This window comes from Grampus griseus (assembly GCF_964374135.1).
Source record: "Grampus griseus genome assembly, chromosome: 7".
Taxonomy (NCBI): Eukaryota; Metazoa; Chordata; class Mammalia; order Artiodactyla; family Delphinidae; genus Grampus; species Grampus griseus.
Genome location: NC_139001.1, coordinates 38,808,494 through 39,281,685, shown reverse-complemented (window position 1 = coordinate 39,281,685; position 473,192 = coordinate 38,808,494). Strand labels below are relative to the sequence as shown.

Sequence of the window (473,192 nt, the reverse complement as noted above, 5' to 3'; positions counted from 1 at the left end):
CAAGGTCTACTGGAAGTCAGATCTTCTGCCATCTTGGGCCTAATCGATTCTAATCAGTTTTTGTTGCGTCCTCAACAACTATGTCATTCTTTTCAAGGTTTTGCCCTGCCTCCCTCCCTCCTGTCTCAATTTGATCCTTTAAAGATTTCTTTCAATTCTGAGAGTCTAGAGATTCCAGGGTGGTGTAGAATATTGGATATATGACACAGATATCAGGCAACATCATATAATGTGTTGTGCAAAAGTGCAGAAGAATTCGTGTGTGAGTGTGTGTGTGTGTGTGTGTGAACTTTGCTGGGTCTGGGAGGAAAACTTCTTTTACCTTCTTAGTTCTGTGACTGGCCTAAGAATTAAAGTGACATAAAACAGATTAACAGGAGAAAAACATCCACATTTATTTAATTTTTTTTTAACATGAACATGGGAGTCTTCAGATGGAAAATGAAGACCTAAAGAAGCCATCAGGCTGCAAAGCTTATATACATTTTTACACAAAGGATGATAAATCGTGGGGATGTAAGAAGACAAAGCGGCTTGGGCTAGAGGCAGTACGCTGTGGGACAGTGACTAGAAATTATATGAAGCTTGTACATGTCCATTTCAGCCATAACTCCCAGTCTGGTGATAAGAATGTTCTCTTCTTGATCCAGGGAAGGCTCCTTTCTCATTGGAAATTTTATGATCTGCTTTTAGGTAGAAAGGGGGAGGTACAACAGTCTTCATGCATCTGCTGTTTCTCAAGTGCTTTCAGCTCAAAATAATCAACATGCCAAAGTGGCATATTTTGGGATGGCATGTTCTGAATCTCTTCACCTGATAAACTTTTCAAATCAGGAAAAAGGAAACCGCAAAAGAAATCTTTTTAATTCCTACTATGCAATAAATAATTTTGAATCCATAGATAGTGGTGCATATGTATGCTGATTGTTCATAACATCATGGTAATTTGCACAGTAAACACACCACAATCCTTCAGTTAAGAGCCTGATAAATAGACTGAGGCTTGTGTGTAATTTAGTCAAAAAATAAGCAATTTGATCAGCAAAGATTTTCAGGCTGATCAGTAAATTGTTAAATCAGTGAGATACTTAAAATTGTAATGAAAAAGATGTACTGCTAGCATGACCTTTTCTCTTTGAATTGATCATTAATCCCAAAATACTTGAATGATGTGATAAGGGAATATATTCAGAAAACCAAGGGACAAAACTGAACACTAAAAAAAGTTTCTTGTTCTAAGCCAGTCAATTAGAAGGTCTGATTCGATTTGCCAAACACTTATGAAATGATGAAATGGAATAGTAAGTGAGTGTAAAGTTTGGAAAGACAATAGACGATGGAAATAAATGTAGATAAATTTCCATATAATGTAAAATATGCGCATTAAGACATTTACAAAGCATGTGAATTTTTATAATGCTGACTTTAAAAGTGGAAGAATCAAAGATAATACAAACAAAAATCGTATAATAAAAAAACTAAGATAAGGTATTTGTGTTTCCTCGGAACCAATATTGAATTTAGAAGATGTGTGACAGTTTTTCAATTCCTGCCTTATATATATTTTCTGCTGGAATTGCTTTGCGCTCTTCAGATTTTTTTTTTTTTTTTTACTATGTTGCACCTTAAGATTAGCTGTGCCAAGGGTACAATTTTAAAGATAAAAGAAAATTACTTACAGGCCCAGATACATCAATAAGCATTTCGGGTCATTGCCAACTACGAAGTGTACAGGAGGCGTTTGCTCCCTGGGATGGAAGCTCTGACTCCAGGCTCTTGGAAGGCCTGAAGTGTGAATTAGCTCTGTGGATGCAAACCCTCTTTCAACTTGAAACATCCTCATCTCCCTAATGTAGGAGGCTCATCTCAAGCTTAGATTTTTGAAAACTTCTCTCTTAGAAAATACATGATTTAGAAGGTTAAAACCTTAAGGAGAAATAGTGTTCAGGAAATAGAGGTCAGGCAGAGCCTTACAGAAGCCCTGAGGATTATTCTGCCATCCACAGAACAAAGCAATGACGTGAGCAGACTAAATAAACCTAATATCTGTGACACATCAAATGATAATGGATATTTGTAGGGTTAATTTTTCTTACTGTACCTTACAGTGTGCTCAAAACTGTTCAAGGTCTCAATTCTACTGAGATTCAATGGGGTTGTCTTGTTCTAAATAATATGAATCTTGAGTTTTGTTTTCCAGCTGGTGGTGGTGTATCTTTGGTCCTTGATCCCAATCCTCAAGTAGCTTTGTCATACAATAATTTTAAGAATTAAAAAAATTTTAAGTTCTAGATTGTCCTTATTTAACCTACTCCATATAGCCAAGTACCTATTTCTTAATCCTCTCTAAACCCTATGGTGATCTAGTCTTAAACTCTCTTCTTGTAGCTTCACGCTGATTATTTCATTCAAGTCTCAATTGCCTCTTTCAGGACACCATCAAAACACTCCTCAGAGGCCTGGAATTTCTTCTGCCTCTTAGGTTTTCTTTCTTTTTGCTAATGTGCATCCTCTTCAGCTCAGTTTTCAATTCCCAAACCCCTTTTTCCTCTTTTTAAATTACCATAAACAGGAGTACTTTTCAGTTCTCAATGGCTAACATTGAAATGTTCAGGTTTCAGGAAATAGAATTGAGAAATAAAGCTGTTTGTCACAGAATTTCCCCTAAGCGAGCCTCAGGTAGGAGAAGCAGTACCCATCAATAAGAAAATAGCCCACTGTTTGCTCGTGAAACTCAAATTATTGAGGTTTCAAGGACTGAAGGGCAGGTGTGTGAGAGATGAGCCAGAGGCACAGGCCTCAATGGATACAGAGCCTGAAGGACAACATGGACAGAAATGTTCAGGCCACTTGTCAGCAGGTCCCTGATTACTGCAATACTTGAGCAGACCAGGATGTATTGAATTCCTAAATTCACTGTCTACGAATTCACTGTTTAAATTCCTAAATTTTAAACACCTCTATAGAGCTCTGAAATGAAATATTTTTCAGGTCTTGTAGTATTTAGTACCTGACTCTAAAAGCCTTCCAAGAGAGCCAAGGTTAGCATTTCATGTTTTTTTTTAAAATTTAATTTAATTTATTTATTTTTTATACAGCAGGTTCTTATTAGTTATCTATTTTATACATATTAGTGTATATATGTCAATCTCAATATCCCAATTCAACCCACCCCCCTTCCCCCCTTGGTGTCCATAAGTTTGTTCTCTACATCTGTGTCTCAATTTCTGCCTTGCACACCGGTTCATCTGTACCATTTTTCTAGATTGCACATATATGCATTAATATACTATATCTGTTTTTCTCTTTCTGACTTACTTCACTCTGTATGACAGTCTCTAGGTCCATCCACATCTCTACAAATGACCCAATTTTGTTCCTTTTTATGGCTGAGTAATACTCCATTGTATATATGTACCACATCTGCTTTATCCATTCATCTGTCGATGGGCATTTAGGTTGCTTCCATGACCTGGCTATTGTAAATAGTGCTGCAATGAACATTGGGGTGCATGTGTCTTTTTGAATTATGGTTTTCTCTGGGTATATGCCCAGTAGTGGGATAGCTGTGTCATATGGTAATTCTATTTTTAGTTTTTTAAGGAACCTTCATAGTGTTTTCCATAGTGGCTGTATCAGTTTACATTCCCACCAACAGTGCAGGAGGGTTCCCTTTTCTCCACACCCTCTCCAGCATTTGTTGTTTGTAGATTTTCTGATGATGCCCATTCTAACCAGTGTGCGGTGATACCTCATTGTAGTTTTGATTTGCATTTCTCCAATAATTAGTGATGTTGAGTAGCTTTTCATGTGCCTCTTGGCAATCTGTATGTCTTTGGAGAAATGTCTATTTAGATCTTCTGCCCATTTATTGATTGGGTTGTTTGTTTTTTTGATATTGAGCTGCATGAGCTGTTTATATATTTTGGAGATTAATCCTTTGTCCATTGATTCGTTTGCAAATATCTTCTCCCATTCTGAGGGTTGTCTTTTCATCTTGTTTATAGTTTTCTGTGCAAAAGCTTTTAAGTTTTATTAAGTCCCATTTGTTTATTTCTGTTTTTATTTCCATTACTCTAGGAGGTGGGTCAAAAAGGATCTTGCTGTGATTTATGGCAAAGAGTGTTCTTCCTATGCTTTCCTCTGAGAGTTTTATAGTGTCCGGTCTTACATTTAGGTCTTTAATCCATTTTGAGATTATTTTTGTGTATGGTGGGGGTGTTCTAATTTCATTCTTTTACATGTAGCTGTCCAGTTTTCCCAGTACCACTTATTGAAGAGACTGTCTTTTCTCCATTGTATATCCTTGCCTGCTTTGTCATAGATTAGTTGACCATAGGTGCATAGGTTGGTTTATCTCTGGGCTTTCTATCCTGCTCCATTGATCTATATTTCTACTTTTGTGCCAGTACCATATTGTCTTGATTACTGTAGCTTCGTAGTATAGTCTGAAGTCAAGGAGTCTGATTCCTCCAGCTCCATTTTTTTCCCTCAAGTTTGCTTTGGCAATTCGGGGTCTTTTGTATCTCCATACAAATTTTAAGGTTTTTTGCTCTAGTTCTGTAAAAAATGCCATTGGTAGATAGAGATTGCACTGAATCTGTAGATTGCTTCAAGTATTATAGTCATTTTCAATATTGATTGTTCCAATCCAAGAACATGGTATATCTCTCCATCTGTTTGTGTTCATCTTTGATTTCTTTCATCAGTGTCTTATAGTTTTCTGAGTACAGATCTTTTACCTCCTTAGGTAGGTTTATTCCTAGGTATTTTATTCTTTTTGTTGAAATGGTAAATGGGATTGTTTCCTTAATTTCTCTTTCTGATCTTTTGTTTTTAGTGTATATGAATCAAGAGATTTCTGTGCATTCATTTTGTATCCTGCAACTTTACCACATTCATTGATTAGTAGTTTTCTGGTGGCACCTTTAGGATTATCTATGTATAGTATCATGTCATCGGCAAACAGTGACAGTTTTATGTCTTCTTTTCCGATTTGTATTCCTTTTATTTCTTTTTCTTCTCTGATCACTGTGGCTAGGACTTCCAAAACTATGTTGAATAATGGTAGCGAGAGTGGACATCCTTGTCTTGTTCCTGATCTTAGAGGAAATGCTTTCAGTTTTTCACCATTGAGAATGATGTTTGCTGTGGGTTTGTCATATATCGCCTTTATTATATTGAGGCAGCTTTTTCTTATAATAAATTAAACATGAACCCTGGCCCAGAAATTAACTGTTTCTGGCTTAACATCTTTTTGGCCAAATGCTTTGATTTCTTAGTTACCAGACATTTCTAGATGTGCTAAATGAAGATTTGGAGTCTGGGGGGATGGGAGAAGTGCATTGTATTGCTTTTGACTAAAAATCTGGTTTGTATACAAATAAAACCGAAACTTGGAGCTGCTGTACCTAGTCAGATTCCAAGGTCTTCTCAAGGTGAAATAGCAACGTCCCAAAGTGTGTCATTGGTGGCATTTGTAAAGCTGTGAGGTGGGGTGCTCCATGTTGTAAAACATGACTCTAGACTTGTAACCATACCCATCATGTTAAAAAAAGGAAAAGGTATGAAAAACTGAAAAGCCAAATCGAAACTACCATCCAAAGCAAAATGCTGATGCCAGGATTTTGGCAGGGTTTCTTTACTTGACTACAATCATTTCAAGGGAAATGTAGCCTCTTTCCCCAATCTCATCTTTTCAAAGAAGGAAACTGAGGCAGAAGAATTAGCCCTGATCTTCCTCCTGTTAGGACTCAAAGTGCAGGAGGGAGCTGTGTAATAAAGTATATAGGATGAAACTCTTGTTTCTGTTTTCCAGAAGCTAATTTGAGGGTTGTCATGGTAACTCACCAGGGTATAAGACTATTGTCAGCTTCAGGGTACAATTTTGGGCTACATACTTAAAAGAGGATATCAAGTGCGTGCATTAAAAGAGTTAGAGAAAAATCTTTTAGAAGTGGATTGAAACTGATTTCGGATTTTGGTTTGGACTTTTGAGACAGTCGGTGCCTTGGGAGAAAACAACAGAAATATCTTGCTATAAAAGTCTTGCTAAATCTTGCTAAAAGTTTGGTGGGGTGAGAGGGGGAGCAGAGGAGAAGATAAGATTCACACCAGGTAGTAGGACTAAAAGAAAGAATCTGAAAGTCAAAAATAGCTCGAGGCACTTGGTAATTTAAATATACACATTCTTATAAATCAAAGATATAAGAGGAATTGTGTTCTGCTTTTAGCTTCTCTGTTGTCATCTTGGTGTTACTTATGGAAGATTCCATTTCAGTGGATTTTATCCTATATTCTTTTCATTCTGAAATCGTTGCTCTTATGTATTAATAACTTTATTCAGCTTTTCCCCTTTTCACAGAAAATCATAAATGAAACAGATTCTCTTTGCAGCAGTGTATTTTCAGAACAATTATTCCTGGTGAAGCTATTTAACTATATGGAATTCTACAACTAAATTTTTATTTAATTTTTTGAGTATGGTAGTATCGAAGCCTGCCTCTTTGGTTTCTCAGATTCAAGTACCATATCCTTGGAGGAACAGGGCTCTGTACAAACCAGCATTGCCTTTCTGGAACGTTAGCTTTACTAGAAAATTTAGGGTAAAACAGATTATGGGATAGAATGCCAAATTCACAACAACATTTAAGACAGAACTAGAAACAAATTTCCATTTTGAGGCTGGACAGCTTTGCACAACCTGCACTTCCCACACCTGCCCTGTGATTCTCACTGTTAATACTTTTGGGAAAAATTTGAGAAGTCACCATTCAAGCAGTCAGTCTCTTGGGGAAACCTGAGGACAAATCTAAACAGTGCAATGTGCCAGTAGCCCTAAATTATTATTTAATTATTTACACTTGGTTTGGGGCCTTGTGATTTGTCCTTTTATAGCAGTCACAAGGTGGAGTGTGGCTTAGTGTGACTTTAAGTCAGAGGTCAACAATCTACTCCCCAAATGCTGAATCAGGTCCCACCACCTGTTGTTCTACAGTCCACAGGCTTAGAATGGTTTTTATATTTTTCCATGGTTAAAAAAATCAAAAGAATATTTCATGATATGTGAAAGTTATATGAAATTCAAATTTCAGGCGTAAAGTTTTTATTCGAATACAGCCACATTCCTTCACTTACGCATTGTCTGGGGCTACTTTCTTGCCATAAGGGCAGAGTTCAGTAGGTGCCACAGAGACCATATGGCCCACAAAGCCTACAATATTCACTATCTGGTCCTTTCAGAAAATCTTAGTGAACCCTTAATCTAAGTCATGATCTTTACCACTGCCAAGTTGCAGCCTGGGTTATCTAACCATAAAACATCAATCAAATTATATTAATATACTCCACTAATGAGAGCTGTTCTGATAAGAGTTACTTGTCCTGCTAAAGAAGCCTGAAAGTGCAGAGACCAGATTTCTCAATGGTAACCAAGAAGATAAGATACACAAAGAGAATACAAGAGATATTGTTACACTTCTAAGTAATCTCTTCCAAAGGAAATGAAAAACTTTACAATGCTATTTGCTGTTAGGTTTCCTTTTTCATATCAGAAACCAAAATGCCCTAGTTTCAACCCCGTGGAAACGGTGGAGACACTCCCACTTGATCAGCGATTTTCTTTCTGAGGAATTAATGATCAGTGTGTGCAAGTTCAAACTCTGACCTTATTTGTCGAATTGTCACATTGATTGTGCTGGAAAAATGACAAAAGAAAGGAAGCATTTAGATATATGTCTTCTGAGACTTCATTCATCTTTGATTAGCTGAAGAAGCCATAAGAAAAGCTTTCTGGACAGATAACCAGCTTGAAGAAAGATATTCTTTTGAATTAAAAAGCTAGTTGTGATTTGTGATTCTCTTTTAGCCAAGTCTCCTGTCTAACTCTAAAGTCTGGAGACTGTAGTACTTTTTCTTGGGTCTTAGCCAATCTTCTAAAAAAGAAAACAGAACAACTGGATAAACAATTGTATCATTGCCTTATTGGAGTGCTTCTCAGTTTTCCCGCCCATGCACATACTGGGTGATGTTCATGTATTGTGTGCTCAAGGTGATACATAATCCCAGGATCTGACTCTTGCAAACACTTGTTTCACACTCAGGCTTATAGAATACAAGAGAGTATATGGAAAGTTATCAATCCACTCATGTATATTTTAAATAAATCTCAGTACATTTATGCCAGTTTTAGGACTTGTGAACAGCACATTTGTTGAGACACATCTCACACAAATGAGTCACAAGACCTCAGTTGAATGAGAACTATTTAACCGAGGCAATATACCCAAAACACTGGATGCCTTGGCCCTATAGCCTCGGGAGAGCATTCTCAGGGCAGCAACCTGGATAGCAGTGGAGCTGGTCTCAGCATCGGCGTCACGGTACTTGTGTGAGATGAGGCTCCCGGAAGTCGAGCTTGAACTGCCTCGTACAGCCCACATTTGGCTCCGCCCCTGGGACGCCTTTCCTCTTTCGAATTCGTTGCCCATCAGTGCAGTGGGCTGCTCAGTCCTACTGGACTCAGGTACAGATAAGGGCTCAACCCTCATCTCTATGGCATTCCCCACAAGCTGCCAAAGGTTCTCAGAATCCTCACAAACTGCTAGGAGAAAGGCTTTGTGACATCAGGATTACTTATTTCTGTGCATGCTCTCCAGAATTTTCAAGAATGGACTCATTTTCTTTAGACATAAAGGATGCTTTTCAAGGTCATACCTTCTCAGAATCTTTTGCCCTTAAGTATTTAGGACAGCAGGTACTTCAGGCATGAGCAGCCTCCAAAATTGTTCGGTGTGAAAAAAAATCATTTCGCACATCGTGCCTTCCTTTAATGAGTTTAAGAAATGGAGGGGAAAGTTCTGGTACAGTGAATTTAGGTTAAAAGGATTCCTAGTTTTAAGGAGAAAATGAAACCTCTTCAGTCAATACACTGGCTTTTAGATTTCCTCTGTTTCCTTTCACAGCAGCCTGTGGCTTCATCAGATGTGAGTAGCAGAACTGATCCAGCAGATCAGCGGGGGAGTGCCAGGCAGCAGTAATGTGGCACCAGGCAAGTTAGGATAATTGTGAATCTGCGGGGAATCTTCATTCCTTAGAGAGTTGCAGGTCTAATTGCCAAAAACAGGGACACGTCCCTAGTCCTGAAGTGGAAGAAACAAAGTCATTTGAATATGAATATGGTGGCTGCAGTGTGTTCTGCAGAAGCAGGAAGTCTGCTCTGAGTATAATAAGGCTTGTTGTAAAATCCAAGATTTAATTAATATCAGATCTCTAGATAATATATTCATACAATATACAACTTAATTTCTGGAAATGGCCTACACTACTTGGCGGCCACAAACTCGACACTAAGGCTGCCCACAGAGCCCTGTCCATCTGGTTTGACTTTTCTACTTGTGCCCCCGATCAAGAGATAAAGCTTTTTCTTTCTAGAAATAAACAGTTCTTACTTTCTGACTTTGAACAATATCCTTTCTCTTTGTTTATTTTTCTCTTTTTACTGTCTTAAATGCTTTATAACAAAGTCATTTTTTCCTCATTTTTCATTTTTTGTTTGCTTTTCCCACTTTACTTAGTAATTGTGTTACTTCAATTTAAAATATGAATATCCTGATGTTTTCAAACATCCTCTTTCAAAAGAAGAGATAGGGTTTGATAGATTTTCCTAGTGTCAGAAATCCATTTAGCAATATATTGAAAAAAAAATGTACCATTGATTAGACTGGATTTTTCATGTCATTCTTACAGTTTCTATTTTTTACAGCTTTATTGAAGTACAAAATACATACAATAAAATCCAATAATTTTAAGTGTATATTTAGAAGAGTTCTGATAAATGTATAAAGCCCTGTAACCACTACCAAAATCGACACAGAGAACACTTTCATCACCCCAAAGACTTCCTTCCTGGCCCTCTGCAGTAAATCCTCTTTTCCTACTCCCTCCCCCAGCCCCTGAAGGGCCACTCATCTCCCTGTCACTACAGTCTGCCTTTTTAGAATTTTGTATAAATAGAATTATATTGCATTATGCTATTGACTCCGGCTTCCTTCACTCAGTTTAATGCTTTTGAGATTTGTCCACATCCAGTAGCTTGTTCCTTTTTATCGTTACATGTATCAGTAGTTTATCCCTTTGGTGAAATGGTTTTCCACTGGATGGGTCTACCACAGTTTGCTTATCAGTTTACCAGTTGATGGGCATTTGGATTGTTTTCGATTTGGGGCTATTACAAAGAAGTTTCTACAAACATTCCCATACAAGTCTTTTCGTGGATACAAGTTTTTGTTTCCCTTGGATAGATACCTGTGAGTGAGATTACTGGGTCATATGGTAAATAAATGTATGTTTAACTTTTTAAGGAACTTCAATTTTCCAAAGTGACTCTACCATTTTGCATCCCCCTAACAATATATAAGAGTTGTGGTTATTCTACATAATTACCAAAACTTGGAATTAGCAATCTTTTTCACTTGAGTCATTATAGTGGTAATTTATGTGATTTTAATATGCATTTCCCTAATGAATAATGATGTTTACTTTATCTGAAAAGATCTTTGGATTCATTGATTTTTCTGTTTCTGTTGTCCATTTGCTGATTCCCTGATTTCTACTTTTATCTTTTCTCTTCCTTCTGTGTACCTTGGTTTAATGTGGCCTTCTCCTTAATTCTTTTTTTTTTTTTTTTTGCGGTATGCGGGCCTCTCACTGTTGTGGCCTCTCCCTTTGCGGAGCACAGGCTCCGGACGCGCAGGCTCAGCGGCCATGGCTCACTGGCCCAGCCGCTCCGCGGCATGTGGGATCTTCCCGGACCGGGGCACGAACCCGTGTCCCCTGCATCGGCAGGCGGACTCTCAACCACTGCGCCACCAGGGAAGCCCCCTTAATTCTTAATTTGATTGCTTAATGTGAAAGCTTTAGATCTTTCTTCTCTTCTGTATAAACATATAGCATTGTAAATTTCTCACCAAACACTGCTTTAGCTGCATCACATAAATTTTGCTGTGTTGTGTTTTTATTTTTACTCACTTCAAAGTATTTTCTTTTTACCATGTGTTATTTAGAAGTACATTGCTTAATCCAGATATTTGAGGATTTTCCATGTATCTAGAAAATTGATTCTTATTTCCTTCCATTATAGTCAGAGTCATATGTTTTTAATTTTCAATTCTTTTAAATTTATTGAGATTTATTTTAGGCCCAAATCTGATGTATTTTCTTGAATGTTCCACATACAGTGAAAAAAAAACCTGTGAGTTCTGCTCTTTCTAGGTGGAGTGCTCTATATGTGTCAATTAGGTCAAGGTGGTGATAGCACTGATTTTGTTTACTACTGCATCCCAAGTGCCTAGAACTGTCGGTTCTCTAAACATATTTGTTGTATGAATGAATAAACAAGTGAATACATGATCTATATCATGACTATAATTATTATTTTTATCCTCCACTCAGAATTCTAAATATGGGGCTGGCTGCAGAATAATCTCAAATCTTAACTAGTGCCTCAATCTCAATGGCATCCAAACAATCTCATATGAGCAGTAAGTTGAAAGGCCATTCAGATCTCATTTTCTCCCTTTTATGTCATTTCTAAATCTATCACTGCAGGGTTTACTGCATATCCCTGGTTATTTAAACTTCAAGAGATTGCTGATCATTTCCTTCTAGATGTAAAATACCTTTCAATAATGTTCTGAAAGGAAACATCCAGAAGAAAAGACATTAAATATATTTAAGGAGAGTCAGCACATATTTGATTTCAAGCTGGACTGCTGAGGATGGTGGGGGGGTGGCAGAAGGAAGGGAGTTGATGGCACTGAAATTTTTATATCATAAGTACATTCTTTAGAGATTGCAAATTTTTTTAAAATTAATTAATTAATTATTATTTTTTTTGGCTGTGTTGGGTCTTCGTTGCTGCGTGCGGGCTTTCTCTAGTTGCGGCGAGTGGGGGCCAGTCTTGTTGCAGTGCACGGGCTTCTCACTGCAGTGGCTTCTCTTGTTGCGGAGCACGGGCTCTAGGCATGTGGGCTTCAGTAGTTGTGGCTCACGGGCTCTAGAGCGCAGGCTTAGTAGTTGTGGCGCAAGGACTTAGTTGTTCCGCGGCATGTGGGATCTTCCTGGACCAGGGCTCGAACCTGTGTACCCTGCATTTGGCAGGCGGATTCTTAACCACTGCACCACATGGGAAGTCCTGATTGCAAATTTTTTATTGTACTCTCTCTTTACAAAGCTTTTCTTTCTTTGCCTGACCCTTTTAAACGAGATATTAGTCATGTTTGTGGTCCAGGAATAAAACTTGTAGTACTTGCAATCAAGATGATCAGTCTTTTTAGAGTAGCCTCACCATTCCCCCCAAAAGTTATATTTCATATTTATTTCTTTTCAAAATTCAGGCCAATCAACATTAATTTTATTTTGAGACTTTTACAACATCCTTGAAATCACTGTAGATATACTAGATGCCAGAAAGCCACGATTTCTGGATTGGAATTGTAACTGCTTTGTCATTGTGAAGCCTATTAACTAGAGTTAAAGTTTGTGTAGTCTCCAAAAGTGGCGAGAGAGTTATATTTTTCTAAATTAATGCATCTAAATTAATCCACGTAAAATTTGTGCATTATTAATGTCCAGCTTGACTTTCTGTCATTTCAATTCTCTGAGAGACTAATACCTTTTTCTTCTTTTTCTTTTTTGACTCCCTACAAGGAAACCTTGATAGAAATCAAGTCTGTCCAGTTTTGTTAGTTCTTGCCTTGAGTATAAGTGCTATCTTTAAAATCATAGAGCCCTGCTTGCTAGTCTGAGGTATTGTTAATTAGGCCAAAACATGTCTTAGCCTGAGAATTCATCTGCATAATTTTAAGTTTTAATATGTAAGAAAGCTAGTCAAGAGAATACTATGTGTGGGTTTTTCTTTTTTTTTTGGTTAAACCTGTTGAAACTAATTTAACACAATTCTTTGTAAAAACTTTCCTCTACCTCCCTGAGATAGTTTAACTAGATACTGCTGTGAGTATGCAAACATTAACTGGACATTCTCTTGTATTTAGCTCATGGTCTCCTACACTTTCCCCCTCACTATTTCTTCTTTATTACTCCCACAGGTTACTACAACCCAAAAGGGATTCTTTGTGGCTTGTTTTTTTAGGTAGTCAGGAAGAAAGATTCTGCTCTGGTATGAAGGAGAATTATTCCAAATCCAAAAAGAACTGCTCTGTTCTGAGAGCCTGAGAGGGAGGCCATTAGTCACAGCTCTGGGGACCGACACTGCCCCACTGAGGAAGAAGTGGGTTGTGTGGGGACATAGGCAACAGGGGCCCAAGCTACCGTTCCCCAGGCTGCCACGGCACCCGGTGCTCCACTCAGCTAGAAAGCCAGCACGGACTCTGATCCCTCTGATGCCAAGAGGAGGAAAAACATGCTTCCTCTGAAAAGTGGGTTATAAATCATGGTGCAAGTCTATAGTAATATGGGTCCTCTTTGTCACCTATACATAGGAATTCAGTTGGGACGTTCTGGGATGGTACCTTGAGTCCCTAGTGCCATCCTGCTTTTGAAAAACCTTTCACTTTTGAGTGTGCTTTCATTCTGAGGCTGCACAGGGCCACTGACTCATTCTGGCTTTAAGTGGAAAAGGCACCCCTCCCTAAAAGGCAGGTGAATGCAGCCCTGTGCAGGGCACTCTGCTTGCCCAGTGTCCTTATGTAGTAACAGCCTGCACAAGTGTGTATGTGGCTGCCCTGTAGTTACATCTATGACCATTACCCTAGGGTCATTCTTGGCAGGAAATAGTCTGTCCTGGATGTCTCTTGAGATCATCTCTGAATTGTGATAGTCAGCAATTACAGGAAAGTTACAGGACAGATAAATCTGGCAATTATCACAAGCACCTCAGAGAAAGGCCATAATGTGTGGAAACCATGTCTGCTCTTTCTTTGGCCTTTCAGCTTAAATTTCCCTTCCTCAGAGAGGTCTTCCTCTATAGACACATCTAAAGGAGAGTCTCATGTTTTTTCTTCTTACAAGTGACAGTTACTGGATTTGTGTGTTTGTCTTATTACCTATGTTTTCAACTCTCTCCATGAGGTGTTCACAAATATACCCCCAACACAAAGCTACTACTTGACACAGAGTTGGCCTTTAGTAAATACACCTTGAATGAAGAAATGTCTTTGGCAACCTCTGACAATGGCAAAGATGGGAGGTATGAAGGTGATCTAAAAGAACAAGAGAACAGAGAGTGAACAGCAGCTCTTTTTTTTTACACCAAAACTGTTTTATTTTTTATCCTCTTATGCAGATTTGTTTATTCAGATTTTTTTAACATTTTTATTGGAGTATAATTGCTTTACAATGGTGTGTTAGTTTCTGCTTTATAACAAAGTGAATCAGCTATACATATACATATATCCCCGTATCTCTTCCCTCTTGCGTCTCCCTCCCTCCCACCCTCCCTATCCCACCCCTCTAGGTGGTCGCAAAGCACCGAGCTGATCTACCTGTGCTATGCGGCTGCTTCCCACTAGCTATCTATTTTACATTTGGTAGTGTATATATGTCCATGCCACTCTCTCACTTTGTCCCAGCTTACCCTTACCCCTCCCTGTGTCCTCAAGTCCATTCTCTAGTAGGTCTGTGTCTTTATTCCCATTCCTGCCTCTAGGTTCTTCAGGACCATTTTTTTTTTTTTTTTTTTTAGATTCCATATATATGTGTTAGCATACAGTATTTCTTTTCCTCTTTCTGACTTACTTCACTCTGTATGACAGAGTCTAGGTCCATCCACCTCACTACAAATAACTCAGTTTCTTTTTATGACTGAGTAATATTCCATTGTATATATGTGCCACATCTTCTTTATCCATTCATCTGTCAATGGACACTTAGGTTGCTTCCATGTCCTGGCTATTGCAAACAGAGCTGTAATGAACATTGTGGTACATGACTCTTTTTGAATTATGGTTTTCTCAGGGTATATGCCCAGTAGTGGGATTGCTAGGTCATATGGTAGTTCTAATTTTAGTTTTTTAAGGAACTTCCATACTGTTCTCCATAGTGGCTGTATCAATTTACATTCCCACCAACAGTGCAAGAAGGTTCCCTTTTCTCCACATACTCTCCAGCATTTATTGTTTGTAGATTTTTTGATGATGGCCACTCTGACTGGTGTGAGGTGATAGCTCATTTGCATGAACAGCAGCTCTTGATCAGAGGGATACAATCTATTGGATATCCCGTACTCCAGGGGCTTTTCTTGACTCTTCTACCTTTTTACAGATAAGAGATGCTGAGCAGCTGATGTTTCATTGTTTGTTTTTAGCTGACATCCACTGAGAATGCCAGGCACTGTGCTAAGTGCTTTATTTACATATATTATATCATCCGACCTGCACAACAAGTACCTTACATGTAAGTACCTTACAAGTACTTACATGATTGGACATGTGAACGCACATTTGCATCTTTGAAAGTTCGCAATTTGAAGGTTTGTATGCAGGGGACTTCCTGTATAACATTTCAATATATGCATATTGCACTATAACTTTTAAAATTCATTATTCAAACATGTGTGAAGGCCTAGGTGACAGGGAAGAAATAAAGGTAAGTCAGTCGACACCAAGAGGTTAAAAATCTAACTGTGATTATTTAAAACAAGACCCAGATATAATGGAATCTTTTGATCTTCTGTTTCAAATCCTAATACCCAGCTTCCCTTCATTAACCAATCTGACATACGGACCTCCTACCCACAGGACCTGAGCTTCTATTCCTCTGTGTCCTGGTGATGGTTTGGTAGCTTAGCTTGCACGTGAAGAGAACACAGGCACAGGGTAGGGGACAGAGGAGCACTGAGGGGTAATCCATTCCCCTCCTCCTTCTCTGCCTCCCTGGCCCCAGCAAATGAGAAAATTCAGGCAACTCAGTCTGTGACTTTTCCAGGTCTGAATGTGGGGTAACATGCAGACATATATGATTCACCAATTTTTTTACAATCTTGTGTACTACAAAGATATGGCTGAAGACAAACTCAAGTTTAACCTGCATTTTATTTTGTAAATGTTTTGTAAAGTTGTACTTAATTTTTTTTTTTTTTTTTTTTTTGGCTGCCTTGCATGCAGCGTGCAGGATCTTAGTTCCCCGGGCCCATGGCATTGAAAGCACGGAGTCCTCACCACTGGACCGTCAGGGAATTGCCATACTTCATGTATTTTAATTCCCCTTGGTTATTATCCATGCTAGGCAGAAAGTATTTAAAATCGCAAAAACACTCCTGTCTGCACCTTGAGGCCTACACCACCAAACATTAAGAATGGTTCATCTTTTAGGAAAACAATGGGAAAAAACATAGAGCTCTTTCAGGAAAAAAAAAAATGAAAATTGCTTATGCTGCAATTTGAAGTCAACCATGCTACTCTTCTTTAGGTTGTTTTTGGTCACTATACCTTAATTGTGTGCAGTCAAGATGAAGATGTCATTGGAGATAAATGTTTTCTACATGATCCTGAGCAAGACCAAGCAATTTATTTCAATTCAGCAAACATTTTTCACAAGTCTAGGACCAGGCTAGGCGCTATAGGCAGAGAGTATAAAGAGTAGTAGAATCTTAATAGGAAATGACTATGTTATAGAGTAGAACGATTATGTAAACGAGAGAGGAGATTGCAGCTGGTGAGGGTGTGGGTGTGGGAGGAGAATATGGTAGAGCTGGTGCTAGGAATTGGTGTACAATATCATTTCAATGAAGAATTCCTCCAGACCATGACCTCCTCGAAGGCAGCAGGCAGGACTGTATCAAGGGTCACTGGTTTCTGTTTGGGGCATTACTTCTCTCCCACTCATGCTTCTCCCTTCCAGCCCCACTTCCCTCACCAAAAGAAGAGATCAATGCAAGGGAAAATTCTTTCTCTTCAAATGCAAAATGTATTATTTGGCTGAGGGCCAATAATGTAGACAAACCATCCACAAAATATAGTGAAGGTAAGGGCATAATTCACGCTATGAGAAAGTGATACAAACCTTTTGAGATTTCAAAGAATCATTCACAGGACTAAAAAAGGAGGGGGAGCAAGTAAAGCAGAAAAGCCAGGATATGTGTGTTGCCAGTTTAGTACAGTCATGGTGTTATAAAAGGATCCACCCAGATGACCTTGTTTTATTTATTTAATCAGTTAATCACACTCTCTCCGAAACTTTTGGACACAAGTGCAGAAATAAAGGTATTCATGAAGTCAGACTTGCATTTGCCAGGAAGTAGTAAAGAATGTCAATTTAGTCTCTGCTACCTGGGCAAGTCCTAAGGGGAAGATGAGCTCATGAACGCGTACACAGATCATTACAAGGCTGAATTAAAGTACATTAAATATGAAAGTCGGATATGAACCCCTGAGGGTTATACAACATAAAAAGAATAGTTGAAGAACGACCTGAGGCTTTAAAAGGGGGAAGAGTTACTACTCGCTCTTCAAGGAAACACATATAAAGCTTAGGATTTGAAAACCGTAGTTCTCCAGCTGATCTAAATGAATGTAAATTGAGGGGGAGGGCCTTCCTTTATCCTTCCTTTTGTGGTCTCCACAGGCTCTGGACCCAACCGGACCCTATAACTCTTACCTGAATTGGATAGAGCTGAAATAAAGAGGTAAACATCCTAAATCATCCACTGAAACCTTCTTGAAAGGGTAAGTTTGATTTATTTACCAATTTTTAAAAATGATATAGTTACTTAGCAAAGTATATGCCGTCGGCTAAAACGTTGAACATTTATTTTAATATTTCATTTTTGGGTAACACTGTCTTCGGTATGCCCCTCCCCCAGCACACCAGAAGTGTCACATTCAGGGAGTGTGCTGTGCTATAAACCTTTGGCATATTAATGAATTGGTGTCACTAGGGGACTCAATGGGGACCAAAAGTTTAAACTTTAAAGACTTTAAAATAGAATAAAATGGCTGCCAATTAAAATGAAGAAACATGAAAATTCATACAAAGGAATAGGAAAAAAATGTGAATTAAAGTCAAGACAATGCCGAGACTATGGAAAGCATTAAAAAACGGAGAAGTAGGAATAGGAAGGAGAGTTATGTGCAAAGACAGATTAAAGAACTATAATGTGGACAGGGGATTTTTTTTTTTTTTATGCAGGAGTCAGTTGAAGATTCTCAAAAATAATCCGAAGTGATTGAAAAGAGGTATTTGGTCCAAAAACATGAACTAATATAGACATTTTTTAAAATTGAAGTATAGTTGATTTACGATGTTGCGTTAATTTCTGCTGTATAGCAAAGTGATTCAGTTATACATATATATATATACACATTATTTTTTCATATTCTTTTCCATTATGGTTTATCACAGGATATTGGATACAGTTCCTTGTGCTATACAGTAGGACTTTGTTGTTTAGCCATCCTATATATAATAGTTTGCATCTGCTAACCCCGAACTCCCCGCTCCATCCTCCTCATGCCCCCTTCCCCTTGGCAACCACAAGTCTGTTCTCTATAGACATTCTTTTTGACAGGTAATGACTAGGCTAAAAGTTGTGGAGAACCACAGAAGTAAACAGTGAGAGTAAACATTTTGGAATAATGAAGAAAACATTTACACTGCATAGGTATACATTATTAAAATTTCAGGAATGTCTGCTTACTGTAATAACTAACATGAAAAAAATCAGGAAGACAAAATCTAGAAAGAAAAAAATACTGATTTGTTTCTTATAATCTCAGAAATGGACCTAACCACACCTATTTATAGTTAATGGAGATGAAATGATTACTTAAAAGTGGGTTTAGGCTCACAAGCAAATTTATCCTAGAGAATTCTGAAGCAAAAACTCAGCAATCCCAAACCTGAAAACCTGGATGATTCTACCTGACAGACCAATGAGCCTCCAATATTGAAAGAAGTCCTTTTAGTCTGTGGTATAATTTCAAATTCTTATTTACTCTACATTCAGCAAACTGAGAATCCTACTAGTAAAAAGTAAATAACAAAGCACACCACCTTGGAATTCTGCATGTCTTTGACTGCAAAGAATCTTTAGCAATACTGCAACTAAAGACCCAGGTACAATTCTTTCAATAACAAATTCTGACTTAATTTGAAAGTAAATAAACTAATTTCAGACTATACGTTTCAGAAGGAATAAGGCATGAAGAATTTAAATCTTGTTCAGTGCTTTTCTTCCACAGAGACAAACGAAAATGAGATGGGGGAGAAAAGTCCTGTAAAGAAAAAGTATTCAGTCAGCTTTTGAGTTCTTTGGTGTAAAGAACTGGTCATCAGAGTGAAATTTTACTAATCATTGGATTCTGGTCTGCTCATTTAGTTTCCATCTTGTATAAGCAGAACATCATGTATTTGCATGTTCCTTTATTTGAAGTGATTACACGTTTAGGGTCAGTTATACCTTGAGAGGCTTTGTGCTTGCTTATTATTCCTGGTATAACAGAAATATTAGCCAATTTGCCTTTAAAGCTTAAAAGACCAGCAAATGTAATTCAGTGTCTAAGTTTTTAAATTCTTTTGGTTATCTTATTTGGCATTTAACCGACCTTTTTACTAACTTCACTTTTTACTTAAATGAGTAAATTTTATTTTTTCTGCAGGTATTTGAATCCATAATGACAATTTTGTAGATGCTTATACATGCTTTGAGAAAGTGTGTTGTGTGTGTTCATAACTTAAAGAAAATCAATATCTGTCTCATGTGCGCCAATTTAGAAGTATTCACCTAACACATCGAGGTATTATTCTATGCCACAGAAAAGATGAGTCATCAGCCTCTGCCCTCAAAGACATGACCATCTATTTTAGCTAATTTAATTTACAATTTATGTTCTTTTCATAGGATGAAAGATTAATAAGCTCTGCGTGTACTGAGTAGGCACCTTGCCCGAGCAGTTAGGAGATAAAAGGATTTTGAAGTCAGATGGACCTGGGCTTGAACCCTGGCTGTGCACACTTAAGACTTTTGTTCCTTGGAGGCTGAGATTTCCACTTACAAAATGTGGGTGCTGATTTTTAGCTTACAGAGGTGTCAAGAGGGTTAAGTGTGATAATGCATATAAAACACCTGTCACGTAGCTAAGCCCTACATTTTTAGCCTCCCCCGCCCCCGTATATGTTATTTCAATGAAATGCTCAGCTTTAACATTGTCCATAATTTCCTCCATTAATTTTGGTCTAGGATTTTAAAATAATTTCGTAAATGCAACCAGGTTGTAATTGGAGTACTTTGGGAGGTGAATGAGGCGCAATCTAGTTGTTTAAAATTCGAAGACCACATAGGAATGCCAGAGCATGAAGCTCAAAAGCCCAGCCACAACCCTTCACCCATTTATCACCAGTCACAGCCTCCGCTGTTAGAAATGATCTGCCAGGGCTGGGAGTGTCCCTAGGGAGAACAACAGGAGAAGAGGATTCATCGTGTTTCTAAAAAACCTGGAGAAAAGTGGTGAAGGAGATACAGATTTGTTTTGCCAGTGTTCTATTTAGAAAAGAAAAAAAAAGGGCACATAAATTACATCGATAGAATTTGACTAGAAATAAATATTGGGACTTCTCACCCTTCTGCTCCCAATTTACCAGATCCATTGTGTAGTTTTTCACGGAGAGAACACAAAGGGAAGTCCTTTCATTCCTAGCCAGCTCTTTGCCCATAGCCCTCCCTCCTTTTCCCATTCTGTTTAATCGAGTTGAACCATAAAGAAAGTAAACTTGAGGCCAAACTTTAATTCTCTACCTGAAACCCAGATAGTCGGTTTCCTCTTTGTCCTACTGGTCACTCTTTGAAACAATCTCCCTCAAAAGAGAATCAGGGTACTTCCTACAATGATTGGGGAGACAGAAGGGTGTCCCTAATCAAGAAATTCTGAAACTTAACTGAAGTCCTCAAACCCTACTAGTCTGGGGGGGAGACTTTGTCATTCTTTAATTCTCCTCTTTCCACATTTCATGCCTAATGATTTAGGGAACGTTAAAAAAGAAAACCCTGGATGAAGGGTTATTTTACTGTATTTTTTAAAGTGGGACCATCTCTTTCATTTTTGTTGAATCTATTGGTATTTTGGTGGAGGCTTTCTAGCTTGTTTTTCTTCCTCCACTGTGATTTTCTTTTAATTTCATTTAAGACAATTTAAATTGCAAAATAACGTACACAAAGTGCACAAATCTTAACGTATAGATAGCTCAGTGAATTTTTTTTTTTTTTCGATACGCGGGCCTCACCGCTGGGGCCCCTCCCGCTGCGGAGCACAGGCTCTGGACGCGCAGGCCCAGCGGCCATGGCTCACCGGCCCAGCCGCTCTGCGGCATGTGGGATCCTCCCGGACCGGGGCACGAACCCATGTCCCCTACATCGACAGGCGGACTCTCAACCACTGCGCCACCAGGGAAGCCCACAGATAGCTCAGTGAATTTTTATATATTGCTATACCTGTATACTTCAACCAGAACAAGATCTTAGGATATTTTTAGCACTCATGGAAGGCTCCCTGGTGTCACTTTCCATTCAATTAAGCCCTCCATGGTAAACAGTCTTCTGACTTCTAAATTTTGCCTGATTTTGAACTTCCCATAAATGAAACCATAACTGTGTACTTTTTTGGCATATGGTTTATTTTGAGCAAAATTAAGTCAGTGATATTCATTCATACTGTTCCATATATCAATAATTTTTTCTTTTGTTTTATAGTATTCCATTGTGTGAATATACCACAATATATCTTTCCCTGTTGATGAATATTTGTGTTGTTTCCATTATTTGGCTGTTTTTAGTAAAGCTGCCTTGAACATCTCCGCTGTGGATTCTTAATTTTCTCCAGGCCCCTTCTCTGTAGGATTGTGATGAGTAGAATTGTGGGGAGGATTTACATGCACAAGTTAACCTTGCTCCAGGTTCATTCTTCAGATTACTTTGGTACAAGGAAGGAAGGAAGGAAGGGAGGAAGGGAGGAAGGAGAGAGAAAGAAAGAAAGAAAGAAAAAGAAAGAAAGAGGGAGGGAGGGATGGAGGCAGGAAGGAAGGGAGGAAGAAAGAAAGAGAGAGAGAGAAAAGGAAAGAAAGGAAGGAGGAAGGAAGGAAAGAAGGAGGGAAATGTGTAGGCATGTTAGTAAAAAACAAACTCATAGTTCTTTGCAATGGCTAAATAAGTAACGCTTCCATGATTACAGACTTCTTTACCTCACTTTTGGAAATAATCCGTGCCCTCTTGAAATTACTTAAAGAGCTTTGACATATCCCTTTAAAATGTGATAGTCATAGTGTCAAGTGCAAGTTCCAGAGCCAAGTTCACTAGGAAGGTTGGTTGACTTTTGAGTATATTTCCTAAAAGGTTTTTGTTTTTTTAACTTCATGAAGAGTCCAAACAGTTGAACAAATCCCAGAGACTGAGGAAAACAGTGAAATGCAGTTTTAACTATTCACGCTTTATGACGCTCCATTGCTGACTCTTTATCTTTTGATTCCTTATTCCACTTCCCCTAGATTTTTCTGCTTTTGTTGTTACTTAATTTGCTCCCTCAAATGTGAAAAGTCATCAGACATTCAACTTTTCCCTTGAGCCCTAGAATCTACTACGTTAATAAGTTATCTAGACAATTACCTAAACACCATCCCTTTTCAACTTTTATATATAGATCATCTTAGAAACTGGTCAGTTAAAATAATCAGTGCATGGTAAGTAGCAAATTAATTTTCAACAGTTTTTTCTTATTAGAGATTTTCCTTTCTATCATTAAGATTAAGGCTAGTTTTTAATTGTGTGTTCATTTTGGGAATGTTGGCTATTTTTAATTGTGTTCTTGTTTAGTTATGGGGAAATATAGTCTTTGTAACATCATCACTCAGTGTTTGAAGTCAGAGTATAGTCATTTTCAATTAAGTTCATGCCAAATGATGATTGAGAGATTGCCTGAGAAATCAAATTATATCAAGCCATAGAACCTCCTAAGAGAAACCACTTGGTACGGTAGAATAAATTGCAAATGATATGAAAATAGTGACAAATGGCTGTGCAAACATGGCAAGCCAAATTCTGGACGTCAATTCTTTAACCAAGAAGTGTTAATCTAAAAACAAACAAACAAAATTTGTCAATCTCAGGGTTTTAACAATCATAGGTAAAAATTTTAAATGTGATTAGAATTTGCCTATGACATTTACCCCCAGCATTTAGGGCTGTATGAGTGGAGCTTCTTTGAGTGTTTTGCCTCACCACTCATGCTGGAAACAGTTTTATTTAAAGACAGAATGGAAAGTATATAGGTCAAAGTTAAGAGAGAAAAGGTTAAGTATTTGTGTTAAAGGCGGTGGCCATAGAACTGCATTAGATAAGTATATGAAAGGCTCGTTCTTTGTTACATTGCTTGGAAGGACATTTTTGAGTCTGCTGTGTCTTCTTTAAAAACCACATTAGCAACTCCATCTGGGAAAGAGTTCTCTGTCCTAACCAACATTCCAAGGCCAACTAGCCCTTTGTTAGCTCTGTAGTTCTGGGCTCAGAAAGGCTGAAGTGATAAAAATATAAATTGTGATTCTATTAAGGAAAAAATATCTAGCGAGAGCTGGTTTTAAATTCCTGTGATAGTGTTTAGCTTGTTCAAGGTTCGCATTCAACATTTACAATTGGCTCAGTGTTATGGAGGAGAAACCTGTTGATACAGCTCCTTTAAGTGCGATGGGTTTCAAAACAACCCTGCAGATAGCACACATTCCTGTGGTGGGAGTCCGAGGGCGAACCGAAAGCCTTCCCCATTCATTCAAAGAAGGAGAAAGAAACTGAACTTACCTCCCAACAGGTGAAGTTAAGCACGTCCTGTAAGTGGATTGATTTGTTCTATAAATCGAAGTTCTGTTCACAGGGGCCTTAAGAAATATGCTTTCTCACCCGATACCCTTCTATTCCCCCACCTCACCCCGACAGCCCCCAGGCTCACTGCTGGGAAAATATTTATTTCTTCTTCAGAGATGCCTTTCTTCCGCCTTGATTATAGTTATTTTTTTTCTTTCTTTTTAGCTCAAAAGGAGAATTTTTCCCCCTTTTCATCCTGCGTGCCTTGTCTGATACATTGTTTCTCTTTTCTTTTGTTACTATGCTCCTGCACATCTTACAAATGTGAGTTTTATATCAAAATAATACAAAATAAATGCATGCTCTAAAATAATAAAGAAATAGTACAGCTCTTCTCAGTGATTATATTCTATGAGCATTTAAACTTTTGAAAGTGCTTAGAAATTTCTTTTTAAAAAAACTATCAAAAAACTTCTTACAGAAAATCATTTTGTGAAGTTTTTTACTTTTGCTCTTATGGATTGTTTATAAAAAATACCTAGTGTGTTTCAGAAATATGCATATTTTAGTGTAGGGAAGGTTCAATAGTTTAAGACTTTAGACTGATTTTTCATTTGCAATTAATCTGTACACTTATCCATAGAGTGGTTTTTATATAATTTTCAGCAGAGGTAGATAAAAACATTACTCAGTGCAACAACTTAAAAAAAAAGAATAACATAAGAGTTGCTGATACTATGCTTTGAAAGCCATGTCCTAGTATTGCCACTTAAAATTTTGGAACTGTTCTCCGACTCTGTAGCAAAGTAGAGGCTTTCTGAGGTGTATCTTTACCTGTTCTGAATTCCTCCCTTTCCCTGTGTTTGGCCCCCCCAGTCTCAGTGGTTCTTGATATTCAAAGACAGGTTCCTGAGCTGCTGACAGTGTCTAGTTGGAGCCATGGGCTGCTCTGACTCATCCACACTTTTATCTTCTGAGACCATTCATTTTAGGAGCAGTGACATCAGTTTTCCAGGAGGCTGGCTAACTAAGACTACCACTGAAGGAATGAAGTTAAAGGACTTGGAATAGCACCTGATTCATAGTAGGAGCTCTATAGGCATTCGTTGGACAAAAGTTTTCAACTCTTTCTTTCGTGCCAGTTATATTTCTAACCAGGTCATGAGGGAGTGAGTTTTCTTTTTTGTTTGTATTGCAGTTATAACCCTGGCTTTGAAAATATTGTGACTTGACATGGTCCAAATTAAGTAAATAAGTTTTACTCTAGCATTCCAAGCCCTCCAAACTTTCCTAGCTTTATTTTCAACATACCCTTTATTTTATTTTTTAATTAATTTATTTAAATTTTATTTATTTATCTATTTATTTTTGGCTGAGTTGGGTCTTTTGTTGCTGTGCGCTGGCTTCCTCTAGTTGTGGCGAGCGGGGGCTACTCTTTGTTGTGGTGCGCGGGCTTCTCATTGTGGTGGCTTCTTTTGGTGCGGAGCATAGGCTCCAGGTGCGCGGGCTTCAGTAGTTGTGGCACGTGGGCTCTACAGCACAGGCTCAGTAGCTGTGGCGCACAGGCTTAGTTGCTCTGCGGCATGTGGGATCTTCCCAGAGCAGGGCTCGAACCTGTATCGCCTGCATTGGCAGGCGGATTCTTAACCACTGCGCCACCAGGGAAGCCCTCAATATACCCTTTAAATTTTGCTTATGGGAGTCGTGAGGGAGGGCTGCTGAGCTGGTGGTGCTCCAAAATCCCTGCCCACCTAAATGAGAGCAGAGTTGCATATTGAACTTTGCTGCACACACGATATTGTTGACTGGGATGGTTTAGCTGAGTGAGAAAATTTAAGTAAATAGCCAAAATCTGCATTGAAAAACTTCTGCCTTAAAACAATCTAAGCCTTAGACAAACTCCACTAATTCACCATTCCCTCCCTAGCAAGTTGGGAGGACCCAGTCACCTTTTGATGGGTTCTACCTAATTTCAATTACTTGCATTCTTGCCAGCAGTATAATTGGAAAAATTAGAACATTTACAACTAGTGGGTATGCGTTTCCTCTGGGAAATGCCGATACTACTTAATGAATGGTCACTCCCTTGGAAAAGGACAAAGTTCTCTAGAGCAGAACTTCTCAAACTTGACAGTGTATACAAGATTCACTGGAGATATTTTCACAGTGCAGATTCTGATGCTGTAAATCCGGGTTGGAGCCTGGGGTTCTGCATTTTTAATGAGTCACAGGTGATGAAAATGCAGCTGGTCCACACTGTTCTTACCTGGGCAGTTTTTTAAAACTGTAGCTGCCTGGGTTCCTCCTCCATTTTATCCTCTTATCCCCTTCCTCACCTGTGTTTCTAATTGAATCGGCCTGAGTTATGGCCTGAGCATGGGGATTTTTTTTAATCTCCCAGGTGGTGCTAGTATACAGCCAAGCTGAAGAACTTCTAGATCTTGTTTTTAATCAGTTTCTACTTGACAATCCATCACTTACACGCATCACCTGCCCGGCTCCTGTAGGCATTTGATTTTCTGCATTAAAAATACCCCATCCTTTCTTGAAGAAATCACATCAGTCTTTCAAAACCCCTTTTCAAATATTACTGCATTTTTCAGATACATAATACATTAAAAAAATTCTTCCGGCAGTCACCTTGCCCTAAGTCCCATACAACTTTATTTGTTATCCTAAGGCAAGGACTGGATTCTGCCTTATAATTATACGTCTATTTATCTTAACCTCCCTAGTTGATAAACTACCTAAAGGCAGACATTGTCTCACCACTTTTATCTTCCCCTGTGGTTTCCCAAGCAGGGCCCCCGCACGGTGCCCTGAACACTTGTGTCTTCACTCAACAAACTTTCATGAGCTGATGTGCCAAGCAGCCTGAGCTATGGTGAGACAAGCAAAAGCAGACAACTTCCTCTCCGCCTCTAGGAGCTTCACAGTCAAATGAGGGAGACAGATAGTCACAAATAATTTACAAAAACTAGCATAAGAGTTCAACCAAGACTTGAGGGAATCTGAACTTTTCCAGATTGGAAAGAAAGTCTTTTGGAGGAAATGATTAAGGCCTGAAGCGTGGCTAGGTGGAGGTGGGGAACGAGGGTAAATAACATTTCAGAGAGAGAAAACTGTAGCATTTGCATGAGTTTTCAAATAAATTAAAAAATTTTTCAATTAGAAAAAGTCTTCCTACCCCATCCTCTGTCCACCCAGGTCCCCAGAGAGGTGCAAACTATTATTAGTGTCTGGTGAATCCTTTCAGAGTCTCTTTAAGCATGTTCAAGCAAATGCACAGTAAGCACTATCTTTTCACCTCTGAACCGTGCTTTTTCCTCCTTAACAATTTGTATTTCTTCTCATTTCAGTACAGAGAGAGCTTCCTTATTTTTCATAAGAAAACACTTGTCTTAAAGCTGAACATTATTTTATTGTGTGCATGTATTAACTAGTATATCCCCAATAGTTGGATTGCTTGCAATATTTTGATACTGCAAACAATGCCGCAATGAATAATCTTGTAATTTAGACGTTTTTCACATATGAAAGTAGATCCGTAAGATCATTTACCAAAAGGGAAATTGTTGACTCATGACCACATGCATGTGTGATTTTGAGAGATATTGTTAGATTGCCTTCCATAAGTATTGTATCATTGTACATTCTCACCAGAAATATGAGACCCCTTTTCCTTACTGCCTCCCATTAGTATGTTATCAAACTTTTCAATGTTTTTCAGATCTAATGGGTAAAAATAATGATGTCTTAATAGTTTGAATTTCTCTTATGAGTGAAGTTGAACATCTTATGATACTTTTAGGAGCCATTTACATTTTTTTTTCTGTAAACTTCCTGTTTTCTTATTCCTTGTCCATTTTAATATTCAGTTGTTTGGTAATTTTCTTGTTGATTTTTAAAAGCTCTTTATGTTTTAAAGATATTACACTTTTTTGATGTGAGTTGCTAATGTCTCCCAGTTCTTGGCATTTACTTACAGTGTTGTGCAGTTTTTTGTTTGTTAGTTGTTTGTTTGCTTGTCTGTTTTTACCTTACAGTTGATTTTGGTTTTGACAGAGTTAAACTTATCAATCTTTCCTATTTTGATTTCAGTATTTTAAGTCATAGTTAGAATGGCCTTCCCTGCTCCAAAACTATACATGAGTTCTCCCATGTTACATCCTAGAACATTTATAGCTCTGCCTTTTTACATTTAAGTATTTGATCTTTCTTATACATTTGGTATGTGACATAAAGCATGGATTTGAATGTTTTTGTATGCCCATCCACTGTCAGAATACCATGTATGAAGTAATTTTTTTAAAAAGAGAACTGTGAGAGCACTGAGAAAGAGAAGAAAGACTCAAGTCTAAGAGACCGGTTCTGATGAATTGGGAGATTGGGATTGACATATATACACTAATATGTATAAAATGGATAACTAATAAGAACCTGCTGTATAAGAAAATAAATAAAATAAAATTCAAAAAAAGAAAAGAAAAGAGAGACCAGTTCTAGGGAAATAAAAAGTCATAGGGTACCAAAGCACATGAAGGGTTAGGGAAATTTAAACATTCAATTTGTGTAGCAAAATGGCCATCGTTTCCATTCCATTACCACCAACTCTTCTCGGTAGACATGACCTTCTCCTTAGAGCATTGTTTCAGGCAGCCACTTCCAAGTAACCAAAATTGACACATTTGCCATCCTTAATGCAGGGTTTGATTTGGGAGGAATAGGGAAGGAAGAGAAGTGACAAGAGAAGGGGCTGAAAGGCAGGAGATGTCAGGGTCTTGAATGCATATTAAACAATGGAGACAATGTGATTTTTTTTTAAGGCAAAAAATGACTTGGTAAGTGTTTTGAGAAAGGAGGGAATTATGGATTGAAGGAGAGAAATCAAAAGCTATTGTAGTCCAATCCAGAGATGCTGAATACCTGAACTCGGGTAGTAGAGTGAAATAGAGGGGAAGGGCCATATTTAAGAGGTAACTCAGCAGAAGTTGTAAACCAATTAGCTATATGTATGTAGTGAAAGAGAAGCTAGAATAAAAAATTATTGATCCCTCAAACTTGGGCATGTAGTAGTGCTGAGACCTAGACAGAGAACTTAGGAGGAGGAACAGATTTGGGGATGAAAAGACAATAAAAAGAATGAGTTTGATTTTAAGCTTTTAGATATCAATACTATATTTGAACTCTTTGCATTTGCCTAGCACTGGGCTAAGACTATGATGTATTTAGGACTAGAGAGAAGATTTAATGTTGATTCATACAAGGTAATTACATGAGGAAAGAAAATACATATAGAGAAGCTGGAAAATGACAAGTTTGGTCTATGAATTCCCAGTATGAAAGATGACTGCCTCTGAAATTGTCAGAAAAGATGGACTTGGCAAGTAGAGCATGTAATAATAAGAACAACAAAAGCTGATACAAGTCTACATAAACTAGAACAGGAGGCATGAGTCAGTCTTACAATAATATTTTAGCATTAGTTCCACTTGCCAGTCCCAGCATATTATGTCTGAGCTTGGGCTCCAGGACTTCAGGCATAAAAATCCTAGAGAACATTCAAAAAGCAAGAAAGATAATTAAAGGGTTAGAAATAATAGCTGAGGCATGAAAGTGTACTTGAGTTGGATTGGAGAACAGGAGAACAAATGGGGACTCCATTCACAATAGATGAAGGCACTAAAGAAATAAGTATTTGCCCAGAGGTCAGAAAGGGAGTAAACTGTAAATTGATATGCATGAGATAATGGGGTAAAACTTCCTGAGATAAAGGTTAAGTATTAGATGACCCTTACGTTTGGTAGTTCAAGTTACCTGGAGGTTGTGAAATCTTCTGTCTATGAATCTTTAAAGCATGGAGAGCATTTAGCAAACACTCTGTACTTAAGGATCCAGTTCCTGATCCTGTCAGCAAAAATCCAGCACAAATCTTGTGCAGGTGGCTGCCATAAGATCCCTCTTCTAGGAGGTCATCTCCACCTTCAGTGCCCCTTCAAGAGCCTTTCGTTATTTAAGGACTATTTTTGAATGATACATGTGAGACAGTAGTTTGGGTGCTAAGGAAGGGGGGGAGGTGAACGAAACAGAAGAAAGAGTGTATCCAAAGTTGACAGAGTGTGGCCCTGCATCAGGTACTGAGCAGCTGGCTGCCCACTTCTAAAACCCACCCTCTTGAAAGTCTGCCTCATGCCACAGTCCCCACTTCCTGAATCCTTCCTCTGTTTCCTCCCAAATTCCTCCTGAGTCTGGTATCTCAGAGGTCAGTGCAGGGCACTGGAGCGTGCCTGCTCCAAACATAAGAAGACAATTCAAGAGTCTGGATTTAATATTTTTCAAATAGAGCACAGACTGTCTGTAGTTTTAGTTTGTCTCAGAATCATTCAAGACGTAATTTATTCATTGGGCTTACTTTTTTCCTTTTGACTATCTGGTGTCTGACTGTCACTAGTGAATGTGACAGCATGATGCTCAATGATGGTGGTTACTGGAGATATATTTTAATAAGAGAGTGACTTATTTTAATTGCTCAGATAGGCAAAATCAGAATATACATCACTTAAGTAGTCTGTTTATGTAATACATGTAGATATACCATGTATTTTTAGATGTTTAGTAATGCAAAATACTTGGAAGGAAAGCTGCTACCAGAATATATGTTTAGAAATTAGCTGAATGTTGTTTAAAGGCATATGTAGAATTGGAAATTGATTGCCATATGGATTGTGAGTTCTTTGATTTCTTTGAAGATAGTGTTTGATGGAGTTAGTGTCCTTGGTACTGAACTCAGCATAAAAGCACAGGGCTGTCTCCATCTTTGTAGAAGTCAACCGTGCAGATTTAGAAGCTACCTATAGGACAGGAAGACATATTCCTCCCATGACTTTTATTTACAGATGCTTTGAAGCATCCCCATATCACTTGATTCAATTCTCCAGATAGAGGACCTGGCAGTAGCAGAAGGATTAAGGAGAAAAGTTGCAGGGCCAGCACAATTGGAAAGATCATTTTACTGGTAAACTTTCCGGCGATTCAGAGATATGCAAACTAACCAGAATAAATTTGTAGCAAAAAGTATGAAGTGACCCAGCACTGGAACAGAGTTTGGCTTGGAAATATAGCTATAACGGGTGGATTTTTTAACTGTACATGAATAGGCAGATTTGATGACTCTTGGAGAACAGAAAATATAAGGAGTGGGGGGAGGGATCCAGAGCATCCCCAAATTAATTGTGTTTTTATAGAACAATTACCTATGACCGTAATAAATCCAATGACCAACTTCCCAAGCATAGGAAAATATGCTAGGTGCTTTATAAACTTATCCTATTAAATCTTCATAGGTACTTTGTAGTGTAAGGAATATTGTACAGAAGAAAAAACTGAGGCCCAGATAGTTAACAATTTTCCCTACTTAGAAAATGGTGGTGCTTGGATTCAAATTCAAATCTATCTGGTTCCAAATCTGTACTCGTTCCTTATATCACATTGGTCCTTACTATTGTCCCTATTAGTACACTTTTTACAAAACGAGTGATTTAGACTTTTCCTCTGAAGTTCAAGCATTCCAACACTTCCAGAACTGTTTTGGGTTAAGCAGACCTGCTAAAGTGAACTTTTTCAGTTTGAGGCAGTTAGATGACAACACCAAAACTGTTACTAGTCAGCCACGCCTCCCAGAAACGGGTCAAAGGGATATTTGAAGGACAGAGGGTTTAAAGAGAACTCAAGTGTTTGAAAGAGAAGTTGTAAATAAAGCCAAACAACAGTTTGGACATCACTGATGATATCTGAGTGTGAGAAATGAGCAAAAAGGGCAACAGCAGAGTTTAGGAAGGCTAAATCAGCTGAGCCCAGAAAACATAACTGAAAGAGATACAGGAAATTAAGGGTGAAAGTTTGTCTGTTAATGAATGATGTCACTTTCAGGTAGGATTTGAAATCCATTTGATCAAAAAGTCTTCTGTATTCAAGGGTGTTCTGCCAGATTACACAAGGACATGTGTTTTCTTGACATGATTGAGTGTGAGTGTTCTGTTCCATCAGTAATCTGACTTTTCCCCTAAGTGTAAGTTGCGATGTTTAACTATTAATATTTCTGTTTAAGGTTTGTTTAGAATTGCTTCAGTGAACTTAGAAGTTTTTATAAGAACATAGTCTCCTCGCTCTCCCCTCATTCCCCACCACTCCAACCTCGCCCAGTAGTATATAATTTATCTAAATAGATTGTTTCGTAATGATGCATTTTTGTACTAGAAGTAAATGTGTCCTTTCGGGCTCAGTATACATTTCTTTAAACAAAAGAGGCCATATTAAACCAAGTATTTACTGTGAAGCAAACAACCAGTACTCCACACATACAGAGTCTTAAGGAGTAATTTTTATTTTGGTTCTACACCGCCAAAGTTAAAGGCAACCCATTAATGGCATGCTTTAGCTCTCAAAAAGAAGTTTGGCCCTGAAAAGAAAACACTTGGCTTTATAAAATGACTTATTATCAAATTTTAAATGGCGCAAAATGAACATATTATGTTCTATACCTTTATTTATAGTGTTTTTTCTCAGAAACTTCCTTTGAAAATGAAAGAGTCTGAAAACATTGTGAATGTACTTTGTAACATTGCAAAAGTATTTCATCAAAGTAAAGATGTTTTAGTCTTTCATTTAAGAAAAGCAAAACTCAAGCAAACAAACAAAAACCCACACATGCACATGTATACACCCTCATAGGTATATTGACTGGGAAAAATTAGACCAAGGATTCAAAACGTAAATAAAGGCTTTGTCATTTCCTGAAAATGTATACTCAGGAAGAAAATAAAGAAGGGAGATTATTCAGTAGTCCAAATCTGGTGACCCTTTCCATTGTATCCATCTGTGAAAGAAGGCCTGTTGTTTCCATGTACTGAAAATGCAAGATGTGGTGATTGCCTACCCAGGAGGAGGGAAGGGCGGATGTTGTACTCATAAATTAGCAATTTATGTGACTATTTGAGAATAGTCATAATCTTTGTCCAGTAAGGCATTAGCAATTTAAAACTTTGCTGACAACTCTGATCAGCCAGTTACATGAGTGCCCCGTCACCACTGTCCATCCCCATCCCCAAGCCATTTATGAAGTACCTATTGTGTGCAAGGCCCTGGGATGAGAGATGAATGAGGAAAATGCATGCCTAAGATAAGATCTTTTGCCCTTCCTGGACTGATTGCTCAAGGACACCAGCAAAGCAGGGATATAAAAAATTGAAGAAAGCTCAGCAAAGATAAAGTATCCAAATTTCTACATACAAAAAATAACTGGAGAGAAGCTCAATTTATGTATGCATGTAAATTTTGTATTTTGCAGTTTACAGCTTGGTATTGACTTTATTTGAACAATACATGAGGAATCACAATCTTTTCAGAGCTCCAGCCCTCAAAAATTCTAAATGAGGCCCTGTCCTTGCCTCCCTTATCTTGAGGAGATGAAAAGCCTCTGATATTTTCTTCTGCTATGTACTCTTCCTTATTTTTTCTCTGGAGATAGCAGTCATATGATCAGAAACGCTAAAATGTGTCAGATTCCCCTTGGGATAAGAAGGCCTCAGTCAGATTTAAGTACTGAGACCCTGGCAGTAAAAAATCTAATTCTGTCTTGGTGGTCTGACTGTTTAGTAGGGCTACTCTGCAATTTACCACTTCCTTCTTGATGGCTTTGTTCCTGAAGATTTGAGATGAGAGAATAATGAACATTTTAATTTGACATATGAAAGAGAAAATAATACAAGTACTTATTTTCATGACCACAAAATATAGATTACTAATCTATATAATTTCTTAAAAAATAACCACAACAGCAAGAACAAGCCTTCTATAATTCTGTGGAAATGAAAGTAAAAGAGCTTCCTTTTAAAAACAAAACCACTTCTGGATTTTGGGACGATTTTAGAGATTCTTATTGCAGGGCATAGACAGTAATTAGAGAGTGTCAGTTGGAGAGTAACTGTGCAAAGTGCAGATGAGGGTGAAGTCGATGTCAGGGAAAATATCGTCAATGGGTAATAATTTCCCCAAAGAAAAGAGTTTTCTATACAGTTACTCATCTGTACCTCAGGCTCACAAACTGGCTGGCAAGTTTTAGTGGCAGGAAAATTGATAAATAGTTGTAGCCTGGAGATACAATTTCTCTCCTTGCACATAAATGTCTTCCCATATCCCTTGGCTGTTTTTATCTCCAAGCATTATTAATCTATGTTTCTTGGGAAAAATAAGTTCATGATGATGCATCAGTAAATTTTCAACACCTCAAAGATTGCCTTAAAATTATATTTTAAAATGTTACTTTTCTGAATTAAATTAAGAGTTAACTATTACCTAAGAAAGTAATCAAAATTGGGAGATTTAAACCAAGGATATATATGAATTCCAATTTGCTATGACTCTGGATAATTTATTTTTGATCCATCTCTCAAAAATTTGAATCGGTAGGTTTAGAAATCTGCATTAAAACAAAACAAAACCTCCCTCTATGACTCATAATTACCATAATGATTTATTTAAACAAAATAGCTAAAACTTCAACAATTGTCCATTCTGTTTTTAAATGGAGTAAACAATGAAGATGCTCATTTAAATAAGTGGCCAGTTGACGTCATTCTGTGTAGAGAGAGGGCTGGTGATGTGATTTGAGCAGTACCAGCTTCCCACCATTAGCAACGCACCCTAAAGGCAATTATATTACCCAAATTAACAAAACGCAGAAGATAAAGTAACTACATGAATAGCTGAAGAGTGAGGAAGGGAGACTTCTAAGGACTTGCCAACTCTAACATTCTGCAATTCTCAGAATAATTTTTTTTTATAACCCATAGCCAGACATTTCTTGTACAATAAGAAATAAGACCAGGAAGGAATTGGAAACAAGACAGGTAGTAAATCTGAGAGAAGGAAAATGTACATCTGTATATAGTATACTGAATGGCTGGATGTATTGAGAAACTTTAAATACTGAGGGGCAGCCAAAACCCACTGGTTATCTTAGAGGGAAACAGCAATGCCACAGATGGGGGCAAATGGTTGTCAGTATTTGCAGACTTCACACTTCTGGTGGTGTCTGCTCTATGTACAGTCTATTAAGTGTGTTATGGAAGAAATCTCCCTGTGAGTTAGACCTATTAAAATCAACTTTAGAAATGAACTTCTGGTATAAGTAACATTTACAAAGTTGTGTACATTGAGCAAGATAGGCAAAATATGAGCAAAATCAATGTCATGTCCACCTCATTTACTAAAGTTATAATTGAAATATATAAGTAAATGTTTCAGTGTAACAATTAAAGTGTAATTGGAACAATAAACATATATGAGCCATTCATCATACATAAGAGAACCTTGAGGCAGATATAGATGAATAACACAGTCTCCAAACTGGGAGCTTATGATAGAATACTTGTACAGTTGATGAATTGTTTGTACTCTGAACATACAAGGTTCTCTCCAAAAACATTCATATATCACAGACCCTCCATGGAGCATGAAACTGTAAACTAAAATGCTTGAATTCTTTGCTATTTAATTTATTCTTTCCTTAGAAAAGTTCAAGATAAATGATAATTGATTCACATCTTACATTGTTTTATATATGTATTTATATTTTAATAGTTGCTAAATGGTTGTGATCACCTTAACAGGCTCATCTTACATTCACTCAGTATTCACATCCACTTTCATTCATTACTCAATACTTAGTATTTATTATGTGTCAGGCACTGTGCTAGGCACTGGGAATACAAATTGAAGCAAATGGCCTCTGCCCTCATGAAACATACATTCTAGTGGAGAGACAAATACAAAATAAATAATCACAAATAATTCACTGCAAATTATGATAGGAACTTTGATGATAACATATTGGGCGGGGTATTGCCTAATTTAGATTAAGGGTCAGGAGAAGTCTTTTGAAGGATGTAAAAATTAAGCGGAGACCTAAATATATAAGGAGTTAGTCAGGAAAAATAGGGTAGGACAATTCCTCAAGTTTTCAGGCAGAGGTCCTGGGCCTTCTTTCCATTCTACCCAGTTATTCTTGAGCAATCTTATCCAGCCCTGTGGTTTCATCTAAATACTGACAGCTCCAAAATTTATTATCTGACTCACACTTCTCTTTGGAGCTTGACCTAGATATTCCATTACCCACTTGACATCTCCACTGAGATGTCTCTTAGGTATCTCAAACTTAAAATATCTCCAACTATTAAGTCTTCATCCTCCATCCCAACCTCCACATCCACCCCCTCCTCCAGTCTTCTCACTCTCGGCAGAAGATACCTCTGTCTATATAGTTATTCATACCAAAAACCCAAAAGTTACCCTTGATCCCCGCCTCACCCCACACACATTCTTATCCAGGGTAGAGCCAAGTCTCATCAATTCTACCTCCAAAATGTATCTCAAATCTGATACTACTCTTGACATTACTTCTACACCAGCACCTTTCGCTTGGATTACTGCGATGGCACCAGGGAGTTCAAACTGAACACCTGTGTCTGGATACAACCGCAGCTATGGAGCCACAGACTGAGCATGTCAGTCTCAGATTGGTGGAGGAGACTTTCACTTAATATTTTCCAGAGTATGTTATGACAGGGCTTTTCACTTATACGAATGTCTTACAATTGTTTTTCAGATGGCTAGTAAGGCTACCAATAACTTGAAACTGATTTTTCCCTGTGGCACCCGATTGAAAGGGACAATTTGAAGAAGAAATATTTTCCGTACTGTTGCTGGAATAATTGAACAAGTTATTTCACTTGACATCTATTTTTAAAATGTCAAATTGAATCCCTGATTAGAAAATTCAATCTCTAATTAACACACCAAACATATCTTAGCCCCGAGTTATACATATGCTTTAAAAAAGTTAAAGATGTTTTCTCAAAACACAACATTACTTCAAAGTTTAAAGAAACTTTTTTTTTTTTTTTTTTTTTTTTGCGGTACGCGGGCCTCTCACTGCTGTGGCCGCTCCCGCGGCGGAGCACAGGCTCCGGACGTGCAGGCTCAGCGGCCATGGCCCACAGGCCCAGCCCCTCCGCGGCATGTGGGATCCTCCCCGACCGGGTCACGAACCCGCGTCCCCCGCATCGGCAGGCGGACTCTCAACCACTGTGCCACCAGGGAAGCCCTAAAGAAACTTATTTTTAAAAATTATTATTTTTTTAATATTTTGGCTGCTCCCCATGGCATGCAAGATCTTAGTTCCCCGACCAGAGATCAGGGATCGAACCTGTGCCCCCTGCAGTGGAAGCTGGGAGTCTTAACCACTGGACCGCCAGGGAAGCCCCTATTTTTTTTAAATGAGAGCAAATTGTTAGATGAATTTTTAATTTAATTCATGTAACCATAATTTACTTAAAAGTTGCTGATACCTTGTCTTCTGTTAGTACTTCAGGATGGTTCAATAAACATGTTACTGAATGGAAACAGATTAATCCTTGCTGGGTCTTTGATTTGGAGTTATCTCTGAAAAATAACCTTTGAAAACAATCTCAATTTGTGATTAAGAATATTTACCAGTATAGGAATTCCCTGGCTGTCCCGTGGTTAGGATTCTGTGCTTCTGCTGCAGGGTGCACTGGTTCCATCCCTGATCCCCAGTCGGGGAGCTAAGATCTTGCATGCTGCGTGGCGTGGCCAGAAAAAAAAAAAAAAAATTTACTAGTATATAATATCTATGTCCATTTGCAATAGGAATGTGGGGAAAGTATTGATGTCATCACAAGATGAATTTTACTACATTCCTTTTTTTTTTGGCTGCGATGCATGGAATGTGGGATCTTAGTTCCAGACCAGGAACTAATTTATATTTATATAAATATAAATTATAAATATAATAATAATTATTATAATTATAATAATTATTATTCCTCTATATTAGAGGAAGTGAATGTTGACTTCTACAGAGAGAGATGGTTATTTTCCTAAAGGCATTCTTTATACAGTAGACTAGATTTTCCTTGTAGAGGCAGGAACTCTGATCTTGGAAGGCACAAATAGCTGTGGGTCATTTCTGGTTTTCCACTGACACACAGAGCGGAAGTAAATAGGAGAAATAAATGAAATTTATTAATGTTAATTAATAAACATTAACATTAATAAGTTAATGTTAATTTTTCCTATCTAGAAGACAGTTTGTTTCCCTTTTATTTCTTTGACTTATTTCCCCTTCTGAATCTCACAGTGTGATATTCAAAGGTTAAAAAAATTGAATTAGAAATCTTCAAACCCACATATAGGTATCAAAAGATAGGCCTGTTTTATCTTGAAAAGAACTCTTTACTGTAACCTGACAATTCACAAATATATTGTTACTTCTCTTACTCATGACCACATCTCCGACTTTGGTGGTACAACATTTGTTGTGTTAACACAGAATAATGAATACTTCCTTACTGGTCTACTACATAATCTGAAATTTGATTTTTAAAAAAATTTTTATTTTATATTGGAGCATAGTTGATTAACAATGTTGTGTTAGCAAAGTGATTCAGTTATGCATATACATGTATCTATTCTTTTTCAAATTCTTTTCCCGGTTAGGTTATTAGAGAATATTGAGCAGAGTTCCCTGTGCTATACAGTAGGTCCTTGTTTGTTATCTATTTTAAATATAGCAGTGTGTACATGTCAGTCCCAAACTCCCAATCTATCCCTCCCTCCACCCTTCCCCCCGGTAACCATAAGTTTGTTTTCTAAGACTGTGAGTCTGTTTCTGTTTTGTAAATAAGTTCATTTGTATCTTTTTTTTTTTAGATTCCGCGTATAAGTGATATCATATATTTGTCTTTCTCTGTCTGACTTCCTTCACTTAGTATGATAATATCCAGGTGTCATTTGATTTCTTGACACTTGGATAGGTTCCAAGGGTTTTGCCTCTGAACGCCTGGTTGCTTTCTGATCCTGATTACTCTATAATTCAGAAATAGTGTTTTTTTAGTCCCTCCAATTTTGTTATTGTATTCTAATCCCTTTAATGGTTCTCATGTTTTTATTAAAATTTATTGTTGTCTTTTATTCGATTTGCCTCCATATAAGACCAATTTTAGTTGTTCAACTTGGTATGCCTCCTTCCAGCTAGTGTTAAATGGCTTGTAATAATTTTGTTTTGCTGCTCATTTCAGGAAGTTTGGAATGGATCTAGCTCTAGTGTACAGGCTTTTGGCGTCTTTTGAATACTGATGGGTTGACAGGAAGTGTAAGATTATGTATGAATAAAGATGCTTTCATCTTTAAGGAACATAAAACCTGTCAAAAAGTCATTTAAACATTAAGGGAAATTATGACCTCACACAACAAGAATTCTAGAGATAGGGCAGTTTTGAAGTTGAATAATTCAGTGATTCAACAATGACATCAGTTTGCCCAGATGTTTTCCATCTTTCCACTTTCTGAAATTCAGTGTGTTATTTGTCCTCGTGGGCAGGTTATTGCTCGGTTTCCCATGTAGATGACAAAGTCCAGAGGCAGAAAAGGGAAATTTCTCCTTCCACATATCTTATTGGAAGGAAAAACCTTTCTCAGAGGCCCCTTTGGCTTATTGACCAGAATTATGTCACATACCTGTTCCAGAACAGATTGATAAATGAAATGGAATATCATATTGGCTTCAGTCAGCAGTGGTTTATGGAACCTGAGGGCCCTGTGATTCTTTCAGGGAGTTCACAATGTTAAAATCGCTTTCCCTAATAATGCTAAGATATTATTTGCTCTTTTCACTCCACTGTTAGTGGAAAACAGCAACGGTGGGTAATGCTACTGGTTGCTTAGCACAAATCAGGGCTGTGATATCAAAATGTACTAGTAGTCATTGTATTCTTTACCGCCAGGCTCTCACATAAAGTTTGTTGTTTTCTGGTCCATACTGAAGCACTTTTGTTATTTCAGTCTCGTATTTTAAGATTGAGTTGTAAGCTGAAATGGCTGCTTTTTTCATGGAACACTTAAAAAAAAACAAAAACCTGAAAGACTGACAAAGTATGGTTATTCAGACTTGGGTGTTTTGCTGACATTTTCTTGAAAATGAACAAAGTGAGCCTGTCATTTCAACGAAAACAACTGACAATACTTGTTGCAAATGATAAAATTTAAGCTTTCAGGTGAAAATTAGAATGCTGGATAACTTGTATCCACCACTGTGAGCTTGACAGCTTCCCAGTACTTATATATATTTTCTGATGATATTGGTGGTGATATTAACAAAAGTGATTTTTTGATATGGTGTGATGAAATATGTCAGCATTTGAAAGATCTTCATAATTCAGTGAATCAGTATTTTCCCAATAACCAATGCATGTTACAAAATCACTCATGGGTGATTCAAAGACCAAAATAGACTAAAAGATTTAAGGGTAACTGAGCACAAAATTTTATTGATCTGTTTTCAGATTCCACATTATAATTAACCTTTGAGGAACAACCACTTTTTGAGTTTGGATGTAGTATAAAAGAGTATCCAAAGCTATCTGAAGAGGCTAGTAAATATTTTTTTCAACTATTTATTTGTATGAGTCTGGATTTTCTTAATGCACTTCAACCAAACAACAGATTGAATGCAGAAGCAAATATGAGAATCTACTTTTTCTATTAAGCCAGACTTCTCATATTTTTTTTATTCTGAAAAATATAGCTATTTTTCCAAAAAATATTATTTATATTAATATGTAACAGGTTTATTATTTTTATTTTAAAATTAATGTCTTTAGAATTTTTAATTTTTAGTTTTTAAAATGATAAACATTAATAGAGATGACTCATAAATAAATGTACTTTGCACTCTTCAGTACTTTTAAGAGTGTAAAAAGATCCTGAAACCAAAAAGTTTGAAAACCACCTGGTTTAGTCCAGAGCTTTACCATTTGGGCCCTGGTAGATGATTTTATGTTGTCTCAATAAAATCAGGATTCTATTGACAGGATGGTTAATGGTTTCATTAGAGATCTGTGATCTGGCCACAGTTTAAACTGAAGGAGAATTTTTCCACTGGCATGTGGCAATCAGCAAACTGTGACTTGTCTTTGGGCAATGTTGGCAAAGGGTTCTCAGCCCTCAGGGACAGAGACCTCATACTGCAATGCTTCGGGGCTGCCCGATTCTAGGAGAAAGCTTCTTCAAAGCTACACACAGAAAATGGACAGAAGTAGTTAGTTGCCTTTCATGCCCATTGGGGATCAACCTGAGTCTCTGGTCTGGCTCCCAAAAGCAATGGTGTTCTTTGTCCCAAGCTGGGGATGTTTCTTTCTTTCCCAGGGAACACAAAACAATGATATCTCATATTACTGTCTCATACCAGGACTGGAGATCTCAGCTGTCCCTGGGCTCACCTCCAGGTTCCACAAGTCAGCCAAGGCTGTTTTTTTTTTTTTTTTAGCCAAGGCTGTTTTGATTGATTGATTGATTGGTAATTATTTAGGAAAATTAATTCAGTGACAGTTGAGGAAGCAGGTACAAATAGAATTAAACAATATTTGTATGAAATCAGAGAGGATAATTGTGGTAAAGGAAACAGTCATAGATATATGCAAGGATCCTATTAGATGACTGGGCAATTATAATTCTCTTAATCATGATTGAGGACATAATAGGAGCCACAGGTTTAGGGTTTAAAACAAGGGCTTCTCCTTTGAACATACTTATTTTAGTATCCCTGAGAGTCTGTAGGTAGATATATCCATTAGGCAATTGGAAGTATGGTCTGACTTTTAAAAGAGAGATTAGGCTTAGAATACAGATCTTAGAATGTTCCTCATGAAAGTCATAGTTGAAGTTATTGGAATTGGTAAGATTTCTTTCCCCCTGAGAGATAAAGTGATAAGACAAGGCAGTCAAAGGTAGAAATGTAGGAAATATCATTAAGGGATGGGAAGAAGAAGAATCCAGTATTAGAGACTGGAAAAGAGTGCTATTCAGGAAGAGAATAAAGAGAAGTATTATTGAAGATGCTAAAGGAAGAGAGAGTTTCCATAAGGAGACTATCCTACAGTGCAGGATGAAGATTATGGAAAGGAAATATTTGGCAAGTAAAGAATTGATGATGACTTTAAAAAAAACTATTTTTAGAATAGTTTTAGATACACAGAGAAATTGTTAATAGTACAGGGAGTTCTTATATACCCAACATCCAGTTTCTCCTATTAACATCTTATGTTGGTATGATGACATTTTTGTTATAATTAATGAACCAGTATTGATACGCTATTATTAACAAGTCCATAGTTTATTCAGATTTCCTTAGTTTTCACCTGATGTCTTTTTTCTGTTCTAGAGTCCTATCCAGGTTATCACATTATATTTAGTCATCATATCTTCTTCGGTTTTGGCAATTTCTCAAATTGTTTTTGATGACCATGACAGTTTGAGGAGTATTGGTCAGGTATTTTGTAGAATGGTCCTGATGTTTTTCTCATGATTAGACTGGGGTTATAGACTTTTAGGGAGGAAGACCACAAAGGGAAAGTGCCATTTTAATCACATTCTTTCAAAGGTACATACTATCGACATGATTTATCAGTGTTGATGTTGACCTTGATCACCTGGCTGAGTTAGTGTTTGTCAGGTTTCCCCCCTGTAAAGTTACTCTTCCCTTTTCTTTTTCTTTTTTTTGCGGTACGCTGGCCTCTCACTGTTGTGGCCTCTCCCGCTGCGGAGCACAGACTCCGGACGCGCAGGCTCAGCGGCCATGGCTCACGGGCCCAGCCGCTCCGCGGTATGTGGGACCCTCCCGGACCGGGGCACGAACCCGTGTCCCCTGCATCGGCAGGCGGACTCTCAACTACTGCGCCACCAGGGAAAGCCCTACTCTTCCCTTGTCATACTGTCCTCTTTAAAAGAAAGTCACTTTGTATAGCCCACACTTAAAGTGGGGAGTTATGCTCCCCCTCCTTGAAGATAGACTATCACATAAATTATTTGGAATTCTTCTACATGAGATATTTGTCTTTTTTGCCCCATCTTAACATTTATTTAATCATTTATTTATCAGTATGGACTCCTGGATATTTATTCTTTGGGTTGTAATCCAAAACTGTATTTATTTCGTTGTTCAAATTGTTCCAGCTTTGGCCCCTGGGAGCCCTTTCAGTGGCTCCCATGTCTCTTTCACACAGCCCCGTTCAGTGGTGACTTGAGTTAGCCATTTCACCAGAGTGGTGAACACAGGCATAACACTGTGTTAAGAAGTTAAACAAGTGGTGAAGCAGTGAAGCAGAAAAACAGCTAAGTCGTGCCCCAAATCAAGATGAAGCTTAATATTTGTCTTTACAAGTCCTCTAGACACTGTCACTTCAGAAAAACACAAATAGATGGAAGTCCTAGCTGTGCCATGAAAAGCCCCGAAGCTTTAAACAAAACAAAACAAAACCCAGAGTGATCGAATTGGATGAATACTGAGGAGCCACTTAAAATTTATATCTGATGAGACCGAGAAAATAGTTATGGTCTGTTCTTACTACTTTTATATTTGCGGTATGCTAATTTTTTCTTTTAACAGACAGTAATGTGGTAAATGTTAATTATAATGTGAGTGTGCCAGAATTTTTGATGTATTCAAAACTTCTCTGTGAGTGCCAGCAGTGCAGGATTACAGAGAAAATGATTTGATTTTAGGTCTTATTTAAACTCCTGCAAAGACCTGATCTTCAGAAATGGTATAAAAATGTTTTCCAATGAATGTAATTTTTCTCACAATGAACATCTTCTAGTAGTAAAGCAATTTAAAAATATTTGGAAGACAAAAGTTGTGTTCATTATATTCCCTGATCATTTGAATTAACTGATGATGTTTTGAAATTTTACCAGGGGCCAAAGGATCAGGAGAGGCTTGGAGATGTTATTTGATAGGGTGTGGACCGGGTAAAGATGTAGAGACAATATTAGCTTATAACTCTTCCCACACATACTGTTATCAGCCATGTTTCATGTTTTGGGTCCTGGGAAGTCATTTCCAGCAGCCATCCCACTAGTATTTACTCCATATCTACTTTGCAGCAAGCAATGTGCTAGAGGCTGAGGATACTACACTGAACAAGCAACAGTCCTGTTAACAAGCAATTGGAGAGTATAGGAGACAAAGTTTGGGGTAGACGAGTAAACCACAAGTGCCGTACATTGCAAGCTATGTGCTATGTGTGCAAGCATATAGGAGGTACAGCTAACCCAGAATTGGTTTGGGAAGGAAAAGGGGCAGGGAAGTTCCTCACTGTAATAACTAAACGAAATCCTGAAGGACAAGTAGGAGGTAATCGGATGAAGGAAGGGGAAGGGGTGCGGAGGAGAGGGGGCACTTTAGGCAAGGAAAAGTATAACATTTGGGGGAGTAACGAGTCTTTCAGTTTGGCTAGACTGTAGAGTTGTAGAAGTATAATGTCCAAAAGATGTTATGGAAAAACCCAAACGAACTTTTTGGCTAACCCAATATAATGTGAACCACCTATGTAATGAAAAAATTTTTAGAAGTCACATTAAGAACATAAAAAGAGTCAGGTAAAATTAATTTTAATAATATTTCTGTTTAGCCCAATATTTTAAAGATCATATATCATCTCAGCACGTAATCAATATGAAACGTTATTAATGAGACATTTTTACTTTTCTTTGTACCATGTTTGAGAAATCTAATGTGCGAATTACACTTAAAGCACATTTCAACTTGGATTAGCCACATTTCAAGTGCTCAGTAGTCACATGTGGCTAGGGCCTACTATATTGGACAGTATAGTTGTAGAGTGACGTAATAAGAGATAAATCTTCAGAGATATTATGGGAACAGATTAGGAAGAATATTGTTTGTCAATGAAATTACTTAACCCAAGGGTGATGGGAGGCTTTGAAAAGTTCCTGCATGGAAATGATCTGCTCAAGTTAGTGATAATTCCCATTTTCACTGTGGAGGATGGATTGGAGGTAGGCTTGACCAGATGCCAACTAGTTCTAGGCAACTAGTTCTAGTTCTAGGAGTGACTTGGGTGTACTGAGAAGTAGGAGTCAAGCGTCGTAAGGAGAGAGTGAATTGAGACAGGAGGGAAGAGTGACTTTTCATTTCTACTTTTTTTTTCTCCCTTCTGGGAGTATAGCAGAACCGTTTTGAGAACTAGGGGAAACAAGAGGAAGAATGTCAGGATTGGGAGACAATGTGTTCAGTTTGGGACTTCTTAAATTATGAGAGTTGCCTGTGAGACATCAAGTGGAGTGTTTATACCTGAAAACAGGGTGATAGATGTCACCACCATGTAGATAGGAACTGAAGCCAGGGGACTGGATAAAATAATCCAAGTTGAGTGTATAAAGCAGTAATTCTCCATCCTGACTTTTTTGTAAGAATTATCTGAGAGGTGATTTAAAATTCAGATTTTGATTTTCATCCCCAAGATGCTGGCTCACTAGGGTGAGGGTTGGAAATTGTACTTTTAATAAGAAGCCCTATAGTCTCTGATGCTGATGCAAGTTGTCCTTAAAACACTCCATTAAAAACACTGGTGTAAAATGATAAATTAGAGAACCCAGAAGAAATTGCCTACATGTATAGGAGTTTAGAGAAAAAAAGACCTTGAAGAAAATAGGAAAGAAGCCACTAGAGAGGCTGATGAAACATCAGAAGAGTGCTATCTGCTGTTAATGTGGAGGGGGAGGATTCTTACCTGAAGGGGGGAGCAAGGCTGGTGGTGGGAAAGCTAGGCAGGTGCCTGACTTGTTGGGCAGTCAGCCTGGGAGAAAGGTACCACCCTCTTTGGCTACTTTCAAGCTTTGTGTCCGGGGCAAGTCTTCCTAAGCTACCACCAAACCCATCAAATTCCCTGAGTATTTGAAGGAGGAAGTGGTTTAAACGGCCTCAAAAGAAGCAGAGAAATCAAACAGAATACCCAGTTAAAAGTGACAACTGGATTTAGTAACTAAGGTCATTGGTGGCATTTGGATAACCTGGTAGGGGCGGAAGCCCAGTTTCAGTAGGTGAGTTGAGAAAGTAGGCTGAGTGAGTGTGTAAAAAAAATTATTTTTAAGAATCTTGGCTATGAAAAGGAGGAAAGAGAAGTCAGAATGTATAAATATCCGTTGTTCACTCAAGAAATAATAAGACATACATGCCCTTCTTCTGAACGTCTGTCCATCCTTGCTTCATTTCTATTGTGTGGACCGATTCAATACTGTAAAATCTCCATTCATCCTTCATAGAAGATAGTTATTAAATATTATTTTGCTTATACATTCAAGTCAATGAAATAATATTCAGTCATACTATCACCTCTTCTACTAACTGTTGGAATGGATAAACCATTTTGCAGAATAATTACTAATGGTTTGAAAGAAGTGCCAACTTATAATAGCTTGGGGTTGGATGAGGGAGACAAGAAAGAAGAAACCAGAAACTTGAACCTGAATTTCTCAGTCTCCTTCTTACCTGTCCTCTACTGGCCAATCATATATCACTGGTAGAGCTTGCCTCACCAGTCCCAAACTGGTAAGATTCTGTCATCACTTACCCATGGTTAGTCCACAAGTCAATTCTTTTATCGCTGATAAAGAAGAGCTTACCAAAACTTCACTGTTACAGTAACTTTGTGTTAGCTGCTACATCCTCTCTACTACTCAACACTACTCCCATTACCAGGTTAATCTAGAACTGATTATCCGTCACCAAACTTTTTCTTTAACGATGCTGTTAAATTGTAATTTAAATTTAACAGTTTAAATATTGAACAAATGCAGTAAATATTTAAACGATGTGGTTTGCTTCCAGTATGGAATGCTACAAAGTATAAAAATTCAAATGAAATATAAATAGGGGTGTTAGAGCTTTATTCTAAACATAGCTGAAAGTTCAATTAAGTTAAATGCAAATTAGTTATTTTTTTGTTTCCTTCAAAGAGGTGAGTCTATTTTAGAATGGAGCTAAATAATTTTAAAGTCACATTTGCATCACTTTCAAGGCGTGCCCAGTTTGCCCCACAAATGACATGACAGCATCATGTTGGCTGATGTCATTACTGATACATTTTGGTTATCTCAGAACTGCTCCAGCCACAAAGCTACTGTTTTGTATTTGAAATTCTTATTTAAAATATAGGGGAAAAAATTACAGACTAATTCTGAAAACTTATTCCCAAAATTACATTAAAAAACTCTAGATTTATAAAATCATTTATATGCTATAATTTGGTCCAGTTCCTAGAACATTATAGACACTAGGTATATTTGGTTAATTTGCATTATTGCAATGCTTTATTTTTTTTACTGTTATTATGGAATTTTTAAAACACAAAAGTAGAGAAAATAGGATGCGCACCCATATAACCATCACCCCCCTCAACAGTTTAAACAGGAATAATCTTGCATCATCTGTACCCTCACTGGATTATTTTAAAGCAAATCTCAGACAATTTTATTTCATCCATAAATACTCCAGTCTATTTCGCTAAAAGAACTTGTTTTTTTTTTAAGCTCAATTTTATTACCATACATTTAAAAGTTAATAATTTCTTATTATCAAATATCCCATTGGTATTAAAATTTTCCTGATTGTCTCATACTTCCTTTTACAACTGGATTTTTCAAATTATGAATCAAACAGTCTCCCATATTGAAATGCTGTATTTTGAATACTTATTTAGCTATAACTTCATCCAACAATCTGTGCAAAACAAAAATGTCACATGCTCCATACCTTCTAATAGGTTATCTTCTCTGCTAACTTGCCATGTTGCATAAAGGGTTTATAAAATCTATGAAGATTTTGATTATTGACCACCTTTTTATAAATAAATTTATTCTTGAGGATTTTTTTTTTTTTTTTTTTTTTTGCCTTTGGGAAGAATGTTTTTTTTTCAATTATTCACTAAAGTATTAATGGCCAGTCAGGGCTGGCTTCATCATGACCATGCAACCTGTACAATCACATAGGACCTCATGCTCAGAAGGGCCTGTGCTTGGTTTATTGCTCTGTTGTTGCTGTCTTGAAATTCTATATATATATATTTTTATTATTATTTTATTATTAATTATTTTTGGCTGCTTTGGGTCTTCATTGCTGCGCATGGGCTTTCTCTAGTTGCAGTGAGCAGGGGCTACTCCTCGTTGCGGTGCACGGGCTTCTCATTGCGTTGGCTTCTCTTGTTGTGGAGCACAGGCTCTGGGTGCATGGGCTTCAGTAGTTGTGGCATGCAGGCTCAGTAGTTGTGGCACATGGGCTTAGTTGCTCTGTGGCTTGTGGGATCTTCCCGGACCAGGGTTCGAGCCCATGTCCCCTGCATTGGTAGGCAGATTCTTAACCACTGCGCCACCAGGGAAGTCCCAAATTCTTAACACTTTTGATCAAGGAGCCCCACATTTTTATTTTTCACTGGGCCCTACAAAGCTATATCGCTGGTTCTGCTGGCAGTATAAAGGCTAGGTAGAAAACACATGACTCCCTCCTAATGTCTCAAGTGGGTTTCAATAATTATTAGAGTCTACCTGAATTTCCTACCTATATCTCTAACAGGAATATTAAAATCTGACTAGACTTCAAGTTACTGACCAAAGCACCTTTGATCAAGCAGCATCTTTTTTGAACAGTACCCATGCAAAAAAATGGGAATGGGTTTGAGAATACTTTTTTGCATATTTAATATTTCTTTGTTGACCGTCAATAATGTAAGACTTTGGAACATCAGTGCCTGCATATAGTAAATGCTCTAACTGCTTGTTATGATTATTATTAGTCAATTATTATTATCATTTAATATTGTGTTATTTAGTATCTTGACTCTCGGTGCAGCTTTTAGAGAAGAAGACTTGAAATGCTTCAAAAGGCATTCTTTGACAGATACTAAATTTGGAACATAATTGCAAAGAGATTATTTTCTAAGTGATCATTATAGTTTTCCAATTTGGTCCTCATTTCAGTAGCACAAGTACAACCTGGCCTGATACAGGCGGTCTAGCCCTCTGAACCAATTTAATATCACACACACAGATTCCACACTTTCAGGCTTTCTGACCTTGTCTTTCAAACTTCCTTAAAAGTCCTAATGGACACAATTATATGTTGGATCTAGTACTTAATTTGGGGGAGCCATTCTCAAGGATCTAGTGTTTGATCTAGTCTATGGATGGACTGGCTAATTCTCCAGGGTTTTCATTAGAGAAAAACAACTTGGAAATTTTGATAATTCTGTTGATACCTATCAATTTCTATTTCCTACTCCCTTATAACTATACAGTTATAAAAGGAAAATTAGGACATAGAAGACAATGCAGGTGATTCATAACATTTCTCTTTGATAATAGCAAACGTGCAAATATTTCCCAAGTGTGGTTCCTATTTAATAAAAAGGTGTAGGGAAAAAACCCAAACTCTCTCTGCTACAGAGCTTGGTTATTCCACAATCAATATCACCTGGAAAGGTCAGGATACATTCCACTTACATTTCTAACGTTGCTAATGAATCAGATATCTTAAAATAAAAGTGTAAAGAACTGGGAAACATACAGGAAGAGGCTCATGCTAAAACCATACTCAAAAGTAGCCACTCTGTTTTATGTAAATTCTAGAGAGTTCAAGTAAAGACTAATAACAGTCACACATGCACATGTGCAGTTCTCTATAAAGGTATTTATAATATTGTGGACTCACTCCACCCTTAGAAGATAAAAGGCTTTCATAAGAGCACACATTCTGGGTCTCTCGGGACATTGCCCACGCACAAGGTAGAATAGGAGACACATGGTTTCGGTATTCTTCATGTAGAAGCCTCAGTTTACCTGTGCCTACAGTGAGCCAGGGAGACTGTGTGAATGAAGGGGATTTGGTCTTGGACTTGTATAAAGCTGGGAGTGCCATTAGCATTTTTGCTGCCATAGCAACCCATATTATCTCGAACAGAGCACTTGTCACTCTGTACTGTAATGGTCTCTTTAATTACCTCCCTGACTGGACTGTAAACTACTAAAGGACAAGAATCATATTTTGTTTGCCCTCATTTTCCAGCTACATAGTGGCTTGCGCATTAACGGAGTACACACTTTTGCCTGTAGGTCTTTTCATCCCTTAAAACTTGCCTTTTTTTCCAAGGTAGACTTACAGACTTACTCCAAGATTCATCTAAATCCAAGGACTGCAATGAACAGTCCCCTAAATGAATTTCAGTTTAAATCCCCTAAGGGAATTTCAGTTTAAATCTGCTGGGATATATTTGCCTGCACCTGACCAATTATTCATTGATTAGCACATTAATAGCTCATATTTATATGACTATGATCAAAGTCATTAACATACACCTGATTCTGCCTAATTTTTAATATAACTTTACTGGTATAAATAAATACTTGAACAACTACATCAAATCACCATAAAGAGGAGAAAGCTTTCATCTAAATGTGTAACCAGATTGGCTAATTAACATTCTAATTTAAGAGACTGTGGCATAAACATCTCCCTTGGAATTGATTCAAGCTAGTCAAGCTGAAAGATAAAGCAAATGTTCACATTATAAGTATCTTTAAATGTTTTTACTCTATTCTCTATTCCATTTAAAATTTTCATTGACCTGTGACATTTACAGCCTGGGAAGCCACCACTTTATGGTTCTACTATTTTTTTTAACTACCAACTTTTGCAGAGAAAGTATGTAGATATTCTCACAAAAATTGGGACCTGCACAGAGTCTCTAGATAAGAAGCAAAGTAATGTAAGGATTAAGAGCATAGCCTCTAGAGCCAGACTGTCTGGACTGGGGTCCTGGTTCTGCCACATGCTAAGCACCTCAGTTTTCTTCATCTATGAAATGGGCATAGTAATATCTGCCTTGCAGGGCTGTCATAGGAATAAAATTAGTTACCATATTTAAAGTATTTAAAATGGTGCCTGGCACATTTTAAACCATATACCTTCATGTGTTTAGGGTGGGAAGAAAAACTGTGAAATGTAGCTGCTTAGAGAAAGCAACTATCCTTGTAATTGGAATGAAATTTGAATGCGATGAAATTATTAGAGCCTGTAGATGAGATCTACAAGAAGGGTAAGCATGTAGGTTGCTAACTGTTGGGCACTGCCGGAATCATTCCTCACAAAGTATTAGGAAGTTTCTAAAACTTGTAAAGATGTGTGCTGGTAAAAAGAAGTGATTTATGGGATTCTGTGGAGAATGCAAAAGTGGCTTATTCTAATAAAAATAAAATGATTTGAGTTTTACTTAGAAACAGTGCAAGAAAAATTCAGAAAGCTTTAGAAACAAGAGAAGCTTCTCTTGTTTTGACAATTCATTTATTGCCTTCTCTAATATTTAGAATTCTGTGGCCTTGTTGCTGTCAGATTTTTAATAAATAAAGGTAAGCAATATTTGTTAAGATAAACCAAGTGTGTCTTGGTTTTAAAAGATGTACTTGTTTTCATAAATGTCATTTGTGAAATGAGTCCCATTATTAATTATCTTGGAAGCCCTAGGCAAGATTTGAAACTTGCTCTCATGTGGTGACATTTTAAAATGAATTTTAAAATGAGTTTATTAATTTAACTAGTTACACAAATAAACCTGTTTTAAAAAATATTTACATGGTAACTTGTTAATTCATTTCTATGTTGATAATTTTTATTAAACTGAACCATGACCATCCACAAATATTCTTCAAATCTGTAATATTCATGTGGATATTTATGTTACTTCTTTATTCCTTTGGAATAAGAGTTAAGGTTTGGAAAGTCGATTTCCACACCACTGTGCCTCCGGAATTTCAAAAGATCCAAAATGGCTGCCTGTCGGCGTCTAGGCCCCCTTGGTTGGTATGAGTGGCTGCTTACCAAGCCTACTGTTTTTCTCCTTGTTAGTATTCTGTGAGTGAACAAGGCTGGCTGGAAGCAAGATTGAGAAGTTGGCAATTTGTCCGTTTTTCCTTCTGTCCCTTTGTAACACACTACCCTTAAGAAATCTGGATACTCAAATTTTCTCTCTTCCTTAAAAATTCCTCTTTAGAAAACACCAGAAAAAAATATATTCTCAAAGCAGTATAGATAAGTAATAAAATGGTAGTAACTTCCCTCAGGGTCAAAGTCTCTTTGGTTTCAAGGCCCAGAATGGAATTCTAAATGTGGAATTCCAGGGATTGGTGAGAACAACAGAGTAGGTTTGCGGGAGAAGCTTTTCTGATAACATCATGTGGTCACATCTGTTGTTGGCCTGTTATCCTTGCTCTAGCTCAGAGCTTCTTGATTTTGTTTATTCTTCTGAGTGAGTCTTCCCCTTTCTCCTAGGCTAGGTCTCATTCCTATTTTGAAAGGACTTGCCACGGCGAATCAGAGGCTCGAATCAGAGGCTCTAAGCTTCTCCATTATTGTCTTTCTCCCAGTAGAGATGTCTAATGCTAAGGGCCTTCTGTTTCTACTGCAATGAATTGAAACTAAGGGATCTGGCTAGTCTAATGTTAGCATCATCTAGGCAAATCATATAGAAGTTAATTTTCTACCCTGCTTGAATTGCTGTTTTCATTGTTTCCTTTCTCTAATCTATTTTTATTTCTGCAGAGAGCCTGAAACTTATTTTATTGAATAAGCCTAGCAACTCAAAATGATCTCACTTGCCAGGCATGTCAGTCACGTTTGTCTCTCACCAGGGTGGGACTGGTCCTTCTCTCCCTGCCTTTCTGTACCCGTTTCAAAGTGGTGGGCTCTCTGGATGAGGATGGCCTTCTCCATTTCATGAGTGCTGCTTTTTAGAAAGAGATGCAAGGGCAGCTGTGCTTCTCTCTGAGAACTTCCATGTAAGCTCTGAAGGCCTGTTTATCTTCATTTTAGGAATGGGAAGTCTTTAGAAGAGATGGAACCATAATTTCTCAAGGGATCAGAAAAAGACTGCCCCACGGGCCTCACTTCCCATCCTGACCATGGGGTTGACATGTTAGGTGTCACACAGTGCCGCAGGCCTCAAAGAACAGGGAGGAGGATGTAACTTTTATATTTCTCTGGCTTCAGATCTAATGCTGGGGCCTTAATTTCCAGGCTAAAATATGTAGTCTCTAAAAGTGAATAGGCAGTTGTTAATTTTTTTTTTTTTTTTTGCGGTACTCGGGCCTCTCGCTGTTGTGGCCTCTCCAGGCTCCGGACGCGCAGGCTCAGCGGCCATGGCTCGCGGGCCCAGCTGCTCCGCGGCATGTGGGATCCTCCCGGACCGGGGCACGAACCCGTGTCCCCTGCATCAGCAGGCGGACTCCCAAGCACTGCGCCACCAGGGAAGCCCAGCAGTTGTTAATTTTGAGGCCTAGATTTAGAACATATTCCTGAGGGCTTCTTTTCCCAACTCTTTAACACCTATTCCTGGTATTTAGCACTCTCCTCATCAGGGCTATATATCAATATAATTTAGTCTTCCTTCTCTAGGTATAAACTTATCTGAACCAAACTTTTTTGGCCATATAAAAATCAGTTTAAACTGAACATGGATTTCAGGAGGTTTTGTTACCTTTGATTGTTACTAATCTTGATTCATGGAAAGAACTATTGAGCTTGCAAGGTTTGATTTCTCAGAAGCAGTCATGTTCTTAATAAATTTAATTAAAGGCTCAACTTTGTTGTGTATGATGACAATTTTCTCCTCTATTAGAAGGAAAACCAAGTTTATGACACAGATTTTCTTTATTCACAGCAAAAGATTGAGGTATGAAGTATGGTTCTTATTTTCTCTATTTATTGTAGTTGGTTCTTTTCTAACCCTCTGAGGTGCAAAAAAAGCCATTGGATTTATTATATCATGCTTCACAAAGGTAGATTGGTCATGCTTAAAAGGTTAGATATGTGAAATAAAATTGTGACTGAAGCAAAACAAATGAGAGGTAAACTATTTACACATAATTCAATACTTTCTCTTCCCCGCATATGCTGCAAATCGTCTGTACTGTTTTATAGTTCAGATGAGCTTCTTTATGAATCACATGAGATGGCTGGAAAAAAAAAGTCTGACCTTTCAGAAAGTTCCATGATTCTAACATATTAGAAATTCCTTACCCTAAAACTGGTATAAATATAAAACTGGTAAAAATAAAACATATGTTGTAGTGATATTTTTGCTGCACTTGCCATTGTTTACCTCAGCAGGTGATTTTGAGTAAGGCTGGAAATCATTTTCTGAGATTCCTTTTTCCAACAGGAAAAGTAATACACTAGTTTGCAGCTCAATCATTACCCTACTGAGTAATTTTGCTCGAAGTCCTGCCCTAGTCAGTGTGCATATACTTGATCCTATATAAATGTTTGAGTGAGTATATAAAAGTGGTAGAAGACAGTCTATTTTCAGTTAGATTACCCTATAGTGTTATGCAGGGATGATATTTAAAATACGAAAATTAATAAAGCATAAGCACCAACAAATTAGAATGGAAGTCTTTGAGAAGAGCTGGGTCCTTCGGTTTCTTTCTTAGCCAGACATTAACCCTTTAGTTCCTGAAATGTGGGAGGTCTAGAGAATCTTGAGAGAAAGGGCTGGTACAGGGATGGGGATCACGGTGGAATTCAACTCAGAGATGCAGCTGTTGACCAACTTGTATATTTCAGTATTTGATCAATGGGTCTCTGTGCCTGTGTGTACCAGCTGAACATTATTAGCCTTGTAAATACATAATTAAAAAGCAGTGAGGGTGTGAGGGCCCTAAAATATAAGGAATGTAAGTGCTGTATTTTATTGAAATTTAGGAGCAAAATATCACATGTATTTTAAAGTTGCTGAAATAATATGTTCAATAAAATAATTATGAGGCTTAAAATATCAGGATAATTTGGAAGCTTTTTATGCTTTCGACCCAAAAGACATACTATATTTATATTGATTTTATGAAATCTAAAGACTTTAGTTCTGATTTTATAAAATCTAAAGACTTAAGAATAAATTTAGACCAATTCCCTTAATTTATCCATGAATCTGAGGACCGTGGCCATTGTCTTCCACAGTTAGTGATCATGGTAAGACCTGAAGCTAGAACTCAGACTTGATCTCTTTCCTTTATACATCAGGACTTCTCCCTTTCCCTAATAGCAGCATGGAAACCGGCAGGAGTGAGGTCGATGGCTTTTCCAAACAAAACAAAACAAAAGGGATATGAGAAGCTGAGTATCCTGGCAGTCAGTAGGCATTTATTGAGCACCTAAAAGATGTTTTTTGTAGAGATACAAAACAAAAACAAAACAACCTTCCTTCCTTAAATATGCAGAATAGCAGGAATATGTAGCCATACTAACTGGGTTTGGATCCCAACTCTTCTCCCTACCTGTTCTGAGGTCTTAAGCAAGTTACTTCTTGTGCCTCAGTTTCCCGGCATAGGATAATAATACCTACCTCGTCGTGTTATGAGGATGAAAGTAATATACATGTAGAGCACATAGGAAGTACTTGACACATAGTAAAGCTTGCTGTTACTATTGATCATGGTTTTATGCACTCTGCTAGACATCAGTAAGGTACGCCCAGGACTCTGGCTGGATACAGAAACAGGCACGCCAGACAGAATAGATAAGCCTCACCATGGAGATCAAATAAGTGCCAAGAAGCAGGGTAATGGAGCAAAGGGAAAGTGTCCAGAGCCACCTTCTAAGAAAGTACGGGCTGTGAATTGCTTACAAAGAGGAGAGGAGACAATTCACATGTCAGGTATGGTGTGAGCAAAAGAATGGAAAGCAAGAATGACCACGATGTGGTCAGGAATCCATGAAATTGCTGGGCTGGATCGGGAGGTGTTGCTATTGGGTGTTAATGAGTTTAGCAGTAGGAGGTGGTGGAAAATTTTGGAAAGTTGTCAAAATCCTCGAGAATTCCTCTAAGTGCGTGATATGCTCTCTGGACTCAACAACTTCTTTTCGGCTTGTAAGGCCCACAGGAAGTGCTCTTCAGAATAAATTGGGAGGAGGGAGAACTATGCAAAATACCTCGCACTTAGCACTAAATCAGTATTAATTCCTTTCTCCCTTCAGAGACTGAAAGTTTACTTTAATAAAGGGGAGGGATTAAGTTAACGTAGATGTTTAACTCGTGTACAGATAAACATTCTAATTTATCCATCTTAAATCTTCTGGCTGAAGCGTTTGCGTTTAGAGCTTGCCTTACTCATCCGCCTCGCCCGGGCCGCAGCAACCGACAGGCAAAGCCGGGAGTAAAGGCGAGAGGTAAAAGAGCGCTCCACGCATGCGTTAGAAGCCGCCCCAACTACCCCGCGGCGTCTTTTCTTGGAACAAAACTAGCGCGGAGCCGCGGAGCTCCGCAGTTTGCGTAGACTCGAATTTCCTATTGCTCTCACGGTCCGTGTGGAATCCACGAATGGTGCAGTTCTGCTACGCAAGTTTCGTTATTCGAAGTGAATGGCTGGGTGGTGAGTGTACGCCCAGAGCGTAACACCCATAGGCGGACGGGGTGCGGCTGCGCAAGGACCTGAGTGGGCCGTGTACGCCGCTAGCGTAGCGTGGTGTCTGACGCTCAGGTCTCCGCGACGCAGTTGGCGCAGCCGGCTTTGGTGAATACACGATTTAGTGCAGCCGGGGTTTGGTACCGAGCGGAGAGGAGATGCACACGGCACTCGAGTGTGAGGTAACTATAAAACCCCGATTTGTTTACATTCCCTCCCCCAGAACCGGCCCCTTGCGCGGCGGAGACTGCGAGTCCCGGGACAGCGGGGTGGGGGTAGAAAGGGAGACAAGGACCGGGGAGTCGGGGCTGAGTCCCTCGGGGATCCGGGCGCTGGGCTTCTCGCAGCTGCTGCTGTCGTTGGCGGCGGCGGCGGCGGCGAGCCGGGCAGAGCGCGCTGTGGGCTGCGCGTGGGGTGCCGCAGCTCCTCGTGTGCGCTCCGGGCTGCCGCGGGGTTAGCGGCCGGGCAGCCTCCGCCCCGCGTGCGGGACCCGCGCCCAACTTAGCCCCCTGCCGAGGCTGGGGGCCGCGCGGAGAATGGGGCAGTGACCACTGGGCAGAAGGTGGCGGTTGGGGGGCTACGCGCGGGCGGCCTGGGGGCCGAGGGTGGCGTCGCCGCCGGAGGCGGGGACACGGTGGCCCGAGGGTGGGAGGATCCGCAGTCCGGTCTCGGCGAACACCCCCTGTTCTTCCTCTCGCGTGGTCCTCTCCGGTGTATCACGGTGACCCCGGGATGGAGCCTGGGCGCTGCTGTTCCGGCCCCGGGAGGCTAACGGACGGTGGCGCCTGTGCTCCTACCGCGGGAGGCCTCGTGGGAGCTTGCTTTCTCCCCTACCAACCGGAAAGCCGAGGCGGGGCGCGGGGTGGTTAATATTGAAGCCAGCTGGGGTCCCTGGAGCTGAGGGCTCGGGTTGGGCTGGGGCTGGGTCGGAGGGGGAGTTCGGGTGGGCCGGGAGGTGGCACGGCAGCCCAGGCTTTGTTCCTGAAAGCTGTTTGGCTGAGAGCGATGGGGGGCCCTGCTGCGGCAGTACGTCGGGGAACCTTCGCGGCCCCCTCCCCGGGTCTCGGGATCTGCTCAACTCCTTGCTTCTCCCTTGGGACCCCTGAGTGCCCAGGCTAAGAGGGGGGCCTGGTGAGGGCGCAGGCGACGTGACGTTGGAGGTCTTCCTGTGGCTTCTGTAAAGAACTGTTCACGTGGGAGTCTGTCCACATGGGCTGTCTTTATGAGCTGGGCAGGAGGAAGAAGCAGGATCCGCAGCCCTCAGTTGGAAGGGTCCTTCACTCAAGTCCCTGTTTTAAGTAATAAAGAGTGACATTAAAGCACATAATTTAAAAAGAAGATGGTAGGTTATACTGTGTGTGTGTTTATTTTTAACTTTAATTTAACGTCTTTTACGCTGTTCAGTTCTCTAGTTTTACCTTGGAACTGAGTCATTCTTGGAGCAAAACAAGCATGTGACAAGTTTGCATTTCATTTGTGTGGGTTTTTTTTTTTTGATGGGTATCTAAATTCTACATAATTAAGAACAAGCAAGTAATATATGGGAAAAGCTGGAGATTTAGAATGTAGTTGATTGTAGTAATGCAGTTGAAAGCCTTAAGTCAAGACTTGTGTACTGTTTTTTGTTAGGACTTACAATTCTACAAATTTTAAGTACCTTGAGGCAGTCTCTTGCTCTAGACTTCGGGGTCCACACCAGACAACTTACATCCCTCCATGTGCTGAGTACTCCCATAGGAGAGAGAAATAGGTAATACCAACGATGAGTGATTTGAAGAAAAGAAAATAATAATGTACTGGAGGGACTTTTAAACTTTTTTTGTTTGATGAAACTCTGAATGATGAGTTTAAATGTATGGAAAACGTAGGATTACAAGAGAAACCAGTTGTATTGAAATATAATTACCAAAATGTTAAATATTTATGATGAAGTAATTCATGCTTTAGTAAAGCATTAAATATCGAGTAGTGGCAAGTCTGATGACTAATTTCAAACTAGTGAGGACTGTAAATGATCTTTATAGGATTTAATTTGAATGATTTATATTAATAGTGTCAGGTGCTGCATATTACTGTGCTTTTTGCCTACATTTATAACTGAAGGGATAACTAAATTTCAGAGATCAATTACAATTAGATATGTCTGTCTTCCGTATCCAAATTCACAAACCTGAATTCTTTACACAGCCCCCTGGTTAAGAACCCCTGTGTAAGAATGACTTTGTGCTACTTTAAAAGAAGTGGTTAACTATGAGGTGACATCGATAATATATTGCATGATAACCTTTACTTATTCTTCATGTTAATTTGTATTCTACTAACAGATAGCTTAAAAGCCAACACAGTTCTTCCCCTTTTTTGAGCACTTGATTTGAAGTAGGAGGCCTCAAGTCTGGTAGGCAGGTACTAGTCTAGGGGGTGTTTTTGTTTGTTTTTAAACAGATTTATGGAGAATACAGGGTATAGGGAAATTATTCAACAACAGGAATCATCTGCTTTTAATTAAAGTCAATTTACGTTGTTACTATTCTATTCCCCACCTCTCCCCCACTTCCTCTACCCCCAGTTTTGGCCGTTATTGGAAAGAATGTACAGCTTTGGAGTGAGACTTAAGGTTCAAAACTGACCGATTATTAACTAGTTTGGTTACCTTGAGCAAGTTGCTTTATCTTAATCTTTTATCTGTGAACTTGAAGTACTAGAAAAACCTACCTCATGGGTTTACTGTGACCTTGAAATGACTTAATGAGCTAAGGGGCTACAGATAATTCATTTTACCTTCTTTCTGCATAGACGTTTCAGTTCTTCATTAGCAGTTGAAGGACTACTTTCTGTCTTGATTCCAGAATGAGGTTTAATGGTCTCTACTGGGCCATTGCGGGGATACAGTTATCTTATTGTTGTTATTCATATGTAATAATTCATAGAATTTTTTCTGCTTTTGCATTTTCTAACTTATAATTACATACATATATCTTGTTTTCCCTGCCAGACTAAATTCCTTGAGGGACACACACTCCACAGCTTTTTGTGACATAATGCTATAATGCTCATGACACCTTATTCAGTGAATGTGCAAAGCTTGGTTGTCAAGCTCTTTAATCGAGTTAAAAATGTTAAGTGAGTGATACAAAATTTAAATTCAGTATTAACCCAAGGAAATATTAATACTTTGGATTTTGATATGTCAGCCCTTGTCTGTGTAGTGGCTACCTCAAGAATGGAAATGCTCATTTATTAAAAATTGTATATCAAAAAGACTTTATCATGAGTGCATTTTAAACGTATTCATAAGATGCAAAAGAAAGCACACAGTAGGAAATGGAAAAGAAGTGCAAGTAATCAAAACAGAAAGCTAGTTTTTTCCTTTATAACAGGTTTTATAACCTTGTTAAGTAATTTTTCATTATAAGTGTAATTCTCATTAAAAATATACTAACTTTAGCTTCAAGTTTACAAGTTAGAAGAGTGCTGTTTGTCCCAACAGTTTGATGCTGCCCCCTAGTGTTTGATTCCCCTTGAAGTTTTCATGCACTTACCTTCTTCATCTTCACCTTTTCCTAAAACAAGACTATTTAAGTTACAATTAGATTCCTTAGTGCTATTTATCTAGTCTACCTTGAGATTTCCTCCAGCTGGTTAGTGTTACTAATAAGAGTCATTTTGAACTGGTTAACTTTGATTGCTTTTAACCCTAATTTTCTGAATGGGGCTGAGTTTGGGTGGAGGTAGAACAATATAAGGCCAAGTTTCCTTGCAAGTTATGTTGGGGGTGTTTTCAAACAGAAAGAGGGCTATATATTAAATGTGTATCTTTGAGGTTAGCTTTGCATATGAATAGCAGCAATTCCTTCAGTCTGGGCTGCTTCTGGCTTAATTTAGTCCCATATAACTTCGTGTTGTCTCCACTGTACTGAAAATAATGTTAAAATCACGTGGTGAGCTTTTTTTTTTAAGTTCAAGTGCTTTGGAACTTTGACTTTTATAGAATGATTTTTGAAAAATAGAGCCTCAAGGACCTGTAATAACCACAAGATTTCCCATAGTCATTTATGTAAACTCAAGATTTCAAATTATATCAGTTATCAATATTCCAAACTACTTTTTTCATTTTCATTATTTTCTTTTTTTTTCATTATTTTCTAATAAGTTTTGTGACTAGACCACACAATGACTTTTAGGTTTTTCCCAAATAAGCAAATATATTCTTTACAAATATTTACTACAATCAGAATATTCAAAAATGTGTTCAGTAGTTATGAAGGCAATTTTCAACTGAAATTGTAAAGCTTTAAATAACAATAGCATTATTGAAATTATTTCCAACTGCTTAAGAGACCACACTTTCAATGTTCAGAACACAATAGTTTATTGTCATAGCACATCATAAAAAAATAGTGTCAGATTCTATTATCAGAACATAAGGTTTTCTTTTTTTGTTGTTGCCAGATATAAGAATTGGATATTTAATAGACTTTTAATGTTAAAAGATGTTATTAGAATGGCGTGGTGGTTACAGGTTTGTAAGTATAGGGATAAAATCTAAAATCTTTTTCAAGTAGTGTTTCAATTATTTTCATTAGGAGTTAGTGGTATATGATTTTGTAATTTTATAGTTTATATTTACCCATTATATTGTATATTTAACTGCTGAAAGAGGAGGTATCAGGTAATTGTTCTTGCATTAACATTTCTAACAATGGTGTTTACCCTTAATGTGTACACTGTTTTGGGGGACCATCCATCCCATTCAGAAAAGAGGTTTTTGGGGATTAGAAAAGTGAATCAGAATGTTGTCGGAAATATCTTTATCTTATTAATATAAGATTATGTGCTTTCATAGGACCCAGAAGTATTGTTATTAGAGTTACTGTGAAGTACTGTGTGAAAGAGTTATTTTTAATGCTCTAATAAGTATCGAAGACTTGTCAGTCAGTGATCACTTGAGTTTTTGCATTTGTTTTCATTCATATAGAAGCAGAAAATTGAATTGTTTTCAGTTGTAGTAACAAGGTCACAAATGCATATATCCCACTGCCCTGTTGCTTTAATGTCTGTAAATAAAAAATCATTTCAGATGTGCCTTCGTGCCTCTAAACTTTTTTCTGAATTCACTTTATATATTCAGTGAATGTTTGAGTTTTACAATAGTGGTTTCCCCTGTAGTTGTCTGTTGAATTGGTAAGTTTTAAAAAATGTGTAGATTAAGTCAGGGGTCAGGAAGCTATGGCCTTGGGCCAAATCAGTCTGCTTTTCTAAATTAAGTATTGATGGAACACAGCTTCCTTGTACATTTATATATATTGTATATTGCTGCTTTGTACCATAATGGCAGAATTGAGTAGGTGCCACAGAGACTACTGCCTGCAAAACCTAAAATATTAAATATCCGACCCTTTTAAGTCAGCCAACTCCTGGATCCAGTTCTTCATATTCTGTCATTATTTGATGTGTTGCTGCTTGTAAAATACTTACATTTTCCTACTACCTGTATGAGTAAGATACTTTAGTATAAAAGCATTCAAATCTAAATGAATGGGTAATAATGTGAGTTCTCAGGTATTCTTCACCTAAATAGTGTAGAAGCTTTTTGTCTCTCCCCCTTTCCATTTTCCTCTATAGGAGGAATAGCACCTTTATTTATGATGCTTGGATTTGGAATGTGGCCTCTAACCTTGAGCTACTACTTAACTCTATCACTGTCACAGTTTACCGTCTCTAATTTAAAAGGTGACTGTGTCTTCCTTGTACCTCCTTCAGAGCAGAAAATGTTCATATTTTTTATGCCTTCTCCCTGCCCCTTCCTCCTGTCCCCTTTCCTCCTTTTTCCTCTCCTCCCACTCCCCTCATAAAGCAATTCGTGATTGCATGTTTACAGGCCTGTGAACAAGTGTTTTGGTGTAATTCTTCTTAGTGTACCTTTGCTGAAGATGAATCATCACTTTATTCTGTTTACATGTGAAGAAGTATACTTCGTGCTATGTCGTAGAAGAACATAGCCTCTTGATGAAGGGGGCTATGGAAAGATTGATTTACGTACCTCATCAAGATATGTAGAATAAAATATGATTTATTATTACATTGTAAATCAATGAGATCAGTAAAACTATATTAGAAAAATACTTTATGTAATTATAATGTAATATTTAACTATTACATTATTGCATATACTTACAGAGAACAATTAGATATTATGTATTGTATATAATATATATCATAAAGCAACAGATCATGTTTTCTTTTCCCATGGACCTTTTTTAATGTAGAATTTCAGCTGACTTTGTAACTTGTTAATGTTTAAAACATATTTTAAGATTTTTGTTTTAAATTAGCATACTCTAGTTTTTAAAATAAAGTGAATAATTTGATATATATAACCAGTGTAAATAAAAAGTTTATTTTCAAGAAAATAATCAATTTTTAAAAACTGAAGAAGGAAACCAAGTAGCTACAAATCAAATCACTGAAAATTTTAAGAAAGTGTTGTTTAAGTTCACTGTAAATACAGTATTATATAATACATAATGTAATTTATGATTTATAAAAAATGTTAAAGCTTTTCCCCTGAAGATTTCTGCCTAAACACAAGTACTTGAAAAAACTTGAAACACAAGTTTTACTGAGGCTAAAACGTAAACTTTCTTAGTTAACAGATATAAGACTATTGTTTGTTAGTTCAATGGATGTTTTATTTTCCCTAAAAAAGAAATGGATGTTAGGGGTCATGTTAATTTTAATTATTGCTTTTTTTTCAAAGAAGAAAATATATATTAAATATAGGGAGAAAAAACATTAAATTTAGAAGTCATAAAGAAATTGCAAAAGATGTTCACGGGTTTCAGTGCATGTGTGTGAAAATGTCTATACGTGAAAGGGAAAACATTGTAATCAAAGTAAAAAGGCATTAGACAGAATTGAAGATGTTTTCTGCGGAAAATATGACCAAGCCATGTTATGTAAAAGCTCATGAATGTTTATAAAAATATTGAGACACCAGGAATAATTTGAATATAAGAATAAGGTAATTTTACCTGTTCCAAAATTAATAATACCAACTACTAATGAGAATACTATGACCGTACTACTGGTGGCAGTATAACCAAACTTAATTGCTCTAGAAAACAATTTGGAAGTATGTAACAAGACCTGAAAAGTATTCAAACTTTTGTGGTCTTTCCCCACATCTTGGACTTATCCAAGCCAGTAACTAAAAATAATAGCACAAATTGAAATTAAAATGATTACATATTGTGATTAAAACCCTGTAAACAAATGCTTGTGAAAATCTTGAAACTGTAATTCATTTTCTTCCACATGTGACATAATGTGATTTTGTTCAACAGAAACTTTTTTTAAGATTTATAATTGCTGACTTTTATATTTAGTTTTTTCAAAGTTATGCATGAATACAGTTTAAAGAATTAAATAGTTCTGTGAAGTTTTTAGGAAAAAGAAAAATCAGTCTCCTGCCTGGCTTCTTTTACATTCTGCCTAGAGAGATAAGGAACTCCTTTAGTTTCTCTGATTATTTTGCTTTTCACTGCTATGTCTCCAACATGTTCATAACTTGCTGATTTTCAGTTTTAGTCATTGTCTGCTTTGGATTTAGCACTCTTTCCACCTCTCCATGTACTCATTTCCTATACCCCAGTTTTTCAGTACAATTGTATTGAATAATTTTGGTTTAGAACAGTATTTAGTGTTATATTTTTATGACTGTGAATGTTATTTACAATTGAGTCATTGTAATAAACTGTTACTTTTCCTGCACAACTTCCCCCCCCCCCCCGGCATTAATAATTTTTTTCTTTTTCAATGTATCTGTATATTACAAAATCTACTGCAGTCTGTGTATCTGAGTGTGATTCTATTAAGAAAGAGAATGTGCCTTAAGAAGACTATGTTTATATAATTTATGTAGTTTTCTTTATGTTGGACAAGGTTGAACTTGATAATAAAGATGGATTGATACTTGATAATAAATTGGTTGTTTGCTAGTAAAAATTAAGTAGCTTTGACACTTGAACTATACTTTTGTAAGATTCTGCTAAATGGCAGGACTGAATCATTTAACTTTGTTCAAATAACTGTAAGCACAGCTAAAATTAAACAGTAGAAAGCTTCCCTGGTGAGGAAGAAGTAGTCTGTGTTGTCAGCAGCATCAAAAAAATGTTAATGTTATGAAAATATTGCCCTGGTGGTCCAGTGGTTAAGACCCCAAGCTTCCAATGCAAGGGGCGCAGGTTCCATCCATGGTCAGGGAGCTAAGATCCCACAAGCCGTGCTGTGTGGCAAAAAAAAAAAAATACTGCCCTGGATATTCTGTGATTTTTTTTTTTTTTTTTTCCTAACCTTATGGAAAGGAGAGATCATTTTAGCTGGCAGTGCTTATGAATGGCAAGCTGGTACAAAATCAGGGTCATGTAACAGTGACAAGATGCTGAAAAAGGAAAACAAAGTAAGAGTGAAGATGAATGGAGTAATAAAGATTTAAGGCAATGGCAGTAACGATTCTTAGAATGAAGGTAACTGAGGGGTGATGAGTTGAAAGAGAATACAGCTCTGGAAGTTGAAGGGAGAAGGCATGTGTGTCTAATTCAGGTCCTAAGGTTAGTGCTCTGTCTTTTAAGTCCTCTTTGTGATTATATTTTGTGTAGGTTTACATGCATTTGTAGTGGAAAGAAGTTGAAGCTTATTTATTGAAAGGGTAACTAAAATTGTAAACATTTTAGTAGCTTCAAAAGGCCTCACAATATTTTGTGACTGATAAAGGTTTCCCACCTCATGCATTTACTAATCTCAGATGCTCTTTGTATTCACAAGCAGCACAACAGGCATAGGAATATCATACATGGCTTTCTACCTTATGGTTCCAGACTCCTTGTAATGAAAGCTTGAAAAGCAGAGACTTCAGATAATTTTTTTTGAATTTTATTTATTTTTTTATACAGCAGGTTCTTATTAGTTATCCATTTTATACATATCAGTGTATACATGTCAATCCCAATCTCCCAATTCATCCCACCACCACCACCATCCCCCCCGCCACTTTCCCCCCCTTGGTGTCCATACGTTTGTTCTCTACATCTGTGTCTCTATTTCTGCCCTGCAAACTGGTTCATCTGTACCATTTTTCTAGGTTCCACATATATGCATTAATATATGATATTTCTTTTTCTGACTTATTTCACTCTGTATGACAGTCTCTAGATCCATCCACATCTCTGCAAATGACCCAATTTCATTCCTTTTTATGGCTGAGTAATATTCCATTGTATATATGTACCACATCTGCTTTATCCATTCATCTGTCAATGGGCATTTAGGTTGCTTCCATGACCTGGCTATTGTAAGTAGTGCTTCAGTGAACATTGGGGTGCATGTGTCTTTTTGAATTATGGTTTTCTCTGGGTATATGCCCAGTAGTGGGATAGCTGGGTCATAACGGTAATTCTATTTTTAGTTTTTTAAGGAACCTCCATAGTGTTCTCCATAGTGGCTGTATCAATTTACATTCCCAAAAACAGTGCAAGAGGGTTCCCTTTTCTCCACACCCTCTCCAGCATTTGTTGTTTGTAGATTTTCTGATGATGCCCATTCTAACTGTTGTGAGGTGATACCTCATTGTAGTTTTGACTTGCATTTCTCTAATAATTAGTGATGTTGAGCAGCTTTTCATGTGCTTCTTGGCCATCTGTATGTCTTCTTTGGAGAGATGTCTATTTAGGTCTTCTGCCCATTTATTGATTGGGTTGTTTGTTTTTTTAATATTCAGCTGCATGAGCTGTTTATATATTTTGGAGATTAATCCTTTGTCTGTTGATTCATTTGCAAATATTTTCTTCCATTCTGAGGGTTGTCTTTTTCTCTTGTTTGTAGTTTCCTTTGCTTGGCAAAAGCTTTTAAGTTTCATTCACAGTTTCAATTTCAGTGCTTGTGATTGGTCTGTTTATATTTTCTATTTCTTCATGGTTCAGTCTTGGGAGGTTGTGCTTTTCTAAGAATTTGTCCATTTCTTCCAGGTTGTCCTTTTTATTGGGATATAGTTGCTTGTAGTAATCTCTCATGATCCTTTGTTTTTCTGCAGTGTCAGTTGTTACTTCTCCTTTTTCATTTCTAATTCTATTGATTTCAGTATTCTCCCTTTTTTTCTTAATGAGTCTGTCTAGTGGTTTATCAATTTTGTTTATCCTCTTAAAGAACCAGCTTTTAATTTTATTGATCTTAGCTATTGTTTCCTTCATTTCTTTTTCATTTATTTCTGATCTGATCTTCATGATTTCTTTCCTTCTCCTAACTTTGGGGGCTTTTTGTTCTTCTTTCTTTAATTGCTTTAGGTGTAAGTTTAGGTTGTTTATTTGAGATGTTTATTGTTTCTTGAGGTAGGATTCTAGTGCTATAAACTTCCCTCTTAGAACTGCTTTTGCTACATCCCATAGGTTTTGGGGTCGTCGTGTTTTCATTGTCATTTGTTTCTAGGTATTTTTTGATTTTCTCTATGATTTCTTCAGTGAGCTCTTGGTTATTAAGTAGTGTATTGTTTAGCCTCCATGTGTCTGTACTTTTAACAGGTTTTTTCCTGTAATTGATATCTATTCTCATAGTGTTGTGGTCAGAAAAGATACTTGATACGATTTCAATTTTCTTAAATTTACCAAGGCTTGATATGTGACCCAAGATATGATCTATCCTGGAGAATGTTCCATGAGCACTTGAGAAGGAAGTGTATTCTGTTGTGTTTGGATGGAATGTTCTATAAATATCAATTAAGTCCATCTTGTTTAATTTATCATTTAAAGCTTGTGTTTCCTTATTTATTTTCATTTTGGACGATGTGTCCATTGGTGAAAGTGGGGTGTTCAAGTCCCCTACTATGATTGTGTTACTGTCGATTTCCCCTTTTATGGCTGTTAGCATTGCCTTAAGTGTTGAGGTGCTCCTTTGTTGGGTCCATAAATATTTACAGTTGTTATGTCTTATTCTTGGATTGATCCCTTGATCATTATGTAGTGTGCTTTGTCTCTTGGAATAGTCTTTTTTTTAAAGTCTGTTTTGTCTGATATGAGAATTGCTACTCCAGCTTTCTTTTGATTTCCATTTGCATGGAATATCTTTTTCCATCCTCTCACTTTCAGTCTGTATGTATCCCTAGGTCTGAAGTGGGTCTCTTGCAGACAGCACATATATGGGTCTTGTTTTTGTATCCATTCAGCATGCCTGTGTCCTTTGGTTGGAGCATTTAATCCATTTACATTTAAGGTAGTTATTGATATGTGTGTTCCTGTTACCATTTTCTTAATTGTTTTGGGTTTGTTATTGTAGGTCTTTTCCTTGTCTTGTGCTTCCTGCCTAGAGAAATTACTTAAGGATTTGTAAAGCTGGTTTGGTGGTGTTGAATTTCACTTAGCATTTGCTTGTCAGTAAAGGTTTTAATTTCTCCATTGAATCTGAGTGAGATCCTTGCTGGGTAGAGTAATCTTGGTTGTAGGTTTTTCTCTTTCATCACTTTAAATATGTCCTGCCACTCCCTTCTGGCTTGCAGAATTTCTGCTGAAAGATCAGCTGTTAACCTTACGGGGATTCCCTTGTATGTTATTTGTTGCTTTTCCCTTGCTGCTTTTAATATTTTTTCTTTGTATTTAAGTTTTGATAGTTTGACTAATATTTGTCTTGGCATGTTTCTCCTTGGATTTATCCTGTATGGGAGTCTCTGTGCTTTCTGGCCTTGATTGACTATTTCCCTTCTCATTTTAGGGAAGTTTTCAACTATAAACTCTTCAAATATATTCTCAGTCCCTTTCTTTTTCTCTTCTTCTTCTGGGACCCCTATAATTCGAATGTTGGTGCATTTAATGTTGTCCCAGATGTCTCTGAGACTGTCCTCAATTCTTTTCATTCTTTGTTCTTTATTCTGCTCTGCAGTAGTTATTTCCACTATTTTATCTTTCAGGTCATTTATCCGTTCTTCTGCCTCAGTTATTCTTCTACTGATTCCTTCTAGAGAGTTTTTCATTTCATTTATTGTGATGTTTATCATTGTTTGCTCTTTAGTTCTTCTAGGTTTTTGTTAAACGTTTCTTTCATTTTCTCCATTCTGTTTCTAAGATTTTGGATCATCTTTACTATCATGACGCTGAATTCTTTTTCAGGTAGACTCCCTATTTTCTCTTGGTTTGTTTTATCTGGTGGGTTTTTACCTTGCTCCTTCATCTGCTGTTTGTTTCTCTGTCTTCTCATTTTGCTTAATTTACTGTGTTTGGGGTCTCGTTTTGGCAGGCTGCAGGTTCGTAGTTCCCGTTGTGTTTGGTGTTGGCCCCTAGTGGGTAAGGTTGGTTTAGTGGGTTGTGTAGGCTTCTTGGTGGAGGGGGCTGGTGCCTGTGTTCTGGTGGATGAGGCTGGATCTTGTCTTTCTGGTGGGTGGAACTGCGTCTGGTGGTGTGTTTTGGGTTGTCTGTGAACTTATTATGATTTTAGGCAGCCTGTCTGCTAATGGGCAGGGTTGTGTTCTTATCTTGCTAGTTGTTTGGCATAGGATGTCAAGCCCTGTAGCTTGCTGGTCGTTGAGTGGAGCTGGGTCTTAGCGTTGAGATGGAGATCTCTGGGAGATCTTGCGCCATTCGATATTATGTGGGGTTGGTAGGTTTCTGGTGGACCAGTGTCCTGAACTCGGCTCTCCCATCTCAGAGGCTCAGGCCTGACCCCCAGCAAGAGCACCAAGACCCTGTCAGCCACCCGGCTCAGAAGAAAAGGGAGAAAATAAATAAATAAACAAACAAACAAATAAATAAAATAAGAAAGTTATTAAAAGAAAAAATTTTTTAAATATATTTAAAAATTAAAAAGTAGTAAAAAAAAAAAAAAAAAGGAAGGAAAGAGAGAGCAACCAAATCAAAAAACAAATTCACCAATGATAACAAGCTCCAAAAAGTATACTGAAAAAAAAAAAAAAAGGACAGACAGAACCCTAGGACAAATGGTAAAAGCAAATCTCTACAGAGAAAATTACACAAAGAAGCATACACATGCACACAAAAGGAGAAAAGGGAAAAAAATAAATAAATAAAAGGAAGAGAGCATCCAAATCAATAAAGAAATCTACCAATGATAATAAGCTCTAAATACTAACCTAAGATAAACATAACACCAGAAATAAATTAGATGCAGAAAGCAAACCCCAAGTCTACAGTTGCTCCCAAAGTCTACCACCTCAATTTTGGGATGATTCGTTGTCTCTTCAGGTATTCCACAGTTGCAGGGTCCATCAGTTTGATTGTGGAGGTCTAATCCTCTGCTCCTGAGGCTCCGTGGAGAGATTTCCCTTTCTCTTCTTTGTTCACACAGCTCCTGGGCTTCAGCTTTGGATTTGGCCTTGCCTCTGCGTGTATGTTGCCTGAGGGCATCTATTCCAGACCCAGACAGGATGGGGTTAAAGGAGCAGCTGATTAGGGGACTCTGGCTCACTGAGGCCAGGGGGAGGGAAGGGTATGGAATTTGGGGCGAGCCTGTGGTGGCAGAGGCCGGCGTGACGTTGTAACAGACTGAAGCATGACATGTGTTCTCCTGGGGAAGTTGTCCCTGGATCATGGGACCCTAGGAGTGGCAGGCTTCACAGGCTTCCTGGAGGGGAGGTGTGGATAGTGACCTGTGCTTGCACACAGGCTTCTTGGTGGCTGCAGTAGCAGCCTTAGCGTCTCATACCTGTCTCTGTCTGTGCTGATAGCCACGGCTCGAGCCCGTCTCTGGAGCTTGTTTGTGTGGTGCTCTGAATCCCCTCTCCTCGTGCACCCTGAAACAATGTTCTCTTGCCTCTTAGGCAGTTCCAGACATTTTCCTGGACTCCCTCCCAGCTACCTGTGGCGCACTAGTCCCCTTCAGTCTGTGTTCATGCAGCCAACCTCAGTCCTCTCCCTGAGATCTGACTTCTAAAGCCCAAGCCTCAGCTCCCAGCCACCAGCTGCCCTGGCGGGTGAGCAGAGAAGCCTCTCAGGCTGGTGAGTGCTGGTCAGCACCGATCCTCTGTGTGGGAATCTGTCCGCTTTGCCATCTGCACCCCTATTGCTGCGCTGTCCTCCGTGACTCCAAAGCTTCCCTCTGACACACCCACCATCTCCGCCAGTGAAGGGCCTTCTTAGCGTGTGGAAGCTTTTCCTCTTCCACAGCTCCCTCCCAGAGGTGCAGGTCCTGTCCCTATTCTTTCGTCTCTGTTTTTACTTTTTCCTTTTGCACTACCCAGGTACGTGGGGAATTTCTTGCCTTTTGGGAAGTCTGAGGTCTTCTGCCAGGTTCCATAGGTGTTGTGTAGGAGCTGTGCCACATGTAGATGTATTTTTGAGGTATTTTTGGGGAGGAAGGTGATCTCCACATCTTACTCCTCTGCCATCTTGAAGCTGTCCCTCTAATTTCTTTCTTTTACATGTAGCTGTCCAGTTTGCCCAGCACCACTTATTGAAGAGGCTGTCTTTTCTCCATTGTATGTTTTTGCCTTCTTTGTCGTAAATTAGGTGCCCATATGTGTGTGGGTATATCTCTGGGCATTCTATCCTGTACCATTGATCTGTATTTCTGTTTTTGTGCCAGTACCATACTGTCTTGATTACTGTAGCTTTATGGTATAGTTTGAAGTTGGGTAGCCTGATTCCTCCATTTTTCTTTCTCAAGATTGCTTTGGCTATTCGGGGTCTATTGTGTTTCTATATGAATTGTAAAATTTTTTGTTCTAATTCTGTGAAGAATACCATTGGTAGTTTGATAGGGATTGCATTGAATCTGTAGATTGCTTCGGGTAGTATAGTCATTTTCATAATGCTTTTTCCAATCCAAGAACCTGGTATATTTCTCCATCTGTTTTTGTCATCTTTGATTTCTTTCATGAATGTTTTATAGTTTTCTGAGTACAGGTCTTTCGCCTCCTTAGGCAGGTTTGTTCCTAGGTATTTTATTCTTTTTGTTGCAGTGGTAAATGGGAATGTTTCCTTAGTTTCTCTTCCTGATTTTTCATTGTTAGTGTATAGGAATGCCAGATTTCTTTGCATTAATTTTGGATCCTGCAACCTTACCAAATGCATTGATTAGTTCTAGTAGTTTTCTGGTGGCATCTTTAGGATTTTCTATGTATAGTATCATGTCATTGGCAAACAGTGACAGTTTTACTTTTTCTTTTCCAATTTGTATTCCTTTTGTTTCTTTTGTTCTCTGATTGCTGTGGCTAGGACTTCAAAAGTATGTTGAATAAGAGTGGCAAGAGTAGACATCCTTGTCTTGTTCCTGATATTAGTGGAAATGCTTTCAGCTTTTTACCATTGAGTATGATGCTTGCTGTGGATTCGTCATATATGGCCTTTATTATGTTAAGGTAGGTTCCCTCTGTGCCCACTTTTTGGAGAGTTTTTATCATAAGTGGGTGTTGAATTTTGTCGAAAGCTTTTTCTGCATCTATTGAGATGATCATATGGTTTTTCTCCTTCAGTTTGTTAATATGGATTATTACATTGATTGATTTGGGTATATTTGAAGAATCCTTGCATTCCTGGGATAAACACCACTTGATCATGGTGTATGATCCTTTAATGTGCTGTTGGATTCTGTTTGCTAGTATTTTGTTCAGGAGTTTTGCATTTATGTTCATCAGTGATATTAGTCTATAATATTCTTTTTTTTTGTGATATCTTTCTGGTTTTGGTATCAGGGTGATGGTGGCTTCATAGAATGAGTTTGGGAGTGTTTCTCCCTCTGCAATTTTTTGGAAGAGTTTGAGAACAATAGGTGTTAGCTCTTCTCTAAATATTTGATAGAATTTGCCTGTGAAGCCATCTGGTCCTGGACTTTTGTTTGCTGGAAGATTTTTTTTTTTTTTGCGGTATGCGGGCCTTTCACTGTTGTGGCCTCTCCAGTTGCAGAGCACAGTCATCCAGACACGCAGGCTCAGCGGCCATGCCTTACGGGCCCAGCCGCTCCGCGGCATGTGGGATCTTCCCAGACCGGGGCACGAACCCGCATCCCCTGCGTCGGCAGGCGGACTCCCAACCACTGCGCCACCAGGGAAGCCCTGGAAGATTTTTAATTATGGTTTCAATTTCATTACTTGTGATAGGTCTGTTGATATTTTCTAATTCATCCTGGTTCAGTCTTGGAAAATTGTACCTTTCCAAGAATTTGTCCATTTTTCGTGGCTGTCCATTTTATTGGCATATAATTGTTTGTAGTAGTCTCTTATAATCTTTTGTATTTCTGCAGTGTCAGTTGTGATTTCTCCTTTTTCATTTCTAATCTTGTTGATTTCTGTCCTCTCCCTTTTTTTCTTGATGAGTCTGGCTAAGGTTTTATCAATTTTATCTTCTCAAAGAACCAGCTTTTAGTTTTATTGATCTTTGCTATTGTTTTCTTCATTTCTATTTCATTTATTTCTGCTCTGATCTTTATGATTTCTTTCCTTCTACTCACTTTGAGTTTTCTTTGTTCTTCTTTCCCTACCTGTTTTAAGTGTAGTGTTAGATTGTTTGAGATTTTTCTTGTTTTTTGAGGTGAGATTGAATTGCTATAAACTTCCCTCTTAGAACTGGTTTTGCTGTGTGCCATAGGTTTTTGGTTGTGGTGTTTTGATTGCCATTTGTTTCTATGTATTTTTTAATTTCTTTGATTTCTTCAGTGATCTCTTGGTTATTTAGTGACGCACTGTTTGGCCTCCATGTATTTGGTTTTCTTTACTGTTTTTTCCTATAATTGATTTCTAGTCTCATAGCTTTGTGGTCAGAAAAGATGCTTGTTACGATTTCAATTTTCTTAAATTTTCCAAGGCTTGATTTGTGACCCAAGACGTTATCTATCCTGGAGAATGTTCCATGTGCACTTGAGAAGAAAATGTATTCTGTCACTTTTGGGTGGAATGTTCTATAAATATCAATTAGATCTATCTGGTCTATCTGGTCATTTAAAGTTTGTGTTTCCTTATTTATTTTCTGTTTGGATGATCTGTCTGTTGATGTAAGTGCATTGCTAAAATCCCTTACTATATTTGTGTTACTGTCAATTTCTCCTTCGTGGTTGTTAGCATTTGCCTTATGTATTGAGATGCTCCTATGTTGGGTGCATAAACATTTATAATTGTTATATTTTCTTCTTGGATTGATCATTATGTTGTGTCCCTCCTTATCTCTTGTAACAGTCTTTATTTTAAAGTCTATTTTATCTGATATGACTAGTGCTACTACAGCTTTCTTTTGATTTCCATGTGCATGGAATATCTTTTTCCATCCCTTCAGTTTCAGTCTGTATGTGTCCCTAGGTCTGAAGTGGGTCTCTTGTAGACAGCATATATATGGGTCTTGTTTTTGTATCCATTCAGCCGTTCTTTGTCTTTTGGTTGGGGCATTTAATCCATTTACACTCAAGGTTATTATTGATATGTATGTTCCTATTACCGTTTTCTTAATTGTTTTGGGATTGTTTTTGTGGGTCTTTTTCTTCTCTTGTGTTTTCCACCTAGAGAAGTTTCTTCATCATATGTTGTAAAGCTGGTTTGGTGGTGCTGAATTCTCTTAGCTTTTGCTTGTCTGAAAAGCTTTTGACTTCTGCATCGAATCTGAATGAGATCCATGCTGGGTGCAGGCCAGAAGGGAGTGGCAGGGTATACTTAAAGTGTTGGACTGTTTTTAAGAGGGAAATAAACTTGCTTGTTTCTTAAGCCACCGCCCTTTGAGAGAAGTCTCTTTACAATAGCTGCTTAGTCTATGCTGACAAATGCTTCATTCAAGTGATTCTTTGGCACACACCTGCTATATAGCTGTTCTAAACTAAAGTTGCAAAGTTTATGTATGATTTACTTTAAAAAGTACTTAACAGAGGGCTTCCCTGGTGGCGCAGTAGTTGAGAGTCCGCCTGCCAATGCAGGGGACACGGGTTTGTGCCCCGGTCCGGAAAGATCCCACGTGCCGCAGAGCGGTTAGGCCCGTGAGCCATGGCCGCTGAGCCTGCGCGTCCGGAGCCTGTGCCCTGCAACAGGAGAGGCCACGACAGTGAGAGGCCCGTGTACTGCCAAAAAGAAAAAAAAACAAACCCCACTCCAAAAAACAAAAAAGCAAACAAAATACTTAACAGAGATTTAATATTACCTTTATGATGTCACTCATGTATTTTGCATTCCTATCGTGCTCTCTTGAATGTAAATGATTAGGTGACTTAAGATATTAGAATCTTTGCAGTAAACAAATTGAGTACTATACACTCAAAAAGTAGACACAAATGACAATTTAAAACTCATATAGACCACCCACAGTTTTTGTGTTTCATGGAGTCATTCATTTGATATTGCCTGATCAATATATATGTATGTTTATTTTTTGTTTTTTTTTTTTTTTGCGGTACGCGGGCCTCTCACTGCTGTGGCCTCTCCCGTTGCGGAGCACAGGCTCTGGACACGCAGGCTCAGCGGCCATGGCTCACAGGCCCAGCCGCTCTGCGGCATATGGGATCCTCCCAGACCGGGGCATGAATCCGTGTCCCCTGAATCGACAGGCGGACTCTCAACCACTGCGCCACCAGGGAAGCCCTATATGTATGTTTTATTTTTACCACTGGTACCTATTCATTTGACAGTGAGATAATGTTCACTGAAGGAACTACAAGACATTTACCTATCAAATGAACACAGCAACATTCATTCAGAGTATCGCCTTTCACTAGCATCTCCAAGTGGAAAACCAAGGTAATTGTAGGGAGTGTAATGTCCTCTTTCTGCTTAATAGCAATTGTCTTAATCTGTTCCCTTTCATCTTCATTAGTGTATAGGTAAAACTGTATGTTTTAAATGGTGACTTTATCTATGAGACTATTATATAAGAAACTGAAGCGTTTGGATTAAAAACAAAATCTCAAACTTAATGTAGCTTTGGGATTAAACATTTTATAGACTAATTATTTTCTAAAATTCTTAAACCACGTGTGATAACTAAACCTAATTCAGGTAATCATAATATTCGATGTAATTAAGTATCATTTGAAATAAATGGGAGTGTTTATATAATTTATTTGTATAGGTAGTGGCTCTCAAACTTCAGCTAGCATCAGACTCACTAGGAAGATTGAATGACACACTGCTGAGCCCTAACCCCAGAGTTCCTGATTTAGTAGGTCTGGGTGGGGTGCAAGAATTTACATTTCTAACAAGTTCCCAGGTAACCATGATACTGCTTCTGCTGTTCCTCCAACACATGTTGATTAATCACTGATGGCGGTTAGGTATCAAACTTACAAAAAGTATATACAATACAGATGGACTCCGATTTACGATATTTTGACTTTACAGTGATGCAAAAGCATTATGCATTCAGTAGAAACCATTCGTTTTGAATTTTGATCTTTGTCCAAGGTAGTGATATGCAGTACAGTACACTCTTGTGATGCTGGGCAGTGGCAGCGAGCTGCAGCTCCCAGTCAGCTGTGCGATCACCAAGGTAAACCATTCTGTACCCATACAACCTTCTGTTTTTCACTTTTAGTACAGTATTCAGTAAATTACATGAGATTATTATTATAAAACAGGCTTTGTGTTAGATGATTTTGCCCACCTGTAGGCTAATTAATGTAAGTGCTCTGAGCACATTTAAGGAAGACTAGGCTAAGCTATGATGTTCAGTGGATTATGTATGTTAAATGCATTTTCAACTTATGATATTTTTCAAGTTAGGATGAGTTGAGACATAATCCCATCTTTAAGTCGGGGAGGATCTGTATAACACACACCTGAATCCTGCTGCTTTTACAGATATTAAATGTTTTGTCACATTGCTTCAGATTCCCCTCACTTTTTAAGAAATAAAACACTGCAGATGCAGCTAAATATGCATACTTCCTCTACCATCTGACTCCCCTTCATTTCTTCCTGAAAAGATAGCCACTCTCTAGAATGTGATCATCCCCATGTTAAGCTCTTGTTACATGTATGTAGAACCCAAATTAAGGTATTTTGCATGTTTTTAATTGTGTATAAATGATATGACATGTACCTTTTTGGAGTTTACTCTTTATGTTTCTAAGAACTGTGTTTGTTGTGTATTTCATAGTCACACATTTATAACTTTAAAATAATCTTTAATTACATAAGTATGCCATATTTTTTTATCCATTCTTCTACTGATGGGCATTTAGGTTTGTGGCAGGCACTAATGGTTATATAATCAACTGACATTCCTCATTTACCTCCTTTTTGCTTGCTGTTAGTATGCCCTCCACATGCATAGGAAAGGTGGCTTCTTTCCAATCTCAAGAGAATGAATGTCGATTTGTCTAAGCCGATCATGGTAATTTCTTCCTTTACCAGTTTTGTTTTGTGTATGTAGTACAGCCCTGATGAAAGATATGTTAAGGGAAATCTGAGAGGAACTTTCAGGAAAGATTTTTCTCCCTGGATGAAAAGAAAAAGATAAACCTTCCCATTTTGGATATGGTTGTGCAAGGATGGAGTGGTTGTAGCAACAGCAGTTTCTTGAGATTCTGAGGAGAAAGATCTGAGGATGAGAGAGTTTGGGCTTTTGCTTGTGTAATTGTCCTGAAACCACCATTTTCCCCAACTTTTTTTTTTTTTTTTTTTTTTGTGCGGTACGCGGGCCTCTCACTGTTGTGGCCTCTCCCATTGCGGAGCACAGGCTCCGGACGCGCAGGCTCAGCGGCCATGGCTCACGGGTCTAGCTCCGTGACATGTGGGATCTTCCCAGACCGGGGCACGAACCCGTGTCCCCTGCATCGGCAGGCGGACTCTCAATCACTGCGCCACCAGGGAAGCCCTTCCCCAACTTTTTTAATGTGAAATTTTCCTCTTTGTTTTAACCACTTTTAGTTGAGTATTCTGTTATTTACAAGATAGTTAACATTAAAAAAAAATCAACAATACTGCGTTAGAGATTCTTGAATTTGTCTCCTGTGCATAGTGTAAGAGTTTCTCTAGGGTAGATAGATAGATAAAAGTGGAATTTTGGGGCTGTGGAGTGTATTCATATTCAGCTTCAGTAAATGTCAGATTGCTTCCCAAAATGGTTGCACCAATTTATACTCCCACCAGCAGTGTAAGATATTTTCTATTTCTTTACATTAGATTTTTGCTTAACACCTGGTATTTTCAGATATTAATTTTTGCCTCTTAATGTCTTGGTGTGTTATCCAGATTATTAGTGATCATGTCACTGCTTAACCATCTGTCCTGTTTATAACCTTTGTATAGTTATCTATGCAGTATTGGAGTGTTTTGTATTTATTTATATATATATATATATATATGTTTTATATGTTCTGAATAGTGATCTTTTATATGCATTGTTTATATATACACATTGCAAATATCTTTTAGTGTATAGCTTGTCATAAACTTTGTTTATTGTGTTCTTTATTATAGAGTAATACTTAAAGAATTTAGTATAATTAAATTAATCAAAATTTCCTTTTAAGGTTTGTGCTTTTTGCATCTTATCTAAAATTTAGTTTAATTAAATTATCTAAAATTTCCTTTTAAGGTTTGTGCTTTTTTTTGTCTTTCCTTAGCCTAAAGTCATGATAGTCTCCTATATTTTATTCTAGAAGTTAAGAATTTTTTTGTTTTTCACATTGGGTTTTTAATCCTCTTGGAATTGACATTTGTGTATGGTGTGAGGGAGAACTATTTTTTCACAATCAATATTACTGATTCTTTTGTTTTTTTTTTTTTTTGTGGTACGCGGGCCTCACTGTTGTGGCCTCTCCCGTTGCGGAGCACAGGCTCCGGATGCGCAGGCCCAGCGGCCGTGGCTCATGGGCCCAGCCACTCTGCGGCATGTGGGATCTTCCCGGACCGGGGCACGAACCCGTGTCCCCTGCATCGGCAGGCGGACTCTCAACCACTGCGCCACCAGGGAAGCCCCTATTGATTCTTTTTCTGAATTCTGTTGTTTCTTTGGTCTATCTGTATGGCCCTCTGCCAGTTCTGTTATTTTAGTTATATAACGTTATAAAAAGAAGTCTTTATCACCTTACTAGTTTTCTGAACTGTGTTGGTTGTCCTTGGGTTTTTGCTCATCCATATGAATTTTTAGATTAGCTTATGCAGTCTCATGAAAAGCAGACAGCTTCCGGGATTTTGATTGACACTGAATTAGATTTGCATATACACTTGGGAAGACTTTATATACCTTGTGCCATTTATTCCATCCATGTAGGTGGTGTCTCTCCAGTTTTTGCAAATAATGTCATATACATTTCTCCTTTTAATGGTCTTGTTCTATTTATTTCTAGGAGCCTGATAATTTTTGTTTATAATTACATTTTCTAATTGGTTTTCACTGGAGAAAATTTGATTTTTAAAAACTTTTAATTGAAGTACAGTATGTGTACAGAAAAGTACACAGAGTATGATAAGTACAATGAATTATCACAAAGTAAACATATTTGTGTAACCATTACTCAAGTAAAGAAAGAGAACATTACTACAATTTCCAGTCCCAGTTATTACCCTCTACCTTCCCTTCAAAAAATAATCATTGTCGTGGTTTAGTTTTGCCCATTTTAAATTTTATATAAATAGAATTTTGCTCTATAGTTTATTTAGCATTTATCTTTGGCTCAGTCTCAATTTGTGAGATTCATCTGTGTTAATGTGTGAATCTGTGATTATATTTTCATTCCTGTGCAGTATTCCATTGTAAAATTATTGTTTTGTTTATCCATTCTACTGTTGATGGACATTTGGCCTTTTTCCTGTTTTGAGCTATGATGAATAATAGTTATGTGAACTTTCATGTTCATTCATGTCTTTTTGTGTCTCTGTACATGTATTTCTGCATATATCCAGGACTAGAATTGCTATGTGGGTGGATATGCTTATGTTCAACTTCTGGCAGATCCTGCCAAATAGTTTTCCATAAGATACCAATTTGCAGTCCCACCAGCAGTATATGCAGGTTCCAGTTGATCCATATTCTTGCCTACATCTTTTATACTTTACTCATTCTGGTGGGTATATAGTGGTATCTATCTACTTGTGATTTTAATTTATAATTCTCTGATGACTATTGAGGTTGAGAATCCTTTCATATGCTTCTTAGTAATTTGGCTGTCCTCTTATGAAGTGCCCGTTCAAATTTCCCATTTTTCCATTGAGTTGTCTCATAATTTTCATATTGATTTGTAGAAATTCCTTATATATTGACTAGTAACATTGCCATAATTTTCTTCCAGTCTGTTGTTGCCTTTTTAGTCTCTTAATGATATCTCTTGTTGAATAGAAATTTCTTTATTTTAATGTAGTGTACTTGATCAGTCTTTCCTTCATAATGCACATTATGTCCTATCTTGAAGGTCTTGAAGCTAGTCTCCCAAATAAATCTTCTAGATCTATACTTTCCAGTACAGTAGCCAGTAGCCACATGTGGCTGTTGAAATGTGGCTAGTCTGAATTAAGATGTCTGTAAGTATAAAATACATGCCAGATTTCAAAGACATAGTATAAAAAAGAATGTAAAAATTTCATTAATAATTTTTATACTGATTACATGTTGAAATGATAATATTTTGGATATAGTGGGTTATATAAAGTATAGGATGACAATGACTTTGACCTGTTTATTCTAGAAAACTTTAATATTGCATGAATGACTCACATCATATTTCCATATTCTAGAAGCATGCTGTCCAGTAGAACTTTCTGTGATGATTGACATGTTCTTTGTCTACACTGTTCAGTATGGTAGCCATGAGCTACATGTGACTATTGAGCATTTAAAATGTAACTAGGTGACTGAGAAACAGTTGTTGTTTTGGGGGCTTTTCTTTTGGGCCGTGCCGCGCAGCTTTTGGGTTCTTAGTTCCCCAAACAGGGATTGAACCTGGGCCACCAAAGTGAATGCACCAAGTCCTAACCACTGGACTGCCAGGGAACTCCCAAGAAGCTGAATTTTTAATTAAATTGTTAGTTTAAATTTAAGTAGCTGCACTTGACAAGTGGCTACCATATTGTGCAGCACAGTTTTGGACCCTGTTTTACTTTAAAATTTACTGTTTTAGATTTACATTTACAATCCATCTATAATTGATATTTACATATGGTGTGAGGTAGGGGTCAAGTTTAATTTATTTTTCTTCTATATCGAAATCTAGTTGACCAAGCACCAAGGAAAAGAGAATTTTTCCTATTTTTAGACTATGTTATTTATTTATTTGTTCTTACACCAGATACCCACAGTCTGTAGTAACTGGTAGATAGAGTGTCTTGTCCATTTTTGGCCCTTGGTTTCCATGTAAACATTAAAAATACCTCATCAATTTTCATAAAATTATCTCTGGGATTTTGATTGGGATTACATTGGATCTATGTCTCATCCAATCTTGAACATGATAAAGCCATCCATTTATATAGGTCCTTCATTTCTCTCAATAATATGTGATCTTTTTTTATGAAAAGGTCTTGCACATCTTTTGTTAGATTTATTTCTAGTTATTTGCTACTGTAAATGGTAAACTTTTTCTAATTTCATTTTCTAATTATTGCTGGTGTAGAGAAATACAATTGATTTTAGGTTATTGTCCTTAAATCCAGCAACTGTGCTAAATTAACTTATTAATCCTCATAGATTCTTTTGGACTTTCTGCATACCCAATCCTGCCATTTGTGAATAATGACAGTTTCATTTCTTTCTGATTCTTACATATCTTATCACACATTTCATCTTACTGCCTTATTGCACTGACCAGGACCTCAAGAACAGAGTTGGGTAAACTTTTTTGTAAAGGACCATATAGGAAGGAACCAACATTTACTGTATAAATGTGTATAAAGTATTGTGCTTAAAGGGAGTCAGAGTAGTCTTGCAGATGAGTTTTAAGCAAATTTGTATTAATTTGAAGGGCTGTACACTATTTTGATAAAAGGGGCCATTTTTTATAGGAGCTTGAAGAAGGAAAGAATGATTCATAGGCATGAAAAAAATGGGGTAAAACAATTTGCCTAGTGAATTGGCAACTGCTGGTAAGTTTGTTTATTTTGAGTGTGCATAAGTATAAACTAATGCTTGTTTCTCTTTCCCTTTAGGAAAAATAGAAATGAAGGTACATATGCACACAAAATTTTGCCTCATTTGTTTGCTGACATTTATTTTCCATCATTGCAACCATTGCCATGAAGAACATGACCATGGTTCTGAAGAGCATCACAGACACCATCGTGGAATGACAGAATCGGAGTCGAGCAAATTTTCAGTGCTGGATGCTGAAAATGAAAAAAAATATTATATTGAAAAACTTTTTGATCGTTATGGTGAAAATGGAAGATTATCCTTTTTTGGTCTGGAGAAACTTTTAACAAACTTGGGCCTTGGAGAGATAAAAGTAGTTGAGATTAATCATGAGGATCTTGGCCACGATCATGTTTCTCACTTAGATATTTTGGCAGTTCAAGAGGGAAAGCATTTTCACTCACATAACCACCAGCATTCCCATAGTCATTTAAATTCAGAAAATCAAACTGTGACCAGTGTATCAACAAAAAGAAGCCATAAGTGTGATCCAGAGAAAGAGACAATTGAAGTGTCTGTCAAATCTGATGATAAACATATGCATGACCGTAATCATCGCTTATGTCATCACCATTGTTTGCGTCATCACCTTGATCATAACACTACTCGCCATTTTCCTAATGATTCCATTATTCACAGTGAGCATGGGGAGCCTAGCCATGAACCTTCTACAGAGACCAATAAAACACAGGAACAATCTGAAAGTAAGCTACTGAAAGGAAAGAAGAAGAGAAAAGGGAAGAAAAGTAATGAAAATTCTGAGGTTATTACACCAGGTTTTCCCCCTAACCATGATCAGGGTGAACAGTACGAGCATAATCGGGTCCACAAACCTGATCGTGTACATAACCCAGGTCATTTTCATGTACGTCTTCCAGAACATAATGGTCATGATCCTGGTCACGGACACCAAGATCTTGATCCTGATAACGAAGGTGAACTTCGACATACTAGAAAGCGAGAAGCACCACATGTTAAAAAAAGTGCAATTTATGCAGCTGCTAGTCACAAAGATCATAACGAAGATGACCGGCAACATGAGGTAAGCAGAACAAGATGGTTGCTCCGTAATTCTCAGATGATTGTGGAGCATTCTTAGGTAAAAAGAGAAGTAACAGAGGAATAGTCAACCATATTCAAACTTATTTCCAGTTACAAAATACATTAAGGAATCAAAATCAGATTAAAGATTTTTAGCTGCATTTTCACTTGCATTGTTCGTTCTCAAATTTGGGTTCCTTCAATTCCTAAATGTTTAAAGGTTGTTAGAAAATATATTCCTTATTTTTGTTCCTTATTTTACTCTCTTGCTTAAGACTTGTTTTGACTCCCCAAATTAGTTTACATGTTGTTACTGTTAGCTGGTTTCTAGATATTTGAAAATTGAAGACTTTTTTTTTGTTCAAACTGTTTTCTTGGGAAGTTCCTAGACAGTTTTTTTTCATAATTGTTAACTTATTAACTATGGAGTGGTTCCCAGTTATTGATCTAGCTACGAAGTCAGGTACTTTGCACATGTGGTAGGTTTGTTTTCTCTGTCACTTTATCATAGGACCTACTTGCTCATATTAGTCTTTTCTTATGCTTTCAACAGATGTACAATGAATGCAAAAAGATATAATAATGGGAAACTCCAATAGTAATGGGATGGTTTTGTTTTTCTTTTAAATTTTCATGCTTTTTTGAATTCTTTCACATTTGATGGTTCCTTCTTGATTTTTAAAAAAACTATTCACCTTAAAAACATTTTTGTTTCATTAAAAGTGTATCAACACCCTTACGTATTCTTATATTTAGCCCTCATTAAAGTTTAAAAAAATTGTTGAATTTGTTTATTGTTCGGATGTAGAAAAAGCAGCACCATCTAATGTGGAAAATGACCTCAACCTTTGTTGTTTCTGTCTCTTATTATGGAAGTGTGTTTTATATCTAAGTAAATATCTTTGTTTATTTACTGGACAAATCATTAGATATTTGGTTTTTAGCAAATTTTAAAATCTTAGTGTACTTTTAAAGAAATATATTAATTTGTTACTATGGGTAATATCCTAGAACCTTGTTGATAATAACTAGACATTATCAGTAATGTTTACTTTTTGTATTCTACTTGTGGGGTCTGGATCATCAGACTTGTTATTTTGTATCCTCATAGGCCTGATGCATACTGAGGATTTTTTCAAGATTTCTGGAAATATTCTATGCATTGGATAGGGTAGTAGTATCTCATGTAAAGGCCTGAAAAAAATCATTTTTTTTGTTTGTATGTTTTGATTCTGTTTTTTGTACCATAGATAAAATAAGCAAGCATGCAACCAGAGTGCATGTGTATGAAAAAGAGGTAGTGCCATGTCCTTTGCCTCAATTTTATGTATTTGTTTTTACTATATGATGGGTCCAGAATTTTTTGTTACTTGTTTTCTTCTTTGTTTTGTTATATTTTGTACTTAAAGTACCAGTGCATAAAGCTGCCTTTTTTTAATCCTCCAGTTTTAGCATTGGGATAGAATTCCCCTATATGATATTCTTTTGGGGTACCTTAGTGAACATGTCTATATCCTTGTATATTTTAATATAAAGTTGTTAAAGAACTCTTAACTGTTTAACACTGTTTCACAAATAAGAATCTTGAGCGATTGATGATTGCACTTTGACTAGGGAAGTGATTTTTTTCCTCACCCCTTAAGGATCTTGGGAATATAGTTCTAAGTCATTCTTATTGATGGCAGAAAGTCATCATCTTTTATATGTTGCAGTGGAAAATGGTTCAAATCTATTAAAAGTTTTGGATAATCAAGTTGAATGTATTCCTATCATAAATTCCTGTCAAAAATCATTCTTTGTAATAGGTATCTATATATTGCAGATTATTTTCAAATAATATTTAGAATATATTTTACTATATAATATTTTATTTTTCTGCATAATCTTCTTAAAGTACTCTTACTTAATTTGTTTTATCAATTTCCTTGCAGTGTTTGAACGTCACTCAGTTGTTAAAATACTATGGTCATCGGGCCAATTCTCCAATCTCACCTGATCTATTTACGTACCTTTGCCCTGCTTTGTTATATCAAATCGACAGCAGACTTTGTATTGAGCATTTTGACAGACTTTTAGTTGAAGATTTAAATAAAGATAAAAATCTGGTTCCTGAAGATAAGGCAAATATAGGGGCATCAGGTAAGAAAGATTTAAGTTCTTTCTCCTCAAAAAAGTCTCTGTACTTATTTTTTTTTTAATGTAATTGAATGAGGAAGTAATTCCAAATGATTGCTTTCCTTTTGGTGACTTTCAGTATGTTTTAATCATGTTTAGTTATGTGTGTTTAGAAAAGATTGGGGGGAGACAAGGAGGCACAATACAGTTTACAAATGTCTTCTGACACTACAGAGGAATGTTTTGCTATGGACAGAGAACTAATAGATTAGAAAGGAAATACAGGTTTATCATAAATAGATTCTTCTTGATGGGCAAATGTTAATAAGGGGACCCCTAATTAAAGTTATATGATGTTATAATTACTTAACATTTAGCAGGGTGAGGGGCTCTAATGAAAATATTATTAAGTTCCTGAGGAAGTAAAAAGGGAAGCCAGTGTGGTAAAACTCTAGGAATGTCTCAGAAATGCCAGTGATTGGCACATGAACTTCATCATGGGCACTTCTAGAGAGTAAAACCAAACGGGTAAAACCAAAACTATTTTTAAACTTCTCTCTAGGCTCTTTTTCATCATATCCAGTTGGCTAGATTGCTCCACCTTGATGTTTACAGATACCTCCCATCTAATATTTCTGGAACTTCTACTCCACAGGAAGTTCGTACCTCTTATAGAATCCCAAATGCCATTCCAATTCATTCTTTTGATAAAATCTGAAAATCTTTGATTTTTTTCCCTCTTATGGTTTTAATTTTCATTTCCTATTTCCCCTTGTATAATCAGTTGTCAAGTCCAGTTGAGTCTTAAATATCTTCCAACTGTATCCACTCTGTCATAACTTTAGTTCAGATCCTCCTTGGTTCTTTCCTGAATTGTTGAAATGCCTTCATAACCTTCCCTGCCTGTGTTTTTGTCCCCTTTGTAGGTCATGCTTAGCATTTAAGCTAGATTTATCTTTCTAAAATGCAAAGGAGATACTCTGACATGGATTTTTCTTTTTAGTGATAGCTGGCATTTATTTAATACATATGTTTTCCTTTTATTTATTAACAAACATGTATTGCAGGCACTGTTCTAAACTCAGTTAATTTACTCCTCACAACAGTCTTATGAGGTGGAGAATGTTACCCTAATAACTTTCCCAGGGTCTCAGAACTAGTGAGTGATAGTGGTCAGATTCAGTCCTGGGAAGTTTAACCATTTTGATATCCATGTTCTAAGTGTTTTACATGCTTTTTTTTTTCTTTTTAGTAAATTTTAATAATAATTATTGAATTATTATGTGAGGGAGCTATTGTATGATTCTTGTTTTTACAGATAAGGAAGCTGAGGTACAGAAAAGTTTAGTAACTTGCCCACAATTCCCAGACCTAGATAAAACCCACCAAGTCTGAGGTTTGTCTGATAAATGTTCTGGGCAATCACTGTGCTATTATTTTCCAAATTTAGCTAATTCTGGTATCACCTTTATGATTTTTGCCACATATTGTTACACTAATATTTTTCATTAGATCTCTATATTTTTCTACATTTTTTGTATTGTAAGCAGTAATAGCTATGAGAACATGGATTTGATATGATGTGCTAGTTATACTTTTTTCCTCATATATTTTAGAATACTGCATTATGCTATGTTGTTCAAAGTTCAGAGTGTTGTTTTTTTTTCTCCCAATCATGCTTTCCAGAATATGATCCATGCCTACCTACCTTTCCATCTTTATCCTCCACCATTCGTTTCTTCCCTCTTAGCTCTAATCATAACAAACTCATGGTAATAGATTATGCTGGTTTACCTTCATGCCTCTGTGCCTTTTCACATTGTAAACCTCTCTACTTGGCTGACTACTATGATTCCTCAAAGATTCAGCTCAAGGATTAGTCTCTCTGGGATAACTTAGTGACCATCCTAGGCTTAATTAAGTCCCCTACCTTGATACTCTCTGGATATTTCCATCATGGTACAGAGTTCATAATTGGATTAGTTACGTTTTTGTTTGACTTTAGTTGCTTAAAGGAAGTGATTGGGTCTTTCATCTCAGCATCCCTAGTGCCTAAGATAAAGGGTACTTTGGACAAAAAGTAAGCACTCATATATTGATTAAATGAATAAATTGCTTAATATTAGTCTATAAACTTTCAGTTCTAACCTAGGAAGAACACTTGTAAGCCAGCCTAGTGTACTTTGATAATACAGTGTTCTCACTCAGAGTGAGTTGTATTTCAGGAACTTCATCATTTGCAAAATCATGATGAATACAGTTCTGGTTGAAATGCCCAAGATATAGTGGTGGTATTACATAGTAATTAAAAAGTGACTAAATTGATGTGTATGAATATGAGCTGAAAACAGAATTCTGATAAAATAGATGAAAGATTGAAAGAGCAGCATTTAAAATTTTTTCATAGTGTAGCGATAAGGTAGACACGTTTAAGAATATCACATTCTAGTATGAGTTTTATATGATAGAGACATTCCTTGAAGCTTAAAAGAGTACACATAAAAAGAAATGCGCTCAATACATAACCAAGTCTCCTAGGTTCCTGCCTATTCTTGGTTAATTTCTTTGCAATAGGAAAATGACTTCAGAATAGGTAAATTAATCATAATAGCCTATATTTATTGGAACCTTACCATGTGCTATTTTAAACACTTTTACAAGAGTTATTTAATTTAATTTGTTACACCCATGAGATAGGCACTTTTATTTACTTCTCTTTGCTGAGGAAAGGAGGCTTTGAGAAGTTAAGTAACATGCCCAAGGTCACATAGCTGCCAGGCAGCAGAGCTGTGATAGGAACTAGAGTATTCTCCATCTAAAACCTGTAATGTAACCACTATGCTCTTCTCCTATGCTGTGCTCTACTGCTTCCTGCTGAAAAGGTTCTTAAGTGTGCTTTGCTAAAATGTAAATGACAGGGAGATAAGGAGGGTGTTAGTGACAGGGAGATAAGGAGAGTGTTAGTGATTTGACAGATAATGCAGATATAGACAGGAAACGGGTAGAGGTAAATATTGATATAAATAAGTATTACTATAAGTGTAGATTAGTCATTAAAAAAAAAAAAAGAAAACAACCTGAGAATAGTCTTCTAGTTAGACAAGCTGGGTTCAGTCTGTTAAGATCTGGAAAGGCAGAGAAAAGTGATTTCACATGCTAGACTTGAATAATGATCTTTGGATAGGCAAAATATGTCCTCTTTGTGGCTTCATGCTCATTGATCTTTGTAGATGAGTAAACACCTTGAGAGCCACAGTCTCTCTCAGGTGCTTATAAATTCTCCCTGGCAGGAATAAAAGGGGAAGCTAGGTCTAAGATTATTTAACTTAATAAAAAATAAAATACATTTGTTCTTTGCGGGGAAAAATGGAGACTGACAAGATTGTGGCATCTGGAGTTAAAACTAATAGCCTTTTTTGTTTTTATGGTTTCTTAAAAAAACTCTAGTTCTTTGTTTTCTCATCAGCTGTGGGTTATGACTTAGAGTTGTCTATGTTGTAATATTGACATAATCTATATATTTTCACAAGGCTGTTGACAGATGCTTGACTATAGTAATGTTGAAAATTACATTTATTAAATATGAAAAGCCTTAGAGGAAATTGTACTTGCTTTGAAAACGAATACTTTACTAATAGTGAATATTGATTAGTTGTTTGCAGGTGGTTATTAACATTCTCAGAAATGAAGCTTGAATTAATTATGTCCTGATAGATGTTAATAATTGTTAGAGAGAATGCTCTGCTAGTAATTATTTTCAGTGACTGCTGCACCATTAAACAAGGTTAACTTGTTCTGTATAAATCTCCCATAGTGACACAGCTACTACCTCATTAACTATTCAGAGACTGCTGTAAACCAAATTCTATATATACTGTGTATGGTAGGAATCGTTTGTTTCACAAGATTGGCTCATTTAGTCATAGAGTTGACCCTAGCTTAATTATCAAGGGGAGTTGTGAATAAGCCGCTCAGCATTTTCTGCCAATTAAAATGCTGAAACAGTGTAGAAAACTGCCATCTTGCACATGCTTTGAACCAAGTTAATTAGAAAGTTTCCACAGATGAGCGCTTCTTTTTAAAAGAATGCATTTTCTCTCTAGATAATGAGAAAGGGAGTTGGTGAATAACTAAGCTTGAAGACCTTTAACGTTTTAAGAGACCTAATTTGCAGAATAAGTGAAGCTTATTTCAGACATTTAGCATTTTTTATTGCATATGGTATCTTGGGTACAAATAAAGAAAACATTTGCTAGTTGTACTTAATAGTTTGCATAGTGTTAGGTTGATATAAGTTTTATGAGATTCCTTTTATTGTTCATTGTTTATCGTTGTTATTTTGCTTTTTTATGGCTTTATACCAAATTGTGATCGAAAAAACACAATACTTTGGTCGAAAATCAGAAAAATTTTATTACCTGAGTTGCCTTTTTTCTACACCTAAGAAATTATGATAGAGTTTATGTGAGCTTTAAATGTGTATGTTATTAATTCTAAAAATAAGTACATACTTAAATAGCATGGGAAGGTATTTCAGGTACAGTAAATTCAAAACAACTTTACTTCTCATAGTTCAAAGAAATCGTAATTTTCCTTGAAGAAAATTTAAGTTAGGAGAATGACTACTCCTTAAATTTTTAGTGCTAGAAAGCTAAAATTACTGTTAAAAATTAATAAGCCAGTATAAGAAAACGTATCTAATAACATACACTTATGGAATAATAGGGCTGTTTTGCTAATGAAACAGTTGTGATGGAATAGTTGTAATCTATACAAAATATCTAGAAAATTTCTGATTTATCTGAAATGATATTTCTTCTTATTTTTATGTTTAATTATACTTATTTTTCTTGTAAATCCTCTTTTATGTGAAGCCATCTCCCTGGGGGTAAATACATAAGTGGTAAATAAATCACTTGGCCAAGAATTCTCTGAAAATACTTTGAGTTACTGGAGAAAACGGTGGATTCAGGAAGGACTTTGGGTTTGGTTTTTTTTTTTTTTTTTTTGCAGTACCCGGGCCTCTCACTGTTGTGGCCTCTCCTGTTGTGGAGCACAGGCTCCGGACATGCAGGCTCAGCAGCCATGGCTCATGGGCCCAGCCACTCCGCGGCATGTGGGATCTTCCCAGACTGGGGCACGAACCCGTGTCCCCTGCATCGGCAGGCGGACTCTCAACCACTGTGCCACCAGGGAAGCCCGGGTTTAGTTTTGACTTTGCCATTTTAGCTAGCTGTTTAACTATTTTTTATTATGGTAAAATATATATAACATAAAGTTTGCTGTCTTAACCATTGAAGTGTACAAATTAGTGGCATTTATTACATTCACAATGTTGTGCAACCATCACACTACTTGTAAAACTTTTTTTACCCACCACCCCAGATAGAAACTGTGTAACCATTAAGCAATAGCTCATTTCCCCCCTACCCCCAGCCCCTGGTAACCTCTAATCTTTTTGTCTCTATGAATTTGACTATTCTAGATAGTTAATATAAGTGGAATCATACAATGTTTGTCTTTTCTGTCTCTTCTTTATTTTGAAATACTCAGCATAATGTTTTTAAGGTTCACCTATGTTGTAGCATGTATCAAAACTTCATTTCTTTTTGTGGCTGAATACTAGTCCATTGCATGTATATACCACATTTCGTTAAACCATTCATTCATTGATGGACGCTTGGCTATTGTGAATAATGGTGTAATGAACAAGGCATACAAGTATCTGAGTTTCTGCTTTCAGTTCTTTGGGGTATAGACTTAGGAGTGGAATTTCTGGGTCATACGGTGATTCTGTTTAGCTTTTTGAGGAACTACCAAATCTTTGCTACAGTGGCTGCACTATTTTATGTTCCCACTAGCAACGTAAGACGTTCCAGTTTCTCCACACCTTTGCCAACATGTGTTTTTCTTTTTTTCAAAGCCATCCTAGTAGGTGTGAAGTGGTAATGTTTAGCATTTAACATCTCTTTGCCTAAATATACAAATACAAATCTCTAAAGTAAAAGGACATTGGACACATTGGGGTCTGCTAAATTGTGTTCTTCAGGATACTGGCTCATTGTGCTATATTAATAGGTTCCATGATCAAGTAAGTTAGAAAAATACTGCATATTATTTCCCCCTTGCAGAAATTCACATTGCTCATTAAACTGTTAGAGGCTCTGAGGGAACTTGTTTAATCCAGAATTACCAAGTCTTTTTGATTATTAAAATTCTCTCCTCACTCCCCTTGGAATGCCACCTATCTCATAGAATTAGATGAGCAGTTTGAGAAATGCTACTGTAGATTATTAAAGTTCTTTCTAGCTATACAGTATGACAATAGCTAGTATGTTGCCAGTTCAAATAGCTACAAGTAAGCAAGGAATTTAAAAAATTCTTCATAAAGAGGCAGAATAATTGGCCTCTTTGAAAATTTTTTTTTTTTTTTTTTGTGGTACACGGGCTGGTCACTGTTGTGGCCTCTCCCGTTGTGGAGCACAGGCTCCGGATGCACAGGCTCAGCGGCCATGGCTCACGGGCCCAGCCGCTCCACGGCATGTGGGATCTTCCCGGACCGGGGCACGAACCCGTGTCCCCTGCATTGGCAGGCGGACTCCCAACCACTGCACCACCAGGGAAACCCTGAAAATATTTTTTATAATTTCCAACTTTGTCGATCAAGGCAGCATATTCACAGAGGAGTAATTAAACTCAATATATTATAATAGTCTCAGTTGTGCTCTCTATATTTTATGTATAAAAAATGTTACTGGAGGTTATAGGATCCTTTTTAGTTCTAGAATTTATTTTCTAAAATCAATTTGAAAAATCTTTCGAAGGTAGCAAGCATATTATATATATTTCCTCTAGTTGGAAGAATGAGAAAACTCTTTTCATAGAATATCCTTGGGAGTGTTCTTTTCTCTTCAACTTTTTGGAAGAGTTTGAGAAAGATCGGTATAAGTTCTTCTTTGTATGTTTGGTAAAATTTGCCTGTGAAGCCGTCTGGTCCTGGACTTTTGTGGGAGTTTTTAAATTGCAGATTCTATTTCAGTTCTAGTAATCAGTCTGTTCAAATTATCTGTTTCTTCTTGATTCAATTTTGGTGGGCTGTATTTTTCTAGAAACTTGTCCGTTTCTTCTGGGTTGTCAAATTTGTTGTCATGTAATTGTTCATAGTGTTCCCTTACAGTTTTTTTGTATTTCTGCAGTATCAGTTGTTATGTTTTTTTGTATTTCTGCAGTATCAGTTGTTATGTTTCCTTTTTCATTTCTTATTTTGTTTGAGTTGTCTTTCTTTTCTTCTTGGTGAGCTTGGCCAGTGGTTTGTCCATCTTGTTTATCCTTTCAAAGAGCCAGCCCTTGGTTTTATTGACTTTTTCTCTTGTTTTTTTAATCTCTATTTTATTTATTTTCTTTCTGATCTTTATTATTTCTTTCCTTCTGCTGACTTTAGGTTTTGTTTGTTCTTCTTTTTCTAATTCTTTTAAGTGGTAGGGTAGGTTGTTTATTTGAGAGTTTTCTTGAGGAAGGCCTGTATTGCTATTAATATCCCTCTTTTGCTGCATTCCGTAGATTTTGTATGGTGATGTTTTCATTGTCATTTATCTCAGGATATTTTTTAATTTTCTCTTTGATTTCATCATTAACCCATTGGTTTTTTAGTAGCATGTTGTTTAGTCTCCATGTAATCGTTTTTTTCTCATTTCTTTTTCTGTGGTTAATTTCTGGTTTCATGCCATTGTGGTCAGAAAAGATGCTTGGGATAATTTCTGTACTCTTAAATTTGTTGAGGCTTGTTTTGTGCCCTAGTATGTGGTCAGTCCTAGAGAATGTGCCATGTGCTCTTGAAAAGAATGTGTATTCTGGGTTTTTTGGATGTAATGTCCTGAAAATATCAAGTCTAACTGCTCTATCGTATCATTTAGTATTTCTGTTGCTCTATTGATTCTCTGTCTGGAAGATCTGTTTATTGATGTGAGTGGGGTTTTAAAGTATCCTACTATTGTTGTATTCCTGTCAGTTTCTCCTTTTATGTCTGTTAGTATTTGTTTTATTTATGTGGGTGCTCCTATATTAGGTGCATATATGTTGATGAGTGTAAAATCCTTTTCTTGTATTGATCTTCTTGTATTATCATTATATAGTGTCCTCCTTTATCTTTCTTTATGATCTTTGTTTTAAAGTCTATTTTGTCTGATACAAGTATTGCAACCCCCGCTTTCTTGTCATTTCCATTTGCATGAAATATCTTTTGCTATTCCCTCACTTTCAATCTGTGTGTGTCCTTTGCACTAAAATGGGTCTCTTGTAGGCAGCATATTGTAGGCTCTTGTTTTTTTATCCATTCTGCCACTCTGTGTTTTTTGATTGGAGCATTTAATCCATTGATATTTAAGGTAATTATTGATAGATATGTATTTATTGCCATTTTAAGCCTTGTTTTCCTGTTGATCTTATATTTCTTTTTTGTCCCTTTCATTGTCTTTTTGTTTTTCTTTTTGTGACGTGATTATTTTCTTCTATATTATACTTATGTTCTCTCTTTTTTTGTTTGCTTTTTGTAAATCTATTATATGTTTTTGAAATAACCAGTTTCTTAACAATCATTTTATTGTATAACCAATAAAGAAAAAACATTTCTATTAAGTATTTTTTTAAAGTGTGAGTGTGTGTGTATGTATATATATATATATTAACTCATTTGGAGGGGCAGCTGTCCAGGCTCAATGTAATATCACTTCATTGAACAACTCCACATGGCATAATTCACATTGTATTCTAAGTAAATGACATTCACCCAAAAATACAGTGAGAATGGTGCTCTTGAAGTTGGCCAGTACTGTGACCTTGGGTTGATTCATGTAAGACTTTTGGCTTTGTGGGATTGTGATGTTTTCTTGTATTCTCGTGAGTTTCAGATGTCAGATAATCACAAGTACTAGTGATTTTCTAATCATAAAGTGGGCTTCTCTCTTTCAGACATTTCTTTTAGTTTACAGATTTGCTTTCTCAGGAGGATAATAAGGAGATACAATTACCAGCACTGATTCATGAGAAATTGTACCTGGGAGAGTGTAATATGTGACATATACCCATTTGTACACATATGAGCTCATATACCCTTTCACACAGACCTTCCCTCAGCTACATGTGTAAGCACTTGGCTGATTTAATTTGTTCAATCTGCCAGTGCTTGTTCTTCAGTTATACTGTATTTAGCTCACCTGTCAGCATACTGGCAAATTGATTTTCACTGAATTCCATTTTGGTTGATTTGTCATTTGGTAACTTGAGTTTTGACTAATTGACCAGAAGCCATTTGAGATTGTAAATCATGGTAGAACACTGCAAAATGTTTATGGCTTCATAGACTCTTGGACTTTTCTTCACATTCAAGATACCCTGAGCCAGAAGTTTATATGATGAGAATTTTATAAAGAAAATACTTGCTTAGAATAATGTTCATTTTTAGATATAATTTGTATGATTAGGGAACAGAATCACATTTTCTCTCAACTCTTTAATGATTAAACTTGGTAAATATGCTTATAAGAATATATGTTGGTATAATAGGGTCTTAAATTTCATAATCTAATAAGCACAAATTTAAAAATATGTTTGTAATGCTAATATTTTATTACTTTGCTAAATTGTATTGTATAATTTGTTAATCATCTCACATGTCTACTGCATCAAATTAATAGTGTTCCCTTATATTAAGATTTAGAAATTTTATATTTATTGCAAATGTCTTAATAGGAAAATCTGGAAGTGAATGCATATATATTCCCCAGTATAGAATATAATGTAACCCTAGGAAAAAGAATAAATCAAGTTAACAAGATTTACCCAACTAGATTTTGGCTAATACAGATTTTAATTTAGCAGCTTAATCTGGTTATATGAATTTTCTTGGACATTGGGACATAGAAATAAAATAAATACTTTTATTGGGTAATTTTGGTGAATATTCCAGTGCCTTTTTGGTGAATTCTGATTAATAAAAAATTCTAATAATTATGAAGAGTTAATTAAATTTGTTTATTTTGTCTAGTGTATTTGGGGTCTTGTCTGTAGTTTTGTCAATCCTCATCCATACATATTTACATTAGTGTGTATATACAGTTATTTTTTTCTACTTCAGAGTATCTTGGAATATGAATTGCTGGGTTTTCAGTATCTTTGTGCTGTTTTTCTTTAAGTTCTTGATTGAGGTTGCTTTTGGATTGGCTTTTTTTGAGATATATTGCTTCTAGATTGGATTATTGCCAAACTAAGGAAAAATATATTTGGGAAGGGAGAGTTGTATATTAATATATGAGACATTTTATTTTCAGGTTGATGTTTTCATTATTAGCCTTGGTGTTTCCCATTTAGTTATTGTCAGTACCTTTTGTCGCTCCCTTTTTAATTTTTTTCCCCACTAGTGTGATTGGAGCTAGAGAGCTGCAGTAGTTTTGACAAACCTTTTTTGGTTTAGTTGGCCAGTAGCTTTATTGGTTCTCTGCCTTCATGTATACCTATGGCCACTTTTTTCCAGCTTATTCCCTCAGGCTCTCCCACTCACTGATTTTATTGTTCCAGTCTGTATATGGGGCGCACACAAAGTAACCTGGTCATCATTATTAAGTCAATCTTTAAACCTTATTTGACCTTATATTTTTCTTTATGCAACAGGGTTTTTTACCTCAGTTCCCTGTGCCTGTAGTCGCATCCATAGTTCGGGGAATCTCCTTCTTATTCTTTGGGTCCACTAACCAAGTTGTTGGTTTTATAATGAATCTTTCTCTGACCTTGGTCCTTTGGGAGTTGAGTTCCTGTTCCTTTATTGCCCCCAAATCCTTAAAAAGGATTGCAGGCACTGTATTCAATCTCTGGCTGTATTTCAGTGTTTCTGGCCCTTTAGATTCCCAATGTTTCTATCATAGTAATTATCTGTTACATATAGTATAAACCACAGAGCTTCCATTAGTAGTAGATGACCTACTGTTTCTTTCTGAGCTAATTTAGCTAACAAGAATTAGCTGTAGTGTTAATGTTATTGGATACTGTGACTAAAATGTCCAATGAATAAACAGTTTTATTGATAAAGTTTAGCATTTAGCAGGTCAATTATAGTTTTATTTTTTTTACCTATCCTTACTTCTCTTTGTCTTTGAAAATTTTAAGTTATCTTGATGAAGAAATGCATTTTTCCATTATTCACTTATCACAAGACTTGACATAAAATCTTTCAGCAGATTTATAGTCCTTTTAGATTTGATTAGAAAAAAAATCATTTTAGATTAAAGATTTTCAAAATTATAACTCTTCAGTGAAATTTCCTATAGATAAATATTAAAATAAACAAATTTTAAACTTAAAACATTTCCATTTTATTTTAGGCCATTAATAGGAAGTAATTTCTCATTTTAAGTGAAGATGCCTCACCCCCTGAACTACTGGCATTTATTTCTGATAATCTTATCTGCTTATGAATAGCCTAGATAAAGAAATGTGCACAGAATTATTCCACCTGTTTCTCACAAGTCATATTGTGAAAACATTTCTCCTGTGTTCTGATCTGGTTAAAAATATATAGTGAAATTTAAAAAAGTAGTAAATTGTACAGAAAGCTGAATTGGAGGAAAGGGAGTTTGGAGCTGGGTATGGAAGAAAGATGATACCAAGGGAAATAGGACTGAATTATCCTTTGTAAAAATAAGAAATGAAATACAGTGAGGCTACCAGTAATAAGCTTTTTTTGTGTCTTATCTGAGTATATTTATATTTTGGGCTGATAAGTTTCTTAAACTTTGTTATTGGAAAGATTTCCATAGATTATGCTGCATTAGATACTTGGCTTCCTTTAATGCTCACGGGAGAGTTTTATAATTATAGTCTCTAAATAAACAGTTTAAGGCTGTACCTTTAGACATCGGTAAAATTTTATTTAAGTCTAGGTAGTGTAAGTGAACCACAGCCTTAAGTCATTTTCAGTTCCTGTTTCTAATAAGGTGGACCACTGAAGATAACTATTTATAACTTGGTCTTAGTTTAATTCTTTTTTTAAGCATTCAAGTTGGTTATATAGTTGTTTGTTTTGTTTGTTTTTAAACACAGTAGTGCCAAAATATAAAGTTTTCTTAAAAAGCATAGTCTAGGTAAGGTAATCAGTCTTCCATGACTCATTTATCCTATGTTTTTTCTTCTTTGGAGCTTTTTTGGTTTATATTGTCATACTAATGTTGACCATTACTTTCTTCCTACAGCGTGGATTTGTGGTATCATTTCTATCACTGTTATTAGCCTGCTTTCCTTGCTAGGAGTGATCTTGGTTCCCATCATTAACCAAGGATGCTTCAAATTTCTTCTCACATTCCTTGTTGCACTAGCTGTAGGAACAATGAGTGGAGATGCCCTTCTTCATCTACTGCCCCATGTAAGAAATCTTTTAAATCTTTTTAAGAAGTAAAAATATTTCAGCTAAAAGGATCCTTCATTTGCAAGCTGTAGCATACTAATCTAGTATTTCTGTTGTTTTATTTGCTTATAGGATGAAGTATTTTTTCCATTCGTACAGTTTTAAATTAAGCAATATTAAAATAGATTGAATCATTAGATTTTAAAACAACAACAAAAAACTGGTAGTGTCAGTTTTATCTTCACCTGTCACAGTGTATACATATCAAATCACCACAGTGTACACTTTAACTCTCTTACAATTTTATGTCAGTTATACCTCAGTAAAACTGAAATTTAAAAAATGCTCTATTAGCAGTTCTGAAAGTGAATACTTGGACATCAATGAGTGTTTTATCTTTTTATCTTTATGGTACATCAAGAAAGCCATTAGAAGAAACGTATAGGGTTTTATGATGATTGTACACATAGCCAGTGCTCCACAGGCATCCTTATTTGAGCAGGAATAGGCAGACATACTCAGTTAACAATTTTAGGCATTTAGCTCTTTACCCATGGGGCCATTTATCTTTTCACCTGGTGTGCCACTTGTGTTCTTCCATTTGGGAACACTTCTAATGATATGATCATAAGCCCACACTCCTAGTACCTTTACCTTGCTTATTAACCTTTAAAATCTGTCACCAGTTAAGAGTGTTTGAGCCAGTATTACTGTCTTTCCTTCAAATAAAAAAACAACAGGGCTTTTTTCATTTCCAAATGTAAAATTATAGGTTTGAATATTTTTTTATGTTCTCATCACCTCCCTTCAGGAGTATTTGGGAGACAGAATTGTATTTCTATGTTGTGTGCACCTCTTCTCGCCTTCTGCACTCGGGGTTGAGAATTCCAGGTCTAGTATCTAGAACAATGCATGGCATTGCCTTTAAAAAAAATTAATGTTAAGGCCGTGAATATGCATTTTTTGTTGTTGATTTATTATATATTATTTATTTATTTCTCCCTTATTGCAACCCTTTGCCTGCCCTTTCTACCAGCCACCAGGCATAGCAACAGTCTGTTTCAGAACTGGGCCTAATAAATTAGAACAGTTGAAGTGCGAACAATGTTTAAGTGCTATTTAACTTTTTTTTTTTCTTAAGAAGTGTTAATTAAATGAAGCTCTTACCTTTTGTAATGGTCATATCTTCTTTGAGAGGTTTAGAAACCTCTTCTGTTGACCACTAGCAAATAGGGAAGGAATACAAACAAATGTTACAAGGAGGGAAAATACTGAAGACCAGTTCTCTAACTCTTACATTCTCTTAAGATAAAGAATTAAAATACAGAAAATTAAACACATGTTTAAGTATATTCTTTTGCTCATGTTCAGCAGTATATGCAGACATAACATCTCATCACTTCTTTGAAATAATTTATAAAAGAAAAATATAATCAGCTTAAGAGAAGGTTAAATTACTGAATATTAAGGCATATATCTGGGACATGTTCACTTCAGTTTATGAAGGACCCACCATTACCTCTTATCTTACTGCTGGTTTGATTCTTTTACTGTAGGATGTATCTTAAACCTGATAGGCATTTGAGTTTTTGGTCTTTGTTTTAGAGTTACCATGAAATGTAGTACTTTCCAGGCCACTGAGGATAGCAAAATTAAATGGAAGACTACTTATATTCAATTGAGATAATAGGGGATATTTTTTCTGGAGATTATATTCTCAAAATAGCATTTAAATTACTTGTTTAGAAGTTTTTCTTATTCTTATTAACAGTCTCAGGGTGGACATGATCACAGTCATCAACATGCACATGGGCATGGACATTCTCATGGACACGAATCTAAGAAGTTTCTAGAAGAATATGATGCTGTATTGAAAGGACTTGTTGCTCTAGGAGGCATTTACTTACTATTTATCATTGAACATTGCATTAGAATGTTTAAGCACTACAAACAGCAAAGGGTAAGTGTTTTTTAATTGTTTATTTTATTTTCTGAGGTAAAACTCAAAAACCATTGTTTTTGGGCCTTATGTTTTTTCTTAATCATGGTGTTGGTGTGTATTAAATATCGTTTAATAGATTATCTTCAGAGGAAAAACTGACTTTGATCTTTGCCATTTTTTTGTCATTACGTTTGTTTTGGCATTTATAATCAAGATATAGGAGTCTCAGTTTCAGTTAATTTTGTGTTGCTTCTTATCTAATTGATTTAAATAGTCTGAAAAAAGTTATTGGCCAATTTATTCTTATTAAAAATGCAAAAATGTATAAATAGAAGCAAATCTCATTGGTCTTCATAGATAATATTTTCAAGTATAGGGGGCTTTCATTGCCATATCTTTTAATGAAAATGTTTTTGCACAACACATTTCTTTACCAGAAATGCCTTGCCAATGGTGTAAGCACTAGAGGTATGAAGAATTTAGATTCAGGGGGCTTTGTAGGAAGAAAATATAATGAAATGAAGGAAATGGTGATTCATCTCAAGAGTGACAAACACTTCAGAGATGATGCTTGGATTATTGAACTGTCTTTCATGTCACATTTATTAGAATAAGATAAATACCTAAAAGAATTTTTTTCCCCAAGAAAGTAAGTTCAGGTATTACCATTCACTGTGATTTACACTCCTCCCTGTTCACATTGGTTCACATCTGTCTCTAAGGCTCTGTCTTGAATACATCTCTCACTTAACATGTTTGTGATATTAATGCTGATTGTCTTCAGTATATTCTGTTTAAGTAAGGAAATCCAGAGGACACTTTTAGAAAGCTTTCCACAATAACGAGTTAGAAAATGTTTATATTTTGTTAGTTAACTACAAATATTCAGAAAAAAATTCTTCAAGAACACTGGATAGTCATTATCATAATATATACAGCCCACTCTTATGATAAAACTTTAATGCTGTTTTTATGGATATATTCTTGTTTGTGTATGTATGTGTTTTGTATATATCCCCTTGGGACAAAATATGGTATTCAGGGAGAGTGATTCTAGTTCTTGCCCAGCCACAAACTAGCTCTGAAACTATGACTCATTCATCATGATTACCAGTTGCTATCTAAATGCATGGGAAATAAATCCTACTTCTCATCTGTATTTTCATATCATATTCCAAGTAGTGTATTTAATTTTAATGGCCATATTTTAGTCAGGGCATCATATTTAATTGCTTCCAAAGGAGGGTTGATCAAGATGGTGCGCTCAGTGAAGTTTTATCTGAGGAATGCTCAAAGGAACTGGGAAGGATCAACTTAGAGAAACATGAAGGAGATCTAACAGCATTTGGTTTGGGAAGGGCCATGTGGAAGGTCATGTGGATAGGTGAAGAATTGACGGTGGTGGGAGGGATGCCAAGGTGAGATTGGCTGGAGGGAAATGAGTCAGTGAAGGAGATTAATTCAGAATAATTTAGAAGAGAGGTGCAGAGGGCTTGAATCATGGCATAAGGAATTGGAAAGAGAAGATGATTAAGAGAATTATTTAAATGAGGGGCTCAATAAGAAAACATTGATTAGATAAAGAATTTAAAGTCCATCTCTGTGAATACCAAATTTAGAACACAAATACAAATTGCAAAGTATATAAAGAAGTTTTGGAGTTACTGTGAAGCCCTAATTTTCTTCAATTGTGTGTACCTACTAACACTGAAGCAGCAAATATGAAGTATTGAATGTGTACAAAATATTAGGGACTGTGTAATTTACAGATAAGTATAAAATGTAGTGCTTCAAGAGATAGTCCTTCAAAATAAAGTGGTTTTATATTTTTTATAATTTAACCTTGATCTCATTTTGAACCTAGACTTACTGGCAAAATTAAACACATTTATTTTTATAAAGTAAAGTAATATAGAAGAATAGAGTCCCTAAAATATGGCAGGCTTTGGGAAATTTGAAATTGTGGGAAGTAAAAAACTGAAAGTAACACCATTTGCAGAGGGGTACTCTAAATGCAATAGTGAGGAATTCATCAAGTACATCAAAGAAAGGAGTCTAGGGAGATAAATAAGTACACCTCCTTTATAATAAATAGGACAATAAGTAACTAAGATGAAAAAGTATATAGCATTTTTTGAAGAAAGGGAATTAGTGATACTTGAAGAGAACAGACATTTGACCGTCTGTATAGAAGAATTGGAAGGAAGCTTTCAGAACATAAGTTAAATAATACACCAGATGCCGACTAGTTCAGCAAGTTGCGGCTTTGAGGGTAATGATTTGGCAAGTTTTTAGGAAAATGGACAATCAGAACCAAAGCAATTAAACAAAATCCCAGCTGATGTTTTCCTTTCTATGTCTGTCTCATTGACTTTTGTACTGTTGTTTGCTCCTCCTTCCTCTTTTTTTTTCTTCTTTAACTCATGTTAAAACTGCTGTTTCTTTTCTTCTCTTTAGGATGTCTCCATATTATTTTCTTTTGAACATTTTCTATTCCCCCAGTTTCTGTTTTCTATTGCTATGAAGCAGAACAACCCAAAAAATAGCTTGTAACAACTTATTAGTTCTTTTAATTTTGTCAGGAATTTAGGCAGGATTCAGCTGGGCAGTTCTTTTGCTCCACTTGACATCAGCTAGAGTGATTCACTCAAACTCTGCTAATCTGGGTTGGCTAGGGCAGTGCAGAGCTGGAAAGGTCCAAGAATGCCTCACTCTGTGTCTGCATCTTGGTACTCCTCCACATGGCATCTCTTCAGAGTCTAGACTGAGCTTCTTCATAGCATAGTGGCCAGACTCCCTGAGCGAAAGCAAAAGGTGCCAGTCTTCTTTCAGACTAGGCCAGAACTGGCACAGCATCACTTCTATTGTATTCTGTTGGTCAAAGCAAGTCAAAAGGCCTGCTAAAATTTAGGGGCAAGGAATAGACTCCACCTCCTTATGGGTGGAGAAGAATGCTTACACAGGGAGGGAAGAAATTGATGATGGACATCTTTGGAGACTCTGCTGCACATTCAACTAGCCACAAGAAGCCTACTTATGCAGCAGTTGGAAGACTTAAACATCTGAAACATAGCTCACAGCTTATAAGCAAAACCAACAAGGAAATGCTCTGCCAGTCAGTAAGGATCTTCCAGAGAACTTGATTTTTACTTTCATACTGTTCTAACATACTTGATTATTTGCTTTTTAAAATGAACATTGATTAAAAGTAGAAATTTAAGTTGGAAGAGTTGTTAGTGATAGACTGATGAGAAGAAACCAGACTATTAAGAGAGAATGTAGGAAAATCCAAACTTAAACAATGAATTACAATAATTAGGATTTATTAGTAGAGGACAGATTAAATGAGAGAAAACGTGTCTTGATTGCATAGCTGTTAAGTCAGTTACTGATAGGTCATTTTCATACATCACCTCATTTAATCCTTACAAGAATCTCATTTTCATATTATAGATGAGTATTTTTAGGTTTAATAAATTTAACAAACTTCTCTAAATCTCATAGAGGTAAACTGTAAATTTAGGATTTTAAGTCAAGCTTGACTCTGTCTATTACGTCACATATGGGGAAAAGTGAGATTGTGTTAAACACAGAATGAAATTGAAAGGATTAAGCTTTTGTTTTTTGGAACTTCCCATTCCCACACACTATTAAATGAGAGCGATATTACATATATTTCGCACATTTCATTCAGGTTGCATATAATAATACAGTACTATGTACCCTGTTCTTAACTTGAAAGTATGTGAATTGGACCTTTTAGTCGAGTATTCGAAAAAAAATAGCATGCAAATTTAGTTGGATTTTTCATCTGGTAGACCCTTTGATTAACTTCTAAAAAATTTTTCTCACTCCTTTTCTAAATAATTTATAAAATTACCACCATTTATCCCCATAGATGTTAACAAGTGAATACTGTTGCTAATTGTGGCTGTAGATTCAATGCTAACACCAGATGTTTTTTTCAGGGGAAACAGAAATGGTTTATGAAGCAAAACACAGAAGAATCAGCTATTGGAAGGAAGCTTTCAGATCATAAGTTAAATAATACACCAGATGCTGACTGGCTTCAGCTCAAGCCTCTTGCCGGTAGACAATAGTTCTGACTAAAGAGAAACCTTTAAAAATTGAAACATTGCTTCTAAACTGTGCCTGAGTTGTTTGAAATTTCTTGTCTTTGTTGCTTCTCTAATACTAGTTTCTTTTATTTCCTTACATGTATCTTAACTGATTTTGTTAGTGTTTTTGTTATTTTCAGTGTTACTTATACTGGAATGTGGGACCAATTAATTATATTACAGGGCAAGGAACACGTTGCACTTTTTACTTTACAGAAGAAAAAAATGAAATAAACAGAACGGCTTTGGATTAGTGTTTTATTTCTTGGTAATGCAAAAATCTCCATGCCCTCCATATGTGATTGTTTTCATGTGAGAAAAGGAGAATTGGTCTTTGTACTTAAAGGAGAGTGGTCCCTGTACTTAAAATCTCTGGTCATCCATTCATCTACTGTGTTTCATGATAGATGTAATGAGGTAGCTTACAATTTTCAGGGAAATAATATTTAAACATAATTTTTCTCCTTTGTGAACTTGTGTTTCCCCTGAGTGTACTAAGGATTTTCTGTAGAAAAGGGAGAGCCTAGATGCTAACTGTAGACTCTGCCCCAAAATACAATTTGGAAAGCATTAGAATCTTTGTCACATAATAAATAGCTTTTGTAAACTAGGTGAGAGGACAACCTTAACTAAAAAAAGAAAAAAGTATCAGTGTTATCACTTGTATGGGTTTTTGAGCTTCATTCTAGTAATGATCTAGAATTGATCTTGGTCAGATAGGTAGAGCACTAGAGGATGCAAGTGATTTAAATTTTGTCTTTGTTTTCTAAATGATAAGAGAAGGTTAGAGTGGGTAAACTTTGTTCTCTGAAAAATTACGGGCATATTTTGTTACCCTGTGAATGCTACAGTAACTTTCCACCCTTTTATTTTCATCAACTGTTGATGATGTGCGCCTTAAGTTTCACAATATCTTCATGCATGCCAATTTATGTCCTCACTTCACCTGCTAGTTCAGTTCCCTTCCATTTACTTCATCTGGTTCATCTTTTGGACTCTCAAAACCCCAGTTTGTTTTGTGTTTGTGCACATGTGTATTTACTTATTTATTAGTTTGATTTGTTTTTTTATATTATTTAGGAATTTTAAAGACATTCACTTAGTAAATGTTCATTACACTGCTATTTTGCCTGGGTTTAAATTAAGCAAATATGCATTCATTTACTTGCTGATAAAGCATATCCTTTGCCATTATAAATATAGGAACTGATGACTCGGTTGTTTCTGAAGATCGACTTAATGAAACTGAACTGACAGATTTAGAAGGCCAACAAGAATCCCCTCCTAAAAATTATCTTTGTATAGAAGAGGAGAAAATCATGGCCCATTCTCAAAGTGATGGATTACATGCCATTCATGAGCATGATCTCCATGCTGCTGCACATAACCACCATGACGAGAGTAAAACTGTGCTGAGGAAGCATAATCATCAGTGGCACCACAAACATTCTCATCATTCACACGGTCCCTGTCATTCCGGATCAGATCTGAAAGAAACAGGAATAGCTAATATCGCTTGGATGGTGATCATGGGGGATGGCATCCACAACTTCAGTGATGGGTTAGCAATTGGTAAGTAGGCTTGAAACTTGGGTTATAATTTGTTATTCTTTAAGACCATTTTCCTTCTTCCACTGTTTTAGTACTGTCTTGGAGCTTAACAAATATATTATTATATATTATTCCATCATTTGGCTTTTCCAAAGGCTATGTTAGTGTTTTTGATAAGTTTACTTGGGGGCATAAAGGTATAATTTCAGTGGGTTTTTCTTTGAACATATAAACAAATTCCACAGTGTACTTCTTTGATACCTTGATTTCTTACTGAAGGCATAGTTACCATATTGAAGAAGCTACCTTAACATATTTTCAATACATTTATATGTCTGATTGAGAACAAATGAATTTCAATCTTGGGTTTAAAAATTCTTTTACATTTGAAAAAGTGAAGAAAAATTTTACAATAGTAAAAATCCATTATATCATATTCAAACATCATATTAGAATCTTGATAATATGTACTGATGTTACCAGTTTAGGAGAACATTAAATGTGATCAATACATAATTTTCTTTGAGATCCAGACTCTATTAAATAATCATTCAGAAGTAGGCCTTGGTTTCTTTCAAAAGAGACCATATTTTTGAAGCCACAGTGGCTGTCAGTGTTAAAGAGTAAAGAATTTTACTAGTAGAATCAGATGCATTTGTACCTCTGATTTCAGTATTCAGGACCATCAGACAAATAATAATTTATGCCATTTATGCTCTAGACCTAGAAAAGTTTGGATAAGGATACTAGGCATTTAAATATCTATAAATATTAGTATGCGAGAGCAAGTGCAATTATAGACTTATATGACTTAAGATTGAGGGTTTCACGCTACCAGTCAGGGATTGAAACACTAAAAACTGTTACTACTCTGAAGCTATTAGTAAATTAGAAGGTTACACAAATAGAGAATTTAATTCAATAGGGAATGTTTCTTTCATTGAGTAGCTCTTTCTCTGGTTGTCACATACCTATTGCACTTCCACTCACTGTATGTTCAAAAGCTATAGTATGTGAGATTACTGAGTCACTCATACATTATGAAATTAATTTAGATAGGCAAAAGAGAATGCAGCTGTCATTATGAATGAAAATAGAAAAACAGGGCTTCCCTGGTGGCGCAGTGGTTGAGAGTCCGCCTGCCGATGCAGGGGACACGGGTTCGTGCCCCGGTCTGGGAAGATCCCACATGCCGCAGAGTGGCTGGGCCCGTGAGCCATGGCCGCTGAGCCTGCGCATCCGGAGCCTGTGCTCCGCAATGGGAGAGGCCACAACAGTGAGAGGCCCGCGTACGGCAAAAAAAAAAGAAAAACAAAAGATCAGTAAATATCACTTGAATTTTTTCCTCCCCTCCACCCTCCCACCTCAGGAGCAGCTTTCAGTGCTGGACTGACGGGCGGAATCAGTACTTCTATAGCTGTCTTCTGTCATGAACTGCCACATGAATTAGGTAACATGACCTTAAAATTTTTACCAGATTTCATGAAATGCAAGACTTAATCTAAATGCATCTAAATTTTAGAGATGTTAAAGCATAAAAAATGGCTGATGGCAAGTATACAGTATCATCATTCTCTTGTTTATTGTATAATTTTTGTTAATGTGCTTCTAAAAAATGTGTATTGTTTTATATGTATTTTTATTTTATGTAAACAATATTATGTTATAGCCCACTCTGTTTCTTATCTTATTTACTAATCATTGCGTTTTTAAACTCCAAGCAGGTTACCATGAGTTAATCTAATATGTTGTTTCTGCCCAGTACTCAGAGGTGTACATTTACCACATTTTTACGTATTTAGCACCTAGTATTGGACACACCACCTGTTCTTTAATTTCCTGCCACCACAGATAATGGTGTATTGAACATTGGTAGACTTGGTGCTTAGAGACCCTTGTGAGAACATCTTTTGGGGTATATACCTGGGAACAGAATTGATGGGTCCTAAGATATGCATGCCTAAGAGTACCATATCACTATCCAGAGTAACTGAACTAGTGTCCTCTCTACCAGCAATAACTGAGAGTTCCTATGTTTCCACATCCCTGGTACCGCTTGGCATTAACTTTCTAATTTTTGCCAATTTATAAGGTGTACAATGATATTTCTCTGTTGTTTTAGTGGGCATTTATTGATCTAGCAATGGTTTTTTAGTTTCTCTTCTTGTGTTTTGGTTTCCTTCTTCTATAAATTGAAAAATGGAAGAAAAAAATGTGTACATTCACACAGAAAATATCTGAGGGATGTGAAGATGATGTTAATTTGAAAGAAAAAAAATACATCTTTTCAGTATCCAAGGAATTTCTTCATGTGCCCTTTCTAATTTAAGATTTTTCTTGAATTTATCAGGCTGTGAGACATCTATCATATCATTTGACTGTCTTGATTGGCAGTACACTTATTTGCTCCCTTTGAATAGAATTAATTCATATAATTTTCTTAGAAAGTTACCAACTGCTCACATAAAGCAAAAAAATCTCTTAATGTCTATTTGGTGCTGATTCTTTAGGGCTTGATTCCTTATAGTTTTGTTTACCTTGTCAACCTTGGACATGCAGTCATATATCTTGCTTATGCCACATAATCCTTTACCCAGACCCTTCATTGTCTTTTGCTTGGGCAGTTTACATAGTGAACGTTTATATCTCTGGTTTCATTCTCTTCCAGCGTGTCTTTTATACCTATTGCCAGATATATCTTCTTGCCATGTGACTGTGTTATTATGTGACTTGCTTATTTAATCAAAATCTTTCAGTCCCCTTCCCTTATATATAAAGCAAAAGCTGAGATTCATTAGTTCTACTCTCAATGACCTTCACATCTGCTTCTACCTACCTTTCCCGCCTCACTCACTGTACTTGCCGTTTTCCACTTCACCCAAGCACAGTACACCAAACATGCACTCTGGGTGCCTGAACATGTTTCTCTGCTTATTCCCTCCTCCTAATTGGCTTGTCCTACTAGCTCTATCTAGTATAGCATGTTAAGAGTCTTTTTTCCTGTAACTTCAGTACAGTCCTCCGGTACCCCATGCCTCGGGATTACTATTTCCTCTAAACTTTATCACTTACTTTCTCTAGGTCCTTCTTTTGGTGCTTAATGTATTTCCATTTTAGATGGAAATATACTAAGCCCCAAATAGATGTCCTGTTTCCTACAATGTAGGTTCATTTGTGCAGATACTGTATCTCACACCCTTCTCTAACTACTTTCCTATGTTAGTAAGAGAATGATATGCCAAATACTTCCTTGCACTTCCATAGCAACACAAATCAAGACTTGTCAGTTTTTATATATGAGAAACATTGCCTAATAGTTTTAACCTTTCTTTTTTTTTTTTTTTTGTCACACACACATCCACAGTATGCTAGGGAAACCTTCAACTTCCTTCCTACCCACCCACTACCCCCTAAAAGTAGTATGTCAGGCCACTTCATGATTAAGTGTGGTTATACTGAATTGCCCTTACCCCCCATGATCCACTTCAGCACAGAACTGGTAGCAGAGAGTTTGGAAATGAGGCATGGTTGCCTTCCTGGCACTTACTCCTTTTTTTTTCCTATTGTTTCTTATTGAGGGAGTGACACACAACAATAGCCACATGTAAAACAAATGCAATACGTATCTTATTGGCTAGGTAAGCGCTTGCTTGATACCCAGTGCAGAGCTCTGGTAAAAGCTTGAGCCAGGACACCTCAGTGAAATATTGAGACCCAAAATCTTTATTTGTTTTACCCCACAAACCAGAGATTAAGGTGTTACTGTTGCTGTGAAAGGAAATACCAATCCAGAGTATACATCTGCTTTGCCAGAAGGAGAGGAGTGAGACATTATGAGAATGTACATTTCCCCCAATGCCTTGTGCTAAATTGACATAAACTGCCCCATATTCTAGTTGCCTGGGCTCCTAGGGAAGAAAGATCATAAAGAAATAACTCAGCTTCCTCCTCTGGAGGTGACAGAAAAGGCTTCGGCTTTTTTATCCATCAACAAGGTGGAAGTGGTCTAAAGGAAGTTTTAAAAAATGCTCACGTGGGCTTCCCTGGTGGCGCAGTGGTTGAGAGTCTGCCTGCCGATGCAGGGGACCACAGGTTCGTGCCCCAGTCCGGGAGGATTCCCACATGCCGCAGAGCGGCTGGTCCCGTGGGCCATGGCCGCTGAGCCTGTGCTCCGCAATGGGAGAGGCCACAGCAGCGAGAGGCCCGCGTACTGCAAAAAAAAAAAAAAAAAAAAGCTCATGGAGCCTAATTTTTGCCTTTAAGGCATAGTAATGGAAGTACTTTGGTAAAATAGGGCCAGATATATGCCTCTGCTCTGATTAGATTATCTACTCTTACTCGCTTGGGGAGGAATAGAATATAGAGACAGACATAGAAGCTTCTTAGTCAGAATTCCCAGGCAAGGGAAAAATCAGTCCCTTGGAGGCTGAGATAGATGCATGGCAGGTGGATAGCGACAAGTCCTCTTCCCACTTAATAGGTTAAGATGTTGGCAAAGCAACATAATACGTCACATTCCAGGATAATTTATTTAATATAAAACCTGTTTTGCCCTAGCTAAATTTTTTATTATGAATTCCTAAAACTAATCTGAGATTTCTATACTAAAGTCATACCCTAAGGGGGAAAACATGTGCAGTTGACCCTTGAACAACATGGGTTTGAACTGTACAGGTCAACTTATATGCAGATTTTTTCTATAGTAAATACTACAGTACTACACGATCTGCAGTTGGTCTTCACATGTGGAATTGAGGATATGGAGGGCTGACTGTAAGTTATATGCAGCTTTTCGACTGGGGCCCTGCGTTGTTCAGGGGTCACTTATGTTGAAATTACATTGTAGTACCTTGGAGATCCTGATCCGCAGTCCAGTCAGTAATTCCAAGATTTGATGTTCCTCTTCTGAACAGATTGCTGTTTCCCTAATGGTGTTCCAGGTAGGGTTTTTTTTTTGTGTGTTTAGGAATGTGATATGAAAAACCATGTGTACTTTTAAACCTTAAAACAGTATAGGGAGGTTCACTCTGAGGTGTGCAGAAATTGAAACCATCTGAAGAAATAGAGAACCCATATCTCTCATTTCATGTTTGCTGCGGGGTGTGGTAATGGATGAAATTACCTGATTTATTACTACTCTTTCTTCTATTTTTGCCAAACTTGTATAGCTGAATTTAAGTAAGTTGCAGTATTATTTTGTTGCATTCTCTCCACTTTTTTCCACCCTTTCAGTAAGGAGCTGTATTTGAAACATTTGAAAAATAATTTGTAAGAAAACCTGTATAAGAATGTATAAAGGGGAAGTGAGGTTGAGGATAATCCAGAAGGGCAGATGATCCAAACTCTCTTCTTGACATTGAGTAATGTTTCAACTTCAAGGAAATAACATTTTGATAAATAAATGTAGCTATGTTATTAAGACTTCGCTTAGAGAGGCTATCTGTAATGCTGTCCATTTTTTCCTTTCCTCTCATGTGTACTGAGTTAAATAGAAATTAAAAATAAGATACTCATAATGTGCTGAATTGTCCAGGAAAAATTGAACATTCACTGTTTAGATTTATACATATGTATACATGCATTATTTAAGACAAAAAGAACCTTAAAATACTTAAAAAAATCTCAAGAGTTGATATTAACAGATACTGACATAATTATAACATTGGATCACATTAACAGCTTTGGCAAACACACCTCATTCTTTGTGCCAATGATATCCTTTGTCAGCAGAAAGGAAAGAATATTGACTTATCAAAAGATGAATAGATTTGCTTATTCAGTGTAAATTCCGACGTGGATATTCCTTTTGATTTATTTTTCAAATGTTTATACAGGTTCTTACTGAGAAGGGAAGGGTAGAAAAATATGCAGATAACTTTGAGGAATTATAACCTGAGATAGGACTAGGACAAAGATAGATTTTTAAATGAAATAATTCATCTTGATACAAGAACATCATATAAAAGTCATGTATATGCTAGCAATGAACAATTAGAAATTGAAATTTTTAAAAAGTACTGTTTTTGGGCTTCCCTGGTGGCGCAGTGGTTGAGAGTCCGCCTGCCGATGCAGGGGACACGGGTTCGTGCCCCAGTCCGGGAAGATCCCACATGCCGTGGAGCGGCTAGGCCCGTGAGCCATGGCCGCTGAGCCTGCGCGTCCGGAGCCTGCGCATCCGGAGCCTGTGCTCCGCAACGGGAGAGGCCACAACAGTGAGAGGCCCGCGCACCGCAAAAAAAAAAAAAAAAAAAAAAGTACTGTTTACAGTAACACCAAAAAACACAAACTACTTTGGTTAAATCTAACAAAATTACATAGAATCTGTATGCTGAAAACTACAATTTGCCAACAAAAGAAATCAAAGGAAACCTAAATGAAGATCTATTATAGGTTTATGGACCAGAAGACTCAGTATTTTTAATATACTAATTCTCTATATAGATTCATTACATTCCCAGTTAAAATCCCAGCAGGCTTTTTTGGAGATAAATGAGTTTTTTCCAAAAATTTTTATGGAAAGGGAAAGGAATGGCCAGAAGAATTTTGAAAATGTACACCAAAGTTGAATTTAAGACTTACTGTAAATCCACAATAATCAAAACAATTTATATTGGTTACAGAATAGGCACATAAATCAGTGGAACAGTATAGAATCCAAGAAAAATGCAGAGGAAATTCCATGTAGAAAGAATAGTTTGTTCAACAAATGTTGCTGCCATAATTGGATGTCTACTTGCAAAAAAATCCTCCCACCACAGACAAAAATTAACTCAAAATGGATCATTGATCTAAATGAAGAAAATTTAAATATAAAAGACTTTTAGAAGAAAACATAGGAGAAAATCTTTGTTTTTTGGATTAGGCAGGTTGTTCTTAGATACAATACCAAAAGCATGCTCCACTAAGGAAAAAAGTAAGAAAGTGGACTTCATAAAAAGTAAAAACTCTACACAAAAGACACTTAAACGAATGAAGAGACAAGCCACAGTCTGGGAATAAGTATTTGGAAAATATTTATCTGACAAAAAACTTAGGATTTTTAAAGAATAGGAAAACCAACAATTCAACAACAACAAAAAATGGGTAAAAGACTTGAACAGGCATTTCACTAAAGAAGTTATACCGATAACAGATAAACACATGAGAATTCAGGTACTGGATTTGTCATTGTGGGCTGACAAGGGTGGGGAGCAACCAGAACTCTCATAAATTGCTGCCAGAAATCCCACTCCTACGTATCTACATGCAAGAGATGAAGACTTTTGTTGACACAAAAATCTATTTATGAATGTATATAGTGGCTTTATTCATAATTGCCCCAAATTGGAAACAACCTAAACGTCTTTAAGCTGCTGAATGGGTAAATAAGCTATTGTTCATCTTTGGGATATCACTTAGCAGTAAAAAGCAGTGGTTTTCTGATATAAATTGTAACATGGATGAATCTTACACACATCATGCTAAGTGAAAAAAGTGTAGACTCAAAGGACTACATACTGTATGATTCAATTTATATGATGTTCTGGGAAAGGCAAAACTGTAGGGACACAAAGCAGATCAATGATTGCCTAGGATTGAGGGGCCTGAGGAAATTTGCGGGGGCAGGGGCAGGTCATGATGAAATAGTTCTATAGTTTGATGACGGTTATGGTTACATGGTATGTACTTTTGTCAAACCTCATAGGACACAAGGTCAAAAAAGGGGGGAATTGTGTATGTAAGTTACACCTTAATTTTTTAAAGTATTAACTAAATAATTCATCTTGAATCTTGACTAGTTAATTCATGCTGTTTGGTTGTTATTCAGGGATGAAAGCAATCATCTTCCTACGCAGTAATGTCAGGGAAGGCATCAAAATTGATAGAGTTTTACCTGTGATATTTGGTTCATTGAGTATTCAGTAATGCTCCTTTTAAAATCCTATTTTGAAATTACAAAAGGAAACACTGTATTTTATAACCTAAAAGACACTTCTGTAGTCTCATTTTGTATTACCTAACTGCCTGCTTAATGAAATTGTCCCTTTAATACAACTGATGGGTGAATTATTAAAAATATGGTGAGGAAATTTGCAGAGGAAGAAGTTAGGGAACTGTTTCCTTAGAGGAGGCCGATGAAGAAAGGCCAGAGGAGCTTAAAACTCTAGGGGAGAGAAGAGGTAAAAGCTGACATTGAATCCAAGTCTCACCAGGAGAATTAAGTATTTAGGATCAGAGGGAAAAGATGTAGGAAGAATAGTATTAGATGGAAAACTGGAGAATGGCAGTTTAGAAGCCATTGGTAGATAATCTCCTTAGGTGTATTATCTTAACTTTCCCAAATAATGTTGCAGGATGTAGTTTGTAGCAATTCATTGAAACATGGAAAATAATGCCTTGCACTGATTTCTTTGTTGTTAACTTCTGCTTCTCTGTTGTAAATGAGAACCTTGTAATGATAACTTAAAAAAAACCCAACCCAGATCATGTACTTCTAGTCATGTAAGATCCCTTCTTAAGGGAAAGAAACAAGCCCCTGCCCCCCACATCAGTATTGCATATACTGAATGTTCAGTAATTGATTGGACATTGGCATATTTAGTAACAAAAGTTTAAAAAAAATTGTTATAATTAGTAAAACTATTGCTTTTGACCCTTTAGCTTAAAGACTATTAGTTCTAGCAGCATTTTGCCCTTCTAGTAATGTCTCTCTAAACAATATTTAATCCTTTCTTTACCTAGTGTTCCAGCTTTAGATGAGTAAGAAAAGTCTCTTTATTCTTTTTTTACATTTTTACGATTTTCATAATTAAGATTTAATTTTTCTTTTGGAATAAATAAAACATAAACAGCATACAGAGTCTGTTACCTCTGTTCTTTCTTAGCCCATTTCCCTTTGAAAAAAGGGCAGAGATCAGAGCAGAGAGCTCTATTTGCTGCTCACAAAAAGAGCAGTGGTGAAGTTCTTTTTTTTCTCATGTTTTTCTTGTGTTTTTTAAAGTTTTCATTTCACGTTATCCAGTAAAATTGACCTTGCTTGTTGATGTACAGTTCTTTGAATTTTAACACGTATATAGATTTGTGTCAGTGCTGCCACCATCAAGGGTAACAGTTCCATCACCTCAACAAACCCCCTCATGCGATCCCTTTATAGTCACATCCCTTTTCTGTCCTTGCCCCTTGGTGACCACTGAGTGTTCTCCATCACTATAGGTTTATCTTTTTCAGAATATCATATAAATGGAATCATGTATAACCTTTCAGACTGTCTTTCAGCATCATGCCTTTGAGATTCACCCAAGTTTTTGCATGTATTAAGGTTTAAGTAAAAAGTGAAATTTCATTATAAAGCTCTATCTTTTTTATGTCATTCTTAATTTTGTTTTTATTGGAGTTTTCCTGAATTTGTGTGTAAAATCCTGTGGTTTTAAAACTCACATTATGTCTTAACTGCAGGTGATTTTGCAGTTCTTCTTAAAGCAGGCATGACTGTAAAGCAAGCAATTGTATACAACCTCCTCTCTGCCATGATGGCTTACATAGGCATGCTCATAGGCACAGCTGTTGGTCAGTATGCCAATAACATCACACTCTGGATCTTTGCCATCACTGCAGGCATGTTCCTCTACGTAGCCTTGGTGGATATGGTAAGACGGCTTATTTTATATTTTTGTTGTTACACTAAATCTGTAAATAGAATGCAACTTCCAAAAATGGAAGAAATCTGGATGTAGTTTGAAAGACTAATAAATATAACCCATTTTAAAGACATGTGATATCTTAAATAAAGAAAAGACATTTAGGGCTTCCCTGGTGGCGCAGTGCTTGAGAGTCCACCTGCCGATGCAGGGGACACGGGTTCGTGCCCCGGTCCGGGAAGATCCCACATGCCGCGGAGCGGCTGGGCCCGTGAGCCATGGCCGCTGAGCCTGCGCGTCTGGAGCCTGTGCTCCGCAACGGGAGAGGCCGCAACAGTGAGAGGCCTGCGTACCACACACACACACACAAAAAGATAAAATTACAGAATTATTATACTACTTTGAAGGTTTTGTAATATTGGGGTGTAAATGTTTTTTTGTTGTTAACAAAGTAATTCTTCGAGCTTGCTTTATAGCAAACAAGAAGGAAATACTATACCTCCTTAGGTAAGCCAGTCTTCTGCAGGAAATGATGTATATTCCAAGGGATTTATGTAATTTCCCTTATTTCTAACTTCAGTTTAAAGTTAATAAATCTAAACACCAACAATTAATTTTACTTTAATATCCTAAATACGTTAGGCAGTGCGTTTGCAGAACTAACAATTTGGTTACTTTCTGTTTTTAACTAGATATTGTATTCACTTTTCTTTCTGGTGGGATCTGTTAGATAGTCTCATATCAAATTATATAACCTAAATTTTTAATGACTATTTATTATAGAAAGTTTAGAAAATAAGAAAAAATAAAAATTATTTATATTTTGTACCTAGAGGCAGCCATTTCCCCCCCCTCCGTAGGCCTCTAATACCTCATTTATTGTCCTCACGCTCAGCTGATGACCTTGCTTCCTATTTCATGTAGAACAGCGAAGCCACCAAGACCAGCTCCAACCAGCTCTCATCACCATTTCTACTCATTTCCCTGTATCGATGCCTGTTTAACGTCGTTCTTTTTACTATGAAGAAATGTTTATGTTCCTAGCTAGAGCCAGCTCCTTCAAACTTTTCCCTAGACCTTATCTATCCCCTCTCTCACTAACTCCCTTAAATTTCCCCCTCTTTTTCCTGCATCATTTGTTTTTCCCTCTCTGCTGGATCATTTCTGTCATCGTATAAACCTCATTACTTTTCCCATCTTAAAACGGTAGGGGAAAAGGATCTTTTTAAAATCCAGTTTCAGTTTTAGCTACCACCCTATTTATTACTCTCCTTCCCTGTTATAGCAAATCACCCGTTCTTGTTTTTTAATTCTCTTCTCTCATGAGTCTAGCTCATCAGGTTTTCTCCCTGACCGCTCTGCCATGTTACTTTGTCACATCTACCATTGACCACGACATTATTGCTCAGTCCACTGGTCACTTACCCTGCCCGTCTTCATTTCCCTTGTCCTAACAGCAGCATTTGGCTGTTGACCATTCTCTTCTCTTTGGGATGCCTCCAGGTCCGTTGGCTTCTCTACCACCACCACTTCCTGGCTTCCCACCTTTCTAGCTTTCTTAGTCTTTTGCTGGATCTTCTTCTCTTCCCTTACCCCTGAATGTTGGTGAAAGGCCTCTAAGTAATCTTATCTAGTCTCATGGCTTTAAATATTTATTGGCTGATAATTCCTAAGTTCACATCTTTAGCCCAGGCCTTTTCCTTAACTCCAGATTAGCCTGCCTACCTGCTTACCTGAATATCTAAAAGGTGTTGCCTACTTAATATGTTCAGAAACTAGCTCTTGATATTTGCCAGCCCTGCTCCTTGCACCAGCACCACCTATAGAATCCCACATCTATTAATAATAACTTTATTCTTCTGGTTGTGCAGATCAAAACCCTGAGTATCATTCTTTGACTCCCCTCTTTCTGTCCTTCCCACATCTGCTGAGGGCTCCCATCTCCTCATCACCTCCACTTCACTCTCACTTCAGCCACCATCATCTTTCTCTTTCTAACTGTTCTCCCTGCTTCTGCCCTTGCCCTGTCCACCACACTCTGTATCTACAACGCACCTTGGGAGATTTGTGTGTGTGTGATCCTTGTAAGATTAGATCATGTCACTTGTGAGCTTCAGATCCCTCCATGGTTTTCCATCTCATTCAGAGTAGAAGCACAAAGTTCTTCTTTTGACCTTCAGGGTTTTTAATCCTCCTGAGCATTTCTTCTCCCTTTCCATCCCTAACTTTCCTAACCTTACCTCACCTCCTCTCCCGCTCCTCTACGAGGCACACTGTGCCTCAGGCCCTGGTTCCTGCTGGTCACTCCTGTGGGATATCTCGCAGACATTCTCCTGGCTAGCTCCCTCACTTCTTGAGGCATCCTATCTAAAATTTCAGTCTCTGCACCAACATTTCACATCCTCTATTCCTACTTTACTTTTTGTTCCTTTGCACTTGTATCTCAATCTACTAATAACACATTAAACGTTTATTGAGCTCATTGTGTGTCCCACTATGATATCAGTTCTGGGAAGGCAGGCGTTTTTGTCATATTTCATTTACTGCTGGAGATGCAGTTCATAATTAGTTGAATAAAGAATGAATGAGCTAATTCTTACATTAGAGAGCTAAAAGTTTAAAAAGAACCAGAGAGTCATTACAGTAAGGATTTATATTCTAATGAAGAAGAAAAGCAGCCATTAATTATAATTCTTTGGATACGTGTTATGATAGAGTGGTGCAACATGTTTGTGGAACTACAGAGGGAGGCTGGCTAAAAAATTGGGTAATAAAATTAGGGAAGTTTTTCTGGAATAGGAAATTTGAGCCAAGTCTTAAAGAAGGTAAAAGAGTTTATCGGAAGCAAGAGGAAAGGGCATATAAGAAAACAGAATAATAAACAGCATCATTCTTTGACCAGTGAGTCTACTCCTGGGACTGTATTCTGAGGAAATAAAGTAAAATGATTACTGCTAATAAAACAAGCAAGCAAATAAATAAAAATAAAACCATATGAAAATGTTCTTTGCAGAGTAGTTATAATGTCACAATTGGAAACACCTAAATATTCTAGAAGACAGGGACAAACTATCCACATGTATTTTAGGGTTCATTTAGGAAATAGATAATATATCTACAGTGTCATTAATTAGGTAGTTGGTGATCGGATCATGAGTCACACAACATGCCATGTTAAAAAGATTAGAGCTTATCTTGTAAATTTTGGGGGACCATTAAAAGGTTTAAGCAACAATGACATCTCATTTTTATTTTACAAAGACCACTTTGGCTATAAGGGGGAAGTTTTTATTGATGTAGAGTCATTCAGTAAGATAGCAACAGTACCAGAAGTTTTAGTACCTTTAGGATACCCAGTTGGAAGCATCTGGTTTTTAGGGGGCTTTGGATAGCACCTGTTTATCAACCAATCTGGAGCATTGTTGCATGTTAACTGTGGTCATAGAGGTAGGTACTGGCTGGCTCTTAGCTGTGGTTATGACAGACAACATTGGTGTTGGCATTCAGGATAGAATTGAAGCACTGTGGTGCCTCTTCTTGTTGGTATGTGCACATATCTAGAGGGGATATTTCTGTGAAACATACAATGTTTATGCTTAAATATTAAGGAAAGTTAGAACTGAAAGTTTTTGTAACTATAAAAACTTGGGGAAAAACGTAATAAAATAGTCTTCTTACTAAAACCATAGGTAGGAACTGGCCAGTTTTAGTCTTAATCCAGGGGTTGGCAAGGGACAGATAGTAAATATTTAAGCTTGTGGACCATATAGTCTCTGTCACAATTATTCAGCTTTGACATTTGTAATGGTCTCTGTCACAACTACTTAATTCTGCTGGATAAGAACAGTAACCTCCATTAGCGTACACTACTGCCGTAGACTTCTAAACAGAATAGATGACCAGCATGAAGTACTTCTTAAATAGGACCCTCAGGTGATTGTTAAATATACTGTAGCACTGTCAGAGCATGGAAGTTGGATTAATTGTACTCATTATTTAATAATGATTAAGGACGTTTCTTCCTAGGCAGGCGTTATGTACTTAACGCTACATTTCTCCTCCCTAAACCCCAAAGCACCAAGATATTGTTTGGAGTAAAGCTTAGTGTCCAATAGAGAGTAGCATATCAATGTCATCTTTCTGTAGATATTCACTGCAAACTTGAAAAAAAACAGAAAAGTGAACATGAAAATTGGAAATAGTTCTTTTGCAATTTTGATTAGGTTTGGGTGGGAAGAATTTATGCTTATAATCACATACATTCCATCTTCAGCAAATCTCATTTCTGTAGACACATTAAAGATTTAAGTTTTATACTTTGAACTATGGATTTATTTTAAAAATTTTTTTAAATTTATATTTTGTCTGTGTTGGGTCTTCATTGCTGTGCGCGGGCTTTCTCTGGTTGTGGCGAGTGGGGGCTACTCTTCGTTGCAGTGCGTGGGCTTCTCATTGCAGTGGCTTCTCTTGTTGCAGAGCATGGGCTTTAGGCGCATGGGCTTCAGTAGTTGCAGTATGTGGGCTTCAGTAGTGGCTCGCGGGCTCTAGAGCGCAGGCTCAGTAGTTGTAGCGCACAGGCTTAGTTGTTCCACGGCATGTGGGATCTTCCCGGACCAGGGATCGAACCCGTGTTCCCTGCATTGGTAGGCGGATTCTTAACCACTGCGCCACCAGGGAAGTCCCTGAACTATGTCTTTTTTTTTTTTTTAATAAATTTTATTTAGTTATTTTCGGCTGGATTGGGTCTTCGTTGCTTGCAGGTTTTCTCTAGTTGCGGCGAGCGGGGGCTATTCTTCGTTGCAGTGCGCGGGCTTCTCATTGTGGTAGCTTCTCTTTGTTGAGGAGCACAGGCCCTAGGCGTGCGGGCTTCACTTGTTGTGGCATGCAGGCTCAGTAGTTGTAGCTAGCGGGCTCTAGAGCACAGGCTCAGTAGTTGTGGCACACGGGCTTAGTTGCTCCGCAGCATGTGGGATCTTCCCGGACGAGGGCTCAAACCCGTGTCCCCTGCATTGGCAGGCAGATTCTTAACCACTGCACCACCAGGGAAGTCCCTGGATTATTTTTAAATGTAATATATGCTTGTGCTTTAGAAGTTGAGTTGTACTTTTCAATGCACTGTGCCTTTAAAGATATTGGAAACTTTAAAATTTTAAAAATTTTATCACTTACGAGAATAGAGTACACTGTGATGGCAGTGTGCTTAACTTGGTAGTTCTGCTGTGTAGCCTTGACATACTATTTTCTGTGTCTGTTGTCGGAAGGAAAATAATGGCTTTTAAGGGCATAGAGATACCAATTTTGGAATTGTCTGTTAATGTGTACCCTTGATGAAATGTGCAGTGGGAAATGAGAATTTTAGATGGAAAAGGGTGAAGAAATGATACAATTTTGAATGAAATATCCCCCAAAGGAATCTTACTTTCTCAGTGAGCTTAAGACAGATCAGTAAATGTGGGACTTGTGGTGTTCTTTTCTGAGAGTCTTATTTGCAACAGTAACTTGTCTTATACTTTAGCATAAATGTCAGTGGACAGTAACTTTAAAAAAGTGACTAGTACATATATTATGTGCATTTGTTGGGGGATGAGGAGGGTACAGATATAGTGTTTACTTAGTACACAGCTAGAGCATAAAATTTCTTAGTGTTTGACTAAAATATGTGTTATGGTTAACATTGTTTCAATAAAATAGTTATTAGTAGTTGTGCTTTAGTCACTAGTTTTCTTAAGTAGGAAAATGTAAAAAAAAAAATGATCAAAATATTATACAAAATTACTTTAAAATATTTTTTAGCTTCCAGAAATGTTGCATGGTGATGGTGACAATGAAGAACATGGCTTCTGTCCAGTGGGGCAATTCATTCTTCAGAATTTAGGATTGCTGTTTGGATTTGCCATCATGCTGGTAATTGCCCTCTATGAAGACAAAATTGTGTTTGACCTCCAGTTTTGACCATTCCCAGCAATCACTGCTGATTACAAGAATGTTACCATGCAGCTTTGCATCTGTTCCTTGTACTGTAAGCACATTGCTCAAAGAAAAGTCAGTGGCTTGCACTACTTACAAGTTCACAGATTTGAGCCTGACCACAAAGACCGGTGCTCAGTACTGTTTTCCCTGCATGAAGGGGTCTTTTAGAAATATAAAGCTTGTGATAAAGAAAGGAGAAAACGGGACTCTGTGAACCGATGTTGATATAGGTTTGATTAAGACTTTTTAAAAAAAATAATCATATAAAACACTAAAGTAGTCTCTTTATTAGTAGAAACTTCTGTGGCTATGCAGAAATAGAAATTGAACCAAAAAAAATCCCTTAAACTTTAAAAATATTTTAAATGGACTTTGGGAAGACTTTTCTTTGTGCTAAAAATGAATTGTATTGTCCTTTAATTCAGCTCCATGTATACATGTGGTAATAGGGATCAACTTGACACAGCTTTGAATCTGCAGAAAGTAGACTATAGCACCTAGAAGAAAGCTCAGGCTGCATTAGAATATGGATTTAGCATTGGGAAAAGCCCTTATTCTTGAATCTAGAGTTACTATTTTTGTATATATTTGCATAGGATTTAAACTTGCAGCCTAAACTACTGAAATTTGTGATTGTACATTTGTGTGAGCTTCAGTTTAATGAAAGATTCATAACAGTTCTTTTATTAATATTATACTTGGTGTTTGGGTTTGTTTTTTTTTTAACTTTTGTTTTTGTCTTGGGTTTTTTGGTGGGGGTAAGGGGTTGGAGCATGTGGTAAAATGTTTTTTCCTTAAAATTGTAACCCTTTAGAAAATGTCAGTGAAATGAAGAACCCAAACATGGTCTAAATATTCAGATTTCCTTTAGTTATTTGGGACATTTAAGTTTTAAATGCACGTAGTGCTCTACCAGTTTGGCATTGGAACCTAGAGCACATGCTCTGGCTGGAGGTAACGTTGTAAGGCGGCAAGTTTACCGTGTCCATAATCTGTACGTGGAGTGTCAAAACAGATATGAGGATGATCTCCATTGATGCCATGGCTCTCATGGCACCAGGTAACTTGGAAGATGCATTTAAGTTCAGTAACTCAGCTGAAATCACATGATCATTTTGTGCCAAGATATGCTGTTGGTGCCTGATAGGAATTAGTCTCTTTTTTTTAGGTACCCTGTTCTCCTGCCATAAATTGTGAATGATTTGTGAGAAATGCAAGCCATGTTTATCCTGAATTTTGACCTAATAATTTGTAGTATTAATCATATGCATGTAGCTCTCTGTGTGCCACATGGTCTTCATTTATGCCAGGTAAACTGTATTTGAACTACGTGCAGGCAGCTTTGTTTTAATCTGCTTGGCTACCTGTGTGGCTGCTTTAAAAATCTTATTGTTCAGATATTTAAGAGCCAAACTCGTTCCATTCCATTTGAAATGTATTCATTTAGTCCTCCTCCTTTCCCCAGTTCCTTTCCTCTTACTCCGTGAACTTTAAAACAAAAAACAAAACTGAAAGCAGCACATGCATTCAGGTATTAAGAGTGTTGCCAGTATTTCTTCTTTATGCGGTAAAGCAAGGGAGCTTATTAGATGTTATTTCCTTAATTTATGCCTGAATTTGAAAAATTATTTCTGGCTTTCTCCATGGCCTCCTGTGACAAGTAGGAGTTTTATACGTAGATCACTTTCAGCACTGGGCACTGAATTAGGACAGTCCTCATCTCATTGCTTGGCCCCTCAAGCAACCTAGCTCAAAGGTGCTGATATTTTATTTAGTACTGCCAACTTGAAGTAATTCAGATATCTTGCTTTCTGAACCAAGATATATTTATAGTTCATTTTGGGGTTTTTAATGCCCAAGGAGGATTCTGCATTCCAGCATTAAGTCTGCTTATTTTTAAAACTTTTATGAAAAGCAACAGCTGGAATATACTCCCAGACTTAAAAAGAAATACCTGATTTAAAGCAAATAATAGGTTATGCTGAAGTATATAAAAGTTTTATATCCTCTCAAAACCGCTATTATCTTTATTTGCTAGATTTCTTTCTTTAAACTTTTAAGAGGGCTGTAACAGTTGCTGCTAGTGTTTTGTTTAGGGTTCCACCAGTATTTAGTTTTCACATCATCCTAATGTATAGTTTCAAGTCTTACTAGACAATCTGAATTCCACTACATTTCTCTTTGGCTCCAACATTCCCTTTAGCTTGACCAGTCTAATTTAACATGTGTTTGTTGGAGGTCATTAATGTTACTTGTACAATGCTGTCACTGTGTGACATCCATATGAATTTTGGTGTATATCACATTGCATTCAATCAGCTGTGATTATGCTTAGAAATACTATAGTAAGTAGATGCAGTGTGAATTTATTCCATTAACAGTAAGTCAGTGGCTTAAATGTGATTATGGTCCTGCAAGGTGATACTTGCTAAAATATCTAAACTTTTTTTTTATTGTAACAACTGAATCATTTTTTAAAAATTTATAAAGCTGGAAATGATCAAATGCTGTTTTTTTTTCATTGTCAACAACAGTGGTGTGTCATTTTATGTATGTTCCTAATGCTTATGGAACGCTCCCAAAATAAAGTTATTCAAAAAGAGCAAATATACCAGTGTGTTTTGTTTAGTCTTTATGTTAGATTCCTTACACTGAAGTATGAATCATTTTAAATATAGGCTGCATTTGCACATAAATGAATTTATAAAGTATAACTAATCAAATTGATTTAAACCAAATAACTTCTTTAAAAAGTAAAATATAATTTCTACTCAACCATCTAACAAGAAATAGGAACAGGGAAATGATACCTTCTAATTATGAATTAAGTTGACATAACAATGCTACACCCCGTCCGATCCAGTGCTCCTTGGGTTGGTCAGAGGGAAGAGTCATGGCAATCACAAAATTTGTAGAATGGCCAGTGGTGGACAACGTTCCTCTCCGCTCACTTGTCTTATACAATGGGGCAGTATAACTTGGTTGTTCTGGTATATCTACCCTCTTACAAGGCTTTAGCCACATCTAGAAGAAAGTAGACAAAATTTAAGTCAAGGCTGTTGTTATATTTACATATAATTGAACCTAATATGGAATTGTTGGCATAAAGTTTTAGTTATGTCTGCAGATTTCTATGGGCTAAATCGATTTTATCTTTGTCAGCAGTGCTGCCATTGCTCGAAACATTCTTCTTTTAGAGCTCTCAGAGCTATCTTCAGGGCCAGTATATACGAAGCTAAATGAGAAAAGAGTCATTTCCACCTACTCTCTGAAAAAGCATACTATCCATTGTTTATTCATCATCTCCCTACCATACCTACCTGAGGATGACCTTTGGTGCTTACAATAATAAAATCAGGTATACTTTTTCAAAGGTTTATCTGCCACCACTGATACTCAAAATCATGTTGCTTTATTAAAGGCCAATCCCAAAATATTCTGAAAGGATTTTTCTCAGTGATTGTAGAACGAGATCGCCTCCCCATGTTACGTGGCTATTTTAAAGGGCCTATTATGTATATTGTGCTGTTTAAAACATAGTTGCCTTTATAACTACACTACAACCACATTATTCTTAGAGGGTCATTAGCCAAGTTCCTAGAATGTTAAGCATAGTTGAACCTCACCAATCTCAATAAAATTTTAGGGCAAGTTGATCTCTGAATATAAGAGTAAAGAACAAACTGTCATCAGAAAGGTGAAACAATGGTTTTAAAACTCGAATTCCTTTTTCCAGTAGTAATAATAGCAATACTTGAGGTGATAAGTCTCGACAGCCCCACTGTTTGGAGCCCTTTTTCTGGTTTCTCAGGTTTAAGCACAAATTGTATGAAGGAGCTAATTAATAAGGGTGCTAGTCTCTCTCCCACATAACTGTGGAGAGCCATAAAGCAGTTTTTCAGATATCATTAAATACAAGGACTTGCAACACTCAAGTTGGACGTATTTCAACTAAGTGGATTTTTTTAATGAGAATTTTTCTTACTAAATGACTTCCTTTTTTGGGAGAATTATCCACTTATAAAATGCTTCTATTCACCGCAAACTTAAGAGTTTCCATATGAAAGAAAAAAATGGATCCAAATCAACTTCTGAAATTGCAAACATTTGCCCTTGTGACTTTCAATTTGGGTCCCATATTTGAAACTTTCTCTGCCCACAGTATCTTGGTATATATGGTAGGTTTCTTGCAATTGGCTGTCAGCTGGTCCCTCACTGTACCTGTTAGAGCCGCTCTGAAGGATTATTGCCTTTGAGTAGCTCCCAGTGTCCCACAAACAGAATTCATGTAAAATTCAGCCTATATTTTATCATTATCCCAGACAAACCCTTCAAATTGTGTGAAAATCTATCTAGTCATCTTCTCATGATGCAGTAATAGAAACTTAGTATTTATATAGCTTAGTATGCCCATGCTGAAGATGGGTCCTAGAAAAAAAATTTTTTATGTGTATGGTTTTCATATAATAATCTTTTAATCTGCAAGTTTCACATTTTTAGGTCAAGGTATATGTAAGAAAAAAAAATCATAAACATATGTATGTGTGTGGTTGTGGATATATGTATACAGTCAATCCTCATTATTCCTGGATTCCGTATTTGCAAATTTGCCTATCACTAAAATTTAGTCCTAATCCTAATGTCAACATTCTGCACTTTCATAGTCATTCACAGGCATTCTCAGAGCAGCAAAAAATGAGTCACCAGCAACCATGTTCCCAACTGAGATTGAACCTGGTGACATTCTGCCTTCTTGTTTCAATTCTCATAACTATAAACAAGTATCCTTTTGATGGTTTATTTAATGCCAAGGTTTTTGCATTTTTGTGTTTTTTGTTGGTGATTTCGCTGTTTAAAATGGCCCTTAAGTGTAGTGCTGAGGTGCTGTCTAGTGTTCCTAAATGCAAGAAGGCTGAGATATGCCTTATAGAGAAAACACTATAAGCTTTGTTCAGGCATGAGTTACAGTCCATGAGTTCAGTGTGAATGAATCAACAGTATATATTAAGTAAGGTATCTTTAAACAGAAACACAAGTAAAACAAGGTTATATATTGATCAAGTAACAAAAATGTGACCACAGGATCACAGAAACTTAACCTTATATTTCGCCTAGGAGTTCAGTATTCACTAATTCAATGTTGGAAGCAAGCTTATAGAACACAACTACTGTGAATAACAAGAGTTGACAGAATATGTGTATGTCTGTGTATAAAATAGCCTCCCATGTATATATCATTAAAAAATACTAACCACAGGCACTGTATCATAAAGAATTTTGGGATGTGATTCTGCAAGTTTCTTGATCTTTCTATTCCAGGAAGCTCCATCCAGAAACAGTCCATGAATGAAAACACCTAAATATAAAAGAAGCAGGTTAATACAAGACTTTACATATGCATATTGATTGAGTTCTGAAGCTGAAATTCCTGCCGGTGAATGCTGTGCAGGTGATACTAGGTCAGCAAATGAAGGCCTGCTTTAAATGAAGGCAACGTTCTAAGTTTGTGTTAACATTCTTACTTCAAGAATAGCTATACTTTGCCTAGTCAATTAATTCAGTAAAATTAGATGTGGAAGACGAAAAGAGGAAAGGAATTTTAAATTAGTCTATGTGAAGTTCTCTGGGCAAATGCTATCAGGTTTATATTTTAACTGACCAATGAGTATAATGTTGTTAAGAGTCCACAAAATCTACAAGAAAAGGTCTTAAGGTAATTGTAGGGATCCAGTGGATTCTAGGCAACATGTGAACAAAATACCCTTCTGCTGATGTCTAATGTCCTGAGAGTTAAATTTCTCCTCCCCTTTTAGAATCTATCCAAGGCCACGCCTCAATCTGTATGCAAGAACACATGGATGAACTCCGTCCAGAATGCAATATCATACACGAACAGCTGAAGAACACAAATTAAGGGATCCATGAAACCTGGATCACATGCCCTGGCTATCCACTTATGTAAAAGCCTCATGAATTGAATATGGGTATCTGCACATGAAAATATTCATTGTAATTGTTGCACAGATATGAAGAGAAGCAATGAGGAACTTAGGAAGACTTAGGTTTTATCTCCTAATGTGCTGTGTGACCTTGAACAATTCATTTAACTTTAGACCTGTTTTTTATCCAGAGGACAACTGGAAAATATTTGTAAAACAATAATGCCTGCTTTGTCTACCTTGTAGAGTTAGAATCAAATCAGCTATACTGGTGAAAGCGCTCTGTAAAAGTAGGATATAAAAATCTACTTGGGCAGTGCTGTCCAATAGGACTTTCTCCAGTGATGGAAATATTTTATATCTGTGCTTTCCAATATGGTAGCCATATTTAGCTATTAAACACCTAAAACGTGGCTGGTGAGACTGAGGGATTGAATTTTATTTAATTTTCGTTATAAATTTAAAAGGCCACATGGGGATAGCCCAGTGATGGATGTTAAGGGAAGACTTAACCTTTTCTTCTCTCCAGGTTTTAACTGACAGAAAGCATAGTTGGAATAAAATGTCAACTACTGGTAAAGCACTTGTCCAATAAATTCCCAAGTATTACTCTAGTAAAGCTGAATTACAAAATGCATCTTGAGCCTGGGGCCAGGTGGGGGGGTGGACCTGCCTGCAGGAGCAAGAGAGGTCTGCAAGCACATCCTATATGCTAATGTCTCCAGCCAGATCTAAGCCCACTGGCCAGTCACAATAATAGATGGGAACAGAGAAAGTAGAGGAGACCCTACAGACAGGTCCCAGAGAGCCATTTAATACCCTGGCCTTGCTGACTTGTAAGCACAGTCCAGTAAATCTCTGACTCTAAGCAATAGGATGATCTATTCCTTACGTGGGAAAGATTATGTCAGAGAGAGTAAAGAGAAGAGTTCGTTTCAACACCTAAGAAAAGTGGCAGTAGGGATAAAAGTTCCCTCCTACCTAACAACAATTTTATAAGAAATGTGATAGGGACAATCAAATATGTTTTTGTTTCTCATGGTCAATAAGGGCCTTTTGGAAAACACAAAATACAAAATGACAGGAGATACTAACTGGGTCCTGTTTCACAGGTGCTCTTGCTCTGTGTCACACCTTTGCCTCTGTGAGCCATGGTCAGCACAGGGTGGTGGCCACAGCATCCCCAGGCCCTCTCGTTCACTCCTTCCTGTCCCCTTCCTGCTTTGTAGTGCTCTCCCTGTTGATGACTCTGAGTCACCCTGTAGTGCCCAGTAGTTCAGATAAGATGAATCTTAGGCAAACACATCTAGAATGTATGACACTAACACTAGATAGATTTACAATGGCATTGTGGCCACTTTAAAAGTCACTTTAAGAGTGAGTAGCTGGGGCTTCCCTGGTGGCGCAGTGGTTGAGAGTCTGCCTGCTAATGCAGGGGACACGGGTTCGAGCCCTGGTCTGGGAGGATCCCACATGCCGCGGAGCAACTAGGCCCGTGAGCCACAACTACTGAGCCTGCGCGTCTGGAGCTCCACAACGAGAGAGGCTGCGATAGTGAGAGGCCCGCGCATAGCGATGAAGAGTGGCCCCTGCTTGCCACAACTAGAGATAGCCCTCACACAGAAATGAAGACCCAACACAGCAAAAATAAATTAATAAACTCCTACCCCAACATCTAAAAAAATAATAATAATAATGCTCAACTCAATACAGAATATTGTATTGAATTGGCTATAGAACCACCAACTTAAAAAAAAAAAAAAAAAAGAGTAGCTTTTCTCATGACCCCAAAATACACAACACCCCACAAAAGACCCGGAATAACCAAAGCAATCTTGAGAAAGAAAAACAGAGCTGGAGGAATCAGGCTCCCTGGCTCAGACTATACTACAAAGCTACAGGCATCAAAACAGTGTGGTACTGAAACAAAAACAAATAGATCAATGGAACAGGACAGAAAGCCCAGAAATAAACTCACGCACCTATGGTCAATCTACGATAAAGGAGGCAAGACTATACAATGGAGAAAAGACAGTCTCTTCAATAAATGCTGCTGGGAAAACTGGACAGCTACATGTAAAAAATGAAATTAAAACACTTTAATACCATATGCAACAATAAACTCATAATGGATTAAAGATCTAAATGTAATACCAGATGCTATAAAACTCTTAGTGGAAAACATAGGCAGAACACTCTATGACATAAATCACAGCAAGATCTTTTTCAATTTGTCTCCAAGAGTAATGGAAATAAAAACAAAAATAAACCAGTGGGACCTAATTAAATTCAAAAGTTTTGCACAGCAAAGGAAACCATAAAACAAAAAGACAACCCACAGAATGGGAGAAAATATTTGCAAACGATGTGACTGACAAAGGATTAGTCTCCAAAATTTACAAGGAGCTTATGTGGCTCAATATAAAAACAAACAACCCAATCAAAAAATGGGCAGAAGAACTAAATAGACATTTCTCCAAAGAAGGCATACAGATAGCCAAGAGGCACATGAAAAAATATTCAACCTTGCTAATTATTAGAGAAATGCAAATCAAAACTACAATGAGATATCACCTCACACCAGTCAGAATGACCATCATCAAAAAATCTACAAACAATAAATGCTGGAGAGGGTGTGGAGAAAAAGGAACCCTCCTGCACTGTTGGTGGGAATGTAAATTGATACAGCCACTACGGAGAACAGTATGGAGGTTACTTAAGAAACTAAAAATAGAGCTACCATATGGTCCAGCAATCGCACTCCTAGGCATATATCCAGAGAAAAACATGGTTTGAAAGTATACATGCACCCCAATGTTCACTGCAGCACTGTTTACAAAAGCCAAGACATGGAAGCAACCTAAATGTCCATCAACAGATGAATGTGGTACATATAAACACTAGAATATTACTCAGCCACTAAAAAGAATGAAATAATGCCATTTGCAGCAACATGTATGGAGCTGGAGATTATCATTTTAAGTGAAGTAAGTCAGACAAATATCGTATGATATCACTTATATGTGAAATCTATTAAAAAATGATACAAATGAACTTAGTTACAAAACAGAAACAGTCTCACAGACTTAAGAGAATGAACTTATGGTTACTGGGGGGAGAAGGGTGGGGGAGGAGGGATAGACTGAGAGTTTGGGAATGGCGTGTACACACTGCTATATTTAAAGTAGATAACCAACAAGGACCTACTGTACAGCACAGGGAACTCTGCTCAATACTCTGTAATAACCTAAATGGGAAAAGAATTTGAGAAAGAATAGATACATGTATATGTATAACTGAATCACTTTGCTGTACACCCGAAGCTAACATATTGTTAATCAACTATACTCCAATATGAAATAAAAATTTTTAAAAAGGAGTAGCTTTTCCCATGATGTTTAATTTAACATTAGGTAAATGAGGTTGACTTCTTTATGAGCCCCAGAACCAGGCACATCCTGAAGTTTGTATGAGGAGACAGACTGTGGACTGGTAGAGGTGAGAAAGAAACTGTGCTTCTAGCCCCAGTTGTTCTCAGGTCGGATCTGTGTTCCTTCCCTTAGGGTCCCATGAGAAATTGTTCCTTGGGAAAAATTCCATTGCTCCAAATCATTCCATGGAATCTCCTTTTCTTTCTGGTAATTTGCTAAGCACGAAGGAAAAAGCTAGAATGACAAAAAGGCTAAGCTGTGGATATCTGTATTTGGGGGAAGATGTTTGTGTGTATAAAATTAATAAAATTCATGATTTAGTGAACCTCTATCAGCTACTGTAAATCAACCCTGGGCTGATTCTTTGGTATTCAGTAAACTGGTTTATTTAACTGATGGCTACTCTACTATGGGATCTTGGAACACTAAATGGTCTTTATTGATCTTTAAATAAGTTGTGCTTTATACCTGCTCCACTGTTTTCAAGATAATTTTGGATTTTAATAAATTTGGATCTTTAATAAGAGCAGTTGTGGGTTAAATTAGTAACTCAGTGTAAACGGAAATAGCAAGTACCTTGTACAACATCTGAGTTTATATATAACAATTGGAAATTCAAGAGTTTAATCTTAGATATTAACTAGTTTATAAACTTCAGGTAATGCTTTTTTAACTTCTCTTTTAACTGAGTTCAAAAACATAACTTTGATGGGCAGCATATACTACTCAGACTTCAATTCAAATGCCATCTTCTGCCTTTTATCATAATGATATAAGGAAAATTGAGGGAAAAAAATTATTCCATCTGATTTAAATACTTAAGAATCAGCCACAGCTCTTCAAGAAAACTTTCCTTGGGCTTCCCTGGTGGCTCAGTGGTTGAGAGTCTGCCTGCCGATGCAGGGGACACGGGTTCGTGCCCTGGTCCGGGAAGATCCCACATGCCGCGGAGTGGCTGGGCCCGTGCACCATGGCCGCTGAGCCTGCACGTCCGGAGCCTGTGCTCCGCAACGGGAGAGGCCACAACAGTGAGAGGCCCGCATGCCGCAAAAAAAAAAAAAAAAAAAAAAAAAAAAAAAAACAAGGAAGGAAATGAAATAATTACAGAGTGTGATTAATGTTTTGAAGTTAATAAGCAAAGTTGTAAGAGAGGCTAACAAGGTGGAGTGAGGGCTTCAATAGATAGCCCTCACTCTTCAATTATTTGTAAAGCAAATAATTGCTTTACAATGTTGTATTAGTTTTCTGCTGCACAGCGAAGTGAACCAGCTATACACATACACATATCCCCTTCCTCTTGGACCTCCCTCCCCCACCATCCCACCCATCTAGGCCATCACAGAGCCCTGAGCTGAGCTCCCTGTGCTATACAGCAGGTTCCCACTAGCTATCTATTTTACACATGGTAGTATATTTATGTCAAACCATAAGGAAGTGCTTTCTGATGAACTATAACATATGCTCAGACCTGAAGTTTGAGGAGCGCCCACCATGCTAAGTCTGCTTAGGAATAGTACTACAAAGATCCCAAAGAGAAAAGAGCTTGAGGTGATCTAGGAATTGTGAGAAGGTCCAGTGTGCCCTGTGTGGGGTGGCACAGGATGGGCTCCAGAGGTGGACAGTGGCTAGAATGTGCCTGGCCTCATAGTCATGGTAAGGGGTTTAGAGTTTATTCTAGCTACAAAGGGAAAATGTCATTATTAACTTACTTAGTCGTCTGAATTTCAATGGGGGCTTAGTGGTGACATGATCTGTTTACATTTTTAAAAAACTTCTGTGGCTTCTGTAGAAATGAAGGATTATAAGAGTGTAACACTTGTAGGAAGATAAGAGGCTAGAGCAAAAGTCTGAATAAAGATGGAGGTGGCAGGGCTTCGCTGGTGGCGCAGTGGTTGAGAGTCCGCCTGCCGATGCAGGGGACGCGGGTTCGTGCCCCGGTCCGGGAAGATCCCACATGCCGCGGAGCGGCTAGCCACGTGAGCCATGGCCGCTGAGCCTGCACGTCCGGAGCCTGTGTGCTGCAACGGGAGAGGCCACAGCAGTGAGAGGCCCGCATACCACAAAAAAAAAAAAAAAAAAAAATGGAGGTGGCAGCAGCATTGTAGATGAGCAACTGCATGTGATGTGAGTATGTGAGGGAGCAGAAGAACGAAGAAGCCATGGGTTTCTGGCTGGACAGTGGTGCCATTTGTCGCAATTCATTATAAGTTTTACATTTCCAGGAGAAAGCAGAAGTGGAGATGTCAGGCAGGCAGTTGGATACAGAGGTCTGGATTTTAGAGGAAAGATTTACACTGGACATTCAAATCTGGAAGATATAATCCAGGAGGTAATATTTAAAGACACAAAAAGTATGAGGTCGGGCTTCCCTGGTGGCGCAGTGGTTGAGAGTCCGCCTGCCGATGCAGGGGACACGGGTTCGTGCCCCGGTCCGGGAAGATCCCACATGCCGTGGAGCGGCTGGGCCCGTGAGCCATGGCCGCTGAGCCTGCGCGTCCGGAGCCTGTGCTCCACAACGGGAGAGGCCACAACAGTGAGAGGCCCGCCTACCGCAAAAAAAAAAAAAAAAAAAAAAAAAAAGTATGAGGTCACTTGGGGAGAGGATGCAATTAGAAAAGAGAAATGCATTTGGGGTCCTTGGGAAATCCAACATTGAGAGGAGGAATAGCTAGCAAAAAGCATGAATGTGTCCAGTAAGAAAGGGAAAATCAGGAGAGGGTGATGACTTAGAAACAAAATGAGAAGAATGTCTCTAGAAAGAAGAAGTTGTCAACTGGTAAAGACTGCTAAGAGGTTAAGATGAAGACAGAAAAGAATTCATGGGATATGTCAACATGGAAGTCATTAGTAATTCTGAAGAGCATCAGTTGACTGGAGAGGATGAAAGGTAGACAGGAAAGAGGGAGTGAGAAGCTGGAGACGGCACGAGAATTGTGCTGCAAAGGGGAGCAGAGATTATGGGACAGTAGCTGAGGGGATACGGATATTTAGACAAGTGGCATTTGTTGATTTGTTGTAAGATGAGAGATTCTGGTTGCATGCTGGTAGGAATTATCCAGTAGTGAGGGAGATAACTGCTGATTCTAGAAACAGAGGGTACAACTGAAGGATAAAAACCCTTGGCAGGAGGAAAAAAATGAGAGCTGGACTATCATTGTGGATCTGAACTACCAGAGGGTGCAGCAGTCAACAGGTTTATGGATTCGGTTGTGCTAAAAGCCCTATTCTGATGGCTGCTTATTTTTTCAATGAAGGATGAGGTGAGATGCGGGGGCAAGGGGCAGGACAAAGAAGGCATACGTGGTTGCTTTGAAAGTGGGAAAGCAACTCTTCCAGGGAACAGTAGTAGGACTGCTTCATAGTGTTATGACCCTCCTTGAGATTTCTGACAGTCAAGGTAAAGTAAAACCACCCAGCGCAGTAATAGGATGATGACACGCTGTTGTGATGACACATCTACTTGTTAGTATCTTCCACCAGAGTACAGATTAGTTGAGGGTCAAGATCCTGCCTACAGTCTTCACTGTTGATATTCCCCAGTGTCTAACAGAGCGAGCCAGTGAATTCACCATTCAGTGATGAATAAGGAAGCAGGATTATCTTTGACACATTAGTAAAACCAGGGCACATTATTGGTCATTTAGAAATTGTCATTTAAAGACAACACCATTTTGGTAAAATTAGAAATCGATAGTATTTTTAAAATAATACTTTTGAAAGGTAGTGGCCCCTTCCATTAAATTTGAAATAAAACATTAGGGTAGCCACTGAGTATTAAAAAGACAAATGATTAAGAAAATAAATTTCCTCACAATGTTTCAATCACAGAACATATGCTCATATTAGCTATTAACTGTATTAAGTTTTGGAAGGATGTATATAACAGGAAAGAACACATATTTTAGGAGTCTGCAAAGGTGTGCTCTTCGAGGGACCAAGAGATCCTTCTTTTTAATGTTGTGCTGCCTTAATTCCCCAAGGTCACCATAAGACTGTGGTTGATTATCCCATGTATTGTTAATTTGATGACTCCTTTCTACCTAACTTTTTTTAGAAATAACTTCAAAATTACACAATTTTGTAAAACGAAAACAATGCAAGGGACATCTACTCCTTCCTCAGATTAATTTCATCCCCATTTATTTTCTTACTCTTGCTCTCTCTTGCTCACTCTGTCTCTTCACAAAATTGTTTTTCCTTAACCATCTGAGGGTAAGTTACATACATGATGATTAAATTTTTAGCAGCTGGGTAAAGTGAGCAAGAATGTTACATTTTTGTTCAGTGTTGAAATATAAGCCAACTCATTCCATCGCTGCACTTACCATCTTCCGGAGCATGGTTGTATTCTTTGTCTTCCATCACTTCATAGTCAAACCCAAGAAGATCAATAGGGATGGTGTATTTCCTGGCATAGTTCTGCTGGGCGCCAGTCAGGAAGGCTTGTGTGAAGAAGAAGCCAGAAAGCCAGAACACTGGGGGAGGGCCAACCTCGTACCATTGCTGTGGTGTCAAAGCACAAGTGTCCTGACAACAGGGTCTTTCAACTTTGAATGCAACATGGCTTAGTACAATTTGCCACAAACACTCCGCCTATTATCTTCTAGGTAAACTAACAAATAAACTAACACTTTGAGGAATAAAAAGTCATACTATCAAAGTTTGAAAAATAGGCAACATATCCAGCGTTCGTTCTGACTTCAATTTCGTATCCATTGCACCAGCTCATGCAATGATATGAATCATAATGTGTGTGAATGTAGATACAAATGTCTGTTTTATACATGCCCAGTGATTCCTTCAGAAGAGCTCCATACAATAGTGAGTTTCTAATATACATTATTGCACGCTACATCATGTTGTTTAATTGAATAAAAGAAGATCTCCCTACAAGGTCTGGTCAGACGATAATGTTTCTTTCACTTTTTTTCCTCTCTGGTTATTAGTACCCGGTAGAATATTCCTTTTGAAGTCTTCCCTTCTACTTCACCAAAATACAGTGAATCTAACATACGAAGACATAATATTGTAACAGGAACTTCCAGAAGATACAGGGTAGTGAGAGCTTAAGATCTTTATAAATATCAAGATATCTGGATATTCCGTTCATATCATATATTATAACAAGTAGTTGAGTTACTGACTCTAATAGTAAATTATAGAAGTCAGTCTGAAGAAGTGAATTTGAAGAACTTTCCCCTATAAGAATCCAAGGTAGAGTCTTCACTTTTCAAGAACAATCTTAATCCTTCAGTACCAAGTCTAGTATCAAAGAAGGCCTATATTATGGAAGGGGTGTTTTGTCATTTTATCCCCGGAGAAATCTCCTCACAGGCAATTTTTGATGTATTATGTATAGTACCTAGGGAATTAATCAATACTTCTAAGAAATATAGTTGTTAATAATAACATAGTTAAGCACCAACATTGCCAGATAATTAGGAGGCAGGCTTCTGCCCACTCTACATTTCCAAGACAATTAGCCTTTGAGGTTATTACTGACTTGGGCTGAAACAGTAATCTAGTGATTTCACGACCTGGAGGGGTGCTGGACAAGGAAGAAATAATTCTCCTTACTAGTAGCTTGTCTGGCTTTCTAAGATGCTGTGCTGTAGGAATCTCTTTTAAAACTAAATATTTAATGGAAATATCAACATAGCCAGTCCTTTTCCCTCTTCAAATGTCCTTGGCTTGAATGTCTAACTTCACTGAACACAAGCACCTGCTCCTAAAGAAGCTTTCAGAGGTTCTACTTCCAATGTTAGTATTTTGACAATTCCATGTAACAGTTACACAAACTATATGCAATATTGGGGAGTGGTCATTTGTGCCTGGGATGCACAGAAAAACTAGAGTCATACTTATTACGTTAGGCAACCTGATGAAGAAGATGAAATCAGAAGAAACTTAATATATGAGCATTTGGATGAACTCACCTGCAAAAACTTTAGTCTTGCAAGGAAGTCATTCACATAGCTCCCAAGTGGTTTGAGGCTTGGGTATGATTTACCCATCCACATTCCTGGAATTTTGACATTCAGAATGCTGCTAACCACTTCCTCAAGATCTGTAGACATCACTACAAGCCCCTGAAACGCATTTAACCATTGTTTAACACAACTGTATTCTAGGTTATGAATAATTTTATAATTGTATTTGTTTACAATTATGATTAATTGAGTCATATAGCAAAAAAAGAAAAGATACTTTCTTTTGCTCACAAGTTGTGGAGTCTTTGAATTATTCCTTAGAAAAATATTAACAATTGTAATCTAATCAAACTTTAATGGAAAATTTCTTTTCTTGAAATATAATTGACATACAACATTAGTTTTAGATGTATGACATAATGATTCAATATTTGTATATACTGTGAAGTGATCATCACAGTAGGTCTAGTTAACATCCATCATCATACATAGTTACAGCATTTTGTGTGTGTGATGAGGACTTTTAACATCTACTCTCTTAGCAACTTTCAAATGTGCAATACACTATTATTAACTATAGTCACCAAGCTGTACATTACATCTCCATAACTTATTTATTTTGTAATTGAAAACTTTTGACCCCCTTTACCCATTTTTTCCACCCTGGAAGATCTCAACACTTGGCTTCTCACTAGCTATTAAATCACAGCCTAACTTTGACTTAGTTTACTTGTCCATTAAATGGACAATGAATATATCGCTGTCCTGCTTTCTTAAAAGGATAGTGATAAATATAAAATGAGGAAAATGATACAAAGTGCCTTGAAAGGTTAAGACATCCTGGACTGCAACTATTAAGTCTAATTGATCTTATCCCATTTTGAAATGTAAAATAGATCATTTCATTTCATTGCTTAAAACCCTCCGAAGGGTTTTTTACTTTTACACTTTACCTTTACACTTTAGAATAAAATTGAAGATCCTAAGAGATGGTAACACTTTGAGGCCCTTGAAATTTTTATTTGATCCTGCAATTGGGCCAGTTGCCATCATCATTTCTGTTTTCTTCATAGTTGACAATATAATTCCAACTAACATATGGAAAAGATTTTAGAGAAAATTTAATGGATTAAACATCCACATTTCATTTGCCTCCTTCCCCAAACCCTGAAACAACAGTAAAGGAATTTATTTGTTAGAAGCACAAGCCTAGGGACTTCCCTGGCAGTCCAGTGGTTAAGATTCTGCACTTCCACTGCAGGGGGCGCGGGTTCGATCCCTGGTCAGGGAACTAAGATCCTGCATGCCACACGGCGTGGCTAAAAAAAAAAAAAAAAAAAAAAAGCCTACAAGTGCAGGAAAAATAGGAAAAGGCAAGGCAATATTGGGAGCTAGAAAGCATGTGGACTGTTGGTAGTTGACTTAGTAGTCAGGAGAAACTGGCAGACGGGAAAGTTAAGAATCGACTAGATATACACTAGGATACTCAAAGTATCAATATTTGGAACTGATGGCCCTAGCTGAAAGGGAGGAGAGGAGGGTGGTGCTAAATGAAGATTGTTGAAATCTGGCTTAAAAAATAGATTCCTGGGTCTTCTCCCACAAAACTGTACCTTATTCACCTTGAATGAAACCTGGAAAGGAAAATGAAGACATCCCTACAGTGGAGGGGATGCCAGGCTCAGGTGGGGTCAGAATTCCCATACTGAAATCAGGAATTAAGTGAATTCATGTGTATTGGTTGCTGAGCTCCCTGAGGCCTGTTTCCCCTTTTATCTCCCAGAATGCGGAAAGCCAGGCCTTCATCTTCCAGGAAGGATACAGGGAGGACCAGGTTAAGGAGAAACACAAGACACTGAATACTTCTTAGCCAAACCAGCCAGATTATACCACAGCCAGCCGGGCAGACTCCTCTCTCCATAATAACTCATATCCAACCACTCTTCTCCACCTCCACTGCTACAAGAAACCAACTCAGCTGGACTACTGCAATCACATAATTGGGTTCTGCCTGTGCTCTTGTTTCCCTACAATCCTTTCTGCAGCGGCCAGAGCAAACTTTAAAAATATAAAATAGATCATTTCATTTCATCACTTAAATCCCTCTGAAGGTCTCCCTTTACCTTTACACTTTAGGATAATATTGAAGATCCTAACCTTGGCCGAGAAGGCCATCATGAAGCCCATGCCTTCCTCTCTCTGTCCTACCATTTCCCTCGTGCTCACTCTACTCTAGACAAGCCAGCCTTCCCTACTGTGCACCTGGACCATGCCAAGCTGGTTTTCTCAGGGCCTTCATGCTGGCTGGACCCTCTGCCCAAACGTTCCATGGCTTGTCCCTCCCATCAGGTCTCTCTCTTCAGAGCGGCCTGACCCCAAATGACTGAGTTTCCCACCCATCATTCTCTACATCCTTATTCCATTTTATTTTTTTCCACTGAACTTACCAATGACTGAAAAAAATAAATTTATTTGTTCATTTTTTAATTGTTTGTCTCCCTAAGAAGTAAGCTCTATGAGAGCAGAAGCTTTGTCTTACTCCTTAACATTTTATGCCTTCTTAGCATATGTTCCATCCAACAAACGATCGCTATATGTACCACATTCTATACTCATTTACACATTTATTAACTGTCAGCCCCAGAATTCGATACACTTTTTAAGGGTGGGGATTTTTTTTTTTCTATCTCTGGAACCAAGAACAGTGCTTTCACGGAAGCTGTGCCCAATAAATATTTGCTGAGTAAATGAATGATGTTTATTTCAATGATTTTTCCTTGCTGTACTTCCCCTTACCTTGATTGCTTTCTGGATGTTAATGCATGATTCTCTTATGGTCTGCAGCAACTTATTGAACCGTCCCATCTCTTGGACAAGCACCGTGTTCATGCTCTGAGTGTAAGTGGTTGGGTATCTCCTCATTGCAGACTCCACATTGAAGTTGTTTGGAAGTTTACCCAAGATGTCACCAGCGACCTCATATACTACTTCATCCGATGATTTTGCACCAGACTCTGCTGAACGAGACTGGAAAGAATCCAAACTATGAATCAGAAATCCTCATAAAAGAAAAGAAATCCTCATAAAAATCTAAGAATTGCTGGATAGGAAATCTCCTAAAGAAAACTTTATAAGAATGAGCACTATTGATACTTTGCTATTTTGACTATGATTCTTCTCCCCATGAGATTTATTGAAGCGATGATAACAAGCATGGGAATGGAGTTTCAGGAGAAAAGCAATTGGTAGAAGGTAGAAGGTCATGTACAATGTTCAGAGGCAAAAGAGGGTCTGGAGGAAGCAAACAAGCTGCACATTGTGCTGCCTGGGGGTCAGGGGAAGAGCAGATGATACAGACAGAGGGAGAAAAAGCGTTCATGTTGGGGGTGGGGGTGGTCAAGTGATGACGGGCATCAAAGCCCAGGAGGACGAAATCTGGTTTTTGCTTTCGCCACAAAATATATTTGGTAATAACTCTGGTGCCCAGTGGTTGCCAAAAGCAGAGATAGAGTTTTTTTTCCTTGAACCAAGAGGACAAAGAAAATAAACTCATCTCCTCTAAGCAGTTGGAAGAGTTATGGCGATAAGGCAGACTTTAGGGATTCACACTGGAAGCAGGGAAGGGGAATTTCATTTCAATTTTTATTTTTTATTTTATAGTGACACCATGCAAATGAATCTATATTTTCTGGGAAAACCCTTTAAATCCTCAGAATAAATGAATGTGTGTGTGTGTGTGTGTGTTGAGAGAGAACAAGCACTATTAGAATATAAATGAATATATCTCATACTTTTCCAGTCCGTGGGAATTGTGTTTAGTCTTATTTCAGATTTTATATTTTCTAGTGTCTATATTGGCTCTATTCTATAAATATTGACTGTTACTTCTACTTAAGTTTCTAGTGAGATTTTTAATGCTACCTAACACATTCCTATGAAGTTGTGCAATAAAAAAATTAAATGTTGGTAAGTGTTAATTATATGCTAGCAAAAAAAGGGATATGCCAATATAGTAATCTTTTATCATGATCCCCAAACATTAGGTTTACAACTAAGTATATAAAACAAATTACAGAGAACAAAGAAGGTAATGAACGTTCGGCCCAAACTACTGAAATATCTATTTCCATTGCATTTAAAGAATCATATGCTGATTTCTATTTGTATTTTGATGTGCATACAATATACTATAAACTCAACCATTCCTATTTTCTAACAAGAGCTGTGCCTCCACCGAAACCCCCCCCCCCAAAAAGAATCTCAGCCCTTCAAAAATGTAAGAAAAATAATTTAGTAACACAAACATTCCTATACCTATTTCTCACACACAAACATTCCTATACCTATTTCTCACACACCAAAATCACATAACTGGGGGGGTTTGTTTTAAAAGTAATATCCAACTGATATTGAGAATTAAGAGCAAAAGGGTGTTATTTATTTGTAATTATATAATTATATAACTTAGCTTTTTTTCCTTTTTACCACTTTTCCTTAGAGTTTTCACAAACACCGTTTGAAATCTAATGGTCGTTGCCCTTTTATTAAACAAATAAAGATAAGTGGGATCCATTTTCAAGGAGACATTGTGGAATTCAGCCTTTCCATTTCTAGTTTCACAATATTTTAGGTTGAAACGATTTTCTTATTCAAAAGAGAGTCTGGCACACTATAAAACTCTTAGAGAAAAACACAGGCAGAACACTCTATGACATAAATCACAGCAAGATCCTTTTTGACCCACCTCCTAGAGTAATGGAAATAAAAACAAAAATAAATAAATGGGACCTAATGAAACGTAAAAGCTTTTGCACAGCAAAGGAAACCATAAACAAGACGAAAAGACAACCCTCAGAAGGGAAGAAAAGATTTGCAAATGAAGCAACTGACAAAGGATTCATCTCCAAAATTTACAAGCAGTTCATGCAGCTCAATAGCCAAAAAACAAAAAACCCAATCCAAAAATGGGCAGAAGACCTAAACAGACATTTCTCCAAAGAAGATATACATATAAAGCAGAAACTAACACACCACTGTAAAGCAATTATACTGCAATAAAGATGTTAAAAAAAAAAAGAAGATATACAGGTTGGCAACAAACACATGAAAGGATGCTCAACATCACTAATCATTAGAGAAATGCAAATCGAAACTACAATGAGGTATCACCTCACACCAGTCAGAATGGCCATCATCAAAAAGTCTACACACAATAAATGCTGGAGAGGGTGTGGAGAAAAGGGCATATACCCTGAGAAAACCATAATTCAAAAAGAGTCATGTACCACAATGTTCACTGCAGCTCTATTTACAATAGCCAGGACATGGAAGCAACCTAAGGGTCCATCAACAGATGAATGGATAAAGATGTGGCACATATATATAATGGAATATTACTCACCCATAAAAAGAAATGAAATTGAGTTATTTGTAGTGAGGTGGATGGACCTAGAGTCTGTCATACAGAGTGAAGTAAGTCAGAAAGAGAAAAACAAAAACCATATGCTAACACATATATATGAAATCTAAAAAAAAAAAAAAAAAGAAAAATGGTTCTGAAGAACCTAGGGGCAGGAAAGGAATAAAGATGCAGACATAGAGAATGGACCCTGGTGGCGCAGTGGTTGAGAGTCCGCCTGCCGGTGCAGGGGACACGGGTTCGTGCCCCAGTCCGGGAAGATCCCACATGGCCCATGAGCCATGGCTGCTGAGGCCTGCGTACTGCAAAAAAAAAAAAGGATAATGGACCTGAGGACACAGGGAGGGGGAAGGGTAAGCTGGGACAAAGTGAGAGAGTGGCATGGACATATATACACTACCTAATGTAAAATAGATAGCTAGTGGGAAGCAGCCACATAGCACAGGGAGATCAGCTCTGTGCTTTGTGACCACCTACGGGGGTGGGATAGGGAGGGTGAGAGGGAGACGCAAGAGGGAGGAGCTATGGGGATATATGTATATGTATAGCTGATTCACTTTGTTATACAGCAGAAACTAACACACCATTGTAAAGCAATTATACTCCAATAAAGATTTTTTTTTTTTTTTTTAAAGAGAGTCTGGCAGTTAAGTATAAGCAAAAGGGCTCTGCAGAAGTAACATTCTCAGCTCCAATGCTGGCTCCTGTCATTTCATAAGATATTTTGGTTAAATACACAAGGTAAAGGTCTTGTCATCGTGACCTTGCTCTCCGACCTGCAGTTCTGGTCTATCTCATTGCCTCTGAATTGTGGTTAATCCCGATGTAGAATCACTGAACTCCTGCTTACCCATTACTATAACTGTACTTGCCAATCTGAGTCGGAGGATATTGAAAGAGGTTGTTTAATTACATACTGAGAAGATACCCCAAGTGTATTTAAACTTATTTGCTCGGCTCTGAGTCATTTTCTGTTGGACTGAGCCCACTGCTTCATGTGGCACAGCCCATCAGGTTTAAATAAAGCCAAAAGACACTATAAATCTGCTGTCAGACTGTTGTGTACTACAGGCACTGATGTTCCTAACAACCTACTTATTCATGTCTGTATACATGCTTTCATGCTCAGGCAACAACTGATTTTAATGGTATTAACGTGTAAAATGGACATAAAAAATAATCTTTGTCCTTTCTGCCTTATGAGTAAATGTCATCTTACAGTAGACCAGAGGTAGAAGTTCCATGAACTCTTCCATCAGTGACAGCACACTATTTCATCCTCCTAATCTGGTTCTTTTAGCTTCCCGCCCCCCACTCCCAACCCAGCATCTCTGGTTATCTGCCTTCTAGGTCCTATCCCATGTTTAGAATCTAGAAAGAATATCACGTAGTGGTTCAGAACACAAATTCTGGAGCCAAACTAGTGGGAGTCAGACTGCTTGGCTTTGAGTGCTGGCTTGAAATTGTACTAGCTGACCTTGAGTAAATGACTTAATCTTTCTGTGTCTGAGTCTTTTAGCTGTAAAATGGTAATAATTAGCACCCTCACTTCATAGGACTGTCATAAGCATCACACTGTTATACATAAAGCATTCAGAACAGTGCTCCCATACAGTAAGCACTATAAAATGATTAACTATTATTAGTATTAATCTGAGATCCCATAAAAATAAAAAAGACCAGCTCGAAATCAGTTTTGGGGATAATTTGCTTGACTGAATAAACATCCTGAACTTACTAAAATTTCATTCAATCACTAAGGGAACTCACCATTTGGACTAATTTGCTTTCAAAAATAAAAAAAAAAAAAACAAGCATATCTTCTAATGGGAGAACAATACAAGGGAAGATCTCTAAATAGACAAGCAAGATTAAATATCTTTCATTCAAATGTACTGACTCGTGCCCAGGGCATGCTGAAATCTGGTGCCTTGGAAGGTCATTCTCCGACATGCCCTTACATTTATGCTCTCACCAGTGGAGCCGCATGTCTAAGAGTCAAAGGTTCTCCTAAACCTTTTAATTTATTTTGTACTTACTATTATATTCCTTAAATATTATGTAATCTGATAAAATATTGATGTGAAAGAAACTATTTCTATGTAAACTAGGTTAAATGTTCTAGAACATTTGATAAAGATAAGTCATTTAAAAATGTTGAATAGGTAAGAGAGAAAATAAAATAGGCAGAATTCTAGATGGATTCTGGTGTTAAACTGCTTCCAGGTATCTTTGAAATTCTTCTTCCACTTTAAAGGAAGTAAAAAAGGATAATGTATTAGGGCATGATTTAAGCAAGAAAGGCAAAATGGAACTCATAGCAGCAGAATGATATCAAAGAATACTCAAAGAATATTATTCAAAGAACTCTTGGAAGCAGAATGATACTCAAAGATTCTTCCCAAATCAAAAGACTGACGAAAACAAAACCCACACATTCATTTACTTTATGTTTAAACCCATTTTTAAGTTACGTATTTTTTTTCTTTTCCTTAAAGTGGTTCTCCACTTGAAGAGATGGAATTCTGTGCCTGGGCCTCTACCGTGTTGTCTCATGCTGCTTGGGGAGCATCCTTTCCAGCCTCAGAAGCCAGTTCCTGCACAGATCACACACCTGTGTGAGAAGAATGTTATCAAACAGCAGTTGAGTTTCTGACTGATCTTTAGTGATATCTGCATTGGCATTCATCCCAAAGATTTCCGGAGCTGGGGTCAGCGGCAGTGTCTTTGTGTATTCGATGTAGCTTTTGTGCTGCAAAGATGAGTAACAAGGAATCAGGAGATTAGAAATCAGGAAATCAGGTTAGAATTATAGAAATCTAATTATCCTGTAGAGCTTGCTCACTGAAAAGAGATAATTTTTAATACTCAAGTTACTGAGTGGATGAGCCTGTGAACCTGGACACTGAATGCTTTCATTTTCTTTCAACCTGGGCCAAAGTGTTAAAAAAAAAGATATGGACACATTTAGAGAGAGAAAAAAATGTCCCATTCAACTGGAATGGATCTGAAAATGGAGAGAGGAATATCCTGGCTGCTTCATTTAGAAATTCTTCCTGAGAAATCTTTCTGTGCTGCATTTGCTGATGACTGTTCTTAGTTTATCACAATATTTTTTTTTCCGCTTTAGTCTGATATTTCTGTTTACTCTTATTGTGATAAATCCACGTAATTCAGAAAAGTGAAAATCATCTGAGATTTTATCATGAGATAACCACCATTAATATGGTAAATCTTTTTATATATACGCAGACACGTTTTATATTTTATTTATGTGAATTTCTATCAAAATTCCATACTTTTCCTGATGCTCATATAATCATATGCAAACATTCATATATTGGGTTGGCCAAAAAGTCTGTTCATAAGACGTTACAGAAAAATCCGAACGAACTTTTTGGCCAGCCCCATACACGTATGGTAGTGGGGAGACTGGTCACTGGTGGTTTTTCGAGATGGGTCATGTTACATAACCTGACTTCATCTTTGGCTATCTTCTCACTTACCAAATCATCACTGGGGATCTTGTTACCATGACTCCCTGTGTTGACTTGCCCCACCCAGTCAGTGACCTGGGCTCTGGGACTGATTTTTCTCTTCATCTATTAGTGTCTGCCCTCAGCTAGAATCCATCCTAGTGGATGATGGGGTCATGGTTATGTGCCTCTGTTGCCTGTGGCTGTGTTTTTAACTTTCAACTTGTGCCCTTTTGACTTCTGGGAATAAAATGAGAACCAATTTAATTGTGCTAGCAGTCCCTAGAAGTCTACTGTGTGATATGAAGGCAGATACCACATCTTCTACTAGACAGGACTGGAAAAAGTAGCAGAAGAGAACCTTGGTCTTGTGAAGCAGGTGTGATGCTCTGTCCCTTTCTACCTGTGGGATCTTGGGCAAGTCATTTAACTTTAGTGAACTTACTTTCTCACTTGTAAAATCAAAGACAGAATAATAACTCAAATGTTAATTAGATGCTCCAGTGGGATAATTACATGTAACTGCTTTGTAAATAAGCATGATCTAAATGTTAACTATTATCGTTAATACGATTTTGTAAGCCCTTCTCATGTGTATTTCCATTTTAATTGGGGACCATGCCTTTTTTCCCAAAGCACTGAATTCACAATAAGAGGATTTCAGGTCACTGAGGAAGCCATTCTTGGGTGAGGAACATTTCTGATAGTCTTCACATTACAGCAAATAGGAAACCACTAACTCCATCTTTGTATGGGATTTGCTCTGTCCCTATAGGACTGAAGAAAGTACACACAATGGTTAACCAAAAACAAGGCTTCTTTAAAAAAAAAAAAAATCACCTTTTTCTATATCAGAGGAATTCCACATTTTACTGCTTTTAGTTTTCTTGAAGAGCATATGTACTTACATCACCAGAAGGAGGCACAAAATAGATGCCACTGGAGTCGAATTTATAGTGCGGATTCTGAACTAATTCCGTGTTGAAGAATTTCTTTAAGATGCTGCGCAGCGTGCGCCGGTCCCAGTCGTCAGTCACGCGGCCGCCGTAATTGCACTCGCCCGTCATGTACTGCAGGGCGTCGTAGGGCAGTTCCTAGAGTAGAGGTCAAGTCGCTCAACCAGTCAAGATTTAGCAGTGGCACATCATACAGGATCGTGTTTCTTGTTTGCTCATGTTATTTAAACAGTTCACGGAAAGTTTGCATCAACACAATTTCCCTTTATGTACTTCCCGGCTAATTTCCTGTAATTTTCCCCAGGGTCTCTCTCTCCTTCTGTGATTTGTCATTTCCATCAGTGCAAAGAATAGAAATCCTCTATTAACTTGTGAACTCACCTCTATTCAACCAACATTAATGGACCACCTACTATATGCCTGATGCAAAATTAGTTAGACCATAATCCCATCCCTGAAAATCCTGCACTGTTGAATGACATTCAAAACCAATCCAATATAATTCCGAGATAATCAGTGTTCATTTCCTTCACCACCTCTTTATATCTGTATATGTTTGACAATTAGAATCACACTATATATACAATTTTGCATATAATTTTTCACCAAATCTCATATTATGAGATATCTTTTACTGTTTCACGAAATACTCTTTGAAAATAGTTTTTAATAACTATCTTCTAATATTGAAGATTTCAGTTGCTCCTAATTTTCTACTTTGTTAAATTGTTTCATTAAATATACATCCCTTAAAATTGCTAATGATTCTTTAGTCTAGATTCCTGAAAGGGAAATAACACTGTCAAAGGAAAGAAGTTTATAAAAAGCAATTGACTAATGTCACCAAACTGCTTTCCTGAAAGGGTGTAGTAATTGTAGGAATCAGTTTTAAAATCTCTGCTAATTTGACCAAAGGTAATTAATATTGCGTTAATTTGCATTTTCTAGAATACTAATGAAATTTATGATCTTTTCATATGTTTAAAAACATTTGTTCTTCTGTGAACTAGCCTATTTTTTTCAATTAGTTTTTAAAATTTTTAAAATTTTATTTATTTATTTATTTTTGGCTGTGTTGGGTCTTCATTTCTGCGTGAGGGCTTTCTCTAGTTGCGGCAAGCGGGGGCCACTCTTCATGGCGGTGCACGGGCCTCTCACTATCGCGGCCTCTCTTGTTGGGGAGCACAGGCTCCAGACATGCAGGCTTAGTAGTTGTGGCTCACGGGCCTACTTGCTCCACAGCATGTGGGATCTTCCCAGACCAGGGCTCGAACCCGTGTCCCCTGAATTGGCAGGCAGACTCTCAACCACTGCGCCACCAGGGAAGCCCTCAATTAAAGTTTTAATAGTTTTATTTGTATAAGCTCTTTTATAAATCTACCTTTATCAAATTTCTTGAAATATTTTTCCTGTAGGTTTGCCTTTTTATTATATTCTCTAGTACATAGAATTTCTAAGTGTTTATGAATGCAAAAGAATTGATTTTTCCTATTGCGATTTTATTTATCCTAAGCATAAATACTTAAACAGCCACCAGTAATATAGAGAATTCTCTCACTGCTCACAACAAAACTGAGTATTATCATTTAGGGAAAAAAAATGATAATTAAACAATAAAATTGTTTTTAATTTTTGGGGATATAATTCACATATTATATTAGTTTCAGGGGTACAAATAATGATTTGATATTTGTATATACTGATCACCACAGTAAGTCTATTTAACATCCATCACCATAATCACAATTTTTTTGTGTGTTGAGAACTTTCAAGATCTGTTTTCTTTAGCCACTTTCAAATATGCAATATAGTATTAACTATAGTCATCATGCTGGACATTACATATCTTAATTTTATTTTACTTATTTATTTATTTTTGATATTGACATTTAAAAAATGTTTATTCACCGCTTGTATTTCTTATTGTTAAATTATCTACTTTATTCTTTTATGTGTTTTCCTCATATGAATGCTTTTTTTTTTTCATTATTAAAAGCTCTTTATAAAGATACCGAATCAGTTTGTCAGAAAAATTTTAGGTATTTTCTCCAATTTTCATTTGTCTTTTATTTTTATGGTGTTTGTTTTTGGTATTTTAATATAGCAATGTTTTAAAATGTTTTCTACTAAAATACAGCAATCTTTTCACTTTAGGATTTTTTTCACCATTTTTGTGCTATAAATGCCCTTCTGGCAGTTATCTGCTAAAAGTTAAAGTGTATATACCCTACATCTCAGTGATCCCACTTAGAGGAATCTCTTCAGTAAAAAAAATAGCACTTGGGAAGAATAGGTGGTAGTGATTAGACAAAAGGAATTTATTGAATTCGGGCTTGGGAATTAAGAGACTTGTTACTTGGTAGAGTTGGAAATGAAGGCAGTGAATTTAGGAGAACAGCTCAGTGACCAAGACGTGGTGGAGAAACAAGCAGAACCAGGAGGGAGAACAACGGCACGGTGTTGAGGGGAGTTTGCAGATGCCGGCAGTGCTCGGGTTTGCCTTGTTGACAGGTCCCCACCTCATAAAACTGAAATATAGTAAGAAAACTCCTGTGTGAATTAAATAGTATATCAGCATGAGCTGGGCCCTGGGAGGGCTTTGTGAGGCAGACATAAGATGAGATCTGGAGGGGAGGAGTTTGGCTTATGTTTAAAGGGTTAAACCTGCCAACATTCCCCTGAGAGCTGATGGGTAAACTTGTTTCTCTCAGTAGCTTGATCACAACCAGGGCCAATCAAACTGGGGAATGCATTCTCCCAGGCGCCCAGGTCCATTGGCTGAGGTCGCAGAAAGAGTAGCAGCTCGCTGCTGGGATTTCTTCTCTGTTCTGTTGTTATAAGAGGGTTGAGACCACAGGCCAGGAGAGAGTGCAGAAGTCGGCAACTATATGCAAGGTTATATATGAAGTTATTCACTTTAACACTACTTATTAGTAAGAAATAAAAAGGAAATAAAATCCTCATAGTCAAAAGTGGGAAATGCTGTGTATGCAGCCATTAAAACAAAGATCTGTATCTATTTTGGAAGTTGTCCACACCATATGTGAGTGAGAAAAGCAAGCTGAAAATGACATACAGATGTAATTATGTTTTTGAGGAAAATGTGTGCGTATATTGTATATATGTGTATATATAACTATTTGTGCATAGGAAAAAGTTTGGACAGCCCCTCCTAAGCTGTGAAATTGACTGCTTTGGGGGTGAACTTAGGGTGAGAGTGAGGGGGTGAGCCTTTCTCTCACACACAATCACACACACACAACCCTCCTAAAGGGAATTACCCATTTGCCAAGTACATTATATACATCCACTTGTATTTTCTTCTGTTACAGTTTACTTTTTCTTATTTATGTTTTTTAAATTAAAATATGTAAAGAACTCATACAGCTCAATAACAAAAACCAAAAAATCTGATTTAAAAATGGGCAGAGGGGCTTCCCTGGTGGTGCAATGGTTAAGAATCTGCCTGCCATAGCAGGGGACACGGGTTCGAGCCCTGGTCCGGGAAGATCCCACATGCCGTGAAGCAACTAAGCCCGTGCGCCACAACTACTGAGCCTGAGCTCTAGAGCCTGCGAGCCACAACTACTGAGCCCGCGTGCCACAACTACTGAAGCCTGCACGCCTAGAGCCCGTGCTCTGCAACAAGAGAAGCCACCGCAATGAGAAGCCCGTGCACTGCAATGAAGAGTAGGCCCCACTCGACACAACTAGAGAAAGCCTGCGTGCAGCAACAAAGACCCAATGCAGCCAAAAATAAATAGATAAAATAAATTTATATTAAAAAAAATGGGCAGAGGATCTGGATAGATATTTTTCCAAAGAAGACATACAGACAGCCAATAGACACAGGAAAAGATGCTCAACATCATTAATCACCAGAAAAATGCAAATCAAAACTACGATGGGATGTCACTTCACACCTGTCAGAATGGTTATTATCAAAAAGACAAGAAATAATACATATGTTGGTGAGGATGTGGAGAAAAAGGAGCCCTTGTGTACTGTTGGAGGGAACGTAAATTGGTGCAGCCACTATGGAAAACAGTATGGAGGTTCCTCAAAAAACAAAATTAAAAACAAAACTACTGTATGACCCAGCAATTCCACTTCTGGGTATTTATTCAAAGAAAATGAAAATACTAATTTGAAAGGCTATATACATCCCTATGTTCATTGCAGCATTATTTACAATAGCTAAGACATGGAAGCAATGTAAGTGTCCACTGATGGATGAATGGATAAAGACGTGGACTATACGTGGAATACACAATACTATTCAGCCATAAAAAGAATGAAATCTTGCCATTTGTGACAACATGAATGGATCTTGAGGGTATTATACTAAGTGAAATAAATCAGACAAAGACAAATACTGTGTGATTTCACTTAAATGTGGAATCTAAAAACACAAAACAAATGAACAAACAAAACAAAACTTATAGATACAGAGAACAGATTGATGGTTGCCAGAGGGGTGGTGAGTTGCCGGGAGGGCAAAATGGGTGAAAGAGATTAAGATGCACAAATTTCCAGTTATAAAATAAATAAGTCATGGGGATGTAAGTACAGCATGGTGACATTAGTCAATAATACTGTGGCACAAATTTGAAAGTTGCTAAGAAAGTAAATCTTAAAACTTCTCATCACAAGAAAAACAATTTTTTTTTAACTCTATGGTGACAGATAACTAGAAGTATTGTGGTGATCATTTTGCAGTATATACAAATGTTGAATCATGTTGTATACCTGAGACCAATGTAATGTTGTAGGTCAATTATACTTCAATAAAAAAGAACAAAGTTTTGATTGCTGAAGGATTACATTCGACTTAGTATCAAAGGGAACTGTGAATCCCATTCCACAAAGAATCTCTCTGTATTTCTTGATGGGTTATACGTCATGCATGAGTAGCAGTTTTGTGCAGTTTGCTATATGATCACTGTGCTGGAGGAACGGGAAGTACTGCTCAATTGTCATTTAATAGAAGGAACCAGTTCGGTCAGTCCCACGCGTCATGAAAAGATTCTCTGTAGCATTTGCCAGGATGGACAATTCCTGATACTCCATAGTTACTCAGCGTGCTCACTCCCCCTTTTTCTCTGGCTGTTTGGTCTGCATTTTCCATTTCTCCTGTCCTCTCTCCTACCATTGATATTGGGTGCTCACCAGCAGCCAGGCTTTAGTTCGTTTTTACGCTACAAGGCCTCCCTTTTAAATCTCAGGTGTTCTCAGGCTTCTCCTTACACATTAACAATTCACAATTCTCTATTTGTGCTCACTCTTTTCTCTCGGGCTTTATATCTATATGCCAAAAGCCTACCAGATACCATCGATATCTACACCTAGACACCCCAGATGTATCAAATGTACAAGACTGAATTATTTATCCACTCATCCACCCCCATTCCACTAACCCACCTGCTATATACCCATTAATTCCTGATACCTATTCCCTGTCTGGATTAATGAGTGGTGGTAGGACCACCAACTGAGACCCCAAAACTAACATTAACAGACTTCTCCCTCTCCCTTTACCATTTACTATCTAGGTCATTTCAATCCCTGTTCCTACATATCTATTATATCTCTTCCATGTTCCCCATCCTAGCCCAGATGCTTTAGTTTAAACTCATATCATCTCTTGCCTGGGTTATAACTAATACAGGAGACCATTAGTTTTCTAGGGCTGCTGATAGATGGCTTAAAACAACAGAAATTTATTGTTGAAGAAGTCTGAAATCAAGGTGTTGGCAGGGCCACACTCCCTCCACATCTTCTAGGAGGATCCTTCCTTGTCTCTTCCAGCTTCCACAGCCCCAGGTGTTCCTTGGTTTGTCACAGCATAACTCCAATTGCTGCCTCTGTTTTCACATGGCTGTCTTCTCTGTGAATCCAAATTCCCCTCTTTTCATAATGATACCAGTCATGTTCTATTGAGGACTCACCCTACTCCAGTATGACCTCATCTTAGTTTAACTGATTATATCTGCAACAACTCCATTCCCAAATAAGTTCACATTCTGAGGTAGAATGGATTAGAACTTCAACATATTTTTTGGGGGCGACACAATTCAACTCATATCATCTTAAACTGGCGTGTCATCTAAATTCCTCTAATCTGCTCTCCACTCTGTTGCTAGAGTGGTCTTTCTAAAATGCAAATACTCTCCTAAAAGCAGACCAATAACAATATAATAATCCCAAATCAGCATGGCATACAAGGATGTTCCAAATCATTTATACTTAACCAAACGTTTTCACTTATTGGTACTTTTTTTTAACCTTTTTATTGCTGCTTCTTTACACCATCCACCTGAAAACCTTCTATTCATTGTTTGAGTCCCAAGCAACTGCTCCTCTGTGGAACCTTCCCTAATCACATCCAGCGAGTTGCTTACCTCCTTGTTTGTGTTCAGATCTTTAAAAAGCTAGGGTGACCAAATAAACTACTGTCCAAACTGTAACACTTTGAGAGTGAACGTGGGCACTAAAGATAATTAGTATTATGGAATTTTAGAGTACTATATATATATATATATATATAAAATAGTATATATATAGTATATAACTCTATTTTTATATTGGCAGACCTGTAATTAGTTTTATTCAAACATTGCTTTTAAAATAAGATAATTACTTAAAATAAGAAATTGAAGCAAAAATTTTATAATGATTAAGAGTTTAAGCAGAATAACTTTTCTTAGTGTATATTCATGTACTTTAACTTCTTAGACATCTCTGTCTCTCAAATAACGTCTCCGATGTTTTCCCGAAGAATGTACTTTTCAATATGGTCTCACTGTTTCTTTAATTTTTAAAGTAAAATTGTCTATAATGTTTTGCAAAGTTTCATTTTATGGTTACTAAATTTTAAATTGCTGACACTTTTAATTGACTCCACTACATACTATAATATTTTAAATTAGAATATACTCTACAGGTTTGTGAACAAATTGCTAATTAAAGGAGCTCCTCATTCTTTTTGTTTGTATTCAAAAGTGTAATTATTTTAGCTCAACTACTTCCACATGCATTGTTTCATTATAGCTTTTGCCTCCATTCTTAGTATGTTTTAAAAATAAATATTATTACAAGAAAGAAATTCATCAAATCTATGCTTCTTTTGAATGTTTCACCAAATTTTAATGCTGCAAAATCAAAGGCCTTCTCAACTCACTTCATTTTAGTACAGAATACAAATTTGTCCAAAGAAACACAGAAGACCAGACAAATGTTCTTCACCTAAGTTTAGATATGTCATTTGAGCTCTCAATATTTATTTTGTTTTTTCCTTTGTTTTTATAGAGAGAGGATTCAATGACTTCCTGTTTGTAAGCCTTTCTTTAAAAAAATCACAATTCACTAAAAGTTTCAAAAAACAAAGGTTTTTTTGATACTCCATTGATTGATTTAAAGATTTCCAACTAATTTTGAACAAAATTCTATCAAAATTTAGAGGATTTGCTTTCGAAAAAGTTCCATATCCTTTTAGGACACTTGTACTGATTTACCAAGCAGTTCTTCAAAAGTTCAAACGTGTTAAAATCCATCTGATAGATAAGCAGCAAACAGAGAAAGAGAAAGAAAGAGAGAGAGAGAGAGAGAGAGAGTACATGCATGTGTGTGCACGTGCACAAGCGATGGCGAGAGAGAGAGAAAGGAGAGAGGGGTGGGGAGAGGGAGAGAGAGAACTACAGGGGATGGAATGTGGTTGATGTGATGACATTACATTGTGGGACTTCTTCCCAGAATCTATACCTCAGGTTAACACCAATGGCTTACGTAGTTTGTTTGATCGGGGCAAACGGCCCAAACTCTGGAATAAAACTACAGTAACATTTCCTTAAAAATAAAGTCATGCTCCAGAACGGAGGGAAATCAGTCTGTTTTTTGTTTTTTTTTTTTTCACTTTGGAGACTGATTGATGTTTATGTGTCAAAATAAATGATAAAATACAGGTTCCTAATAGACAAACTGACATCCTAACTACCTACTATGGCAGTTATAATATTCTGTTATAATAAAGTCCTACTTAATAAGCTTTTGGGAACTATCCTCCTATTCATTTTGTAAAAAAAGAAATTAATCAGAAGTCCCTGCTCACTGGACAAACACAATGTGATAAACAGCACAACAGGTAATGTCCTTGCTGTGAGTTTTATGGTACCTCATACTGGTTCAGGAACATGTGGAGTTGCTGTACGCTGATTCTTAGGTCAGTCTCGTTGAACTCATAGGGAATATTCCACCCCAGGGGTCCAAACTTCCGTCTCTCTTGTACCAAAGCATGAAAGAAACAGAGACCATATAGTAACTTCTTGAATTCCTCCTGTAATGAGAAGAAATGGTGTAACATCATTATTTCTTCCCCTAATAATGCATTATGCTTATCATCTTTTAAAATGAAAGTAATTAATTCCTTTTGCTTCTCAATATATCCAGGTCAAAGTAAAACTAAAACAGAATTAACTGTTTCTACCGGCTATTTAGGCTCTGCCTATTTGTGTACATGTTCAGTTGACACACATAGCTTCTACGTACACCAGGTTTTTGGAAAGTATAGTAAGCCTGTCTAATTTAACATTACCTTAGAGGATTTGGGGGGTTTCAACTTAAGCATCATGAGGCAAGGAGTATGAATTCCAGTGTTTGGTCCCAGATCACCATGGAGAAATTTCAAAGGAGATAGTTCAAACCAATTAAGAAGCTCTACAAGCACTTTTGGGTTGAAATTTTGGGCAGCCTCATGGCTTTTCTGGTTGCTTTTAGGTAAGAGAAGTCCTATAGTCACTGTCAACTGCAAAGCCAGCCTTGATTCAGAAATCAGAAAGTATGATGCAATATATTAATCATTTGTACCCTCCACAAGGAGGATATAAAAATGGTCAAAATAGAGCTTGAGAGAGGATTTTATTGTTTTTGCTTTTTTTTTGTTTTTTGTTTTTTTCGGTACGTAGGCCTCTCACTGTTGTGGCCTCTCCCGTTGCGGAGCACAGGCTCTGGACGCGCAGGCTCAGCAGCCATGGCTCACGGGCCCAGCCACTCCACGGCATGTGGGATCTTCCCGGACCCGGGCACAAACCCGTGTCCCCTGCATCGGCAGGCGGACTCCCAACCACTGCACCACCAGGGAAGCCCGAGAGAGGATTTGTGAAGAGGTTTCCTTGGAGAGAAGAGCTGCTGTGCTGGGAGTCCCTTTGTCCTCACCTCCAAGGGAAAGGGGAGTGTGGGGTCCAAGATACTGAGAAGGAACTAATGGGGCCCCTTGGGGAGTTGATACTCATGCCCTGAAGCTGGGATGGAGTCGGACAGTGCAAAACTCATGCCTGGAAGAGTAGAGCAGTCTATGGCCTCGGGTCGTGGACTATGGGAGGGAAATCAGTAGCCTTCCCCCAGATGGTGGGCCAATCTGGCGTGAATCCCAAGGAGCAGACAGGGAGCTGGGCTAGGAATGTCAGCCAGTGGTCATTTTAATGGTTTCCTATTCAAGAGGACTTGTGTCACAGAGTAAGGAACCCCAACAGTAAGAGCCTGTATGAAATGAAGCCTGGAGAACCAAAAGCTGAGGGGAATCAGGAACAGCCAGCTGAAGGGGAGGCACTGCCACGGGTGATGGGGTCACAGAGAAGTCCAGCACGGGAGCCGAAGGAGAACCCATGAGAGACCTCACAGGGCAAAAAAGTCAGCTTTAAATCCCCGCCAAGTCCAAAGAGCTCCAGGCAATAGCAGCCCAGAAGAGGAACCTCTGCCCCTCCGGACTCACCCCTGCACACGCCCTGAACTGAGCACTCAGTATCAGCAGCTATCATGTGCAGGAGTAGTTACAAAAAGAAAGGTGGGGCTTCCCTGGTGGCGCAGTGGTTGAGAGTCCGCCTGCCGATGCAGGGGACACGGGTTCGTGCCCCGGTCCGGGAAGATCCCACATGCCGCGGAGCGGCTGGGCCCGTGAGCCATGGCCGCTGAGCCTGCGCGTCCGGAGCCTGTGCTCTGCAACGGGAGAGGCCACAACAGTGAGAGGCCCGCGTACCACAAAAAAAAAAAAAAAAAAAAAAAGGTGGCCCAACAACACATGAAAAGATGCTCAACATCACTAATTATTAGAGAAATGCAAATCGGAACCACAATGTGCTGTTATCACCTCACACCATTCAGAATGGCTATCATCAGAAAGACAACAAATAACAAATGCTGGAGAGGGTGTGAAGAAAAGGGAACCCTCGTACACTGTTGGTGGAGATGTAAATTGGTGCAGCCACTACAGAAAACAGTATAGAGGTTCCTTAAAAAACTAAAAATAGAACTACTATATGATCTAGCAATTCTACTTCCTGGGTATATATCCAGAAGAAAATGAAAATTCTAATTCAAAAATATACATGCACCCCAATGTTCACAGCAGCCCTAGTTACAATAGCCAAGACATGGAAACAACCCAAGCATCCATCAACATATGATTGGTTTAAGAAGATATGGTGCATATGTACAATGGAATATTACTCAGCCATAAAAAAGAATGAAATATTGCCATTTGCAGCAACATGGATGGACCTAGAGAATATTCTACTTAGTGAAATAAGTTAGACAGAGAAAGACAAATACTATATGATATCACTTACATGTGGAATCTAAAAAAAATAAAACAAATGAATCTATATACAAAACAGAAACAGATTCACAGACAGAAAACAAACTAATGGCTACCAAAGGGGAGAGGGAGGAAGGGACAAATTAGGAGTGTGGGATTAACAGATACAAACTATTAAACATAAAATAGATAAGCAGTGAGGATTTACTATATAGCACAAGGAATTACATTCATTATCTTGTAATACCCTACAATGGACTATAATCTGAAAAAAAAATAACTTAATCACTTCGCTGTACACCTGAAACTAACACAGTATTATAAATGAATTTCAATTAAAAACAAGGAAAGATGACAACTCCATTCTCTTTCCCTAGTGGCATGAAGCCCACCAACTATAGGCCCGAGGCAAAGTGCTGGAGAGTTGAAACCTATGTTTTGAATAAAAGTTGAAATATTGATTAATATATTGTGTTGCACTTTCTGATTTCTGAATCAAGACTGGCTTTGCAGTTTAAAATGACTATAGGTCATTTTATTACCTGACACTAACCAGGAAAGCCATGAGACTGCCCAGAGTTTTATTCAAGGGCAGGGGGGAAAGTTTCCCCCATGGAATAAAATTGAAAGGGAGAGTGTGAAACAAGAGGAAGGTAGCATAAGTTTGACCACAAAGGTGGGAGAAGCAAAGTTAAACACGCTGTGCTAATTCTGCAACTCTTCTCGATATATTAGAGAATTGAGCAAATCAGTAAAATGTGTTGATGACGTGCAAATATGGAATGAGGAAAAGCAGGAAAGAACCCTGGGTAGAGGGACTGAAATTGAAGGTATTGCTAGGAACTCGTTACTTCTAAAACATGTATATGAGGTGTGTGCATGGACTTGTTTGCACGTACTATATGTGTGTATACAGATTTGCATATGTGTCTTTGTGAGTACATGGAATATTTCCAAGTTCTCTCTAAAAGGACTCGAACCACGGACAATAAATGCTACTTGTTTGGCACCCAAATCTTGGTCTCTAATACCATTCCCCATGAAACAGGAACCAGGGCTGTTCAGAAAAATGGCTGGTTCCAGGACTGGGATACAGATAAGCCTGGAGCAGCTTTTGCCAGAAAGAGGAATAATAATAATAATAATAATGGGACCTATAACAAGTACAAAACGAGCTCCCTCTGACCAATTCTGGGACAACTTGAGCAAAAGACTTAAGAATAGTAATGAATTATAAACCATTGGAAAAAATGCAAGGAATTCATGAGTCCACACCAATAAAAGATAAATAAATGGAATGCAAGGGAGGGCTGCTGCTGACAATAGCACGCCAAGTGTCAAATGTGGAGGGAGTGCTGGAGTTGGAATCACCAGCGGAAATAAGTGGGTCAAGCAAGAATCATCACTGGCTACTAAATCTGTGTCCCAGGTAGATTCTGATGAGGAACAGGCTATTTGCATGGTCCAAAATGTCTCCTCACAGACTGATTATTAGTTGCAAGGGGCAAAGCAGTTATTATACATGAAGAAATCAGACCACGCTTCATCTGGGGGATCAAAATCAGTAACAAAATCAGTAACATCAGTGAGGGATAAATGGGCACCGTGCACCTCCCAGTATGATACTCGAGTACGTGACTTCACCCATGTCGTATTGTGGCTCAGAATGCATAACTTGAACCTAATATCGAGGAAATATCAAGCAAGCCCAAAGTGAGAAATGTTCTATTAAAAACAACGTGGTGGGTGGGGATGAATTCTTTAGAAATGTCAGTGCCATCAAAGACAAAGAAAGGGGCTTCCCTGGTGGCGCAGTGGTTGAGAATCTGCCTGCCAATGCAGGGGACACAGGTTCGAGTCCTGGTCTGGGAAGATCCCACATGCCGCGGAGCAACTAGGCCCGTGAGCCACAACTACTGAGCCTGTGCGTCTGGAGCTTGTGCTCCGCAACAAGAGAGGCCGCGACGGTGAGAGGCCCGCGCACCGCGATGAAGAGTAGCCCCCGCTCGCCACAACTAGAGAAAGCCCTCGCACACAAACGAAGACCCAACACAGCCAAAAATAAATAAATAAACAAATAAATAAAATGAAAAAAAGACAAAGAAAGGCTGAGGCAATGGTCCAGATTAAAGGAAGCAAAGAGGCATGGTGACTAAATGGGATACTAACCCTGGATCCATCCCATGGTGAACAGGGAAAATGCTCCAAAGGACATCACTGTATCAATTGACACATGTGGGACACAAATACAAATTTGGGTATATTAGATCCAATAGTGTATACTTGCTAAATTTACTAAAATAATAATTTTAATGGGATAAGATAATATCTCTATTCTTAAGAAATATACACTGAAGGACTTACCTAGGAATAAAGGGCAGTGACACATCTAACTTACCTGCAGATGGTCATGTTAACAGGAGACAAATATAAGTAAAGGGCATAGGACTGTTCTTTGTACTACTTTTATATTTGTAACTTTTCTGTGAGTTTAAAATTATTTCCAAATAAAAAGTTAAAACCAAAGGATTATGGTGTACTGCTTTGGCATTTGAGATTTTGGTTTGGGGTTGGATTTTGGTTCATAAACGCCTGGACTTCCAATCTGTGTGACTACTAATGGAAAGCCCTCTGGATCTGGATGAAAGGGAGTAAATTTTTGCAAAAGGGCTTCTGTCCAGTCACCAGGTGCAGAAATGCCCTCACCAGCTACCTGGGGGTAACCTGCTCTCTCTGGGCCAAATCATGCAAAAGTTTGTCATACAGCAGGTCTTAGATGCTTAGGATAAGGTTTGACTTAATTTTAAATACAGGTCCCCCCCTTTTTTTTTTTTTTTAGTATCCCAGACTTTTGTTTAATGAAAGTACTTCTTTATTCTTAATACTTTCTTTTGATGTGTACTTAAAACACATCCCAACATCAAGAGTGTGAGCTTTTTAACAGCAAAAACTTACCAAGGTTCATAACCCCTCTTAAAAAGAAACTATTCCATTTTTAATTATGGCAAAACACTGTGAAACAATTTTAGGTCACAAACATTCACACACAGAATTCTAATCATGAAAGCAGTGGGTGGCTTCCCTGCTTGCCTGGTGATGCTAAAAAAAAAAAAAAGACCCTTATGAGCCCATCAATCAGGGAGTAAAATCCTTTTGGCTCTCATTACAGTTATATGGAGGAAATATTTTTATGTGTTAATTTAAAGATATGGCTCCACATAGCAAAGGGCTCAGTTAATATCCTGAAACAAGATTCTCCAACCTTGCAGATTTGTACTGGGAATGGCTTACGGCTGACTTTCTAAATAGAAAGCTGCATAATTAATGACACTCCACTAGATCTCAGCTGAGCAGGAATGAGGCTGGCGGTGAAATAAAATAAAATATTAATAAAACTGACTTCAGTACAGTCAATAATCAGTAATCAAAACCAACAGTGCAGGAGGCCTATTTAATTTGCAGTTTTACTCAGCACACACAGCCAGGATCACTGGGGGCCACTTGAATTGCTTTACGGGGCAGAGGTAGCAAGACCTAGCCATTACTAACATTCTTTTTGCAGCTGCCAAAGAACTCAGGGTCAGAGATTGGGTCCATGAGGTATGATCGAATGATATTAGCCCGTAAACCTTTCGGTGCTTCATTGGTCATTTTCACTCCATTCTGCAGTACAGACACAGGGAAATTTGGAGATGGGTAACTTGTCAGCCAAATTCGGAAATCTGGATGTGTTGTTTCTGCGCTTAACTCCTGCAACAAAAGAAGCCAGATCCAAAAGGGTCATAAAATGCAAGGAAAATCTCAATCATGTGTGCATGGGATGGGCTGGAAGTGGGAGGAAGCATCTTTACAAAATAGGGCTTATTGCTGCAGTTTAAGGCAAAGGCCTTAAAAACTGATTCTGCCAGGGAAGCGACATACTTCATTGGGAAGGCCCAGAGTTGCTGTCCCTCTCCCTGTTAACAATTAAATCACATGACTGTAAAGTTTACAAAGGCATTACATAATTCAGATTGGGCCGTGATAAAGACTAAGACATTCCAAAAAGTCTTGTATCTTCACTGATGTTGCTGAAATATTTATAGAAACACTTTTGTGCCCCAGAGCCAGATTAAGAATGATGCCTTCTTGCTGTAGCCAGGTTGTGAGAATAAGCAACACACTCAGATAAATCCATATTAAACCAAGTAGGGATGAAACAAAAAAGAGCATTTTGAAAGGGAAGAAGAACTGGTATGTCCTGAAGCACTAAACCATATCACTATTAGCGCCACTTGTTTACGGGGATAGTCAGGCCTGCACTGTGGAGGATGACAGAACGCTCATCTATGACTGTCGTGAAGGCTATATTGGGCCTTGGAATAATTACCATGGGTCTTTCCCTCTCTCCTGTTCTGCCCCACTCCCTACTGCTAACTCCTTCAACTGTCCATGTCAGTGGTATCTATGTTTTTTTAATTGCAAATCTTTAACAGTAAAATAATTTTTGAGCACTCAACTGGTGAAGGGGTGGGTAGGGGAATTGGAAGGATGCTTAAGGCACCTACATTTTTTCATAAATGGTGAAGGTACCATTTTTCCTCCTACTAGCTGCCCTATGCCCAGTGACTTAGGTAGCATAACTCATGGGACTTTGGGCCAAGTTCACCATCCACTGGGGACAGCTCTTCCCTCTTGGATGACTCTCTAATGGGTATACGATACAATTCAACAGGTCATGAGAACAGCCTAGAGACAGAGGAACCATGAGGAAACAGGCACAAATACAAAGTCTCGAATATAAGGCCCGAAGCTTGAGAAGATGTTAGTAAGGCAAAAAATATTAAAGAATAGTTTTGCAGATAGAAATAACATCTATCATGGAAGCCTACATTCTTGAGAAAGTGTGCTCTCCCAATGAAAGTGAAAGAAGGTCAAGTGGCTAGAGCACGGAAGTTAAGATGGGAAGTGGCCAGAGACGAAACCTGAGAGGCAGGCGAAAGTCAAATGAAGAAGCCATGATGGGGGCATGAACTTTGTCTTCATGCAGTGGGAAGCCATTGAAAGGCTTTATTCATTCACCAGCTCAGGAAAGATTTATTGATTATGTCCCATGAGCCAGGCACTCTTCAAGGTGCCAGAGGTAAACCGGAGAATAAAACAGCACTTACATTTTAGTGGGAGATACAGACAAAACAAAATGGTGACAAGTGGCATAAAGGAAAATATAGTCTGCTCCTTAAAGTGTCAGGTGGATGTCTGGATAGTGTAAGTTATATCAATTTAGTAGCTCGAGGGACTCTGAAGAGAGGGCTAGAGTCACGGGTAATTACGTGGAATCCATTGCCAGGTTTTCTGTTTATTCAGTTGAGCTACGTGGGATTTTCTTCCTGGAATTTCTGCCCACAAAAATAGGGAAGTACCGTGACCCACTGCAGGGAGGGTGGGAGGAGTGCTCTTTTGGTTTCAGATTCATCCTCTGTGGCAGTGTCACTAGCTAAGTGGGTGAGAAGTATAATTAAAGCAAAGTTACATCCTGAAGCCTTTTGGTTTAGAGGGGCCACACTAATTTCCCCCTGCAGAGCTTTCTTTGTTGTTTTTGGCCCACTGCTGTAAAAAGTAAATTGGTTTCTGTCTACCCTGTGGTTTATTCCTATCTTTGAGGCTGCTCCTCTGATTAAGGATATTTCTGACCCACGGGATGAGCCCTTGCCTCTAGCAGGAGAGATTCGGCAAGGCCTGGCCATGTGCTGTCCTCTAGTTCCCAATGCGAACCCATCTCCCCTATAACCCAGCCATCCTGAAACCCTCAAATTACAGGACAGGAATGGAGTTACTTAGATGGCATGTACATCACTAATTCTACTGGGGAGCTATGATCTCATAAAAATAAGCTTGCGTTTTTACCTCGCAAACTTTCTCGAGGGTTGGCATCCAAGAGGTGGCAAGGTGACAATTCTGAAGAACAACCCATGTTCCTTCTTTGACAGCTTTTTCTAACATCTTCATAGCTATGGGCCCTTGGCCTTGACCAAGAGATAAAGACCTGAGTTTTGATGCTCCACATCCCTGTGTACAAGAATAGTGAAGATGTTATTTTCAATCACATTTTAAAGAAGAATCAATATTATCATCACAGGAAATGTTAATATTAAATATATTAAAATTTAATCATGCAGCATCCCTCAAAGGTTCTAGGGCACATACAGCCCTAAAACCTCTTACTGGTTCAGAAGCCAATAAACAGACAAAAAGCAAGCCAGTTCATGAAGGAAACAGTCATGGTAATAAATGAAAAATTCTGTAGAGTCTTTGATTGTTGAGATAAGGGACGGGAAAAAATTAAGAAGACTTTTAATATGAGGAGGAGATGAAAGAGCCCAGGTATCAAGCAGCAACTCCTAAAATTCAAAGCTGAAAAGAAAACTATGAATAGACAGATGAATTTGCCCCAGTTTCCTCCAGATCTCTGAATAATTATATCTTAACTAATTTGGTTACTGCATAAAGTTCAGAGGAAAAAAATCCATTAGCCCCTAACTTCTATTCAAGTTTATTTAAGGAACTCTGTGGGAATGTCTGTCTAGAATTCATTTCTCCTATATCCTGATTCGTCTACAGCTTCCAGATATGGTGTCTGTGACCCCCTGGTCTATTTCTAGGGCAGTTACCACCTGAATGCCACTTTGGAAGAGGCCTTGAGTTATGGGAGCAGTATAAGAGAAGGCCCTGTCTGAATGTCCACAGGTTACTGACACAAGCAGGTCAGCAGGAAAAAAAAATAGACGTTTAAGGTACCTGGTCATCGGCAAATTTTAGAAGGGCAGCCATGGGATCTGCTCCAGGAGAGAGCACGAAAATCAGTGGTGCGCAGCAGTTACTATCCGCAAATGCCTTGGATAGATCAAACGGGGGTGGTTCAATGAATGCACGTCCCAATCTGTTGTTTATAAATTCTTGCAGCATTGGAATAATCTAGAAAAGGACAAGAATATGTTTGAAGGAATATTCAAAATCTTCTTAAAACCTTAAAACTTCACATTCAAAGGTGTTTTATAACAAAGGACCTTACATTCGCTTTGGTATTTATAAATGTTGGTAAAGAGTCAAAGGCATCACTTTATACAGTTGTCTTTTAGATAGAAAGAAACTATACATTATTGAATTAATAAAAGGTGGGTGGTTAGTGACACCAGAATTCAAAGGCATTTTTCTTCCTTTTAGTGAGTATTCAACATATCCTAGATAAAGAATATAAAAAACCTTAATTCTTTACTTAAGTTTTAAGTAAAACTTGACCATGTTCCAAAGTCCACAACTCAGAAGTAGAAATTCTAGTGTGATTTATACAATCCTATACCACAAAGATCGATACAGCTGAAAAAAGAAAGAAAAGGAAAAGCACCGTGAAAGAGAAGCCATACTCCCGAGAAACAGGCGAAACTACGTCGTGTAAACTTTCTGAGAATACGCCCGTGCATTTTCTGGAAGCGTGTTTGAGAAAGAGCAGAACTTTGGGGCTTGGGGGTCCCTGTCAGGCACTGCTGTGGGAGCAGACTTGTAGAAAGCAGTATGGCTGAGGTACAGCCTCAGGTACATCATTCCTTCTTTCTGATGAAGGGTCTACACCACTCATCTCTGGGTGATGGCTTAGGTGTGTGCCAAGCAAGTAATAAAGGTATGTTTAATGAACCAGTATCCCTGTATCTAGCTTAACAAATTATGGAAGCATCCCAGGAAGAGAAGTAATGAAGTGACAAGAGCACAAAGAATTTTTTGAAAGCTTCAGAACCTCTCTGACTGGACACCTACTTATACCCGAGGATGGAATTGTGTGTAACACACAACACTCCAAATTAGGACGGCAACTCCACCACCCCACAACTTTTCTGAACTTAAAGCGAATTGCAGGAGCAATTTGCAGCTACCAAGAATCTCAAAAAGGGGGTCTCCTCTGGAGAAAGTTACAAACATTGCCAAATTTTAACAGTGCATCCTCCAGAACCTCTATCCACACAAGGTTTGTAAGTAAAACTCATTGACTTGTCACAATACTTTAAAAAGAGTGTCAATCCTGGTATGGATGTGTGTGTGTGTGTGTGTGTGTGTGTGTGTGTGTGTCTGTGTGTGTGTGAGAGAGAGAGAGAGAGAAAGAGAGACAGACTGACTGAGGGTGTGAGGGTCTGGAGCTGAGAAACAGTGAAGAAATACCTGTACTTAAATTTTTTAATCCCTCCACAACAGATTCATTCAAATATGGAAAGGTATAAATAGCCAAGTTGGGGAACCAACCTAAATGTCATGGACAGATGAGGGGATAAAGGAGATGTGGCATATATACACAGTGAAATACTATTCAGCCATAAAAAAGAATGAAATAATGCCATCTGCAGCAACATGCATGGACCCAGAGATTGTCATACTAAGTGAAGTAAGTCAGAAAGAGAAAGACAAATACCATATTATATCACTTATATGTGGACTCTAAAATGTGACACAAATGAACCTATCTGTGAAACAGACTCACAGACACACAAAACAACCTTATGGTTACCAAAGGGGAAAGGAGGTGGGGGAGGGATAAATTAAGAGTATGGGATTAGCAGATACACACTACTATATAAAAAATAAACAACAAAGTCCTACTGTATAGCACAGGGAACTACATTGAATACCCTGTAATAAACCATAATGGAAAAGAATCTGAAAAAGAATATATATATGCATATATGTATATACATATATATAACTGAATCACTTTGCTGTACACCAGAAATTAACACAATATTGTAAATCAACTGTATGTCATTAAAAATAATTAAAAACTATGGAAAGGTATAGAAGGGTAATAACACATGTATAAGTGCCACGTTGGCATGGATCTACCTAACAAGATTACTCATATATTGTTCCTGCACAATAAATATCTACTGAACAAATGAATGAATAAATTAGGATGCTCCCTTTTGTGAAGGTGGGATTCTAATTACGGAAATTCTAAACAAAAATTACAGAATAATAAATTCATCTATACATCAAGTTTCATTTCTTGATAAGTTATTTCATGTTTCAGATATTTTGAATGGGCACAGATATCAAGCTTATGGCAGAAAACTAAAAATATCCTAACTGCCTGTCTCAGGCCTTGTCCTTGCCCTTTTCCCTATTATTCTTTTCCTGTGGCTGTCTTTTCTCACTAGATTAAAAACAACAACAACAATTAGCAAAGGAAAACTAAATGGTTTTTTAATAGCCTCTCTCCTCTCAAGGCTAACTTCTTCACTAAATTATAATTTTACAAACACAACGAAAGCACATGGCTTTTAAGTGCGTGGTTTCACTTTTAGGACGTTTGAGTTCTAAACGGCCCCTCTTCTGTGAGTGTTTCAGGCTGGCAGCGTCCACGGCGCTCATGCAAACATGGCTGGTGGAAACTGATTCTTAATGTTAGCGCCAGAGAACCCAGTTAGGGGTGCCTGCGTGAGGGTGGGCACAAGTTTCATTGTTTCATTTTTAATGTTAAAACTGAATAAGACCTGCTTGCTCCCAAGACTGAACAGTAACTCCTGAAGCAAGCTATTCAGTTTGGAAGGCGATGGAATTGGGTTTGCTTCTGCAATCTGATTATGCCAGCATCAGGTTTATACAATAAAATCTGTCAGTAACAAAAATTATAGACTAATTCAGGCAGCCATCTTCCCAAAGGCAGAAAAGAAGTTTGTGGTCACCTATGTATGTTCTTCTGTGTCTTGCAAGTTCCTATGGGATTTATCTGAGGTCAGAGAAACATATTAACTTATATTTGACAAGTTTCTTATTGAAAGCTGATTAATTTGCTTTTTGTTTACTGTCCAGAAGGAGAGAACTGTGGCCAGAAGCTCTTCATTTTGTAAATGGGCTCAAAACATTCCACACCTCCGTATTTATCCATCTGATATGCTTTTGTCAATAAAACACTATAAACTATTAAATTCTGTGGAAGGTGCAAACCCATCTCATTTCTCCTACTGGTGATTCAGTGAGCATCTGTTACATTTTTCCAAACTAGAGCATTAGATAACCTGGCATCTGTGGCTTCTTACCATGGGATGGAGTTGGTTTTGAAGGGAGAGCAGTAGAAAGGAGACAGAAAAAATTGTGCTGACAAATAACATATACTGTAAACTAGAGATCAAACAATTGCTGATCTTCCTAGGGGTGATACACTCATGACTTAGAGATGGCAAAGAAATAATATCTATGTAGTACTAGCCCAGTTATTAGCCTCATACAGCACTGTTCCTTTCTCTGGCATGCTAATACCATTTTGCTTTGGAAAATCATTCTTTTAAAAGCATAATAGTCATATATTAATTTTAAATACATAGATTCTAACGTCAACGATTTACCACTAGGAATTAAAGTACCTGGCAACAGCAAGATTGAAGGATTTGAGGTTGCTAGTAATATAAGAGCATACTAATAATCATTTCTATATTAAGGATTACGGGTGAGATAGTATAGATAATGGTAACTAGTTAATCACTTAGGATAAATTGAATTATGCTGTAGTAGCAAACGATTTCCAGATCTCAGTGGTTTAACACAACACAAGCTTATTTCTTGTCCCAGCAAAGTCATCTGGGTGTCCAGGCAACAAACTCTCCCTGTGCTGGCTCAGCACTGCAGCCTGTTTATGGCACTTAAATATCCACACGTGATTCCACAGTTTTGGTGGCGGGGGGGAGGGCCCTGGAGAATCTCACACTGGTAGTGAGATGCTTCTGCCCTAACACTTCTGCTCACATCTTACTGGCCAAAGCAAGGTTTATGGCCACAATGCCCCCACCTCGAGTGTACTCAGGAGAGGAGAACCAGAAATACTGGTGAGTAGCGTTAATGTCTACATTCATCCACCAATCCAAAAAAAAATCTCTAGAGGAGATATGGAAACGTATAAGAAAAAGTTATAAGACAAGGTGCTGAAGTATTGTGCAGAGTAGGCAAGAGAAGTATGAAACCTTAAGTTTAACCTCAATTGATTGAAAAACAAAAAGATACAAACAAAAATTCCTCAGCTTGAATATCTAATTCCCCAGCTCCCTCGAATACACTTTAAAAAGAGAGTGACTGTGGAAAGTAATATTGGATCTGTTTGGTAGCTCAACATATTTTCAGATTAAAATGTCCAATTTTTAAAAACAAACTGGGGAAAAGATATTTATAGATGAAACTGCTGCAATTAGGAAACGGTTCATTAATCACTTCTAATTAAACAATATAAAACATGAACAGAAACTTCTTTGTTTATCAAATATTGAGGGGAGAAGGTCAATGGTACATGCAGAGTCATTTAGCAGAACAGTCTTTAGCTTAGAAAACAAAGTAAAAACCTTTGAAAATTTTAATAAAAGGTTTTAAAGGAAGAAGCCGTATTCGGCAAGAGTTTGAAGCATTTCATATTCTTCCATATTTAATAGTTGAAGTGAAAACTTCTGATGCTTAACGCTAAAGTTCCAGTGAAAATTCATTCTTAAAAGGGCCACCAAGGGGGAGATGTTTCATCAGTTTAATAATGATCCTCAACAACGGGAGGTACTTCCAGCATCTAAGAGCTGGGCAGCATTATGACGTTCAGGGGCCCTTGGCACTTCGCGGGTCCCTTCTTCCATAAATAAATATAAAAAATTGTATTTTACAACTATTTTGGTATAATTACAAATATAATACAGACGGATTTATTTTCTCATTTTAAAAGAAATTAAAACATTTTCATGAACCCCTAAGAGTATCATGGGCCCTAGGCCCTGTGCCTAACCAATGCTTTGGCCCTGGCTAAGGCCACACTGCCAAGTCAAGCAAGAATGACATGTGTTTATCGAACAGACCATGGCTTACAGAGGAAAGAATGCTGCTACCCTATATTATCACTGATGTGCAGAAAAACTTAAAAAAAAAAATACACGGCTTTCACCATCTAAGCTCTGCTTTTTCTGTTGTTGTTAGAATGGAAGTATTGTATTATATTCCTTGGCAACTCAAATTCTGAATACAGTAAATTTTGAAATAATTATGTATACTTTTACTCAAGCAGTAACAGTGGACAATTAGAATATTTTGTTCAATTTATTTTTCCCACACTCCTAATGTCTACATTTTCTCAGAGTATGTAGATATCTCTGTGGGTATGGGTCTTTACAATTAAGTGAACAGTTGTTTTTTTAAATGGAATTTAATAATACAAATGAGGATGTCAATGAGTACTGCAATTTGTTGATATGACAGGTCAGCTGATTCACTGGTTATATAATCTATTATTTAAAGAAATGAAAATTAATAGTATTGACATTTTCCTTTGTAGTTAGCAGTGATGAATGTCTTAATATTCTACTAGCTTTCCAAAAGCCAACAAAAAACCATGTACAGCATAGCATTTGAGGAGCCAGAAAGTCTAGTAAATCAGCTTCATGTAAACCACATTGACTAATTTCATCGAAACAGTAAGAATAAAAATGAGATTACTGCATGTAAAGGAAGTAGATTGTGAGGAATTGGGGAAGCATATAATAAAAGGAAGAATCATAACATAAATAAAACTATAAAATACAATCTGGTGAGTTACTAATTTAGTGTGGTTTTAATAAATATACACTTTTTGAAAAATGGCTGCATTAGAAGGAAGTGGGGTTATTTCCCCCAGGCTCCTTTACGTCCCCCATGACCCATGATTACATAAGGAAACACGTGTTTGGCTGGACTGTGGAGAGAGGAGGGACTGGACTCACTGAGCTGCTTTCAAAGACCACATTTACCTTGTCCGGTCTCAGGCAACGAACGATGAGCATCCTTTGAAACTGACTTGCTTTACCTTCCCAAACGTCAGGAAAAACCTCATGATGCGGCTCCTAAAATGACAGTGGATATAACTCAATGCTATTTGGAAGACTACTTAAAAGAAAAAAACCCCCCAAAAACAGTATTTTGACTTTTAAATCGAGTTTTAATTTCATATAATGACTAAATGAAATCAAGAATGCTAATGTAAATTTTATTAGGTTGGGCAAAGTTATGAAATAAGATACAAAAAGAAAATTTAAAATGCCACTAAAAACAACAAAACTAAGACATGAATTAAGCAGGTAAATGTCAATATGAACATTAATCAATAGCACAAAATGATCCCTGTTATTAAAAAAATAAATGTGCATTAGATTTCCCCATTATTTCTCCAAAGGCATTTTAAAAACCTACCAACTACTCTCATTATCTATTTATAAAAAACCCATTTATTGCAAAAGAAGGAAGAAGGATATGTGTTATTTCTTATTTTGAAGAATTTTTGGTATCTTTTTTAGAAAGGGATATTTGAGAATGTGTATATCAAAGAAGAAGTCAAAAGAGTGCTATTAAAAATATGCAAGAAGAGAGGTATCAAGATTCCAGGAGGAGGAGTAAACATGGAAAAAAAGACACCTGCACCTTTGAAACGTTTAGGAAGGCTATGTAGTATCTCAGATCAGAAATCTCCATGCTTTATCATAGGGAAATTTCTATTTAAATTAGAATCAACTATACACAAAAACATATTTGCCTCTGGGAAATGTAGTTTTGTTACTAACTAGGAGCGATCCAAAAGAGATCCAGTCCAAAATATTTAAATTCAGGTGTAGACACAATCTCAGTATCATGTATAATACAACAAACAGGTCACCAAAGAAAAAGTGTTCTCCACGCATCTGGCTCTTTTTCCCCTCCACCCTCCCCTGCAACAGAACTGTTGCATATTAAACCCAAGGAAAGCAGAATGTCCAGAGAGTAGAAACAATAGAAAAAATTAACTGGGAATCATCAAAATATTAGCCCTTGTACTAAAAGAAAAGTGAGGGAAGGCAACAATTCCTACGTATTCTAGAAGGGAAACTGAGTATCATGGTATATGTTAGCTATCTCCAATTAGCAAGATAGGGTCTCATGAAAATTATTTGAGAACTATTAGCTTTTCCCTTTCATCAAATGACACAAATATTTATTAGTTTGTGTCCTGTATTCAGAAAATCTAAACAATATCTGTTTTATAAAATTTTAACTCATCTGCCATTATGATTGCCAAGGTACAAGTTGATAATAAATAAAAAACCTGGCATGGAAATTCAAAAAGAGTACTTTTAAGGACCATGCAGCTTTTTTGCATCTCTATATATTTCAAGGAATTTGAATAGAAGTGCAAACAGAACTACCAATTTTGAAGGTGGGGATAGTTTAATCGAAGCACTGATTTTAATATTTGATCAGTTTAAAGCTTACTTAAATCTTGTTTTTATTCAAAGATAAGAGTAAATTGTTTGACATTATTTTCTCCATTTAAAAACTCTGAAATAAGCAAGAGGGATAAAAACATACCAAACTATCATATACTTTTTTCCACCCATCCTTTAAGTGCATAAACTCCCTACGAATGGTTTTGAAGGCAGGCAACTCGTCTAGTCGACATATTTCATCCCAAGATTTTTGAGGAAGCCACGTACAAGGGTTGGCATGAGGATTATCCAGTCCAATGCCACCAGTTAGCAGAAATCTCCACTCAGCTTTATTAATCTTTGGAAAACAAAGTAGCGTGAAGAGTCAGAAGTGAGTTCATCATATACATAGTAAACTTACAACCATTTAAAAAGAATTGACTATTTGATTTTTAAGCTTCAGGTATGGTCCCCATAAAATTCTATAGTTACTGGTATAGCTCAGTATTTATTCATAAGAAACCAGTGTATCCATTATAACCAGTTTTCAAAATAGTTCCATTTTAGATAGGTATTTTTGATAATTTTCCTCCAGAATTACTGATCTAAAAATGGAAATCTGAATTTATTCTTTTTGAATATATGCTTTCCTAAATGACTTCTTATAGTTTTATTGGCTCTAAAAATTGTTGAGAGGCAATCAATCTTCTATGTTTTCAATTATTTTCCATAAAACATAATGAGGTACTGCTACGAAATTTTTGCAAGAAATGCAAAAATAAAGCTTCTACTCCTTCAGAGTTCAACTAATACATCGCCATATGAAATCAATAAATCTTAAACACATAATATAAAATAGTGAATTTATACACCTCTCTTCTAGTCTTAAAGTGCTTCCTATGTTTTAATAGATTTGAAACATAGCAAAAATTAATGAATGGTATCATTAAGCCCAATGGTTAGATTTGACGAACTTGCAAAAGTTTCTAAAAATACTGCCATTTATAGTATTACTTGGAGTACATATATCAATATATTTAATTTATATGCATACTTATATAAGATTCTGATAGAAACTATTTTAAACTAAAACATACAAAAATTTAAGCAGTAATAGTTATATAATGAACTCTGCTTAATTTATTTTTCACCTCTGTGAAATTCAATCTAGTTGTGATGCCTTAACTATAATTAACTATTTACCATCCTTTTATATATATTCCCACACAAGTTCATAAATTAATGAATTCACGTTAATATTTTTTCCCTACAAATTAAAACAATACTGACCAAACGCTCATGTATCATCAGATTTACAGTTAGACAAAAGGAAAAGAGTAGTTTATCCTTTTCAAAGAGGGATCGGCAGACGTTAACATAAAGGGAATAAGTGAAGTGATCCTTGAGAATTTGAAGCCTAAGGGTCAACAGAAAGAAAAGTAAATAAATAAAAATGCATTATCCTTTAAGAAAAAATGCTCTTGGGGAAACCTATTATAAACCATTTAGATGTGTGCTCTTCTAATAAGCTTTCTGGTCAATTACTCCCCAAACAAATCAAGGATCCTTATTAACTGGGGGCACCAATTTGAGAGCTACACAATGTAGAAACATTTCAGTAGAACTGCATTTTTACTGTTGACTGATTTTTTAAAAAACTTAATCTTCCTTTTGGAAAAAAGTCAATGCACAGTATATTAATCTATTACATTTAACAGTTTTTGGTCTATTTCTAACTATAAAACATTCCTTGGGGTAAAACTGGATATCTTTATTCCATAAACACTTCCAAATGTTCTATATTATATATTAAATGAACAGACTGAAGTTAATAGCTCCTTTATTAAATTAACATTAAGTTTAGTAGTGTGTTACTCTGCTCATAAATCCATAAAAACCAGAGAAATCACAAAACTTGATAAACTACATTTTTATTTACCACATAGACAAGACACAGGAATGTGAATAATCACAATATTTGCAACTAACAACTTCCTAGTAAGTGCTAACATGTGTGATCTGTATCCATAATAATTCTTAACATGAATATAGCACTTTAAGCATTTTCACTAATCTCATGAGGGGTAAACTACCACTGAGACAAAAGTTTTAAAAATATTTTTATTACATAGGTTATACTAGTTATAATAGAAATAAAGTTAGCTGAAAACATTTGTAGTAAGCTAATGATTTACATAGATTAATGACCTAAATTATCTAAAGGATAAAGCATCTAAAGGGAAAATTAGCATAGTTTATGATTAAACAAAATTACATTGGTGTTTCTTAATGTGCCTAGAAAAAAAAAATATTCTTACTATTTACTTAAAAAAAAAAAAAAAAAGGAAGATTAAGCAGGACTCCTAAAAGAGTCTCCCTTGCCGTAGCCACTTCGGAATTCTGTTTGGCAATATTTATTAATCATATTTTTTGAAATTAATTTATTTTCTTTCTTTTTTTTTTGGCTGCATTGGGTCTTCATTGCTGTGCGCAGGCTTTTCTCTAGTTGCGGTGAGCGGGAGCTACTCTTCGTGGCGGTGCACAAGCTTCTCATTGCGTTGGCTTCTCTTGTTGCAGAGCATGGGTTCTAGGTGTGTGGGCTTCAGTAGTTGTGGCTCACGGGCTCTAGAGCGCAGGCTCAATAGTTGTGGCGCACGGGCTTAGTTGCTACGTGGCGTGTGGGATCTTCCCGGACCATGGCTTGAACCCATGTCCCCTGCATTGGCAGGTGGATTCTTAGCCATTGCGCCACCAGGGAAGCCTGGCGATATTTATTAAAATGGAAAATATGCATACCCTGTGATCATCAATTGTGTTCCTGTATATATACCTACCATACATGTGTACATACAATACCCACGTACAAGAGTGTACAAGACAGCAAAAATTCATAATAGCCCTAAACTGGAAGCCACCCAAATGTCCTCAACAGTAGAGTGAATGAATAATTTGTGGTATAGTGAAAGGACAAATAAAAATAAGAGGTTTACTTTTTTTACACTGAAAATGTTAAAAAGAGATTTCCCTCTCCTCCTTCTTCTTAGAGAATTTACGTTTGAAAAGTTAAAATTATACATACTTTCTTGACTCTTTGAAATGTGTATAAATTCTTGTGAAAACTAGGCAGGCTTTTGGTCAACTTTATGACCCAGGAATGTCCTTCTCAAAGACCTGAGAGCCATCTTCATGGGCACCTGCCTCCTCATTGCAAAACTACCTCTTGTCATAAAGATAAGACATTTGCTTTTCCTCTGGATGAAGCCAGTTTGCTAACTCAGTTGGTAAAGTCAGGAGAAGATTTCTGTCTTTGCAGTCTCGTAGTGGATTGCCGGTCGATGCTGATCACATTCTGGTTTAATAATTATTCAATAAAAAACTGTTTTCTTTCTCTACTACTTTGTGGAGAAAACTTCTGGATTGGGAGATTTGCTTTTACACTTGCCCAACAATAATGAGCACAGGGAATGCGACTTAACAATGAAACTGAATAAACCACTGCTTTGCACTGTGCAAAACAACACAAATTTCACAATGTGAAGTGCAAGATGCCAGACAAAAAAGAGCACAGGCCATGCGATTCCTTTTATGTGACGTTCTAAAACAGGCAACACTCATCTCTAGTGTTGAAAGTCAGGACAGTGATTACCTTGGGGGATGGGTTATAGTGATTAGAAGGGGACACAGAGTGGTTTCTGGGCTATTGATGACGTTCTATGCCTTGACCTGACTGCTAGGTACACAGGTGTGCTCACTTAGGAAAATTTATCGAGCAAATACTTCTGACTTCTGCATGTTTCTGTAAAAATATTAATAACTTCAATCAAAGTTTTCAAATGCATTTTTTTCTATTTACTCTTTGGTCCCAGAATTATATTTTTAAGATCACTTTAGTCATAAATATGATTTTCATTGTTTCTACATTAAAGGATTTTAACTAAAAATAAAAAGGCACATTTGGTTTTCTGGATTTCAGTCAAATCTTACATCTGGGGAAAAGAATTTTATTTCCTATAAATCGTAAGGGGCTGTATCATAGTTATGAAGAAGCAGATGTCATATTTGTGGCTGAGTCCTAATTTAATATAATGAGGTAATAAAGGAACCAATAACTATTTTTAAAGCATAAAATTGTCCTAATTTTTAAATCTTGTACACAAAATATGTCTTTAAGAGACAAAGCAAAGAAAGTTTCTTCCCTAGACTCTAGGACATACCTTGATTTTAAACTAATTAAAATGACAGCATTCTGGTGACCTAGTTTTGTTTTGTTTTAATAAATTTACTTATTTAATTTATTTATTTTTGGCTGTGCTGGGTCTTCATTGCTGCATGCAGGCTTTCTCTAGTTGCGGCGCGCGGGGGCTACTCTTCGTGTTGGAGCGCGGGCTTCTCATCGCGGTGGCTTCTCTTGTTGTGGAGCACAGGCTCTAGACGAGCGGGCTTCAGTAGTTGTGGCTCCCGGGCTCTAGAGCACAAGCTCAGTAGTTGTGGCGCACGGGCTTAGTTGCTCCATGGCATGTGGGATCTTCCCGGACCAGGGCTTGAACACGTGTCCCCTGCATTGGCAGGCGATTCTTAACCACTGCGCCACCAGAGAAGCCCAGTGATTTTGTTTTAACCAAGGTAGAAATTAAGAACTGCAGTGAAAAGCAGAACATCACGTACTATGTTGCTCCATGTGATTAGCTCTGTGATAAGTTCTAGGTTCTAGGAATATTAAAAAAAAAAAAATCCTCGCCTCAGGGAATTCAGGATCTAGTGTGAAAACCAAACATGCATGTTGAAGTCAATAATGCAAAGGGCTGGGAACTTTTCTAAGAAAGGTCACTTAAATTTTTGTTTTCTGTACTCATTAATCCTTGCTAACCTTGAAAATGTCAGATACTGGAAGAAATAGAGAAATAAACTAAATATTTTCAAATATCATAATATAAAAAGAAACTTTAAACTCTACCATCATGCATTCCTTCTGTAAAGATACCCTCTTCTTCCCTTTCTTTTCTTTCTCATGGGCAGACATTTGAAAAATTGTTTAAGCCAAGTGTCAATCCAACAGCTTCATTAGCCTCATATATAGGCTTGTAAAATAATGACTGATACTAACCAAAAATTGCTCAGTCTAAGAACATTTAAAATTTAGCAAAATTCTACCATGATAAATGAAGGAATTCAATTTAGATTTCAAGAGATGAGCATTTTGGATTTCTAAAAGATAATTCTTAACTGTGGGTGATAAGCAGTAAATCAAGTTTCTTTTATGGGTATGAACAGTTAGGAAACTGAAGTAGCTTGCTTCGTATTGATTGATAAAGTTATACAGGGCAAAGGTTGCAATTATTTGTTCGAGAAGTAATTTAATGTTAGACTCTATTAAAAACATGTTTTAATACCAACTAAAATTTATCTCACTGACAACAAATAAAATGAAATTTTATTCTCTCAGAGACTTACTATTAAGTAGGTCTTAGTTCCATTACTTACTGCAATACCCAACAGTAAAATAAGGTATTTTATATAAATAAGAATAACAAAATCACAAGATTATTTTTCAAAAACCCTGTTATCTGACAAATTTTATACATGTATATATCAAAATGTGAATATGTAACTTTTCAAATGCAAGCTTACAGAGGTTAAGAGTCATATCTTTTAGGGGGACTACCTCCTCCTTCCACACTTCCCATCATAAATAACTTTTGCAAATGATACACAGAAGTAAATGTTTCCTCTTTTTAGAATTACATTATAATCCCATTATCTATTTAAACAAAGTCCTGGCAGACTGAATTTGGTCACATCTGTTCAATTTATAACCCTCAGATTTATTTCTGGTACAATTATTAATCAAGTTCACTCTAGCTATGTGGCTGTAAGGTGCACACCACTCTTAAACAACAATGAAGGCCACCGATTACTATTTATTTCTCATGCATTAGCTACTATTAGTATTAATTAGTATTGTTTTTACGTACCTTTTTGACAAAATTTCTGATTTCTCTGAATTTTCAATAGACAGGATGAAAAGGTTAATAAACCAGGTCAGTGAGTATTGGTACATGGGATCGATGTTAGCTAAATCAGCAATAGAGAAAAACAGGATGGAGGAATGAATGGCAATAGGTCGATAGCCCATGCGGGTGGCATCAATCTTTTTCTCCGTCTCTTCCGCTACTTCCTGCTTTTGAGAAATCTCATTAGCCAAAGCCTTGGAGGAAGATAATATCTTAATGGCAGTTTCATCTTCTAATATATTGCCTTCCGAAGATGAAAGAACTTCTAAAATCTTGTCTTCTATTTCTTTTAACTGCCTGGAATAAAACAATTTTCTCAGAAGAAGAAATCATTAAAAATCACTTCATGTATATGTTCTTTCATAAGAAACAAAGAGCTTGTAACCTTAAGAAATGCATCACATTGTGACAAATATCCATAACGGTGATGCTGTATAATTAATTTCTTATCTTGCAAAATGTCAAAAAGACAGGCCTTTCTGCTCCACTTCTCTTTCTAATGATCATTTATGTGGTAACTAGAGAGAGAGATGGTAAGCCCATCTACTCTGCCATTAAGAATCTCAGCCCCCAATGAACGGAAAGTATCACTCCATTTATTTTCTGAAATTTTTCATGACTTCTAGAGCATTACCCTTTTTACCTATGATATAGATACTACAAGCAGAAAATGGAATGCAACATGTTCATTCAGACTGCTCCAGTGAAAACAGGTAACCTCAGTTACATAATGAATACTGAAACTTTTGCGCTAAAACTTCATTGAATAGTTGAAAATATATTGCTTTGACTTGTGGCAGGCCTCTGAATTCTTCCAATGCCTAAGAACTTGTATGTAAAAATATACTCTGCAATGCAATTTTCCAAATTAACATAGAGACTCTGTAATACCATATATTTTCCACTTAAGTCTTTCCATTCAATGCACCTATTAAACCTAACAAAGTAGATCTTTAAAATGTACTTTAATTGATTCTAAGTGATCTTGAAACAAGTAAGAATAATTCTGTGTTTTATAACATTTAAAACCTTTTGTTTTCAGCTCCTTGTAATATCAAGGCTTGCTTTTCTTCTTCAAGGTCTGGCCTTTCTCGTGCCACCACAATTCCCAAAAGCTGATCCTGCATTCCCTCTGAAGTGATCATGAAGTTTAATAGTGTCACCTGTAAATGAAAGAGTACACAACAATTGCATCATTATTTCTGTTGAGAAAGCCTCAACAGAGAAAGCCTCTGCTTATACACTTCAAATTCTGATCTTAAAACTGACTCTATTTACTATGGTAGTATCTGTGAAAAGTGGAATTTGTAGAGATGGTGATTAAGGGTATAGGCAAACTGGATTGTTGGATTAAAAACCCACTGAAGTTTCTCATGGTCATAAATGTAATACTTCAGAGGGTTTTGTTTGGTGATCAATTTATTCTTATTTCAAATTGGTCCAATTTCTGACTACCTTTTAATCCCCAAATCAATTAGAATCAGGCTGGAGGCCATCCTTCATATTGGCTGGACTAGCTGATTTATGTTTTAAGGATCCCAGTGGTGTCAAAAAGCAAAGGAGATATTACAAAGAGATGAGAGAAAAAAGAACAATTACTTGTCATAAGTATATACGGTATTCACAATATGACAATCATATTACGTATTATAATGATATATACAATAATATAATCATATTACAACATAGCATATATTATGTTGCATTATATCATCATATTAAAATATGATACTCAGCCACTACTATGAACTAAGGAATATACAGTTCAACAGTGTCCATCAAGATGCAGTCTGCTAACCCTGCTTCATCCCGGTACCTAACGGCTCTTACAGGCAGGTCTCACTCTGTTGCCCACAACTTAAAATACTACCCCTCTGAGAGTCCGCCTGCCGATGCAGGGGACACGGGTTTGTGCCCCGGCCCGGGAAGATCCCACATGCCGTGGAGCGGCTGGGCCCGTGAGCCATGGCAGCTGAGCCTGCGCGTCTGGAGCCTGTGCTCCGCAACGGGAGAGGCCGCAACAGTGAGAGGCCCGCATACTGCAAAAAAAAAAAAAAAAAAAAAAACTCCCCCTCCTGAGTCTTTCCCATAAGTGGGAAAGTAATCATGCTTAGGTCTCTCTTTTTAAAAAGCAAAAAACAAATCATACACACAATCCCTTTCAGCTACTGAACCATCTCCCTTTGTGCCTTCATAACTATATAACTGAAAATGTCACTTGTATATGCTTTCTGTCTCTGCCTCATTTCATTCCTCAGCCCTCTACAATCTGCTCTCACTCCTGCCTCCACATACCTATCAATACACACAGCAATAAACTGCAGAAACTTTCTGGCTCTGGTCACCAATGAACCGATAAACACCCGACCTTGGCTTAAGCTGACCTCCCCCGCCCACCTGCTTTTTTAAGCCTCTATTTTGCAGTCTGCCTGCCCTCACGTCTTGAATTAAGGTCTGCACCTATGTCTTGAGCATCACTTCCCATTCCTCCCCCATTCCTCCCTTTCACGTGCCTTTCATTGTAGCTAAGCTGAACTGATTGTGAAATCTCAGACACACACTATGAAACATCTGCACGTGCTTCAGCCCTGACTGACGAATGGGAGAACTTGGGTCTCCCCATCTTCCCTGGTAAGAGAATATTTCCTCTTCGTGAATGGAGTAACTTTGTTTGTGTGAGAAATTTCCTACCTGTGGTCAGGAAGTATGAAACAGCTCCTTGCTGTACCCTTGTGAAGGCAACACCCTCCTCTGCCCAAACCCAGGCACCTTCTCCATGGTGGTGTCCTCGGGTTAAACCGTTCCCCCTGGCTTGCCCCATGGCAGGCCTTGGATGCCACTAAATGTGATTACATAGGCATAATCATAAATTTATATGGAATAATAAGCAACAATTCTTGAAACTGAGCAATTAAAAATGACTCAGTGTTGTTATGCAATTCTCTACTGCTCTGGCCTTTATTCATGGGAAAATTATCATTAATGTTTTCAAGACATTTTTCCTGTTGGCATGAGAAACCAAGTGCACAGGTTACACTCGCTTTACTCTCCAAACCATTGTCACAGTGCTTAGGGAAATGTATGTTTTACAACCTTTACCTCAGGCACAAAGAGGTATTCATTCATATTCCATTAATGTTAGATGTTCTGAGATCAAGATTTTGCAAATCTAGCCATTTGCTCACAAATAAACATTTAAAATCATACAAATATGATTTCATAATTTTATTTTCATTTAGATTCAAAAGAACTATAGCAGCACAATCCCATCCCTTGGGTACTTTTGAAAGCAAAAGGTACATAAAAGATCCTAAAAATAAGATCAAGAGGAAATATTTTAATTTGTAAATGAAGGCAAGTAACCGCCTCACTATGTTTTCTAATCCCTGTTTAATCAATCCCAGCAATTAAAAATAATGAAGCAATAAGACATTCTAGGGATCTAAAGGATTTCAATACTGAATCATAAAATAGTTTCCTCTCCACGGTGGTTGATTTATGACTTCTACTATAACTAGTTATTAGTGTACATAAATTAGTATTTATGTCATTTGTGATATTTTCATAAATTTTAATGAAAAGTAAAAAAGGTTTTCCATGCGATTTATTAAAAATTTTTTTGGTAATGCAGCTTTGGGATTTATTTTCTTTTATATGTCATTCTTTTCACGTATATTTAAAAGTTAAATAATAGTACTAATAGTTAACTCTCATAACACTATTGCTGGGCCTTACTGTAAGCATTTTACATAGATTATTTAGTCTTCACATCACTCTATGAGATAGACATTTATTATTCCCATTTTATAGACTAGGGAACTGAGGCACAGAGAGGTTAAATAACATGGCCAAAGTCACACAACTGGCAAGTGACAGAGCTGGGATTTGAACCAAGGGAGTCTGGCTCTAGAATCCATGCTCTTAACTACTAGCAGATACTGCCTCTCCTAATAGGTGAACACATGACCCAATTTTTAGGTGTTTAGAAAACACGTTTATTTTAATTAACTGAAAACACTCACTAAGAATGTTCATATTTTAACACCGTGTCTTTCAAACTAAGCTCAAGGGTCACCCCACCTTCCTCCAGTCTTCCTGACTTCCCTAAAGGTCCAGTCTAAAGTGTGTCCCCTATGTCTTCTGAGTTCCTCTATGTCTTCCTAGTCATAAATACTGTCACTTGACATACAGCTTATTTACAGTGTAAGCCTCTCGAGAGCAGGGACCATGAGTATTCACCTTGGAGGGTAGGAATTATGTCATCTTAGTGCCTCCTCTGTCTCTACAGAGAGATGCCCATGTTAATTTAAATATTTCTAATAAAGGACAGTATTTGGACCCTCTGGATAAATCTTACCTCTATATGTTTCTTTCAAAATCTGAATATTTCTTAATGTTCCCTCCTCCTAGCTTCTATAAATGAAAACTATACTTCCCTTCCTCATTCACTCATTCTAAAAACATTTATCAAACATTTATCAAGTGCCAACCAGGGCTAAGAATTGGGAATAAAAAATGGACTAACCTCCAGAAGCTTGGTTACAAGTCAACGTCTCAAGTCATTTTATGAACTAACTTTACTTTTTATTTATTTATTTTTTTTTGCGGTACGTGGGCCTCTCACTGCTGTGGCCTCCCCCGTTGCGGAGTACAGACTCCGGACACACAGGCTCAGCGGCCATGGCTCACGGGCCCAGCCGCTCCGCGGCACGTGGGATATTCCCGGACCGGGGCACGAACCTGTGTCCCCTGCATCGGCAGGCGGACTCGCAACCACTGTGCCACCAGGGAAGCCCTAACTTTACTTTTTAAAGGAATTTTTAGTATTTTAAAAGAACGAGTGATCTAAAACAGTTCCTTTAAGTAACTATATAAAATCAGATAGCAGCAACCTTATTCTGAGAAAGAAGAATGGAGTTCTGTTCCTGAATTCCCATTCTAAGAATTAGCATATTATCATTTATTACAAAGGAAAAATGTGCATATATGTCATCTATTTTTAACAATGCAAATCTAAGAATAATATCACTTGCAGAAATTAGATTCTCATGGTCTTTTTTCACTGCATACTGAAGGCTCCTTTATTACTTGCATGCACATACAAAAGCAACATTTGGAAATTATTATAGCAATTTCAGGAAATGCCAAACAAGGACAAAATCCATTTTACTTAGGAAGACCTGTTTTTCTTATGGCTCAGGAGGAAAATTCAGCCATTAATTGTAAAATCTGGTAAAGAAACATTTGTTTTAGATACTGGCCTTTACTGAAGTTTCAGGAAGATAATGAGGATTTCTTAGCTTGGTAGTAATATAGAAGCGGAAGTCTGGTGAATACTCAATGGTAGAGTCCCCAAGTCGGATACAGGTACTCCCACCCTGCTTAAAGGTCTGTTTTAGTAGAAGAGGTTCCAGGATTGGATCTAGTTCTTCTCCAACATTTTCTAGCAACACTGCAATAAAGTCAGAAAAATATTTCATGTTATTTTAAATACTGACTGTAAACCTTCAACCCTCCAAATTCTTTCAGCCTTCTAAATTGCTGCTGTTTCTAGTTACGCATAAAACTATTTTTGTCTTCTGAGTATAAAGAAATGATGCCATACCATCATGAAAAATTCCACAAATGACAAATGCCGGAGAGAGTGTGGAGAAAAGGGAAACCTCCTTGTAAACTGGTGCTGCAGCCACTATGGAGAACAGTATGGAGGTTCCTCAAAAAACTAAAAATAGGGTTGCCATATGATCCTGCAATCCCACTCCTGGGCATATATCCAGAGAAAACTCTTAATTTGGAAAGACACATGCACCCCATTGTTCATTGCAGCACTATTTACAATAGCCAAGACATGGAAACAACCTAAATTGTCCATCAACAGATGAATGGATAAAGGTGTGGTACATATACACAATGAAATACTACTCAGCCATAAAAAGTGAAATGCCACTTGCAGCAACATGGGTGGACCTAGAGATTATCATGCTAAGTGAAGTAAGTCAGAAAGACAAATACCGTATGATATCACTTATATGTGGAATTTAAAATACGACACAAATGAACTTATCTATGAAACAGAAACAGACTCACAGACATAGAGAACAGACTTGTGGTTGCCAGTGGGGACGTGGGTGGGGGAGGGATGGATTGGGAGTTTGGGATTAGCAGATGCAAACTGGTATATATGGAATGGATAAACCACAAGGTCCTACTGCATAGCACAGGGAACTATTATATTCAATATCCTGTGATACACCATAATGGAAAAGAATGTGAAAAAGAATGTGTGTGTAGATATATATCTGAATCACCTGGCTGTATAGTAGAAATTAACACAACCTTGTAAATCAACCATACTTCAATAAAATAAATTTTAAAAATAAATAAATAAAATAAAATGGGTAATTGCCAAAAGGAATAATTTTAAAAAGAAATGATGCCATAAAAATAAATGGATGTATGTGGAAAGGGCTTCATTGGTGGGGCTATCTGGTCATCCTGCCTGCTTCCATAGTCTTAGTCAGAGTGCTACTCAGGACTCCCCCTGGATCTGGGATTCACTATATGCCTAAGTATGATGGCAGTGAGGTATAAGACACCAGAGAAAAAGCATTTCTAGTTGTAGTTACTTAAACGGTTATTATATTTTTTAATTACAAAAGTAACTCACACTTATTGTAGAACACGTGAAAAATATAGAGAAAAAATAAAGAAATGTTAAATTAATTAAACAAGGAGGCCATTAGACTGAGACAGCTGTAAGGTGTGGTAGCTTACATAAATAAACCAAAAGTTAAGCCTGTAAATGCCTCAAGGTTATGAAATCAAAACTCGAAGGACAACCAATCACAAGCAGCCAAACAGGCTTTAAACTGTAGTCAAATAGTTTCCTTTCTTTGCTTCCTTACTTTTTCTGTACAGTATACATCTTTCCCCAGCTCCTGTCGGAGGGACGCTCCTTATCACTTTTGGTTTGGCACCGCCTGGTTTAAATGGATTTTTGCTCAAACTCTCAAAATTTTTGATATGCCTCACTTTCAACAGATGAAAGTGAAAAACAACCTCTAGTCATATTTTCTTAATCTTTCCCTCCCCAAAATATTTTACATAATTTATTCATAGTATATATAACTTGATAGAAAAATGACATAAAGCTACATATGAATTTAAATATCTTTCTTTTCAGTATTTTTTATTATTTTTTTGCGGTACACGGGCCTCTCACTGTTGTGGCCTCTCCCGTTGCGGAGCACAGGCTCCGGACGCGCAGGCTCAGCGTCCATGGCTCACGGGCCCAGCCGCTCCGCGGCATGTGGGATCTTCCCGGACCGGGGCACGAACCCGTGTCCCCTGCATCAGCTGGCGGACTCTCAACCACTGCGCCACCAGGGAAGCCCAGTATTTTTTATTTATCTTTTTCTATACACAGTTGAGACTAAACAATATATCTAATTTCATATCCTAATTATTTTGTTTGACATTATAGCATAAATATTTTCCCATGTTACTAAAAAAAAAAAACAATAAACATGCTTTTAATTACTGCATAATAGTCTATAATATTAATGTTCTCTCATTTTTAACCAATACTCCATTATTAGATATTTGGATTGTTTCCTGTTCTCAAGATTATAGGTAGCACCGTCTACAAAATCTTTGTGTTATACAGTATTTTCTTATGATAGCATTCTAGAAAGGGAATCCCAGATCAAAGACCAGTGACATTGCTAAGGTACTTGATACATTTGCCAAATTGAAGTCTTACATTTTGGTGTTTGGGGTGCTGCCATAGCCAAACTCGAATCATGGCATTTTGTAGGAGTCCCTCAAGGGACGGGATGTGCCCTCTGGATGGGAAATCAGCAGCTCAGGGCATTGGGATGACAGGTATTTGGATCTCTGTTGCAGCACTTCTTCCCACAGGTTACTCCTGGCTAAATAAAGTCCTAAAATTGTCTTGTCAATTTCCTTCACTGCTGAGACTTTAACAAAAACAGGTATGTCAGATGATTTTTAAATTCATTATAATTTTCTGCTTGAATAAAATGATTATTTTTCATGGGTAAATAATATGAGTGCATCATAGTATATTAAATACATTAATCTATTATTTAGATTGTTCCCATTTTTCCAACTGTTAATACTGCAGTGAACATCTTTTTGAATAAACCCCTGTGTTCATCTCTGATCACTTAACCAGGCTGGAGTCCTAGAAGTGCAATTAATGGTCAACAGTTACAAACATTTTAAAGGTTTTTTTATATTGCCAAATTACTTTCCTGAAAGGCTGTAGAGGTTTCAGAGTTGCAATAAGCACTCACTCTGCTGTTTTTAAACCTGTTTTTATATAATATCACTGTACTTACGAACACTAGGCATCATGTTGGCATTTTATTTTGTCATTATCCTCACAACTTTAAAAAGCATCAGGGGACTTCCCTGGTGGTGCAGTGGTTAAGAATCCACCTGCCAATGCAGGGGACATGGGATTGAGCCCTGGTCTGAGAAGATCCCACATGTAGCGAAGCAACTAAGCCCGTGCGCCACAACTACTGAGCCTGCGCTCTAGAGCCCGTGTGCCACAGCTACTGAGCCCACATGCCATAACTACTGAAGCCCGCGCACCTAGAGCCCGTGCTCTGCAACAGGAGAAGCCTCTGTAGTGAGAAGTCTGTGCACAGCAATGAAGAGTAGCCCCTGCTCTCCGCAATTAGTGAAAGTCCGCATGTAGCAACGAAGACCCAACACAGCCAAAAACAAAAGAATAAATTAATTAATTTAAAAAATCTATCAAATATTATTACCCCAGTTTTACAGATGAGGAAACTGAAGCAAGGCGACTGTAGTAAAATTTTCAGTTAAATCATCTCGTGAATGACAAAGCAGGAACTCGAACTAAGCAATCTGGCTCCTTACACAGCTCTCTTAACCACTGTGTGATACTGCCAGCATTAAATGTTATATTCATGACTTTTACAATTTGATAGGTAAAAAATATTGTTAAAATCTGTATTTTGGGCTTGATGTTTTAGGTGCTCTTTGGCTAATTATACTTTTTCTTCTAGAAACTGTATGCTAAAATATTTGCCCATTTTCCTATCGTGGGGCATGTTTTCACCATTAGGTTCAGCGGCAAGTGATTAAAAAACCCCAAATAACAGTGACACGAACAAGAAGGAATTTATATCTCACGTAAAGAGGAGCCTGAGGTAATCTGTCCAAGACTGGAAGGACAGTGTGTCTAAACTGTCAGAGATCCAAGTTCCTGCCATCTTGCTGCTTCACCATTTTTGGCATACAGCTTTACCTCTTTGGCCAAAAGAGCCTTTCAGAGAACATGCACATTGCAGCCATCAGAAAAAAAAAGAAGAAACAGAAAAGGAAGAAGTATCCTTTAGGGATACTTTCTGGGGATCACAAATGGCACTTCCACTTACATCTTGATGGCCAGACCACAGTCACATGATGACAGAAGTTAGGAAATGTATTCCTTTACTCTGAATTCAATGTGCCCAGGTAAACACAGGGGGTGCTAATAGTAAGGAGATGAGAACAGTTATTAGGGAACACTGGGCACCAACTGTCACAATGTGCTAGTTTTTTAAACTTTATTTGTATTTTTTTAATATTGTTGATATTCTCTCTTAAGTTTCTTTTATATAATGTTTCTTGGATTAAATTATAAATTTGTAGAGTCAAATCTATTATTCTTTTCCTTTTTTTGTATCTTTTTCCATTGTGTATTTTCTTAGAAAGTTCTTTCCCATCAAAGACAACTTATTCCCCTATGTTTTCTTTTAGCATTTATGTCTCCTCTTTTTTTCTTTCATATTTAACTCTTTAATTCATCTGGAGCACATTTTGATGTAAGATGAGACTATGACTTGATATGTTTTTTCACAAAACCAATTTTTGCAGCACCATTTGCTGAATGAACTATCATTTTCCATTGTTTTATAACGCTTACCTTCTAATGCATTAAAGGCTTACATGTATCAATATTAGAGTTTATTCCAGAACAGTTAATTCCAAATTTACTCTTCTTCTGAATTTTTATTGCCTCTGTACTTTCTTCTAGGCTAACTTTAGAAGTAATAACTAGTATTATTTCTAAAACGTTTATTTCTGAAAGTGTTGACATCTTCACAACATTTAGTTTTCCTATCAGTGAAAAAATGATGTCTTACTCAAGTCTTTTTTGTGTGTGTGAAATTTTCTCATTTTTTTCACTATGCATTGTTAAAGTCATTCTAAGTTTTTGTTTTAGATAGCTTTTCAGTTAATTCTTTTTGGTTTTCTAGATGAAATATATTATCTACAAGTATGATAATATTGTTTCCTCTTTACAAATATTATAGCACCCTCATTGAAAAGAACTTTCCTAATAATGTTAAACAATAATAGTGATAATAGATATCAATTTCTCATTTTTATTTTTACATGATCAGACTTTTAAAATCTATTAATTTGCTAGAGTGTTATGGACTGAAATTCTGTTTATGAAATATTATAACATATAAGTTTTGTTTAATTGCCTCAACTTTTATTAACAATTTCTGCATAAAATCTAATATTTAAATTATTCTTTACTAAAAAATGATATACAATTTCATCCCTTATTCTCCCTAAATTGTTTTAGTTTCACAACGAATTAAGAATGTCTACATTAATATGTATAAATGTCTTTTCTCAAAGCTAAAATATACACTATAAAACTTAAGTATTACAGACTTGATTCTTTTCCCTAAAAGTGAAAATTTATTTCCTCACCAGTAGAATAAAGTCTTAAGCCTGTTAGGAAAGATTTCTATAGCATCCAGATTTCAAAGAAATATGTTCTCAGCATTGAGTATTTACTGCATTATAAGCCTTACTGGAAAAGCAAAAGTATTCTAAGCTTGAAAACAGAAAAAAGCAAAAACAAAAAAACCCAAAATCCATATATACATGAATTACCCAGAATGCTCTCCTTAATTTATTGACCCTAACTTTTGATTTATTTTACTTTTAATTAAATCAAAGTATGTTTCATGTTAAAATACAGGAGAAAATTTATGAGACAGCCTTCTCTTCATATTTCTATCATCAAAGTTAACAGTATGCTGGTTTATGTAAAAACCTCCTTTCTCATTCCCAAAAGCCAGCCCACCACAGTATTTGCAAACCTTGTGGGAAGCCAAGACTGGGAATCCAAACACATGGCTGCTAATGCCTTTGAGTAAGGCAGATCATCTTGCTCAAAGCAGTTGTTCTTAGCAACAAAGAGAAACAAGTATTCTTTTCATATTTCTTTTGCATTTAGGACATTAACTGATATCAGTTTTTTAATTATGAATTATCTACATTATCCTATGTTAGACTTCAGATTAATAGGAAAAAATCTGCATAGTATGTTCAGCTGTGCAGCATATTGTATTCAAAGTAGATTAATCAATTACTGGGTACCCTCAAAGAGCTGGAGTTGAGAAACATTTATGTACACAATAGAAATCTGTAAAAACCATAGAAACCTGTACAAGCTTCAGTGCTGGCAGTTCATCGGAGAGGTTAAGAGAGATGTCACAGAAAAAGGTGTTTGAGCCTCATCTTAAAGGGTGAAATTTAAAGTAATTCACCAAATGGATGGAAGAGCACAGACGAAAGCTAAGAGATGAGAAACAACCCCATGTTGTTATATGTACTGCCTGCCCCCGTGTATCCTGTACTCCCATCTAATCCTCACCCCACGTGTAATCTCTGTCTTACTCTTTAAACCAATAAGCTCCAAGACAGCAGAGATCAAGTCTGTCTGTGCGTGCTCTGTTTTCAGTGGCACATGCTAGTTGCAAAATAAATATTTGTTACGTGAATGAATAATGAACAAAGAAATGAGCAAATGAAAGAAACATTGAGCTAGAAGTAGTTTCGCCTCCCTGATACGTTATATGCAAGGGCGGAAGAAAAGAAAGTGCTAGGAGATAAGATAAAAATAAGGAAGGCTCAGATAATGCTGGGTTTTGCTCTAAATGCAAAGAGTTTTTTTCATGGAGTTAATGGAAAGCCATTAAAAGCTCCTCTGTACAAGTTGATTTCTTTTTAAAAATTAAAAAAATATTCTTGTATTCTTCCAGTTTTATTGAGGTGTGAACAAATTGCCTTATCAGCAATATTAACATGAATAACATCCTATGCCCACCTTATCCACTGGTGTAGCTAATACAGATGTACCTCTGTTTTCTAGAACATTGGCTTTCAAACATTTTTTTTTAAGCAGCAGGATACTTTTTTCACAGAGGATTTTATCTTTAAACTCAATATAAACAACAAAAAAAGGGAGGCCTGCTCTGGTTGAACCCGAGGCTGGTGGGTGAAGCCAAAACCTCTGCCTTCTCTACCCAGGCTGCCTGCGAGGGATGAGAGATCAGAAGCCACTGTCCTGGAATAAGTCAAAATCTAAGGAGAACTTTTTAAATGGAAGAGTCTTTAACTGCTTATGTTTTAAAACTGTAACAGTAGCTGATCCTTTTACTTGAAGATTAAATATAAAAATAGTTACAAAATCTGCCATCTGTTTCTCTCTCTATCATAGATTTAAAACTTTTCACTTCTCTCTGATGATTAATGTTAGAAGGCATTGTGAATTATCATTATCCATTTTTAAAGTTATTTCATTCCAAAAAGTAGGTTAAAGCAACTGTGAGTGACACAGTAAACAATGAACAAAGGCAGAAGACTTGGGGACTAGTTTTAAGACTCCCCTTAACTAGAGATACAGTCTTAGTTAAGCCACGTAACTAACATTCTCTGTCACCCTACCTTATTAATAAAATGTAGTGGTTATTAGAATTACTATTGGATTTCAGATTTTTATGGCCACAAGTCCAAGTAAGAAATACATTTTAAATCTTTATCAACCACACACATATGCATAAAACTTCTAAAATTTCATGAAGTAATGCTTACCTTTACTCCATGCTATGCAGCTTTATATGTTCTATTCCACTGCGTTTCATTTAAAAATGCTGGTCACGACCCATTATGTGGGTTCTCTCTCCCACAGTTGTGACCCATAGTTTGAAAAACACTGGACAGATTGTATGGCCCTTTCCTCTCTAAAATGATGCAGTACTAACATCAATATATGTGACTGTGATCACACAGATCTTCAAAATGTCAAGCACATGGTAGATGCTCAATTATTACTTGTTTTTACTGTGTCAAGGAAATTCTTTGAATATTTAAGTTAAATTAAGTAATTTTAATTGAAGTATTTAAGGTGCCAATCCCTTCAAGAAATTTTCCCTTACATAGAACAGTATGGAGGTTCCTTAAAAAACTAAATATAGAACTACCATACCAACAGCAATCCCACTCCTGGGCATATATCTGGAAAAATCATGTTTCGAAAAGGTATATGCACCCCAGTGTTCATTGCAGCACTATTTATAATAGCCAAGACATGGAAGCGACCTAAATGTCTATCAACAGAGGAAGAGATAAAGATGATGTGGTACATATATAAAATAGAATATTACTCAGCCATAAAAAAGAATGAAATAATGCCATTTGCAGCAATATGGATACCTAGAGATTATCATATTAAGTGAAGTAAGTCAGACAGAGAAAGACAAATATCATATCACTTATACATGTAATCTAACAAAATATGATACAAATGAACTTTTTTACAAAACAGAAACAGACTCACAGACATACAAAACAACCTTCTGGTTACCAAAGGGGAAATGTGAGGGGAAGTGATAAATTTGGAGATTGGGATTAATATATACACACTACTATATATAAAAGAGATAACTAACTGTAGCACAGGGAACTCTACTCAATATTCTGTAATAACCTATATGGGAAGAGAATCAAAAAAAGAATGGATGTATATATATATGTATAACTGATTCACTTTGCTGTACACCTGACACTAACACAACATTGTAAATCAACTATATGTCAATAAAAATTAAAAGAAAAATCTTCCCTGATTGCTCTAAATATTCATAGCTCACATCTGTGTCTTTCTTATTATACAAAATAATTATGTATGATTCTAATATAATTAAGAGATAATATACATAAACCACACAGTAAATCCCCAAACAAAAAATATAAATTGAGCTTATCAGACACTGTCGTAAGTACCCAAATTACAGTAACTCATTTCTTCCTCACACTATATGGTCAAAGTATAAATGGGGAAACAGAGTCTCAGAAAGGTCACTGCAACCAAGTACTAAGTAACAGAGGCAGGTACTCTGATTCCAGAAGTGCACAGTGGTCCTAAGAAGGGTTAGTTCTATTTTTATAACAGTTACATATATTGTCTGATCCTGCCCATTTAACAAGCAAGACATTTGATAGTAGAGAGCAGTTTGTCCCTTTTTTTGGTAACTCCATATCATTATACTATACTCCAAGAACACCAGTTGGATGAATGAAATACTATTTGTGTGTCTGTGTGTCCATATATATAAACACAACATTTTGTAGGTAGACATAGTTTTTTTCATTTCATGCTCACCCAAACCAAGCCTAAAATTGTAATTAATATTTTAAAGGCTAACTCATTATTAATATGCAAAAATAAACTGTCTGTAAGTCTATTTGGTATATCTCTTTTGATTCTTCCACGTAACACTCATTCTATTAGCAACTGGGATTTGCCAAACTTGTCCTGGGGCTAAATATATTGTCCTTTCATAATGTTGGCAATTTACTTGGTTAAGTAAATAGTCAAAATTTGATAGGTAACATGAATTTAAAATGTGACTAATAAGCCCAACATACTTAAATCATAAGCATTTTGGTTTTTGTTTTGACAAATGTGACCTGTGCATAGAGCTTCACTGAAAAATTCTCATCATGTTCTTAATCTCTCCATTGTAAATGGCAGGTAATAGCCACGTAAAATGTGCACTCACTTCTCTGCCACTTTTGTAGGATAAGTCGAGAGAAGAACAAAGAGATAGTTGGACTAATATTGTGTTAAAATACTTTTGGCATATCAAGTGGCCCTTTTAATTGCAGAAGTGGAGCTATAATGAGAACTAAAGAATGGCAAACAACAGACAAAAATTAAAACAGCTAAATTAGAAGATGTATCCCAACTGAATCTTGAGACAAAGACAGCATCCTAACCTGTTAGAACTATAATCTCTAAAGTTCTCACTTGATTCATTGCCAATAAATAACGAAAGATATTAACAAAGTAATCATTTAAGATGAGTCTGACACAAATATCTTCAAAAGAAAAAAAAAAAAAGCCCTACATCATTTTGGGTTAATTGTGCCCTCTCCAGGCAATTCTGTAATGTATGCTTGTTATTCAAGTACATACCAGGGGTGCCAAACTGGATGCAATTTTCCAGAGTCCTGGCATAGTCAGGGTCACTTAATTTAATTAGGTGAAGACTATTGGTTTTTTCCATGTTCTTGATCCATTTATTAGCCTGACCTTGAGGATCTATCATCAGAGGCCACCTTCTTGCGTTCCTGAAAGGGAAAGAAAGACAATGCTGGTCAAGCCATGATCTGTCTCTCTGCTATTTAAGAGGCATGCATCACTTTCTTACAGTTTAAACTTTATAGTATTATTTTACTTTTTAGCTTGTTTTGAGAAACTGTGTTCTTGAAGCAGAAACATTTAAACTGAGAAGGCTACTAGAACGGCAACTACAAAAGCCATCTGGCAAACTTAACACAAGTTCTTTTACTCCTTTAGAAAATTACAGTTCTCTAAATGTTAAATTATATTTTTGAAAATGTTTGCTGCTCTTGCTAATTAAGTCACAATGATAACCATCAAGAGTACTAGAAATCAGGAAACTCCAATTCTTCACTAGGCCCTGCCATTAATTAATTCTGTGACCTTGGGCAAGCCACTTCATTTCCTCAACTTCTGTCTGCTGTCATTTCCACAAGAGGGAAAGAGAAAGGATGGAGACATCACATCTCTATTTGAAATCTAGACCATTAAAGATATAGTGGTCTAAAATAACGGTGAGAAGCAAAATTTTATATCATCTAATCTTCATAATAGCCATCGATCCTTAAGTGTTAACACAATTGTTGACCCAGTAATTGTTTCAAATAGCTGTATATTTAATGTCACATATGCAGTTCACTACATACTTGCCTAGAGTTTGCGAGCTTCTTATGAACAGAAATATATTCTATGAAAGTCAGGGTTTTTGCAGTATGAGAGAGCTCATACTTATTGCTTTATTCTCACTCCCATCTCCCTTTTAGGATAAGAACAAGAACAGTGAACCACCACAAGGCGCCCAGTTTACTGCCCAGGGAGTTGTTGGGTCACAAAGAGTTAACCAGTATCTGCCATCACGACATGGTATCCAACCACAGAGCTTTCTATCTGCTGTGAAATGTAATCAGCATTAAGATCACTGTTCTTTTCCTTCCTCTCAGAAGTTTCAGTAAACACAAGTCATAATTTTGGCCAGTTTCCTAAAGATACTGTCATACTCTTCCAAAAGTGAGCACAGCAAATTCATGCCGAGCATCAGAAGAACAGGAGGAGAAAATAAAAGGTGACTGGGGCAAAAAAAAAAAAAAAAAAGCTGGGGATGAATCAGGATAATCTATTCGATTCCATCTCATTACAACACAAATTTAGTATTTCATCGGATCATTTGTCCCACATGAAAGGAACCACCGTCCTCCAATATAAGCATTACATAATGTATTAGTGAGCTTGGGCTGCCATAACAAACCACCACAGACTGTCAAACAGCAGAAATTTGTCTTCTAACAATTCTGGAGGCTGGAAGTTCAATATCAAGGTGCTGGCAGAGGTCTCCCTCCTTGGCTTGCGGACAACACAGCCCTCTTGTGCCCTCAAGTGGCCTTTGCTCTGTACGTAGATCCCTAGTGTCTCTTCCTTTTCTTACAAGGACACCAGTCCTACTGGATGAGGGCTCTACCCTTATGACCTCATTTAATCTTAATTACCTCCTTGAGGCCCTGTCTCCAGATATAATCACACAGTGGGTTATATCTTCAACATATGATTTTGTAGGGGGTGGGGGGACAGAATTCATTTTATAATATTAATTATATTTAGGAAGAAATGAGACTAAAAGAGTAGATGCAAACAACTAATAAAAAGGGAACCATATCCATAAGAAACTAAAGGGAGTAAGAGGGAAATGAGAAGCAAAACTTATATGTAAAAGTTTCATTCTGTTACATTTTGGAAATATTTTTAAGGTTGGAGGATTATGTGAGCTTTAGACAGCATTTATGCTTTCCTAAAGAAACTGAAACGACTCACTCTTCTTTCTGTTGCTTCCACAATTTTTTTAGCCACAATACCCCTGTTCATGCTGTTTCTTTGTCCAAAATGCACTTCTTCCCCATCCTTTCATGTTCAAGTACTACTCACATTTCAAGTTCAATTCAAATCTATGCAGTTAACAAAGCCTGTCTTGATCTCTTTTCTCACTGAACTTCTTTAGCCATTCATCTATATTATATTTATGGTACTTTCATATAATGATAATATTCTATTACGGTAATTCTATAATTTATTAGCTGCATCACCCAACTAAATTGTATATTCTTTGAGGGACAGGTCCATGCTGATTCTTCTTTTTCCTCTTTTCCTAGATCAAATAAAGCTTGCATATGACGATCCACTGAAGTGGGAACAGCAAAAAGAACATCTGACAAACACCATACAAGTTAACTCATTCTAAAAATGGATATTTTATAAGAGATTATCCCCGCATAGAGAAGACTGGTCCAAAGAACACCATCTCAAAATTAGAGGAAAGGACTTCTGGTGTTGACCAAACTGGGTAAAATCCACTATAGCCTACCTTTGTCACTGATTACAATGAAAACTTTAGGATAAAATACAAAAATCAACTACTTGCAGATTCTAAAAAGTAAGTAATAAGAAGTGAATGGGAAAAAAGTTACAACTTGAGTAATGACCAATAAGCAGGTGGTGACTTTGTTGTGTGTGTGCGCATGTGTGTTTTCTCCTTATATTCTGGCTTTGGTCTGAGAACAGGCCTAATGGGGGGAACTGTGCAGCAGGCACAGGTAGCAAAAACTCAAAGTAGAAGATGGAGAAGATGATCATGTGTGAGCCAGAGAGTGGGGGTGGGGGGAATCTCTCTGTTCTCTCTTCTGTCCCTACCCCCAGGTCAACCCAGCCAGAACTATATTACCATGGCAGAGCAGTGGTAATTCAGTCACCTAAAACACTGAGTGAAAATCCATCTCTCTGTATAGAAGAGCTGGGAAAAGGGGCCTCTGTTGTGCATAGAGTCTGAGGGGTGTCATAATCTGCTCAGGCTGCTATAATAGGATTCAGTCCAAAATTACTTGATATACAAAGAACCAGAATGTGACTAATTCTTAAAGAAAAAGTAAGATGTTAGATTTACTAGAAAAATACCTTTAAGCAGTTATTATAACAACTCTTTATTTGGTAACAGTGAATATTTTTTGAAATAAATGGAAAGAGAGGTGTTATCAACAGAGAAATAGAAAGTTTAACAAGAACCAAATGAAAATTTTAGAACTGAAAAATATGATACCTGAAATAAAAACTTTACTGTAAGGACTCAACAACAGAAAGGAGACAACAGAGGAAACAATCAGTGAACTTGATGACCCATGAAAAAAATAATCCAATTTGAATAAAGAGAAAAAAAGATTGGAAAAAAAAAAGAACAGGGTCTCAAAGACCTGTGAGAAAATATTAAAAGGTTTAACATTCATGTCACTGGGGCCCAGAAAGAAGGAGAAAGAGATTGGTGTAGAAAAGATATTTGAAAAAATAGTTGAAACTTTCCCAAATTCAGTGAAACACATAAATTTACAGTTTCACAAAACTCAATCCTTAAAAAGGAGAAACCAAAAAAACAAAAAAACCCCACCCACACCCAACCTCATTATAATCAAACTGCTGAAAACCAAAGAAAAAAATTTTTTTTTTTTTTTTTTTTTTTTTTTTGCAGGCCTCTCACTGCTGTGGCCTCTCCCATTGCGGAGCACAGGCTTCGGACGCGCGGGCTCAGCGGCCATGGCTCACGGGTCCAGCTGCTCCGCGGCATGTGGGATCTTCCCGGACCGGGCACGAACCCATGTCCCCTGCATTGGCAGGCGGACTCTTAACCACTGCGCCACCAGGAAAACCCAGAAAAAATATTTTGAAAAAATATTTTTAAAAAAGCAGCAGACAAAAACGATATATTACATTTGGATGAAAATTATTCAAAAGACTGCAGATTTTACATCAGAAATCATGGAGCCAGAACAGAGTAGAAATGTCAACCCAGAATTCTACGTCCACCAAACAAATCCTTCAAGAATAAAGGCAAAATAAAAAGTATTCTCAAATGAAGGAAACTAGAAAATTATTTGCCAGCAAATCTGCTCTAAACAGATGCTAAAGTTCTTCACCCTTAAGGGAAATGATGCCACAGTGAACTTTAGAAATAAAAGAAGATCAAAAAATGATAAATATAATAGGCTATTTCCCCCCTCTTAAGTTCTTTAAAGCATACATAAATACTAAGACAAAATATTAACATTGTGTGTCTGGGGGGCAGAGTTTCAATGTATGCAGACATAATATATATGACTATGATAATATAATCAGAGGAGGGTATAGGGGACTTGCATGGTTACAAGTCTTCTACATTTTAACTGAAGTGGTAAACTATCTCTAGGTAGATTGTGAAAAATTGTACTAAAAAATAATCCAAAGTATTATAGTAAAAAATAGATAAATTGAGCTTCCCTGGTGGCGCAGTGGTTGAGAGTCCGCCTGCCGATGCAGGGGACACGGGTTCGTGCCCCGGGTCGGTGAAGGTCCCACATGCCGCGAAGCGGCTGGGCCCGTGAGCCATGGCCGCTGAGCCTGCGCGTCCGGAGCCTGTGCTCCGCAGCGGGAGAGGCCACAACAGTGAGAGACCCGCGTACCGCAAAAAAAAAAAAAAAAAGATAAATTAAAGTGTGATACTAAAAATGGTGGATTATTCAAATAATCTAAAAGAATAAGAAATGAGGAACAGGGCAACAAAAACCAAATGTAAAAACAGAAAAATAATAAAATGTCAGATCTAATTTCAATGATATCAACCATATCAAGTATAAAGTTGTCTAAATTTACCAATTGAAGGAGAGAGATCGTCAGACTAGAAAAATACAAGGTCAAACTGTATGCTATCCACAAGGTACCCACTTCAAATATAACAACATATTTATATTAAAAGTAAAATGATGGTAAAAGATACCAGGCAAACACTAACCAAAAGAAAGCTGGACTGGTTATAGTAATATCAGAAAAAAGGAGGTTGCAGAACAAGAAAAATTATCAGGGATAAAGAGGGATAATACATAATGATAAAAGGGTCAGTTCATCAATAATACACGGCAATCTTAAATGCGTATGCATCCAACAAGTGAGCTCCAAAATACAGGAAGTTAAAACTGATAGAAATGAAGAAACAAGTAGATGGAATATTAGCAACGATATGGAAGATATGAACAACACTCTCAAACAACTTAACTTGGCATTTAAAGAAGTCTCCATCCCATAATATGTCAATTGCACAGGGAACATTCACATAGACCATATTTATGCCATAAAACAAATTGTAATAAATTTAAAGCACCTGGAATCAGATAATGTATGCTCTCTGAACGTAATGGAATTAAGTTAAAAATTAAAAAACAAATAACAAAAAGAAATCTTAAAAATTCTCAAGTATTTGGAAATCAAACAATACATTTTTAAAATAACCTATGGTTCAAAAAAGAAAAAGTCTCAAGAGAAACCAGAAAATATTTTAAAGGAAATGAAAGTAAAAATACACCATATCAAAATTTGTGCTATGCAGCTAAAGCAGTACTTAATGGAAAATACGTAGCATTAAAATGCATAGATTAGAAAAGAAAAAAAATCTAAAATCAGTAACTTAAGCTTCCCTCTTATATCAGAAAAAGAAGAGCAATTTAGGTCAAAAGCAAGCAAAAGAAAAGAAACAGTTAATATTAAATGAGAAATCAATGAAATTGAAAATCAACCAACCAAACAAAACAAAAACAAAAAAAAATAAAAAAGGAAAAAAGCAATAAAAGGCTTGTTCTTAGATAGGATCTACAAAATTTATCAAACTCTAGCTAAACAAAGAAGGTACAAATTACCAATATAAGGAATGATAAAGAAAATTATCACAGACCCTGCAGACATTAATAGGATGTTAAGGGAATGCTACAAACAACCCTATGCCCATAAATTTGGCAACTTAGTTGAAATGGACCAATTTCTTGAAAGACATAAACTACCAAAACTCACTTGAGAATAAATAGATAACTTGAATGTCCTATAAGTATTTTAAAATTGAATTTATAGATAAGATCTTCCAACAAAGATCAAAGAAGATCTAAATAAATGGAGAGATATACTGTGTTCATGGATTAGAAGACTTACTAAGTTGTCAATTCTTCCCAAATTTTGATCTATAGATTCTGCAGTCCTTATCGAAATCTCAGCAGAATCTTCTGTGGATATTCTAAAATTTATATTGAGAAGTAAAAACTAGACAAAACAATTTTGAAAAAGAAGAAAAAAGTTGGAAGAGAGATACTGTTCAATATCCAGTTAACAACTGCATCAAATTAATTTTCTTCAAACAACACCCTCAAGATAACATCTTTTTGATTCAAAAAGAGGACAATGTTGTGGCTTCAGTCTACAATGTTTGCTTTTGAAGATCATAGCTCCCATAGTTTCTCAAGTGGCAACTGAATTATTATAGCACCCAGCACTCCAAGTTTTGATAGTGTTTGTTCTTTTGCTATTGTTTAGAGAGGATAAATATTGGGTGCTCTTCTGTATTTTTGAAAAATACAGACTTCTAACATGATAATACATGTTCACTGTAGTCTGCATGGAAGGATGGAATTTGGATATATAGCAGTGGAGCATTTCAAAGAGTTGTGGTATTTTCCTCTTTACACACACACACACACACACACATGCACACACAATTAGATAAAAACAGACAAAGAAAGGTGGGTGTTCCTCTCAGTTATTACTGTTGCTGAAATAAACCTGATTTATCTAACTCCTATAAAAATGAAAACTTAAAACATTTTTTAAAAGCAGAGTTATATTAGATATAGGTCTGATCTACTTACCAAGTTGTTAAACAATCCCAATACTTTCCCTGTGAAATGTTTAGATAGAATCCAATTACATTTAATGTTATCACTAGCCCTTGAAATTCTGATTAGCTAAGGAAACATCAAGTGTCAGTAGCTCCAAAAGTTAATTATGTTCTAACTTGTCCAAATTTTACATATTCTTCCAGTTCCCTAAATTACTGACTCTTCCCTCAGCTGAGATAGTATGTGAAAAGCATTTAGCACAGGCTCAGGTCCTTAGTAAGTGCTCCATATTAGGTATTATCATTATCAAGCAAGTATCTCTGGGGAAGGAAGAACACACTAGCAAATAAGTACGATACTTATTTGATACTTCAAAATGATCACCTTAACCTATTTACTGAAACCTCTCAGTATAAGATTACCAAAATCATTGAAAAAAAGCCAAGAATGAAAAATGTTAATATTTCCTACTTAGTAAGGTTGCTACCATAACTTCTTGCTAATGCTTCAACACTTCTACAAACAAATAGCAAACATTTAGGGGTTATGCCTCATTAAAACCATTTTCTACCTCAATCTCTCCTGAAATGGAAGTTTGTCTTGAAAAAGATCACTGAAAGATATGGAATCTTAAAAGCAGAAATATTCATCAACAGTTCCAGCATTATTGAAATATGACTGGACCCAAAAGAAAGGGTGCATTTATTTGCTAGAATATAAGAAGTATATCAGCCTCCGCTGGATAAATGGAGTTATAGGAATACATTATAGATGTCCTCCTAGGTAGAACAAAAGTATATAAATTGCAAATCAAAACAATAAAGACATAACTACTACTATGTGGGACATGACCAAGTATATTCACAATTGTTTGGGAAGATCAAAGCTTTTATTTCTGAGAGGGAAACAATAGCAACAACAACAACAACAACAAAATTGGACTATTATTTTAGCTGAAGTTAATTGGTCCAGCTGGACAAAAGTAAAAGGTGGACTTTTTTTCTATTGAAATTTTTAAAATAAAATTTTATTATCATTAATTATTATTATTTGTACAATATTATATTTTGACTTCTACAGCACGCCCACCACCGAAGGTTTAGTTTCCATTCATTACCAGATCTTTGATCCCCTTTACCCATTTCAGCCTCCCCCCACACCCCCATCCCCTCCCCTCTGGTAAGTACTACTCTGCTCTCTGTATCTACATGTTTGCTTTGTTTTGTTTTGTTTATTATTTATCTATCTATTTAATATTTCACATTGGAGTGAAAGCATACAGTATTTGTCTTTTTCCATCTGACTTATTTCACTTAGCATAACACCCTCAAGGTCCATCCATGTTGTTACGAGTGGCAAGATTTCATCTTTTTTATGGCTGAGTAGTATTTCATCTCACATATACACCACATCTTTAGCCCTTCATCTGTTGAGAGACATTTGGGTTACTTCCATATTGTTGGATAGTATAAATAATGCTGTGATGAACATAGGGATGCACATATCTTTTCTAATTAGTGTTTTTGTTTTCTTCAGATAAATACCCAGAAGTGGAATGGCTGGATCATATGGTAGTACTCTTCTTACTTTTTTGAGGAATCTCCATACTGTTCTCCATAGTGGCTGTACCAATGTACATTCCCATCAACAATATATAAGGCTTCCAAAAGATAGACTTCTAAACATTCAGAAACCTCCCATATTGTCAACGTCCAATGTGTATTCTCACATTAAACGTCTACGCAAACTGTTTGCCACCTACTTGTTAAGTATTTAAAAAACGAACTAGGTGCCATCCTAAACTTCTTAAAAGGTACTTAAACATCTGTTTTAGTTGCAAACTAATGCACATATTTATCACTTATCTAGATTCTATAATTTTTCTTCTGGATTAATGTAGATTATCAGAGCAAGAGTACCCAGTGCTTAATTTTAGTCCACCAAAGAAAAGCTTGATAATCTCGTCTCCAAATCAACAAAGTAATTAAATGTAAGTTTAGTTCCTGGGAAAGTTTGTTTTTCTGAGTATGATTTGCTTGATTGAAAAATGAGAACTGTGTGACACAGCTTTTCTTTTTTACCTTGGTTATCACAAAGCTGTGAGCTTAATTCAGGACCCAACTGCAAGGATTAGCTTGTCTCAAGTACCTAAGAGTAACTACCTCTTTAATAACCCTAGGTGGTCTTATCAGATTTTATCCTATTTTATGTTATATTCAAACTGCACATGCTTCAAATCCTTTTAGAATAGTTCAGTAAATAAATGCTATAGAAATCCATATGGCAGGATCATTTGCTGAGCAGTAAAGAAATTTGTTCACCAGAATTTTAATTTGTAGAATAATTTTCATAAATGTTACAAACAAAAAATTTAATAATATGGCTTTTACACATAGTGTTTAATTCTATTTTTAAAAATTTACATGCCTCAACCATTTTTACTTTAAGTACCATCATATCAATTACTTTTTCAGTAGTAAAGTAACAACTACTCAAAATAGTGATGTAACACAGAACTGAACGTTTCCTGATGGTTTCCCTGTGCTATTTCTAACATGCTAAAACCTCCAAAAAGATTGGTCCAGTGATAGAAGGCCCATAGTAATGTGACCTTGAAAATAACACAATCAATGATCATCCTCACACTAGGACAGAGTGAAGTCCTTGGCTTCTAGGAGGCAATACCTTGAGGAAAGGTAAGGCTGGATGAGCCTCCAGTATCCTCCCGGCCCAATCTCCATGGGATTTATCTACTAACCAGGAGATTCCAGGAACAGCACCACTCTTTTAAAAGCCCCAATCAGCCCAGGACCCAGAAATGTATCCATATCATTTAAGGTGGTCGCACACCCAGCAGGGAATAAGACATCACCGACACAAACCTATCCCTGCATGTTTCACTAACCTATAATAACAAAACCCTGTGTTTTATGGGAATAAAAAATTTGGACTTCACTTACTTATGGCAGGGTTTTGCTCTATTTGCTAAAAATAGATTAAAAATTAAGCAAAAGTCATCTGGGGTTTTTAGTTTGTTTACTACTGTCTCCAATGCTCAACTACTCTGACATTAATTGGAGAAGCAAGTGATTATCCATATTTAATTTAGCTAATTAGTTAAGTAATACATTTTTCAATACTATAAAAGTTTACTAGCTGTGTTAAAAAGGTACACAGATAAATAAATCCACTGACTGATAGAGATCATTTGTGAGAAATATTTTCCTTACGTTATGATGATCCCGTTATCAATAGAAAATGAGTCAGAAGGTAATCCAGCAATATTCCAGGCTCGAATTGTCACTGCTTCTCCCAGAATACTCATAAGGGAATAATCATCTGAGCAGGGGATACCTCTTCCTTTGCACAAATTTGTCCACTCCTTGATCTGGTTCTTTAAGACATACACAGAAAGATATAAAAATGAGGTTGGAGGTTACCAAATGGATACCTTGTAAACTCCTCAACTACGCTCTGAGTCTACAAAGCATCGTTGAAACTCTACCTCAAAAATGATTTGTGTTCATCATATTTTTCAAAATAAAATCATAATTTAGAAGCTCTACTATGTATTCAAATGAAAAATATATATAATGTTAAGATAAAATTTAGATAGATCACTTACTAGTGAAATCAGAACTTTGTATCTGGAAAAAATAATTGCCAATTATGATTCCAAAGCTTCTGTTGACAAAATACATGGAGATCACCATGTTTTTCTACACATTTTCTTTAAATTATAAATATCAGCACACCTTACTACAATATTGTGGTATAAAAGTAAATCCAATTTGAACCAGTAGGGGACACAGAAAACATTTGTGTCTGGCTCTCACATGTCCTGGGGGAAGGACCAGAGCAGGGTTATTAGGCACCAGTAAGGATCAGGGCACATACTGGAGTTTTGGATACCCCATCTGGGGCACAGTTTGCTAGGATGCTCAGGAACCAGAAGCATACTTCAAGCTTAGGTTCACACTCAGAAAATCAGAAATCAAGGTCCAAATTGAGGTTATAGATCAAAGGGTTCATAAACAGTGAAAGACGTGACTGGAGAGAAAATAGGTTAGAAAAGGGCAAGGAGAAGGTGGATATATGTGGTGTTGATACCAGTCCGTGGGCAAATGAGGATGCCGTGTGTACCAAGTGGAGCTAGCTGAGAGGGCATGGTGGGTACTACCGTCTCCCTCGGGTTCCTGCTGAGTAGGTTGGACCAACATTCCCTTCGGTTTGCACATGAAAGGCTATGACAGTTTGGGGACAGCTGATGATTTTCATGACCTTGATTAGCCTGTTATTCTGTAGAATGCCCCACAGCTGGGTCTGTGTGGTATTCTGTCATGAGTCAATTTAGGTTATGCACCTTTGGCAGGAATATCACAGAAACGATACTGTGTTCTTCTCATTGCATCTCATCAGTGGCACATGATTTCAAACTGTCCATTCATAGATGACATTTTTATTTTGATTAAGGCATTGTCTGCCAGGCTTCTGTCTCATAATTATATGATCTTAGGTATGATTAAAGCTTCCTTGGATGGTGGGCCATAACACAAAGACACTGCTATAGATGAGAGGCAGAACTCTTTGTTACTTACAGCTCCAAATGAGAGAAATTGATACACAGCCTCCTGATACACAGGAGGCTGCACCTGGACACGGAGTAACAGCAAGGAACTGTAGGGGGCAGTTTATAAACATCAAGCAGAGTGGGGTGGAGTTAGCTAGGTTTCCAGGGCTTCCTGATGACTGGGTCCTTAGAATAGTTCCACAGGTACCGGGAAGAAGGGGCCGTCCTTGGGTGTTAGGTATATGGGGGCCTCTGGAAGTTGGATATGTGCCTATTGTAACCCAGGACTATTAGAGCCTGAAAAGGGAAATGGTTGGCGTGAGGGCTTAGCAAACTGCCCACAGAAGGGAATTCAGAGCTGTTAACCATGATTCAAAACTGAGTTAAGACAGCACACTCACGAGTACTTAATGACCATCATCTGGGTTTTTACTTGCTTTGGTTGTTGGCACCAGGACAGATGGCATGGCTATGTAGGGTGGAGGAGAAGGCAGCGTTTCCAGTTTGATTCTGGCTCCTAGTACACAGTTCCTATGGGCATGTTTTTGATTTTTCGTTGGCCTGAAGACTTTTGTGGGGAGGTCTGAAGGTTTTCTCAGATACAGCTTGATGCTGGTATGGGCATCGTAGCCAGTGATACGGGGAAGAAGTAGGGAAAATGAAAGCCATAGTTGCTGTGGAATGCTATCTATAGTTGACAGGTGTAGTATGTTATCACAGATGAACTGGCTTAGAAATTTAAGCGGCCAATTACACATCTGTAAGGGTGTAGCAGCAGAGCATAAGTGAAATGAACATGAGGGCCTCTGAACAAGCATCTCAAAATACAAGCCAAGGATCTTGGCTGGTAATCAGGCGGTAAGATAGTTGGTGGAAATGGAAAACTGACCACTAAGGGTGCCATCTTGGTGAAAGTAACTACCGCCACCAAAGCAGTTTGACTTTGATTATTGGTAGGAAAAGGTCCCTCAGAAAGTTCAAAGTAATTCAACTCCAGGGCTTGTATGTCCTTACAGCTTTGTAGGATTTTGTTTTGGAGATAGGCGTGGGCATTACGATCGAATACTGTGGGCCCAGTTATGCTAGGAGAATGGAAATTTTCTACATTTTATTATGAGGAGTGCCAGAAACTCTACAAAGGGGTTGATGAATAATTGACAACTACTCAGACTCAAGCTTAGAGGGGGGGGATCTAGCTACTTACTGCAGGCTCTTGGTATCCAGAGACTTTGATGTTAGGAAAAAACCAAGATTGTTTTAAAGCCTTTTTGTCTTACTTGGGTTTCCCAGTAGCAGACTCTGACATGAAGATTTATCTGAAATGATTTATTAAGGAAGGGATACTAGGAGAAGCAGTATAACGACCAGGAAAAAGCCAGTAAAAGGTGAGAGATCAGCCAAAGTACTGCACAGGTGGTTACACCTTATTCCTACAGGGGGTGTAAGTTATTCCTTGCATATGTTCCAACCAGAGGAAGGGAGACAGACCTTCAGGCTCTCACCTCTGTCAGTCTTTCACTGAGGCCAGCCTCAGAGGGCAGTAAATTCCCAGCCAATTTTAGCTCTCTAAGCACTGCGCAAAGTGAGTTCTAAGAACCCAAGGGAAGTCTGCCAAAAAAGCCACAGGTGCTGGTTGTTGGACGTGAACGCACAGGAAACCAGGTGGGGATCTGGGCAGAGCACTGAAGTTGCCACTATTACCCTTGTGCTTAGAATCGAATGGGAAACTTGATGGGGCGTAAACTGCCAGCTGCCCTGACCCAGGAGAAATAGATAAAAGAGACGATTACAGAGCAGGATTCAGAGAATGAATTCAAAGGAAGGAACAATGACGTTAGAGATTAGTTAAGTAAAAGCCTAGGTTGCTACAGTAAAGCAAGGAAGGGATAAAATTGCCTTCAAGTCTTCTTAGATGGGACGGGATAAGGTGTCCTCCTGAATCAGGGGTGGGGACAGTGCACAGAAGTTCACAGAAGGAGTTATGAGCTTTGCTTGGAGCTTGTGTCTAGTTTAGTGTTGCTTTGCTTCTGTCCATAAATTTCAAGGTCTCAGTTCAAGCCTCAATGCTTCCTTGAAGCATTTGTGTAGTGGTCTAACTGGCAGCCCCCATTCTGGTGGAAGCAGCTGACTGGGGAGTCAAGCAAGATGCAGTGCTTTGGAAGGAGTCGTCAGAGAGGGCTGGGTTGGGAGGAGTGGCCCTGGCTGGTGACTTCCAGCATGGCACTGGAATGCTCAACAGGAGCCAGTGCAGACACCCGGGGGTATGTTGGGAACCAACAGAGGAGTGTAGGAGGCTCTGCAGGTACCACTTCCATCCTTCCAAGTTGACACAGAAGAGTAGAAAGAGGGCTAAATTAGGATTCAGGTGACAACAAGTCTCATTTCTGCTCTGTCATTAACCAGCTGTGTGGTTCTGAGCAGTTTTCTTAATCTTCATAAGCCTCAGTCTCTGAAAATGTCGAGCAAACAAGTCTATGACTAGGTAAATAGTGTCATGTTAAAAGTTAATTATCTGAACTACAAGATGTCGATGCCATAACTGCAGACAGTCATTCAGACACAAATGAAGACAGAAAGCTAAGAAGAATATGAAAGTCATGCATCAGGACAAGGGCTACCAGAACCAAAAGATAAAGACAGAAGCATGATCAATGTGAGCATTTTAAACTAGTTTGGTTAAAAGCAAACAAGCAAATCAAAACAGTGGCCACCAAGAATCAACCCTACTTCAGCGAAAGCCCTGAATTCAAGTGAAGCTCAACTGAGACCACGGGCAAAGCGAATGCTTTGTAAAACTTGATAAAGCCACACACAGAAGTGGGTTTTCATTTACTCTTTCTCTCCTCCGTTGACACCAGAAGCTATTGGCAAATGTTTCAAATTTCTCTCTTCTCTTTATTTTCACTGCCTTCTTCTCCTTTTAATTTTTCTAAATCTCTCCTCCTGCTTTGACAGGGCCATGTCCTGAGTTGTACTCCTAGAGAGAGCTGAAAAATGTGCTGGGTGTCATTGAGAAAGGGACTGAACAGTGGAACAAAAAAGCTGGGATAAGAAGTAGGGGTTAGGAGTTGGATCAAGGAGGCAGAATCCGTCAAAGGGGTGGGAATTCGAAGCAGGGAACCTGGTATTTATTTTCTTAGGAAAGAAGCCACTTATCAATTGGGTTTTAGGTAAGTTTGTCTTTTCCTCCCATAAAGTTTCAGTTTCTCAAGTCATTTGGAAATGATTTATTATTGAGATTCACAGAGAGTAGTTGACTAAACACCCCCCAGCTCCCCAAAATATCCTGATACGTTTATACTTGTTTAAGAACTGAAATTTTATCATTAGAGCCTACCATTTCACATTACGTTCTAAAGTAGATCTTTTTGTTTCTAAAACAATTAGAAGAGTATTTGATATAGCACTTTTTTGGCTACCAAGCTAATTTATTGAATAATTAAAATACACAACTAGAAATCACTTGAAAACATTTTTCTCCCTCGTATTTACCAAAAAATCCAAACAAACAAAAAACCCCAAGATTAATGTTGATTGTAATGGGAGGGTCAGGAAGAGACCCTAGAGGTCGATGAGTACTCCCTACCTGTCGATAGTTAGATGTAAAGGCTCCGAGGTAAGCGACGACCCCTGAGGAAATGAGGATGTCCCCTGTCAGGTTGATGTACAGCTGCCCCAGCTCCAGAGCTGTTTGGCTCCAGCGAGTTTTCTCACCCCCAAGGCCTCCGATCAACTTTTCAGCTCGTTCTAGCTTTTTGCTACACAGGTCAACCTCAAAAATAAAAGTAAACTTTTATCAACATCTACAAGGAGAATAAGTTAAAAAATTATTTAAATTTCTGCAAGATTTTACCCTCAGGGATAAATTTTTACATTACAAACACGCCTGGAATTAATTTTTTTTAACTCTCTAAAAGAAAAATGTGCAATATCTAACTATGAAGATCGGCAAGTCCATGACCTTTTAGAACATTTTTCATAATAAAGTGTGTACTTTAATATAATTTGTGAAATTTGTAACAGATATTTATCATATAATGCAAAGAATAGCTCTATTAAAGGAAATGAGCTACCGTATGAGACACTGAAAGTTAATTAAGTAATAAAGGACATCCTCTTGCAAATATAGATGTTTCCCCTCCATTTTAATAATCTAAATGCATTTTATTTTAAATATTCTATGAACGTTTTCCCCTCATTTAACTTGTGGTTGATTTAATGATAATTTTAAAGGTTAAATGTTTAAAAGTTTTAATAATTTATGCTTACTTACAAAGCACAATTTTCAAGTTGTTAAATTGTGTCAACCTACTCAGACACTTGCAATTAACCTTAAATTAGGACATCAATCAATAGTTGACAGCCTACTTTGTGCAGAAGACTGTCAACCAAGTTTGATTATACATAATTAAGCAATGTTATTTTAAAAAAGAGGAAGGGTAATTATGAATATGGCAAACTTTGGGAAAAGCTATTTCAACCCATGCAATAGCAATATTCCAACAGAATACCTGAATTATTTTGATTAATTTTAAGTGACTTAGCATCATTATTCTTAGAAGATGACAAGATTAAGTAAAGGTTATCTTAAAGTTCAAAATGAAATAATTTACATGAACAGAGGAAGTAAATAATTGATAAAAGCAGAGACATTTAGATCATTTTGGAATAAGAATTTGTCTTATACTTTTTCTTATGCTATTAATATTTATATTAAATAAATGCTTTTAGATTAAAAGATATAAAATACTGTATCAGTTTATCTAAAGATAGGTTTAAAAAAAGCAGAAGGTATGTAATTGGTAATATTTTTGATACTTCCTAAATAAAAACCTTTCTCTCTTAATTTTCCCTCCTTTAATATCTTTTGCTTCCTAGTTTCTTTCTTCACCCATTCTTCTTTCAACAGTATTAAAATGTTGAATCAGGTCTTGGACTATAATAAAGTTGCCATCAGAAGCCACCAAGTAAAAATATTTTAGCCAAAATTTCTCTTCCAAAAGTAGATTTTTAATACACATATATGCATGCATTCAATCTACATTACCATAATTTTCCAACATTTTATTATGAAAAGTTATTTCAAACATACAACACAGTTGAAAAATGTTTACAGTGAGCAACCACATACCCATTTTTTAGTTATATTATTTAAACTAAAACTGATCACTTGGAACCCATGCCTAATAATAGGTCACATTTTTAAGATTAGCACCATGTTACATATTGCACAAATACAGAATTTGTGCACATATCCTACAGAAAGAAGCAGTCTAGTACAATGAGAAACAGCATAGCTATTAGAGTCAGATTGCCTGGGTTTGGATCTCAGCTTAGAAGCTGCACTGACCATGAGTAAGTTGCTTAACTTTTCTGTGCTTCAGTTATTACAAAATGGTTCAAAAAGATTACCTCCCTCAGAAAGCTTTTGTGAGAATCAATGAGATAATATACATTGCTCTCAGAACAACAGTGCCTTGCATATAAGCACGCAATAAATGTTAACTGTTATAAAATGTTTTGACTTTTTTCTGGAACATAATCAGACTCTAGCAATTAATTTTTGCAAATGGTATCACTATCTAAGAGCAATGATTTTAGTCTTAAAAACATTTTCAGTGGACACACTATGGTTCTGGGTATTGAGTTCTAATCTCAGCTCTGCCATTCACTCTTTTTTTTAAAAAAATAATTTTTATTGGAGTATAGTTGATTAACAATGTTGTGTTAGTTTCAGGTGTACAGCAAAGAAAATCAGTTATTAACTCTTATATAACCTAAGTCACTTAACATTTTGGTTCTCCATTTTCTCACTTATAATGAAGAATGATTTAAATAATCTAGCTCAATATTCTAGTAATCTACAACAGAGCTTATTGACAATTTTCTTCTTTTTGTGGGGTAAAGAGCCAGAAGGTAAATATTTTAGGCTCTGTGGACCAAGAAGCAAGAATGAGGATATTATATAGGTACTTATATAATCATTTAATATATAATCATTTAAAAATGTCAAAACCATTATTAGCTTGTGGGCTGTACAAAAACTGACAATGGTGGACTTGGCCTGTGGTCCACTGTTTGCCAACCACTGACCAGGAAGAAAACAGGATTGCTGTGTTTGTGCCAGCATGAACATCATTTTTATTTAGAATAATTGAGGATTTGCCCATATTTGTCTGTATTATCCTATACCTGGTTTTCCAAGTCAGCCTTCTTTTGTTTATTTAGTTCGAGTGTGTCCTGAAGCTTGGCCAGCTTGTCCTGAACTTCCCGAAGCACTGACTGCTTCTTTCTGAGACCATCCATGGCAATTTTAAGCTCCCCTTCAGCTGCAGCCAGTTTTATCTTTTTGGGAGCTACTATTTTTGCCACTCTGCCAAAAGTAAAATTGGAAAATTAAATACATGTTTAATATTCTAGTGTACTTTCTGTCACTGAATTTACTTTTCTAATATCCTTACTATAACTCAAAACACATCTTCATGTATAACCTATACTGATTTCTATATTTTATATTTCATTTAGGAATCAGTCAAATCTGATCTCAGCACATAAAACATGACTATTAAAATAGATATCAAATACACATGATGTTTTCAAATAAGTAATTTTTTTACCCAAAATAAAATATTCAGTTGTCACCAATGTCAATTTCGGTGATTTTGGAAAAGGAGAATAAGTATATACATGTAAAATAGAGCAGTGTTTGTGGAAACTAGCCTAATTCGTTAAGGCTTAATTATGATGAGAAGAAGGGTATTTTATTCACATCATTTTACTCTTTCATTTTTAAAAATTTTTTATTATTTTAAATAATTAAATGGGTTAATCTAACTATTTTATTTTCATCTCAAAATAGTTAAAATGATTTTCTGTGTGTCCACCCACTTCCTCAGTTCCCCAACTCTTTTTTTTTCTCTTCCAGTTTTATTAAATACATCTAAGAATGACACTCCTGTCTTTATATTGTACTTTTCTCAAATTTCAGAATATATCCCTAACTAAAACCAGCTATCTTATAAATATGTATGTTGGTAATAAAAGAGATTATTAGGAAAAAGGATGGATCTAAATTCTCTTTTATCTGGAAAATGAAATTAAGTCATGTTATATTTCTAAATAAATGATAAAACATTAAATTAAAATTTATCATTAACATAATATATCATGGTCCAAAATATACACAGCCTGTAATATATATGTACAATGATTCAAACTGTTTATGAGTTTGAAAGACATCCAGTAATAGTTCCTGTTTTGAAGAAATAACCAAAATTTTTTACTGTTTTGTATATAAGTATTTCTCATACAATCATCAAAAAAGGCTGTTTGTCTAAACAAAGAATAAATGTTAAGAGTGGTTTTCAAAGTGTGGTCCAAGACATGTCCCCTCCCCTTCAGGGACTCCAAGAGGTCCTCCTTGTGCAACTAAACATCTGTGTGAGGCTGCATTTTCCTCATATACTTCAATCAAAACAATATATCCCACAACAGATTGAATGAAGAAGCAGATCTGAGAGTCCAGCTGTCTTGTAAAGCACACAGTAAAGAGATGTGCAAAAATATGAAACACCACCACTTTTCTCACAACTGTTTTTGAAAATGTGGATAAAAAAAAGTTACTTATGTAAACATGTGGAGTTTTTTATTGCTATTTAAAAATGAATATTTTTAAAAATTCTCAGTTTTAATTTCTAATATGGTAGATAAAAAAGGTTTTGGGGTCTGCAATAATTTTTAAGAATATAAAGGGTTCCTGAGTCCAAAAAGTTGAAGTATCATTGTATTATACTATTTAGTTGGTATAGTCTTGCCTCCAGTAAATATGTCATATAACAGGCATTAGACAGGATTTTCTGAGGACCCTCTCACCTATGTAGCTCTTTATATTATTTAAATGGCCAAACCTGAAAATAAAACACACCAGTTCATTTTCTTTTTGTTAGTACTTACTTGTCATACGAATCCATTGCTATGACCCATTTGCACAGACCTTCGGCTGCTGTGGAAGCATTTCTAATCTTTTCTGGAACAAAATCTGGATTTGGAATATAATTTTTTCTTATGATGTTCATGTAAGCTGGAGGAATATTGTCCTTGTCATATTCATGAAGTGACTGTAGAAATCGAATGTCACCAAGAAGTCTTTTGGCGGGACCCCAGAAATCCTCAATTTTTTTCCCTGAACCCGTTGGGTCAGGGATTTTGTCAGCTTTAATGCCTTTCAAGATGCATACAGCTTCCATAACAAGCTTGACACCAGCGGGAGGACTCTTCATGGATTTTATCACTGTAATGTCCTTGAAATAATAACATGCTATTATTAAAAAAGAATTGTTTACATATGACTTGTAATCGGTTCCTATTTTCAAACTAAGCCATAAGATAGAAACTCACCGTTCATTGGGTAGAAATGATGAAAGTGATAGAATTGTGTCAAGAAGTGTTGAGAAGTTTATCCCAAAGGAAAAGTTACAGACAAAAAAGAGTAACGGGAAGATACCCTATATGAGATTACTTATGACATGAAATCTACTTCAAAGACACAAGAAAGAGAGTTTTGGCTGTCACAAAGTAAGAGTTTTGTTGCTTCTGAAAAGCTATAAATGTCATAGATGCAAACAGAAAAACACAGAGAAATTATACATATGAGTGTCTCCTATAAACCAACTATATATAGTTAGCTCTTATAAACATTTTCCTTTATATTCCTCTATATCTTTTTCATATGTATACGCTATAAACCAGTGTATATGCTGTATTTTAACCAATGGAATCATAGTATACTTAACATACACGCTGTTTTAAAATCTGTTCTATTTCGATCACAATACATAGCGAACATCCACTCATGCTAGTAAACACATCATTTTTAATGGCTGCATAGATAGCCTTCCAATGCATAGATAAGAACCATAATTCTAATACCCTATTTGTGCCTTTTTCTCTTTTTTACTATTACAATTGCCATATTGAATTAAAGTCTTAATGTCTTTTATTGTTTTAAAGCTTTTGACAAATACTGACAAACTGCCCTCCAGAAAGCAGAAGGGTGCCTGCTGCTTTACTACATACACTCTTAGCAACACTGGTAGGCATTCTGACAGGCCAAAGAAATTTTATTTTGATCTGTATTTCTTTAAATACAAATAAGGAATGATATGTTTATTGACACTTTGTATTCATATGTTTATTGACTATTTGTATTTCCTCCTTTGTGAATTAGTACTTCTTTATACCATTTACTATCTTATCTTAGAGCTTGTTATTGATTTATAAGAGCTTTTCACATAGAAGCATATTAATATCTTGTTTACCATACAGTTGAAAAGTTTTTCCTCAGCGTTTCTAAAGTTCTGTCCATGGTGTTTATATCAAACAAAATGTGTTGGTTTTTAGGTACTAAAATTCAGTACTTTAAAAAATTTTTATTATTTATGAAAAATACAAAAGAGAGCATATACATTATGAACAATATTGCTTACGGTTTTTTTGTTCCTGATTTCTTATACCAAAGAAATCCTAGGTTTTAGTTTACATTCCAAGATTATTAACATCTGACCTACATTTTCAACCATTTTTATAGTAATATAACTATTTATATTTAAATTTCAATCTGAAATCTATTTTGGTGTAAGGTGTGACGAAAGGATCTAACACTTTCTCCCTTACCTCATCTAAAAGTTTTGCCAAGATTCCCAACACTATTTATTTTTTAAAACTCATCTTTATCTTTCTTAATTGAAATGTTCACTTTCACACCTTAATTTTTAATGAATTTCAAAGCTTAGACATGCTATTATAAAATATAACATTATAAGCCATATTATGTATCACAAAAAACAACTGACAAACATTGACATAACACTTTATCATATATACTGTAAGGTATATTCCAATTACAAGTGTCTAAATATGAAATAGGTGCACATAGCATCAAAATAGGTACTTGGGTCTTATACACCTGTTGATTAAAGTTGCTCTGCAAAGTTCCTGAAATAACAGTTGTTGTACGGTTGTTTAGAACATTTGGAAGCTTGCTTCTTTTTCAAAATTGTCTTAGTTATGCATGTACATTTCTTTTTTTCCAGGTGAATGAGGGAATCTTTTTCCCAATTTGAAAATGATTTCAATTGCATTAAATGTGGAGACTAATTTGGAAAAACAGACTAGATTGTAGCACACAATATTAAGTACTTTCTTAAGCTATGATGATGCGTCTCCCAGCAAGCCTGTGGCTGTGCTCTTACCTGTGCAGTGAGAGTGTCAAGGGCAGCTAGAGCTGACTCTAATACGGGCAAGGCCCCTGCCAGGTCAGCATCACATTCATCTTTGATGGCTTTGGCAGCCATAGCTTGTTCATTTGCTATTGTTTCATCAGCTTTCACTATTTTTTCAGTTTTGGCAACTTCTACAGACTCCCTCTCAATGATTATCATCATTTCATCAACCTCTTTGCTAGCAACTTTTAATTGAGGTTGTAGAGCCTCTAACTCGAATTGCATTGTGGCTACTTGAGATGCAGCAGAATCCAGTTTATCCAAACCCACTTCGTACCTCTTTTTCATTTTCATTACTTCACTGAAAGCAAAGATAAAACAAGGTTAGCTGTCAGGCTCTAGCTCCTCCTTCAAGGAAAAAAATTAAGTGTTCTTGAGCTTTTCAGGCTTTTTCAAGGCATAACTAAAGAAGTGGACCTACTGTATAGCACAGGGAACTATATTCAGTATCTTATAACTAACCTATAATGGAAGAGAATCTGAAAAGTTATAAATATATATAACTGAATCGCTTTGCTTAATACCTGAAACTGACACATTGCAAATCAGGTATACTTCAAGTTAAAAAAAGTGGTTTGAAAGTTTTTCACATATATTAACAATTTTGTGAAAAATATAAACTCTAGAACTTTAGATCGTGTGCAATTAAAAGTAGACAGTATGTCTTGGGAGTTTTTGTATTTCCAGTACCTGACACAATATCTAGGCATATAACAAATTCAAAAGACAAATACACTAAGTATAAGGCAAGGAACCTCCTTATACCGAGATGAATGATGTGCCTCTACAATTAGTCACCTTGGGAAGTTTATTCCAACAACATTATTGTTCCTTAAAATCTTTTTATAATCAGTTATTTTAAATAGACTTCAGTGCCCAAAATATATTATTTTGAATGCTGCCAAATGTGGCATATAATTTTAAGATGTGTTAAGTATCTTGAAATAGGAATTTTTTTATTTAAGATAAAAGTGGCCAATAGAGAATAAAGCTCAACACTTTTTTGGTGCAAAATTATTATAAGGTAATAATAATTGATTCAAAATAATGTAATATATATATATATACCTTTTTTTTTTGGCGGTACGCGGGCCTCTCACTGTTGTGGAGCACAGGCTCCGGACGCGCAGGCTCAGCGGCCATGGCCCACAGGCCTAACCGCTCTGCGGCATGTGGGATATTCCCGGACCGGGGCACGAACTCGTGTCCCCTGCATCGGCAGGCGGACTCTCAACCACTGCACCACCAGGGAAGCCCAAAATAATGTAACATTTTAACATACTTTAAATTTTTATCTGCATTCATATGTGTTCTAGAGATAATTGTACATTATGAGTAGAGAAAACGCTCCTTTATAATTTGTTTCATTTTAAATATTTGAGATGCCATAATGTCTCAAAGTAAAAGGTGACACATTTTAGAAATTCTCTTCAAAACGTTGGTTGGAGTAGGTAACAAACCAACCTGATAATTGTCTAAAGGTGGAAGTGCACTCTTCAACTGAGTGCTTAACTGGCTTGGGCTGGAAAACTGAAAAGGCTGTCATAGGGAAAAAAAAAACATTACAAGTCAGGACATGCTACACCTTTGGCATTTGTGATTCCCTCCGAGCAAAACGTGTTACAGCAATGGGAACTGAGGAGACTGGATAGACGATACCATATTATCTGTGAGTTTGGTTTCAGTGGAACCTTTGTGGAGCAAGCACTGGAAAGGTCTCACTCCTGCCAACATGAAGCAGTTTCAGTGTGGTCGTTCATCCCACATGATGCTTTGCTGGCTAAAACACTGGTTTCTTGGCAGGGAACCTGATAACTTGCTTCAAGTTTACAGTACTACCTGGCTATAAGGAGATCTAAAGACTTTAGCTATTAAAGGAAGAATAACTACAGGGTGGGAATTCTAGTTGAGGTAAAGGAGAACATTTCTAAAAAGAGGAAAGTAGGAAGGCCAACAAGAATGTCTAAAAATGCCTAGAAAACTATTACTTTCAAACTTTCTCTAAGTTTGTATATCATTTTTATAATCTTTCTTCCAGTTAGGATGGCCTTAAATACTGTGAGCATATAATCAAACAGAAAGATGAGTGATACCCCCAAATTAATCAGACTCCCCAAGTGGTTTTGATCTCCCTGGATGGGAAAATATGGGGGGAGAAAAGCAAGATTCCATTAGGTTAAAGATCCTAAGATCTACATGGAAAGAAATAATAAAATGACAGCCAAAGAAATAGTAAAATTCAACTAAGTCGTGTAGCAGCCTTGGGTGGGACTTGCAGATTTCACTAGGTAGATGGGAAAAATACCATTGGTATGATTCAACACGGGGTGTGTGCCATGATGAATAGGAAAGCTATGACACTCCTGCTGTGGAAGGCATTACAAAAGTCACTATAAATACGGCTAAGGAGTTTCCCAGCAGTATCTAGGTAGCATCTTGGACAATACGAGAAAAGGTACTTCATCAAAATGCCTGAGATAGTGAGTTAGCCGTAGGAGGATTTAGAATGAACTATAGTTAATATGCAAAAACTAATTATTTTTTTGTCAAGGAATCTGTGCACATTTGGTGTTTTAAGTATTTTTTTAATATTTAAAAGAATTTGGTCTATTAGATGAACAGATCAGCCTTGTACTCCAATATAAGTTATGTAATTGATCAACAGAGCTAATTTGTGCATTGAAGTAAAAAAATCTCATTAAGTTTTTAGACAATAGTCAAACACTGAAAAGAACTTAAGGCTTACCATATGTATAAGTTTAACTTACTAGATTTTAGAAATTATTTAAGTACCTGGGAAAGTTTAGTTTGATAAATCAGACTTCAAGAGGGAAATAAAAATATTAAAAATTACAAATGCAATATAAAAAATTGCTTAAATTCATATAAGTTTATTGATGTTTGTATTGATGTTTTCAAATAAGAGTTTACTTAAAGAAGGAAAGCTGGTTATGTATATTGAGTGGCTGTCTCTGGGTTTCAGCTGTTCAATACCTAAAGAGAAGGTTTATTTATTATCTAATTACTTATTAAAGAAAAATTACACCCTAGTGTTGTTTACCCAATAGCATTGTCGAAGTATCCTGGAGCCTTACCACAGCTCTGAGTGGCACACCTTCATTCCTTAAACAAATATGATTATGCATTTATCATGTGCTGGGCAATGCATCTGCACAAAAGAATAAGCCCTGTTCCCTACCGTAAAAGTGTCTGTGGAGTAAATCATTTAATGATGTAACAAAACTCACAGTATATACATATATGAAATAAATCTCTACCACATCATTGCTATGTCATTTTTGTCCACACAAATGTTTTAAAAACCACCATAGCTTACTTTGAAATAAGAAATTTTGTTTTTACCTCCTTTTCTTTTCCAACAACAGTTTGAAGGTAGAAATTAATTCCAGATAAGAGGTAGGAGTCACGTAATTGTATCTTTGAAGTTCAACATAGAAGGATGTCGATAAATCTACAGCAGAAGTGTGAAAGCTTTTACACAACTCAATACAGCCATCTCGTATTTCCTCTGACATTTCAATGTCTTCCAAGAAGCGGGAGGCAACTGCCTGTAGTGCATCTTCAGGCCAGGACTGAATTTAAGATAAATGCTTTAGCACATGATCCAATTTACTGACAGGAGTTTGTTATTACTGCGGTCCTTCATGGATGGTGGAAATGCAGGGGAAAACATGAGGGATGGGGTGGGACAGACACTCATGAGGAAATTCCCCCAAGTATTTGACCCCTTATGACAGGGAGCCAGTAACTAATGTGTGCAATATTAACCCTTCATGGTTTGCTCAGGGGTTAGAGAAATTGGGCCTGAGTATTGCAGGAGCAAGGAAGAGAAAAGGAACTAAATTTATAGAATGTCTATCTTTGTGCACATTCTACTATTATTATCTTGTTTAATTCTCCCAACAATTCTGAGGTAAATGTTACTATCCTTTCCCCTAAACTCCAGAATTAGATCAACAACTACCTCTTTGATTTCTCTTATAATCATCTCAAACTCAACAAGTCTAAAACACGGTTCTTATCTCCCCCAAAATAGTTGCAGTCCTCCCCAACTTAGTCAACATCTCCACCATACACCCAGTTGCTCAAGCTAGTCATCCTTGATCCCTCTCCTCTTCCTCAATCCTACATCTATCCCAAAAGCAAGTCCTATGGGCACCATCCCTAAAATAGCTTCCAAATCTTTTCCATTCTTTCTATACCCACAACCATCATTGCAGTTCAACTCTCTGTTACCATCTTCCTGGAATTTTCCAACAGTGTCCTAAGTGGTCTCCCTGCTTCTGAGCTCTATGCAGCTGCCAGAGTGATCTTATCAAAGGCAAATTAGCTCTTTTCACACTCTCAATTTACAATCCTTCAAAGACTTCCCAGCACATTGAAAATAATATCCGGGGCTTCCCTGGTGGCGCAGTGGTTGAAAGTCCACCTGCCGATGCAGGGGACATGGGTTCGTGCCCTGGTCTGGGAGGATCCCACATGCCGCGGAGCGGCTGGGCCCGTGAGCCATGGCCGCTGAGCCTGCGCGTCCGGAGCCTGTGCTCCGCAACGGGAGAGGCCACAACAGTGAGAGGCCCGCGTACTGCAAAAAAAATTAATAATAATAAAATAAAATCCGAAGCCCAACTTGTAAATCTCTATCTGATCTGGCGCTTCCCACTTTTCTGACCTCAGCTCTACGACTTCCCCCTCAGTTACTGTGCCCCTGTCACCCTGATTTTCTCTCACGCCGTTCATTCCTTCTATGTAGCTCCTTGTCTTCACTAATTTATTCTCTTACCAGATCCTCTCAAAACTGGCACTTTTTGTCCTTCATCTTTCCTCGTAAAGGTCACTGATTCAGAAAACCTACATGCTACCCTGTATGATGAATTATTTTCCACTAATTTGCAAGTAAGTAAGCAAACTCAAGGAAAGCAGAAGCCTAGTCTGTTTCATTTTCCTATTCACCTCCAGCTTTAGGATAAGACCTGCTACAAAGCAAGAGTTCAATAAATATGTTTTTCGTGAAATAATTAATCTTAGCAGGAAATGGAGGAACAAAGGGGCTATGTAAATTCCCCAAGGTCAAAAATTCTTATGTGTTAGATCTCACTTACAGGATCTCTGCCATAGCTTGCAAACTTCCTACCCCACCCCCTTGTCTGCTCTGCACTTCCTGATACTGAAATTTACTAGAAAAAGTGGTCTCTGGGGCTTTCTTCCTTTTGATGTCCTGTTGGGTTTGCTAATGGAAAGAGGCTGGAAAAAAAAAAGAGGTAGAGGCATTTCTACCCTTCTTCCTTTCTAGCAGAAGCTGAGCTCTAGGTTTTGGGTTCCTGTTCCTATCAGACATTCCTATTTCCACAGCTCCAAGTTCCAGTAACACTTCTTCCCCCCATTCCCTTTTTTACCCAGCTGTAGTAACATCTTCTTGCTATACTCCACCAGTTCCTGCCTGACCATCCCTCTCAAGTTCCTTTAATCCTGCCTACACCTCTATGAACAGTCCCCTCATTCAACTTTCCTCAGTGAGGCCTTCCAGGGTGCTCTCTGCTCCCTGTCAGGAACCTGACTGATACACAACTTTATCCTAAAACTTTCTACAATAAATTGATGTCAATGACTGTATGCACTGGCAATAAGAAGTTATTCTATTATAATGATTTTTGAATTATAATTTCATAAAATACATTATTATTGATCAGAAAATTCTGCTAAGCTACAATTTGGTGGGGGGCTCTAAAATAAGTCATGCTCATGATGGAGATTCAATATTTCTAGAACTCTATATAAATTTACATGACAATACCTGAAACCAGTCAATGGTACAGCAGTTAACAAGAGCAGGGAACTTTCTAAGATGAATCCGAAATGCATCTCCAATTGGACTCATGGCAAGGACAACATGCAGTTGGTTGCGGCAGCGATCGATAAACATGTTGAAAAGAGCTATGGGGCTTCCATCAGTTTGTTTGGTTTTATCCCGTTGGCGATCTAAATGACGCATCTTATCACATATCTCCTGCTTCTCATCCAATGCAAAGAGATTTGGAACCTCCCCAGCATTTAGAAGATTGTTGACATCTTCTAGAAATGACTCTTTTTTAATCTGAGTATCTGTAAACAGGAAGACACCCTGCATCTCCCCTTCTGCACATTTCCTTAAGATCACTTTTAAGTCTTCATGCCACTCAGAATTATCGTAGCCCTTGGAGATTTCAACCTGGAAAACTGAAGAATCAGCCATGTGGGCAGCTAATCTGGTGACAGACTGCCTTCCACTCCCTCCAACACCAACCAGAAGAGCATGGCTGCGAGGCTGCTTCAGGATCCTGGAAATTCGGCTGATGTGCTCTATGGCAAATCGGAATAAGACAAGGTTCAGGGTTTTTTTGCTCATATTGTTGTATTCTTCTAGGTGAGCTTCTACTATCACCCGGAGAGCATCTACATCTGCAACTTCTCTGTAGTTGGTATCCTCTCTCTTGGGATCATGGAAATCACAAAACATTAAGCTGTGTAGGTCATCTTCTTCCACCACTCCATCATTATCAAAATCCAAACTTTGAAAAAGCTCATGAAAATTTTCATGCATACAGTTTTTCAAGATTTCTTGAATGTAGTTGATCAGCCAACTTCTGTCTGCATTATCCACAAGGCGATCGTAATACACTCTAAGAACCTGTATAATAATTAAAAAGCAGCTTTAAGAACTGACTCTTCTATTTTTTTAGTTTCATTTCTGTGCTCATCTCAAGTAATATAAAAGGTGCTCTCAAGAAATTTCTATGGGTTTTATTAAAGGTATATCCAAATGAGGACTGGGTCATAATAATTTTCACTTTAAATATTAATTTTAACTGTATATATTTGGAATAATACATAGTTACACTGTTGTCAATAAATAAAGGTAAATTGGGGGAACTGAAGTAGATTATAGATATGCAAAGAGCATTAAAGACTACAGAAGGGAAAAAAAGACTAGAGAAGGTAAGTGACTGCATTTGCTGCTCACTCAGATATAGATAACAGAGCTGGGCACTGGTATCTAGGGTTTTGCAACTCCCTTGAAGTGATCTTTTCCTTTTCTCAGCCAGATAACATCTTGAAAATTGTTGTCAAATCAATATATATATATATATATATATTTTAATAAAAGTACATTTTCTAGATAAAGAGGGAATGTCTTAGGTGGAGGGCAAATTTGTCTTATTTTTGTTGTAAGTAATTGCAGAGGGCAATCTACTAAAATAAATCTCTGCTTATCTGCACATGTTGTGGGACTGCAAAAAGTAGTTAATCAGGCTTGCTACATAAAATAAGTATTTCCTTAGAGTGGTATGAATGTCCCTTGGTTGCAGTCTGTTTGGGACTGAACTATGTTCCCCCGCATATTCATATGTTGAAGTCCTAACCCCCTTAATGTGATTGTATTTGGAGAAAGGTCCATTAAGAAGATAATTAAGGTTAAATGAGTTCATATGGGTGGAGTCCTAATCCTATCCACTGCTGTCCTTACAAGGAAAGGAAGCAACACCAGAGCTCTCACTCTTTCCCTGCAGACACACAGAAGAAAGGCCATGTGAGGACATAGGGAGGCCCTCTGTGAGCCAGGAAGAGAGCCTTCACCAGAAATCCACACTGACGGCAACTTGATTTTGTATTTTTGGCCTCCAGAGGTGTGAGAAAATAAATTTCTGTTGTTTAAGCCACTCAGTCTGTGGTATTTTTGTTATGGCAGCACTAGTAGACTAATACACACAAAAACAAGTAATGCATATTTCTGTCAGCAAACTTTCTAACATTAAACCTGTCTGCATCAGCTTCTTCACCTTATAAAGTGGAAGTAGTAATACCCGCCGTACAAATCTCAGATGCATGGCAAAAATGAAATGACAACAAATGTGAAAACACTACAGAACTGAGAAATGTAATTATTACAAACTGCCTTGGAATCAGCCTAATTGTGTTCAAGAGTAATGATTTTATGATTTCTTTCCTTCTGCTAACTTTGCGGTTTTTAAGCTCAAAATGGATTAAAGACCTAAATGTAAGGCCAGAAACTATCAAACTCTTAGAGGAAAACATAGGTAGAACACTCTATGACATAAATCACAGCAAGATCCTTTTTGACCCACCTCCTAGAGAAATGGAAATAAAAACAAAAATAAACAAATGGGACCTAATGAAACTTAAAAGCTTTTACACAGCAAAGGAAACCATAAACAAGACCAAAAGACAACCCTCAGGATGGGAGAAAATATTTGCAAATGAAGCAACCGACAAAGGATTGATCTCCAAAATTTACAAGCAGCTCATGCAGCTCAATAACAAAAAAACAAACAACCCAATCCAAAAATGGGCAGAAGACCTAAATAGACATTTCTCCAAAGAAGATATACAGACTGCCAACAAACACATGAAAGAATGCTCAACATCATTAATCATTAGAGAAATGCAAATCAAAACTACAATGAGAAAGCAATAATACTCCAATAAAGACTAAAAAAAAAAAAAAAACTACAATGAGATATCATCTCATACTGGTCAGAATGGCCATCATCAAAAAATCTAGAAACAATAAACGCTGGAGAGGGTGTGGAGAAAAGGGAACACTCTTGCACTGCTAGTGGGAATGTGAATTGGTACAGCCACTATGGAGAACAGTATGGAGGTTCCTTAAAAAACTACAAATAGAACTACCTAATATGACCCAACAATCCTACTACTGGGCATATACCCTGAGAAAACCATAATTCAAAAAGAGTCATGTACTAAAATGTTCATTGCAGCTCTATTTACAATAGCCAGGAGATGGAAGCAACCTAAGTGTCCATCACCGGATGAATGGATAAAGAAGATGTGGCACATATATACAATGGAATATTACTCAGCCATAAAAAGAAAAGAAATTGAGTTATTTGTAGTGAGGTGGATGGACCTAGAGTCTGTCACACAGAGTGAAGTAAGTCAGAAAGAGAAAGACAAATATCGTATGCTAACACATATATATGGAATCTAAGAAAAAAAAATGTCATGAAGAACCTAGGGGTAAGACCTACTAGAGAATGGACTTGAGGATATGGGGAGGGGGAAGGGTAAGCTGGGACAAAGTGAGAGAGTGGCACGGACATATATACACTACCAAACGTAAAATAGATAGCTAGTGGGAAGCATCTGCATAGCACAGGGAGATCAGGTCGGTGCTTTGTGACCACCTAGAGGGGTGGGATAGGGAGGGTGGGAGGGAGGGAGACGCAAGAGGGAAGAGATATGGGAACATATGTATATGTATAACTGATTCACTTTGTTATAAAGCAGAAACTAACACATCATTGTAAAGCAATTATACTCCAATAAAGATGTAAAAAAAAAAAAGAGTAATGATTTTAATGTTTTCACTGCTGTCTGGTTGACATAATAGTGTCATCCTTTTTTCTAACAGCAGTAGCTACACAAATGGTATGACTGAAGCCTCCCACATACTCCCCCCACCCCAGTTCAAAAGCTATTCCTCTATGGGACAACTGAGTTTCCCAACATATGACAATAGTCACTTCCTCGGATTGAGATACTGAAGACCTCCTCCTTCTTATGAGAAAAAGGAAACTAAGACAACCTCACATATTGGGCATCAGTGTCTAAGCATGAATCAAGTATATTATTATCTAGCTGCAATTTAGCAAGAACCTAAGGCAGTGTTTCTCAGGGACTGTCAACACACATGAATCTAGGGCCCCACTCTGGACCTGCTGACTTAAAAGTTTTGAGGATGGCGACTGGGAAGATCTTTTTGTTTTTCTTTTTAAAAATCTCCTTACACGAGGTACAAAAATCTTAAGTGTACACCTCCAGGAACTTTTACACATATTTACACCCAGGTGACCACCACCAAGATCAAGATATAGAACATTCTCAATACCTTAGCAAGCTCCCTCACTCTCACTTCTGCTGATACCTGCCCTCCTCTCTTCCATACAGGCGACTATTATTCCATTGCCATCCCTTATATTTTTAAAAGTTGACACATATAATTTTCCATTATAAATCTAAATCTTTGCAGGGGAAGTAATTTCTGGCATATTTATATTGTATTTGTGCTTTGAATTCATTTGCCTCAAGGTCTTGATTACAAATTGCTTTAATTGGTCCATAATTTACACATCATAAAATTCACTCTTTTAAAGCATACGATTCAATGGTTTTTGTAGAATAGTCACATAGTTGTGCAGTCATCACCACCATCTAATTCTAGATCTTTCTCATCACCCCAGAAAGAAACCCTGTACCCATTAGCACTCCCTTATTATTATCCCCACCCCATATGCCGCCACAGCCCCTGGCAACCAGTAATCTCCTTTCTGTCACTATGGATTTGCTTATTCTGGACATTTCATATAAATGGGAAAATATTACATGTGGCCTTTTGTGTCTAGCTTCTTTCACTTAGTGTAATGTTTTCTAGGTTTATCCATGTTGTAGCGTGTATCAGTATTTCTTTTTACGGCTGAATAGAGTTCCACTGTGTGTATATAAGCACACACACACACACCACATTTTGTTTGTCTATTCATCAACTAATGTGTATGAGCTGTTTCCACTTTTGGCTGTTATGAATACTTCTGCTAACACTCATGTACAAGTTTTTGTGTATACCTATGTTTTCACTTCTCTTGGGTATATAGCTAGGAGTGGAATTTCTGGGTCATATGGTAACTCTATGTTTAACATTTCGAGGAACTACCAAACTGTTTTCCAAAGCAGCTGCACCATATGACATTCCCACAAGCAATGTTATTATCCAGTTGTTTTTTTTTTTAATTACAGCCATCCTATTGGGTGCTAGGGGGTACTTCACTGTGACCTTGATTTGTATTTCCCTAATTATTAGTGATGTTAAACATTGTTTCATGTACCTATTGGCCATTTGTATATCGTCTTTGGAGAAATGTCTATTTCTCTCTCCACTTCTAAATTAGGTTATTCATCTTTCACTATTGCTTTGTAATAGTTCTTTATGTATTCTGGATATTAGATGCTCATCGGATACATGATTTGCAAATATTTTCTTCTATGGGTTGTCTTTTCACTTTCTAGATAGTGTCTTTTGAAACATGAATATTTTTAACTTTGATGAAACCCAATTTATCTATTTTTTCTTGGGTTGCTTGTGCTGAGTATCTATATTTAACAAGCAAACCAGATGTTAGGCACATTAACGATTGAGAGCAATGCAGAAACCAAAGGGAATGCAAAATAGTAAGCCAGTTTTATATCTCAAAAATCATTTAGTGAAATTATATTGGGTTGTCTAGTTTGGCAAAAGTGTGTGGAGAGGAAACAGTCACCTAAAGTACTGAAATCTTTTTGAGTAAACAGAAATAAAGCGCAAGTTAAGAGTGTTAAGCTCAATCACTTTCTATTGTTTGAGACGGTGAGAACAATGTGCCTAGCACTGTGCTCAGCACTGTGGACAAATCCGTGAGGGAAAAAAATCCTCTGCCCTCAGGAGCTGGCATGCCACCTGCGGGAGATGGACAACCAACATAACAAATGAACTGTGCAGCATGTTAGAAGGTGATACATGCTATGGAACTGCTACGGAAAGAAGAAGAATAGAGCAGGTCAAACAAGACTGGAACTGCTAGTGGGATGTGAGGCTGCAGCACTAATTAGGGTGGTCGTTGTGCCTCACAGAGAAGGAGAGATTTGATCAAAGGCAGTAGGGAGCCAGCCCAGAGGGTCAACACCTGGGGGGAGAGCATTCCAGGCAGAAAAAAGCCAGGAGGGCTGTGTTGTGGGTGAACGAAGGTGAGAGCAGGAGGTAACCTGAAAAAACTGGGGAAAGGTACACATACAAGGTCTTATGGACTGCTGGACTTTTATTCCAAATTCCTCCCCACAAAGTCAGGTGCCATTTCAAGGTTTTGAGCCAAGGACTTAAGCTCATGACACTATATGAATATGAAGTAGTCACTAAAAATGAAGAGTTATTATATTATGAACCTTATTAAATGCCCAAAGAGCTCAACAGCCATTGTCAAAACTCAGTAATCTGACATCTGAGGCAGGACAGGATCTGAAAAAGGCTAAAAAGTTTAACTGTACATACCACAGATATACAACAGCAAATAGGAACTGCTCTCATGATTGGAAGAAAGCAAAGCATTATAATCCCACGTGACGAAGCATGTTATGGATAGTAAGATGCCTTCTTTCTTCCCTTTATGCACTCATTTGACAATATTTCTGGAGTGCTTGTCATGTATCAGGCATTGCGGAAAGCAGTGACTAAATAAAGCTGCTGCTCTCATAAAGCTTCTGTTCTAGTAGAGACAATAAGTAAGCAAAAATATAGACGGGGTCAAGTGACACTCAGTGTTATGAAGAATAAAGTGAGACAAGGGATGAAGAGCTATAGCGCGTAGAGATGGTCTAAGACGAGCCTCTATAGTAAGGTTATATTTGAGCTGAGATCTTAAGGAGGTAAATGGGCAAGCCGTGTGGATAATGGGAGGAGTGTCCTAGGTAGAAGGAATATCAAGGGCAAAGTTCCCGAGCTGGAGGATGCGAGATGCTTCCTACAGGAAGATTTGGCCCGTGACCAAATGCTGTCTTAGGTAATGTGCTCCTTCAGTGAAGTCAATGACATCCTCCCCTCTCGCCACTCTCCCTCTATACCTTTCAGCACATTTCTGTCACCCACGTGGCCTACCAGGCTGACAGCCTGTGTTCATGTCCCAGAATATGGACCCCACTCAGGCAATTAAGTGACCTACAGTGGAATCTGCAGATCATACTTTTCCAAAGAGTCACTTTTAGGGACCTTGCTGTGGCCAAAATTTCTGAGTGGAATGGACCTTCACTTGGGCATATATTTGAATGTGTGAGGATATAAAAATTCAAACTGTAGATCTAAAAAGCCTACAAAGATCGAATTTGGTAAAGCCTTTCTGAAATTTATGTCTCTGTAACACATGGTTTTAACAGAGCAGTACATTTCCATTTTCTAGATTTCCTAACTACATTAATTAAAATTAAAATAACCATATTAGTTATATATTAAAAAGAGAAAATTTTCCTCCCACTTTCCCATATTCTTTGCCTATTTTAAAAATATTCTTTCTTTTTTTTTGGCTGCATTGGGTCTTCGTAGCTATGCGCGGGCTTTCTCTAGCTGGGGCGAGTGGGGGCTACTCTTGGTTGCGGTGCACGGTCTTATTGCGGTGATTTCTCTTGTTGCGGAGCATAGGCTCTAGGCATGCGGGCTTCAGTAGCTGTAGCACGCAGGCTCAGCAGTTGTGGCTTGTGGGCTCTAGAGAGCAGGCTCAGTAGTTGTGGCTCACGGGATTAGTTGATCCACAGCATGTGGGATCATCCTGAACCAGGGCTCGAACCCATGTCCCCTGAATTGGCAGGCGGATTCTTAACCACTGTGCCACCAGGGAAGTCCCTGAACTATTATTTTTGATGCATTATTTTTTGTATTCCTTTTTCTCTCTCTCCTGCCCTTCCTCTACAAGTTTTTACAAGAAAATGTTCACCCATGTATCTCTTCCCAAAGAGAAATATATTTTTATATAGTTTCTATGTTCTCAAATCTAGTTTACTCTGTAGTTCTTTTGGCATCTAATATCACTACAAGTAAGTAATGAACATAAATACATTCATTTCTAATGAAAACAAAAGTGTTTCATCTCAAAATTATTTGAAGTCAAACTAACAAGGATTAAGTCAATTCAAGGAGACCAAGAATGATACCTACTTTGAAATAGCCTATAAATCAACAGAAATTCCTGAAAATGAGAGATAAGGCATCTTAAATGTCATAAAACATATTAGCGAAAAGTATTTTTAGACATTATCTTGGCCATTGGCCTTCAGAATGCCAAATAGTGGAATCCATCTACTTAAATTGCTGAATACTTCTTTTTACGCAGTTGTTGGCATGGTAAAATCTTTGTTTCCTGCATCATCATATATCAGTAACATGGAGATTTACCTCATGAACCCAAAGACGTTTAATCACATCTTTGGTTTCTGCTGTTTCTGGTCTTGACAAACACACACCCTGAATGACACGGGAGAAATCTCGGAGGTTGAACAGGTAGTGAGATTTGGCTGGAGTAGGCAAGAGATTCTTCATTGCTTCTTTATACAGAGTCATTGTACCATTTACAATTTGTGTGGTCAAATCTAGAAAACTGTCTGGAAATTTATAACTTAAAAAAATTTTTTAAGTAAAAAGAAAGAAAAATGTTAGCAAATACAGAATTATGATACATAAATGATATTTAGTATGACTAGCATGACTTTTTTCTTACGATTAAATCAATTGATTTTGTTTACAAAATTACCATTTCTTGATATGATAATAGAATTTTTACTTCTTTTAAAGCTACTTTCCATTCATTATTTTATTTTATGTTCAAAGGAACTCCATGAGTAAGCAGGACGAATTTAATGAACTTAAGACTACTGACAGAAAAGCCAGCCAAGGAACCCATATTAAGTAACTTAAACCCAGAGTCCACTAAACGATGCTTCCTAACCTCTTTCACCCCCTGGCATTCTTAATTGCATAGAGATAGAATCCCTGGAAGAACACTGGTGAAATGGGTATTTTCAGAGAAAGGGAAGGGAGAAAATAAAAACACAGAAAAAAATAAAGAAAAGTGAACAAGAAAAGGAGAGTAAAAAGAAAGTAAAATGAACAATGAGCCAGGATTTTTTTTTAAGGGCAAAAGGAATAATTAGGGTAGAAAGAACATGGGGAAATAATATCCATTTGAAAAAATTGGCTCTATTTCACTTCTGGCTTGACAAGGGGTCCTCCATCATTACTGGATAGGGCAAGGAATGACAATTTCCTGAGGACGGTGTCCACATCAGGGAGCAAGATTTGCACTGCTCAGGTGCACTTGGCTCCCCGACCTCCAAGTATCTTGTGGAGAAGTGCTGAGTGTCCAGAGCTAGGGAGCAATATTTCCCCAGGGTACAGGCTCCAAGGTTATACTCAAACCTGGACATGGACACCTCTGGGGAACTCAAGAGTTTTACTACTGGGTGTCAAAGTCACAGGATAAACCTGGCAATCTTTCCAGCATTAATTGAACTATGTGGCAAAAATTCAAAACATTGATCATTCCAACATGGATATATTATACAGCGTGAGGCAAAATGTGTATGGATTTTTAGGTTAAAATCCAAGACTTCAGAAAAATAAAGGAAAAAGAGAAAGATACTGCAGTCCCTTTGTGTTATGTTCCCATACCTGGAGATGGGAGCAAAGGAGGGAAGCAATGTTACCTGTTATCTTCTTCCACGTCTAAAGGTGCTTTCATGGAAAAGTTTGAGAAGCACTACTTGTACTGACATGTTCCCCAAAGATTTTACACCCCCCCAATGAAAAAACAAACACACCTTCAATTACCTACCAGGTTCTTAAATGCCAGGTTAAGATTCTAGAGAAGATTGTAAACATGGATTTATCACTAAACTCATTGATTGTTATAATATTGAAATGTCGCATGTATCGAGGAGTTATTGGATTTCGACCACCACCTAAATATTAAAAAGGATAACCCTTAACAGTGTTATTCATATATACCAGAGCATTTTCTCTACACTTTACAGCATAAAACAACGCGCAAGATGGACAAATTCACAGCACACAGAGAAGAATAATCGATTATTTGGATAACCTTGACCTCAAAACAGTTTTCTCCTCAACCTCAAGGTGTTGTTTTCTAGTTCAATGATCTGAATAAGTTCAACTAATTAGATATAATCTTGGTCAAGTGTATTTACCAAAGGAAATTTGACCAGACAGAAAGAACCAATGGCCACCTTCTCCATGATTCATACATAGCCCAAAGCAGTAAACCGTCAAACATTCTCATTACAATACAATATTAAGATACAATATTATACAATGTTAATATTGTATGCAGTATTAACAAAACCCTGGTGATTCTCACTGACCATACTTTAGGGTCCTTTCCACATGGCTGAAATTCAGCATGACATTGGCATACAGCCTCATTCTTCCCCCACATCTTGAAATAAATTTCCCTAGCACTAGTCTATGTGGTTCACATGGCCACTTCACTGGCTGCCTGTAATTGTAAAAACTGGGGGGTTATCTTATTTTCACAAAATACTGATTACATTTTCAAATATGAAGTTTTAGTAACAGACTTAGAATGTAACATCACTTTACAAAATTGATTGATATTATCATCTTTACATGTATAGACAAAATGCATTTTCTCCTTAAAGGGATTCTATCATGAAATCTTTGGTAAAGAAGTGGTGTTAAATGTGCATGATACCTTTATATTGCTTAAAAATATGTAAGTTCATGTCTTATGTTTGTTTTAAACCCGGTAAATCTGTCTTTTGCTTCTACCACTATTATACTGTGCTGATTCTGAAAACATGGATAATGTGTGAAAGCATGTAACTAGTTGCCTATAGATCAAAACAGTTATGTATCTCTATGTATTTAGAAGCTTATAATAAACACTGATTTACCTGGGCAAGCTTAAGGAGATGGTAAAAGAGCTGTAGAAGGAAAGGTCAGAGATCATATACCCAGGTCTATCTTCAACCCTTCCTCCCAGAGAATGCTCAGAAATGGTGGTCTTTTTAGAAAATGGGGTCCAAGAGGAAAAGACACCTCATGGATTTAGCCTGCTCCTCTGTCCAGTCCTTGAGGAGGCCAGGAAAGTGGACACTTAGTACAAATGACTGCTGGGTAGTGGGGGAGAGGCAAAGTGGAGCTAAAGTCTGGGACCCAGGAGCAATAGAATTAAAAAAAAAAAGAGTGGGGGGAGGGGGAAGCATTCAAAGTGGCCCAGGGAGTGTACTGAGAGCAATTACTGACTCAGAGCAAACTGTCTGCATTATAGGTCAGATAAAGGTCAGGTGGTTCAGAGGCAAATACCAGAGAGATTCCTTGAAGACATAGTACATCAAGAAGGGGAATTTTTAAAAATATAGGATACCAGCTTGAGTTCAGGAAAAGAACAGTTAAAAATGTCCAGTCAGTTGAATCAAGCTGTTTCAGATATTCTAAAATAAAAAATTTCCCCTACATATAGATCTCTTTGAGTTTACAAATTTCCCCTGAAAAGTATAAAGGATCTCTAAGAGTTAATTATTTTGGCCATCTCCTACTCAAATTCCCCCTCCACAGTCTGTCTAAATCCAGAGACTCACTAAAATGGGAATTGATTGGGGTAGGGGAAAGATGACTATTGAAGCAGGGATGTTTCGTACAGTTGCAACTTTAAGGAATGAAACAGAGGAAAATGAGCTTCCCCAGGGGGATCTGGGTTCTCAGGGGATCTGGGACCTCAGAATGCAGGAACAGGAAATGGAAAGCAAAGTCCTAAAAGGTGGAAGAAAAAGGATTTGGAAGAGCTGTTTGGTTTGATGAGAATGACTCCAAGCAAGTCAACCCACTCTGCAGTGTTGATCATTGTGGTCACTCTGTTAGGTCACGATGTACAGACATAGAAAATATATACACAAAACATTGTAACTCAAGTTATCCGATTTCTCTTTCTTTCTTTCTCCTGCCCTTTATATATAGCCAGAGTGATTTTCAATCTTAATCACAAACTCAGAAAACGTACCTGGAGGTCCCATAGCACACATGATTTGAATGTCCACTAGTTTGATCATAGAACAATCTTTTAGGTCATACCAATTCCAGTGATCTAACCATTGTCTAAGTAACTCGATAGGAGGTTGAGCCCCATACACCTCCCGAGCAGGCATATTGACATCATCTACAAAGACAACCTGACAATGAAAGGAGAAGAGGGATTAGAAAATATTAACATCTTAATATAGTGTCCTATGGTGCAAACAATGTTCAGGCAAAGAATCAGATTATCTTCTTGTGGGGTACATATGTGAGAAATGATGGTTTCTTTTCACATCAGGAATATCCCTTAGCATCCATGTTACCAAGGAACAGGGAGACAGTCTTATTACTAACCTTTATAGTTAAGAGTTTAGAACCTATTAATCCTCTCATGCAACTTTTCTCAGTATTCCTTCTCTTTTTTCCTTGTACAACTTCAGTACATTAAAATAAATGAGGAAGGTGTGATTTAAAAATGATTATAACCTCTGAGTGATGACAGTAAGGTTGGGAAGTGTATTCTTTTTTTTTTTTTTTTTTTTTGCGGTACGCGGGCCTCTCACCGAGCCCGTGTCCCCTGCATCCGCAGGCGCACTCTCAACCACTGCGCCACCAGGGAAGCCCGGGAAGTGTATTCTTGGTAGAGGAAAAGTCAATTGATAGCTTGGTTGTTTAAAGGCCAAGAGAGCAAGAAGCAAAGACTCCGATGAGTAAAAATGTTAATGAGAGAATTAGGAAGGTAGGTAATTTCCCAGATGTATATTCTACTTCGAATTCAAAGGGCAACTGCTTGTTTTTAATGTCAAGTTGCCTGATGCACATACAAATCTGAACACACTTTTAAGAAAACTTAACCAAAATCTGTGATAAAAAAACTGCACAAAAAGACATCCAGTACCAGTATATCTGGCTTCCTCGTTCTGAATGTAACAATGCCCATGAATAGGACCACTGCTGTACTATACGTATAGAAACAGAGAGTAATTACCATTTTCTTGCCCAAAGGCGGTCCAAAAACTCCCTTTCTTCTTTTGTCCAGTTTTGACATGATAATATTCTGAGTTTGAGCTGCTGTAGTTTGTGCTGAGAAGTTAATCAGCAGAGGCTTGTATATATCTTTACTGAGTTGATTTAAAAGAAAATTCTGTATAACAGGAAATAATGAGCCATAGTTGCAATTATGTTTTGACATTTCAAAATAACCACTAAGCATCATTGTTGACACACCTGAATTTAATATTAGAGTGTCATAATGTAAAAAGAGATGGAATCAACAGCAATAACAGTTACCAAGTCAATGGAGTGTGTCTATTTGTGCAGGCCTTCTGGACACGTGGCTTCTCTGATTTCTAAAACCACCATGCAGAGTACACATTCCTGCCTAACATGAAGTCATAGGGACTCAGGGGTTAAGAAACTTGGTTAAGCTCTCAGAGATGACACAAGAATTTAGACTGCCATTTGTCTCTGTCCAGATCAACGTTCTCTGTAATATAGCTCATTAGCTTTCCACTTTCATCAAGTTATCTGACTGTAAGTTAAGCTTACATAGTATAATTTGTACTTTCAAAATGGAATTCACTGGAAAGCAGGTAAAATTACAATGATTCTTAACCAAGATGTTGTTTTCTACAAATCATCTTGTAGAATAATAATGGAATAGGAAAATATTTACAATACCTTAAGTAGAAAAAAGCAGATTACAAAATAAGATGCAAATTATGTTCCCCAATTTTGTGAAAAGTAATTCTTTTTGGCCTGGGCAGTTTATTACCTGGGCTGAATTTGATGGTGGTACCAATGACAAAGCCTTTATTTTTCTCCACCCACTGCCTTGAACCATGTCAAGTCGCCATTCCCTAACTCTTGATAATATCTTAGATAAATCCATTAGCTTTCTGTACACTTTGTTATTTTTTAAAAAAAATCCAGTCCAACTCAACACCTTGATTTAAAATCTCAGTCTAAACATCTTCCCTCCCCACTCCTGGATATTTCTTGATACATACAGCATTTAGTATGATAAAGGTGACATTTCAATCTGTTGGGAAAGAGATTATTCAATAAATAATACCAGGACAATTATTCTACTATATAACCAAATATATTCCAAAGGATTAAAGGACTGGATTAAAATATAAAATCAATAAAGAACTAGAAACAGGTACTGTCACAACTGGGAGAATGTGAATTGACTGGGAAACTGCAATGGGGGAGGGGCCACCGATAGCTCCTCCTCTTTCCTCCACCTCCCTTCCCTATCTTCTTCCTGCCCACGGTCGGGTAGCGGGCAGAGCTGCACGAAGAGAGGCAAAATTCCCACTTCACTGGTGTCACTGTGGTTCTCTCTTGGCTAATGCTATCTTGCCTGCTGTCATGGCAAGCTTCCAAATGTTTGCTCTCTGAGAAGACCAGATGTGCAGGTTCCTTACTTACTCCCAAGGGACATTCACATTGCACAGTTCCCTGACCTAAGGGGACTAGTGGAGTTCCCTCACTTCTGTGGGCAGTCATATGGAATGGACTCCCAGGAAGGCTCAAGTCCAGTTACCTTCCACACTGTCCAACTGACCCGGGGGAAACTTGCACTTACTTGCCATGTCAAAGGCTGGAGGTGCTACTCATTAATAGTTCCAGCCAGGGGCTTCCCTGGTGGCGCAGTGGTTGGGAGTCCGCCTGCCGATGCGGAGGACACGGGTTCGTGCCCCGGTCCGGGGGGATCCCACGTGCCGCGGAGCGGCTGGGCCCATGAGCCATGGCCGCTGAGCCTGCGCGTCCGGAGCCTGTGCTCCGCGGCGGGAGAGGCCACAACAGTGAGAGGCCCGCACCGCAAAAAAAAATAAAATAAAATACGGCATTGTTTCTCATCATCAAAAAAAAAAAAAAAAAAAAATAGTTCCAGCCAGCTTTCTCCTTTCAGAAATCTGAAACTAGAGGCAAGAACTGATCTTTGATCAGTGTGATCCCCTAAACACAAGGGAACAAAGATTTATAAGGCTACTGAGATTTGGGGCATGTCTGTTGCAGCAGCTAGCATTTTCTTACCTACCACACAATAGGTGTGATTCCAGAAATCATTAAAGAAAATCAGTCTTATTACCATGTAGTAATTGTTTACATATTTGATACTTTAAAAAATTAAATATCAACCAAAACACCCTTTTTAAGGGAGATAAAATTCTTCATCCTGTATAAGCTATTTTCACTAAAATAACTTTAAAATGGACAATAATTTAGTGATATAAAGTAGCATAATATCTTTAAACAACTTTCAAAAATAAATAGGCAATTACTCAAAAATTCTCTGTGGCTGCAACATTGAAATACGTAAGTATTTAAAAAACATTGCCTACCAGTTCAGGTAGTTTAAAAAATAATTTTCTTAGGACTATCATGCACATTTTAACATGTAGATTTCTACAATACTTACAATAATGTAAACACTCTTTCCAGTTCCTGTTGGTCCTACAAACATTGAAGGCTTTTGATGGGTGGTCAACAATTTCATTAGTGCAGAGCATCGAACTGTGTCCAGAGTTGGTACAATGATTTCATTAAACATCACATCCTTAGGAATTGGAGGAGCTTCTGCCAACTTCTTTACCCATGGTTCCCATTTTCCTATTCCCTGTTTACAATAAATAACCAAATAGTGAATGTCATGTTGTAAAATACTTTTAGATGGCACTCCTGTGCCATTGCAAAAAAGATGAAAGATCAAGACAACAATCCTTGATATTTATGCACTTGTTTTTATCCTTTAAAACTCTTCACTCTAATTTTTTTAAGTTAAATTTTATGTTAAATTAAGGAGAAATTGGGCTTTTTATGAATAAAAATGAAATGGCAATGTTGTGATACTTTTGATGTCCTGAAACCACTGATTATGTCAACCCAAAGATCAGTTATTTCGGCCAATTGTTAGATTCTTTAATGGCATTGAGTAAACTGGTCTAATCAACGTGTTAAAGAGTAAAGAATTTTATTCAATACCTGTTCACACAGAAACTGTTCACATAGAAAAATTTTCTACATAGAACATCAGCTGCATACTGTTTGACTTTTATAATGGTACTTACAACATCAGCTTATTATTTCAAACAAGATTTCTCTTTCTTTCTTACAAAAATTTTTATTGGGGTAGAGTTGATTTTGACTTTGTGTTAGTTTCTGCTGTACAGTAAAGTGAGTCAGTTATATATATACATATATCCACTCTTTCTTAGATTTTTTTCCCCATATAGGTCATTACAGAGTATTGAGTAGAGTTTCCTGTGCTATACAGTAGGTCCTTAACAGTTATCTATTTTATTTATAGTAGTGTCTTTTTTTAATTGTAGTAAAAAACACCTAACATTTACCTTCAACCATTTTTAAGTGTATAGCTCAGTAGTGTCAACTATATTCATGTTGGTGTGCAACAGATATCCAGAACAGACGAGATTTCTTAATATGAGATTATTACTATGAATTAACATTACACTGTATCTTTTCATCCAATTAGCTTATGAACTAAAATTTTAATTTGCTAAGGCAGTGTCTATAAAAAAATTTTTCAAAAATATCACGTTAACTCTCTCTCCTTAGACAAACACCACTGGCCTCTCCTTTCTTACAAAATCCAATTTAAGCTCCTGGCCTTTCAAAGCATATTAGAATTTAGACCCATTCTTCCTTCACACCTTCTTCATGTTCCCCAAAACCCAGCCTCACTGATGGGCCTACGGTTACAAAAATGCCCTGTGTCCCTGGACCTTGACATATAAGACTCTTCTGTCCTACAGTATACATGACACTCTTCTGAAGAGGTTAGGAACTCACAGAGGGCAGCACTGTGCTTTATTCATTTTTGTATCTTCTGGCAGTGCTGTGCACATAGCAGAGAATTTGAGGAGGCTGAATTTACATCAGTCTAAAAATAGTATTGCAAAGAAATTCCTAGAACTTTCTAAAACTGATGAAGAAATAATGCTCTTTCGATACTCTTGATAATCTTTTCTAACATGGATATTTTGCCACCTGTGGGGAAGGAAAAATTAAGAATCACAAAACCTAGAACAGAGAGTCATTTAGAGATTGTGTGATCCTGGGAAAAATCACAAAATATCTCTGAGCCTCACTCAGTTCCCTCAATGGTAAAATTTGAAAAATAATCCTACCTTTACCATTTCACTGAGATGCTGGGAAACGAAATAGAAGCGATTGTGGAAAAGCTTAATAAACTGCAAAGTGCTCTGAAAATGCAGCGTATGGTTAGTCATTTGAAGTAAAATTAGCAAAGATATAAAGGTATCTTGTGGCTGGCAGGGTGAAGAGTCTCTTCTGAGGTGAGGTTGGCAATACATTGTCAAGAGCCATAAAAATTTAAAAAATGATACAGTAGTTCCTTTTCTAGGAACCTATCTTAAAGAAATAATCAGATATGTACGCAATGACTTGTGCACAAGAATATTCACAAAAGCATTAAAACTAAAACAACAAAAACACTTCAATGTCCAAGACTACGAAATGCAATGGATCATGGTCCATCCAAATGGTAGATTATAGGGAGGTTTTAGAAAAATAAGTTTATTAAAGAAATATCAGTGAGACAGAGAGTTGTTTTCTTTATTAAAGGAGGAAGGAGGATATACAACTACCCAGTGAGGATATGGTGTGATCCCAACCTCACTTAAATCTGCATATATTTAAATAATATGTATACCAAAACTTTGTCCTTATTTACAGTACTTATGGGAGCTGTTACACAAAAACAAACAAGTGAACAAACACCACCCAGGTTGTATTGTCCAATCTGTTTGGGAAGGGCTGAATTCCTAAACACCCAGCGGCGGTCCTGCAGGACCTCTTAGCCTGTGATGTGCTAACATGCACCATGAACCTCCCAGAGGTGTGTCGTTGAGCAGTACTCGCCTGGTGCTGGACTGGATGTCCTAATGTGTGATTTTTTGCAATGAGTACAACTGGCCCAACAAGTATTATTATTTGTCTCATTTTATCAATGAGAAAAACAAGGTTCAGGGAGATTAAAGAACTAGTCCAAGGCTATATGGCAGACCCAGGTGTGCCTGACTTCACAACCAGCGTGCCTTCCTCTACTCCATGCTGTCTCCTAAGGTAAACAGTGGTGACAAGGTGGCCACAGAGCCTTTATATGCTGTGTGTCTCCAAGGAGACTCTGCCTGGTTGGCAGTTACAACTCTTGCTTCAGAACTCTTACCTCAGTGACAAACTGATAATCATAAATTGTTCCTTTTTCAGGAAATGGAACGGTTAGTGTTTTTGAAGATGTTTGCTCAGTACCACTCAGTAATTTAAACCTATTTCGAGTTATTTCTGAAATCGGGCCTTCCATTAGTTCTCGAAGAATCTTATTAAATTTCAACCGATCATCATCTTTACAAGAAGCACCAATGGACCAGATCAATGAAAACAGAAAAATGCCCTGAATTGGAGAGATGAGAAGATAAGAGTGCATTAAAGAATAACTTTAATCTATTCTTGAAGCTTAAATCATATCAGCCAGATTAATATCTTTGAAAGGAAATGAATAAACTGATATATGGTAGTAGGTTATCTCAGGATTTTGTAATAATTAGTTTTTTTCTATCAAATTACATGTCTTATAAAGTCTTACTATCAGAGAAGATAAGACAATGCAAAGTATAAATTCTAGGCATAGTAAAACCTTAGAATGATTAGTCTGGTAAATCAGGTGATAATTTAAATATATGGCTGAACTTTGATATTAAAAAGAACATTGAGATAACTTTTTATTAAAGTACAAAAGCATATTTTAATAAAGAATAATCAACCCACTATATATATTTATTAAATTTAAATTCTGATGCAGTGTTTTTAAAAAAGTAGAACAAATTCAAATACTTTTATTTACCTGTTGTAATAATTACCTGAGCATTGATTGTATAATTAGAACTGCTAACCTGCAAGCTTTCTTACCAGACTCAGGCAGAGGGAACAGGGGAGACAATAAGACACACCACTCAAATGAGAAAGCCTGTTTGATAGTTTTAAAATCAAATCCCCTTTTTAATGCCATTAAAACACATACATGTTTTAATGTTAAAACAGTCTTGACTATGCTCATAAAAGTTGTGAACTCTGGCTTCACACTATGCACCTACTCACAGCTTACAGACTGTCTTTCTCTGGAAACTGTTTTAAATGAAACTAAAAATTTATTTCATAAAACATATGGAAAAAGTAACTGACTACATTAGAAGTGCTACCATTAGCCAATACATAATTTTTTTATTAAAGAAGATTCAAGGTCTGTTGATAATTTTATTCCTATATTTAAAATGTTTATAGATTATATATTTTCTTGCTTTCCTCATTTCAAATATATACTTATACTCAATACATATATATATTTTAAACATTTATATCTCATGAAAAAGGCGGAAAAGTAAGGAGAAAAAGCAATGAATTATAATTTGGAGGTTGAAGGGGAGGTGAATCCTGTTGTCAATGGTCATTGACATTTTGAGGATTGATCATCTTTGAGACAGGCCAACTGACCCAAGGTAATCAGTAGCAGATCTGTGGGAATCATCGGGCTCCACCCAAACTTCTTGATCCAACAGAACTGCCGGTCAAGGAGCTTTCCTACCAGCACCTGGCATTTGGAACCTGACTTTTTCCTCACTGTTCAGCTACCACCCATTGTCCAGACTCCAGTTCCGGGAAAAATGAGGTTAATTAATTAGGAAGCATTGGGGAAAGCAGTGGATGTCTTTCTATTGCAAGACTCAAAGAGAAATGGACCTACCTCAAGTAAAGAGTAAGTTTCTCGATCATTTCTCTCTCCTACTTTGACTTCATCAGCAAAGTCACTCATAAAACAGTCTATCAGATTCATTAGGGATCGGACTAAGTTTGTATCTGAAGTAGGAGATAATTCCTGAAAAATCAGAGAAAAAAAGTCTGTGAAACAAGTTAAATGAGGCACTAACTGAAATAGTATCAACTAATTTTTATTGAACTCATTTAGTTCTAACAGCCAAAGTATCTATGAAAAGGTACTACTGTTACAATTCTAATTTTATAGGAGGGAAAACTGAGGTACATATTAGTTCCCTAGAGTGAGGCAGCAATGGATGTCCCATCCAGGTGGCGTGTGCTCTTTAATCACTCTTATACTGATTCTCAAATTGAAAAAACTCAGTTACAAGTTTAGTTAATTTAATCACAAACATAGATTCTATGTTATACCAATTTCATAAACCAAAACACTAAAAAAAAAAAAATCTTTCAGAGCAGGAAATTAATTTGCTTATCTAACATGTTCCATAAATAAAGCCCATTTTAGAATATCTTTATAAGCTACAGCAGTACTCGGAGTAAACTCATGAAATATATTTTTAAGTCTTGAAGAGCATAAAATGTTTCTGGAGTGCTGTAAATACTGTGCACTTTATTTCTCTGGGTCTCACCATGAGAATTTATAAAATAAATAATGTTACAGTTCCTATAACCATGCAGCATACAGCAAGTTCTCAATAAACATTTGTCTTCTTCCCTCCAAGCTCTCTTCCAGCCTTTAGAGTTGTATTGCTTCATGGTTAACATGTAAGAATTAACTCTGAAATGGACTCTCTGAAGATTAGAAGCAGGTGACTTGATATTTGGCCACTGTCCCAGTAGAAGCAGGCAGTAAGCAACAACTGAGTGTCTGATTAAGGACAGGGACTAAGTGTTATGGCTGCAACCCTAAAATGCAAACAGTTAACTACTACAAATAAGACAGACGCGTATTACTACTTAGTAAATAACAGGAATTCATAATTGTTTTAAAATTTATTTTATTGAAGTATAGTTGATTCACAATGTTGTGTTAGTTTCTGGTGTACAGCAAAGTGATTTAGTTATACATATATATGATAGTTTGCATCTGCTAATCCCAAATTCCCAATCTATCCCTCTCCTACCCGCCTCAGCATACACAGATCTGTGCTCTACAGGCATTCATAATTTCTTCAAGAAAGGACAAAAGTGCGTAAGTACCTTTCAGGAAGTTTATATTAAAAGTGATTTTTTAAAAATTCTCATTACAAGAACAAAATTCTACGTATGACAGATATTAACTAGACTTTCTGTGGTGATCATTTCACAAAATATACAAATCATTATATTGTACACCTGAAACTAATATACTGTATGTCAATTATACCTCAATTAAAAAAAATTTTTCCCCCTATTTGGTATTGAAAAGAGCAGTTCCAGTTATATGGAAAATCCATTTATTTGTAACACCTACCTTCTGTGACAATGCCAGGAGAAAAAAAAAACCTATAGCTTATTTTATCTCAATTGATGCATATTTAATTGATTTTGAAACATGATTACTTCATATGTACAACATATTCCGTTACAGCCAAGTTTCCTGAAAGAGCAGCCTACACTCACCATCAAGTCAGTATCACCCACATTCCTAACCAACCGCCCTGAAGTACTCTTGCCTCTTCCCTCAAAGTGCTGGGGCCAGAGCTCCCTCAAGATCTCTACTGCCACTTCCGAGGGACACATGCCAATGCTTTCCTTCCTTCACCTGACTCTCAGTAATTTCTGATAACACTGGCTACTTACTACTCAAAACCTTCTCCCCATTCCCTCTCTCTAAGTTGCTGGTATACCCAGGATTACAGCCTTTGCTCTTTTTTCTCTGGATTTGCCTTTAAGTAATCTTCATTACCGTGGTTTTAAATTCTACTTTCCAAATATGAACACTGAGCTAAATACCTGCCTCAAGCTTTTCTATTATATTTCCAACAGCAGGAGAAATCCCAACCCTGTTTCCCTATATTTGATCCGGAGCAAAGTCATCCTAAAAGACCTTTGGTCCACATCTCCCAAAGCAGAAATTAAGCATCTTTCCCTACAGTTCCCAGCTGGAGGGTGTTTAAGAGTCTCATGGGAACTCCATCAACTCTCAGAGGCAGGAGACATCCATGCTTCCGGAAATTCACGCTGTCACTTCTCCCTTCTACCTTTCCCCCATCTCATCCCCAGGGTGTACTAAAAGAGAGAAAAATGGATTTGTTTGCTTTAGGACCTCTTTCAATTCTTCTACCACAGGCTGGCTTCCCTTTCCGAATCACAGTTTTATTAGCTATCCACAGTAATCCCTAAACAATTAGATGCACTCATGCTAAATATAGCTGATTCCTCATTTAGTATGTCTAAAAAGCAGTAATATGTGTTTCTCCATGTGACCCACTATCGAGTTCTTTGGAAGTCATAAACGAGATTACTTTTTTCACTTGTCCTTTTTCTAATTATAAAATAATATATATTTATTCTAAAAGCATTGGAAAATAAAGAAAAATTTCAAAATGAAAACTTGCTCCGGACGCGCAGGCTCAGCGGCCATGGATCACGGGCCCAGCCGCTCTGCGGCATGTGGGATCTTCCCGGACCGGGACACGAACCCGTGTCCCCTGCATTGGCAGGCGGACTCTCAACCACTGCGCCACCAGGGAAGTCCCAGAGAGAGAACTATTTAGAATATTTTCACCCAGGTGTGATTAGGTGGGACTTTGAGTTTGTTTCTTAAGAGAGAAAAGATCCACACGTTTTTCTCAAACCACAGGATGCTTCATTTAAAATATTTTTTGGAGAATTATGTTAATTAAAAATTTTAAACTTTAATAAGAAAAGCATTTTTAGTCAAACTAGTTAAGAACTTATTTTAATATCTGGTAGTTGGCAATAAAAGTAGACATTAAAATGTATATATATGGCTAATTTGGATTTTCCATTTATTTTTTAAATATTAAAACTTTCATCCCTCTTACCTTTGTATGCTTTCTAATAAATTCAACAGAAACAGGAACCATTCTGTCAAATAAGCCTATTATAAATTCCTTCTGAATAATACTGATCACAGGAGGTAAAAGATTTATCCAAGACAACATCAGCGGTCTCCAGCCCAGCATATGAGGCTCCATGTAAATCATCCCACATCTGGAAACCTGGAAAAACAATCATTGTTTACCTCCAAGGAACTGCTTATAAAAGAAATATGACTTGATACATCTATTTCTTACAACCTTCAGAAAACTCTTGGGGAAAAAATAGCATACTTTTAGATAATTTCCTGATTTAATTTTTGTGTACGACTTTACCAAATGGTCCTAGGCAAAGAGGAAAATATGCCTGACACTTAATATTTGTCAAGGTATGTCGACAGACACGGCTGCTCTTGGAGAATCACAGATGGCTTAAAATGAATTCTATAAATACTTTTCATCTAGAGTCAAAGTTACTAAGCAATAAACGCATTTATAACATTTCAAATTTATAAGCAGATGTGAAAACTGAGAACTTACAGTGGCAGGAGAAGCAACTTCTAAATCCATTGGTTCAAAAATAAGATTCATTTGTGGTGACATTTGGATAATCTCCCCGCTCATCAGACATAGTTTTTTGTTGTCATCCAGCACAGTGTTCATATTCTCAATCCATACTGCATCTACTGGCCCATCAAAAACTAACCATTTCCTGTCTGGCGTCTGGTTCATGCATACGGTGAATAAAGGACAAAAATAGTCATGGAAGGGAAAAAGTTCAATAATATTATTTTACAACTTTAAAATGTAACCCCTAAAACTAACTGCACCATCAAAATGTAAAGGCATCTCTGGAATAAAGTGTGCATACATGTGTGAATATATATATATTCACTAAAGAAGCCTATATATGCCACGGATGAGACAAATATATATAACATCTTAAGATTTCATCTTTTCCAATGTTTCTAAACTCATATATAACATGTTTTAGAGAGTATCATAAGTAAAACAAACATGTAATTGCCAGGGAAAACAATTTTCATTCAGACTGTCTGACTCTAGAGACTCTATTTAGTGTTCATACAGATTAATTACTCTTGTGTGATAAGTCAAGTTTTTTGTTCCCTCCACTGAATGAATTAACACACACATCCTTCTTGGGCTGAACTGTCTCATGGTGGTACAGGGCATTAATATCAATATAACCTTCACAGTCCCACAATGAGAAACATGAAAATATTTACATCTTGTCCAGAATATAGTAAATGTTCAACAAATATTAGCCAGAGGGAGCAAAAACGGATTCTCTTTTCTAGATCCTTATGAAGCAGCCCTTCTGAGGACACAGATGATGCTTTGGTTCCCCTTCAGCAAATGTGAATTTGAGTTGAAGTAGTGAAGGATCTGAATCCACCTTAGCACATTCTCATTCCCTGTGACCAAAGGCATTAATCCACAAGACAGTGGGCCTGTCTGGGCTCAAGCCACCCACACCCACACTCAGAAGCTAGCTCTGGCCATGCTCAGGAAGCACGGAAGAGCCTGTTATCTCGGAGATCACCTTCAGAGCAACTTTTCCTCCTGCTGTTGGGTTCCCAGGGCTGCTCATCTTCACTCTAAGAAACACTGCCCTGGAATGGTGAGTTGTTGGGCTGTGCAGTCTGAAAGACCTCACTTTTAATCTGATTCTACTACTTCCCAGCCGTGTGACTTTGGGACAGTTACTTAACTTCCTGGAGACTCAGTATTTACAGGATGTAGCTTCCTGGAAAATATAATGTGTACTGTGTAGCTAAGTGTAAAATGGGAGATATCTCATGATTATTTCTTTATAAATAATGTAACAGCATACATTATCTGGAGACTTCACATGTTAAACTGGGCCAGAGGTCATCCACTGTGACAAGAAAGGATCTGAGACATCAAAGGATCTGGGACATCAATGGTCCCAGACCTCTGCCCGCCCCACCTGTGCCCTGAGAGCCAATCCTTACATTATTCATTGCTCAAGCCCCTTCAGGCAATAAAAGCAGAGCTGCAATTTGATGTTTTTCTGTTATTACACTGACTCATGACGGGCTGGTCCTTAAGTAGGTAAAGAGCACCAAATTTAGGATGTATGGTAGTCAGAATAAAGAAAACATTTATATAAAAAAAGACTTAAAACAAATGTCTGTAGCCTAGGCCCCTTTTCCTGTAAGACTAGCCTTAGCAAGCTGTCTCCGTGTAATCACACTCCACGGAGAGTCTGCTAACATACGACAATCAAGTTAACATTTATTGGTCTGTGGACCCTTTTCTGTAACAGTGGGAAGCTGCCACTCAGTAGGGTAAGCCAGGAGGAGGTAAGTTCCCACTCCCCTTCCCAGCAGCCAGCAGCTGGCACACCCTTTACCTCTTCTGCTTTCCACAGGCAGCCGATTCTCTTCCTAACACACTAAAGGGTAAGTGTTGGAATTTGTAAGACATCGTTTTATAAAGGTCTGCAATTTCCTCTCTAAGCACTGGAGTCTATCTAACAATTAGTGGGTGTGACACTGACAGCTAGCTGAGCAGCAGGGCACAGGAAGAACATTATTGAAGGATTGAAAGGATCACGTTACTCAGATGCTCTCTTTCCTGGGTCACTTAGCCTGGAAAAAGAAGATCAGAAATACTCTCCCCAGTCTTCTTTGCTCCTGCCCTCTCTTCTATGCATACTGAGGAGAAGATGCCTGCCCTCATGGTCTCTGGCCTCTCTGCAGGCACTAACAGTGCTCTTCACAGAAACACTGCCAGACTGTTCAGTAATGTGTTTTATTTATTTATATATTTTTTAACATCTTTATCAGAGTAAAATTGTTTTACAATGTTGTGTTAGTTGCTGCTGTATAACAAAGTGAATCTGCTATACATATACATATATCCCCATATCTCCTTCCTCTTGCGTCTCCCTCCCACTTCCCCTATCCCACCGCTCTAGATGGTCACAAAGCACTGAGCTGATCTCCTTGTGCTATGTGGCTGCTTCCCATTAGCTATCTGTTTTACATTTGGTAGTGTATATATGTCAATGCCACTCTCTCACTTCGTCCCATCTTATCCTTCCCCCTCCCCGTGTCCTCAAGTTCATTCTCTACGTCTGTGTCTTTATTCCTGTCCTGCACCTAGGTCCTTCAGAACCTTTTTTTTTTTAGATTCCATATATGTGTTAGCATATGGTATTTGTTTTTCTCTTTCTGACATACTTCACTCTGTATGACAGTCTCTAGGTCCATCCACCTCACTACAGATAACACAATTTCGTTTCTTATAATGGCTGAGTAATATTCCACTGTATATATGTACCACATCTTCTTTATCCATTCATCTGTCGATGGGCATTTAGGTTGCTTCCATGACCTGGCTACTGTAAACAGTGCTGCAATGAACATTGGGGTGCATGTGTCTTTTTGAATTATGGTTTTCTCTGGGTATATGCCCAGTAGTAGGATTGCTGGATCATAGGGTAATTCTATTTTTATTTTTTAAGGAACTTCCATACTGTTCTCCATAGTGCCGGTATCAATTTACATTCCCACCAACAGTGCAAGAGGGTTCCCTTTTTTCCACACCCTCTCCAGCATTTGTTGTTTGTAGATTTTCTGATGATGCCCATTCTAACTGGTGTGAGGTGGTACCTCATTGTAGTTTTGATTTGCATTTCTCTAATAATTAGTCATATTGAGCAGCTTTTCATGTGCTTCTTGGCCATCTGTATGTCCTCTTTGGAGAAATGTCTATGTAGGTCTTCTGCCCATATTTAGGTTGGGTTACTTGTTTTTTTAATATTGAGCTGCATGAGCTGTTTCTATATTTTGGAGATTAATCCTTTGTCCACTGATTCATTTGCAAATATTTTCTCCCATTCTGAAGGTTGTCTTTTTGTCTTGTTTATGGTTTCCTTTGTTGTGCAAAAGCTTTTAAGTTTCATTAGGTCCCATTTGTTTATTTTTGTTTTTATTTCCATTACTCTAGGAGGTGGATCAAAAAAGATCTTGCTGTGATTTATGTCAAAGAGTGTTCTTCCTATGTTTTCCTCTAAGAGTTTTATAGTGTCTGGTCTTACATTTAGGTTTCAAATCCATTTTGAGTTTATTTTTGTGTAGGGTGTTAGGGAGTGTTCTAATTTCATCCTTATACATGTAGCTGTCCAGTTTTCCCAGCACCACTTATTGAAGAGACTGTCATTTTTCCATTGTATATTCTTGCCTCCCTTGTCAAAGATAAGGTGCCCATATGTGCATGGGTTTCTCTCTGGGCTTTCTATCCTGTTCCATTGATCTAAATGTCTGTTTTTGTGCCAGTACCATACTGTCTCGATTACTGCAGCTTTGTAGTATAGTCTGAAGTGAGGGAGCCTGATTCCTCCAGCTCTGTTTTTCTTTCTCAAGATTGTTTTGGCTATTTGGGGTCTTTTGTGTTTCCATACAAATTGTGAAATTTTTTGCTCTAGTTCTGTGAAAAATGCCATTGGTAGCTTGATAGGGATTGCACTGAATCTGTAGATTGCTTTGCATAGTAGAGTCATTTTCACAATGTTGATTCTTCCCATCCAAGAACATGGTATATCTCTTCATCTGTTTGTATCATCTTTAATTTCTTACATCAGTGTCTTATAGTTTTCTGCATACAGGTCTTCTGTCTCCTTAGGTAGGTTTATTCCTAGGTATTTTATTCTTTCTGTTGCAATGGTAAACGGGAGTGTTTCCTTAATTTCTCTTTCAGATTGTTCATTATTAGTGTATAAGAATGCAAGAGATTTCTGCACATTAATTCTGTATTCTAATACTTTCCCAAATTCATTGATTATCTCTAGTAGTTTTCTGGTAGCATCTTTAGGATTCTCTTTGTATAGTATCATGTCATCTGCAAACAGTGACATTATTACTTCTTCTTTTCTTATTTGGATTCCTTTCATTTCTTTTTCTTCTCTAACTGCTGTGGATAAAACTTCCAAAACTATGTTGAATAAGAGTGGTGAGAGTGGGCAACCTTGTCTTGTTCCTGATCTTAGTGGAAATGGTTTCAGTTTTTCACCATTGAGAACAATGTTGGCTCTGGGTTTGTTGTATATGGCCTTTATTATGTTGAGGTAAGTTCCCTCTATGCCTACTTTCTGGAGAGTTTTTATCATAAGTCAGTGTTGAATTCTGTCGAAAGCTTTTTCTGCATCTATTGAGATGATCATATGGTTTTTCTCCTTCAGCTTGTTAATATGGATTATCACATTGATTGATTTGGGTATATTGAAGAATCCTTGCAATCCTGGGATAAACGCAACTTGATCATGGTGCATGATGCTTTTAATGTGCTGCTGGATTCTGTTTCCTAGTATTTTGTTGAGGATTTTTGCATCTATGTTCATCAGTGATATTAGTCTGCAGTTTTCTCTTGTTGTGACAGTTTTTCTGGTTTTGGTATCAGGGTGATGGTGGCCTGGTAGAATGAGTTTGGGAGTGTTCTTCCCTCTGCTATATTTTGGAAGAGTTTGAGAAGGATGGGTGTTAGCTCTTCTCTAAATGTTTGATAGAATTCACCTGTGAAGCCATCTGATCCTGGGCTTTTGTTTGCTGGAAGATTTTTAATCCCAGTTTCAATTTCAGTGCTTGTGATTGGTCTGTTTATATTTTATATTTCTTCCTGGTTCAGTCTCGGAAGGTTGTGTTTTTCTAAGAATTTGTCCATTTCTTCCAGGTTGTCTATTTTATTGGCATAGAGTTGCCTGTAGTAATCTCTCATGATCCTTTGTATTTCTGCAGTGTCAGTTGTCACTTCTCCTTTTTCATTTCTAAGTCTGTTGACTTGAGCCTTCTCCCTTTTTTTCTTGATGAGTCTGGCTAATAATGATTTATCAATTTTGTTTATCTTTTCAAAGAACCAGCTTTTAGTTTTATTGATCTTTGCTATCGTTTCCTTCATTTCTTTTTCATTTATTTCAGATCTGATCTTTATGCTTCCTTTCCTTCTTCTAACTTTGGGGATGTTTTGTTCTTCTTTCTCTAATTGCTTTACGCATAAGGTTAGGTTGTTTATTTGAGATGTTTCTTATTTCTTGAGGTAGGATTCTAGTGCTATAAACTTCCCTTTTAGACCTGCTTTTGCTGCATCCCATAGGTTTTGGGTCATCGTGTTTTCATTGTCAACAATTTCTTTCATTTCATTTGTTTCTAGGTATATTTTGATTTCCTCTTTGATTTCTTCAGTGATCTCTTGGTTATTTAGTAGTGTTTTGTTTAGCCTCCATATGTTTGTTTTTTTTTTACAGATTTTTTCCTGTAGTTGATATCTAGTCTCATAGCATTATGGTCAGAGAAGATACTTGATACGACTTCAATTTTCTTAAATTTACCAACGCTTGATTTGTGACCCATGATAGGATCTCTCCTGGAGAATGTTCCATGAGCACTTGAGAAGAAAGTGTATTCTATTGTTTTTGGATGGAATGTTCTGTAAATGTCAATTAAGTCCATCTTGTTTAATGTATCATTTAAAGCTTGTGTTTCCTTATTTATTTTCATTTTGGATGATCTGTCCATTGGGGAAAGTGGGGTGCTAACATCCCCTACTATGGTTGTGCTACTGTCAATTTCCCCTTTTATGGATGTTAGCATTTGCCTTATGTATTGAGGGGCTCCTATGTTGGGTGCATAAATATTTACAATTGTTATAGCTTCTTCTTGGATTGATCCCTTGATCATTATGTAGTGTCCTTCTTTGTCTCTTGTAATAGTCTTTATTTTAAAGACTATTTTATCTGATATGAGAATTGCTACTCCAACTTTCGATTTCCATTTGCATGGAATATCTTTTTCCATCCCCTCACTTTCAGTCTGTATGTGTCCCTAGGTCTGAAGTGGGTCTCTTGTAGATAGTATATATATGGGTCTTGTTTTTGTATCCATTCAGTCAGTCTATGTCTTTTGGTTGGAGCATTTAATCCACTTACACTTAAGGTAGTTATTGACATGTACGTTCCTATTACCATTTTCTTAACTGTTTTGGGTTTGTTTCTGTAGGTCTCTTCCTTCTCTTGTGTTTCTTGCCTAGAGTAGTTCCTTTAGCATTTGTTGTAAAGCTGGTTTGGTGGTGTTGAATTCTCTTAGCTTTTGCTTGTCTGTAAGTCTGAATGAGATCCTTGCTGGGTAGAGTAACCTTGGTTGTAGGTTTTTCCCTTTCACCACTTTAAATATGTCCTGCCACACCCTTCTGGCTTGCAGAGTTTCTGCTGAAAGATCAGCTGTTAACCTTATGGGGATTCCCTTGTATGTTATTTGTTGCTTTTCCCTTGCTGCCTTAAAAATATTTTCTTTGTATTTAATTTTTGATACTTTCATTAATATGTGTCTTGGCATGTTTCTCCTTGGATTTATCCTGTATGGGACTCTCTGCACTTCCTGGACTTGATTGACTATTTCCTTTCCCATGTTACAGAAGTTTTCAACTATAATCTCTTCAAATATTTTCTCAGTCCCTTTTTCTCTTCTTCTTCTGGGACCCTTATAACTCAAATGTTGGTACGTTTAATGTTGTCCCAGAGGTCACTGAGACTGTCCTCAAGTCTTTTCATTCTTTTTTCTTTATTCTGCTCTGCAGTAGTTATTTCCACTATTTTATCTTTCAGGTCACTTATCCGTTCTTCTGCCTCAGTTATTCTGCTATTGATCCCTTCTAGAGAATTTTTCATTTCATTTATTGTGTTGTTTATCATTGTTTGTTTGCTCTTTAGTTCTTCTAGGTCTTTGTTAAACGTTTCTTGTATTTTCTCTCTTCTACTTCCAAGATTTTGGATCATCTTTACTGTCATTACTCTGAATTCTTTTTCAGGTAGACTGCCTATTTCCTCTCCATTTGTTTGGTCTGGTGGGTTTTTACCTTGCTCCTTCATCTGCTGTTTGTTTCTCTGTCTTCTCATTTTGCTTAACTTATTGTGTGTGGGGTCTCCCTTTCGCAGGCTGCAGGTTCATAGTTCCCACTGTTTTTGGCATCAGCCCCCAGTGGGTAAGGGTGGTTCAGTGGGTTGTGTTGGCTTCCTGGTGGAGGGGCCTGGTGCCTGTGTTGTGGTGGATGAGGCTGGATCTTGTCTTTCTGGTGGGCAGAACCATGTCCGGTGGTAGTTTTGGGGTGTCTGTGACCTTATTATGATTTTAGGCAGCCTCTCTGCTAATGAGTGGGGTTGTGTTCCTGTCTCGCTAGTTGTTTGGCATAGGGTGCCCAGCACTGTAGCTTGCTGGTCATTGAGTGGAGCTGGGTCTTAGTGTTGAGATGGAGATCTCTGGGAGAGCTTTTGCCACTTGATATTATGTGGGGCCGGGAGGTCTCTGGTGGACCAATATCCTGAATTTGGCTCTCCTGCCTCAGAGGCTCAGGCCTGACACCTGGCCGGAGCACCAAGACCCTGTCAGCCACATGGCTCAGAAGAAAAGGGAGAAAAAAACAAAAAGAAAGAAAGAAAAATATATAAAATAAAATAAAGTTACTAAGGTGAAAAAAAATTTTAAATATTAAAAATAAAAAAAGAAAGAAGAGAGCAACCAAACCAAAAAACAAATCCACCAATGTAACAAACGTTAAAAACTATCCTTAAAAACAAAAACCGGACAGACAGAATCGTAAGACAAATGGTAAAAGCAAAGCATATGCCTGGCACAGTATTAGATGCTCAAGATACAGGAGTGAACGAGAGAGATGATGTACTTTGGCCTCCTGAAGCTTATATCCAGTTGTATTTATATCAAGCAGGGCATAAAATTTCCTTGTCTCAACTCTCTCATCTGTGGAGGGAGAAGAGACAGGCACCACGCCCCACTCACTGCCCTCGTGAGGGTCTCGTCCCGGCACGTGTAGGGCAAGGGTGGCGTACCTAGTGCCCACAGGCCTGTCTCCTTGCGGCATCTGGGAGGTAAAAGGGGGCCACTTTACCTCCCAGCGGGAAACTCAGCGCTCCCGCCCCCAGCCGAGGAACCGGCAGTTTAAAGGCCGTGGGCACACGGAGGCGAAGGATGCGGGGGCTTGGCTCAGACACTGCCTGGGGCGGCGGCCGGCGCCTCAAGGATCCCAGTAATGTGTTTTAAATAAGTACCTTGAGCTACAAATACAAATGTTTACTTGAAACAACTGAAAAAAATCATAACTCTCATAGCATGGAGAAGTGTTAGCACTTACCGATGAAGCAGCAAATGCTCTAAAACTGACAGCGAGGATCCCGTCGGACCACTCATGGGACACTAAATCAAACTGCCCATACAGCTGACCCATGGTGACAGACTTAGGATTTAAAACAGTGATCTGAACCTTGTTTTCTTCCATTAACCCCTTAATAGAAAAAAAAAAAAAAAAAGATTATTTATTTATTTAAAAGACTACTAATACTGTCATTATTCATGGAAAACATGATTGGGCATGTAGAAAATCCTAAAGACTCTACACAAAAACTACCAGAAGTAAAGAGTTCATTTAACAAGGCTGCAGCAAACAAAGTCATTATACAAAAATTGATTGTATTTTCTATAATGCCAATGAACAACTGAAAAATAAAATTTAAAAATACCATTTACAATAGGATTTAAGAACTCATAGGATACTTAGGAATAAAGTACCAAATGTTGGTCAAAAGCATATAATATTTACTATTGATAGATCAACAGGTTACATGTTCTTTTCTGCTTTTCTTTACAAACCTTAAAAATGTTAACACCATTCTAAGCTCACTGGCATCACAAAAACAGGCTTTGGGCTGAAGTTGGCCCATGGGCTGTAAGTGGTTGATTCTTACTACAAAACATTCTCTGAGATAAAATTAAATGATTTAAATATAGGCAAATATGTACCATTCTCACGTTGTGAAAAAATTAATATTGGTAAGCTGATAGTTTCCACCAGAACCTTGAAAGCTGGTATATGGAATTAATAAGAGATGTTAATACCCTTGGGGCATAGGCTTTTTTATGTTTTTAATTAATAGACTTTATTTGTTTAGAGTAGCTTTGGGTTTACAGAAAAATTAAACAGAAAATATAGAGAGATTCACATATATTCCCTCCATCTTCCCGCCACTCACACACAGTTTCCCCTACTATTAAAGCCTCGCATTGGTGTGGTACATTGTTATGATTCCTCAATTCCTCAGTTCCTCTGCTGATATGGATTCTTTCTTAGTAACTAAAGCCCATGGTTTACATTAAGGTTTACTCTCTGCGTTGGACACTTCTATGGATTTTGCCAAATACATAATGTCATGTATCCACCATTACAATATATACAGAATAGCTCCCCACCCTAAAAATCACCTGTGCTCTACTTATTCACAATCATTTCTTTTTTATATCACATAATAAGTTCAACTTATAACAGAACAAGTCCAACTCTTTCCCACACTGCTTTCTGCCCACCACCACTGGAGCTTGGGCCATGAAGTACCAAACTGAAGAAAACATGTGGCAATAATAATGTGAAGCAGTAAAAAAAAAAAAAAAAAAAAAAAAAAAAAAAAAAGCTCAAGGTCTGTGTTTTCTTCTCTGTGCCCAGAAGGGAATAACGATGTGTCATCCTTGATTCAGAAGCATGGGAAAGTTCTATCATCTTAGTCAGAACAAAGTTGCTGCCATTAAAGCAACGTGTTTGTCCCAAATGCAATGAAGCTAGCGTGAAGCTGCAGCTTGCAAGCAGTGGCTATGGAGCCCTGCCCCTTTTACATTACCACAATGTCACTCTTAGAATTTCCTGATAATGCATCACTTTCGGGCTTTATATTGGACCAGAATACATGCTCATACCTTCATCTTCTTTCATCTTTGAGTGGCACACCACATTTGGCTCTTTTAGAGACTTATTTTTTATAGCAAAAAATTCGCCCCTATAACAATAAAATAACAAAATAGCAAAAATGCAAACAAAAACTGAGGAAAGCAAGGCAGGAAGGATAAAGGGAAAGGAAGGGAGGCGAAGAAAGGAAACAGCATGAAAGGATAAAACCATAAAGGAACAGATGACAGAAATAAGTACATATCCGTTTGTTTGATAATAAATACAATCGAAGTAAAATTTCCCTATGAGAAGATAAAGGCCATCAAATTGGAGAAAATAAAAGTTAAAACTAATTACTCTCCATAAAAAAGTAAATCACAGTGACAGCCAGAGTCACAATTAAAGACATGGGCAAATATATATGCAAGGAGAAAGCAGGGGTTGCAATACTGAAATTAGACACAGGGGATCCAAGGCAGATAATACAAGTAGATAATTTTATACTGGCTGAAGGGAGGCTCCACAATGAAGATGTAATGATCACGAATCCCATTTGGCTACAAACACTGAAATATATGAAGCAAGAGCTATTTGAAATACAAGGGTAAGTAGACAGAAATGCAATATTAGTTGGAGAACTTAAAACAGCCTCACTCCTTTAGCCTATCAAAGTAGACCAAACTGAGATGTGTAGGACAGGAATTTTGAATAATATAATCATCATTATTTACTATACTTACATATGCATGTATTATATAATGCATGCGCATGCTCGCACGCACACGCACGCACACACACACACACACACACACACACACACACTTCAGTTCAGTACCACTAGCAGCCACTAACAAGTTTGCATTACAAATCTAAACACCAAGAAAATAAAAACTACTCTCTTAAGAAAGTATAAAAGAGAAAACTGTCAGGTTTTTTCATGTCTTCAGACTTTGTTCTCTAATGAATGTGTTATCTTTACGATTAAACTCTTTAAAAAAAAGAAACAAAAGGGCTAGAGGCAAATCTGTGGCATACCCTTTGTATACTGAACTTCCTACTTGCTTTGTATTACTTTTCTAATTTTATTTCCTCTGTATTTTTATAAGTTTAAGTTGCTGCATTAAAGTACCCTTTTAAATAACCATACATTCTATCTTGCACAAAGCTGATTATCAATAAATTAATGCATTAATAACACACTTACCTTTTCACATAGATCATTTAGTGCTCCAGCTAAGACGCGATATGCACTGGTTTTTCCTCCAAATGGTTCTCCAACAATCATAAAGCCATGACGCACGATCATCATTTCATATATCTGAAGAATCTTCTCAGAAAAGAAGCTGGTCATTTGCAAATTCATGGAGTCACAGTTGTCTTTGATGGCTCCCAGCAAATCATTGTAATCTGGTTTTGGTAATTTCACCCCAGGAAACAAATCTGAAGTAATTCCCTAATGATAGATGATTTGGGGATTTACATTATCTATCTATACATTCTCATATTCTCTGTGTCTTTCTCTATATGTATGTATATGTGTATATGTATATATACATATATATATAGACATATAGACATACATAAACTTGATAAAATTTCTCACATCCTTGTATTTAACGTTGATGGAAATAGAGCCTTTGAGTAATAGTCCAGTATTTTCAACAGCTTCATAGAGGTATGACTGACATACAATCAACTGTTTATATTTAAAGGGTACAATTTGATAAGTGAAACCACCAACTCAATGAAGATAGTCAACATACCAGTCACAGCCACAAGTCTCCTTGTGGCCTTTTCTCCTCTCCTTGCCACCTCCTGTCTCCATCCCCAGACAACCAACAAACACTGATTTGCTTTCTGTTACTATTTTTACTTGCATTATCTAGAAATTATTACGGGTGAAATTACACATTACAGGTACTACTTTATTTTTTGTCTGGCTTCTTTCACTTTGCATAAAGATTTGGAAATTCACACCTTTCACAGCATATATCAATAGCCCATTGTATTGAAGTGTTCCACTGTATTGAGGTGCCAGTTTTTAAATCCATTTTCCTGTTGATGGACATTTTCATTGTTTCCAGTTTGGGAAATAAATAAAGCTACTATAAACATGTATATACAAGTCTTTGTATGGACAAATGCTTTCATTTCTCTCGGGCGAATAATGAGGAGTGGAATACCTGGATAGTACGGTGAGTGTGTATTTACCGTTTTAAGAAACTGTCTGCTTTCCAAGGTTGTTGTATTATTATGTTACATCTCCCCAAGCAGTGTATGAGAGTTTCAATATTTGATATGGTCAGTCTTCTTAATTTTAGCCATAGTAACAAGTAACAGTATCTTGTTGTGGCTTCAATTTGCATTTCCCAAAGATTAACATTTTTTGCATGTACTTGTGTGCCATATGTATATCTTCTTTAGTGAAATGTCTGTTCAAATCTTTTGCCTATTTTTAATCAGTTTATTTTCTTCACGGTAAGTTTTGACCATTCTTTAAATATTCTGCATACAAATCCTTCATCATACATCTAATATGCAAATTTTTTTCTAGTCTCTAGCTTGTCTTTCATTCTCTTACCAGTGTATTTCAAAGAGCAAACTTTTAAATTTTGATGAGTCTATTTTATGAATTTATTGTTTCATGCATTGTGCTTTCGGTGTTGTATTTAAGAAATTTTTGCCTATTCCAAATTCACAAGGGATTTCTCTTGTTTTCCTCCAGAGATGTTGCAGTTTTACATCTTTTTAAGTTAAAAAGTTAGAGGATGAACACGATCTGATTTGAAGGCTTATTATAAAGATGGGGTCACATTAGTATAGTCACACAAATGTATCAATGGAACAGAATAGGGAGACCAGAAATAGACCCACACACATGTGAACAACTCATTCTCAACAAAGACTCAAAGGCAATCCCGTAGAGAAAAGATTAAAAAAATAGTCTTGAGCAAATTATGCTAGAGTACCTGGATTTGTCAAAATAATGAACTTCCAACCATGCCTCATACCATATACAAAAATTAGTTCGATGGTATTTTAATCATTGTAGTGGGTAGTATGTTAATCAGCTTAGCTTCCCTCAAAAATGTATGTGCACCTGGAACCTCAGAATGTCCCCTTATTTGGAAATAAGATCTTTGCAGATGTAATTAGATAAGATGAGATCATACAGGAGCCCAACTCCAGTGATTGGTGTCTTTATAACAGAAAGGAGAGGAAGACACAGACACAACGACACCCAGGGAAGAAGGCCATCTAGTGGTGGGGACAGAGACTGAAGTAATGACAAGCCGAGGAACATCAAAGATCACCAGTAGCCATCAGAAGCCAAGAAGAAACAAGGAAGGATTCTTTCCTAAAGGCTTCAGAGGGAACCAACACCTTCGTTCAGGCTTTTATCCTCCAGAACTGTGAGAAAATCAATTTCTATTGTTTTAAGCCACCAGGTTTGTGGTACTTTGTTATGGCAGCTTTAGGAAACGAATACAATCATATAATGTATGATTGGAAAGAATTATACTTCCATATTTAGTGCATATGAATATACAGAGTTGATTTCAAGGTCTAAGAAACATTCCTTTATAAACTGCTAAGGCTTTTTCATAAGTATTATAGCAACCTATGTGAGAGATACAACTATTCATTTTACTCTGAAGATAAAGGTGAAAATTCAGAAGAGCTTAATATGAAAGCATACATTCAAGCTATACCTTAGAACTGACAAACTACCAGTTTAATCACCCCTAAATTTAATCCTTTAAATCCTGTTATGGATAAACTGATCCCAGTTCACTGGAGCAGTAAGTTTCCTTGGGGCAAAGGAGAGAAAAAGGCAACGCAGTAGGGTCTTTAAGATCACTCTGCAGCCTAGCTGAGTGGCTGGAACCCCCTCTCCCTCATATACTGGCCATGAATACAAGTTACTTATGATCTCTGTGCCGCAGTTACACCACGTGTAAAATGGGGATAACAAGAGCACCTGCCCCGTTAGCTGCTTATGAGTATTAAATAAGTTGCTATTCATAAAACTCTTAGAATAAGGTCTGGTCCATTGTGAATGCATAGTGTTTGCTAAGTAAACAAAAATATCTTCTCAGATTGTTCAAATTATTTATGGTTAACCTTGAAAGAAGCAGATAATTCCAGATCATATCTGGTAGTCAGTAGTTCTCAGCAAAGACCAGTTCCCTTCACTCTCCCGCCAGGTAGAGAGTTGGGAATATGTGGAGCTGTCCTTCTGGTTCTCACACTGGGAGAGTCCAGAGACACTGGGGGAGGAGGGATGCCAAGTGTTCTGCAGCGTATGGGACAGTCTCTCACAACACGGAACTGTCCTATTTGAAAATGCCAGTTGCGCTCCATTTAAGAAATATTGTTCTTAATATTATTCAATAAATGTTCACTGAATGAATACACAGCTGCATAAGAATACAACTAGGTGAGGTATACTTCCACTTTATAAAAATAAATATAGCTTTTACTCCTGGAAAATCTGTACAGTGTACTAGTACCAAAGAAACTGAGGGAAATTTTTAAGAAGAAAATTTGAACCTATTCCTTGTAGATTTGATCTGCAAAACATTAGCACTGTCAACTCTAAATACTAAGGGAAGTCCCTTTCAGAGTGATGAAACATGGTTGCTGTGGATAGCTAACGACACTGGACCACACTACAGTGGCAGTGTCACGTCTCCACCCTCCCCATGACAGCCTTACGACTTCAGTCTTTACACTTTGGAAGCTAACTGTCCATACCTCAAGGCAGCACAAGAGAGACCAACATCTACCATGTGTCAGCAGCCCGCTCCCAAGCCCTCCCCCAATTTCTTCTACCTGAGAATGGGAAAAGGAAAAGAATGATATCACATGACAAAACAGGAACTTTAACCATCATTCTAATAGCTCTTCTCAACTACTTATAATTTAATTGTTAAAATGCAACAAGATGATTAAGCCTACTTCTTAAATTATCCTGAAAAAAGAATTTCATAAAACCCATGGTACTCTTCTAAAGAAATTAAGCTTATTTTTTTTTTTATTTCTCCAATCATTAATTTGACAAACATTTACCAAGTATCCATTCTGTGCAAGGGATTCAGTGATGTGTTAGACCAATTACTTTCCTCCACGGAGGAAATTTTGGTGAAATTTATAAGCAAACATGTTTTGTAACTTTTGTGTACTTATTATATTCTGCAGAAAAGGTGAAACTTAAAAATCCCAAGTTGTTAAAAGTTATCCAGGGGGCTTCCCTGGTGGCGCAGTGGTTGAGAGTCCGCCTGCCGATGCAGGGGACACGGGTTCAGTGCCCCGGTCCGGGAAGATCCCACATGCAGCGGAGCGGCTAGGCCCGTGAGCCATGGCCGCTGAGCCTGCGCGTCCGGAGCCTGTGCTCCGCAACGGGAGAGGCCACAACAGTGAGAGGCCCGCATATCGCAAAAAAAAAAAAAAAGAAAGAGTAAAAAGTTATCCAAAACAACAAAGCTAGCTAACACACTTCAAATAAAACAGAATGATCTATGTTTTTCTTTGCCATATCATCGTTTTCTGTAGTGGAAGTTTCTCACAGGGAGTTGCAACCATGGATGCTTGGATAAATACATTATTAGAAGAGTTTTGATACATTGTAATAATAAAATGTTCTTACCTCAAAGAGTGGTAAATCATGGGATAAAAATTTTGGTAGATTTACATCAATAATAGATCTAAGCAGAAGAATTTCTTCATTTTCATTTGGATATTTCAGCTGAAAGAAAATATGCTCATAATGATATCTGCAGCTATTAACTGCACCCCCTACATGTTCACACACACACACACATGAACACCAGGCCCCAGAGGCAATTTAAGCCCATGCAAAAGTGTTGTTCTTACTTATTTTCATTTAATTGGACTGTTATTAATTTTAGAAACTGATGATTATACCTGGTGACTTTTCTACCAGTTTATAATGAAAACCTAAGTTGAACTGACTACTTTTTCACAGATGCCCTGGGTAAGAAGCTATTGGCCATGAATTCCATATAGTTTGGGAGCTGCCGTTGCCTCTATATTGGGTAAGAGCTTGCTTGTCCTATGCATTCAAGACCAGCAGTGGGTTGGTAAAGTGAAAATAATCATTAAAGATGGGCAATCATTTTTAAAAGATGCACTTACATTTAAAACATATAAACATTTACTCACTCTGCCCATATTTTGGTGCCAAGACCTTTTCTCTGAGGGTAGAGTTTTGGACCATTTTTCTTGTTGGAAAAAAAAACGCATCAATAATGAATCATCTGCTCTATCCAGTTTTGTTGTGTTTTGGTTTTGTGTTTTAAAGATGATCATGCTCTTCAGAGATACTTGCGAGACAATCTAAGTGTAGCATCCTTAAGATTTTTAAGGTTTTTTCCCAGTTGTATTCACTTTTCTTATCCATACCTAATTCAAAGTCATTTTTTTTTAGCATTTCATCTTTACTGAGTCTTTCTTAAACAATGAACTTAGTTTTCATAAAAACAAAACTCTTCTTTTCATGCTCATATACCATCAATTTCATTGACAATTAATTAAATGACATAACGACAGTAACATGTCCGACTGGTTTCAGGGAGTTTTGGGAACAAGCCACCTGACTCTGGGTGAGGAACAGTTCATCGGATAGAAGGTGGGAGGGCAGAGCAGCACGCTGCCTGCCGGCTGCATGCTTAATACCAGCGCGCTTGAGTGTGATCCCCAGGCAGAGTGGAGAGGGTTCGTTAATACACTAAGTCACTTAAGTAGAAGGTGCTTCAGAAAACTTATGTTAAATTCTAAAAAATCTGTGGTAAACCCAGAGTTTACTAAAAAATCTGGTTGAACCCTCAACTTGTTGCTCATGTCCATAAGATGGTTCAATAATTCACAAAAAAATCTGAACTCAGAACTATTTCTCCCAGCTTCTATCCTTTATTCAACATCTTACTCCAAAGTTTCTCCTACCATCATGCATTTAGTTTTCCAGAATCCTCTTCTTTTTCTCTAGAATCTTTCTAATAAATCCCATGCTCCTACTTAACTGGCTTTAACCTTACAAAGGCAGTGATGCCTGGCAATCAAGGTTAGCTGTCTCTAAATTTCCAGGGCCTCCAAAGCCAAAGCTAGTCCTATTCATATGGACTTTGGATCAACCTAACCACATGTAAATTATGAAGTGTCAGAAGTCTCTTTTGTTATCTGAGAGGCTATCATCTTAAAGCAAATGTTTAAATTGATTTTTGATATAATAGAAACAAACTTCAAAATATTCAAGCCAACACAGTCAACAATTTTCAATTAGCTTTTGACAAAGAATGATAGGATTCATTTGCTGCATAACTTTAATAGCTCAATTCCATAGTCAAGATGTCAGTGATGACATACTAGGACAATGCATTTTCTTTCCCATTATCTGACCACAATGTAATCATGACATGCCAGGTTAATACAAATTGTTGCTTCTAGTTGCATTTGTTTATTACAAAAAAAAAAACAATGACTTGAAGTCATGTTAGGCTAATGTGAAACAGAATATCACCACTATATATCAGAATTCTTGGTAACATTATCATAGAAGATTAAAATGCATGCCATTGTTTTTAATCACACAAGATATATTTCAAAATCTTTATCTTCTGCAGTCATGAACATGAAAATTTTATAAGCTCCAAAGCCACAGTTTGCATTTTGCTGTTAATTATAGCCTATCTTGCTTACTTTGATAAAGAACAAATGTACAGTTATATTTTATGTTTCTACAAAAGACTTTCAATGAAAAATTACCCGTCTTCAAACATTTTGACTTTTTATCAATATAGTTATGATTTATACCATCTTAAAATGCAAACATTATATTGCCAATCTATTACTGCTAGTCTACAGTTGGCTGCAACTGTGTAATTATATTAAGTAACAATGTCTAGGGGCTTCTGTATATATTTATTAATTATACATAGATTATTTCCTTTAAAGCTATTCAATATATATGTTCATATACAAATGCTTTCAAAGTATTTCTCAGCAGCAAGGAATTTTACTCCTTAGTAGAACCTAGTTTCATACAGTTAAAATTGTGGAATGGAACTCAAATCACTGATCACATGTCTAAGGTTTTACAAATCATAAAATGTCCTTTTTCAAGTGTGCAAATAATTAATTATGTTAGTACGATAACTGAACTTTTTTTCAGTTGATGAAACTAACCAGTTAGTGTAACTCTTGTGAAGACACATGGTCCTGAGATTTATAAACAGGAAATGAATGAGTAAGAAGCCACTTGAGTTTTTTACCTTTAGATTCCCAGCTGCGGTGAGTACTGACTTCACGGCTCTCATTCCATAGTCATAGTGATGTTGTGATGACAACTGCTCTGAACACAGGCGATATGTAGCCACAATCTTTACCGACAGTGGCCGAGCTGTGACAAAGCCACAGGAGTACAGGACTATTTCGGCAATCATGGCATAATCAGGCACCATCATTGCTACTGTCCGAAAGAGTGCCTATGGGAGGGGAGGAAAGGTGCTTTTTGAAAAAGACCATCATGGAGATAAGCCTACTCTTTCCTTCATAGCATGTTACAATGTTATAGCTTTTCTGCAATAATATTAAGTAACAGTAGCCAGATCATATAGATAAAAACACTTTAAAATGTGACTTCTTGTTACTGTTATATAATAACTAGATCATTAACTTTTTATATAAATATGTTTCCTTAAATTATGCTTTGAGAACGCTTCAAATTTCTATCATACCTAGACCTTTGGTGAATTATTAATTTACTTAAGTGTTAAGTATCCATTACGTTCTATTTTTTGTGGGAAGTAACATGCTATAGGGAAAAAGCAGACTCTGCTGGGATGTCCAAGAGCCGGGCTTCTCATCTGGGCTGGTGAGAAAGTGCCTGGTGTTGGGAGACTGGGCTTCAAGTGAAGCTCTCTGGCATCTAATTAATTAAATGATTTGGGTCTCATCAGGTAACCCCTAATAACAAGACTATGTTACATAAATGGTGTAATTTGAGATATTTTTTAACATTTTTGAGTCTGCAGTCACCATGTCAGTCTTTCACCAAGCATAATAAAGGGAAGAAACTGAAAATAAGTCCTGGATAATTATTATTAGAGATAAATCAATTTTCCAAATTCTAAAGATAATTTTTTCCTCATAGTATTTTAAACATGGTGGGACAAATAAATGTTGTGCGATGGAAAGTAAATAGAAAACTGAATAGATTTTAAAAGAATAAATAAGAAAATTTAAGTTTAAAATGTTAGTATGTGTCAGGCTTTACTTCAATCGCTCATACGTGAAAACATGGCTTTCTTGTACTAAAGCAGGAGAGCAACAGTGTTCTAGAAAAATGATAATCATATTCAGATAGTGAACAATAATTATAGTAAATGACAATTTACTATAATTCAGACAGTTCAGACAGTTTATAAATACCTGCTGGGAACTAGCTGAATTACCGAAAACACAAAGCAGAGAGAAAATGAGGACATTTTACTTAAGTGATCTGTTATGACGCTAAAGTCGAGAATAAAAGATTTGCATCAAGCAAGATCCTTCCAATGTGTTACATTAATTACTAGCTAGAGGCCTTAGTACTGCTATTTTATCAATAAGGTTACCATTCAAGAAAGGCAAGAATAAAATGTTAAAAGTAAATAGCATGAGCAAATAATTCGTAACAGAGAAGCTTAAGCAAGTGCTCTAAACCACTACCGACCTGGGAAAAAAGAATGCAAGAGAATTACTATACACATGGTACCTCTTTTAAAGGGTAGGTTCTCAACAACTTTTTTTAAATGAATAAAATAGAGAATGAATGAATGAACAAATTAGTTAGCTGGTTAATGGCTAGGTTAGGGTGATACAATCTTTCTACAATAGTACAAATTGCTACTAGCTTGGGATCAACATCCAGGTCTGTGTGTCAGGTCTCTGGCACACCAGGTACTTTACAAATTCCTATGCACATTCTCTTAGCACTATTGGCAAAGTGGTTGTGGAACACAATGAAACAGACATATCAGTGGCCAAGAGAACAAAAAATAAAGTATGGTACAGGAGTTTCAAGGAGTTATCATGGATGCTTACTTATCACAGAGAAAAGCATCCTCATCAAAATATTTTTTTAGGCCTAAACTGTTATGGTGGTAGACATTCTCATTCATTGATTCTCAAACAGAGTGTGTGAAATACTGATATGATACGGTTTAGGATCTGTCAGAAATAATTTTTCAGTAATAGCAGTAGGTTTAAGGGTAATTTAGTGCTTTGAAAAATTAATTTGGATTCTGGGTTAACCAATGGCATACTTTCTTGAGTGTAAAAAAAAAAAAAAAAAAGGGAGGGTATAGATCCAGGTAACCTGCCAGGGTTTGAATAAATTCCAGTACATGTAATCAATGTGAGTATTACCCTCCATGTTTACCTCAGCAGAAATAAATGATTGAGAATAGTTATTTTATTGCTTCTGTCCTATAGAGTGGATGAAGAAGGGTGGTATATAAGGAATTACATACACTTCCTAGAGTATGCTTCCAAAGGACTACATTTTGGAACAACAACAACAACAAAATCTCAAGCAATAACTTCTTACCATTTCTTCCTTTAAGGATTGGAAATAGATTCCATAAATGTGACCTGTTCAGGAATTAGCTAAGTATTAGTTGAGTGAAATGGAGGATTCAGGATCTAGTTCATTTTTTTTCTCTGTACTAATAGCGTGTTTCATGCTACTTACTCTGTGGAAAGTTATGGATCATGTTACTGACTTTGTGACATCAGAAGATCTAGAATACGCCTATTTTCCATACTACCCAAAGCAATCTACAGATTTCATGTGATCTCTATCAAATTACCCATGACGTTTTTCACTGAACTAAAACAAATAATCCTAAAATTTATATGGAACCATAAAAGACCCAGAATTGCCAAAGCAATCCTGAGCAAAAAAAGAACAAAGCTGGAGGCATAACCCTCCCAGCCTTCAGACAATACTACAAAGCTACAGTAATCAAATAGCATGGTATCAACACAAAAACAGACATAGGAATCAATGGAACAGAACAGAGAGCCTAGAAATAAACCCACACACCTACAGTCAATCTTTGACAAAGGAGGCAAGAATATACAATGGAGAAAAGACAGTCTCTTTAGCAAGTGTGTTGGAAAAGTTGGACAGCCACATGTAAATCAATGATGTTATAACAGTGCCTTCAAATCCTACACACACACACACACACACACACACACACAAACAAAGCCCTCAAAATGGCTTAAAAACTTTAATATAAGACAGGACACCACAAAACTCCCAGAAGAAAACATAGGCAAAACGTTCTCGGACATAAATCATAGCAGCATTTTCTTAGGTCAGTCTCCAAGGCGATAGAAACAAAGGCAAAAATAAACAAATGGGAATAAGCAAACTTATAAGCTTTTGTACAGCAAAGGAACCATAAACAAGACGAAAAGACAACCATCAGAATGGGAGAAAATATTTGCAAACAGTGCAACCAACGAGGGCTTAACTTCCAAAATATACAAACAGCTCATACAACTCAATAACAAAAAAAGCAAACCACTCAATCAAAAAATCAGCAGAAGACTTAAACATTTCTCCAAAGAAGACATACATATGGCCATCAGACACCTGAAAAGATGCTTAACTTCACTAATTATTAGAGAAATGCAAATCAAAACTACAATGAGGTACCCCCTCACACCAGTCAGAATGGTCATCATTAAAAAGTCTACAAATAATAAATGCTGGAGAGGGTGTGGAGAAAAGGGAACCCTCCTGCACTGTTGGTGGGAATGTAAATTGGTACAGCCACTATGGAAAACAGTATGGAGGTTCCTCAAAAAACTAAAAAGAGATTTATCATATCATCTAGCATTTCCATTCCTGGGCATTTATCTGGGAAAAAACCCCAGAAGTTCTAATTCAAGAAGATACATGCACTCCAATGTTCACAGCAGCACTATTTACAATAGCCAAGACATGGAAGCTACCCAAGTGCCCATCAACACATGACTGGTTTAAGAAGATGTGGTATATATACATATATGCAATGGAATATTACGCGGCCATAAAAAAGAATGAAATAATGCCATCTGCAACAACATGTATGGACCTAGAGATTATCACACTCAGTGAAGTAGGTCAGAAAGAGAAAGAAAAGTATCATGATATAACTTATATGTGGAATCTAAAATATGACACAAATGAACCTATCTACAAAACAGAAACAGACTTACAGACATAGAAAACAAACTTACATTTACCAAAGGGGAAAGGGGTGGGGGAGAGAAGAGGGATAAATTAGGACTTTGGGATTAGTAGATACAAACTACTATATATAAAATAGATAAACAACAAGGTCCTACTGTATAGCACAGGGAACTATATTCAATATCCTGTAATAAACCATAATGAAAAAGAATATGAAAAAGATATATAAATACACACATACATATACATATATATAAATGGAATCACTCTGCTATACACCAGAAAGTAACACAACATTGTAAATCAGCTATACTTCAATTTAAAAAATAGGATAAGTCTATTTTACCATTGCTTCTAACATTTAACTATTCTGAAATGATTACTGATTCTTCAGAATAGTTTTAATATTAAATATAGCTTCTCTGAAGTGGAGATGTGTTTAAGAAATTGCTCTACTATGCAGGTTTTACCTAGATGTACAAGATGTCAAAACTTGAGTCTTTCTTCATGACATGATACATATCAGTTACCGAAGTATGCATGATCTGCCCAATAATTTACAAAGGAAATATACACAATTCTTGAACCTTCCCATTTACTTGTAAATCATAAAGCATTTGAGAGAATAAGGAAGGAGGGAGGATTTGTAAAAAGACTTCCATCGAAGGGAGGTTTCCTTATGCTGTGAGTCTCCCTAAGCCCCCCTCCTCACTCCCAAGTTCAGTAAGAGTTTGATGGGTATCGCCCTATTGTGGGGAAATATAGATTGGTGACTGACTCATGCCTGAGAAAGCAAAAGTAGACTGTGGCAGCAAGATCACAGTGGCCTTCACTCCCACAGTCTGTTGGGACAGAAGATGCATGAGATATACACGATAAGGGAGAGAGAGCGCAAAGTTGCGGCCATTTTAAGTCCTCCCCAAGATTCCCTCTGGCAAAGTGAGAGCTCTCCAACAGCAAAATCTACGTGGAATCATCCACCAGCGACCCACGCAGAGTGGAGGGAATGACAACTGGAGAAACAGATTCCATCACTCAAAGTCTCAGGAGTTCCAAGCGGAGAGACCTAACAGGAGTCCCTGTAGAACCCATGGACACGTGCAGGATAGAAAGATGCAGCTGTAAACCTCTGCCAGCTCCAGGGGCTGGACCCAGATGGTCTTATCTGAACTGTACGTATGTTCGGTGGCAGACTGCTAGCTTAGAGGATGAGTATGAATTTGTCAGGCAGGACAGTGGTGGCTTAGCAGAGCACTCAAGAGAGGGTAAACAGCATGTGCAAAGGCATGGGACCTTCCGAGACTAGTGAGGTCTGTGTGACAGGGAGATGCAGGGAGCTGGTGGTACAGACGCAACTGGGTCTAATGCCAAAGCTCTTGCAGATCAGGCCAAGAAATTTGAATTTTTTTCCTGTGGGCAAAAGGAGCCCGGTGGTTTTTTAAGTCTGGAAATTATACGATTAGATTTCTTCTTACAACACAGGTAGCATTACAATGGGGAATTCTTTATAATGAATTTCAGTAGGGACTCTTGGTGACAGGTGAGCTGCTGCAATAAGACATGCAAGAGAAGACTGAAGATGGCTGGGAGCAAGGCGTGGCCGTGGGGCTGGACGGGAGCAGCAGGCGTAATAAGACTTACGAAATAGGATTTTGCTGGTTTTGGTAACCGACTGAATCACTGCGTGAAGAAGAGAGAAGCATCGAGGATGACTCTGAAGACTGATGATAATATCCTCTGGGCCTCAGCAGGCTTTTAAAAAATAGTGTATCTATCTATCTTTCATTTCAGACAAAGACATTTTTTTCAAAATTGTTAGGTATTTCCATATGTACTTGAAAAGAGATATTCTATAGCAGCTCTAACCAAGAAGACTGCACAAAAGGAACAACGAAAACAACAAAAAGCTATCAGAATTTGAGAGCAGTTTTTGGCCTAAAACAGAAGGAAAATACCCCAAGAACCACAAGGTGAATATTTTGACACTGTTTTAACACTTACAATAAATAAAACATGGAAAAGTCTGCATGGGGCATTAACAGACTCAACCAATACTGGTCCCAGCTTTTTATGATTAGCTACTCACAGATGTTTGCCTTTACAAATATTTATGTATTCAGATTGATCCTACTGAATAAAAGGAAAACATGAGTGAATAAAAGTACTGCTACAAAAAGAGCTTTCCAAATGTGTACCCCAATAAAAAGTTGCAAAATGCTTCTTAGATGAAGGAGGATTTACCAGTTTCTATTTTTGAGTCACACCATCCTTCACAAAGGCAAAGTACTAAAACATCACGTCTAACATATAAAAGTGTACGGAATAAAAATACCACAAAAATACTTGGCAGCAGTGAGTCCAATCAAAAGTGTTTTCGATGGAAAAGTACCTCAACTAGTCTGAGAAGCTGTCGTTCTAAAAATGTGGATAGTGGAAGGAATGCAGGATTTAGAGTCAGAAGACTTGGTTTTGGATCCGCAATTATCACTGCATTATTCTTCAACATTTTCTCTCTATGTGCTAGCCATAAACATGCAATTCACCAGAAAAGGATATAAAATGTCTAACAAAGATATGGGGAAAATGTCATATTTCACTAATAATTAAAGAAGTTTGTTTTTTAAATGAAGATTCTAGTCTATTCAATTAGCAAACCGTTTTGTTCTTACAAAAAACTACTGCTGGGTATTAAGGAGAATTGAGAATTGATATGGGATATAAATTATTTCAACCTCTGTTGGAAGGCAATTTAGCAACACAGCTCTTGGTCTTATGACTCTCCTAAGGAAGTATCTTAAAATAGAGAAAAGCCTTAAGTAAAAATTGCTCATTGCAATATTATCTATAATGAAGGAAAACTAAATGCAAGCTAAATGTCAAACAGTAAGCACAGTTCAATAACTTTATTTACAGTTTGAATTATGTTCATAAAGACAGAAAAATGCTCATATTATATTAACTTGAAAAAAACCTCAGAATTCACAATTTTCTGATTTCAGCATTTAAAATTGAGGAATACAATATAGTAAGCAGTAGAATGGGTACCTTTTTCAATATTTCCTATGTCTTCTAATTTGTATAATTATGACTAATTTTACAATAGAAGTTTTGGAAATTGCATATCTATTTTTTAAAAGTACTCAAAGCTTTAAAATTATTTTCTAAAACAGTTGTCTAAAATATAACATCTAAAAGCAAAAATTTTCCTAAAATTCAAGAACAGCATGTGCTTTCTTTTTATATATTAACTGTGTTAATCACAGAAAGGAAATCGATAATATAATTGCCTTTTCTGTACCTTCAGATTATCCGGAAGTTCTGATCGCCCAGCATATCCAGGGTTCATTGTTATAAAGACAGCGCACGTGGGGTCAAGTTTTAGTTCAGTTCCTTCAAACACTAGTAAATCCGCACCTGCATTAATACCTGTGAGTAATCAAGAATGAAGTGACTTAGCAATTCCACATACAAATGGGACTGGTGCCATTCATTACCTCCTATATTTCTACTGTTTTCACACAATGCAGAGATAAACTAGTCCATTACCTCTTTGGAGAGTAAGAATTTGTTGAGCAACCACAGACAGTACTTCCAAATCAATTCTGTTAAACTCATCAAAGCAAGCCCAGGCTCCACAAGATAACAGTCCCTGGGAGAAAAGATCAATGAAATTTTTCAATTTTATCTGATTGAATATTACATTGAAATGTTGTATTTTCACCTCATCTTTTCGCGGATTTAATATCCTATCAAGGAAATTGCTTATTCACCCTTATCTTTAAAGCTTTAAAGATGGCTTATTCTTTTATTACCAATTCATTATTCTGCATGAACAAAGAGTTCAATCAACTGGAAAATTTTTCAATTGATTTTTTCTTTTACTTTCTGTGTATATCTTTTGCCATTTAGATGTATATCTATAATTTCATAGCCTTTCTTACTTTTTATTTACAAGCTGATTTTATTTGCTTTTTCCTTATGGACTCCATAGAATGGATTGTAATAATCCTTTAAATAAGATGACTTCTGTTGCCAATGAGACTACTCTCTGGCCTGAGCACCTTAATGACCAACTAACACCGTTTGAGGCACTAGTTTGCAGTTCTAACTCACAGATACCTCATAAGTATGTGCCATTTGGTCATAAGGAAAAACTGGAAAATCAAGCTTGAGTAGTCGAGTCGAAATGTGGACTAACTTTAAAAAATCAATGCAAAAATATTCATTGAATGTACATTCTATAGATTGCATATGTATGTATGTGTGTTTCACTGAGTACCTAGTATATGCCAGGCATGATGTAAGGCACTTTGTATATATCTTTTATGAGAGGAAACTAAGGCTATATCACATAAGATGTTAAGTATCAATAATTAGTACAATGCCATACATCTAATAGTGGCTGACCTTGGATTTGTGTACAGTTCAATCTACTGAAACACTGGATTAAACATGAATGGCATGCAATCAAAGAGTAGTACATTTTCATTATTTAGAGAAGACTCTATGACTTAGAAATCTAATACACGATAAAATAAAAGGATTAGAAATCACAGAACAGAATGCTTATGAAGTCACATGTTCAAACAGTTATACAGATTGTGAGGTTCTTAATAGTAAGACCTATGTCTTTTTTATTTTGTACCCCCATTATTCAGCATGATCCTAACACAAACTGTCCATATGATCAATACTTATCAATAATCAAATTTAATATTATAAGTATATGAATCTACATCAAAGAATTAAGAATATCATTATATAGATTTGAAAACTTAGCACATACCAGACTTTTCTTTAAACATTTAGGAATATAGTGGCTATTCAAACTACACATAGAATCTTTTAGATTTGCTGTTTATTTCTTTAATCATTACAACTAGGTTGTATATCATGATAGAGGATGATTAAAATAGTTACTGGTCACACAAATGTTTTCTTCATATGTTATTCATTATAATATTTTCTTTTATTTTATTCTAATTGTTTCAGCATCACAAATGTAGAGACTTTTTATGCTCCAAATCTATTATAAAATGACTAGGCCATACTTCAGGGAGGAATAGTTTACTGTATGGGGTAGGGTTGTTATATTCCTTTTTGTTAGTTTGTGTGTTTTTTTTTTTTTAATGTTAACGTTTTCTGGAGATACTTTTGAAAAGGATTACAGAATCTTTAAAATGTACTTTGAAAAGTATAGAAAAATAGAAATCAAATAAACAAATAAGTAGAGCCCATAATCCCACACGGATAATTTTGTGTCCAATTCTACCACCTAATATTTTAAGGAATAACAGGCTGTAGCAACAAAGCACTAAAATGACCAGATGTTCATAGGTTACACCGATGAACTTAGGGACTTTATACTGTTAACTTCCCTTTTTGCAATCTTACAGACTCATAAGAGTGGGAATCTGACTCAGACTAAGAAAAAACAAAAGAAGGATTTCAAGTTCACCAAAATGATTAACAAAAAAACAAAAGAAAGATTTCAGGTTCACCAAAAAGATTAATTAGAATGTGTCTATAGAAGTAAATCATTGAACTTGTTAATGATTAATGAACTTGTTAATATTAACTTGTTAATAACAAGATCTACCGGACAAAGAAGTCTTTAGATACCACAATTTCTACATGATGCAGTGATTCTCAAACTTCTAGCTGTCCAGTATACTGGAGGGACACCACTCATTCATTTCTATCAGTAATACTGACCCATTATAGCAAGGACTGGAGGCAGAGGTCCTTCTCAAATAAGCTTTTGATATAACCCTACTTCTCTCGAGAATTACTGAGATAATACTTTAATTTTAACTTTGCTTAAACTACAGTAAATCTTTTACTTGCATCAAATTATGTTTCATTATGAACAGCCTTTCTGAGAAGTTATCATATCGCAAATGACGAGTCAACTCAAACCTTAAAGAATTTTCCTAAAGCCAGATAATCCAACCCATCAGAACAGTTGAAAACAACACATTGTTTGGCTACAGCTTTGGCTAAATCTTTTGTAGTTTCAGTCTTTCCAGTTCCAGCTGGCCCCTCAGGTGCTCCTCCAAGGTGCAGATGAAGGGCTCCAAATAAGGTTCTGAAATATAATAAACAATCTTTGTTGAATAATGTGATTTTTATATACATTCTGAAAAGAAGAAAAATTTAAGCTGAGAGCCAAATTTTCCACTTCCCCATCAATAACTCCTTCCTTCCTACTAGTCTATGAAAATCTTTGGGCATTACTTTTGTCTGTTATTATGTTTTACTTCTGAATAGCTGTATATATGACAAAAGCAGAACAAATTCACTTTTGAAATTCAGTGCTGACTTCTGGTCAATACAGAGAATTCAGCTGACCCTGAGTCACCAAATCCCCCTACTGCAAGCATATGGAAATGCTACATAAAAGGAAAATATAACAACTTTTGAAATATACAGCCATTTTTGAACGAATGAAAAGGAAATTATCAATGAAGAGGGAATGCATAGCTGGAAAAGTAATTAGGTGCTAGAGCTGTAGAGGTGCACATTGGTTTGGAATTTGCATATAAACACAAGTGTATTTATACCCACATAGAAAATAAATCCTTAGAACTGAGCAAGCTGAGGAGCTGGAATGGATTCACTATTTAAAGCTAGAAGACTTGAAAGGCTGCCTTGTGTGTAAATGGGAACTAAAATTACTCCAGCAACCTACTCAAGAGACAAAGAAGAGTCAACTAAGGAAGAGACAGGAAGCTTACCCTTCATACAGTGCCCAACGAGAAACCTACATTTCACGGAGGGTGGGATCCAGTTCCCATTACTGATGGGCCATGAACCCAAAATGAGAAATTAACATTAAAATTTTGTTCTGAAAACCCTAGAGCCCTCCACAGAGATAAATGTAAAACTGCTCCACATGGACACCTCCACAGGTGAGAAAATGTAAGACTACACGGGGAAACAACCCCTATTAAATTTAGCTCACAGCTAAAACTGGAAAGAGAGATCAGAATTAAGAATCAGACTTGCAGTGACAAAGGCAGTTGGACAATCGTCTGGGAGGGTTACTGCACATATGGCACTCTGCCTTCTTTGGTATCCTAGCAATTTTTTTAAAATAAGATTTTAAATAAAAAGCAATACACGTCGGGCTTCCCTGGTGGCGCAGTTGTTGAGAGTCCACCTGCCAATGCAGGGGACACGGGTTCGTGCCCCGGTCCAGGAAGATCCCACATGCTGCAGAGCGGCTAGGCCCATGAGCCATGGCCGCTGAGCCTGCGCTCCGCAATGGGAGAGGCCACAACAGTGAGAGACCCACGTACCTCCAAAAAAAAAAAAAAAAGCAATACACATCATAAAATTGTGGGGAAAAACAGAAGCCAATTTCATAAGAGAGGCAACATGGAATCTAGCAATGAAAAATACAATCACTGAACTTTTGAAAACTCAGTAAACAGAATAAATAGCAGAGAAAACCTAAAGAAACAGAATTATGCACTAGAAGATAAATATGAGGAAATCACCCAGGGAGAGAGGTCAACTATAAGAAAAGTTAAAGACATAGAAGAAAGAAGGAAGAGAATGGGGAAAAGGCAAAATTCAAAAAACAATGGCTAAGAATTTGCCAGAATTAAAGATATTAATTGAAAAAGTCCCAAGTAGGATAAATAAAAACTCATCCACATCTAGTAGCATCCAGTGAACATCAACAATAAAGAGAAAACCTTAGAAACTACAATGGAGAAAATTACCTATAAAGGAATAATAATTAGAATAACAGAATACTCAGCAGGAGCAATGAATGCCAGTAGAATATCTTTGGAGAGCTGAGGGAAAATTACTGTTCATCTACAGTTTTATACCTAGCTAATCTATCATTTAATAATCTAGTGAAGACTAAAAGAAAAAAAAGAGAAGAAGAAGAGAAAGAGGCAATTTTAGATAAATACTGGTATAGCTCACTACTTGCAGAGCCTCACTTGAACAATTACTAAAAGTTATTGCCTAGTAAGGAGAAAAATTAAACCAGAAATCAGACAAAGAAAGAAGCAATGGCAAGTAAAGACACTGATAAAAGTTTTGGTAAACCTACATAAATATTAGTTGTAAAAAAATGTGTAACGGTATATAAACACAGATCGTTCTGTGTTAGAATTTTGACTAAAACCCCAAGCTGAGAGCTTTAAAATATTTAAAGTCAAGAGAATGCCTGCAGCTTCTCCTGATGGCAGAGTAGGAGAAAACAGGGATGGGAAGAAAGATCCACTCTTACTGATGGCAAAACAAATGTGTGTATCATCTGGGCAGACCTAGATCCCACTGGAAGGGAACCAGATTTGAGTCAAGCTGAATGGGACCCTGTGCAGGAGGCCCATGTAGAATCAGAGGAGACCCCAGGAAGAGGGTCAGTGTGTGGTGGACCTCAGCAGAGGCTGAAGCAAAAGTCACCAGCAGCCAGCCAGAGAAGGCATTTTCCGCAGGTGGGAGAAGCAGGTGACTGCAGATTCCCAAAGAACCCACATAAACATCCCCTGGGAGATCTGGTACATCTAGACTTGTGCCATCAAGGAAGGCACTAAACAGCCAGGAGATAGTTGTCACCCAAGACACCTGTCACCTATAAACCTACCTCTCCCTTTCCTTCTCCTCTCCTCCATCAACCCCCAACACTAGAGGAGCTAAAAGATGAGCTATTGAGGGATGAATGCAAAGGACAGGGACAAAAATGACAAAAGACTGACCACATTTACCTTCCCAAATGCAGGCCATGAGCTTGAGTCAAGCTCAAGCTGGAAGGGAAGGGATGTTTTAAACTGGTTGAAAAATAGTAACTTTCATTTTAGACCTAAATGGACTTTTAGTACCTGAAAATAATAACACTATTCATTAACATATTAAAGTTGCCAGAAAGAGTAGGAATCTACCTTAGATTTCATCCAGAAATGGGGAAAATATTTGATAGAGCAAGTTTAAAAGAATGGTGATAAAAAAGAACAAAATTGCTTTCTGCTCGCATCCTGAGACTGGTTTCGTCAATAAACTACTTACAGTTGAGAAAATGAAAAAAACAAAGTTTAATTTAGTATTTGACAATAATTTGGAGTATGGGAGATGGGACCTTGGCGTTAAACATAAAGGTATTTTATTATTCAGAAGGACAATAAAAAACAATGTACATGTAAATACCTATGAGATACCTGATGGAGATATCCAGCAGGCATGTGTGTGGAGAAAATTAACAGGAGAGAGACCTTGGCTGGCGGTACAGGTTTGGGGATCTTCAGAATGTAGGCTGTTAAAGCCTAAGAATGGATGAGGACATTCAGGAAACCATGACGCAGGAAACAAAACAATACATGAAGACAGAATTCTAGAAAATTCCTTGGAGAAGGAAGAAGGATGTCTCAAATGATCCAAAAGGAAGAGTCAGAAGTTTCAAGAAAGGAGAAATGAACAAAGTAAAAAAATAACAGGAACGCCTGATAATACTTCGAGCTCTAGAGCTGAGAGGAAGATGCCAGCAGAGAAAGAAATTGAAGGTCATGTTGAGACAAGAATTAAGGGTCTAGGCAAAGATAACAGAGGATACATTTGGTGCTTAAAAAATTGAGTAATTTAGGAGTGAGTGAAAGTTGTTCCAATTAGATCTTTAAATTAATGAGTTTACCTGTAACACCTGTCAGTGAGTGGAGTAATAACCAGCCTAAGAGAATTACCCAGATATTCATATCCATATCGTAAACCAGCATTAATCATCTTTGTTTCTAAATGATTGTCCTAGTACAAATCAGATAAAATGAAGTTAGCTTAAATAATAAAAATTTAAATAATATGAAACCTCAAGTTCTTAAATAATAGCCATGTTGTAAACAACAACTTTAAATTTCACTTTTCAGGCATCATTTAATTCAGTAGAAGAATTCAATATCTAATTTCCTTGGATAAGTAATTGAAGTCACTGGCTTCAATTTTCCCCGTAGAACAACTTTGGAAAGTGTATTTATTCTTTACCTCTCTTATATTTTCTTTTTTTAAACTTGCTAACACTATTTTATTAAGGTATAATTGACATACAACATTATATTAGTTTTAGGATACAACATAATGATTCCATATTTATATTTATTGCAAAATGATCACCATAATAAGTCAACATCCCTCACCATACAGTTAGAATTTTTTTCTTGTGAGGAGAACTTTTAAGACCTACTTTTCGCAACTTTCAAGCATGCAATACAGTATTATAGTTGCCATGCTGTATATTACATCCCCATGAATTACTTATTTTATGACTGGAAGTTTTGACCTTTTGACTCCTTTCACCCATTTCTCTCACCTTCCCTACCCTCACCCCCAGGCAACCCCCAATCTGTTCTCTGTATCTCTCAGCTTTTTAATTTTTATTTTATTTTGTTTTTTAGATTCCACATATAAGTGAGATCACATGGTATTTGTCTTTCTCTGACTTATTTCACTTAGTATAATGCCTTCAAGGTCCATTCATGCTGCTGTAAATGTCAATATTTTTTATGGCTGAGTAGTATTCTATTACATATCTATATCTATATCTATATATATATATATCTCACATCTTCTTTAACCATTCATCCATCAATGAACATTTAGTTTGTTTCCATATCTTGGCTGTTGTAAAAAATAATGCAATTAACATGGGTGTGCATATATCTTTTTGAGTTAAGTGTTTCTGTTTTCTTCAGATAAATACCCAGAAGAGGAATTGCTGGATCATACGGTAGTTCTATTTTTAAAGTTTTTTTTGAGGAGTCTCCATACTGTTTTCCATGGTGGCTGCACCAATTTACATTCCCACCAAAAGTACATGAGGGTTCCCTTTTTTCCAAATCCTTGCCAAGATGTGTTACCTCTTGTCTTTTTGAGAACAGCCATTCTACCAGGTGTGAGATGATATCCCATTGTGGTTTTGATTTGCATTTTCCTGACAATTAGTGATGTTGAGCATCTTTTCATGTGCCTGTTGGCCATCTGTATGTCTTCTTTAGAAAACTATCTATTCAGATTCTCTGCCCATTTTTATTTATTTATTTAAGTGTCCAAGAGGTGCTTTATTTATTTATTTAACATCTTTATTGGAGTATAATTGCTTTACACTGGTGTGTTAGTTTCTGCTTTATAACAAAGTGAATCAGCTATAATATACATATACCCCCATATCTCCTCCCTCTTATGTCTCCCTCCCACCCTCCCTATCCCAACCCTCTAGGTGGTCACAAAGCACGGAGCTGATCTCCCTGGGCTATGCGGCTGCTTCTGCCCATTTTTTAATCAGATTTTTTTTGCTATTGAGTTGCATCTGTTCCTTATCTATTTTGGATTTAACCTCTTATCAGATATATAGTTTGCAAATATTTTCTCCTATTCAGTAGGTTGCCTTCTCAATTTGTTGATGCTTTACTTTGATGTGCAGAAGCTTGATACAGTCCCACTTGTTTATTTTTGCTTTTGCTGCCTTTGCTTTTGGTGTCAAATTCAAAAAATCACCAAGACCAATGTAAAGGAGCTTACCACCTATGTTTTCTTGGAATTTTATGGTTTCAAGTCTTACATTCAAGTCTTTAATCCATTTTGAGTTAATTTGGGGGTATGATGTAAGATAGTGATACAATTTCATTCTTTTGCATGTGGCTGTCCAGTTTTCCCAACACCATTTATTAAATGTCCTTTCCCCATTTATATGCTTGGCTCCTTTGTTGTAAAGTAATTGACCATATATGTGTATGTTTATTTCTGGACTCTTTATTCTTTTCCAATGATCTATGTGTCTCTTTTCATGCCAATACCATACTGGTTTGATTACTTTAGCTCTGGTAGTATAATCTGAAATCAGGGAGTGTGATGCCTCCAGCTTTGTTCTTCTTTCTCAAGACTGCTTTGGCTATTTGGGGTCTTTTTTGTTTCCATAAAAAAATATTAGGATTGTTTGTTCTATTGTTGTGAAAAATGCCATTGGAATTTTGATAGAAATTGCATTAAGTCTGTAGATTGCTTTGGGTAGTATGGACATTTTAACAATGTTGATTCTTCCAATCCGTGAACACAGATCTTTTCATTTATTTGTGTCTTCTTCAATTTCTTTCATCAGTGTCTTATAGTTTTCAGTTTATAGGTCTTTCACCTTCTTGGGTAAATTTATTCCTAAGTTATTTTATTCTTTTTGAGCAATTGTAAATTGGATTGTTTTCTTACTCTTTTTGATAGTTCATTATTCTCCTATATTTTCAATCATTTGTTCAACTTGTTTTCACTGTAGAGGGAGTATTATCATCATCACCATTTTACAGATAAGGAAGCGGGTGCCTGAAGAGAGTAGGTAACTTGCCCAAGTCACACAACTGGTAAGGGGAGGATGTAGCATTTGAAACAATCAGTCTACAGTTTGAGCTCCTAACCACTGTACTCACGGCCTCATATGGTTTTCCAGGGTTCTGGTTCTTGTAACTCTTCTCTTCCCACTCCATACCTCCCAAAGCCTTTCACAAAAGTGAATATGATAACTTCTGAGTCTCTATCTCCAATCCTCAGCTCTCTCTTCCCATTCTCAGCAGGCCCAGTCTTGTTCACTGTACTGTTCCTGCTCCTCCTGCCTTCCTGATGGTGACTGACATCACCAACTACATAGATCCCCTGATAAAAACCTTCCTCCAGATCATGTTTCTGGTTAGTTCAATTGATCAACAAGAGGAAAGTTTAATGACTAAATCATACTAAAACAGTCTGATTTGTACACTCTTTAGATGCATCAGGAATCTAAGAACACAATTATAAACTGATTAGTTTCAACATTTTACAGATTCAGCAAGCATAATGACTAATTTCAAATGAGTAATTTTTTATAATTACTCATAGTTTGTGTGCATCTATATATGTATTTCTATGTAACTATACATTTGGATACAGATATAAACACAGTTTTCAAACACTTGACATATAGTTTTTGGCTGCCTTAATCTTCAATCTGGAGAATGCTTTTTAGGTATAGTCAGCCATCAGCTAAAATCCTAAAATCCTATATTACTGATACTATTTCTCATGTGAGCTAGCAAGCACAAATTATATACCTGTGAGCTGAAATTGCTGAGTAATAACATTCAGTGATATTACTTACTTGCCAATAGTACCTAAGCTGACTTAACCATTCAAAGTCAGAGTCATCACTAACTTTCTTTTTAACAAGTGTTGTGAGAACATCTCTAGCATGGACATCCAGCACCACGAGGGCTCCCAGAGTAACACGATTCTGCTTGGACAATTTGCCACGAACCAAGGTGACAATATCATCAATTTGTTTGTTACATTTTTCCAAGTATTGCTCAAGAGACTGAAAGAAAATAAGATATAATTACTCAGTGTGATCAGAATCCTTTTGAACAAAAAATTTTTGACCTAGCATGTATACAGAGTATTTTCTACATTTTTATTATAACTTTCCATATGACATAACTTAAAAATAATCAAAAAAAATTTTTTTACTACAAAGGTATTAGGTGAACAAGCTCAATCAGGCCAGACATAGTTGACATACATGGTTTGCGCCTACCCAACATCCCCTCCTTTCCATTTCTGCTCTTGTATGCTCTTGTGGTTTTGTGAGCTGTCAATCATATTGCCCCATCTCCAAGGCAATATGAAGGAGGGCATGTGTGACCCAACCAGAGCCAATCACACTTCTTTCCAGGGACTGCTATACAGATGGGAAGAAAAGTGCTTTTCACTAGGCTTGGGAGACTCTCAGAATGCCAATCCGAAGCTACTGAAAGCCTTCACCCCACTGCAGAAAAAAGCCTGACAGAGACCAGTAGAGATGAAAAATAGACAACAAAAGAGAAACTGCAGCAGTGATGAAGCCCTGAGATCCTGATTCCAAATGCTCTACCTTAGATCTCATGAATCCTTCTAGTACTCCTGTGTGAGCTTCTGAGTAGGATTTGTGCCACTTGAAATGTAAAGATCCTAAAACACAAAACAGCTAACATTTTAGTTTATGGTGAGCTAAGGCCAGTTCTAAGGATCAGGCTCTTTTGGGAGGGGTCTCTTTTCTGGTGGGTAAATCTGATCAGTATGTGAAAAAGAGAAGAGGGTTTAGGAAAATCAAATTAAAATCAATGAAAACTGCTGTGCCTAAGGGAAGTGTAAATATGCTGCAGCAGGCTGATGTGGTCACTTTTCCCCACTCTAATAATATTTAATAAGCATTGGGCACCAATGAGTTTATTTCACTCCTTTAGGACCAGGTTAAGTGGTAGCAATGAAACTAAAAATGAGGATTTCCAAGGATGAGAAAAGCTTAAAGGGTAGAGTTGGAGACTTGTTTCTTTAAGGGTCACTTTTATTACTCCTTGAAATATTTTATCCTTTTTTTTAGGAAGTCATTTTTTCAAAAGTTTGGTGCTTGAACACTATTCCATTTATATCATTTTCATAATTAATTGCTATTAATTTGCTTCATAAGTAGTGAAAAATAAAATTCTGTCCCACCTATGTCTAAATAACCCCAAGTGTTTAAATTCTTGGAGCCAATTGGTGAATTTAAGTATATTGAGTACACAGATTAGTAAGAATAGTTTTGCTCCCAAGAACACAAACTACGCCAGGTGGTGCATCTTAGTTTCCTAATCAGTAAAAGTCAGGATCTTTGAGAGCCTTACCAGTTCTCACATACTGTAGTTCAACACAAGGCATAAGATTAAACTTTTAATGTTTGGACCTGACAGTATAAATTATACGTCCATAAGAATTTGTTACTATTTACATCAGCAGAATGTATTTTGCTACACTAGAGAAACAGATTTACAACTAAAATTTAGCTTCAAACTGTGATGAACTAAGTTCTTTAGGAACCATATTATAATAAATCAATGAGAATTCAGATCAGCTAGATTGAAAAAAATCATAATATTGAATCACTTTTGTTACATTTTATTCATTGTAAACTGTTCTGTACAGTGAACTAATGAATCTAAAGGTAACTATCAATACTTTATATAGTTATCCAAAATAAACCCTGTGTGGAATCATATTTTTATCATACCTAGTTCCCTCTACATACACAATGATAAACTGACTCAAAATCATAGCAATATTTGCAATAACCCAAGCTCTGTGACAGTGGTGATTCTTCCATTCATTTTTAGCCCCTGTAATAGCTCATATACTGACTAGTTCCACAGTGACTATTCTTTGAATAAATAAATGGAAACAGATCCTGAGGGGAATGGGTCCTCTGGAAGTGGGACAGTACAACATGGTGCTATCATAGCATCCAGCTCCAGACAACTTGGAGTGTTTGCAGAGAATGGAAATGTCTAGTCTCCTCTGAGGCTGCCAAGAGTCTCCAGCTACTGAACCAAAGATATCAGTTTCGAATGTGAACCACACATTAATTAAGGAAAAAGTCATCAACACACAGAATACTAAAACATGTGGTACCCTCCCCTGATAGAAACACATATTAAATCACCAGTGCTTTAGAATACTAAAACATGTGCCATCCCCTCCTGATGCTGCTACAGAACCTAAACAAACTGAATATGCATGAGATACAGACAGGGACAAGGTACACAGACAGCAGATGAAGGGCATATTGAAGCAGAGTATTCACAAGCAGAGGAAAAAGGAAAGAATTAATTTTTAAGGACACGTACAACGCTTAATTTCATTCCATGAAATTTAGCTATGTGAAACATCACAAAACACAACAGAAGAGAACAATCCAGCAAGTAACAGCGAAAAAGGCTGGCTAAGTTCCACTCAATTACAGCTTTAGAGGATCTACGTCTACGAAGCTGAGTCCCCCTGGAGTAGTAGTCACTCAAGGCATGGATTCTCATTTTGGCTTTCTCTGTGAACGGCTCCATACGTGCACCATATTACACGAGTGGGATAAAATGGAGTAAACTAATAAATGAGTGAATAAATAACCTCATCTCAGTATCAGTGGATACTGTTGTAAGCCAAAAAAAAATCTATTTGTATCTGTATAAAATATGCTAAGAACAATATGGTAAGAATTGTAGGCAGATAGCTTTGAGCAGAGGACATATTGAAATGGAATGACCTAAATTGTGTGTCCCTTGAGAAACAAATTATGCCTGGGAGATAAGTAGAAGCATGAAAGGTTTACACTTAAATTCTCTACCTCAACTCCTACCTGTTCCAGAGAAAAATATCGTTTTGACAGACGGGTGGAGGTTTAATAAACACCACGTTTAAATTGAAGAAATGTGGAAGATGCCTACAAATTTGTCTTATTTGATCACATTTGCTTCTTTGTTCCCTCTATTTCCCATAGTGATGAATGAGAAAGTTGGCATGGTGGTTTGGGGGGCCAGCAAGCAAGGAGCGAGATCCATGTCCCCCAGTAACCCACATTGGCGACAGAGGAATCCCTTTGTGTGGGGAGGTGGCTGCATGGTAGCTTAAAAGTAAAAAGACAAAATGAAGTTTCTGGACCCATTGGGGAGAAAAGAAACATGCACATAGACAGCCAAGAGCCCAGAAGTATCCCCAAGGGCTTACTGCTGTAAGGGAAACCCTCATTCCCCGTGCTCTGGTTTCCATGAGGAAAGACTTTTTCCTAAAAATCCCTGACTTCCTGCCCTATGCCCTTATCCTTTCCTCAGAGGAGAAATAAGTGACCTGTTGGTAAGTTGGAGTGAACTAAGCATGTGACACTCAGCTCCCTCCTCTACGAGACCTGCCTGCTTACAAAGAATACGAGTCTCTCTCAAACCCTACACTCACCAGTGCTCAACAATACCTTACAGACAATAATGCCAAACTCCATGTAAAAAATACATGAAAAACTCATGGTTTTAAACAACATCTGCAATTGCTAGATTCCAACTGACCTATCAGTCAACCAAAAGTTGACCTGCTTGGAATCCTACCTTATGGATAAGAATGCTGCTTCTGTTTTTATTATTATTTTAATATTATTATTTTAATATTATAATATTAAATATATATTTGTTAGAATAATTAATATTAAGCATCATTCAAAATATTATTATTTACTAAAAATCAGTACACTAAAAATTAAAATAGTCAAAATAAGTCAATTAATATCTTTTGTCTTCATAGGGTAGTTTTACTGAAGATATAAAAGAGAATTATGTTATGTATTTCCTCCTAAACTTTCTGAGTTTAGGACATTTCTTTGTCCTATTATCACTGTATTTTTAAAGGCATAAAAATGTATATAATAAAAAGATTGAGGCTCCAGTACGCTTGGCTTTTTGAGTGGATTGTCTTTATTTTTTTTTAGAATAATTGTATTTTGGCAATTATAACTATTTAAAAAATGCTGCAAAACCTGTGGGTAATAAAAGCTCACCTTTTGTCCTTTTGCAATAGCTGTTTGTACTTCTGTTGTCCAAAAGGTTTGGGATACACAGAGAACTGTCTGTCCAGGCCAATCTCTTACCCAGTTAATTCGTTCATGTTGTGTATAGGCAGAAAGTGCATCTCTAATTACCTAATTGAAAAAGAAAATGCTAAAGGTAAACAATTTCATACTTTACTTGAACAAGCTAAAACATGAAGAGCTAACTCCTGAGTGGATTATCTTGTACTGCTCAACTTCTTACAGCTTAGCCAATGATGAAGATCTAAAGCATGTAACTAGACAATTTCAAGTTTTTCCATACACCTGAGAGCAAAACAAATATATTACATAGCATTTTATTTTGCTGATACATAATCTATTTGTGTGAACCACATTATATGAAATATTTCTTTGGCCAGTTGTAGCCAAAAATGTCCTGGGTACATCTGGACTGAACGCAAGCAATGTAATTACAAAACATAAGTTCAAATAATTCCAAAATGAGATCTGTCAAATTCACACCTTATTTTCTTTGAACTTAATCAGATCCCCACTCAGCCATGTGTATATTTGTACATGCACACTCAAGCACCCTACACAATTCCTCTAAAATTCCTCCTGTGTTTCCAGACCTCACTCCCTCTCAGTCCTGTAGTTTGATGCCCAAGGCTATGATGACAGGGTGGATATATAATTCATTCATGGAGAGTTGAGAGCTGTAAATTCAGGAAGCCTAAGTCATGTACTTTACTACATATGTTTTCAGTGAATTCATAGATCCACTTTTTCTATCAGCCATCAGTAGGAAACATTCCAATCTATTATATGTATCAATCAAAAATAGTAGCATCTATGAGGTGATAGTCACGTTAATGTCTGAATTTCAGAAAAGATTATCAAAATTACATTTTTCTGAGAAATATATAAGGATAGGCAAATCTTTCTGGATTTCTAGTTTAGCTAGGATATTTACGGAGTTGAATAGAAATGAAGGGCAATGTTGTCTATTGATAATAAAGAAAATGTAAAAGGTCAGAGGAAGCCACAGAAAGGGCAGGTGAAAAGGAGAAACTGAGAGATGGGAGGAACACAGGAAAGTATAGAAGGTACCGTAGAGAAACGCCAAAGATGGAATAAATATGTGTTCTAGAAGGACACTGTGGAGAGAATAGGAGGGAGGCATTAAAATCTAAATCACAAATTTCTATACAGTTGTATGAGGAGAAATATGATTACATAAAGTTCTATAATATTGTATATAAAATATATTATTAAACTGTGTATGCCATATATGAAAAATAACATATTTTGGCAGTTGCAAGCTGCCAAACTACAGAAAACTGCAGTATTAAACCCATGATAATCCAGTAAGATAAAAGGGCAAAGGTGCCAACATGATTTTTTATTATTTAGAAATGACACAAAATTCACTTAATTTAGGCATGCAGTAGCCTTTCAAGCATACAAATACGTATAGCACAACACAGTAACACACATAGCTCCTATCTGTAGTATTTTACATTGCATTCACTTGCATTTTTCCCACCGACACAAACTTACACATGAACATTTGGGGAAGATATTTCCTAGCCGCTTACTTGCCACCCCATCTTAATGCTCTGAAATGGTAACCAAAATATTTTCTCTGAGTACTTTGACAAACAAAATTAAAAGAATAGTTGAAATAGTATTAGATATGTCTAAAATAATGAGTTACCACTGTACACATCAAGTAACAAACCATATAACCAATTCAATGCTGCTAAGTAGTGGTCCAAGTGAAATGCATTTAACTGCTGATAGCTGCGTAAATGGGAAAGCTGCTTGTCAATATTTATCAAGCCCTATGAAAGCTCATCCTCTTTTGCCCAGTGATTCTACATATGAGAAGTTATCATAAGAAAATAAATAATTCAATCAAAGAAACCAGTATGCATAAGGACATTCATTATCACTCAATCCATAATAGGGAGAAATGGGAACCTGTCCAAAAGATTTTGCATCTATTGAAAAAATACAAAGCAAGCAGATAATAAAATTATATTTAAGAGAAAGGAACATTAAGACACGTGATGTACATTAAACACCTAGATTCCAGTGAATTTTTCAATAATGTGTGACAGCATCTGAAAAATTCATGAAAACTGTTGTTGATTAGGGCTTGATGCCATATTTCCTTCTCATTCTTTCTCTCATGCTTCCCTGCTCAATCATGATTTTTATTCCTGGTAAGGAACTTGAATGCTAAGTCCACATTACAGTAAAAAATTAATTAACTGCTCAATTAAGCTCTATCTGCTCCCTCGGCTTAAAATTCTCTACTAACAAAAATAATTACAAATGGTTGAGGTGGTAATATGCTTTCTGAGATATGGAAAATATGAAGTTACTGTTAATTGTAGAAAATACTTATGATTTTCTAACATTTTGGTACATATTTTATATATTCACAGAACAAAAGGAACCACCAGAGGGGCATACATGTCAAGGAGACTGATGTGAAACTGCAGAGAGATGCTTCCAAGGCGAGACTAAAGACAGACTATGCAGACCAAAGTGTGTCTAACATTGAAAGCACAAGAAATGAGACAGACTCATGACTAAAACCCAAGTTTGTTGTAGTATGTATGGTATTTTGTCCCACTTTTCAAGTGAGTCACTACAAAATTAGTATCAGAGACTATATCTTTGCCTTCAATCTATCTGTTACAATTGAATTGGTAATTCATGACTCACTTTTTCTAAATAAAAGTGCATTTATCAATAATACCTTAACGTTCTATCATCTTTACTAGAAATAATAATAAATACAGTTGGCTACCTTATGGATGGATTTAATCATAACTCTCTCTAACTCAGCCAACCACTTCTCCACTTGACCTCTGGCTTTGGCTGTTGAAATGGTGTCTACGAGTTCCACCACTTCTCCTTCACTACTCTTCATGTGAGTGATGTCCAAACTTTCTGTAAATTCCACCTTTGCAATTCCTTCAAAACATTTCTTCAAGTGAGGTTGTACTCTGTCAGGAAAAAAAATGTTTAAGAGACTTAACCAAATAAAAGCAATTCCCTAAATATCAGTGTTCTTTGTATACCAATCTTCATTCAAAATTCATAAATGTGCACTATGTGTGAGGCCCCTGCTAGATGCTAGAGATGAAGCGCTGATAGAAAACACAGTCCAGTGGGAGATCATCATTAATGGAATAATCACAAAAAGATCTGTAAGATTACAATTATCCTAAGAGCTACATGAGGCTTTGTTTCCAACACAATGAATCAAAAGCTGTTAAAAGTAATACAAGGACCAAACCAATCTTGATCAACAGATAAAACACTAATCTGAAGAATCTTCAAATGCGCAAAAAGTAAGATATTTCAACTGGGATCTTCAGAGACTGCTTGCAAATTATGAACTAGGTTTAGTGCTTTAAGTAAGTCAACTACTTTGAAGGTGCCCAACTTTAGTCTATTCATTGTAATACAGATGGAACTGACTAAATTCCTCATTCTTGGCACGTTACAAATGACCGATTGAATTTATCTTTCAAACAGGCAAAAAATGGGCAGAGTATAAAAAGTCAGGTGGAAATCTGAGTCTAAATTTATCTTTTTGTCTGGATTACTTGTCTCCTACTTTGAAGGCACAAGACACAAAAGTGACAAATTTAACAAATATCTATTCACTGACTGATGTAAACCAGACAGACTCTCTTCTAAGGAACAGGGAATCAGCTGTGAGGGGGAGAAGGTCAAAAATCTCAGCCATCATGGAGCTTATGTTCTGCTAGAGGAAAGCAAACAGTAAACAAATAAGCACATTATAGAGTAAGCCAGATGATAAAAAGTGTGCTGAAAGAAAACGAGGCAGAGAAGATAATCAAGAAAGGTGACTAGGGAGTGCTGGAAGGGGTGCCACTTTAAATAAGTGGCCAGGGAAGGCCTTCTTGAATGGCAGATGTTTGAGCAGGTTTCCACAAAGATCTAGAGGAGGTAAAAGAAGTCTTATGGATATTTGGGTGAGGAGGATCCCAGGCAAATAGAACAGTACACTGAGGGAGGAGGCTGCCCCTTTTATGGGAGAATTACAAGGACTGTAGCAGAATAAACAAGAAGAAAGCTAGTGGGGGATGACTAGGAAGGATCATGGGGGAGCACCTACGTGGGTGACTGCAAGCCACTGAGAGGGCGCTGACTTTTATTCTGCATGGGACGTAGAAGAGGGATGTGTTCTGAAAAATCTTTAAGACAATATGTGATAAAATGAGAAATCCACTCCAAGGTTCATCACATTCGGAAAAATATCATTCAACGGTATTCCTTATGCTTTTAATAATTATTTAAGTTGATTATTGATATGATTTAGAATAGTCTTGAAAAAAGTTATTACATAAACAAAATCATATATATTTAAGTTCTGCATTATTCTGAAAATTAAAGGCAACAAACTTAGCCATGTATTATATACATATAATATATATGTATATCTTACTTACCTAGTGGGATCTTTAGTCTCAGACAGTATCTCAAGAAGTTCATCGTTAGACAAGAAAAAGAATCTGGGGAAGAAGAGACGCTTCTTTTCCAAATATTCATTAAGTCCTTTAAGAATGAGTTCCAATAGTTCATTAGATTTTTTCAGCCTCTCCAGCATTTTCTCAATAGTTACAACTGCCAGAACATGTTTATCCTAAAAATAAAAAATGTACAACTCAAAAATATTTGATATTCATATTGACTTTATATTCCTATTATTTTTGAGATTGCATGGTTTTAATATAACAAATGTTATTCAAAATTTAAAGTGAATACTTACTTATGTTTTAAAAGTACTCTTGCATAGTCTAGATCTAACCAGCTCTTTAATTGTGTAAAAGCCACGTTGACTTGGTCGTCATTGATGTTGGCCACAATTTCTCATGCTAAGTTAGGAACTGTGAGAGACAATGAGTGTGGCAGGAGTGGGGAGGGGGACACTATCTGAACTTACAAGAAGGACAGGAGGAAACAAAAGAGTATGAGATATGTTTGTCTATTGTTCTTCGAGGAAAAGTACTCTAAAAAGATGTCACCATTATAATTATTATTTTGAATATTATTGTTATCAATAATAATAAAATAACAATTCCTGTTTTATGAGGGTAGATAAAAATAAGGGGTTGGGAGCATGGAGGAAGGAGCTTTCCATAAAGATCTTACACTGCAAAGAACTACCTTTGGAACCGCATTATAACACTCTGCTTGTTGAAGGACTGAAGTTCAAGGTGTGTTCTTCCTGAACTCTCTAGAGACTAAGATTGTTCTACTTTCAAGGCATGGATTTCTGAACATTCTATCACTTGAAAGTGTCACCGTGAGCTGTTTGCTTTAAAGGGATTCAAACACAATCAAGTATTTTTAAAAGCTTTCTTTTATGCTGTAGGATTCAAAATAAGAATTATACCAAAAGCTGGTCTTAAGAACTGATATTTTAAGGAATAGTTTACTGATTTCTCAAAATACCCCTACAAGTAACCACCAGGCTTATGAAAATCTTTAGAAATACATATTAAAACACAATCTAGACAGAGCTGAAATAAAATTCTTTTTACTGTTTTTCCTTAACACATGATTGATGTCATCCAGGTCTAGTCTTGGTCTTATAATCCCAAACTCAGTGTTCACCACTGACACCAATGACAAAGAAAGAATTCTTTACTAAGTAGGCTTAGAAGTGTGAGAGAGAGGTGGCAAAACACATTAGAGACTTTAATCACCAGACCAAATAAACTTCATGAGAATACACTGGTACATTTAGAAAATTCACATGAAATTAAATCAAGGGAATATTGTTAAAAATTAAAAAGAATTTTAAGATTAACCAATTTAAACCTATTTTTGGTACTTAGCCAAAGAGAGTTTGGTACTGACTGTGAGATCAATCACAAATTTCAACTGTAAATTGTTTCACAGAGAAATTTTATTCTACTGCAGGAACATGTTTTTGTTAATATACTTTCAATGTGACTGGAAAGGAAAGATAATTTTCTGCTTTGTTTTGAAATATAACAATGTAACTTGGGAACACAGCAATTTAATCAAAGAACAAAATAATCATCATTAATACCTGTTGTTTTTTTTTCAGTAGAACAGGTTCACATGGAATATGCAACATATGCAATTCACTTATCTTTAAAGAGGCACAATTTTTTAAAGGCATTTTATTATATTTCCAAGAGTTTTATGTTTCAAATAAACATTTAAAAATGCACACAAAAAGAAGCATGGCAGAGATTCAGGTCATAATTTGATGTTCAGTTCATTCGATAAAGTATGGAACAGTACCCTTGTACTCCTAAATTCAAAAACCAAAATGGTGTTCTTAGAGTGCCACCTTCTGGAAAAGTATGCTTTTCTTTGTTGGAAAAAAAAAATGTTGCTAATAAATGTGAAAAATTCCTTTCACAAATTAACAATGTTTGTTTTATTCTCAGCCAAAGAATTTATTGCAATTCGCTATTTTGGATCTGAGATTTGAAAGCTAAAATAAAATCAGTTATTTAAAACAACAGTTCATATTTCTTTCCCTAAATATTGCAATTACAAAAGAAATACCCCTTGGAAGCACTTAGCATTTGAGCAAAAAATTTTTATTGAATTCCTGAGGTCAAACCTATTTATCTAGATCAACTCAATGATGCTGAATCAAATATGCTAGTTCTGAATCAACACAGGCGATAATCTATGTACCTTGGTATATGGACTTAAGAAAAAAATATAGAAAAGTAATCAAGCATCTCTGGACTGGAAACTAAACACTCTCTTCCCATGAGAAGGTAAACAGAACAGAGACTACATCGGATGAAGAGAAGAACAGACCTGGTTCCTAATCACTTAATTAACTTGACTCTCTATTTTCTTATCTTTAAAATGGAGATAAGAACCCTCTTTCAAAGTTGTTATGAAGACCAAATTAGACAAAATATTGGAAGCACCTAATATGGTGCCTAGAACACACATATGCTTGAAACTACCCTTTCCATTTGGCCTTCTATAACAGTCTCTTGATGAGATACAGACAGAGAGACGCTACTCTGGGGGAATTCATGGAGTAAGTCACTTACATCACTCCATTGGTTTAATGGAGTTAAAATAAACATTTTATAAACTGCCATCCTTCTGGTAAGATATTCATCATAGCAAAATAAAACTGGCTTTAAGTTCCTTTAAGCATTGCCACAAAATTCTAGTACAGAGTAGGCATCCCATAAATATTCGTTGAATGCTTGAGTGAATGAGGATGAGTTAAGCCTGCAGACACACAAGGAACACTCAAGGAACTTACAACCCCCCCACACACACATTGTACCAACTTATTAGCTAAGGTTCTCAAGACAGAACAATAAGATGTTATAACAGGAAGCTACCAGAAATTTGAAACTAAGTATGACTCCTTTGACGCTTTAATTACTTTTCATCTTTGGGAGAGGAAAAGGAATTATTAACCGCTATTACTTTTTGGTATTAAAGAAATCATTTTACAAATTTTACGTGTCGTCTTTTGCTTCACAAGTATCACCAATCTCATCAGCTCAAATGACAAGCTACTGGTTGATTTACATTTCTAAACCAATTGCCTGTGATATCAGGGCCCGAAACTTTAATTGGGGTACACAGAGAGAGCATTCTAATTACTGCGGCCAGGAAGCTTCACAGAAAGTACACTTAATGGAATTAAGCTCAAGCCAGTTCTATAAACTTCCAGAAGCATAAACTTCCAAATCAGAAAACCTTGGACAACAGAAAACTAATAAGATCCTCTTTAAACCTTTTAAGTATTAAGAAAGGAAATGTGCATTCACTGAGTAGACCTTTATGCTCCCTTACAACTTTCAGATCCTTTGACCTCACCAAAAATAGAAATTCTTTCAAGATGCAGGATGTTTCTAGGATTAATCCAGCTCTTAGGACCCAGGTTTCTAACACTGAATTTTCAGAGAAGGTTTTTCAGAATTCTTAGAACTAGCAATAATTCAAGGATCAATCTCAATTTAACTATTCACCCACTCACTCAACAAATATTTATGGAGGACTTGATAGATGTCAGACACTGTTCTCAGTGCTTGGGCCACAACAGTGAACAAAACAGACAAACATCCCAGCCTCCATTAGAGACAGATGATAGATAACAAACATAACAATTCAAAAATCATAGACTAAGTTAAAAGGTAATAGATGCTGCAAACACAGAAAGGGGGATCAGGATTGCCAGGAAAGGCAAAGGCAGGTTTCAATTTAAATACGATGCTCAATGTGAGCCTCTTTATAAGGTAATATTTGAGAAAAGACTTCAAGGAAGCAAAGGTACTCATTAGTTCTGCAGATATTTGGAGGCACAGCATTTCAGGAACAGGGTCCAGTCAGAGCAAAGGTTCTACAGCAAAGGGTGCTTCGCATGTGTGATTGAAAAAAAAAAGAAGAAGAAAAAAGGAAGCTAGTGTGACTGGAATAGAGAGAGTCAGGTAAAAGTTATAAGGACAGAGAGGTAAAAGGGTAGAGGGAGAAAATCAAGAACTTCCTGTTCAAGGAAACCATTGCCATTTCCCATCAGAAGCATTTCTCCCTTGGATATTAAGCTATTTCAGCTAGCAAGAACAAAAGCAGGGAAGCAAAATTGTGAGTTTATTGGGTGAATTGGTATGAAGTGTCACTGTCATTTTCACTTCTTAATTCCCGGACCCATGTACTCTGCCTATGGGAGAAACTCTGTATTTGGAGCTGGTTGAGAACTCATGCTATGTATCCTCTAGAACTGCACCCCAAACTCACACTTTTCTTCCTGCTGGAATAGCAACTGAGTCTTCAACATGAGACATTCCACTTTTTATGAGGTCCATGTTCACACAGGACCCGTAAATCTTATAAGTATCAGTCAATTGCCTCATTTCCCTTGTAGTGGGGGTTCCTTAGCAGAAGCAATGTTGTGTGGAAACTGTGACAATAAGTCATTCTGTAAGTCAGGAATGACAGTGTTGACAGAAACTTGGAATAAGAAAGAAAACCCCTCTGGTGCAGAAAAATCACGGATCCCTTCTAAGTTGAAAGAGGTCCAATGTATTTAATTCCTTCTAAATGGCTGCCTGGTCCCTTCAGGTGTGACCCTGTATCAGGAGCATATTGTTAGTTTCTGCTGTTGGCAGCTTGGACACTCAGCAGTGTTGGGTAAGGGACCCAATAATGACAAGTCCTTCCATAATTCCCACCTCTGCCATCATGACTTCTTTGTAGCTTGAGTGACCATATAACGCAGTTTGATGAGGAGAGTTCTGGTTTATGTTTGCTCTCCTAGCTTACTTATTAACTGCTTTAACTCTCAGAAATTCTGCAGTCTGGACAACATATCATGTGATTCTTCTATTCATACTCACTGTGCATACAATGGCATATACTGACTGACATTCACAAAATAGATCAACTGGTCAACTAATATTATCAAGTGCCTCCTTTTGCAGTGCTGCATTTTATTAAACACTTACATGGAGCACAAATATACTCATATTCTAGTCTATTCTGTGATCCCTTATACCTCTTCCTCAGACCTCCTTGTTGCCAGTCTTTCAATCTTGTTTCTTCTAAGTCCTTGATCATACAGCCAAACTGTTTGCTACCGACTGTGATCCATGTAGAGCCACACTGCTGACCATCTGTACAGTCAAGGTCTAAAAAACCCCTAATATTTATTGAAGTTGTAGGATTCCCTTCCTACTACCCTTTAAGTCAATCCCCTAAGCAGGGGGTGGGGGAGGTTGTAATTTCTGCTTCTGGATGATACTCAAGAAATATTTTGCAGAAATCTATAAGCCAGTCTTTAATTTCTTCAAATCATATCAAGGATTTTGGCATTTCAACTTCGTTTAGGTGGGCCATCACAGAAGCCAGGTTTTGGTCAAACAAGCAAGTAAAACAGAAATCATTCACATCTCCCTGACTAGCTCATGGAGACCAGGATCTCTGGTAAGTGCACTCACATCAATACATTTGACTGTATCTAAGGTTCTCCCTAGGCAAGCACATTGCAATATAATACCTCCTTTATTCCTTAGGATTCTGACAAGGCTTCTGGCAAGGGAGGCTCTCGGTGTGAGGGTCAGGGTACCCAAAGTCAATCAAATTCACCCAATTGTCCCCACTTTCAGTTCTCACCATCCCACTCTTTCCCAGTAAGTAAATTATCTTTCACAGAACAGATCTGGCAAGGCTGTGAATTAAATTACATTGCAATTTGGCAACCTGCTGGATCAGACTCTATCATTTTTGGCTATGTCAAATTTGTAGCTATGAGAATTAAGAGGTTCTCGAGGGCAACTACAGAAGCACCTTAATCCTCTGACCATGTCTTGAGCAAAGAATTTAAGCCCTGAATTATGCCATTTCTTTCATTTCTCCAGTGTTTTAGAAAAAATTCAGCCCATCTCACATCCCTTGTATTTCAAATTTGTACTCTATTGACCTACCACAGCAGTCAGTTGGTCCATCAAAGCATTGCCCGTAAAACAGACTCTTCATTCCAGGAAGCCAAGAGAATAATTTAAGTAAGTGAATTTTGGAGTGCATGCCAGGTACCACCAGTGTTCCATTTTCAGATGGTAACTAGATTTTAACTACCCTAAGATCCAACTTGACCAAGATCCTAGATGCCAACTTGGAGGGTTTGATATCTTTATTCAGAGTTCAGTGCAGAATCCTTCTAGGTAGTTAAGCAAAAGGGAATTTAATATAGGGAATTAAGTTATTACAAAATCATTAGAAGGTCTAAGGGAGCACACTCCAGGCTGGGCTTGCAGGAAAGACTCCTAGAACCTGTGGAACTGATCTTCCAGGAGTGTTGCCACCTCTGCCTCAGTAAGGACAAAAGGACGCCACCACTAGAACTAACTGCTTTCAAGAACACACCACGGTGACTGTGATTCTAGGATCAGAGAGCAGGATCACGAAGCCACCATCATCATCGGCTGTAAATACCCATAAAACTGGTGACCAGACACTGAAGTCTGTAGGAAAAGAAAAAAAAAAAGTGATCTTACTTGACAGCAGAACTAGCTAAAATGGCAAGAAGATGGCCACTGTATGCCTTCCAAATCCCAAATGAGCGTACCTAATCATCGAAATTGAATTCACTTCCAGAAACTTAGATGCTAAGGAGTCTGGGAGACACAATTTTAGCTTTCCAGCTCACTAGAAAGAGGTGAGATGCTTGGCGCCAAGTGACCATATTTACTATAGTAAAAGGAAAAAGAAAAACGGGGAATAGTGTTCATATTTACTGAGATGCAGTTAGACTACAAAAGGAAAAGGTTTGGGGAGATATTCAAGAGTGCCTTTTCCTGCCTTGTACGAAATACAAAAGACTCATGTGGATCAAAAGTCAAGTTTGGGTACACGCAAAAGATTATCCACTTCCTTCAACCCCAAATGATGGGCAATTCACTGTTCCTGTATTAGGGAGGGGGCCCAAGAGAGTCCCTAGAAAAGTTTTCAAGTGCATGTAAAGAGAGGATGCTAACGTCTTCTTCTCCAACTGGAAGTCTGTTCCATCACCAGCATGCTGATCTGTGCCAGTGCTATCAGAACAGGAGAAGAACTCTGGGAGAAGGTGGTATGGTGGGACGCCCAGGTGAAGGAAGGGCAGGGACCATGTGCTCAAGGTTACCAAGAAGTACAGAAGATGGATCCCAGGTGCTGCAGACCCCAGGTGAAATTAAGGGCTACAGATCTGTGAAATACTACTAGAATATGGGGCCAAAGACATGCATATGAGAGGAATGTGGCAAAAGCCATCATTGGTAGATCAGTTGGAAGATGGAGTCAAGTCTGGCAGAGGATGACCAAACCTAGGGGAGATGCTCAAGATAGCATCCCTCAGCAGCCAGAGCTTGTCGGGGTCTTCACCTGTCCACACTGAGTTAATCTGTGGACTTCACCTCTCCACAACTGGCCAAAAAGCTAGACTAGTTGTGATGATCAACTGTAAAGGCACAGTGCAGGTACCAGAGACAGGAGGCCGTCCACCTTATGACCACCAAAGAAAAGAATAGCCAATTTGGCTGGATCGGTTACATCAGTACATTTTCTCTCCCTCTCCCTCTTTTTCTCCCTCTCTTCCTCTTTCTATTTTCTCCCCCTCCTTCCCTTTTCCTCTTCACCTCCTCCCTACCTTCTCCCTGTCCCAATACCAAGTGACCAGGAAAGAGAGAAGCAGTGTGGGAGAGTGCAGTCCCCACCCCACCAGAGCCCCAGGGTTACCTGACTATGGGTAGGAGAAGAGTTCTAAGTAGAACAAGAGATTGAGGTTTTCAAACAGGTACAGCTCAGTCTTCATAGGCAAAACTATCTTAATAAACAAAAGTGACTGGAAAATTCTGGAATTACACTGAAAGGTCAGTAAGGGAGCTTTCCCCAGTGAGAAACAGCCTTTGGCCAAGCGTAGTTAGGAACAGGTACCAAAACATACAACTATTTCATGCTTATACCTTAAGGAACCAAGATAACCTCAATTCAAGCCATTTATATTAACAGCATCATTTACATTCTGTTTTTAACCTCTGAGCCTTTTCTCTTGGCATAGTTCTAAAAGAACATTTATTAGAAACCCATAAGACTGAAAGTGATGGCTTTTTGTACCAAGCGTTTAATCCAGTGGCTTCTACTATACAGATCATCCTCATTAGCCTTCCTGAGAGAATATGGATTTATGTTTCTTTTCAAAGCTCCGGAGAATATGGACAAAAGCTGTCCTGAATACTAACATATCGAGAAAAACAAAATGTAAAGCCAGTTGAAGAAGATAATCAAGTCTTATAGCAAAAGTAAATGAAGTGTCATCCAAAGAAAACTGCTTATTTGGAAAGGAGAGGAAGTAATGCTTTTCTGTTAATATGTTTTTAATGTAGTTTTATAGAATTGAAAATCTTTCTCCTTTATTTACTAGACTCAGCATAGCTTCCCCTTTCCTAGGCATTGAACTATCTACAAAATTTCCCTAGCAATATGAATTTTGAAGAGTATTTTGATCGAATGTCAAAAAAAGAATTTTTTTAACTTTTAAAATTATATTAACTAGGAGAATACAAGCATCTACTTTTTATCTTTTTTGGGCAACAAAAAAATTCTACTTCATCCCCTTCCAAACAAAAATGTATACATGTTTTAAGGGTTTTGCCCTGTTGTAAGGAAACAATATAGGAAAGGCTAAATTTATAAAACAAATTAATTAGAAATGAGTAAATGTGTTACAAAGTGACTCACCAGTAGGTCCTTTAAATATGGAATTCCCGTGTGATTAATTCTACAAAAGTTTGGTTTATACAGAAGCTTTGTTTCAAGTATTATTACATAAAATGAAGTAAACTTATTAAATAAACAGACCCATGTCCATCTTATGGAATATTTTCCTATAAAATCATATAGTGACATTGATACAGTATCATCAGTATTTAGGATTAGAGTCACAATTTTCAAAGTTTAAATAATAAAAATATGCATATTTCCATTTTAGGGTAGAAAAACTTTAAGATAATACTCTTCCTATCTTACAATATTGTATTTGATCAAAACACCAATAGAGAAGTTTACATTCATTTAATGATATAATTTAATAGCTAATATTTCTTGTATTTTAATCTTAACTTCCACTAACACACAAACCACGCTTTGCAGGCAGTAAATAAATAAATGTCTTTTGAACTGAACAAAAACCATACCTTTTTTGGTGTTACTGGTTTTTATTAAATTCCCTCCTTAACTTAAATTCTAAGTTCTCCACTGGATTTGTGTGGTGATTGATTGGTAGATTGCATTTTGTTTGTATTTATTGGGCTTTTTAAGTATATTTACCTTTGCAGCAGCTCTTTTTTTTTTTTTTTTTTTGTCCCTACAGAGAAACTTGTTGATTGAGCAGTTGGCATGCTGACCTTTTCCCACCATGGCACATTTCAGGGGTGGTGCAGCCAGTAACATGGGGGCCAGAGAATAGACAGGACAGTGCGTGCTGAGCACACTGTCTTCCTACCAGAGCGTCCAGTAAGAACCACTGCTAGAACAACTATCATTAAGTAATGCAAATTGAATTTTGACCTCAATAAGTAATCAGGACAAAATACCTATTTTCCTTTTGATGTTTCTTGCTCCTGGGATTCTAAAATAATATCTGAAAAGGAGCCTACGTGGGAAAAAGACAATGGCTTATTTAGATTGTTTTGAACACAAAAATCATGTCACTTCAACAAAACAATCACATTCTCAGAGATTTTTACCTACCTGTACTACGCTTTTCATTATATCTCTCCACATTTTATCCACGGTTGTAAATCGTCTGCCTTCCTCAGGCATTTGAGACATAATGTCCGGAGAACTAAAAATGGGCTCCAAATACAGCCACGTGGCTTGGACCTTGAGCCATTCATCCAGAATCTCCTGAAGCAGCAGGAGTTTGCCCTCCCATTGCCTGAGAAGCAAAACACAGTGGCTCTTATCAACAGCAAACCAAGCAATGTTTCAGATGATAAAACTCAAAACCATGACTAGGCTGTCAATCTTACATGCAATGGTGTTATTCCAATTTCCATTCTTCTACCTACTAGCCCTGTTCTACAAAATCTGTCTCTGAATAATAGCATCAACATTTATGCTAATACAGATATATACATGTTAGATGTACCTATCTACAAATGGGTTGGTTTCTGTATATCAGTAAACCTTTCTGCAATCCGATTCTATGGACAAAGGGTACAAACTGAGAAATGAGATTTTAGAGATGCTAATGGTATTCTCAATCAAGGGCACTCGGAACTTCTTAGGAAAGGTAATTACATCCAAGATTTATTTCCTTTAACATTCTTATTTTTTCAGTTTTTAAAAATTTTGGGGCCATAAAGGCTGTATTTCCAGAATAAAATATTTCAATTCATAAGATATAACTGGCATTTAAAGAAAAATCTACATAATCTTAAATACACTAGTGTGGCATTCGTGAGAAGGAAGCATTTTTGAATTTACAATGAGTTATCAGTTTATTTCGAAATATGGAGAACAAAAACAACTTAACTTCCTCAAGAATAAATACTATAATTACAGCATAAACTGACAATTTTACAAGCACAGTTCTCTGGTCTTTGCATGTATTTTCTCTATCCTCACAACAACCCAAGGAGGCAGAGTCCAGAGTGTTGTATCTTTTTACCAGTAGGGAGACTAAGGTACATAGAGGTAAGTACCAGGTTCAAGCTCACTCAGCTAATAAACAATAGAGCCAGATTTGAACCCAGACAGCTATAACCACTACACTATAAGAGATAACATGGCCATAAAGAAGAATGATTGGTTAATGGCAACAAAACTTAGAGATGGGATGGCTTTATGTGTAGATTCATACATTACTCGTCATTTATAATTTTAGATTGTTAAAACCAAGAAATGTATACAGGAGTTCAGAAAGTCACCAGGCATTTTTAAATGTCTTTCTAAAACACCTTCCTTTCAATGTTCATCAATAAATGTGTCTTTCACACAGGGAAATGAACGCCTCTACTTCCTTCTGGTACTCTTCCCTCCTTCTCCATCTAACCCCTGACTAATGCAAAAAATTTCTCACTAGCTAATGATCTCATGAACAGTCCTTAAAAATAGAATCTAGATATACCACTTTCAGAGAAGTTCAAAAATTACTCTTGATGAGCACATTGGAGCAAGCTGGGCAGGAGGCACAGCAATCAAACACTGAGCCAACACCAACAGCTGAGCAAGCTCAGGTTTAGGATAATATATCAATAACAAGAGGCTGATATCACCAAGCAGGTAGCTTTCCCTCACCATGCAAATTCACATTGGAGTTGGTAGTCTGACTTGGATTTACTCTTTTTTAAGATAAAATATAAGCTGCTTAAAAGAAATCACAAAAAAATTTAAAAACTGACAGGATGGGCTTCCCTGGTGGCGCAGTGGTTGAGAGTCCGCCTGCCGATGCAGGGGACACGGGTTCGTGCCCCCGTCCGGGAGGATCCCACATGCCGCGGAGCGGCTGGGCCCGTGAGCCATGGCCGCTGAGCTTGTGCGTCCGGAGCCTGTGCTCCGCAATGGGAGAGGCCACAACGGTGACAGGCCCACGTACCGCCAAAAAAAAAAAAAAAAACTGACAGGATAAAGGTCAGATTTAGTTGGCTGTGTCAGACGCTCAAAATTCCAGACGAGAATCATAGTTTCATGCTTTTGCACTTATCTAGCCATCCTTTATGCATATGACTGGAAATTACAATAGGCTTTGAGGAATCATCGACAACAAACTAATTAGTATATTTGGAAAATTACATTATCATCTTCAGTTTTACAGTTTATATGTTCTATAAACTGTGTTCATAGGCATGAGACTATTTTTGAGAGTCAAATGTATAAGATCAGATTGTGGGCAATAAAAATGAATATCTGGAAGCTGACTGTCTACTACCTTTGTTATGAATATATATGATAGCAAAAGGATCAGGACTCTTCCAAAAGCAATAAAGGTTATCATTCCTTACAATACACTATTTAACATATTAAGCATAAAGTACAGAATCAATTTTTAAGAAGAACTGGATATTACATATGAGTGATAATTTTGGTAACATAGTATAAACACTGTCATATAAATAACACTTTACCTCATTTGTTTTTCATAGGGTTTAACGAAAGGAGATCCTCGCATAGTTTGTGTCTTAATAATATGGTCATCCAACAACATCTGAATTTCATCAACTGATGACAAAATAAATGTCCCACTTTCTCTATAAGGAAGAATGACAAATTCCACTGCATCCCATTCATTAATCATCTTCTCCATGGCCTTTTCGAGAGAATATTCTTTGCTAGCTGCTTCACTAATACCTTCAAACCTATCTAAATATGGTTCCAGATTCATATCTATAAAAGAGAAGACAGTGGAATCAACTGCTGGCTCCAGGGGGTAACCGACGATGCTGGACATGGCCTCCCAGTGCCTGGGGCGCAAACCAGGATTACAAACCACTTGAATGAGAGGAATGTGCTGCTTGAAATCTTCCACCTTTGCTCTTACTTTTTTTGTCATTGCCAATGCATTTGGAGAATCATGGAAGGTTTTCTCCAGCTTATATAGTCCTCTCCAGTAATTTCCAACTTCTGCTTCTATTTGGTCTGGATTCACCTTGTGATATGGTCCTTCTGTCCATGCCCTGTATTTGGTGCTAAATTCTACAACAGTTTCATAGAGACGAAGATAAGGGTTCAAACCATCTTGGATTTTTTTACGTTGAGGATATATTGATGGTAGCCAACCAAACGCCTCCTCCTCAGCATTAAGCTGCTCAATCTGGAAGGACAAGTATTAAGTATGTTATTCTGAAAGTGAATGATATTCAAAATAAAGTTTTAAAAAATATTTATATCAAATGTGACCAAAAAAACCTCTCATTAAACCCTAAAGTTAAATTAGGCCATAACTAGAAAAACTGAGCAGTGATCTCTTTTTTCCTATTTGCTTTATTTTGTTTATTTTTGTTGTTCCTATTTCTTTTTTATTACAGTTTCCAGAGAAAAATGACTGGTTAAGTTAGTTAAAATAGTAAATTTATATATATAAAAAGTCTCTGCCCATCCAGATATACTGAGGATATAGCTTCATTTATTTTATTTTATTTATTTTTTTTTGCGGTACGTGGGCCTCTCACTGTTGTGGCCTCTCCCGTTGCGGAGCACAGGCTCCGGACGCACAGGCTCAGAGGCCATGGCTCACGGGCCCAGCCGCTCCGCGGCATGTGGGATCTTCCTGGACCGGGGCATGAACCCATGTCCCCTGCATCGGCCTGCGGACTCTCAACCACTGCGCCACCAGAGAAGCCCTAGCTTCATTTATTAACTCACAAGAACTTAATTACTTTTTTAAAAATTCATTTTTTAAATTTATTTTTGGCTGCATTGGGTCTTTGTTGCTGTGCACTGGCTTTCTCTAGTTGTGGCGAGCGGGGGCTACTCTTAGTTGTGGTGCGCGGGCTTCTCATTGCAGTGGCTTCTGTTTGTTGCAGAGCACGGGCTCGAGGTGCACGGGTTTCAGTAGTTGTGGCACGCAGCTCAGTAGCTGTGGCCCACAGGTTCTAGAGCGCAGGCTCAGTAGTTGTGGCCCACAGGCTTAGCTGCTCCGTGGTATGTGGGATCTTTCCAGACCAGGGCTCGAACCCCTGTCCCCTGCACTGGCAGGCGGATTCTTAACCACTGTGTCACCAAGTAAGTCCCAAGAACATAATTACTTTTAATAAACACAGCATTGTGTTAGATACTGTGGAAAATAGAAAAAAGTATATTGCAAAGTACCAATTCCAAGAGTTAGTAATCCAGATGAGGAGTTAGATACCAATTATTTAATAATATAAGGTAACAGAAGAGATGTGTTAGAGCAGTAGCCATTTAATATAAAATGAATGGTGTACTTTTAAAAATGCTATCACTCAAAGACAAGAGAGCCTGCTGAAATAGCGCAATCACAGATGCTAGAGAAGCTACAACCAGGGCTGGGTCTTGAAGGTAAGTAGGATAAGAGACACAAAGAAAGCATTAATTTCCTCTTAGATTAGTAGTGAAGTTGTGAGGATATGGGAGATGTAGATGAGAAATCTATAGAATTGAAAAGAGTGAGATAGATACGTAAATTATGTAGATTGCTTAAAATTTCAGTGGCATCAGTTTTAAAAAATCTACAATTTCTCTTGTCTCAACATACATTTACATATCTGAGATTATTATAAACTATTTAATTACCTGAACTAAGATACTAAAATCTTACAATATATAAAAAGTGGTAGAGCATCATAATATGGTCTGTTTTCATATTTCCCCTTTTTATAAAAAACGCAATTAAAAATTTCAAACTTCTAACATGGCAAAGAGTACAGCTTTTTCCCACCCAGGTGCACTGATTTCTGAAATAGTGGTACTGGGAACAAAGTAGCTTGATGGGAGAAAATAATGGACCTAATTTAAAAACACAGCCACCAAATCTAAGCTGGCTTCCATGGAGGTGGGAAATCTAAACAGTAACCAGGTGTTATCACATAATGTAAATGATCAAGATTAAAAAGCAGGTGGAGATATAACTCTATCTTTAAAAGATGAAGGCCACTGAAATGTTAATACTACCAATAGAAAACAGCAATGCTGCTCCCTCCTTGAAGCATGTCTATAAAATCTATTTGTGCCATTCATATTAATCTCTAGTTAAATGTAGTTTAACTCTTCTATTTGAATCCATTTCTTAAAGGTGAATATCCAATACAAATTCAAATGCTCATTCTGTTGAACTAATTCATCCTATTAAGAATTTTAAAATTATACCTTGTCTGCTGCTAAATCCAACTTTCCATTCAGTGTCTGAGCCTTTTTCAGGTACCGCTGTATATCTTGAAGATCTCCAAACGAGTAGAATTCTTCTGTCTGTTTAGCATAACTCTGCAATTCCTCCACAAACCGTTCACACCGTAACTAATAAAAACAATTATTTTCGTTACTATTTTTAAGGGTTAAAAACCCCTAGGCATCAAGAGAAAATTTTAGAATTTGTAAGGATTGTCAGAATTATTATTATTATATTCTGTCACTGGCAAAATATGAAGAAAGGGATGATCTTGAAGATGACTGGGATTCAAAATATACAGAATTTTTAAGAGTTGGGATTTAAGATTAATGGATTCAGATTCCTATAATGCACAAATTAGAGAAAGTTTACCCTTGTATTATCAAGGTAAGAAGTTCTAATAAAATGAATAAGAATGTGCTAAACGATGGTATGTCTTTAGTATGCTAATGAAATACAATCACTTGAAAAAAATCTCACAATAATCAAGTATGAGGCTAAAAGTGAACTCCAATTTCTTTTTTAAGGCCTGTAAAGGTAGCATTCTTACAAACAACTGGAAAAAACTGAATTTCTTTAATTGCGCTCTGATATTCAGGTATCTCTTCAATCAGCAATGCTAAAACAAAGTATTCCAAAGTTATTTTTCTTGTCCAATGGGCTCTCTTCACAGGAAATAAAATAAATAAATCCAGATTTAAAAGCCGAAAAACTAAACCCTGCCAGTATAAAACAGGTGTGTGTGTTTGTTTTTTTTTAATGAGAAAGGCTTCTTATGAAATTGTCATTGGTAGTGCATTCCAAATTAAATGGCTCTTAAAAAAACAGCTCTGAATAAAATATTCAGAAGTCAAATCCAGGTTATTCAAAAATAGATTTTATATTTTATAGATTATCTAGGTTGATTTCTGTCCTCTTTGGTTTTCTGGCCAATTTATTGCTCTGGCCCAGTGGGGGAAGGAAAATGAGAGGAAAAATTCATTAACACTATGTGTAGTTTGTAGAATGGTATACATTACAACGAAGTATAGATAATTCTGGGCCACCTAGTGATTTCCTAAGGGTCTATTATATTGTAGCGTAAGCATCAAATACTCATGATGCTTTCTACAGGTTTTAAAAATTTCTGAAATGGTCTAAACATAAAACAGAAATATAGACTTAAATATAGACTTATAGTTTAAAATGAAGAGTTTTTTTGTTTTAAGTCTATAATTTATTCTGCAAACAACATATGCTGCCAATTAATCGTATTTGCTATAGTGAGGTAGAAAGAGGTTAGGCTTGCTATCAAACAGCTCTACTGGCTGACTTGAAACAAGCCTCTTCACCTTCACTTGGGAACCTTAGTCTCTTCATCTGTAAAATGAGACTGAAAATACTGTGTCATTTATTCACTTAATAGCTATGAAGTGCTCACGGCATTTCTGTGTGTCAGGCACTGTGCTAGACAAGCAGATATAAATGGAGAAAAGGTAAAAATGAGACAGCCCTGCCATCAAGGAGCTGACCGATTAATGGGGAGATGGAAATAATAACATAATGATCAGATAATTAGCCCGGTGGAGGTGTGTTAAAAGTGTCATGGGAGCAGAGGAGAAGCAGTACTGAGGTCTGACTGAAAGAGCTTCTCAGAAAGTCAGCTGACTTTGCTAGATAGACAGGCGGGGCGGCAGGTCGCTCCAGAGAGAACGGAGAGAGCAGGTAAGAGATGAGAGGTGTAGGAGAGCAGGGACCAGAAGTTGCTCAGGGTTACTGAAGAGTCAAGAGCAAGAAGTGGGGAGAGGTAGGAGGTGAGCCTGGACAGGTAGATGGGGGGAATCACACACCATCTTATATGTAGGACACACACACCAAAGGTTCAAGTCACGGAATGTTATAGTGATGGTTCTGGGCACGGTACTTCGGCGAGTTGGTGATTATGAGGTGTGAAGGCTCACCTCACCAAGGGAGCTTTGACCTTAATAAAAAATAAACTCAAGACAGTACTATAAACCATATAAGATAAATATTATTCTTATTAATGGTCATTTGTGGGCAATATATTCAAATGTTTTCTCCCTTGAAAAAGGAAGAAATGATGCCACATCCACCCATTATGTGTCCTATCCTCTACTAAGACTTATGGGAGGAGAGAGCTAAGATATACTCTCTGTGAAATAGAGGAGCTGACATTGCTATGTAAGAAGTTAAATATTTCCAGAAAATGAAAATAATTCAAAATATCCATGATTCCCACCTTAAGACCTTCTTGATATTGTTCTGTTTTCTCCTTAATGATCTTCCTGTGTTCGTCAAAAATTTCATCCATTCTTCCATACCACTGGAAGACATTATTATTTAGCCTAATGTCTGCTGGAGAAAAGTTGGTACACTCAATGAGGAAGGCGAGGCAGTTTTTAGAATCCACCAATCTCCGTCCCAGTTCAATCATATCAACTGTCTCTACTTTCTGAATATAAGCCTGAGAGAAAACAAAAATTACAGATGGCATTTTAAGGAACAGCTCATGTCAAAAAATAGCCTGTAGAAATACACTGCATAAATATGTACAGACTTGTTAGAAGTATAGACTTTTGGTTCCAAATAGGGGACTGCAGCACAGTCTGCTTCTCATCCATCCTGAAAACCTTTACTGACAGAGCAGGGTGAAAACCAGAAATACTAAACAACACACAAAGAGCACTGGGAAACCAAAGGATGCTATGGTTCTCTGGAATATAAGAAGCAGATGCTGAGTGATATCATTTATTCTTTCAGAAGAGCATTTCGGGCACCTATTATGTGCCTGATACTGTGCCGGGTGCTGGCAATACAGTGTGACAGAAACAGACCTGGGCTTTGTCCTCAGAGAGCTTATAGTTTAGTGGAGGGGACAGTTAGTCAAATAACCACCATAACAAATGTAAAATTGCAAACTTGCAACAGACACCAGTGCTGCAACACTTTCCTTAGTTATAAAACTAAAATATAACTGCAGACAAATTTAACAAGGAAGGTGCTGAATCTATGAGGAAGACTACAGCACTTTACTGAAGGACATTTTAAAAGTACCAAATAAATATGGAAACCCACGTTAAAACATAATATTATAAGATGTAAATTCTCCTCCCACCAGTCTAGAAAGTCAATGCAATTTCAATCAAAATTGCAATGGCATTTTAAAAAAACTAAATTTGATGTAATTTTAAAAGTCTCTGAAAGTACTCAAGAGTAGGCAAAGATTATCATGAAAAAGGAAAACGATAGAGACTAGCCCGGCTAAATAGCAAAATATACTATATAGATGCAATAATTTAAACAGTTCCTGTTCTGGCTCAGGAGTAGAGGATGGAACAGAACAGAGTTTAGAAATAGATCCAAGTACAAATGGAAATTTAGTGTTGAAAAAGAGGCATTTCAAACCAGGAGTGAAATGGCAGATCATTTAATAAATTGTACTGAAGTAATTGGCTATTGATTTTGGAAGAAAGTAAGAGCCCTATTTACTTCGTAGAAGTACAGAGAAGGTCTACTGTTAAGTGAATAAAATAATTTGCAGGAGTAATGATTCTATTTTTGCAAAGACAAAGCTCTGTGTGTGTGTGAGTGGGTGAATATATAGGTGTGTGTGTATGTGTGTGTGTACACATGCACATGGAGGTGCCCATGTGTATGGACATATATACATGTAGCTCTCTCAAACCTCTTTTGAAACATACTAATTTATGCATATATCTTAATATAAATTCTGAAAGAAACCTGCTATCCCCCTGAAAAATGAGAAAACTGACAATTACTTGTACCTACCTGTGTTTACCTTCCCTGTTATACCCCACACCTCCCTGTCTATGAAGTAAATGCTTCTTTTCTTAATGCTTTTAAAGTTCTTTTAAGTGTCTAATAACCACCTCTCTCTGGCTCTCCCTTTTCATCACTCTCCCTAGTGCCATATATATACATATGTTTGGAAAGAACCATTACCCCAAAAAAAGGAATTATGGAAAAAGAGGAACGTTTACTTTGTACAGTTCCATATTGTTTAAATTTTCACTTTTGTAATTAAAAAGATAAAAAGGACATTGCCTTAAAAGCTTTCATTGATATGTCATTCTCATTAGAATGTTTTTCTGTTGCAAATCCAAACAGTGATCTAAGTGAAAATACATTTTTGTAATTTGGTTAATCAGCTTTTTATGTAGTCAAACAACTGTATCTTTATTTCCTCTTACTGATAAAAAATGACTGATGTCTGTATTGAATAAACTGAGAAGATATTTATGCCCTTACAAGAATAAACTTTTTCAAGATACAGAAATATTTTAAATATTAGGTAATGAATCCTACTTGCTAATTCTGTGAAATGTTTCTATGAACAATAGAAATTCACACTAAATAACTCCAAATTCCTAAATACTTCCAGCGATGGTTAAGAGGGTAAATAAATAACACTCTTCATACTCAGTATTCATTTTTTTCAAAGGAATTTCCAGCTATGGAACTCTCCAGCTACCTTTCAAATCATCCATAATCAAAGTATCACTTGATGTTCTATAATAACTCATGTAAAATATAAAAAATTCTAAAAAGGATATCATAGGTTTGTTTGTATTTGATACACACACATACACATAAATTCACATGTTAAGAACCCCAATCCAAGTACAAATACTTTAAAGGAGATAGAACCCTTTAGAGGCTGATATGCAAAATTTGGTTCTAGTGATTTTCACAAATTTTTCTTTAAGTGAATAATTTAATGTACCTAATCATTTGAACACCTTTTGTAATTTCCTACCCATACAAAGTTTTGAATGACTTAACACGTTTTGCTGGGTTTGCTTAAATATTTTAAAATCTAGGAACACAAGGGTTCTATTTTGGATCTTCAGATTGCTAGAAAAGGAAAAAGAAGATCCTGTAAAAGTGTAATGTTATAAGAATGGAAAAGGAACAAAATAAATGGATGATAAACCAGGTGTTTTATATTATTTTATTACCATCAGGTAGACTTCAAGCACAGAGGCAACAAGAAAAATGATGCAAGACTTCTCTAATATTTTTAGTACCGTAAGTCCTATGCTCAAAACACTTTTCAGCAAACTACCACAGAAATGTTTAATATATAATAAAAGCCTATCAAAAACAAAATATTACTTAAGGATTAAATATTTGTTGATTAAAAAAATGAAGGATGACTGCATATCTCAGGTTGCCCAAGACAGTCCTGGTTTATGCCTGTTGGCATGGTAACAATTATTAATAGTGCTCTCAAAAAGATTCTTGTAGACAACTGCATTAATAACTCCAATACTTCACCTCTCCCACTGTCTGTCCTTGTAGTGTCCTCTCACTGGCTCTGTGGCCATTTTGGTCAACAGGCTATTCGCTAATGTGACACAGGCAGAAACTTGAAAAGCATTTGTACAATTGGGCTTGCTTTTGTGCCTCTACCATACCATGAAGACATGCCCAGGTGAGCCTGTTGAAGTCTGAGAGACAAGCGAAGCAGAGTCAAGCTTCTGAAGCTAATTACACTAGTCAACCCAGCTGAGAACTAGCTGATATGATTGAGTCCAGAAGAACCATCTAGGAGGAGTGTCCAGCCTGAATCACCAAACTTCACACTCATGAGCTCTGTGTGTGTGTGTGTGTGTGTGTGTGTGTAACTTACTATTTTAAGCCCCTGTTTTAACTTTTGGAGCGATTTGTTATTGTATTATCATGTTAATAACTATAAAAGCTGGGGGAAAAAAAGAAAAACAATTTACTTACACACACATGACTATACAGAGCTTATAAACAATACCTTCATTTCCATCAGTTTTGCTGTATTTGGAGGAGTGCTAAGAGCCTTTTCAGATATCTTCTCAAATTCCTCACATAATCTGAAACACCAGACAAAACCCATCTTCTATAATTAAATTTTATTCCTAAATATATTCCTGTGTACTATTTTAATGTTCTATTACATGAAAAATACAGTCAGATTACCTTACCTATATGACATCTAATTAATTAAAAGCGAATTTGTGCTCATTTACTCATTCATTCAATACACATGTAATGATCATCTATTCCATTCCCAACTACAGTAATAAGTGACGGAGGTACACAAATGTGTAAGATGCAATAATGGTTCTCAAGCAGTTCACAATCCAGTATGGACAGCAAGACTATGAACAATCATTTCCAACCTAGAGTTTTAAGGGCTCTACCAGAGATTTAGTTGAGATGGCACAAAAAGTGGGTCTACTTGGAAGGCATGGTTAAAATGGGCCTGTGTGCTCAGAAGCTTCTAGTCATATGCAAATACTTCCTACGGATTTAGGTTGTGGGCAATATAAACAATGAACTTACTATGAGATTTTAAAAAAAGAGTAGTGAGAGCTAAGGAAGTTCAGATAACATCTGCAGAAATTTCTTCAAGAAGATTGGCTGTGAGGTGAAGGAGAGGGAATGGATGGTGATGATGTTGGGTTGAAGTGGAGGGTTGGAGGACGGAAGAGGGTTTTGACCATGTTTGTAAATTTCAGAGGCAGAATCCACAGTGAAGGAGAGATTTAAAATGCGACACAGAGGGGACGACTAGTAGAGCCAGGTCCAGAGGGATGGGAGGCAAGGGGGCTGAGCTCATAGGTAGAGACGAGAACAGTGAGTGGCTGACAGACTCTTGACCTCTGAGAATGTGGGGAGGCAGATAGGGAGGGGTTCGTGGAGAGGTGAGATGAGACATGTAAGGGCAAGAAGTTGAGGGCATTTGTTATCTAGTGGTTCCTATAATAGTCCTGGTATATCCTCTATACAGCCAGTGAGTCTGGTGAGAGGCATAATTAAGAGAAAAGGGGAAAAAGTAGAACTGGCATGAGCTCTGGGGGCAGCTAAGAGGCAGAGAAATAGTTATGAAATTAAAGCAAATATTTCACTCAGCATGAAATGCTGTAAATAAAAGACATTTTCACTATTCTTCCAGTACTTTTAGAGGAAAAGGTACTTTAAGCTGAATATACTGTTCTGTTTCTCAGATAAGCTGCCCGAGTCCTAGCCCTTTTCCACGTGGTGCCTCCCTCTTCAGCCTCCCCCGCTCACAGTATCCGTGAGAGCAACACAACCCGCTCCTTGTTCTTGGAATACACCATGCCATTTTCATACCTACCTCACTCCCTTCTACATATTATTTCCTCTAACTGGAATTATTTCACCCACATCATTCACCTGGCGGACTCCTACTCATCCTTCAAAATGAATTCCTACATCACTTCCTCTTTGCAGACCTCCCTGATTTTCCCCCTCTCCTCCAAACCTCACCCCGAAAGGAAATTAATCACTTCCTTCTCTACTGTTCTACTTCTGTGGTTCAGGACAGAACTTATGGCACCCTGTTGTAATTTACTGAATTGGATGCCTATTTCCCCTTCTACAATGTAACTTCCTTCAGGAATTCTTTTCATATTCAGTCCAAGTCTCTAGCGCTGTACCTGACGTATGGTAGGTAAATGAAGCTCCCTCCAGGCTTCTTACAGGCTGAAAGAAATATCTTTTTAATGCTTTTTCCCTAACACTATAATTATAAAAAATTCTGATTATTTGGGGGTTTTATTCCACGTAACTGACAGCAGGAAAGAGGTTTCTGGAGCCACACTATCACCAGTGCTAGAAAACTAACTACACTTCTTGTCTTAAACAGGTATTCTGCTTCACACATTAGCATTCTGTAAGTTTACTTAACATGAGTCAGTTTTCCTAAAAATCTCCAGATTGGACAACAAATGAGTTTGTAACACATTAAGGTAATGTGTTACCATGGCCTTGAAGGGTAATTACAGTAAAATGATGTTCCAAATTTGAGATCCTGGACAACTACTGTGTATATCCACTGTGAAAACTCACTTTGTGTATTGATTACACAAACTTAAAAATCTGAAGTTAGATAATGTCCACCTGACTTATACAAAAGAAATGCAAACACATTTTAATACCACCCTAATTCAGACAACTGGGAAGGCACATTCATGGTGAAAAAATACTAAAAATCACAAAATAACACTTAGAGCCAAGTTGAAATAAGTTTGGCTTTATCTTTTCTTTTCTGTCATTTATGACACTGCTCTAATCCATTACTTTAGTTGAGTGACAGTTGATTCTATTTAATTCCTCCACCCGCCAAAATAAAAATATAATATTAAATAAATACCTTGTATTTACTTCCTGATGGTCTCTGAACATTTTAGCTATAAGTTTTCCACAAATAATACCTGCTCGCTTCACCAAAGCTTTGATTAATTCCTCACAGCGCATTTCAAACATTCCTAAACGAAGAGTCTGCAATGTTAGGTATTAAAAGTTTAATAAACATGAAATGACATAAATGATTCCCACAATTTTGCCTTTTTCCATAATATTGATTTGTGTGTGTATGATCTAATACAACTGAGTTTTTTTTTTTAATATGATGCAGGCAGGGTTTTGCAAATACTCTTTTATATTTTACCACTATCTTCTGCGTGAATCTCCTTGAACAGTGTATCTTGGAAGCCAATTCTATTTCAGGACAATAATTGATATAAAAACTTTGGAGAATTGAGTTATTGCTACATAGATAGTGGGATTTAAATGTTATACTTTCTCTGTACAAAAAAGTAATGCATGGTCATGGTGGTAATTTGGGAAAATATAAAAAAGGACAAAAGAAGAAAATGTTTAATTACCAGTCTCCTACTAAACAGAAGTAACCACATTTTGGTATAATTACCATATTTTCCAAAGGATTTGTACACACCAAAGCAAAAAAACCGAATAGTTCTTGATATTTTTGAGGGGCCAAGTTAAAATAAATTACTTAAAAGTCAGGCTTAGGGCTTCCCTGGTGGCGCAGTGGTTGAGAGTCCGCCTGCCAATGCAGGGGACGCGGGTTCGTGCCCCGGTCCGCGAAGATCCCACATGCTGCACAGCGGCTGGGCCCGTGAGCCATGGCCGCTGAGCCTGCGCGTCCGGAGCCTGTGCTCCACAACGGGACAGGCCACAACAGCGAGAGGCCCGCGTACCGCAAAAAAAAAAGTCAGCCTTATAGGGTACACCTTCAGCTCTATGAAGATAAGAACTATGTGTTTTTTCTACCTCTGCATAGCCAGAGCTTACCACAATGCTTGGCACATAAAAAGGCCCAAACAGTTTTCTGTTAATGATAATGGTCTAATTCTTTCACTGTATGGTCTAGAAATATATCCTAATGAAACTGGGAAGAGATCACTAGGTACAAAGAACAGTTGTACAAAATGGGTCATTTACCTTTCTAGATGTGTACCGTATATCCTCTATGAGCTTTTGGTACCTGTGAATTTCTTGTATTATTTTCTCATAATTACGATTTTCTGCAAGGAAAGCATCAGCATCTTGCTCAGCTTTTTTGGTAATTAAAAAATCATACTTGTCATAGAGTCTGAGGTGCTCATTCAGTGCCATGCTCTCCCATATAACCACGTCCTTAACCTTTTCTTTGTGAGCTTCAACAACTTCCTTCAGAATTATAGGCTTCAAAGTTGCTGGTTTAGACTTACTATCCTAAACAAAGGAATAAAAACAATATGAGTTATTTAAAATACTTTAAATTAAGGTAACCATATCATTCAGCTTTGTAAAAATGCCCATCTTACCATACTGTCTTTTTAAATTTATTCACAAGTTCCCTTGGATTTTCTAATCTATATCTGTAGAGAGTCTAATCACAGCAGTATTTTAAATATCTAGGTTTCATATGTTTTGTTTTTCTTAGAGGCTACCTAGGAGTATTTTGTTTTTCTGTATGGAGGAAAGAGCAGTCACTTGAGAACATACACAAAATAAGAGTTGGAATATCAAAACAGCAAAATCCATGTTTTATTTGTACAGTTGTATATGCTAGCTTAAAAGGTAGCACTTGCATCATACATTATTAAAAAAAATAAGTCAGCTCAATGTCATCAGTCTTTGATCACAGTCACAGCCCTTCTTCACCTTGAGGAGTAATGTATGTAGAACAAAGAAGGATTGCTTACTCATTCACTGACCTCTGAGCTTTCAGAGGTCAGTGTGAACAACAACTAGCACAGACTAAAATCCCTAGTTGCAAAATTTGCATTCTGCTACCACCATTAGAATAATGTGGGCAAGAATGTATCACACAACAATTTTAAATAAGCAAACAAATCTCAACAACTTGTCTCCTTCTCTTTTTGAATAAGAGGACAAGTAAATGTGCATATATGGTTTATTATCTTGAACCAAGTTACACTTAAAAAATATATATGCAGCTTCCCTGGTGGTGCAGTGGTTGAGGGTCCGCCTGTCGATGCAGGGGACACGGGTTCATGCCCCAGTCCGGGAAGATCCCACATGCCGTGGAGTGGCTGGGCCCGTGAGCATGGCCGCTGAGCCTGTGCGTCCGGAGCCTGTGCTCCGCAACCGGAGAGGCCACAACAGTGAGAGGCCCGCGTACCGCAAAAAAAAAAAAAAAAAAAAGAAAAAAAAAATATATATATATAGTCTCTACCTGTTGTCCAGAAAAAGGGATTTTTAACTGTAACAAACAAAAATCATTGCCAGTAGTGAATATTCTACAGCTTTCAAATTGAGAATATGAAAGGATTCCTTAAAGAACTGGGTAATTTGTTCAGGTATCCAGGATGCATTTGTCCGCTGTGCCCCCTAGTGGACATTTCAGGAAATCACACTTTTTCAGAACTAGATACTTCATGACTACATTAGTGAATCCCACCATCATCACCACTACCTCACCCCCAGGGCACAGCAGATGCTTGGTGTCATCTTTTTTGAAAAAGAACTTTAGGATTAAGCAATATATATTACGTACTGCAATGTGAAATTGTTGGATCTAATGTGAAGCTCATTAATATTCAAGTACCCTCTGTATCACTTGTTTCCAAACTTGAGGGATTGCCAGAATCATCTAGGGATATTTTACCGGTATACCTACTTCTGAGTACAGACTGTCATTGTAAATCTACATCTCTAGATGCAGGGAATGGGGGTGGCAGGGACCCCTGGATTTTTTTTTTTTTTTTTTTTTGCGGTACATGGGCCTCTCACTGCCATGGCCTCTCCCGTTGCGGAGCACAGGCTCCGGACGTGCAGGCTCAGAGGCCATGGCTCACGAGGCCCAGCCGCTCCGTGGCACATGGGATCCTCCCGGACTGGGGCACGAACCCATGTCCCCTGCATCGGCAGGCGGACCCTCAACCACTGCGCCACCAGGGAAGCCCTGGATTTGTATTTTTAAAAGTCACCACATGATACTGGTACATAGGGTTTTAGAATCATTACCCTACGTATAATGCCCCAGGTAAGACCTATCTCTCAAAATTTGAAACCAGAAAAAATACCTGAGCAGTCTAAAACTTGTTATATTTTCCTCTTTACTGTAGAAACTAGGAAGCTTAGAGCCATATTTTATAAGCATAAAATCATAGCAACTGTCTTCATTCAGATGATTATAATACTTTTTTCCACTTCAAACTTTATCTAGTAACTCTTATTAACCTGTTATATCTGTCTGTTTCATAAGCTACATCTAGTCATTCTTGAGGAAGGCAAGGTATGAACAGAATACAAAAGGATGCAATAGGTGAACTGGAATTAAACAAAAAAACAAAGTAAACAGTAAGTTTCTTGAGACTTCTATTTATGGTAATATGAGGAACAGATACCCTGTTTGAAAACAACGACTTAGTTCAAAACACATAAATATGCTGGGGAAAATGTCAAATATAACTTTTATAATGCATGGTTAAGGCAGTAAAATAATAAGGAAAGGCTAAGGGGCCAAACATGAGATAATACATGAATCGGGAGGTAACTATATGCGGATGTGAGCAGCTGCCCTGGGGACTCTGCTGATCCCTAGTGGCCTAAACTTTGCTTTAATGAGTCTCCAGCAGGATGGGCACATGTGTGGGGCTGGGTGGCATGGGTGAGAGAATGGTTGTCAGGAAACAAAGCCTGAAGCCTGAGTAAGGTGGGAAGTCAACTGATACCCCTACATAAAGCCAGGAACAATGAAAACAATGAAAAGTGACACAACTTCACAATGAGGGTTCTGAGGACACAAAACTTCAGAATGCTGAAAGCTGACAGAACCATTAAATGAGGGGCTAAGAAGGAAAATGTCTTGTTTTGGCCTGTTTTTCAGTGGAGAAGAGAAAGGATGGTCATCTTAAGAATTTGGAACCACAAGCCTGTTCTCTTACACATTTGGGTAAACACTCACTGCCAGTGTCGTCCACAAAATCCTCAGGCAAGAATTTTGTTTAAAAGGGTCCTGGGGGCTTCCCTGGTGATGCAGTGGTTAAGAATCCGCCTGCCAATACAGGGGACATGGGTTCGAGCCCTGGTCCGGGAAGATCCCACATGCTGCGGAGCAACTAAGCCCGTGAGCCACAACTACTGAGCCTGCACTCTAGAGCCCACGAGCCACAACTACTGAGCATGAGAGCCACAACTACTGAAGCCCGCGTGCCTAGAGCCCGTGCTCCGCAACAAGAGAAGCCACCGCAATAAGAAGCCCGCTCACCGCAACAAAGAGTAGCCCCTGCTCACTGCAACTAAAGAAAGCCCACATGCAGCAACAAAGACGCAACGCAGCCAAATAAATAAATAAAAATAAAGTTCCGTTAAAAAAATATATCATTAAAAAAAAAAGCGTCCTGGGTTTGCAGGGGCCTCCAGAGCACATGTCAAGAGAATATGCAAAATCCAGAGGAACCAACCCAAATCAAGGCCTCAAAGACTTCCCTGCATAAAGTTCTTGTGTGTATAAGCCCATAATAATAAATAAAAAACAGGGGCTTCCCTGGTGGTGCAGTGGTTGGCCGCAGCGGTGAGAGGCCCGCGTACCACAAAAAAAAAAAAAAAACACCCACAGAAATAAACGACCAGGAGCAGGAGTCACATCAGCAAACAGAGAAGAGTAATGAATACATGACTAAGTACAAGAAACTATCAAAAGTGACCAGGCTGGGCTTCCCTGGTGGCGCAGTGGTTGAGAGTCTGCCTGCCGATGCAGGGGACACGGGTTCGTGCCCTGGTCCGGGAAAATCCCACATGCCGCGGGGCGGCTGGGCCCGTGAGCCATGGTCACTGAGCCTGTGCGTCTGGAGCCTGTGCTCTGCAACGGGAGAGGCCACAACAGTGAGAGGCCCACGTATCACAAAAAAAAAAAAAAAAAAAAAAGACCAAGCCTAGTTGAAAAAAAGAAAAGTTAATGGATTCTGAGAAAATAAAAATAAAATGATAAAAAAACTAGAAGCTCTATGAAGAAGACAATATTCTCAACATGAATAATGTCACAATCACAGTGTTAAGTAAAATAAAACAAGTCATGGACTATTTATAAGATGACTTCATCTATACAAAGACATAGAAAAACTAAAGAGAAATTGTTTACAGATATACAGACATGTAGTAAATTTATGTTTAAGAATTCAGAGTAATAACTACAAAATGCCCAATGGTCACTGCAGCACTGTTTACAATAGCCAGAACATGGAAGCAACCTAAATGTCCACTGATAGAGGAATGGATAACGAAGATGTGGTATATATATACAATGGAATATTACTCAGCCATAAAAAAGAACAAAATAATGCCATTTGCAGCTACATGGATGGACCTAGAGATTGTCATACTGAGCAAAGTCAGACAGAGGAAGACAGGTGTCATATGATATTGCTTATGTGTGGTATCTAAAAAAATGGTACAAATGAACCAATCTACAAAATAGAAATAGAGTCACAGATGCAGAAAACAAACTTATGGTTACGAAGGGGGAAGGGAAGGGCGATAAACTGGGAGATTGGGATTGACATATACACACTACTACACATAAAATAGATAACTAATAAGAAACTACTGTATAGCACAGGGAACTCCACTCAGTACTCTGTAATGACCTATATGGGAATAGAATCTAAAAATGACTGGATATATGTATATGTATAACTGATTCACTTTGTTGTACAGCAGAAATTAACACAACATTGTAAATCAACTATACTCCAATAAAAATTAATTTAAAAAATAACTACAAAGTACAAGATAGTGATTCCTTTGCTAGAAGGTAGAAGGATAGGGATATGAACAGGGAAGAACAATTGGGAGGTAGAGCTTAAAGGTAATAGTCATTGTTTAAGTTAGATGGAAGGTATGAAGGTGTTTACTCTATTACTGCTTAAAACTTTAAACACTGGCCTCCTGTATTCTTTTGTATGTATGAAATATTCGTACACTATTTAAAAAATGAAAAAGAAAGAAGAAAGCTACTGTTTGGACTTAAAAAACTTGAAAAGCTTTTAAGTTAAGGAATTTTCAGACATGCTCATTTCATATACTAGACTGCAATAACTACTGTTGAAATATCGTAGTTCAGCAGAACTTTGCTAAATATTTGGCCAGAGAGAAAAGGGAAGTAGGATCTATGATTTGGAAGTAAGGAGACATGACTATTCCTGGAAGAAGGTGTATCAGGAAGGTAGCTAATTGGAGGAGAATTTTACAGAGCTGGAAAAGTGTAACGCAGTCAACAGCATGGTGTGAATGCTACAGCAAATGCTCATTGATGGCTTCAAACCAGATCACAACTTTAATTCTTCCCCCTCAGAAAGTTTTCAGCTGAGTTCAATAGAAGACTGGTCTAAGAAACCAGTATTTAAGAGAAGCTAATGGGAAAATAGTATGTTTTTAAAGCAAAACTGCCTTATAAGCCAATGTTACTAGGCCATTGGTATTCTGTAAAGCAGAGGATACCTGTCTATACTAAAAGAAGTTATTTGAAGCAAATACCATCATGCAAATTGAAGCAATCAGAATATCCTTATTACTTACCGACTTGGAATACAATTTTGTCTCAACTCTTGGCACGAAACTGACAGCCTTAATCATGACATCATAAACATTTAGAAGGATGGCTATATAGTCATCGAAATCAGGTTCAAACTTAATGGTGTCGTTATCAAGAATCAGTCTTATGACAAAACCTGGATGTTCAAAAGCTCTAACAGAATCCTGCAACAAAGAAGTTATAGATATATAATAAAGTATACATATATATATGCATATGAATTGTGACAGAGTAAGGAGTGCACTGGTTCCAATTAGGATACATGAGAACTCATCCTTCTTCTTATGTCCTAGACAGTTAAGCCAAAGAGGAACTGTACCAAAAAGGGCAAGAGCCATTCCCAGCGAGCCATTCCTAGCGAGACTCAGTTGGTATCCACTGAGCCTACAGATCAACTATAGGGTCAAGATTCCAGAAAAAGGAAGATGTGCACAGCAGTGGGGCTCTAGAATCATCAAAGGAGGAGCCCAAGAGAAGAACATTCAAATTCCCAGACTCCACTCACCCTTTAACAGGACCTTCTTCCAGAAAGAAAAGAGTTCTTTGGAGAAATCTTCCCCAGCCCTCATGACCCAAATTTCCCAATTATGGGAATTTTTACTTATTTCCACTAACCTCACCAATGTGATGATAATAATATACCCTACATATGCAGGTTGACATTAAGTCTTTTTTAAAAAAACACATAAGTGTAATAGATCTAAAGATATACTTTCTGCTCTTCCACTGGTAAAGGTTATTTTATAATTATCCACTCTGAAAGAATTGAAAATAAATAAATTGGTAAATGAATATTGGTGTAACTGAACCTTACTTACGGGGGGTTGTGCAATTAAGTCCGTGAAATCTTGCATGGAAACCAAAGTGAGGTCCTGCAGCTGTAAAGTCATAAGTGTAGCAGCACAGTTGAAAAAAGATTCCAACTTGGCACTGCTGTCACCAGGTGGCAATAGCTTTTTTTTATTACCTTGGTAATAAATATTCTGCACTTCTGGAAACCACCTTCAAAGAACAAAAGACTTTTAAAAGTTACTATTTTCAATGAATTACTCCTCTTACATTAAGCATTAACAGTAACTTCTGAACATCTAAAGGTCTTTATAGAGAGGTATATTGCCAAGTCACATTATCCACTCTCTGAAATATAAGTGCTAGCATATTTCACTCCTCCTGGGAAAAGAAATTTTAATCATAGCCAATGGAAAATGGCTCAACGACATGATGCTGTGATAAAAAGGTAAATCGAACTCCTGGAACCATTATTCCTGCACTTTTTGAATAATATGACAATTAACTTTATTGGATATTACAAGATACTCCTCCCCAGTCTCTGAAATTGCTCTTCAGGGAATGGATTTGTCAGTTTAAAGCTAAAATGTGAATAACATTAAATCAAGGGAGGGCTAGTTTGACTCAGCCCACCTAGTAATTTATGCTGTTCTATTTCACAATGATAGTTGAAAACAAGGCACAAAACAACAAAATCAAGTATATTATTTTTTTATCCTCCTTAATGAGAAATCCTGAAAGAGTGACCGATTTAAAACAAGTTCCAAATGTATATGTATCCTTGTAATAAAAGGAAAACAGTGAAATTCATATACAGATACATTATGATGATAACAAGTGAAGTTTTCAGTTTACAAAACCACTGTCCAACACTAAAATTAAGGAATATTTGTATCTCTTTCATAAGCGATAATAAATTTTTAAAAACAAGGAGTCAATATAAGTTCAGGAGTTGCCTGAATGCTCCAAGAGAGATCAAAGTTTTAAATGTATGTATTCATCACTTTAACAAATACATGTTTAGTGCCTACTCTGTGCTAGGGACAGTGTCATGGGAGATATGAAAAGATATGACATGATCCCCTCTCTCTCATAATAATGAAGGCAATGTGTCATGGCAGAAAAACAGCTTTGAAATCAAAGAATAGAGACATAATTTTCTATTTAAGTAACAGAGAAGGGTTCTATAGTGAAGATGGCAAATTTCACTGAAGAATAGATAAAAATGAAATGAGGAAGACCCTGATAAAAGGACCTGAAGTAGAATATACTAAGAAAAATAGGTGGGAGAGGTAGGGCTAATATATCTGATCATTTCACTGTCTATAACGGAGCTAATACACTGGAAAATAGGAAAAAATAAGTGGAGGGAAGTCTGTGAGGACCTTTGCAGAACTTGGGAGCTAAACACAAGAACCTGGGACAGGCTCACGCTCTGTGAATACACAGCAGATCCTCCTGCAGTGGGGCATCACTGTTAAAGCAATAGGTAAAAGGACAAAGGAGGACAAGTAGCAAATACTAAGTAGAGAAGGGCAATGCCAGATTAATGAAGGGGATTGAGAAATCTCCAATAGTCCAGGCAAGAGATGGAGCAAGTCCAGGGCTGTAAGTAGAGAAGGGCAATGCCAGATTCATGAAGTAGAGAAGGGCAATGCCAGATTCATGAAGGGGATTGAGAAATCTCCAATAGTCCAGGCAAGAGATGGAGTAAGTCCAGGGCTGTAAGTAGAGAAGGGCAACGCCAGATTAATGAAGGGGATTGAGAAATCTCCAATAGTCCAGGCAAGAGATGGAGTAAGTCCAGGGCTGTAAGACTGGAAAAGGGACAAAGAACAGAAAATACATTGAAAGAAATTATTCAATCATTGTCTCAAAAATACTTACAGGGTCTCCTATTATGTACAAAACATTTGAGGTACTAAATATTACTCAGTCCTCAAAGTACTTATAGGTGAGTGGAGGGGAAAATGCACACACGTAAATATATATTATAAAAGGAAAAAGTAATAAGAGAACACAGTGTCAGAGGCATTCAGAAAGAAGAGATCACTTTTGATGAGGTAACAGTAAAGATTTCATGGAAGAAGAGTCATTTGGTCTGGACACTGAAAGACACAGAGGGGCTTCTCCGGGAATGAGCTGCATTATGTGCTGTAAATAGCGTGAGGCATAATTTTTTTTATTGAGGTATAACTGATATAACATTATATCAGTTTCAGGTGTACAGTATGACGACTGAATATTTGTATGTATTGCAAAATGATCACAATAAGCCTAGTTAACACTGGTCACCATAATTAAAGTTTTGTTCTTCTTGGGATGAGAACTTTTTGTTTGTTTGTTTTTGTTTTTGTTTTTTGCGGTACATGGGCCTCTCACTGTTGTGGCCTCTCCCATTGCAGAGCACAGGCTCTGGACGCGCAGGCTCAGCGGCCATGGCTCACGGGCCTAGCCGCTCCGCGGCATGTGGGATCTTCCCGGACCGGGGCACAAACCCGTGTCCCCTGCATCGGCAGGCGGACTCTCAACCACTGCGCTACCAGGGAAGCCCGGGATGAGAGCTTTTAAGATCTACTCTCCTAGAAACTTTTAAATACACAACACAGTATTGTTAACTGTAGTCACCATGCTGTGTACTACATCTCCATGGGTTATTTATATTATAACTGTAAATTTGTACCTTTTAACCCTCTTCAACCATTTCATCCACCCCTTACTCCCTTCCTTTAGCAACCACCAATCTGCCCTCTGCATCTATGAGCCTGGTTTTTGTGGTTGTTTTAGGTTTCGCATACAAGTGAGACCATATGGTATTTGTTTTTCTCTGTCTGACATATTTCACTTAGCATAATATCTCCACAGCCCATCCATGCTGTTGCAACATCTTCTTTATCCATTCATCAATCGATGAACATTTAGGTTGCTTCCATGTCTTGGCTATTGTAAATAATGCTCCAATGAACATGGAGGTGCACATATCTTTTCAAATTAGTGTTTTCCTTTTCTTCAAGTAAACACCCAGAAGTGGACTTGCTGTACCATACGGTAGTTCTATTTTTAAAGTTTTTAGGAACTTCCATACTGTTTTCCAGAGTGGCTGCACCAATTTACATTTTCACCAACAGTGCACTAGAGTTCACTTTTCCCCACCTCCTCACCAACACTTGTCACTTCTTGTCTTTTTGATAATAGTCATTCTAACAAGTGTGAAGTGATATCTCACTGTGGTTTTGATTTGCATTCCCCTGATAATTAGTGATGTTGGGCATCTTTTCATGTACTGTTATTTATCTGTATGTCTTCTTTGGAAAAATGTCTATTCAGATCTTCTGACCATTTTTAATCTAACTGTTTTTTGCTATCACATTGTATGAGTTCTTAATATATTTTGGATATTAACTACTCATTAGATGTATATTAGTCACAAACATTTTCTCCCATTCAGTAGCCTGCCTTTACATTTTGCTGATGGTTGCTTTGCTGTGTAAAGTTTTTATAAATATGTGTATAAAACATAAAATTTTGCTAATAGTATCCAAGAGGTTCTTATTCTGTTTTAATCCCCTTAACCTCTGATTAAATCTGATACAATTATGTCTGCAAAGATGACAATGCTAAGAGTCACAGAGTTTAAGTGGGGAGCAACTGAGCAACTTTCAAATTTTCCTAGAATTCCCATCTCACAGATGGAAACAAACAAGGAGTAACTATTTTAAAAACCAACAATTGGTTAAAAAGGAGAACAAAAAAGTCTACAGATTTACCAATTGGATAGATATTTAACAATGGTAAGGTATGGTTATAGGCTAATCTTAGAAGCCATGCCGTTTTTAATTTAACATGACTATTTCTACAGGCATGGCCCAAGGTGAAAGTTTTTTCAGAACTGAGAATAGAAAAGATAGGTTAGGTCCAGGTTGCAGAAGACCTTAAAAGGCAGTTTAAGAATTGTGGATTTATTTTGTCAACAAAGGGAAGGCACTGATCTAGGGGATGTTTAAGATTCACCTGGCAGTGGTTTGTAGGCTATATGGGAGGATAAAAGGGCCTGCCAAGGGTAGTAGCAGTGGGAATTGACAGAAAGGAGTACACATGGAAGATGCTTCTGAGAGAGGATCAAATACTTGGTGTCCATAAAAGAAGTCTCAGTAAATATAAAATGATGAAAATCATACAAAATTAGAAAATCAGTAACAGAAGGACACTGTGGAAATTCACAAATATGCAGAAATTAAACAACATAGTCCTGAACAGGCAATGAGTTAAAAAAAAAAAAAGGGAAATTAGAAAATAATTTGAGATGAATGAAAATGAAAACACCATATATCAAAATTCATGGGATACAGAAAAATAGTGGTCAGACTTTAGACCTGTAAACACATTAAAATATATTTAAAAGATCAAAAGGTCTAAACTTTACTAGAAGTCAGAAAAAGAGAGAATACTAAATTCAAAACAAGGAGAAGGAAGAAACAGAGATCTGAGTGGAAACAAACAAAATAAAGAATAGAAAAATAGAGAAAATCAGCAAAGCCAAAAGCTGGTTCTTTGATAAGATCAGCAAAATTGACAAACCTATAGCTAGACTGACCAAGAAAAAGAGTGAAGACTCAAATTGTTAAAATTAGAAATGAAAAAAAGGAGACATTAATACTGATCTTATAGAAATAAAGGGAACACAATAAACAACTCTATGCCAACAAATTAGATAACCTAGCGAATTCCTAGGAAGACACAACCTACCAAAACTGACTCAAGAAGCAACAGAAAACATGAACAGACTTATTACAAGTAAATACATTAATTATCAAAAAAATTCTAAGAAAATTAAAAGGCCAGGATCCAGGAATAGGTGGCTTCACTGGTGAGTTCTACATCAAATGTTTAAAGAATTAACACCAATCCTTCACAAAGCCTTTCAAAAAGAAAAAGAGAAAGGAATACTTCCTAACTAATTCCATGAGGACAGTATTATCATAATACCAAAACAAGACAAAGGTATCACAAGAAGAAGAAAACTATAGATCAATACCCTTGATAAATATAGACACAAATATCCTCAACAAAATACAAACTGAATTTAGCAGCATATAAAAAGGATTATACTCCATGACCAAGTGGAATGCAAGGTTGCCTCAATATATTAAACCAATGGTAATATACCATATTAGCAGAGTAACAGAAAAAACTATCATCTCAACAGACGCAGAAAAAGCATTTGGCAACTCTACATTATTTCATAATAAAAACAATTAAGAAACTAAAAAGTAAAGGGAAATTCCTCAACCTGATAAAGGGCACCAACACAGAATATATAGTCAGCCCTCTGTATCCACGGGTTCCACATCGGTGGACTCAACCAACTACAGACTGAAAATATCAGGAAAAAATTCCAGAAAGTTCCAGAAAGCAAAACTTGAATTCTCCATGTGCCAGAAACTATTTACATAGCATTTATACTGTATTTACAACTACTTACATAGCAGTTATATTTTATTAAGTATTATAAGTAATCTGAGATAATCTGGAGGATATGTGTAGGTTATATGCAAATACTATGCCATATTATATAAGGGACTTGAGCATCCATGGATTTTGCTATCTGCTGCGGGGGAGAGGGTGTTTCTTGGAATCAATCCCCCATGGATACTAAGGGATGACTGTATAAAGAACTCTTACAACTCAAAAATAAAAAGACATAACTGAATACAAAATGAGCAATGATTTGGATATTTATCCAAAAAGATAAAGAAATGGACAATAGACGAGCATGTAGAGAAATTGAATGGTAAGAATACATTGTTGTTAGGGATGTAAAATCTTACAAACCCTTTGGAAAACATCATGGCAGTTCCTCAAAAAGTTAAATATAGTTATCATATAACCCAGCAATTCCACTCCTAGGTATACAACGAAGAGAACTGAAAACAAATGTTTACGCAAAACAAATGCTCATGGAAGCATTATCCATAATAGCCAAAAAGTAGAAACAACCCACACTGATGGATGAGCAAAATGTGGTATTAATATATTCTGCAATGGATTATTATTTGGCCATGAGAAGAAATAAAGTATTGGTACATGCTATAACATGGATGAACCTTGAAAACATTATGCTTAGTGTACGAAGTCAGACATAAATATGGTATCATTCCACTTAGATGAACTGTTCAGAGTAGGGAAATCTACAGGGACAGGAAGTACATTAGTGGTTGCTAAGGGCTTGTTAGGGTGGAATGGGAGTGACTGCTAACAGATACAGGGTTTTATTTGAGGGTGATGGAATTAGTGATGACTATTGCATAATCTTGTGAATATATTATAAACCATTGAATTATACACATTAAAGTGGTGAATTTTATGATAAGCGAAATATATCTCAACAAGAAAACAACAGTTAGCAATACACTGAATATGGCTGGGGGCAGGCCGGGGATGGTGAGAATGTACATGATGAGCAAAGAGACAGAACAAGTCGAAAAGTTTTCAACTTGGCCTGGGAATGGTCCAGAGGAGGAAGAATGGCAGGCTTGGAAGAAAGAATGAGTACTGTTATGGAAATGCTGGGAATCAGGTGCTGACATGGCATTCAATTGGAGATATACAGTAGAAAATTTATAATAAGGGGACAGAGCTCAGAAAACATAACATCTTGAGACAGCTAAGACAGACGAAATCATGAAACTATCGAGAATACAGAGAAGAAAAACAAAAGCAAACACCTGGAGAGCCCCTACTCTTAGAAAAGATAGTGAGATTAAGTAGAGCCAGAAAAGGAGATCAAAAAGAAATGGGCACAGGGACACAGAACAGAGACTTACAGAAGGCGGTGGTGATTAAACCACAGCAATTGCTGAGTAGAAGTGGAGGATAAGGACTAAGAGAAGACGTTTGGGTTTGGCATAGATGTCATAATTAATCATTTACTAATTGTTTCTCCACTTCGGTGAGCTGATGTTCTGCCTTTTAGCCATGATAAACACATTCTGGCTCACTATGTAAAGCATGGTCAGAGGGCTCTTCCCTTAGAATCAATCAGGAGGCATCAAGAGATACAGTTAATCAGGGCTTCCCTGGTGACGCAGTGGTTGAGAGTCCGCCTGCCAATGCAGGGGACACGGGTTTGTGCCCCGGTCCGGAAAGATCCCACATGCTGCGGAGCGGCTGGGCCCGTGAGCCATGGCCGCTGAGCCTGCGCGTCCAGAGCCTGTGCTCCGCAACGGGAGAGGCCACAGCAGTGAGAGGCCCGCGTACCGCAAAAAAAAAAAAAGAGAGATACAGTTAATCCATCTACATCTCTCAGCAAAATCATTCAATAAAGGTTTATCCTCTACTCTGTACTTTGACACACCCAGTCTACTAAAATTTGCAGTGGGAATGTATTCCTGGGGTAGAACCCTGAAGTTATAGATCAAGATAATTTACTCTTATTCTGTCCTTACGGGGTCATATTCTCCTCTGCAATTAATTATGCACTTTCATTCTGCACCTCTCCTCTATTTTTTTTTATGTGAACTAATACTACATAGAAGTCTAAAGTTCTTTCAAGTAATGTCAGACAAAGAATTTGATTCTAACGTATTAGAGAAGAAAAAATATAAAGGGAAGATTCAGTCTTAAACTGTCAAGATACACTTCTAAGTACCTCTTGGAAATCATGAAGCCATGCTGGAGTTTTATGTCCTCTGTTATCTTAAATTTGATCTAATATTAACGTCCCATTTATAATAACTTAATGGCCCATGACAAAGACAATTTTACTGTATTGTTTCAGAACGTATTATCTGGCACCAGTATCGATAATTATCACATGTGGCTATCCCAATTTGAAGGGCCAATCCAAGATGATGTTTAATTAAGTCTAACTTCCCAATACGACTATAAACTCCTTTAAAGAATATATTTTCCCCACCTAAGCATTCTTTTTTTTTTTTTAACATCTTTATTGGGGTCTAAGCATTCTTTAAACTCTTCTGCATCCTCCATCCAAAACCAAAATGTAACAGGCACATTACCTTGTATGTATTAACAGTAGATTCAAATAAATCTCTGGTGGACGATTAGCTGATGATCATTCCCCCACGTTATCCACCCCTGCTCTCAGAGCAGAGGGTAGAAACCAGACATTGAGAAAAAGTATCAATTATAATCATTTTAGTTTCTGTACAATCTATGCTGTGTAGAACATCTGGATAGACATCACAGAGCAAAGCAGTTAAAGATATCATGTTTAACTCTCAAACGGAAATGATTACAAACTTTTTAAAACGAGATTTTCTAAAAGCAGTTAAATTGCAGTAGCCCACCAATCACATTTTTAAATTTATGTTTTCATACATGAAACTTCAAAACTTTACATTTTAAGTAGAGTCTCTTTGGCAGATTCCATGTGTTTCATGACAATATTCTGAAAAGTCGACAGCTCTAATGCTTCCTGGCAATTGTGAAATTCTTCTACATCAACTAAACGTAACTTTCTGCAAGAGATGAAAATGAACAATGATTTAAGTATGAGGGTTTTTTTGTTGTTGTTGTTTGTTTGTTTTTGCGGTACGCGGGCCTCTCACTGTTGTGGCCTCTCCCGTTATGGAGCACAGGCTCCGGACGCGCAGGCCCAGCGGCCATGGCTCACGGGCCCAGCCGCTCTGCGGCATGTGGGATCCTCCCGGACCGGGGCACGAACCCGTGTCCCCTGAATCGGCAGGCGGACCCTCAACCACGGCGCCACCAGGGAAGCCCAACAGTTTTTAGTTTTTTTTTAATTTAACATTTTGCTAATTGATCCCTTCTCAAAAAATGATATTCCTAGGTTTTATCACTAAAATTTGTGTTCCATAAAAATATTCAAGAACATATTTTAATTTAAAAAATAATTAATATAATTAAATTCAGCAGGAACACAATCTGATATTATGAAACTGTGCTGTGCAGTAGAAGAAGGATGTAATAACTGAAATTTGATGGTTAGGTTAGACTGACTTTTGCTTTCAAACTGGAACAATTAAAACAGGAAAAGAGGCAGGGCTCAAAACTTACAGGGTCCACTACTCCTAATATAAAAATTCCACCCTTTCTGAAAAGAGAGCAACCCTGGATATTGGAGAGCCATGAAGTGAGGGAGTTCTCACACCTAATTAAGACCCAGTGTATAAAAATCTTTTGAACCTGTCTGGTTTTGATTTTTTCAGAAAACACAGTGCTTACGCCAGCCAAGAGTTTTCACTTCTGACTACAACACTATGATCTTTGTTATATACATGCTTTAGTCAGTTAAGAAGTTTCTCTGGCAGATTAAAGTGAAAGAACAATGCTATCTATTAGTACCATTGTATTAGTCACTTCAATTTAACTACAGATTTCTTCCCTATTAGAGAAATTGCTATTTAATTTCCACATGATTAAATGATTTCTATGTTATCTGAAAGATAGGAAACACTATTAAAAACATCACCTTTAATTTTTACTTAAAAACCAGTGTAAGATACTGGTTAGTAGACAAAACACGTTTCACATCTATTTATATTCCTTTCACAAGCAAAAGTCCATCTCTTAGGTTACCATGAGGTTAGTACATGACATCAGTGATACATTAGGCACAAAGTAGGTATAACTACTGCTGGAGAATCTTTGGTAATGCGTTATTCTGGGCAACTGAGCAGTATACAGCAATGTTTTAAATAAAATACTTTTAAAATGTAGCATGACAAGGCTTCCCTGGTGGTGCAGTGGTTGAGAGTCCGCCTGCCGATGCAGGGGACACGGGTTCGTGCCACGGTCCAGGAAGATCCCACGTGCCGCAGAGTGGCTGGGCCCGTGAGCCACGGCCGCTGAGCCTGCGTGTCTGGAGCCTGTGCTCCGCAACAGGAGAGGCCACAACAGTGAGAGGCCCGCGTACCACAAAAAAAAAAAAAAAAAAAAATGTAGCATGACAGCACATACTAAACATAATCTGCTCTCTTTATGCTTCTTGGTCAACATTTTCAACATGACTTTATGTTTCAGAGCTGTAGCTATCAATCAGGGCACAGGTGCATGCTGTGTGAAGCAGCACTGAAGGAGAGCAGTTGCTAGGGCAGGAGCACCTAGAATGCACTTTGCCACTGAGCAACCAGACCAGTTTTCCCTGCACTTCCTCAGTGTCTGATTTAGAGACAATTCTAAGCACAGGCCACCCACCTTTCATGATTTGAGATTGATAGGCCTTTATAGAAGTTTTACAGAACTTTCTCATGAAATCTCTGCTGGTAACATTCCCTGTTTGGCCAATAGGCTGAATCGTTAAGAACATGGGAAAAATACCACCAGACACTGGTCCTACTTTCTCAGGACGAATCCTACAATCATCTGGCAGTAGAACAACAGTTTTTTTTTTGTTTTTTTTTTGCGGTACGCGGGCCTCTCACTGTTGTGGCCTCTCCCATTGTGGAGCACAGGTGTCGGACGCGCAGGCTCAGCGGCCATGGCTCACGGGTCCAGCCGCTCCGCGGCATGTGGGATCTTCCTGGACCGGGGCATGAACCCGTGTCCCCTGCATCGGCAGGCGGACTCTCAACCACTGCGCCACCAAGGAAGCCCCAGAACAACAGTTTTAACCACTGGTAAAAGACTACAGGAAGAGTCAGGAAAAAGATCACTCAACCAAATAACAGCCCCAAATCACCCAGACTGTGAACCTCAGGTTCTCCTCTGAACTCTTCCTACCCCTTACCTGCAGCATGCAAGCGGACGTCAATTTCGGGAGACTCAGCTGTCAGTCATGGATCCCTCCCACCTGCCACTTGATGCTCATCACAGTCTGAAACCCCCACCTTGATCTTTGGATCCATCACTGATTTCAGGCAGAGGGACTTCAACAGTCCTGGCCCAACACTCTGGACTCAACACCAAGTCAGTCTCTGATTTTGATCTCTGGTTCTCAAAGCTAATCTCACGTCTCACGAGGCCCAAGTTGCCCCTTAAATCCCACTCCAAGTGCCTACATTTCTTGCTTGCTCCATGAATTTAGAAACAAGTTCTGTTCTTGCCAGTTCTCCTTCACTACATTCAAAGTAGCACACTCTAGGCAGTGCTCTGCACTCGCTTTCTTCACTTATTAATACATCCTGGAGACCATTCCATATTAGCACATTGATACTGTTCTCATTCATATTTCATAGCTGTGTAATAATATTCCATTGTGTGAATGTACCATCACTCATTGAACCACTATCAATGGTTACTGGGTTGTTTCCAGGCTAACCCTCTTGACAAATGGCACAATAAAGAACCCTGAATCTGGATCACTTCCTATATTTTCATGTGGATCTCTAGACTATTTCCCAGAAATGAGATTGCTGGATTCAAGTGTAAATGAATTTGTAATTTTGATAGATATGATTGGATTCTCTTCAAAAGGGTGCCCATTTCTCCAATCTTCACCAACAAAGCATGATGTCAATATTTTGGAATTTTGTCAATTCCATAGGAAATAGAATGATATCCCAGTGTAGTTTTTATTTCAATCTCTTTGCATTTTTCTTATTATGAGTTAAGCGTCTTTTTAATACGTTTGAGATTGATTAAGTTGTATCCTCTCTGAGTACTGTACAGTAAATGAATCCACAGTGTTCTAGAAGTATTTTCTTGGACTCGCCTTGATCAAATCATGAATTTCAAAAGTTGTTCTTTATCTTCTTATTTTCTTAGACATCCTATTTATACTGTAATATATACCCTATGATAATTTCTATACTCATATATACACTGTATATACATGTGTCCCTGACATACACCATTTTTCAAGCAAAAATACCTGTGTGCTATGTAGGTTTTTGACTGCATACTAAATGTCATCTCTGACATTAAGTGGGTTCTGTAAGCATAAATACTGAATGACATGAATTTGCACATTTCCATCTAGAGAGCATCCCCATTCATAGGGGTGTCCCTATTCATGCATTTTAGAGTCATTCAGATGGTTTTTTTTGTATCACCATCCCCCAACCCACAGCCATACATAGAGATGTCCTGTACCTTCAAGACCTGCTGAGATTCAGGGCAAATGGCTGTTAACCCAGAGTAAGGATGCCCTGTGTGTTCAATGCTGGCTTCTCCTCAGAGGGGCAGCACTTGGGTCTGCCCATTCCACTCTTAATATTCACACAGAGAGTAAAAACAACTTATGCTGGCAAAGGCAACATAGGAGTTGGTGGGGCTCTCTTCCCACCCACCGACTGCAAAGCTTCTTTCTCATTTGTCTTTACCCTGGAAGCTCTGAGGTTTGCTTCAGCTGCTGCAACTAACATCTCTGCCACCACATCCCTGGACGCTAATTTTGGACATATCTACTATTTACTGTTTTCTTATCTCGGCTTTGTTACTTTTTCTTCTTCCCCTTCCTCCTTTCATTTTCTTGTCTCTTGCCTCCTGACATTGTACAATAGACAAAGTCTAGCCCTTTATGAACAATATTAGGCAATGGTGCTCATCCTCCAGCATCCAGCTCAGTGTGTTCTAGCAGTTCCATGTATGAACGGATATTAAAAGAATAAAATAAACACTGTGGTGGTGTTTTGAAAATGAAATGTACCACTGCATGTAAACATCCTTTGTGAAAGTGATATACTGTATTGTAGGATCTCATCACTGCAGACAAAATTAGATCATGGGCCTTGTCAGGGAGAGATATTTGAGTCTCAATACCCAAAAGAAACAAAATGAGAAAAGCATGGGGCAGGGAGATGGCCTCTTCCTCTAAGACAAATTCAAGAAGACAAAGAAATCCACATTATACAATGGAAAGTTGAAAGGATGTGCTTTCTAGGAGTCAACAGCCTCATTGACGAAAGCCAGTTTTATGCTATGTATGTATACACACATATGTGATATACATATATATTTGGCTACGTGAGCACAAAGAAAAATATGGGAAGATGCCCCACTAATGGTTATCATGCCTTTGGCTGGGTTGGTAGAAAGAAGGGCACGTACGAGGAAAAGAAAGGCCAGGCTGGTGCGAGTCAGGCAAAGTAAAGAAAAAAGGGCTGCACTTAAAAAGTGTATATGATCACACCTGTGTAATATTAATTACATATGTATCTGTGTAAAGAAATTACATTAAAATGTGTTTAAAAAAGGAAGGAAGGGAGAGAGGGATGGAGTGAGGGAGGGGAGGGGCCTTAGACACCACAAACCCACACTCATCTCACAGGTGGGAACTGGAGAGCCTTCGATGGGAGGGTGGCAGAGCTGGGGCGATTCTGGCTGACTTGGCTTCCTGAAGCAGGACTGGGAGCAGGGTTAGGGTTAGGTGCTCCTGGGCACTAAGGATCCCAACTTCGGAAGGAGCTCAGAGAAGTTGGTCGGTGAGGCCCCCCCTAGTGTATGTGCAGGGGTGCTTTCCAGAGCAGAGACAACAGCTGTGCTTCTGAAGCACCTGAATCTCTTAGCTTTCCCTTTGCTGGTCTGCAGGAGGCGAGAAAATGTACTCATTATCGTGTCCTCAGGACAATACCTGCAATTAAGAACCAGGAGACCCTGGAGAACAGATTGCATGTAAACTGGGGCTTTGGCTGGAAGGGTGAGAAAAGGCTCATGGGACCCCCTTGGAGGCCAGGCTGCCATGTCCTCTATCACGAGACAGGGACCCATTCAGGTTTTGAGAGGGCTTCTTTAAGAAAAATGATATAAATCAGTATTACTTCTGCATATTTTAGAAATAGGTTATGTCCACGTGTGCCTATTGCTAGGATGCCCCCTCAGTGCCTTGGAAGGGGCGGCACAAGGGAGGAAATATGAAGCTGGACCTTCTCAACTGCGAGGTAAACTGTCCTCAGCCCTAGGGCCAAGGTCTGTAACTCCATAGCACCCACCAGCCTTCACATCCAGCTCTGCACCTTTCGCACCATGACGACGCCCACAAGGAGATGCATGATCCCCAAGAGTCGCCCAGAAACTTCACCTCATGCTAATCACATGGGCAGTATTATCTCTGTTTCTAAACAATAAAGATGACTGTAGCAGCTAATGTTCTGTGGGATTTAAAACGAGGCATGGCGATTCAGCCCCTTAACTGTGATTACCCCTTAAAGTATATATGGTAACCCGGCGGGGGTGGGGAAGGGAGAACTCGATAAGACATAATGGCGACGCTCATTTTTACCCTATACACTTCTATGTTGTTTAAAACCGTGCTTACTTAGGTTAGATTTGTAATTATTTTTAAAATTTATAGTTAAAATAGTAAAAGAAATAATTAAGATGTAATAACTTTCATCTCTCTTAAACAAAACAAACAACAACAACAAAAAAAACCTCAGTAAGGCCAGAAATACTTACCTAAAAGTACTGTGCCACAAATCTAGCACCGCCAACATTGTAGGGTTCATTGCGTTCAAGTGATCCCTAATATAACTGCTTGCAGCTAAAAAAGATTTCCTCCAAGGTTTTGGAAGAATTTCCATTCTGAAAGCAAAGAGAAAATAGTCATCTGCTTTAAAAATCAGGAAGTCTTATAAAAGTCAAAGTACTTTTTGAGTAATAATTTTATTTGAGTAATAATTTTTTGAGTTTAATTTGAATTAAAAATACGATTTATCCCTCATGGTAAAAACAAAATATGTAATTATGTTTTAAAGTATATAAAAGTCATACTCTTTGTGGTTTAGTATAATATTTAACTAACGCAGGTAAAATTAGATTTGAATTTTTATCACATAAGGCAATTGTTTTTCTCTAAATGCTTGATGTGATGGAGTCCACAAATAACTAATCGTGATCAAACAGGAAGAGTAGCCAGCTACGTTTTATATATATCTTAAAAGATTTTTTTTTAAGGAAACCTTTAAACATTTTATGTCCCTATTGTTTTTAAAACATTTTAAGAATATACTTCAGCCTGGAACTCTTCTTGAACTTCACCTCTGACTGTGTAAAGGTCACTTACAAAATCATAAACAGTAACATTCTATTTAAAGATATTTATTCTGTAACTCCTCCGACTTGACTAATCATCTTTTATATACTAAAGATGTGCCATTTTCATCCTTCAGAGTATATTTAAACATTTACATTTTATGCCAGTAAATTTTTTTTATTCTCATTGATTTTAAACACTTAGTCTTGTTTTAATATATAGTAAAGTTAATTCAGTTTTTCATTTGTGGTCATATCACCTTTACAATTACAAAGGATAGTTTTTGTCTATCCCTGGGAGAAAAGCTGTTCTCCATAGAAGATACATTGACTTTCTTTTTTTTAGTTGTTAAGAGAAACAATTTGGGGCACTTTTAAGTGATACAAAAAAAACAAAGTAAAACTGAAGTGGTTACTTAATCATATAAGTTCTATTCTTCAAACTATTTAAGTGATGTATTCCTAAATGTTATTTTAGGGAAAATATATAGCAAGTGGATTTTCCCATATGTGTTCTATATTTTAATCCATGTAATATATTCTGTGTTTGCATATTTTCTGCAACATTCCCACTGTGTTTTGGGGCATTCAAGTTGCCTTCAAGCGTTCATGTCCCTAATACTTCTAAAGCCTGTGCTTGGAGCTGTGGAGATAAAAGATCTGTATCAAGGTCTTTCACCAGAGCACTTATGTTTTAACCACATAGGCATCCATCTGTCAGTGTGTGTTTGCCTACCCATCTATCCATCAATTTGTAAACAGAACATGTTAGGGCTTAAATACATAAACAAAGATAGTATGATCAGCTGTATATATGCAGTACACAAATTATAAACATGTATATGAGAAAATATAACCAGTGTATAAATATATCCACATACAGAGAAATGATTGCAGAAAATCAATATTCTTAGTGAAACCTGATTGCTTACTCAGCACGATGGGGTGGAAGTTCTTCTACCTTTCTGTCATCTTCCTTTTCTCTAGGATCTTTTAAAACAAAATCAACTAAAAGAAAATTGAAAAGTTCTGATCAACAACCTTATAGTAATTATATTATTTCCCAAGCAATTGCACAACTAATTCCTTTAAAATTGTTTACATTAAGTTTTTTTAAAATGAGAGATTTGTGCATTTATAAACACAAGAAAATTTTAAAATTTTTATGAGAAAATCTATGATGTCTGTGTCTTTGAGAATATATATACCCTTTCTTAACAATGTTCCTGTTCTTTATTCGAAAATCATTGCTCTTAATATTATTGATACATTTTCCTTTTTAGCTCTTCCACCAAAAGTGTTCTTGTTGAATTGAAGGTCAACAATACAGAGTAGCAGTAGTTTCCCTTCACTGAGGAAAGATACGTATTGCTTTGCTGTTCTCTTTTAAACTGCTTAAGAGCATAGAACTACCTTGTTATGAAATCAGTAAAGTGAGCTACTTCTGCCTCTGCAGTCTTTAATTCAGTTAATTCTAACTTTCTTGCTTTCTTTGAAGATGCTCTTTCTAAAATGCAAATATGTTTTTATCCCTCTGCCTAAAATCCTTCAGTGACTCTCCTTTACCTTCAAATGCTTAAAAGTAAGCATGTAAGGCCCTTAGTATTCTATCCCCTTCCCAAAATGCACCCTCTTCTTTGGCCATCAGAACCGCTTGCAAGGTCAGAAGAGCCTTTCGCTCTTGTCTGCCATCATTCCCACCATTTCCTAGGCCATGCGTGTTCCCTAGTCTGTATATGTTCATCCTTCACAACTCAGTTCAGGTGCCACAGAGTCCTTCCTAACAAGTCAGGCATGACCTCTTCTCCCTTAGACCATGTTCTCGATTTCTCTCTTCACTGTACTTGCTACTTTGCTTTATAATTTAGTGACTTGTCCATGGCCCTCATTACACTATGAACTCTTTGGGGGCAAGGATATGGCTCTTTACATGATCAAAACACTCAATAGGAGTCTTCAATGCAGTGAATGCCCTCCTCCCTGAAGGGTCCCGCAACCATTTCAAAGCAGTATGATTTCTCCAACTTTGACATAGCATCAATTATACCAGGCTTACTATCACAACCAATCGAAGAACCTTTTTTTAAAGCACAGATTTGAAAGACTGCCTCCAGAGATTTTAATTCAGATGGGTCTGGAAATGAGTACTTTTTAAATGGCTCTGATAATGTCAGTCTTAGAGCCTATTGGTCTATACCATGAGTCAGCAAACTTTCACGCAAAGGGCCAGACTGCAAGTATTTTCAACTCTGTGAGCAACAAGGTCTCTATCACAACTACTCAACAATCTCTTATGGTGCAAAAGCAGCTATAGATAATATGCAAATGAATGTGTGTGTCTGTGTTTAATAAAACTTTATTCACAAAAACAGGCAGTGGGCCAGATTGGGCCTATGAGCTGTAGTTTGCCAACCTCTGGTCCATAGCAGTAGTTTTGTAATTAATCACACTCTAGTTTATGATATCAGTAATATTAATATTAATTAATTAACATTTTAAAATTTGTTTCAGTTATGTCCTTTGTTTAGGGGATATAGCCCTACAAATAGAAAGACGGTTTTTAAAAATTTTTGCTATATTTTATTAATGAAATTTGCCTGAGATCTTAAGCAATGTAACCACAATACAAGAAACAGCCTAATAAATATAATAAATAGTTTCAAAGACAGGTGTTAACTTTAAATTTTTTAAAATTTATCTTTAATAAGACGCATTCAAATTAGAAAGAGAAATACTGATTTACCTATGGATTTTTTTACACTAAGAAGATAATCTTCTCTCATTTCATCAGATAATGCAAGTATGCTGTTAGTGAGGACTTTCAGATGGTGGGGGACTAAATCCAATACATGCTCCAGCCAGGAATCTTCCATTGGGGCTACGTGGTCCGTATCAATTCCATGGTGGATATAATAGTAATATCTCTACAGAAAAGATAATGAGAAATGGAGATGGGTTTAATACTATAATAAAAGAAGTATTTATCAAAACTAAAACCACTGAGCAAAATTAAAGTTTTAGTAGAACAAAGTATTTACAAATCATAAAAAATTATTTTTTGCAATTCATATTGGCATTATTTGAGCTCTCCTAAATTAAAAAAAACCTTATTTCATGAAAATTAAAACTCTTACCTTAATTCATAACTACACTCTAAAACTTGAAGTTACATTACTAAATATATGATGTACTAAACAGAACTCATATATGTGGAGGTAGAATTTAGTGTTCTATAAATGTGTGAAAATTTAGATGTTCGTTTTTGTCCTTGTGTTATTGATAATCAGAAGTAGATCTTAAAAGCTGTAAGTGAATCAGTATCCCTAGTCATTAATCTCAGAAATATTATCCAACAGGATTTACAAAATTTCTAATTGGCCTGTTAATATTTCATGCCATAATTTTACAGATGTTGTTAAATGTGTACACAAAAAATTCATTTTAAGACATGATAGTATTTCTCTAACAATGGACATTTAATGTCAATATATTTTCCCAAGTTTTTACATGTCACTTATCAGAAAAAAATTTAAACATCAAAAAATACTTTCAAATTAGCAATGTTAAAGTCTTTGATATTTGCTTTTAAAAAATTCTATATTTGAAATCGTTGAAGAATTACTTTTTTCTAAAGTAAGTTAATATGCTCTGTGACATGTACATTATGTAATTAAAATAATTTCTCATAGAATAAAGACATGTAAAAGCTATACATGACTGAGGCTAGCTTTAACATAGGGAGCAGGGAGACTTGAGATTCTCTGACTGTGGTCTTAGGAAACGAGGGGAAGAATAATTTCCTCCGTTAATCCAATAGAGCAATTTTATGGAACTTCATCTTTACTCCTACATCCATGTATTTGCACAGGAAGGAGCACAGAATAAACTCAAAGGCACAAGAGCACCTTCAAGTGCTTCCTTTACTTTCAATTATACTGACAAAAGAAATAGCTTGTTACCAAGATGTCTCTCTCTATTGCAGAAGTGGTTAGTTTTGGCAATGTGCTTTCATCCAGAGTAGCTGAGTCTAAGACAGCATCTTGTTGCCTAAGAAAATGATAAACACACTATTCAAATGTATATAAATGGCAGTTAGAACATAAATCAATAGATTTATCTGTCAGACTGTCTTTTATAAAATAAGAAAAAAAGGCATTGTGGAACATTTTTAAAATAGTAAACATATTTATTTGGTACCGTATTCCTCCCAGAATACCTTCTCTTTATTCAGAGAGAGAGTTTTATTGAAAGTGATTTGAAAGATCTAATTCAGAGGCCACATCCTTTTTGATAGGCTTTATTCATTCTTGCTCATTGCTCCAAAATCACCTCTCTTCTCTGAACTTTTATAGGAATGTTCTTGCATTACTCCTAAAACATGTATGGTTATATGACGCTTAGAAGAGCACCGATGGAAAAGACTCTAAATGTAGTTTTGCCAAAGACACAGATATATTCTTCAAGAGACCATTTCTCAGATTTCTAGGAACACATATTAGAAGTTAGCAACAAATGACATAGAAGCTCATATGCTCCTATGTTTTTATTATTGGCTAACTGTTCATATAATACTATAACGTTTCTAGGTATAATTCAATTCAAAACCTATATCAGATATGAGCTACATTTTGTAACTTCCTCTGGGGCTCCAATGTGTGAAAAGTTCACATCTTCAGGAAAATAAGTTGTTCTGTGATACCTTTAACCTCTCTATCATTGAATGTATCATGCTCCAGGTCCCAACTTCATCAGGATGGATACAGGTTAGTGATGCTGTGTAATAAAATACTTCTCCCCACTAACTGTCCAGTGAGTGGAGACTGTAGGTTTATTGAATATCTGTCTTGAGATATCATACCAAAGTAGGTACCCAGAATGGATCTTCTGACTTAGTTTTTTGCAAATCTAGGAATCCACTATCTTGTGAACTTTAGACTTATTGTTTTCAACTAAATGGACCAGAGCAGAGAGGCAAGGCAATGTGTCAGGAATGTCTCAGGAATAGCTCAGGAATGTCTCAGATCTTCAGGGTATTCTGTGGCTGGAAAGAGAAGGGTTATTTTAACTGCAAAAGTAATCATCTCGTTATTTTGGTGTTTGTATAGTAATAAGATACTAATGACAGTAACGTACTTCAGGAATCAGGACATCTGGGTTCAGATTCTGCCACTATAAAGTATATGACCTTAATAAATGGATTGTTGGGTTTTTTTGTTTTTTAATGGAAGAAATGCTTATCCTATCTACTTTGCTGAATCCTGACGCTCAAACTTCATCCTCTGTGTGAGTAATGTGGACCTAGAAGGATGCAGCAAGGTCAGGAGAGGTGAAGAGGGAGGAGGTTAGGGGCTACAGGAGAGGCTGCAGAAGTTCTTGCAGTCAGAATGAAGATTCTTTCAGCTCTAAAACTCTATAAATTTATCGTTCTGTGGCCGCAGGCAAAGAGCCTGCTGCTAGGAACAATAATAGAAGCTTTCTCTAATCCTCACACCTACTGTTACAGGAGACAATGACATAATTATCCCCACTGCACAGATGAAGAAACAATGTCAGAGAGATTAGATAACTTCCCCTTCATCACACTGTTAATTAAATACAAAACCAAGGATTTGCCCATCCATATGTGCTTCTAAACTGTCATGCTCTTTCCATCAAAGCAACATTCCATTCAGAAATCAATCAGTCAATACTGGAGACACTGTACCTGTTAAAGAGAAAATATGATGTACTTTATTTCTCAAAACTGAAAGAACTATATTGATATTTTTTCTCTTTATCAATAGAGATTTTTGGTTCAAGATGGTGACATAAACATCTTTTTCAAGTTTTCCTATGAAAATGGTAATAATTTGAACCCAGGATTGTAAAGCAACTAGAGGGTCATCAGCTGAGTAGATACTTCAACAAATTTTTGGAACATGAAAAGAAGATAAAGAACAGATGAAACAACTGAGAACACCACAGACCGTAACTCATGCAGGAAGGAAACCAATCTGCCTAGGAGACCCCTAGAAAAGGCTCTCGTGTTGCAATCAACAGGTACCAAGGGAGGAAACGTATAGGAAGGCTGACAGCAAGGAAATTATCTGAGCAACTTTATGCCAGCAAATTAGACAACTCAGGGGACTTCCCTGGTGGTACAGTGGTTAAGAATCTACCTGCCAATGCAGGGAACACGGGTTAGAACCCTGGTCTGGGAAGATCCCACATGCCGCAGAGCAACTAAGCCCGTGCGCCACAACTACTGAGCCTGCACTCCAGAGCCTGCAAGCCACAACTACTGAGCCCACGTGCTACAACTACTGAAGCCTGCACACCTAAAGCCCATGCTCTGCAACAAGAGGAGCCACCGCAACAAAGAGTAGCCCCCACTTGCTGCAACTAGAGAAAGCCCGTGCACAGCAACGAAGACACAACACAGCCATAAACAAACAAACAAATAAATAAATAATTTTTTAAAAAATTAGACAACTTAAATGAAAAGAACATATTCCTAAAAGGTAAAAAAGTACCAAACATGCCTCAAGAAGAAATAGAAAATATGAAGAGATCTATATCAAGTAAACTAATTGAATTAGTAAGTAATAATCTTTCCTCAAAGAAAAGTTCAGGTCCAGATGGCCTCACTAATAAATTCTATCAAACAAGTAAGGAAGAAACAACACCAATTCTACACAAATTCATTTGGAAAATAGAGGAGGTTGAAACACTTAACTCATTTTATGAGGCCAGTAGTACCCCGATACCAAAGCCAGACAAAGACATCACAAGGAAAGTACAGTCCCATATCATTCATTAATGTAGATTTGAAAATCCTTAAAATTTTAACAAATCCATTATGTATATTACATATACATAATGACTAAGTGAGGGGAATGCAAGGTTTAACATATGAAGATCATTTAATGTAACATGCCATATTTAAAAAGGACAAAAATCAAATGATCATCTCAATGGACATTGAAAAAGCATCTGACAGAAATCCAGCACCCACTCATGACGAAACCTCTCAACAAACTAGGAAAAGAAGGGAAATTCATTAATCTAATAAAGAGTATCTTAAAAACCTACAACTAACATCCTACATAAATGTGAAAGACTGAACGCTTTCCCAATAAGACTGGGAATTTCACTATCACCAGTTCTATTCAACAACGTACTGGGGCTTCCCTGGTGGCGCAGTGGTTGAGAGTCCACCTGCCGATGCAGAAGACCCACATGCCGCGGAGCGGCTGGGCCCGTGAGCCATGGCCGCTGAGCCTGCGCGTCCAAAGCCTGTGCTCCGCAACGGGAGAGGCCACAACAGTGAGAGGCATGTGTACCGTAAAAAAAAAAAAAAAAAAAAAAAGTAAAAGAAAAAGAAAAACAATGTACTGAAGGACCCAACAAGTGTAAAATGGAAAGAGAAATGAAAAGCATCTAAATTGAAAATGAAGACATAAATCTATTATTTGCAGACAACATGACTGATATGTAGGAAATTCTAAGGAATCTTTTAAAAAGCTCCAGAACTAGTAAGCACGTTTAGTAAGGTCTTATGATATAAAATTAACAAGCAAAAACTCAATAGATTTTTCTATATACGGAGAAAGAATAATCAGAAAATGAAATTACATAATTTCATTCACATCAAAAAGAAAAATACTCAAGAATAATATTTTTAAAGTCTAAGACTTGTACATTAAAAATACAAGACACTAATGAGAGCAATTAAAGAAAATCTAATTTAATGGAGAGAAATAACATGTTCATGGACTGGAAGGCTCAATATTATTGAAATGGCAATTCTCTCAAAATTGACTTATAGTTTCAATGCATTGTCTACTATATCTCAGTAAGCTTTTTCTTTCTTTTCTTTTTTTTTTTGCAGAAACTGACAAGCTGATCTTAAAGTGTAGTATATGAAAATGCAAAAGACCTAGAATAGCCAAAACAATTTTGAAAAAGAAGAATAAATGTTGTGGAATTAAACTACCTGATTTCAAAACTTAATATAAAGCTACGTGACAAGTGGTGTAAATACAGACACATAGGTAAATGCAAGAGAAATAGAACCCTATATATGGTCAAATGATTTTGGACAAAGATGCCCAGGTAATTCAATGAAAATTGTCTTTTCACCAAATGCAGCTGAAACATTTGGATATCTACATGCAAAAAAATGAACCTTAACCCTTACCTCATAACACAGATACCTCATTGAAATAAAGCATGCACATAAATGTAAGAGCTAAAACTAAAACTAGAGCTAAGCTAAAACTTCTAAGAAAACATAAGAGAAAATATTTATGATCTTGTGATAGGAAAAGTTTCTTGGATATGACTCCAAAAGCATGAACAATAAAAGAAAAAAATTGATAAGTTGAGCTTCATCAAAATTTAAAACGTTTGCTTTTCAAAAAATGCCAGGAAAGAAATGGAAAGATAAGCCACAGACTGGGAGAAAATACTTGCAGAAGATATATCTGATAAAGGACTTGCATAGACACTATATAAAAAACTCTTACAAGGCAATAATAAGACAAACAACCCAATTTTTTAAAATGGGCAATAGGTTTAAGTTGACAGTTCCCCAAAGAAATTATGTGAATGCCAAACAACTACAAAAAAGATGTCCATCGTTATTAGTCATTAGAGACATACAACCTAAAGCCATGATAAGATACGACAACACATTTACTAGAATGGTTAGAATGACAAAACACAACAAAAGACAAAGTGTGGGCAAGAAGGGAGAGAAACTAGAAACTTCTTTATACATTCCTGTGGGAATGTAAAATAGTATGATGATTTGGAAAACAGCTTAGGAATGTCTTAAAAATTTAAACATACACCTACTACACTACCCAGAATTTCTATAAATAGGTATCTACACAGCAGAAGTGAAAACAGATGTCCACAAAAAGACCAGCAAGCAAAGCTCATAGCAGCATCATTCATAATAGCCCCAAATAAGAAACAGTAAACAAGATGGATTTCAAAAACATACATACTGTATGATTCCATTTATGTGAAATTGTAGAAAAGATAAAGCTATAGAAACAGAAAGCAGATCGATGATTGCCTGGGGCAACCAGTGGTAGAAAGGATTAACTGAGATGGGCAAAAGGGAACTTGTAGATGACAGAAGTATTCTAAAACTGGATTTTGGTGAAGGTTGCGCAACTACAGAAATTTACTAAGATTCATTCAATTGTACATTTTTAACATGGATGAATGTAATGGTATGTAAATTATATCTCGCTAAATCTGTTTTTTACAGACTATATAGAAGGCTTTGAAAAAACAAACTGACAGTACAAACAGATTGCAAACAAAGAAGTAACAAATAAAGCAACAAAGGCTTCTCATCAACAATAATATATGCCATCATGTGGCTATAGATAATACTGTATCGTGTAATTGACATTTGCTAAGAGAGTAGAACTTAAGGGTTCTCACACACACAAAAAAAGGTAAATATGTCAGGTGATGGATGTGTTAACTTGATTGCTGGAAATCCTTTCACAATGTGTAAGTATATTAAATCATCACATTGTACACTTTAAATATATTCTATTTTTATTTGGGGAAAATTGTTAATATTTTTCAATGTTTTCCATATTTGTAGGGAAAAAATTACTATTATCCTTTAACTCTTTAGTGAGCTTAGTCATTAATTCAAGAGTAAGGGCAAAATAGTAGCAACCTTTACAAAAAATAAAAGTCTCGAGTTTACTCTCCACAGATCCTCATTGAAAGAACTACTAAGGGAAGGACTTCAGCCAGAAAAAAAAATGAACCCGGAAGTGAGGAGTGGAATGCAAAGGCAACTTTTCTAAGAAATTAGAAAACATGTTAGTAAATCTAAGTAAGTAGGAGCTTTAGAAAAAGAGTATGGGGAGTTTAAGGACTTGGTAAAACTAAAATATTATAGAAATATTGGTAGAAATAAACAATCACATGAAAAATGCAAAGGAAAGTTCAGAGCTAAGTTAAAGCACTCGAAGGTCCTTTCATATTATTCAGAGGGAAGATGGATCAAATGAATTTTAAACTTTTAAAAATATAAGTTATTATATGTGGCTTTAAATGCTAGGGTAACCACTAAAAGAATAAAAATATATTTGATAGCTTTTAAGCCAATAGGAATAAAGGGACAGAAATTTCAATTCAATAGAATAAAAAAGATTAAATAAGCAAAGGCAACATACAGTAAATAGAAAATACAAAATAAGAAATATGTAATACCAATAACTACAAATGGGATTAAACATGCTACTAAAGTCCAGAAACTCAAAGATTGAATTTTAATAAGACCATCCATATAGTGTTTGTTAAAGGTATAACTAAAAATGACAATGATTAAAAAGAGACTTCTGTTTCTTATAACACAGCAGCAAAGATAATCTGAAAAACCTCCCAGTACCATTCTATAAATACTGGATAATATGCCACAAAGCTCCTTTGAATGCATAGCTGAGCTCACAAGAAAAAAAGGAAATACTCAGGAGGGAAAAGATGGAATGACAAGGCAGAGTAACAGCCAACCCCCGAGGCTACGGCTGCCCTTGGGGGGCGGAGCCTTGGACTTTAATGCCCATGGGGGTCAGGAGATGATTCTGTAGGCTGGAGTTAAATGGAGAATTCAAACCCAGACCTCTGTATGAAGCTGAAACCCAAGACGGGCTCTATCCTCAACCAGAGGAGGACCAAACATGACAGGCACAGGAAAGTTGTGTCAAGAAGATCATTTGTCTTGGCCAGGACATTGGGAGGAGAAAAAATCGCTTCTATGAGTTTGTAACCAGAGGCCTACCCACCCGCGGCTTGGAGTGTTGATTTTACTCCAAGTTCGTGTGTTCTGAGAGGGCTTAATTGAAGAAAGTGATGTAAGTGGGCCAAGCTGGTAATGTCTAGTGGTGCCTGGCAAAAGCAAACTCCAAACCACTCCTGCAGAGGCACACGCCCACGATCTAACTGCACAGGAGCCCACATATCTGCCATCTCTTTGTCAGCACACAGTGACCACTGCCCTCCCCTCAAGATGCCTATCCAGCCAGTAAGGTGTCACATGGGGACAGTAAAATGGAGCTCTGTGGGTGAGTGACTTACTGTAATGTGTCACTAAATTCTGTTCACCAATGGCAGTGTGTGTGCGTTGAGAGTCATGATGAAAGAAAGGGGCTACTGAACAACTAGCGTCAAGCTGTGAAAAAACAGGCAAAGAGGAACTGGTGACTTGCATCTGCATTGCCCTCCATAAACAGATCTGTACTTCAGACTGGGCAAGCCCTGCCCTGATCACACTGCTGATCATTTCAGCCCAGTTCCTTCCTTTTATACACAAGGAGACCCACAATGCCAAGGAAGTCACCACATCACCTGAACAGACAAGATGGGGAAAAAAATAACTGCCCCAAATCTTCTACCAGGCAGCATGCCTACAACCAGAATTCCCAGACATTCAGCTCTCTCAACCAACACCAAGTATTAATATTGACACCTGATGGAAGAAATGTTCATATATTGAGGTACGGGGAAGTCTTTCTGGCTTATACATGATTTGGCTTGAACTTCATGCTAACTCAAACAGCCTGTCTTATGGCCCGTCAAACATGCCTTGTACATCTGTTTTAACCATTAAAGAAAAGATTGCATTTAAAAATCTAAATGGAGTGACTGCTTCAGGCATTTAAAATGGAGCCAGGTGGCCATTGTGGATGTGGTTTCAGACATGTTCCTGCATCACTGAGAACTTAAATTTTCTGAACTGTTATCAAATTCAAGGATACCACCAGCCATGCTCAAAACAGTATCTGCTGGCAGCTGCCAGCTACAACCCCTTGTAACTATGCAACCATTTTGGACCCCAACCAATCCTTACTTAACAAGCATCCTTCCTTCTTGCCAGATCCAATTATAATTCTTGATAAACAACTCATGAAACTAACTGTAACCTTGTAGTTTTTGTCTTTTTAAGCCTTCCCCCATTTTGTAGTCTGGAGGAACACAAGTCAAGGGCTTATTGAACCTGTATGTCCTAGATTACAGTCCTCAGTTTGGCTTGAATAAAACTCTCTCCTATACCTAGTATAGATTTTTTTTATTGATCATTTTCATCAACATACCTTTTCAGCTGATGATATTTAAAAGTGAGACACCTTTAGAGTTAAGCTCAGTCTTTCGTTATTTATACCCTGACCTCATTCCAACAAGGCTTTCAGGCATCCTTAGAGAGGCACAGAATTCTTATAATTTTAGATTAAAAACTTCCCAGGGGCTCTAACGAGGATAACACTGGTTAGCTTATAGAACTTACATAATGACATTAACAAGAGTGCTTCTAAAGTTTTCTCGTTCTTTATGTGGAGATTTGCTCTTTGATTTGGAAGTAGATGGTCCAGCATGACTATCATCAATCTGGTCGAGTAACCCGCCCTTTTTTCCAAAGCGTTCCATGTATTCAGCTTGAATTTTTTAAAAAAAGGCATAAATTAGTCATCTAAAAAGTAAGCTAAAATATTTAAGTGGTTAGAATAAAATGCTGAAGCATGTTTTAAGAAAAAAACTACATTCTTTAAGTTCTTAAGTAACCACATTTTCTTTCACTACGAGGAAGTTAAACTAACTCTCATTTTATGTCATCATGAGAAAACTTTATTTCAAGAATATTCATTAATTTATTTTATATTTTGATTAATGTTAATAAACTCAGATTTTCAATTATATTTGCATAGAACCTTCTTAAAATGAAGATTAAAATTATTATAAAAACAGAATATAAAACTATTTCAGAAAATTTAAAGAACCATGATGAAAAAAATGTTAATATTCAATACAATCAATCTGATAAGTCAAAAATATTAATATAAATAATTTAGAAGTAATGTTTACAACTTACTAAAATCCCCCTTAGAAAAACCTTTAGTCTTTGATACAGAGGCAAATTCTGAATACAATAAATCAAAGTTTTATTATAAACATCCCAATTCCTAAAATATCAGCTTTTATAGCATTTACAACAGCCTGAAATAACTAAGAACCGGATTCAATTATTTTCTTAGGGAACACACTTGGGATAAATTTTTCTACTTTACATAAATATTTCAGTTTACGATTTCATTGCTCTAATTAACTAAATATTGTGTGATTCTTTTCTCTAGAAAATGTCCTTCAAGTCTAAGATAGAATATTAGAGTTCTTACCATACGACTGTTGATTTTTAACACTAAACTGCTCTGGAATACCTTCATCCCGCTTTACACTCAGGTGGAATGATGGAGCCGCCTGCTGCCACTGGGGCTTTGAACTCACCTGAAATATGAAATTTAGATAGCATTAACAAAACAAGGTCAGGGGACAAAAAAAACTTTTTTCATGAAATGCGTAAGAATGTATAAACACAGACGTTTTCTCAAACAAATTAGGACATCTGTAAAGAAGGCACAAATACCCAATAGCAAATGTCACTAAAGTCTGTGAATGGCATGGTGTGTGACATCTGGGACACATCACCAAAGGCTCTGCTGCTGGTTTGACGTGGACACCTGTTACCTAACTGAGGTGTTCATTCCACAGAGTTTACTCACCCACAGACATTGGCAAGTGATTTTTTAAGCCTTCCATCTTAATTAGAGTCACACCGTGCTGGACTCCAATGCTAATGAGTTCCTCTACATTCCAACTCCAAAGGATCTTCCTGTTCTCATGGCTTCAGCAGCTCTAGATTACCCTGGCAACTCACAAATTCATTCCATCGTTTAAGGCAGGGGTTATAAATTCTTATATCTATACAGTTCTGGCAGGTATCATGAAAGAGGGAGGAAAGGTAGTGATGATAGCTAATTGGCACTCAGCTTCAGTGCTGGGAAATGTTAGGGGGTGGTGGGGACTGTGGCCAACAGGAGAAAACCTACGTCTCCTAAAACGGCAACAACTAATTAGCTCGAGCCAGTTACTGCGATAACAGAACACAGACCCACTGTTGCTAGAACCTATGTCTCTTCAAGAAACCCAGATGGGTGGGTTTTAAAGTAGAATGTACATATTTTTAAACAATGACAATTGAATCTGTGTCTTCCTCTCACATTCAGGCCAACTTGACAGCCCATGCTTGTACTGGCTTTTATTGAATAGTTTTACTCTTCCCAGTCCTTTACTCCTACTTTCAAATAAACTACCTGCACAGAAGCCCTTTTTACAGGCTCTTCTTTCACAGGAAAACAAGCTGAGACAATTAATAAGTCAATGCTTTTCCATCCTTCCCTGCCTGCCTTTCCATTCTTCCGCTCTCATCTTGCTCCATAAAGGATTTCAGATTCATGGGTGGGCTATGAGTAAGGTGTTCACAAAGGGTGGGAATCAGGTCACCAGCTCAGAGGGGTTGGGAGCCACCAGCACTGGGTCATCTTCACCCTTGATTTCAACAAGGATCACCACCAGAAGCATAAATGTCTGTAATGAAAATCACTCTAGGGCTTAACTACTGCCGGAAGATTTTATCCAAGTACCAACCTTAATATTCAAATGAAAATTGTTTGTTTGCTTTGGTCAATGGATTTTTTTAAATCTCTTAAAAATATCATCTCCCTTAACACACATGAAACTGAGAAAATGAATGCTGAGAACATGTAAGATATGGCCAAATATGAACATAAAACCAAGTTTAAATCAGCCAATAAAAGCATTTTAGACTATTATATGCCAATGACAGGAAAGGATTATTATTCAACTCAGCCACTGAATATTGAATCAGGAATTTTAATTGAGTTTACATCTCTAAACCTATATACTAATAAGACACAACAAACTAAGGGTAATTTTTATTTTTCTCTTTTAAAATTTGTGAAATTTTTAAACAGAAAATGCCTATCCCATTTCACATCTTGTCTTTTAAGCTAGAAAATTTAAGATAGATTTTGCAGAAGCACAGAAAAGGTGCTATGGCTCAATTCTATAGAATCTGGTATCATTAAAAAAAAATTTCAATTAAAATGTATATTTTGAAATGTTCATTTACTTTATCTAAGAATATTAACTCAAGTTTTCTAAGTGAAAAATGTCCTCCACTTTAAATTATCAGGAATCTTTCTCTACAAAGCAACACAAATTCAATTTTATAGTTTGTTCTCAGCTTTTAAAATATCTTTCAAAAAATAATGCTTTGGATGAAACTTGAGAACATTATGCTAAGTGAAATAAGCCAGACAGAAAAAGACAAATACTGTATGATTCCACTTATGAGGTACTTATAGTAGCCAAATACATAGAGACAGAAAGTAGAATGCTTGTTGCTATGGACTGACAAGAGGCGGAAACAGGGAATTAGTGTCTAATGGGTACAGTGTTTCCGTTTGGAAAGATGAAGAGCTCTGAAGATGGATGGTGGTGATGGCTGTACAACAATATGGATGTACTTAATGTCTATGAACTATAGATTTTAAATGGTTAAAATGATCAATTGTATGTTATGTATATTTTATCACAATTTAAAAAAAAACCAAACAGTGTTTGCACTGAACCTCCACTTAAGCTCAGCTTCCAGCAGTTACAAGAGCAAAACTCAACGGCATTAAATTCAATATAACTACTAAATGGTAAAATTTATCACAGTCAAGTACATCTTACCCAGCACTTGTCAACTGAAAATGTCTATTAACTGCCTCCTCCACAGGACAATGACAATTTTTAGTCATAATAATAATAATAAAAAGGATGGCAAGATCTGAAGAATCTTCTGTGGAATAGCATTTCAGTGCCAGAAGATGCATCTCAAAGGTCATCAACGTCTCTTACTTTCAAACTCAGAAACTGAGGCTCGGAGAGGTAAGTGACTCCCTCAGATGGCAGGGCCATTAGTGACGAGGATGTAACCCAAAGCTTCATCTCCTAATTCCAACACTGATATATTTTCTGCTAGACAATCTTGGAAATACTTTTATCCAGAATATTCAAACATACTGTACACACTATTAGGAAATTACAGCTTACACTTACTTTATTAAGATAGTTATTTTTCCTTTCATGTGCACCTCAGAATTTCTCAATCAGAAAATAGTCAAATTGAGCACAAAATTCAAAATCATAAATTCAGTTACTTATTTACAAGTTTGAAACTAGTAAACATTTTTAAAAGGGCAAAAATCCAATGAGAGTCTATAGGTAAATTACCGTAGGCAATTGTGGTAACATTCTTACTGGTGTCTTGGATTTTTCTTTGCTGGATGATTTATCCTGCATTTAAAGAAAAAAAAAAGTTTACTCTGTTAATGATAAAATTGATTCATTCAACCAAATTTTACAGAGGATCTAAAGTAAAGCACTTAGTATTCAAAATATTTAAAGACATACCCTACTACTTTAAAACAAATTTATTTAATTTATTTATTTTTGGCTGCATTGGGTCTTCGCTGCTGTGCACGGGCTTTCTCTAGTTGCGGTGAGTGGGGGCTACTCTTCTTTGTGGTGCGCAGGCTTCTCACTGTGGTGGCTTCTCTTGTTGCGAAGCACGGGCTCTAGGAGCGTGGACTTCAGTAGTTGTGGCATGTGGGCTCAGTAGTTGTGGCTCATGGGCTTAGTTGCTCCACGGCATGTGGGATCTTCCCAGACCATGGCTTGAACCCGTGTCCCCTGAATTGGCAGATGGATTCTTAACCACTGCGCCACCAGGGAAGCCCCTCTACTACTTTTTAAATTCTCAATGTTTGTCTTAGAATTGCTTTTTCATAGCAAGGAAAGAAAGGAAAGTGGTATCCAACAATACCCATCAGAAAGGTTTAAAAATGTGCAAAGGCTTTTATCCATTACATCATCCCCTAGGAATTTAATCTGAACCTAGTTAGTGTCCAGGGCTTACTGTACTCCACCTCCCTTCTCTATCACTAAAATACCATTTCTGTTCTATTGACAACCAGAATGCTCCACTTCCTAAGCTGACAATGTATTCAGGTTAATGCATCGTCAGGTTACTGTAAGTAACATATACTTTTTAGCAGCAACTTTCAGGGAAAAGGGCTGATATCTTCCTTTGAGTAGAGGAGGATTCCATGGTAGGAATTCCACCTAGGTAAGAGGAAGCACTGTTGACAATAATGCTTTGTTCTATAAAGCAGATCATAAATTATCCTTTTTGCCAATTGTCAATTTATTGCCTCTCAGCTCCAAACCTACCCTTTTTGCCCCCCTTTGTGATTGGGCAGGACTCTATAACATTTCTCCTTTGCCAACCAGCATTAATATTACAAACGGTGTCAAAACAACACTGTGAGAGGAAAGGACTCTCTTCCTGGTTCCAGGGCTTTTTGTTGCTGCTTCCATGGTGTGGCTGCCAACAGTCAGCATCCTTGCCTGTGGGCACCTTCCCAGCCTGTGGTGTGTGGCTGACCCAGTGACAGACACCCTCCAGCAGGGTTGCAGGTTTCACGGGCATCCCGAAGGGCAGCTTCCCAGAAAGTTTCCCTTACATCATAGAGGGAGACTTTCAAACTCTTCAGCACGCAAGCAAGGTGGTTTTCTCACCTACCAGCCTAAGCCTGCAACACCTCAGCAAACATCTTTGCCATCCAGGTGGGCCATAGCCATTCCCTCTCCAAGGGGTCTTAATCCAGGCTTTGGAGAAGTAATGGATCTTCCAAGTTTCTTCCTCGAGCACTCTCCCTTACTCCTAAAGGGAATGGCTACTTCTTATATCTGCTAACTCTGTACTTTTTTTAAGCTACATTGTCCAAAACAGCATCCATTAGCCACCTGTAGCTACTGACCACTATGAAGTGAGATGTGTTTCAGTGTAAAATATGTACTAGATTTTGAAGACTTAGTACAAAATACAAAACATTTAAATTATCTTGCCAATCTTTATATTGATTAGAATATATATTGATTACATTGTGTGTGTATTGTTTTAAGAAATTTACATGAATTATCTCATTCAGTTCTCTTTACAACTCTGTGAGGTGAGCAGTACACCACTTTTGTTCCTACTGTATACATGATGACTTTTTATATGAGGTAATCTCTACCCACACAAAGCATACATTCCAGTCAATATTTTTGTTAACATCTTTATTGAGGTATAATTGCTTTACATTGTTGTGTTAGTTGCTGCTGTATAACAAAGTGAATCAGCTATACATATACATATATCCCCATATGCCCTCCCTCTTGCGTCGCCCTCCTACCCTCCCTATCCCACCCCTCTAGGTGGTCAGAAAGCACCGACCTGATCTCCCTGTGCTATGCGGCTGCTTCCCACTATCTATTTTACATTTGGTAGTGTATATATGTCCATGCCACTCTCTCACTTCGGCTCAGTTTACCCTTCCTCCTCCCCATGTCCTCAAGTCCATTTGCTACGTCTGCATCTTTATTCCTTTCCTGCCCCTAGGTTCTTCAGAACCCTTTTTTTTTTTTGAGATTCCATATATAGGTGTTAGCATATGGTATTTGTTTTTCTCTTTCTGACGTACTTCACTCTGCATGACAGACTCTTGGTCCATCCATCTCACTACAAATAACTCAGTTTCATTACTTATTATGGCTAATATTCAATAGTATATATGTGCCATGTCTTCTTTATCCATTCATCTGTCGATGGACACTTAGGTTGCTTCCATGTCTTGGCTATTGTAAATAGTGCTACAATGAACACTGTGGTACATGACTTTTTGAATTACGGTTTTCTCAGGGTATATGCCCAGTAGTGGGATTGCTGGGTCGTATGGTAGTTCTATTTTTAGTTTTTTAAGGAACCTCCATACCATTCTCCATAGTGGCTGTGTCAATTTACACTCCCATCAACAGTGCAAGAGGGTTCCCTTTTCTCCACACCCTCTCCAGCACTTATTTTTTGTAGATTTTTTTGATGATGACCGGTGTGACTGGTGTGAGGTGATACCTTATTGTAGTTTTGATTTGTATTTCCCTAATGATTAGTGATGTTGTACATCCTTTTGTGTGTTTGTTGGCACTCTGTATATCTTCTTGGGAGAAATGTCTATTTAGGTCTTCTGCCCATTTTTGGATGGGGTTGTTTGTATTTTTGACATTGAGCTACATGAGCTGCTTGTATATGTTGGAGATTAATCCTTTGTCAGTCACTTCGTTTGCAAATATTTTCTACCATTCTGAGGGTTGTCTTTCTGTCTTGTTTGTGGTTTCCTTTGCTGTGCAAAAGCTTTTAGGCTCCATTAAGTCCCATTTGTTTATTTTTGCTTTTATTTCCATTTCTCTAGGAGGTGGGTCAAAAAGGAGGTGGATCTTGCTGTGATTTATGTCATAGAGTGTTCTGCCTATGTTTTCCTCTAAGAGTTTGATAGTGTCTGGCCTTACCTTTAGGTCTTTAATCCATTTTGAGTTTATTGTTGTGTATGGTGTTAGGGAGTGTTCTAATTTCATTCTTTTACATGTAGCTGTCCAGTTTTCCCAGAAGCACTTACTGAAGAGGCTGTCTTTTCTCCATTGTATATTCTTGCATCCATTGTCAAAGATAAGGTGACCATATGTGCGTGGGTTTATCTCTGGACTTTCTATCCTGTTCCATTGATCTATATTTCTGTTTTTGTGCCAGTACCATACTGTCTTGATTACTGTAGCTTTGTGGTATAGTCTGAAGTGAGGGAGCCTGATTCCTCCAGCTCCGTTTTTCTTTCTCAAGATTGCTTTGGCAATTCGGGGTCTTTTGTGTTTCCATACAAATTGTGAAATTTTTTGTTCCAGTTCTGTGAAAAATGCCATTGGTAGTTTGATAGGGATTGCATTGAAACTGTAGATTTCTTTGGGTGTAGTCATTTTCACAATGTTGATTCTTCCAATCCAAGAACATGGTATATCTCTCTCCATCAATTTGTATCATCTTTAATTTCTTTCATCAGTGTCTTATAGTTTTCTGCATACAAGTCTTTTGTCTCCTTAGGTAGATTTATTCCTAGGTATTTTATTCTTTTTGTTGCAGTAGTAAATGGGAGTGTTTCCTTAATTTCTCTTTCATATTTTTTGTCATTAGTGCATAGGAATTCAAGAGATTTCTGTGCATTAATTTTGTATCCTGCTACTTTACCAAATTCATTGATTAGCTCCAGTAGTTTTCTGGTAGCATCTTTAGGATTATCTGTGTATGGTATCATGTCATCTGCAAACAGTGACAGTTTTACTTCTTCTTTTCCTATTTGGATTCCTTTTATTTTTTTTCCATCTGACTGCTGTGGCTAAAACTTCCAAAACTATGTTGAATAAAAGTGGTGAGAGTGGACAACATTGTCTTGTTCCTGGTCTTAGAGAAAATGGTTTCAGTCTTTCACCATTGAGAATGATGTTGGCTGTGGGTTTGTCATATATGGCATTTATTATGTTGAGGTAAGTTCCCTCTATGCCTACTTTCTGGAGAGCTTTTATCATAAGTTGGTGTTGAATTTTGTCAAAAGCTTTTTCTGCATCTATTGAGATGATCATATGGTTTTTATCCTTCAGTTTGTTAACATGGTGTATCACATTGACTGATTTGTGTATATTGAAGAATCCTTGCATTTCTGGGATAAATCCCACTTGATCATGGTGTGTGATCCTTTTAATGTGCTGCTGGATTCTGTTTGCTAGTATTCTGTTGAGGATTTTTGCATCTATGTTCATCAGTGATACTGGCCTGTAGTTTTCTTTTCTTGTAACACCTTTGTCTGGTTTTGGTATCACAGTGATGGTGCCCTCGTAGAATGAGTTTGGGAGTGTTCCTCCCTCTGCTATATTTTGGAAGAGTTTGAGAAGGATAGCTGTTAGCTCTTCTCTAAATGTTTGATAGAATTTGCCTGTGAAGCCATCTGGTCCTGGGCTTTTGTTTGTTCGAAGATTTTTAATCACAGTTTCAATTTCAGTGCTTGTGATTGGTCTGTTTATATTTTCTATTTTTTCCTGGTTCAGTCTCAGAAGGTTGTGCTTTTCTAAGAATTTGTCCGTTTCTTCCAGGTTGTCCATTTTATTGGCATAGAGTTGCTTGTAGTAATCTCTCATGATCCTTTTTTATTTCTGCAGTGTCAGTTGTTACTTCTTTTTCATTTCTATTTCTGTTGATTTGAGTCTTCTCCCTTTTTTTCTTGATGACTCTGGCTAATGGTTTATCAATTTTGTTTATCTTCTCAAAGAACCAGCTTTTAGTTTTATTGATCTTTGCTGTTGTTTTCTTCATTTCTTTTTCATTTATTTCTGCTCTGATCTTTATGATTTCTTTCCTTCTGCTAAATTTGGGGTTTTTTATTCTTCTTTCTCTAATTGCGTTAGGGGTAAGGTTAGGTTGTTTATCTGAGATGTTTCTTGAGGTAGGATTGTATTGCTATAAACTTCCCTTTATAACTGCTTTTGCTGCATCCCATAGGTTTTGGGTTGTCATGTTTTCATTGTCATTTGTTTCTAGGTATTTTTTGACTTCCTCTTTCATTTCTTCAGTGATCTCTTGGTTATTTAATAGTGTATTATTTTGCCTCATGTGTTTGTATTTTTACAGTTTTTTTCCTATAAAAACAAGTTACAACTTACACCGCAGAACTACAAAGGATCATAAGAGGTCACTATGAACAGCTGTATGCCAATAAAATGGACAATCTAGAGGAAATGGAGAAATTCCTAGAAAGTACAATCTCCCAAGACTGAATCAGGAAGAAATAGAAAATAGAAACAGACCAATTACCAGGATTGAAACTGAATCAGTAATAAAACAAACTTACTCTCAAACAAAAGTCCTGGACCAGACTGCTTCACAGGTCAATTCTACCAAACATTTAAAGAAGAGTTAGCACCTATCCTTCTCAAACTATTCCAAAAAAATGCAGAGGAAGGAACATTCCCAAACTCATTCTATGAGGTCACCTACACCCGGATACCAAAACCAGACAAAGATACCACAAAAAGAAAAAAATACAGGCCTATATCACTGATGAACATAGATGTAAAAATCCTCATCAAAATATTAACAAACCAAATTCAACAATACACTAAAAGGATCACACACCATGATCAAGTGGGATTTATCCCAGGGATGCAAGGATGGTTGAATATTTGCAAAAATCAACCTACATGATATACCACATTAACAAATTGAAGAATAAAAACCATATGATCATCTCAATAGATGCAGAAAGTCTTGGACAAAACTCAACATCCATTTATGACAAAAACTCTCAACAAAGTGGGTGTAGAGGGACTATATCTCAACATAATAAAGGCCACGTATGATAAGCCCACAGCTAACAACATACTCAACAGTGAAAAGCTGAAAGCAGTTCCTCTAAGATTAAGAAAAAGACAAGGTTGTCCAGCCTCTCCACTTTTATTCCACATAGTATTTGAAGTCCTAGCCACAACAACCAGACAAGAAATAAGAGAGATCCAAATTGGAAAGGAAGAAGTGAAACTGCCCTGTTTGCAGGTGTGATGATACTATATATACAAAATCCTAAAGATGCTACCAAAAAATTACTAAAATTCATCAATGAATTTGGTAAAGTTGCAGCATACAAAATTGATGTACAAGAATCTGCTGTGTTTCTATACACTGAAAACAAACTATCAGGGCTTCCCTGGTGGCGCAGTGGTTGAGAGTCCGCCTGCCGATGCAGGGGACACTGGTTCGTGCCCTGGTCCGGGAAGATCCCACATGTCGTGACGCGGCTAGGCCTGTGAACCATGGCCGCTGAGCCTGAGCATCCGGAGCCTGTGCTCCACAACGGGAGAGGCCACAACAGTGAGATGCCCGTGTACCTCAAAAACAAACAAACAAACAAACAAAAAACTATCAGAAAGAGAAATTAAGGAAACAATCCCTTTACAATGCAACAAAAAATAAAATATACAAGAATAAATATAAGGTAAAAGACTTGTACTTGGAAAACTATAAGACACTGATGAGAGAAACTGAAGACAATACAAAGAAATGGAAAGATATACCATGCTCACATGTGTAGCTGAACCAAACTGACTCCATTCTGTCAGCTCTATCTTAGGCCCACTGTCCTATCCCCTCCTCCTTATGCATGACTGAGCTTTAGCCTGACACACAAGGAATGTGCCCAAGCCAGATGAATTCCCATTCAACTTTCACCCTTGCCTTCATCTGATACCTAAAAACCAGAAGTGTGCCTTTTGCTGATGCAGATGGTTAATGGTCATGAGACATCCAGGGGAAGGAAAAAAAAAACCCTGTTCCCATCCATGTGGACATGGATGTAGTAGTAGTCAGATTCTATTTTTAGCTTTGACTCCTTTAAATTCTCCCTAGTAGTCAGATTCTATTTTTAGCTTTGACCCCTTTAAATTCCCCTGTACCCCTTTCAGCGGTGCTAAGTGCAGCTGTGAATGCGGATCATGTGTCCACCCAATCCTTCCCGCCTAAGTTACCCACAATACATTTCCTAATTGTTCTTTATGAAGTTGATCACCTCATTTTTCAGTCTCAACGTTCCTTCTCAGTTTGGAAGACATTATTCAGTATCTCTGACTACCAACATCATGGATTAGAAGACTCACTCCTGTTAAAATGGCCATATGACCCAAGGCAATCTACAGATTCAGCGCAATCCCTATTAAAATACCAATGGCATTTTGCACAGAACTAGAACAGAGCTAAAATTTGTATGGAAACACAGAAGACCCTGAAGAGCCTTTTTATCTTGTTATCTCAAGATAACAATCTAGAGAAAGAGAACAAAGCTAGACGTATCACACTCCTTTATTTCAAACTGTACTATAAAGCCACAGTAATCAAAAACAGACACACAGATCAATGGCGCAGAATAGAGCACCCAGAAATGAAACCACATTCATATGGTCAATTAATCTATGACAAAGGAGGCAAAAATATACAATAGGGAAAGATAGGCTCTTCAATAAATGGTATTGGGAAACTGGACAGCTACGTGCAAAAGAATCAAACAGGACCACTTTCTCACACCATATTAAAAAAATAAACTCAAAATGGATTTAGGACGTCAATGTAAGATATGAAACCATAAAACTTCCAGAAGAAAACACAGGCACTATGCCCTTTGACATCAGTCTTAGCGATTTTTTTTTTTTTTTTTTTTTTGCAGTACGCGGGCCTCTCACTGTTGTGGCCTCTCCCGTTGCGGAGCACAGGCTCCGAACATGCAGGCTCAGCAGCCATGGCTCACGGGCCCAGCTGCTCTGCGGCATATGGGATCTTCCCGGACCGGGGCACGAACCCGTGTCCCCTGCATCGGCAGGCGGACTCTCAACCACTGCGCCACCAGGGAAGCCGGTGATATTTTTTTTGCTATATCTCCTCAGGCAAGGGAAACAAAACCAAAAATAAATAAATGGGGCTACATCAAACTAAGAAGCTTTTGCAAGGCAAAGGAAACTATCAGCAAATGAAAAACCGCCTACTGAATGGGAGAAGATGTTTTCAAATGACATATCCAATAAGAGGTTAATACTCAAAATACACAAGGAACTCACAAAACTCAATGTTAAGAAAACAAATAACCCAACTTTTAAAATGGGCAGAGGACCTGAATAAACATTTTTCCAAAGAAGACATACAGATGGCCAACAGGCACATGAAAAGATGCTGAACATCACTAATCATTAGAGAAATGCACATCAAAACCACAATGAGATCACCTCACACCTGTCAGAATGGCCACTGTCAAAAAGGACAAAATTCACAAAGAAAAAAATTTTCTCCTGTTTCTTTAATGTATCTATATGAGATGATGAATATTCACTAAACCTATTGTGGTAATCATTTCATGATGTATGTATGTCAAATCATTATGCTGTACATCTTAAACTTATACAGTACTGCATGTCAATTATATCTCATTAAAACTGGGGTGGGGCAATAGCAAGTGTTGGTGAGGGTGTGGAGAAAAGGGAGCCCTTGTGCAATGCTGGTGGGAATGTAAATTGGTACAGCCACTATGGAGAACAGTATGGCGATTCCTCAAAAAATTAAAAATAGAACTATCATACAATTTAACAATTCCACTCCTGGGTATTTAGCCAAAGAAAATGAAAACACTAATTTGAAAATATATGCACCCCTATGTTCACTACAGCATTATTTACAATAGCCAAGATATGGAAGCAATCCATGTGCCCATCAATAGATACATGGATAAAGAAAATGTGGTATATATAAATACAATGGAATATTACTCAGCTGTAAAAACCATGAACTCGTGCCATTTGTGACAACATAAATGGACCTACAGGGCATTAAGCTAAGTGAAATAAGTCAGACAGGAAAAGACAAATACCATATGATTTCACTTATTTGTGGAGTCTAAAAAATAAATGAACAAACATGACAAAACAGAAACAGAGTCATGGTACACAAACAGGTGGTTGCCAGAGGGGAGGTGGGGTGCAAGGATGAGAGAAATAGGTGAGGGAGATTAAGAGGTACAAACTTCCAGGTGCAAAATACATGAGTCACAGATATAAAATGTACAGTGAGGGGAATATAGTCAATAATTATGTAACATCTTTATATTGTGACAGACGGTAACTAGACTTGTGATCAGTATGAAATGTATAGAAATATCGAATCACCGTATTATGCACCAGGAACTAACAGTGCTGTATTAAATAGGCCAATTGTACTTTACAATAGAAAAAGAGATCAGATTTGAGCTTATCAGAATCTGGGGGTAGGTAGTCTAAAGGTACAAACTTCCAGTTATAAGGTAAATAAGTACTAGGGATGTAATGTACAACATAATAAATATAATTCACACTGCTGTATGTTTATTATAGGAAAGCTGTGGAGTTCTCAGCCCAAAGAAAAAAGTTTTTTCTATTTCTTTAATGTTGTATCTATCTGAGACAATAATGTTCACAAACCAACTGTAGTAATCATGATGTGTGTTAAGTCAAATCATTATGTTGGACACTTTAGATTTACAGGGTTGTATGTCAATTATATCTCAATAAAATGGGAAGGGAAGAAGAGTGAAGGGAAAGAAAATTGCAATGAACTTCAGACAATACTTCCCAAAGTACAAACACCAAATTAGGTAACTGTTTCATACATATACAGTGCTGTACCACAAACGGCTCTGTTTTCTTTAATCCCCAATGGACCACAGGGTACAAAGGGGGACATGAGCACAACGTTTTCAAGCTAAAAGTGCAGTAGGTGTTCTCAGAGTGGAAGGCTTCCCTTTAGGGAGAATAAGGATGTGGCAAAGGCCTAATAAGAATGCAGCTGTAGGGCTTCCCTGGTGGCACAGTGCTTGAGAGTCCGCCTGCCGATGCAGGGGACACAGGTTCGTGCCCCAGTTCGGGAGGATCCCACATGCCGCAGAGCGGCTGGGCCCGTGAGCCATGGCCACTGAGTCTGAGCGTCCGGAGCCTGTGCTCCGCAACGGGAGAGGCCACAACAGTGAGAGGCCCACGTACCGCAAAAAAAAAAAAAAAAAAAACCGAATGCAGCTGTAGATGATAGAAGGAAAGGGACATATGGTCCAAGTGCCCTAAAATTCTCATACCGTCATACAGAGGCAACTCAAATGAGGTCTACTGTAATGGAGCTACTACAAATGTACAAAACACCTTGCTTAACCCAAGCCTTCGACACTGATTCCCACAACCTGACTTCTTAGGATCTCTACAGCACCCATTCTGCACGCTGAGCTACCACCCCCAGTCTCATCAGCACCCTGGGTGGAGAAGGGTGGTGAGGGCCTGAATGTTTCCTCTATACCCTTCATATATATATATATATATATATATATGAAGGGTTTATAAATAGTGGCCCTGGGCCAATCACAAACAGCAGCCACACATAGTCAGAACACCATCTAGCTAAGTAACACTGATCTTCAATAAAACCAGAGGGGTGCATTTTAAAGTAACGTCTACATATTTTTAATGCTGATTAGCAATTCCATTTTAGTCTGTTTTCTCCTTTCAGATGATGACAGACATATGCACTCCTTCCCTCTGCTTTGGAACTTCTGTGAGGCTGGACTAAGAATTCCATTGACTTTTCTATCAGAAAAGTCTTGTTTCACTTCCTTTCACATCCTCTTGTCCCTCACCTCACGATTCCAGACGTGGCTGCAGTGAACAGTTCTGTGCTGGCTTCAATCCGGGTGGGAACGACAGGGTTTCCACTCAAGAAACTGTCTTTTGTTTTGTCCCGTGTGGCTTCTTTGATGCCGCAGCATGGGACCCTCGGGGTAGCCCATTCTGCACTCACACGTGAGCAGCCAGAAATAGATGGAAGTTAACATCCTCAGGAGATAGGATGAGAGCTGACGGATAAATGCTACCACCCTGATCATCCTCAGGCAGATGATTCCAGGAAGCATTCAGAAGGTCGGGCAGGATCATTCCAGCCGCCCCGTACTGACTTCTCCTCCTTCCTAGTTTTACTCTCCCAGATCCTTTACTCCTGCTTCCTGGGATCACCTCTCCAACTCTACACATGTCCTATTTTCAGGCTCTTCTTTCACAGGAGAACATCTAGAACACTTAAAAATCAGTGGTCTTCCATCCTTCCATCCCCCCTTCCATTCTTCCATTCTCATCTTTCTCCATAAAGGATTTCAGATTCATGGGAGGGCTATGAGTGAGGTGTGCAGGCTGAGAGTCAGGTCACCAGCTCTGAGAGGCTGGCAGCCACCAGTGCTGGGCCATCCTTGGTTTTAACAAGGATCACCTCTGGGAACATGAAGGTCTGTAATGAAAATCATTCTAGGTCTTCCAGGTAGAAAGGGCTTATATGTTCACATGCTCACGTGGGCTTAGAGGCCTGGGGGTTATTTTTTTCATCTAATTTCTGGGACCCAAATCCACCACTTTTTAAATGCCAATCTCAACTTCTGCCAGTTGTGAGAACTCCAAACCATGGGTCATCACAAAGTATGTTTAAAAACGCTGGATGTGTGCACCACGTAAGACTAGAAGCTGACTTTGGAAAAAAGTGGGTGCTCTGCCAGAGACTACGAAGCAAGCGGTCTGCTCCTTTATGACCTGGGGTAGTCAGAGCAGCCCGCACTACCCAACCCGCACTCACAGCACCTTTCTTCATTTAGTGAAAGAGTCTATTTCCATGGAAGCTATGAGGGCAGAACTGGCTAAAAAACAAAAACAAAAACAAACAAAAACTGTAGGTAACTTCAGTGTTTTCCGCAACCCTCCCCCTGAAAAAAAAACAAAACTGTGTGTCGCTAAAAATGGCCTGAAGGCTCCAATTCTCCCATTTGTTTTTCCAAACATTTACAATGCCCATTACTGAAGAACACACCAGTGTTTTACCAAAAATGTAAATAAATGCAATTATTACCCCACCCCCCAAATCTTAATTACTGCCGGAAAATATTATCCAAGTGCAAACCATAATGTTCAAATGAATTTTTGTTTTAATTAATGGAATATGTTAAAAATTTCTTTCAAATATTATTTATCTTAAAAGACATAAAACTCAAATGATACGAAAGAAAAATTGCAAGACAAAGTCAAATATGAGCACAGTATAAGGTTTAAATCAGCCAAATAAGCATTTTAAACAATTATTTGCCTCATGGGCTAGGAAGGATTATTCATCTCAGCCACTGAATATCTATTCAGTAAGTAAATTTAAATTTAGTTGCTATTTGTAAACCTATATACTAATAATATTTATTGCTAAACCTATACACTAATTTTTTTTAACTAGTGGCAATTTTATTAAATTTAAAATTTTTTTAATTTTTAAAGAGAAAATTAAATGTCTATTCCATTTCATATCTTTGGCTCTTAACACAGAATACCTAAGACAGATATTTGCAGAACTAAAAAAAATGCTATGATTTTATTTCATAGAACATGGTGTGATAATCTTGGCATTATCGATAAAATAGGTTCACAATTGAAACGTGTACTTTGAAATGTTTAAGAGCATTCACCTGAACATTTTCATTGGAGTGTTTTTTTAATCTGAAAGAATCCTTAATTTCAAATTATTAGAAATCTACTCTGTATGAAGCCATTCAGATTCCATTTCATAGTTCATCCTGAGCTTTTAAAATGTTTCAAAACAAATAATGTTTGCATTGAACCTCCATTTAAAATCAACTTCCAGGAATCACAAGAGTATAACTCAACAATATTAAACTCAACATAATTATTTGACAGTAAACTTTATTGCAGTAAAATCTGATTTGTCCAGCACTTGATCAACTGAAAATGTCTATTAACTACCTCTTCCACAGGACAATGCTAATTTAACATCAAAATCATGAAAAAGGATGCCAAGATCTAAGAAATCTCCTGTAGCTAACAGTGCTAGAAGAGACACCTCTTCAGAGATCAAATCAACTGTTCTCATTTCAAACTCAGAAACTGGGGCTCCAAGAGGTAAGTGACTCTGTAATAGTCACAGAGCCATTAGTGAAAAATCTGTAATCTAAGTCCTTGCTTCCTAACTCCAACACTACTTCTGCTAGGTCATCCTCAGAATTCTTTTATTCATAATACTCAAATATCCTGCACATACTAGGTAATTATAGCTTACAGCTCCTTTATTAAGACAGTTATTTTTCCTACGATATATACCTCATAGATGTTCTCCATCGGAAAAGAAATGGAGCACAGAAATTTATAATAAAAAATTCAGTATCTTGGGCTTCCCTGGTGGCTCAGCGGTTAAGAATCCGCCTGCCAATGCAGGGGACACGGGTTCGAGCCCTGGTCCGGGAAGATCCCACATGCCATGGAGCAAATAAGCCCATGTGCCATAAATACTGAGCCTGCGCTCTAGAGCCTGCAAGCCACAACTACTGAAGTCCGTGTGCCACAACTACTGAAGCCCGTGTGCCTAGAGCCCGTGCTCCACAACAAGGGAAGCCACCAGACTGAGAAGCCCACGCACTGCGACGAAGAGTAGCCCCCCACTCGCCGCAACTAGAGAAAGCCTGTGCACAGCAACAAAGACCCAATGCAGCCAAAAAAAAAAAAAAAAAAAAATTCAGTATCTTATTTGCAAGTTTGAAAACTAGTAAACAACATTATTACAAAAGCAATAAAATATGAGATATTTGGTAAATTACCGTAGACAACTGTGGTAAAAATCTGACTGGTATCTTGGATTTTTCTTTGCTGGGTGATTTATCCTGCATGAAAAAATACAAACAAAACCCAACCCAACACTGTTTACTCTGTTAATTCTAAAATTGACTCATTGAACCAAGTGTTACAGAGTGTCTAATATAAAGTAAAGCACATATCATCCAAAATATTCTAAAACATACTTTATGGATAGCATGATGTTGTGTACAGAAAATCATAAGGCATCCACAAAAGATTAGAGCTAATGAAAGAGCTCAGCAAGGTTGCAGGATTCAAGATTAATACACAAAAATTGTATTTCTAGATGCTAACAATGAACAATCCAAAACAAATTAATTTACAATAGCATCAGAAAGGATAAAATACTTAGGAATAAATTTAACAAAAAGACGTGCAAGACTTGTACAAAGAAAGCTATAAAACATTATTGAAAGAAATTAAAGAAGACCCTAATAAATGGAAAGACACCCCATACTCATGGATTGGAAGACTAATATTGTTAAAATGCAATACTCTCCCCTCAAAATAACCTACAGATTCAACACACCCTTTCTCAAAATCCCAGATGCTTAGTTGTAGAAATTAACAAGATGATCATAAAATTCACATGGAAATGTAATGGACCCAGAATAGCCAAAAGATCTTGAAAAAGAACAAAGTTGTCAGACTCACACTTTCAGATTTCATGACTTAACTACAAAACTACAGTAATGAAGACTGTGTAAGGATAAACATATAGATCTATAGATCAAAGGAACAGAATTGGGAGTTCAGAAATAAACCCATACATTTATGGGTGAGTACCAAGACAGTTCAGTGGGGAATTGGCCATATCTTCTAGGAATTTATCTAATGAGTATCCATTCACTTAGCCCCCACCTCCTTTCTCCATGGCTAAAACTTCATTTTTTTCCCAGAATGCTCCACTTCCTAAGGTGACAATGTATTCAGGTTAATGCATCCTCAAGTTACTGTAAGTAACATACTTTTTAGCAGCAACTTTCAGGGAAAAGGGCTGATATCTTCCTTTGAGTAGAGGAGGATTCCATGGGAGGAATTCCACCTAGGTAAGAGGAAGCACTGTTGACAATAATGCTTTGTTCTATAAAGCAGATTATAAATCGTGCTTTTTGCCAATTGTCAATATTACCTCTCAGCTCCAAGTCTACCCTTTTTGCCCCCCTTTGTGACTGGGCAGGATTCTATAACATTTCTCCTTTGCCAACCAGCATTAATATTATAAAGGGTGTCAAAACAACACTGTGAGAAGAAGGGACTCTCTTCCTGGTTCCAGGGCTTTTTGTCATTGCTTCCATGGTGTGGCTGCCAGCAGTCAGCATCCTTGACTGTGGGCACCTTCCCAGCCTGTGGTGTGTGGCTGACCCAGTGACAGACACCCTCCAGCAGGGTTGCACCCCTAAGGGCAGCTTTCCAGAAAGTTTCCCTTACATCATAGAGGGAGACTTTCTTTCAAACTCTTCAGCATGCAAGCAAGATGGTTTTCTCACTTCCCACGTTGATACTTTCCTGATTTTCACAGCTGTATAGTACTCTAACATATGAATATGATGCGACTCATCCATTCCATTCTCCTGTAAATTAACATTTAGCTTATTTCCAATGTTTCTCTATTACAAAAGATGTTCCAATAAACATCTTTGGTCATATGTTTTAGTATACACACAATTTTATTTCACACACACACATATACTATACAGTGTGTATATAATACACATATAATACACGTGAGTATGTAAATGTCTCTTTTGTCCCTTTAATTCCATTGGTATATTTGTCTATCTGTAAACAAATTGTATGACATTGTCTAAATTACTATGACTTCACAATAGGTCTTGAAATCTGTAAGGCAATTCTCTCCACCTTAGTATTCTTAAAAATTATTATATACAATCTTGACCTTTTCTCTACCACGTGAATTTTAGGATCCACATTGCATGAAACTTTGGGGGATTTTGACAGAAACACACTGAATGCCTAGAATAATCTGGAGGAAATTGATATTGTTATGATATTGACTTCTTCATGAATACAATATATTTCTTTATTCACATCCTTGGAGTGTATCCTTCAAAAACTTTTTGTAATATTCTTCATAAGGGTGTACACATCTTTTTTTTTTTTTTTTTTTTTTTTGCGGTTCGCAGGCCTTTCACTGTTGTGGCCTCTCCCGTTGCAGAGCACAGGCTCCGGACACGCAGGCTCAGCGGCCATGGCTCACGGGCCCAGCCGCTCCACGGCATGAGGGATCTTCCTGGACCGGGGCACGAACCCGTGTCCCCTGCATCGGCAGGCGGACTCTCAACCACTGCGCCACCAGGGAAGCCCTGTACACATCTTTTGTTAGACTTATTCTTAGGTATAAAGAATTCTGAGTGAAAAATGCATTACAGGACCTGAACAATTGACTTACCAACTTTTAATCACAACTAATTTGTAAACAGGGAAATGTCCATGAAGACTGCATCTACATATAATAATTTCTGTGACGGTTATTCTTTGTTTGCCCCAATCCAGTCTCCATGTTTTCCTTCCTGCTCTGTGCCTAGAAGGCTGACTTCTGTAGACAGGCAGCACCTGGGCTGCCAGCCCTCTGGCTTCTGCTGGGGATTAAGCAATGAGAGGCACCTGTAGGAGACTAGACAGGATGAAAGGAGAGAGTTTTGGATATTTCTCTCCTAGTACTCCCTGTTTCCCGTAGTTCTGATAGTGGCTAAATTCTTCCAGAGTTCAGCTCCTTTCAGGAAGCTACCATTCCAAGCCTCCAGCTCTCACCAAGTTCTGAGAACGGGGTTCAATTTCTTTGACCCGTCAGGCCTAGGAATGGCAACGACTTCCTGTTATTAATCCTTAGGTGCATCCTCATCCCTGTTGGTTTCTTCTCTTAACCTTGCCCACACCTCTCCAAATGGTCTTTTCATAAGTTTTCTTCAATTTAATCCTTTTAAGCATGCCATCTGTTTTCTGTTGGGATCCTAATATAATTTTACATTACCAGAATTAAAATTGCTAAAGAGTCAAGGTCTTCCTTGAGTACTCTGGCTTGGCACTCAGTTTTTATTTTACTGATTTTCAACTACTTGTCTATTGGAAGGGATATTTGAAACCTGGTATAATCCAAATTTAACAGTTCTGATGAAATGACCAGAATCTATGAATGTGTCTGGTTAAAATCAACAATAATCCTGAAGTTGTCTGATTAAATCAACAACCAACTCTCAAAATCTAATAGGGTTGAGTTAAATATAGTCATCATATGTTCTGAGTTATGGTTGTTAAAATTATCACCATGCTGTTGGCCTCATACCCAACTGTTTTCACTCTGCTCTCCTTTTTAAGCAATAACATCAAGGAGACAGGATGAAGGAAAACAGAATGAGCATCATATAAATGCAAAACTACTTAATTTAACAACTAGAAAATGCGCTAAGGTAGAGATAAGCTGACAGCTTTTCCCTCTGCTCTGCCCACAATCTGTAGTGGATTTTGCGGGGAGCTTCGTGCTCTTTGGATATCTGTATTTTTAAACCTCTGAAAGTTCTTCAACTGAAACTCAAAAAGCCTTATGTTTTAACTAATTTTAAAAATGAAAGAAGCAGTTCCAAGAGATTTTTCTTCTAAATACCTAATTTAAGAGTTCAAATTGCTATTCCTGAAAAATGCCATGTCACTCTAAACCTTCCACTATTGAGATGAATATATTAAAATCTCCTTCAGCAAATATGATTTTACCACCTGCTTACTTTTTCAGACTAAATGAACACATAAGTAAATGTCACATCAAAATGTTATTTCCAAAAGTTTAATCCATTCTGTTTGTTTCAGGTTAAAATATAAAACCTTTCACCCTTTCAAAAGGAAAACTACACTCAAAATCAGCATAAATGAAAGTATCAAGAGTTTTAAAATTACAAGTCAGCAAAAGCAGCCAGAGAGAGACCTCTACTGTTTAAAAATAGTATGTAGAAAATGTAAATAGTCCTAGATGGGCTCATGCCCATTCTTTCAAGATCCCACTGCCTTTTTAATAACAGAGGTTCCTTTGGGGTGGGGGCGTGTAATTTCCAAACATCACTTTTATTAAGATAAAGTGAAACTTAAAACTTGACTACCAATAGGTTTTTAGTGGACGCTTTTCAGTTGTAAACTGGTCAATTTGGGCTTTGTGAAACAACAGCTATTCAGAAATACCACTGCAAATATGGTAAAGGCATATTTTAAATTTCAACACCACAGCACATGATTCAAAAGCAGGTCAAAGACTGATGTGGGCATCAAGAAAATAAGCTATTTTTGATTAATTAATGAATTGGGTTTTGACATTTTCAGTTAGTAACCTACAACTCAATGTTACTTTTAATCTTCTTTCCACAATAAACTCTAACACTACCAAAGAAATTACGAAGCTTGAAAAAGAAAAGATTATAGTTTAGTGTCAAACCAAGAAGCTAAGCAAAATCTACCGGCTTAAAAGCAACTGTTTTCCATTCAGTACCAGGATGCTTAGGGGGCCTTTTCCATACAAATCTAGAGAGTTAGAGTTGTTTTCTAGCTAGCCCAGAATAATGCCCACACTTAACGTCTTCCCATTCTGTTCTGGCATTAAAAAGGTCGACCATTGTTCATTCCTTTTGTTTACAGTTACCCTTAAATTCAATAAAGAGTTCTAAAAAGTATCTACTGCAACATATGTTACCGGTTCCCTTTGTCAGAAACGCAGCAAGCCAAAACGCTGAGACATCCGAGGTTTGCAGCGAAGACAGGGCTTATTCACAAGGCAGCCAAGGAGAAGACAGACGAACAAATCTCAAATCTGGCTCCCGGAAGCCAAGGGGCTGGGGTACTTATGGGATAAGGAGTAACGCAGCAGGGCCGTCTGAGGCGTAGGGAGCGTGAGAAGCGTGGGGAGCGTGGGGAAAGGTGATTGGAAAAAGGTGTGGTAGGCGTGGAAATCACCCCTCTGCTCAGGTGTAACTAAGCTACAGGCCTCTAGTTTCAAAAATGCAGGCGCTTAACAGGATCTGAGGGTGGAGTTTTCAGCCCTCCGATGTCAAAAGGTCACCAAGCCATACTTGCATATGCCCAGTTGGAGGGTCAGAGAGCCTATGCAACCTTAACTAGCTCAGCCCCAGAGACACAGCTGACTCCAAGCTCCTGCAAAACAACTCCGGCAAACATCTTATTGTTTAGGCTCCATGTGGAGTGGAGGACCTGCAAGTCTTTTGTAGCAACAATTAAAAGCAAGCTTGATTAGTGGAGGCCAGTGAAATGGATTTGACTAATGATGATTCCCCACGGTTTCATATGCATCTTTTGTTACATGCCATGGGGATGTTTTCTTAAGAAGAAATTCCACTTGCCACTTACCAAACCCTTTCATGTGTAGTATGGTATGGCATGGTATCTTGTTTGAACTTTGTAATAACCTTAGAAAGGAGGAAAATTTGTTCTGATTCCTCCCCTTTGCATAAAAGAGAGAGAAGGTTTAGAAAAACCAAGTGATTTGCCCAAAGTCGCACCGCTAGGAAGGGGCTTATATTCCAACCCTAGAGCCCAAATCCAAGGCAACTCCCCACCGAGCTTCCCCCCAGACAAACACAGCCACCATTAGCACACTGGGGACACTCTAGGGCTGTAATTTAAACTGCAGGCGCTCTGCTCCACTGTGTTTGGTTGTTATGACAACACCAAGTACGAACGGTTGGGAAGAGAACATATAAAAGTTTTCACCGAAAACGCTCAGTATCCCAGACCATAAGTGGGATGAAAGAAGCTATACCCCGCGAGGCCACAACTGCGGAGTCCGGAAGACCTAGGCTTCCATCACTTTTGAAATACAAGGGAAGCTTCGCAGCCGGACGAGCCTGGCGAGGAGCCAACCTCTCACCTGCCGGCTGCTCATGGCTGTGAGGACGCGCTGGTGGCACCCGGTGGCCCCTGGATCGCTCCTGCCCGGAGCCCCGAGGAACCGCTCGGACGAGAGATGCGGCGCCCGGGGACAAGGCAGTCTATGCTCCCTCAGCGCCGGGGCTGTCTAGCTTCCCGGCTGCGTTCGTTGCTAAGCAACAGGCCCGCGCAGGTTCCATTTCCGGTCATCTGTTGCTCCTGGGACAGCGCCCGGGAACTGGCAGTGCACTCCCGCGGGAGGCACTTTCCAGGGCGCTGGGTGGCGCCTGAGCCCGCGTGGTGCGTTAGCAGCGGGCAAGTAAATAGCTGAAGGCGGTGGGTGCTCTTCCTTCTGCCTTGAGGAGTAAATACCCTTGGATTACTGACCGGTCACTTTTGCACCCTCCTAACTTAGCTGGGTGCTGCGGGTCCCTGCCTTAACTCCTATTTTCCTATTTAACTTTATCTGTGCCTAGGAGGTCTCAGAGGACTAGTGGAATGAAATGATTGCAGATTTCATTGCTTATGGGGGCAAGTGGAATTAGGAGAACAAAGCATGCAGAGCTTGGAACAAGAAAGCACCTTCCTTCTATTTTCCATGGGTTTCCAACTCACGTTGTTTTCTTGACTTTTCCCACACACTAGAAAACTATCCTTTAGAAGAATACCGGAAAAAGAAACTTCAAGAATTCGTTTAAACCAACATTCCCGGATGGTCTACTGCATGAAGGGTGCTGTGCTAAGGGCTAGGCATACAAACCTGACCAAGATGCCATCCCTTTAGCACCGGCTAAGGGAGTATTCAAATAAGCAGTTACAATGGTGCAGGCAACATGGGAAGGAGGATCCTCAGGAAGAACACAAAGCAGGAACTTCTTAATTTCTCCTGGAAGATGTGGAAGTGATGTGAGATCTGAAGGAAGAAGACATGGCTGGACAATGTTGAAAGCAAGCAGATTATATATATATATAAAGGCCCTAGACAAGAGTGGATGGCTGATGCAAGAATTAAAAGTAGTTCTGAAAGTTTGAAGAGTTGATTTACGTAAAGGGAGTTAAAGAAAATCTAGAGATGAAGCTGAGGTGACATGCAGGTGCTATATCTTAAAGGACTCTTTAAAACATGGTGTAATAGGGAAGAACAAATCTGACTCCATTTTGGATCTGTTTCTTTTACTTTAACCTTAGTATTCTATTGTTTTCACTACAAGTTAAGAATGTTGCCTAGAGCCTGAAATATACAGGACAGCCCATTCTCAAGGCTCTGACCTTTAAAGGTATAACACTTTTCCATTCATAGAGAGAGAAAAAGTTGAAGAACAGAGAATAACATTTGTCTTGTCAGAGGTTTACAGGAACATCATGACCTGACCTACCTGGACAGCTGCAAGAACAAAGGATTCCAACACCAAGAAGTTGGCAACAACCAAATACACCCCCTCCCCTTTTACTATAAAAGAAGCCTGAATTCTAAGTTAGGTAAGACCGTTCTTTGGGACACTAGTCCACCATCTTCTCAGTCTGCTGGCTTTCCAAATAAAGTCACTATTTCTTGCCCCAACAACTTGTCTCTCTATTTATTGGCCTGTTGTTCTGCGAGCAGTATGAGCTTGGACTCGGTAACAATGGTATGGAGTTTAGACTTAAAGGGAAAATGATCTCCACTGAAAAGTGTTTTGTTCAGAAATTATAAGAGCCCATCCTAAAATTCACAGGGAATTTCAAGGGACCTAGAAGAGGCAAAACACTCTTGAAAAAGAACAAAGTTGAAGGACTCACAATTCCTGATATCAAAACTTAATACAAAGCTGCAGAATTAAAAACTGTCTTTTCAACAAATGGAGTTGGGAAAACTGGAGATCCACATGTAAAAGAATGAAATTGGCCTAACACCATATACAAAAATTAACTAAAAATGGATTAAGTCCTAAACGTAAGAGCTAAAACTATGAAACTTTTAGAAGAAAACATAAGGGAAAAGCTTCGTAACATTGGATTTGGCAATGATTTCTTGGATATGACACCAACTGCATAAGCAACAAAAGAAAAAATAGACAAATTGGACTTCATCAAAACTTAAAACCTTTGTTCATCAAAGAACAGTGAAAAGGTAGCCCACAGAATGGGAGCAAGTATTTTGCAAATTACATATCTGATAGGGATTAATATCCAGGATATATCGAGAATTCCTAAAACTCAACAGTAACAAACAATCTGATTTTTAAAAATGGCAAAGGACTCAATAAGACATTTTCCCAAAAAAGATATACAAATGGCCTATGAGCGTATGAAAAGATGCTCTACATCACTAATCATCAGGGATATGCAAATCAAAACCACAAGATACCATTTCACATCCACCAGAGTGGTTATTATTAAAAAGAGAAGCAATAAAAAGTGTTGATGAGGACATGGAAAAATTGGAACCCTCATACACTACTGATAGGAATGCAAAATGGTGCAGCCCTTATGGAAAACAATATTGCAGTTCCTTAAAAACTTAAAAATAGAGTTACCATATGATCCAGCAATTCTATTGCTGGTATTTGCCCAAAAGAACTGAAAGCAGGAACACAAACATATTTGTACATCCATGTTTATAGCAGCATTATACACAACAACCAAAAGCTAGAAGAAACCCAATCACCCATCTAAGGATGAATGGATAAATAAAATATGGTAATACAATGGGAATTTTTTTCATAGTGTGCCTACTGGTGTTTATTTATTTTTTAAAGTTATATAGGCGTATGAAAAACGCTCAAAATAGAACAAAATTTTACAAGAAATAAGTCTCCCACACCTGATCCATTTTTCACCTCCTCAGAGACAACCAGTGTTACTACTTTCTTTGGTAGACTCTAGAAATTTCCATACATAAATAGACATATATAGCTATCTTATTTATATAAATGTTTGCATACTACACAATCTATTCCGTGATGTGCTTTTCCTATTCACAATATATCTCAGAGATGGATCCATGTCACGCACTCGTTCTTTTTGACACTGGACAGTGTTCCACGGCAGATTCTCCACAATTTCTTAACCAGTTCATTATTGATGGGTACAATGGGAATATTATTCAGCCTTAAAGGGAAAGGAAGTTCTGACACATGCTACACCATGGATGAACCATAAAGGCCTTATGCTAACTAAAATTAGTCAGTCACAGAAGAACAAATACTGTATGACTCTACTCACATGAGGTACAGAGTCAAATTCATATAAACAGAATGGTGGTTGTCAGGGGTTGTGGGTAGGGAGGAATGAGATATTATTTTTCAAAGGGTACAGAGTTTCAGTGTTTGCAAGATGAAAAAATTCCAAAGATGAATGGCCGTGGTAGGTGCACAACAGTGTGAATGTACTTAATGCCACTGAACTGTACACTTAAAAATGGTTAAAATTGTAAACTTTATGTTATGTATATTTTACAGTTAAAAAATTTTAAATTCTTTTTTTAAAAGAGGAAAACTAAAGCCAAATAATGAGGAGGAAGAGGAAGAATATTTCATTTTTTAATGATGCTTTATTAAACAATTGATTTGACAGAAATATTTGTTATATAAACTTAATTACTGAGAAGTTTCTTTTCTTCTTTCTTTCTTTTTTTTTTTTTTTTTTTGGCCACGCCATATGGCATGCAGGATCTTAGTTCCCTGACCAGGGATCAAACCCGCGCCCCCTGCAGTGAAAGTCTTAACCATGGGACTATTATGAGAGTTCCGCAAGAGATGATGGTGGCTGGAACTGGGGTAGTGATGGAGGTAATAGAGATTCAAGAGATATTTAGGAGGTGGTTCCACTAGAATGTGGATGTTTAAAATGGAGAAATAAGGTTGAGGATCATTTTACTGCTTTGGATACCTGTATGAATGATGGGATAGAGAAAAGAGGAAGAGGAGTGGGCTTTAAAGAGAAAGCAATGAGTGTGGGACATGGCGACTGTGAGATAACTACAACACGTGTAAGTGCATATATGGCCAGTAGGTGTTGTACATAGCAGTCAAAGCTCAGAAGATAAATTCTGAGCTAAGGACATGGATTTGAGACTCATTAACATATAAGTGACATACAATCCATAAGCAGAGATGAGATGGCTCAGGGAGTATGTAGAACAAGAACAGAAGAGAATCTAGTATAAAAAACAAACAATATTTGAAAGTTAGACAGAAGGGAACCCTGGAAGGAGAACTGAAAAGTGGCCAGAGACAATTGGAAACTGAGAGTATAGACCCATGGAAACCAAAGAAAACAATATTTCAAGAAGGAGAATTTGGTCAACACGGTCAAATGCTTCGGAGCGGAGATTCAAAAGTATCCATTGGATAGAGCAATAAGGAAGTCACTGGTGAACGTGGCAAAGGGATTTCAGTACAATGAGGTAGGAGGATGTGGGCCCAGATACCAGAGGCTGGAGAATGAAGGGAGGGAGACTGCCAGTGTAGGCAAATCTTCAAAAAGTATGGGTTATGGACAAGAGGGATGGAGTGGGGATTGAGGGGAGTCATGGATACAAAGACCTTATTTTTCAAACAAGAGAGTTTTGCTTATGTTTATATGCAAATAGTAAGGGGGAGGATAGAGATGAAGGGAAAAGTTAAAAGGAGATAGGATTACTTCCAGATGAAGAGACACCCTGTAGGGACACTCACAAAAGGAGGAAGAAGGATGCATGGAGATGTGGGTGTTGAGAAGTTTGCTGGTGTGTAGTTGGGGGCATTTCCAAAAATTGAGTATCATTTTCTCTGTGATGTAGAAAGCGAAATCACCTACTAAGAACTAGAGGGAAGGTAGGAGTCAGGGGTTAAAGGAAAATTTGAGCAGAACCAAGAAGTTTTGAAATGACTACTTGGCAGAAAAGGAGAGAGAACAGAAGTGATCAAGGAAATTTAGGAAAGGCCTAGATGAAGTTGAAGCTTCTGAATTAGTGGTGACAGAAATCTACACTCCAAACATGTTCAACAGACCAGGCTCAGGTTCAGAGAAGACCAACACACAGCACACTCCCCAGGCCGGTATGACAGCAGGATAACTGATGGCTCACAGATAGACTAGAGAAAGAGGCAGACAGACCACTTCAGATTGGCAGGTGCCAGGTTTAATAAGCCAGGGAACTTACATACAAGACTTGTCTTGGGTACCTGCAAGATGCATACATCTCTGCACCCACCTGCCAGAATCTTCCAAGTTTATATGGAGGCATTAATGGAGTTCAGTCACATATATGGTCCAGATGGTCTCAACAACACATTGCTCTATAAGGCTGTCTCTCTGGAAACAGCTCCCACTGTGAGAACAGAGGAGTGTATACTCCAAGGACCGGGGAGGGAATGGGGAGCCTCTGATTGCCCGGGTCCACCTTGTGGATCCACCAGCAGTCACATCCTCTCAATGACCTCCAACAACAACAGAGCAAGAGAATGGGGCATCTGGTAGGAGTGAAGTTGAAATAAAGAATCTCAGAACCTAAAATCAGTAGGGGAAGAAAGGGCTGTTGAATGGGGTAGGTGGGGTCTTTGTGAGGGTAACACAATTGGAGGCTCTAACTATCAAAGCAGAAAGGATAAGAGTGAGGGTATTGACTCTGATCTCAGAGGTGGAGCAATTCCAGATGTTGACAAGGCACACAACTAGCTGTGGACATGGGTGACGAAAGTAAAGGACTTTGCCCATGGAAATTCAAGGAACTAAGTTGCTAAGGCTATGGCTGTTCCCGTGGATGCTGAAGTAGCGGAGTGGAGAGGACAGCCATGAGCTAAAGTCCTCAATGAATGAAGCAGGAGAAAAGGAGAGAAGATGCTATGAGCCTAAAATTAGTAAGAATTTTTTACTAGAAAACAGAGAATAAATGCTGAAGACCCCATCTCCTGAACTTGGAATGTGGAAGAATTGAAAATCCCACATAGAAACAGACCCTTCAGGGAGAGACAAACTTCAGTCAAAACCTGGAGCTAGGGATAAGGTTCAGAGACTGAGGGGAAGAGGTAGAGTGCTTTCACAGCCCCAGGGCACAGTGAAAAGATCTGAAAGCCAGCAGAGTGCTGGAAGGTTGAGTCAACCAAAGAGAAGCAAAAAGCACCTAGACAGTAAGACTCCGAGAAGCAAAAAAATGACCTTTAAGGGCTCACAGCACTGGCAATAACCAGGAGATATAAAGCGGTGATTGGTTTAGTGACTGCCCTACATGCTGCCAAAAGAACTAGTCCCAACAGCTCCCAGGTGTTAGAAGAAATTAGGGCTCTTGGTAGAAACCCAGCACCAACTGGATTGCTTCAGGAAGGGTACCTGTCCACAAGAGCAGGCCAGCAAGAAACAGAAGGAGTCACAGCAACAGTCTAGACAGAGATGAGCCTGAAACAGTCAGCCATTCACCCTTTCCCCATCTGCGAACTTTCCTTCTTCAGTATTCTGCTGTCCCGCTCTCTGCTCACCACAACCTCAAAAGCCATAATTGAAATAAACAAGCAGCAGGGTACTCTGACTTTCTACATTGTCTCCATTTCTAGCTCCCCTTGGGGTCAATTTCTCATTTGCAGAATCCTGTTTCTAAATTTGTCTTCTGTAGTGCACCTTGCCAGCATTATGGAAGGAAAAATAATTTTATAAAAATTGGCAAAGACAGTTCTTTTGTATTTGTCAGTTATTGTGATCCCTGTCAAGCAAGAGGAATATGGCTCCAGGGGCTGAATTCCCATTGTAATTCTCACAGCAGTCAGTAATGTCACCAACCATACTGCGGCTGAGATATAATCCCTGTCCTCACCACTCAGGTTAAGGCAGGCTCAAAAACCTGACAAGAATCAATATATTTCAAAAAATATTAGGAATGAATTTTTTTTTTTTTTTCGGTACTTGGGCCTCTCACTGTTGTGGCCTCTCCCGTTGCGGAGCACAGGCTCCGGACACACAGGCCCAGCGGCCATGGATCATGGGCCCAGCCACTGCGCGGCATGTGGGATCCTCCCGGACCGGGGCACGAACCCACGTCCCCTGCATCGGCAGGCGGACTCGCAACCACTGCGCCACCAGGGAAGCCCCAGAAATGAATTTTTGATTAGACATGTTGGACCACTGGTTTGCTCAAGTTATAGAAAGACACTTTACTTCTCCTGCTATTTGTCTCCTTGAAAGACTGCATCATGCAATTACTTAGGGCTTAAGTAAACTTTGAAGGGCTTAAGTTTGGGTACCGTTATCTATATGCTTTTGACTTACTAATCTACAAATATGGAAATCCATTTTAAGAGAAACCACCTGGGAACAGAAACTGGTTACCTCAGTTAACCAAATATGAAAGGCCACATGGAGAACAGAAATTGACTTGTTGATATTTTGGTTCCCCAAGTGTCAAGGTCAGTTGCATTTATGATCTTGTGTTTTCTTTGATGGTTTGGGCGTTTTTTGCTAAAATTTATTTTATTAGACACGAACCAAATGCTTCCTTAAGGACTGTACGCCCAAATTTGTGCTGAGCCTATGGGAATCTTTTATGAGAAGGTATTTTATTTTCCTTTAAAATATATAAGCTTATGCTGCTGAGTTCCGACTTATGTTGTTATTTGTTACTACTCATTATTTTAGCTTCAGCTTTTGAAACTGTAGCATATGTGAAAGGAAGGACTGTGAGTTACACATGTTCCTTTTGAGGCAATGTGGTAGCTTTTTATGATTGTGGGGCATGGTATGAGGCTGAGAAAATTAAGTGTACAACTTAAAGCAGAGTCCAGGACACCGTGTTCTTCTCTCTGCCCATGCCTTTCTCTCTTTGTGAACCTGTACTCATCCACATCTTCCTCATCTTGCTCAGTCAACAAATATTTCTTGAACACCAGCTGTGGGCCAGGCACTGTTCTAGGCATGGGAGAGACAGGGGGCAGCCAAGACCTCAGCTCTTGTTCTAGTAAAGAGAAAGAGAAAACTAGCAAGAAAAAAAATAAGTATATTAATCAATTTTTATTTCAGATGATGAAAATGCAAGAAGAAAATGAAACAGGGTAATGGGAGACTGCAGTCAAGGAAATTCTTGCTGAGGAGGAAACATTTGAGCTGAGACTTGAATGACAAAAAGGAACCAGCTGTTCAAAGATGAGTTTCCCAGGAAATGGCCAAGCCCAAATGTGAGAATGAACTCAATACATTCAAGGGCCTGAAGAAGGCCAGGAACACAGCGAGGAAGGATCTTATTTTAATTGGGCGGAGAAACTATGAACTGAAATGGAGCGGGAGTGGAAGCGGGAAGGCCAGTTAGGAGCCTCTTGGGGTAGGTCAGGGAAGTAACAACGGTGGCTTGAACTTGGGGAAAGTAATGGAGATGGAGAGAAGGGGACAAATCAGGGATATATTTTGGAGAAAAACCTGATAGGACTTGCTGATGGACTAAATGTAAGGAATGAGAATAGGGTAAAATGACTGTTAGGGTTTTTTGTCTAAGCTACTTGGTAGGTGGTAGTACTTTTAACTGAAACGCAAAGCGGGGTTTGGGGGCACATGCTGGAAGGTGCAAGAAAATAAAAAAACTTGGTTTTCAAACATGTTAAGTTTGAGATGCCTGTTAGATGTCCAAGTGAGATGTTGAGGAGACTGAAAGCTATACAACCCTGGCTATAACTCTGGTCAAGGAACAGATTAGAAGTTCAGCCGTAGACAGACGGTAACTGAAGCCATGAGGTTAGACGAAATCAAGTAAGACAGAGTAAGTAGAAACAAAAAGAAAGGTGGTCCAAGGATCAAGCCCCAAGCCTCTCATATTCTCTTTCTGGAAACTAGAAATTTAAAAATTACGTACTTTGTCAATCCTTTAACAGAGAGTTACGCAGTACAAAGTTAGAGTTACAACAGATATCTCAGATACAAAAGAATCCTATGACATTTGGTTGACAATTCATGCATGTGGTATTTGTTTGTGAAAATATTGAGCTATATATGGACCAATTCCCATAAAAACAAATAATGATGCTGGCTTATTACCACACGTTGACCTTTGACTAATCACAACCAGATCTGGAAAAACACAAGATTGCACTTGGTTTCTCTGAACACTAGAGGGAGATATATACACCTGCAAATTAAGGAAACATTTTTTCCTATACAACCAATTTTACCACAGAATCATAGAATATTTAAAATTTTGATATTCTTGCAATATCAAGAAATTAGTCATGGGCTAATGCTAAAATAAATTACACATGTTTGGAAAGTAACCCATTTTCTTTGTTAAACCAGGTTTTACTAAAAGGCTATTTCGTATATGCTTATGATGTGCTATATTGCCAGGTGACGTCCTAGTCATTTTTCTCTTGGGCAATGTGAAGCAATAATATAAAAATCAGTCCATTTTTGTTTTTTAGATTACAGTCCATTTTTATTTGGGGAAACATCAGTGTTTCCTCCCCAGGAATTCTGGTAATATGCTCATTGTAAGCCAAATTGTCAAAAGCTTTGACTCTCGACCTTATGTCTGTGGACACTGGGAATGTGCTGTATTTCATCACGTTCAGTGTTTTTCAGGTGGCTTAAAGGTCATTGGCACTGACTTAATTCTGGGCTTTTTATTTGCCCAATAAAATGCTCTTCGACTTTTCTAGGTAATCGCATAGATATGTAGTGTTTTCATGATTGCTCGAGGCAGCTAGAAAACTTTTTCTTTATTTACTTTGGTAATCTTTCCAAGGAACACACTGTACAGTGTCCTCTTTTCCTGATCAAAGGTTGAATATGAGCCTGATCCAACAGCTCTTAGCCTACCAAATACTTTCTTTGACCTTGTAACTAATTTAATAAGCCCTCTTTTCTGTAACTTCAACACTGCAATGCTTCTGGTAATTGAAGGGAGAAAAATGTCTTTTCTATCCCTAGGGAAGGAGTATAGTGTAGGAAAAGAGGCTATTTTCTGGAATCAAAGCTGGTATGAATCCTGACTTTGGATAGATGTTAACTAAACATATTATGGTGATCATTTCACAATGTATTTGTATATCAAATCATTATGTTGTACAACTTAAACTCATACAATGTTATGTGACAATTATATCTCAAAAAAAAAAAAAAAAGTCCCGACTTTGTCTCTACTGGCTGGTGAAGGCAAACAAGTTACTTTGCATTTCTGAACTATTTTCTTTTTCTAAATTGGAATCACCATCTTTCAGAATTGTTGTGTAGACTGATTCAGATACTAAAGGAAAAGCAGCTAGCTTAGCTCCTAGTAAAAAGCAAGCATTCCAAGTTCCCTGGGACTTCCTCTTTTCCTTCCATGTGAAATGCTTTATAAAATAACCCTATAAATCACATGTTCATAGATTATGTGCTATGACGTATTTGTCATGTGCTGGTGTTATGTACGGAATGTGACCTGGGCCACACTGCAGCTGTACTGCCCTGTGCTCTATAGGACAAGGACAGATATAGGACCTTTCCAAGTGACCAGCCACTCATAAATATGGGCTTGTGAGTGGCGAGAGGGGAGGGGTGGCACTGGAAATCTAGTGAGGACTGTTATCCCTGAAATGAATGACTTCCCCTTTCCCTCCACAAATGTGAATTCCACCTCCCCACCCCCATAAAGGTCCAGTTCAAATCCTCCTTTTTCCAAGAGACTTCTCAGCCTAAATGAACTCATCTCTCAAACCACCTGTAACGTTGATCCGATTCAATCATCTGGCAATTCATGCCTGGCATTCCCACTTAACCATTTCATTTACATATGTCTCCCCAACCAGGTAGGTTCTTATAAGGTACAGTTGCTACTATGTCATATTTTGTAGTGCTTCACTTTAACACATATCACAGTGCTTTACATGAGGCAGGCTGTATTTGGATGTATTTCCATGTCAGTTTTCCTTCAACTTACTTTGTGGCATGCAGTTTGACAATGGAACTCATCCAGAGTAACTGTGTAGGTACAGCTTAGATCATTCTGCTGACAACATCTGAAAGTTATCTCTTTCCTTTAAACTATAGATTGTTAAAAAGAAAGAACCAAAAAGTATAACATATTAGCCTTACATTTGTGCCATTTACTCTGCTACCTCTGCCATGATTTTTTTTTTTTTTTTTGCGGTACGCGGGCCTCTCACTGTTGTGGCCTCTCCCGTTGCGGAGCACAGGCTCCGGACGTGCAGGCTCAGTGGCCATGGCTCACAGGCCCAGCCGCTCCGCGGCATGTGGGATCTTCCCGGACCGGAGCACAAACCCGTGTCCCCTGCATCGGCAGGCAGACTCTCAACCACTGCGCCACCAGGGAAGCCCCTCTGCCATGATATTTGATGAGTATTCACTTTCAGTTGGAACAGTTTTGTTTCCATGACGTAATGATCATCACTCACAGATAAAATACAGCAGAGAGTGTGTGATAAACATTTTCCTCACCAGCAAGCCACTTGTTTTCTTTTTAAACCTCTTAGTCAGATCTTATCATTGGTCATAAGATGTATGAGAGGTAATGTGACACCTGTAAAACTCTAAGAGTTGGCATTCATGACTCCAATTTTACATACATAGAATGGAAATAGACAATGAAATTTTATCATTGTTTATTATTCAAACTGGAGAATGAAAGGGTGCTGAAGCTGGAATTAGGATGCTCTTCAAGGTCATGGTGGGTAAAGGCTCACCCATGAAATGATCACCTCGTCCCCAAGTGTCAAACCATAACACAGGAAAGTCATAATCCTAAATCTTTACTTAGCAGCTCTGTGATGTGACCCTCTTGAAGTGTGACTCTGCTTTAGGTGGGCCCCACCTTTCCTCTAAGCACCTAGACAAGGTTCCATGTTCTTCAAGAAAACAGTACAGGAACGTACCTTCAAATACGAATAAATAGAACTGAAGCAGCATTACTTTCAAAAGAATTGTATGGTGATGCATTTTTTAAAGAATATTCAGGTAAAAAAAAAAAGAATATTCAGGTAATGGTGACAGTTTTTAAAAAATAGATGCAGAGGGCTTCCCTGGTGGCGCAGTGGTTGAGCGTCTGCCTGCCGATGCAGGGGACACGGGTTCGTGCCCTGGTCCGGGAGGATCCCACATGCTGCGGAGCGGCTGGGCCCGTGAGCCATGGCCGCTGAGCCTGCACGTCTGGAGCCTGCGCTCCTCAATGGGAGAGGCCACAACAGTGAGAGGCTCGCGTACCGCAAAAAAAAAAACAAACACTAAAATAATGCAGAATGACTCCATCTTGGGTTTGGTGTCATCCAATTCTATTTCAGTAGAGTATCTTTCAACTCCCTCCTCCTTACCAATCCACGCTTATCTCCCACCATTCTCTTCTCTGTGCAGTCTCTATACTGTGCAACATAAAACTTCTACTCAGATTGTGATCCTACACATTTGGACTGAGTTTACTTTTCCGTTGTATTTTTCTTTAACTCTATTCCAGCCAAACTCAAAGGCATTATATCAATTAAGCTTTTGCTCAAACATCTAAAATGGTCTATTCTTTTTTAAAACAAGAATTCACATGGTATCATCTTCTAATGTATTAACCATTATTGTTTGCATGAATGCTATTCTCTCTTTTACTATGTTTAAGTCCCAGTTCAAAGATCACTTCCTCTACAGCATTCCCTGACCCTCCCAGGCCTGGTATCCCCCAAAGATACCTGGCAGAGTTATAGGCGTGAAATTGAACAGATGCAAAAATATTCCAGTTGTTCTGTACTTTGGAGAAGAATGACCTTGACGAAATTAATTGTCTTCTCAGACCCAAAGGATGCATACATAAACTAACAGGGAAAGAGGATATTTTTCTTGGTTAAGATTGGTATTATTAGTAGAAACAATAAATAGAAATGAATTCTCAGAGTTATTCTACTTTCAGTGAAATTAAGCAAAAGCTTTTCACTACAGTCTATGAAATACTTATCACTACAGTGTATACAAAATCATTATTTTTGTTTTTATAACCTTTTCTCTAATTACAACATTAACAAATTGATACCATAATGGTGAATATATGTAATTATACATTTGTTATAGAATGTACAACACAAAGAGTGAACCCTGTGTACATACACATACACACACACAGACACACACACACACAGACACACACACACTGATTGCTTGACCTGTTCCATGGCTCCCTGAGGCTCCATCCACTTTTTTCCCTCCAGTTTTTGCTTTCTGTGCTTCAGTTTTGATAGTTCCTGTGCCCTGTCTTCAAGTCTTTTTTTCTTTTCTCCTGCTCTTAATCTTTCTAATTTATCACTGAAAAAACCTCCTTGAAGACGTTTTCACGGACCAGCTCCTCTCTAAGCCACCTGCCCGCCTATATTTCTGCCTAATAACACACTGTAACCAGCATCCGATGGGCCTCTTAGAGCAAAGCCTTTTGCTCTTCCCTCTTCCCCTACGCTTCGTTCTCGTACTGTCAGTGGGGAATCTTCCTCTCTTAAAGGATTTCAACAATAACTCAGCCCCAGGAACTGAAGTCATGCTTGGTGAGTTTCTAGCCTCATTTTCTTTTTCTATTTTTCAATCCCCATTGGCCAGAAGCCCCCTTCTAGAAATCAAAACATCATGACTGTTCTGTAACATGTACCTTCCAGGTGACCTTCATGTGGAACAAACTTGGAGAATCACAGACTCATTTCAGTAACATGGCATTGACCAAGCTATCCGTTTCTATCCCCGTTGGAGGGGTTTACTTAGTGGCTCTCCTCGGTGAAGGGAATCTTCCATCTGCAATCTGAAGAAGAGAGTTTCCACTGGTCATGTTTCTGCCAAGGCTCTGTCCCATCACACCTTTCCACTCCTCCAACACACACACACACACACACACACACACACACACACACACACACACGAGTATACCACTTCTAAGCACCCACTATAGTCACTGTTTCCATACAGATACAAAATTCTTTTCTGTTACAAGAAGCTGATCATTTTGTCACAATATCATTATCTCTGTAGGTTGGCTTTTTGGTTTTAATAATAATCTTACATAGAGATGTACTTGAATAGGACATGGTACTTAGCCAAAGATATCCAGAAGGTTTGCTCAAAAACATTTCTTGTTGGGTCAGCCTTTATTAAATCCTCCCCAGGAGCTGATATTTTGGGAACAAAATATTACTGGTAAAGAGAAGCATGTGAAGTTTCCAAAAGCAAGGGAGTATGTAACCAATGAAAGGATAAAATTTCAAGGCCTGTACAGTAAAGCAGCTGTTAGATGATTTACTGGAAAATTCCTCCAAAACATAACAGAGGCTTCCTACTACAAAGGAAATATTTTCCTTCAAATCCATAATATTAAAGTTCACTATGTTATGTACTCAAAAGACCTCTCTAATAAAACCTGGGATTTTCACAATAACCTCCACCTTAGGGACTTGACTTTCTTTCCATCCCTCCGAGCAGCCAGGGCGCCACTGGTGTGAGAGTCACGATGTGTGTTCTCAACTTCAGAGATTCGTTCCTTTTGTGCAGTTTCCAGTGTCAATAACAGGCTAGGACTTCACTTCTCAGACATACCAGTGACTCACGCTAAACTAAGCAAAGGAGATAACCTCTCACTTTCAATTAGAGGAATTATCTTAGACCCGCCAGCACGTGTGGATTTACAAGGCAGCAAGGACAAGTGCAAAGCAATACTTGTAAGGGGAGGGGAGGGGTGAGGGAGAGGAAAACAGACTCTGGCCAGTACCTCCCCTTAGCTTTCTCCATGGGTGACCAACACGCAGGCGGACTTTCTCAGATGCTCCAGCACCTGAGCGCTTTGGCCAAGTCCTGGTCGAGGCCTGTGAAAGTGACCAGAGAGTGAAGGCGACTCCACAGAGCGGTGACTGTGGGAGCACCCCCGTGACCGAATGGGCCAAAAAGCTCTTAATAATTCCCCAAACCCAAACTTCCCCATCTAACCTCATCCTCGACTCTGCTGACCCACAAGACCGTTTATTAGGAGTTATCAGAAACCACTCGGACTCTTAAGGTCGTATTTGCACATAAAACACCCTCTGGCTCAAACTTCAAGGAGGAGCCCACCTGTACAAAGGGCACTACTGAGCTTGCTGAGGGGTAATCACTCCCAGGACTTTGATCAACAAGAGAAAAGCAGAACGGTAGTGGAGGAAAGAGATGCAGTGACACAAGCCAAGGTCAGAACCAGAGGTGGCCCCTGCCACTTGCCTCCTTTCGGATTTTGAATGTGCCAACCAGTTCCAGCCCTCCTGTCCCTGGATGTGCCAGAGGTTGGGCTAGGCCATCACAGCAGGAGCAGTGCTCCCCAGAAGACAGCCCTTTATCTGCTTACTGATCAATGGCAAGGAGGCTGCTCTGAGCCTTGTTTGGATATTCAGACGGTCAGAAGGGACACGGCTTCAATATGCTCATCTAGTTGATTGAACCTCCAGGCTAAACAATCCTACTTTTCTTAAGAAATGAACGTGGAAATGGTCCATTGGCAACAGGAACACTGATGTTGGAATGATCTGTTCAATAACTCTGACACGCCTCTATGACACATGAGTCAAACGTCTGGAGTTGGATTCTGACCTAAGCCGATACTGTGGGAGCAGGAGAACTGAGCTCTCCGAGCGCAGAGGCTCCGCCTTGGCCCCCGAGGCCACAAGGCAGTGAAGGTTTGAGTCCCTGTGTCGGTGACTCAGCTCTGCCTCTGCTCTGGGAAGATAAATTAGGTGCCACGTGCTTTACTCTAGGTAAAATGGGTTATTCAGGGAAAAATGTAAAAAGACTTCAAAAAGATTCCGGTCAATATGAAAGGTCCCCTATCAGAAAAGGTGCATATTGGGGCCATGACAAGAACTTCTTCCTTCCTTGTGAAAAAATAGTATCCTCCAAGTTGCTGACAACTGTTTACCTGCAGGGGCCCTTTAAGTTGGGCTGATAAGGAGGGAGGCAAACCCCTCTTCCAGTGATACTCTGCAGGCTGTGAGGGCAGCACGCCCCCTACCCTGCAGCACGTGCTACCACCCCTGTCCCAGCTGAGGAGCAGCTATGAAGTCTGTTCTCATCCCAGCAGCGAATGGGCCCGGGGCCTATTATTTCCACGTGGTAGGAGATACCCTGGGATGGGCTGGAGAGTCGTTTGTCATACGTGTGTTGGGCAGCTTCCCTTCTGCACTCTGTGAGGGTACGTGTCCCAGGCAGCATGCCCCCTTGTCTCCCTCTCACCCCCCTGTGCTGACAGACCCGTGGTCTCATTCAGGGCTCAGGCAGCAATGTGCTCACAGTAGTTAGGCTCAGGCCCAGGGATGACTCATGACTGGCCATTCCCCTTGGCCAGTGATGGGTGTAGGGATCAAGTCCAAAAGAAAAACAAAACAAAACAAACAAACAAAAAAAAAAACACAGCTTACAGGCTTTGGGAAAGGGTTTCCTCCCTAATAAAAGGAACCTTGACATGACTGAGCAGCTGAATTAACCCTTCCCGCAACCCTACCTCTGAACTTCTTGTTTAGGGAGAGGATATACTTCCTATTGTTTAAACCCCATTGGATATGGTGAAAATTGCAATGAAAGGCATCCTTACTGGCCTTACTGGTTCTCAGTGGTAGGAACCTGAAGTTACTTTCCATCTCTGGAAGACTGCTACAAGCCACAGGCTACCAGCTCCTACATAAGTAGAGAAAATAAGCACTCACTCGTGGTAAGCTGCGTGAATCGAGGCAATTGCAGCTGAATTTGCTCATCTGTAAAATGGTTTTAGCAGTAGCAACAACTGCAGAGGCTTATGATGATTAAGTTAGTTAGTGCGGATAAAGTTCTTAAAATAGAGCACAGAGTAGAGACTCAATTTAAATGTCAAATGTCATTATTATGGAGATGAGGCAAGAAGGACTGATCATCCTGGGCTAAGTTAGGGCTACCAACTAGAAACCAAGAGAATATTACAGCAGACACTGGTAAGATAAAGGAGACAAAAATTGCAGTTTAACAATGTCTTCCTCACACTCATTCTCTCCACAAGAGTATACGGGTGACCTGGCTGTGACAGCAGTTCTTGTCCCTTTCGTGTCCAGGGCTGGCTCAGTTTACCTGAAGTGGTAGACTGAAAGATGTCCCCAAAGATGGCCATGCCCTAATCCCCAGAACCTGTGACTGTGTTACCTCACATGACAAGAAGGACTTTGCATCTGGAGATGGGGAGGCTACCCTGGACCAGGGGTCCCCAGCCCTCCTGTTAAGAACTGGCCTGCACAGCAGGATCCCCATCGCTTGTACTACACTCCCCAGGTCTGTGGAAAAAACTATCTTCCACAAAACTGGTCCCTGGTGCTAAAAGGATGGGGATCGCTGCCCTGAACTATCCAGGGAAGCCCAGTGCCCTTATAAGAGGGCAAAGGAGATCAGAGTCAGCAATGGGAGGGTGCTGATGGGAACAACAGCCCGCAGTGATGGGAGGAAGGGGCCACAGCCAAGGAATACAGGCAGCCTTTAGAAGCCGGAAGAGGCAAGGAATCTGATTCTCTCCTAAACTTCCAGAAGGAACTCAGCCCTGCCAGCAGCTTGAATTTAGACTTTTGAAGTCCAGAATTGTAAGAGAAAAAAAATTGTGCTGTTCTAAGCCAAAGTTTGTAGAAATGTGTTACACCAGAAATAAGAAACTAATATTTCTGGCTAACCAGGTGAGACATGCCCCCTACCTCCTTGTCTTCGTTTAGATATTCCTGCTGCAAGTAACAGAAGTCTCAACCCCAAATGGCTTAAGGGATCTGTTATCTTACATATTAAAATCAGAGTAACAGAGCCAAGGTGTTATAGGTTGGCTAATTCAGCAGCTCAGAGACCTCATTAGAGATCAAGTGTTTTGTTTTTCCAAATTCCTGCTCTGCCATCCTCAGCATGAAGGTTTATCTTTTCAGGTTGGTCCACTCATGGTCAAAAATGGTGGCTGTGCTTCAAATCACTATATCCCTCCACATTAATGTCCAAAGGTTGGAAGATAAAGTCACTTCTTTCATGTGTCCCTTTTTAGGTAACAGGAATAATTTCCCAGAAGTTCCCAAGTAAACTTTGCCTCTAGTGGCATTAGCAAGAATTGAATGATTCTTCTATTTCTAAATCAGTCACTGAGGAGAATGGAATTAACATTCAGCTCTGGGATAACAGAAGGGCCAGCCCCTCCTGAAAGTACTTGGCAGCCTACTTTCTAGGTTGTATTAGTAAGAAGAGGGATGGTAGGTGATGTGTGTAGCAAACATACACATCCTCCATTCCCTCCCCAAGGTCCCCTTTGAGCAGACAACTGCATCAGAGAGAAAAACCTTCCAAAATAGAGGAAGGCTGTCCTTCCGGTGAAGTGTGCTAATGTCTGTAACCCTCACTCTCTTTGCTCAAAATCTTCTGACCTGGAAGCACATTCATTTATTTAATATTTTTCTTTGCTCTGAGTAACTACTAAATAAATGTTTATGAATCAAGGGTCAATAATTGTTATTTTGTGCCTCTAGTGGTATTATTTTCTGATTGATTGTTTCTCAACAGTCGGGAGGTATTTAGAACCTACTGGAGATTTCGTTAGCATAGATATTTGTATTAGGTGGAATAAAAATAAAAATACTAACTCATATAACATTTTCTCTGAGCCTGTCATTACACTAAGGACTTGATGTAACTCATTCAACCTTAGCTATATGAAGTGGTACTGTTTTTAATCTCCATTTTACAGATGAAGAAATTCAAACACAGAGAGAAAAACCATTGCTAATCCATAGATTCCTCTGAGGAAAAGGTTAAGCGATGGCAAAGACTGGTCGTCTAATGATATTTTAAAAGGAAATAAAAACAATTTAGGACAAGTGGCCTGATCCATTGATATAAACTACAGGAGAATTTTATATTTCAAAAACATTGTTTTTGGTGTAAAATTAAATGACACAAACAGCATTCAAACCTCTACCAAGGGGTGGATGAAAACATAGGGCAAAGTGAAAAGTGTGTCTGTCTGTGGGAAAGATACCAAAAGAAAAAATAAAAACTTTATAAATTATGATCCAACAGTCATGAACTAGTGAAAAAACTTGGGATTTCAAAGAGTTGATTTGGAAGCAAGATCTTTTGGCTTCCCCTAGCTGAAGACCAATATTTTGAATGGCTTTTATCTGTTTCTATAATTATTTTGACCTTTCTCTGAACTAACACCTTCTTTTAAAAACACGTATGGGACACTGTGTTACAACCATTCTAGACAAAAAGGCGTATATTATGTTTTGGCTATTGGGCTTTTCTAATCACTATTGACTCACTTTGTTGTTATTGATTTTGGATATAATGGAACAAAATGATTCCATCAGTTCTTGCATACAGATATAGTCAGTACTAAACTCCATGTTAAATTTGTTAGGATTCCCTTCAGGAGAGATGATGCCTGCAGATTCCATTGTGCTTTGTTGGTTGGCACTGCAATGGAGACTGAGATGTTTTTTCAATACTCTATAGAACAGTAGGCATTTTTACACCAAGGGAACAAAAATTACCTCATCTGAATCCTTTTAGAGGTGACAGGGTTTCAGTGAAGTTAGGTAGTTATTTAAAGATAAGACATTGTAGATTTCATGATGCAAAGTAAACGGAAGAATGCCTTCAAGAACACAAAATCCTGAAATACATAAGGGGAAGTAGGAGGCTAATTTATGGTAAATGCAAAGCATGAAACTCAAAAATTCCCAAAACAATTTGCATTGTGGCAGTATGTTGATTTAATTCTGGTTCTACTTAACTGATCAAATATCCAGAAAGAAAAATAGAAAATGTTGTTCATTTATCTGGATGATTCTAAACAGTCATATACTTGACATAGTAGAACTAAAATAGTAATGATCCAGGTTTTCTTGTTTTAATACTTGACATCTAAAATTGTTCTTGTTTCAACATTTCCTAAAAGGAGTCAATGTAGAGACTTCATTGATGATTGTTAAGTGTATTACTCTTTTGCATTTAGTTTTCCCAGACCAATTTATTGTTGCCAAGCATGTCTGGACAGGTTCTATCCTCTGAATACCCAGATTTTAATTTGGTATTTCTATGGTACTCTGAATCATTGCTGGTAGAGTTTTAATTAGTCCAATGCATTGGAAACTAATTTGGCAGTATATACAAGAGTCCTACAATGTTTGGGTATTTGACTCAGGGGTTCTGCTTCTGGAAATCATTTTCAGGAAATAACACAAAATTCACAAAACATATTTATGTTCAATAATATTTGTTTACATGGTAATTATGTTAGCCAAGATGAGATACAACCTAAATGCCTGATAATAGCAAGATGGTTAAGTAAATTATGATATATCCACTGAAGGATGTTACTGTCTCTAAAATTTATAATAAAATGAGAAAATTCTTAAATATAATGACAAGTACAGAGGTGGGCAGAAGGCAGAAGCAAAATTGTGTTCAGCATTTGATCATAACAACATTAAAAAACATATTATTTTAAAGACTGAAAGAAATATATCTCCCAATGTCCATTACAAAAGAAAGGATAAATAAGTTGTGGTATAGGCACATGATAAAATATTATAAAATTGTTAAATGAGTGGACTTGCGTCATATAAGCCAACATGGATGAATCTTAATAAATATACCAAAACAAACTAAACAAAATATTACATTATTTAGATACACATATGTATACATGTGCATGTGTGTGCATTACAAAATTAAGAAAAGGAGTGGTGATAAACACAAAAATGTGGGACAGTAGTTATCTCTGGCAGGGAGGCACAGAGTTAGGAGGAACAGGGAAAAAACAAGTAGATAGAGGTCAGTTACTGGTAGCATTCTACTTCCTGACAGGGCATGGGGTCTTTTGCTATTCATTATGTTATATAGTAATGAATAAACAAAATAAAAGATGTCCGTGCCTGAGCCCATGACAACAGTGTGCCACAACTGAGAATTAAGATTTATCCATTTCTTAACTTTGTTAGAAGATGAGATTATAAATGACTTTTTTCCCTTTATACATTTCTACAATTTCTATCATTAGCACTATACTTTAAATTTTTAAACACAATAAACAAATCTAGAAAGCCTGTAGATATAAAAATTCAAAAGACAAATTATACCTGAGGCTGGATGAGCTAGAATTACCAAATTTAAGTCAGGCAATTGAACCAAAAGCTTGGGTTTAATTAACAGTAACCTGCAGTTAGTGGTTACATTATGTAGACCTGATTTTATTTTCTTAATCCTGATGATTCCAATTCTTCTCTGAGAAAGTGACCACACTGGGGCCTAACTGTAAAGATCTAAAAATGTTATATTTTCTTATAATTAATTATAATAGCTAGAATCAATTATTACTATGTGCCAAGTACTGTGTTAAGTGCTTTTCATCCATAGTCAGATTTAATGCTCACACTAAACATATGATAGTTACTAGTATTGTCAAAATTCAACAGATGAGGAAACTGAGGCACAAAGAAGATAGGTGCCTTGCCCAAGATCACACGACCAGTAAATAAGGGAGCTCAAAATTTGAGCCTAGACTTACAATGGATCAAGCCGCCTCCTGAGAACTAAAAAAATCTTACCAAACGCTAATCTCAATAAATATGTACATATGAAAGTGGAAGTGTAATAAGTCTGAGAGAGGGCCCTAGAGTTTGGTTCTCAGAACCATGTGTGAGGGTAGATGTAGGGGCATGGTTTCCCAGGGCAAGGATCTGAAGATAGAAGTCGGAGAAGTATAGACCCCAAGGATACCTAGAAGGCGGGCTAGCTCGGTCCCTTGAGCAGGGCTCTGAAGGCCACGACTACATAGGTTTATAGCTAGGCTTCACCACATACTAGCTTTGTGACCTGAGAAAGTTACTGGAATTCTCTGTGTTTCATTTCCTACGATTGTAAAATTGTAAAACAGTCGTACCTACCTCACAGAGTCATTGTGTGTATTAAATGAATCAACCTATGTAAAGCACTCAGAACAATTCCTGGCACATAGTACTCATGAAATGTTAGCTATTATAATTCTGGTGTATATTTTCCCAGTACATAATCTTTTCTGTCTCTCTCATTGTACATTCATTGGTTGCTTTGAATTATCTGGGAAATGAGAGAAGTTATAAATAAATACAGAATGGAAAAATAACCCTTATAATATTAATAAATCTACTTTTATGATACTGAATAGAGGCTTAAAAATGCATACGCTGGTTTTCTTTTGCAGTTGAAAGAACATAATTCTAGGACCTGGAGATGTGAATTCAGGTCCTGGCTCTGTCCGTAACTCTACAACCTTGGATAAATCTCAACTCTATCAGCCTCTGTCTTCTTGCCTGACAGTGGAGGTGATGATGCCAGGATCACCTCCCTGAATGCTTTATTCTGGCGTGCGTCAGCAGGTTTGTGCTTTCATTTCATGATCCACACTTGGTGAGCAACTGCTCTGTACCAGACTCAGTGTTGGAGGTGGGACATGAAAAGTTTGGTACCTTGAGGAATTCAGGGCAGAGGAACTGCAATCCTGACTGAAGAGTGTGAGCCTGCATGAGCCCGCAGGGCTGGGGAAGGAATGAAAGCAGATATTCCAATTCAAATGATGATTTTCGAATTCTAGATAGTACACCAACCCCACAAGGGGGAATAATAGCTGGCATTATTTTGGCCATTCAGAAACAGGTCCTTTTTTTTTTTTTTCCATCCTGAAACATATGCACATTTCCATGGGACTCTCCACCTATAACTGCCACCGTCTGAAATATTTTGTTTTGCATTTGTTTTGAATCCTTTAAGATTCCACAAAACTAACTCACTTTCTCAGGACAGAACATTTGTATTTGTTTGGCAGAAATTTTCCCACCGTTCATGTCCAATTATTAAGTTGGTTAGATAGAAAATAATGATAGTACTACTCTTTCATGCTTATCACCCTTGACATTTTCCAAATAGAAACTTTGTTCATTGGCTGAAATCCTGTTTGGTACTATCCAACGTCAAAGACAGGTTTGGTACACCAATCTCCTTGGAGAAAAGGATGTGGGTCTCTAATTCAGTTACAGATGGAACTGAATTTGATAGCCCCAGACTATTTGCCAATAATATTTTTATAGCCACAAATAACCTGGCAACTCAGCATTTTAGTTTTGAGTCAGGTCAGGAAAAGGTCTACTTTGGGTCTGATTAGTTATTTATTTGCACAGTTTTTCAGATGTTCATGTAGTGCCCAGGTGCACGTCCATCCAGAGCAGAAAAGCCCACCAAGCTGACCAAAGCCACAGCTAGGTGTCAAATTTTAAGGTTTGACCTCCCCAAACCCCAAATTCTATGCCTGTGGCATCTATATAAAGGAATCAGACTCCCCCCCAAAAAATAATCTAAAGCTTTTTTGTTAACCTATCATCACAATATTTGATGTTGCTCAGACTGCACCAAATTTTTTTTTAATTGTTCTTCTCAAAATGTAATAAAAAGAGAAGTACAAATAGCTGATAAACCACAAAAAGATGCCTGGCCTCATAATGATAAAAGAAATGAAAAATAAAATATATTTCTCCTATAAAACTGATAATCTCTTGAAAATTGATAATAACCAACATTGGCAAGGGTGGGGTAACAGGATCTCTCACTTAGATGTTGGGCCTTAAAATATTAGTAAAATTTTTCCAGAAGGAAAAACACCCTGATATTTTATGTATCCTTTGACCTTGAGATTCTACTTTTAAGAAATTATCTTCAAAGGAAATAATTATGAACGTACGCAAAGATTTGCCTTCAAGGATAATTGCTGTATTGTTTTCAATAATGAACAGTTAAAAAAATTAAATGTCCAAAAATAGGGAATTGAGTAAATAAAAGATGCTATATCCATACAATGATATAGTATATAACCATTAAATATGTTACAATATTTTGTGGCAAGAATATATTTATGATATATTAAGTAAAAGAGTCATCATCATTAGCAGCAGTTATCCCTAAATAAGAGATCTAATTTGATTTGTAAATTTTTAAAAATTTTTTGTTTTTCTGTATTTTCTATGGTGAATGCATTTACCACTTTAATAGAAATTATAAACTATAATATAATTTTTAAAAACATATGAACTATAATGTAATGCTTCTTAAACTTGTATAAATTTCTAAATGTTATTAAAGCAAATAGATATTGGCATTCACCTTATAATCTCTGTGAGAGTAACTTTATTAAAAGTTATACTTTACGAGTTTTTATCAATTTAGTGTCAATATAGAATGTAATATTTGTTGAAGACACTGTAAACACATAGACATTTTATATAATATAGTGGTTGTGCACTATTTCAGTGGAGAGCTGAGATTTGCAAACTTGCACTCCTGTCCATGGGAAGCACATGGAAATAATAGGAAGAGCTGACAGATGTAGGTACTTTGTAGTCTAGTCCAAAATAATAGGGGTAGAAAGCCAACACTCATTGGTATCCGGGGAGGCCTGCACTAAATTCCTGCCGCTGCCCCTCATAGGCTGTGTAACTTTGGCCAACTCACTGAACTCCAGCAAAACAGGGATAACAATAACGTGCAATATCTACCCCTTCCAGGGGTTGTGAGATTTAAATGAGAAAAGAGGGCTAAAAGTAGAATTTGCACTACACGTGGCAAATAAGTACTCAATAAACTTAAGCTATAATTCCCAGCCATAGGTTCATCATGGGATTGGTACATCCAAAGCCTCCTGCTCAGTCCTCTGTGGCTAAACCAGAGGAGGAACGACAAACAGCAAAATCAGTCAACAACCGCCCACGTTCCTCCACGTTGCTCAAGTTCCCCAGGGAATAAAAAGTGCAGTCCTTGGAAAGGAATTGAACGTGGAAATGCCCTTGCATTCCTACTTTGTGTGTGTGTGTGTGTTTGCCTTAATGGAATCCTTTTGTTTAAAAAAAAAAAAAAAAGCAGTGGAAGAAGAGGCCCCATTCACCATAGTTAATATTGCCAAGCCTTGGGGAGTAATACACTCACTGCTTTGTGACCCAGAGCCCAGCAGGAGTTAGGCTTCAAGGGGTCCTCTTTGAATTTCATGATTTTTTTCTCTTTTTTAAGGTTGCTTAAATGTTACCAAACTCTTAAGTCCCTGGATGGATGAAAGTCGCTGAGTGAATTGGTAAATGTTGCTGAAGCCGGGGGATGAGGGTCCCAACACAAGGAAGGGCCTGATTTATTCAGCGCCTGAGCATGAGGAACAGTGACCGCTTTATGTGGTAAAATAACTAACCTGCTAAAACAATGATCACTTACAGGAAAAATGTAAGAAAAGTTGACTTAAACCAGGAAAACGTTGGTAAATTCACTGTTGCCTTTGTGTCAAATCAGTAATTGAAAACTCTAGCTCCATGTTCTTAAAGTAAAACCCCTCAGTCCTGAGCAGGGCAGGGAAAAAAAAAAGTTTGCTTCCTGAGAAACACAAAAGCTTATTTTTTCAGATCTTAAAAAGAGATATAATTTAGAAAAGGGATAATCACAAGCAACACTTTCTGCTGAGAACAAAAACCAAAGCAAAAAAATATTTATGGACATTCCCAAGAAACCGCTATGGCAAATCTCACTGGAACTTTAATTCATGTGGAGGCTTTGAAACATCAGCACACAGCAGGAAATGAAAGGGCATTTGAAAAATAAAGGACAACTCCAGCTTCTCCTCTACCCATACCTCTATAAGTTGCAAAGAAAGTCCTTATTTTTAGCAAAATTGCTATCACATTTACAAACTGCAGTCTGGACATGTGTCCACAGCTTGGTGCCAACATGGCTCTATCACCGCGGATCCAAACCCACCAGAACATTTTGTTTTTCAGAAGTCAGTTTTCCCTTAAAATACATTCACGTGGAGAGCGGGGAATGAGAACTGCCGTGGATAATGAGAAGTGGGGGCCTGAGGACAAGAGAAATCTGCTGGAGAGCTCAAGGAGTATACGGTGAAGAAAAGTTCTTTTTTAGCTCCCAGTGAATTCCTCAGCAATTAGTGGTTTGTCATGAAATGATAGCAGTTGCAAGAACTGTGGCTAGAGACCCATGGCCTGCCTGCATCATGGGAATATCCCTGGCCTCCGAGACAAAAGAAGCTGCATAGAGTTATGGTGGTACAAAATATGTTTTTCAAAGCTTTTTAGGCCCCTCTTTCAATAATATATGAAGCAAACAAAGCTAAGCAAAGAAAAATTGTCTTTGATCAGGTTTTAACAGACATTTCAAAGTAGAGGAATGTGTTAATACTGTAAAGTATTGTTTATGAACAAGGAAATATGTTTCAGTGTGCCAAGCTACCCTCCAAGAAGCATCTTAAACTCTTGGAGGAATAAAGTCCAAGATAAATGGTTGTGGGATTTTGCAGGTAAGATGACTCTAACTTGCTGGCATTACTCAAAAAGATATATAATAAAGTGCCATGAAGAACTTCCAAAATCATCAGAATTTGTTAAAGACAGTATACTATTTTAGTTGTACATTTTTTGCGTTATTGCTAAAGCAGCTTTGCCCCCTCCCCCCATCAAATGCCTGATTGTAAAAGAAATGTGTGCTTATCGTAGGTAACTGGAAAGCATGGGGAAATATCACCTATCATTCCACTGCCCACGTGCTGATATGATTAGTATACTGGCATATTTTTTCTTGACTTTTTCCTACATGTATTTTTTTAAACTGGGTGCGATTACACTGTCTCTGTGTGTGTATGTGTGCGCAGGCGTTTACACGTAGTGTATCACAGAATTATCCAAGGTCGTGGAGCACACTTCACTATTGTCATTTGCTTAACTGTTTCCTGTTATTGTACATTTGTACACTCTTTGAGTGTTCTGTTGAATTTCAAGTAATGAGGAGCTTTTCTTGCTAAACCATGAAAGAATTGTACCTTATATATATATTTGTACATATAAGTGTGTGTCTCAGTTTTGGGTGCTGACACAAAATATTTTGGTTTATCTTATATTTATTTTCTTTGATGCAGTTCCTCAGAAATTAAGGAGACCCATTTTTATCTAGATTATGTAAAAAACTCCTAAAATCACTAATAGAGGATAAATAACCCAATTTTAAATGGGCAAAAGATCTGAATAGACATTTCATCAAAGAAAATATACCAGTGGCCAGTAAGCACATGACAAGATGCTCAACATCATTAGTCATCAGGGAAGTGCAAATCAAAACCACAAAGAGATTTAACTTTATACCTACTAGGATGGCAATTATCAAGAAGACAATAACAAGTATAGGGGAGGATGTGGAGAAATTGGAACCCACATACTGCTGGTGGGAATGTAATTTGATGTAGTCACTTTGGAAAACATGGTGGTTCTTCAATGGTTAAACATAAAGTTACCATATGACCCAGCAATTCTACTCCTAGTTATACACTCAAGAGAAATGAAAACATATATCCACACAAAAACTTGTACACAGCAACATTATTCTTAACAGCCAGAGTAAAAACAACCTAAATGTTCAATAACTGATGAATGGGTAAACAAAATGTGCTATATCCATACAGCAGATAATTATTCAGCAATAAAAAGGAATGCAGTGCTGATATATACAACTATATGGATGAACCTTGAAAACATGATGCTAAGTGAAAGAAGCTAGTCACAAAAAATTATTTATTTTATGATTCCATTTATATGAAATGTATACACTAGGCAAAGCCATGGAGACACAAGTAGTTTAGTGGTTGCCTAGAGCTGAGAAGTTTGGGTTTTCTTTGTGGGGAGAGGAAAATGTTCTGGAATTAGATAGTGGTGATGGTTGTACAATTCTGTAAATACATTAAAAACCACTGAATTGTACACTTTAAATAGGTGAACTATTTGGTATGCAAATTATGTTTCAATAAAGCTGTCACTTAAAAAGAGTACTCAGAACATTGTGGGGAATGTTCAGACATTGGCTCATTTTTCATAGTTAAAATGTATCACTAAGGACCCACCATGTTCTTGGCAAGACAGTTTTCCTGGCTGCAAAGCACCGTTTGGTATCAAATTTCTTTAAATGTGTTTGAGACGTTCTTATAGCCACAGGAGATAATTACTAAAGTTTCTACTCAGAAGGTTGACTTATAAATGCCTGCCTTTTTAAGAACTGGGTTTAGACTATGCATCCTGAGTGAAAGTAAAGAATTATTTTAAAGAGAAATTCATCTAATTCACAGAGGGTTTACTTTAGGTTCAAAGTAAATGTGAACTTTCTGTATCCAGAAACTGGAATAAAATTTATTTACATTTGCTATCATTTTGACAAAAACTCTCTACAAATCTCACATATAGTGAGGTTATTTCCACTTCTAACCATTCTAAGAATAAATGTAGTCTGGCCAGTTTAACTTAGATGGCATTTGTGTATTTGTTTAGTTTTCACAGGCATTTTGGACAGCCCACAAATGACACCTATTTGCGTAGTCACACAGCGGGGACGTGGCCAGGGGAGGGGCCAGGTTGTGGAAGAACATGAGGGATCATAAATATTTCTGTGGTTATTTTTCAGAAAATATAATCTGCCTCTAGGGGTGACTTTTAAAGCTTATAATAGCCATTTTCACTTTTGCATGAATATATTTCAGATGCTTTCTGAGACAAGGTTTTCATAAGAGGGACAGAACCTGAGTACAAAGCCTTAAAGGAACTGGGAAGTGGGCAGAGAGGAAAGAAGGAAATGAGGCGCTTACAGAAGTAGAGACAGGTTTTATCTACCACCACTCTGGCAGGGCAACCCGCCTTGATTTGTAGCTTCAAGGCTGGCCACACCATTGAGCCAAATTCACATAACCAAAAGCCAGCATCACAGGCAACACATCACAGGTGAACTCATCTTTCTCTCAAACATGCCCCTCCTCTGCTGTTCCCTATATTACTAAATTGACAACCACTGAGATGGTTACTCAAAAGAAAAACTTGAGAATCATCCTTTATATGCTCCATCATCTTACACACCCAAGTAATTAGGGAACTCTATCAGTTCTCTCAAATCTCACTTGAATCTGTCCCTTTCTCTCAGCTTCCTCAGCCACCACCACCTCTTGCCAGGACGACTGAGATAATCCTCCTAAGTGGGTCTCAGCCTTCAGATTTACCCCCTTTCAGATAGCCTCCACACCGTGTCCAAACAATGAAAAACATAAATTACGATTATGTGAAACTCTCATTGAAAACTCTTCACTGGCATCCCATGACCTTAATGTAAAAGCCAAACTGGTTGATACGGCCTCTGCCCACCTCTCCAGCCCCTTGTCTCACCTCTCTCTGGAGATCTTTTGGTTGCTTCAACAAATCAGGCATTTGGTGCCTCGGAGCCCCTTCTGCCTGAAGAAGGTCTTCTTAGGAAGGCTATTTAACAAGAGGTTTCTCAGATGTTATAGATAAAGAATTATGAAATTTTATACCAATTTCTGTTCCACGTATAACAAATTGTGTGTGAATACAGGTACTCTGTACAATACCTATTGGCATGGTACAAATGGCTAACTAGGAAACACTAGTGAATTATTCATGTCTCTCTTTCCTATTTAGCAACACTACATTTTGTAATGCTGTAAATATTGCCATTTAGATGATTCAATCCTAAGTTTAACTGACTTTATGATACATTTTTAGTTTTTAATCAAGCATGTATAAATTAAAAGGTAACCCAAACATTTTCTTAAATAATACAGATTCTAATCACTTTCTCCTGTTTTGTAAAATTTAATCCTGGAAAATTTAATTCAAATCTGTTGTGATAGAAAGGGCAAAGAAGGCATTTGAAGTCAGGTAAACTTGAGCTCAAATCCCCACATATGGTAATTAGGTAACTTTGAAAAACTGCTTAACCTTTTTATTTATTTATTTTTTGCCCCACTGTGCAGCATGTGGGATCTTAGTTCCCCAACCAGGAATCAAACCCTTGCCCCCTGCATTGGAAGTGCAGAGTCTTAACCACTGGACCGCCAGGGAAGTCCCTGCCTAACTTTTTTGAGACTCAGTTTCCTCACCTACAAAATGAAGATAATACAGTCAACCCTCAGTATCCACGAAGGATTGATTCTAGGAACCCTGAGAACAGCACAATCTGCAGATGGCCGAGACCTTATAAAAAATGTCATATATGCATATAACCTATGCACAGCCTCCAGTATACTTTAAATCATCTCTAGATTACTTGTAATACCTACTACAATTGTCACAACACAAATTCAAATTCTGCTTTGGGGAAACTTCTGGATTTTTCTTCAAATATTTTCCAACTGCTGTTGGTTGCATCCATGGACGCAGAACCAGTGGCTACAGAGGGCCAACTGTATTCAATTTGCAGAGTTGTGAAGATTCAATGAAAACAGCATGAATAAAAGAGCCAAATATAATTCCTGATTCACAGTGGGGCTTAGTACACTGCATTCTTCCTTCTTTAATTTATATCTTACATATCCCTGAATAGGCATACCCACAGGCGATATTTTTTATACAGACACACACACCCATTCTATAAACACATACCATAAAGACCTTCCAAAATTAAACTGATAATTAGATACAATGTTGCGGGACTATTTGTGCCTGTTGTTTGGGACACGGGGGCAAAGCCAAAGTAATTAAATCTCGTATAAATTTAATGATATAAGTGGCCCCAGCCATTGGCCATTGTGATTATTCTATTTCTGGGAAGAAAGGAGACAGGTTTATTTGCAGTATCCCATGCTTAATCATTAGTATTTAATGAATGAGGACCAGAACTAATCAAAGAAGCAAACAGCTGATTACTGCTGTTTTGTCAAAGAAAGAAGTAATTGATGTTCGTGCAGGTTAAAGCGGCCAAAAAGGCCTCTAAATAAACGGCACAGCTCTTTTTCTCCCTTTATAACTTGTTTTCAATGGTCTTTAGTCTGTGATTACTTAAATATTCACTTATTTCAGAAGACTTTTTGTGCAAATCCCAATTAAAAAACCAATCACGTTCTTAATAAATTGGGCTAACATCATCTTTCAAAGGAAGAAACAAATAAATCTCAATGTTTCATCTCTAAAATTTGATTTTGTATGACTTTACAGGCAGTTAATTCAATTATAATCAGGAAAGCCTAATAAATTTATTCATGATGATTAATTTATAGGGGAAAATAAGTCTGTGATATGCCTTCTGTGACATGGGGAATCTATTGTTTTCTTTGTTCAATAATACTATCTTATAATTTTCTCCACATACATTTTGCACTCATTTGTTTACTATTCAGTATAACCAGAGTGACTCTACAACCTACAATTGTATCTTTAATTGGTGACCCACTTGCATTTTACCATCTGGCTAGAAATATTGGTATAATTAGTACATATCTTTCTTTTGGCCTTTCAAAAGGGGTATTACAATCACTAAATTTAAATTCCAGTGGTGAACCACAGAGGGCGGAATCCTTCCAACTAATTATAAAACAATCCCTTTTTTTGCTTATTCTGAAAGTTGACCACAGCATAGAGTTGGCATAGGACCTAAATGTGACAGATTATTCATTTGATGCTGACTACACTTGCACCTAGCCTTGTGCATTAGAGAGACTGTTGAACAGTTTCCTTAGTAATATATTTAGAGGAAAGGACTTAATCTATTTCAATAAGCTAGAAGACCTATTTGCTTTCTGTAAGTAAAACTTTTACTTTTCTATATAATAATGATAAGAAATTGTGTGTGTGTGTGTGTGTGTGCATGTGTGTGTGTGTGTGTGTGTGTGTGTACTGAGGAAACTATGTATATGGGAAAATGTTGGAACTTCTCTATTCTTATAGGAAGGCTTTGATGAATAAGAAAGAATTCAGAAGATATGGGAAGACCCATGGTGGTTAATTTCATGTGTCAACTTGACAGGGTTAAGGGATGCCCAGATAGCCGGTAAAACATTATTTCTGGGTGTGTCTATGAGGATGTTTCGGGAAGAGATTAGCATTTGAATTGGTAGATTGAGTAAAAATTACCCTTACCAATGCAGGTGAGCATCATCTAATCAGTCGAGGGCCTGAATAAAACAAAAAGGCAGAGGAAGGGATAGTTTGCTCTCTTTGCTTGAGCTGGGACATCCATCTTCTCCTGCCCTCAACATTGACCCTCCTGGTTTTCCGGGCTTCAGACTTGGACTGGGATTTATACTATCAGCTCCTCTGGTTTTCAGGCCTTCAGATGTGGACTGGAATTATACCATGAGCTTTCCTAGTTCTTCAGCTCACAGATGCAGATGGTGGAGGCTCTCAGCAACCAAAATCACATGAGCCATTTTCTATAATAAGTCTCCTCTTATATATATATATCTGTATACTACTGGTTGTGTTTCTGGGGAGATAGCTAATATAAGGCCTTTGCCTTTAGGTGAGGAATATATTACAAATGAGTTAAATTGATAGAGATGAAGGAGCAGTGAGAGTGCAGACTGCTGGTTCTGGAAGCCAAGCAAGGCATGGCCAGCTAAGAGTCCTCAGCAGAAAGCCATACTAATGACTTCCAATCAAGAAAACACCTTCGAGGTGTTGCCAAACCAAACTTGGGTCTGCTGGCTTGACGCACAGCAAAGCCAATCTATTGACACCAAATCATGGTGAAGGAAAGTACAGTGTTTCTTGCAAGGAACCCAGCAAGGAGAAGAGGCAGCTAATGCTCAAAAGACCCAAACTCCCCAATGGCTATTGAGAAAGACAAAGTGAGGGAGACGGTTGTGGGGAACGTGATCAGCTCCTGTACAATTTTCTGATGGTGGGTGGTAAGGTAGCCAGATGAGGTCACAGGGGTTAACATTATCAATTTTCAGGCTCCAGCCAACTGGGGGACTCCATGCTTATCACCACTCTCTGTCTGGTTGGGGTATGGTTTCTGCAGAAAAACTGACTGCATTAGACCTTATCTTTGCCTTTGAGAGAGAACTGGGAGTCCTTGGGGCTGATTTATTACGTTATGTTTTGTTCTCTGCCTGACTGCCCTGTCTCTGTTTCTGCACTCCTTAGCTTTGCCAGTCATCAAATGCTGGGGCTTGTTTCTTTCTCTCTCTACTCATGGATGGCCTGGGAAGCCACAGTATACTTCCACGGTTTTTCTTCACTAATCACCAGTAAGCAAGGGCCACACTGCGGGTTCTGCCACCAGGAAGGCCTCTACATACGTCTACCTGGTTTCAAAGATACTGAGAATCAGAGTCTGTTGTATCAGAACCTAATGATGATTTCTAATAAAGGTGCAAAGCTCACAGTGCTAAAAAGAGTGCTAGTGAACATGGTCTTACTTGGATCAAGAATTAGGAACCTGCCCTTTCAAATTCCTTCTCCAATATAAGAGCTGGTTCCCACAAAATAACTTGAATTCTATTCCTGGATAAGCCAGATCTTTAAAGATCTTTGGACTATATTGCTTTGGCATCTAGTACAATGTTTTCCAGTAGGTGTCCACGGATAACTATCCAGAGAGATGTTAGCTTGGTCAAAGTAGTTATAAAACATGATACACGTTAGGTTCCTCACTCGGAGGTTCCCAGTGTAAGGTCCCCAAGCAATCCTGCCGTAAAAATACATGTCTAACACTGTCGAACGTAGTGTTTCTAAAACATAAATGGGTATATATGCTTTCTTTCTTTGCCACACACCTAGTAACATTATGAGAAATGTGAGTTCAGAAAACGTTGATGATTGTGTCAATTAAGATGCTTTTAGCTGCCAATAACAGAAAACCTGAAACAGAGCAGATTAAACAAATAGGACATTTTAAAAAATCACATACTGAAAAGTCAAGGAGATGACTGCGGCCATTGCTTCAGTGGCTTCAGTGGGACAATAACGTCAGGACCAGCATCTCCAGGATTCCCTTGTCAGCTCCTTCATAGTTACAAGATGGTGGAAACAGTACCCATTCCTTTGCGTATTTCATACTCCAAGAGCAGAATTAAGTAGTTGTGACAAGGCACTGTCTGCCCTGCAAAGCTTTTAAAATATTTAGCAACTGGTTTTTTATAGAAAAAGTTTGCTGACATTTTTCTGGATGTTCTAGACGATCTAGATATAAATGAAAGAATGTGTACCAGTAAGAATTGACAGGAAATGACTCTAAAATATATAAAGTAATATCATTGATAGAAATTAATAATTAATAGACAGATGTGCAGTAAGGAAATAAAATTTTTAGAATGAAACCCAGAGATTTCCAGCTGTGAAGTATGGGTAAGTAGTGCTGTGTTAACTAAGGGAGATGACATGAATCCAGGAAATTTGGGTGAGGAGGTAATAAAGAAAGGGAGAATATGATCATCATTTTACTTAGAGCTGTTCTACATTTGAGGATACTTATATCCAAATAAAGATAATACATGTAACTTCAATGTCTAGGAGGAAAACAGGCTAAAGAGAAAAATTGGGGAGTGAAAGAAAGACAGACAAGATGAAAAGGCAGAGGGCTATGTACCAGATGAAGGAACAAGACAAAACCCCAGAAAAACAACTAAATGAAGTGGAGATAGGCAATCTTCCAGAAAAAGAGTTCAGAATACTGATAGTGAAGATGATTCAGGACTTTGGTAAAAGAATGGAGGCAAAGATGGAAAAGGTGCAAGAAATGTTTAACGAAGACATAGAAGAATGAAAGGACAAACACTCAGAAGAATTAAAGAACAAACAAACAGAGATGAACAATACAAAAACTGAAATGAAAACTACACTAGAAGGAATCAATAGCAGAATAATTGAGGCAGAAGAATGGATAAGTGACCTGGAAGACAGAATGGTAGAATTCACTGCTGTGGAACAGAATAAAGAAAAAAGAATGAAAAGAAATGAAGACAGCCTAAGAGACCTCTGGGACAACATTAAATGCAACAACATTCTCATTATAGGGGTCCCAGAAGAAGAGAGAGAGAAAGGAACCGAGAAAATATTTGAAGAGATTATAGTCGAAAACTTCCCTAACATGGGAAAGGAAATAGCCACCCAAGTCCAGGAAGTGCAGAGAGTCCCATACAGGATAAACCCAAAGAGAAACATGCCGAGACACATAGTAATCAAACTTGCAAAAATTAGAGACAAAGAAAAATTATTGAAAGCAGCAAGGGAAAAATGACAAATAACACACAAGGGAACTCCCATGAGGTTAACAGCTGATTTCTCAGCAGAAACATTACAAGCCAGAAGGGAGTGGCATGATATACTTAAAGTGATAAAAGGGAAGAAACTACAACCAAGATTACTCTACCTGGCAAGGATCTCATTCAGATTCAATGGAGAAATCAAAAGCTTTACAGACAAGCAAAAGCTAAGAGAATTCAGCACCACCAAACCAGCCACACAACAAATGCTAAAGGAACTTCTCTAAGTGGGAAACACAAGAGAAGAAAAGGAACTACAAAAACAAACCCAAAACAATTAAGAAAATGGTCATAGGAACATACATATCGATAATTAGCTTAAACATGAATGGATTAAATGCTCCAACCAAGACACAGGCTTGCTGTATGGATACAAAAACAAGACCCATCTATATGCTGTCTACAAGAGACCCACTTCAGACCTAGGGACACATACAGACTGAAAGTGAGGGGAGGGAAAAAGATATTCCATGCAAATGGAAATCAAAAGAAAGCTGGAGTAGCAATTCTCATATCAGATAAAATAGACTTTAAAATAAAGAATGTTACAAGAGACAAGTAAGGACACTACATAATGATCAAGGGATCAATCCAGGAAGAAGATAAAACAATTATAAATATATATGCACCCAACACAGGAGCACCTCAATACATAAGGCAACTGCTAACAGCTATAAGAGGAAATCGACAGTAACACAATAATAGTGGGGGACTTTAACACCTCACTTATACCAATGGACAGATCATCCAAAAGGAAAATAAATAAGGAAACAGAAGCTTTAAATGACACAATAGACCAGATAGATTTAATTGATATTTATAGGACATTCCTCCAAAAACAGCAGACTACACTTTCTTCTCAAGTGTGCACGGAACGTTCTCCAGGATACATCACATCTTGGGTCACAAATCAAGCCTTGGTAAATTTAAGAAAATCGAAATCATATCAAGCATCTTTTCTGACCACAATGCTATGAGATTAGAAATGAATTACAGGGAAAAAAACGTAAAAAACACAAACACATGGAGGCTAAATAATACAATACTAAATAACCAAGAGATCACTGAAGAAATCAAAGAGGAAATCAAAAAATACCTAGAGACAAATGACAATGAAAACACGACGATCCAAAACCTATGGGATGCAGCAAAAGCAGTTCTAAGAGGGAAGTTTATAGCTATACAAGCCTACCTCAAGAAACAAGAAAAATCTCAAATAAACAATCTAACCTTACACCTAAAGGAACTAGAGAAAGAAGAACAAACAAAACCCAAAGTTAGTAGAGGAAAGAAATCATAAAGACCAGAGCAGGAATAAATGAAATAGAAACAAAGAAAACAATTGCAAAGATCAGTAAAACTAAATGCTGGTTCTTTGAGAAGATAAACAAAATTGATAAACCATTAGCCAGACTCATCAAGAAAAAGAGGGAGAGGACTCAAATCAATAAAATTAGAAATGAAAAAGGAGAAGTTACAACAGACACCCCAGAACTACAAAGCATCCTAAGAGACTACTACAAGCAACTCTATACCAATAAAATGGACAACCTGGAAGAAATGGACAAATTCTTAGAAAGGTACATAACCTTCCAAGACTAAACCAGGAAGAAACAGAGAATATGATCAGACCAATCACAAGTAAGGAAATTGACATGGTGATTAAAAATCTTCCAACAAACAAAAGTCCAGGACCAGATGGCTTCACAGGTGAATTCTATCAAACATTTAGAGAAGAGCTAACACCCCTTCTCAAACTATTCCAAAAAATTGTGGAGGAAGGAACACCCAAACTCATTCTATGGGGCCACCATCATCCTGATACCAAAACCAGACAAAGATACTACAAAAAAAGAAAATTACAGACCAATATCAGTGATGAATATAGATGCAAAAATCCTCAACAAAATACTAGCAAACAGAATCCAACAACACATTAAAAGGATCATACACCATGATCAAGTGGGATTTAACCCAGGGATGCAAGGATTCTTCAATATATGCAAATCAATCAATGTGATACACCATATTAACAAACTGAAGAAGAAAAACCATATGATCATCTCAATAGATGCAGAAAAAGCTTTTGACAAAATTCAGCACCCATTTATGATAAAAACTCTCCAGAAAGTGGGCATAGAGGGAACCTACCTCAACATAATAAAGGCCATATACAACAAACCCACAGCAAACATCATTCTCAATGGTGCAAAACTGAAACCATTTCCTCTAAGATCAGGAACAAGACAAGGATGTCCACTCTCACCACTATTATTCAACATAGTTTTGGAAGTCCTAGCCACGGCAATCAGAGAAGAGAAAGAAATAAAAGGAATACAAATTAGAAAAGAAGTAAAACTGTCACTGTTTGCAGATGACATGATACTATACATAGAGAATCCTTAGGATGCCACCAGAAAACTACTAGAGCTAATCAATGAATTTGGTAAAGTTGCAGGATACAAAATTAATGCACAGAAATCTCTTGCATTCCTATACACTAATGATCAAAAATCAGAAAGAGAAATTAAAGAAACATTCTCATTTACTATTGCAACAAAAAGAATAAAATACCTAGGAATAAACCTACCTAGGGAGACAAAAGACCTGTAAGCAGAAAACTGGAAGACACTGATGAAAGAAATGAAAGATGATACCAACAGATGGAGAGATATACCATGTTCTTGGATTGGAAGAATCAATATTGTGAAAATGACTATACTACCCAAAGCAATCTACAGATTCAATGCAATCCCTATCAAACTACCAATGGCATTTTTTACAGAACTAGAACAAAAAAATCTTAAAATTTGTATGGAGACAGAAAAGACCCCGAATAGCCAAAGCAGTCTTGAGGGAAAAAAATGGAGCTGGAGGAATCAGACTCCCTGACTTTAGACTATACTACAAAGCTACAGTAATCAAGGCAGTATGGTACTGGCACAAAAACAGAAATATAGATCAATGGAACAATATAGAAAGCCCAGAGATAAACCTATGCACCTATGGTCAACTAATCTATGACAAAGGAGGCAAGGATATACCATGGAGAAAAGAGAGTCTCTTCAATAAGTGGTGCTGGGAAAACTGGACAGCTGCATGTAAAAGAATGAAATTAGAACACTCCCTAACACCATACACAAGAATAAACTCAAAATGGATTCGAGACCTAAATGTAAGACTGGACACTATAAAACTCTTAGAGGAAAACATAGGAAGAACACTCTTCGACATAAATCATAGCAAGATCTTTTTGATCCACCTCCTAGAGTAATGGAAATAAAAACAAAAATAAACAAGTGAAACTAGTGAAACTTGAAAGCTTTTGCACAGCAAAGGAAACCATAAACAAGATGAAAAGACAACCCTCAGAATGGGAGAAAATATTTGCAAATGAATCAACAAAGGATTAATCTCCAAAATATATGAACAGCTCATGCAGCTCAATATTAAAAAAACAAACAACCCAGTCCAAAAATGGGCAGAAGACCTAAATAGACATTTCTCCAAAGAAGACATACAGATGGCCAAGAAGCACATGAAAAGCTGCTCAGCATCACTAATTATTAGAGAAATGCAAATCAAAACTACAATGAGGTATCACCTCACACCAGTTAGAATGGGCATCATTAGAATATCTACAAACAACAAATGCTGAAGAGGGTGTGGAGAAAAGGGAACCCTCTTGCACTGTTGGTGGGAATGTAAATTGATAGAGTCACTACCGAGAACAATATGGAGGTTCCTTATAAAACTAAAAATAGAATTACCGTATGATCCAGCAATCCCACTACTGGGCATATACCCAGAAGAAACCATAATTCAAAAAGACACATGCACCCCAGTGTTCACTGCAGCACTATTTACAATAGCCAGGTCATGGAAGCAACCTAAATGCCCATCAACAGACAAATGGATAAAGAAGATGTTGTACATATATACAATGGAATATTACTCAGTCATAAAAAGGAACGAAATTGAGTCATTTGTAGAGACGTGGATGGATCTAGAGACTGTTCTACAGAATGAAGTAAGTCAGAAAGAGAGAAACAAATATTGTATATTAACACATATATGTGGAACCTAGAAAAATGGTACAGATGAACCAGTTTGCAGGGCAGAAATTGAGACACAGATGTAGAGAACAAATGTATGGAAACCAAGGCAGGGGGAAAGCCGCGGCAGGGGTGGGGATGGTGGTGTGATGAATTGGAAGATTGGGATTGACATGTATACACTGATGTGTATAAAACTGATGACTAATAAAGACCCTGCTGTATAAAAAGATAAATAAAATAAAATTCAAAAAAAAAAAGAAAAAAAAATTGGGGAGTACCTATGTGCCAGAAAAATAAGATATGGAACCTGAAAGAAAAGCACGCACAATTGAGAAAAAGTTCCAACTTTTTATGAATGTCTCCTTCCTACAAATTCAATTGTCAAGTCTGCACACCATTTCTCTCTCATCACACTTCATGCTTTCTACATGGTGATTTTATTCATCTTTATGCAACACACAGTGCACTGCCATGCACTGACATTTTCTAAAAGTATCTGTTATTACTTACACGAAGTGAACAGACCTTCCTGTTTCCAAATTTGTGTTTTTTCCAGCAGAAAGGATCTAATAAACATACCTGTATTGGAAAGGGAGTTCAAAGATGACGTGTGTCAAAGGCTAGAGAGCCTCCAGGCAAGGAGGTAACAAATTTAGAAATACTTTAAAACAAAGACAACCACAAATTTAAAAAAGTGCTTTTTAATCCTTAACCAAAAGGATAATTAAGTAGATGTAATTTGTTTTTTTACTAGAGTATTCATAACAATGTAGGTCAATATGCCTTAAGCAACATGATTATTGAATAAAAGTTAAGATGGACAGCAGTTGTAATTTGTGTGAAATTTATACTTGAGTTTAAAGTTCTTTAAACTTTTATAAAACTATAAACTGATAATAATTCCCCAAATTGGAAGTCAGATAACTTAATTTTAATACAATATGAAATTAAAGTACACTTGTTTACACAACAATGAATAAGGACAAGTTTCCAAGTCAGATATCAACGGAAAATTCAAAAATAAACAGAGGAAATGTAAACAGTTATAAAATACCAACAGTTATAAATGTTGCTTAAAGCAAGCCTATTCAAAATATGGTCTATGAACGATTCGTGACTCATCCAAAATGAAAGAAAGAACTTGTGCCAGAATGAAAATCTATTTTGTTACTAATTGGCCGACATTTTTTTATAACAAGACTTTCTTGATAAAGGAAGCAATGTGTTGATTTATATTCTGGTACAGGTGCCTCATCTCATTACTGACTGGCGAACAGGTACTGCTTACTTCTTTAAAGTGTCATTATAATTTTACTGCTTAGAGTTAGGTTAAATTTACTGTGGGGGAAAAAAGTTAAAATGAGACTTATGATTGTCACCTATACCTCATCTTTTTAATCCCATCTATACAGGGCTCCTATCCGAAAAGCAAATTAAACTTTATAAACTCACCACAATTTAACATTAATCTTCAGATGTGTTACTGACATCTATTCACCTCTTGTTTTCAATCTTGGGAGGAAAAAAATAAGAATTGAGTTATTTGTTAATAAGTTCTCTCTAAAAATTGGTTTATTTTCATATTTCAATCAGAGAAAATAGTTAAATTCACCTTTATGAAAAAACTGAATTTTCATACTGTTTGCATAACCTACTAGTTGCTTTTTTACAATAAAAATTGGTAGGAAAAAAAAGGTATGGAAATTTACAACTCTGTGTATTCTATTAACTAAGGGGAAGGAGATAAACTATTTAAAGATTTCTCAGAATAAAAGAAAACTCGTATAAAATATTTTTTTTAAGAAACAGTTTATAATTCAAAATTCGAACATTTCTTGATTTTTGCTTTTTAGTATGGCATAATTCCTCTGGAAAGTTAAAAATATAATATGGTCTTTTGTCAGAATAATAATTTCTTTCTCCAATGACTTTCTTACTAAGCTTTACCTGCATTAGCTTAATACTGAAGGCAAATAAATGGGCAACAACAATTTAGAAAAAACTCATCAGTTTTAGATACACGAAAGCCCAATTTAGCTTCCGCAATGATTAGTTTATTGAACCGATAAATTACTTCTTAAAGAAGTTAAATGTATATTTACATGTCTTAAGATGAGATCCTTTGGCACCTGAGTTGAGTACAATATACCAGAAGGAAGAATCTCTAAGAGAAAGTTGTCTAAGGACCATATTTCATCTATCTATACATATATACATACACCTATACAAATACATATACACATGTGCACGTGCACACACACACACACACACACACACACACACACGAACAGAAATAACTTTTCCTTTAAGAAATGCTGAGGATGTAAAAAGAATTCATTTACCCAAGTAAAGTGATCTGACCATTATTAAAAACAGTTTTAAGTTATTTGGAGTCTTACCAAGTTTCAAGAAGTCAAAGCTTTTACAGTAATATATAATTCAAACGGAAAAAACCAAAGGATTTCTTTTGACAAAACCTAATTTCTTTTGATACAGTAACATGGTCATGAATTTACAGTTATCTTAACATGGTAACATAACAGAGTTTTTAATAGTCTCCAGGTGGAAAGTCATCAAAGATTACTCAAAAAGGAGTAAATCTTCCCTGCCTCCGGCCAATTAGGACCAAACATAGTCACCGGCCACCCATCAAACATTCTGCTGTCCCTAGACTGTGACTTGCACTGGCCCCAGCAAAAGACCATTAAATGCCACTCTGCAGATCTCCTGCTAAGCCTCCTCACTCACTAGGAATTTTACACAAGAACTTTAGAAGAGCTTGATGTCATCCTGCTTTATGAGCATATCCACCTTGCTACTGCTGACTCTGGCACTGTGTTAATAGTACTACTGGTGCCATGATATTTTTTATGCATCCTTTTAGAACTCTGAATAATTGGCTTCTATTCTAAGACTTAGAAGATACCTAAAATTCTGTAAGTTGCATAAGTCTGTCAGCACTTTCTTCTACATTCCATTAATAAATATGTTTGGTTGACTGAAAACAGAGCATACTCAGTTTTACCTAAGCATCTTCTACTCTAGAGATTCTGGAGGATGAAAATCCTCTACACCTCTGTACCCTGTATTCTCCATCTTTTACACCTTGTTAAATCTGACGTATGTTGAGAATGGGCAAAAGACATTTGAGTTAAAAATGATGCCATGCTGCTCTTTCCTCTGCTTCAACTTGTATAGAATATCCCTAATCTAGTTTCTAACCCCCTCTCTGCTCTGGTTAAAGGACCTGTCTCATATAGCAGACCATATGTAATGGAAATCTTATGCAGTTTCAAAATATCCATGATTGAAAAACATTTTCAAGTGTAAAATATCTCTTGAGCATCTATAAAATAATGTATATTCTTATATAAACTTGACATTGTTATCCTAAACAAAATTTTGTCAATAGAGGCATGGTATAGAACTTACCTTGGAGAATCTATTAAATTCAAATGTCTTCATTTTGTTCTGTTTACATCAACCATAATATAACCCAAGTTACTTTTCCTGATATGTAAAACATTTTAATAAATCCATTTGAACTTGAATTCTTTCATTAACATGTAAACTCACATGTACAATTTTATTTTTTGTCACATATTTAAATATTTTCTTTGAGAGCTGATATCTCAGTACAGGAAATGAAATTATGCTAGTAACTAGTAATTTAGCATTAAAACACTTCCCTAAATTCTTCTATGCTAAAGTGCATTTACAATATAAACATGCCATATATGAAGCTATAAACATGCCATATATGAAGCTATAAACCACAATCTCACACTGAAGTGGATTTCAAATCCGACATTCAGTTCAAATGAGTCAAAGAGAAAAGTGCTAACAGAGCAAATCTGAAACAAGTTCATGGGGATTGGGCAATGAGTCATCAAAGCGGAACCTTTTGGACACCATGCTGCTATCCTCCGGGATATTCTCTTTGTCTTCTCGGTCACTGCAGGTTCCATTACAAGAGGGTTTAGAAGTCTTGTCTTCAGAGGACCTTACTGTATGATCCTGACTTTGAGAGGAACTGGAAGTTTCTTCAGGGTGAAACAGGTTTCCAAAGTCCCACTGCTGGAGCCAAGAATGAGAAAGGCAGATTTCGGCTGTTGGTCTTTTCCTTTGAATGAAAACACCAAGGGAAAATTGAGAACCAAAACTCAGGTTGGAAATGTCTGCAGTTCAATATATTATAGACTTATTTTTTATTTATTATGAAAATAACACATACTTATAGTACAGAAGGGAATAATAATAGGAAAAGTGGAGTACCTAGAGTTTAATTCTGACATGTGCTGAAAATTCAATTTATCATGGAGCTTACGGATGAGACTATCTAGTCATAAAACTGGGAACGTATTTTAGGCTCACAAATAAAAATTAGTAAAATTATAAAGACTCCTGGGTTTACAAACCCTTTGAAGGAAAATATATGTAATTTATAATCTCTATTATTATTTTGTGTTCTTAAAAAGCAGTTAACTGTTAAATCTTGAAAACCAAGGCTATTCTTCAATGACGTTTATCCAACATTTTTAGTTTTTAAATTTTGTTTTTGCTTGTGAAAGCAATATGGTCAAATATCACAATATTTCAAAAGGAAGGAAAACACCTATTTATACTCAACTCCAACCTTAACACACCCACCATTACTATCAGAACGTAGGTTTCCTTAGTCTTTGATTTTATTGTTCATTTTTTCCTGATAATAAAAATTAAGGTGCTTATTATAGAAATTTTAGAATCTAGATGAAAAAATATTTAGGAAAATAAATACTGTTTATAACCAGAAACAAACAGTATTATTGCTATTTCTAATAAATAACCATTCATGTTCAAAATAGAGCCAGTGCAAGTTTGTTCAGACTTGCGTTAAGCCAATAAAATAATTAACAAACCTCTGAGGGTTGTTTTCTTAAACAGATAAGGAAACTGAGTCCTCCAGGAGATTAAGTAATTGTAGGAGATAAAAGACCTGACAAGCAACACAACCAGGATCCCAGCCCAAGGCACTATATCACAGCTTCTGCATTATGTACCGCCAGGCCGTTTTAAAGTAAATAGGAGATTGGGATTGACATATATACACTAATATGTATAAAATGGATAACTAATAAGTACCTGCTGTATAAAAAAATAAATACAATAAAATTCAAATAAATAAATAAAGTAAATAGGGCTGATCCAGGTAAAGAAAAAGGAGGTCAGCTTTTTCTTTTCCTGCTTTGAAGTTGTCAGTGAATGAGGTAAGAGTCTTAAGACATAGTTTCATGTCCCTTCTTTAGTAGGTGGTCAAAGAGCATCTGCTCCTTAAAAATTTGACAATCAGTAATTTGGACTTGTTATACAACTGTAGTTATTTAACTATAAATCATTCATAACAAAGTCTTACCTTAAGCAGCCATGTGTATTGTAAACCTTATACTTCTAATTATTTTAGGGAATTTCAGGGATTAGTAGCAGGTTGAGAGAGAAATAACCCAAATCTTCTCTTCAGTTCAAGACTTCCTGTTACATATTTTGTATTGTCTATGTTTGAACTTATGGATTGTTATTTAATGATCTCTCATACCACCTCTCTCCCCATTTTACCTGAAACTTGAGAGCATACATCTAATAATTTTGTACTGTTTTAGAGTATATCTTCCTTAATAGTCACACATATAATTCATTTTATAATAGTATTTAAACAAATTAATGTTATTACTTACTCTGGATTTTTTACTAAAAGGCTCTGGATGAAGTCTGTAGCCAGCTGTGAAACTGATGAAAAAGTTTCTTCTGAATAATCTACATTAACTTGGGAAATATTGAGGTATGTTTCTTGATTATCTTCTCCCACAAATGGGGATGTATGAGTTAACAACATATATGTTATTATACCAACGTTCCTGAAAAAACAAATAGGGGAGAAGATGGGAACTTAAAATGTGTGCTAATCTTAAAACACCTATATAAAGTCAAATTGATTCTCAACATATCCCCGTCCTCAAAACTTGTACAGTTAAACTACAGATTTTAAATTGCTTTTCAAAGTTCCTATGGTATACTACTAAACTGAAATAATTATGTTATCTCAAAGTTTGCCTCACAGAAAAATAATATGAGGGAATGCACATGTGTGTTATATAATTATAAATATGATGTATTAAATATATATCATTATATCTACAGTCTGCCCTTCACACAGATACCTATGTTATCAAGTACACAAAGCTGCCCTGAGCAGCATTTCCCAAATGGTGTCCAATGACACAGTAATGGTCTGTGAGACATAAACAGGATACCATGCAAACAGAATCTGCAGGTTTGGTAAAGCACAATATTGGGCAGGCAGATTTTTTTTTAATTGCAAAACGTTTAGAACCGTAAATATGTTAATGACAACTCCTGTGTTCAGGAACCAGAAAAAGACAATACATATAGTACCTATTTCACCCAATTATTTAGCCACAGGACCCTTTTTTCTTGGCAAATCCATTACAGTCCCAAACATAGGACACAGGGAATAAGTCTAAACTCTTCTACTTGGCCTTATGGAGTCAGTCTTCCACTGTGGTCCCAAATGAAGTTCCAGTATCAATGCCAGTTCTACTCTATGACATTCTCTCTGTGTCAGCCACACAAACTCACAATACCTGAGAAATATACTCTCATAAAACTAAACTTTTGCATGGCTCTGACCTCATTTTTCTGCTGAGCAAATACCTTCCCTAGTTCTCCTAGACCTAGACCAGATGTCTCCCAACTGGTGCTTGTCTGCTAATTCCCCCATGCTTATTAAATAGCATTTTATCTTTTTTATAGAACACGTAACACAGTACTGTGGCTATTTTGTTCTTTTACCAGAAGCGGTCTTCCTCCAGGAAAGGGATTTTCCTATTTATTCCTGCACCTTTGGCTCACAGCCAGAGTGTTATTAAAAAGAATGAACAGGTAAATGTTTTCCTGTGGCATAATAATGATACTTGAATAAAATCTTTTAAAGAAAGCTTTATTATTTACTTCTGGAACCAAAGAACCCTAGAATATATACTAACCAGCTTTTAATAAAGGCATTCAAGTGATTAACAAAATCTTACCACATGTCTGTTGCTGTGGTAATAGGATCATAGTTCAGGATTTCTGGAGCTGAAAGAGAAAATAAAATTCAATACTGACAAATTTAAAAATGTGAAAATTACTTTATATTAAACTGGATTTAATTTTAAAGAACTACCAATATGATCAGTAGAAATTTAGCATAGTATTAATTATCCTGTGATTAGACATTTAAACATATCTAATGTTGAGAAAATTATAGAACCAGATGGTTCAAAAGCACCAATTATATTCTTGAAGTAACCAGTAGCTATGTAGTATTTTTTTAACCATTGAGATTAATCTCAGGAGAAACAATTATGAAGAAGTAAAATGTTAGAAGCTAGAATCTTTTTATAGTTTAAGTTTTATCACTCTGTTAGGAATTAGTTTGAGTTATTTTATTAGACTGATTTAAGTTTTTCTTCCCAGGGTAAATAGAATCATATGCATTTACAATGACATTATGAGCAAATTAAGCTTCATGGAAGTGCTTTAGATTTTCAAGTAGATTAAATATCCCCTTAAACTACAGAAAACCTAGTTTCCTAAGCAATTAATTTTCCACTGTCTCCTCCCCCGCCAAAAACATTTTTTAAAAGGTGCAACATAAATTGTCTATACTTTCTAAACATTACCATAAATTTCAAATTAGTAGAGTCCAAACTAGGATCCATGATTGAATAACTTTTTTGTTTCACAGTATGGTTTCATAATTTTTCCAAAGAGAGATTGTTTCTTAAAGCTTAACAATTTTGTTAAAGCCTTTGAGTCACATATGTTGTCAGCCTCCATTGCACCACCTACCACCTTTTCACATACATCTGTGAGCTGTTTTATCTACAATTACAATCATTATTCTAGGACATGGTAGCCTCTATTAGCATTCAAAAGTTAGTAATTTGCTTTGCTTTTCATTTTGGGAAAGTCAGCTGCCTAGCTGAGTAGCACTTGTTCTGTTTACTTGTATCTTTTCAGTGCCTGCATGGGACTATCAATATGAGCAACAACAAAAAAATGTAAAAAACTTGTTACTATAAATTAAAATACTTTATGTACTTCTTCATACAAGTTAAAAAATCGTTCATCTGCATGATCTTATTTGTTGATTTAGTACACTATTCCTAGATTATCTAATTATAGGTTCTTTTTGACACCCCTATGAAACAGGCTTCAAACGCAGTAACATTTGCTTCTGTTTTCCTCTTTTTCCATTTTTTCCTGCTCCCTAACTTCCCTTTTACCTATTTTTCTCTATGTACAAAGCTTTTACACACAAACATTAAACTTTTAACTTATACGTCCACTGTCCTGTAAATTGTTGTGAATGTCTCAATTCGCTACAGTCCATTTAAATGTGTCATAAGCAAATTTCAATGCACTAAAATATTTGAGCCAAATATATCCTGGAATTATACACCCTAAAATATAGTTCTATACAGATATCATTTAGTTAATACATTTCAAGATGGTATAGAAAGTAAAAGGAAATTCTTACCCAAGTATTCTGGTGTTCCCATGATTTCCCGAAGTTCACATGCATTCCCTATTTTTCGAGACATTCCAAAATCTACAATTTTTATGTCCCCAAGAGGGTATATGCTGCTCAGTAATATATTCTGTGGCTAACAAAGCACAACAAAACAATGATAAGTAATACAAAACAATAAAAGAATACTAAGATCAGAGGTAAATTAAGTGGAACTTATAGTTTAGCTATTAAACATTTTATTGAGTCATCCATCGAACACTTACTGAACTACTACTTAGGAGAAGCTATATATTCAATGATAAATAAAGTAAAAAATATACTCCAAGAGGCTTCTTTGTTTGAATAAAAAAGATGGGTACATAGATTAATTGATTATGAGATATAGAATACTCAGTAGTAAAGACTACTTAATTCTGCCCATTAGAAAGTCCAACAAACCTTTGCAGTAGAGATGATGCTTAAGCTGAACCTTAAAGGATAAATAGAACTATGCCAGTTAGAAAAGTGTTCTGGGGAATAGCATGACAGAAGGCTGAAGGAATAAAAATGCATATATTTCCAGGAACATAATGGTTCAATACACTGTGATGGTTCTGGGTCTGACCATTCCCAGGTTTCTACATGAGATAGAAAGAGGCGTGGTGGGGTAAATGAAAGGGAAATTGTCCAGGAAGAAAAGAGTCCAATGTTCAAACAATAAGAGACAGTTTGATCCAGATTTTAACGTCCTTGTATGGCTGAAGAGGAAGGATAAGGAGAAAGGATAGTAACATGAGAGGCTGAAGTGGTATCTCAGGGATTGGGCAGGGGCCTGAATGGTCTGGGGGCGGTGGGGGGAAAGGAGAAGCCAAAAGACTGAAAGCCTCAAGGGAAAGATGAATGAGTATAATGGGAGCAAAGGAGTGAGGACTAGAAGGTTACCTTCAAGATGGAGATCAAAATTAAGTATTTTAGAGATAGACAGTTTTATAAGATAGAAAGGTCCAGGATGTGGCAGTAAGAGTGGGATGGAGTGACATGATGGTAGGATTAGAACATATAGTAATGATGGTTTTTAAGAGCCCAGTGATTAATCTGAGCTGCTCACACATGCAGCCTTCTCTCTGCCAATACAGAATTAGTCCATGTAGCAAATGTGCAGTCTAGACAAGCATGATCTGACTGTTGTTTCCTCTCAATACCAGCCTGCAATTAATTGTGCAAAGCAAGAGCAGAGAAGGAACAGAGATGTAGTGTTACTTAAAATCACATTACATTACCTTTAAATCAAGGTGTACAATGTTATTCTGATGTAGATAATAAACTCCTTCAAGTATTTGTTTAATGAGTCTGATAATGTCATTTTCAGAGACCATTTCAGCCAACTCAGGTAAACACAGATTGAAAATTTCTCCACCTGCAGCACTGAATAAAATTCAAATAACAGAAACTTGAAAAATCATTGACCTAAAAATGACAACTTTTAAATACTGTATACCTTTAAGTAAAAGACATGGCCATCGAAACTTTATTCTCTCTATATACACACATTTAATGGGGGGGTGGTCCTGGGTGGGGGGGAATCTTTAAGGAATAAAATAAATAAGAATATTTCAAATTCTGGGTGCTAGTACTTATTTATGAGCTCAGCTCTGTTCTATTTTACTCATTTATTCATTATCTATAAATACAGTTATCAGCTATGTATAGATACAGATATTTTGATCCTCATGACAATCAAGTGAGGTAGGTGGTTATCATTCCCATTTTACAGATAAATAAGTACAAAGAGGTTAAGCTACTTGTACAAGGTCACATAGTAAATGGGGGTTGGGGGGACAGAATCTGAATAATATGGATGAGAATCTGCATTCTTTACCAATATCCTGTATTGCAGCTTCACAAAGAATACTTGGGGCCAGAACCCATATCTTAATTGTTTTTTTTTAAGAACTGAAAATCTAAGAATGTTGACAAAAAAAGCATTATGAAAAATTCCTAGGTTTGGAATAAAATGATTTAAATTTAAATCCTAAACCTGCCATTTATCAGCAATATAATTTAGGATCAATCACTTATTTGAGCTTTCACATCTGTAAAATAGAGATATTACTGAACTCAACAGATTTTATTTTGAGGACTAAATCTAAATAAATGAGATAAAATTTGTCAGCCAGCACATCGTGCAAAAAAATCTAGATGGTTATTAATCAAATTTATAAGGTATGTTTGGGAATATCTCAAGTAAAGCCTATTCTATGTAATAAAATAGAAACTCATTTATTTCACAAGACACTATTTTCCCCCCTTTGGTTCACTGCTGTATCCACAGCATCAAGAACAGTGTCTGACATGTAGAAGGTACTCATTCTCTTAGAATGAGTTCTTTGCTAGGCCCTTTATAAGATACATCTGGTAAGAAGTCAGACCAAATCATTCGAAAGTATAAGAAAACTGTATAAAATACTGACTTATATCCACTATTAAGATATGGAACATACCAAAAAAATATGGAAAATACCAGAAAGATCTGAATTCTTCAGTATCTGGCAGTATATGGCAGCATAAATTCATTCTTGAACACTTTATATGTATATACCAACATTTACATTACACTCACTAAAGTTAATTCAGTAGACAGAACCCTCCATTAATTCTAAAATTCAAAATAGAATCTAAGAAAACATATGTAAAGCACTTCCCAGTGCCTAGACCTAAGAGGAGAGCAGGTTGTTTATAGAAGTGCCTACTGAAATCAAGACTGCCTGGCCTCCACTCTTGACTCTGCCACTAACGAGCTACCTGAACTGGGAGAAAATGTGTTTCTGTTTCTTCTATTGTAACATAATGATACATAACAAAAAATGATAGCTCCTGCTTCAATGGCTTGTTGTAAGAATTATTTTAGATAAACCATGTAAGGTACTGAGTACAACCAATGTTATAAGCATGAAAGCAGATCACCTGTAAGTATTTAATACAGTGTCTGACACATAGTAAATATTCAATAAACATTAGCTATTATTATAATGAACCAACTAATACTAATTCCAAATCTAGCCAACATCCAGCCTTTCTGAATTTGGGGGCTTCTTGTTAAACTCTGATTATGAAGGCAATTTTAAAAGTCTTTGCTAAATTTAAATTCATTTTTAGAAATACTTATACATATAAAAATGCACATAATATATTCTTAAGTGAAAAAAAGGGTTATAATAGAGTATACTTAGTAGATCACAATTTTGTTTCTACAGGTATACATACATAGACAGAAAAAGAATAATTTTAAAATACAGGAATATGCCATAAAAGTAACCACAGTTTACAAATGATTTCTATTTTCTATACCTTCTAAATTTAACACAATAAATAGGTGTTACTTTTACACCAGGAAAAGTATCCTAAGGGTTTCTTGTTTGTTTATTTCAGTAACAAGATCAAACAAACACTATGATGATCAGCCAATCACACTGTCCCTACCTTTCAGTTTGGCAAGCTGACCAATGCCTTTTGTAGGAATGCCATTTTTCCCACAAAAGAGCGAAAGCTCTTCACCATAGCTCTCCATAGGAGAAGCTATGGTAAATAGAAAATGAGGAGGAGTTAAGAGGAGGGGAAGAACAGATAACATAAGAAGCAGACCGCAGAAGTTAGTGGAAACTGGAAACTGGAAGCATAAATGGAAGCAGAGTGGAGTAGCAGACTAACAGACCCTTTGTTAAAACAAGGCACCCAGAGCGGTGACTACAGAGAAGAAAAGATATCTCTGTAATCAGAGAAGCCACCTATATCATTATCATTGCCCTGGAAGGTAAATTCAGGTATTTCTACTCTTTCTCTCTCTGTTGAAGAGTTTGCCACCTGAAGGAACTCAACCAACAATTTAGAAATTTGGAGTATTCACGTTCTTTTGCTTATGTATTTGTATATGTGTTGTGTACACTGTCACGTAAATCTATGTGCTATATACTACTTAAATCTACATTTGCCTTTTACAGCTTTCTAACGCACAGTTTAGATATTAGTAGGGAAGTAGAGAATTATCCTTTAGAAGAACTGCCATAACAATAAAGTTAACATGTAAAAGATTAAAATCAGAATATTTTCTTATCCAAAATAATAAATTTCCCTGGGTACTAGAGAGCCAAGATTTTCAGTAAAACAAAGCAATATCTCCCTCATCCATACTACAAATCTATGCATATAGCTTTGGAAATCATAGTAAAGATTTTTAAATTATTTATTTTTAGTGATCAAAATGAAGTAGTTTTAAATTTTTTATATTGAGTATCTTTCAAAATTATATCCAATGCTAATGAGGGGAAACAAAACCCATGGAATTTCAGAATGGAAAGAAACCAGCCAGAGTATTTCCTGTCTCTAAATTAGAATATGTGAAGTAAATACCAATCTCCCTTTTTGGAGGATTATTTTAAAAATCAAATGAAAATATAAAGTGCTTAGCATGGTGCCTGCCATATAGTAAATGCCCAACATATATTATTGTTGAAATGTTTTGCTATGGTCCTCATCATTTTCTACTGGGTCTATAATATTTACTTAAAGATATTTAATAGGCAACATAAGCTGGTAATTTCTTGACAGAAAGAAATTATTGTTTCTCTTCCATATAATTTCAGAGTTGACTGGATAAACTTATATTTATCCTAACCAATTTCCCCTATCGAACTTTGCTATATCTAGGACAAAGTTCTTGTTCCACATTTTCTAAAGATTATACATACATATTCTTTATAATCAATTTTAGTTAGCTCAAAACTCAGCATTGAAAACTTAATGTGCCCAATTAGATAACATCCTTCCAGAAGTTTTTTAAAAAAACTTTGTGTATATTTTATTTAATTATCCAAAGATGCTTTTAAAACACTTGTTATAGAGAAGTTGTTGCCTCACGGAGAGTGGAGATGGTTTGACTCAACTATCCTCAAAAATTTCCCCCAATTTATAAAGATATCTAATACTAACTCCAGAATAGTATTTATATGACTTTTCAAATAGTTAAAGAAAGGGCTAAAAAATAATTTAGACTTTATAACCGGTAATGAAATACTTTCCTGTGGACTAAGTATTAAGATAAAAATAAAAGATTTAGTAATTGTTAAAAACTGTTACATTGACTGCAAGAAGTTAAGTTTAATTCACAAAAGTAAACAAGTTAATTTGGTTCAAACAATTGGTTTAGGTTAAGTGAAGGCAAAACAAAACACAAAAGCAAAAATAAAACAGAGCTATCAGAACCCATAGCTTAATAGTTCCAAAGGAAGATTTAAGTTAGAGTCATATAATTAACAAATAGTACCTTTTTAAAGTAATTCTGTACCATCCATATAAAGAGAAATTTGACAACACCTAATACAAGCACATATGCATTTACTCCCGGACCTTGCAGTCACATTTATAGGAATTTACACCAAAACTCTACCTCCACAAATGATGGCCATCCAAAGAAGGCTGAACAAATGGTACACCATACAGTGGAGAACTATACAGGCATTTAAAAAATAGCAATAATAATAATAATATTTAAAAAGATGCCTATGAATATGAAATGATTTCCAGGATATAATGTTATTTGAAAAAAAAAGCAAGGCACAAAAAGGCATATATAATATGCTATTTTTTCTGTAACAAAGAAAGGGAAATATACATATATACAAATTTGCCTATATTTGCAAGAAGAAACACATAAAGAATGAGTCAGAAACTAATAAATATGGTTACCTATAAGGTTGAGTGGGAAGAGAGTGGAAAGGATAGGAATGACAATAAGACTTTGTAGTATACTTTTATAATAATTCAAACAAATAGCATCAATGGTTACCAAAATCACTAGATAAAAAGCTGTTAAAGAACAGAATATTCACAGTGTTAAAATATTACCACATAGGTTACTTATTAATTATAAAGGGGAACATGTTCCTTACAATGTGGAGGGCTGGCAGACTCCACCTTAGCCATGTTCTAATTAGAAAAACCAATAATGGAACAATCCGAATGTACTTGCCACCTCATGTTTTACAATAAGAAATACACATGATCATCCACAATGTCCCCTTGCCAAAAATATTTAACCTAAATCTAGTCATGAGAAAACAAACACACGAATCCAGGATGTAGAATACTTCATGTGAAAACAGATACAGATTTCCTCCCAAAAAGACAATGTCAGGAAAAATAAAGTGACTAAAGAAGTTTAGCAATCAAATATAATGTGTAAGTCTTGATTGGCTCTGGTACTGGAATTAAAAAAAAATAGGTCCATAAGACATTTCAGGGATAATCCAAAAAATTTAAATATGAACTATATATTTGATGATAGTACCGGATTAATATTAACTTTCTTAGTTTTGATACTGGTATTGGTTATGTAAAAGAATGCCATTACTCTTCAGAATAAATACTCGGGCAAGTGAAGAAGAAATATCATGATACCTACAACTTTCAAATAGTTTGGCAAATATGGCAAAATGCCAACATTCGGTGAATCAAGCTAAAGATTATAAGAGTGTTAATTGTACTGGTCTTTCAACATCTCTGTAGATTTAAAATTTTCTCAAATAAAAAAGTCAGGGAAGAAAAATGAGTATGCAGAATAGTTTGAAAAGAATATCAAATTGGCAACAGTAATTAGAGTAAAGGATTCCACTGTTTTATTTTTACCACATAAAAAATTATGCCACCTTATTTTACATAGCTAAACCTGCCCAACACATTTTTACCTTTGGTTGAGATTGTGTGATGTGACAAGGCCACCTCAAAAGTGATAGGCATAGTAATAAATTTTAATAGGTCCTAGTTGCTCTGGTAAGAAATTAAATATATTTATCCACTCACATTTACTGATTGCTTGCTACATTTCAGCCACGAGATACAGTTCAGCCCTTACAGAACTCAGTTTACTGGGTAAGGTATCTGAATTAATTTTCAGAGTATGAACAAGGTCCATCCATAAAATGTGTTAAAACTTTTTGATGTATTTTGTTGTTGCTATTAGGAAGAGAGGATTTTATGAAAGTGGTCAATGCTCCTATTGTATACTCACTCTCCAAACCTAGTATTCCATTAAGTACTGTTTTTGAAAAATATTAGCTACTGTTCACATACTTCAAACATGCAGATGTCATGCAAGTAGATAACTTTTTAAAGGTCAGCTTAAGAATTTGACAAAAATAAACCAAAAATGTATGAAAATTAAATCCTATTGGAAGAATCCCGGTCTTCTCTGCAATTCTAATTTATTTTGAAGGTACTATAATATACCGTAATTGGTATGTTGCTGTTCTGGGAGATATACATAGTATTCATTCTTAAACAAACTACTTGTAGGTTTAGCATTTTGCAAAATAAGCATTTTCATTTACAAGTTCACTCTAGGCAATCATCTTTCCTGGTACAAAAATATTTAGATTTTTAAATAAATATATAAGCAAATCTATTCATCCCTTAAAATAACTGAACCCTAAAACTTGACTAATATACTTTTATTTTATTTATTTTTTTTGCGGTACGCGGGCCTCTCACTGTTGTGGCCTCTCCCGTTGCGGAGCACAGGCTCTGGACGCGCAGGCTCAGCGGCCATGGCTCACGGGCCCAGCCGCTCCACGGCATGTGGGACCTTCCCGGACCGGGGCACGAACCTGTGTCCCCTGCATCGGCAGGCAGACTCTCAACCACTGCGCCACCAGGGAAGCCCCTGACTAATATACTTTTAAATTCAAAAAGGCAATAATGCAGTTAGCTACTAAAAAGAATTACTATATTTATAATTTTTTTTTTGCTAAAACACCTCTTTAGCTTTTTTTTATAAAAACTATTTTGTAATAAACTATCAGAACCTAAAGTACACTAAACATAAACTTAGCTGGTCTCTACTAAGTGTTGCAAATGTTCAGATACACATTTTACATAATTATAATAAATGTGTCAGACTGTCACATTTTAGAGTAACACACCAATAACAACACTGTTTTAGAGTAACATGTCAACATATTGGTTAACAAGCCAGTTAGTTTAACCATATTCTATCCCGACTTGACAAATTATTGAAATCTAGGTATTTTCAACTTTTCACTGACTTGTGGGACGAGATATATATTTTTTCTTATTGCTATAATTCCTAACATAATGTTTTGCACATCACACATACTAAATACATGTGTTTTTTTTAACAACCTATATGGTTTACCTTTCATTCATGCAAGTTTACCTTTTTATTCTCCTTGGGTCACTTCCTTGGATGTGCTCTTCAAATAACTGAATATACAAATTATTTCAATCCTATTTGCCCACCAGATTGTTTTGCAGAAAACCTCATCAATTTTCTGTGCCATTAGCAATGAAAGTATACTCATTTCACCATATTCTGCAAACACGGTATTGTCATTTGTTTACTGAATGCTGTTTAATTAGTTTTTGGGTATGTGTGTGAGGCTGCACATTAAGTTTTGTGAAAACATATAAATATACACTATGTTCCTCTAATATTTTATCGACAGGAATCTTTACAAGTTCTTGTCTTACTTTTATCATTCTTGTTCTTGACATTTCAAGCAACCTTATCCAACAATTAAAATAGGTACTATAAATTTACTTCAATTTTTAAAAATGTATACTTACTGTTCCAATATCAAAATGATTTCATTTGTATTTTCATAGACTTCATGAAGATTAATTACATGGGGACAGGACTTTGCCAATTCAAGTACTGCAATCTCATGCAGAATCTCTGCTCGACAATCCTGTCCTCTTCTTCTCTTTTTCAGAAATTTTGCAGCATACTCTTGACCAGTAGATTTTGATATACATTGTCTAACCACAGCAAATTTTCCTCTGGGGGCAAAAGTGAGGACAATCAATTTTAACTTTTCCATAGAGAACAATATTAGTATAACACAGATACTGTTATACCTCCAACTCTGTCCATCCTTTCAAATATTCATATCATCAGGAATTTATCTTTGTTCTCTTAACCTAATCAACTACTGCATGTATTTTTATAAAATTTATAGTACTATCACATGAAAATATAAATGGCAAATGTAATAACAAGATAAGACAATTATATTTATTCTTTACTATCATATCATTAATATGATATATTACCATTGTAGGGGGAGATCTAATTTGCCTACCAACTCCATGCCATACTCTTGATATAAATTATTGTATTTAAGTATCACAACAATCCTACATAGTAAATATTATTCTGTTTGGCAGACTCCAGAGAAGATATGTATCTTGGTCTATTTTCAAAGACCAAGAGTTTCACATTAACCCTCTATGAAAAATTTTAGCTTTCCTTCAAATGAAAAAAATTAAATGCAAAAATGGGTATTTGACTTATTTACTTTTATTAGTGTAATCATTCTGCCTTTCAACATCACTTTTAACAAGCTTTGAAGCTTTCTATCACAATTTGTCAATTGTTCTACCAGAGTATCTCTTAGTATTGCTCAGTACCATGAAGCTTATAACAGATACCAAAAGTATATACATCTTACGGAGAGTATCCAAAGACACTTCGTGATCAAGTAAGAAAATTCATGGTTATCAGTAGCTACGTACAAACACACCATTAAGGTCATATTTATCATTTTAGGAATAAACGCGTTTTAGCTCTCTCCAATAACAGTGCTCAACATTTCAGCCAAAATTTTAAAAGACTGGCAAATGATGTATTCTAAGCCTATAGTCGCCCAAAATTTAGTTTCTCAAAGACCTAAGCTACTTTGAGTCAGACTATTTTAAGAAACTAATAAAAGCTATTGACTGCCTACCCAGAAAAATGTACACATGCCCTTATATCGAAGGTTTTACATATAATTTCAGACGGTTTTCAGATTTCAAAGACCATCCATAAACTTCCTAAGCCTGGTCCAGGGGGTCCAAAATTAACACCTTCTATCCTAAGGCTCAAATGACTCACTGGATACTAACAAATCAGGTATAAATAAAAACCTATCTTTAATACACTTGGGATTTGGGGTGGGAGTCGGGGACAGAATAAATTGCTTGACTGTGTTTTTACTTGCTATTCTCAAGCGGCCGGATGACAAAGATCCCTACTGTTTATATCCCAAATTTCCTCAAAATTGGTGCCAATGAAAAGCACTGGAAACCAACCTGAGAAAGTATAGTTACTAATGCAAAAAACTATTTTTTAAAAAAGTGGCCAAGCTATAATTTGATTCTTTTACATTTATCAAAATAAATATCAACTCAGAAAATTTGCATGCACAAACTTGATTTTTTGATAGAACTTTTCATTTAAGATTTGAGAATGCTTAATTTATTATTTTACTTATTTATTTATTTAACATCTTTATTGGAATCTAATTGCTTTACAATGGTGTATCAGTTTCTGCTTTAGGAGAATGCTTAATTTAAATTATATTTTCTTACTACATACAATATGAATACAAATCAATGCATTTTAATGAGCACACACAAAAAGTTAATCAGTCCCTTTGTTTTATACTCAAACTGCCCATGTTTTATAGATTTTATGCTGGATAAACTGAGTCAAACTAAGAGTAAATGATTCATGAAAGGTCATATATGGAAATGGAGTACCACGACTTAAATTGTAGAATGTGAAATCCTAGCTTTCTCTTCTGACCATTACAAAACAATTTCTCCCTTTAAGATAGTTTTTTTTTAAAGAGGTAAATTCACTTTTGCCAACTCTTAGATTTAGAAGTGAAAATTTGTCTAAAACAAAAAGGAAACTTTGAGTTTTATGAAGAAATTCACCTTGTAAAACTTAGGAAACAAACTAGTTAGCCAAGAAATCTGTCCATCTGAAAAAGTTTACAGTACTAATTGTGACAATTAAGTTCTGCTGTAATTTTACAATTATATCTATAAGCCAGAATTTTCTCAGGAACAAAGAGCAAAATTAAATAATAACACTTTTACCTAATTGTTTCAGGTATTCTCATGAGGCTTACAAGTATAGTACTCATTAATGCAAAGCAAAGATGACCAAATGATATTGGTAATAATTTGCCAATGTTCACCACTAAGTAAAAGCTCAAGGGCAGAAACCCTATCTGTCCTAATTACTACAGTAATTATAAAATCTACACTTCGCTAACTAACACATAATATGAACTGAGTATCTGTTGAATGAATGCAAGAGTTACGAACCTACTATAGTACCATACATTGTGCTACTTTGTATACTGTACTTAAAGCATTTACATTTTTAAAGTTTATTTGAGACTCAAATAAAATTTTACATATTCATTTATGTACTGTTAAATAAGGTAAACATTTTTACCATAATTATCAGATGACTTAGGGAAAAAAAGCAAGTATTCGTTTTCCATTCTAAAATGCTAATTGTCATTTAGAAGTATCAAAAATAACATTTAATATATAATGTTCCTATATCAAATTTAACAGAAACATTTAAGAAAATTTAAAACCCTTAACAATAGCACTTAATTCATACCCTAAAAAGGCAAGGCTGTCTAGATTTCCCAGCAGCTAAAAGGCCTTGTTAGTTACCCTTCTACATTCTAGAATAGACAATAAAATGTGAAAGGACGGGGGAGGGTAAGCCACAAAGGAAGCTGACGTTTATTTTTGCATCTGCCTCACCCTTCTAACCACAAGAAGTCCTATGAAACCTTGATTCAGTTGGGGGAGGGGTGGAAAAAACTTAACCAACATGTTAAAAAACAGGAACAATGCAAAGTTTTTTTGAGAACAATCAAAAATGAACTGTTAACTTTTACATATTTTCTTCTAATTTGCTGAAGAAAAATAACTTCTAAAACACTAACATCTTAAAATTAATTAAAAAACTGATTTATAAAGATAATTTTGTAATCACCACATGCTAGAATTATATGTTTGTATGCTTCAAAATGTACGCACTTCAGAAGAAACAAGATTATGATACTAATTTTCATTTTGCAAAAGTATGGGATAATATCAAAATTGGTAAAATACTGAAAGAATTTAAAGCAAGTTCATGGCAGATGAAAGGGCACGATTTCCAATTTATCAAGGTTTACTAATTAGACACATCAATATTTACCATGTAACTCATTAGCCCATATCAATTAAAAGAAAAAAGTTAGGTCTCTTTCATGAAGGTATTAGAAGATGAAATATTAGCCATCTGAATTTGTTTTCATCAGATTCTACCATGAATTTTTGCTCTAAAATGTTGTATACTGAGTCAAGTTTATGACTGTGATTTATGACGGCACCCCATTTACAAAACTTAGAATTATTAATATTGTTCTCAAAGTTTAAGTTATTAATATTGTTCTCAAAGTTTAAGTTCTCAAAAACCCTCAAAGAAAAAAAATTAGTCTTTCTAGCTCCGACACAGGCTATCTCAATAAAGTTTTGTTGTATTCTAGATGATAAGATATTGACAATACTGTGTCCATTCTAGACTTTCTTATTTTAAAACTGATGATGAAAAAAATACAAAGTGGTCCAGAAGAGGATAACTGGATCAAGGAAGGCTCTCTGAAAATCAGGTCATAAGATGACCATTTAAGGAAACTGGCAACATTTTGCTATATTCAAATCTCTGAAGGGTTTTTACATGGACATTATATGCAGCTACAAAAGGAGAACTATGTATAGTGGGTAGAGGTTAGGAGAATAGAAAACAAAATTCTGTGCCTAAGAGGTGCCCACAAAATGGAACAGACCATTCTGAGGTAGTGAGTTCCATCACTGAAGCATTCAAATTGAGGCTGGGTAAAACACTTGTCAGGAAAATTTTAGAAAAGACTGCTGCACTGCATAAAAAAATTACATTAGAAGGCCACTGACCACTGAAGTCCTTCCAATGTAGATTCTATGACTATTTAATGAATAGTGAGATACAACTAAAAGAACACTTACTCTTGCCTGTATAATGCAAAAAGAAATAGTATAGATTTAGAACTAAACTATTTCTTGAAAACATTCTGAAAGGGTTTTGAAACTATATTTTATAAAAAAATAAACCATTAGAAGACTCAAATATTTTGCACACAAAATTAAATAAATGTGACAGGAATACTGAAATATGCTTTCACATTTAGTTCTTAGTCTGATGAGGCAGATATTATCACCCTTATTCTGCAAAAGAAAGACTGCATCCAATATCTGACAAGTAAAAAAGCCAGGACTAGCCTTTATCCTTGACATAAAAGACCACCAAGAATAGAATTACTTGCCATCGTTCAGTCAATTTTTGTTTTCACATTGAGATTTTCAAAGATAAAAAATCATTCACACTATTTTACTGTGCATCTATCAATAATACAAACACGGACTTTTACCATTTTAATGTAAAAATCAAACTGAAGACAGAAAATGATCATCATCCTACCACCCTTTGTTAAGTGTTTTTAATTTAAAGCTCAAAATGCTGAATAAATAACAAATTATTTGGTATATCTTTTGTAACTTTCATATATATTAAAATGGTAGTGCTAAATGGTCTCATAATCTCAGTTCACTCCTTGGTCTTAAGGAATTTACACCTTCGTTAAACCAAAACAGATTAGTACCAGTGTAAATACAGGTTTTACTTACAGTACATGCATTGTTTGTCATACAGAATTATACTATCTAATATGAGTTAATTCATTTTGCTTAGAAAAGAGAAGGAGAATCTCCATATTTATTTTTTTTTAGCCCAGCACAATATCCTAAGAATTAAAAATTTTTTTATTCAACAAAAACTTCTATGGTATTCTACTAAATACTTTACAAATATTAACTAGTTTAATCCTCACAACAACCATATAAAATAGATAACAATTATCTTCATCCCTGGGTCTCAGATGAGAAAACTACAAAACCAAGAGGTACAGTAATTCAATTGAGGTTAAATAGTAAATGGCAGAGCCCAAACTTGGATGTGGCAGTCCATTGTGCTAAGCTGCCTCTTCCCATGCACAGCCTCAAGTAAGAACCCTGACTTCCAACCATGGGCTCTGAAGCGAGGTGGGATGTATCATATATGCTCACTAACCCTCTACGGATTTGATTTCCAAGTCAGTTAAGACTAAACCCTGTATAACATCAGCAGAGATGAGGACTTTTCTTTCTAATCACTGCAAAATAATCATCAAGTGAGTTTTATAGACACAGAAATCCTAAATGTGAATTTAAACACATACACATCAAAAGTTTCCTTACCTTCCTAGCTCTTTGGATGTAAGTGTATAAAAATTACTAAAGTTTTCCATTTTAATTGGAGTTTGAGGAGTTGTAGTTAGCAAGCCCGAAATACTTCGACACTCAAATCTTCTCCTCGACATGTTAGATGACTCTCAGGTAGGCTTCTTCAGTCACTTATTTTTACCTATTTAAAAAAAGAGAAGATGCAGGATATAACTTAAATGCAATTAAGAAAAAAAAAAGATGTTATCTCAGATAGGATGTGCGTTATATTATACAGCTCAAAATATAGCTATAAGATACAACCAAAAAAAAAAAAAAAAGAAGAAGAAAGAAAGAGGAAGATTTAAGAACATATTCTACCCAGAAGGAAGAAAAACAAAAGGCATACACATAAACTGGTATCTCCTCTATGGTACTTGAACTAAGTTACTGACTTCATTTCAGAATAAAACTACTGAAAAATCCTGTAAGACCTCCCAAATTCTTTAAAAAAACAGTTAAAATAAAATTGTAATACAATCATTCAATTTAGTTTTTAAAAAACATTAAAATTTTTTTTTAAATTTCATTTTTAAACTGTCATTCTTTAAAGTTATATCTTCACATAACAAGATAATTTAACACAGCATGATTATAACACAAATGATCATTCATTTTAAATTTAATTTCACATGGCCAAACAAATTTGACAGTAAAATCACATATTGTGAGTTATGTTACTGACATGTGAATGACTACAAGAAATGGACTTGTTTCATAGGCCTTAGAGGCAGAACACAGCACAGAGCCTGCCATGCATGAAGAGCTCTATAATTTTGTTGGATGAGTGAGTGACCACACATAAAGCCTTATTCTAGAGTTCTAATCTGTAACTGAAGCTCATATTTATTTGGAACTTTTATTTATGAGTATTCAGTTTTAACATTAAAACTACTATTTCATATTAATTGAATTCATATAATAACAGCAGACTATATATTTAAGATATGCCTGACTTTTCTGCTATGCCGATCTAATAAGAAATCCAGTATTCTTCTTCTAGCACCCTCTTATAAGAGGGTGTAGTTAGCAAAATGTGTCTCTGACACATTTTTCCTCCCCTTATTTCCTACTTGACATGTTCTGTTCTTTATCTTCCTAAATTCAAATGCCATCTATATTCAACTTAGCAAGTACGCAGTATGATTAGAGGGGAGTGTTTTCAGTTTCTGTGGCCTTTGAAAAAACAAAGCCCTAACTAGTTTTGAGGTACATCTCTAGTATTCCAAAAGTAGTGGTGTAGAATTCTGAAAATAACATTTGGACTGAATCACATCTGGGTCTGAATCCCATTTATCCATCATACCAGCTATGAGACATTTAACTTTGCTAATGTTATGGGGTGAATTATGTCCCTTCCCTCAAAATTCATATGTTGAAGTCCTAACCCCCTAGAACCTCAGAAAGTGACTGTATTTGGAGAAAGGGTAATTAAATTAAAATGAGGTCATTAGGGTGTGCCCTAATCCAAGAGGACAGGTGGCCTTATGAAAAAAATGAGATTAGGATACAGAAACACGTAGAGGGAAGATCATGTGAAAACATAGGGAGAAGCCCATCCACAAGAAACCAGCCCTGCTGACACCTTGATCCCAAAATTCTACTCTCCAGAATTGTAAGAAAATAAATTACTATTGCTTAAGTCACCTGATGGACAGTACTTTGTTGTGGCAGCCTAGCAAAGTAATACAGCTACTTTAAAAAAGAAAGAAATATTTCAAATGTGTAGGAAGGGATACAAATATAACAAACACTTGGGGCTTTCAATCTTATTACTTTGCCATATTTTGTTTAAATTAAAAATAAATAAGGCAACATAGACACAGAGTAGGTCCCTTCTTTCCATTCCACTAGCACTAGGTAGGAGAGCTTATCATCTCCTTGCCAACATTTGCCCCATTCAGACAGTTTTGTGGTTTAGTTTGCATTTCTCTGATTACTAGTGAGGACAGCTTCAATTCTGCTGCCCCTGAAGTATGGATGAATTATGGAATGTATCTGGCAGTACTCTAAATATTAAAAATTAAAATATGATGAACTCATGTAGAATCACACTGGTACAGTGCTAGTCATGAAAGCACATCATGATTGTTCAATCAATAAATACTGTTACTATTCTACTGAAAGATACTCTCTGCACAATCCTCTGCCATTGTTGAACAGCTGTACCTATATTTCCACATACAAAACTCTCACCCCAAGTTAGCTTAAACTCAACTCTTAAATTCTGTCTTTTTATTCTGTTTTGATGAACTATTTGTATACTTTTAGCTCTGATGGAACTCAGTTTCATTGGTCACATATTCTTCTCTGAAAAATCAATACGGTTACCAATTTCTATGCTCAACCTTTTTTTCTTCAGGTCATCTTTGGACTTTTAAGATTTTTTCCCCTAAATTTAAGTCTATGAATTTGCATGCTTATGACCACATTTATACATAGAAAGAAGGGATATACCTGTATTATAGATACAAATTGGGCTACATTCCCAACATGGTTCCAAATCAGGCCTTAGGAAACATGAGCACAAGAACATGTCAAATTCACTCATATAGAGAGAGTACAGGCTCTTGATTCTAAGATGTTCACCTCATCTAGATTCTAGAATCTAAGATGTTTATCTCATACTGTAATATATCAGCTAAAAAGTGATCTATTCATAAGAATCTAGTAGAATGGAGATATATTTTATAAATAATTATTTTCTGCTCTCAAGTTTCAAAAGAATCAATATGGATCTTAGATATACTCAAAGACTTATGTTTAATGAAGCATGATATATAATAGTTAAAAAAATAAAAAGCCTGTAGAATGAATGAATCCCAAAGTCCAACAATAGGGAAATGGCTAAATATACCTAAATAGGATATTATATACCTAATAAAAATTGTGCTTTCAAAGAATATTTTTAACTCATATAATACTAAGTGAAAAAAGGAAGACAAAACTTTACATACAGTATAATTTTGTCATATAAGGTATATGTATTTGTTATATATAATTTTTGATATGTTACATAATTTTGTTAAATATAAAAGTAAATAGAGGAAAATACTGGAAAACTATGGCAACATATTAACAGTGGTTATCTTTGGGTGGTGAGATTATGGCAGTATTTATATTTTCCTGTGTTTAAGTTATCTACACCAAGCAGGTATAGACGAAAACTAATAAATGCCTTTGGGTAAAAAAGATGGCTTTGAATATATATGACTAGACTCTAAACGCAGAAACTTACCCATTTTTAACAGCAAAACATATCTCTTTACACATTAAGTGTTACTTGGCTGGAAGTTCATGAGCTATTATTGCTCAGGTTTTTTAAGGCCTCAACGTTTTCTCTGCATTTATTTAGAGCATATGGTATTCATTATCCAAATAACATGTCTGTTCTTATGCAAAGACCATATAAGCATTTAGGGTAAATACTAAGCAAGAATTAATACCTTGTTTAATACTGCACAGAAAGAACAATTTCATAAATTCTGAATTAATGTTATAGTTATAATTCTATATAATGAATAATAATTTGTAACCTTAAGACATATGCCTTTATCGTATCACTTGGTGAAAATCCAGATTCATCCCGGGATCCCTCCAAAAAAAAAATCCAAAATGTGATATCCAAAATATAATACTAATAGGTATTAAGTTTTGTAATACCTATTCAGTTATATTAGAAGGAAAAAAAACTTACCTTTTTTAAAAAAAGGATTGAAATAAATAGTGATAATAAAAACAGGGCCTATTAATCAAACTACTTAATAGTATTTCCTAATTCTAGACATTGGCTTAATTTAATTTTTTACCTAACAAATTTTCCTCCCCTCACATGTACTGTTGGTCATCATAATGGATGAATGTACCATGGTATCTGTATATTTGTATGATTATAAATGCAGCTGAAAACAGTGTTGGGTAATCAGCAGTTTTTAAAATACATGTTAGTACAAAAATCATTTTCTGAATTGTGATAAATTTTACTCTGTCTCTGAATATGCTGGAAACACAAGCCATGTCTCAGAAAAAATGAAAAGCACATTTCTGAAGGTTGAACTTTAAGCTTATCTACTTATTGCAAATATACCTATATTACAAACTGCCTTAGGGATCCATATAGCATCACTTAGGTGTAGCTTCCTTCTATTTACTGCACTTGCACCAGTTGCCACGGCCTAGATATTTTTTCCATTTCCTCTCCTTTGGCTAATTTTGCATATAGTGGAGCAAGAATGTCACCTTTTTCCACCAATCCCTCCACAAACAGCTTGCTGCCCTTCATATAAGATTTAATCCTTGGGCACAAGCAGGTTATCAATCAGCTGTCTTTCCTTGCATCTTCCTAAATTTCCCACTGAATCCTCTTGAACTCCAACAATCACAGACCTTTTCTTGTTTTCTACCATAATTCACAGACCTATAACTGACTCTAAATTACCAATAGGTCTCACTCCATTTGAAATGCATCTCATAACACTATGAGGCTATACTAATAAAAAATCTCAAGGTACTTAGTACGTAAATTTGTGTGTGTGTGTGCGCACACATGAGTAGGTACACAGTTATAGACACAATCAGGCACTAAAAACAGTAAGAGGATAATAGAAGAAGGCAAGAGACAATTAAGCTTCTAATTACACAGTACTATCAATACTAGGAAAAATGGCACCTCAAGTTTATTTGCAAAGTTTTTTTTATTAACTCCCATTACAATAATCACAATAAGAATTCAGATATGGATCAGTGAAGGAAGGAAAAAAGGAAATGTTAGGCTTGATCTGGGCCTTTAATTTACTTGAAGGGAGAAAGCAAATGTGATGTGATCAAAAGTAAGAAAAACAGTCCCTATAAACCTATAAATAGCTCTATTTAAAAATATTCATCACGGGCTTCCCTGGTGGCGCAGTGGTTGGGAGTCCGCCTGCCGGTGCGGGTGACGCGGGTTCGTGCCCCGGTCCGGGAGGATCCCACGTGCCGCGGAGCGGCTGGGCCCGTGAGCCATGGCGGCTGGGCCTGCGCGTGCGCTCCGCGGCGGGAGGGGCCCCAGCACTGAGAGGCCCGCGTACCGCAAGACAAAACAAACAAACAAAAAATATTCATCACGATATTCATTTCAAGGTTATCATATAAAAATGTTTTATAAAATAGAATACAGCATATAACACTAAATAAAAACGTCTAGAGAATTAAATTATCTGCTTTAATCCGTGCATTAGCTTCCCAGTAGCTACAAGTTCAAGTCCTTATAGCATGCACACAAAAGCCTTTGAGGCCAGGTACACACCAGCTTCATTTCCTGCCACACTTGTAGCTCATCTTTTGCCTCCACATCTCTCTTATACTCTCCTGTCTGAACATCCTTTCTACCTTTCTTTAAATGCAAAAACTCTTCGTATGCATCCTTCTTACCTCAACAAAGAATGTCATCTCCCCCAGGAAGCTTTGCCTAAAACCCACAGGTTGCCTTTAATGCCTGTCCTTTACGCTTCAAATAGGAGGAACCTTGACATACCTCTTTACCTCAACATGTAACATGTTAGCCTGCAATTATATTTAGTGTCTGAAGGGTTGCAACCATTTGCTTTCATGCCTAAACTCCCAGCACGGTGTCTGGCACCTGGTAGGAATTTTTTTTAAATGTCTGATGAACTGAATTCTTAAGAATTATGAAATATAGCAAGAAGAATTTTTAGGTACATCTCATATCTTCAAGGGTTTAGCAGAACTTGAGATCCATCTTGAAATTATCATATTGGAGCTTCAAATGCAGCTAATCTCTGCTTAATTCAGTATTTGACTAAATAAAATAAGAAATATTTTAAATTGCTATCAGAGAACTTCAGTTCTAAACAGGATAGCCATAGTCTGGAAACATGGATAAAATTATAATATCATATATTGTAATACAATACCAACGGGCCATTTATTTTGTATTTACCTATCTTTCCAAACTAGGTGGCCACATGATACTATACCTACTTCAGCTAAGAATATCAATATTTTAAGAGCTGCCTCAATCAGGAAATCCAGACACTTGTCCTGCCAAGGACTGATAAATCAAGATCTTCATGAAGTAAATTTGAAAGGCAATGGAAAGCAAAGTAAGGCACAAGATGAGAGGGGAAAAAAACTTTTTCTTTCTACATTAGCATTTATAGCTACCAAGTTTTCCCTAGGAAACAGAGGAACTGTAGATTTATTTATCTAGAATCCATCAGAATAAAGGAAGAACTTTCTGCTAGTGTGGTAAAAGGATCCATTTTTAATTAGTCATTGATCAGAAGCAAAGTTATTTGTGTAGGGAAAGGGATGATGATGATTTTCAATTTCAAGGAAGAGACTGTTCCTTATATGTATTCTACTAACAGGTTTGTTTGTTCTATTAAGATTGAATAGAAAACATAATTCAAGAATTTAATCCTTTGAAAATCACAACAGGAAGCCAGCTAACTGACTCTAGTCTAACTAGTCTATCTAGTATATACTATCCAAGGGCTAAAGTCCCAGGTAATGACCCCAGGACTGATTCTGTACCATGACAGGTAAGTCCTGGTGCTGTCTCTTCTACCTTCAGAAGAAGAATTAAACCCTATAATTATGGACCAGGATGGAAAGATGTTGAAAACGGAAATATAGTGGGCCAACAAACATACAGTGCTTGTCATTCATCAGATGGAAAATTAAGTTTCTGTTGTAAAATAAAGCAGTTTACTTACAGCATCTCTGAAGTATTGTTTATTCAGTAAGTATTACAATGCAAAACGGAATATGATCCTCGGATTACAGATGAAACTATCACCTCACTGTTAATATTAAGATTTTTAAATGCTTCAAGTATAACGATTCCCTCTTTTGAAGAAGTTGCAAAGGGTCCAGGGTGCAGCGACACATTGCATATAAATATTAAAAGAAACTGACTAGTTTAGATGTTTAAAGTGGCACTGAAGTTCAAGGTTAAATATATTTGGGGGAAAAAGGATAAATTAAAGAAATAAAAAATGAACAAAGTATGTCTTGAAAATTACATTTGTCACAACATATTTATATAAAAATATGCGACTTAATTCCTAAGTACATTTGTTAATTATTTGTCTATTATCTATTAATGTCTATTATGATAATAGACATTTGTCTATTATCAAAGAAATATCCTTTGATAATACTCTATAATAGAATATAAAATACTTAAAAACAAAACCATTGAGGGACGTCCTTGGCGGTCCAGTGGTTAAGACTTCACCTTCCAATATGCAGGGGGTGTGGGTTTAATCCCTAGTCTGGGAGCTAAGATCCCACATGCCTCGTGGGCCAAAAAACAAAAACCCCAAAAACGTAAAACAGAAGGAATATTGTAACAAATTCAATAAACACTTTAAAAATGGTCCACATTAAAAAAAAAAATCTTTAGAAAAATCATTGAATTTTGTCATCAATATTGTGGAAAATTAAAATAACTAAAACATATAAAGTTTTCAAAAGTGGAAAGTAAGTACATAAATGACTTAATGTCTTTGACACAATCAATACCCACAGAACACAAAGAATTCTTTTTAAAAAAATTAATCAAAATCCTTTAAAAGCAATACCTCTAGAAGCACTGTCCTACGTAGCTGCCAATTTTTTTACAGGAAATATGCACTGCAATATAACATACGTGCAACTGTAAGACAATTTTAGGATTAAGTGAAAGTGTCAGCAATTGATTTCCTTGATTCCTGGGTTTTAAATTAGGTCTCTAAGAGAAAAACAGGGAAATTTTGATAAGGAAATTCTCTCTTATAATTATCAAACAGCTTCAAAAACAAAGCTTTTAAAACATATTTAACTGTTTACTTAACACCAGTAAAACACTGTCAGTGCAAGTCTAAAGATAAAATTGTAAACATGCCATAAAATGCCTGTACCTTCCTCAGCTTTGCTGTTAATACGCTGACACAGTGATCAATTTGTCAAGTCCCAACGTTCCTAAAAACTGATTCTATCTTAACCAAATTGTAATTCACTATTCAATGAGCCCAAGAGAAACTACAACCATTCTGTCCACACACAAAAATGAAAGGCCTTCAATAACACAATTTTTACTTTTAAAACTTGAATATATTGCCATGTAAATACATTTCACTTCAATTTCAGATCCATAATTTAGAAAAATGATGTAAAATGTATGATATGTACCTCAAAAATAAAGCAGCTATTAACAACTTCAGTTATTAAAATATAAGAAAAACTTTAAAAAACTGAACATCTGCTCAGAGGAGGATGAAGGGGGAAGAAGAGAGATCTTAAACTAGGACATTGCTTCTATGGACTAGCTTTTTCAAAAACACACAATTTTACGGGTGTGTGGTTTAACATTTATAAAACAAACATTCTGGAAGTTGTTGAAAACTACTTCTGGACAGTTTACTATAAAACTATAAAATGGTGAATCAATGACAAAGTAGGTTTATCATCTTTTTCTTTAATAAAATTGTGCTCCCGGGCTCAAAATGCCAAGTTACATTTGCTGCCACTTGCCCAATCATCTCAGTAGACCATGCTGTCTCAGGGCACATTCTCAAAGGCTTGAGAACCTAAGGGGGTGACACCATATCAAACATCGCTGCTTATCATCAGTACCAGGGATGTAAACATTACGTTGGCAAAACAAACAGTGAATGTGACACACCGACCTAATATAATTGAATTCTGATCAGCATGTGGCTTTAAAATGTTTTCTCTTCCTTAATTTCAATTTGCAAATTGATGTTGGAGGGCCTCTAGTCCCATCACAGGCAGCGGAAGAACGAACATCAGCTACCAGCTGCCCATAAAGTCTCTTTCAACTTCGTCTCTACTTGCCCCCCTAAGGGAATTCAAATGAAGAGCTTTTCCCTACACCAAAACCAAGAGCTGGGTAAATGTCAAAATCGTAGCCGTCACGTAGTTGTATAGTTTGAGGATGGGTCGTGTACCCTTTGCGGTTTACATGGCGTCAAAATAAAACCAGATCGCTAGAAATCACAGAAACAACTACAACTCGACTTCTCTATTCACTGACTTCAAAAAACTGTTCACAATAGTAACTGAAAATCCCCCACAAGATGAGCACAAACTTCTCTCCAGACGAAAGACAGCTGTGAGCAGGACGTGTCCATGAGTCCAGATGTGAACACGTCCTGTGCCTACACCACAGCTGTAAATTCGGCAGGGACCTGAAGGGACCACGTTGACGCGACGTGGAAGGGACGCGATCGAGCCGGTCGCGAAGGGGGCCCCCACGGGACGCGACCCAGGGAGAGTCCGTGCCAGCCAGGCGACGGCGCGCACACAGTCAGACAGACAGACACACACACACACGAGCGCGCGCGCGCGCTCCCCGCGCTGAGAAGGGTACTGGGAGGACCAGCCGCCGCTCCCAGCGCCGAACCCGAGAGAACCAGGGAAGCAGGACTCCAGCCGATATGCGGCGAGGGATTCGGAGCAGTCGGGCCACCTAGGGGCGGCGGTGTCTGAGCCCATCTTCCCCAGGCCAGGGGTCAGAGGGGACCCCGGATCCGCCCACACCGCCTGGATCCCTCCTCGGGACCCCTCCCACGTTCTGGGTCTCTGTTCCACGGGTAAAGGGGGCTGGTTCAGGGGTTTGGAGTCGCAACCCCCAGTCCACCCGGCAGGACCGCGGACGCGCGAGGCGGAAGACACTGACCGCTCAGGCAGCAGCAGGTTCTCCCGATGCTGCCCCCTCCAAGGGGGCTCCAGTCCCGCCCCACGCAGGTGGGCACGACAAGACGCGTTCTCCAGCTCTAGCTCCGTGAGGTGCCGGGTAGCTCCAAGCGTGGCAGGACCCACTTTTACTCTTCTGGACAACGGCCAACAGTTGTGACCTGACCTCCCCGTGAGGTGGCTCCCGGCTACGGCGGCGAAGACGGTGACGGAAGGTTACAGTTGAGGTTTGAAAACTGCAGCCGCGTTGCGGGGCAGAGCTGTAGGCTAGAACCCACCCCCTCAGTCGCGAGAGCCAATCCGAGCGCGCATGGAGGGCTGGGCTGTCACGTGAGGAGAGGGCGGGGCGCCAGCCAGCGGCGCGTGCTGCGAGGCGGGGCTCAGTGGTGAGGGGGTGCGGCCGCCGCCCGGCGGTCGGAAGCTGGGCGGAGCTGCAGAGCAGGTGGGGCGCGCTCTCGTAATTGCTGCGAGAAAGGAGTGAGTAGGGCGCCAACCTGACCGCGCACGGGGCTGTAACTCCGACCCAGTGCATCCCGGCCTTCAGAGTGGCAGTCCACGCGGCGTGAATATCTCAGACTGGGGAGAGGGAAGAAGGAAAGTTAGTCGCTGCTTCTGACTCATTCCCAAACTTCTGTGCCTGTTTTCTGACTCTTCCCGGTCGTCTTCCTTATCACCTGAACACACTCGGCCAGTGGAGAGTCGTTTGCTCGAACTTGGCAAGCATCAGCATCGCTGGGGGATTTATGGAACTTGGGCCCCACCGCTAAAGTCCGCTCCAGCGAACTGAGTTCTTCTGAGGCATGGTTGAAGGCAGTGAAAAGAGAGTCCAAATAAGATGAATTGCTGTTTTTGCATATAGGGTACTAAGGGAAAAGATGAAAGCTCCTCAGCAAGCTACTCAGGATCTGTTCTCTCTTCGAGAGAATGAAAAATCTGAAAGTCCTGTGCAAGACACAACTGCGGGATTTTTGTTTGTTTTATATAATCTAGGGTTGGTTGCAAAGTATATTTACAGTAATTGTAGAAGACTATTGAGAAAATATGTTGGGAGGGGAATCGTTCTCCTTGAAAAGACTTCAACACTCAGTCAGCATTTAAAGAGGAGATTTTCTTGTTCTATCCCAGTAAGCTGAGCAAATTGTCATCAAGCCGTCCATTTGCTCTTCCGTACTGTATGCTTCCCAAGATAAGTGCTTAAAATGCCTCACAGTCATCTACTCGTCTCCTTGCTGTTACTTAACTAACTCATCCCGGTTTAATGTGTCTAGTCCCTAAACCTTGTCACTTGCAGAGTATTGCTTCCATCCATCTCATTTCTTGTTGCTAACAATTGGACTGACAAGTTAAGATGGAGGGGAAAAAAACCCTGCATGCTGAAATGGACTTTTCAGCTATTATTATCTAAGAATCCACAAACAGTGAGACTGTCCCCATCTTTTCTTTTATGAACACAAGGGTGGTTCCTAGAAGTCTCAGCACCAGCACTGGAACCAGTAACCTCCGGAAATCTCACAACCGCAGCATGGCGCGGTGATTTCTGTTTTGCCCGTGCACGCGCGCGTGTGTGTTTAACTCTGGACCTCCTGAGTATCAACACTTGATCAATAGCCAGCTCTTAGCAATCTCCTCACACTCAGTCTATCTTCCCTTCTGTCTCTAATCCCATGTAACCACATCACTTCACACCTAGATGCAGACCTTTCTCTCTCCCGTCACTGCCTTAAACCAACCCTCCGTGTGGTCACAGGTCCTCTGCTCTAACCAATCATCCTGCTGGGCTGATAGGCCTTTTCATGTCTTGTTTTCTCCTGCCTCTGCCTAGGCTCCAACTTTTCACCATCCTCTTCATCAGCACCTGTTCATCAATTTCCAACTTGAAGAAGTTACCCCCTCCAGAAATCACAAATCTTTGCTGATTTCTACTTTCCACTCCCAGCCCGATCACCTCTTTTCCCTCTGTCCCTGGGTGCAGGGCTTATACTTGTTCCCTGTGTTTCTCTTATGCCCCTAAATAGATTGTTAACCCTTGTGCCTGATGTCAGATTTGCCAGCTAGGATTTAGCTCAGCTACTTACTTGGTCTCAGGCACTGTGGTTCAAGTAACGAGGGACTCCTGGTGCCGAGGAGGAGACTGTACCATCTGTGACCTTGCAGTAACATTCAGGAGTCAGCACATCCCTTCATCCGACCTCATTTACCTAAAGTCATTCATAGCCGTGTCAAAGGTGCATGTTCTTGCTCTCCTTCCCTTGAGTGGGAAATCCCCATGTGACCTAATGGTCATTCTGTAGTCATTGCCTCTGACTGCACAGTTCATTAAATTGATCCTTGAATGCCACATACTGACCAGAGATGGTGGTTGTTATGGGCTGAATATGTTTCCACCAAACTGATACACTGAGGTCCTAATACCCAGTACCTCAGAAAATGACTGTATTTGGGGACAGGGCCTTTAAAGAGAATTAAAGTAAAATAAAATTGTATAGTTGGGCCCTAATCAGAGACAAAAAGATTACACCATCAGGAAAATGAAAAGGCAGCCTACTGAATGGGAGAAAATGTTTTCAAATCATATATCTGGTAAGGGGTTAATATCCAAAATACATAAAGAACTCACACAACTCAACAGTAAAAAAACCAATCCGATTAAAAAATGGGCAGAAGATCTGAATAGACATTTTTCCAAAGAAGATATACAGATAGCCAACATGTACTTGAAAAAAACACTCAACATCACTAATCATCAGGGAAATGCAAATCAAAACCATAATGAGATATCACCTCTCACTTGTCAGAATGCTTATTATCAAAAAGATAAGAAATTACAAGTGTTGGCGAGAATGGGGAGAAAAAGGAACACTTTTGCACTGTTGGTGGGAATGTAAATTGGTGAAGCCACTATGGAAAACAATATGGAGTTTCCCCCCAAAATTAAAGATAGAACTGCCTTATGATCCAGAAATTCCACTTCTGGGTATTTATCTGAAGAAAATGAAAACATTAACTGGAAAAGATATATATGCCTCCATGTTCATTGCAGCATTATTTACAATAGCCAAAATATGGAAACAACCTAAATGTCCATAGATTGATGAATAGATAATGTTGTATGTATATGCAATGGAATATGATTCAGACATAAAAAGGATGAAATCTTGCCATTTATCCAATATAGGTGGACCTCGAGGGCATCATGCTAAGTGAAATAAGTCAGAAAGACAAAGAAAAATACTGTATCATCTCACTTATACATAGAATTAAATACAAAACAATACACAGTCACACACTCACATACCCACACACTCACACACCCAGCTTATAGATACAGAAAACAGATTGATCGTTGCCAGAGGTAGGGGATGGAGAATGGGAGAAATGGGTGAAGGGGGTCAAAAGGTACAAACTTCTAGTTACAAAATAAATAAGTCATGAGCATGTAATGTACAGCACGGTGACTATAGTTAACAACACTGTATTGCATATTTGAAAGTTGCTAAGAGAGTAGGTCTTAAAAGTTCCCATCACTAGAAAAAAATATTTTTTTGTAACTATGTAAGGTGGCAGATGTTAACTACACTTACTGTGGTGATCATTTTGCAATATATACAAATATCAAATCTTATGTTGTACGCCTGAAACTAATGTTATATGTCAATTATACCTCAATTTAGAAAATAATTTTAAAAAAAGGGATTATGACACAGACAACACAGACTAAAGGATGACCATGTGAGGACACAGTGAGAAAGTGGTCATCTGGAAGACAAGAGGAGAGGCCTCAGGAGAAACTAAAACTGCCGACACCTTGATCTTGGAATTCTGACCTCCAGAACTGTGAGAAAATAAATGTCTATTGTTTAAGCCACCCAGTCTATGGTATTTGTTATGGCAGCCCTAGCAAACTAATACAGTGGTGCTCCTCAGTCAATCCAAGTGAATCCCCATCAGTGACCAGGGATGCTGGTCCTTTCTGATCATGCCACCATACTCACCACATTCTCTCCAGGGAAAACGACCATTCCCAATCACACCAGGTCAGCCACCACATGCTGACCACACACTGACCAGAGAAGTTGGTCCTCCTTGATCATACATTTACTCCCTACAGATGCAGAGAGGGGGGCAGAATTTTAAACAGAGGAAAAGACCCCAAATTCAAAACTCCTGCCCTTGACACATGCTCCTTCTGAAGAAAGCCTTACCTGTTATTTTTGTGTCAAGATCCTACAATTCAATCCATGTGGAAAGAGCAAAACAAGTACTACTATCTCCAGGTAGCACTATCTCCAATTGAATAAACCAGAAATTTGTGGCCAGACTAACGGCAGCCAGACTCGGGTTGGCTGGGGTGTGGGCTAGAGTGGCGGCAGGAACAGCCTCTGAAGGCACTTGACTCAAACCTCCACCCAACAGGGGTACTCATGCTGAATGGAGACAGGCTAGTCCTAAAAGATCCCCTCTCTGGAGGTAGGAGTGCCGAGTGTACTCAGATGGGTAAGTCATGGTACATTTATCCATGGTGCCTACAGCAGCCCAAGTTTGGAAGCATTGGGGACCACAGAGACCTTGCATCCCCTGGCTCTCTTCAAACACGCCCTATTAGCAAAGGTAATTAGGGCAAGTCTTTCCCGACAAGAATAATGACTCAGACTGGTACAAATGTCTTCCTCAAAAGGTGACACTGTTACTTTCTCCAAAGCACCAAAGCATGCAGCGATGCCAGAAAAAAAGAAAAGAAATATCATGCAAGCCACATATGTCATTTTACTTTTTCATATTGGCCATGCCGCACAGCATGCAGGATCTTAGGTCCCCGACCAGGGATCTAACCCTCGCCCCCTGCAGTGGAAGCGCGGAGTCAACCACTGGACCGCCAGGGAAGTCTACCATGTATATAATTTTATATGTCCTCATAATCACATTTAAAAAAGTAAAAACAGATTAAATTAATTTTAATAATATATTTTACTTAACCCCATATGTCCAAAATATTGTCATTTCAACATGCAATCAATAAGAAATTATTCATGAGATATTTTACATCCTTTTTTAATATTGTCTTAAATCTGGTGTATTTTACATGTACAACACATCCCAATTCAGATGCTAAATTTTCATCAGAAACAATCTGTATTTAGACTGTACAAAATTTGTTGAGAAAAGATTCATATCCCTACATTGTTTCAAACATAAAGGTTTTCAATAACTGAATACAGTATTAGTTTCTGAATTCAAGTTTAATTTAAATGACATAAAATTATAGTTCAGTCACACGACATTTCAAGTGCTCCACAGCCACACGTGGCTGGTGGCTACTGTATTGGACAGCACAGGTCCAGAGGGCTAGAAATATGCCTTCTAATTGCCTCTAAACCTCGAATTGTTTAATGCAGTACTAGACACAGTGTAGGTTCTCGGTAAATCATGGCATCAGAAGAGTTTGGAACTTCAAAAATCCTTAAGGTTCAGTAGATTAATTCTCTTATATTAGGAGGAAAACCTACAATGGGCGAAGTTAAGGGACTTGCAGAAGATCACACAACTGAACTACTGGTGCATATCTGGACAAGAATTTAGGTCTCCTGATTTTTAATCCTGAGGTCTTTCCACCTCATTACATCAGACATACTTCAGGAAAAAAAAAAAGATTTTTAAATTTATTTGAATAGTCACTTGAATGATACAGGCAAAGAAAAACATACTTATATCCTAGTTGTATTTGCATAACCTGATAAAGACAGTGCATTCTAGAATATTTAAGCCTCCTTCCACTGTGGTCTGCGGTCCAGGTAGTCTCATCTGTCAGTCCCTCTTACCTCCACCCGTCACTGCTTCCTCTCCTTGGAGCTGCCTCACTGCACATCCCCCGCTCCCCCGCCCACAGAGCATCCGGCCACATTTTTCTGTCTGCAGCTGTCCTCTCCCAGCTGTCTACCACAATTTGTTTAAGGTTGTGCTTCAGAGAATTCTTTATATTTGCAAATCAAAGTATTCAGTAGAAACTTCAGCAAAGTTGGAAAAGAGCTACTATTCTCCAGCCACAGACACACCAAGCTCTGAGGTCCTGCTTCCTGAGAGGTGTGTGTGTGTGTGTGTGTGTGTGTGAGAGAGAGAGAGAGAGAGAGAGAGAGAGAGAGGGAGAAAGGATGGATGTGTGGTTAAGTGTGTGACATCAGACAGACCTGCACTCCAGTCCCAGTTCCACCCATTCCTAGTTGTGTGACTTTGGGCAATCCTCAGTTTCCTCCTTTGTAGAATGAGGATAATAGTAATAGCTTCCTCTGTGAGATTTCAGTGTGATAGTGCATACGGAGCCCAGTGCCTGACAAGAGTAAGTCCTCCGTTCATACAAGCTGATGTTATTTTCCAGTGGTCTGTGGGCTCCCTGAGGAGGACTATGTGTAGCTCTTGGGCTCAATACCACACCTCGTGACTAGCAAAATCCCTGAGACATAGTAGGTCCTAAATGAATATTTGTCAAATGAATTTATAATATGCTTATGATTTCCCTCAAATCTTATAATGGATGCTAAGAGACATAATTGGGGGGGAAATGGTGGTAAGGAAAGGGGAGAGGGAGGTGGCTGCTTCCCCCTTCAGAATCTACCTGGCGGTGGCACCCAGGCTCATAATGAAACTGTAAGGTCAACAAATAGTGATGTCCAGGGCTATGTATGATAAAAGAATTAGAGTCATAGTGTTTAAAGGGGAGTAGATATGGAGTGGAGCAAATAAATAAGTAAAGGTGTAAAATTGTCATGTATTTGATTTGAGTAGATAAATGTCTACTAGTTCTCCCCATCAAATCTCCTCCCTTTTCACCTCTAAGACACTTCCTTTACCAACTGCAAATTCCATGAATCATGACCTGGTGTCACATTCCCCAGAGCACATGGCAGGTAAGAAGTAATAAAGCTTCCAGGAAACCTTCACTAAGTGAGTCTTCTTACAACAAGCAGTCACAGGTATAGATAAGGCAGAGCTAACTTTTAACTCCCTTCTTGGGTGACCTTTGCCTCAAGTGGCTTAGGTTGACAGCATGAGTATTGAGAAGGCCAATCTACTCCACTAGCTGAGTCCTTTCATGGCATGAAAGTGGTGGTAATGTAGGAAATGATAATGATCATCACTGCGTATACAACAAGTATATAACAAATGCAGGAGGAAGGGGCTAGAATGATCCATGTGGCAATAGATTTGAGTTAGAGACATCAAGAATATTTAAAGCATCCTTGCGTCTTTTCAGTAGTTAGCCTTCCCTTTAGATTTATAGAGTAGCACGTTATAACTTCATTTAAAGAAGAAAGAGATATAAGTGTAGAGCTGTTCAGAAACTCTTTAAAGGGCATAGTTTATGAGAGAGTGGGCCTGAAATTTACTAGCTGTGAGATTTTGAGCAGGTTATAATATCTCTATGCCTCTGTTTTTTCATCTGTAAAATATAAATAATAATATACTTACCCCTTAGGGTACATAGTAACAATAGGCCATAAATACTGATCCTGGCCCTGTTCTAAATTTGCTGGTTGTGTTAACATTTAATCCTCACACTCCTGTGAGTAAAGTGCCCACTTTGAAGATAAGAAAATGAAGAGACAGGGAAGTTATATACTTTCCCACTGTAACCTGAGTTACTAGTAGAGTACTAACAAGAGTTAAGCTTACTCTCTATAAGGCTTTTTACTATGGATATTTAAAAACTGTAGCTGTGAACAATAGAGAACAGGCTCTTGGATGTTTAATTCTTCTTAGTCGCTGGAGTTCCTGCTCTTTTCATCCTTTTGTTTCTCTCATACCTACCATTACAAAATTTCTCCACTGTTAAAATAACTTTACAAATAGATAACAAACGCAAGAGGAAGTTGGGGGGTAGAATGAACCATGTGGCAATGGATTAGAGTTAGAGATGTTGGTATGAACTAATGTTTAGTTTAATAAATGCAGATGTTTACATATAGGTTTCTTTATAGATATCTGTGCGTGCATGGGTTAATATACATACACATCTCCTTGCTCTGTCAGCTGAGAGCACGGAATAGCAATGACACCCCAATAAGCACATCTATCACTCATGTCTTGTTTTTTTGTTTTTTTTTTTTTGCGGTACGCGGGCCTCTCACTGTTGTGGCCTCTCCCGTTGCGGAGCACAGGCTCCGGACGCGCAGGCTCAGTGGCCATGGCTCACGGGCCCAGCCGCTCCGTGGCATGTGGGATCTTCCCGGACCGGGGCACGAACCCGTGTCCCCTGCATCGGCAGGCAGACTCTCAACCACTGTGCCACCAGGGAAGCCCCCAAGTGTCATTCTTATTACAAGTGTCATTCTCATTACATCATATTATGGGTACCTATTATCAAAATGACTTATGACTAATGTTAACTTTGATCACCTGATTGACGTACTATATGTCAGGGTCTTCACTGTAAAGTTACTCATTTTTTCCTCCATTTCCATATTGTGCTCTTTGGAGGAAAGTCACTATGCACAGCCCGCACTTAGGAAGTGGGGAGTTAGGCTCCACCAACTTGAGGGTGGAGTGGCTACATAAATTATTCATATTATTCTTCTGCATGGGTGAATTGTCTATTCTTTCCCATTTATTTATTCAATCATTTACATTTATCTGTACGTACTCATGGATATTTATTTTATACTTTGGGATATAAGCCAATAGTACTTTATTTATTGTGTAGCTCAATTGTCCCAGCTTTGGCCATTGGGGTCTGGTACAGTTGGCTCCTGAGTCCCTTTGACATACCCCCATCATCGTGTGGCCATTTTGTTTGTTTGTTTGCACTTCCTTCTTTCTGATACTACACAATGTTCCAGGCTCAGCTGTCTGTTTCCTGCCCCAGTCCTAGAAGCATCAATTTCTCCAAGGAGCTTTGTTTCCTTTTATTGGAGGAAGATATTAAAAACCAAGACCGGGCTTCCCTGGTGGCACAGTGGTTGAGAGTCCGCCTGCCGATGCAGGGGACACGGGTTCGTGCCCCGGTCCGGGAAGATCCCACATGCCGCGGAGCGGCTGGGCCCGTAAGCCATGGCCGCTGAGCCTGCGCGTCCGGAGCCTGTGCTCCGCAACGGGAGAGGCCACAACAGTGAGAGGCCCGCGTACCGCAAAAAAAAAAAAAAAAAAAAAAAAAAAGAATGACACTTGGCCTCTGTGGTCTTCCTCCCCCAAATCCCATAACCCCATTTCAACCATGAGAAAAACATCAGACAAATCCCAGTTGAGAGACATCCTACAAAATACCTGACCTGTACTTCTCAAAACTGTCAAGGTCGTCAAAAACGAGGGAAGTCTGAGAAACTGTCACAACCAAGTGGAGCATACGGTGGCATGATGACTAAACATAATGTGGTGTCCTAGATGGGATCCTGGAACAGAAAAATGACACTAAGCAAAAGCTAAGGAAATCTGAATAAATTATGAACTTTAGTTAACAATAATGAATTAATATAAATCACTATTTATGACAAATGTACCCTACTAGTGTAAGACACTAATAGGGGAAACTGGTTGTGGGGTACTCTATGGATTACCATTGCAATGATTCTGTAAATCTAAAACTGTTGAAAAATAACAAGGTTGTTTAAAACAAGTAAATGAGTCTATCATTGCTTACAATATCCAAAATTAGGGAACTATAGAATCAGATATTAGAGTTGGTAATGAGCTTTGATATCAAAGGAGAGGACAAAACTCCAAAAAATAACCAAAATACATTCCCACTATTATTTTTGCAGTCTATTCAAAATATCATCATAATAGTAATTTGATATAGGCTCAATCCTGTCACCCTCTGAGCAAAATGTCCAAGTCTTGGGTAAAAATATATGTGACAGGATGTAGAAGAAGGTCCAGAGAATTGTGTGTTTCAGTATAATATATATCATCTAATTACAACCACAAAGTAAATCTTTTGTCTAGCAATTCTCAAGCTGTGGTAGGGAGACCCCAACACCTTTTTAGGGATTCTCCAAAGTTGAAACTATTTTCATAATAACACTAAGATGATATTTACCCTTTTCATTCTTATTCTCTCACAAGTGTATGATTCAGTTTTCCAGATATGACAGAATGTGTGATATTACAGAAGATTAATGTAGAAGCAGATATGAGAATCCAACTGCTTTCTATTAAGCCAGAAATTAAACAGATTGCAAACATGTAAAACAATACTGCCCTTATTATTTTCTTTTGTTTTGGATAGTATAGCTATTTTCATAAAACATGTCATTTATGTTAACAGGTAACTGTTGTTATTATTAAGGTGTAATTATTATTTAAAATAAACTAATAAATATTTTTAAAATTCCTCTTTTAATTTCTAATATGGTAAATATTGATAGATAACAACCTACACAAGCAAAAATTCTTTGAGGTCCTTAGTAATTTTTGAGTGTAGAAAGTTTTGAGAACTGGAAAGATTGAGAACTACTATACTAATCATAGTGACCAGTTTGCTCTTTCAGCTTTGAGACAATTGTCATTCTATGGTCACCTTGTATCCTAACCCCTCCAGTGTTTTGAGAATTCCTCACCTTTGGAGTCTATGGGAATGAATATGCCAAATACTCATGTTCCCAGCCTTATGCCTTGCAGCTAGGGCAGGAGCAGTTACCTTAGGTCCTATCAACCACCTGAATGCACTTGAGCCTTGGAACATGGAGAAAGTGAGACTGGGGCCAGGAACAGGTTTATCACAGAAGCAGAAGTGGCAAGGAGATCAGGTCCTGTAAGCTGTAGTTCTAACGGCACCTTGTTTGTCCACTGTTAGTTGTGTCGACAGCACAGATTGCAGTGTACAATCCTGTATTTGGGCAGCAGTGGTATCTTCACCTGAACAATCCACATATGTGAATCTGGATATTATTCACGGTTATCTTGTCCTGACCCTGGATTTCCAGCCTGGATCTCTGTTCTTTGAGCTGCACAGTATCCTTTAAATAACGTTCCTTTTCAGCTTTAATCATCCAGAGATGCTTAATTGCTTGCAATTAATAACTCTGACTATCCTACCAAAAATTGATTTCTTAGTTAACTTCTGTAGTTATATATCTTGACCTCTTTTAACATCAGTCTTTCTGAAATCGCACAAATCATCCAAGGTTAATTAAAGGAAAGAAAAAGCAAACTAAACTTACCCTTTGCTTTATCTACTATAGAAAACAAGCAACTACATAAATAAATTTAAATGTTTAACATTTTGAAAGATGAAAAAAATGTTGGCCTTCTCTAGCTCTAAACTTTTACCGACATTTTGGAATTGTGATCCAACTTTCAACCAGCAGAGTGTAAGATTTTCATGTGTTACTTCCCAGTTATGCAATTTCTATAAAGCAGTCAAGAGGATCTGAAGAGAATGACTTATGATGCCATGCCATGTGCTTAGCTCATTATAAGTCATTTCAAGGCCCTCCAGCCATTCTGAGCCAATCAAAACAGAAATGTTCTAACACATTTGAGAGTATCTTGTTTTATAGAGTGCTTAAAACGGGCAAAAAAAGCACACTAGATTTCAAATGTACCAAATTATCCAGAAAGGATTTTGAAACTGGTTCCTATTAGGTTACTTTTCATTATTATTTAATGTGATATATAAAATATAATGCTTTTCTGTTTGAGCTCCTAGGGCCTGGAATAGTTTTGCCTTTTATAATTTTGCAAGCAAATCTTAAAGTATTTTTATGCTGCTCACTTTCTTGCTAGATTTCAAAAGTGAAAAGTATGAGGCCAAGTTAGGCCCTACAGATCTTCCCAGTTTTATGCTAACTCAGATTATGAGGGGCTTAAATTAATTTTGACTAGAAAAAGCATCTTCTTCTACAATTGAAATACTACCTCAGATTAAGGATCCTTTGAAGTAGTGTCTCAAAATAATTTAGGGAAAACATACGAGGGAAGTAACCCATTGCTTTTTCCCTCTTATGCGTTTGATTTTCCAGGTGTGAGTGTAGGGGTTCCTGGATCTGGATATCTCCACATTTAACTTCTCAGAGGAAAGGTCTGTTTCTGTTGACAGGAGAAGTCAACAGAAAAGCATACACCCACTCTGAGCAAATCACCCTCTGAGCAAAATGTCCAAGTCTTGGGTAAAAATATATGTGACACCCCACTCTGAGAACAGGTTGAGGAATTGAAAAACAGGCACACATTATAACCAATAATAATGTATTCTTGCAAGCTTAATTTAGGGGTGCACCTTTTAAAATATGAGGTTTTTGAGCACTTTGCAGATGATTATCTTGGTGTATTTGAGAGAAGCTGCATAGACATGAACTCATTTGTCTTCATTTTTTCCTGTCTCTCACCCAGGGCATCTTTTTCTCCACTTGCTAAGAACAGGAAATGGCAGAAAATAAAGATTTGATCAGTTCCCATTACCTCAATGAGACTTGCTCAGTTTAACTTAGGCCAACAGCACCTTTATATTTGCCCCAATAAATTACACAATGTATCAGAATAGACTAGTTTTGTATAGTTTTTAACTCTCTTTTAATCTTCCAAGCCTTGAGTTCTTCTCACTATTAAAAGCCTGTCTCGAGAAGGTTGCTGTTTCAAAGTAAAAGTAGGCGGTACCTTTGAGACAATTTCCATTACTCAGTGACCTAGAAAAATCCCCTTCTAGCAGCTCCGTCTTGAGCAGGTGTAAGAAGCTTCTTGGCCAGCCATGCATGTGAATGTGGCACAGGATAGGCTAATATTAACAGCACCTGAAATCCGGACAGCATTTTAGAGTGAATATAGAGCTTTCACATGCAACATTCTGTCTGAGCCTCAACAGTCCTGCGTTTACTGTAAGCAAGGCTAGAACTGTCCCATGTTACAAATGAGGAACTAGACTCCGAGAGTGACTTTCCCAACTGAGGTGAAGGCTCAGTCTAGAACTGCAGACTGTAGACCATCTGGGCCACCGCTAAGAGAGAGGATTATCCAGAGAGCGAAATCATCTGACCGTTTTTCACTCCTCTCCCCTCCCCACCCTTTTCTGAAACATTATAGGAAGCCCTACGATTGAGCAACCATGGATATTGGGGAAGAAAGGAGTACCCAAAGGCCGGATGGCAAGGCAGGCTGAGCCCCTTGGGTAGCTTACCTGCGGCTACGTACAGCACCAGGAGCCCTGTTATCACCCCAAAACTTAGCATTCACTTCTCCCCAACCGGCCAGACCATGCTCGTTCCCTGGATTGCTTGAGGCCATTTTGGGTGAGAATTAGGAAAGTCAGGAATGATTTACCACCTGAAGTAATAAGATTTAGCACAGAACTGAGAATTCCAAATCAATAGCCAAGGTTTGACAAAGAAATTTAAGAGAAAGGAATGTACCTGCCTTTAGAAGTTGACATTTCTGTAGTGAGACTACATAAATACAAAGGATTTAAGTTTTGTAGCGAAATGACAGGAATGTGCTAAATAAAGCATGGCAATACGTTTTTCGTGCAAGATCCTCTGCATATGTCATTTCATTTAACTCTTACAACCTGCCTTGAAGTCGCCATTATTATTCTTGTTTCTCATATGAGGAAACTCAGGCTCAGAGAAGCTGAGTGACCTGCTTGTAATCATACAGCTAGAAGTGGAGACAAAATTTGAACTCAGACGACAGATCCCATGTCTTTCTCAGTATACTGCACTACATCCTAAGTAGTAGGTTACTTGTTCTTATTTTTTTATTTCTCTTTGTGTCCCATCTCCGTAACTCATTATACAAATGAGTTTTTTTAATATTTTAATTTCATTTTTCCTTCTTTCTTTATTGGCTGGAATAACTTTTATAAAGAGACATTTACAATCATCCATTCTTTGGTTGCCTGGAGGTACAACAGAGTTCATTAGGAAAAGTCAGAATAAATAATTCTATTGTATAACAGCTTACAAAATAATGAGTTTGTATTACTATAGCGAAAAGCTACTTACCTCGCGGTCCAACTTCTAAGGAACAGGAAGTATGCAAAAAACTCTTCTGAGAAGCAGAATAGACGTTACAACAAGCGTTCCTATGTGAGAAGGCTGTCTTTGGTGGTGATTATGTCTTTTACGTATACTCTGTAATTATCTGGGATGTTATAAGACTTCAATGATAGGATACTGCAGGAGTTTTCCCTCTGATCTTTCCGTGAGTGGCTGCTCTTCCACCTCGAGTTCTCACCTGTCCATCGCTGCACCCGGTTCTTTTAGCACTTTGTATCATAATTAATAATTATGGATTTATTTCTTACTACCTGTCTTCCCCATTAGATTGTAAACTCTCCACAGACAGGAATCATGTCTGCTGTATTCAGCAGGGTTTCTCCAGCACCTATAGTGATGCCTGACACATAGTAGCAATTCAATAAATGTTGATTGGATGAATGGATGGATGGATGATGGATGGATGGATGGACAAAGTGAATCATTCCCAGAAGAGTTTCCAAAGATCGGAGGAATAGGTGAGTTGGTAACCTGATCCAGGGAAGGCTGGATAACTTTGGGGGCTAGGGTGGGTCAGTCATCCTTTCCCTACAAATAGGCCTGGAAGCTGGTGTTTTCCCAAGGACAATACACAGGAACTGTGAGGCCAGTCCACCAGGACAGAGGGGAAAGGGAAATCAATATACTAAGCATTACCAAGTGCAAAGCAATGTGCTAGAAACACATTATCTCATTTAACATAAAAGCACTGTATGAAAAAAGAATTATTTCTATTTTACAAAAGAAAAAGGTGAGACTCAGACTGGTGAGGTTGCCCAAGGTCATGCAACAAATAAGTGGCAGAGACAGAATATGGAGCTAGATTGGCATATGTCAAAGATGATACTTTTTATTTTAAGCAAATTCACTTTCTTTAAAACATTTCTTAGAGATACAGATGTAGAGAACAAATGTATGGACACCAAGGGGGGAAACTGGTGGGGGAGGGGTGGTGGTGTGATGAATTGGGAGATTGGGATTGACATGTATACACTAATATGTATAAAATAGATAACTAATAAGAACCTGCTGTATAAAAAATAAATAAAATAACATTCAAAAATTCAAAAAAAAGTTTCTTTTTTTATTGGCCTATAACTTACATACAAGAATTGATCCTATTTTAAGTGTACAGCTTGATAAAATCTAAATATGTATACATCCTGAAACCACCATCCAGATAAAGAAACAGGACATTACTAGCCCACTAGAGGTTCTTTGCACTTTGTCTCTGTCAATATTCCCAATGCTACCACTATTTATTTTTTTGCCAAAATATATACATATATATATATATAAAACGTTTTTATTGGAGTATAATTGCTTTACAATGGTGTGTTAGTTTCTGCTTTATAACAAAGTGAATCAGTTATACATATACATATATCCCCATATCTCTTCCCTCTTGCGTCTCCCTCCCTCCCTCTCTCCCTCCCTCCCTATCCCATCCTTCTAGCTGGTCACAAAGCACCGAGCTGATCTCCCTGTGCTATGTGACTGCTTCCCACTAGCTATCTATTTTACATTTGGTAGTGTATATATGCCCATTCCACTCTCTCACTTTGTCCCAGCTTACCCTTCCCCCTCCCCGTGTCCTTAAGTCCATTCTCTAGTAGGTCTGCATCTTTATTGCCACCTTGCCCCTAGGTTCTTCATGACCTTTTTTTTTTTTTTAGATTCCATATATATGTGTTAGCATATGGTATTTGTTTTTCTCCTTCTGACTTACTTCACTCTGTATGAGAGACTCTAGGTCCATCCACCTCACTACAAATAACTCAGTTTCATTCCTTCTTATGGCTGAGTAATATTCCATTGTACACATGTGCCACATCTTTTTATCCATTTGTCTGTTGATGGACACTTAGGTTGCTTCCATGTCCTGGTTATTGTAAATAGATCTGCAACGAACATTGTGGTACATGACTCTTTTGAATTATGGTTTTCTCAGGGTATATGTCCAGTAGTGGGATTGCTGGGTCATATGGTAGTTCTATTTGTAGTTTTTTAAGGAGCCTCCATACTGTTCTCCATAGTGGCTGTATCAATTTACATTCCCACCAACAGTGTATGAGGGTTCCCATTTCTCCACACCCTCTCTAGCATTTATTGTTTGTAGATTTTTTAATGATGGCCATTCTGACTGGTGTGAGATGATATTGCATTGTAGTTTTGATTTGCATTTCTCTAATGATTAATGATGTTGAGCATTCTTTCATGTGTTTGTTGGCAATCTGTATATCTTCTTTGGAGAAATGTCTATTTAGGTCTTCTGCCCATTTTTGGATTGCATTGTTTGTTTTTCTGATATTGAGGTGCATGAGCTGCTTGTAAATTCTGGAGATTAATCCTTTGTCAGTTGCTTCATTTGCAAATGTTTTCTCCCATTCTGAGGGTTGTCTTTTCCTCTTGTTTATGGTTTCCTTTGCTGTGCAAAAGCTTTTAAGTTCCATTAAGTCCCATTTGTTCATTTTTGTTTTTATTTCCATTTCTCTAGGAGGTGGGTCAAAAAGGATCTTTCTGTGATTTATGTCATAGAGTGCTGTGTCTATGTTTTCCTCTAAGAGTTTTATAGTGTCTGGCCTTACATTTAGGTCTTTAATCCATTTTGAGTTTATTTTTGTGTATGGTGTTAGGGAGTGTTCTAATTTCATTCTTTTACATGTAGCTGTCCAGTTTTCCCAGCACCACTTATTGAAGAGGCTGTCTTTTCTCCATTGTATATTCTTGCCTCCTTTATCAAAGATAAGGTGACCATATGTGTGTAGGTTTATCTCTGGGCTTTCTCTCTTGTTCCATTGATCTATATTTCTGTTTTTGTGCCAGTACCATACTGTGTTGATTACTGCAGCTTTGTAGTATAGTCTGAAGTCTGGGAGCCTGATTCCTCCAGCTCCATTTTTCTTTCTCAAGATTGCTTTGGCTATTTGGGGTCTTTTGTGTTTCCATACAAATTGTGAATTTTTTTGTTCTAGTTCTGTGAAAAATGCCAGTGGTAGTTTGATAGGGATTGCCCAATGCTACCACTATTTTGACTTTGGTCACAACAGGCTCCTGTTGCCTGTTTTTAAACTTTATACTGATAGAGTCTTACAATATGTCCCCTTATATGTCAGGCTTCTGTCTACAGGACTCATCCATGTTGTTGCTTGCAGCAATAATTGATTATTTTTCATCACTGAGTTATATTCCAGTGAATTGATATAAACACAACTTATTCTACTATTGATGGACAATTGCATTATTTCCAGTGTTATTAATAAAGTACTATGAACATTCTTGATTGTGTGTTTTGGCGGGACATACATACTCATTTCTGTTGGATATCCACTCAGAAGTGAAATTGCTGCTCATAGCTATTACAAATGCTTCTGCTTCTTGCATGAATCTGACATGATTCTATTCCTAACTCTCTAGTATCTGAGGAAGATGGGGTTCTCATGTCTGGACACACAGTGGGTGAAGTAGACTCTCCTCAAAGGATAGAACAGACTCTAACAACTGGCTCATGAATGTGATTGAGGCAAATGGACCCACTGAGAGAGAAGTGGGACATAGCAAAGGGAAAAACATTTCCCCTTTGATCAGAGCCACAGACACCTCCAGCAAAGGGGATACTGATGTCTCATCAAAGCAGGTCCAGAGCAGGATACCAGAGCAGGACTCTTTCATGTAAGGAAGTGCCCACCTCATGTAGCAGGTCAAACACCAGACAATTACCACCACAGTTATCAAATTTTGAGCACTTTTTATATGCCAGTCATAGTACTTCATACTTTATAGAATGCAGTAGTTAGGACTGTTGAGTTGTAAATAACAGAATCCAACCTGATTATTAACAAAGATTAATTCATTTAAATAATAGTTCTTCATTCCGAGATTGCCTTTCTCTTCATGTAGGTGTTAAAATTTATTACATTTCATATAATAATGATAAGAGTGGATGATAATTGCTAATTGTTATTAGTAAATGTTCCTTTCAACCATATGTAAAGCTCATAACACTAAACTATTTCCCTGCCCCCACCAACCAAGTCTTTTACTTTTGGGTTGTATATGGGGCTGAATTTTATTGCCACATGACACCCAGGTGGGAAAGCTACTGCTTCACACCATTCTCTAAAACCTGGGCATTTTCATTCTTTTATCCAAGAATAACCCTAAGGTTCTCATCAATATCCTATTTATTAATGTAGCAAGAATGTTAGGTGAGTTTATATGATAGTGATATGTCATTATTTACTAAAGTCCATGCTTTATTCAGATTTCCTTAGCATTTACACAATGCCCTTTTTCCATTCCAGGATCCTATCCAGGATACCATTGTGTCTCATTAAGCTCCTCTTGGCTGTGACTATTTCTCTGTTTCTCAGGGTTTTCTTGGTTTTGATAACCTTGATAGTTTTGAGGAGTACAGGTCAGCTATTTTTAGAATGCTCCCATACTGGAATTTGTCTGATGTTTTTCTCTTGGTTGAACTGGGGTTATGGGTTTTGGAGAGACCACAGAGGTAAAGTGGCATTTTTATCACATCATATGAAGGGAACATACCATCCACATGATTTATGACCGTTGATATTGGCCTTGATCACCTGGCTGAGGTAGTGTTTGTCAAGTGTCTTCACTGTGAAGTTTCTCTTTTCCCCTTCCTCATTCTATGCTATGCTCTATGGAAGGGAGTCATTATGCACATCTGACATTTAAGGGCGGAGTATCTACACAAATTACTTGGAACTCTTCTGCATGGAATATTTCTCTCTTCTTCGTTTATTAATTATTCAAGCATTTATTTATCAATATGGACTTATGTATATTTATTTTATATGTTGTAATAGAATTCAGTACAACTTTTTTTTTGCTTGGGTTGTTCTAGATTTGACCATTTGGAGCCATTTCAGTTGGCTCCTTTACCCCTTTGATATACTCCCATTGTTGGTGCTTTTTTTAATTTTTTAAAGTATTTCCTTACTTTGCAGCACTACAAGATGCTCCAGGCTCATCTTATGTTTCCAGAATCAGTCATTTCTCCAAGGAGTAGGGCTAAATTTTTTTTTTAAGACAAATGTTATTCTCTCTTCTGTAACTTTTTTTTATTATTATTTTTTATTTTTGGCTGTGTTGGGTCTTCGTTGCTGCGCGCAGGCTTTCTCTAGTTGCAGTGAGCGGGGGCTACTCTTTGTTGCAGTGCGCGGGCTTCTCACTGCGGTGGCTTCTCTTGTTGTGGAGCATGGGCTCTAGGCACGCGGGCTTCAGTAGTTGTGGCATGCAGGTTCAGTAGTTGTGGCGCGCAGGCTCTAGAGCGCAGGCTCAGTAGATAGGGTGCACGGGCTTAGTTGCTATGAAGCATGTGGGATCTTCCCAGACCAGGTATGGAACCCATTTCCCCTGCATTGGCAGGCAGATTCTTAACCACTGTGCCACCAGGGAAGTCCTAGGGCTAATTTTTGAAATATGATTTAATATATATGATTTATATCTTAACTAAGGACCTTAGCTCAGGACAGGTCAAAGTCAGCTAGAAAACATTAGTTTACTAGTATGTACATGTACAACCATAACCACACCCAAACAGTGTGGCTTGTTAGAAAAGATCTATACATATCCTCCCACCACAAAACTATTGGCATTTCTTCTTGGTTCCAAGATTCAGACAGCCTGTTATCTTCATTCCTCCTTAAACATTGTTATGAATGTTATAACAGACAGGTTAATTGAAGATGAGAGAAAACAAACCCAAACATTTTAGCTCCTAATCATCAGTAGTATTGTATGAGGAAGAGATTTTGATGACATAGACATTGCTATTCAAACCAATGAGTGCACACCCCAAGATACCCAGTTTCGGCCAGGGATCAGACAAAATCAAAGTGGTATCTTACTGGATCATCACTTTTCTTTTATATCTGGGGCAGTGGGCAAGCAATTGTTATTAAAGCTAATGGGAAAAAATTTCTATTTTCAAATTAAAAACAAGTTTGATGATATATGAAAGTTTACTGGAAAGTAAATGAAGCATACATATGATTTTGTAATGGTAGGGCTGACTTAAAGCTATGTTTCTGTATTTGGAGGGTCCTCTATCACTACTGGTGACTTGATGCAACATTTAAGAAACGACAAATAACATACAAGGGAACTCCCATAAGGTTAACAGCTGATTTGTCAGCAGAAGCTCTACAAGCCAGAAGGGAGTGGCATGATATACTTAAAATGATGAAAGGGAAGAAACTACAACAAAGTTTACTCTACCCAGCAAGGATCTCATTCAGATTCAACAGAGAAATCAAAAACTTTACAGGCAAGCAAAAGCTAAGAGAATTCAGCACCACCAAACCAGCTCTAAAACAAATGCTAAAGGAACTTCTCTAAGTGGGAAACACAAGAGAAGAAAAGGACCTACAAAAACAAACCCAGAACAATTAAGAAAATTGTAACAGGAACATACATATTGATAATTACCTTAAACGTGAATGGATTAAATGCTCCAACGAAAAGACACAGGCTTGCTGACTGGATACAAAAACAAGACCCATATATATGATGTCTACAAGAGACTGACTTCAGACCTGGGGACACATATAGATTGAAAGTGAGGAGATGGAAAAATATATTCCATGCAAATGGAAATCAAAAGGAAGCTGGAGTAGCAATACTCATATCAGATAAAATAGACTTTAAAATAAAGAATGTTACAAGAGACATGGAAGGACACTACATAATGATCAAGGGATCAATACAAGAAGAAGATATAACAATTGTAAATATATATGCACCCAACATAGGAGCACCTCAATACATAAGGCAACTGCTAACAGCTATAAAAGAGGAAATCGACAGTAACACAATAATAGTGGGGGACTTTAACACCTCACTTACATCAATGGACAGATCATCCAAAATGAAAATAGATAAGGAAACAGAAGCTTTAAATGACACAATAGACCAGATAGATTTAATTGATATTTATAGGACATTCCATTCAAAAACAGAAGATCACACTTTCTTCTTAAGTGTGCATGGATCATTCTCCAGGATACATCACATCTTGGGTCACAAATCAAGCCAGATTAAATTGAAGAAAATTGAAATCATATCAATCATCTTTTTTGACCACAACGCTATGAGATTAGAAATGAATTACAGGGAAAAAAGGTAAAAAACACTTGCACATGGAGGCTAAACAACAGAATACTAAATAACCAAGAGATCACTGAAGAAATCAAAGAGGAAATCAAAAAATACCTAGAGACAAATGACAATGAAAGCACGATGATCCAAAACCTATGGGATGCAGCAAAAGCAGTTCTAAGAGGCAGGTTTATAGCTATACAAGTCTACCTCAAGAAACAAGAAAAATCTCAAATAAACAATCTAACCTTACACCTAAAGGAAATAGAGAAAGAAGAACAGACAAAACCCAAAGTCAGCAGAAGGAAAGAAATCATAAAGATCGGAGCAGAAATAAATGAAAAGAAATGACGGAAACAATAGCAAAGATCAATAAAATTAAAAGCTGGTTCTTTGAGAAGATAAAAAAAATTGATAAACCATTAGCCAGACTCATCAAGAAAAAGAGGGAGAGGACTGAAATCAATAAAATTAGAAATGAAAAGGAGAAGTTACAACAGACACCCCAGAACTACAAAGCATCCTAAGAGACTACTACAAGCAACTCTATGCTAATAAAATGGACAACCTGCAAGAAATGGACAAATTCTTAGAAAGCTATAACCTTCCAAGACTGAACAAGGAAGAAATAGAAAATATGAACAGACCAATCACAAGTAATGTAATTGAAACTGCGATTAAAAATCTTCCAACAAACAAAAGTCCAGGACCAGATTGGCTTCACAGGTGAATTCTATCATACATTTAGAGAAGAGCTCACATCCCTCCTTCTCAAACTCTTCCAAAAAATTCCGGAGGAAGGAACACTCCCAAACTCATTCTATGAGGCCACCATCACCCTGATACCAAAACCAGACAAAGATACTACAAAAAAAGAAAATTACAGACCAATATCAGTGATGAATATAGATGCAAAAACCCTCAACAAAATAGTAGCAAACAAAATCCAACAACACATTAACAGGATCATACACCTTGATCAAGTGGGATTTAACCCAGGGATGCAAGGATTCTTCAATATACACAAATCAATCAATGTGATACACCATATTAACAAACTGAAGAAGAAAAACCATATGATCATCTCAATAGATGCAGAAAAAGCTTTTGACAAAATTCAACACCCATTTATGATAAAAACTCTCCAGAAAGTGGGCATAGAAGGAACCTACCTCAACATAATAAAGGCCATATACGACAAACCCACAGCAAACATCATTCTCAATGGTGAAAAACTGAAAGCATTTCCTCTAAGATCAGGAACAAGACAAGGATGTCCATCTCATCAGTATTATTCAACATAGTTTTGGAAGTCCTAGCGATGGCAATCAGAGAAGAAAAAGAAATAAAAGGAATATAAATTGGAAAAGATGAAGTAAAACTGTCACTGTTTGCAGATGACATGATACTATACACAGAGAATCCTCAGGATGCCACCAGAAAACTAGAAGAGCTAGTCAATGAATTTGGTAAAGTTGAAGGATACAAAATTAATGCACAGAAATCTCTTGCATTCCTATACACTAATGATAAAAAATCTGAAAGAGAAATTAAAGAAACACTCCCATTTACCACTGGAACAAAAAAAATAAAGTACCTAGGAATAAACCTACCTAGAGAAAAGACCTGTATGCAGAAGACTATAAGCCACTGATGAAAGAAATGAAAGATGATACCAACAGATGGAGAGATATACCATGTTCTTGGATTGGAAGCATCAATATTGTGAAAATGACTATACCACCCAAAGCAATCTACAGATTCAGTGCAATCCCTATCAAATTACCAATGGCATTTTTTTACAGACCTAGAACAAAAAAAATCTTAAAATTTGTATGGAGTCACAAAAGACCCTGAATAGCCAAAGCAGTCTTGAGGGAAAAAAGCAGAGGTGGAGGAATCAGACTCCCTGACTTCAGACTATACTACAAAGCTACAGTAATCAAGACAATATGGTACTGGCACAAAAACAGAAATATAGATCAATGGAACAAGATAGAAAGCCCAGAGATAAACCTATGCACCTATGGTCAACTAATCTATGACAAAAGAGGCAAAGATATACCATGGAGAAAAGAGAGTCTCTTCAATAAGTGGTGCTGGGAAAACTGGACAGCTGCATGTAAAAGAATGAAATTAGAACACTCCCTAACACCATACACAAAAACAAACTCAAAATGGATGCAAGACCCAAATGTAAGATCGGACACTATAAAATCTTAGAGGAAAACATAGGAAGAACACCCTTTGACATAAATCACAACAAGATCTTTATTATCCACCTCCTAGAGTAATGGAAATAAAAACAAAAATAAACAAATGGGACCTAATGAAACTTCAAAGCTTTTGCACAGCAAAGGAAACCATAAACAAGACCAAAATACAACCCTCAGAATGGGAGAAAATATTTGCAAATGAAGCAACTGACAAAGGATTAATCTCCAAAATTTACAAGCAGCTCATGCAGCTCAACAACAAAAAAACAACAACCCAATCCAAAAATGGGCAGAAGACCTAAATAGACATTTCTCCAAAGAAGATATACAGACTGCCAACAAACACATGAAAGAATGCTCAACATCATTAATCATTAGAGAAATGCAAATCAAAACTACAATGAGATATCATCTCACACCAGTCAGAATGGCCATCATCAAAAAATCTAGAAAGAATAAATGCTGGAGAGGGTGTGGAGAAAAGGGAACACTCTTGCACTGCTGGTGGGAATGTGAATTGGTTCAGCCACTATGGAGAACAGTATGGAGGTTCCTTAAAAAACTCAAATAGAACTACCATACGACCCAGCAATCCCACTACTGGGCATATACGCTGAGAAAACCAAAATTCAAAAAGAGTCATGTACCAAAATCTTCATTGCAGCTCTATTTACAATAGCCCGGAGTTGGAAACAACCTAAGTGCCCATCATCGGATGAATGGATAAAGAAGATGTGGCACATATATACAATGGAATATTACTCAGCCATAAAAAGGAACGAAATTGAGCTATTTGTAATGAGGTGGATAGACCTAGAGTCTGTCATACAGAGTGAAGTAAGTCAGAAAGAAAAAGACAAATACCGTATGCTAATACATATATATGGAATTTAAGGGAAAAAAATGTCATGAAGAACCTAGGGGTAAGACAGGAATAAAGATGCAGACCTACTGGAGAACAGACTTGAGGATATGGGGAGGGGGAAGGGTGAGCTGTGACAGGGCAAGAGAGAGTCATGGACATATACACACTAACAAACGTAGTAAGGTAGATAGCTAGTGGGAAGCAGCCGCATGGCACAGGGATATTGGCTCGGTGCTTTGTGACAGCCTGGAGGGGTGGGATAGGGAGGGTGGGAGGGAGGGAGACACAAGAGGGAAGACATATGGGAATATATGTATAACTTATTCACTTTGTTATAAAGCAGAAACTAACACACCATTGTAAAGCAATTATACCCCAATAAAGATGTTAAAAAAAAAAAAGACAATATGGTACTGGCACAAAAACAGAAATATAGATCAATGGAACAAGATAGAAAGCCCAGAGATAAACCTATGCACCTATGGTCAACTCATCTATGACAAAAGAGGCAAGGATATACCATGGAGAAAAGAGAGTCTCTTCAATAAGTGGTGCTGGGAAAACTGGACAGCTGCATGTAAAAGAATGAAATTAGAACACTCCCTAACACCATACACAAAAATAAACTCAAAATGGATGCAAGACCCAAATGTAAGATCGGACACTATAAAATCTTAGAGGAAAACATAGGAAGAACACCCTTTGACATAAATCACAACAAGATCTTTATTATACACCTCCTAGAGTAATGGAAATAAAAACAAAAATAAACAAATGGGACCTAATGAAACTTCAAAGCTTTTGCACAGTAAAGGAAACCATAAACAAGACAAAAAGACAACCCTCAGAATGGGAGAAAATATTTGCAAATGAATCAACAGACAAAGGATTAATCTCCAAAATATATAAACAGCTCATGCAGCTCAATAATAAACAAACAAACAATGCAATCCAAAAATGGGCAGAAGACCTAAATAGACATTTCTACAAAGAAGACATATAGATGGCCAAGAAGCACATGAAAAGCTGCTCGACATCACTATTAGAGAAATGCAAATCAAAACTACAATGAGGTATCACCTCACACCAGTCAGAATAGGCATCATCAGAAAATCTACAAACAACAAATGCTGGAGAGGGTGTGGAGAAAAGGGAACCCTCTTGCACTGTTGGTGGGAATGTAAATTGATAGAGTCACTATGGAGAACAGTATGGAGGTTCCTTAAAAAACTAAAAATAGAATTACCATATGATCGAGCAATCCCAGTACTGGGCATATACCCAGAGAAAACCATAATTCAAAAAGACACATGCACTCCAATGTTCACTGCAGCACTATTTACAATAGCCAGGTCATGGAAGCAACCTAAATGCCCATCAACAGACGAATGGATAAAGAAGTGTACATATATACAATGGAATATTACTCAGCCATAAAAAGGAACGAACTTGGGTCATCTGTAGAGACGTGGATGGATCTAGAGACTGTCATACAGAGTGAAGTAAGTCAGAATAGAAGAACAAATATCGTATATTAACACATATATGTGGAACCTAGAAAAATGGTACAGATGAACCAGTTTGCAGGGCAGAAATTGAGACACAGATGTAGAGAACAAACGTATGGACACCAAGGGTGGAAAGTAGCTGGGGGTGGAGGTAGGGGTGTGATGAATTGGGCGATTGGGATTGACATGTACACACTGATGTGGGTAAAATTGATGACTCATAAGAATCTGCTGTATAAAAAAAAAGAAAAAAAAAGAAATGTTGACATGGTTTCCTGATTGAAACTGGAACGACAGTAAATCTGCACCAACTGGTGAACAGTTCTTTAACCAACAGTCAAAAATGGTTTGTTTTGTTGTTTTGTTCTGGCAGAGGCAGGGAGAGGGATATGTTGGCAATGTCATGAGAAGGTTCAAGAATTTGGATTTGCGTTCCATTTTCCAATGCCAACTAAATACCAACTAGACGTGAATTATTATACTATCCAAGTATTTTGTGTTGCAAGAGGTAGTATTTTATAACAATATTATAAATTGTCAAAGAAATATATATTTGACAATGATTTATGGCTTGGAAATTGCTGGCTTTTCCTTTCTAAATGAATAGTCAGTTCATTAAACTAGACATCATCTAAACATCTTTTGAGATGACCTATAATGATGGGGCAAATAAATTAAGTGAAATTCATTTCTATCAATATATATATTATGTTTTTATCAGATATTCTCATTTCAATTTATTATTGTTACTCCAAAGTTTACTTTGGTTGACAAATGGAATACTAGTCAACCTAGTATCTATTTAGAAGAAAGTATCTGTTTAGAGGGAAAAAAAGTCATTAATAAAGTTTTTTGATCAAGAAAAAGTGGAAGGTATGAAGAAAAACACTTTTCCATTCCTTGATAAAGGGGTTAAATGCTTTCTGGTTAAAGGGTTAAATAAAAAAACATCAAGAAAGACTTCCTGGGGGCAATTAGCAGGATGGTGGGAATTACGCATTGTTAAAACATTCACTAAGTAGGTTTCAGGTTTTATTAAAACAATATAATGAAGGTAGATAAATTTATCATAACGAAAGCACACTGAGGTCAAAGGTTACACAGGGAACATTATGACACAATAACCAGGAAGTCAGTGTCATAGATTAATCTCTTGCTCTTCTCTTTCAATAATAATGTCAAACTTTAGTCAGTTATAAAGGATGAGTCTTTGCTTAACTGTTCTCATGTGATACAGGAAATTCATTTCTAGTTTAAAATATAGAATAGAGCTTAATGGCACATCTGTTTCACAAAATCTTGACATGGATCCTAAACTTATATGAATCAACACGATGAATTGATTTTCAGAATGATACTGGTGGGTTTCCCTGATGGCACAGTGGTTAAGAATCCGCCTGCCAATGCAGGGGACAAGGATTCAAGCCCTGGTCCGGGAAGATCCCACATGCCGCAGAGCAACTAAGCCTGTGCGCCACAACGACGGAGTCTGCTTGCGCTCTAGAGCCTGCAAGTCACAACAGTTGAACCCGCGTGCCACAACTACTGAAGCCCGTGCACCTAGAGCCCATGCTCCACAGTAAGAGAAGCCACCGCAATGAGAAGTCCATGCACTGCAGCAAAGAGTAGCCCCTGCTCGCTGCAACTAGAGAAAACCCATGCTCAGCAACGAAAACCCAATGCATCCAAAAATAAATAAATAAAATAAATTTATAAAAAAGAAGGAAAGAAAGAAAGATACCAGCAAACACAGATCATTTTCAAGTACATCATTTAGTGAGTATCTGCCATTACAGCATATATTTGCCTTTTTCCTTTCCCCATCTCTTCGTATTAACTGCCATATCACAGTAATGTTTTATTTATTTGGTCAGTTCATTTATATTACCAATCAAGTATAAAGTAACATTACTGAGTAAATCAAGGGTTCCAAACTGGGGGACCTGCAAGCAAATTCAACCTACAGACATATTTGCTTTGATCCACCCAGTATTAAAGAGATCTAGAAACGCCATATAAAAATTTAGATTTCTGGATTTCTCTTATTAAACCAACTGGCCTGAGTCTTTCAACACTGACCTGAATCTCATGTGACTCGAATCTGCTGGAGCAAAATATGAGAATGCCTCCTTTAGGTAAACCCCACCACACTCTGTTGCTTACACCCAGCCAGTTTCATTCATTAAATACCTACTTGGCCCCTGCAGGCTTGTGAATATGTGACCCCTCGATTAGACTGATGTGGGTGGTAGTGGTGGTGGTGGTGTGCATATGTGGTTATGAAGTAAGCATGCAACCAAGATGGTTTAACAAAGTCTCAACCCATGTGACTTCAGAGATTATGATTTGTGTTAAATCATTTCTTTAACAGTAATTTATGGCCTATCAAATAGTAAAATAATCTTTTAGGGATAAACAAAATAGATTCCTACTTATAAATATCATGAAAAGAGAACTTCCTGTCTACACAAAGCTGCATACTAATCCCATGAGACCTTTATCCCTACTTTCTCTTCCCTCTTGAGTTTTTTCCTCCCCAAATATATCACAGAAAAATCATAATCTATTTTTTTAAAGAAGATTTATTTTGGATTAAGTGATTTCATGATGCAACATGGTTTTAAACAAAAATAGAGATCAGTATGAAAATAAAACAAATTGTACACATTAAAATATCTTTCCCTCAAAGCATTTCAGAGTCATAAAAAAATACAACACAAAAGTCAGGGGTTCAGGTTAGGATAAGAATACAGAAAACAAACAACAAGTCTACATTTCAGAGTCCCAGGCTCCATTTAATACCACCCACGATTCATTTCTAGGATGTCAACAGTCTGTATTATTTGCTTGGGAAAAAAATAAAGATGAAATTGAAATATAAGGTGAAATGAAAGCTGTATAATTTCAGTGTCAATAGCAAATACTTCCCATTATTATTCTCTATTAAAAGTCACATTGAATAAATATAAAGCTTAAATCAACTCAACAAAAATAGAAACATAACTATTAATTGTGACATGGTGTAATAGACACAATGGGTGGAGTTGGTGAAAAGAAATTGGAAGGCTTAAAAAAATACACGACCCGTGCTCTACGTCTTAGAAATAAATGTGTTTTTCTTTTACAGAGCCTTAATATTAAAAAGTAAGCATTATTATAAAATTAGATTAATACTTTCAGTAAGAGGCAAGAGAGATGCATGTATTTTTATTTATTTATTTTGGAATGCCTGCATCCCTATTATAAAAACATGTAATCTTATGCACTTTCCAACATATAACAGCCTCCATTTTACTTATGATATCATATAAAGAAAAATAGGTTGTAATAACATCTTTTAGAGCATTAGGGTCCTAAAAGAACATTCATTTTGTGTGTTTCTTGGTTAGTCCTTCCAAGGTATTTCTTGAACATTATCCATCCTTTTTTTTATAGAAGGTGATAGTAACCAAGAGTTTACTAATGGTTCCTTACCTGCATCAGTAATAGCTGATTCAGTTTGAATCATACACTATACCTATCAACACTCCTGAGGGCTGTAATATCTTAAAAGAAAATTGGATAGAAAGATATCACCTGCCCAAGGCCACTAGATGTAAAAATCACATATTTAAATTTAATTTTCCTGTGTTCCCCAGAAACCGTACAAGTAGGCCCTTCCAATTCTGCTGAACTGTTTGATCATGAAAGCCCAATAAACTACCTAACAGATTAAATCTAAGCAAATGTATTTCAGTCTTGATGAATTTCTCAAAAAAACTGGAAACACTTATTAGGTCTCCATTTGCAATTCAGTAACCTAATGCTTAGGTTTCTGCTTTTAAGATGAACAGTGAACATTTAAGTTACCATTAGAAACCAAGAAAAATGTCTCAAAAACGATTGTAACATCAAAGAATGTCTGCTAAAAAACAAATTAGGCAAAATAAATGTGTCAAGCAACAACACCCTCTCTCATTTTTCCCATACAAAGTTCAGTAATAGTAACGATAATTCTTAAATTAAAAATAGTCCACAACATAATTTAATGCTAAATTGTTGAATCTCCTGATTGAGCTACGGTTAGCTTTATTACTTTGGGGCTAAGTTCTGTTTTGCAACACATAAAATGTTATCAACCTACTTAAGTTATAAAATAAGGGTATTTCCCACCAGGTAGATTACCAAGCAGTGCTCTCATTAGGCCGCACGGCATTCTTCTCTAAGTCAGAAACCAAAGTATATGTTCCTATACCCACCAGCAAGCCCTAAGATGATCCTTCCATCTTGGTTTTAACTTTCCCTCTGCTACAGTCCGGTGGACTGCTCTGATACGGGTAGTGCACACACATTACGTATATCCTTTGTGCCAGCTCCTTGGAATGCAGTTGCCACTCCTGAATCTTCAAGGCTGGTCAATAATTAGCACTACATTCTTGGCAGGGGTCAGGGAGGGAGGGAGGCACCACTGCTGGGCTCCTCTTTTCTGATTTTTGTTTCTATCATCCTTCTAGTGGGCAGCAAGTTGTTGGCCTTAAGCCACAATTCAGAAAGCTTGACATCGCTGACATTTCTTTGCTTCCATATTAGAAAAGCATATCTATCTAGAAAACACAATCGAACTAGAAAGGTAATAGTTTTTGCAAAATTAGGATCTATCTGAAAGTGACATTCTCATTAATTTAAACTCAAATTTTATAGAAGGTGTCTAAGATTTAGAGTGTTTTCATTCATCAATTAAATCAGAAAAAAGGTAAGAGAGCACAAAAGGGCCTGAAAGTCAGATTCAGTTTGAGGATGAGGCGTGTTCTTTATTTGTGTTTTTTTCTACGCAGGGTGATAGGTATCTTGTAATGATGGTATAGCATCATTTCATCCTCAGTGGGAATTTTCCGAATTGGGTTGGATTGGAAGAAAGACTTTAAGGCTCTTCGTTTTCAGATGTTTGCCTTAGAAGTAGTCAAATCATAAATACAATTCGTGCAGATAGAAAAAAAAAAGTTGGAGGAATGTGAGGAGGACAGAGAGGAAATGAGAACCTGTAGTAGTTCCTTCATCCACGTCACTGGAACTCAGCTATCAGGGTTTTCTAGATCCATCCTTGTCCAAAATTAAAAAATAAAATCAGGCTTCTAATTAAAGTGTTTTTTCATTACTTTGCTTCCAAATAATATTTGAGAAAACTAAACTTACTATACTATATAAATCCACCAAAAGCAATCAAACTTTGCAGTTTGTTTTTAATTTCTCATAACAAGTAGTAAAATGGAAACATTAAGAATATGCGGAGTTTTTCCATGAATATGCTAATTTCTTCATGGACTTTTCAGAAGGTGTCACATTTTAAGACTGTTTGAAAAAATGAGAGTTTGGGTAGACAAAGCAGCTTGTAAACTTCACTGAAATTGGAATAGCTTGGTAGAAACATTAGTCTCCACATTTCTCGAGATGAAACCTAGAACTGTAGCTGTAAAGTACTAAAATTGATCTCACAAGCCACCTGTGAAAATCAGCCTCAATCCAGATGGGACCTGATACCTTCTACCCCACAGAGTGTGAAGATCAAGAGAGACTAAGCACTTAAAAGTGCTTAGCAACTGTAAAGCGCTGTTCAAACATATTCTACCGTTACTGTTAATCATTTGAATGCAGGTTTTTTTTAAACTTCTGATTGTTAAGCAAGTACAACAAATTTTCCTTCATTTATTACAGAACTTCTACTTAATTATAAACACAATATATGGTAGAAAATTGTGACCGCACTTCTTTGACCAAGATCCACTCATTTTGTGCACAAGAAAAAAGTTTTGACCCCAGTGGTGGATGGGCTCAAGGATTGGGATTTTTCACACTGAAAACCAAAGGTACATTGTAGTGCAGATGAAGGGAAACTACTGAACTTAATTTTGGCATTTTTTGGGTAATTTGAAGATCCTTGAGTTGGTCCTTCACAGTTCAGCTCGCCACCTGCACACTTTAAACTCTGTGTGTAAACACACTCTGGGCTTCCACTCTTGACCAGTATCACCACACTGTTAAATGCCATTAGTTACCAACAGAAAGAACATTTATATGATTTTTTTTTAGCCACAGTATCTCCCACGTATGAACCCTTCACTGGAACCCCCAGATGGAGCAAGCCATTCTCTCCTCATTCCTTGACTGTAGAACATACCAAATTTTATTTAAAATACTTTCTTTGAACCTTGGTGTCTACCCCACTAGACTGTGAGCTTCTTGAGGCAGATTTTTGAATCTTGCAGCTCCATCATCAAACACAGTGGCTGGTACAGAGTGAATGCCAATAGTGGGCCTCTTCTCTCACCTAACAGAAGCTCTGCATACATATTTGATGTATCGTGACTGTCTTTTATAGCATAAGCATCACTTATGAGTTTCTTAAAGAAAACAAGATCAGACAGCCAAATTATCTAGGTTCATAGTCCAGAAGAAAATATTTACAGATATTTCTATTTGTAGAGTATATTAAAGTCTAATTTATTCTGTGGAAATGTTATTTAATATTTTAAACAGTTATTATTGGACTCTTTTACTAATGAATAATAATAGATCAGTTATCATGGTGTTCTGAAGTGAGAGGTCCATCTTGGATAATTCCCAATTCTGAGAATGGCAGCAGCTAGACGATTATACTGGTATTTGGAAAGAAGCTGGATGCCTTAACAAAGAAGTATATTTGCTAAAAATAACTAAAGAGAGATATTTTATTTGAAATCTCTTTTACCTAATAATGTGTAATATGGTAACAAAGTGTCACAAACCAAAATGCAAGCTGACATGGTCTATGAAAATATTTTTGAAAGAAATGCAACCTTCTATATCAGCTGCTTAGAGAATGCCAGCTCTGAAACATCTTATATACCATCAAAAATGTGTTTTTTTTTTTTAAAAAAAGCATGTTATACTATTTTTCCTTATAATGAAAAAAATACAAGTAAAAATAGTTTGTAAGATTAAATATATACTTATATTCATGATAAGTAAGTACAAACTAACATTTCCAGTTCAAATTTTTTTCTGTTTCTTTCTGATACAATTATAGTACACAGATAAATCTTTCCTTCTTATTTCCAGATTTCTGAAACCTTTTCCCCAGAATGTTTCTCCACACCATAGTACTTGCCTTTAGAGCAGGAATGCAGCATGAGTGGTATTCCTCCTGAGGGTCCCAATAATAAATGTAGCTTAACCAACAGTGAAATCAGTTCTTACAAACCACCTATGAAAACCATGCATTTAACCTCCATAAAATGTAGGATTGCCAACACCTCATAATAGGAATTCCATGGTTGCTTATAAATACAGTTCTCGAAGAAGTATTTGGGCAATGCCTGTAATACCATAGGCTGGCAAACCAAATGTTTAATCCAATGATTTTATTACCTTCAATTTAAGTTCACTCTATTGAACACCTGATTAGTTACGACCGTAAGTCAAGAAATAAACAAGGATGTGGAATAATCCCAAAGCAATAAAAATGAAGAACACCCTCTGATAAACTAAGCAAAAATAACTTTAGTGATGTCATGCAGTTTCTGAGATATCATAGAAAAATTGTTTCTTAATACTGATAAGAAAATTATGCATCAGTGAAAATGTAGGCTTAGAAATATAGTACTGAGAGTTTCAATTTGTGATGTCTTCACTGATGAGGGAAAATGGAATTCTTATCACTAAAGAGAGCTGATCTCTTGGGTGTTTCTGATGGCTCCCTAACTGAGCTTAGTGTTTAATGATGCTGTACAAATAAAAAGCAGTGGGGGAAATACGAAATATATGTATTAAATGCCATCCTGAAAAGTATTTGATGGATGGAAGAGAGTCTAATGCATTTTAAATAAATGCATATCATACTATCACATAGAGTGAATCTTAAAAAATTATTACTTAGATGCACAGTCCTTGTAGTGGTAGACATGGCACTGTGAAGAAAGTTTGATTTAGAAGCTATTTTCTATTATACTTGTCAAGTGATGGAGTTGCTGTTAGTCATATTGTAATGTCCCTTCAACTTTGGTACATTCAGTGCAAAATATTTTGGGGAATTTTTTTGTACCTTTATAAATATAAAAGGCCCTTTTGTTCCCTTTGAGAGTGCTTAAAAGGATACATATTAGCATGATGCCCTAGTAAGCATGGAACACGAAAATGGAACAGATGATACGTACAGTATGATAGGTAGGTTCTTATATACATCTTAGAGAACATAAATATAATGAACTTATAAAAAATAAACAGAACTCACTGTGTACTTTTTCCTGATATGCTGTGATTAATTGCTAGTTATTTTAAAACTGTTTTCATGCATTATAAAGCATAAAATCTGTCATTAGTAATTCACTGAATAACAGTTTGTCTTCGGCCATAATTACACACATACCACTTTGCATATACATTG

The 473,192-nt window shown here is 37.3% G+C and overlaps 3 protein-coding genes across 3 annotated transcripts; 1 reads left to right on the top strand and 2 right to left on the bottom strand.

Moving 5' to 3' along the window:
- The first annotated feature begins 70,104 nt into the window (after positions 1-70,104).
- SLC39A10 (solute carrier family 39 member 10) lies at positions 70,105-122,548 on the top strand. The gene is made up of 10 exons (XM_082658684.1): positions 70,105-70,170; positions 81,225-82,249; positions 84,180-84,387; positions 96,603-96,772; positions 98,526-98,714; positions 102,665-102,785; positions 104,018-104,386; positions 105,735-105,815; positions 113,801-113,991; positions 119,776-122,548. The coding sequence occupies exons 2-10, from the start codon at positions 81,236-81,238 to the stop codon at positions 119,932-119,934; spliced, it is 2,502 nt and encodes an 833-aa protein (XP_082514810.1). The 5' UTR covers positions 70,105-70,170; positions 81,225-81,235; the 3' UTR covers positions 119,935-122,548.
- A 221-nt stretch (positions 122,549-122,769) lies between these two features.
- On the bottom strand, positions 122,770-367,614 carry DNAH7 (dynein axonemal heavy chain 7; the record flags this gene model as incomplete). Its single annotated transcript, XM_082658909.1, has 65 exons — positions 122,770-122,976; positions 125,205-125,308; positions 133,648-133,825; positions 135,259-135,411; positions 138,049-138,279; positions 143,286-143,423; positions 145,056-145,241; positions 153,274-153,435; positions 159,241-159,441; positions 161,578-161,739; positions 162,469-162,645; positions 168,462-168,554; positions 170,050-170,244; positions 171,177-171,303; positions 175,859-176,194; positions 176,927-177,060; positions 181,159-181,349; positions 191,223-191,377; positions 201,265-201,428; positions 206,191-206,376; positions 208,797-208,977; positions 210,558-210,904; positions 212,855-213,185; positions 216,248-216,477; positions 218,697-219,569; positions 226,890-227,109; positions 228,325-228,451; positions 230,530-230,698; positions 231,532-231,687; positions 233,974-234,171; positions 236,764-236,988; positions 238,336-238,467; positions 241,361-241,537; positions 241,895-242,077; positions 250,541-250,690; positions 253,326-253,574; positions 257,772-257,870; positions 260,413-260,625; positions 267,667-267,794; positions 267,915-268,017; positions 270,288-270,456; positions 274,015-274,124; positions 277,492-277,704; positions 281,719-281,859; positions 284,531-284,729; positions 286,206-286,399; positions 296,005-296,191; positions 298,383-299,068; positions 301,084-301,230; positions 303,342-303,566; positions 306,891-306,969; positions 309,276-309,403; positions 310,370-310,642; positions 315,956-316,135; positions 316,790-316,973; positions 325,121-325,240; positions 331,080-331,205; positions 332,588-332,663; positions 334,399-334,579; positions 335,615-335,702; positions 343,957-344,104; positions 344,843-344,951; positions 347,808-347,870; positions 361,676-361,738; positions 367,600-367,614. The coding sequence occupies 65 exons, from the start codon at positions 367,612-367,614 to the stop codon at positions 122,770-122,772; spliced, it is 12,075 nt and encodes a 4,024-aa protein (XP_082515035.1).
- Positions 367,615-407,052: 39,438 nt separating this feature from the next.
- Positions 407,053-439,337, bottom strand: STK17B (serine/threonine kinase 17b). The gene is made up of 8 exons (XM_082658518.1): positions 439,106-439,337; positions 429,397-429,562; positions 423,853-424,065; positions 416,496-416,640; positions 415,243-415,369; positions 413,747-413,795; positions 412,376-412,555; positions 407,053-410,784 (listed from the first exon to the last, which is right to left on the bottom strand). Exons 2-8 carry the CDS (start codon positions 429,516-429,518, stop codon positions 410,502-410,504), a joined length of 1,119 nt encoding a protein of 372 aa, XP_082514644.1. The 5' UTR covers positions 429,519-429,562; positions 439,106-439,337; the 3' UTR covers positions 407,053-410,501.
- Between the last annotated feature and the right edge of the window lie 33,855 nt (positions 439,338-473,192).

Coding starts and splice junctions, on each gene's coding strand:
- SLC39A10 (XM_082658684.1), top strand. CDS start 81,236: ATGAAGGTACATATGCACACAAAATTTTGCCTCATTTGTTTGCTGACA. Junction 84,388..96,602: donor GGCAAATATAGGGGCATCAG/GTAAGAAAGATT, acceptor TTCTTCCTACAG/CGTGGATTTGTGGTATCATT. Junction 104,387..105,734: donor CAGTGATGGGTTAGCAATTG/GTAAGTAGGCTT, acceptor CTCCCACCTCAG/GAGCAGCTTTCAGTGCTGGA.
- STK17B (XM_082658518.1), bottom strand. CDS start 429,518: ATGTCGAGGAGAAGATTTGAGTGTCGAAGTATTTCGGGCTTGCTAACT. Junction 424,066..429,396: donor ACATCCAAAGAGCTAGGAAG/GTAAGGAAACTT, acceptor TTTTGCCCCCAG/AGGAAAATTTGCTGTGGTTA. Junction 412,556..413,746: donor ACCACAGCAACAGACATGTG/GTAAGATTTTGT, acceptor TTGTTTTTTCAG/GAACGTTGGTATAATAACAT.